Source organism: Dendrobates tinctorius, unplaced genomic scaffold, assembly GCF_039654945.1.
Source record: "Dendrobates tinctorius isolate UK_male_01 unplaced genomic scaffold, ASM3965494v1 ptg000028l, whole genome shotgun sequence".
Lineage (NCBI taxonomy): Eukaryota > Metazoa > Chordata > Amphibia > Anura > Dendrobatidae > Dendrobates > Dendrobates tinctorius.
In genome coordinates this window covers 85,201,579-85,778,294 of record NW_027361696.1, presented here as the reverse complement: position 1 = coordinate 85,778,294, position 576,716 = coordinate 85,201,579, and the positions used below count along the sequence as shown (strand labels likewise).

Sequence of the window (576,716 nt, the reverse complement as noted above, 5' to 3'; positions counted from 1 at the left end):
AAGAGGTAAAATGTTTATCTGTGAAATGTAAATGTGGAACTATAGAGGGAAGCACCACTCACCAGCATTCTGGAAGCGTCACTTCAGCCAAGAGGGGGCATGAGGCCAGAGACCACCCATTCATGTCACACTATTACAGACAAAGACCACCTCTGTGCATCGTCTTCATTGAAGGTTTCTGAGTTTATATTGTTTGGATTACAGTGATGTTATCCATTACATTTTGTGACAAAAGATCCGACAATATATTATTACTAGCTGAAGAGCCCGGCGTTGCCTGGGCATAGTAACCAACTGTGGTTAGTTATAAAAAATTATAAGGATTATATTGCACATAAAAACATTTCACATCATATATTCAACACTACAGATTTGCAGCACAAATTAACTAAACGATTACCTGTAAAATAATGCATATCCTGTAAAATATTCAGGACTAGTTACCAGATAAAAATATAGTGGTTTATTTGGATTCTTCCATCAAAGAAAGGTTATTACGGAAAAACAGGTGAATAAAAATAAGTGAAAGAGATATTGTCCATTGTTCATAGCAAAGCAGCATGTATTCTTCTTCTCTCCGAGATCCTGAATAGCAAATGGCTGCTGTGTCTCAGTTCGGCTTCTCACATCGCCGTCAAGTAATATACCAGCTGTTATGTCATGTCATCTTGCGTCTGTCTCTCATGATGGTGAGGGAAGAAGAAGAGCACCCTCTACAGTTAGCCATGAATTATATACGTCTCTTGAAACACGTGATCTCGGTATATATGGAGTTTGACATTTACCTCAAGGCTAAACTTAAATATGTAGTGAGCTGACATTTCTACCATGAGCCAAGCTTAAAAATAGCCTATGTCATGTAAGCTAAAGCATTCTACAGAACTGGGTCTTATAAGAAATTAACGGATTATTAATATTTAACAATTCCCCCTTTTGAGGGAGACAGACATTAATTGGAACCCTCAAATATAACGATCTTTTTTCTTCTTTTCTTCTTCTTTGACAAAATAATTTAATATCAATAATAATAATAATAATAATAATAATAATATTAGATTACCGTTATAAGTACTCAATGACATAATTGATGTGAATTCATGTTATGGTAAGCCGTGAACAATATTCATATAAAATATGTATAATTATACCTCCCTAAGTCTAAATTGAAGCATCTCAGGTCCAGTCATCATCATCTGATGTCATCTGGTCTTCATTTTGATGTCTTCTGTCTTCTTCTTGGTTCTTTTAAAAATACAGTTTTCTTATAGCATATAGATGTTGTAGGAATTGTGTGGTGTATCAAATCAAAGTCCATAAATTCAAATGTTGATAAGAAACAAAGTCTATAGATGAAATGCAGCTTTAATATCTGTGCAGTGTCATCTTTAAAAACCTGGGCTTACATTGGCTCGCCTTGGATATTCTGGAATCCTCCATCGGTACTGGTCTTTGAACAGGTGTGACGTCTTTGGTCAGCAAAGCAAGGGTTAAAATGACTCTTCCTTGCTAAACATAGCACCATAACCAGTCCTTGTCCTAATGCACAGGACATATGTCAGGGTTGTAGCTTCCTGATAATTACCTTCATTGTTCACCAGCTTTCATCGAAGCTTTTCAGGTGATTGAAAACCTCTGGAACTTGATAAGAACGTGATAACACCGTTCATCTCAGCATCATAGGATCATCGTCCTCTGGTTGTCAGGTTAGACACTTTAATTGTGACTGTCGGTGGTGGATACTGCACTTGTGACTGTCAGTGGTGGATACTGCATTTGTAATTAACACAGTCTATTACTCAGTAATCATAGCTTTGTTACCTTCTGGGATTTCTGGATCGCGGCATTCTTCTTCTTGCAACTGATAAAAATCAATGAAGTTTAGAAATGTGAAAAGTCTTTATTAATATAATTTCAGTATCTTGCTTGAAGTCTTCATTCCCTATTCTATACCAAATCTGGTAATTTCCCTATCCCATAATATCACAGCGTACCATAGCAATCAGTAATATCCATATAATTATTATCAGAATTTGTACTGTATATGGATTTCAATATTTGAAATAATAAACCAATAATAAGTGATAATACATTATTATCCATTTTTTTCATGTGATAGAACATTTTTATGTCATAGGTGTAATTACCTTTTTCAACCCATAGGTGTCACTGTGTTTTATGTAACCAGTGTTTTCATCTTTATTAATAAGGAATATATTTATTATACTAATAATATGTAGGAATGTATAGCCATGAACCAAAATAAGAATATATGAGTGAGCGAATGAATGAATAAAAGAATTGTTGCATATAACTCAGAAGTGAAACATTTTCTTAGTAATAGAACCATATAATTGCTATATTTAATGAAGCAATATTCTCAGTAGATATTACTTTACTAAATATTGGTGAAAGAATTAAAAATAATGAAAAATAAGAATAAAAATAAAAATAAGAATAAGGCCTTTATGTTGATGCAGAGTAGTTATGTCTTCAAATTATGCAACTTTGCATGTAATTCCTCTTAGTGTAAAGAAATGACTCTTTATAATACTTGTTATTATACCCAATACTTATACCATTGTACCTTATTAATATTTTTTCCTATTAAAATGTGTGAAGAAGAAGTATTAATCAAATGTGATTATGTAGTCAGGATAAAAAACATATTTCCCCCTTAATACCAAAAAATATTGTTTCATGAAATAATTCATTTATCAAAACCAAAATTAAAAATAATTAATGTATAAATTATGTGAATTTATACTTGCTTATACCATTATTTGTCTGAAGATGTGTAACCATCAAAATTAATTTGAATATCATAAAATTATCCTTTGGAAAAATTAATTTAAATGTAGTTTAAGATTAACACACTTGGACAGAGAAGGAAGGTCCACTATTCCCAGATGCAGCTGGTGAATACCAGGCTCTGTGCTGGTGCCTGTTTAAAAGAGCTAAAGCTGATAAGGAAAGAATAGATTTTCTTCCTAAACTATTTTCTATTTTGTTGTGCGATTGCACTTATCCACAATTAACTAAATCAAGAAATAATAATTACTATAGAAATATAGAAATATATGTTTGTATAGATAATATTTCATTATGTATCTTAATATTCTAATAATTTCCTAAAGATAAAAGCTTTGGGGTTTTTTTTTTTTTTTTCCTTTCTCTCATGCATTCAGGATCCTGAGGTCTCACAAACGTATCACATTACTCGCTCAGCAGCTGCTCATACACTCAGTCACTGTCACTCAGACTGTGTCACATATTAACTTTATACCTCACATATGAAAGTGTGATGAATACACGTATTTTAACCCAAATTATCCTAATTATCAATGCATTGTAAACTATTTCAATTTAGTCTCTTAATATTTCTTTGAATATTCCCCAAATACACATGACATAAATATATGTATAGCTATACTTGACATTTAGGCCTGGAAAAAAAATTCCATTGCTTTGCAAAAGTTGAGACCCCCTTTAAAATTCTTTTCCTAAGGAACAGGGACATAGTATACTGGTATACTTGTATTATTAGAACAAGGTTCAAATTCCCCTGCTGTGGTTGTCATTCAAACCATGCAGTAAAAAAGCACACACCCAGAACATTTTAAAAAGCAATTGGTTATTTCCTTTTAAGGGTTAGATATATAAAATCATGCAATTATTGCAACATCCTGTGTAAATAAAGGCATAAATCCTTGGAAGAGAATTTTTCTCGATTAAGTCCTGCTTTGAAATGAAAATTCTAAGGAAACATAAAAAATAAGGTTAATATCATATAATTCTAAATATTATTACTGATGTAGATTTTAATTTTCATTAAAAAATACAGTTCTACTATTTCTACTTCTACAAACACTCTATATATATACTGTATGACTATGTATATATCCACAAACCATAAAACTACAGGATTATACTTTATAAAATAATTACATATAACTCACTAATTGTATAACACTGTTACACAATATATATATTACTTTTTCTAACCAATTCCTACACCCATACTTATTTCTCTGCAAAAAATATCCTGAAAGGTTCTTGCCATTTTAAAGCTGATAGATTCTTGGAGCAGAGTATTCAGTTTACAGGCCATGATGTCACTCACCACCTGTTTCTGTCTGTTAAATTCGGCCATCTTTGTTACAGAAAGAAAATCAGAACTCATCATTTTTCTTAATTCAATTTGTGTCTTTTCGGTGTTCTTTTGCATCATTCCATATGGCTTATAACAAACATGTGATCTCCTTTGTACTTCATATATTTGGGGAAAACTCATTTTAGAAGGTTTTGCTAATACAGGCTTCTGATAAGATTTTACTCTGCCTGTCTTTCCAAAATTAGCACAATTTACTTTCCTTTCACGATTCTCGTGTTTCCTGGCAAAATCAAGAAATTGCGCACATTCAAACAAAGAATCTTTTTGTGACGCAATAACACGAGATGCAGGATTTAGAAACCAAAATTTGCTTACAAAACTCCTTATGAGGGACGGTGTTTTGACATTCTCACTCAGCATTTTGTACAAACGTTCATATATGGACATGAACGTAAAAATACATTCCTTCCGACCAATCCTTAATTTTTGAAGAATATCAATATCTGGATGATTTTCATTTGATGAACAAAAAATGAGAATTTTTAATCTGTCTTTATCAGTTAAATTCTCATGTGTTTCACCAGATAACTTTAAAGACAATCTCCTAGCAAAATTTACAGGGATCCACATTTTGAACAACTGATTCTTCTCCTCGTTAGATAAATCAAATTTTCCAGAACAACTTTCAAAGATCTCAGAGTTTCTATAAACATCTATTTTGTTGTCATAAGCAGGAATTATTTGGCATATCTTTATCAAATCCTTCCTCACGCTACTTCGGATTTGGGCCTGTGAGTCTTCTATTTTTAGTGGTACGTCTTTCCCTTGTACGTCCTCTACGTCAGTTCTGAAGTCTCCTCCTACTTCTCCATCTTGTTCCACGTCTGCAAGGTCACCTTCAATGACTGCTACTTGTAACTGTTTCTCCACATTACAGTGAATCTCGGGAATATCACTATCCTCTACACAATCATTTTTAGATTTCTCTGCCACAGATCTATGAAATATATCTACCATCTGTAGAATATTTTTTAATCTCTCTCTTTCTCTATTGAAAAACTTAGAATCTAACCTCTGATTCTCGAGTTCACACTCGGCATATAAACTTAACCATAAAACTTCTGAATTAGAATTGTCTACAGACTTAAATTTCAATTTACTCTGCTTAGCAAGACAATTAATGACATCCATTTTATCTTACCTTGAAATGTCTCAGCTCCTTTGATGGACAACGCTGGGTTCCTGTCTTCACACGTCTGGCTTACGTCTGGTACTTTTGGCACTTGTAGTACTTCTCAATCTATCTGGTACTTCTTACTTCTAGGTTCTATGTGATTCTTGTAAGTAGTGGAATTCGCGATAACTTGCACATATGATTTGACGTTAGCAAAGTCCAATCCCCCGTGTGTGCAAGTTGAGGGAAATCCGCAAAAAAGTACAAAAATTCAGATCTGGCTGGCTCTCCAATGTAAAATAATGCATATCCTGTAAAATATTCAGGACTAGTTACCAGATAAAAATATAGTGGTTTATTTGGATTCTTCCATCAAAGAAAGGTTATTACGGAAAAACAGGTGAATAAAAATAAGTGAAAGAGATATTGTCCATTGTTCATAGCAAAGCAGCATGTATTCTTCTTCTCTCCGAGATCCTGAATAGCAAATGGCTGCTGTGTCTCAGTTCGGCTTCTCACATCGCCGTCAAGTAATATACCAGCTGTTATGTCATGTCATCTTGCGTCTGTCTCTCATGATGGTGAGGGAAGAAGAAGAGCACCCTCTACAGTTAGCCATGAATTATATACGTCTCTTGAAACACGTGATCTCGGTATATATGGAGTTTGACATTTACCTCAAGGCTAAACTTAAATATGTAGTGAGCTGACATTTCTACCATGAGCCAAGCTTAAAAATAGCCTATGTCATGTAAGCTAAAGCATTCTACAGAACTGGGTCTTATAAGAAATTAACGGATTATTAATATTTAACATTACCCAAGTATTGATAGTATTTTATTTTCAACTCATTCAAGAGCCTTTTGATAAACAACATTTTTGGTCTTTCCTTTTGGTGCAAAGATGAACAGATTTTTGGCAGTTCCAACTCTTGAACAGACCACGTAAAGTTGACCATGAGAAACTCATGGAGATTGCAAATCGATCCCTACTACTTTCAAGGACTGTCCCTGTACATTGTTAATGGACATTGCAAATAGCAGTTGAACTGGAAACTGGAGGCGTTTAAAATAAAAAAAAACATATCAGATGGAATGAGTGGAATTCTTGGAATGAAAATGTCCTCTCCTTTGGCACATCCTGTTTCTGAGCTGTGTATCTAACCCTATCCTGTGTGATAATGTCTGCTGTGCTGTGTAACTAATCCTCTCCTGTGTGATACTTTCTGCTGAGCTGTGTATCTAATCCTATCGTGTGTTACTGACTGATCAGCCGTGTATCTAATCCTATCCTGTGTGATACCATCTTCTGAGCCGTGTATCTAACCCTATCCTGTGTGATACTAACTGCTGAGCCGTGTACCTAATCCTATCATGTGTGTTACTGACTGCTCAGCCGTGTATCTAATCCTATCCTGTGTGATACTGACTGCTGAGCCGTGTATATATTGCTATCCTGTGTGATACTGACTGCTGAGCCGTGTATCTAATCCTATTCTGTGTGATACTGTCTGCTGAGCCGTTTATCCAATACTATTCTGTGTGATACTGTGTGCTGAGCTGTGTATCTAAACCTATTCTGTGTGATACTGTCTGCTGAGCCGTGTATCTATTCCTATCCTGTGTGATACTGACTGCTGAGCTGTGTATCTAATCCTATCCTGTGTGATACTGACTGCTGAGCTGTGTATCTAATCCTATCCTGTGTGATACTGACTGCTGAGCTGTGTATCTAATCCTATCCTGTGTGATACTGGGCTCCCCCTGCAGTCTGTGTCAGAGGGTGGTCTGTGTTGGCACTGTAATAAATTGTGTTATTTCCAGCTTTACAGAAGGACAATAACACCATAAAATTATAAGAATAGGCAAAATTGTTTGGTGAATTGGAACATGCAGGGTTAAAATTTTGCCTCACAACATAGCCTATGACGCTCTCGGAGTCCAGACGTGTGACTGTGCAAAATTTTGTGGCTGTAGCTGCGACGGTGCACATGCCAATCCCAGACATCCACACACACATACACTTTTTCCCCCATTATGTACCTAGGGGCAAAATTGTTTGGTGAATTGGAACGCGCGGGGTTAAAATTTCGCCTCACAACATAGCCTATGATGCTCTCGGGGTCCAGACGTGTGACTGTGCAAAATTTTGTGGCTGTGGCTGTGGCGGTGCAAATGCCAATCCCGGACATACATGCATACAAACATACACACACACTCAATCAGGTTTATATATTATTACAGACCCATTTATTCCATGGCGCTTTACATGTGAAAAGGGGTGTACATAATAAAAAGCAAGTAAAATAGCCATGGATAATAACAAGTCAGAGACTGGTTCAGGAAGAGAGAGGACCCTGCCTGTGAGAGAACACAGTCTACAGAGGATGGGTGAGGAGACAGGAGATGAGGGCAGAGGTGGTCGTTCAGCCAAGGGCAGACATACTGCTGATACAACCGGCGCAAATGCACCGGGGCCAGGAGGTGGAAAGTGGCTCCTGTGGGGTGGCTAATACTGAGGGCAATCTTGCCTGTTTCTCCATGGCCAAATTTCCCTCATGTATGGCGCGCAGGGAGCAATCCTGGCAGTGAGCGGAGCTGCAAGGATCCATCCTCTGCTTCCTGCCTGGTGCTTTCTGTCTGGCACAGCCGCGTGGCTGGATGATGTCAGCATTCAGTGTCAGAGAGAGAAAGGTGCCGTCGATGATGATGCTGCAGCTGCGGGAATGTACGGTGAGGTGAGTGGTGTGGTGTTTGTTTTTTAAATACTACATTAGGGGGAGCTGGGGGAGAACAATGATTGGGGTGGTAAAGAGGGCAATGATGGGGTGGTGAAGAGGGTAACGATAGAGGTGGTGGAGAGGGCAATGATAGAGGAGGTGGTGAGAGCAATGATGGGGTGGAGAGGGCAATAATGGAGGTGATGGAGAAGGCACCTGATGCCCCAATGCTGAGCTGCTGCTGCCGTATGTGTCCCTACAACTGCACCTGATACCCCAATGCTGAGCCGCTGCTGCCGTATGTGCCCCTATAACTACACCTGATACCCCAATGCTGAACCGCTGCTGCTGCCATATGTGTCCCTATTACTGCACCTGATACCCCAATGCTGAACCGCTGCTGCCTTATGTGCCCCTATAACTGCATCTGATACCCCAATGCTGAACCGCTGCTGCTGCCATATGTGTCCCTATTACTGCACCTGATGCCCCAATACTGAGCTGCTGCTGCCGTATGTGTCCCTATTACTGCACCTGATACCCCAATGCTGAGCCGCTGCTGCCGTATGTGTCCCTATTACTGCACCTGATACCCCAATGCTGAGCCGCTGGTGCCGTATGTGTCCCTATTACTGCACCTGATACCCCAATACTGAGCCGCTGCTGCCATATGTGTCCCTATTACTGAACGTGATATCCCAATACTGAGCCTCTGCTGCCGTATGTGTCCCCATTACTGCACCTGATACCCCAATACTGAGCCGCTGCTGCCGTATGTGTCCCTATTACTGCACCTGATACCCCCTATACACACACTGCTCTGCTCCGCACCCCCTATACACACACGGCTCTGCTCCATACACCTTGCACACACGCCTCTGATCTGTACACACGCAGCTCTGCTCTGTACACCTTGAACACACACACCTCTGCTACGTACACGCTGTACACACGTGGCTCCGCTCTGTACACCTTGTACACACCTGGCTCCACTCCGTGCACTTGTACACATGCGGCTCTGCTCCGTACACCTTGTACACACGCGGCTCTGTTCCATACACCTTGTACACACGTGCGTCTGCTACGTACACGCTGTACACACGTGGCTCCGCTCTGTACACCTTGTACACACCTGGCTCCGCTCTGTACACCCCGCACACACGGCTCTGCTCCGTACACACACGGCTCTGCTCCGTACACACTCGGCTCTGCTCCATACACACCGTACACACACGGCTCCGCTCCATACACAAATGGCTCTGCTCACCCCATACACACACAGCTCCGCTCCTCTGTACACCTCATACATGCATATCTCTGCTCTGTACACCTTCTACACACACGGTTCCGCTCTGTATGCCTCATGCACGCACAGCTCTGCTACATCCACCCTGAAAAAACCTATCCTGACCCCACACAGAAACTTACTTCACCTCATCCAGCACAGCAGAGTCCTGCAGCCACTGAAGACCCCTGATCATGTGACCACTGACTCCGCCCCTCCTGTGACCTCATCACAGGTCCTGTGCGCACAGAATAGCCGACATTGCTGGCTGTGAGGTGGGGGGCCCACTGCTGGCATCGGGGCCCCCCCACGCCCTCTCAGGGGCCCATAGCGGCTGGGCGGCAGAGTAGGGAGATCGATTCTCCCTGCTCTGCTGCAGAATGTAACTGTATGGACGCGCTGTGCATGCCGATAGTTACAGTAGCGTAGCTCAGTGGGCCCCCTCAGAGCGCGGGGCCCGGGGCTAGCGCCCCCTCTGCCCCTCCGGTAGCTACGCTACTGATTGCAGCCTATCCTAAGCCCTAGCATGTGCATAGAAGAGGTTAACACTCACAGTAGCGTTGGTTTCTCAGTCCAATCCTGGGGGGCCTGCAGCTTTGCAAGATGGTGCGCACATCTTCCTGGAAGTTCTGTGAAATGTGGTCTTTTCCTTGTGTGCAGGTCCAGTGATGCTCCTAGAAACGGTGGATTCCCTCCTCTGGATTCCTTTCTTGTCTTTTCTTCATGGCTCCTCACGGCAACATAGAAAAGCCACCTTGTTTTCCACAGAAGAGTTTACAAAGTCTTTCCTTCACAGCTCAGGCACGTGTCATTCCTGCAGAAATCTCTGCTCTCTCCTCACACACAGAAAAGCAGCCCCTCCCCTCTCCAGTCTGGCAGAAGAGACCAAAATAGTCTTTACAGCAGGGAAGCGCAGAATGTCCCACTGCTCTAACCAAGGGGGTGCTGTCTCTTAAAGTGGCAGCTTGTCTTTTCGGTCCATAGCAACGCCACCCCCTTACATGCCCCCTACTTAAAGATGGTCATCCTCGACCATCACAGCATCAAGGTTGCAGTGGGATAGAGGCACTTGCAATGCGGAACAGCACCTATAGGGGAGAAAACACAAGCAGAGAAACAGAGAACACTATTCTATGTATCGGGCTAATGGAACCCCTGCAGTAGACCTCTGGGATCTCAGGATGTCTTGACTATCTTCCAGAGGAATACTTGCTGCAGGAGTTGTAGTAGGCTCTTGTCTGGACTCATCGTCATGTGGCGACAGTGGTACCTCAATAAGATTACCATCTCTGTCCAGCTGAGGGCCCCCCACGGTGTCAGGGCCAATCCACCATTCATCATTGATTTCACCAGCAGGCAAGACAGGTTCTGGAGGTGCAGCATCACCCTCAAGTGGCACTGGTACAGGACGGGCCTCGGACCGGCATGGCCGCAGCATATTTCTTTGGAGCACTCTAGGGGCGGATGTCCCATTCTCAACCTGCACCTTGTAGACCGGGCTGTCAGCATACACTCGCTCGATTACTTTGTAAGGCTGCATTTCCCATCTCTCGCTTATCTTACCCCTGGGGTGTTTCTCTTTGACTAATACTCGGTCCCCGGGACGGAACGGTATCGCCTGAATTGGTTTACGGCCCGTATGTTCTTTCTCCTGTAGCTGCTGAGCTAACATAGAAAAAATTCAAAAAACTCACGCCACAAGATATGGTCTTCCCAAAACCCTGTCTGATGACAAATGCACATATAGCAGGATGCAGCAGGCCTCCACTAATAAAGGCATGGGGCAGCATAGGTGCCAAATACTGATGAAAACAACCACCCCACAACTACCACACCATGGAGGGGTTGGTTGCCTAGTAGAAAAAATGCACATAGATAAGGCTTGCATAGGATGCCAGTCACACAGGCAAGTGTGATGCAAAGTGTCTGGCTTGCAACCTATTAATGACGCCCATAGTATTATCAGGCGGGCTGCTCCAGCACTATAATATGCAACACACAGTGACAGATGCCCCAATAGACCAAGCCAACAGAAAGAGGCCCGGATGCATCCTGCAAAAACTGATATAAGTGCAAAAAATTAATTACTTAATGAGGTCACATACCCGACACTGTCGACAGACTTCTACCACGGACTCCATCCGGGGGCAGTACATGTACCGCTGTAACCAATGGTAGGTCTTTGTGGACCCGAAGTGGGCTCCGAATTCGTGGGCTTCTTTAGCCACTTCCTGAGCCATTACTCCTGGGATGACCACCTGCCGCCTTACTTCAGTGTCTTTCGGCTGTTGTCTCTTGCGATATAGCACCGATTCTCGCACCTCCAGCCTATCCCACTGGCGTAAGATACTCTTCATCTCAGCATCCAGACTATCTCTCTCTTCTTTGCCTGGCTTCCGCTACTGCGCTACCAAGCATTTCATCTGTCACAGCCCTTCGTCCTCGTCTTGAACACATCCCCATTCTTCATTGGTTCTCCCCAGAGATCGCTCCCTACTTGACTGGACAGCAACCACTGGGGTCCTGAACTTACAGAAGTCTGGGGTTTCATCCTCTTCAAGTTGTTCATCGAGATCCCCCACTAGCGTTTCCACCGTCACTCGCGTCGACAGGCCGTCAGCATTTGCATTTTCAGTGGCAGAGCGATAACGGATGGTAAAGTCAAACTTAGCCAGGCGAGCCCACCGTTGTTCCAAGGCCCCCAATTTAGCATTCTCAAGATGGGCCAGGGGGTTATTGTCCATTCGAACTTGAATCTTGGTAACTGCCAGGAAGCCTGCAAACTTCTCTGTCATGGCCCATACCAGGGCCAGGAGCTCTAACCGGAAAGAACCGTAATTGTGGGGGTTTCTTTCGCTGTCTCGCAGGGACCTGCTAGCATACCCGATGACTCTCTCATGTCCATCCTGTATTTGGGAAAGTACTGCACCGAGTCCATGAAGGCTACCATCTGTGTACAACAGGAACGGTTGATCGAAATCTGCGTAAGCCAAAATCGGGGCTGAAGAGCATTCTTTATAGCCTGGAAGGCCTCATCTCGCCTCTGGTCCCAAGGGATGCACTGGGTCTTTGGCACTCCGGCGGTCCCCCTCAGCAACTCATTCAGGGGACCTGCCACCTTTGCGAAATCTTTGACAAACCGTCGGTAGTACCCATCGAGCCCAAGGAAGGCCTGGAGTTCCCTCACTGTTCGAGGGACTGGCCAGTTCTGGATAGCAGCCACTTTTTCCTGTGGGGGTAAAACCCCGTCTTGTTACACTATGTGGTCCAGGTACTCGATCTCTCTCTTGAAGAGGTGGCATTTCTTTGGCTTCACCATCAGATTATGAGCCCGCAGTCTTCCGAGTACCTGTCCAAGCCGGGCAAGATGGTCTTTGAATGAGGCAGAGAACACAATGATGTCATCCAGGTAGATCAGGGTAGCCTCAAAGCTTAAGTCTCGCAAACACTTTTCCATCAGCCGTTGAAATGTGCCCGGAGCATTGGAGAAACCGAAGGGCATCCGGTTAAATTCAAACAATCCCATAGGGAGTATGAAGGTGATTTTTTCCTTGTCTTTTTCTGCCACGGCTACTTGCCAGTATCCGCTTGCTAGGTCCAAGGTGGAGAAGTACTTGGCCTTCCCCAATGCTATCAAGGATTCCTCGATGCGGGGTAACAGGTATGAGTCTCGCACAGTGCAAGCATTGAGTTTCCTGTAATTGACACAGAACCGGATGGTCCCATCCTTCTTCTTGACGAGCACCACCGGGGCTGCCCAGGGGCTCTGAGTACTCTGCACTACTCCTGCATCCAGCATCTGCCCAAGTAATGTCTTTACCTCTTGATACATTTTGGATGGGACTTGCCGGTATCGTTCTCGAATTGGACAAGCGTCCCCGGTCGGTATCTCGTGTGTGATCGCTTCGGTACAGCCAAAATCTCTGGCGTGACGAGCGAATGCGGCCTGGTTTTCCCACAGCATAGCTTCTATTGCCTGCACACGCTCAGGGCCTAGGGCCTTCACACCCACTTTCATTTGATCCAGGATGACCCGCCCATTCCACTCCGGAGTTGGAGTCTCTTCGGGCCCTGCCGCGACTGCCAGGGTCCACCCCGAACCTTCTATTGGTGATAAAAACATCTCCTTCTGACTCAACACTTCGCCCTTATGTAGGTACTCCAGGGCCAGATCTGTCCCTCATGGCAAGGTGACCTAACCGGGGCCAACGTTCAAAGCTCTTAAGGGCACGTGTCCTCACTGGACCACCGCTATCGTACGAGCTATCATGACTTCTTGGTTCGTTCCTCCACCTACCTCAGGCTGAACAATCACCTCTAGCCCGTCATGGTTGCGATAAGTTCCCACTGGAAGGGTGTAATATACTTTCTCGCTCGGGAGGCAGGATTACAGGCTCTTTCCCTGGGTCCCTGATGACCCCTACCATCTGATAAGACGGCACTCTTCTGCGTATATCACAGTGGTGCGTGCTGTGATTGTCTCCACTCATATTGTTGGTCCATGTGTGGAATATCGGAATGTTATATTATATTCAGGGCCAGACCAGCCATCTTTCAATTCTCACCAATACCATATGGGTTTCCGGGAGTCGGACGCATTACATTTAACAATATCCGTGTCCTCAGGTACAGAGAAGAAACTGTTACTACATGGAGGCATGGAGCATGCACATGTTTTGTTATACACGTTTATTCCCTTTGTGTGTACTGGAACAACGCTAAAAAAAAGAAAAAAGGCAAATTGGACATAATTTCACACAAAACTCCAAAATGTGCCAGAAAAAATTGTTGGCACCTTTCCAAAATTGTGGGTAAACAACTTTGTTTCAAGCATGTGATGCTCGTTCAAACTCGCCTGTGGCAAGTAACATGTGTGGGCAAAATGAAATCACACCTGAAACCAGATGAAAAGGGGAAAAGCTGACTCAATCACTGCATTGTTTGTCTGTGTATGTGCCACACTAAGCATGGAGGAAAGAAAGAGAAGAGAACTGTATGAGGACTTGAGAACCAAAATTGTTGAAAAATATCAAGGTTACACCTCCATATCCAGAGACCTTAATGTTCCTTTGTCCATGGTGTGCAACATAATCTAGAAGGTTAAAAACTATGGCACTATAGCTAATCTAACTGAACGTGGACGGCAGAGAAAAATTAATGATAGTCCCAATGGCGGATAAGCAGCACCAATCAAGTTCCAAAGAAATTCAATCTGTCCTATGAACTCAGGGTGCATCAATGTCAGCGCAAACTATCCATTGACATTTAAATGAAATGAAATGCTTTGGCAGGAGACCAGGAGGAACCCACGGCTAACACAGAGCTATAAAAAAAAGGTAGACTGCAGTTTTCCAAAATCTACGTGAGTAAACTAAAATCTTTCTGGGAAAGCATTTTGTGGACAGATGATACCAAAATAGAGCATTTTGGCAAAGTACACCATTCTACTGTTTACTGGAAATGAAATGAAGCCTACAAAGAAAAGAAGACAGTACCTACAGTCAAATATGGTGGAGGTTCAAAGATGTTTTGGGCTTGTTTAGCTGCCTTTGGAGCTGGATGCCTTGCTTATGTGTAAAACATTATGAAATCTGAAGATTACCAACGGATTTTGGGTCACAATGTAGTGGCCCAGTGTCAGAAAGTTGGGTTTGTGTCCTAGGTCATGGGTCTTCTAGCAAGACAATGACCCCAAACATACTTCAAGAAGCAACCAGAAATGGATGTGAAAGAGGAGTGGTCCAAAATTCCTGGTGAGAGGTGTAAGAAACTTGTTGAAGGGTATAGGAAGCAATTGATTGCAATTATTTATTCCAAAGAATGTGTGCAATTTTCCTTTTGGAAATAAACATGTGTATAACAAAACATGTGTAATTGCAAGAATTTTTTGGGAGAAATACTTCATTTTCTGGAACAATTCCAAGGGTGCCAACACTTTCAGCCATGGCTGTATATAGAAGTACTGATGAGGTCACATTGGAGACTTGATTGGTGAGATGTGACGGGATGGTGGTACTGTAATATATCTATTGTAGGGATGGGAGTAAAATACATGAAATGATAAGGTGACAAGGAAAATTAATAAGTTGTTACAAAATAAAAAACTATAAAAAGACCAAACATTACCAACATACTCTGTCCTTATGGGGTTAGATATCAGTTCTGCCAAGCATATATAAGGTCTCACACATACATAGTGTTAGGAACGGCGGAACGCACTAAATAACACTGATGGTTTACCTATATACTGTATTAATGTTATGTATAAATGTTTTATCAATGTAATGTGCTACGTCTTTATGTACGTTCTTGTAATGCGTAACCTGTATTGTATGTTATTTTCTGCATGTGTTGAGGTTAGGGACAGAAAGGGTTAAGTCAAAAGGGGAACGGTCCAGCAGACTGAAAAAAACAGGAATTTCCTGCGTCTGCAGAAAAGCCCGGGCAGGATGCTCTGTACCACCAGGAGCAAAGCCCCCCCTTAGGAGGGGAAATAAAAGGACTGCAGGGCAGTGTGGAGGGGCACCAGAGCAGTGAAAGGGCCTGCAGAAGGACTGCTGGCTCCCAGAGTCCGGATGGGAGCCGTGGATGCTGTATTGCTTGGGAAAGACGCAGGGAAAGTGCAAGAAGCATTATCTCATTTTGCCTCCTGTTTATTAAAAGTTTTCAAACATTGGAACAGACTCGTGGTGTGTGGTGCATCTGGAGGAGACTTTTCCAGTGTTGAGAGTAACCATGGAATTGAGATAACTGACTGTGCCACAGGGCTGGGACCATACCTGTCTTTCTATGTGCAAGAGGTCGGGGTGCTCACTGACTGACTTAGTGGACTCACCCATGACTACCACCCCGTGTCACCTTGTTACACAGTCATTTTTTTTCCCTAACTTTTTGTGCACATTGCTGCTAGCCAATCAGGGAGCAGGAAACACCCACAATGTCCTGACACAACGGCTTGTGTCATTGGCTGTTAAAATCACATGTCCCTCTCAATATAAATAGCGGACATCTTGTTTTAGCACCATTTTGACACTGCAACAGCATAGAGAGGATGCTCCTGACGCTGGCACTATTAACAGCAAGATTTTAGCTAGTTAATTAGGCGGTTGTATATCAATCAGACAGTGTAGCTAGATAGTGTCCAGTGTGGCTGTTAAACCATACCATGCACAAGTATAGCATTCTAATTAATATTTTTTCACTAGCTACATTTGAAAAAGCCTTCTATAGCCCAGATTTTAGCTAGTCAGATAGTGTAGCTAGCTAGTGTCCAGTGTGGCTGTAAAATTTACCTTCCAGCATTTTTTTTTTTTTTTTCTTGGCCATTACTGAGGTCCACAGACAAAGCCAGCAGGGCCCATGTCCTACAAATGTGTTGTGCGCTGCTTCTATTGTGCTCCATGCACAAGTATAGCATTTAAATTAATATTTTTTCACTAGCTAAATGTGAAATACCCTGCTGTATCACACCTTGTCATTTAGTGCTGTGGTGATATATAACTGTCTGCAGACCTAAGACACATTAAAAAAAAATTTGCTAAATTCGAAACAACCTGCTGTATCCCACGTTGTCATTTTGTTGTGGTGATATGAACCTGTCTGCAGACCTAAGGCACATTAAAAAAAAGATATAATTTTTCAGTTGCAAAAAGCCGTATCACACTTTGTCATTTGTTTGGGTTGAGAATAAGCTTTAGAGGCCTGATCCAAAGGCCAACAAAAAATTCTTCTGTTCCTAGAGTCATACAGTAAGGGACATGACTTTAAAATAGTTTGTAGCAGCTAGTGTGTTAGAGGCCTGATCTAGAAGTCACAAAAAAATTCTTCTGCTCCTAGTGTCATACAGTAGGGAACCTGACTTTCAAATTGTTTGCAGTATAAATTCTTTGTCATACAGGCCTCATCCACACTCAAGCAATTCTTTTGAATTATGATGCAGCACGTCATATTTCAACTTGGAATTTACTGTCGCTGAAATTCAGCTGTTTGCAGAGGTGGTGTAGAGTTTAAAATCTATTTTTTTGTTGCTAATACTGTGCTCCTACCACACTATCTAAGCAACAAACTGGAAAAAAGCGAGGCCGTGGTGGAAGGGGAATTAGACTTGATGTTGAAGGTGTACATGAGGTAGGTGGTAACATCTGTGAAAGCACTAGTGAAGCAACGTCACGTCCTATGCAAAGACAACTGACAACTTATGTTACTGGACAGGCTACACCACTACCTTTTCTTGGTAGATGCATAGCAGTACGTGTTGTCGATGATGCCCAGAAAGAGCATATACTCGAGTGGATGGCAAGAGCAGCTTCAAGTGGCCTCTCCTCCTCAACATCACACCCAGTACAGTCCACAGAGGTGACGCCTAAATTCCCCTTGCTTCCAAACTATCCAACTGACTGTACGGAACCACAGATGGGTGAGTCTGATTAACTGTTCACACATTCTATGCCATGTTCATCAGAAGTGTACTCAAAAGCTTCACAGAGTCAAGAGGAGGAAATCTGCACCGATGCCCAACATTTTTTTAGCTTTGATCCGGGGCAGGATGAAGTACAGTCCAAACAGCATCCTGACCCTCATTATCAGTCGTTAACCCCCGGGGGAAGGTGATCCTGATGAGACTCAGATATGTGAGGCTCATGCACACTGTACTGTGCTGAGGAGGAGGGTGAAGAATGTGATAACACAGAGGATGATGATGAAGTGTTGACGTGTTAGATCCCAGTTGGTGTGAACATAGAGGCACAGCTGAGTAGGTAATCTGAGGAGGAAGACGAGGTTACCTTGCGCCATACATCGCAGACACGTAGTGATGCAGCCACGACGAGTAATGTATCCTCAGCCACAAATGTGCCTGTGACCAGCAACGTCCCAGGGTCTGCAGCTCACAGTGGTGGCAAGGGTTGCCTAGCCTGGGCCTTTTTGACACTGCAAAGGATGAGCCAACTCACGTAATCTGCCAATTTTGCAAAAAAGAAAACTGAGTCGAGGTAAAAAGTGCAATAATTTGACTACTACATGTATGAACCTTCACATGCGCAATTAACATGCTTTACTGTGGGAATCCCACTGCGCAAAAATGCGGACCTCAACAACCTCCAGCCACCCCATCAATCACATCTGCTGCTTCTTCCTCCTCCTCTGTTACCGTGCCAACAATTGAGACGCAGGTCTTCAACCGCAGAACCTCGGGTTCTTTATCTGCTCCAGTCACGCTGACTGAGAGCCCGCCGTCAGCTGTAATGGAAGTGGACACGCCTGCTATTTTTGATCGATCTCACAAGAAAGAGCACACTACAAGTTTCTCAATCCACCGTAACATCTCCGCCTTCACCTCTCTCATGGTCCAGCAGTTTGTTCAGTTCACCGTACTCCGCCCTCTCTCAACACTGCAGCCAGCCCACGGTTCTACAGTTGTGGTCACATAGAAGATTGTTTCCTCCTACGCATGACAAAGCAAAGAGGTTGAACTCCACCATCTCCAATCTATTGGTCACGGAAATGCTGCCTTTCCGGATGGTAGCTACAGATGGTTTTCAAAAGCTGATGGCCGTCGCTGTCCCTCAGTACCAATTACCCTGTCGCCATTACTTTTCTAAGAAAGCTGTGCCTGCGCTACACCAGCAGGTCGCAGACAACATCACCAGCTCCTTGACAAAATCTCTGTCTGCCAGGGTGCATTTCACCACAGACACTTGGACGAGTAAGCATGGCCAAGGGCGTTACATCTTGCTGACTGGGCACTGGTTGACTCTGGTGGCTGTGGGGACAGTCACTGCTCCACAAGTCTTGGCATCCCCAAAGCTTGCAGGACAAACCTCTACATTTACCACTTCATCCACGGCTTCTGCCTCCTCTAGGGCCTCTACCTGCGCCCTCTACCTTAATGAGACACGCGTTCTAACAGTGCAGAGCAAATCCCCACCACCTCCGTACTGTGCAGCCAGAGCTCACCGCAATCATGCAGTATTAAAAAAATTGATATGCCTTGGAGATCGCAGTCATATAGCTGAAGGGTTGTTGACAGCTCTCCAGACTGAGTTTGATCAATGGCTGTCTCCGCTGAACCTGCATCCAGGGAAGGCAGTGTCTGATAACAGTGCGAACCTGGTGGCGGCCCTACGGCTTGGCAAGCTCACACACGTGAAGAAAACGGGAAAATCCAGCAACCGCAAAAGTCATAAAACCATTTATTAGATTTAAAACCTGAAAAGGAAAAATTTTAAAAAACAACAGGCGACGTGTTTCGAGCTACACTACCTTTTAATCATAGTTATGAATAAACGGTCACGCACTCATACGCAAAAAAACTGACGCGTGAATGAGTCCTAAAGTGTGTTACATTTTTTATATCGATTTTTGTAAGGCCAGGTTCACACATGCACAAAAGTCAGACGAGTCTCGCACGTCAATACCCGTCACTGCTACCAGCACTCGGGAGCGGAGTGTGCTGCTGCACAGAAATTCATGCAGCAGCACGTTCCACTCGAGTGTCGGCGGCAGTGCCGGGTATTGACGTGCGAGACTCGTCCGAGTTTCTCGCATGAGTGACCCCGGCCTAACAGACAAAACTGGTCAATTTTGTTAAACATACCTTTGTTTTTCCACTGACAGAGAAAAATTGGTCATGGAAATAAACCCTTAAGTTATGTTCACACTGCATCTTTTTCCGAGGGTCAACAACATCTGTTTTTTAGACCAGGAAATGCTTCAGGAATTGTTCTTTTTCTCAGAAATTTTGTAAGACTAAGGCTATGTTCACACTTTGTGTTTTTGCACTGGTTTATATGATAATTTTCAGTTGCGTTTCACAGTACCAGCGAAATCTATGAGATTCCAGAAATCTCATGCACACACATTGGGTTTATTCCTGACTTTTTTCAAAGAGCTGCGTTTTTGCAAAATTCAGCATGTCGCTTCTTTCAGCATTTTTCACCCATAGGTGCAAAAAATTTTGGTGGCAAAACCTGACGAAGTTGAATCACATTTTATTATGCACTAAACTTTATCAGTATGCACACAAATAAGCAGCGAAAAAGGTGGCAAAAACTCAACAAAACCTGCTTTTCTGATGTTGCTTCTTTACTGCCAAGAGAGCAGGTTTTAAAAAGAAAAAAGTAGTAAAACGTTTGTACTTTAACCCCGTTATTCCCAATGGTGGTTTGCATGTTAATGCCCGGGCCAATTTTTACAATTCTAACCACTGTCCCTTTTTGAGGTAATAACTCTGGAACGCTTCCATTGGATCCCGGTAATTCTGACATGGTTTCCTCGTGACATATTGTACTTCATGATAGTGGTAAAATTTTATTGAAATAACTTGCATTTATTTGTGAAAAAAACGGAAATTTGACGAATATTTTAAAAATTTCGCAATTTTCCAATTTGAATTTTTATGCCCTTAAATTACAGAGATACGGCACACAAAATACTTGATAAGTAACATTTCCCACATGTTTACTTTACATCAGCACAATTTTGGAACCAACATTTTTTTTTTGTTAGGAAGTTATAAGGGTTAAAAATTGACCAGCGATTTCTCATTTTTGCAACACCATTTTATTTTTACGGACCACATCACATTTGAAGCCACTTTGAGGGGTCTATATGATAGAAAATACCCAAAAGTGACACCATTCTAAAAACTGCACCCCTTAAGGTGCTCAAAACCACATTCAAGAAGTTTATTAACCCTTTAGGTGCGTCACAGGAATTTTTTGAATATTTAAAAAAAAATGAACATCTAACTTTTTTTCCCCAAAAAAATACTTCAGGTTCAATTTTTTTTTATTTTACTAAGGGTAACAGGAGAAATTGGACTGCAAAAGTTATTGTGCAATTTGTCCTGAGTACGCCGATACCTGATATGTGGGGGTGAACCACTGTTTCGGCGCATGGAAGAGCTCAGAAGGGAAGGAGCGCCGTTTGACTTTTTCAATGCAAAATTGGCTGGAATTCAGATCGGACGCCATGTCACGTTTGGAGAGCCCCTGATGTACCTAAACACCCCCCCCACAAGTGACCCCATTTTGGAAACTAGACCCCCTAAGGAACTTATCTAGATATGTGGTGAGAACTTTGAACCCCCAACCCCCAAACAGAAGTTTATAACGTACAGCGATACAATTAAAAAATCATATTTTTTCCACATAAATGATCTTTTCACCCCCAATTTTTATTTTCCCAAGGGTAACAGGACCCTAAAAGTTATTGTGCAATTTGTCCTGAGTACGCTGATACCCCACATGTGGGGGTAAACCACTATTTGGGTGCATGGCAGAGCTCGGAAGGGAAGCAGCGCCATTTGACGTTTTTAGCTGGAATTGAGACCGGACACCATGTCGCGATTGGAAAACCCCTAATGTACCAAAACAATGGAAACCCCCCACAAATGACACCATTTTGGAAACTAGACCCCCTAAGGAACTTATCTAGATATGTGGTGAGAATTTTGAACCCCCAAGGGCTTCACAGAAGTTTATAATGCCCGGGCATGAAAATAAAAAAATTGTATTTTCTCCACAAACATGATCAATTAGTCCCCAATTTTTTTATTTTCCCAAAGGTAACAGGAGAAATTGAATCCCAAAAGTTGTTGTCCAGTTTGTCCTGAGTACGCTGACACCCCATATGTGGGAGAAAACTACTGTATGGACACACGTCGGGGCTCGGAAGGGAAGTAGTGACGTTTTGGAATGCAGACTTTGATGGAATGGTCTGCGGGTGTCATGTGCGTTTGGAGAGCCCCTGATGTACCTAAACTATTGAAACTCCCCACAAGTGTCCCCATTTTGGACACTAGACCCCCCACGGAACTTATCTAGATGTGTGGTGAGCACTTTGAACCCCCCAAGCGCTTCACAGAAGTTTATAATGCCCGGGCGTGAAAATAAAAAAAACATTTTTTTCCACAAAAATGATATTTTTGCCCCCAATTTTTTATTTTCCTAAGGGTAACAGGAGAAATTGGACCCCAAAAGTTGTTTTGCAATTTGTTCTGAGTAGGCTGATACCCTACATGTGGGGGTAAAACTGTTTGGGCGCATGGCAGAGTTTGGAAGGGAAGGAGCACCATTTGACTTTTTCAACTCAGAATTGGCTGGAATTGAGATCAGACGCCATGTTGCATTTGGAGAGCACCTGATGTGCCCAAACAGTGGAAACCCCCAATTCTAACTCCAACCCTAACCCCAACACACCCCTAACCCTAATCTCAGCCCTAACCCTAATGGGAAAATGGAAATTAATACATTTTCTTTTAATTTTATTATTTTTCCCTAACTAAGGGGGTGATAACAGGGGTTTGATTTACTATTTATAGCGGGTTTTTATGTTTGGCAGCTGTCACACGCTAAAAGACGCTTTTTATTGTAAAAATAGTTTTTGCATCACCACATATTGAGAGCTATAATTTTTCCGTATTTTGACCCACCGAGTCATGTGAGGTCTTATTTTTTGCGGGATGAGTTGACGTTTTTATTGGTACCATTTTCGGGCACGTGACATTTTTTAATCGCTTTTTATTCCGATTTTTGGGAAGCAGAATGAACAAAAACCAGCGTTTCATGAATTTTTCGCGTGCGGTAAAATTGATAAAGCGGTTTTATTCTTCGGGTCAGTACGGTTACAGCGATACCTCATTTAGGTCTTTTTTTATGTTTTGTCGGTTTTATGCAATTAAAACTATTTTATATAAAAAATAATTATTTTTGCATCGCTTTATTCTGCGAGCTATAACTTTTTTATTTTTTCGCTGATGATGCTGTATGGCAGCTTGTTTTTTGCGGGACAAGATGACGATTTCAGCGGTACCATGGATATTTATATGCGTCTTTTTGATCGTGCGTTGTTGAACTTTTTGTTTGGCGGTATGATAATAAATCAATATTTTTTGCGTAGTTTTTTTATTTTTTAAGGGGTTCACTAAAGGGGTTAACTAATGGGACAGTTTTATAGGGCAGGTCGTTACAGAAGCGGTGATACCTAATATGTGGACTTTTGTTTTTTGGTTTTTTATTTCCAAAAAATGGATTTATTGGGGGAATTTTTTTTTTTTTCTAATTTATTTGGCGATTTTTTTTAAATTTTAACTTTTTTTTTTTTTAACTTTATTACATAGTCCCAGGTGGGACATCACTGTCCTGTGACAGATCGCTGATCTGTCACATAACAGATCACTGTGACAGATCAGCGATCTGTCACAGGCACTGCTGCAGACTTCCTCATGCCTGCGCTTTGCAGGCACTGAGGAAGTCAGCTCCCTGCAGGCCCCCGTCACCATCTTGGATTCGGGGGCCTGCAGGGAAGGAGCCCCCTGCAGGGAAGGAGCCCCCCGCAGCAGCGCTGCACATTGCGCTGCCGTGGGGGGCTCAGGGAAGCACAGAGGGAGCCCCCTCCCTGCCGATGCTTCCCTTTAACCCCCGGTACACTGCGATCATGTTTGATCGCGGTGTGCAAGGGGTTAATGTGTCGGGGCGGTCCGTGACCGCCCCTGACACATTGTGCCGGGTGTCAGCTGTGATAATCAACTGACACCCGGCCGCAATCAGCGGCGATCACCACGTGGGCGCCGCTGATCGCGCTAGACATACTATCCCGTCCATGGGCATAGGGACCCGGGTCCCATGGACGGGATAGTACGTCTGATGTCAGAAAGGGGTTAACCCCTTTATTCCCAATGGTGGTTTGCATGTTAATGCCCGGGCCAATTTTTACAATTGTAACCACTGTCCCTTTATGAGGTAATAACTCTGGAACGCTTCCATGGATCCCGGTAATTCTGACATTGTTTTCTCGTGACATATTGTACTTCATGCTAGTTGTAAAATTTCATTCAAATAACTTGCGTTTATTTGTGAAAAAAACGGAAATTTGTCGAAAATTTCACAATTTTCCAACTTTGAATTTTTATGCCCTAAAATCACGGAGCTATGGCACACAAAAAACTTAATAAGTAACATTTCCCACATGCTTACTTTACATCAGCACAATTTGGGAACCAAAATTATTATTTTTAGGGACCACATCACATTTGAAGTCACGTTAAGGGGTCTATATGATAGAAAATACCCAAAAGTGACACCATTCTAAAAACTGCACCCCTCAAGGTGCTCAAAACCACATTCAAGAAGTTTATTAACCCTTCAGGTGCTTCACAGGAATTTTTTGAATGTTTAAAAAAAAAATGAACATAACTTTTCTCAAAAAAAATTACTTCAGGTCCAATTTATTTTATTTTACCAATGGTAACAGGAGAAATTGGACTGTAAAAGTTATTGTGCAATTTGTCCTGAGTACACTGATACCTGATATGTGAGGGAAACCACTGTTTCGGCACATGGCAGAGCTTGGAAGGGAACGAGTGCCGTTTGACTTTTTCAATGCAAAATTGTCTGGAATTGAGATTGGACGCCATGTCACGTTTGGAGAGCCCCTGATGTGCCAAAACAGTGGAAACCCCCCACAAATGACACCATTTTGGAACCTAGACCCCCCAAGTAACTTTTCCAGATGTGTGGTGAGAACTTTGAACCCCCAAGGGGCTTCACAGAAGTTTATAACGTACAGCCGTACAATTAAAAAATAATTTTTTCCACAAAAATGATCTTTTCACCCCCAATTTTTATTTTCCCAAGGGTAACAGGACCCCAAAAGTTATTGTGCAATTTGTCCTGAGTACGCGGATACCCCATATGTGGTGGTAAATGACTATTTGGGCGCATGGCAGAGCTCGGAAGGGAAGCAGCACCATATGACTTTTTTTGGCTGGAATTGAGATCGGGCGCCATGTCGCGTTTGGAAAGCACCTGATGTGCCAAAACAGTGGAAACCCCCCACAAATGACACCATTTTGGAAACTAGACCCCCCACGGCACTTACATAGATGTGTAGTGAGCACTTTGAACTCCCAAGTGCTTCACAGAAGTTTATAACGCCCGGGCGTGAAAATAAAAAAATCATTTTTTCCACAAACATGATCTTTTAGTCCCCAAGTTTCTTAATTTACCAAGGATAACAGGAGAAATTAGACCCCAAAAGTTGTTGTCCAATTTGTCCTGAGTATGCTGATACCCCATATGTAGGAGAAAACTACTGTATGGGCACAAGTCGGGGCTCGGAAGGGAAGTAGTGATGTTTTGGAATCCAGACTTTGAAGGAATGGTCTGCGGGTGTCATGTTGCATTTGGATAGCCCCTAATGTGCCTAAACTGTGGAAACCCCCCACATGTGACCCCATTTTGGAAACTAGACCCCCCCAAGAAACTTATCTAGATGTGTGGTGTGCACTTTGAACCCCCAAGTGCTTCACAGAAGTTTATAACGTAGAGCCATAAAAATAAATCATTTTTATCCACAAAAAATGATATTTTTGCCCCCAATTTTTTATTTTCCCAAGGGTAACAGGAGAAATTGGACCCTAAAATTTGTTGCGCAATTTGTCCTGAATAGGCCGACACCCCATATGTGGGGGTAAACCACTGTTTGGACACATAGCAGAGCTTTGAAGGGAAGGAGCACCGTTTGACTTTTTGAACGCAAATGGCTGGAATGGAGGTCAGACGCCATGTTGCATTTGGAGAGCACCTGATGTGCCCAAACAGTGGAAACCCCCAATTCTAACTTCAACCCTAACCCTAACACACCCCTAACCCTAATCTCAGCCCTAACCCTAAGGGTGTGTGCACATGTTGTGGATTCTGCTGCAATGTACAGTATCTTTATATTCAATGGCAAATGAAAAACGCAGTGCACATTCTGCGGATTTTTCTGCATGGATTTTTTGCGGTTTTAAATCCACAGCATGTCACTTCTTTGTGCGGCATCCGCAGCGGTTTGATACCTGCTCCATTACCAGGTGTCAAAACGCAGTGGAAAACCGCAGGCTAATCTGCACTAAATCCGAAGGTAAAACACAGGTCATTTGACCTGCGGATTTAGCCAAATCTGTGCAGAAAAAAACGCAGCAGAATCCGCATCATGTGCACACAGCCTTATCCTAGTCCTAACCCTAATGGGAAAATGGAAATAAATACATTTTTTTTATTTTATTATTTTTCCCTAACTAAGGGGGTGATAACAGGGAGTTTGATATACTATTTATGGTGGGTTTTTATGTTTGGCACCTGTCACACGCTAAAAGATGCTTTTTATTGTCAAAATAGTTTTTGCATCACCACATTTTGAGAGCTATAATTTTTCCATATTTTGACCCACCGAGTCATGTGATGTCTTATTTTTTACAGGACGAATTGACATTTTTATTGGTACCATTTTCAGGCATGTGACATTTTTTGATCGCTTTTTATTCCGATTTTTGGGACGCAGAATTAACAAAAACCAGCATTTCATGAAATTCTTTTGGGGGATGCGTTTACACCGTTCCGCGTGCGATAAAATTGATAAAGCGGTTTTATTCTCTGGGTCAGTACAATTACAGCGATACTTCATTTATGTCTTGGCGCTTTTATGCAATGAAAACAATTTTATATAAAAAATAATTATTTTTGCATCGCTTTATTCTGCGAGCTATACAGTTGTGGCCAAAAGTATTGACACCCCTGCAATTCTGTCACATAATACTCAGTTTCTTCCTGAAAATGATTGCAAACACAAATTCTTTGGTATTATTATCTTCATTTAATTTGTCTTAAATGAAAAAAAACACAAAAAGAATTGTCCTAAAGCCAAATTGGATATAATTCCACACCAAACATAAAAAAGAGGGTGGACAAAAGTATTGGCACTGTTCGAAAAATCATGTGATGCTTCTGTAATTTGTGTAATTAACAGCACCTGTAACTTACCTGTGGCACCTAACAGGTGTTGGCAATAACTAAATCACACTTGCAGCCAGTTGACATGGATTAAAGTTGACTCAACCTCTGTCCTGTGTCCTTGTGTGTACCACATTGAGCATGGAGAAAAGAAAGACCAAAGAACTGTCTGAGGACTTGAGAAACCAAATTGTGAGGAAGCATGAGCAATCTCAAGGCTACAAGTCCATCTCCAAAGACCCGAATGTTCCTGTGTGTACCGTGCGCAGTGTCATCAAGAAGTTTAAAGCCCATGGCACTGTGGCTAACCTCCCTAGATGTGGACGGAAAAGAAAAATTGACAAGAGATTTCAACACAAGATTGTGCGGATGTTGGATAAAGACCTCGACTAACATCCAAACAAGTTCAAGCTGCCCTGCAGTCCGAGGGTACAACAGTGTCAACCCATACTATCCGTCGGCGTCTGAATGAAAAGGGACTGTATGGTAGGAGACCCAGGAAGACCCCACTTCTTACCCCGAGACATAAAAAAGCCAAGCTGCAGTTTGCCAAAACTTACCTGAAAAAGCCTAAAACGTTTTGGAAGAATGTTCTCTGGTCAGATGAGACAAAAGTAGAGCTTTTTGGGCAAAGGCATTCAAAGAAAAGAACACGGTCCCTACAGTCAAACATGGCGGAGGTTCCCTGATGTTTTGGGGTTGCTTTGCTGCCTCTGGCACTGGACTGCTTGACCGTGTGCATGGCATTATGAAGTCTGAAGACTACCAACAAATTTTTGCAGTATAATGTAGGGCCCAGTGTGAGAAAGCTGGGTCTCCCCTCAGAGGTCATGGGTCTTCCAGCAGGACAATGACCCAAACCACACTTCAAAAAGCACTAGAAAATGGTTTGAGAGAAAGCACTGGAGACTTCTAAGGTGGCCAGCAATGAGTCCAGACCTGAATCCCATAGAACACCTATGGAGAGATCTAAAAATGGCAGTTTGGAGAAGGCACCCATCTAATATCAGGGACCTGGAGCAGTTTGACAAAGAAGAATGGTCTAAAATTCCAGCAGAGCATTATAAGAAACTCATTGATGGTTACCGGAAGCAGTTGGTCGCAGTTATTTTGGCTAAAGGTTGTGCAACCAAGTATTAGGCTGAGGGTGCCAATACTTTTGCCTGGCCCATGTTTGGAGTTTTGTGTGAAATGATCAATGTTTTGCTTCATTCTCTTTTGTGTTTTTTCATTTAAGACAAATTAAATGAAGATAATACCAAAGAATTTGGGTTTGCAATCATTTTCAGGAAGAAACTGAGTATTATCTGACAAAATTGCAGGGGTGTCAATACTTTTGGCCACAACTGTAACTTTATTTTTTTGGTGATGACGCTGTATGACTGCTCGTTTTTTGCGGGACAAGATGACGTTTTCAGCGGTACCATGGTTATTTATATTCATCTTTTTGATTGCGCGTTACTGCACTTTTTGTTCGGCGGTATAATAAAAGCAGTGTTTTTTTTGCTTCGTTTTTTTTTTTTTTTTTTTGAAGGGGTCAAATAGTGGGACAGTTTTATAAGCCAGGTCGCTACGGACGCGGTGATACTAAATATGTGCATTTTTATCGTTTTTTTTATTTACAAAAAAAAGAATTTATTGGGGAATTTTTTTTTTTAAATTTGGGGATTTTTTATAAATTATTTTTACAAGTGTTTTTTTTCTTACTTTATCCCAGGTGGGGACATCACTATCCAGTGTCAAATCGCTGATCTGACACTTCACACAGTGCTGTGTCAGATCAGCGATCTGACAGGTACTGCAGAGGCTTCCTCACTGCCTGCTCTCAGCAGGTAGTGTGGAAGCCGCCTCTCTGCAGGCCCCCGCGGCCATATTGGATCCGGGGGCCTGCAGGGAGGACCCTCGGAGCGACGCAGCACATCGCGCTGCTCTGGGGGTCGCAGGGAAGCACGGAGGGAGCCCACTCCCTGCGCGCTTCTCTCCTATGTCCCTAGTACACTGCGATCATATTTGATCACAGTGTGCCAGGGTGTTGTGAGTTCATTTTTCCCTTCATCATTGAGGTCTGATGAACTCCCTCCTCTGGTGAAGGAAGGTAGTGAGACGGATTACCAAACACCTGGGCAGCTAGATGATAACTGGGTGGCTGGAATTGAGGACTGGATATAAGGCTGCCGACGCCCTTCTTCCTGGCTGGTGATTTTCCTGCTGGATTCTTGGAGACCAGTCTGATTCCTGCATCTCAAAGCTAAGTTTTATTGCTCTGCTTTGTACTCTTCAGTTTTGTTTTTGTTTTGCCTTGTTTTTTGGGAGTTCTGCCATCCCCGGCCAGGGGGTGAGCTGAAATCCATTTTTTGTCTCTGATCTGTTGATCTTTTGCTCTGTCTTCAGAATATACCTGAGTGCTGATATAGTCTTTTGAAGCCTAGCGACTTCAGGGCCAGTTTTTCCCATCAGTCGGTTGGCTCATTTTGATAGGGTTTTTGCGGATGGCAGACAGCAGCTTTCCTATCCTGTCCTATGTAGTTAGCTTGGGCCCCATCATTTGCTCAACCTATCTTTCTATCTGTGTTAGTGTTTTCATCTTGCTTCACCGTCATTATATATTGGGGGCTGCCTATTGCTTTGGGGTCTGCTCTGGGGCAGTTTAGTTTTTCCCCTTTCTGTCTTTAGGCTATGTAGCTCTTCGGCTGTGATCGAGGGGTCTAGGGCACCGTAGGAACCCCCCACGGCTACTACTAGTTGTTGATAGGTTCAGGGGTCTGCAATCCGATAGCTGCCAACCTCTCTGGTTTTTCTGGACTTAGCTGGTATTTTGTTTTTTCCTCCTTCGGTGACTCATCATAACACCAGGGGTGGTCCGTGACCACCCCTGACACATAGTGCCGGGTGTCAGCTGTGATAATCAGCTGATACCTGGCCGCGATCAGCGGCGCTCCCCCGTGAGTGCCGCTGGACGTACTATTCCATCCTTGGGACTTAGGTCCCAGGTCACATGGACGGAATAGTACGTCCAATGTAGGAAAGGGGTTAATATTTAATCATGGTCTTTGCTGACACAGGTGATCAGATAATGAAATGAGCAATTTTGACATCAATACAACAGCTCTTAGGCCAGAGTCACACTAGCGAGAAAAGCGGACGAGTCACCGATTCTCGTCCGAGACTCGCCAATGCAAGTCTATGGGTGCGAGGGAAAAAAAAACAAAAAAAACTTACACACGGACCACAAATGTGACTTGCAAGAAAAAACGCAAGACTTCGCCAGGTGACAGGAAATTGCATCAGGCTTTGTCAGGAAGCTTGGCCATGCAAATTTCACTGGAACCCATAAAAAACCCAGGAAGTACGCCTCCACGGATTCCTCAAGCATGGCCCTGCATATAAACGTGGAGATGCTCATAGTTCTGGTCCAGGAGAGGCAAGAACTATGGGATCAGAGAGATGCACACTATGCAGACCGAGCACACAAGGAGGCAGCATGAAGAATATGCAGACAGCTGTTCCATGATTATGGTGAAAGATTTCGTGAGGTCCAAGAGCAAATTAGTAAGTACAAGAATTTTTTAATCATATTACACAAAAAACCCTGCCAAGCTAACACTTACTCCTGCAATTATGGCCAAAATCTAGCATCATTCCCACTTCTAAAGGAAGCAAATCTGTAGTCCCCATTGCAATGTCTGTATATTGTCCTAAAATGATTCCGTGATATCCCCAAATGTTGGCACTCTGAATTTACTTAACTGCCCTGCTTGCACCCTTTTCTTCTAAATTGGGAACCGAACAAAAGGGCTGATATTTGGGACATACATTATGTAAGAAATGCATACTGGTTTTTGTACTAGATAAATAATATCTGCTGGGCCCCATAGTTAAAACATCCTCTCCTCCTATTAGACGAACTTATCAGTATTGGTAATTTTTCCCTTTCTCCATGCCTTACATTTTTGCGTCTTTAGACCCAACACTGGCTGCCTACTCTAAATGTATATTTTGGCTTATTAAAATGTTTGCACACTCTCCAACATAAACCCTTTTTCTTAGAGCTCCTTTTTTATTGGTCTATTGCAGTGACTGATGTTACAAGACGTTGGCGCAGCTGTAGGGATCAATATAGGCGGGAGAGAGAGCTGCGCACCAGGAGTGGAGCGTCCGCACCCAGTAAGCGGAAGTATCTATACTATGACCGCCTCAACTTCCTTGCACCAGTTATGGATCTGCGCCCATAAGTGCATGCCTATCCAAACTTGGTTATTTTTATATTTTTTGAATTCCAAACTTTTTTTTTTTTTGCTTTCACCAGCACCAAGTCCAACATCACAGAGCGTGAGACAGCATCCAACTTAGAGGTGCAAATAGACCCAGGGTTAAATGTTGGTGAAGGGGCTGGCCCTTCTACAGCACCCATCCTCCACAACCAGCAACACCACCTCCAGCAGCATCCAGCTAGCAAGCAAGCAAACCCAGAAGAGCTGGGCAATAGTAGCAGCCCCACCTTGGCTCTGGATACATCTCCTCAGGCTACCGCCATTCCCCGACGTGGTAGGCGCAGGAGAGAAGGAGCTGCTACAGGAACCCGGAGACAGGTGGACAGAGGTGTTCTGGACTATTTGTCTTGGGCAGCACATGATGATGGGGAGGAGGCTTATGGCCGGAGTCTGGCACAGTACCTACGGGCTATTCCCCGGGAGTATAGGCTGCGTGCAAGAGGGACCCTCCAAATTGTGCTTGACTTTTGCACACCACCAAATCATCCTGGCACAGTATTTCGTTTTCTGGAAAGGTGGCAGCTTTCCTCAGAAAATCTAGTTTTTCTGCAGGGTAGCCAAGCAGTGCAGGGGCCAGCAAGCAGTGAGCCACTACCTCCTCCGAGGATGCCTACACCACAAATTTGGCCTTTGGCCTCCACAGACCCAATATATTAGGCACAGCACACAAGGCCAATATGATCAATATACCAGAACCAGTGTGGGAGGCTGGCCACAACATGGTTATGGTACACATGAGCATCATTGGGGATATGGGCAAATTGGTCAGTCATTCAGACATGACTACCAACAACCATATCCCAATTACCCCTACTACAACCCACAACAAGATCCTTCAAGGATGGCCCCTACCCAACCAGCATCTGCTACCATACAGGGTGACAGTGATGCTGCCCAACCAACAAGTACCAACACCCAAACAGAACTCCCGCCTTACCTTCCCCCGACCTACCCTCACTTGTAGTAGGGTGTAGTTCTTGCCAACAGACTTGTGGCATATTGTTTGTGGCTTGTGCCTTTATTTATTTATTTTTTTTTTTTTACATAATTTGTAATGTGTAATATATGCAAGTTAGGCCATATGGCTAAAATATGGTGTGCCTAGTATTTAGGCAAAGCAAAAGTTTCTCTTTAGTAAAAAAGCTTACTATCTGAGTGATTGTTCCCATTACTAATTGTTATGTAATGTGTAGTGGGGGAAAATACAAACATGATATCAGAAAGTAAAAGAAAAAACACAAACTAAAATACATACAGCAAAGATTTTTTATGAAAGCCAAAAACAAGATACTACACAAATAAGGCATTCTCTTGCCAGGGAGTACTGTACTTCCAACAGGTGAAACAAAATACCTTGTGAAAACATCACGGACTTTAAGTCCTGAGGGCTGACGACGGGGTGAAATAACAGGGGGCCTAGGGGCCACTACATTTGGAACCACAAGTTCCTGATCATCAGAAGCTGCGCAGTCATGTATTCTGGTGAAATTGTACAGGATAACACATGCTTGTATCACCAAATTAACATTCTCTTCCCTTAGCTGAATTGCCGACTGGAGAACACACCATTTGGCACGAAGAATACCAAAGGTGCACTCCACCAGTCGTCGGGCACGTGAAAGGCGAAAGTTAAAGATCCTGCGCTGGTGGTTAAGGTATCTACGAGGATAGGGACTCATAATGTTCCTGGTTAATTGGAACGCCTCATCTCCAACAATAACGTAAGGCACAGCATCCATTTGAGACCCTGGGAGCTGACGTGGTGGTGGGAGGTCAAATTGATTATTGTGCAGCCACCGACCCATAATGGAAGAATTGAAGATTCTTCCATAGGCCCCAATATCTACAATTACAAACCTGTAGCGACTGTCAACCAGGGCCAACAGCACTACAGAGAAAAACTGCTTGTAATTATAGAATTGGGACCCCGAGTTCGGCGGCTTACGCACACGGATGTGCTTTCCATCCAGGGCTTCAATACAATTTGGAAACTGACACGTGTCCTGGAAGCCCTGGGCTATACGTAACCAGTCCTCCATTTTGGGCTCTGGCATTATAACTTGATGGAGTCTGGACCAGATTGTGGCGCAAGTAGAGCGGACAATGCCGGAGATGGTTGATTTTCCGATTAAAAACTCTAAATGCAGGGGCACATAGGACAGGCCTGTGGAAAGGAATCTATAACAAACAAAAACAGACAAATGTTAAGCCAGGGAAAATATGTGGTCATGGTTTGCACTAATCTCTAATATTCACATTTAAACCCAGTCATTAGCAAACACAAATTACATGGTATGTTTAGTGGATTTAGGGAACATTCATCTAAATAATGTTGATGGCCAAACATATTCAAAATTGTTACTAATAAGTTTGGGCAAAGGCATGGAAAATAATTTGTCTTGATAAAACTTGGTAAACATATGTTGGTAACACATACCGTAAAGTAAGGAGAAGGCGCTCCTCGGAAGAAATACTTTTGCGCATCCTGGTGAGCTGAAAGGTTATCCCAGGACGCACAATCCCCAGCAAACGATCAAAAGTACCAATGCTCATCCGGCAATATTGAAAGAATTTGTCCGGATGGCTACGCAGAGAGGAATAGAGCCGATGGAAATGTCCTTTTGTGAGGCGGCGCCTCAAAAGTGGATGGACCCGCATTCTTCTCCGCCTCCTCGGATCCACCCTCACTGGGTATGGCTCGCGATAACATTGTGACAATACCCAATTATAAAGCACACGCTCAGTGGTGTTAAAAGTCAGTCTATAGGACATGTTTGTCAGTAAGATCAACTAACACAAAATAAGCACGCACTCTACTGCCAAGTGAGGAGGCTCACATGTTGATGAGGCAATAAATAGGGGTTTGGATGGTGATTTAGATGATTTTAGGCCTGAAAACAGTTATATGTCAATTTTGCAAACAGGCGAGAAAATATCGCCATACAGATGTCACACGGATGCTTAGATGTGACAAAAATCGCATTTAAATCGGATGACATACGGATAACTGTTCATGATACATTTGTGCGATTTTGGTCCGTAAAAAAACGGACCTTTTTTGTCATCGTCGTGTGTGACTCCAGCCTTAAAGGGTATGTGTCACTATCACCAGACCAATTATTTAGATCAGGTTTTTGTGTTACATGTATTTTTTTTTCCAAGGAATAATTGTTAAGAATAAAAGTTAGAAATCTTGCTTGTCACTCTGGTCACAAGGACTTTTTTTTTTTTTTTTTAGACTAACTTCTTGTTTCAAGAAATCGATTATACATTAGCTGCAATGAACAGACCCCCCAACCCCCCCCCCCATCTTCTGAAGCATCTAATAAGCATAGGTCATTGTGAAGAGGAGGAGCAGGTGAGCTGTGACCTCCTATTGTGATTGGATCCTGTGTTATAACCGGTTACCTGTCATCATAATCCTGTCTTTGCTGATCTAGAGACTGCCGAATAGTCTTCCTGAAAGGACAGGAAGTAAGGAACTGATAAATGCCTAGGACCCAATGTGAAAATTGAAACATTGTTAAAAATTACAAAAAAAATAGCAAATATCATGATATATAAAGAAAATAAATGCGAAATCTAAAGAAAAAGAGTGAGACAGAAAATCCTTATTTAAATAATTTTTTTTTTTTCCCCGACGACACATTCTCTGTAAATAGTAAGCTTTGATTGTTTGCATTGCAAAAAAACAAAAAAAAAAAAACACACATTGTGTTGTATGGAGACGTCAGCATTGATTATGTACAATATTCCCACACTGAATTCTTCTTGTTTCCAGCTGCCCTGACCACACACTGTTCCACGGGCTCCTCATCTACCGCCTTCTGTCCAAATGCAGCCGCCACCCGACAGCTTTACGTTTGGAGCCTTGACGGTCGGATATATATTACAAGAGCAGTGAACGTAGTGTCCAGTGCAATTTTTAATAAAACCATTTGGTGGCACCTCACTGCAATCCGGACCACTGTAAAGATGTGTATGATACCCGCCCCTCGCGGTTGGTGGAGCAGAGGAGAACAGTCTTCTTCACATTTGTGCCCAAGCGTCCTGCAGTGATGATGTCACTCAGAGCAATGTCCTGGTCTTCTGGAAAGCAGATGGCGATAAAGTGTGCATGGAAGCGCATGGGATCTCCTGCAGCCAAGAGATATTGTTACAATAATGAAAAACATGCAGCTCAACACGTGGACTGTGTGTTACATATATGGTTGGATCCTGAAGTGTTATAACTCGAAACACATCAATAATAAGAACCACTAATATACAGCTTCTTGTAGAATGGATCCTTCTCACTCCCCAATTTTTGCTCAATAATGAAGTCACAGCTACATGGCCATAGATCACTCATATATAGTACAAGAGCACGTGTGGTCCCTACTAAGCGAAACCTGACATGTCTTCTATCACCCGGCACTTAACAATGCAATCCTGCATGAAGGCACCCAAGTCTAAGGGTGTGTGCACACGCTGCGGAATGCTCTGCGGATTTGGCCATGCGGATTTTGTAAAATCCGCAGGTAAATCTGCAGGTCAAAAGATACGGGCCAAATCCGCTGTGGATCCGCAGCAGAATCCGCAGTGTGTGCACACAGCCTAACATTGTAACAATAATTAAAAAAAGTGGATAGAAAAAGTCATGTGTGGGGCAAAAACTAAGTGACTAAAGGCTCAGTTCTGAGCCAAGGGTATGTGCACGCAATGTCTTTCAGGCGAGTCCACTCCAAAACTCAACTGGGAAAATAAAAAAAAAAAAAAAAAAAAAAGGCACCCAGAAAATGTTCGAAAAAATGAGCATTTGCATTTTTATTTAACAGCTTGCTGTTCATATATTAGTATTAGGTCATACGTTTCAGTCTTGTAACAGCTTTAGCTTTCAAAAGATGCCTGGAGGTTAGGAGACTGAGCCGACCATTCTTTAGGCGTTTGTCAGTCTCAAGCCAGTCTATATTTATAATATAAGTAAACGGGAAGACATCAGAGCAACTTTTTAGACATTGTATTAGCATCTTTGTTCACAAAATTGCTAGTGATTTCTTTGTATAGTGGATAAAAAAAAAAAAAAATTTTGGCCTTAAAAAAAAAAAAAAAAAAATTAAGGGTTTCAGAACAGACCCCCCCCCCCCCAAAAAAAAACAAAAAACAAAAATAACATCACGTACACAAACTTAAAAGGGGTTCTCCCCACGAATAAAATGCATTTTAGTTGATCGATCTTGAAATAATAATATTTTCCACAATTGGATGTGTATAAATAAAATGTTCCTGTGCTGAGATAATCTTATAAATGTGCCCCTGCTGTGTACTGTGCAATGGCAGTCTTACTGTGCAGGAACATGGACATGGAGATATTTAGATTTGATATATTTTACTTAAAATGGTTATTCCCAGGATGAAGTTCTCTTTATTATGCGTGCTTATACAGTCCTCCAGACAAATGCACTATCAGGATGCAGTGGACCCATATAATTAAGATGGCAACACAGGTGCAAGAATACCGATGAAACAACCGCTCACAGCCTACCAATACATGGAGGGGGCAAAAAACACATTAAAAAAAAAAAGTGGACTATTAGCTGATATTTTAGCCAAAATACGTGAGCCCGTAACCTGCGCCAAAGGTCTCCACATTTACGGGTACCTAACACTAAATCCTAACACTGAAATAGCCAGAAAGAGGACTTAAAAATCCTCCAATAATAGAATAAAATAATGTTTTTTTGCACTTTTCATTCAGGGTGCAGTTGGGCCCATTTGGTCTTGTAAACTGCGGTGTCTGTTCACATGGCATGCATTTTGATAGCGCTGGGCCAGCCCGCCTGAGCTAATAGAAGGGTGTCACTACTAGGCTGGCCTGGATGCTGTGCATGGCCATAGTGTGAACAGCGCTGCATACAAGTTTTTTGTTGTGCATTAACATACCAGGCAACCACCCCCTCCATTTATTGGTAGGCTGTGAGCGGTTGTTTTATCGGTATTCTTGCACCTGTGTTGTCATCTTAATTATATGGGTCCACTGCACCCTGATAGTGCATTTGTCTGGAGGCCTGGACGGGTAAACCTTTTTGCTCTTTTGGTGCTTATACAGTGCCATCATATTCCGCAGCGCTTTACAGACATTATTATATGCTATCCATAGAACAGGGCTTAACTTACAGATCACAGGGGTTCCGACAGTTAGGACCCCAGAGATTCATAGAACGATTCTCTGCAGAAGTCCGTCTGAACAAAGAAGTGCGCACGGTGAATTTCTCCCTATTCAATGCCTATGCGACTGCTGGAAGTAGACGAGTGCATTACTGTGCTTTCTCAAAAGTGCTGATAAATGAGGAGATTCTGATCCAGGTCTTAGGACCCCGGCTCGCTCCCACTCCCTTTTACACGGGATCTGTGCCAGCTAATTTCCCAACTTAAAAGTTTGGGGTTCATACCCGACTTTTAGCGCCCGGTGGTAAATGTCGATCAATAACTTTTTTATTCTGGAAGTCTGTTGCAATGTTCAGAGTTTCAGGGAAGCGAGAGTTTCCTGAGCCCGCACCATACAGTCCACAATGACAAAAATGCATGTCAGATTGTGAAGCACCCTAAAGTATACAAATACAAAAATGTAAAAGTATTGGCAGGAATAAGATACCTGGATAAACAAGAAAGTCTCCTCCAAACTTGCCACCGCTAGTGAGATAGTAGCCCTTCTGCCAAAGATCCCTGAAAACTTTGTAGCGTGCTTCATGACTCTTTTGACCAGTGTATGGCCATTCCGGGGATGCTTCTTGTATATCCACCTCTTCTTCATTACCAGGATGTATCTGAGCTGTGGGAATCTGCACCATCATTGCTTCCTTTGGGAAGTGGAAGGTCTGTTCTAGGTTTAGCAGCTCTTTAATGTAACCCGTTGAGGACGACTCCACTGTTTCTTCTATAATCACAACAGACATAATTAGACCTTGGATCTCGATCCCCCACTCTTCCTCACTACAATCGGTAATGAAAAACACAGGACCGCTGCCACTCCATTAGTGTCTACAGGACCCCCTGAGAACCATCTACATTCGTTCATTCAATCCCAAAGGATGGAAGGAAGGAGGAATGAGAAATTTGAACCCTCATTTTAGTTATTAGCAGTAACACTGCCTCCACTCCGTGATCAAAAATTTATCACATATGCTATGGGTGGGTCACATATGATAGTAGTGGGGAAATCATTCAAGTCCCTCTTCACATGTCCACTTAAAAAAAAAAAAAGTAGACTTTAAACGGTCAGTTTTTGCTATCCTTGAGGTTTTCTGTTGCCCATCCGTGTGTACCATAAGTGTGACACGAACTGGAATATGATGCAGAACAGAAATTACAAGATTTTTAGGTCTTAAAAATGTGCAAAGATAGAGAGAGATTAAAAACCAGCATAGGTAAAGCACACAGCTGTGGGCTGATATCATCAGGCTGGGAAGTTCCATGGTTATTGGGCTCTTCCCTGCCCACAGCCACCCCAGAAGTGGCACCTCACATTAGATATGCCAAGTCCGGCGCGTCATCTTTGTTCTTCCCGATTGCCACCGCAACAGGTCAATCGGGGTTGATGTCAGCTGTGAATTGTCCAAAAACACAGCTAACATCAAGCCCTGGTGTTAGTAATGGAGAGATATGTCTATGAGACACCCCCATTACTAACCCCGTAATAAATAAACAGCACTTTATATAACCACTCCCTGACACTTTCCCTGGTTCACCAATTTAAATAAATAAAAGCAAGCAGGTCTGACGTAGTCCAGAGAATCTGATGTAGTTACAAATAAAACCAGAAAAACATAAGAAAAATAAAATGAAGACACTGTTCCTTGTTCACCAGTTTAAGAAAAAAAAAAAAAAAAAAAAAAAAGTCCCTCACAGGTCTGATGTAGCCCAGCACTTCTTATGGCATTCCCGAAATCCAACCCACACTGTGTTCAGCGAGACCCAGCAACTGGGAAGAGCAGTAACGTTAAACGACATCACTGCTTCTCCTGATTGCCAACGTACAAGGGCAATCGGGAAGAGCGAAGGAGAAGTGTCAGAATGTGATGTACCACTTCTGGGGTGGCTGAGGTCTGGGATTTTTAGGCTGGTTATCAGAAATAGGCAGGACCCCATATTATTGTTTACATTTATCAGGTTATTACATGTACAATAAGGTACACTCACAAGGCATATGTCACGGATATCTAACCATCTACCCAATATCCATCTCTATCTTCGCACATCTTTAACACCTTCTGTCATCTGTGTCAACGTGTGCGGTATGTATTGTCATCCGTGCGCCAGGAAAAAAAAAAAAAAAGACATATCCTCTTGTGGACCAAACTGACACGTGTAAAAATACAGAGCTGTGAGGATCACCATAGATTTTAATATGCGAGCATGTCTCCAGTATGTGTGAAAACAGACGTCACACGCTCCGGAAACACGTGTAAAGGGGGCCTAAGAGGGGCGTCTTATCCTAGAGATTGGTTCTCCATTCCATACTACAGTCTTGTCGAAAAGTTTGATACTTTTACAAATTTTGTGTTTCTTGAAAGATAAGAATCAACATTGTAGATATTGATTGTTCACATAAACATGATGTATTTGTGAAGAAGTGTAAAAGCTGAAGTTGTACTTCAGTAACCATGGAAACATCCGACAAAAAAAAAAACAAAAAAAAAAACCCACACTAAAGCAGCACGAATTGTGAAAAACAAAAAATTTGTGTCAGACTCAAAACTTTTCGCCCACGACTGAACATGCAAAATATGGAACTGTAATTCTTTACATCCAGATGACGGAAAGCCTGTAGCCTCCTGAAAACTGAAGATTTGCAGCTATTGTATGAGTATTTGTGCAACAAAGCAGTTTTCAAATTTTATTTCTCCACACCTTGCTATCCTTTATGGCTCTGTTCACATGTCCGGTGGTTTTTTACATTTTTGGATGCCAAAAATAAAACACTCCATTATGGATCCCTTCATTTGAAAGGGTACAAAATATCTTAAAATTTCTTCCGTTTCTGGCTGCAATCAATTTTTTATCCGGATCAAAAAACAATGGGCCAGATTCATCAAAAGAGCGTTGTTTATACCGGTCTTGATGAGGGGGCCGTGCTGGAGTCAGACACTTATGATTTATGAATCTGGAGCATCTGACAAATGGTGTACGCCAAGCCAGAATTGCACTTTAGTGGGGGACTGGATTAGATTTCTGGCAAACAGAACGCCACAGCTTGTTGGGAATTAGACAAGCCACCCATCACACCCCCATCCTGTGCAAAACTGGAGTATAAACACCAAGAGTTGGGAAACTGTGGCGCCACTCTGAGCTGCGCCTAAATTTTGCAACTTTTCAAAGCTTTTAGACCAGAATTTTGGTGTGAAAGCTTTGATGAATTGGGCCCACAGCCTGCAAAATTCTCTTCTCCACCCCCAAAAAATAAAAATGAGCAACTGCATCCATAAAAGTTTTTACCATTAAAGGGAACCTGTCACCCCCCCAGGCATTTTTAAGTAAAAGAGCCACCTTGTGCAGCACTAATGCTGCATTCAAGGTGGCTCTTTTACTTAGCGTCCCTTCCACCGCAGAAATAATCGTTTTTAAAATTGGTCAAAAATACCTGAATTTTGACTGGGGGGCAGATCTTTCCCCCTCTGACACAGACGCCTCACATCCATCACTCATTTCTTCCTTGAGTCTTTGCTCCGTCTCCTCAGCGTTCTTTTGAAATCCTGACGCCTGCGCTGTACTATATTTTCTTGGGCATGCGCAGTTAGCGCTGCCTGTGCTGTCACATCACATCCTGGCCTTCCTATCGCGCCTGCGTGGACGCGCGGCCAGAGATCCCGCCCCGTAGTCGCTTATGATTTATTCACACTGTGGGGCTGGGAATCCTGGGCATGAGAGCCGCAGAGAACTACTGCGCATGCCCGAGATTCCAGGCCCCGCAGTGTGAATAAATCATAAGCGACTGCGGGGGCGAGATCTCTGGCCGCGCATCCACGATAGGAAGGCCAGGATGTGATGTGACAGCACGGGCAGCGCTAACTGCGCATGCCCAAGAAAATATAGTACAGCGCAGGCGTCAGGATTTCAAAAGAACGCTGAGGAGGCGGAGCAAAGACTCAGGGAAGAAATGAGTGATGGATGTGAGGCGTCTGTCAGACCTGCCCCCTGGTCAAAATTCAGGTATTTTTGACCAATTTTAAAAACGATTACTTCTGCGGTGGAAGGGACGCTAAGTAAAAGAGCCACCTTGACAGAATGCAGCATTAGAGCTGCGCAAGGTGGCTTTTCTTTACTTAAAAACACCTGGGGGAAGGGGGGGTGACAGGTTCCCTTTAATACGATTTTACCAAATAAGACCCTGGCAATAGAAGAAAGGGCATTCATTGTCCCCACAATACCTTTCTGCTCAACACGCTGTCTTTTCCTCTTGCTTCTGCCTTCTGCAATCCGCTCCGATAAGGTTTCCAACGTGCGCTTCTTTTCCTGCAGGGCCAACTTCCACTGCTCTTCATAGCTCTGATCCAGAAATTGTGCATAGGATTCCTTCTCTTCTGTAGTGGCCAAGTCTTCTGTTTCATCCTGTAAATGACACCGTAACTTTATAGACCAGACAAGGTAAAGTTATATTTCAGAGGCTGTAACCCAGCCATACATTGGGGTCCAGATTATCGTTGCAACACAAGGCCGAGCACAAATCCAAGCAGAAGTATGGGATCAGGGTGTTCTGGCCATAATACGGACTGTGATATGCAGCACTGGTCTCAAGAGCATTTTCCCAAAAATTATAAAAACAACGCTACGGGGAAAGCAATAGAGAAGGTATAAGCTTAGTGTAGCCACCTTTTGTCCTCATCAGGTGTTTGGACAGATGGTCGACAAGGAATATAGCTCCATTAAAGCTCACATTTAAGGGTATATTCACACATGGCAGATTTTCTGCTGCTGAAAATCAGTTCTGTGCATGTGACGAGTAGTTTCTGCAGTACACACATAGATTTCACATGTTCTGCACTAACACAAGTGATGATTTAAGAAGGTGTAGATACAAATCCTAAGAGCAGCGATATTTGGCCTTCAGTCGGCCTTTTCTTCTCTATACACCGCTCGTGATACGCACCACTGGCAATCCATCACATTCTGCGAATTCTTGGTCTGCCAAGCGATGATGTACCAGTCGTGCTGCCCCATTTTCCACCAGGAGCCGGGCTTCTTCAGGCAGAAGGTGAAGTGGGAGGCCAAGCCGCGTATTCTGTCTCGGTTTCCTCACCAACGCTCCTACGAGGTTTCCTACCAGGCCGTGCTCCTCACGGATCTTGCGAGCGTCTTCTGGTCTCCATACAAAGGCTTTTCCCTGCTGGAGATGGATTAGGATCCTGGAATGTTCTGAGCAATAAACAGACATGTAAAAGTATTCAGTCATTCTGTGCGTCTCTACCTGAGCCACGAAATCTGACTGGGGATGGGGTTTACGCTGGTTGGGATTTTTTTCTTTTTATTATACATTATATTCTGTAATCTGAAAGCCACAAACAGATCAGTGACAAAGACTTTCTACAGCACATAGGAGAAGGCACTGCAGCACTGAAGGGGTAAAGGCGATGCTACTACAGCTGCGTTCACACACAGCGGTCATGCTGAGGCTTTTACCACAAGGCTGCTGCGTGTCTTTTCACCGATTCCCTGCTAAATCACAAGAAATATGCGATTTCACCTGCAAAACTGCATGGCTGATCATAACAGCTCCATAGTTTTGCAGGTTTATCAGCAAAATTAAAGGGCTTTTCCGAGCTTTTCACACACATAATCTCAGTGCATATCTGGGCTGCAGAATGCAGACAATAAGTAATTTACCTTCTGTGGCCAGTTTGCAGCGTTTGCTAGATATCAGCTCTTGCTTGTAATAAAAACATCCTGGGGGGGGGGGGGGTGTTATGGCATTGAAATGAGAGCTGGTCGTTTCCTCCTACTCTACTAAAAACATGCCCTCTATAGCAACAACCCCACCCTCCATAGCAACAGGCTCTCCCCGACCACATGAACAAGCCCTCCTCACACAGTAACAAATTCTCCCCCTCTAGCAGGCTCAGTGCAGAGAGCAGGACCACCCAGCTGCTCCTACCCCAGACACACACTGAAAAGTGAAACTAGTGAGGAGGAAACGACCAGTTCTCATTTCAATGCCAGAACACACCCCCCCGGACATTTTTCTTACAAGCAAATGTTTGGGGCGTGAGTAGTGGCATAACTACCGGGGTAGCAGCAGATGCGGTTGCTTTGGGGCCCGGCCTATATAGGGGCCCGGGTCCCCGGCTCCAATCGGCGCTACCCGGGTAGTGCAATTTACTACAACTCCTCCCCTAGCAATGCATGTCACTTGCACTTGCAGCCCCCGGCCGGTGCTTATTCCACCTTCAGTGTCTGCTCATTACCTATGCGCATAAGTAATGAGCGGCTCATAACATATGCGCATAGGTAATGAGCGGCACCACATGGACGCTGAAAGCAGGAAGAACACTGCTGAGATGAGAAGATGGAACAAGCACCGGCCGGGGGCTGCAAGAGACAGACAGAGAGAGAGGTGACTGAGTATAACGGAAGGGAGGCTCAGGGGCAGGCTCTGTCTGGTCTGGCGGGCTACCGGGTAAATATACACCATGTGGTGCTGGGCGCTATATATACCATGTGGTGCTGGGCGCTATATATACCATGTGGTGCTGGGCGCTATATATACCATGTGGTGCTGGGCGCTATATATACCATGTGGTGCTAGGCGCTATATATACCATGTGGTGCTGGGCGCTATATATACCATGTGGTGCTGGGCGCTATATATACCATGTGGTGCTAGGCGCTATATATACCAGGGCTGTGGAGTCGGAGTCGGAGTCGTGGAGTCGGAGTCGGTGCTCATTTTGGTGGAGTCGGTATAAAATGGACCGACTCCTAAAATATATAATAAATTGGGTACAGTAATTCAATGCAGGATGTGCTGAATATTTTTTCATAGGAGTTTGGGAAAGTTATGAAATGTCCTATAAATGGCTGTTCTATTCCTGATCTAAGGCTACATTCACACACAGCGTTTTTCCTGTGTTTTTTGAGGATACGTTTTTCAGCTGCAAAAGCTGATCATCTTTTTAAAAAAACCGCATCACCTGAAAGGTTTTTGAGCTCATAGATAATGTTTTCAATAGCAAAAGCAGATCAGAAATCTGCTCTATCCATTTATCCATATCTGTCTATCCATATCGTATCTGTACCAAAAAGAATGAAAACCGGGTAGTACACCAATATATATTCTGTTCTATCTAAATATCTTGATTATTGGATCATAAAAATGATTAGATGTCTGAGGTTCACATTGTACTACAATAAATTGTTCACTTAAATATAAGCAATATGTGTGGGAGTCGGAGTCGTGGAGTCGGAGTCGGTGTAAGGGAAATTGAGGAGTCGGAGTTGGAGTCGCAGGTTTGGCTTACCGACTCCACAGCCCTGATATATACCATGTGGTGCTGGGCGCTATATATACCATGTGGTGCTGGGCGCTATATATACCATGTGGTGCTGGGCGCTATATATATACACACCATGTGGTGCTGGGCGCTATATATATACACACCATGTGGTGCTGGGTGCTATATATATACACACCATGTGGTGCTGGGTGCTATATACCAAGTGGTGCTGGGTGCTATATATACCATGTGGTGCTGGGCGCTATATACACCATGTGGTGCTGGGCGCTATATACACCATGTGGTGCTGGGCGCTATATGCCATGTGGTGCTGGGCGCTATATATATATACACACCATGTGGTGCTGGGTGCTATATACCAAGTGGTGCTGGGTGCTATATATACCATGTGGTGCTGGGTGCTATATACCAAGTGGTGCTGGGTGCTATATATACCATGTGGTGCTGGGCGCTATATATATATATATATATTAGGTGGTGCTGGGCGCTATATACACCATGTGGTGCTGGGCGCTATATACACCATGTGGTGCTGGGTGATATATATATATATTAGGTGGTGCTGGGCGCTATATACCAGGTGGTGCTGTATACCATGTGGTGTTGGTTCAGCAACTTAAAATATAAAATTATCAATGCTTAACTAATTTGATTGTATTGACTGAGTTACAGGATTAGGAATAATTGTGTTACATTATTTCTAATTCTGTTACTTAATGTGACTCTAATATGCATTATCAGTAAGGGGGTGTGTCTTGAAGGGGTGTGGTTTCGAGGGTGTGTCTTTAAGGGGGCCCCATTTAAAAGTTTGCTATGGGGCCCATTCAGTTCTAGTTACGCCCCTGGGCGTGAGGGGTACTACAGTGGAGTGCAGCCAGGGCTCCCTGACTCTCAGGGACTGACTGCTGCGCCCTCCACCAGCCAAGGCCGAATGTAGAGCTGGTGTTGTCAGTCACGGATAGAAAGAAGCAATACATAGGAGTGCCACACCACGCCCACAAGGCACCTCCGGCATCATTAGCATATATGCTCAGGAGAGGAGTTCTCGGCGCTGGCGCCATGCACGGCCACCATCTCCTGCCCCAGTGCCCTGAGCTCAGGCAGGTCCTGGCCACCTCAGGCAGCAGCATGGCCCCAAGCAGCCTCCCCCGCAGAGAATTCCCGCAGCCGCTTCTCCTTGCTATAGGACATGCGCACTTCTGTAAAGCCAGCATCCCGCGCTGTACCTGCAGCTCCCTGCACGGCGTCCTCCTCCCGTATGCAGCGCTCCATGTGGACGGCGGGCTGAGCTGTGACGTCACCTGGCTCCGTCTTCGAGCATTGCCGCCGCTTACTGGACGGGAAACAACACGTGACCGCTGTCAGCGTTTAGTACTGAGCGGGGCTCTATATATTACTTTGGGGCGGAGCTACGGTTCTGCAGTGTGGGAGGTCACATGATCCCTCAGAGCTGCCGGTGCCGGTCGGTGGAAGGTGGTGCAGCGCTGTGTGTGCACGGCCCTCTCTGGTCTCCATCGTTAATACGTGCAGCGGTGAATGACGCCGATGCCTCAAGTTTTCTAAAGCGAAAACCGGAAGCCATTGCTGGTTGTAGTACGTTCACACGTCGCGTTTTTGGCCCTGGTTTATTTTTCCAGCAGAGTGAATGAGATTCCTGGTGTCTCTTGCACACTAGGCTTTAGTTTTTTCTCTTCTGAATTTGCTGCATTAATTCTTTATGGCTATTGTAGGGTTTTTCCTGCCAAGTGACACAGGAACGGCGGAAACAAATACCGTATATTTTTATTTGTAGAGCTGATTTGGGTACTGCCATGTGAGTGTGGGGTACGACAGGGCGGGTACCGTGATAACTGTTCGCCTGACCCTGGAGTTCCACATCTGGATGCCCCTTGGCTCAGATGGGTGAGATCTTAGCAACTTCACGCACTGAAACGTTCTTTATTGTGGTGTGTTATTCCATTGTGACTTACAGCATGTAATGTTCCTTGACAATTTAATGCGCAATATATGCTGAATCCATCAGTCAGTGGTCAATTTTCTCATTAGATTTTATTAACTCTTTCACGACATGCGCATGTTGTGTCTCCCCCTTTGATGTGGGCTCCGGCGCTGAGCCCACATCTTACTGGCACATGTCAGCTGTTTTGAACAGCTGACATGTGCCTCTAACAACAACGGGTGGAATTGCGATCCACCCGCGGCTTTTGACCTGTTTTATGCCACTGTCAATCTCTGACAGCGGCATTTAATGCGCGCTTCTAGCAAGCACGCCGGCAATCCCGCCCATCGGTGACCCCTCATGTGATCACGGGTCACTGATGAGTTGGCACGACAACCAGAGGTCTCCAGCAGATTTCTATAGTTGTCAATGCTGGATTGCTATGAGCGGCGCCCGGTGGTCGGCGCTCATAGCAAGTGAGTAATTCTGCTACATACAGGTGATCTGATCATCGCCTGTATGTAGTAGAGCCCAACAGGTTATGGCAGCTTCTAGTCTCCCATGGAGATTATTGAAGCATGCAAAAAGTAAAAAAAATATACACTGGGTGCAGAATTATTAGGCAAATGAGTATTTTGATCACATCATCCTTTTTATACATGTTGTCCTACTCCAAGCTGTATAAGCTTGAAAGCCAACTGCCAATTATGTAAATCAGGTGATTTGCATCTCTGTAATGAGGAGGGGTGTGGTCTAATGACCAATACCCTATATAAGGTGTGCTTAATTATTAGGCTATTTCCTTTCCTTTGGCAAAATGGATCCGAAGAAAGATTTGACGGACTCTGAAAAGTCTTAAATTGTGAGAGGTCTTGCAGAGGGATGCAGCAGTCTTGAAATTGCCAAACTTTTGAAGCGTGATCACCGAACAATCAAGCGTTTCATGGCAAATAGCCAACAGGGTCGCAAGAAGCGTGTTGATAAAAAAAGGCTCAAAATAACTGCTCATGAATTGAGGAAAATCAAGCGTGAAGCTGCCAAGATGCCATTTGCCACCAGTTTTGCCATATTTCAGAGCTGCAAGATTACTGGAGTATCAAAAAGCTCAAGGTGTGCCATACTCAGGGACATGGCCAAGATAAGGAAGGCTGGAAAACGACCACCTTTCAACAAGAAACATAAGATAAAACATCAAGACTGGGCCAAGAAATATCTTAAGACTGATTTTTCTAAGGTTTTATGGACTGATGAAATGAGAGCAACTCTTGATTGGCCAGATGGATGGGCCCGAGGCTGGATAAGTAAAGGGCAGAGAGCTCCACTCCGACTCAGACGCCAGCAAGGTGGAGGTTAGGTACTGGTATGGGCTGGTATCATCAAAGATGAACTTGTGGGACCTTTTTGGGTTGAGGATGGAGAGAAGCTCAACTCCCAGACCTACTGGCAGTTTCTGGAAGACACCTTCTTCAACCAGTGGTACAGGAAGAAGTCGGTATCGTTCAAGAAAAACATGATTTTCATGCAGGACAATGCTCCATCACATGCATCCAAATACTCCACAGCGTGGCTGCCCAGTAAAGGTCTAAAAGAAGAAAAAATAATGACATGGCCCCCTTGTTCACCTGATCTGAACCCCATAGAGAACCTGTGGTCCCTCATAAAATGTGAGATCTACAGCGAGGGAAAACAGTACACCTCTCCGAACAGTGTCTGGGAGGCTGTGGTGGCTGCTGCACACAATGTTGATCGTAAACAGATCAAGCAACTGACAGAATCTATGGATGGAAGGCTTTTGAGTGTCATCGTAAAGAAAGGTGGCTATATTGGTCACTGATTTTTTTTTTTTTTTTGTTTTGTTTTTGAATGTCAGAAATGTTTATTTTTAAATTTTGTGTTGCTCTATTGGTTTACCTGATGAAAATAAACAAGTGAGTTGGGCATATATTTGGTTTTTATTAAGTTGCCTAATAATTCTGCACAGTAATAGTTACCTGCACAAACAGATATCCTCCTAAGATAGCCAAATCTAAAAAAAAAAAAACCCACTCCAACTTCCAAAAATATTAAGCTTTGATATCTGAGTCTTTTGGGTTGATTGAGAACATAGTTGTTATTCAATAATAAAAAGAATCCTCTCAAATACAACTTGCCTAATAATTCTGCACACGGTGTATATATGTTTTTAAAAGTATAAAAAAAATAAAAGTTCAAATCACTCCACCTTTCGCCCCATTCAAAATAAAACAATAAAAAAATCAAACATACACATTTGGTATCGCTGCGTTCAGATTTGCCCAATCTATCAATATAAAAATATTTGCTAAACGATGTAGCGCGAAAACAAGTCAAAACGCCAGAATTACGGTACTTTTTTGGTCGCCGCAACATTAAAATGCGATAACGGGCGAACAAATATCGTATCCACACCTAAATGGTAGCATTAAATAGCTCAGCACGCAAAAAATAAGCCCTAACCCAACCCGAGATCATGAAAATTGGAGACGCTACGGGCCTTGGAAAATGGCTCAATTTTTATATTTTTTTTTTTTCAATTTTGGGATTTTTTTTCACCACTTAGCTGCAGGACTTAAGGGAGAGGTGTTCATTTGAGAAGGAGAGTTGGAGCAAGTTATCTATGTTGCTTGGTTTGTAAGTGTCATAATTCCCTATCCTCTATTTTAGTTTATTCCCCTGCCTCCACTCCCCGGTGCATGCCTCTGTTATATGTGAGTGAATATTTTGTATGCCTGGAGTTTTCTGTTAACCCTTGTTTGTGTTGCCTTGTTTGTTGGGTTGGTGTACTGCGGTGCACAGTAGCGCCCCTCTTCCCTGGGTGGGGGAAGAGAACAGACAGAGGGCTAACTCAGGAGATAAGACAAGGATGGAGGCCCCGGCATCTTCACCATCAGAAGTATCCCAGGAGTTGGATGAGCTAGGGCATCCCATAGTGTTAGGGACAGGGAAGGAGCTATGTTGTGACAACACCGGAGTGCTTAGAGGAGCAGAGTGTTCCTGTGTAAGGGGAAGTCAGAAGAGCTGGCTGAACAATTGCTTAGAGACTTTTAACAGGAGTCTACAGCATCTATATTTTAATTTGATAAAACAGATGATGACAAAGTCTTTATTTCTATTTATTTATATATTTTTTTTTTTTAGATTTTTTTTTTACATGGTTATAGAAAAGACCATTTAGCCTCAGCCGTCACTAGCGGTTCACAGATACAGTCTCTTGACTTAAAGAGCTGGTGTTTGACTTGTTGATTCCACACTAAAGTGTTCTGAGCATGCTTTGTGACTTGTGCAGGGGTCATTGTGCAGAGAGAGGTAGATACTAATACAACTTAATTACATAAAAAATTAGAAAAACATCACTAAATATTTTTATGTAAAATTATTTAAACATTAGGTTTATTTTCTCAATATACCTATAGTAGCCTTTAAAAAGTAGCATCCAATCAATTAAAAAGTATATACCAGTATATTATTTTCCTGTTTTCACACCGCTAAGAAAACATTTTTCTAAACAGCCCTACTTGATGTATTGTGGTAATCAGAATACTGTAGACAGAAAATATAAGACTTTATTCTCATACCTTACAAAATCTATGATAGGCTAGTTTCACATTAGCGTTTATCGCCGCAGCGTCGGGCTGTGCACGGCCGCTGCTAAGCCCCACCCCCTGCCGTGCCTCCGCCGGTAGCTCCGCCTACGGACGCATGACGCTGCATGCGTCCTGCGTCCCCTATCTTTAGCACTGGGGACGCAGGCCGTGCGCAGTATGCGTTTGGCAGCGCATGCATCCTTTTGACGCTGTGCCGAGCGCACCAAATTGCAACCTGCTGCATTTGGCGCTGGTCGGCGCAGTGTCAAAAGGACGCATGCGCCGCCAAACGCATACTGCGCACGGCTTGCATCCCCAGTGCTAAAGATAGGGGACGCAGGACGCATGCAGCGTCATGCGTCCGTAGGCGGAGCTACCGGCGGGGAGCGGGGCTTAGCGGCAGCTGTGCGCAGCCCGACGCTGCGGCCGTAAACGCTAATGTGATACTAGCAATATACTGATAGATCACTATCAGTATATATGAACTCGATGACCGACACTGATCTCCACTCTTGCCCTGCTCCCAATAAATCAATAACTCTGCTCTTACATTGTAGACTTTTGCTATCAATTTGGAAAGCAACCGATTACCAAGATTCTTAAACAAGGTGTCGTCGGATCCTCGGTGTACGATTCGGTTTGTTGACTTTGCACTCCATCGGTATCATTAGTAAAGTTAGCGTCATTGCATTTATCTTGACACCCCCAATTTGGGTAGAAGAGTTTAGTGACCAGAACGGGCTGGATGTTTGCTGCGTTGTGCGCAGCGAGTAAACATTTATTCTGGATTGTTAGCAGGTTGGTTAATGAGGGCTCAGGAGGCCTGTTTGGCAAGTAGGAAACAGTAAATCAGACTAAGCATGATTATATATAATGCAGCCCTATTAAATATTTAGAGCGCTGCACAGAATTGATAGCAGAACTTGGGATAAAATTCATTTTGTCTGCCTCCCCTGGGATATCATCAGTCCGGTTACACCTACAAGTGTTAGTCTGAGTTTGTGAGTGAACTCTTGCATAGCATGCGATTATGGAGCGGTCTTCTCGACAATCCGCAGATCTTTCTGTCGATGTGTCCCAACTTCACAGATGGTAACGCCAAGGTTCCATTGAAATCCGTGGTAAATGTACTGGTATGTGGCTCACAGTTTCCATGTCCTGGGGAAGAGGGAGGTTATTAATCTCATCTATAACAATATATTCGGTACATGGCATGCTCTTAAAGGGGTTGTCCAGGCTTGTCTTCAAGTCTGCAGTCACCTTATGGAACTGCAGACTTGTGAATCCTTAGAGCTCACAGCGTCTGTGCTGTCAGGATTCCCTGAGCTGGCAACCACATGACCGCAAGCATGTGATTACATGCCAACTAGACTTGCGTGGCCTCACTCAATGCAAGTGAATCTGAGAGAGGCCGGACACGTCTAGTTGGAAAGTGGCCGGGAGTATGCAAATCACATACTTGTAGTCACATGACCACATGCTCCCTGCCCTGGAGAATCCTGACAGCGTACACTGTGCATGCTGTTTAGTTTCTCAAGTTTGGAGTCACATAGAGTTTGGTAAACCCCTTTAAGGGAAACTGTCAGCTAATTCATGATGCCCAAACCACTCCAGCATGACTCCGGACTTCAAAACATCTGTTTTAAGGGCCTTTCACACATAGTGATATCGCTAGCAATATCGCTAAAGCGTCACCGATTTTGTGACGCATCAGCGATATTGCTAGCGATCTCGCTTTGTGTGACACGTACCTGCGACCGGGCCTCCCGCTGGATATTGCTGATCGCGCTCGAAGTGCCTGGGCCATTTTTTCCTCGTTGGCGTCCCGCTGGCAACGACTAGCGACGCATGGATGCAGGAGGAAGTCATCATCGCTGCGGTGTGACAGGTAAGAGCGACCGCCGATGGATCGCTTATCGTTGCTGCGTCGCTGGTGAGATCTGCCTGTTTGGCAGCTCACTAGTGACCATTTAGTAATGCACCAGCGATCCTGACCGGGTCATATTGTTGTCGGGATCGCTGGTGCATCGCTAAATGTAACGGGACCCTAATGGCCCTTTTACATTTAGCGATGCACCAGTGATCCGACCCAGTCAGGATCGCTGGTGCATCGCTAAATGATCGCTGGTGAGCTGTCGCACAGGCAGACCTCACAGCGATGCAGCGCACGATACTCACCTTTCACACACAGCGATCCTGGCGTCCGCCCGCCTCCACGCGTCGCTCGTCGTCACAGCAGGAAGCCGACGACGAGAAATGGAGCCGGACATTCTCGCGCGATCAGCGATGAACAGCGGGGGAGCCGGTCGGAGGTAAGTATCACACATAGCGATATCACTATAACGTCACAAAATCGGTGACGTTATAGCGATATCGCTAGCGATATTGCTATGTGTAAACCCCCTTTACTCTCAGACGGTGCATTGTCTCAGATAAAAGCACAGCGTGGTCCCTGAAGACTTCTCCCCTCGCACGCAGGAACATATCTATTGCATTTCTCACCCTCTTTAAACTTTTTTTTCTGAAATATAAAGGCATTTCAGGGTAAAACAAATGTTTATTATACCGGTGTCGGTCACTGAGTCTGAGTTATGCTGCCGACGGTTAGGGCAGAATAATTCAGCTGCAGGTTGCTTTTAATCTACACTTAGACAAAGTTTTGTTTACTCGGATTAAAAAAAGACTACATCTTCATGTCTATTGTAAAACCTTTGTGCTTTTCATATGTTCAGAGTTTTGAACTTTTTTTCCCATTTCCATTTTTGAAAAACGCCAGGAGAAAAAAAAAGGAAGTGCGTGTCATTTTTGTGAAGTGACTCCAGATGAAATCCACTCCAAACTAAGCACTGTCCAATCAGAAGGCTGCAAACAAAGGTTTCCACAACCCTTCAGCTAAGTGCACACGTACTTTTTAACCCTGCAGATTTTTCCACGGAGAATTGAAGAAATCCGCAGGTCAATTGACCTGCATTTTTCCTGCGGATTTCTTCCTGTTTTTGTGCGGTTTTCCCCTGCGGATTTGGAGAATGGAGCAGGTGGAAAACCGCACAAAAGAAGTGACATGCTGCATATTTTGAACCACAAGAAAACCACACGGAAAAATCCGCAGCGTCTGCACAGCGTTTTTTTTTTTCAATTGACTAACATGCTACTGTACATCACAATGCGGATATGCAACGTTTCTGTGCGGAAAAATCCGCTGCGGATCCGCTGGAAATCTGCATCGTGTGCACATGGCCTTCAGGAAACACAAAACTCCTCTAAAAACTTCACAAAGAAAGAAAGTTTCCAATGATGTTTCTGTTTGAAAAACGTATTGTTTCTTTTTCCGACTCCAGGGGCTCCGTCTGCACATAGCCTTAGGGTATGTGCACACGGTGCGGGTCCGCAGCAGATTTAGCTGCGTTGTACAGTACCATTGTTTTCAGTGGTAAAATGGAAAACGCTGTGCACATGCTGCAGATTTTTCCGTGCGGTTTTGCTGCGGTTTACAATCCACAGCATGTCAATTCTTTAGTGCAGAAACGCTGCGGTTTCACACCTCATCCCTTATGAGGTGTAAAACCGCAGGGCAAAACCGCAGATAAACCGCAGGACTTTAGTCCTGCGGATTTATCTGCGGTTTTCACTACAAAATCCGCAGAGCCAAAAAACTCCGGGTGCACATAGCCTAAGGGTGTGGTTACACTTCTTAAGGAGTTTTTGGACCAAAACCTTAAAGGAAACGCTCAAAATCCTCCTTCCAAACTCAAAATACCACAAAAACGTTTAGTTTTCTGCTCTGACAAACTCATCAAAAAGACACAATATGCACATAGCTACTGGGATAAGGTGTTATCTGAGCATGCTCGGGTGCTAATAGAGTATCTTCGGGGTGCTTGTATATTATGTTCAAGTCCCTGTGGCTGCATGTCTCGTGGCCTGTTGAACAGCTGCGAGATATGCAGCCGTGTGAACTCGAACATATTATTCGAGCACCCCGAAGATACTCCGTTACCATTTGGCACCCAAGCATGCTCAGATAACACCTTATCCCAGCATGTTTGCTCATCACTAAATACTACAGATGCCATATTCCAAAACTGAATGCCATGCATCTGTAATATGGTGTGAGCATAAGACCTGCTTCCAGAGATTAAGGTCCTAATTTACATTAGGAAATTGCTGCTCACTTTTGCTAATCCTTATTGTTATCACATCATTACACATTTTTTTTCTTTTACCTATGCGTGGAGATCTCCCAGCATCGGTCGGGTATAGGAAAGCCGACACTTGCTTTGGAGACCTCATAAATGGACTTTCACAAGCTGGTAATGGTGCGACCCGAGTTCTCCACCTGTATATAACCGCCTGTCATTACCAGCAGGTGGCGATGATCTATTACTTTCAGGCAAAATACTGTCACAACTGATTTGCTTGGATGTGAGATATTTGGGGCATTTTGTTTCCATCTTTAGGATAATCTTTAGTGAAAATCAAGGAAGAAACTAAAAGTAAGGCTTATACTGTCATTATTTTGTAGCTAAAACTTACCCCAGGTTGCAGATTTAGCGTAGGATAGAGTCCAGTATAATTACTGTAAGGAGAAACTGGTTTGTCTAGTTAAGAAACAAAGAAAAATTACTTTAGTAACTTACATTGTCATTAGGCAATAAGTTGGTTATTTGAATGAGTGGAAGAGAAATGTGCCATATGTCTTACAAATGTACCATTATGGAAATATGCATGTACAGTGGGTACGGAAAGTATTCAGACCCCTTTAAATTTTTCACTCTTTGTTTCATTGCAGTCATTTGGAAAATTCTAAAAAGTTAATTTTTTCCCATTAATGTACACTCTGCACCCAATCTTGACTGAAAAAAACAGAAATGTATGAATGTTTGCAAATTTATTAAAAAAGAAAAACTGAAATATAACATGGTCATAAGTATTCAGACCCTTTGCTCAAACACTCATATTTAAGTCACATGCTGTCCATTTCCTTGTGATCCTCCTTGAGATAGTTCTACTCCTTCATTGGAGTCCAGCTGTGTGTAAAGGCACACACCTGTCTATGTAAGACCTCACAGGTCACAGTGCATGTCAGACCAAATGAGATTCATGAGGTCAAAGGAACTGGCTAAGGAGCTCAGAGACAGGATTGTGGCAAGGCACAGATCTGGCCAAGGTTACAAAAGAATTTCTGCAGTACTCAAGGTTCCTAAGAGTACAGTGGCCTCCATAATCCTTAAATGGAAGAAGTTTGGACCCACCAGAAGTCTTCCTAGACCTGGCCGTCCAGCCAAACTGAGCCATCGTGGGAGAAGAGCCTTGGTGAGAGAAGTAAAGAAGAACCAAGATCACTGTGGCTGAGCTCCACAGATGCAGTAGGGAGATGGCAGAAAGTTCCACAAAGTCAACTATCACTGCAGCACTCTGCCATAAAGGCAGAGTGACCCGACAGAAGCCTCTTCTCAGTGCCAGACATATGAAAGCCTGCATAGAGTTTGCTAAGAAAACACATGAAGGACTTCCAGACTATGTGAAATAAGATTCTCTGGTCTGATGAGATGAGAGAACTTTTTAGTGATAATTCTAAGCGGTATGTGGAGAAAACCAGGCACTGCTCTTCACCTGCCCAATACAGTCCCAACAGTGAAACGTGGTGGTGGCAGCATCATGCTATGGGGGTGTTTTTCAGCTACAAGGACAGGACGATTGGTTGCAATTGAAAGAAACATGTATGTGGTCAAGTACAGAGATATCGTGGATGAAAACCTCTTCCAGAGTGCTCTGGACCTCAGCATTGGCCGAAGGTTCACCTTCCAACAAGACAATGACCTAAAGCACACAGCTAAAATAACAAAGGAGTGGCTTAAGAACAACTCTGCGACCATTCTTGACTGGCCCAGCCAAAGCTCTGACCTAAACCCAATTGAGCATCTCTGGAGAGACCTGAAAATGGCTGTCCACCAACGTTCACCATCCTACCTGACGGAACTGGAGAGGATCTGCAAGGAAGAATGGCAGAGCATCCCCAAATCCAGGTGTGAAAAACTTGTTGCATCATTCCCAATAAGACTCATGGCTGTGCTAGCTCAGGCCTCTTTCACACATCAGTATTTTTGATGAGTATTTCATCAGTATTTGTATGCCAAAACCAGGAGTGTCTCCAAAACAAAGAACAGACATCAGTCTTTCAATTATATTTTTTTCTTGGTAAGTTCCATTCCTGGTTTTGGCATACAAACACTGATGCAAAATACTGACCAAATACTGACGTGTGAATGAGCCTTCAAAAGGGTGCTTCTACTAAATACTGAGCAAAGGGTCTGAATACTTATGACCATGTGATATTTCAGTTTTTATTTGTTAATAAATTTGCAAACATTTCTACATTTGTTTTTTTTTCAATCAAGATGGGGTGCAGAGTGTACATTAATAAGAAAAAAAATGAACTTTTTTGAATTTACCAAATGGCTGCAATGAAACAAAGAGTGAAAAATTTAAAGGGGTCTGAATGCTTTCTGTACCCACTGTAAATCAGTGTACAGCCCGGAATAATGGGAAAGGCTTCTAATAATATGAAAGAGACAGAGGTCAGAGTGACGGAATTGATGATTTCCTTTGGGCATTGATTTTACAAAACTATTTAGATTGTCTTCCTTAACTCATTTGCAACTGTATGAGTCGTTGCATATCCCCACTGAGGAGTTGGCACTTTAGGCTATGTGCACACGGTGCGGATCTGCAGCGTTTCTGTAGCTGCGGGTCCGCAGCAGATTTAGCTGCGTTGTACAGTACCATTGTTTTCAATGGTAAACTGGAAAATGCTGTGCACATGCTGCGGATTTTTCCGCGCGGTTTTGCTGCGGTTTACAATCCGCAGCATGTCAATTCTTTGTGCAGAAACGCTGCGGTTTCACACCTCATCCATTATGAGATGTAAAACCGCAGGCAAATCCGCAGATAAACCGCAGGACTTTAGTCCTGCGGATTTATCTGCGGACTTTACTACAAAATCCGCAGAGGCAAAAAACTACGTGTGCACATAGCCTTATATGACAGTATAACGTTACATGTATAATATCTTAAAGGGAACCTATCAGCAGATTTTTGCGATATAATCTGACAGCAACACAATGTAGGGGCAGAGACCCTGATTCCAACTATGCATCACTTACATTAATGGGTGCAGGATTTGTAATAGAATCACCATATTCTCTGCTGGAGATCTAGCTGAGCCCAGAAAGCTGAGTTGTGTATAAGCCAGCCCACATCACTGATTGGCTGCTTTCTGTTTATTTTGTCATGAAACTAAACAGAATTAGTTTATTTTGCCACAAAAGCAAAATTCTGCTGGGGTATGTAAACTTTTGAGCACAACTGTCTATGCCCTGTATATGAAGCCCTTAGGCTGTGTTCACACACAGCGGTTTTTACCGCGGTTTTCAGTATAAAACCGCTATAAAACCACTAAAAATAAGCTTCCCAGTCATTTCTATGCATTTTGCACTTTTTGTGCACATTGATGCGTTTTTTACCGAGAAAAAAAGGGATCGCTGTAAAAATCGCAACATGCTAATTAATTTTGCGGATTTTTCCGCGGTTTTGGCTTCTTCCATGCGGTTTGAAACCGTTGCGGGAAAAAACGCATCAAAACCGCGCAAAAACCGCCGCGGAAAAATAGGTGCGGTTTCTGGGAAGGGATTCAGGTTTTTGAGCAGAAATTTTCTGCAACGTGTGCACTTAGCCTTAATGTTGAGTAGTTGCACTTTGAAACAAACATATTTCTTAGTAAAGTAATTATGCCAACTTTAGTCACAATTAATGGCTTTTTTGCATTTGGCCTTTAAAGACTAGTAACCCCCACAATGAAAAGAATAAAGGGGCACAGGTCTCCTTTCCTGAACTATCTAACATGTTGATTTTACTTTCTATCCAATGTCAGTGTTTGCCCATTGTCTAGGCAGCAAGCAGTGTTATGGACAAGGCTTTACTTTGGCCCAATGGATAAATAATATATTAGTGGCTAGCTTGGCCTGTGCAAAATTTTCCCACATTGGTCGTCGGGGGCGCAGGCAATTTCAGAAAAAGCAAGCTGGTCAAATGTAAATGTATTTCATGTGCTGATGAACACAGACAGATATTTATATACGTAGATTGGTAATACAATAGATTGTTTTGATAAGTAGGAGGCTAAAAAATGTTTTCCGTTTGAGGTGCCACCTGCAGGCCATGTGTCTTTCTGCAGGTTTATGAAAATGAATGTTTAAACTGTATTTAATGATAAAATCGTGTATGTGTGGTTTGTTTGGCTGTTTTCTAGCTGAAGGGAGCAAGTTTACCTTTCAAATGGTGTATCATGTGTGTGTGTGGGGTGAAGTAATCACCGAAAAAGCAATGCATGTTTACAAATGTGTTGGTAGTGTGCTTTCGGGTACTGTGGTGCCACCTGCAGGTCATTTTTCCTTACTGCAGGTTTATGAAAATTAATGTTTAAACTGTATTTTGTGATCAAATCGTGGATGTGTGGTTTATTTGGCTATTTTCTTGCTGAAGGGAGCACGTTTACCTTTCAAATGATGTATCATTTGTGTGTGTGGGTGCAGATACAAAGGAATCTCTGAAAAACAGTGTTTAGAAATAATAGAATAGATTATAGTCTACTCATAAAACAACAACGGCAGAACAGGAACACTTTGTGAATAGAGAATTCATACTTTTCCATATGAAACCATATTGATGTAAATCTGCCACCAGTTTTTTGCCTCTTAATCTGAGAGCAGCATGATTTAGTGAGAGAGACCCTGATTCCAGTGATGTATTGCTTACTGAGCTACTTGCTGTAGTTTGCATAAAATCACAATTTTATCAGCAAGAAATTATCACTAGAAGTAGTACATCTGCTGCCATTTCATCCAACCACGCCCCCCTCACTTATTGGAAGCTTTCTGACTATGCACAGTATTCACAGAAAGCAGCCAATCAGTGCTGTGGGTGGGGTTATACTGAGCTCAGCGTATAGAGAACTGCTAGATCTGCAGCAGAGAAAAGTTATTTTACCAAAACTGGAGTAAGCAGTAAAGTAAGTGATACATTGTTGCAATCAGTGTCTTTATCCCTATATCATGTTTTGTTTAGATGGGATAGTAAAGCCCTGGTGGCAGCATCCTTCTAAGTAAACTCACCCTGTTCATGCCTAGAGTTGACAGGCTCAGCTGCATCCAGGTTATCCATTGAAAATGCTCTGTTTTCCATGACTAAGGACTGTGGGATGTCAGAATGTCTCTTCAGTATGTTAAGGGCATCGTCGTCGTATTTGTAACCAGATCTTGTCATTTCCAATAACTGTGGGATAATATAAAACAAGACAAAAACCCAGGCATTGGATGCTAAAGCAATAGCTAGTACTGGGTCATCCCAGGAGGGGCGCCCTAGCTTCTCATTGCCATAGAGATACATTATAATCCATGCCACCCAGATGAGAAGTGAGAAAAATGCTGTCAGTACAATGTGTCTTCCATAACGTTTCCACTGTAAGTAGTGTCCGCAGAGAACCGGACAAGGGATGACCAGCGATGCAACGATGAGGAACATGACATAGACCAAAGCCGTCACGAAATCTTCACTGGTTATGTTACATGGATGTCCAGAAGACTCGGTATCCAGGAGCGTTTGACGCACATTAGTGATGAGCAGCCATTCCACATTAATGACAGCCTCCACCAAGAACAGTCCAACTGCTAGTAGAAACACCAGGCACCCACCTGGACCTCTGTTCTGAAGAGCTAGGTAGTTAAGCCTGACTGAATGGGCAACCAGACAGGCAAAGCACTGGGCGAATAAAACCCCAAACAAAAACCTTCGGACTATGCAGATTGTGGAATTGGGGGCAATGATAAATGCAAAAACTAAAGAAAATAAGCCAAGGACCCCGATCAGAAACAGAAAGTTAAGGGCCAAGGTGCCCTTGCGTAGATCCTGAGAGACTGAAGGGGCAAGTGCCACAAAAATGATTCCTAAAACTAGTGTACAAAGAATGCCTAAGGAGGTCACAGCTTCCAGCACAATGCCCCAGGCAGCGGTAAGGTCACAAAGAGCAAAGTACATAGATTTCACATGGTGACTACAGCCAGCTGGTGGCACGGAAGCGTTGGGTGGGTTTGATGGCAGACTTGAGTTATCAGCCAATCCTTCCTTCAGATACGACGCCAAGCAGAAAACGAGCAGGTAATGTATATAGGCCATCTCCTTGTCTTTCTAAAAGAAGAACAATAAGTTATTCCACTATGTTAGGACTTACAGTACATGTATACAGGAACTGTAGGTTCTTTCATAAAAGTATATGCGGTAGGTTTGTCTCCTCTCCATTCCTGATCCTACTCTGAGCTTCACATGGTTCATGCTGTATGAGTCCTCCTCCCAAATTCCTATTAAAAGGCTAATATTATATGATAAGTGATGAAAACACAAATAATAGACCCAAACATGATAGATTCTGAGAAATAATTTAGAATTCTTTACTTTTTTTTTTTCTCCAAGCAAGGACATTTGTATATAGAAGGTATACTCTACTCTCTACCATCCCCCAAAACTCACCCCTCTTTGACCACTAAGGTCAAGAGAAATTGGTGCATTTTCTTGCTACAAATTCCTTCGTTGCAGAACACATCACTGCATGACAATAATGGATTAGTCAGGAATATACAGGAATCTCTTCAGTCACTTACTGGCTGAAAGGTCTCTACTCACAGCAATAGCTGAGTTCTGCTCAGCCAGTAGACTTATTCTGCAGTGAGTATTTTATTTTAGGTTGAGGTTATACTGTTTACACATAATTTATATTAAAGGGGTTCTTTAAATCATAATGTTCCAGGGTAGTGCAAAAAAAACTATCCAGCTCCTGGCATTAACTCCCGGTGAGGGCATCAACATCCAGTAGGGGGCATCACATGACATCTCAGCCAATCAGCCTTCACATTCCAACCAAGAAACCAAAAAAGGTTTCTTCCATTTCAGCCAGAATGGAAAGACTGCAGCCGACCAATAGCATCTAATTATTATTATTATTATTATTTATTGTTATAGCGCCATTTATTCCATGGCGCTTTACATGTGAGGAGGGGTATACATAAAAACAAGTACAATAATCTTAAACAATACAAGTCATAACTGGTACAGGAGGAGAGCAGCCTCATGCTGCATTTTGATGTCAGCAGATCGATGGGGGAGACAATATAGAGTGTAGAAGAGCGACAGTACATGAGATTTGTATAGGTTTTTATTTTCTTACATTGCTCTGATTCCATTAAGATTTACTACTTCAGGAAAGACCATAGACTATAAACATCTAGGCAGTCCACACTTTACTCTGCAGTGACGTTCAGCTGAAATTGTGAGGATAGGGAGTTGGCTGTCAGACACAGCCAGACTCCCAACAGAGAAGATAAACATGATTTATCCTGGTGTGGCCAATCCTGTACCCAAAGCCCCCTGGTCCCGGTGCAGCCAGTCCTGTTTTCGAAGTCCCCTGGTCCCAGTGCGGCCAGTGAATGATTATTTTCCCCAGGTCCATGAGTGGTCAAACCCTAATCCAGTATCCTAGATCGGCCTGTCTGAACAAAGCCCTAAATCAGTGTCAATGTACCTGACTGTTTGGTGTCAGCTTTTGCAGTACAGGGTTCTGCCTAACCTCACAATCACAACTAGAGGCTCCATTGAATACCAAGGTAGCTGCTTACTTACACCCCTTTCTGGGTAGGCCCGGCCTTGTGGCACAGTGGGTCCAAAAATACACATGTGCCACTGTTGGGCATAACAGTTTGCTTGGCCCTACCATGGCCAAAACAGCACTCAATGTCGTAGGGAGCAAAGCAACCCAACAACATCTTAGAACCACCACCATATTTGACTGTAGGTACTGTGTTCTTTTCTTTGTAGGCCTCATTCCATTTTCGGTAAACAGTAGAATTATGTGTTTTACAAAAATGTACTATATTGGTCTCATCTGAGAACAAGACACTTTCCCAGAACGATTTAGGCTCACTCGCATACATTTTGGCAAACTGCAATCTAGCTTTTTAACGTCCCTGTCTCAGCAGTGGGGTCTTCCTGGGTCCATAGCATTTCATTTAATTCAAATGTCGACTGATCACACTGACACTGTTACACCCTTAGCCTGACGAAGTTAAAATTTCTTTGGAACTTGATTGGGGCTGCTTATCCACCATTCCACGCTGCAACCTTTCATGAATTTTTTTCAGATGTTCACATCCAGGGAGATTAACTACATTGTCATGGGTTGTAAACCTCTTGACTGGGCAGCACGGTGGCTCAGTGGTTAGCACTGCAGCCTTGCAGGGCTGGGGTCATGGGTTAAAATCCCACCAAGGACAACATCTGCAACAAGTTTGTATATTGTTTGCGTGGGTTTCCTCCGGGCTCTCTGGTTTCCTCCCACATTCCAAAGACATACTGATTGGGATTCTAGATTGTGAGCCCCATTGGGGACAGTGCTGATAATGTCTGTAAAGCTCTGTGGAATTAATGGCGCTATATAAATGAGTAAAAATAAATAAATAGATTATCTTCCACACTGTTGACAAAAAAAATCAAGATCTCTGGAGATGGACTTGTAATATGAGTTTCTTGATATTTTTCAAAAATGTTGGTTCTCAAGTCCTCAGTTTTATTTGCCTCTTTCTGTTTTTTTTGTTCTCCATGCTTAGTATGGCACATACACAGACACACAATGCAAAGACTGAATCATCTTTTCCCCTTTTTATCTGGATTCAGGTGTGATTTTCATATTGCTTTCACCTGTCACTTGTCACAGTTGAGTTTGAATGAACATCACATGCTTGAAACAAAGTGTTTACTCACAATTTTGGAATGGTGTCATCAATTTTATCCATCCCATTTTTGTGTTTTTATGTTTCATTATGTCCAAATTGTCTTTTTTCTGGGGGTTTTTTGTGTTGTTCCAATACACACACAAAAAAAATAAACATCTGTATAACAAACCGTGCGTAATGCAATAATTTTCTGGGAGAAATCTAAAGGTATTAAAGGAAATCTGTCACCTTTTTTTTTGACTATGAGCTGCCAGCACCGCCATCAGGGGCTTATTTACAGCATTCTGTAATGCTGTAGATGTTATGCCGCGCTCACCAGGAGGCGGGGCTTCGGCCCTGACGTCACTCCCTCCGGTACGGCGGTCCCTCGGGGGTCCCCGTCGGGTGCGCACGCGCAGCTCTCGTCCCCGGGTCTCCTCCATGTCACGCTTGCGCGCTCCTGTCAGTGCTGTATAGGGCTTGGTCCTCTCTATGGTAATGGAGGACCTGACCCGGAACCTGTAGTGGTCATATGCTTTCTGGCTAGGTCCTGACCCGGAACCATTAGTAGTCATGTGCTATATCAGACGACCTCCCCCTAGGGGAGGTGCCTGATTATACTGTTAGAGTGTTAGCGACTCCTGGAGTGGACCCTCTGGGTCGCGGCTCCAACCCTCCCAGGGCGAGCTAGCCTAGTGAGGACCACCCCCTTTACAGGGAGTGTCAGGAGCAAGCCCCAGGGGATACTACGATACCACGACTGCTGGCACCAGGCGGCCGGCTCACAGGAGATAACGAGACTGTGTGACTGGAGGGTGCAGGATACTAGGGAACACAGGAGAATACACGGGAGTGCGCTGAATACAGGATAGTGCAAGACGGGTACACGTGGGCACATAAGGCGTGTAGCGAGTAACACATCCGGAGGTAAACAAAGCAGGACGCGTGCAAGGAGCACGACAGGGTACAGAATGAGACAGCAGTCGTGCAAGGAGGTGTAACAGAACACAGAAATAGAGTGAATGCCAGGAGGCACGACTGAGCAAGAGACAAGATACGAGAGGATGTGCCAGGAGGCACAACTGAGCATGAAGCTACAAGGGTTCAGAGCAAGTGCTAGGAGCACCACAGAATAGCAGACAGAGCAGAGGACCTGAGAACAGCGCACAGCCAGGCTGGGACCCAGCTGACCCAGCCAGGAAGCACAACAATAATCAGGCACCTCCCCTAGGGGGAGGTCGTCTGATATAGCACATTACTACTAATGGTTCCGGGTCAGGACCTAGCCAGAAAGCACATGACCACTACAGGTTCCGGGTCAGGTCCTCCATTACCATAGAGAGGACCGAGCCCTATACAGCACTGACAGGAGCGCGCAAGCGCAAACGTGACATGGAGGAGGAGACCCGGGGACGAGAGCTGCGCGTGCGCACCCGACAGGGACCGCCGTACCGGAGGGAGTGACGTCGGGGCCGAAGCCCCGCCTCCTGGTGAGCGCGGCATAACAGTAGATAAGCCCCCGATGTAACCTGAAAGAGAAAAAAAAGGAGTTAAATTATACTCACCAGGGGGGGCAGTCCAGTCTTGGTCCGATGGGTGTTACGGTCCGGCACCTCCCATCTTCATATGATGCCATCTTCTTTCCTTCCTGTCGTGGCTCCAGTGCAGGCGCACTGCTCTGCCCTGTTGAGGGCAGAGAAGAATACTGCAGTGTGCAGGCGCCGGCCGGCAGAGCAGTGAACCTGCGCAGGGGCCACAACAGGAAGAAAAGAAGAGGACGGCATCGTATGAAGATGGGAGGCACCGGACCGGACCGCGACACCCATCGGACCGGACCGGACGCCGGGGTGAGTATAATCTAATGTGTTTTCTTATCTTTCAGGTTACATCGGGGGCTTATCTACAGCATTACAGAATGCTGTAGATAAGCCCCTGATTTCAATGCCGGCAGCTCATAGTCGAAAATAGGGTGACAGACTCCCTTTAATATGTTCAAATGACCCCTAAAGGCCTTTTAAGACCTTTTCTTTGCATAGAGTGTAAAATAAATGAAGAAAAACTCCACCAATTTAAATCACTATATATGAAAAGAATTTTGATAAAGGGTACCACAATTTTAAAATGTTTTTTTTTAGCCATCCTTTGTTATTGTAAAAATATATGTCAAAATAGAGACGTATTTCCTAATTTTCTTTACATTTTCTCTCAATATCATAAAAAAAAAGTAAATATAAAAGTTACATGAAAGATAAAACCAATGTATAGCGAAATAAAACAGGCAAAAATTAGTTGATCATCTGATTGAGAGAATTTTTTTTTGTGCTGTGAAAATACCATGTACTATACAATGTGCCTTATCATGAACGGGTGAAAATGGCCCGGTCTTGAACTGGATAACTTTTATTATTCAAAACCACTTTATAAAAGGCAAAAAACACAATGGTTCAAAAACTTTTCAGATCATTTTAATATTTCTAAGTTTTCAGGCTTTTTTAACAAAATATCATATTTTGGATGTTAAGGGGTTGTCTACTACTTGGACAACCCGTTCTGAGTCGCTATGTTCCCTCCCAGTAAGATAATAACACACTCACTTCCGGAGCCGGTGCCGTTCCGTTTGTGTCGGCAATGGCTCTCCTGGGGTACACATGACATTGTTATATCACTCAATCCTTGCAGCCAAACAGCACAGGAAAGAGGTCAAATGGCCTCAGGGATCACATGACATAATGTCATGCAATACCCAGGAGAGCCAGTGCCAACACCGCTAGAATGGCGCTGGCACTGGAGGGGAGTATGTGTTATTATTTTACTGGGACGGGGAAGGAGGAGTTGTCCAAGTTTTGGACAAACCCTTTAATTGTAAAATACAGGCTCTTATGGTTATAGAGAAACACAGTTTTCCTAAACAAATTGTGTTTTTTTTTTTGTTGCTTTTTGTTATTTTTTTTATATACTTTTTTACTTATTGAAAATGTATTTAATTCCAATGTGTTCCTATGCCTAAGTATTATCTTGATGTGATATATACCGCTGACATCAGATTATCGTGAGACAGAAGACTAGTGTTGTGGCTTTTTTTAAAATTTGCCAACGTTTTTCTAAATTTCATGCATGTTTTGCACGTTTTATGCTGCAGTTTTTCCGCAATATCATAAATCTTGAATCCATCCCTTCAGATATAAAAGAGAGTATTGTGATACATTTATTGAAATCCTATAGGTTACCCAGCGAGTCTGTCGTCAGTCTTTCCTTCTTGCATTGCAGATGACACAAAAGTAAATCTGAGAACATTAGAGCATTTTCCATCATCACTTGACTAGATAATCAATATTTGGTTGTTTTTTTTTTTTAGAACTGCAGATTCTAATGAATTCTCTCTAACGTCTTGAATGATTCCTGCTGGGAATAACAAAGGATGAATATTTTATAAAGTTCTTTTAAACTGACGTATTTCCCAGGGAGGTGCGACAAAGTAATTAAATGGTATTGTGATTAGACAAATTAGCAAGGCTTCTCTATAAAGTCTCAGAACGTGTGCACGAGTCACAGTCACAACTTTCTCTGCCCCTTCCTGGCACAAATCTAACCTCTTTCATCCATTACAATTCTGGTATCAGTCACTGGAAAAGTTGTAAAGATGTTGTCAAACCATATGTAATGGTGATGTAATATCTGTAAGGGGATGGACTGGGAGTGAAATTCAGCCTTGGCATTTGAAAGCACATAGGCCAATATTGTTCCTCCCCCTGATGCTCCGTCTCAACTGCACCCTGAGGACGCTGATACTGTTAACAGCATAGCAGACAATGCGGCCCACGACTGGACCATCCCATCTGGCATTTGACAGAATTGCCAGATGACCTGTCCGGCCCTGGTAGGTTCACAGGTACACAGCGTTATGCCGCGGTGTAACACAGTCTAACAGACTGCTATAACGCAATGTGACCCCGGCCTAACAGGCGCGAAACATGCAGTGGCGGGGACTCAAATCATTCAGTTTCATCCAGAAAACTCAAATGATTTTTTATCTCACTTCTGCATATGCAATCCTGTTTTTTAACAGCAGCAGCTACTAATCATTGACAAGACCATTTATAGATTCCAATTAGTGATGAGCACAAGTGCTCCAGTATGCACCGAGTATTGTGGGTGCTCGAGTGACTTGTTCGAGTCCTCTCGGCCGCATGTTCTCTGCTATTAGACAGCCACAAAACATGAGGGATTGCCCGTGTTTGTCAGGCAATCCCTGGCTGTCTTAGGCCAGGTTCATATTGCGTTAACACAGCCCATTCAACGCATAACGTTGATGGGCTGCGTTAACTGTATAGCATAACGCAATCGCGTTATGGTATACCCGCTAGCGCAGATGACTTATCTGTGCTAGCGGTGACGGAGCCTCAGACGCTGCAGCCAGCATCCGTGGCTCCGTCAGAACGCATGCCGCTTTATGGCATGCATCGCGATGCGCCCAACAATGGGGGTCAATGGCAGCGTTAACGGACTGCGTTACACCGTGTTATGCCACGGTGTAACGCAGTCTAACGGACTGCCATAATGCAATGTGACCCCGGCCTAACAGGCGTGAAACATGCAGTGGCGGGGACTCGAACATGACACTAGAGAACCCCCGATACTCTGTGCATACCCAAGCACCCTGGGCAAACTCGAGTAGAGAGCACTTGCGCTCATCAGTATTTCCCAACTGCAAATATAGCCATAAAAAGTGGAAACTATACTTTTGCTCCATATGGCATCCTTTTTTTTTACACTCTCATAGGCTTGAATGGGCGAGTCTCATCCAATTTACAGAAGAAACTAGGGCATGCTGAGACTTTTTTACAGATTAAAAAAATCACTCATCTGCACTGCCTCATTGAATAACATTGGTCCGAGTTCTGACTGTTGTTTACATGGATAGGACTCGGACCGAAAATACGGTTGTGTGATCGAGCCCTTATAGTCTTTCGGGAAAAAGAAACTGTTTCATGTGGACTGAAATCAAACAGGAGTTTCTTTTAGAAGTTAAGGGCCTGTCACACTAAGCGATATCGCTAGCAATATCGCTATAACGTCACTGGTTTTTGTGACGTAGCAGCGATATTGCTAGCGATATCGCTATGTCTGATACCTCCGACCGGCTCCCCGCTGCTTATCGCTGATCGCGCGAGAACGTCCTTTGCCGTTTCTCGTCGTCAGCTTCCTGCTGGGCTTCCTGCTGTGGAGACGAGCGATGCGTGGACGCGGGCGGGAGGACGTCAGGATCGCCTCATCTGACAGGTAAGTAGCGACCGCCGACCCCTGCTATGTCGCTGGTGAGCTCTGCCTGTGTGACAGCTCACTAGCGACCACTTATCAATGCACCAGCGATCCTGACCGCGTCATATTGCTGGTCGGGATCGCTAAGTGTGACAGTACCTTTAAGGGCCTGTCACACTAAGCGATATCGCTAGCAATATCGCTATAACGTCACTGGTTTTTGTGACGTTATAGCGATATCGCTAGCGATATCGCTATGTCTGATACTTGCCTCCGACCGCTCCCCCGCTGGTTATCGCTGATCGCGCGAGAACGTCGTGGACCGTTTCTCGTCAGCTTCCTGCTGGGCTTTCTGCTGTGGAGACGAGCGACACGTGGACGCGGGCGGGAGAACGTCAGGATCGCCTCGTCTGACAGGTAAGTAGCGACCCCCGACCCCTGCGATGTCGCTGGTGAGATCTGCTTGTGTGGCAGCTCACTAGCGACCACTTAGCGATGCACCAGCGATCCTGACCGCGTCATATTGCTGGTCGGGATCGCTAAGTGTGACAGTACCTTTAAGGGCCTGTCACACTAAGCGATATCGCTAGCAATATCGCTATAACGTCACTGGTTTTTGTGACGTTATAGCGATATCGCTAGCGATATCACTATGTCTGATACTTACCTCCGACCGCTCCCCCGCTGGTTATCGCTGATCGCGCGAGAACGTCCTGGACCGTTTCTCGTCAGCTTCCTGCTGGGCTTTCTGCTGTGGAGACGAGCGACGCGTGGACGCGGGCGGGAGAACGTCAGGATCGCCTCGTCTGACAGGTAAGTAGCGACCCCCGACCCCTGCGATGTCGCTGGTGAGATCTGCTTGTGTGGCAGCTCACTAGCGACCACTTAGCGATGCACCAGCGATCCTGACCGCGTCATATCGCTGGTCGGGATCGCTGGTACATCGCTAAGTGTGACAGTACCTTTAGGGATTGAACAACACAGGGGGGCAGTTTGAATAATGTGTCACACATGTCTGTAAGGAACGCTTGGCGGTCTCTACAGTGATTAAACACGGGAATGCGAATGTCAAAAAATGCAAGCAAAACTAAAACAAAATTACATTTCCCAGGGAAACCAACTTAAAATTCAATAGGAAAACACCACTGTTAATTTAGTTAAAGATTGTAAGTATCGCACAACGGTTTGGAATAAAAAGTATTTCAGTCTCCACTCACTATCAGCATTACAGGAAACCCATTAAAGTTGTGCGCCTCCTCCAATTTCAAGCATTCATAAACTTAGACAATGGGACAACTGAGAGAGAATCGCCCAAGCACATCACAGTTTCTATGTTAACAGCAGGACTAACAAACACAACTAGATCCCATGCCGGGCAACTTAATGTCCTCCCTCTCAGTGCAGACTAGTCCTGACTGTACCGGCCCATGTGTGTCCGCTGAATCACCACTATTATACTAATAAGTCACCAGAATGTTCACAATCACGTTTCTCAGATCTGTGCTACATTGTAGTCTTGTGTCTGCAAATCGCCCAGCAGTTTAGTAATCACAGCAACGTTGTCTAGCATGAACTGCGCGCTTGAGAGTGGAGAAAAAGTTTTGGTGTTATTCATATTCTCTGAAAAAAGGCCAAGACATCAAAAATTCTGCCGGTGTATGTAAACTTCTGAGCACAATTGAATATAAAAAAGTGGTTCCATCTTTCTTAGGGCTTGTTCACATGTACCGTTTTTGCTTCATTTTTTAAATGCAGAAAAAGTGCAGAATTTTACATTAGCAGTAAAATAAAGATTTCTTAGATCTTATTTACACAATGCTTTTTTTTTATTCCTGCGTTTTTTGGAGCTGGGGTGTGTTTTTTAAAATCCTCAGCATGTCAAATTTGCATGAAAAAAAAGTCCACGTAATGTGAACAGCCTTTTTCTTTTCATTAGGGTAGTCTCACACGTCCAGATAATTCCGGTACCGTGTGTCCATGTCGACACGTGGTAACTCCGTGTGGCGCACATGTACCGCATCTGGACCACACGGATGGCGCTGGAAATAAGCGCTACAGTAAGCACTGTTCCCGGTGGCTAGTGCTGACCGCGGCTGACATTCTGCTCTCCTGCTCTGCCGGCAGGAGAGCAGAATGAATGAAAACCCAATGTGGGGTCGCCCTCATTTTCTTAACCAACCAGATGAAACTTACAGCTGGGGGCTGCAACCCTCAGCTGTAGTCTTCAGCCAGGTTGGCTGTGAAGAATAGAAGGGTCCCCACGCTGTTTTTTTAATTATTTAAATAAATCATTAAAAAAAACAGCATGGGGTCCCCCCTATTTTTGACAACCAACCTGACTAAAGCCGACAGCCGAGGGCTGATATTCTCAGGTTGGTAAGGGGCCATTGATCTTGCCCCCCAGCCTAAAAGCAGCCCCCAGCTGTCCAGAAAAGGCGCCTAATATGGAGCTTGCCCGGTTCTTCCCACTTACCCTGTAGCAGTGGCAAGTGGGGTAATAATGGGGTTAATGCCACCTTTCTATTCTAAGGTGACATTAAGCCCGGATTAGTAATGGAGAGGTGTCAATAAGACACCAATCCATTACTAATCCTACAGTAAATATGGGTTACATAAACACACTCACACAATAAGAATAAATTATTTTAATGAAAAAATACAACACACATTTTTATAATCTTTATTACACTGGTAATTCCTTTGCAAAGCCATCGATCTTCTGAAAAAAAGGTGAACATAATAAACCAACAATATACATTACATGTCCGGCGCTCAGTCAGGTCCCATGGCGTAAATCCATCTCGGGGGTTAATACATTTACAGTGAGAGCGCTGCTAATAGGGGGGACCCCACGCCGTTTTTTAAAATTATTTATTTAAATAAAACAGCGTGGTGACCCCTCTATTCTTCATAACCAACCTGGCTGAAGCTGACAGCTGAAGGATGCAGCCCACCAGGTGTAAGTTTCGTCTGGTTGGTTAAGAAAATGAGGGAAACCTCACGTCGGGTTTTCATTCATTCTGCTCTCCTGCTGGCAGAGCAAGAGAGAAGAATCACAGCTGCGGTCAGGAACAGCGCTTACAGTAGCCATTTCTTCCCGGTGGCCATCCGTGAGTACAGAGAACTGTGTGAATAGATCTCCGTGTGCACAAGTGCAGCACGTGTTGCGGGCCGTGTCTCCGTGTTAAAACGGACATGTCTCAATGTTTTACACACGGTCCGTGAAAACACGCTGACCTCTGCATAGACCCATTCATTTGAATGGGTCTACGTGTGTCAGTGTCTCCGGTACGTCAGAAATCTGTCACTACACGTATCGGAGACACTGACGTGTGTAGCCGGCCTTACACTGTGCTTTCCATGTTGAAAAAAAGCTGCAAAAAAGCACTGTGTGAGCATATCCTAGCACAGTTTAGAAACTGAAAAAATGGTTTTCCTTTGCAATATTTTTGTATTACCACCTTGCACAGAACAGGTTGGAGTCCTGGGAAAACTGAATTTGTCACGTTGATGGTTTCACTAATGTCAAATCTAACTATAGAGAAGAATATGAAAAGTGTAAAATCCGTCGTCTAGGTGAGACATTCGTGGGTCATGAGATTCCCAGCTGGCTGCTATAAAAGCCGGAGACTTCTGGCTCCACAAATCATTTTGTTAATTTGATAGCACTTCTCATATGTGAGGAACAGCCGGCTATTTGACGTAAGATTTATTGCTCTCTCCTGGTGCAGGATTAGGAAATTTTTATAATTTATGACTAACATGCCTAAACGGTACTAGATAAACGGTACTAGAAAATCAAGTAGCCGTAAGAAATGTAATATTAGAGCACGTCAACCATTGAAGATAATCGCGTAAGCTTCTCAAATATAACATTTTGTTATAAAACCACCTGGGAGATGAGAAAGAAAGAAGCGTCATCTTCAACTAGGCTAAGTCATGCGCTACCTCCGAGCTGCATCGGACTAATGAAGAAGCTATTAATACCTTCTGGGCCTAGGAGGCCTGCCGCTAATTACAAGGTTTAAAAGTGTAGGACTTCACCGACAACAGATGCAAAATTAATCAAATTATGGTAAATGTTTAACCGGAAAACAAAGAAGTCTTGGTACACTGAGCAAGAATACGTTGGAAGAGCTTCGGGTACTTGTTTGACGTTACTTTGTCTTTATGTGCAACCTAAATATTACAACATGTCTACAGTTTGAAGAAATCAGTTTTTCTGTCCTAGGAACACTTGACTTTTTGGTATTTCAGCTCATTCCTCTTCAAGAACCAATATGTTGGGACCTCGATGACTTCATTTTCACGATGGTGTCAGAGGTCACACCACTACCGATCATAATGTAGCAGATCCTAATTACATTTCAAAATATTAAAAGATGGAAATAAACTCCTTAATTATAGGGGCTATTCAGGTTTGGGGCTCAAGTCTGCTGTCACTGCATGTCAGGATTTGCCGGAATCTGGAGGTCATGGGAGTACAAGTATGCAATTTGCATACTTCCGGCCACATTCCGACTAGACGTGTTCACTTGTATTGAGCAAGGCCGTGCATGTCTAGTTGGCATATGACTGAATGCAAATTTCACGCTCCCACACTGCAGAATCCTGATACTGTGCTCACTGCATCTACAGTTCTCAGTGTTGCCTATTTCTTTTTGTCGTCAGTGCTGAGAAACACAGGCACATATTTATCTATCATGTAATACCATCAAGGAGGTGTCATATTTTCTCCAAGTTTATTTTGCAGCAGGACAACAACCCCAAACACCTGGCCAATGTGATTAGTGACTATATTAAGCATAAAGAAGAAGAAAGAGTCCTGGAAGTGAAGATCCCGCCCCACAGAGCCCTGATCTCATCATCATCCAGTCTGACTGGGATTATATGCAGAGGCCGAACGATTTGCACAAGCGACATCCACAGAAGATTTGTGGTTAGTCCTCCAAGAAGTTTGAAACAACCTCCCTGCTAGATTCCTTCAAAAATGTACCTAAAAAAGTTCTTGATTTCTGTCATTTACGCCCCCAGGCTGCCATGTGATATTCAGGTCTAATACTGCTACATGCTACATTATTCTGTAATATCTGGGAGCACATCCACTGCCCTTGTGCTTTGTGCCCGGCAGGGTGATGACTATTTTTTGTGGTTGTATACATGCCAGGTGCACTGACCACAGCTGTGATTCATGACAATCTGTTGGATTAATATGCTTGGTTCAGTACGTGGAGCCGAGTCACGTTTCTTTGTATTCAGCACTCTTATCACTTGGCTGCTTTTCACTTTACCCTTCTTGTATCATTGACATTGTACATGAATGTTATTTTTCCCTGACTTCCCCTATTCTTACTATTATCTCTCCAAACATTCCAGGAACTTGATTCACAAGCCATATCAAGATTGGGCTGAAATAATCGGTGATTTCTGTCCATTTTAAGGTTATTTGCATGGAAATCGCACTGCACATCCTTGAACAAGGTCCATCTAACAGGACTCTGGTTTCTGCTGATGTCTGAAGGTCAGAGAGGAACCAGAAATCTTTGTGAGATCAAAGTTTGCACTGGCTGCCATAAAGCATTGTTCTTCCAGTCCACACACAGGGAACTGAAGACATGTCCGACAGTAATGTAAGGAATCCTGGTTACTACAGTTAGTGTGGTAGCCTGTTATAATACGCCAATACTTCCAAAAGGTCGTAGAAAATTCTGCAAGTTAAGCTTTAATAGAATTTAGACTACTTTCACACATCTGTTTTTTGATGTCAGGCGCGATCCGGCGTGTTTTTTAAAAAACGGATCCGTTTTTTTCCACCGGATACGTTTTTTTCTCATTGACTTGCATTAGCGCCGGATCGCGCCGCATGTGCTTGTGTTTCGTCCTTTTTTTCTGAATCCATCTAAAATTTGTTTTCCGGCGGCCGAACACAACGCATCTTGTAACGTTTTTTGTGTCCGGCGAAAAAAACGGACAGCAGCAGATGAGGCACTACCGGCTCTTGGGTACAATGCAAGTCAATGGACAAATCCGGCCACCAGATCAGTCTTTTGCCTGATCCGGCCACCGCATTCAGTTTTTCTGCTCTGAGCATGCCCAGACCATTCTCTCTCTCTCTCTCTCTCTCTCTCTCTCTCTCTCTCTCTCATTTCTCGGGTTCACAAGTTCAGAACGGATCCGGCTACAAAATGGATCTGTTGCATCAGTTTTTCCCCTAACTACACCAGATCCGTCTTTTTCCATATTGGACGGATTGGGCCTGACGGCGAAAAACGGATGTGTGAAAGAGGCCTAAGTAATCTACTTCAGTATAGGAACTTTGATTAGATCTTGGTCCTGCTCTGCTGGTTACAGACATGATTAGAAATTTCCAACCAAAATTGAACATTAAACCATATTTACTTATATTGTACTCTTCTTTGTGGAGGATTTTGTTTTCAAATTCCACATAGAACATCCCCCCAACATTTGCTAGGATTGACCAAAGAGTTTACATATTCCAATCTACCATAGTTTTTCAAAGACACCATTAAAGGGTTGTTCCCAAGATATTCAGTTTACTATAGGATGGGGGATATCTAACTGATTGCTGGGGGTCTGACTGATAGGAAATGGATACCGGGAACAAGTCTTTGGTAGATGGAGACCAGGCTCTGCAGAGATCCATCCTAAATGGAGCAGAGGTGCTTAACCTCTGCTCTGTTCATTGTCGGCAGCATGGTGGCTTAGTGGTTAGCACATCTGCAAGGAGTTTGTATGTTCTCCCTGTGTTTGCGTGGGTTTCCTCCGAGTTCTCCAATTTCCTCCCACACCCTGGAGACATCCTGATAGGAATCGAGATTGTGGGCCCCAATGGGGACAGTGATGATATGATGATGCTATATAAATAAACATAAATAATTGTCTATGGGATTACCAGAGAAAATGGATACACTGCTCGACTTTTTCTGCCAGTCCCACAGACAATGTCGGTCGAACATGTACACTTCTGATCAATTCAAGGCAGAGCTTCCAGAGCCCCTTTCACAGGATTGCTGGGGGTCCCAACAGTGGGACTCTCAGTGATGAGTAAGTTATCCTCTATCCTTAGAATAATTTATTATCATGAGAATAAATCTTTACGTACTATGGTGTTCTAAGTTTTGTTTAGTAGAACTGTATGGTATCCCCGTAAATGGCCTGTCACTAGGTTAAAGGTGGCCTGTTTTTGTTCTTCACTTATCCCTGCTATCGCCCTGAGTGTGCCGTTTTATTTTAAATCCATCACTCTGTTCCAGAGAATGGAATTAAACACTGAATTAAAACAGCTTTATCTATCGAACCGCAAAATGGATTAAAAAAAAAGTTAAAGGGAAATTGTCATCAGTTTTGGCTGATATAAGTTACGGCCATCACCTTTCAGGGCTTATATAGAAGATTCTATAATGCAGTATATCTTCCCCAACCTGACCTGTAAGAGAAGAAAAAGACCTTTTATTATGCTCACCTGCTGAGCGGTCCGGTCTGAGTGCTGTCACTGGTCTTGGTCATCCTCCTGTTGAGGGCAGAGCAGAGTACTGCAGTGCGCAGGCGCCGGAAGAAGTCCAGCACCTGCGCACTGCAGTACTCTGCTCTGCCCTCAACAGGGCAGAGTAGTGTGCCTGCGCTGGAGCCGCGACGGGAAGCAAAGAAGAGGATGTCATCGCTAGAAGATGGGAAGAGCCGGACCGCAAACCCTCCAGACCCGAACCGGACCCGGAACGCCCCTGGGTGAGTATAATATAACTCGTTTTTCTTCTCTATCAGGTTACATCAGGGTCTTATCTACAGCATTACAGAATGCTGTAGATAAGCCCCTGATGGCGGTGGCCGCATCTTATATACCAAAAATAGGTGACAGATTCCCTTTAAGCATGAGGCACAACTAACCAAACAACACCATGAAGAGCAACAAGATCTCCAAACAAGTCAGGGACAAAGTTGTTGAGAAGTTAAAGTCAGGGTTGGGTTATAAAAAAAATCCCAATCTCTGATGATCCCCCAGAGCACCATTAAATCCATTATCATCAAATGTAAAGAACATGGCACCACAACAAACCTGTCAAGAAAGGGCCACCCACTAAAACTCTCAGCCCCGGCAAGGAGGGCATTAATCAGAGAGGTAGCACAGAGACCAAAGTTAACCCTGAAGGAGCTGCAAAGTTCCAAAGAAGACTGGAGTATTTGACCATATGACCAAAATAAGCCTTACACTCCACAGAGGTGATCTTTATTGACGAGTGGGCAGAAAAAAGCCTTTACTTACACACAAAAATTGTAAGGCTCATTTTGAGTTTGCCAAAAGACGTGGGAGACTCCCTAAATATATGGAAGAAGGTGCTTTGGTCAGATGAGACCAAAATTGAAATTTTTGCCACGTTAGTAAACAGTATGCTTGACGCCAAATTAGCACAGTTCATCACCTCAAGAACACCATCCCCACAGTGAAACATGAAGGTGGCAGCATCAGGCTGTGGGGATGTTTTTCGGCAGCAGGGACATAGAAAATGGTCAGGTTGAGGGGAAGATGGATTGTGCAAAATACAGGGATATTCTTGAGCCAAACCTGTTTCAGTCTGTCATTGATTTGAGACTGGGATGGACATTCACCTTCCAACAAGACAATGACCCAAAGCATACCGCTAAAGCAACATTTGAGTGGTTTAAGGGGAAATGTGTAAATGTTTTGGAGTGTACTAGTCAAAGCACAGACCTTAATCCAATTAGAATCTCTGGTCAGACTTGGAGATTACTGTTCACCAGAGGAAACCATATAACTTGAAGGAGCTGGAGCAGTTTTGCCTTGAGGAATGGGCAAAAATCCCAGTGTCAAGATGTGAAAAGCTCATACAGACTTATCCAAAGCGACTTGCAGCTGTAAAAAGGATTCACTACTTGCACAAACTGAAAAAAAAGCTTTTTCCCTGTCACTTATTTTGCGAACAACTCGCAATTTTTCAAAATGTCGCAAAAGATGCGACTTTCCAAATTTGCAACATTTTTAAGTCGCAATTGATGAATTAGGCGAAAATATCGCTAAAGAACACCCGCAAAACTTAAAAAAAAAACAGGTGAACACATATTAAATAGACTTAACTAAAGGCCCAAATATAATAATGAATAGGGCGCAAAAAAATTTTTTAAAAACGCAGAATGCAATAAATTTGACAAAAAAACAAGCACAAAGACAAAGATGAATTTTTTTCTTCTTTGCTTGAAAGCATACAGTAAATCTACATCCTACTTATTTATTTGAGACATAATGTTCCTACTGTTTCATTAATGAGAAACTTCATTAATAAGAAACCTGGGCGTATCACAAAATCAGCACAAACAGGTACAACCTTTCCTTGTTAAGCATGATCTCACATAATAGCGGAAATGGAATAAGATCCAAAACACACATGACTTTAAAATGTAACCCGCACTGTAGGTTATGTGCAATCTTCTGCAAACTATGTAAATAATGAAATAGGAAATTGCATAAAGAAAATCTCTCAGCAAAAAAGAAAAATGTATACATGTGAGACACAGTTTAATTGGAAGTGTAGCTGTAGGAAGAAAATGAAGTTACATTCTCCCTGCAGCCGCCAGTCCTCGGGGGCAGTGAGAAGTCAGCGCTCAGCACACAGTGAGCATGCTGTGGCAACTCCATCTGGTCCTTGACTTGATCTCCTGCTTTGCAAGGTGTGTGGTTCACACATGGTGCATAAAATATGAGCCCAGCCCAATGCATCACAGCTTTCACTTCATAATTCAGGCACAAAAGCTTTGAAAAGTCCCAAAGTATAGGCGCAACTCGAAGCTGTGCCGAAACTTTGCGACTGCTGTATCTTCACGCCAGTTTCTCCCACGTCGTTCACTACGTTACAAATCAAGCAGGGACGGGAGTAAGATTTGTGGTGAGGCGCTCATGGAGGTGTACACCACTGGTCCAGCGCTCTTCATTCATGAATCAGGAGCGTCTGACTCCAGCACACCTCCTCATTACGACCATCGTGAACAAGGCCGGCCTTGATGAATCATACCCTATGTCTATGACTTGCTTGAGATTAAAGGCAAAATTCCATGAAACAGACGAAAGTACGGTAAGTATCCTACATATACTCTAAACTGGAATCACCTCTAGTTTCACCGCGCTTTGTTTGGAGCCATCAGAAGACACCTGGGCTAATGTTTAGCAACTCCAGGTGTCACCAACAAGGGAAACACACACATCAACTATGGGATTGTTATCTTTTTGTTATAATATGTTTACTGGAGTCTAGGTGAAGATCCAGCTGGAGACATCTCATATACTTCCCAGAAAACACGCGTCTATTATAACCAATGTGCCAGTGCATCTGGCCAATTTTCCACACTGACCAACAATCTGTGTGGAAAATATCACAGCAGGTGTGGTTCGATCTATGGACTAGACTAGGGTATGTAGATAGCAGTCAGCTCTTGCACTTACCCAATATGCAGGTGAGCAGATGGAGCTAGTTGTGCCACAATATGCAGAAGTGATTGGCACGAGTTTTCTGGACCCAGCCTAATACTACCTACTAATGTTCCCTTTAATGTATAATGTTATATCAACTAAAATAAGTTAAAAAGTTTTTCACAAGACAGAGCCCAGACTGAATGGAGAGGAACATGTTTTTTTCCGGCAGCCCTATAGACAGTGAATGGAGTGGAGGTGAGCATTTCTCGACCTCAACTCCTTTCAGACAGGCCCATTTTTGCAGGGGCAGACCAGGGCCCCAAGAGGTAAGGGGGTCACTAACACCTCCAAAACAGGTGGATTTGAGCTTTATGATGAGCTATTGGGCTATAATGGGTCCTTATATTGTTCTTGCACAAGAGTCTTCTCCTAACTGCATCCACCAGGACGTTTTTGGGGTCACGGGGGTACCAATGGTCAGACCTACAGCATTCAGTGAGTTACCTACTATACTATGGATAGGGAATAAATTACAACATAGGAAAAACTTTGTCAACTATCTTCTAACAAGCTGCTTATGTTTTAATATCAGAGGATACATTTCCAGTAACATTGATCACATCATCATTTATCCTATTAGAAGTATTGTAATAGCAAAAGAAAAGGCCAAAACAATAAGCACAGAAAGCAAAAACCTAAACAACAAGTCCAACACTAACAAAAAAAATCACGATCCTTCAACTTTCAAAGAATTGATAAAAAAGAAGCCGACATTTCGTAATTCTGATCTAATGCATCGCGGAAAGAGATGGAGAAATCGATTTGAGGTTTGATATGACGTAGACATTTCAGACAATTAAAGAAGAAGAGAACGTCCCATTCTTAGACCAGACTTCTCTATCTGTGTAGCAGCATTGATCGGCTGTTACATTGCTTCCCAGAAAGTATGTGCACCCTTGGCTCTTACTACTCACCACATGCAAGTCTTTTATGTAGTCGCCTTTCGGTCTGGAATCCAGCAATCAAGTGTTTGGATGAAGAGCAGACAAAGTATTAATCCCCCTCCTCCTTGTGGCCAGCCCTCTAACAAGTGGAGGGAGAGAGAACCCACCCTCCAAAGAGAGAGAAAGCGGTGAGCAGGGAAGGGGCTCACAGGAGGAGATGTGGCCAAAGTGAATCAGCCCCATTCACCCATCCAGTGCCTCCCCTGCTCCTGCTAGGTATTCCTGAGATATCTGCCAGTCACACCATGTAGTAACTCAAACAGCTGCAGAATACACAGTGTCCTAACTTTCATATCCACAGTCGTAGAGCGGAGACGATCACTTAGCCCAAATCATTGTCATGTTACAATGGCAGGTAGAATAATAATAATAATCTTTATTTATATAGCGCCAACATATTCCGCAGCGCTTTACAGTTTAACAGTTTCAAAACACAAGTCATAAGTAACAACGCTAACAATACAATAATTAAAGCAAAATAAGACGACCCTGCCCGTGAGAGCTTACAATCTACAATGAGGTGAGGGAGATACAGAGTACAGGTGTGTATTTACAATGGTGTATTTACAATGAAGGTCCAGCCATCTTGCGGGAGTGAAGGATGGATGGAGATAGTGAATGGGCTACACACGCACACTTACACAGAGAATGACTTTGATTAGTGAATGTGATAGGCTGCTCTGAACAGGTGTGTTTTGAGGGAGCGCCTAAAACTATGCAAATTGTGGATAGTCCTGATTTCTTGGGGTAGAGCATTCCAGAGGATAGGAGCAGCACGGGAGAAGTCTTGGAGTCGGGAGTGGGAGGTACGGATTAGTGCAGAGGTTAGTCGAAAGTCGTTTGCAGAGCGCAGCGATCGGCTAGGCCGATAGACAGAAATGAGAGAAGAGATGTAAGGGGGTGCCGCACTGTGGAGAGCTTTGTGGGTGAGAACAAGTACTTTGAATTGGATCCTATAATGAATGGGCAGCCAATGTAAGGACTGGTGAAGAGCGGACGCGTCCGAGTACCGATTACCCAGATGGACGATCCTGGCCGCTGCATTAAGTATGGACTGGAGAGGGGATAGTCGAGTGACGGGGAGGCCAATTAATAGAGCGTTGCAGTAATCCAGGCGAGAGTGGATCAATGCAACAGTGAGGGTTTTTGTTGTTTCCATAGTGAGAAAAGGGCGGATTCTAGAGATGTTCTTTAGGTGTAAGCGGCAAGAGCGGGCAAGGGATTGTATATGGGATGTGAAGGAGAGATTGGTGTCAAACATAACACCCAGACAGCGCGCCTGCTGCCGGGGTGTTATTGTGGTACCACCCACGGAGAGGGAAATGTCAGATTTAGGGAGGTTAGTAGACGGCGGGAGCAGAAGAAGTTCAGTTTTGGAGAGGTTGAGTTTCAGATAGAGAGCGGACATGATATTGGAGACTGCGGACAGACAGTCACTGGCGTTCTGTAGTACAGCGGGGGTAAGGTCGGGGGAAGACGTGTATAGTTGTGTGTCATCAGCATAAAGATGGTACTGAAAGCCAAATCTGCTGATGGTCTGTCCAATTGGGGCCGTGTAGAGAGAGAAAAGAAGGGGGCCAAGGACTGACCCTGAGGTACCCCGACAGCAAGAGGAAGAGGAGATGACGTGGAGCCAGAGAACAAAACACTGAAGGAGCGGTCAGAGAGATAGGAAGAGAACCAGGAGAGTGCAGTGTCCTTAATGCCTAATGACTGGAGCCTAGAGAGTAGGAGATGGTGGTCAACAGTATTGAAAGCTGCAGATAGGTCAAGAAGAATGAGCAGAGAGTGGTCACCGTTATGTTTTGCTGTCAGAAGGTCATTGGTCACTTTGATGAGTGCAGTTTTAGTCGAATGTAGGGGGCGGAAGCCGGACTGTGAAGGGTCTAGAAGGGAGTGAATGGAGAGGTAACAGGTAAGGTGGGAGTAAACTAGGCGTTCCAAAAGTTTAGAGATGAAGGGGAGATTGGAGACTGGTCTGTAGTTGTTTGTGCAGGATGGGTCGAGAGCAGGTTTCTTTAGTAATGGAGTAACGATGGCGTGTTTGAAGGAGGATGGGAAAATGCCCGAGTAGAGGGAGAGATTAAAGATTGTAGTTAGGTGGGTTGTGACGACTGGAGAGAGAGACTGGAGGAGATGTGAGGGAATGGGGTCGGTAGTGCATGTAGTCGGATGAGAAGAAGAGAGGAGTCTGGAGACTTCTTCTTCTGTGATGGGATCAAATGTGGAGAGTGAGCCAGGGGAGATGCAGGAAGGGATGGGAGTCACAGCACTTGGTGGTTGGGAGCAGATTTCTTGACGGATATTATCTATTTTTTCTGTAAAGTGGGAGGCCAGGTCATCAGCACAAATGTCTGTGATAGGGGCTCGTGCTTTTGGCCTGAGGAGGGAGTTAAAAGTGTCAAAAAGTTTCTTGGGGTTGTTGGCTAGTGAGGAGATCAGGGTGGTGAAGTAGGTCTGTTTGGCAAGGTGAAGGGCAGCGTTATAGGTTCTTAACATAAATTTGAAGTGGATGAAGTCTTCTGGTGTGCGGGTTTTTCTCCATAGGCGTTCAGCACTCCTGGAGCATCGCTGGAGAAGTTGAGTTTGCGATGTGAGCCAGGGCTGTTTTACTCTGTGTTTGGAGGTTCTGAGGGTGAGGGGAGCTACTTGGTCAAGGGTGCTTCTAAGAGTGTCATTGTAGTGATGAACAGCCAGATTAGGACAGGAAAGAGAGGAGATTGGGGACAGAGATGAGTGTAGGGAATCTGAAAGTGTCTGAGGGTTAATAGCTTGTAGATTTCTGACTGTGTGGTAGGTAGGAATGAGCTGGGGTGGGCGAGGATTTGTGAGCGTGAAGGAGAGAATGTTGTGGCCAGAGAGTGGAAGCGGTGAGTTGTTTAGGTGGGAGATTGAACAGAGCCGGCAGAAGACCAGATCAAGGGTGTTACCATCCTTATGTGTCTCAGAGGTTGAAAGCTGTGAGAGGCCTAGAGAGGTGGTTAGTGATAGAAGCTGGGATGCAGATGTGGAATTAGGGCTGTTAATGGGGATGCTGAAGTCTCCCAGGATGAGGGTTGGTAGTTCTGAGGACATGAAGTGTGGCAGCCAGGCTGAAAAGTGGTCAAGGAAGTGGGTGGGTGAGCCTGGGGGCCGGTATATGACCGCTACCCTGAGGGAGAGGGGACGGAAGAGCCTGATGGTGTGGACCTCAAAAGAAGGGAATAAGAGTGATGGGACAGGGGGGATGACCTGGAAAGTGCATTGTGGGGACAGGAGTATGCCAACTCCACCACCAGGTCTGTTTGTGGGTCTCGGGGAGTGAGAGAATTGTAAGCCACCGTAGGAAATGGCAGCAGGAGAGACAGTGTCAGAATCCTGAATCCAGGTTTCAGTGAGGGCCAACAGATTAAGAGAGTTGTTCAGAAAGTAGTTGTGTAGGAAAGGAAGCTTGTTACAAGCAGACCGTGGATTCCAGAGGGCACAATTAAAAGATTGAGATGAGGGAGTGCAAGTAATGTTAATCAGATTATTGTGGTTTCGATATGAGGTAGGGTAAGGGTTGAGGTTGGGGGATGGTGGACCAGGGTTGGGGGAGATGTCCCCTGAAATCAGTAGGAGAAGGAAGATAAAGAGCCAATAGTTGTTGGAATTGTAAGTAGTTTTTTTCTGCGATGTGTTTGGGCAAGATGGGCTGAGGTTTCTCAGGAAGGTGAGGAGTGTGTGGGAGCTGTACATAGGAGAAGGAAGTATAGAGGGGCTGATGTGTATGAGTCGTGATGGAGGGGGATAGGGTGATGAATGTGGATGGCAAGGGAACACAGGAGGATAAAAATAAAGCACATGGTTCAAGGGGAAGGCAAAGTGTGGGTTACCTGACTCCTGCCCTGACTAACTGCCATGTATAACTGCCGTTTTGCTGGATGCTTATCTTCTGTGATGCTTTGCTTATGGGATGCTTGCGTGCTGTACCCCACACTGCGTGCTTCCCCTTAGCACTACTCTATCAAATGATAAAGCTGTAAAGGGTTAAATGATCGCTTCCAACCAACTTTACCTGTACCTATATGTCTCGTTAAAGATCACGAATACCTTTTCTAAACCCAAATAATGACTTTAACCGGTCACCAAGAAAACGTAAGATTGTTCAAAAGAATAGTAAGAACAAGGCAATGAGGAAGACCAGCAACCCAATGGCTTGAGATAATGGCAGAGAACACCCTGGTGGACTTATCTAGGCTCGCACAAGATCGATCTTCCTACAAATTATTCATCCATCCAACTTTTCCATGTACAAGAAAATCAGAGCGATTACTCTGATGAGACATTGATCAGAGCATAGTCCGAATGTTATCCGTTTTTTGGAACATGGAGAAATAAAAAAAAATTTCCACCGTCTCCATTCTGTCAGTCCATGAAAATGAGACCGCACTTGGATGTCATCTGAGTGCCATCCAATTTATTCATGGACCCATTGACTTGCATTTCCGATTTTGATCCAACCCTCAGATCAAAATCAGACGTCTTTGATATTTTCCGTGGACCACTCGGTACGAGGAAAAAAAATCAGGTGCACAGCCCAATAATAGGTATGAAAGCTATCTGTGAAAACCTTGGATAGAACTCGCAAGTGAAAATTGGATGTGTGAACAAGCCCTTAGTTAAGTCTTTCTGCAGCCTGCGGGGAAACAAACACTCCTGAAAAGTCTGTCTTCAGAAATGTCAAAATGGAACAACTCCTTTTCCCCTTGAAGCCGCCCAGGCATACAGATATAAAAGCACACATCCGCTGGCCAAAAAGTCTCCGCAGTTGTTCCTGCTGGCGTTACTTCAGACCAGTGTTCCCCAACTTCGGTGCCAAGAGCCAGCAACAGATAATGTTTTCAGGATTTCCTTAGCATTGCCCAAATCATAGTTTCGCCGCCAGCGCAACACTAAGGAAATACTGAAAATGTGATCGGTTGGTGGCTCTCAAGGACTGGAGTTGGGAAACACTGGTCTGACGTGTTTGGCTACCTTTAGGAGAGCAGCACACATTGTAACAAAAGGGAAACTAGTTGGTTTAGGTTACAGGCACTTTTTTTCCCCACTTTTTTGGTATCTACATTACAAAGCTTGATAGGTTTCTGTAGCCCATAACAATTAAGTCAACTAATCTAGTCCAGCCTGATTGGTAACATTTAAGCTTGGTTCATGCTGAATACCGATCTATAGCCTTTAATAGATGAGGACTCCCACTGGGGCATTTTTAGCTTTACTTAATTGCATATGTTTTGGGATAAAACTCATTGTTGCAAGTGGGTTTCATGTACAGGTCATCATTATTATTATTATTTATTATTATTATAGCGTCATTTATTCCATGGCGCTTTACATGTGAGGAGGGGTATACATAATACATACAAGTACAGTAATCTTAAACAATACAAGTCACGACTGCTACAGGATGAGAGAGGACCCTGCCCGCGAGGGCTCACAATCTACAATGGGATGGGTGAGGATACAGTAGGCGAGGGTAGAGCTGGTCGTGCAGCGGTTTGGTGGATCGGTGGTTACTGCAGGTTGTAGGCTTGTCGGAAGAGGTAGGTCTTCAAGTTCTTTTTGAAGGTTTCCATGGTAGGCCAGAGTCTGATATGTTGTGGTAGAGAGTTCCAGAGTAGAGGGGATGCGCGGGAGAAATCTTGTATGCGATGGTGGGAAGAGGAGATAAGAGGGGAGTACAGAAGGAGATCTTGTGAGGATCGGAGGTTTCATGCAGGTAAGTACCGGGAGACTAGGTCACAGATGTACGGAGGAGTCAGGTTGTGGAAGGGCTTTGTATGTCATGGTTAGGGTTTTGAACTGGAGTCTTTGGGTAATGGGGAGCCAGTGCAGGGATTGACAGAGGGGAGAGGCCGGGGAATAGCGGGTTGACAGGTGGATTAGTCGGGCAGCAGAGTTCAGAATAGATTGGAGGGGTGCGAGAGTGTTAGAGGGGAGGCCACAGAGCAGGAGGTTGCAGTAGTCAAGGCGGGAGATGAAAAGGGCATGGACTAGGGTTTTTGCAGATTCTTGGTTGAGGAATGTACGGATCCGTGAAATATTTTTGAGTTGAAGTCGGCAAGAAGCGGAAAGGGCTTGGATATGTGGTTTGAAAGAGAGATCAGTGTCAAGGATAACCCCGAGGCAGCGAGCTTGTGGGACTGGAGAGAGTGGGCAGCCGTTTACTTTAATGGATAGGTCTGTTGGGGGGGGTCACGTGAGATAAGCGAAAGATGATTAATTCTGTTTTGTCCATATTAAGTTTTAGAAATCAAGCGGAGAAAGATGAAATAGCAGACAGACATTGAGGGATTCTGTTTAGTAGGAAGGTGATATCTGGTCCAGAGATGTAGATCTGTGTGTCATCAGCATAGAGATGATACTGAAAGCCATGAGATTCTATGAGCTGTCCGAGGCCGAAGGTGTAAACGGAGGAGAGCATTATAAATTCTGAGCTGCACAGCGCATAAAAGGGCATAAACTCTAAAGGCCCCATACACATTAGGCTAATGTTGGCCAAGCCTGCTGATATTGACTGGTTCAGCTGACAATCTACTGTGTATATTCACAAAAAGATGATGTCAGCATGTCTGATTGCAGACTGACAATCCTTTTGTTCTGTAAGATATAAGAAGTCACCAGAGATGTCTGGGACAAGAAAGCTGCCAGCCAAAAAGTCATTCAGCCAATGGCTTTCTAAAGTGTATGGGGGGGAATTAAAAGATCAGGATTTTGTTCCCCCAATCTAATGGCATGTATGTAAAGGCACTTTAATGCTGATTTAATCCTTACCTTTCTTGTAGAAATCCATAGATGAAGTTGTATGCTAATGAGCTGCAAGTGCAGTGAGCGGGCGCTGCACTTACATCTCTCCTGCCTCTCTGCCTTTTTCTCTTCTGCTGCCTGCCTCCTGACTCTCATTGACTGGTCACTAAAACATGACAAACCTGTCAGTCAGAGACAGGAGGCAGGTAGTGGGCAGGGTATAGGGAAAAAGGGCAGGAGAGCTGTAAGTGCAGCGCCCGCCTACTGCACTTGCAACTCTTTAGCATATAATTTCAACTATGCATTTCTCTAAAATAGCAAAATGTATTTCCTCAAGAAAGATAAGGATTTAATAAGCGTTATAGTGCCCTTATATACATGCCATTAATTTATGACAGGCTCCCTTTAAAATCCGTTTTCCCATTGATAACCTCATCAGCAGCGATGCTTTGTCAATTTCAATGATATATTTTGCATTCTCCATTGATGACCTCATGTAACGGGAAAAGCACCTCCAGAATATCTGCAGACTTATGAGAATTGCTTAATACTTACATTATGAAGTACATCAAGCCCTGTAGATCTGACAGTGCCACATTTTCAATGATTAGCTAAGTGATTCAGAGTTAGGAGAGAATTTATGGGAAACCAAGGACGTGATTGTTTTCACTCTAAACATAATTGGCGACAATAAATGTATCATCACACTTACCTCACAGGGTAAGAACATGGCGATATCACAGCAAAAAGGTGATAATTCGGACTCATTCATTGATGTGGGAGATCAATTTTGCATTATAGCATTGGAGTCAACATTTTCTCCTTTTTCTTCAAGTCTTTTTTTCACTTTTTACTTAAAGCTTTATGACGCAAACGGTTAATTAGTGCAAGTAGGATTATAATTCAGAGAATGAATCTCTGTGCTAACTGAAATAGTAAAAGCTAAGAGAAGCTTGGCCGCTTCACCATCTTGGGATTTTCCGTTTTCGTTTTTTGCTTCCTTTCCCAGAGCCATAACTTTTTTTTATTTTTCCATCAATACAACCATGTGAGAGCTTAATTTTTTAAGGGACAAGTTGTACTTTGATTTTAAGATATAGTTTGCTGGAAAAAGGGGAAAAAAATTAAAATGTGGAGAAATTGCCCCAAAAAGTGCAATTCCTAAGTTTTTTAATTTTTTTTTACCATGCTAACTAAATGTTAAAACTGACCTGACATTATGATTCTCCAGGTTATTATGAGTTCACAGATACCAAACATATCTAGGTTCATTTTTAGTTTGTAAAAAAGAAAAAAAAAAGTGCCATTTTCCGAGGCCTGTAGCATCTCCATTTTTCATGATCTGGGGCTGGGTGAGGGTTTATTTTTTGCATGCCAAACTGATGTTTTTATTGATACAATTTTGAGGTACATATGATCTTTTGATCATCCGTTATTGCATTTTATTGCAAAGTTGTGGCGACGAAAAACACATATTTCTGGCTTTTTGATTTTTTTTCTTGATACGTCGTTTACCAATCGGATGAATTATTTTTACATTGTGCTAGATTGAGCAAATGTGTGTATTTTTTAGAAATTTTTATGGTTTTATTTTGAACGGGGCAAAAGGGGGGTGATTTGAGCTTTTATATTTTTTTAAATATTTTTTAAAACATTTTTTCTACTTTTTACTTGTTTCAATAGTCTCCTTAGGAGATTTGAGGCTACGAACTTCTGATCGCTTGTGCTACACACAGCAGAACTGAAGCTCTGCTATGTGTAGCAAAAATCACCATGGGCTGGCGTTCATAGCAGATCAGCAATGACAAGCAGGAGGGTCTTCTGTTGTCATGCCAATCCATGCCAATCCATCGCAATTATGCGACAGGGATGCTGATGGGCGGGGTTTTGTGACGCACTACCGGCACAATCATGTTAAATGCTGCTGTCAGACAGTGGCATTTAACATGTTAACAGCCGCGGGTGGATCACAATTCCACCCTCGGCTGTTAGGAGCACATGACAGCTGATCAAATCAGCTGTCATGTGCCGGAAAAAATGTGGGCTTAGTGTCGGAGCCGGCAATAAAGGGAATATGTTATCAGGTTTTTGCTACTCCATCTTCATCCTTTCCATCCCCTGGTTGAACCTGAAGAACAGATGCTACTGTACTGTGTGTAGGTGTCTCCTATCTGTAGAAGATGAGCAGACCAGTCCATCAATCTAGAAAGCTCATTTCATTAAGTGTCATTTCATTTCATTTAAGTCACTACTGATATGCTTCAGCTGTCTAGTACGAGTAAATTGAATCTCCCTTGTACATTATAATAAAAGAAAATCAACATTCCTGTGAAGGCAGAGAAACAATCCATCGGAAAATTTACTAAACCTCATGTGACCTACCAAACCTTCATCTTTATTTATGGTAATGAAATTGTTTGAGAATATGTCAGTCAATGATTAAACGGGCTTTCTCAAGTCCCTATCTTCAGCAGCACACTGCTCCTTAGCTTCCTTCTCCCTGGAGGGCGGTGCACTCATGAAGATTGACAGTTTTGTCCGGTAACATGGCTAAGCCTGTGGTCCAATCTACCCGCTGCTACAATGCAGCATTGTATAGGAGTCCAGTTACCCGGCCAGCTTCAGCGCGGCTCGTTGCATACAAAACCAGCAACATCAACTATAGAATTAGAAATTCCTCCATTCTCTAAATTGGAATGTTGCTCGATTTTTCAAGATCTTTTCAATTTTAACCATTAGGTTGAAACAACCCCTTTAACGCAAATGCCACATTTAAACAGCGCATCATTTTTAGAATTAAACTACTGTTCAGCATTCAAATCACATTTTACAATTCCTTCATCATCTCATCTACTCATCAAAAACCCTGAGGTAGAGAACAGGATTCCTTGAGCTTACTACTGTAAGTAATAATCCTATCGGTCAATATCCACTCTTTAAAGAACCTTGCCTCATGACTCAAGACATAAATCAAATCCAGAATCTCCAGATGCAGATACGTAATTCAGCATATTTGCTCCTCATCAGTGCAAAACAGTAAAACTGGTTCTATGGGTGAGAGGCCCTTGTCAGTGGGTTTAAGGGGTAAAGTTTATCGCAGATCTCCTAAATAGTCTAAAGGGGGCTTTTTATGAGCTTTTCCCCAGAATGTTAATCTGTAGGAAGTACAGGGATTACACTGGAAGAACGGTTGTCCAGAGAAGAAAAGGTGATTACTAAGATGAATATTTTGTCAGGTCAACAATAAAGCATCCTCTGGCCATTCATGTGTAGATTTGCTTTTCAACCGGAATGGGGGACTCAATTACAATTTTGCCTAATCAGTGCCATGAACAAAGAGTTGCATCTAAACAAAACATCCTCTAAGAGCAACCTCTCCCAACAATCCAGGAGCAATTTGGTGATTTTTCCAGAATGAAAGAGACCACGGCACCAGTGATAAAAAGTGATAACTATGTGGCTTGGTGAACAAAACATTGAAATATTGGGTCTATGGTCAGGAAACTCCACAGATCTCAATCTTATTGAGAGCCTGTGGTCAATCTTCAAGAAGTGGGTAGACAAAAAATTTATCCCAGAAATTGTGGCAAACTCTGAGCACTGATTAACCTCTTAGTGACCGAGCCAATTTTGACCTTAATGACCAAGTCAATTTTACAATTCTGACCACTTTCACTTTATGAGGTTATAGCTCTGGAACGCTTCAATGGATTCCACTGATTCTGAGAATGTTTTTTCGTGACATATTGTAGTTCATGTTAGTGGTAAAATTTCTTTGATATGACTAGCATTTATTTATTTTAAAAAAGTGGAAATTTGGGAAAAATTTTGAAATTGTCAAACTTTTAATTTTTGTACCCATACATCAGAGAGGGATCACACAAATTAGTTAATAAATAACATTTCCCACATGTCTACTTTACATCAACACAAATTTGGAAACATTTTTTTTTAGGAAGTTATAAGGGTTAAAAGTTGACCAATGATTCCTCATTTTTCCAAGAAAATTGACAAAACCTTTTTTTAGATACCACCTCACATTTAAAGTGACTTTAGAATGATCGATATGACCGCAAATACCCAAAACTTACACTATTCTAAAAACTGCACGCCTCAAGGTGCGCAAAACCACATTCAAGAAGTTTATTAACCCTTCAGGCGCCTCACGAAAGCTAAAGTAGTGTGGAAGGAAAAAATTTACATTTAACGTTTTTCACTAAAAAATTTAGACCCAAACTTTTTTATTTTCTCAAGAGTATCAGGAGAAAATGGGCCACAAAATTTGTTGTGCAATTTCTCCTGAGTATGCTGATACTCCATACATGGGGGAAAGCCACTGTTAGGCGCATGGCAGGGCTCAGAAGGGAGGGAGCTGGAATTGATGGCGGGCACCTTGTCGCATTTGGAGACCCCTGATGTGCCTAAACAGTGGAAACCTACCAATTCTAACTCCAACCCAAACACAGCCCTAACCCCAACAACCCCTAACCCTAATCCCAACCCTAACCACAACCATAACCCCAACACAACCCTAACCCCAAAAGAACTCTAACCCTAACACAACTCTAACCTCAACACAACCCTAAGCCTAGCTCTAACCTTAGCCTCAACCCTAACCCTAGCCCCAACCCTAACCCTAATTGTAAAGAATGAAAAAAACAGGATTTTTGGTTGCTTACCGTAAAATCTGTTTCTTGGAGCCTTCATTGGGGGACACAGGAATCAGGAGTGTATGCTGCTGTCTCTAGGAGGCTGACACTATGCACATAAAAAAGTTAGCTCCTCCTCTGCAGTAAGTTAATCAGTTAGTGAGAAACCAGTAGGAGAAGCAACAAGATAGAAAGAACAAACAGACAACTCAAATTGTAATAATACAGTAGCACACAGAAGAAAGAACAAAAGTTGTAAAACATGGGATGGTGTTGTGTCCCCCAATGAAGGCTCAGAGAAACAGATTTTACGGTAAGCTACCAAAAATCCTGTTTTCTATATCACTTCATTGGGGGACACAGGAACCATGGGACGTCCCAAAGCAGTCCCTGGGGAGGGAAACAGCAGAAAACTCCACTCAGGTCAGAGAACTCACCACTGCCGCCTGCAAGATCCTTCTGCCTAGGCTGGCATCCGCCGAAGCGTAGATATGGACCTTGTAAAATTTGGTGTGGATGGAAGACCAGATTGCTGCTTTGCAGAGTTGTAGGGTGGATGCCCCATGCTGTACCGCCCAGGTAGAGTGAACTTTAATCTCAGGGAGAGGCACTCTGTTCTTAACCCGGTAAGCCTCCAAAATTGCAGTTCTGATCCAGCGAGCAATCGTAGCCGAGCACCATCTGGAATGACAAATAGGAGATCTGTCTTCCTAAAGGAGGTGGTCCTAGCCAAATAGAACCTCACTGCCCTGACCAGGTCTAACCTGTTCAATGAACGCTTCAGAGAATGAGTCCGAGCAGGACTGAAGGAAGGGAGGACAATGTCCTCATTCAAGTGAAAAGTGGATACCACCTTGGGAAGGAAAGAAGGCGTAGGTCGCAACACCACCTTATCCTGGTGAAGAAACAAGAAGGGGGGGGCGACTAGAAAGAGCTGCCAACTCTGAGACGCGTCTAATAGAGGTGATAGCCACAAGAAACGCCACCTTCCAGGACAGAATGGACAGGGAGACCTCTCTGAGAGGTTCAAAGGGAGAACCCCTCATGACCTCCAGAACAAGATTGAGGTCCCAGGGGTCCACAGGATTCTGGTATGGAAGAGCCGCATGTGCCACTCCTTGAAGGAAAGTTCTGACTTGAGAACGGGAGGCTAAGGACTTCTGAAAGAGGATGGAGAGGGCTGATACCTGACCCTTTAGAAAACTAAGAGCAAGGCCAGCATCAAGTCCCGCTTGGAGAAAAGCCAAAATGGAAGGAAGTCACAAAGTCATCGGCAGTATGTCATTGGACTCACACCAGCAGAAATAGGCTTTCCAGGTCCGATAATAGACCCTGGAAGACGACGACTTCCTAGCCTGGATTATAGTGCGTATCACCCGATCGGAAAAACCGGACGTTCTCAGAACCGCGGTTTCAACAGCCAAGCCGTCAAATTGAGCGACTGAGAACTCTGGTGGCAGATAGTACCTTGTGACAGAAGATCTGGCCTGTCTGGGAGCCTCCAAGGGGCGTTAGCCAGAAGAGTGACGAGCTATGCGAACCAAGACCTTCTGGGCCAATCCGGTGAGATCAGAATGACCCCCTCTGCTTTGATCTTCTTTGACAGCCTGAGAAGAAGGGGAAGGGGAGGAAACAGGTAGGGGAGCACAAATTGTGACCAGGGAATGGCCAGAGCATCAGTGCCCACCGTGAGAGGGTCGCGGGACCTGGAGACGAACTATGGAACCCTCCTGTTCAGCCGGGACACCACGAGGTCCATATCCGGAGTTCCCCATAGAAGGCAAATCTGACGGAAGATCTCCTGATGCAGGGACCACTCTCCTGCTGTGAGACCCTCACGGCTGAGGAAATCAGCGGCCCAGTTGGTCACACTGGGAATATACACTGCGGATATTACCAGAACCGTTGCCTCTGTCCAGAGGAGGATCCTGGGTACCTCGGCCATCACCAGGTAACTCCGGGTCCCTCCCTGGTGATTGACGCATGCCACTGCTGTGGCATTGTCCATCTGAATTCTGACTGGCAGACCCCTGAGAAGCCTTTCCGAGTGATGGAGGGACAGAAGGATGGCCCTTATCTCGAGGATGTGGATCGATAGAGTGGACTCCTGCGCTGACCAACGCCCTTGAACCATCAGATGGTGAAAAACCGCCCCCCAGCTGAGTAGGATGAGAGGGGATGACAGCCACCAGTCGAGAGAACGCTTGACTCTGGAAGAGAGACGAAGTGGACGATCCAGCGACAGGACAGACCTGTCCCACTGCGAAATGATGGCCTGCTGAAGTGGTCCTTAGTGGAATTGCGCAAAGGGGCTTGCTACCGAGGCTGCCACCATTCTGCCCATGACTTTCATTGCTGAATGGAAGGAAGGAAGCCGAAGGCCTTACAGAGAGCGAACTCCCTGCTGGAGGATTGCTCTCTTCTCTTTGGGGAGAAATCCTTTGCCTGTTGAGTGTTGAACAGCATGCCTAGGAAGACAAGGCGCTGAATTGGAACAAGCCAGGACTTTTTCCTGTTGACTAGCCACCCGAACCAGGCCAGGGAGTCAAGGGCGATGGACAGACTTTCCTGGGCCTGAGAGGGAGACGGAGCCTTGAAGAGGATGTTGTCGAGGTACGGGATAAGCACTAGACCCCTGATCCTCAAAATGGCCATCAAAGCCGCCATGATCTTTGTGAAGACCCTGGGAGCGGTTATGAGTCCGAATGGCAGGGCAACAAACTGGAAATGGTTCCACTGTACCACGAAACGCAGGAACCTCTGATGAGCTGGAAAAATCGGAACATGGAGGCAGGCGTCTTGGATGTCTATGGAGCACAGGAATTCCTGCGCCTCCATGGAAGCAATTACTTACCAGAGGGACTCCATCCTGAAATGTCGCAGGCGGACTCTTCTGCTCAGTAACTTCAGATCTAGAATGGGCTGAACCGCGCCGCCCTTCTTTGGCACTACAAACAGGTTTGAATAGAAACCTGTAAAGTGTTCTTGTCCTGGATGATAACCCCCAAACTGAGAAGGGAGGCGATGGGCGCAAAGAAACCCAGAACCAGAGCAGGGGATCTTTTGGAGGACGGGATATGAAGATATCTAAGGCTACTACCTCCCTGACCCATGCGTCCTCCACCGAGGTGAGCCAAACGTCCCTGGGAGATACGCTGGGATTTGGACATGAGTCATGCTGAGGGAGATCTGCCAAGTCTGGGCCTGGTGGACCTACTGTGGGAGCCAGGAAGGAGTGGGTTTGAAGGAAGCCTTTTTTCTGACCTGGCGGGTCTGCGGCCTGCGCTGACCGGAAGAATCCTCAGTCACCACGAAACGGCAAAAGGGCTGAAAGGGGCAGAATTGCCGCTTCCTAGAAGGCCGGCGAGGTCTGGACTGGGGAAGAAGAAAACTCATGCCTCCCGTGGCCTCTTTAATAATCTGGTCCAACCTGGAGCCAAACAGGCGGTCCCCCTGGAAGGGGAGACTGGTAAGCGACTTCTTTGATGATAGGTCCACCTGCCATGCTTTGAGCCAAATTTTCCTCCGGATGGCCACCATATTCCTGGACGCCTGAGCAGCGCAGGACGCGGCATCCATGGAGGCAGATACCAAATATTTTCCTGCATAGGAAATCTGGTCTGCAAGGTCGGCTAGCTCCCTTGGAGAAGCTTCCGCAAGGATGCCCTCACGAAGCTGTTTGGCCCATCTGGCTATGGCCTTTGAGACTCGGGTAGAGGCAAACGCCGGGCATAATCTAGAAACAGCCGCTTCAAATCCTGACTTTGCCAGCGATTATATAATCCAATCATTGGAGTCCTTGAGGGATGCTTCATTAGAAAGTGGGAGGACCGTATTGGCTGACAGTCTGGAAACTGGCGGATCCACAGCCAGGGAAGTCGTCCAGTTAGAGGTGAGCTCAGGAGAGAAGGGATATAGGATGCCGAGGCGCTTCCCTCTTTGAAAGCGTCTGGTAGGGTTCTCCCATTCCCTATTGAGTACCTCCACAAATTCACTGTATGGGGCACAGACCTTGGAAGGTGGTTTTGTTTTGACCATCTAAATGAAACCGCCTCATCTGCGGGTTCTGTAGACGTATCCTTGATGCCTAAGGTCTGGTTGACCGCATCAATAAGGCTCTGGACCATATCTCTCATGATAGAGGCCTGTTCTGAATCTAGGTCCGACTCATCTTCTGAAAGCGCATCCGAAGACGCCTCGCCCGACTCGTGAGAGGAGGATCCGGAAGAGGGATCTCGCCGTGAAAGATCGGATGGTGAGATGGAGCGGGAAGAGGACCTAGAACGGTGTTCCTGTCTGGGTCTCTTACGTCCTGTGTTGGAAGGGCCGGACGGAGAATCCTGTGACCCACTGGCAACTGCAGGGGCCGGAAGGGGCAATTTGTCAAGCACGGACACCAGGGTCTGTGACACCCTAGTGAGGTCTGTCATAGACTGCGACAGAGAAGAAGCCCACCCTGAAATAAGGGTCTCGATCTCGCCTGGGGTAGAAAGGGATTCCTGGGCAGTGGGATTGCTGCAGCCCTGACAGAGGGGAGAGGACTGACTTGGAGGGAGTTTGGTTTTGCACGCACAGCACGCAAAGTGTTTGACCAGAGTAGAGGAAGAGGAAGCAGGAGGACGAGCAGGCTCTCCTTTGTGCTTACGCATTATGAGCAGACCCACTAACTGATGCCAGAAAGGTTAGGGGACAGAAGGAAGCAGAGGAGAGTGTCAGACAGCAGGGCAGAGCTACTCACAGTATCCTGTCGTCTGCTCCCAGGTTGTAATTGCGATGAGCGCAGGACCAGGCAGGCAAAAACGCAGATCTTCTGAGGAAAACCGACGTCCGGGAGCACTGTCCGGAAGATGGCGTCCTTAGGGAGGAAGCAGGGGACCAGCCGGTGAAAGCGCGCACTGCAGAGAATGATCTCGCTCTCAGGACCTGGAAGAGGGGTGGAACTAGGTGCAGGGTCCGGGGGAAGCAAGATGGCGGCGGCTCCAGCTGACTGAGGAGGCTGTGAGTAGTGGGTGGAGCCACATGCCGTGCACAGGAAGAGGAGAGGGAGAGAGACGGGTGGGAGAAAAGCCCACCCGGAAGTCTGAGGGGACAGGGGGCAGAGCCAGCACTGTAACTAGGCCCAAGAGAAGCCGGGACCCAGACAGCAGGCAGTGACCGCCGGAGCATGGGGGGCGCGGAAGGTTCCCATAGCAGCACAGAAGTCCCCATAGCGGCACAGAGGTCCCCATAGCGGCACAGAGGTCCCCACAGTGGCGCAGACAAAGCGCCAGGTACAGACTACAGAGGGACACATAACCAAGGAAGCCCCGGTGCCTTCTAAACATCAGATCCTCCCAAGGATCCATGGAACTCATGCCCCTTGAAGCGGTGCTGAGGCCCCGAAAATAACGCAAAAAAGAAAAGGTATGCCCAGTGCACCCGGAATTAAAGAGGACATACCCCCAAATGCCCTTACTGAATTTTTTTTTAATCTTCTTTCCTATGAGGGTCTTTTGGAGTCTGGGGGGGAAAGGGATGGGAGAGAGAGAAGGTACCTCCCCATCCATGAAGGTCGGACGTCCCGAATAAGTGTTGCGGGACGTTCATGTCTACTCAAACCGACAGGCTCTGGTGGGCGAGTGGGTAGGGGGATGGAGCCAGGACCGGGTCCAGATCACCTGAACACACTTCTGTGTTAGGGGCTGAGGTCCTGCCGAACAGATGTGGCGCCCCTGAGACTTCAGTCGCAACAGAGGTACTGCACCTTCTCCTAAGGTGTAGTGCCCCACCATCCAGGTAAGGTGGGAACTCCTGCCACACTCCACACCTGCATTTCACACACAGGATAGTTCAGTGGGGCCACCTAACAGCTTCATGCTGGGGGTTAGCAGAGCACCCCTCGTGGAACCCTGCTTCGTAACACGAGATGTGCTGGGAGGCGGGTGGAGAGAGATGATACAAAAGAGTGGGAAGAGTGAAAGTTAGTTAGTTGGTTAGAGGAGAGAGAAGAGAGAAGATGGGTGTCTGAGGGACGTGCTGCAGCAGGTCCCAGTGATCTGGGCTGCTGGCACGAGAAAGACCAGAGAAAGAGACTGATAAGATTGATAACCTAACCTTCCATAAGAGAGAGAGAACAGATCGGAACGAAGGAGAATAGAAGGACGGTGGGAAGCAGGTTGAGAAAGAGAGAGAACCCTTCCAGTCCAGAGAGCGCAAAGGCTGGGGCCCGGTCCCCAAAGTTGATTGGATCTCTATGTCCGGCAACAGACACCGGAGGAGTAGTGAGCCGCTAACGCCTTGCTCCCATCATAGACTTGGGACACAACAGCAACTGAATAGAGAGCCGGGACGCAGAGTGGAGTCCCCGAAGCAGGCTACAGCTGTCTGTCATACAAGACTAGGAACACCTAGAGAGAGACATTCCAGGGTAACTAAGTACTGGAGTGCTTCGCACCTAAAGGCGCAATGGAGGAGTCGTTCAGTAAGGTACATGTTGGCGGAGTGTGGAAGGGAGAATCCTATCCTGCCTGGAGGTTGGCTGGAGCCCTGACCTGGAGAACACAGTACGGAGGCAGGCAGTTGTGTGAACTGCAAACAGTGAGTAAAGCTTTGGAACCGCATACTCTGGTGTCCTCCAGTTATTCCCACACTACTACACCTGGGTACCAACCTCCATACCATTCTGCGCCTCTCCTCACCCATTGCACCTACACTGCCCTGGGACTACAGCTCCACCTGTGGGGATGGCTATACCATCCCTGCTGCACCACGCCATCAGTCCCAGCGGATCTGTATGCAGCGTTGGCTTACCATCTTACTTGCCAAACACCACGGGTGGCGTCACAAACTATTCATATAAACTTTAACACCATTAACATCACCGCCATTGATATTGGGCGCCCAGGGTCACGGACCGAGTCACCGCTGCTGTGACACATTCCCGTCTTGACACCGGCCCGGTACTGAGTACCCCGCTGCCCTGGGTGTGCGAGGGCGACCCAATTTTGGCGTCACGAACAGGATAACGAGACCCGATGCCATAGGGTTCTATGTGCCTTGGATTTACAACTTTTGAAAATGTGCAGAAGACCAAATTTAATAGACTGTAAAATGGACATTAGAAATGGCCGCTGGCGCGGAGAAGAAGGGCGTGAAGAGACGGGAGGTCCTAAGAAAAGACCGCGAAGAGTCTTGGGCCGCCCTGCCTTAATTACTATGTGACCGATGCATGGCCCACCCCCGAGGGGTTCGTATACTGGCTTGGTATGGAGGCGCGGGAAGAAGACGCCGCCGCCCGAAGGAGGGGCAGAGAAAGCCAGTGGCGAGCAGAAAGGCGGAGCAAGAAAAAGAATGCCAGAACGCCATCTTGGAGAGTGAGGAAAGGAGGCCTGCGGAGCACGAGGAAGCGGATCTCCCCGGCGCCATGGCTGACGGCTCCAACCCTGAAGCTGGCATGATTTGCCGGCAGCTACAGGATGAGATCACGGAACTGACTACTCGTCTGCAGCTAAGAAGAGAAGCGCTGGAGAGGCTGAGACGGCAGCGCGCCCCGGCGGGACCTACATCAGCTGTACCCCCTCCATCGGTACCCGCCGCTACCACACCAGACTGTTCCCCGGCAGCGTTAATTTTCACCTCCACGCTGTCCGTGCAGCTGCGACCCGCTCGCCCGAAGAAGTCACCGGAGGACCTGGGAGCTGAGACCGTGCTCCCGCCTGGACCTGTTGCGGCTGCGCAGGTCCCGACCGAAGCCCCCGCGGATCCGGAGTCACCATCCGCTCCATCACCGCCTGCACCGGAGCAGAGGCCGCACCACCAGGAGGCCCCAGGTATGTCGGATGTTCCTCCACCTGGGAAGGCCCCGGGGTGTACCGCAGTCGCAGCGGCTGGCCAGGTCGTCCTGGATGTGGTCTGGGACCGGGATGCTGGTGCCATGGGTGAGAGCAGGTCCCGGGAAGAGCGGGAGAAAGAAGAGAGTTGGGCAGGATGTCGGGACACTATTCGGCAGCTGGCAGTGGAATATTGGGAGAGGGAGCAGAGGAAGCAGGCTGTGCTGCGCCCGGATCTGGCCCGGAAGGAGAGGGCCCGTGCAGGTCATCATGGCCCCCGGGATGCAGCCGGATGGGGGCAGGTGCTGAATGTGAATAAGGAGAGGGGTTTTGGATTCATCGCGGAACCCAAGCGCATTGGTGACCTGTTCTTCAACCGGCGGGATGTGGAGTCCCATCTGAGGAGAGGGCATCCAGAGAGAGACCTGCAGCCTGGGGAGTATGTGACCTTTACCCGGCATGAAGGACTCCGGGGGTGGTACGCCCTGAATGTACGACGTATCCCTGCAGAGTTCGTCGAGAGGTACCTGCCATCGAAACCAGTCAATGCCCCTCCATCCACCAGTAACACTCAGACTGCTCAGGTACCTGATCCTAGGAACCAGGCTGCTCCTGCAACACCTCCATTTCGGCAGCCCAAACCAAAGATCCCTGGCTTGACACCGTGGGAAGAGGAGTACCTACGAATTGCCAATGATTACTTTGAATCTGGTAGCCACTAAGAAAATTTACATTTACTAAATCTCGTTACCCAGGAGGGTTTGTTGCACCAGTTGTGCCTTTTTGCTATCATGTTTTTCCGGTAGCACTTTTGTTGCCTGTTTTTACAAATGGAACTGTGGAGATCATAGACGCTGATTGATCCAAAAACTTTTATTGTAAATAGTTTGCACCTCTTTAGGTGCCCTTTCTTGGTTTTACATATAAAGAGACTCTTTGCGAAGATAATGTTTTTGCATGGACACTTTTCGAAGAATGATGTCTACCTCAAGGGACACTGCAAGAAATCCCGGCTGGGAGCAGTGTTCAGCACCTTACAAGAATTTTGAATGTTTTGTGATAACGTATTTGATAATGTTGTGTGTTATGAAAAGTAAATGTCTTTTATAGAATTTTTGATACAGAGAATTGGAAAAGCTTTTAGATAGAATGTGAGAGAATAAAGATTGAAGAATTGAAAGTGACAGGTGACAGGCCAAGAGTAGATGGTCAGTGTCTTGCATCCAGTAGATGAGAAAAAGAAAAAGAGAATAATTGATAGAAAATGTACTAAAGAACATGTGTTGAGTATAGCACTTTGAATTAAGAACTGCACTTAAGTAAATTTTTGATACTAAGATGGGAAGTTAACCTGTTTGTAACGTTTAAAGAAATGTGCCTCCTACATTAGGAAGATTAGATAAGTATTGTTGAACAGCATTTAAAATTTTTGTGTGTTCCTGTATTGTACCTTTTGTTGTCTTACAGCCTGCTGTGTTTAACGGGGGGGTATGTGGCGCCCCTGAGGCTTCAGTAGCCACAGAGGTACTGCATCTTCTCCTAAGGTGTAGTGCCCCACCATCCAGGTAAGGTGGAAACTCCTGACCACGCTCCACACCTGCATTCTACACACAGGATAGTTCAGTGGGGCCACCTAACAGCTTCATGCTGGGGGTTAGCAGAGCACCCCTCATGGAACCCTGCTTCGTAACATGAGATGTGCTGGGAGGCGGGTGGAGAGAGATGTTACAAAAGAGTGGGAAGAGTGAAAGTTGGTTAGAGAAGAGAGAAGATCGGTGTCTGAGGGACGTGCTGCAGCAGGTCCCAGTGATCTGGGCTGCTGGCACGAGAAAGACCAGAGAAAGAGACTGATAAGATTGATAACCTAACCTTCCATAAGAGAGAGAGAACAGATCGGAACGAAGGAGAATAGAAGGATGGTGGGAAGCAGGTTGAGAAAGAGAGAGAACCCTTCCAGTCCAGAGAGCGCAAAGGCTGGGGCCCGGTCCCTGAGGTTGATTGGATCTCTATGTCCAGCAACAGACACCAGAGGAGTAGTGAGCCGCTAATGCCTTGCTCCCATCATAGACTTGGGACACAACAGCAACTGAATAGAGAGCCGGGGCGCAGAGTGGAGTCCCCGAAGCAGGCTACAGCTGTCTGTCATACAAGTAAAGACTAGGAACACCTAGAGAGAGGCATTCCAGGGTAACTAAGTACTGGAGTGCTTCGCACCTAAATGAGCATTGGAGGAGTCGTTCAGTATGGTACATGTTGGCGGAGTGTGGAAGGGAGAATCCTATCCTGCCTGGAGGTTGGCTGGAGCCCTGACCTGGAGAACACAGTACGGAGGCAGGCAGTTGTGTGAACTGCAAACAGTGAGTAAAGCTTTGGAACCGCATACTCTGGTGTCCTCCAGTTATTCCCGCACTTCTACACCTGGGTACCAGCCTCCATACCATTCTGCGCCTCTCCTCACCCATTGCACCTACACTGCCCTGGGACTACAGCTCCACCTGTGGGGAGCTATACCATCTCTGCTGCACCACACTATCAGTCCCAGCGGATCTGTATGCAGCGTTGGCTTACCATCTTACTTGCCAAACACCACGGGTGGCGTCACAAACTATTCATATAAACTTTAACACCATTAACATCACCGCCATAGATATTGGGCGCCCAGGGCCACAGACCGGGTCACCGCTGCTGTGACACATTCCCGCCTTGACACCGGCCCGGTACCGAGTACCCCACTGCCCTGGGAGTGCGAGGGCGACCCACAGACATGTGAGGATAAGGGGTGGCAGTACACGCCGTACTCATAGTCTGTGCATGGGAGTACAGTAGTGACTATTCACACTGTATCCCTCTAGAAACCTGAAAAGGAACAATGCACATTAAGTAGATATGGGTCTCAAGAGAGACCCGTGTCCACCTCCTACTGACACTGACACTAAACTAAAACTGATTAACTTAGTGACAGTCAGTGGGGTGTATACTGCAGAGGAGGAGCTAACTTTTTTATGTGCATAGTGTCAACATCCTAGTGGCAGCAGCATACACCCATGGTTCCTGTGTCCCCCAATGAAGCGATAGAGAAATACAATTTTTTTTATTTTTGCCTAACTAAGGGGGTGACAAAGGGGGGTTTGATTTAATATTTTTTTTATGTTCATCACTGTGATAGGGTCTAAAATGAACCAATAAGAAAAATCTCCTATTCTTGCCAGGTACCCGCCAGCAGATCTCGGCGGGCGCACTGCCATTTTCTTCCTGGAAGATGAAGCGGAGGCCCGGGAGACGGAGCAGGAGGGTTCTGGGATGGCAGAGGTACCAAGGGGGGCTCAGGGACCCCATTTCTCTCTCCTCTGGTATGCTAGATCATATCAGAGGAGAGAAAAATGAATTGAAAATCAAACTTATTTTGTGATCGCCTTTATTCGGTGAATAATGGCTATCATGAGACAGGGGACGGTAAAAACCGACCAGAATCATGTTAGACCCTGGAGATTTTCTGATTCTGGGGGTTGCTATACACTTATTTCTCAGCACCATTAAAAAGCGACGCTGAGGAATATGGCCCCTTAACTGCTGCCGTTAAAAGGCATCGTTAAGGGGTTAAGCAAGAATGGACTGTAGTCATTCAAGATTTGACACAGAAGCTGACATCTAGATGCCAAGTCGAGGCGAAGGGCATAGCTTGAAAAATAAGGGACTACCCTGTAAATATTACATTTTTATATAAACTTGATGTATTTGTCATTAAAAGTTTAAAACTTATGAAATCGTTATAATTGTACTTCAGTAACCATAGAAACATTTGACTAAAAGATCTAAAAACCATGAAGCAGTAAATTCTGTGTAAAACAAAATTTTTGTCAGTCTCAAAACTTTTGGCCATGACTTTAGGACTGCAGAGGTTGCCATATTGAAAGGTGAAAGGTGGCACTATTACAATTGACTGCTCAGGTTACTGCTAACACACTGGTCCTAAGAATTGCAACCTTTCAGAATTATCAATGTGTATATCTGTCCTGAGAAGTGTGACTTCTCCAGGTCCTGCAACCTCATATTACCACCTCAAGGGCCATAGTCTTGGCTGTTGACTTTAACTGAATCATTAAAGAGGAAAAACACAGTAGTGGTGCTGCTGTCAAGTTCGATGTTACATCCAACCTGCTTATCATGATTGTAACGGAGGTCTTTCTAAAACATAGCAAGACACTGCAGGTTTCTAATCTTCATCAGAAGACCCTCTTTCAAATGTGTAAGCCATGAAGCAAGCATCTAGTCTGTTTAGGACTAGAGATGGCCAGGATTCACAATCTCAAAGCCCAAAAAGCAGAAAGTCCAAATGAGAGCAGCACTATCATCTCTGTTCTTGTGGAAACAGATGAAGACATGATGGACTTAAGAGTTCCTCTTCAGCAAATTCCAACAGAATAGCAAAGCTATTTTGCTCTCTTGGATTTTCTGAGTTCCATAGGGAGAATTTCAAAATTAGGCCAGGGTCACACTTGCGAGTGCAATGCGAGAAACTCGCATCAATACACAGCACTGCCGCTGGCAGCTCGGACCGGAGCGTTCAGTTGCATAGAAAGACATGCAGCCGCACACTCCGGTCCATAGTGCCGGCGACAGTGTCGGGTATTGAGGCGAGAGACTCGTGTGAGTTTCTCGCATTGCACTCGCAGGTGAGACCCACGAGTTACTCAATTTCAAGATGTCCTTAGCCATATTTTTAATTTCAGTCTTGGCTCTAAGAAGTTTAAATTTATCCTGTTGAAGTCTTGGAGAAACTTAGACAAGCCAACATCATGTACCAGAATGATAATATTGCTTCAAAAGAGTATGTTACTGGTGGTTTATATTTAAGTTCATTTTCATTGTTTCGGGACAAGAACAGACAACAGGTATATGAAAAGAAGAGGGACATCAGAGAGCTGCAGTGTAATCTGTGGTCCCTTCAAGACCATTTTCATTGTGGGTCAAATGTCAGGGAGGAGCGGAAGAACATCAAAAAGAGTCTGAAATATCAATTTGAGAAGGAATGCAGGGAAATCAGAATAATCTTTCATGCTAGGAGTGAAATCCTGAAGAAGTGTGAGAAATTGAACTTTCTTTTTTCAGGAAACTCTTTTCCAGCTGCATGCCCCTAAACAAACTGTGAGGTGAAAACAGAGACATAAGATGTCTCTCTCTCTCTCTCTCCTTCCTTCCCGGCAAGCGGTTCGTTTAAATTTCCTCATTTTCAGGATCCGTCTGAAACCGGATCCTGTGCCATCCGTTCACATCAGTTGAGAACGGATCCGCTTGTCTGACTTTTTGGCGGATTTGAACTGATGCAAAAAAAAATGAAGTGTGAAAGAGGCCTAAGAGATAAGGTGCATTACATCAAAGACTGACAAATACACTTGGTATTGGTTATTTTGGATCCGGAAAAGGCGTTTGAGCTAGTCTCTCACGAATTCATGGAACGGCACTGTATAGGCCTGGGATGGGCAAAATGTACTGTTCATGTGGTAACCTGATGTACCTAGTCACAGCATGGTGCTTGTGAACTTCTGTAAGATTGACCTCTTGCCAATGTCATACAAGGCTGTGTTCTTTGACTCCTCATTTTTTCATATGTTACACAGCTTTTCATAGAGTCTCACTAGCTGAAAGTAGAGATCAGAGGGATCACCAGGACAAGATCACTATGAGGTCAACTGCTTGCTGTATATGGTCTATGTCATGATGATCAGTGTTCATTCTAGCCTTGCAAGATGTATGAACAAGACTCAAGAGCTAAAATCGTTCTCAGATAGTCGTAAGATATGCTCCCTGGAGAAAAGGAGAGGAGTCTGCCAGTGGCTTTTACAGGGGGCACATTAGCAGGGCCGGTTTTAGGCAAAGTGAGGCCCTAGGCAAAGTTTAAAAAGGGGACCTGTTATGAATGGGTCACCGAGGAGGAAAACAAGACCAAGCCAAGTCACAGAAAACCAGAGAGGTTGGTAACTACGTGGATTGCAGACCCCTGATCCTAGCCACACAACTAGCAGCAGCCGTAGAGCGTACCTACGATGATTCTAGATGCCTCGTCACAGCCGGAGGACTAAATAAGCCTAAAGCAAGAAAAGGGGAAATCTAAAACTGCTCCAGAGCAGACCCCAAAGGAATAGACAGCCCACAAACATCTATTGACGGTGAGACAAGATGAAAACTCGAACACAGGTAGGAAAATAAGCTGAGCAAACGATGGGGCCCACACTAGCTAGAAAGGACAGGAAAGGAAAGATACTGTCTGCAATCACGCCAAAAATACCCTGCAAAAATGTCCAACACTTCTGAAAGCAAAAAATACCCTGAAGTCACTAGACTTCTCCCACTATATCAGCACTCTGGCATATTCTGAGAACAGAGCAAAAAGAGGCCAATCTAATAAGGGACAAAAAGCAAACTGGCACATACAGTGACATAAGAGTGGAAATTCAGCACAGCCCCAGCTGGGGCTGGCTGACCACACAAAAAACTGAATAGACCAAACCAAATCAAATGAGAACATTAGCAAAGACAACTTAGCTTGAGATGGCAGGAACTGAGCTGGAAACTAAGACCTCAGGAGGCAGGAAAAAAATCACCAGTATGGGAATAGGGAGTCGGCTGTCTTAAATCCAGTCTGAGACTCCAGATGTCCACTCCTCTTCCTCATTATCAGGTGGCAGGTCTCTGTTAATTAGATCAGCTTCACTACCTCCTGCCACCACCAGAGGGAGCCCGGAAAGAGAACTCACAACTCCTCTGTCAGCACAACCAGCTCCCTCACCAGAAACCAGAGGCAGACCAGAAAATGAGTTCACAACAGGGACCCAAATGCTAACATATTGCACATCACAGAAGCATTTCTGTTGTATTTACATGCGCTGAGTTCAGGCCGCTAAATGAGTGTGATCGACAAAATTGAAGAAGTCGTTCAACACTTGTTTCCCGGCCTCTTTCCACCGTCTGAGAAAGAATGATGGGAACAGAACGATCACTAATGGATCACTAAGGGTGTGTGCACACGTTGCGGTTTTTGCTGCAGATCCACAGCAGATTTGGTCCTGCGGATCTGCAGCAGCTTCCATGTGGTTTACAGTACCATATAAACCTATGGAAAACCAAATCCGCGGAAAATTCAGCGCAGATTTGCTGCGGTTTATTTTCCGCAGTACGTTACTTCTTTTTTGCGGGACCGCAGCTGCAGTGTATGTTCCGGGACATACAAATCAATCAATCTCTCTCATCCGCACTGACAAACCGCACTAGAACCTGCATCAAATCCGCAGTGCACTTGCTAGGAATCTGCAGAAAAAATGCATGTGTTTTACCCTGCGGTTTCTGCCAAGAGATATGGATTCTCTGCAGAAAAAGCCGCAGACTAATCTGCAACGTGTGCACACGCCCTAACAGATCACCATACAGTATCATGTTATCAGCAGCACATCTACAGTTTACACCACATAGTCCTCCATATAATATAATCTGCCCCATAGTCCTCCATATAGTATAATACACTGCTCAGTCATCCATATAGTATAATACACTCCTCATAGACCTCCATATATTAAAATACACTACTCAGTCCTCCATATAGTATAATACACTCCTCATAGTTCTCCATATAGTATAATGCATAGCCATAGTTACCCATGTAGTACAATTCACTTCCCATAGCATAATGCACCCCATAGTTCTTCATATAATGTATTCCCCATAGTCCTCAATACACTATAATGCAGCCCACATATAGTATAATGTAGCCACCCCATAGAGCCTAATGCAGCCCCACCATACAATATATTGTAACCTCCATAGAATATAATGCAGCCCCCCTTATAGTCTAATGCAGCCACCCCTTAGAGAATAATGCAGCTCCCCCAGAGTATAATGCAGCCACTCCACAGAATATAATGTAACCCCCCATAGTATATACTGCAGCCCCACTCCCCATGTAGTATAATGCAGCCCCTCCATAGAATATATGGCAACCACCTCATAGGATATAATGCAGCCCCTTATATAGTATAATGTAGCCCCTCCATAGAATACAATGTAGCCCTCCTCATATAGTATAATGCAGCCCCCATCGAATATAATAAATATAATACAGCCCCCTCATAGAATATAATGTAGCCCCAAATAGAATATAATACAGCCCACCTCCCCATAGAATATAATGTAGCCCCCCGTATTATATAACACATCCTCCCCCTATAGAATATAATGTAAAATGTACCCCCCATGGTATATAACACAGCCGCATAGTATATAGCCCAGCACCACATGGTATACAGCCCAGCCCACCATGTTATACAGCCCAGCATGGTATACAGCCCACCATGGTATAATACAGCCCACCATGGTATAATACGCCCACCATGGTATACAGCGCAGAATGGTCTAATACAGCCCAGCATGGTCTAATACAGCCCAGCATGGTATGTAGCCCCCCAAAATGGTATAATACAGCCCAGCACGGTATAATACAGCCCAGCATGGTATATAGCCCCCACAGAATGGTATAATACAGCCCAGCATTGTATATAGCCCCCCAGAATGGTATAATACAGCCCAGCAAGATATACAGCCCAGCATGGTATATAGCCCCCCCAGAATGGTATAATACAGCCCAGCATGGTATAATACAGACCAGCATGGTATATAGCCCCCCCAGAATGGTATAATACAGCCCAGCATGGTATAATACAGCCCAGCATGGTATATAGCCCCCCCAGAATGGTATAATACAGCCCAGCATGGTATAATACAGCCCAGCATGGTATATAGCACCCCCCAGAATGGTATAATACAACCCAGCAAGGTATAATACAGCCCAGCATGGTATATAGCCCCCCCAGAATGGTATAATACAGCCCAGTATGGTATAATACGGCCCAGCATGGTATATAGCCCCCCCAGCATGGTATGATACAGCCGAGCATGGTATATAGCCCCCCAAGAATGGTGTAATACAGCCCAGCATGGTATATAGCCCCCCCAGCATGGTATGATACAGCCGAGCATGGTATATAGTCCCCCCAGAGTGGCCCCACAGTCCAGTACTCACACTGATTTAAGAAAAAAAAAAAAAACTCACCTTCTCCTCATGCCTGCGCTGCTCCCGGCTCCTGTCTCCTCCACTGCCTGGCACACAGTGAGTGAGCGATGACGTCATCGCGCCCCCGCTGTGTCAGAGGCAGAGCGGGGAATGATGGGAGAGGGAGCATCAGCTGACCCTCTCTCCTCCATCACTGCCTCCTTCAATGCAGCAGTGGCGGGAGTCGGCGCTGGGGGCAGGCGGGCCCCTCTGCCTCACAGGGGCCCCATAGCGGCTGTGTGATGTGCCGCTGGCTGGGGGCCCCAGGAGGAGCGGGGGCCCTAGGCAGCTGCCTGGCCTTCCTGTCCCTAAGGCTGGTTTCACATTTGCGTTTTTTAGCGCTGGAAAAAAACGCACACCTGCGCATGCGTTTTTTCCCCTATATTTAACATGGGTGCGCATACCTGCGCGCTGGTAAGCGCATGTATGCGATTTTCATGCGCTGCGTTTTTTTGGGGTGTGCGTTGGGATTTTCCAGACGCAGCATGTTGCATTTTTTGGCCCTGCAAAAAAGCGCATGCGCACATATGCGCACGTTTTGCGCTAAAAATGGCCATTATAGCCTATGGATGCGCATATGTGCGCACTGGCATGCTCATGTATGCGTTTTTTTGCATATGCGTTTTTTTTTTAAACCATGGAATTTAGGGGTTTGGGTTAGAGTTAGGGTTAGTTAAGGGGGTTTAGGGTTAGGGTTATGGTCAGGGTCAGGGTTAGGGTTGGGGTTTGGGTCAGGGTTAGGGTTAAGTATGGTTTTGTTAAGGATTTGGGTCATGGTTAGGGTCAGGATTAGGGTTAAGTATGGTTTTGTTAAGGGTTAGGGTCAGGGTTAGGGTTAGGGTTAGGGTCAGGGTTAGGGTTAGGGTTAGGGTTAGGGTCAGGGTTAGGGTCAGGATTAGGGTTAAGTATGGTTTTGTTAAGGATTAGGGTCATGGTTAGGGTCAGGATTAGGGTTAAGTATGGTTTTGTTAAGGGTTAGGGTCAGGGTTAGGGTTAGGGTTAGGGTTAGGGTCAGGGTTAGGGTCAGGATTAGGGTTAAGTATGGTTTGGTTAAGGGTTAGGGTCAGGGTCAGGGTTAGGGTTAGGGTTAGGGTTAGGGTCAGGGTTAGGGTTAAGTATGGTTTTGTTAAGGGTTAGGGTCAGGGTTAGGGTTAGGGTTAGGGTTAGGGTCAGGGTTAGGGTTAGGGTTAGGGTTAGTTAGGGTTTAGGGTTTGGGTTAGGGTTAAGTATGATTTGGTTAAGGGTTAGGGTCAGGGTTAGGGTTAGGGTTAGGGTCAGGGTTAGGGTTAGGGTTAGGGTCAGGGTTAGGGTTAGTAAAGTCATGGTTTGGGTAGTGTGAGGGGCCACCTAAAAATGTTGGAAAAAAACGCAAACGCGGTAAAAACGCGCTAAAAACGCATACAAACGCATAAAAACGCTGCGTTTTTTTCATGCATGCTCATAAAAATGCTTGAAAAAAACGCAGCAGTTGTATGCTTATGTATGCGTTTTTTCAATGCGTTTTTTTGCGGGAAAAACGCGCTGCAAAAAAAAGCAAGTGTGAAACTAGCCTAACGCCGGCCCTGCACATGAGTGCTCGGCCAAGCTGAGCATTCCTGTGTATGCAGGAGTTGGAAGAGATAGCTATTGTTCGGCTGACAGAGTATGTGCAGCATGGGGGTCCTTACTGTTCATAGAAATTCTGAGAGTCTGACATCCCTGCCTACACAGAGAGATGAACATCCGCTTCCCCCACCCCATATATAAAAAACTAGTCTCTCGGTGTTGGAGAGGAAACAAGACATTTAGGGTGTGTGCACACATAAGCATTTTTTTGCATTTTTACCGGCAAAAACTCTTAAAAAACGCTTACAAGAAGAATCCCATTCATTTTAAAGAATTCTGCACTTTTTTTGCATATTGATGCGTTTTTTTTCTGCAAAAAAAACAGCATCACGGTAAAAAATGCAGCATGCTCATTAATTTCGCTGAAAAATCCGCATTTCTAACTATTTTCTATGAGACTGGGGACGCTCCGGAAAAAACACATAAAAAACACGCAAAAATCGCACAAAAAAAGTGCGGAAAACGCACGGAAAAAAAGCGCAATTTCTGGGAAGGAGTCCAGTTTTCAGTCAGGAATTTTCTGCATACGTGGGTACATAGCCTTAGGCTTTCACTACTAAGAGTTTGTACATTCTGACCGACTGGCAGCGCAATACAACTGCCGATCAGTAAACCTTCTATTAGTCTCATCTTGTGAGGTAGATCCTCTAAGCCCCAGGTTCGTGTGGTCACATGCAGGGGTGGAATTTGCGGGGTTCTCTCCAGTTCGGGGGAACCCAGTGTTCAAATTACATACAGTTCCCCTAACCTGCAAGAAGCAAGTGCCCCAATTTAGTTCCCTGGCCTGCAGTTTTCAACTGATTGGATACATTTGGGGGCTAGCATGGAGACAGATGGGGCCAGGATGGAGATATATGGGGGCTGAATGGAGACATATGGGGACCAGGATGGAGATGTGAGAGAGGGACAGGGCCGTAGTCGTGGCTGAGACTAATGGCTCTTGCGCACCCTGGTCTTCCGTCACATACAAAGAACGTCCTTTAATCAGTGTACTTGCCTCTTTGCTCTCTGCACCATCAGGGTCGCCTCTGATTTGCTGCAGACCCCTTCCATACGATTGCGCACAAACAGAGACACAGTCCAGTTGCAACTTAAAACGTAGAGCTTTACTTTTCCTTTTTCACAGCACATCCTTGTCAGATACAACATCAGCATAGGGTTCCATACAGTCCACATTCTCCACTTTCCCTGCACTTCTTCCTACGGCCTTCAGTACGTGCCCGGGTTGTACCGTCTCTTGCGGTAACGCAGCATCCTCCTTATTCAGACTTACTATACTTAGGAGTTCCCTCGTTCGTTTCGCCCCGGATATGAGGGCATCAGCCCAAGCAGTAAACTGCCACATTATAGAGTCACCTACATCTACATACTGATATGACTTTAGCTGTAGTCTGTGTTCCACCACTCCTGTCTCACTGCTGCTAAGTCTGTACTTCTGGCCCAGTTGGCCCTGAAGGGTGGGGTTCCTTGACTTCTAACATTGCGGAGCTGTTCGCCCTATATAGGCTTCACGGCTCTACTCCCTCGGATCAGGAAGACCCTCTATTTTACACACTGTAGCTCCTCCTAAAATTAGCCTGTACTTATCTTTAGACTAAGTATACTACAGTGCACTAATATGTCCCTATGTAGTGGACTACCTAATTATTATTATTTATTTATAAAGCACCATTGGTTCCATGGTGCTGTACATGAGAAGGGGATACATACAAATTACAGATAACAAACTAACAATCACAGACTGATATAGAGGGGAGAGAGGACCCTGCCCTAATGTACTACGCTCTCCTTATGTTAAACTTATGTACATAACAATACAATCCACAATATTATATAACATTCAAATAGCAGCAAACGGTTGGAAAACACTATATACATATCAACATGAAATCACATTTAACCAGGACGTGCTTAAAGGGGTAGGGGTGTATCTTTGTAACACTTTACAGAGACATAAGACTGCCTGGATGGAGGCATAAGGGGGCCAGCATAGAGGCATGTTGAGGTCAGAATGGAGACATACGAGGGATAGGATGGAGATACAGTGGCATTTAAAAGTTTGGGCACCCCTGGTCAAAATTACTGTTATTGTGACCAGTTAAGCAAGTTGAAGATGGAATGATCTCTAAAAGGGCTAAAGTTAAAGATGACACATTTTCTCTGTATTTTAGGCCAAAAAAATTATATATTGTCATTTTTTACATTTTAAAAATTACAATAAGGAAAATAGGCCAATGCAAAAGTTTGGGCACTCTGCATAGTTAGTACCTAGTAGCACTCCCTTTTAAAATATCATAACTTGTAAATGCTTTTAGTAGCCAGCCAAGAGTCTTTCAATTCGTCTTGCAATGCACTGCTATTTTGAGAACTATCCACAGATTTTCAATGATGATCGAATCGGGGGACTGTGAGGGCCATTGAAAAACCTCTAGCTATCGCCTTTTGAGGTAGTCTATTGTGGATTTTGATGTGTGTGATCATTATCCATTTGTAGAAGCCATCCTGTTTTCAAATTCAGCTTTTTTACACATGGTGTTATGTTTACATCAAGAATTTGTTGAAATTTCATTGACTCCATTCTTCCCTCTACCTGTGAAATGTTCCCTGTGCCATTGTCTGCAACACAGCTCCAAAGCATGAGTGATCCATCCCCATGCTTAATGGTTGGAGAGATGTTCTTTTCCTGAAATTCTATGCAATTTTTTCTCTGCACATACCTTTGATCATTGCGACCAAAGAGTTTTATTTTAACTTCAACGATTCACAGGACTTGTTTCTAAAATGCATTGGGCTTGTTTAGATGTTCTTTTGCATACCTCTGATGCTAAATTTTATGCTGAGGGTGCAGGAGAGGTTTTCTTCTGATGACTCTTCCATGAAGGCCATATTTGATAAGGTGTCTCTGAACAGTAGAACAATTACCACAACTCCAGAATCTGCTAAATCTTTCTGAAGGTCTTTTGCAGTCAAGTGGGGGTTCTGATATGCCTTTCTAGCAATCCTACAAGCAGCTCTCTCTGAAATTTTGCTTGACCATCCAGACCTTATCTTGACATCCACTGTTCCTGTAAATTGCTATTTCTAAATTACATATTGAACTGAGGAAAGGACAACTTGAAAACGCTTTGCTATCTTCTTATAGCCATCTCCTGCTTTGTGGGCCTCCACCATTTTCATTTTCAGAGTGCTAGGCAGCTGCTTAAAAGAACCCATGGTGGCTGTTTTTTCGCACAAGGTTAGAGGAGGCTATGTGTTTCTAAACCTGTGGAATCTGCATCAGCTGGCCTTTCCTAACATTGAGGGTGAACAAGCCATATCCCTTACAGGCTAATTAAGGTCTGAAACCTTGGTCAAAGTTATCTGAGCACACAAATCTCCAAAGGTGCCCAAACTTTAGCATCGGACCATTTTTCTTTTTGTAATTTTTAAAATGTGAAAAAATGACAATGTGTATTACTTTTTAGCCTAAAATACAAAACAAATATGTCATCTTTAACTTTAGGCCTTTTAGAGATCATTTTATCTTCAACTTGCTTAACTGTTCACAATAACAGTAATTTTGACCATGGGTGCCTAAACTTTAGCATGCCACTGTATATGGGGGACCAAGATGGAGACATAAGTGACAAGGATGGAGACATGTGGGGGTCTGAATGGAGACATATAAGGGCTAGGATGGAGACATGTAGGGGTCAGGATGAAGGACATATGAGGACAAGGATAGGAGAAATAAGGGCCCAAGATGTGGAAAATTATTACATAAACGAGACAGGATGGAGACATACAGGGGCCAGGATGAAGCACTTATGGGGACAAGGTAAGGGGAAATAAGGGCCCAGGATGGAGTACATTATTACAAGAAGTGGCCAGGAAGGGGGACTGTCATGATCCCAGTGCAGGTTTTTGAGCTGCACGTCAGGGGTTAATGTCTGGAGCTCAGTGCAAGTTTTGACCTGCACACCTGGGGTTAATGATTGTGGCCTCTTTTTGGTTCTGGGAGAGCTTCTTAAACCCCTGGGAAGCTCCAATCCCTGCCAGCTATACTTTTGCCTTTGGCCGAGTGTGCTGACCTCTGTGTGCCTGTGCCTGTTCGTTGTTATAGCTTGTGTATATGGTTCTGACCTGGTTTTGTTTCCCGTTGTGAGTTTGCCTGTTGATTCTGTACTGCACTACCCTCTCTGTGTATGACTCATTGCCTGTGATCTGACTACTCTCTGCTCGCCCCTCTTGTACCTTGCAGCTATCTCTGTGTATGACTCATTGGCTACGTCCTGACTATCCTCCCTGTCTATGCCCCTTGGTAACTTTGTCTCGCAGTGACCCTGCTAGGAGTTATCTTGCAGCTCCTAGCTCTCTGGAGTTTAGGCCACGCCCCTAGCAGTCACGTGCTTCAGGTCCTGCTGTTCTGAAGTACGCATCTACTCATCTGCGGCCCGCTCCACAGGTATCTTTGAGCACAGTTCGCTTTACTCAGGACACGCGCACTGGCTCAGTGAGCAAGTTCAGTGCGGTGTTCCTGACAGGGACATTATTACAGGAAGAGGTCAAGATGGGGGGCATTATTACAGGAAGGGGTCAGAATAGGAGACATTATTACTGTTGATGCTAATTAACCCCTTAACGTCTATTGACGTGCACAATCCATCATGGCCGGGTTTAATTTACCACACCATAATGGACTGTGCATGTCATTCATTCACGCAGTGACAGTTCAGTGCCAACAGCTGTGTATGACAGCTGACAGGCACGGGATGAGGTGCAGGGACCCTTGCAGTCGGTCCCCGCACCCAGAGCACTGTGATTGGTCAGTCAATCTGACTGACGAAACAGCACGATCAGGCAGGAGATGCTGAAATTTCAGCATCTCCTGCCCGATCAGTGCAGGTGCTCAGCGCTGCAGTGGCTGAGCATCTTGCACTGTCTGTCAGCCAGGAGCGGCGTCGGGGTCGGGCGCTCCCTCTGCCTCTGATCGGCATCCCCATGATGTAATTGCGGGGCCCAATCTGTGCCATGATAACCCTGGGGTTGTCATGACAACCTCTGGGTCATCCAGGTATGGAAAGCCGCTGAGACCAGCTTTCTCCATAGGTATAATACATTGCAATGCTGGAGCATTGCAATGTATTATACCTGCAACAAAAGTGAAAGTTCCATAAAGGGACTAGGTTAAAAAAAAAACATTTTTTTTAAAAAATATGTAAAAAAAAATTATTAAAAAATAATAAAATAATTCCTCTAAAAAATACACATTTTTATGTAAAAAAATAAAATAAAGTAAAAAATACACATGTTTGGTATTGCCGCGTCCGTAAAAATCCCATCTATAAAAGTGTCACCCTAGTTAACCCCTTCAGTGAATGCTGTAAAAAAACACAAAAAGTAGCAAATTATACTTTTTTATTATACCGCTTGGAAAAAGTGCAATAAGGCTAGTTTCACACTAGAGTTTTTGCCCGCAGCACACACCGCCCTCTGACACGCCCCCTCCAGTCATCTCCGCCTAGTATCGCACATCACTGCATGCGATCTGCACACCCTATCTTTAGCATAGGGTGCGCAGACGGTGCACTGGCCGTGCGCTAGTAGGATTTTGCGTGCGCTGCGCCCTTTTGACGATGCGGCGACGTGCGCCGAACGCACCATGTTGCATTTTGGTGTGCTCGGAGCACCATCAAAAGGGCACAGCGCACGAAAAATCCTACTAGCGCACGGTCTGCACACCCTATGCTAAAGATAGGGTGTGCAGATCGCATGCAGCGATGTGCGATACTAGGCGGAGACGACCGGAGGGGGCGGGGCTTAGACCATGCACCCGCCATGTTAAACACAGGGGCGCATGGCGCATGCGCATGGACGCGCACGATGCACTGCGCTAAAAAATGCTAATGTGAAACCAGCCTAACAAAAAAGAAATTTTTGTTCCAAAATTGTGCTGCTGTAAAGTAGACATGTGGGAAATGTTATTTAGTAACTATTTTGTGTGACATATCTCTCTAATTTAAGGGCATAAAAATTAAAAGTTTGAAAATTGCAAAATTTTAAAAATTGTCGCCATATTTCCGTTTTTTTTTCATAAATAAACGCAAGTCATATCGAAGAAATTTTACCACTAACATGAAATACAATATGTCATGAAAAAAAACAATCTCAGAATCAGCGGGATCTGTTGAAGCGTTCCAGAGTTATAAGCACATAAAGTGACAGTGGTCCGATTTCAAAATTAAGGCCTGGTCATTAGCCTACAAAATGGCTTGGTCCTTAAGGGGTTAAGGGCTAATCATTACTGATGTGATGTATTTTAGTTTTGCAGATACTGTTTTCAAAGAGGAGGGTCCTGTTACTGTGCAGGACAGCACTATGTCACTTTTTTACGTCATCTGGTGAAGTGTTTAATTTGGGGAAAAGATGGGAATGTGCTGTAGATTTGATCAGCTATAGATGATAAGTGAAGTGAAGATAAATCAATACAACTACATTGATAAGTCTGTGTTGTAAGGTAGCGCTCACTGAGTGTATTGGGGGACACTCACTTGGCTGCAGAAAAACCAGATCCAACACAGGCTTTTCCACAAAAAACGTCCATACGGTTTATTATACACGGCATAAACCATATGAAGAAACGATCACAGTCTTACAGCAGACCAAATGAATATTCACAATGGAGCTCCGCTCCCTTAGCCCTGTGTTCACACAGGCAGTGCTTTGTCCAGCAATCAGGCTCTACAGTCTCTCGGTTAATTCCCCCTGTCCGGGGTTACCTCTTAGCTGCTTCTCAGTCCTGATGTCCCTTCCCTCCTGGGGACTGTCCAGTACTCATAGGCTATTACACACAGGCCACACACGGTCAGCGGCGTCCACATGTGCGCTTCAGGAAGGCAGCACACCTTCTAGCACGTCAGCCTTCCAGGACCTTCCACACGGACCAATCAGATCCAGGTATTCACTCATATGACCTACCCTGGTCACCTTATATGGTCCGTAGCCACACCCACAGCATCACATGGCTATGATCTCATTGCAGGTCCTTCAGATTCACAACCACATACATAGGCTTTACTTCAGATACATGCCCCTGGGTGGGTTTGTAGGTGACTGGTTCCACCCGTCTCACCAGCCACCTGGAAGCTCTCCCTGACACACTGTAACAAAAACCTCAGCAGTACCTCTGCTGATTAACACATGTTCAAGCTTCCATCCCAGGGCCACCCACTCTGGGATACATAACGGTCAATTACCATCCTATCTCCATTACCACAACGGATATGCCTGTGTGCATAACCCATACAGTGCTCCCTAGCTGTCACAGCGGTCACTGCACCACATACCTCCCCCCTCTGTTCAAACTTGTGGGGTTGAACACATGATATCACCCAGGGGTCTCAGGACCGGGCACCCATGTCACCTTGCCCTACAAGTCAAGAGGCCCGTCTCAGTCTGTTTTGGGCGTCATATGGCATCTTTTTTACCTTAGGCCTCCCCCTCCCCCAGCGGTCAGTATATCGGCCTTGGGCTTCGGTCTTCCAGTCAAAGTCCATCTGCGTCACCAGACACTTTTTAGTCTCCACATTTTCCTTGTCTGCTCCATGCCCCAACTTTTCTCTCCACGGCTGGCTCTCCCGGCTGGTGCAGTCATAAGTATTACTTAGAGTCGAGCTCCCTGTCTGGTCTGACCCATTTAGTACATGTAACGTCCGTCTGCAAGTCTGGGCTGCAGTAAGACAGCACCCCGAGCAACCCCGATACCCTTTACCCCTATACAGGGATCTGGATTTACAGCAGAGCCCAGGAGGTAGCTGTCTGAATATGAGCAGCGGCCAGAGCAGGACGGTCGCCAGAGAGGGGTTAAAAAACGGGACCAAAAGCGTAGTCGGGAATCCGAGTCTAAACCAGGCGGACAGCAGAAGTACAAAAACGGCAGGCAATAGCAGAGTCAAATTCAGGCCAAGGTCAGAGTCATAAACCAGGGGGACGGCAGAGGTACAGAATCGTTAGGCAGGAGCAGAGTCAGAATATCCAGGCCAAGGTCACAAACCAGGAGAATAGCAGAAGTACAGAATCGTCAGGCAATAGAGGGGTCAGAAATCCAGGCTGAGGTCAGAGTCAAACAATAGTCAATCACACAGTTGCACATAGGGGAACCAAGAATATATCCGGCGGCCGGCAAGACCAGACCCAAAGTATTTGAGGGATCAGGTCATCCCTCACAGGCTCCCGGACTGCTGATGTCATCCGGACCGCCCCCAGGACCAGGTCGGATGGTGATGCACCAGCCCCTTCATGACTGACCGAGGAGCGGAGCCTGCATCCAGCGGATGCCTGAGCAAGAGCCTCATCTCTATTGCCGCCATTACTCGGGGGTGAAGCACAGCGCCTCCCAGTGACCGAGGCAGGAACAGCAGGCCGTGAGTCAGCCGGTGATGGGACAGTCCGGCGCCTCCTAGTGGCCGAGGCCGGGATAGCAGACCCTGAGTTAGATCGTGATGTGACAGTCCGGTGCCTCCTAGTGGCCAAGGCCGAGACAGCAGGTCCTGAGTCTGACGGCGACGTGACAGTACATCAAAGGAGCTACTGTCAAGGTCTCTCAGTCTCATACTGTGAGAACTGCCATTTGTAGATTTGCGACGTTCACGTCTTGCTGAAGGTTTTTGGCCACCTGCCATCTCATTAATTGGGGTGTATCTTCTGGTCCTTATACCCCGGCATGCAGGCTGTCGCCATCTGATGTTCCGCATCTCTTTTTTTTTAACCTGCAGTCAGAGCAGTTGAGACTGGACTATCTCCTGCAGGTATGTCACACGGTATTCCAGGAGCATCCGGAAGTTCCTTAGGCTTTCCATGGAGCCAACCACAATGATAGGGACCATACCATCTTCACCGGATACCTGGACTTCATCATCAGGAAGGACCCTCACCCTCGCCACACCGGAGATATCCACAAGATCTTGCATCACTTTACCGAGCCTTCCAACGACTCTCTCCACCAGATATTTGGGTAAGGGAATTATATCTTCCCCCAAGCCCAGCAGATTCTTAGCTTCCCTTGTCAGCTCTAGACGTCGAGCAGCTTTCATATTACTCCACCTGAGCCTCTGTTTTGCGTGGAGACATTGCAGATGCATATCTGCCAGGACAGCTACCCGCTTTGCTGTGTCTTCCCTTTTTGATAGTACCACCAACTGCCGAGTCTCTGGTGCCCAGTGCACCTTACACGCTTTGACAGCCTTTTTATAAGCCTCATGCACACCTTCATCGGTACAGGCTTCTTGCACGTCTTCGGGTACGTCAATCACGCACTTGAAGGTCGTGGACTTGCTCTTTTCCTGGACAGAAGGCTCTGGATTTACCATGGACACTTCCCTCAATACAGTTGTCCCGACCGGGGGAATATCTTGTTCAGCTTTCCGCTCCAAATCTTCAGGAGATTTTACCTCTTTGAGACTCCTTGCCAAGATGGGTACTGGCAGTTCCGTCTTGTCATCACTCAGGCCCAGCCGCTGTAAGTCTTCGTCCACCAACTTCTTCTCCCGCAGAAGACCTCTTACAGTTTCTTTGAGCACTTCCACATCTTCTCTGAGGGTCTTATTCATACTTTGCCACATTGACAGGTGACCTCTGAGCTTCAAGACTTCCTTCTCCAGCTCATCCACTCTGTGCTCGGCCGTTTGTCTCAGGGCCTTGACTGCCGAGAGTTCGGACTCTAGGTGGAGCAGCCGCTCCAACTGCGTGGAGTTGGCAACTTCCATACTCGCCACCTTTAAAGATTCCTTCGCCAGCTGTTGACAGATCTCTTGGCGCTCTCTCTCCGAGTTTCGTATGTGCGCTTCTACTTGGTTAAAACTGTCAACTCGCTCTTTCCACATGCACACTTCCATGGTCAGGTTGTCAACTTGACCCTCTAGCTGTCGGGTGATAGCGGTCAAATTGGAGTCACCACTCACCCTGTCATCCAGGACCAGCAAGCCCCCATTCACACAGGTGTCGGACCCCTTTTCTGGAGGTACCCCGTTTCCCACGGTCACGTTTGGTCACCCCAGCCAAATCCCCGAGTTGGTCAGACCCACACTTTCTCTCGGTCACCCAAAGCTCTGGACTATCGACCTTAGGTGGTGCTACATCCTCGTTTGAGCCACCCCACACGTCATCAACTTCCCATGCATCTTCAAGCAAGACAAAGTCTCGGCCCCTCTCAAAGGGATACACTAAGTTTGGTGGTATACTGCCACCTTGGCACTCAACCCTTTTGGTCCCCTAAATCATTACTCTGTCCACAGTATAGTCCACAGAGACCCCATGGTGGCAGCGAACCTTGACCTTTTTCTCGGTCAGAGAGAAAACGAGAGGAGTTCCTTTCAGAGTCACCTGACTCTTTGAGTCCAGCTGTCCAGAGACTCCTTCAAGGTGTAGCATCACGATACACACCTGCGGCCCATCATCATCCGGAAAGAATGTGCTGCACTCAGAAAAAGTCAGACACAATCACCGCTGTTCCTCAGACTTGTCCACTGAGGTAACCAGTGCTGCCCCTTTTGAAAACTCCGCCCTTTTTGGACGACTATCCCCTTTTTGGACTTCACCTCCCCCTGGGACGTCACTCCTTTTTGGTTTCCCAACCCGATTTGGGTCACCGGCCCCTTTCGGGATTTCCCCATGTCCCTTCTACAGGCCTTCTTAGACCAAAGTTCACACTATACAGTTTTACTGGCCCTTTAAGCACGACACCACGCCAGCTCCTACTGGCACTGCTACAGCTCCTGCTGTCCTGTCTTTGTGGACTCGGCGATCCACAGAAATCTTCGTAACCCCGCCGAGTTACAGCAAGCCGCTTGTCACCTTCGTGATCCCACTGAGCCACCAAAGCTGACTTGAGAGGGAGAGAAAAGAAACACAACACAAAACACACGTGGTCTGTCTGTGTGCTATTCAGGATGTCTGTCTCCTCATGAGACAGTCCAACACTCACACCTCACCAGGTCCAAGGTTGCAGCACATGCTCCAGGGATCCGATTCTTCTCCCAGAATTTCCCAACACTGAACCTCCAGGACCTGGCACCCTGAACCATTCAGGTAAACAGTCTTTCTCACTGACCCCGGTCAGTACAACACGGACACCTGTCCGTCACCTGCTTGTGTCGGCCACACAGGTATCCAGATGCCTCTTCTCCTCAGAGGTATCCCACAAATTATCAACAGTCTCTTTCTCTGACCTCGTCAGCATAACTCACGGTTTTCACGACCGTTTGCTCCCCTGGCTCAGAGTCGCCAGCATGGCAACATATGCTTCTTGGAACCCTTGCGATTAGCAACCGAGATTTGCAGACCTCGTCCGTTGCCCCTAGCAACAAGGCTACAACAGTGCACTTAGCATTCTCCACCAATTGTAAGGTAGCACTGAGTGTATTGGGGGACACTCACTTAGCTGCAGAAAAACCAGATCCGGCACAGGCTTTTCCACAAAAAACGTCCATACGGTTTATTATACACGGCATAATCCATAGCTGCATGAAGAAACAATCACAGTCTTACAGCAGACCAAATGAATATTCACAATGGAGCTCCGCTCCCTTAGCCCTGTGTTCACACAGGCAGTGCCTTGTCCAGCAATCAGGCTCTACAGTCTCTCGGTTAATTCCCCCTGTCCGGCGTTACCTTTCAGCTGCTTCTTAGTCCTGACGTCCCTTCCCTCCTGGGGGCTGTCCAGTACTCACAGGCTATTACACACAGGCCACACACGGTCAGCGGCGTCCATATGTGTGCTTCAGGAAGGCAGCACACCTTGTAGCACGTCAGCCTTCCAGGACCTTCCACACGGACCAATCAGATCCAGGTATTCACTCATATGACCTACCCTGGTCACCTTATATGGTCCGTAGCCACACCCACAGCATCACATGGCTATGACCTCATTGCAGGTCCTTCAGATTCACAACCACACACATAGGCTTTACTTCAGATACACGCCTCTGGGTGGGTTTGTAGGTGACTGGTTCCACCCATCTCACCAGCCACCTGGAAGCTCTCCCTGACACACTGTAACAAAAACCTCAGCAGTACCTCTACTGATTAACACATGTACAATCTTCCATCCCAGGGCCACCCACCCTGGGATACATAACGGTCATTTACCACCCTATCTCCATTACCACAACGGATATGCCTGTGTGCATGACCCATTCAGCGCCCCCTAGCTGTCACAGTGGTCACTGCACCACAGTGTGTTACCTAACACTTACATTATACACTATATTATATATACAGAGCTCCTGTGTAAAATGTCACTGGTGATCCCTGTATTACCTGTACACTATACATACCTAGTCTTTCCCATAGTGAATTTACCAAATGGCTACAATGAAACAAAAAGTGAAAAATTTAAAGGGGTCTGAATATTTTCCTTACCCACTGTAAATCGGCCATGGAAGAGAACGTCTGATGCAAATGATACTTTATATAATGATATTATAAAAAGCTGCCCACATGTCATACAGTAGTGTGTGGTGTCACCAGATCTGATTTTACCATCACGGTATCCTCTTTTTTTCATGCTGTTCTTGGTATTTACAGATCATTGTCAACCAGTGATGATAATGTATATGACTCCATCCATCTACATGCTAAACCGTACTAAGAAGTTTAATCGTACTCATATGAATTGCTTCTAATTAAATTCGTATGGCGCCTCCTTGAGGTTTTCTGTCACTTTGTCACAACACCTGTCCAGGACGTCACATGCAGTCAACTATCTTCCAGAGCGCCCTTACCCATACGCTGTCGTTGAGCATATGTGACAGATTTTGCTGTGATCGAGTTCCATCCACTATTGTGACTGACAAGTGTAACAACATATGGTTTTCCAGTATGCAGAAAACGACCACAATAGATTTCCTTACACTGTTGTATGGGAAAGAATATATTGTATCAATGCTTAGAAATCTCCCAAATATTGCTGTATTGATTACTGCGCAACCCTCTGATGTCACCATGTTTATTTCAATGTACCAAACTTAAATGATGATCACTGTTAAAGGGATTGTCCCTATTCAAACATCGCTCCAAAGGTTCAACACAGCAAAAAAAGCCTTGAGCTAGTAGTCACTTTTATGGGGTCCAGCGCTGCCCCTCACCATTGCTTTGGTGATTGTGCAGAGACTGCAGCTGTGACGTCAACAGCACTGCAGCCAATTATTGAGCTCATCAGCCTTATCCTTGTAGATAACAAAAGCAGCTGCACTGACTGCAACGCTGTCGACTTGTAGTCACCACTGCTGTCTGTACACAATGATCCTACTAAATCCCAGGAGGGTAAATGGCAGCTCAGTTTTATTTTGTTTGTGTTTTGCCTCCTTTAAAATTTGGCACAATAAGTTTTGAAAGGTAACATCACCTTTAAAGAGGACCTTGTGAAAAGTGGCCAGTTTTTGCTTTTATTTTATTCCTGCTGCTCCCCTGAGTATTCCTTTTATGTTTTTGTTTTTGTAAATTTGCCTTACTGCTTTAGAGGTATGTACCTTTTATTTTTTATGCTAATTTTTTAATTGGAGGTTTTTGCTAATATTATTAATATTACACCTTCTACATATTGGGATAGGATCTTGGAGCGGGGAAAACCCTTTTTGACATCTTTACCTGTGTGGATTGGACCGGTTGTTACCAACATCTGGTAAGAATTTCATGTCAATAGCACTTTTAGAAATATATTTACTTAAAAAATTGGTGACATGTTCAATACTTATTTCACCCTCTGTATATACTCATACAATAAAAATTGCCCTGTCCAGCACAATTGTATCAGTGCAAAAATATCATCTTTAGTCATTGGGTATTTATAGCAATTACATTTTCTACCATAATTGCATAGAAAAAAGATACGGTTAATGCTGGGTGGCGCTCAGCTTTCTGATTCACCTGTACATGACTAATCAATTAAATTTTGTAATTATTTTTACATCTAGGAGTTAAGAACTACAACAGGTGCAGCACAGCACCACCATACAGAATATTCCCCTTTTGCTTACGTGGATTTCCTCGAGGTCCTGCCCGTTTCCTCCCACCCTCCAACAAATATACTAAAAGCCCCCTATACATATTAGATAGCTATTGGCTGAACGATTGTTCGGCAATCAGTTTTCTTTCCGAATACACAGGAACGTTCAGCTAGGGCGACCGCCCCTTTGTTCTCTATGAGAGAGCCTCTGCCAGACTTCTCTGACTGCGACTTATCTCCTCACCGAACAAAAGGATCAACTATTGAAATTTCAACTGCCGGACCCTCCTCTTCCACAACATCTTCAAGAAAGAGTCAACACGCCCCCATACATATAAGACTATCAGATGATCTCACCGATATTGGCATATTAATAAGCAGAGCTGCAGCTGGGCTTCCAGTCACCCTTACTGCTGCTTATAGAGATAAACCATTGTCTTAATTTTAGTTTGAGAAATCAATAGTACTCAATGAATATAAGCAACCTTGTAATATATCTTATCAGAGAAATCTGCTTATTTCACTTCCTAGGCTGATGGTTAACTCTTAACTCATGGGTAAATTTAGAAAATCTGTCTTCAGTGGAGACAGAATATCCCATTACTGAGATAGAAGATGATTGTTGGTGCTTATAAAGTTCTATGGAGAGTGGAGAAGGATTAAATACACAGACATTCTGCTGCAAATTCTCCTGAAGCGACAGTTACAGTTCTCCATAGAACTTTATGAGCACCAACTGTCATGTCCTTTTGGGAGGTTCCTGCTTTAATGTCCTTTGCTGTGTGGGAATAAGGGCATGAATTAAGTACAGTCATAGATAGACCATTATTTTTAATCTTTAAAGATTCTATAATTACAGGGTCTGTACCACAGGACTGGCGTATAGCAAATGTGGTGCCAATATTCAAAAAAGGGACAAAAACTGAACTTGGAAATTATAGGCCAGTGAGCTTGACCTCTACTGTGGGTAAATCCTGGAGGGTTTTCTAAGAGATGCTATACTGGAGTATATGAAGAAGAATAACCTCATGACCCAATATCAACATGGGTTTATGAGGGACCGTTCCTGTCAGACTAATCTGATGAGCTTTTATGAAGAGGTAAGTTCCAGACTGGACCAAGGAAATGCAGTGGATGTGGTGTACATGGACTTTCAAAAGCTTTTGATACAGTGCCACACAAAACGTTGATACATAAAATGAGAACAATGGGGATAGGGGAAAATATGTGTGAGTGGGTTACGAGCTGGCTCAAGGATAGGAAACAAAGGGTGGTTATTAATGGAGCACACTCAGACTGGGTCACGGTTAGCAGTGGGGTACCATAGGGGTCAGTATTGGGCCCGCTTCTTTTTAACATATTTATTAATGACCTTGTAGGGGGCATAGAGAGTAGAATTTCAATATTTGCAGATGACACTAAACTCTGCAGGGTAATCAATACAGAGGAGGACAATTTTATATTACAGGAGGATTTATGTAAACTAGAAGCTTGAGCTGACAAATGGCAAATGAGCTTTAATGGGGATAAATGTAAGGTGATGCACTTGGGTAGAACAAACAAGATGTATAATTATGTGCTTAATTGTAAAACACTGGGCAAAACTGTCACTGAAAAAGACCTGGGTGTATGGGTGGACGACAAACTCACATTTAGTGGCCAGTGTCAGACAGCTGCTGCAAAGGCAAATAAAATTATGGGATGCATTAAAAGAGGCATAGATGCTCATGAGGAGAACATAATTTTACCTCTATGTAAGTCACTAGTGCGACCACACTTAGAATACTGCGTACAGTTCTGGTCTCCGGTGTATAAGAAAGACATAGCTGAACTGGAGCGGGTGCAGAGAAGAGCGACCAAGGTTATTAGGGAACTGGGGGGTCTGCAATACCAAGATAGGTTGTTACACTTGGGGTTATTTAGTATGGAAAATCGAAGGCTTAGGGGTGATCTTATTACAATGTATAAGTATATGCGGGGACAATACAAAGACCTTTCTAATGATCTTGTTACTCAGTGACGGGGACAAGGGGGCATCCTCTACGTCTGGAGGAAAGAAGGTTTAAGCATACTCACAGACACGGATTCTTTACTGTAAGAGCAGTGAGACTATGGAACTCTCTGCCATATTATGTTGCATTGAGTTATTCCCTACTAAAATTTAAGAAGGGACTGGATGCCTTTCTTGAAAAGTATATTACAGGTTATACAGTCATATGTAAAAGTTTGGGCACCCATATTAATGTTAACCTTTTTTCTTTATAACAATTTTGTTTTTTGCAACAGCTATTTCCGTTTCATATATCTAATAACTGATGGACTCAGTTATATTTCTGGATTCAAATGAGGTTTATTGTACTAACAGAAAATGTGCAATCTGCATTTAAACAAAATTTGACCGGTGCAAAAGTATGGGCACCCTTATAATTTTCTTGATTTGAACACTCCTAACTACTTTTTACTGACTTCCTGAAGCACTAAATTGGTTTTGTAACCTCATTGAGCTTTGAACTTCATAGCCAGGTGTATCAAATCATGAGAAAAGTTATTTAAGGTGGTCACTTGCAAGTAGTTCTCCTATTTGATTCTCCTATGAAGAGTGGCATCATGGGCTCCTCAAAACAACTCTCAAATGATCTGAAAACAAAGATTATTCAACATAGCTTTTCAGGGGAAGGATACAAAAAGTTGTCTCAGAGATTTAACCTGTCAGTTTCCACTGTGAGGAACATAGTAAGGAAATGGAAGAACACAGGTACAGTCAGGCCCGGATTGGCAATATAACCAACCGGGCATTTTCCCGCTGGGCCGCTGTCACGTGGGCCGCGGGCGGCGGCGCCCGATCATCTGGCCGCTTGCCAGCTGCTGCGGCCACTGTTGCTCCTGCCGCCGGCCCTCTGCGGGCATGGCGGTGATAGTTTCAAGTTCCTCCCGCACTGCAGGGAGATAAGCCGCCACGCCCCCCATCCTCGCCGTAGCATGAGATGAGATGAGACCCTCCCCCCGCAGCCACTCACAGCGTCGCACTCGCTTGCCTGCTCGCTCTGTTCGCAGGACCTGTGATGAGGTCACAGGAGGGGAGGAGTCAGGGGTCACATGATCAGGAGCCTTAGTCCAGACCCCCGATCATGTCACCCCTGACTCCGCCCCTCCTGTGACCTCATCACAGGTCCTGTGCGCTCAGCCTTGCCTCTACCGTCTGCAAGACTCTGCTTTACTGTTGTCATGGTGCTGGTTGAGGTAAGTATGTGTGGGGTCAGGATTTACAGTGTGGATGTAGCAGAGCTGTGTGTGTATGAGGTGTACGGAGCGGAGCCGTGTGTGTACGAGGTGTACGGAGCGGAGCCGTGGGTGTATGAGGTGTACGGAGAGGAGCCGTGGGTGTACAAGGTGTACGGAGCGGAGCAGTGTGTACGAGGTGTACGGAGCGGAGCCGCGCGTGTACGAGGTGTACGGAGCGGAGCCGCGCGTGTACGAGGTGTACGGAGAGGAGCCGTGTGTACGAGGTGTACGGAGCGGAGCCGCACGTGTACGAGGTGTACGGAGAGGAGCCGTGTGTACGAGGTGTACGGAGCGGAGCCGTGTGTACGAGGTGTACGGAGCGGAGCCGTGTGTACGAGGTGTACGGAGAGGAGCCGTGTGTACGAGGTGTACGGAGAGGAGCTGCGCGTGTACGAGGTGGACGGAGTTGAGCCGTGTGTGTACGGAGTGGAGCCATATGTGTACGGGATGTCTCCACTCACTGTTCTTTCTTTGTCTCTCACTGTTCTTTCTTTCTTTCCCCTTTCTCGCTCTCTCTGTTTTCTTTTTTCTCTGTCTCTCTGTTTTCTCTCTTCCTTAGTGCCAGCCACTGTGCCCTCAGTACCAGTCAGTGTGATCAGCAGTGCTAAATGGGTGCGATTAGGTGTGGACATGGGTGTGACTAGTTGTGAAATGGATGAGGCTGGGCGTGGCCAAAATTTGCAGCGGCACGCTGCGCGCGCCGCAGTCTTTGTCCGTCTTTCCCTTCTTCAAAAGTTGGGAGGTATGATAGGGGCGGCTATGACCAGGGGGTCTGGTTGCCCAATAGAGAGCAGTTCTGCCAGGAATTCTGTAATCATGAATACAAAAGGGGACAGAGATTTGGGAGGAGTACTGTACCTAAAAGCAATAAATAGGACTGAGCTGAAATACTGGGCACAGCTGTGACTACATGTTATATAGTCGTATTAATCTCCTCTCACTTCTTGTAAACTACAAGTGTACAAAGATATTATATAGTCACCATGTGACTAGTGGGCCTGTGTAACTTCAAATGCCAGGGCTGAATTTTAGTCCCAGTCCGGCCCTGGGTACAGTTCTTGTTAAGCCCAGAAGTGGCAGGCCAAGAAAAATATCAGAAAGGCAGAGAAGAAGAATGGTGAGAACAGTCAAGGACAATCCACAGACCACCTCCAAAGACCTGCAGCATCATCTTGCTGCAGATGGTGTCACTGTGCATCGGTCAACAATACAGCGCATGCATAACGCCTTTTTGTATGACCAAACAACTCAATCTTTGTTTCATCAGTCCACAGGACCTTCTTCCAAAATGTAACTGGCTTGTCCAAATGTGCTTTTGCATACCTCAGGCGACTGTTTGTGGCGTGCTTGCAGAAACGGCTTCTTTCGCATCACTCTCCCATACAGCTTCTCCTTGTGCAAAGTGCGCTGTATTGTTGATCGATGCACAGTGACACCATCTGCAGCAAGATGATGTTGCCGGTCTTTGGAGGTGGTCTGTGGATTGTCCTTGACTGTTCTCACCATTCTTCTTCTCTGCCTTTCTGATATTTTTCTTGGCCTGCCACTTCTGGACTTAACAAGAACTGTACCTGTGTTCTTCCATTTCCTTACTATGTTCCTCACAGTGGAAACTGACAGGTTAAATCTCTGAGACAACTTTTTGTATCCTTCCCCTGAAAAGCTATGTTGAATAATCTTTGTTTTCAGATCATTTGAGAGTTGTTTTGAGGAGCCCATGATGCCACTCTTCATAGGAGAATCAAATAGGAGAACTACTTGCAAGTGGCCACCTTAAATACCTTTTCTCATGATTTGATACACCTGGCTATGAAGGTCAAAGCTCAATGAGGTTACAAAACCAATTTAGTGCTTCAGAAAGTCAGTAAAAAGTAGTTACGAGTGTTCAAATCAAGAAAATGATAAGGGTGCCCATACTTTTGCACCGGTCAAATTTTGTTTAAATGCAGATTGCACATTTTCTGTTAGTACAATAAACCTCATTTGAATCCAGAAATATAACTGAGCCCATCAGTTATTAGATATATGAAACTGAAATAGCTGTTGCAAAAACCAAAATTGTTATAAAGAAAAAAGGTTAACATTAATAGGGGTGCCCAAACTTTTACTTATGACTGTATACTGTACACTAGTTTCCTTGATATTGCGTTGATCCAGGGAGCTAGTCTGATTGCCGTATGTGGAGTCGGGAAGGAATTTTTTTCCCCAATATGAAGCTTACTATTTGCCAAATGGGGTTTTTTTTGCCTTCCTCTGGATCAACATGTTAGGGCAGGTTAGGATAGGATATGGGTTGAATTAGATGGACTTAAAGTCTTCCTTCAACCTTAATAACTATGTTACTATGTTCAGACCATCAGGTTGTACTGATGCACAAGTAGAGATTGCACAGCTCACTAACCAATGTAAATCAATAGGACTGTTCAATGGATAATCTTTTCACACAGAGCACGTGTCCGTGTAAAAAAAAAAAAAATTGCAGCGTGCGCTATTCTATTCTGTATACTGGATGAGACTTACCTATACGAGTTTGCAAAGAAAAATCCTATACTATACTGAACATCCATATTACATCTGATTTTTGCAGATACGTTGCCATTATTAACTTAGGAAACTATTTGATCATGTGCATTTTAAAGTGATGATGTATGAAATCGGATGGCACATCGATGTAAAAAACTGGCACACACTGATGGCACACTGACGTAAAAAATGGGCAAACACAGATGGCACACTGATGTAAAAAACGGGCACACACAGATGGCACACCAATGTAAAAATTGGGCACACACCGATGGTACACCAACATAAAACGGGCACACACAGGTGGCACACCAACAAAAAAATGGGCACACCGACGTAAAAAACGGGCACACACAAATGGTATACCGACGTAAAAAACCAGCACACACAGATGGCACATAGACGTAAAAAACGGGCACACACAGATGGCACACCAAAGTAAAAAGAGGGCACACACAGATGGCACATAGACGTAAAAAACAGGCATACACAGATGGTACACTGACGTAAAAAACAGGCACACACAGATGGTACACTGATGTAAAAAATGGGCACACACAGTTTACACCAATGTAAAAAACGGGCACACACAGTTTACACCAATGTAAAAAACGGGCACACACAGATGGTACACCGATGTAAAGAATGGGCACACATAGATGGCACACCGACGTAAAAAGGGCACACATAGATGACACACTGACGTAAAAACAGGTACACACACAATGGCACACCGACTTAAAAAATGGGCACACACAGATGGTACACCGACGTAAAAAACAGGCACACACAGATGGTACACTGATGTAAAAAATGGGCACACACAGATGATACACCAATGTAAAAAACGGGCACACACAGATGGTACACCGATGTAAAGAATGGGCACACACAGATGGCACACCGACGTAAAAAATGGGCACACACAGATGGCGCACTGATGTAAAAAATGGGCACACACAGATGGTACACCGACATAAAAAACAGGCACACAAAGATGGCACACAGACATTAAAAATGGGCACACACAGATGGCACACCGACATAAAAAAGGGCACACATAGATGGCACACTGACGTAAAAACAGGCACACACAATGGCACACTTCTGTGAAAATGGACACACAGATAGTATACCGAAGTAAGAAACTGGCACACACTGGTGGCACACTGACGTAAAAAAGGGCACACACAGATGGTACACAAACGTAAAAAACGGGCACACACAGATGATATACCGACGTAAAAACGGGCACATACAGATGGTACACCCACATAAAAAATGGGCACACACAGATGGCACACTGACGTATAAAATTGGCACACACAGATGATACATCCACGTAAAATACCGGCACACACAGATGGCACACCAACGTAAAAAATGGGCACACACAGATGGTACACCGAAGTAAAAAATGGTCACACACAAATGGCACACCGACATAAAAACAGGCACACACAATGGCACACCAACTTAAAAAACGGGCACACGCAGATGATACACCAAAGTAAAAAACGGGCACACACAGATGGTACACCAACGTAAAAAATGGGCACACACAGATGGCACACCGACGTAAAAAACAGGCACACACAGATGGTACACCGACATAAAAAAACAGCACACACAGATGGCACACAGATGTAAAAAATGGGCACACACAGATAGTACACCGACATAAAAGATGGGCACACACAGATGGTACACCAAAGTAAAAAACGGGCACACACAGATGGTACACACGTCAAAAACTGGCACACACAGATGACACAGACGTAAAAAACAGGCACACACAGATAGTACACCGACATAAAAAATGGACATACACAGGTGGCACACTGAAGTAAAAAATGGGCACACACAGATGGTACACCGAAGTAAAAAACAGGCACTCACAGATGGCACACCATCGTAAATAATGAGCACACACAGAGGGTACACCAACGTAACAAACGTGCACACATAGATGGTACACTGATGTAAAAACCGGGCGCACACAGATGGCACACCGACGTAAAAAATGGCCACACACAGATGGAACAGTGAAGTAAAAAAACGGGCACACAGATGGCACACCAATGTAAAAAATGGGCACCCACAGATGGCACAGCAGCAAAAAAGGGCACACACAGATGGCACACAGATGTAAAATGTGGCCACACACAGATGGCACACTGACGTAAAAAACAGGCACACACAAATGGTACACCGACGTAAAAATAACCCACACACACAGATGGCAAACAGACGTAAAAAATGGGCACACACAGATGGTACACCGACGTAAAAAGCAGACACACATAGATGGTACACAAACGTAAAAAATGGGCACACACAGATGGCACACCAACGTAAAAAATGAGCACACATAGATGGCACACTGACATAAAAAAAGGGCACACATAGATGGCACACTGACGTAAAAACAGGCACACACAATGGCACACCGACTTAAAAAACGGGCAAACAGATAATACACTGACGTAAAAAACGGGCACATACAGATGGCACACTGACGTAAATAATTGGTACACACAGATGGTACACCGACATAAAAAACCGGCACACACAGATGTAAAAAACGGGCACACACAGATGGCACACCAATGTAAAACACAAACATACACAGGTGGTACACCTATGTAAAAAACAGGCACACACAGATGGCACACTGACATAAAAAACGGGCACACACGGATGGTAAACTGATGTAAAAAACGGGCACACACACGGCACACCAACATAAAAAACAAGCATACACAGGTGGTACACTGATGTAAAAAACGGGCACACACAGATGACAAACCGTGTAAATAACGGGCACACACAGATGGCACACTGACGTAAAAAACGGGCACACACTGATGGCACACCAATGTAAAAAACGGGCACACACGGATGGTAAACTGACGTAAAAAACGGGCACACACAGATGGCACACCAACATAAAAAACAAGCATACACAGGTGGTACACTGATGTAAAAAGCGGGCACACACAGATGACACACCGACGTAAATAACGGGCACACACAGATGGCACACCAACGTAAAAAACGGGCACACACCGATGGCACACCAATGTAAAAAATGGGCAGACACGGCTGGTACACCAACATAAAAACGGGCACACACAGATGGCACACTGACGTAAAAAATGGGCACACACAGATGGCACATCAACATAAAAAATGGGCACACACAGATGGTACATCAACATAAAAAATGGGCACACACAGATGGTACACCGACATAAAATCGGGCACATACTAATGTCACATCAAAGTAAAAACCAGGCACAAACAGATGATACACCGACGTAAATAATGGGCACACACAGATAGCACACCATCATAAAAAACGGGTACACACAGATGGTACACCAACGTAAAACATGGTTACAGACAGATGGCACACCGACGTAAAAAACGGGCAAAAAAATGGACACGGATGACAATATGGAAGAAAATTGTCTGAGCTCTCTGTATTAAAATCAGCTGTGTATTCCTGCACTCATCTGATTCCAGCCTTAATGACAGATTGCTGTATTTATAGAAATTAATTTACTAAACTTAAAGGGAATCTGTCACCTATTTTTTCGCATATAAGATGTGGCCACTACCATCAGGGGCTTAGCTATAGCATTCTGTAATGCTGTAGATAAGCCCCCTGTAAGATAAGAAAAATAAGTTATATTATACTCACTGGGGGGGCGGTCCGGGTCCGATGGGTGTTGCGGTCCGGGTCCAGCACCTCCCATCTTCTAGCGATGATGGCCTCCTCCTTGCTTCCCATCCCGGCTCCAGTGTAGGTGTACTGCTCTGCCCTGTTGAGGGCAGAGCAGAGTATTGCAGTGCGCAGGCGCTGGGAAAGGTCAGAGAGGTCCGGCGCCTGCGCACTGCAGCACTCTGCTCTGCCCTCGACAGGGGGCTTATCTACAGCATTACAGAAATCTGCTGCCAACACTGCTGTGTTAGCAGGAAAAAGTTAAGTAAAATCCGTGCATTTTTAATGTATTTTTTTCCTCATCTATTAGAATTTCTGAAAGAAAATTTTAAGAGTTGATGCTGCGGATATAAAACTACTTCAAATCTACAAGGAAAAAAAATAGGCAACATGTGCATAAGATTTCAGGAATCTTTGCTGAGACAGTAAAATGATGCGTTTTTTCCACAACAAAAATGCACAGCAAATACTCAACGTGTGAACATACCCTTAGGCCACGTTCCCACAGTCGGTATAAGGCCGGGATCACACATGCGAGAAACTCGGACGAGTCTCGCATCTTAATATCCGGCACTGCCACCGGCACTTGAGGGTGGAGCGTGCAGCTGCATAGAAATAAATGCAGCCGCATGCTCCGCTCCCGAGTGCAGGCGACAGTGCCAGGTATTAAGATGCGAGTCTCGTCCAAGTTTCTCGCATGTGTGATCCTGGCCTAATAGAAACACATGACCTCTTCTAGATTTTTTCCTTACTCCTGAACTAACTCCAACTTTCACTCCCTTCCAAAAGGCTTAAAATTACAAACACTGAGGTAAAAAACTCACCAAATATTTAATGTGTGCACAGGGTCATACACAGAAAAAAAAAAAATTTTCTTAGGCCACATTCCCACTATGAGCTTTTTGTGCATTTTGGCGTTGCATATTTTTGTTGTGTAAAAAACATTGCGTTTTACATTTCCAGCAAATTGCATGGGATTTCTAGAACTCTCGTGCCCACACCGCTTCTTTTTTTACTCAGTGTAAACCGACCTGCGGTGCGTGTTTCATATCCACAACATGCCACTTTTTCTCGTGGGTACGCTCAGTTTTATGTGCAAATTTTCCTCTTAGACTTGCAATAGATACAGAAAATTTGCAGGTTAAAAAAGCATTTTTGCGGCGTAAACACATCAAAAGCACATGTAATCCGCACCTAAATATGTTAATGCCCCACTCCAGCGGTTTTTTTTCCAGCTCTGGAGTGGCACTTTAAATGCAAACCCCCATTCTTATACTCACCTTCCGGCAGATCACTTTTTACCAACACCGGTCCGGCCCCTCGGCACCATCACATGCCTGTAACTTCTGACTGGCCGGAAGTTAGAACTTACGTTACTAGAGCTCAATGCAAGTCTATGAGAACCTGATAGAGACCAGAACGAGATTCTCATAGACCTGTATTGATAAGTGACCGCCGCGCCGCTCTAGGAAACATTGGAGCTACCGGCAGGTTATTTTTTATCAAAGACCAATGAGAGCGACGCTGCAAAAAAAAAAATGAAAGTGGTGTCAGGTGAGTATGAGACACGAGCAGGGGAATTACATTTAAAGCACCACTCCAGCGGTGCAATAAAAAAATCACTGGAGTGGTGCTTTAATAAAGTTTTGTCAAAGCCAAATACCAGGAAGTATCAGGTAGAAAGCAGCTTTATTTAAAGCCTGACACACCACCAAGAGACAAAAATGCGATAAAAACGGGTGTAAAAAACGCATTGAAAAAACGCAAGTAACGTAATTTAAATAATAAGTGCAGCAAATCTGCAACATCAAAAACTCTACAAAAGTTCATTGTGGGAACGTAGCCCGACAAGTAAAATTTCCCTTTGATCACATCCCGATAAAATTAAAAAAAAGTAGCAAAAAAAAAAAATCAGCTTTTTGTGTGATTACGGGCATTTTTATCCTGGGTGATTATTTCCATGTATCAATGTGCTGTTTTCAATTTTCTTGATTTTTCACAAATTAAAATCAAAGGAGAAAAAAAATCCGTATAAAAACCTGGAGAAAGAAAATGTATAAAAGAAAAGTAATAATAATTTTTGTTTTTAAAGCAAACAAGTAATGCGAACAGGAATTTTCTAAAGTGCGGATGATCTGGCACTGGCAGTAAAGGTGCAGGGGAGACGTGGCTTTCCAGCGTCAGGCTGTGTGCAGGGCCATCGTATGACCGGCCGCCTCAGGTGGAGGAAGACATGAAGGACCTCATGGCTTTTTAGCCTTCTACTATGATCTCTGCCATCCCCACAATGGAGGGTAAGTCATCTCTGCCTCCGTCTCCACCAAATTAGCTTCAGTCCCTCTGCAGAATCCCTGTCGGAGCGGCCGCTGCTGAGGCTGCTAGCACCACGGTCTCCATGACGACAGCCTCCTCCCTCCCTTCTCCAGCATCTCCCTTACCCGAGATCCTAAAAGACAGAGCTGAGCGCCAATCGCTGTCCCCATCTCTAAAGACAGGCAGGCGGGACAATAGGAGGGTCTCCTATCCATCACATAGAAGGGGGCCCTTGCTACATACACAGCTGAAAAAAAAATATCAATCTCCGCTTCATCATATTTATCTGATCCGGTTATTTTTCCTCTGCATGCGTGGATTGACATGGCCATATTGCCACCACCGAGCCTAGTTTGTGCTGTGTCCATCAGAGTAGTATTTCAATAGCATCATCGTTAGCCACATTGCATCCGTCTGGGAAGATTTTTTTTTTATTCTTTTTTCTTCCATGTGTGCATTTTTTTTTCCATCCTTCCGACAAGCGGAGTCATATTTTCTGACATGAGACCTAGATCCCTCCGTTCTGCAATGCCATCATACCAATGGGGAAGCAGGTAAGACGGGGGCAATTCAACGGCCCATTTTTACTCTCCGTCTCTGGGTGCGAAGAGGATGATGATGGTGATGATGATGGTGATGATTTCAGGCAGGCACAATAGGGGCACTGACATAATTCATCCGAAAAAAAAGAAAAAAAATCATCTGCATCGCGTCCCCTATACAGACCTGGGGGGGGTTTGTTCTGCAGGGGGCATAGACTTTTACGTCGGCTTGTGTCGGACCGGAGATGTGCTTGCATGCTCTTCTGCATTCATGATGTGCATTGCATACTGTTTGTGCTTTTTTTTGTTGTTTTTTTTTATTATATCTCGTGCTGTAGCAGAGTGTGATCTCTCCAAGACCACGGAATTTGTCCCCCTAAGATGCTGAGAGTGGACCCCCTCTTTATCCTGGTGGTTTCCATGTCGTATTTCAACCCAGAAAAGGCCTTGGCAGCCCCAGCAGAAAGCGGTGAGCTACCCACCCCCCTTTTTCCTTTTGTCCTGTGCCTTTCCTATTGCATCCTATAGTGCTGCTATTTTACCTGGACTTTTTATTGTGATTTTAGGCATCTACGAAGCCATTACCCTAATAATTTTCTCCCCATTTTAGGCTCAGCGTCCCATTTATCTCATCCCCAGCCATTGGTTTATTTCATTTATTCAGCCATTTTAACCCCTTTAATCCCCCCTCCCTTAAATTTATTCACTACGACCGCCAATAGATTGCAGCCTCCATCTCAGTGGCAACTATCTTTTAACCATTTCAATCCTGACCTGTCATTTTGAACATGAATGCCTTTCCGGGACAATAATTGCAAATCAATTTCCTTCCGTGGTGACGTAGTCAAGTTAACGCAGGGTTTTAAATAAAAAGAAATAAATACAGAATTATTTTTTTTATATTAAGTAATAAATAATATAGAATGATATAATAAATATAATAAATATATAATCATATATAATAAACAATACATAATAAATACAATGTAATGCTAAATATAATAAAGAAATATCTAATAATATGTAATAAACAATATATAATGATATAATAAATAAAATATAATGTTAAATATTTAATAATCTATAATAGACAGTATATAATATAAGTATAACAATAAATAATAATACAATATATAATAATATAATTGATGATAAATTAAATAAATAATACATAATGCGATAATAAATCTAATATAATAAATACATAATAATATAATATATAACAAATTATAGAAACAATAAATGATATAAGGTATAATGATATAATACATATAATAAATACATATATAATAAATAATATATAATGATACAATAAAATAAATTATATAATACATAACATAAAATGATATGATAAAATAAATTATATAATAAATAATATTTAATAAATGTACTAAATATTTAGTATATGATAAATTAAATAAAAAATAATGTATTATATAATAAATGTATTAAATAAATATATCATATATGGTAATAATATATAATAAATAATATATAAAAATATAATAAATTATTAATTAAACAATTGGCCTGTGATGTTTTCTAGCCAGATGCAGAATGAGATTAAATATTGGCTGCTTTTTGCTCGTGAAAAAAAATTGTTCTCGTTGTCATTAAATCCCCGAGGCTCTGTCAAGTGTTTACCTCTAAGGCTCCCCATGGTATACATGGGTGTGATTGTACTTGGTATCAGCAGAAAATGATATCACTCGGTGGAGCGGAGGACAGCGCACAATACATCGTAACATACTACACAGCCCATAATTTATCCCTAGGCCTTACTCCTAGTTGTAGGAATCCTATACATCAGAGGTAAATACCCCTGGAATGAAGAATGAGCATTCAATATGTTAATAATAAATAAGTGTACTTATATAATAATTGATATAGTGCCAACATATTCCGCAGCACTTTACGTTATATTATAATATATTTCTATAGAAAATGTTGGATTGCAGAACAAGACACTCTGCCCTGGTTTTGCACTATTGGAGCTTACAATCTTTTTACCTTGAGCTGACAGGTTGGAAATTGGTAGCAATGGCTATTATCATCCATTTAAAATGGAAAAACCCGAATTGTTGTGCGTTCATTGATCTCCTGCCTTGTAAACGGCGCTCCATTAGTGTTGTGAGGGGATTGAAGTTTGCTCCTCTTTATGACCAATGCTTCCGATAAAGTGAGGAATTCATAAAATCCCACATTACAACTATATATTACCCCAATGGTCGCTGACATTTCAATAACTTATAGGCCACAAGTTCCTCGGCATGAGAAAATGGGGCTTTAGATAAGCATCATAGGTGGGTGCGGAGAGGTGGGGTGCTGTTTCAACCCCTTGGAGTGTTTAAAAGTAGATCCATCACCAGATTTTACTATCCAAACTGCATACATTATTACATAGATCTATCAGACCTGAGGAGGCAGGTGCACTTACTTTGAAAATCCATGTCGGACCGGCTGTAAAATCATTTTTTTTTTTTAAAGTATTGCTGCCTAATATCGAAATGAGCATTTTAGATGACGCCCTATAGCTGGATTATAGTTAGATACATTCTGACTTGGATCTTCATAATAAGTACAGCGGCATCATCAGGTCTAAAACATCTGTTTATTAATATATGTCCATTGTATTGTAAGAGCTTTAAAAATATGACATTAATTTGGGGTCTAAAAACCTGCTGACAGGTTCCCTTTAAGTTAATATACTGAAAAATATTTTAAGAGAGCCATAAACTTTAGACACATTTTGAAGCAGATCTGGCACCAGATTTCGCAATGCAAAAGACATATATTAATAAACAGACATTTAGACTTGATGAAAATGCCATGCTTACTATGAAGATCCATGTCAGCATGACTGTATCATCCAGCTGTAGGAGGTCTTCGAAAATGCTCATTTTGCTATCAGGCAGGAATATTTTTAAAAAATTGACTATGCGGATCAGGATCCTTATCTTTTAGCCAGAGTGGGAGTGACTAGAAAGAACAACTTTATTGGAATCAAAACTGTGTAATACTTAATTTCACCAATGGAGGCGCTGCAGCAAGACTGAATAGTTACTTTTTCCACAGATTACAATTAATGACTGGAGGTCCCAGCATAGGGACACTGTGCGAGCAAGCTGTTGTCAGGGGACCCTTCCAGCAATTAGAGATTGTCCAAAGTGATTACCCCTTTTAAATACACTCTCCACTGCCATGTATGCAGCTATGTGACTGTGGAATTTAAATTGGAGTCAGTCATGGCAAATCATCGAATGTATTAAGTCATCCACCATCCACATCAGTGAAATGAAAAAAAAGAAGAAGGTTGGTTAGTGCAGTGCGGATCAATCCAATGTCCTTTAGGATTTTCTGAAATTCCATCCACATATTCGACAATTTCATGAAACCTAAAATTATTGATATGATCACAAATCAACTACAGTCTTGGATAAGTTGGGAATATTTGGAAACTAAAAGAAAAGTTTAAAAGAGGTTAGACATCACTGACCACAAATATTAGGGTGCTGAATTTCGCACATAAAAAAGGCTTAGTAGCCGTGCAAAGTGTGTAATGTTTCTTCTCAGGCCCCACCCCCGAGGAGCCAACAGTGTAATCTCTCCATGTTACAGACAAACGTACATACAAAATCAGAATGTCATGAAAATCACACAAATAGGAAAAGATCATAATAACTCCATGCAGATGAGACATCAAACAGTTGGTCTATACATAGAGGTCTGTCTCATGACTCATGCGTTGATTAACTAGTGAAAAAAATATTGATTTTAGAGGGAGCAGTAAACGTCTTGCTTCATTTCTCTCAATTACTGTTTTACTGTAGTTTTGCAGAGGTCATCACCCTCATCTGTTCTTCTTAGCAGAGTAATGAATACCACATATTGACAGTAGTCCTTAGGAATTTACAATCATACACTAAGCACCCCCACAATCTGCTGGTCACTTCGATAGTGACCAGACATAAATCTGCTTGGTTGAGCAGTTTTAAGCTGATCTGTGGAGGACCTCCACCCATCTGCTATTGATGAGCTATCTCTGCGACAGATCATCAGTTATGAAATGGGATGCCCAGATTTGTGATGAAAGCCTGCAGTCACTCCATATGACTGCAGACTTCTGAATTCTCATACTGCACACTGTCAAGACTCTCCGGAGCCGAGAGCGGATGGTCATGTGTCCGTTAGGCTGTGTGCACACGCTGCGGATTCCGCTGCGTTTCCGCAGCGGTTTTGGCCGCTGCGGACTCGCTGCAGTTTTAGCTGCGGTGTACAGTACCATTCATTTGAATGGGAAAAAAAAAATGCTGTGCCGACGCTGCGGAAAAAAACGCGCGGATTTGCTGCGGTTTTGAATCCGCAGAAAGAATTGCATGTCAATTCTTTCTGCGGAAACCGCTGCGGGTTCCTATCTCCACCATTGTGGAGATAGTGAATCCGCAGGACCAAACCGCAGGCAAAACCGCAGATAATCCGCAGGTCTTTGGACCTGCGGATTATCTGCGGTTTTTGCAAAATCCGTGCGGATTAATCCGCAGCGGATTCCGCAGCGTGTGCACGTACCCTTAGTATGCAATTTGCATATTAACGGCCACATTTCGACTAGACATGTGCAGCCTCGCTTTATACAAGTGAATTGAGTGAGGCCGGACTCACCACCTGCACAGGAGAATCCTGACAGCGTACAGTGTGCACACTGTGAGAATTCAAAAGTCACATACAGTGACTGCAGACTTTCATGCCAAACCTAGTCAACCTTATTGAGTCCCAGACAACCCCTCTAAATTTTATGGATACCTTTTAAACTATTATTATTAATTTTTAGCTACTCTTTCTTTTATACAATAACTTTATTTTGCAGTGCTTTTCAGAGATTTCCATCAGTTCTCGTCCCAAAGGGGATAAACAAACACAAACTCAGAATAGTCAGTTTAATGGAAGCTTATTACACTTATAGTATATTCCTAGAGTGTGGAAGAAATCCAGAAATACACAAGAAACAGACAAGCTCCATGCCAACTGTGCCTTTGGTTTGATTCAAATCCAAGACCCCAGTGCTTCTAAGCAACAGCACTGTCCCCTATGTATAAAATTCTGTCCTTATTAACTTCTGATACACTGTAATATGCTGTGAGTGCCATTTTTATGAACCAGAAACCTTGCATAGGCTAAGAATAAAAAGATAAACTTCGGGTTGCCTTCAACTACCAATAGAGGGAGCTGAGGAGCTTACTGCATACTTTTCTGTGATTACAGGGAATCTGCAACTAGGCTTATTATTATGCATGCCAGGGCAGCATCCCCCATATAGTACATTTTGCGGCTTTATACGGCAGATAACAAACTTTGGATACCATCACCAACCATAGTACCTTTGGACACTTACTGTCTGTGAACAGGTCGGCTAGCCCTTGGTTCTGTGTTTATCAATCCTTTGTGCATAATATTATATTAGCCTGTAATGCCGTTTTAGTCTTTTAGCTATAGATATTTTTTGAAAATTCTGTGGATGAATATGAATACAATTCAGATGCAGGTTATATAATATTGTTAGGAGCGTCTGTAGACAAAGCATATATATATCTTTTTAAACTGGTTTTCCAGGACTTATAAGGAATCTGTCAGCAGGTTTTTGCTATGTAATCTGAGCTCTACATGATGTAGGGGCAGAGAACCTGATTCCAGCGATGCGTCACTTACTGGATTGCTTGGTGCAGTTTTGATAGAATCCCTGTTTTCTCTGCTGTAGATATAACAGTGCTATAAATTCTGAGCTGCGTGTAACTCCACACACACCACTGATTGGCAGCTCCTGCGTACCCTGTCAGCAAGCTGCCATTCAGTGGTGAGGGTGTGGTTACACAGACTAGCTAGACTTTCTGGCACCGAGTTCTGCAGTGATTATCTCCTGCTAATAAAACACTTATTGTATTGAAACTATGGGACACAGCTTAGTAAATGACCCATCCCTGGAATCAAGCTCTCTGCTCTTACGTCCTGTTGTTCTTAGATTATGTAGCAAAAGCTGCTGACAGATTCCTTTTAATAGCTGATGACACATATCGTTAGGCTTCATTTAGGCATCACTTTTTTCATACATGACTGATTTTCATCAGTGTTTTGGTTCCAAATTTCATCTGTATTTGTGCATTGTGTCCATTTTTGCCATCAATGATTTCCTCATATGTTTAATGAGAATTTGCCAGCAGGTTTATGCTATGTAGTCTGAGGACAGCATAATGTACAGTAGCAGCTGAGACCCAGATTTCAGGGATGTGTCATTTATTAGGCTGTGTACTGTTGTTTCAAAATAATGAATGTTTTATCACCAGGAGATTAATACTGCCAGACTACAGTTAGCATGAGCTGTGGTCTAATCTCCACTGATTAGCTGCTCACTGTGAATAGACAATGTACATAGAAAGCTGTTGTGTGGTTGGGTTAGCTTTTGAGCTCTGCTACATACAGGCATAGTAATCTTAGTAGTATTCTCTCTCTCACACTATTCTGGGATTTTGCAAATATTAATAATTATGGTAATCCTAATTGACCTAAAGCGGTAAAGGTTTATTCTGATTTCATGTCAGATATTGAGAAAAACATGCATATGTGTCTTTTTATATAGTGTATGGAATCTTCTGGTTTCAACTGTATACTATGATGATCCCCGCAACACTCCATACAGTATTATGGCCCACAAACAATATCCCATACAGTATGATATTCACCACATCCCCCAGTCCCCCTCCACAGCCCCATATACAGTATAGACACAACACAGCTCCTCATATACTTTGCTATCCCCCCCTCACAGCCGCTCATTTCATGGTCGAAACACAAGTCCCCTCAATTTATTGACCATGCTCAACCCCTCATTTCATGACCCCACCACATGGCCTCCCATTTCCTGCCCCCCTGCACAGCCTCTTAGTTTATTCCCCCTCCTCTGCACAGCCCCACAGTTAATTCCCCCATCTGTACAGACCCATATTTTATCCCCCCATCTGCACAGACCCTCCCCTCATTTAATTCCCCTCCATCAGCACAGCCCCTCCCCTCATTTAATTCCCCTCCATCAGCACAGCCCTCACCTCATTTTAATTCCCCCATCTGCACAACCCTTCCCCTCATTTAATTCCCCTTCATCAGCACAGCCCCTCCTCTCATTTTATTCCCCTCCATCAGCACAGCCCCTCCCCTTATTTTATTCCCCCATCTGCACAGCTCCTCCCCTCATTTTATTCCCCTCCATCAGCACAGCCCCTCCCCTCATTTTATTCCCCTCCATCAGCACAGCCCTCCCCTCATTTTAATTCCCCCATCTGCACAACTCTTCCCCTCATTTAATTCCCCTCCATCAGCACAGCCCCTCCTCTCATTTTATTCCCCTCCATCAGCACAGCCCCTCCCCTTATTTTATTCCCCCATCAGCACAGCCCCTCCCCTCATTTTATTCCCCTCCATCAACACAGCCCCTCCCCTCGTTTTATTCCCCTCCATCAACACAGCCCCTCCCCTCATTTTATTCCCCTCCATCAGCACAGCCCCTCCCCTCATTTAATTCCCCTCCATCAGCACAGCCCCTCCCCTCATTTAATTCCCCTCCATCAGCACAGTCCCTTCCCTCATTTAATTCCCCTCCATCAGCACAGCACCTCCCCTCATTTTATTCCCCCATCTGCACAGCCCCTCCTCTCATTTTATTCCCCTCCATCAGCACAGCCCCTCCCCTCATTTAATTCCCCTCCATCAGCACAGCCCCTCCCCTCATTTAATTCCCCCATCAGCACAGTCCCTCCCCTCATTTTATTCCCCTCCATCAGCACAGCCCCTCCCATCATTTAATTCCCCTCCATCAGCACAGTCCCTCCCCTCATTTTATTCCCCTCCATCAGCACAGCCCCTCCCATCATTTTATTCCCCTCCATCAGCACAGCCCCTCCCATCATTTAATTCCCCCATCTGCACAGCCCCTCCCCTCATTTTATTCCCCTCCATCAGCACAGCCCATCCCCTCATTTTAATTCCCCTCCATCAGCACAGCCCCTCCCCTCATTTTATTCCCCTCCATCAGCACAGCCCCTCCCCTCATTTTATTCCCCTCCATCAGCACAGCCCTCCCCTCATTTTAATTCCCCCATCTGCACAACTCTTCCCCTCATTTAATTCCCCTCCATCAGCACAGCCCCTCCTCTCATTTTATTCCCCTCCATCAGCACAGCCCCTCCCCTTATTTTATTCCCCCATCAGCACAGCCCCTCCCCTCATTTTATTCCCCTCCATCAACACAGCCCCTCCCCTCGTTTTATTCCCCTCCATCAACACAGCCCCTCCCCTCATTTTATTCCCCTCCATCAGCACAGCCCCTCCCCTCATTTAATTCCCCTCCTTCAGCACAGCCCCTCCCCTCATTTAATTCCCCTCCATCAGCACAGTCCCTTCCCTCATTTAATTCCCCTCCATCAGCACAGCCCCTCCCCTCATTTTATTCCCCCATCTGCACAGCCCCTCCTCTCATTTTATTCCCCTCCATCAGCACAGCCCCTCCCCTCATTTAATTCCCCTCCATCAGCACAGCCCCTCCCCTCATTTAATTCCCCTCCATCAGCACAGCCCCTCCCCTCATTTAATTCCCCCATCAGCACAGTCCCTCCCCTCATTTTATTCCCCTCCATCAGCACAGCCCCTCCCATCATTTAATTCCCCTCCATCAGCACAGTCCATCCCCTCATTTTATTCCCCTCCATCAGCACAGCCCCTCCCATCATTTTATTCCCCTCCATCAGCACAGCCCCTCCCATCATTTAATTCCCCCATCTGCACAGCCCCTCCCCTCATTTTATTCCGCTCCATCAGCACAGCCCATCCCCTCATTTTAATTCCCCTCCATCAGCACAGCCCCTCCCCTCATTTTATTCCCCTCCATCAGCACAGCCCCTCCCATCATTTAATTCCCCCCATCTGCACAGCCCCTCCCCTCATTTTATTTCCCTCCATCAGCACAGCCCCTCCTCTCATTTTAATTCCCATCCATCAGCACAGCCCCTCCCATCATTTAATTCCCCCATCAGCACAGCCCCTCCCCTCATTTTATTCCCCCATCAGCACAGTCCCTCCCCTCATTTTATTCCCCTCCATCAGCACAGCCCCTCCCATCATTTAATTCCCCCCATCTGCACAGCCCCTCCCCTCATTTTATTCCCCCCATCTGCACAGCCCCTCCCCTCATTTTAATTCCCATCCATCAGCACAGCCCCTCCCCTCATTTTAATTCCCCCATCAGCAAAGACCCTCTCCTCATTTTATCCCTCCCAAATCTGCACTGTCCCTCCCCTTATTTTATGCCCCTCTACACAGTAATATAAGAATTAAAAAAAAATCATTCTCACCTAATCCAAGCTTGTCCATCATCTCCTCTGTGCAGCAACGGGGGCAGGATGACATCCTGATGGCACTGCAGCACAGCATCCAACTTCCCATGCATGCACCTTCTCCTGATAGACGCAAATGCAATTGAGTGCAGTGAGGGAGTGAGGGTCAGGGCGCCGGACAGCGAGAGGGGTGAGTGGTGTCAGTGACTGACATCTCTCACCTCCGTACCTGCGCCCCGGCCGTCACTGTGCCGTACTGAGGGCCAACGGACTGGAGTCCTTTACTCCCATCTTAGCAACATATAAATATAGATAAGACAGTACACAGCATTCACAATACGTGATGGTCACAGCTTACTTCCTCCCCCTCCCTGCGTAATCAACTCTGGACACATCACAGAGTATGCCTAGAAAACCATTACATGTTAACAAAGAGTCCTCACTATTGCTGTTTAATTTCATGTAGCTGCTGTAAACCATATATCTAACTTATCGGTTACCCCATAATTAATCATGTCCACAAAAACTAAAATGATAAATTAACAATCAGAAGATAAAAACATTAGAAAAAATTTTGTTTCACTTTCACTGTTTCATCTGGTGGTTTCAGTTATTAATTGGTAAGCGCCTAATAAGTCTATGTTCACATGACCGTATGATCGGTCCGAGTGCTGTCTGTAAATAACGCTGATCTCACGTGGGCAGCGCTGGGTCCAATGTTATTCAATTAGGCTGTTCAGATGAAAGGTTTTTTCACATGGAGTGAATGTCGGCGTGAAAAATTATCTCAACGTGCATGTGTCTCTTCTGGATTTTGGATGAGATCCTCATATTCAAATCTAAGGGTGCTCAAAAAAATGTTGGATCCTAGTACCAGATTTTCATGGATACACTGCAATTATTAACAAGGAAAACTATTTGATCTTGTACATTTAATTCACTTCTGATGTATCTAAACAAATGCCATACAGAAGACAATATAGATGAAAATCATGTTTTTGTAGGAGGAAAGTCATAAGATTTTTTTTTTTTGTACACTTGTGTGAACTTAGCCTAATAGCCACATATCTTCAAGTTTTCTTCTGAATGTTGTAGGGTGTTTAGTCTACAGGTTTTATATATATATATATATATATATATATACAGTATATATTACAGGTGCTGTCCAAGTTTGGGGTTCAAGTGAGCAGTCAGTCTATGGTGAATGCAGATTTGTGAATCCTCGCAGTGTGCACAGTGCATGCTGTCAGGGGTCTCCAGCAGGCGGGCATGCATTATCCCAGTCACATTCTAACTAAATGTGTCTGGCCTCACTCAATTCACTGGTATTGAGCAGGGTCACACATGTCTAGTTGGCACATGACTGCATGTATGCAGATCAAATACTTAATGTCAGGTGCCTACCTGCTGATACTGGCACCGGAGAATCCTGACAGCACACACTGTCCGCACTGTGAGGATTCATACAGTACATCTGTGGTCACATATAGTGACTGCAGACTTGAACCCTAAGGCCAGGGTGACACTAGCGTATAGCATCAGATGCGAGAACATCAGATGCCATATGCTAATGACACTCAGCTCCAGCTTGGCTGTGTCATGCTACTGTCCTCCGATCTTCTCGCATGAGAGAATTGCAGGACTGTTGCGGAGGAGAGGGAGAAAGTAATCTCTCCATCTCCTCCATTGCCAGCAGTAATCGCATTGCACTCGGGTGACTTCTGAGTGCAGTGCGATGTTTCCCATGCACCCATACACTTGTATTTGATTTGTCTGCAAAAGTAAGTGGTTGTATTTTTGTAAGTGGTTGTATTTTGTACTAGGAATGAAGGTGTTCATTTCAGTTTTTGCCTTAGAAATCAAATAATTATATTTTTTTAGTATCATTCCTGACACAAAGCCTTTGTGCTCTACCTTGTGTGACTGATGTGCTCAGCTAACCCAAGCAAATGTTTTAAGTTTTTTTTGACGATGTGAACAATCATCTATATTTCATCTAAAAAAAATGTATTTTTTGTGGGTCCACACGTCATTATTTTCTTTTTACAAGTACTGATTCATGTTTGTAGAGAAGGTGTCTGTTTAAACCCTTCATGACATCTGCCGTACATGTACGGCGAGATCACTTGGACTCACTCCAATAACCACCGCGATCAAAAGCGGGTGTTGGAGCTACATAAGATTGCAATTGCGTTGTGCCGATGGTCCCCATGGTGATCCCGAGTCGAAAGATGGCCGCGGTGTCACTCAGGTATGGTGGCCTGTAAGCTACTACTCAGAGCTGTAGCTGATAGGCCTCCTGCCTGTGTGCAAAACGCTGATCTAATGACCTGCAATGCAAAAGCATTGCAGAGTATTACGTCAGCAATCAGGGCAGGGAAACTTGATGTCCCATCCTGTGACAAGGTAAAAAAAAGTAAAACAAAAAAGTTTTTAAAAATTGTAAAAATATTAACAAAGAGCACAAAATAAAGAACAAAAAACAGAAAAAATATTAATCCAATAAATACATAAATTTATGTAAAGAAAAAAGTACAAATATTTTATATCGTTGTATCAGGAACAACCTGACCTATAATACTGTCTCACTAGTTAACCCCTTCAGTGAATACGGTAAAAAAAGGCAAAAAACTGTACTTTTTCATCATACCGCTGAACAAAAAGTGGAATAAAATGCAATTAAAAAGTCAAATATAAATAAAAATGGTGTCGCTGAAAAAACAAAATGCCATACAGCTCCGTCAGCACAAAAATGAAAAGTTATAGCTTTCAGAATAAAGAGATGCAAAAACATTTTTTTACTAGAAAATTAAGCGACAAAACATAAAAAAAAATATAAATGTGGTATCACTGCAATTGTACTGACTTGAAGAATAAAGCAGTCTGATAATGTTTACTACACAGTGCTATACAGTACTACACAGACTGTTCATTCTGTCTCCTAAAAATCAGAATAGAAATGGATCAAAAGATGTTCTGCGCCCAAAAATGGTACCAACAAAAATGTCAACTTGTCCCGCAAAAAACAAGCCCTCAAATGACTGTTGGACGAAATATAGAAAAATGATAGCTCTTATTAAATATGTTGATGCAAAAACTTTGTTTCATAAAAAAGAGTCTTTTAGTGTGTGACAGCAGCCAAACAGATAAACAGAAAAAAAAAAAATCTGAAATCACTGTAATCGCACCGACCCGAAGAATAAATCCTTTGTCACAGGGTTACCGCAACGGAGCGGAGCCACAAGACCGCAGCGTCTGGTTGCTCCTATTACGCTGAGAAGAAGCACTTCTCCAGTGTATTAAATGTGTTTATTTCTTCCAGCAGAACAGGGGTTAATCAGCCACATCGAAAATGCCTACATTCAGCTGTGCTCAGTTAGCCACTGCTTTTTCCCTATAAAATCTGGGCTCGATTATCAAGACATCGTCAGAGTTAGCACTTGATGCATGACATTGGAGTGGGAGAAGTTGGTATAAGAAGGATTACTGGAGGAGTTTATAAGCGACTGTTGTTTGGTTTGTACACTTGGAAATTCCTTATCTTTGTCTGTTTTGCTTTCTTCCACCTCCCTACACACCCTGGTGAATACCTCTGTTATATGTGAGTGTATATTTTGTGTGTGTGGAGTTTTCAGTTTACACTTGTCTTTGTTACCCTGTCTGTCGGGTTGGTGTACTGAGGTGCACAGTAGCGCCTCGCTTACCTAGGTGGGGGAAGGGGACAGGCGAAGGACTAACTTAGGAGATAAGGCAAGGGCAGAGGCAACACCGTTTTCACCATCTGAAGTATCCCGGGGAACAGGGTGAAATAGTGTTAGGGCCAGGAAAGGTGCTCCTGGTCCCAGGTCACTCGCCAATCGGATCGTGACATCAGTCTAATCACTTATACCACACGAGGAACGGCATAAAAAAATAAAACCAATTCTTCACCTGCTATTGATTGATGCTGTTTTGACACCTCAGGGGCTCTACCAATGTGACATGGCACCCTCAAACCAATCCAGCAAAATGTGCACTACAATACGGTGCTCCTTCAGTTCTGAGATTTGAACTGTGTCTCAAAAGTGCTTTTTGACCACATATGAGGTATTGGTGTACTCAGGAGAAAATGTGTAATATATTTAGTGGCCCATTTTCTACTATTATCCCTTTTTTGAAAATTAAAAACTTGAGGCCAAAGTAACATTTTAGAGGAAAAATTGGAAATTTTCCATTTACTCAGCCCAATGTTATACAAATTGTAAATGGCTTGAGGGTAAAAAATACTCACTACACCTCTAGATGAATTCCTAAAGAGGTGTAATTTCCAGAATGAGGTTACTTGTGGGAGGTTCTGCTGTTTTGCCATGTCAAGGGCATCTGCAGTCTGTTCCAGCCAAAATTGAGTTTCAGAATTCAATTGGTGGCCCTTAACTTCTCAGCCCTGCTGTGTGACCAAACAGTAGTTTTACATCACATATGGGGCACTGACTTAAACCCCCGTCACACACAGTGATCTCGCTAGCGAGATCGCTGCTGAGTCATAAGTTTTGTAACACAACAGCGATCTCACCAGCGAGATCGCTGTGTGTGACACTTACCAGCGACCGGTCCCCCTGCCGGGTATCGCTGATCGTGCTCAAATGGCCTGGACATTTTTATAATCGCTGGTCTCCCGCTGGCCAGCACGCATCGCTGGGTGTGGCAGGCGGGAGACCAGCAATCAGCGAGCTGGAGCTGGTAACAAAAATAAACACCGGGTTTCTAAGCGTCGCTCGGTGCTTAGAAACCTGATGTGTTCGTTAGATACCAGCGCGCTGGTGCAGGGAGCTGGTAACCAGGGTAAACATTGGGTTTCTAAGCGGCGCGCGTACACCCGATGTGTACCTTGGTTACCAGCTCCCTGCACCACCAGCGTGCTGGTATCTTAACGTACACTGCGGGTAACTAAGCGACGTGCGTCGCATGTTACCCGCGTATCGCTGTCCTGATCGCTGCTGATTTCTGCATGTTTGGCAGCTCACCAGTGATCATGTAGCGACACACCAGCGATCCTGACAAGTTCATATCATTGTCGGGATTGCTGGTGAGTCGCTATGTGTAACGGGGCCCTTACTCTGAACAAATTGCACAACAAATTGTATTGTCCATTCTCTCCTATTATCCTAGTGAAAATGAAAAATTTGAGGCTGAAGCAACATGTTTGTGTGAAAAATGTATTTTTCCATTTTCATGGCTTAACATTATAAAATTCTGAGAAGCACCTATGGGTTTAAGGTGCTCACTACACCTCTAGATAATTTCCTTGAGGGGTGTATTTTTCAAAATGGGGTCACTTGTCATGAGTTTTCACTGTTTAAGCACATCAGGGGCTCTGCAAACACGACATGGTATCCACTATCTATTGCAGCAAATTTTGCGCTCAAAAAGTCAAATGGCGCTCCTTCTGCTCCGAGCCCTGCTGTGCGCCCAAACAGTAGTTTTCCACCACATATGTGGTATCGATGTACTCAGGAGAAATTGCACAACAAATTGCATATTCCATTTTCTTCTGTTACCCTTGTGAAAATGAAAAATTTGGGGCTGAAGCAACATTTTTGCTGAAAAAATGTGTTTTTTCATTTTTACTGCTCAGTGTTACAAAATTCTGTAAAGCACCTGTGTGCTAGTATGATGTGATAGCTACATTTTATGTGTTTATTTTATTTATTTATTTTTTTTACAAATTTTAGAGATTTTTCTTTACTTAGTTCTACAGTGGGTCTTGTATATTTTCTACTTTTAATTGTTCGTCTCATATGCTGCAGCATGTGACACTACAGTACCCGCGTACTGCAGTGCATGAGACCTGCTAGTTTCACACTGACGCAGCCTGTTATACCTTGCTGATGGCAGGGTCTAATGGGCTACTAAACCCCAAAGTCATTATCTGACCTCAGGTTGTGATAGCAACTACTGACACCTACAATTACAATCACAGGGTGCCAGTTGGGTTAAAGTGGGAGCCCTCTTTTAACCTTTTAACCATCTAGATGCAGCTGTTGCGATTGACAGAGGCATCTATGGAGTTAAGTGGCTCCGATCGGTGCTAAAACCGATCCAAACCAATATCAAAAGGTGTCAGCTGTCATATTCAGCTGATACCCACTGCATATATTCCCATTGGGGAGGGTTATCTGCTTAGTCCTCAGTGCCATAAAATTAATAAGGCCCCTTAATGACATCTATTAAAAAGATGTATCTTAGATCATTAAGGGGTTAAGACATTAACACTAGTAGATATAAACAGTATACAAAGAACCAAGTGGTATGTAAAACAGTTTAAGACTGGTCAAAAGTGTATATATATAATCATCAGGTGCACAAGACAAAGAAAAGGGATAAAAAATCCACAAGGGAGCATAGAAAAGAATCCCATTGGTCAAGAGATATATAAATAATAGAAGGAAAAAATAGCCTGAAAGTGACCTGTGCTCCAACCAAAAGACACCCAACGTGCGTTTCGCCAATGGCTTCTTCAAGCACTCTAATTGTGACTCATGCTCAAAAAGTGACAAATCTTACCTTTAGGAGAACCCTTGAGTAAGTTCCAATGAACCCATTGCTTTTTGAAACCCTGGTTAGGACACACTGCTCCACGGCGCTTGTCATGTCTGCATAAACACAGATACCTCCGCCTGGGTTAAAACATTAGATTAAAAGCAGTGCTGGTTCTTTAATATCTTGATTTAGATTTGCACCCTAGTTTGGATTCCAATATTAGATCTCTTTGACTTTGGATAGCATCACTATGCCCCAGGCGTGAAAAATAAAACTGTTCATATGAATGGGCATAGTAACTGCGGTGTAGAAATTACAGTATGTGGATGGTAGCGCATTAAAAATGTATGTGCTATATTAAAAACTGACAAACACAACAACAAGTAGACGCTTGTTCATGCTGGAGTGTGATCTTCTGTCCCGATCACTTCAGATTTGCACTCATGCCAGATCACTTAGTGTCACCGGTAAACCTCTATAATTTATAACGTTCCAGACTGAAAACAGAGACGCCAGAAAAACATCTTATAGCGCTGTGCGTGAAGAAGCTCATGTGATGGATGCTCACTTTTTATTCCATGTACGTTTTTCCCCATTTCATGTCCTAGATTCTTCAACCAAGACCTCAGGTCTTACATTTCCGTGCAGTGAATTTTTATTTTTTCTTCTAGTCATTTACTCAATTACTAATTCAATTAATTGACTCTGAGGTTTGTAGGAAATATGGAATCTTTATTTCCTCTGATGTTTGTGATGAAGTTATGGGTAAAATGCATTCATCAATGGAATATGTAACAGAATCTCAGAAAAGGACATGGAATAATTCTAGATTATTGCATTAGATTGATCGTGCCACTTTACTGATGTTATCCACAGCGTCAGGAAATAAAATATCTAAATTATCTACAACTGGTAGGGTTGGTGCCATTATCTTCACAGGACCTGGTCCATCGACCATCGGCTGCGTCATTGGTCTTCTACCATCGGGTGGAAGCCCTGCGATCCGCCTTTTCCATATCGTATCCTATTATCTGGCGCGGCGTGATGTCATCATTGATGCATGATAATGCGCATATGATGTCATGCGAGGCCATCCAATCAAAAGAAGAGTAGGAGATGGCGTCGGGTAGGCGAAGATTCGCAGGACTCCCATCCATTAATGCAAATTCTGCCAATCGATTGTCACGGTCCCTAAATTAACCAATTTCTATTGTGGCCTCAGAATCAGAATGTAGAGATACAGAGATTAACCAGCAATGGTCAAAGGCCTTCTAAAATGAAAAAGGGGTTTACCACTTTTAAAAAAACATCGTACCCAAGTGATGGTACTCGTGTAAAATAACAAAATCAGATCACCTGGCTCACCCTCCCCAGGTCCAGCATTGGCTCTTTACATAACAAATAAAGTTGCACTATGTAGTGATAAAGCATGTATATATGAAATATATGACATATGAATAGCAATACTGCTCTAGATAATAAGAAAAAATGGAGATACTTAGCCCATAATTTGGCCAATTCATCCTTCAATTGAAGTCTTCAAAGAGAGGCTGGACAGACATCTGTCTGGGATGATTTAGCAAATCCTGCTTTGAGCAGGGGGTTGGACCTGATGGCCCAGGAGGTCCCTTCCAACTCTACCATTCTATTATTCTATGCCCGGCAGCCAACGACAAGGCGATTTCCGATTTATGGGTGAGGAGGATCCTGCTGCAATTAAAACCATTACGGGTTTGTTAGTTATGTATAGAGAGGGCTACTTGTAGTTTGCACCTGTACATACCAGTTTTTCTGTTTGGAAGTGATAGTCAATCTTTGGTTATTTGTGTATTGGCTCTCTGACCACACTGAGCACTTGTTATACTTAAAGAGGTTGTCTACAACTTTAGCATTGATTACCTATCCTTAGGACAGGTCATCAATGTCTGATCGGTCAGTGTCCGACACATGGCACCCTCGCCGAACAGCTGTTATTGTAATGTCCTAAGGATAGGTCATCAATGCTAAAGTAGTGGACAACCACTTGAACCCCTTTCCAACATGTGCCATAATAGTATGCACATATCGGATTTCCCCTGTTTGGTGAGGGCTCAGCGCCAGAGCTCACACCTTTCCGGGCACGTGACAGCTGATCTATACATCTGACATGTGCCCGCAACAGCCGCAAGTGGAATCGCGATCCAGTCGCGGCTGTTAACTAGTTAATGCCGCTGTCAGTCTCTGACACAGGAAGCGCATCACTGGCTCCGCCCATCAATGACTCATCACATGATCGAAGGTCACCAATGGGTCGGCATGACAACCAGAGGTCTCCATCAGACCTATGTGGTTGTCATTGCCAGATAGCTATGAGCACCGCTACATACAGGTGATCTGAGAATCGCCTGTATGTAGCAGAGACGATCAAAGTACTGTAACTTCTAGCCTCTCATGGAGACTATTGAAGCATGCAATAAGTAAAAAAAAATGTTTTTAAAAATATAAAAAAATGTAAAAGTTCAAATCACCCCTCTTTTGTCCTATTCAAAATAAAACAATAAAAAAAATCAAATATACAAATATTGGTATCAGCGCATTCAGAATCGCCCGCTCTATCAATATAAAAAAAGAATTACGGTAACCAGATCACTAAAAGGCGTAACAAGAAAAAAATTAAAAACTCCAGAATTACGTTTTTTGGTCACCACTACATTGCAATAAAATGTAATAACGGGTGATCAAAAGATTGCATCTATACCAAAATTATATCAATAAAAATGTCAGATCAGCGCGAAAAAAATAATCCCTCATCCAGCCCCAAATCACGAAAAATGTAGACGCTACAGGTCTAGGAATATGGTAATTTTTTTTTTTTTTTTTCACCACTTAAATAAAAAAGAACCTAGACATGTTTGGTGTCTATGAACTCGTAATGACCTGGAGAATCATAATGACAGGTCAGTTTTAGCATTTATTGAACATGGTAATAAAAAAAAACAACTGTGGAATTGCACTTTTTTGCAATTTAACCGCACTTGGAACTTTTTTTTCCCTTTTTCCAACAACTTGTCCTGCAAAAAATATCCCTTACATGGCTATATTGACCAAAAAATATAGAGTCATGGCTCTGGAAAGATGGGGAGCAAAAAAAAAATGCAAAAAAGGAAAATGGCTCCAGGGTGAAGGGGTTAATCTGTCTATTTATGACTATTTACTGTTCACAGTCATTCTAGTGATCCATCATTAATAGAGATTTACTAAACAACCCCCATTAAATGATTTTAGAATAAATAATTTGATGTCTTATTTCGTCACTGTACTCAGACAGCACGGTGCGAAGATGGAAACACCAGGCTTCAGAGCAAGCGATGCAAGGACAGGAGACATTTTGCATAGTATCTTTATGTGCAGTGGCTTGCAAATGGGCATACATAGGATATAAATTACTTGTATATTATTTAGGAGGACAAATACTTCTCGTGTGCCCACAATGCTCTCAGGAGAGAGGATGTAATATAGCATTTTCTCCGCTAATAGCTCAGCTTGGCATTCAAGTCAAATTTAGCACTGCAGCAGGAACCCTCTGAGCCCAGCTGAAAGCTCCCTTGGCTGTATTTTCCCTGCTGTTTTATGACATCGACATTTAATCAGTGTATGATAAATGGTTGACGCTTAAAATATAAAATCCCAGAAACAAACTAGAGAGGCATAAACTATGGCCTCTGCAGCTATAGAAGTCCTTCATGCTCTTTACCGGATTTGACCTAAAACATTATTCCTAGGAGCGACTTTACATAATATATTTGGTCATTGATTAGAAAGCAAGGTCCCCCATACACATTAGACCAGGGGTCCCCAACCTGTGGCTCAGAAGCCACATATGTCTCTTGGGACCATGGCGTGTGGCTCGCGGCTTTCTGCTGCGTTAGCACAAGGTTTTGCAAACTGCTATGAAGAGCAGTTCTCCGGATGGTGACTTTTCTGAGTGGACCTCACAGAAGAGCAGATCTGGATGTACATATACTGGCTTTGGAGTCTTAGAGATGAATTAGGTATAGTAGTCTGGAGATAGTGTGATGGTGCCAGTAGGAAGAGGTGCTTTGAAGGGGGTGGGAACAGGATTTCACCACTTCGGGGGTTAGAAGTTTGGATGCGGTGCTGAATATGGCTCCACAGGTAGGTAACACTGAAGACCAGTGCACTAGACTAATGTTGGCCAAACCCACTGATATTGACCAATATTCACTTGAATAGGGGGGAGGATATGTAGTACCCAGCCACAGAGCTGATGTGTTGGGGCAGCATGTGAGAACTTCCTTCGATGCAGGTGTGGCGCCCCTGAGGCTCAGTCGCCACAGAGGTACTGCACCTCCTCCTGAGGTGTGGTGCCCTACCATCCAGGTAAGGTAGAAACACCTGACCACACTCCAACACCTGCACCCCACACCACAAATTAGTGTAGCAAAGCACCTTCGGCGGCACCCTGCTTGGAGTATAGCAAAGCACCCCTTGGTGGCTCCCTGCTTGGAACACGAAACATGCTGGGAGGTGGGTGGAGTTTAGTTCACACCAAAAAGAGCGGGAAGAGTTGAGTTAGTCAGTCAGAGTTTCATTCAGTGAGTGAGTGAAGATGTAGAAGGACAGAGTGTGAGACAGAGAAGATCCCCGGGAGAGGGATGGTAGAGGGAAGTGCTGCAGCAGGCCACAGTGATCTGGGTCTGCTGGCACAGGAAAGAGACAGAGGAAGGAAGCTTGATTCTCCATTGGAAAGAAGGATTAGCACGGAACGTGAGGAGAATAAGAGAACAAGGACCAGAGTTAGAGGAGAACCCTTTTCAAGTTCTAAGCGCAAGGCCGGGGTCTGGTCCCCGAGGTTGTACGGATACTAATGGTCCTGCAGCAGACACCGGAGGAATAGAAGTAGTGACCACTTTATTCCCACACAAGACTTGGGGGCACAACAGCAACATATTAGTGAGCCGGGACTTAATAGCAAGGAGCCCCCGAAGCAGACTACAGCTGTCTGCCGTACAAGTAGAGTTTATAGGAACATCTAACAGGAGGAACTCCAGTGTAACTCAGTACTAGGAGTACTTCACTCAAAGGCGCTATAAGAGGAGACGTTCAGAAAAGGCACATATGTTGGCGGAGTGTTGGAAGGGAGTAATCCATCTGGCCTGGAAGTTGACTGAGTCCCTGACCCGGAGGACACGGCACAGAAGCGGGCACCTGTTTGCACAACAGACTGTGAGTAAAGCTTTGGAACTACATGCCCTGGTGTCCTCCACTTATTCCTGCGCCAACTTTCCCAGCACCGCTACATCCCTCGCGCCTGACACTACATCATCTAAGTGTCACTTCACCTGCACTGCTCTGGGACTACAGCCCTGCCTGTGGAGGGCCATAACATCACTGCTGCACCACACCATCTGTCCCAGAGGATCTGTCTGCAGCGTCGGCTTACATCTCTATTGCCGAATACCACAGGTGGCGTCACGAATCACTTATAAACTTTCACTACCATCAGCACACTGAAACAACCCCTTTTTACAATGGGCGCCCAGGGTCACGGGCTGGGTCCCAGCTGCCGTGACATCTCCCATTGAAGCTCATCGGGCCCGGTACCGAGTACCCCACAGCCCTGGGTGTGAGGGCGACCCACAGGTAACAGCTGACCTCCTAGGGTTTTGGAGGTGCACCTCCACCGATCAGCTATCGATAGCCTATACTAACGATAGACCTTCAATAAAAAAAGTAATGGCCAACACCTTTAATGAGAGCCGGCACCCCGAAAGCTAATTACAAGGCAGTTAGAATCAACTGATATTGTACAGAGTTCCTTGAGAAATCCTTATCTATTGCCTCCATTTTCTAATGTGCTGCTTCCAGTATTGGTCATAAAAATGTGAATAGTTTCCTTCACGACAGCTCCAGTCCCAAATAGCTTTGGCTCTATTGACATGTAAAAATTAGGTTCCTGTCTTTTTTTTAGCATGGAGATGGGTATGGTTATTCTTTTCTAGTATGTAAATTGATCCTAGAATGGAAAGGTAGGAAAAAAGTATTCATTCTGATGTGTCTTTGTGGAGCTTTGCAGATATATCACGTGCATAAAATCAATGCTGAATAACTATTCCAGAACTATTCTAAAACAATTTCTCCTTCTTAATCTTCTTGTAGATGGCTCGTCTCAGAGGGCCCCTCTTGCTCCGCCATATGCTGTAGTACTGATCTCTTGTTCTGGTCTGCTAGCCTTCATCTTCCTGCTCCTCACCTGTCTCTGCTGCAAAAGAGGTGATGTTGGCTTCAAGGTGAGATCGGTTGCACTAAATATTACAGAGTCGTGTAGTCAAGGAGGAAGCTAAGAAGCAAATAATAGTTGCACAGTCGTTTCCTTTCTTAACTTGACTCTATGTCTGACATCTTGGCTCTCTTCATACAATGGAAACCCATGACCCTACGGCCTTACAATGGGATCCATCCAGTTCCTTTGCCTTAATCATAGATATGAACAGAGCCTAATGCTGGGTTTACACGGCACGATCACGGCCGTTACCTCGCCACCGATCGGCAGACAGGTCATCCAGAATCCCATGTGCCCAGAATGATCTACAATACAATAATTCTATGTACATGGAATAAATTGATATTGGCAGCACATCACCTGTTTACCACCCTTAAAAAACTTTGCGGCCAACGAAAAAGTGTTTTGTTCTTTCATTGGGTGTTTCCCAGCCTGTTTAGATGGGCTCAAAATCCGGAACAAGCGTTAGGCCTGTTTCACACATCAGTTTTTTTGTGTCAGTTAAAATCCGCCAAAATGGCGGAAAGCGGATCCGTTCACATCAGTTAACAACGGATCCGTTTTCCGCCATTTTGGCGGATTTTAACTGACACAAAAAAAAATGATGTGTGAAACAGGCCTTACTACGAATGCTCGTTCAGTAATTATCAGAACATCAAAATGGAATTAAAGCATAATCGTTTTAATTTTTTTATATCTATGTACATAAAATAGACATAGCTATCTATCTCAACAATACACATGAAAATAAGTAACTCTGCAATATATCTTATCAGATACTTTTGCTTCTTTTTCCTCCTAGATTCATTCTTTTTATTTTTTGCTCTGAATTCATGTATAAAGTCTGTGTTCAGTAAAAATAGATTTTCACATTACTGAGATAGGAGATGGCAGTTGGTGCTTTTAAAATTCTACACAGGAGGGAGGAGCTAGAGGCGGAGACATATATTCTGCTGTACGTTTTCCCTGAAACAACAGTTACAGTTTTCCATAGAACTTTATAAGCACCAACTGTCATCTCCTAACTCAGTATTAGAGAAATTCATATTTATTGAAGACAGATTTTATCTGTGAATCAAGAGTTTGGGGCGTGAATGTTCAGTCCAGGAGTAGAAATAAGCCGATTGCTATAATAAGATATAGTATAATATTTCTTATTTTCATGTGCACTACTTTTGTAAAAAAAAAATTAAATGACGTTCACTCTATAAGTGCATCTGTAGATTATGTGACATCATAGTCATAAGATTAGTGGCTATAAAGTCAGAAAGGTCATATATTAATGTTCATTTTTCTACAGTGGTCTTTGGGTATTTTTTTCCCTTTTTTTTACAGATAGATGTAATGTTTACTGGGTAATTATCGCATGTAGTCTTTATGCCAATTGACTTCTATTGTAAACCAAGAAATGATTTCCATAGTAGCTATTGCTGTGGGGTTTTTTTTGTAGATTTTGAGTACCGTGAAAAATGCACGCATTTTCGAAAGCGCTGTTCTGTCTTTCTAAAAAATGTCCATGTGCAGCTAATTAGATGCCGTCTCTGAGCTGCTGATTCTGTTATCGGTGCCAGGGCGAGCGCTTGTGATGTCGATGCCAGAGCACAGCGGGGTGCCAATCCTTTCTTTACTATAAAAAGGGGAAGGATTGTGATTCAGATTGATTTATTCTGAGCAATGGCACAAGCAATTCTGATATTGGATTTTTTTGGTGGCTGTGTGTGGCCAAAGGGTAGAAAATCAACATATACAGCCAGGCAGGGACTGGCCCACTGGTGAGCAGGTGAATTCCCAGGTGGGCCCCTGTGCAGAGATAAGCCAGTAAACCCTGAATATGAGCATTAGTTGGCACAATACATTTCATTTTCTATCTACAGACAAAAGCAGCTCTTAACATTCATCTAACAAACTACCCAGTTTATTAATATATAGAAGCAGAGGTAAATGTGGATAATGTCATATTTGCAAACAGTTGAACAGTGGTCCCTCAAGGTCAAGGTTACTGGTAGGCCCTTTCCACTCAAACTCCATCAGGATCCACTTGTGGGGTACCATCCATGTAGGGCGTAGCCTTTTTTGCCTCCTGTATGTCTACCCGAGGGGGTACATGACAGATCTCTAAGGATGTCCCCCTATACAATGTGTTCTCGATGTGTCTATAACAGGACACAGTGTATGATCACAGTTGGGGGGCATTAGATGTCATGTGTGTGGCTACTTGATTTAGAAACATTGACAACTAAAAACAAAACCAAATCTAAATCTATCCGCATTTTCACCATGTTGTCCTCTTGCAACCATTCACATTTGGACAATTTCTGTATATTATTACCTCTATTTTGTGTCTATCTCCAGACATATATTTAGAAAGTATGAAAAAGGTTCACATTGGAATCAAAACATCGCCACAATGGGCCACAGCGGACTTATAAATAAACAATCAACTTTTGTACACTCTTTTGGTGTGTTTCCTCCGGTTTTTCTTTTTCATTTCCTGACCTATATGGAAATAAATAAATAAAAAATATATAGGGTTCTGTGGATTATCCTGAGAGTATTGGCTATTCTAATGCATAATTTGCATTTTTTTTGTACATTTTCCTTTCTCTTAGGGCTCATGCACACGACTTGATTTTTATGGACAGGCGCTTTCCATGGTTTACAAGGATAGCACTCATACCTATGATATTCCATGGGGCTGTGCATATATTCGATTTGTTTCTTCTTTCTCTGAGTGGTCTGCGAAAAAATCAGAGACATTTCAGATTTTAATCCAAGTGTCGGATCAATATCGGCAATGCAAGTCTATGGGTCCATGAAAAAATCGGACTGCACTCGGATGACGTCCATGTGCGGCCCAATTTTCATGGACTGACAGATTAGAAAAGGCAGATAAACTTTTTTTTTTGTCTATCCATGTCCTCTGATCAGAATGATTTGTACATTTTTTCGTGGATGTGTGACCCTACTATGTCACTATTTTCTTCAGGAGTTTGAAAATCCAGATGGAGAAGAATTTTCTGGGGAGTACACTCCACCTGCTGAGGAGACCTCCTCTTCCCAGTCCATTCCTGACGTCTACATCCTTCCTCTCTCAGAGGTGTCTTTACCTGTTCCCAACACACAGGCACCAAAAACAGGTATCCATCTCCGATAGAAACTTTACGCTGTCTGTATATATATATCCTGTTAACCTCTTCATCGCTGCCGTCTATTTCGGACAGCTGTATTTAAAGCATGGGGTCTGGGAGGCAGGCTGTTACATGTACCCATTGTCCCCTCTGCAACGCAATTGCAGGGTACCATATGATTGCCATGGCAGCTGGGGGCCTGTTGAAGTCCCTTGTCCCTGCCATATAAAATGGCTTTATTGAGTATTCCACAGAAATTCAAACAAGAAACATGTACAAAAGCAACGCGTTTCGGATCCCTTAGCTATGAAGTAGGATCATAAGTGGTCTGAAACGCGTCGCATTTTTAAATTTGTGTCTCAGTCATAATTTTGTTGTTGTATTCAATAAAACATTTTAATTTTTTATTGGATTGTAGGAAATGGATGTTCCTTCAATTTTCCAGAAAACAACTTGGTGGGGTGGCATTTTCTTGTAAGACATAGTCATGTGGGGCTTCTCTGTGGAGGACTCCTGTTATCTTTATGTCAAGTGCTTAGAATTGTATAAAATACTAATGAATGTACAGATATTGTTGCAATATATTTGAATGGCGATCATGACCATTAACTCTATTTTCTGCATATTTAGTAAAACAGACAGGATTTAGCCGGCAGGACCTCAGCTATCTCCAGGAGATTGGAAATGGCTGGTTTGGGAAGGTGAGTATTGATAGTCGTTGAACTGTTCCATCATCTGCTTTCTGATCTTTGAAATGGGTAGGGAGCAAGAATAATGGGAGAGAGAGGAGGGGAAAGAATATAAAGATAGAATATAGCATAAACCATGAACACCAGGGGTCAATGATAGTCAATGATGGTCTTCACGAAAAGGCAAAGATGTTACTAGGACAAAAAAAATGATTGTAAAGCAGAATTTAATTATCAAAAATATTAAAGCAAAGGATATGTATGAACATCATGACATAAAAATGAGGACACAAATGCTAAAATAAACATTTAATCAAAGGGGTCATCCACCACTTGAAGAGATTGTCCAAGAAATGGACATCCCCGTTAATGTAAATCCATTGATAGCAATAAAAACCATCACTGACGACTCTGACATAAAACAATAAAGTGGGTGACCCTAAAAATGTATAGCCTTCCCATGCGCCATAACTTTTTTTATTTAAACGAGGGAGTACTTAATTTAAAAAGGGGTTGTCCAGGTAGTGGACAACAGCTTTAATCTTCATATTTTTACCTTTTTTTGTTATCTACATGGCCATATCTGATCTACTATTTTTCCATTCATTCCTATAAAGGTGATCTTGGGGGAGATATTCTCAGACTACACTCCTGCGCAGGTTGTGGTTAAGGAGCTCCGCGTTAATGCCAGTCCTTTAGAACAACGGAAGTTTCTGGCTGAAGCTCAACCTTACAGGTATCTCGTGATTTGTGGCAACACAATTTTTCCCAGTGTTTTTACAGTGTTGTTGTTTTCTTGCCTATACGTCCAGTATACAATGGATGCTCTAAAGATACTTAAACACTATGATATGTCAAGGCTTTACCACATCAGCCGTAGTTTTTGTGCCTTAATAAAAAGAAGTATTGTAGGAGCCAGATCTTTGGTATGGAGTGATATAAAGAAAGCTGTATCATCATATTTATGTTAAGAAGCTGTACCTGACTGGCTGTGGTCGAGGTACCGAGGTAGGTGTATAAAAGTGTTTTATGCAAGAAATCAGAGATTTGGGCATCAGAGTCAGCAATTAGTATTTTTGCATAAAATGTCAGCATTTAGTAGAGTATGTGCACCTTAAAGGGGTTGTCCAGGCTTAGAGCACATGTGGCTGCAGACTTGTGAATCCTCACAGTGCTCACTGTCAGGATTCTCCAGTACTGGTAGCAGACAGGAGTAACACTGCAAGTTTGTGTATTTGCATACATGTGGGAACTTGCCGACTAGACATGCAAGTGTATTGAGCGAGCCTGGACATGACTAATCAGAATGTGGCCAGGAATATGCAAATTACTTAGTTGCGGCAACATGAGCACCCTTTCCCAGCGCTAGCAAGTCCTGACAGCATGCACACTGCGTGCTACGAGGATTCAAAAGTCTTCAATCACAGAGAGTGACTTAAACTTGCGCCCCGTCTGGAAAACCCAGATAACCCTTTCACCCTGAAGCCTGTTAACATTTCAGTTTTTCTCACAAAAATGTTCATGTAGCCCCAAACTTTGCATTTTTACAAAAGTAACCGGAAAAAAATGAACTGTGCAATTTCTCCTAAGTACAAAGATACCCTATATGCGGTGGGAAAATACTGTTTCGGCGCACGGCAGGGCTCAGAACAGAAGGAGCGCCATTTGACTTTTGGAGCTCAAAATTGGCTGGAATAGATAGCAGACGCCATCTCGCGTTTGCAGAGTCCCTGATGTACCTAATCAGTGGAAATCCCCACAAGTGACCCCATTTTGGAAATCAAACTCCTTAAGGAACTTGTCAAGAGGTGTAGTGAGTACTTTGAACTCACAGGTGCTTCATAGAATTTTATAACGTTGAACCGTGAAAATGAAATAAATATAGTTTCCCACAAATGATCCTTTTCCTCCAAATGTTTCACTTTCACAAAGTTAACAGGAAAATATATACAATACAATTGTTCAATTTGTCCTGAGTCCAACAATACCCCATATATGGTGGAAAAACTACTACACACGGCAGGACTCGGAAGGAAAGGACTGCCAATTAAATTCTGGAGCGCAGTTTTGGCTGGAACAGATTGCGTATGCCCCTGACAAAACAGCAAAAAACCCACAAGGGACCCCATTTTGGAAACTACAATTCTCAATGAATTCATCTAGTGATGTAGTCAGAATGTGTAACTCTCAAGCAATTCACAGAATTGTATAATATTTGGCTGAATTAATGGAAAATTACAAATTTTTCCACTAAAATGTTGCTTAGGCCCCAAGTTTTGAAAAGCTATAATAAGAGAAGGACCACAAAATTTGTCACACAATTTCTCCTCATTACACCAATACTCTACTACCCATGTATGGTCGAAAACTACTTTTAAGGCACAGTATAAAGCTCAGAAGCGAAAGCGCTCCATATTGTAGCACACATTTAGCTGCAATGATTTGAGAGTGCCATGTCACAATGACAGAGCTCCTAAGGTCCCAGAACAGGACAACCCCCCCCCCCCATAAGTGACCTTTCTTTACAAACTACACCTCTTAATGAATTTATCTAGGGGGTAGTGATCATATTGACACCATGGGTATGTCACTGACCCCCTAGCTAAATTCATTCAGAGGTGCAGTAGACTCTGACCTTTTGTTGTGAATGGAGGGGGAGCAGGGGGTCTGGTGTTGCATCACCTATTGTGATTGGTGTATATTGAGTTATCAGCTTTGTATAGAGGCGTTACCTGTCATTGTAATCCTGCCTTTGATGATAAGAAGCCTGCTGAAAGCTGTTTCTAATAGGAAGTATGAGTCTAAAAACCTCCAGTGGTCAGTGTGAAAAGTGCAAGATTATTATTTTTTTTTTTAATTTCAATTAACATGGTAATATAAAAAATATATGTACCACAAAAAACCTGATTTAAACAATTTGTAATCTTTTGATAATAGCTTCCTTTAAAAAACTTTATTAAACAACCATGGGCAACCTAATCCTATTGTATCCTTGCTCTAGAGCAGTGGTCTCCAACCTTTCTGACCTTGAGAGCCACATGCAGCTTAAGCCCCTGTCTTACATAGTGAGATCGCTGTTGTGTCACCGATTTTGTGATGCAACAGCGATCTCACTACGTGTGACACATAGCGGCGATCGGGCCCCTGCTGCGATGTTGCTGATCGTGCTCGAATGTCCTGGGCCATTTTTTGATCGCTGGTGTCCCGCTGGCCAGCATGTATCGCTGTGTTTGACAGGGACAACGACGAACGACTTCAATACTACAGGTCTGAGAGACAGGGTCCCAACGACCGTCGTATCGTTCTGGATTGCTGCTGCGTCGCTGCTGAGATTTGACTGTTTGACATCTCACCAGCGACCTCTTAGCGATGCACCTGCGATTGTCAGGATCGCTGGTGCGTCGCCAAGTGTGATGGTACCCTTAGACAGAGAATCACGAGCCACGTTCATCACGGAGAGAGGGACGCGAGCCACATCCAGCTTCCATCTCCTTCAAAGTAGTGTCATCCAAAGCCCCCATTACAGGTATAATGATAACCAAAGCTTTTCCACAGAAATCACTCCAAAGCAGTACATTGAGATCCAGGGGTTCCCACAATACCCCCATTCAGTATTCTCCCATCAAGGACTCCCAACACACTGTCAAATCCAGCTTTAAGCATCTCCTCTAACAGGTAGTACCATCCTCCAGAGTACCATACCCAAAACATCTCTAAACCCCTAAGACCAGTATATGTGCATCCACATCTGCTCTTCTGTGCAGGACTACTCACGTAAATCACTATTTTCACTATTTTGAGATGTTCTCTTCATACCTGTTTGCTAGACCTGGACCTAATGCACCAAGCTGGCAGACAGTTGCAAGCCACAATTCATGGAACCGCGAGCCACATGTGGCTCCTGAGCTACAGGTTGGGGACCCCTGCTCTAGAGCCTAGAGCTATCCCACGCAAGGCTGCAATTTTTATTCCTGCAGTTAAATCCTTCCTGCCTTGGTCCCTGCCCTGAAAAGGCAATGTCATGCCAACCTGCCATGATCGTCTTTTTCCTGGCAGCCACCTGTTAGGCTACTTTTACACTTGCCGTGTTTTTGCGGGCCGTTTTTACAGCCCCAATAGAATTCTATGGGGCCGCAAAAATGGCCCGTAAAAGTACACCGGAGCGACATGTCCTATATGGCCGTGAGGGCCGTGTATACGACTGTGAAAAAATATTGAGCTTGCTCAATATTTGTCGCTGCTCATGGACACGGCCTCCATTTAAATCAATGGTACCGCAAAAACAATGTTAGCTTGTTTTTGCGGTACACCCTATTTGTGGATCGCCGTTTTTTCCCCTGCTATTTGTTATAACAGGGAAAAACGGCGATCCGAGGTTTTTTGCTGCCCGTTTTTGCAGGAGACCGCAAAAATTACGGCGGTACGGCCCGCAAAAACGGCAAATAAAAGCGGGCCGCAAAATACCCAACATGTGTAAAAGTAGCCTAATGGGGTGGCGAGATTAGTATTCCCATTTTACTATGAGTATGTAGTGATTCTTGGTGACATAATGATTTTTCTATCAGGGATGGAGGAAAAGATGTTCATTGATGGTAATTGGAGAACTTTACTCACAAGGAGGCAACAAACTTGGTGGTTACAACAGTCTGAAGTCCATAGAGGCAAACAATTGTCACTTACTCTTGTGACAACTTTTCTAGCACTTTCCTTTGCAGCAGCACTTCCATCACTCTACAACATTCCCCTTGTCACTATTAGCAGCTCTTCTCACCCTCATTGTGCAGCTTACAACCCCTCTCAGTGACATCTTCATGGCAGCAATATCCTGCAGTGGCAGGTCTAGGCACCTTGCACACATTAGTGCCTTACCCTTCAGTTACATCAGTCACATGTGATAATCCCTCACACATAGATATTAGTCTCCTAGCCATCTCTGCCGTGGCACAGTTTTCCACATTTAGGCATTTTCTGTGTGGTTATCTCATCGTCTCGGTCAGGCTGTTATCCACATCATCCTTTACGGTGGATGCACTCCTTCAAAACAGGAATAAGCCTCCATTTCTAACTGAGATAAACCTTATGCATATGCCACATAGGTGAAGTTTTTTTTCCTATTTTACGGCTTTATCTAGGTCCTAGGGTGGAACACCGTAATACTAGATGCTTACTTACCCCTCTGCTAGCTAACTATGGTGCTGGCTTTCGTTCAGTACTTCTTCCTCCTGTGTGTATATGTGTAGACAGTCCCAAGTCGCAATTTTACATGCTGTCTAGAATGTTGCAGGGAACCCTTGGCTGACTCTATGATGACCCATGACCCAATCATCTCACCTGATACTCAGCGCACCTCTAACATTAAGGTCACAGTGCGCAACCATCACCCAATATTGGTGGTAATTTAGATTCTAGACCCACTACCCAGTAACACTTTCCATAAGGAATTTCTTGGCTGAGGGCTTATATCTCTAGGAGACTCATTGGTCATTCATGTCACTCATGAAATCGATTTTGCTTCCTTTGTGCCTTAACCTCTTTATCAGGTAAACAACACTTGGGCAACATCCAATGCCGCCTCTCTAAAACTTCCCATCTAGGCAACCCTGAATTGTGGAATATAGTGTACCTCCATTAACAGATGATGTCCAACTTGTCGGAAGATCCCGCCAATATCTAAAAGCCGAGGACAGTGTTGCTTAGCCTCCGGTTTACTTTAATACAGTTACAATCCACATGGTTGCTTATCCTTATCTTTCCCACTGATACTCAAAGGGGTCCCCTTGCTCTACAGACCTTTGGTGGGGATCACGGCATCCACACCTGCATTTAAGTGGATCCTCCTTTGAAATTTCCCATTGAACAAGAGAAGAACCCTGTCCTTCTGAACCAAAGAACATCACTGTGTTATATGTCCTAATCTCGATTCACATCAGTTGTCTTTGCCCTAAAAACCTGACAACTGATAATGGGTTATATGCTGTATCTTTATATACATTTAATTAATTTTCCCACGCTTTACATCCCTACTAGATGGAGAGAGTTAAAGCGAATGTCATCAGAGAATAGCCTCTTGCTTAAATCAGGTATTTGTTCTCTAAACATATTTTTGGAATTTTTGGCAATTTTTTTTTTTATAATACAATCTGTATTAAAAATACAAACTTACACCGGCCACTGGGGCTCTTTTAGACTCTAACATCCTGATGTTTAAGGAAACAACACATGTACATAGCCGCAATGGTCAGACCCTATCTTTTCTATTGAAACATGTAATGACCGTGTTCAAATGTCATTGTGAAGGAGGGGGCAGTGTCAGCTGTGACATCTCTTATTGTGATTGGTGGATCCTGTGATATCAGCTGTGTGTAGAGGTGTTACCCGTCATTGTAATCCTGCCTTTGCTGATAAGGAACCTTCTGAAAACTCATCCTGAAAGAACAGGCAGTAAAAGAGCCCCAATGGCCAGTGTGAAAATTGCAAGCTTACTGATTTTGCTTTTTATAAAGATTCTGACATGAAAAAAATGCCATTTTTAATTAAATACATGCAACACAAAAACCTGATTTAACCAATAGGTCATTATCTTATGAGCTTCTTCTTAAAGCTACCAATCATATTCCTCTGTTGTCCTCCTTTCTTATTTCTTTATATTCCTTTTAGATCTGCTTCATACTTACTCCATAGATTACCATCTTTTCACATTTATGACCTCTCTATGCCCTGTGACTGAGCTCAGATGATGAGATCTTCCTGTAACACAGCAATACTCCTACTTACAGGATTACCATGCTGCATATAGTATATGCACAATCTAATAGTCGCCCATATATATTCAGAAAATCTTTCCAATTTCAAAACATATTTAGTGAAGGATTATCTTGCGCACAGAGCCAACCACTGGTCTGTGATGTTCTTACCCATAATAGGACTGTGACCTAGATCTCTGCCTTGCAGACTTGTTTTCCTCTTAGAACGTTCAGAAGAAAATGAAATTGTTGATATCAACAGGAAAAATAAAATTAACTTATGTAACAACAGAAATCATTATATTTGAGAACATCAGACACAGCTGAACAGTGTTTAACCTTTGCAGGTACATCCTCCTAAAACAGCATATATGGATTCCCACATTCCTATACCAAGAGACAATTTGCATATCTCCCAGAGGAGCATTGCGGTTTTAAGTCTCCTCGTCTCGGCATGCTTAGCATGTCACTCTACACAAGGAAAAATTATACTTTTTGGATCCCTGTCAGACACCTCTCACACAGCAAAACCAGATCTCACACTTTGCACTGATGAGGGGCAGTACCCCAAAACATAGTGTCTGCAAATTGAGATTCTGGTTTGGCTTTTATCCCAAGTCATGTGACAAGGCTTGTTAAAGGGTCGACATTGACTTAGGATTGTTACTTCCAATAGGTGGCACTAGAGTTCTAGTCCTCTTCCTCTCTGAAGAGAAGAGACAATTTGCACATTCCTATACAAAATAGATGGGAAAGTTGTCCCATAGATTAGTAGGTTTGAAGCACATGAAAGCAAAATTACGGAAAAAAATCCAAAAACAATGTCATACAAAGCACTGGTATAAATGAGGTTATTCAGACCACTGGAGGAAGTGTTTGGCTGCCAAATATTAGAGTGCCAAGAGTCCCTGTGTGGAGACAAGTCACCTGCTATGATTAAATGCTCCCGTGGCCTTCCCACTATGGAAGCGTCAGTGGACTTGAGGCTGGTGTGGTGCCCCTGGTCGGGACTGCTTTCCTTGCACTCTAAGTTGTGGTACGCATGTAAAGCTGAACTTGAGTTAGTCATTAGTTATGGTGAGTACTGAGAGGTAGTGTGCAGTCACCACTATCCAGAGGTCTGTGTGAAGTTAAAGGGGCTTTACAGCCTTAGACTACAAGTCTGCTGTCGCTCTATTTGACTTCCAACTTGTGAATCCTCACATTTTGCGTGTTGTGAGGATTCTCATATGCCCGTTCTGGGAGTGGCCAGGTTCGGGATTGCAAGTATGTGATCACGTGCCGACTAGACGTAAACAGCCTTACTTAATGCTAGTGTATGGAGGGAGGTTGGACACATCTAGTAGGAATGTGATTAGAAAAAAAAGACAAAAAGCAGCACAAAAAAGATTGTTGGGTGCAAAAGCCTCCTAGGCATATACAAAACCTTGTAAATAAATCCAAAAAATTGAATGCAGCACACCAGTAGATATTCACGTGCATTTTACTGGCCCATATGCAACATTTCGGTCCAAGATGTGATCCTGGTGCTTTATATAGGGGAGTTATGGACTCTCCCCTACATCCTTCCTCAGCTTACTTAATATTTATCTTTTCCCTCAGCTCCATGCCATTACAATATGGTTGCCAGTCATCTCTCCTCACACACTTCTTTTTCTGTCTTCTCCTTAGGCCTGTTTCACACTTCCGTTTTTGACCATCAGTCAAAATCCGCCGTTTTTGCAAAAAAACGGATCCGCCATTTTTTTTGGCGGATCCGTTTTTTTCCCCATTGACTTGCATTACCGGCGGATCTTGACGGATGGCCATCCGCTGGAACCATTTTTTTGCGGCTCCGTCAATTTTTTTGCGTCTGCCGAGATGCCTGGACGGACTATGTAACGTTTTTTGTGCTGCAGGATCCGCATTTTTATAGTGCGCATTCCCGGAGGAATGAAGTCAGGCGGAAATTTAACCCTGAAATCATTTCTGGCGGACACAAAAAAAAATCTCTCTCTCTCTCTCTCTCTCTCTCTCTCTCCTAGAAAAACGGTCCGGTGGCATCCGTTCACATCAGTTAACAACGGATCCGCTTTCCACCATTTTGGCGGATTTTAACTGACACAAAAAAACTGATGTGTGAAACAGGCCTTACAGGAAAACTTTACATACATTCTGACTCCTCCTTCTTAAGGGGCAGGAGTCTTTGTTAGCAGCACAGGCTATCTGCATCCTGGTAAATAAGTGCATTAACATATACAAATACAATAGAAAGTAATATCAAGACACTTGTGTTAACAGATAACAGTAAACATTCTGTTGTACCATGATTTGGGGTACTACATTTTCGCCCATCTTAGAAATATGCATGTCCTCATGCATGAATGGCATCTAGAAACACAGTTGTAAACCTAGAAGACAAATCATTATATCTAATGATTTGTCTTCTAGGTTTCCAGCTGTGTATCCAGCACATAACACAACTAAAATCAATAATATCAACCAACACTGTGGAAGGCAATTACCAACTCCTTTGAGTCTCTTGGAGCATATAAAACAATTGAAATGACTATGTGGAGAACTATAGCCATATGATAGTAGATGAACAGGCTGCTTAGGGTCTGCAATCAACAGTTAATACTTTCTCAAGGTAAACTAAACATTTATAAGTTGCAGTTCACTTATTCAAGAAATCTAGCAGGCATGCAAATCTTGGTAGATCTCTTAAGCCCCCGACACACACAGCGATCTCACTAGCGAGATCGCTGCTGAGTCACAAGTTTTGTGACGCAACAGCAATCTCACCAGCGAGATTGCTGTGTGTGACACTTATCAGCGACCGGCCCCCCTGTCGGGTATCGCTGATCGTCCTGGAATGGCCAGGACATTTTTTGACTGCTGGTCTCCCGCTGGCCAGCACACATCGCTGCGTGTGACAGGCAGGAGACCAGCGATCAGCGAGCTGGCGCTGGTAACTAAGGTACACATCGGGTTTCTAAGTGGCGCGCAGCACTTAGAAACCAGATGTGTACCTTAGTTACCAGCACGCTGGTGCAGGGAGCTGGTAACCAAGGTACACATCGGGTTTCTAAGTGCCGCGCGCCGCTTAGAAACCCAATGTGTACCTTGGTTACCAGCTCCCTGCACCAGCGTGCTGGAAACGAAGGTAAACAGTGGGTAATTAAGCGACGTGCGTCGTTTGTTACCCGCGTGTCACTGGTGCTGATCGCTGGTGAAGCTGCCTGTTTGACAGCTCACCAGCGATCATGTTGTAGGGACAGTGACCTGACGGACAGACGTACTTGTCAGTTATAACAGATGGATAACAGCTGGGCAGTAAAAGTGATAGGCAGTACCCTGGGTGACCACAAGGTGGCAGGGGGGAGTGTGAGGAAAAGGACTTGACAGCGCTTAGGGCTAGGAAACCGTTGGTCATGGGGGGCGGAGTTACAGTGAAGCGGGAAAGATATAAATACTGAGGGAGGGTTCCAGAAGATGGCAGTCCCCAGGGGGAGCTCAGGTGACAGGAGGACTACGACAGTTCGTGCACTCTGAGGAGAACCAGACCAGGGGGACTGAGGAGAGAGAACGTCAGGGGGGTGGTCCTGACAGGAAGAACCGCAGAAGAGACAAGACACTGGGTGTAGGACACCATATTTGACACGACGACTGATCAGTGGAAGTGCTGTTGGTTTACGGGCCTAAGGCGGCCACAGTGACGGACCTGTCAAGAGCGTCGATGAGTGAAGAGGGGACGGTGTATGCATACACGTCTCCAGTATAGAGTACGGTGTGTGAGAAGCGGCCCTGGAAACGGAGGGCCGTGAGGTGAAGAAAGTGCGGTGTGCTCTAAGGCCGTCAGGCGGACGGCGAGTGAAATAAACTTGGACCTGTTGCACCCAGAATCTGCCTCCATCTCGTCTGTTTAGTCTCTGCGCGGTAAGAGAGGGACCACCCCCCAGCCCGGCCCACGAACCCTACACTTGGCGTAGTCGGCAGGATCACCGCCGCTAATACACTATCTTCTGCGGCAGGCCTGCGTCTGAAGGACTGAGAAAAACTTGGGCTGCTCTATTTTGGATTATAAACACCTGTGGACTACCAATTACTGACCTGTGGATTACAAATTGGGACGCTGTGGCGGATCTGAGTTGCTGCAGAGGATCCAAGGCAGCAGCTGATTCTGCCCAAGATGGCGGTATTACTCCAACGCAGGAGAGAGGTCCGGGTGTTTGCCATTGTTCCAGATGGACTGGGGCCCCCTCCAACGTACCCCTGGGGGAAACAATATGTGCCAGGAGGCCTTGGGCGCCTGGAGTGGCGATGGCGTCGGGAGATCGAGTCCCGTTGGGAGTCATGGACTGTCTTCCAGATCTCAGGCGGAGAAGAAGAGCGGTTGCGGACCCTACAGGAACGGCCGCCAAAGACATCACCGGGAAGCCTCCCCGTGGAGCCCCTGAGCCTGGAGGCCAGCCCCGCCGGATGGCGGGGTGAAGAACAGAGACTGCGGGAGAAGCCGCGGGAAGATATGACGGAAGCCGCAACGTCGGGGGAGGTGAGAGTTCCCCCGGCTCTGCCAGCGGCTCCGCAAGAAGTCCCCGCTACCTAGCCGTAGCACGCGTCCCCTTGTGTATCCAAAAGTCTGGCTGAGGAGGCCCTTACTGTTTACGCTGAGCTGAGCAGGGCCTCCGTTCCCATTCCTGATTCATCATGCCCGGTGGCGCCACGTCTGGTGTCGCCGGTGCGGAGACTGTCTACAAAAGGCGCTGCTGCGTGTCCCCTGCCGGTAGCGACCTCATTCCCGGAATCGGCAGCTACTCCGGCTCCGTCTGGAACTCCGGGTCCGTTCTATCCCGCGGCCGCGGCTATGCCGGCGTTGGAGCCGGCTGCGGCCTATGTGTCAGGCCCTGTGGCCCAATCTGCGAGAAATTCGGCTGCCCCTTCCCGCCACCCGGCCCCAGCGGCTGCTGGGCCGCTGACATCATCAGCCGCCTCTGCCCCGCCGTCATCCTCGGTTAAGTCCCGCCCACCGGACTCCAGGGCTCGTACCGGACCCTCTGTTTGGGTCACAGGAGTTATAAAGAAGAAGAAGGCCAGGGAGCAGGATGTCTGGAACCTGCTCCATGAGAGGGGAGAGGCTGGCATGGCGGCTGCACGATCCCCGGGACGGCTCGAATATACTAACTTGCAGAAAGGGACACTTCTTGCATCCTGGGAGCTCCACGGTTGTGGGGTCCCTTGCTACCAGCCACCAGGAGATGGCTTGGACTGTTGGGAATTCGCTATCTGCATAACGGTGTAATTGGGACAGTTTGCGTCCAGGTTGAAGGAAAATGTTGTTCTTGTTATAAGTGTTGAAATTGGTTTACCTGACATAGCGGGGATGCAAAAAGAAAAGTGCCAATGTTAAAGGAAGGGGGAGAAAGCCTGTTATATTTTTGTTTTTTGTTTTTGATTGTTTTGTTGGTTAACAAAAAAAAAATGGTAAATGAAAAAAAATAGAAAAAGGGGTACTATTGCTATTATAAAGTTGTTTTGCTGTATAATATGCAAAAGTAAATGCAATAGGTCCGGGTAAGGGAAGGTCTATGGGACCAAAGGAAAGTGTGAGATCCGAAAGGGGTCTAGATGTGGAGGAGGTCTGGGAGACCGGGACGCCGACCATGACCTGTTACCGAGAGAAAGATAAAGAAATGGAAGACGACAGGCGTCCAGTAGTCGCAGCTCAGTACCCTGACACCACGGACACTCCCAGGAGAAAGCAGGAGGGCGCTGACAATGATCTGGTAGGTGTGAAGCCTCGATCATGGCGTACCGAGTAGTGGAAGGTGACAGAAGGGGAGAGTAGGGGAAGGTACACGCCATAGAGAAAATATGGGTGTACCTATCCCAACTTGAAAGACGTTGTCATGTGGCGTGCGCGCTGGCGAGTAGCAGTAGGCTGCTCGGAGCATGGTGCTCCCAGTATGGTTCGGCCCCCGCGGATAGTGGGTTTGGCCCAACAACTGGTCCGACAACAGAGCGTAGGTGAAGTTCTAGAATGACGCAGGTAGGGACGACAATAGACAAAGGAAGGAGTGTAGGGACAGTGACCTGACGGACAGACGTACTTGTCAGTTATAACAGATGGATAACAGCTGGGCAGTAAAAGTGATAGGCAGTACCCTGGGTGACCACAAGGTGGCAGGGGGGAGTGTGAGGAAAAGGACTTGACAGCAGCTTAGGGCTAGGAAACCGTTGGTCATGGGGGCAGAGTTACAGGGAATCGGGAAAGATATAAATACTGAGGGAGGGTTCTAGAAGATTCCAGTCCCCAGGGGGAGCTCAGGTGAAAGGAGGACTGCGACAGTTCGTGCACTCTCAGGAGAACCAGACCAGGGGGACTGAGGAGAGAGAACGTCAGGGGGGTGGTTCTGACAGGAAGAACCGCAGAAGAGACTAGACACTGGGTGTAGGACACCGTATTTGACACGACAACTGATCAGTGGAAGCGCTGTTGGTTTACGGGCCTAAGGCGGCCACAGTGACGGACCTGTCAAGAGCGTCGATGAGTGAAGAGGGGACGGTGTATGCATACACGTCCCCAGTATAGAGTACGGTGTGTGAGAAGCGGCCCTGGAAACGGAGGGCCGTGAGGTGAAGAAAGTGCGGTGTGCTCTGAGGCCGTCAGGCGGACGGCGAGCGAAATAAACTTGGACCTGTTGCACCCAGAATCTGCCTCCATCTCGTCTCTCTTTAGTCTCGGCGCGGTAAGAGAGGGACCACCCCCCCAGCCCGGCCCACGAACCCTACAATGTAGTGACACACCATCGATCCTGACAAGGTCATATCGTTGTCGGGATCGCTGGCGCGTCGCTATGACCTTCTCAAGGAATCACTAGTAGTAACCAGTTGGCAATAACTAGGAATCTCCACAGTTGGTAGAGAGTCAATAAGTTCATCTACTGATGGCTGAGAGTCAGTAGGCTTACTCTGTTGAGGGAAGATCTGTGGGATGGTTATTTGGTAACATCTTACTGATATCTTCTTTTTCTTTAGAAAACGTCCTGTTTGAAGTGACAACAACTTCTTTAGAATCTGGTTTGGACTCTTCTAGTATCCGGATGGGGACTTTCTGTCAAGCAGAGTTTGAGTTGACTGCGGTTTACCACTTTGGTCTTTTCTTCTGATTTTTGAACAATCTCATGAAATGTCTGTTCCAGCTTGAGGAAGAGCTTGGACAGTATATGGTTCGGTTTCCCATTTTCATCTAACTTGCTAGTCTGATTCTTTTTCAACCATACACAATCTCTATTGTTCAAAGGGTGTAGCTCTGGCATCTATAGTTCTCTTGTTGGGTTTGATGTACAACCTTCATACAGTACTCCACAATAGCATTGTCTTAGTTCAGGCATCGCTGATGAACTGTGACCCAATTGGAATGTGTAAGAAGGTTAACAATCTCTCTGACGTGGACATCCATGATAATGTCAGATGGCAGTCTTCCTTGCCGTCTGAACTTTGGAAAATACATGTAATTCAATTCTAATAAGAAAACTGTCCAATCAGCTTACTGATAGGCAGGTACAGTGTGTAGCTTATCAATTAAAGTTTGGTTCAACATCTCACAGAGTTCATTGCACCATGGATGGTACACAGTTGTTCTAAACTTCTTACATCCATATGAGGAGCAAAGTTCTTGGAACAGTTGTGATTCAAATGCAGATCCTCTATCAGTCAGAATCTTTTCTGGGTATCCGTAGGGCTGGACAATGTTCTTCCAGGAAACTTCAGCAATGGTTTTAGCTGTTAGATCTCTCAAAGGCACAGTTACGGCAAACTTGGTATAGTGATCGATGATGAGCAAGGCATAAACATCTCCATATTTGCTGGGCTGTAGTTTTACATGATGAAGAGCAACTAGCTCCAATAGCTTGGTACTGATGATGGGATACAGTGGCGGTTTTTTATCTCGACATGCACCTCGACTCAAGGTACTCGTCTTCTTGTGGTAGCCTCCGTCTTCTGACATCTGAAGTGACCTGATTGGTCATGATAGGCCTCCAAAATTATGCTGGCATCCTGTATAGGCACTACACTCTGGACCACATGCTTATGGGTAATCAGATCTATAGTGCGCCAAACTAGCTTGTCTCTCTCAAAGAACAGCTGTCTCCTATGCTTCCAAAGCTTGATTAGTTCAGAATCTGCTCTTCTGCGCTGGTCTCTGTCAAGTTCTCTTCTTAATCCAAGAAGACTGTTTTGGTTTCTGAACACTTTACTATATCTCTGAACCTGAGCCCAGTGAACTTTATCTGTCTGCAGGTTTTCTTCTACTTGTGCAGGTGGAGATCTGGCATCTCTCTGATTGTGAGAGCATTTTAGCTGGTGGCATGGGAGCAGGCATTTCCACTTTTTTCCAGTCATGCTCGCCTCTGGTCATTTCTTCTTCAGTAGATAGTCAAGACAGTTCATCTGCATTGTGTTTAGATTTTCCAGTTCGGTTTTTGATGGTGAATTGGAAGTTAGCTAGACGGGATGCCCATATTTGTTCTATGGCACCCAAACTTGCAGTGTTCACATGAGTCAGTTGGTTATTGTCGGTAAAGACCACAAAGGAAGTAGCTGCGAGATAATCTTTAAATTTTTCAGTGACAGCCCACACCATTGCTAGGAATTCAAACTGGAATTGAAAGGAAGGAACTGTAATTCTTGTCATTTCTTTCTGTTGATCAGAGTGGTCGACTTGTGTAGGAAATCATTCTTTCTTTTCCATCCTGCAGTTGGGCAAGCACTGCTCCAAGTCCTGTTTTGCTGGCATCAGTATAAAAACGGAAAGGACTGTTGTAGTCAGGTAGGCCAACAATGGTGCTTCAGTCAACATCTTCCTCAATTGAGTAAATGCAGCTTCATTTATCACACTCCAGTGGATGGGTACATTTTTGGGTGACTTGCGAGAAGGTTGACCCTGTAGTAGCTCCTGTAAAGGTGTTGCAATTTTGGCAAAGTCTTTAATGAAGCAGCGATAATATCCCGCAAATCCAAGCAATCTTTGGACTTCCCAGATCGTAGTTGGAACAGGCAAATCCTTAACCACAGGTACTTTTTCAGGATCAGGTATGATACCTTCAGTGCTGACCACATGACCAAGGTACTGAACTCTTGGCTTGAGTAAGTGAAGGTTTTTGTTGTGAGTTCATTTTCCCCTTCGTCACTGAGGTCTGGTGAACTCCCTATTCTGGTGAGGGAAGGTAGTGAGCCTGATTATCAGGCACCTGAGCCTAATGATGATGACTGGCTGAGTGGAGTCACTGACTGGATATAAGGCTGCCGACACCCTTCTGCCCTGCGGGTCATTTCTCTGTGGACTTCTAGGACACCAGTCTGATTCCTGCTCCTCTAAAGCTAAGTTTTCTGCTTTGCCTTTTTGCATTTGTGTTTTGTTTTTTGCCTTGCTTTTCTGGATTCTTCCATTCCCTGCTGGGGTGAGCTGAATCTCCTTTTGCCTGTTGCTCTGTCTTCAGAATATTCCTGCGTACTGACAGTCTTTTTGAAGCCTAGCGTCTTCAGGGCCTTTTTCACTGTCAGTCTGTTGGCTCTTATTTTCATAGGGTTTTTCACGGATTGCAGACAGCAGCCTTCCTGTCCTTTCCTATCTAGTTAGCTTGGGCCCCGTCTTTGCTCAGTCTATCTTTCTTTCTGTGTTGTGTTCTTTCTTCTTGCTTCACCGTCATTATATGTGGGGGCTGCCTTTTGCTTTGGGGTCTGTGTTATGATTGAGTCACCGTAGGAGGCAAAAACAGAAATGCTAGCTAAGTCCAGAAAACCAGAGAAGTTGGCAACTATCAGATTGCAGACCCCTGAACCTATCAACACAACTAGCAGTAGCCGTGGGGGGTTCCTACGATGACCTAGACCCCTCGATCACAGCCGGAGAGATACATAGGCCTAAAGAAGGAAAGGGGAAATCTAACTGCCCCAGAGCAGACCCCAGAGCAATAGGGAGCCCCCCACATATAATGACGGTGAAGCAAGATGAAAACACTTACACAGACAGAAAGACAGACTGAGCAAAGACGGGGCCCAAAAACTACCTAGATAGGAACGGATAGGAAGGCTGCTGTCTGCAATCTGCCAAAACCCTATCAGAGACAAAAGCCAACAAGCTGATATAAAAATGGCCCTGAAGCAACTAAGCTTCAAAAACTAAATCAGCACTCAGGTACTTTCTGAAGACAGAGCTAACGGAACACTGCACACTCCAGCAGGGAGTGGCAGAATCCAAAAAGCAAGAAAAACAAAAACAAATCTTAAATGCAAAAAGGCAAAACAGAAAACTTAGCTTTAGGAGAGCAGGAATCAGACTGGTGTCCAAGAGTCCACAGAGAAATCACCCGCAGGGCAGAAAGGGCGTAGGCTGCCTTAAATCCAGTCAGTGACTCCACTCAGCCAATCGTCTTCATTAGTCCCAGGTGCCTGATAATCAGGCTCACTACCTTCCTTCACTAGAATAGGGAGTTCACCAGGCCTCAGTGACGGAGGGGAAAATGAACTCACAACAGGTCTGCTCTGGGGCAGTTTAGATTTCCCTCTCTGTCTTTAGGCTATCTAGTCCTTCGGATGTGATCGAGGGGTCTAGGGCATCGTAGGAACCCCCCACGGCTACTGCTAGTTGTGTTGATAGGTTCAGGGGTCTGCAATCCGATAGCTGCCAACCTCTCTGGTTTTCTGGACTTAGCTTGCATTTCTGTTTTTGCCTCCTGCGGTGACTCAATCATAACAGAATCACCCGCCATACCGCAGATCCTAGGGTACTCAATAGCAGGAAAGAATTGTGTTTAAAAAAAAAAAAAAAGTGTGTATATTCTTTCCTCTATATCTCTGAGGCCGCAGGGGGAATTTTTTTTTCTCTCAATGGAGATAAAGCAATTATCTGATCGTGTGGAGCTGCTCGCTGCGGAAGTGCGGGGAATTTCCACCTATCTTGCTCGTTCGCATGCTGTTGAACCAAAGATCCCTATACCTGATGTATTTTTTGGGGATCGATCTAAATTTTTGAGTTTCAAAAATAATTGTAAATTATTTTTTGCCTTGAAGCCTAACTCGTCAGGGAGCTCCGCGCAGCAGGTTAAAATTGTCATCTCTTTGCTGCGTGGCGATTCCCAGGATTGGGCGTTTTCTTTGAAACCAGATGATCCTATTCTGACTAATGTGAACGCATTCTTTCATGCCTTGGGGTTGTTGTATGACGAACCTAATGCTATTGATCAGGCTGAAAAGACCCTGTTGGCATTGAACCAGGGTTGAGATTCTGCAGAGTTGTACTGTCAAAAGTTCCGAAAGTAGGCGGTCCTTACTACCTGGAATGATAATGCCTTGGCTGCTCTTTTTCGGAAGGGTTTGTCAGAAGCTGTAAAAGATACTATGGTGGGATTTCCTGTTCCCTCTGGTCTGGACGATTCTATGTCATTAGCCATTCAGGTTGATCGGCGTTTACGTGAACGCAGGATTGCACGAGAGGTGTTGCCACCGGTTGAACAGACGTCTGAACCTATGCAATGTGATAGAGTTTTGTCTAAGGCGCAACGTCAGGAGTTCAGAAGGCGTAATAAGCTGTGTTTTTTCTGTGGAGATGCCTCGCATATTATTTCTGTTTGTCCTAAACGAGAGAAACGCTTTGCACACACGTTTTCTGTTGGTGGTGTTCAACCTAAGTTTCTTCTGGCAATTACTCTGATCTGCTCCCTGTCCACATTTTCCGCCAAGGCTTTTGTGGATTCGGGAGCAGCGCTAAACCTAATGGACTTGGATTTTGCTGAACGTTGTGGATTTCCGATGACACCTCTGCAGACGCCTATCCCTTTGAGGGGGATTGATGCTACTCCTTTGGCGAAAAATAAACCTCAGTTTTGGACCCAGGTGGTCTTGGGGGTCGCCCCAGACCATCAAGAAAATTGCAGATTTTTGGTGTTGCATGGTCTGCATGATGCCGTTGTTCTGGGGTTTCCCTGGTTGCAAATTCAAAATCCAGTTTTGGATTGGAAATCTGTGTCTGTGGTGAGTTGGGGTTGTTGGTGTGCCTTTAGTGAGGCTCCGGTTTTTTCCATCTCTCCTCAGTCGCATGATGTTCCTGACTATTTGGCGGACTTTTATGATGTATTTAGTGAGAATGAGTCTGCGTCCTTGCCTCCTCAAAGGAGTTATGACTGTGCAATTGAACTGAGCCCGGGGTGTAAATTTCCCAAGGGTCGGCTCTTCAATTTATCTGTACCCGAGCACGAGGCTTTGCGGTCCTATATTAAGGAGGCGTTGGAGAAGGGTCATATTAGACCATCCTCTTCACCCTTAGGTGCCGGTTTTTTTTTGTGGCCAAAAAGGATGGTTCTTTAAGGCCTTGTATTGATTATCGTGCCCTCAACAAAATTACTATTAAATATCAGTATCCGTTACCCCTGATTTTGGATCTATTCTCTAGAGTTAGAGGTGCTTGCTGGTTTACCAAGCTTGACCTCAGGGGGGCGTATAATCTTATCCGCATTAAGCAGGGGGATGAATGGAAGATGGCGTTTAATACTCCGGAGGGACATTTTGAGTACCTGGTGATGCCTTTTGGGCTCACTAATGCCCCTTCTGTCTTCCAGTGCTTCATGAACGATATTTTCTGAGACTTTGTCGATAAATTTTTGATTATCTATCTGGATGATATTTTGATCTTCTCCAAGGATTGGGATTCTCATGTGGAACATATTCGGACTGTGTTCCGGATCTTGAGGGAGAATTCCCTGTATGTCAAAGGATCGAAATGCCTTTTTGGAGTACAGAGGATTTCATTTTTGGGATTTATTTTGTCTCCGTCAACTATTGAAATGGACCCGGCCAAGGTACAGGCCATTTATGATTGGGTTCAGCCCACTTCTTTGAAGGCCCTCCAGAAGTTTTTGGGTTTTGCTAATTTTTATCGGAAATTTATAGCAAAATTTTCAAGTATTGCCAAGCCATTGACTGATCTGACTAAGAAGGGTGCTGATGTGTTGAATTGGTCTCCGGAGGCTGTTGTTTCCTTTCAGGAGCTGAAGCGGAGATTTACCTCCGCCCCGGTTTTGCGGCAACCTGATGTCTCACTCCCGTTCCAGGTAGAGGTGGATGCTTCTGAGATTGGTGCAGGAGCTGTTTTGTCCCAAAAGGATCCTGTAACATCTAAAATGAATCCTTGTGCTTTCTTTTCCCGAAAGTTCTCTCCATCTGAACGTAACTATGATGTGGGGAATCGGGAACTGTTGGCCATGAAATGGGCATTTGAGGAGTGGAGACATTGGTTGGAGGGAGCTAAACATCAAGTTGTGGTCCTCACTGACCACAAGAATTTGATTTACCTAGAGTCGGCTAAACGCTTGAACCCTAGACAGGCTAGGTGGGCCTTCTTTTTTACACGTTTTGATTTTGTGGTCTCTTTTCTTCCTGGAACTAAGAATGTCAAGGCAGATGCCCTCTCTAGGAGCTTCTTTGCTGATTCTCCTGTGGTGACCAAGCCTGCTACCATCTTAGGCGAAGGGGTAGTTCTTTCTGCCATCTCGCCCAATTTGAGACTTGCTCTGCAAGAGTTCCAGGAGGACAAACCTGAGCGTTGTCCCAGTGGAAAGTTGTATGTTCCTGACCAGTGGAAGAAGAGAGTGATGTCTGAAGTTCATTGCTCTGCATTGGCTGGTCATCCAGGTATTTTTGGTACTAGAGATCTGGTGAGTCGCTCTTTTTGGTGGCCCACCTTGTCTCATGATGTCAGGAATTTTGTGCAGTCCTGTGGGACTTGCTCCCGGTCTAAATCTTGTTCTCGCTCTAGTGGGTTGTTGAAGCCTTTGCCGGTCCCCAGGAGGCCATGGACCCATATTTCAATGGATTTCATCTCTAATATGCCGGTCTCTCAAAGAATGACTGTTATTTGGGTGATTTGTGATAGGTTCTCTAAGATGGTTCATCTTGTACCACTCCCTGAGTTGCCGTCTTCCTCTGAGTTGGTGCCCCTGTTTTTGCAACAGGTGGTTCGCTTGCATGGGATTCCTGAGAACATTGTATCTGACAGAGGAGCTCAGTTTGTGTCTAGATTTTGGAGGACTTTCTGTTCCAAGCTGGGAATTCAGTTGTCCTTCTCCTCTGCTTTTCACCCTCAGACCAATGAGCAGACAGAGAGAACAAACCAGACCTTGGAGTCGTATTTGAGATGGTTTATTTCCGCTGATCAGGATGATTGGGTTTCATTTTTGCCCTTGGCCGAATTTGCTTTAAATAATAGAGCTAATTCTGCCACTTTGATGTCACCTTTTTTTTGTAACTTTGGGTTTCATCCTCGATTTTCTTCAGGGAAGGTGGAGCCTTCTGCCTGCCCAGGTGTTGACACTGTGGTGGAGAGAATGCACCAGATCTGGGACCAAGTGGTGGATAAGTTATCTCTCTCCCAGGAAAATGCCCAGCGGTTTTCCAATCGACATAGGACCATTGGTCCCCAGTTTAAGATTGGTGATATGGTGTGGTTATCATCAAAAAATATTGCTATGAAGGTGGCTTCTCCTAAGTTTAAGCCTAGATTTATTGGACCTTACAAGATTTTTGAGATTATTAATCCGGTCTCTTTTCGTTTGGCTCTTCCTGTCACATTTAAAATCCATAATGTGTTCCATAAGTCCTTGTTGAAGAGGTTTGTTGAACCAGTTGTTCCTGGGGTGGCACCTCCGGGCCCTGTATTGGTTGAAGGTAACATGGAATATGAGGTAGAGAAAATACTGGATTCCCGTCTGGCTAGACGGAGACTCCAGTATTTGGTTAAGTGGAAGGGTTATGGTCAGGAGGACAATTCCTGGGTCTCTGCCTCTGATATTCATGCCAAAAGATTGGTGCGTGCCTGTCATCGGGCTCACCCTGATCGCCCTGGTGGCCTGGTTGAGGGTTCGGTGACCCCTCCTCAAGGGGGAGGTACTGTTGTGAGTTCATTTTCCCCTTCGTCACTGAGGTCTGGTGAACTCCCTATTCTGGTGAGGGAAGGTAGTGAGCCTGATTATCAGGCACCTGAGCCTAATGATGATGACTGGCTGAGTGGAGTCACTGACTGGATATAAGGCTGCCGACACCCTTCTGCCCTGCGGGTCATTTCTCTGTGGACTTCTAGGACACCAGTCTGATTCCTGCTCCTCTAAAGCTAAGTTTTCTGCTTTGCCTTTTTGCATTTGTGTTTTGTTTTTTGCCTTGCTTTTATGGATTCTTCCATTCCCTGCTGGGGTGAGCTGAATCTCCTTTTGCCTGTTGCTCTGTCTTCAGAATATTCCTGAGTACTGACATAGTCTTTTTGAAGCCTAGCGTCTTCAGGGCCTTTTTCACTGTCAGTCTGTTGGCTCTTATTTTCATAGGGTTTTTCACGGATTGCAGACAGCAGCCTAACTGTCCTTTCCTATCTAGTTAGCATGGGCCCCGTCTTTGCTCAGTCTATCTTTCTGTCTGTGTTGTGTTCTTTCTTCTTGCTTCACCGTCATTATATGTGGGGGCTGCCTTTTGCTTTGGGGTCTGCTCTGGGGCAGTTTAGATTTCCCTTTCTGTTTTTAGGCTATCTAGTCCTCCGGCTGTGATCGAGGGGTCTAGGGCATCGTAGGAACCCCCCACGGCTACTGCTAGTTGTGTTGATAGGTTCAGGGGTCTGCAATCCGATAGCTGCCAACCTCTCTGGTTTTCTGGACTTAGCTTGCATTTCTGTTTTTGCCTCCTGCGGTGACTCAATCATAACAGGTTTTACCTTAAAGAAGTTGTCCACTACTTGGAGAACTCTTTGTCATACCCCACGCCTGGCCCCGCTAAAATAGAAAAGCCTATACTCACCTCCTGTGTTGGCATCGTTCCCATGGTGTCAGCACTTGCTCACCACAGGGCTCCTGTGTGGTTGCTGTGACACGTGACCCAGTTTAAATCACAAGTTATTTCTTTTAAGAAAGCTTTACAGTATGAGATTGAGTGCAAATGACGATATGCAGAAGCACATATTCTCAATGATGAAAGTAATATCACAGCTAAGGTCTATTGGTGAAGACATTAAAGAAAGTCATGTAGCAGCAATATTATTGTGCAGTTTACCAGATTCGTATACAGCCTTGATAAATGCCCTAGAGACAAGACCAGAAAAAGACATCACATTAGATTTTGTGAAGACCAGACTAATAGATGAATATCAGAGAAGAAAAGAACAAACAAATGATTATTCTACTGAAAAGGACAGTGGAAACGCTCTTAAAGCTACAGAATTTAAAAAACCCTATAATAAAGAGACAAGAGAATGTTTCAAATGTAAGAAAAAGGTCACTTAAAGAAAGACTGTACCATATGGAAAGCAGAACAACGAAAATTACAACATAAAGAGCATACACAGAAAGTGAAAAACACAATTTCCCATTCATGTGAGAATAATTGCAATGGCACATTTAAAGTAACAGACAAGAAATCATCACTTGGTTGGTTTATTGATTCAGGCGCAACGAGTCATATGACAAGTGACAAGAATTTCTTCACTGAACTTGATTTAGATAAGAAAGAAGCCATTTATCTTGCAGATGGAAGCAAAATAACCACAGAAGGTATAGGACAAGGTATGCTAAACTGTTCAAACTAGTTCGGACAAAATTCAAAGATACTTGTACAGAATGTGTTGTATGTTCCAAAATTGGAAGGTGGATTGTTATCTGTGAAGCGTTTAACAGCCAATGAACTCACTGTAAAATTCAAAGACAATGAGTGTGCAATTCTAGCAGGAAACAAGGTGATAACCAATGTCAAGGCAGATGAACAATTATATAATCTTGACACAACAAAGGAACAGATGAAGGTATGCACACATGATCACAAGAACTGTATTCACATGTGGCGTAGACGTCTAGGACACAGACACCCTGACAGTATAAGGGAACTACAAAGAAAAGAATTGACGAAAGATCTAAAGATATCAGATTGCTCAATTACCGTAAGATGTGAATGTTGTATAAAATCTAAAGCCACAAGAATATCTATTCCAAAAGAAAGTGAGATGAAAAGCAAAAGACCACTTGATTTGGTGCATACTGACGTGTGTGGACCCATGCAAGTGACTACATCAGGAGGAAATAGATACATGGTGACTTTCATAGATGACTACTCAAGATACACAGTCACATATTTAATTAAGACCAAAAGTGAAGCTTTTGATAAACTTGTAGACTATGTAACAAGGTCGAATAACAAATTTCAAAGGAAGCCAATTGTCATCAGAAGTGATAATGGAGGTGAATTTACAGGTCACAATATAGAAAACTACTTAAGACAAAATGGTATAGAACACCAGAAAACTGTTCCGTACACACCTGAACAAAATGGAGTAGCAGAAAGGAAAAACAGAACTCTGACAGAAATGATGAGATGTATGCAGACAGATTCCAAACTACCAGAGAAATATTGGGGTGAGGCAGCAATGACAGCTACATATCTACAGAACAGACTTTTTTTCCAAAAAACTGAAGAAAACTCCATGTGAACTGTGGCAAGGTATGAAACCAAGTGTCAATCATTTAAAAGTTATTGGATGTAAAGTTTTTGTATTCATTCCAACAGAAAAATGTTCCAAACTTCAAAACAGATCCATGGAGGGAATAGTTGTTGGATATAGTGAAAATTGCAAGGTTTACAGAATCCTAGAACCCAAAACTGACAGAGTCACGGTGAGTAACAGTGAGACATTCATTGAGGATCTAAATTAAGACACTATGATTTCAATTGAAACAAAAAATGAGAAAAACAGCAGTGACATAGCTGAAGAAGTATCTGATGAGAAAGTAGTTGAAATTGATGAAGAAGAGAATACTGAAAATGAAGAAATACAACTACAAACAGACACACAGAACCAAGACATTCAATGAGAGAGAACAAAGGTAAACCACCAAAACGTCTCTCATACAAGATAAGCACAAGTAAAATTTATGAACCTACCTCTTGGGAAAACATGTCTTAACTCCCTAAAGAAGAAGCTAATAAATGGATAGAAGCAACAGAAACAGAAATGAAATCCATGCATGACTCAAATACATGGACACTGACAGATTTACCAGAAGGAAGAAAAGTCATAGGGTGTAAAAGGATTTTTAAAGTAAAATATCAAACAGATGGCACACCTGAAAGATACCGAGCAAGACTCGTAGCTAAAGGGTATTCTCAAAAGTATGGAGAAGACTATGATGAGACATTTGCTCCAGTTGTCAAACGTACTACAATAAGAACTTTACTTATGGTTGCAGCAATGAAACAGATGAAACTGATACATCTGGATGTAAAGACAGCATTTTGAATGGAGATTTAACAGAAGATATTTACATGGAACAACCACCAGGATTCAAAGATGAAAGAAACCCAAACAAAGTTTTCAAATTACAGAAAAGCATATATGGTTTAAAGCAAGCAGCTAAAGCGTGGAATGACAAAATCACGGAAGTGCTTACAAATGAAAATTTTCAAAGAAGCAAAGATGATCCATGCTTGTACACAAAAAGGCTGATGAATAAATGGATTTATGTACTCATATATGTAGATGACATTTTGATTTGTTCTGAACAAGAGAGGGATAAAGAAAACATTCTAAAAGTCCTGAAGTGACATATTGAAATCAAAGACTTGGGAAATGTGAAGTATCATTTCTTGAAGGATTATCCTACTGAAGAAATGACAGCAGACATCTTCACGAAGGTGTTGAATGCTGATAAACACCAGAGACTAATAAAAAAGTTGGGTTTGATTGAATAAGTCCTTACTGTTGAGAAAGGGTGTTGGCATATGCAACAGAAATGGACTTATTGTTTATGTAAAGGAGGACTTTACACTAGCCTGACAGCAGATGGCGATAGTGGTAAGTTAAATTTTTGCTGTATTGTGGGTAGAGAAGTTCTCTATTGTTGATGTTACTTTTACTTTCGCTTTTGACTGTATTATACCAGCAGCACGGCTGTGTGCTTCTGAATTCTTATCTCATGTTTACCCATAAGAAGTAAATGCTGTTTATTCAAGATAACTTGCTCAGTGAAGTTCTCCTGTGTACGGGTGGATTCTCAAAAGATACACTCTGCTACAACCCCGACGTTCAATCAGTGTTGGTGTCACTGTCCTGCCTTCGGGCAAATTGAACATGAAGAGGAAGTCCGGGCTGCAGCTGATCTCTGACTGGTCAATTTGTCTCAATGCGGGGACAGTGATGCCAGCGCTGACAGGACGCTGCGGTCATGCGTGATAACCACATGAGGGCCCCGTGGACAGCGAGTGCCGACACCACAGGAACAGCGCCTATTTTATTGGTGCCAAGCATGGGGTATGAGAAGGGGTAGTCCTAGTAGTAGACAATCCCTTTAAGACCATACTTAATGAGGATGTCATGTAATTATACCAGCTCTTTTAGGTGTTCTTTAGTGATGAGCGAGTGTGCTCATTACTCGAATTTTCCGAACATGCTCTGGTGTTCTCCAAGTATCTTGAGCATGCTCATAGATAAAGTTTGAGTCCCCGCAGGTGCATGATTTGCGGCTGCTAGACAGTCTGAATACACGCAGGGATTGCCTGCTTGTTAGGGAATCCCCACATGTATTCAGACATAATTTACAAGCACGCCCAAGATACTAGGAGAACACCTGAGCATGCTCGGAAAACTTGAGTAATGAGCACACTCGCTCACCACTAGTGTTCTTCATATGTCTTGGGCTAGCTTATGACATCATCCAGGTACAATAGGACAGTCTTGAAATTCTTGTGGACCAAACAGCACTCTATCAATCACTAAAATGTTCCTTGGTCAATGCACAGCCTGAATGGAATATAGTTAAACTCAAACAAGCCCATTGGTGTTATATAGGCTGTCTTTTTTCGGTCCTCTGGAGCCATTGGTACCTGCCAGTACCAACTTGTCAGTTCTAGCGTAGAAAAGAATGCTGCCTCTTTTAGTGCTGTGAAGTATTCTTCAATCGTGGCAAAGGATAAGCGTCTTTGTGGGTAATGTTATTCATCTTTCGGTAATCAACACAGAAATGGGTAATTCCATCTTTTTTCTTAATGAGTACTAAGGCTGTCATCTTTGATAACATTTAAATCCTTCATGTCTTGAATCAGTCGTTTAACAGGCTGAACAAGGATGGTGGTATAGGATGATATCTCTCTCTTACTAGAGGGTGTGAAACAGTTGGGATTCAGTGCTGTATGACGTCTGTTCTTCCAAAATGCTTACTGAAACCAGGTGTACATTTAATGTGCTGATGTGGTTTTCATATACATGTTTCTAGAAATTTCCTGGGAAGTGCCATCTCACTTTAACACTCTAACATGTCAATAACCCAGTAGTATCCTGAGCATATTAGTGCAAACATAAGTTTTTGTTACCTATCAGTATAAGATGGCTGCATCCTGGTACAATATGTGCATTAACATTTACACAATGAAATAGAGAGTGATATAAAGACATTAGTGATAAAAAAATAAATGCGAACATTCTGTTGTACCCTGCTTTGGTGTACTACACATGAGTCCCTTGACTGACTCATTGGGCCCAAGGATTTCCTCCAACAACGGATCAGAGGGTATTAGTGCTAAGCTCTTCTAGCCACTGTTGTGGTGAGGTAGCTTGAGTTAGCAATGGAACACCATACTTTTCATTCCCACTATGATCTATTCACTGAGATTCTGCTCATCAAAAATCTATACTATAGTAGTTTAGAGAGCTGTTTTTTTTTAAATATAAAGTGGAATGATTAATGAGTTTTATCAGAAGTATGCATGTAAAATATGCAGTATGCTATATAGTGCATGTTAATAACTAAATTGTAGAGCTGAGCAGATGAATCTTCAGAGGAGTCGAATTTCCTGAAATTCATAGTATCACATGAATTCAAACATTTTGAGATTCGATTTGTGGTTCACAAAAATACCCTCCCCATAATGCCCTGCAGCATTGACATCTTTTGGATCATAATTATTCTGCCACCGAGGCACGTATGTGAGATGTGTCTGAGGGATGTGAGCATGAATCTTTGTACCAGCAATGGCAGGTAGTGTTGCTCGTAACCCTCTTCCTCCTATGCTTGACAAGTTGCACATGGTTAATCTGGGATTGATGATGCAGTGATGAACTTTAACCAATTTTATTCACAGTACCATGAAGGGATGAGGTAAGATGTCAGGGAAGATGAAGGGATGAAGATGAGGTAGAACATGGAGGGTAGAGGCTAGAGGTAAAAGGAGAATCCACTCTTCAGTCCTGATGCACGTGCTGCAAGATAGCACTGACCAGCAGAAATGATCTGATGGAGAAGATAGAAGGCGTTACAGAGAGAGAGGCATTTTGGGAACTACAGCTTCAGAACATGAAAACATATAATAATAATTGCTATCAGACATTGTAACCATAATGTCTATATGATAGATCTATATGATAGATGAAGTAAGCCATATAATATTAGGCAAATGTCCCTTAAATGGCTGAAAGCCTTTACAAACGATTAGCTGAACAGCACCCTCCCCGTCTGAAATCCTTGGATTTCACTATATTAATCGTCTTGAAGTGGAGGTGTTTTCCTGAAGTTTACTGAAGGATACATGAACCAAAAAGACAAAAACAATACATGCAATACGATAATATCATTAACGTGTTAACGAGATAGACAAATGTGTATAACAAGTTCCTGGAATTGGATTGATAGCCCATCTTAGAATTGGAGAGACCGAACTAGGCAAAACTGTCTCCAAACCCTTTGTAATCCAATGGTTGAAGTTCCAGTGCAATCATATGAGCGTCTTAAGGGGTCTGAAAGATCCAAGTTTAGGTTTCTGATATGATGGTGCAAACAAGCCTTGACCATCTGGCGAAAAGCTCATATCATCGACAGTCCAAGCCAACTTTTTCTTTGGATTTAGTGATGAGAGTGCTGACATCAGGATAACCTTCTAGATCAATGTCTGGATCCTTAAGGTTGAAACTGTCTTTATTGGTAAGTCCCCTCAAACTGGTCACGAAGGAACTCAGATCTTGTTAATCAAGAAGAATTTGCGAAAGCACCAACAGACACTGGCCTAGTAGCAAGGTCAGCAGGGTTAAGATGGGATGGAACGTACTACCATTGTTCAGGTTAAGAAGATTTCCTGATCCTTTCAACGCGGTTACTGACATAGATATAGAAGCATTTTGTCTGATTGTATATTTAACTCAGAACAACCTTGCTGTCTGTGTAGAATCTTTGTGTCATCCACGTGGATAGCTATTTTGGTTTGAATGAAATCTGTGATCCCTAATGGCTAGTACAGTCCCACAGAGTTCAAGTCTGGGTATGGTGTGCTGAGGTTCTAGGAGCCAATTTAGCTTTCCCAAACAGAAATCCAACATGAGCTTCATTGTTAAGACTCTATAACCTTCAAACAGGGAACAGCTGCAAAAGCTTCAGTAGAGGCGTCAGAGAATATATGGATCTCATTCCTTTGACTCTTAGCAAGGGATGCTGGAGTGTAACAACATGGTATATGAATCCTTTCCAAGACACAATGAGATTCCCTCCAGGACCTCCACTTTAGTTGTTTGTCAGCAGGCAGTGGTGCGTCCCAGTCCTTAATTGACTCTAAGAGGTGTCATAGCAGAAGCTTGCCTGGGACCAGTGAGGAGAACTTCTTTCAGAGATACACCATGATATTTGGGCCTTGAATCGAACACCACTCTGATTTGTTTAGGCTTTCTTGAATGATATACTGATATACTCCAAAGGAAAGTAGATACCAGCATTCTTCATTCTCTTGCAAGGGTGGAGCAGGCTCTGCATGGTCATTGCAAAATATCCTGTCAATAAAGGCTACAAAATGGTCCTTCATTTCAGGCTTGTTTCTTAACGTTGTCTGCATTGAGGTGTACCAGGATAAAACCTGTTCTTGATAGTTAGGAAGCTTGGCTCTTGCAGCCTTGAAGGGTAAGGGAGCCAACCAGTGGTCAAATTTCTTCTTGAAGGATCCACTGTCCATCATTTTAACAAATTCTTTGTCTTCTATGGATAAGGCCATTTTGTTGTCATCTTGCATTGTACGATACACTGTTCTACCTAAGTCATCACCATAGGAGTTAGAATGGTGTCAGGCTCTTGGATGAGGTCAGAGAACCTTTCTTTCACTTTGTAGTCATGAGGACATGGCTTAATTGTGACCATTTTTGGAGTACATAAGTTTTATGTCCATGTAGTAAGGGCCAGATTGGGGGGTGGTCCACTGCTTACCACGCACAGAGACGAGACGGAGGCAGATTTTCGGGTACAACAGGTCCGAGTTTATTGGCCGTCCTCCTGACGACCGTAGCAATACACCGCAGCACCTTTACAGTTCTCTGCATTCAGGCCAGGGTACCTGCACCTTCCTTCTGTCGTAGTGACGTTCCTCGCGGCTGTTTCACTGGGGCTGCCCTAGGCCTATCTACCGCCAGTGCTTCACCAGTCCGAGGTCGTCATCAATTTGGTACCCCCGGGGCCTCGTCTGTTCTGCGGTTCTTCGTGTTGGGGCCACCTCCCTGACTTCTTTTCTCTTCAGTCCCCTGGTCGAGCTCTCCACCGCTGTTCGTTCTCCTTCACTGTCTCTTCTCCTCCTGAGTTCCTCCCAGGACTGGATCCCTCTCTTGTCCTATTTATCTCCCTCCTCAGGAAATCCCCTCCTGGGTTCCTGTCTCCCCGCCCCCCATGACTAAGCGGTTTCTAAAGCCATAAGCTGCTGTCAAGTCCTGTACTCATGCTCCCCCCTGCCATATTGTGGTCAAACTAAGGTACTGCACTCCTTTTCCATATTCCCCAGCTGTTTCCCTTCTGTCATTACAACCATCCGTCTACAGTGCACAAAACCGTCCCTTCTCCCTACAGACAAGTCTGTCCGTCAGGTCACCTTCCCTACATCCACATCAGCATCTTGACCTAGTGCTTGTTCAAGGACTTTCAGTTTAATGAGTGTTGTTGCATCTGCCCTTTCTGCTTGGAGTATTTTTAATTAGATTAACATCTCAGTTTCCTGCAGTGTTATCTGGTTTCTTTGGACTTCCATCTTTGCTTCCTTCCTAGCAAAAGAGCTTCTAATGCTAGCTTCTTCTGCAGTTGCATAGATTTCCAGTAGCTTGTCAAGCAATGTTGACTTCCTAGAGTGACATGATTTGGAAGATCGAGATGTGATTTTGGTCGATGTTATACGATGTGACCTAACCTCTTGGAGGTGTATGATGAGGAGTTCTGCCTTAACTTGGGCATCTCGCACTAATGTGATTTTTAGAAGAGTTTCTCTTTCAGCTTGCTCTGCTGTGGCATCATCTATGTCACAGTTACTCAGAAATGTGATGTACTTTGCAGACAATCTCTGGTAGCAATCATGGGCAGCAGTTAAACGATTCAATGTAGTAGTCATTGTTAGAGCATGGAAGAGCTGCTAATTAATGGTCAACTCTGCCCCATAAATCATCTAGGTTGTCACAAAACTCATCTCTAGTTGTCTCAAAAGACTCTCTGACCTTTGCTGTCGGCATGGTTAGACTTTTGGCACATATGCCATGTCCTGCAGTAAGTGTGGACTATGCTCCCGGAGCATCTGTGATGTCAGGAACATGATGCACTTCCTTCACAGAAGGATCCACAGAGCTTTTCATGAAACACAAAAAACACTAGGAGAGAGAAAGCGCAAATAGGGTCTTATCTGGTGGTGATATATATTTATACCATAGTTTGCACTCACCTAATTTTTACAGCAGCGATGGTGATATCCATGTTTTTTCCATTTATCTCCACAGAGCTTTTCGTGGACATGCCTTAGCTAAGATGGCGGATGTTATAGATTTGCTAGCAGACAATGCATATGCACACAGACACTGTAGGCTTAGGTCTCCTGTTACTATTCTGCCACCGATGCACATACGTGAGATGTATCTGAGGGAAGTGAGCACGGATCTCTGTACAAGCAATGGCAGATAATGTTACTTGCTACCCTTTTCCTCCTGGGCATGACCAGCTGCACATGGTTAATCCAGGAAGGACAATGCAGTGATGAACTTTAACCCCTTTGAGACGAAGCCCTTTTTTCATTTTTGCATTTCTGTTTTGCGCACCCCTTCTTCCCAGAGCCATAACTTTTTTATTTTTCCTCTCAAAATGGCTTGTTTTTTGCGGGAAGAGTTGTACTTTTGAATAACACCATTGGTTTTACCATATCATCTACTCAAAAATGGGAAAAAATTCCAAGTGTGGTGAAATTGCAAAAAAAAGTTCAATTCCACAAAGTTTTCACCAAATGCTAAAATTGACCTGCCATTATGATTCTCCAGGTCATTACGAGTTCATAGACACCAAACATGTTCTTTTTTTATTTAAGTGGTGAAAAAAATCCAAAGTTGGAAAAAAAAAATTTGTGCCATTTTCCGAGAGCATCTCCATTTTTCATGATCTCAGGTTGGGTGAGGGCTTATTTTTTGCATGCCGAGCTGACATTTTTATTGATACTATTTTGTTGCAGATACGATCTTTTGATTTTAATGCAATGTCATGGCGACCAAAAAACCTAATTCTGGCGTTTTGACTTTTTTTCTCACTATGCCATTTAGCGATCAGGTTAATATTTTTTTTTATTGATAGATTAGGGCGATTCTGAAGTTGGCAATACCAAATATGTGTATGTTTTGATTTTTTTATTGTTTTATTTTGAATGGGGTGAAAGGGGGGGTGATTTGAACTTTTATATTTTTTTATTTTATTTAATTTTTTAATTTTTTTTCACTTTTGGCATGCTTCAATAGTCTCCATGGGAGACTAGAAGCTGCCATAACCTGAACGGCTCTGCTACGTACAGGCGAGGATCAGATCATCTGTATGTAGCAGAATAAGGCTACTTACACACTAGCGTTTCCTGGAGCTACAGAGGGATGCGCATGGCCGCCGTGAAGCTCCGCCCATGGCCGCACCTCCTCCGGTCAGCTCCGCCTATGGGCGCATGACGCTGCATGCGACCTGCGTACCCTATCTTTAGCATTGGGAACGCAGGCCGTGCACAGGTATGCGTTTGCCGGCACAAGCGTCCTTTCGACGGTGCGCCGAGCGCACCGAAATGCAACACATAGCCTTACTCACTTGCTATGAGCGCCAACCACCGGCAGTGACAATCATAGGTCTCCAGGAGACCTCTGGTTGTCATGCCAACCCACCGGTGACCCACAATCATGTGATGGTGTCTCCTGTGGGAGGATTTCCAGCCGGATGGCTGTTCAAAACAGCTGACATGTACCGGGAAAGATGTGAGCTCACTGCCAGAGCCCACATCAAAGGGAGAGAAGCGACATGTGCAGTACTAGTATGGCACATGTCGCAAAGGGGTTAACCAATTTTATTCACAGTACCTTGATAGAATGAGGTAAGATATCAGGGAAGATGAAACAAAAATGAGTTTGAACATGAAGTGGAGGGTAGAAGTAAAAGAAGAATCATCTCTTCGGTCTTTATGAACATGCTGCAAGATGGCACTGACCAGCAGAAAGGATGTGAGGATGAGGATAGGAGGAGTTAGAGAGAAAGAGAAATTGTGGGAATTACAGCTTCAAAACATGAAAACAAAAAATAACAATGGCCGGTACATGGCAGCAAGGGACAAAAAACATTGTAACCATAATATCTTTATATGATAGATGAAGTAAACCATATAACATTACCCAAATGTTCCTGAGATGGCTGTAAGCCTTTGCAGGCGATTAGCTGAACAGCACAATAATATTTGGAGAAGGGAGCACACCTGTACCTACAAATTCTCAGAGGTCTGACAAATAATGCAAATACCCAATTACAGAAAATAGACAAAAAAAGGAAAAAAAATTGCTGTCTATCTAAGTGTTTGGAAAATATATTGATTTTATTTTTATAAAATCTCTAAAAAATCTATACAGAATATATTGAGTATACAACAACATATAACAAAACCCTTATCAGAAGCTAAAAAAAATACATTTAAGTATAATGTAACAATATTGAAATCCAGTCCAAGAAAAATAACCATTAGTTATAGATAATTAAAGATAAAACAATATAAATTGCTTGGCCCTAGCAACTGTAACTGACTGGTATAGTAAGCTAATATTGATGATATTTGAATATTAGACTGCAGAGATACAATGAAATGATGCATGGGTCTCCCATACGAGTTCTCCGCAGCGTGTTGGATGTACGCAATATGACATGATGGTAAATCACAGCGTGTGGTAGAAAGGCTCATGGTTTCAGTGTTTGGTTGCACAATGTAGAAAGCATATCACTGTTGGGCGCACGATAGTGATGGTAGCACACAGCAGACAACAGAATTGTCCTGATATAAAGCAGCCTCATCATGTAGACCTCTGTTGGAATCACCACTGCCTGTGCTTGTGCTCCATAATGTTCACGCCGGAGGTTCCTCAGCATTCAGATAATATTCCATGCCAGGTTTTCCTTAAGTGCTGCAGTATGTAGTTTTATGCAGTTCAGTATTATAATAGGGATAAGAAAAGTGCTCGAAAACACTCGGATATCAATTACGTATCTGGGTGCTCAGATGTGCTTGTTACTTGGTGAGCATTAGCCGGTGCTAGACTTCAAACTTGAATCCCCGCCCTGCAATTAGTCATTCATACAGTATTAGGTTTTTTGTGACATTTCAGTAGGTATATAACACTCCCAAAAAAGTTGAAAAAAATTGCATGCAAGTACTAGCTCATTGACTAGTGTACAACGTGACCATGCACTGGAACTCCACACTGCACTTACTGGCAAAGCTTTGTGAGTAGCAGAGTCCAGTTGTGGAATACCAGCTCCAACATGCTCGTTGGTATTCGGGTCAGTCTCCACACATAACAATTGAAAAGTGGGCATGAATGTCTGAATTTGTGCGGTTCTCCAAGACTTTGAGAACTCCACAAAGATGGCGAGCGGTGATGACGCCTTCATCAGCGCAACAATCCCGCTTCTCTGCGTTCTTAAACAGTCACTGCTGACAATTAAACATGAAGCTTTGCATGCAAAAAAGGTGGAGAATGAGGAAGACATGAGACAGGGAGATATAGCCTAGGCTCATCTCATCTCATCTGCTCAGCACAGATTGGGTAACAATGAGGAGGTGGAGGCTGAAGGAGAGGAGGAGAAACTGGAGCTGAACAGCAGAAAAGAGGCTAGTACCCACACAAGCTTTGTCTGTCTCTCCTACGTGGATGGGCTGAGGAGGGGAATGAGAAGGAAGAGATGGAGAGTAGTCATCATGGTGGAGACAAGGAAGTGTTGTCTGTAGGGACCTTTCAACATTTGGTCGACTTTATGTGCCACTGCCTTTCCCATGACCCTCGCGTTGCATTCATCTTGGCCAAAAAATAGTACTGGTTGTTCACCCTGCTAGACCCTTGCTACAAGGAGAAATTTGCATCTCTTTTTCTTGAGGCGGAGAGGTCATAGAATCATAGAATGTGAGAGTTGGAAGGGACCTCAAGGGTCATCGTGTCCAGCCCCCGCTCAATGCAGCGCAGGATTCACTAAACCACCTCAGACAGATGTCTGTACAACCTCTGAAGACTTTCATTGAAGGAGAAGTCATCACCTCTCATACCTCTCATGGCAGCCTGTTCCACTCATTGATCACCCTCACTGTCATAAATGTCTTCTAATATCTAATCTGTATCTTCTCACTTTCAGTTTCATTTCATTGATTCTCGTGATTCCATTTGAAAATGAGAATAAGGATGTTCCCTCTACATTATGACATCACTTCAGATATTTGTAGACAGCTATTAAGTCTCCTCTTAGCCTTCTTTTTTGCAAGCTAAACATTCCCAGATCCTTTAACCGTTCCTCGTAGGACATACTTTGCAGTGCATTCACCTTCCTGATAGCTCTTCTCTATACTTGCTCCCAGGCCCGGATTGGCCACTTACCCAACCGGGCATTTTCCCGCTGGGCCGCCATTTTCATGCCGTTATGGGCCGCTGGCTGGGCGCCCGCTCCTCTGGCCGCTTGCCAGATAATGCGGCGGCGGCCACCGGCCTCTTCTTTCCTGCCGCCGGCCTTTTAAATTTGCTGGCAAGGTGGCAGGCAGCGGCACCCTAGGGGGTTAAGAACGTGCCGCGCGGCGCGACGTGACGCTGCACGTCGTCGGACGTTCTTTGAGGGCGGAGAGCCGGAAGGCGCGCGCCTTTTCCCTCTGCTATGCTCTTCTTCCGTCACTGGCTGGCTGCCTGTGCCAGGCACAGTGACTGACTGGGCCTATCAACGGCGTCGCCGCGGCCGAGTTCACCGACTCTCCCAGGCCAGGAAGCAGGAATTTATCCAGCCTAAGTATCCAGGGACCAGAGGAGGCTGGGCAGTGGGAGCTGCTGTGCGCGACTCGACTCCTACCCCCGTGTGCCGGGCTCAGGGTAGGCTGAAGTTCATTCAAAGCGGTGTGGGCCTTGGCCGGGGGTGAGTTAAAAGAGGCTGGGGGTGTGCACTGATGTGATGATGGATAATATATATATATATATATATATATATATATATATACAGGGCAGGACTGGGGGGGGCCGCCATCTGCCAGGGTGGATGTATATACAGGGACTGGTCACTGGGGGGCTGCCATCTGCCTGTACTGATGTGGATGTATATTACAGGGCAGGACTGGGGGGCTACCATCTGGCTGCACTGATGTGGGTGTATATACAGGGACTGGGCGGCCGCCATCTGCCTGCGCTGATGTGGATTTATATACAAGGCAGGACTGTTGGGGGCTGTCATTTGCCTGCGCTGATGTGGATGTATATACAGGGACTGGGGGGCCGCCATCTGCCTGCGCTGATGTGGATGTATATTACAGGGCAGGACTGGGGGGCCGCCATCTGCCTGCGCTGATGTGGATGTATATTACAGGGCAGGACTGGGGGGCCGCCATCTGCCTGCGATGATGTGGATGTATATTACAGGGCAGGACTGGGGGGCCTCCATCTGCCTGCACTGATATGGATGTATATACAGGGACTGGGGGGACGACGTCTGCCTGCGCTGATGTGGATGTATATTACAGGGCAGGACTGGGGGGCAGCCATCTGCCTGCACTGATATGGATGTATATACAGGGACTGGGGGGCCGCCATCTGCCTACGCTGATGTGGATGTATATTACAGGGCAGGACTGGGGGACCACCATCTGCCTACACTGATGTGGATGTATATACAGGGACTGGGGGGACGACATCTGCCTGCACTGATGTGGATGTATATACGCGGCAGGACTGGGGGGCCGCCATCTGCCTGCGCTGATGTGGATGTATATACAGGGACTGGGGGACCACCGTCTGCCTGCACTGATGTGGATGTATATACAGGGACTGGGGGGGCCGCCATCTGCCTGCGCTGATGTGGATGTATATACAGGGAAGGACGGGGGGGCTGCCATCTGCCTGCGCTGATGTGGATGTATATACAGGGCAGGACTGGGGGGCCGCCATCTGCCTGCGCTGATGTGGATGTATATACACGGCAGGACTGGGGGGCCGCCATCTGCCTGCGCTGATGTGGATGTATATACAGGGACTGGGGGACCGCCGTCTGCCTGCACTGATGTGGATGTATATTACAGGGCAGGACTGGGGGGCGGCCATCTGCCTGCACTGATGTGGATGTATATGCAGGGACTGGGGGGCCGCCGTCTGCCTGCGCTGATGTGGATGTATATTACAGGGCAGGACTGGGGGCCGCCATCTGCCTGCGCTGATGTGGATGTATATACAGGGACTGGGGGGGCCGCCATCTGCCTGCGCTGATGTGGATGTATATACAGGGAAGGACGGGGGGCCGCCATCTGCCTGCGCTGATGTGGATGTATATACAGGGCAGGACTGGGGGGGCCGCCAGCTGCCTGCGCTGATGTGGATGTATATACAGGGCAGGACTTCCTTTCTTTCTCTCTGTTCTTTCTCTGTTCTCTTTCTTTCCCCTCTTTCTTTCTATTCTTTCTCTCTTCTGTGTTCTTTCTTTATTTCTTTCTCTCTCTGTTCTATCTTTCCCCTCTTTCTTTCTCTCTCTCTGTTCTTTCTTTCCCCTCTTTCTTTTTTTTCTCTCTGTTCTTTTTTCTGTCCCCTCTTTCTTTCTCTCTTTCTTTTTTTCTCTTTCTCTGTCCCATCTTTCTTTTTCTGTCTCTGTTCTTTTTTTCTGTCCCCTCTTTCTTTCTCTGTTTCTTTCCCCTTTCTTTCTTCTTTCTTTCTCTCTGTTTTCTTTTTCTCTCTCTGTTCTTTTTTCTGTCCCCTCTTTCTGGTCTCTTTCTCTCTCTGTTGTTTCTTTCTTTCCCCTCTTTCTTTCTCTCTGTTCTTTCTTTCCCCTCTTTCTCTTTCTTTCTCTCTCTGTTCTTTCTTTCTCCTCTTTCTTTCTTTCTTTCCCCTCTTTCTTTTTTTCTCTCTCTCTCTCTCTTTCTTTTTTCTGTCCCATCTTTCTTTCTCTCTGTTCTTTTTTTCTGTCCCCTCTTTCTTTCTCTCTCTGTTTCTTTCTTCTTTCTTTCTTTCTCTGTTCTTTCCCCTCTTTCTTTCTTTCTTTCTCTCTGTTTTCTTTTTTCTCTCTGTTCTTTTTTCTGTCCCCTCTTTCTTTCTCTCTCTGTTTCTTTCTTCTTTCTTCCTTTCTCTCTGTTCTTTCCCCTCTTTCTTTCTTTCTCTCTCTCTCTTTCTCTCTGTTTTCTTTTTTCTCTCTGTTCTTTTTTCTGTCCCCTCTTTCTTTCTCTCTGTTCTTTCTTTCTTTCCCCTTTTCTTTCTTTCTTTCTCTCTCTGTTGTTTCTTTCTTTCCCCTCTTTCTTTCTCTGTTCTTTCTTTCCCCCATTTCTGTTTCTTTCTCTCTCTGTTCTTTCTTTCCCCTCTTTCTCTCTCTCTCTGTTCTTTCTTTCTTTCTCCTCTTTCTTTTTTTCTCTCTCTCTGTTCCTTTTTTCTGTCCCATCTTTCTTTCTCTCGCTCTCTCTGTTCTTTTTTTCTGTCCACTCTTTCTTTCTCTCTGTTTCTTTCTTCTTTCTTTCTTTCTGTCTTTCTTTCTTTCTTCTTCCTTTCTCTCTGTTGTTTCTTTCGTTCTTCTTTCTTTCTTTCTCTCTCTGTTCTTTCTCTCTCTGTAGTTTCTTTCTTTCTTCTCTCTCTGTTCTCTTTCCCCTCTTTCTTTTTTCTCTCTCTCTCTTCCTTTTTTCTGTCCCATCTTTCCTTCGTTCTCTCTGTTTCTTTCTTCTTTCTTTCTTTCTTTCTTTCTTTCTTTCTTTCTTTCTTTCTTTCTCTCTGTTGTTTCTTTCTTTCCCCTCTTTCTTTCTCTCTGTTCTTTCTTTCCCCCATTTCTGTTTCTTTCTCTCTCTGTTCTTTCTTTCCCCTCTTTCTCTCTCTCTCTGTTCTTTCTTTCCCCTTTCTTTCTTTCTTTCTCTCTCTGTTGTTTCTTTCTTTCTCTCTCTCTTCTTTCTTTCTCTCTCTGTTTTCTTTTTTCTCTCTCTCTGTTCATTCTTTCTTTTCCTCAGTACCAGTCAGTGTGCCCACAGTACCGGTAGAATAAGAGGGGTAGGAAACTAGGTGGCACTGGTCACATTGATCCTTTCAGACTTTTTACTGGTGTATAATCATATGCCCTGAGCACCCCCATAAAGTGGGCCAGCCCCAGACAACAGGGGACAAACAAATCACTATTACTATCAGTACAAGTGAACAATTATATACGTAAAGTTAATGATGTCCCTGTGCCAAGTAGTGCGGAGGATCAGAATACACTGAGGAGACCAGAGCAGCGGGGTATGGTGAGAAGAATTATATGGGGCCCATTATGCTGTATGAAGTAATATATGGTGCCCATTATACTGTATGAAGTAATATATGGTGCCCATTATACTGTATGCAGCAATATATGGGGAACATAATACTGTATGGAGCATTATGTGGGGATAGGGGATGACTTTCTGTTTGATGTGGTCTGACCGCTGGGACCGCCATGATCCTGGGAAATGTAGCTTTGAAGAGCACCATGTAAATGGAGCTGTGGTCAATCATACACACTGTGGTGCCATTCACCTGTGGCTCTTCAAATAACTCCTTTAAGAGAGTGATGAGGGGACAGCAAAGTATAGCAAAAATTCACTGATTGGGGCTGATGAGTGTTATAGTTTGTGGGCTGGTGGGATTTGTGTGGCAGGGCTGCTTTTTTGTCCCAGTCCGGCCCTGCTTGCTCCAGTTTTTCAATTACTTTTCTAAAATGTAGTGCCCAGAACTGTACACAGTATTCCAGATGAGGCCTGACCAAGGAGGAGTAGAGGGGGGGATAATTACTCTACATGATCTAGAATATAAGCTTCTCTTAATGCATCCTAGAACTGTGTTTTCCTTTTTTTGCTGCTGCATCATACTGTAGACTCATGTGCAGTCTGAGATATATTAGCATACCCAGGTCTTTATCACACTTGCTGTTGCTTAGTTCTATTTCTCCCATTCTGTGGATGTAATTTTCGTTTTTCTTGCCCAGATCCATAATTTTGCATTTCTCCCTCTTAAACAGAATTCTATTAGTCACTGGCCATTGTTCAAGCTTACGTAGATTCTTTTGAATCTTTTATTTTTCTTCTCTAGTGTTAGCTATGCCTCCTAGCTTTGCATCATCTAAAATTTGATTAGTTTACCTTCAGTTTTCTTATCTAGATCATTAATAAAAATGTTGAACAACGCTGGGGCCAGGACAGAGCTTTGTGGTACCCCACTTGAAACACTCTTCCAATTGGATGTACAACAATTTATTACCACTCTGAGTCCAACCACTAAGCCAATTATGAATCCATCTTTATCAAATGCTTTGCTGAAGTTGAGATATACTATATCTACCGCATTTCCCTGATGCACCCAGTCAGGGATTCCATCATAGAAGAAAATTAGATTAGTCTAGCATGACTCGTTTGCTACAAACCCATGCGGGCTCTGGTTAACTACTGTATTATTATCCAAGTACTTACATACATGTTATTTAACAATTTGTTCAAAGATCTTTACTGCTATAGAAGTAAGGCTCCCTGGCCTGTAATTTCCTGGCTCCATCTTTTCCTTTTTTGAAGATAGGGACAACATTTGCCCTTCTCCAATCTCCTGGAACTTTTAAAAGTTATGTTTTAATTATTTTCTCTTTGCTGATTTGTCATTTTGTGTCATGAGAAATTGTGGATCTGCATTCCACTAGGTTCTGTATTTTCTATTTATATTATTTGGGTATGGCAGGTTTTCTGTCAACTGGTCTGAATACAGACCAATGGCTAGCTGAAGCAAAGGAGGTATTTTCTGAACACACATTCACACAGAAAAAGCATCTTCCAACATATAGTGTAGCTTTCAAAGAACTTACAAAAATTTATCGTGATCAGATTATATCCTGGTGGGAAGTACAGAGTCTAGAGAATTATCCGAAGGCCGGTATCGTGCCACGAGGATTGAGAATTAATATCTCTGCAGGAACACGACATAAGAACCCTAGTTTTATTACTAAATGGGAAAAAGAGGCCACAAGTAGCTCTCTCCGCCTCATGCAGCTTCTCCTAGAGGAAGAAAAAAAGACCTTGAGCCTTTTGAATGATCGATTAAAAGATCAAATTGAGGTTACTAAAAAGTTCTCCACGGAGACTGATTTTTCTCTAAAAGAAACTAAATTGGAAACTTACCTCGAGCGCTTTCAGTATCATTTAAAGGAACGTAAACACCGTCAATATTTGAGGGATGCACAAGACTTTAAGGATAACAAGGCCTACTTAGTTATAGGTACTCGCATGAATAATATTGATGTTGAGACAGAATTGTCTTCTACCGATACGGATTTTTCTGATACTGAAGGAAGGGGGAGAAACTATAGGGGGAGAAATAGAGGTAGAGGAAGGAGTCGCGGTAATCGTGGTCCCTCTGATAGAACTGATACTAATACAGGAGCACATTTTTTAGATTAAAGTTATCCCCTGAGGAATCGCCAAAATCAGGTTCGGAAATAGCGATTATTCCCGAGGATAACTGCTCTACTAATACCATATCTCTCAATCGTGTTTCTAACCAAGTATCCAAAATTGCGGCTCCTAATGATATACAGGTGGTGAATCTGTCTTCCAAAGCCTTCAGTCGGGAGGAACTACATGTCTTGAAAAAAGGTCTCAGCTTTGTCCCCAGTACAGATTTTGATCTGTTTCGATCTGTGAAAGATTTAAATTTGTTTTTACGAAAGTTACGCTGGAGGAAGTTTTTTCTTCAGCAGGATAATCGTACTTGTGTTGATATGGGGATTTCGTTGGATTTACTGTCGGATGTACGCCTATTAAATAGCATTGGGGATATTAATCCCAACGATGTTGGAAGGGGTCCTTTCATGGACTTAAAAAATAAAAGCATTAAAATGCCTCCCCCTACTGGAGACATCTCTGCAAAAGATATCTTTGAGAATTAAGTCACACAAGACTTGAAATCCTTAAATGGAAAAAAGATGTTTTCCAGGTACAATTGTACCAAGGCAGAGATGAGTTATAAATAGGCTTGAACAGGATGACCACATTGTCATTAAACCCTCAGACAAGGGTGGCAATGTGGTCATCCTTGATGCTGTACAGTATTCCAAAATGTGTGAAACACTGCTTGAAGATAGAGTGAGCTATGAAATTCTGGCTCATAATCTCACCTCTGAATATCTGATGGAGCTCAGAGATATCTTGGATCAAGGTTTATCTCTGAAGGTCATTGACAAATCTGAATTTGATTTTTTTAATGCCAAAGGATACAACATTGGCTACTTTTTACTGCTTACCAAAATTACACAAGGGCCTATCGCCTTTAAAAGGCAGGCCTATTGTGTCGGGTATTGGCAGTGTAAGCCACAATATTGGCATTTATTTAGATCGTGTCCTAAAACCTTTTGTTGCTTCCTTGCAGTCTTTCGTACAGGATACCCCTAATCTTCTTCGGAGAATCGAGGGACTGTGTATCGACTCTGAGGTTAATTTAGCTAGTATTGATGTCGAGGCCTTGTACACCTCCATACCTCATGACAAAGGGTTGGAAGCCGTCATGTATTTTTTTAAATACTAGAGGATGTCAATATCGGACCCATAGTGAATTTGTCATTAAATTACTTCGATTTTGTCTTACCAGGAACTTCTTCATATTTGATCGGAAGATCTACCACCAGCTCAGGGGCACCGCCATGGGGAGCCCGTGTGCCCCGGCGTACGCGAACTTGTTCCTGGGCTGGTGGGAGGAGACTCTGATCTTTAGGAGTGGCCTGGAGGCCATGGGTTGCATTGAACTATGGGTCCGATATATAGACGACATCCTTATATTATGGAGGGGCTTCATTGATAGTTTTTTGGAATTCGTTGGCCTATTGAACCATAATGATTGTGGTCTTTTCTTTACTTCAGTGATTGATTCATGTTCACTATCTTTTCTTGACATTTTGATTGAGAGGGGTAGCGATGGCATTATTTCTACATGTACTTACAGGAAGCCTACCGCTACAAATGCTCTCTTGAAGTGGGACAGTAGTCACCCGGTGCATATAAAACGTGGTGTACCTAAGGGTCAATATCTAAGAATTCGCAGAAATTGTTCCACAGAAGAATCTTTTGAGGCAGGCGAAGGAACTTAGAGACAGATTTTTGGATAGAGGTTACCCACTTGATGTTTTGAAACGAGCATATAAAAATGCGAAAGGTAAAAATAGATTAGAACTCCTTAAATCTAGACCTATAACTGAGAATAAGGGTGAAATGAGATTAATCACTACTTTTGACAATGGGTCCGAGGATGTACGGGCCATCCTCGCTAAGCATTGGCCTATCCTGTTGATGGATAAAGATCTCGGAAGAGAACTGTCTACACGACCCTTAATTACATATAGAAAAGGCCGTTCATTGAAAGACCGTCTGGTCAATAGTCATTTTTCCAGACCCACTAATACTACCTGGTTGTCTGCGAATGTTAAGGGCTGTTATAGATGTGGTCACTGTGTTGTTTGTCCCCATATTGTCTCTGGCAGTGACTTTGTTAGTAATGTCACAGGACAGCAATTTCAAATCAGAGAGTTCATTAACTGTAGCAGCAAAGGAGTAATATATAAAGCCACCTGTTTGTGTGGCAAGGAATATGTGGGTAAAACTATCAGGGAGTTCAAACGTAGGATGGGGGAACACATTGGGGATATCACCCACAAAAGAGAGACCCCCATTTCGCGCCATATTCATCAGTGCCAGGGTGGAAATATTAATTCCATTCTTTTTTTGGGCATTGAGAGAGTTAAAAAACCACCTAGAGGCGGTAATTGGGATCGCATCGTTCTACAAAAGGAGACAAAATGGATTTTTTGCTTAGACACTATGACCCCTAGGGGGCTTAATGATCAACTTAATTACAGCTACTATATTTAGGATGTACATATATGTGTGAACTGTGTGATTTTATCTTCTTTGTATATACTGTAAAATACCCACTCAAAAAAAAATTTTTTTTTGGCTACTAAATTATTCTCTTTATCCTGTCGTACTGGTATTGGTGTAGCAGATGTGCGCATGACTGAAAAATCCGGGGTCACGATTTTATTCGTTACCGTAGGCATGTTAACCGGGATCAAGGTGCATGCGCTAATCTAAGGCTGCATCATTGTTTGCAGTATTGTCATGGTAATCGCAGATAAGTTCAGTGTCAATTAATCGGCGCATGATCGGAAGTTCCGCGGCCATATTATTTTTGGGCATACTGAATAAACCGGAAGTCTGACAGTGAGAATTATGATGGATACGTACGTATAGTAGCGGGAACGGAATAGGTCTGACCGCGTTATATATATATATATACGTGGGTTTCTATTGACGCCTGGAGTGTCATTGTTTCTGATATCTGTAAAGCGGTCTCATGTTCATGTAACCGCGCATGACCGGAAGTCCCGCGGCCATCTTGGTTTCGTGCATAATGAGCGGACCGGAAGTATGGCGGCTGGGTCTCATGTTCATGTAACTGCGCATGACCGGAAGTCCCGCGGCCATCTTGGTTTCGGGCATAACGAGCAAACTGGAAGTATGGCAGCTGGGACCGCGGCGTGTGTGAGAGTATACACACCACGAGTGGAGGAGGTGTAGCGTTCATGGCGCTTAATGTCAGTTATCACAGGTGGCGTTTTAAAGTTCAGTGATTTCCTGTGGCGTGTGTCTGAGTGAATTTCAGGTGGGTGCGTTTTATCCTGATTAGCAGGCTATATTTAGCCCATTGTTACAAGTTGTCTCACTCCATTGTCACCTAGGAGGGAGCCTGGTTACTATGTGTTGCGTCCAGTACTTGCAGTTAGATCCCCTGAAGAGTCAGTAAATGACGAAACGCGTCGGGATGCATAGGGACATTGCAGGGCTATTTTTGTGAGGGTGAGATGTGGACTGCCCTTGTTAGGGCAGGAGTCATGGGTGTCAGGTCTGCTAGCCCCTACAGGGTTTGATTAGGGTAATTCCTGCTTCCTGACCTGTCTTGACTCTGATGGACATCTGAATTTTTGGCATCTTCCAGACATATGGGTGAGATCCTTCCTTTATTCAGCATATTTATGGATTATTGGTTTGGTTTTTGATGTCTCCTCTTTAGACATGAATGGGTTATTTTGCTGTTTAAGCTAAGTATGATAGGGGCTATATATGCCTCTGGTTAAGTAACCATTCATGATAAGACTGTGTTTGTTATTTACATTGTCTGTTATCTAGTTATATCAGTCTGTCCAGGTTTTTTCACTTTTGGACATGGAATTAGCCACATGTATGTACTTTGGGTGATCTGGTGTGGAAATATAATAATAATAATAATAATAATAAATTTTATTTTTATAGCGCCGACATATTCCGCAGCACTTTACATTTCAGAGGGGATTTGTACAGACAATAGACATTACAGCATAACAATAATCACATACAGTAGATTATAACAAATACCAAGAGGAGTGAGGGCCCTGCTCGCAAGCTTACAGTCTATGAGGAAAGAGGTAGACACGAAAGGTGGGTGGTAACAGTTGCCCTGATTGTATGGACCAGCCATAATGTTAAGTGTGTAACAGTACAGACACAGAGGGCTAATGGATGCATAAAGCATGTGGGAACATGATGCTGGGAACCTGGTTATGGTAAAATTTTTGGCTCTGCCACACAGGGATAGGTTAGGTTAATGTGTTGAGGCGATAGGCCAGTCTGAATAAATGCGTTTTCAGGACACGCTTAAAATTGTGGGGACTGGGGACTAATCGTATTGACCTGGGAAGTGCATTCCAAAGAATTGGCGCGGCACGTGTAAAGTCTTGGAGACGGGAGTGGGAGGTTCTGACTATTGAGGATACTAACCTCAGGTCATCAGCAGAACGGAGGGCGCGGGTAGGGTGGTATACTGAAACAAGGGAGGAGATGTAGGGTGGTGCTGAGCCATGGAGGGCTTTGTGGGTGAGGGTAATAAGTTTATACTGAATTCTGGAGTGGATGGGTAGCCAGTGTAATGACTGGCACAAGGTAGAGGCATCGGTGTAACGATTGGTGAGGAATATGATCCTGGCTGCAGCATTCAAGACAGATTGGAGAGGGGAGAGTTTTGTAAGAGGGAGACCGATTAGAAGAGAGTTACAATAGTCGAGACGAGAATGAATAAGAGAAACAGTAAGAGTTTTTGCAGAGTCAAAAGTAAGAAAAGGTCGAATTCTAGAAATGTTTTTGAGGTGCAGATGACAAGAGCGAGCCAGTGATCGAATGTGGGGGGCAAAGGAAAGCTCGGAATCAAGTATGACCCCAAGACAGCGGGCATGTTGCTGGGGAGTAATAGTGGAACCACAGACGGAAATGGCAATGTCGGGTGTAGGTACATTAGTAGCGGGAGGAAACACAAGGAGTTCAGTCTTTGATAGGTTCAGTTTCAGATATAGTGAGGACATGATATTAGACACAGCGTTTAGACAATCGCCAGTGTTTTCTAGAAAGGCTGGCGTGATGTCAGGAGAAGAAGCGTATAATTGGGTGTCATCAGCATAGAGATGGTACTGGAAACCAAATCTACTGATTGTTTGACCAATAGGGGCAGTGTACAAGGAGAAGAGGAGGGGGCCTAGAACCGATCCTTGAGGGACCCCAACAGTAAGGGGAAGGTGAGAGGAGGAGGAGGAACCGGCAAAAGAAACAGTAAAGGAGCGGTCGGAGAGATAGGAGGAGAACCAGGAGAGAACGGTGTCCTTGAGGCCAATGGAACGGAGCATAGTGAGGAGGAGCTGATGATCCACAGTGTCGAATGCTGCAGAGAGATCCAAGAGAATTAGCATGGAGTAATGACCATTTGATTTAGCTGTTAGCAGATCATTAGAGACTTTAGTGAGGGCAGTTTCAGTGGAGTGTAAAGAGCGGAAACCGGATTGGAGAGGGTCGAGAACAGAGTTTTCTGAGAGATAGTGGATAAGACGGGAGTGGACCAGGCGTTCCAGGAGTTTAGAGATGAAGGGAAGATTAGAGACAGGTCTATAGTTAGCGGCACAATTTTGGTCGAGGGATGGTTTTTTAAGTAGTGGATGTATGATGGCATGCTTAAATGAGGAGGGAAAAATACCAGAAGAGAGAGAGAGGTTAAATATTTTAGTTAGGTGAGGGGTGACAGCAGGGGAAAGGGACTGGAGGAGATGTGACGGAAATGGGTCACTGGTGCAAGTAGTTGGGCGAGAAGATGCAAGGAGCCTGCTTACTTCTTCTGTGACTGGTTCAAAATCAGAGAGTGAGTTAGATGCAGTGGGGGAGGGAGGACAGTGCATGGTATGAGGGGATTTGGAGATAATTTCCTGTCGGATCTGGTCAATTTTTTCTTTGAAGTAATTGGCCAGATCGTCAGCTCGGAGCTCAGTGGTTGGGGCCTGTACTCTTGGATTGAGTAGAGAATGAAAAGTGTCAAAGAGACGTTTCGGGTTATTAGACAGTGAGATGATGAGGGTGTTGAAATAGGTTTGTTTGGAGAGGTGAAGGGCAGTGTTGTATGTTCTAAGCATAAACTTAAAATGGATGAAATCTTCGTGTAGATTGGATTTTCTCCACAGACGTTCGGCGCACCTGGAGCACCGCTGCAGGAAACGTGTTTGCACCGTGTGCCAGGGTTGTCGCCGTCTGCGTTGTGGTGTTCTATTTATAGGGGGTGCAAATTCATCCAGGGCAGTTTGAAGTGTTTCATTGTAATGCTTCAATGCAGAATCAGGACATGAGTGGGAGGAGATAGGGGCCAATGAAGACTGCAAGTTCTTCAGAAGTTTCTGGGTGTTAATGGCCTGTGTGTTTCTATAAGTCTGGACAGTGGGGGTGACCTGAGCAGCCTGGCAGTTCTTTATAGAGAATGAAAGAAGATTGTGGTCAGAGAGCGGGAGAGGGGAGTTTGCAAAATATAAACAGACACTCCACTGTATAGTCTGTGGCAACTGATTTAGTGTTTTTTAATCGCACTTTATCGTTTGGTAGCTTTTACATAATATTAAAAGTTATGTTTTAATGATTTTCTCTTTGCTGATTTGTCATTTTGTGTCATGAGAAATTGTGGATCTGCATTCCACTAGGTGCTGTATTTTCAACTTTTCCTGTTCTCCAAGATCTTTCAAAGATTCTGGCTAGTGGTTCTGCTCTTATACTCTGCTAACTCTTTCAGTACCCTAAAATGGTGCTATACCAGAAAGCCATTGTGGAAAATATGTTGAAAAAATTCCCATCAGACTACTCTAGCAGCAGGGGGCAAGCTTCCTTGGCTAACCAAGGAGGAGAGGTGAGGGAAACACACAGCAAAAGTACAGGTACACTTTTAAAGTCTGGGCCAATTTCATGACACCCTCCCAGTGTCCATGCCCTGATGAACAGGTGTCACGGTTTCACCCCTCACTGTGTCTGGGATGCAGTTACTGACAACTCAGCTGTTCAATCTAGTACGTGCTAAGCTGTCAGTACTTTGATTGACAGCCTAGTCTGGTGCAGGGTCGTGCTGAGCTGTCAGTGTGTTGATTGACAGCTCAGTCGTCCAGTCTAAGACTGGAAGGTGCTGTTTGTTTCCAGGTGTGTTTTATACCGGGTTATTGCCAGGCTACTTAATTGGGCTGTTACTTACAGTATCTGCCTGATGTACATTCTACTACTGTGTGGTATGTCTGTCTGTGCCTGGTGTTCTCTCTGCCGTTGCCTGACCTTGGACCTCTTTCTGACCATCCATCTGTTCAACCCCTTCAGCTCTGATCTGCTATCCTCCTGGTATTCTGACCTTGGAATGTTACCTGACTATGCCTTTGTCTCTTCCTGCTGTTTATGACGTACCTTACTGGCTTTTGACCTCAGACTCCTGATTATCTCGTCTCACAGCTTGGCTGTGAGAAGTGACTCAGCGTCACAACGGGTATTTTAACAGAAAGGGAAAAGTTCTTTTAAAGATGTTCAAGCAATACCTAGCCAACAAAAGCAGCATACGCCCTAATTCCTCTGCAACCTTCAGCTATTGGGTCTTAAAGCTGGACACCTGGCACTTGCTGTGCCCCTATGCCTTGAAGTGTTGCACTGCCCTGCCACTAGTGTCTTGTCTGAGCGGATGTTTAGTGCAATTGGGGGGTCATAAAAGACAGGCATTTTCGCCTGTCAACAAAAAGTGCTGACAGGCTCACTCTGAAAACAATTAACAAAGCCTGGATTAGACCTGACTTTTCAACACCACCAAATGAAGGACGCACATAAAGTGTTTTTATTGTTCAATATTTGAATGAGTCCCCTCGGTTGTTACCTTCTAGGGTCTATGGATGATCCTACTTATAATTTTTTTCTGGCTTTGCACTTATTGCAAAGCCTTTGAGTGTAGAAGTACCGCAACTACACTTTCTTAATTTTTTATGAGGCACTCCAGTTGGTCTCTTTAAGGGCGTATGTATGACCCTGCTTGTAATTTTTGGCAGGCTTTTCACTGTGTGCAGAGTGTTTGACTGGTGGAGTAACACAACTACACATTGTTCACCATATTTAAATGAGACATCTCAGTTGGTGCATTCAAGGGTGCATGGATGACCCTGCTTGTAATTTTGGGCAGGATTTGCACTTAGTGCACAGACTTTATGAGTCAGGAAATACCGCTACATTACAATTTGAACATAATGTACATGAAGCCCTCCTTTATGTCTAATACATGGTGCATCTGAGTCCCTAATTTTTTGCACTTCTTGCTTCCTTCATAAAATACACTGAAATTTCCATTTTTTTAATAAAAAAATCCATTTTGGATTACATAAATTTAAATACTTTTTAAATGTTGCCTTATACACAATTCATACAGGAAAAAATGTTTCTCAATAATTTTTTCTGTAAAAACTCCAATTTCTCATCAATTTTGAATGTTTTATTGTCAGTTCTTAAAGTGGAGCAAAAAAGTGTGACAGCATTGTTCTAAGCAGCGATCTGGGAGTCAGTGTTACTTCCAGGGCTCTTGCCCATGCTGTTCCCCTTCCATTCAACACTTTTTCCATTCATTTCAACATTTTCACTGCTCCCCCAGACCTCCTTGATGGTTCTCCCTGAAAAATGCCCAGATTTCCCATTGACTCCTATTATACTTGTTACTTGAAATGAGCATCCACGCATTAGGTATTGCTAGGTTCGAGAAACAAGCATCTGAGCATTTTAGTGGTGGTTCATCTTTACTGTATAACATTAGCCAGGCCAGATCCGTTTTGGAGTTTACGTACACTCCTTCAATGGCATATAGAAAATGTGGATTATCATACCTTGTACAGTGGTGGTCAGGACTGTCAGGGCTATCACAGATCGGTGGCTCCCAGTGGAGTGTACTTTGCTTTCCATTTCCAGAGTCATTGGGTAAGTCTCTCTCTCTCTCCTGCAAAGAGTAAGCTCTAATGATCAGCATAGTCCTCTCTGTAAAATGTAAGCTCTTATGGTTAGCAGGGTCCATTCTCTCTCTCCTGTAGAGTGTAAACTCCTATTGTAGATCGTGCACTGGGGTTACTCATAGGGGATACAGCAAAGCTGTAATCAAGGAAAGCAGCCAATACCACACTTGCCAGATGAACATTTACTGACAAATTTAGATCGAATATTTTTCCAGCAAAAAATAACGTGAACCAAGTTACCTCAGACTCCCTCAGCCCAGACTGACCAGGACCACAATGCTGCACAACTCCGCAGGCCTGGCAGTAGTAACTATGATGCTATAATTCACCTAATCGGGCAATTGCCTAGTATGGTCATCATGTGTTTGCCTAGAATTCTGGAATAATCAAATGAATGTCAGGTACAGCCTCTTGGTGGTGCAGGACAGCAGCTCACAAACTTAACAAAATGACTCTGAGCCCACTTCTCCCCACCCCGTGGGTAAATAAGCGCTCCTCACCCGGAGCAGGCATGTGTGGTGGAGTGGGATCCTCCTCGGTACAATCCAGTTTCGATTTAGTTTTGCACTGAACTGATGCTATCAAGTGCTTGTTTCTACCTTTCTGAGTTCAGTGCCAAACTGTGTGTGCGTGTAATTGTGGCGCCCCCAGGAGTATGGCCGCCACAGTGGCTTTGCCTTCCTCCAGGGAGGGTAATGCCAGGCTTGGAAGCAGTGAAGGGTCTCTCTCGCAGTTAACCTATACATGCAACACAGTTCCACTCCAGGCCAGCAGGGGGGAATTGAAGGGAGGAGTGCTCTCTGAGGGCCAAGAGGAAGGAGTGGTCAGTTAGTGTGAGGAGGGTGAAGTGTGCAGACGTGAGGGAGAAGCGCGGAGATCGAGCAGAGAGGAAAGGCTCATCTTCAGTAAGAGCGCATGAACTGGAGCCTGGTCTCCACGGTTGTATGGATACTAATGGTCCTGCAACAGACACCAGAGAAGTAGGAGGCTGTAAATGCCCTACCCCCATCTAAGACTCAGAGGCACAACAGCACGGAGTGAGCCAAGAGAGGAATAGCGGCTAGAGCTGTCTGCCATACGAGGAGTGCTAGTAGAAGAGAATTAGGAGGAACTTCAGTGTAACTCAGTACTAGGAGTACTTCACCCAAATAAGCGCTAGGGAAGGAGACTGCACAGCCCATATGCTGAGAGAGAATCCAGAGCTGCTTCCAGGCTAGCCTGCTCCGGTACCATCTGTAATCAGGACCCTGGACTGCATTTATCATTTAAAGGTACAGAAATTGCACCCTGCTGTGTCTTTGTCTGCTTTCTATCCTTCTGGCACTGCTACATCCCCGTGCCAACCACATCTACACTGCCCTGGGACTACAGCTTCACCTGTGGGGAGCTTTTACATCTTTGCTGCACCATACCATCAGTCCCAGTGGATCTGCATGCAGCGTCGGCTTAACATCTCACTTGCCAAATACCACGGGTGGCGTCACGAACTATTCATTTAATCAACTACATTCCACCATTTCAATTCCCCCATTACTTGGGCGCCCAGGGCCACGGACCGGGTCACCGCTGCTGTGACACATCCCGCTGACACTGGCCCGGTACCGAGTACCCCACAGCCCTGGGAGGGCGACCCATAATATCTCAGTGTGATCCCTGCGGTGGGCCTGAGCTCAGGACCCTGCAACCTGGATCTTGTCGTTGTAATGCTGCAGAGCTCCGTTCGTACAGCTGACAACTGCATGAGTAGGGAATAGGGTGAATCTTCAACCGGTGCATGCTACCACTGCTGGCTTGCTGGAGGGCCCTCCAGCTGCGTCGCTGATACTCCCAGGGATTTCGGCTCCACTCTCTCCTGTCAATGTCGTCACTGCAAACTGCTCCCCTGGTGGACCTAGAACTGGGCACTATCCTTTGTTATCCGAAGAGATCTTCGGCTCAGCCGATGGCGCTCAATGGAGATGCAACACGTCCTCCCTCTTGTTGCTCTCACATTCTTCTCCTCAAGATCGCCACAATCTGGCCCTTCCTGTGATGCACTTCCTTCTAGTTGCTTGAACTGCCCTCCAACCCACACTCCATCTGGTGCAGTCCAAACCACCAGAACAGGCTCCATGTCACATGGCACAAGTCTCTGCCAACAAAGGAGCTGTTATTAAGTCTCCTCACTAAACTGAATATCTATCTATATATATATATATATATATATATATATATATATATATATATATATATATACTAGATTATGGCCCGATGCTATCGCATCGGGAGGATGCGATAGCATCACACCTCTTGCCATGTTAACCCTCAACACACACACTCCTCTCACCTTTCACCATCTCCACTCACTCTTTCACTCCACATACGACCCCTTCTCTCACTCCGTCACTCATACTCACGCCGTCATCGCCGCTGCTCCATGATCCCCGACATCTTCTTCCGCCGGCGCCATCCTGGATCCAGACGTTGTCCACGCCGGCGACATGTTCTTGCGGCAACGCCATCTTGAGTATCGTGAAATCCCGCGATACTCAAGATGGCGTTACTGGAAGAACATGTCGCCGGTGTGGACGACGTCAGGATCCAAAATGGCGTCGGCAAAATCTCGCGAGTTTTCGCCGACGCCATCCTGGATCCCGACGTCGTCCTCGCCGGCGACATGTTCTTGCGGCGACGCCATCTTGAGTATCGCGGGATTTCGCCGATCCAAAATAGCGTCGCCGCAGGAACATGGTGCCGTCGGGATCCAAAATGGCGTCGGCGAAATCTCGCGAGATTTCGCCAACGCCATTTTGGATCCCGGCGTCCTCCACGCCGGCGACATGTTCTTGCGGCGACACCATCTTCAGTATCGCGGGATTTCGCCGATCCAAAATGGCGTCGCCACAAGAACATGTCGCCGGCGTGGAGGACGTCTGGATCCAGGATGGCGCCGGCGGAAGAAGATGTCGGGGATCGTGGATCAGCGGCAATGATGGCGTGAGTATGAGAGACGGAGTGAGAGAAAGGGTCGTATGTGGAGTGAAAGAGTGAGTGGACGTGAGTGGAGATGGTGAAAGGTGAGAGGAGTGTGTGTTGAGGGTTAACATGGAAAGAGGTGTGCGGTGACGTCACCGGTTACAACTGGACGGAAGTTGTTACAACCGGAAGCTGCTTAGGGCATTTATTATTATATATATATACTGTATATATATATAGTGCTGTGCAAATTAATTGGGACAAAGCAATTTTTTAAGTAAAATCGTAAGTTGGTTACCAGTCAGTGATTCAAACCAGTTTTAACTGCTTTGAATAGGTGTGACTGGTAACCAACTTACGATTTTACTTAAAAAAATGCTTTGTCCCAATTAATTTGCACAGCACTGTATACCCTATACACAAATTCCAACAAAAATCTATAGAGGAGTAACAGGGTAAATGGTGGGCCCTGTAGGTAGTACTGCAGGCAACTAGTGTTATTGAAACAGAACAGCAGCTGTAAATATAGTGTTAGTACCATGCAAACGGCTAATGATGAGTGACTGTCAGTGCCATATCCCCCTCACCTCATGCTATGATCAGCGTGGTTCTCCTTCTCTTTCTCTCGTGTAGAGGGCAAGCTTTTATGGTCAGCAAGGTCCTCTCTCTTTCTGTTTCTCTCTTTCTTCTGTAGAGTGTAAGCTTTTATGGTCAGCGGGGTTATCTCTCTCTTACACTTTCCAGAAGAAAGAGAAAAAGAGAGTAAGTTCTTATGGTCAGTGAGGTCCTCTCTCTCTTAATCTCTTTTTCTATTTCTTCTGTAGAGTGTAAGCTGTTATGGTCAGCGGGGTCCTCTCTCTCTTTTTCTATTTCTTCTGTAGAGTGTAAGCTTTTATGATCAGCGGGGTCCTCTCTCTCTCTCTTACTCTCTTTTTCTATTCCTTCTGTAGAGTGTAGGCTTTTATGGTCAGCAGGGTCCTCTCTCTATCTTTCTTCAGTAGAGTGTAATCTTTTATGGTCAGTAGGGTTCTCTCTCTCTTACTCTCTTTTTCTATTTCTTCTGTAGAGTGTAAGCTTTTATGGTCAGCGGGGTCCTCTCTCTCTCTCTCTCTCTTTCTCTCTTACTTCAGTAGAGTGTAAGCTTTTATGGTCAGCGGGGTCCTCTCTCTCTCTCTCTCTCTCTTTCTCTCTTACTTCAGTAGAGTGTAAGCTTTTATGGTCAGCGGGGTCCTCTCTCTCTCTTTCTCTTTCTCTCTTACTTCAGTAGAGTGTAAGCTTTTATGGTCAGGGGGTTATCTCTCTTTTACTCTCTTTTTCTATTTCTTCAGTAGAGTGTAAGCTTTTATGATCTCTCTTACTCTCTTTCTATTTGGGGCACCTAAGCAGGAAGTGGGCCTAGTCCTCCACGGCCTCCTGGGGGCACTGCTGGCAGATTCTGCTCTCTAGGGGCTGGTAGTTCTATTGGTGCCACCCGGATTCGATGAGTAGGCTGTGGGCGCTCAGTCTGTGCCGGCTCAGGATCTGTCTCTCTTTGGGGTTTTCTAATTTCTCTAGATATGGGGTCAGTTTGTACTCCCCCTGTAAGTTTTGGTATATCGCCAGTTTCTGGGATTTTTTATGTCATTCCTCCAGATTCTGAGATATTCCTCTTACTCTCTTTTTCTATTTCTTCTGTAGAATGCAAGCTTTTATGGTCAGTGGGGTCCTCTCTCTCTCTCTCTTTGTTCTGTAGAGTGTAAGCTGTTATGGTCAGCAGAGTCCTCTTTCTCTCTTTCTTCTGTAGAGCATAAGCTGTTATGGTCATTGGGGTCCTCTCTCTCTCTTACTATCTTTTTCTATTTCTTCTGTAGAGTGTGCGCTTTTATGGTCAGTAGGGTCCTCTCTCGCTTACTCTCTTTCTTCTGTAGAGTGTTAGTTCTTATGGTCAGCAGTGTCCTCTCTCTCTTTTACTCTCTTTCTCTCATCTGTAGAGTGTAAGCTCTTATGGTCAGCAGAGTCCTCTTTCTCTCTTTCTTCTGTAGAGCATAAACTGTTATGCTCAGCAGGGTCCTCTCTTTCTTACTATCTTTTTCTATTTCTTCTGTGGAGTGTAAGCTGTTATGGTCAGCGGGGTTCTCTCTCTCTCTTTTTCTCTTTCTTCTGTAGAGTGTTAGCTCTTATGAGCAGCAGGCTCATCTCTCTTTCTCTTTCCTAGCCCTCATGGGTATTTTCTGAGCAATCAGTAGCTATTATTATTATTATTATTATTTATTGTTCTAGCGCCATTTATTCCATGGCGCTTTACATGTGAGGAGCGGTATACATAAAAACAAGTACAATAATCTTAAACAATACAAGTCATAACTGGTACAGGAGGAGAGAGGACCCTGCCCGCGAGGGCTCACAATCTTCAAGGGATGGGTGATAATACAGTAGGCGAGGGTAGAGCTGGTCGTGCAGCGGTTTGGTCGATCGGTGGTTACTGCAGGTTATAGGCTTGTCGGAAGAGGTGGGTCTTCAGGCTCTTTTTGAAGGTTTCGATGGTAGGTGAGAGTCTGATATGTTGTGGTAGAGAGTTCCAGAGTAGGGGTAGTAGCTTCCCAGTATTGAGATTTGTACTAATTTATTGATTGCAAATTAAATTATTTGGAAAAATTATTGAAATCCGTGAATTCAAATTTCAAAAGATCTACTCATACGGAATTGGTAATAGTTGTAATGGCTTATTTAGCAGTTGCTACCTTTATTTACTCTACTCATATTTCACGCTAACTCTTTATTTAATCCCGTATATAGTTTTGTTTTTGTTTAGTAATTTATTTATAAGATAGATGCAGAATTACATATACCATATTTTTCAGACTATAAGACGCACCGGACCATAAGATGCACCTAGGTTTTAGAGGAGGAAATTAGGGGAAAAAAACTGAAGCAAAAAATGTGGTCAATTCTCTACTAATATCACCTATCCTGGTAAATATGGTCCCATCATCCTCATCCTGATACACATGGCCCCTCATCCCTATCCTGGTAGGAATGGTTCACCTCATCCTTATCCTGGCAGGAATGATCTCCCTCATTCCTGTATGCAGGGCCCCATCCTTAACCTGGCATGATTTGCCCCATCCCAGTCATTGTATGCATGGCCCCATCCTTATCCTGGTATGATTGGCCCCATCCCATTCCTGGTATGATTGGCCCCTTCCCATTCCTGGTATGATTGGCCTCTTCCCATTCCTGGAATGATTGGTCCCATCTTTATTCTGGTATGATTGGTCCCATCCCGTTCCTGGTATGCATGATCAAAAAAGATGCATGATCAAAAAAGATAAAAAAACCCATTACACTTAAATTCCTCCGCTCCCTTGCAGTGTCCTGCTCAGGTACCAGCAACTGTTTAATGCTTGAAAGCAGCGCATGGCAGGGATGTCATGCGCTGCTCACAAGCAGAGCACAGCTGCTGGAATATGCACCAGAACTGTTAATCGCAGAGAGCGGTGAGTATTCATTCCTCTTCAGTAGCGCGCAGTGTCAGCCACCGGCTTGCTGCTGCTGCGGTCACGTGTGCCATTACTTAAGAGAAATGAATATTCTGAATATTCATTTCTCTTAAGTATTGGCACACGTGACTGCCGGCAGCAGTAGGAAGACGGTACCTGACACTGCGCGCTACTGAAGAGGAATAAATACTCACCTGCGATCTCCGATGAACAGTCCCGGTGAGTGTTCCGGCAGCTGCCCTTCAGCTTGCAAGCAGCACACTATGTCCATGCCATGCGCTGCTTATTATGCAAATTGTCTCTTCAGAGAGGAAGAAGACTAGAACTCTAGTGCCACCTATTGGAAGTAGCAATCCTAAAAGTCAATGTCGACCCTTTAACAAGCCTTGTTACATGACTTAGGATAAAAGCCAAGCCAGAATCTCAATTTGCAGACACTGTGTTTCGGGGGTACTGCCCCTTGTCAGTGCAAAGTGTGAAATCTGGTTTGGCTGTGAGAGAGGCGTCTGACCGATATCCAAGAAGTATCATTTCTCCTTGCGGAGAATGACATGATAAGCATGTCGGGATGAGGAGACTTAAAGCCGCAAAGCTCCTTCGGGAAATATGCTAATTATGCAAATTTTCTCTTCAGAGAGGAAGAGGATTAGAACTCTAGTGCCACCTATTGGAAGTAGCAATCCTAAAAGTCAATGTTGACCCTTTAACGAGCCTTGATACATGACTTAGGATAAAAGCCAAGCCAGAATCGCAATTTGCAGACACTGTGTTTTGGGGTACTGCCCGTCGTCAGTGCAAAGTGTGAGATCTGGTTTGGCTTACAAGCATTAAGCAGCTGCTGGCACCGGAGCAGGACGCTGGGACTGAGAGGGAGCGAAGGAAGGTACCGTAATTGTAATAATTTTGTTTTTCTAAAATCTTTTCTGATTGGGCCATGCATACCAGAAACGGGATGGGGCAAATAATACTAGAGTAAGGATGGGACCAATCATTCAAGGGTATGGATGGGGCCATGCATACCAGGATAAGGATGGGAGCAAGCATACCATGAACAGGATGGGGCCAATCATACCAGGATAAGGATGGGACCAATCATACCAGGAATGGGATAGGGCCAGTCATACCAGGATAAGGATGGCCATGGAATGCAGTGCATATTCGTTTTTCTTTAGCAACGGGCACAGGAGTTAGCTGGAGCCACTGTCTCCTGCCTCTGTGACCCGCTGCTCTGCCAAAACCGCTCGCCCACCTCCCCACCACAGCCAGAGTCAGTACATCCTGACTATAAGATGCACCCCCCATTTTCCTCCACATTTTGGGAGGAAAAAGTGTGTCTTATAGTCTGAAAAATACGGTATGTAGTATAATGTACACCACATTTAGTACTATTGAGTTAGCTCATGGATGCACAGCACAAAACTAACCCACGTGTTTTAATATCATACTGTGCATATTAAAAAGTGTCTTAAACATGGAACATCAAAAGTCCTTATCTACTTTGTTCATTCAAAAATGCATTGTTATATTTAGCGGAATTTTTTTTCCCATTTTTAAAAGCCATTGTATTGACAATTTTTTTTCTTTAAGAAGCCTGCAGCATCCCAACATTTTGCAATGCCTTGGACTGTGCACAGAAACTATTCCTTTCCTTCTTATCATGGAGTTTTGTCAACTGGTAAGTTTGCTTTCTGAATTTGGAGGCGGGCTTCTTTAACGGTTTGAAATCAGCTCATGTAAATGTCCTCTAAATGTTTGTATGATGGTGCAATATCTTAACATTTGGGACTTGTAATTTTTGCATATTGCTACACTTTATCTAAAAGCGGCCCAGTATGAGGCCCTAATGGCATAAATATACAAAAGAAGTCTAAAAAGTGCAAATAGTAATAATACAAATAATTACTGATTAATGAGATGCAGTTTTTTATTAATCTTTTCTTGAACTGTTGCTACCATTGAAGTCTCTATGAGAAAGTGACAAAATCAATAGAAAATATGGTGTATGATATACAGTATATTCAAAAAGTTGGAGTAACAGTCTAAATACATTTACAACTGTTAGCGATAATCATTGTCGCTGTGGAACCAAAAATTATTGATTTTAACGGATATAATCCTTGACACCATGGAATAGTGTACCCAGGAAAAATTGACATTACTGTCATTAATGGTATAAAGAATGTATTCGAGAAGAGCAAAAACATTCAAACTAGCCTGATCTGGGGTCTAATTCGGTCCTCCAAGGCAGCCAAACTAGGGCAGTCCTCCCATCTGCAGTGGTAATCCTATGTCCTATGTGCCGCTGCTGCTTACCAGGCTGCATACATGATGTCGCGGAGACTTAGTAAGTGGCAGAGGTGCCCAGGATGGCACAGAAGATTGCAGGTGCACAAATCAATGTTGCCCTAGACCAGGAGCCACGGGAACCGAATTAGATGCCGGATTATTGTAGATCGAATCTTTTTGCTCATCTCAAGCATGTATTTTTATTTTTAGTTTCATCTGTTGATATCTACTATACTTTATACTTTTATTCTATACTTTTACACATTTTCTAGCTATTGAAATTTAAAAATGAATGACATTGTCCTGGGGACACTTTCTAAAATACAGCATGTTTACTGGATGGGGTATAGCAGAGGCACATAAGGAGGAGGAATAGCCAAGAAGGGAGAGATTTATTAGGCAAAGTGCACAAAACTAGCGTACCAGCCATATGCCAAAGATATTATGTATTACACACACTTTTTATTCTCTAAACATTATTTAAAAGTTTTAAGAAAAGTTTAAGTGGTGTTGGAAGATTGTATCATTATTTTGGCACTAAATAATGATGTGGAGTAAGTTAGGCAAGAGGCAGCATTAAAAAGACAAGAGAATTTAACTTATCTAGCTATGGGTATATGTGCCAAATTGGTCATAGTGAACCGCTGATAAATTTCCTGCAGTTTCTGTCTGGTCTCCTTTTAGACAATTTATTTAGAACAGGTATAATCTGCCCTATTGTGTCTACAAGAACATTTTAGGATGCTTGGCGCTTCAGTCTTAACCCCTTTACCCCCCAGGATGGGTTGCATGTTAATGACCAGGCCAATTTTTACAATTCTGACCCCTATCCCTTTATGAGGTAATAAATCTGGAACGCTTCCAATGGATCCCGGTAATTCTGTTTTCTCATGACATATTGTACTTCATGATAGTGGTAAAAAAAATTTGATGCGACTTGCAATTATTTGTGGAAAAAAAATGGAAATTTGGCGAAAAATTTTGAAAATTTTGCAGTTTTCCACCTTTAAATTTTCATGTCCTTAAATCACAGACATATGTCACACAAAACACTTAATAAGTAACATTTCCCACATGTCTACTTTACATCAGCACAATTTTGGAACCAAAATTATTTTTGTTATGAAGTTATAAGGGTTAAAAGTTGACCAGCGATTTCTCATTTTTACAACACCATTTTTTTCAGGGACCACATCACATTTGAAATCACTTTGAGGGGTCTGTATGATAGAAGATTTCACAAAAAATTTACTTCAGATCCATATTTTTTATTTTTCCAAGATCAACAAGAGAAATTGGACCCCAAAAGTTGTGTAATTTATTCTGAGTACACTGGTACCCCATATGTGGGGGTAAATCTCTGTTTGAGTACATGGCAGAACTTTCAAGGGAAGGAGCGCCATTTGAATTTTTCAACGCAAAATTGGATGGAATTGCCATCGGACGCTTTGTTGCATTTGGAGAGCCCCTGATGTGCCTAAACAGGGAAACCCCCCACAAGTAACCCCATTTTGGAAACTAGACCATCTAGATGTCTGGTGAGCACTTTGAACCCCCAAGTGCTCCACAGAAGTTTATAACGTAGAGCCGTGAAAATAAAAAATAATATTTTTTCCACAAAATTGATCTTTCGCCCCCAATTTTTTTATTTTCCTCAGGGTAACAGGAGAAATTGGACCCCAAAAGTTGTTGTGCAATTTGTCCTGAGTACGCTGATACCCCATATATGGGGATAAACCACTGTTTTGGCGCATGGCAGAGCTCAGAAGGGAAGGAGCGCCGTTTGACTTTTTCAGTGCAAAATTGGCTGGAATTGAGATTGCACGAAATGTCGCATTTGGAGAGCCCCTAATGTGCCTAAAAAGAGAAAACCCCAAAGTGACCCCATTTTTGAAACTATACCCCTCAAGGAATGTATTTAGATGCCTGATGAGCACCCTGAAACCCCAGGTGCTTCACAGAAGTTTATAACGTTGAACTGTGAAAATAATAAAATCATATTTTCCTCACAAAAATGTTATTTTAGTCCGATAGGTAGAATTAGTAATGGATAAGTGTCTTATAGAATCCTCTCCATTACTAATCCGTGGGCTTGATGTCACCGGATAATACAAATGTGACATCAACCCTACAAATATGAACCCTACTTGCTACCACTACAGGGCAAGTGGGAAGTGCCGGGCAAAGCACCAGAATTAGCGCATCTAAAAGATGTGCCTTTTCTGGGCAGCTGCGGGCTGCTATTTTTAGGCTGATGGGTCAATATCCATGGCCCCTTACCAGCCTGAGAATACCAGCCACCAGCTGTGAGCTTTAGCAAGACTAGTTGTCAAAAATTGGGGGTACCCCATGCCATTTTTTTTATTATTTATTTAAATAATTAAAAAAACAGTGTGGGAACCCCTCTATTCTTGATAACAACCTTGCTGAAGCTGACAGCTGAGGGTTGTAGCTGTGAGTTTTGCCCGGCTGATTATAGAAAATACAGGGGAACCCACACCCTTTATTTCATTCATTTATTTATTTATTTATTTATAGCGCAGGCGGTGGCTGCTGTCTATTTTATCACTTAAATACAGTGGGGCAAAAAAGTATTTAGTCAGTCAGCAATAGTGCAAGTTCCACCACTTAAAAAGATGAGAGGCGTCTGTAATTTACATCATAGGTAGACCTCAACTATGGGAGACAAACTGAGAAAAAAAAATCCAGAAAATCACATTGTCTGTTTTTTTTTCATTTTATTTGCATATTATGGTGGAAAATAAGTATTTGGTCAGAAACAAGCAATCAAGATTTCTGGCTCTCACAGACCTGTAACTTCTTCTTTAAGAGTCTCCTCTTTCCTCCACTCATTATCTGTAGTAATGGCACCTGTTTAAACTTGTTATCAGTATAAAAAGACACCTGTGCACACCCTCAAACAGTCTGACTCCAAACTCCACTATGGTGAAGACCAAAGAGCTGTCAAAGGACACCAGAAACAAAATTGTAGCCCTGCACCAGGCTGGGAAGACTGAATCTGCAATAGCCAACCAGCTTGGAGTGAAGAAATCAACTGTGGGAGCAATAATTAGAAAATGGAAGACATACAAGACCACTGATAATCTCCCTCGATCTGGTGCTCCACGCAAAATCCCACCCCGTGGGGTCAGAATGATCACAAGAACGGTGAGCAAAAATCCCAGAACCACGCGGGGGGACCTAGTGAATGAACTGCAGAGAGCTGGGACCAATGTAACAAGGCCTACCATAAGTAACACACTACGCCACCATGGACTCAGATCCTGCAGTGCCAGACGTGTCCCACTGCTTAAGCCTGTACATGTCCGGGCCCGTCTGAAGTTTGCTAGAGAGCATTTGGATGATCCAGAGGAGTTTTGGGAGAATGTCCTATGGTCTGATGAAACCAAACTGGAACTGTTTGGTAGAAACACAACTTGTCGTGTTTGGAGGAAAAAGAATACTGAGTTGCATCCATCAAACACCATACCTACTGTAAAGCATGGTGGTGGAAACATCATGCTTTGGGGCTGTTTCTCTGCAAAGGGGCCAGGACGACTGATCCGGGTACATGAAAGAATGAATGGGGCCATGTATCGTGAGATTTTGAGTGCAAACCTCCTTCCATCAGCAAGGGCATTGAAGATGAAACGTGGCTGGGTCTTTCAACATGACAATGATCCAAAGCACACCGCCAGGGCAACGAAGGAGTGGCTTCGTAAGAAGCATTTCAAGGTCCTGGAGTGGCCTAGCCAGTCTCCAGATCTCAACCCTATAGAAAACCTTTGGAGGGAGTTGAAAGTCCGTGTTGCCAAGCGAAAAGCCAAAAACATCACTGCTCTAGAGGAGATCTGCATGGAGGAATGGGCCAACATACCAACAACAGTGTGTGGCAACCTTGTGAAGACTTACAGAAAACGTTTGACCTCTGTCATTGCCAACAAAGGATATATCACAAAGTATTGAGATGAAATTTTGTTTCTGACCAAATACTTATTTTCCACCATAATATGCAAATAAAATGAAAAAAAACAGACAATGTGATTTTCTGGATTTTTTTTTCTCAGTTTGTCTCCCATAGTTGAGGTCTACCTATGATATAAATTACAGACGCCTCTCATCTTTTTAAGTGGTGGAACTTGCACTATTGCTGACTGACTAAATACTTTTTTGCCCCACTGTATAACTCTCATCATTCTCCCCTGCTCAATAAATGAGAACCATGCTCAGCACCCGGCGCCAGGGAACAACGCTTACTGTAACGCTTCTTCCCTGGCATCCATCCGTGTGGTACTGATGCGACGCATGGACACTGACATCTCTGGTACTGTCTTTTCCAGTACTGGAAATATCAGAACGTGTTTTTGCATCACCACATTTTTAGAGCTATAATTTTTTCATATTTTGGCCCACAGAGTCATGTCAGGACTGTTTTTTTGCGGGACAAGTTGTCGTTTTTATTGGCACCATTTTTGGGCACATGACATTTTTTGAACGCTTTCTATTCTGGTTTTTGTGAGGCAGAATGAACAAAAACCAGCAATTCAGGAATTTCTTTTGGGGGGGTGGGTTTATGCCGCTTCATGTGTGGTAAAATTGATAAGGCAGTTTTATTCTTCGGGTCAGTATGATTACAGCGATACCTCATTTATATATTTTTTTATGTTTTGGCGCTTTTATACAATAAAAACTATTTTATGGAAAAAATAACTATTTCTGCATCGCTTTATTTTGAGAGCTAGAACTTTTTTATTTTTCCACTGATGGAGCAGTGTGGTGGCTCGTTTTTAGCGGGAGAAGATCACGTTTTCAGCAGTACCATGTTTATTTATATCTGTCTTCTTGATCGTGAGTTACTCCACTTTTTGTTCGGCAGTATGATGATAAAGCATTGTTTTTTGCCTTGTTTTGTATTTTTAATTTTTATGGTGTTCACTAAAGGAATGAACTAGTGGAAAGTTTTATAAGTCGGGTCGTTGTGGACACGGCAATACCAAATATGTGTACTTTTATTGTTTATATTTTTTTTTCTTTCAAATATTTATTTAATGATAGAATATATTTTGATTTTTTTTTTTATTATTTTGTATTTTTTTTATATATTTTTACAATTATTTTAAAAAAAGTTTAACTTTTTTACTTTGTCCCACTATGGAACAATCATTTTTTGCAGGCTGATCGCTTCTATAACATGGAGATAAAGCAGCATCGTCATTCTATAGAAACTGCCACCTCTGCACTCTGACAAACTTGCTGATCATGCACTGAGCATGATCAGCAAGTTTGCTAGCTCTGGTGACCCGAATGTTGTCATGATGACGTCGGGTCACCATGGCAACGATCAGGACCCCGCGACATGCTGCGGGGTCTCCGATTCAAGGAAGAGAGGCTGTTAGCTCAATGCCTGCTTCCGGAATGCTGCGATCGTGTTCATGTCTGTGACCGCTCCTTGAACTTAGTGCCACGTGTCAGCTGTCACAATCAGCTGACACCCGGCGGCAATCACCCGCACACCCCCGTGTACGCAGGCGATCGCCTAGATGTAATAATCCGTTCCTGGTCAGGGCACATGGACGGATTATTACGTCTAATGTCAGAAAGGGGTTAGAGAGAACTTGTCATGTAAAATAACTCTATTAACCTGCAGATATGGAAGTTCTGACACTATGTAGCGGCCGCGCTGCCAGGAGAAAATTAGATTTATTCCCCCCAGCAGCGTTCGGCATTCAGTCATGGGAGTGAAACCGACTCCATTTCATTCACATCTCAGTGTATACAGAGCGGCAGGTATAACCAAACCCCAGGACTGACTGACAGCCAGCTCAGCCTTAGTGCCGCCAATTGTCAGTCAGTGCCGGGGGCCCAGTTATATCTGCAGTTTAATAATGTTATTTTACATGACCGGTTCCCTTTCACATTATTAGATCTGACAGGTGTATCGTCTGTTCCTTCTGATCAGAGGTGAATTTTTCTCATTTCTGTTCTCGGGTGACGGAATATTAAAGATAATCTGTCACCAGGTTCTTGCCACCTAATCTGCATGATATACAGAGAAGTAATTCCAGTGATGTTTCACTTACTGGGCTGCTTGCTGTACTTTTGATACAATCACTGTTTTATTTGCAGGAGATTATCACTAGAGGAACTAGTATACCCGCTGCCATGTAGTCCTCCAAATTCATGAGCTCAGAATAACCCTACCATCACCACTTACAGGAAGCTTTCTGCCTATGCACAGTGTTCACAGAAAGCAGTCAATCAGTGGTGTGGGTGTGGTTATACAGCTTAGCATTCAGTGAACTGGTAGATCTGCAGAAAATAAAACTGATTTTAGCAAAACTGCTGCAACAGCTCAGTAAGTGACACATTGTTTGAATCATGGTCTCTACCCCTACATGATACCGCTCTCAGATGAGGTAGTAAAAAGGTTACGGGTATTTGTTTTGGATGACAGTTAAAGGGATAGTAACCTCAGAGTTTCTTTCTCTATATATCTTTTGAATGCAGTAAAGTCATTCTGCACATAACATTTCCTTGTAGATCCTGCTGCTCTATGCAGAGCTTTATGCCCTGATTTTCAGTTTGACATTGAACACTGACAATTCTTTTTTTGTAGGGAGATCTGAAAAGGTATCTCAGAGCACAACGGAAGGCAGATGGCATGACGCCTGACCTCTTAACATGTGACCTTGCAACCCTGCAGAGAATGGCATATGAGATAACACTTGGACTTATGCACCTCCATAAAACCAATTATATACACAGGTACAGTATATTTTGTGCTCTGGTAATAAGGCTTTTTGACTATTGGAGCATTTTGGTTGTTAATGATAAGTCACTCTTTAGCAATTTTCCAAAGATGGTGGTTCATTTCTTGATTTAACCAAATAATTTTTGCTTCCTCTTTTAATGACCTGTAGGGCTGACTCTATAACTCTTTTATAGAAGCATTTTTTTGTCTTCTATAGTATTATTAGGCACATATTCTGCAAAAGACGTATATACAGTGGGTACGGAAAGTATTCAGACCCCTTTACATTTTTCACTCTTTTGTTTCATTGCAGCCATTTGGTAAATTTAAAAAAGTTAATTTTTTCCTCATTAATTTACACTCTGCACCCCATCTTGACTGAAAAAAAACAGAAATGTAGAAATTTTTGCAAATTTATTAAAAAAAACCCTGAAATATCAGATGATCATAAGTATTCAGACCCTTTTCTCAGTATTGAGTGGAAGCCCCCTTTTTGAGCTAGTACAGTCATGAGTCTTCTTGGGAATGATCGATGCAACATGTTTTTCACACCTGGATGTGGGGATCCTCTCCAGTTCCGTCAGGTAGGATGGTGAACGTTGGTGGACAGCCATTTTCAAGTCTCTCCAGAAATGCTCAATTGGGTTTAGGTCAGGGCTCTGGCTGGGCCAGTCAAGAATGGTCACAGAGTTGTTCTGAAGCCACTCCTTTGTTATTTTAGCTGTGTTTAGGTCTTTGGTCTTCACCATAGTGGAGTTTGGAGTCAGACTGTTTGAGGTTGTGGACAGGTGTCTTTTATACTGATAACAAGTTCAAACAGGTGCCATTGCTACAGGTACTGAGTGGAGGACAGAGGAACCTCTTAAAGAAGAAGTTACAGGTCTGTGAGAGCCAGAAATCTTGCATGGTTTGAGGTGACCAAATACTTATTTACCACCATAACTTACAAAATAAATCTTGCCAAGTCAGACAAGGTGAATTTCTGGATTTGTTTTCTCATTTTGACACTCATAGTTGTGGTCTACCTATGATGTCAATTACAGGCCTCTCTCATCTTTTGTACAATTGTTGGCTGACTAAGTACTTTTTCTACACTGTGTGTGTATATATATATATATATATATATATATATTGGAACAACAGAAAAAAGCTGAGAAAAAAACGTAAAATGGACATAATTTCACACAAACTACCAGAGATAGGCCGGACAAAATTTTTGGCACCCTCAACTTAATTTTTTTTGCATTCTCTTTGGAATAAATTACTGCAATCAATCCCTTCTTACACCTCTCAACTGGAATTTTGGACCACTCTTCTTTTGCAAACTGCTCCAGGTCTCACATATGTAAAGGTGCCTTCTCTCAACAACAATTTTAAAATCTCTTCATGGGTGTTCAATTGAATTTAGATCCAGACTCGTTGCTGGCCACTTCAGAACTCTCCAGCACTTTGTTTCCATCAATTTCTGGGTGCTTCTTGAAGTATGTTTGGACTCATTGTCCTGTTGCAAGACCCCTGACCTAGGACCCAAACCCAGTTTTCTGACTCTGGACACCACATTGCAACCCAAAATCTGTTGGTGATCTTCAGATTTCATGATGTTTTGCATACAGTAAAGGCACCCAGTGCCAGAGGCAGCAAAACAAACCCTAAACAATTTTGAATCTCCACCATATTTGACAGTATGCACTGTGTTCTTTTCTTTGCAGGCCTCATTCTGTTTTCGGAAAACAGTAGAATGATATGCTTTACCAAAAAGCTCTATCTTGTTCTCATCTGTCCACAAGATGCTTTATCATTAGGATCTCCGTAGATGCCTTTTTGGATTTTTATTTTATTTCAACAACAGACAGGATGGGCAGATATGTGATCTGCCTATTCTTTCTACTTATTGTCATTCAATCTCTATGTTACATCAGCTCCCCTGATATCTCCAGTATTAGGCCTGATAGGGTGGGTAGCAGTATGAGCAGCCTCTTCTTACCTCAACACCTCTACTACTGCCAGTATTAGATCAGATAGACTGGATGGACAGCAGAGTGAGCAGCCTCTTCTTACCTCAGCATTCATTTTATCTCCAGTATTAGATCAGATAGACTGTGTGGACAGCAGTGTGTGCAGCTTCTTCTTCACTCAGCACCCCTGGTAATGTAATGATTTAATAGTGGCTGTAAAGCGGAATAAAATGTTTGGTTTTTTTCACTTCTATATTGCAGAAAAATTAGCAATAATATTATTAGGCACCTAATGAGTTAATTTTTTTTAGTTCAAATGGGTGTTATTATTTCACTGGCGAGTGTACTTTAGCTCTATGAGTTACTCAATTGTAATCAGGCAGCAACATTACTGAAAAAAATCAAGCCCATTCAATAACTTAGGTTTCTCAGTGTGTGATATGTAAGGATGCAGCTGTGATCTCTTGGTCTAACCTTCTCGTAATTAGAAAGTGATGGGAGATTAGAGCACAGAAGACTCACACCTTTCAGATAAGGTCCTTGTGGTTGAAGGTCCAGCACAGCAGTTTAGCCATGTTACATTGCAAACCCTTCTATTGTCTTTCATTCTCTCTTTGTACTGTCAGCTCTGCTGTACTGCACTTTCAATCACAGTTATGTATCTTGTGCTCAAAAGTTGCATTGAGCAAAACCGACATAAGTATGATTCCTCACTGGAAAGGTAGTATGGGAGGATGGGTAATAAAGCAGAGGTGAGCATGCTAGGAGATGAGGAGAGCCTATAGAAGGGGGTTTCAATGTGACACAGCTAAACTCAGATGTGCTACCCTTTTTCCCACCGGGACCTTATTAGGTGCAAAATACCTTGATTCCTAACATCTCCACAACAAAATGGCAAAATGAAAAAAAAAAAAACAAACTTGTATTATGCTTTGCAGCAACTACTACATTGCGTATCTAGTTCAACATGAAAAATTTGGTGAAAAGTCCATTTTAAGAGGCACGCACCTCTTAATGAATCAGGCGCCTCACTCCACCCTGCTCACTCATTAAGACTGACGTGAAAACACCTTATTATTTACCTGTTTAATAACCTTCAAACCTCTGATCACAGAGAGCGACTCCAATATTATTATAATACTATTATTCCAATTATTATTATTATTATTATTATTATTATTATTTATTATTATAGCGCCATTTATTCCATGGCGCTTTACATGTGAGGAGGGGTATACATAATACATTCAAAAGCAACATAAGCCAGCTCACCACACTTCCACCGCAGACCTCGGAACTCCGTCTGGACTGACGTGAGACAAATGGGAGAGAGCAATTAGTTCCAGCTGCGTGTAAAATTCTTTCTTTATTTCTTCAATAAAAATACATAAATCTTCATAATGTGAAGATTTATGTATTTTTATGTATTTTTATGTATTTTTATTGAAGAAATAAAGAAAGAATTTTACACGCAGCTGGAACTAATTGCTCTCTCCCGTATACATAATACATACAAGTAAAGTAATCTTAAACAATAAAAGTCACGACTGGTACAGGATGAGAGAGGACCCTGCCCGCGAGGGCTCACAATCTACAAGGAATGGGTGAGGATACAGTAGGCGTGCAGTGGTTTGGTGGATCGGTGGTTACTGCAGGTTGTAGGCTTGTCAGAAGAAGTAGGTCTCCAGGTTCTTTTTGAAGGTTTCCATGGTAGGCAAGAGTCTGATATGTTGTGGTAGAGAGTTACAGAGTAGATGGGATGCGCGGGAGAAGTCTTGTATGCGATTCTGGGAAGTGGAGATAAGAGGGGAGTACAGAAGGATAGCTTGTGAGGATCGGAGGTTTCGTGCAGGTAAGTACCAGGAGACGAGGTCACAGATGTATGGAGTGTGAAAATGAGGATGAATGAACTCATGGAGATCAACATCCAACACTGCGGAGACACCATCACGTGTTTCTCAACGCAGTGATTCTAGAGCACTGCCCCCATCCCTTATGGGAAATATGCAAAACATGCAAAACAGAAGCCACGGAGACACCATCACATGTTTCTCAACGCAATTGAGAAACATGTGATGGTGTCTCCGCGGCTTCTGTTTTACAGATGTATGGAGGACACAGGTTGTGGATGGCTTTGTATGTCATGGTTAGGGTTTTGAACTGGAGTCTTTGGGTAATAGGGAGCCAGAGCAGGGATTGACAGAGGGGAGAGGCCGGGAAATAGCGGGGGACAGGTGGATTAGTCGGGCAGCAGAGTTTGGAATAGATTGGAGGGGTGCAAGAGTGTTAGAGGGGAGACAACAGAGCAGGAGGTTGCAGAAGTCAAGGCGGGAGATGATGAGGGCATGGACTAGGGTTTTTGCAGATTCTTGGTAGAGGAATGTACGAATCCGTGAAATATTTTTGAGTCGAAGTCGACAGGAAGTGGAAAGGGCTTGGATATGTGGTTTAAAAGAGAGATCAGTGTCAAGGATAACCCCGAGGCAACCAGCTTGTGGGACTGGAGAGAGTGGGCAGCCGTTTACTTTAATGGATAAGTCCGTTGGGGGGGTCACGTGAGATGGAGGAAAGATGATTAATTCTGCTTTGTCCATATTAAGTTTTAGAAATCTAGCGGAGAAGAAGTATAAAATAGCAGACAGACATTGAGGGATTCTGTTTAGTAGAGATGTGATATCTGGACCAGAGATGTAGATCTGTGTGTCATCAGCATAGAGGTGATACTGAAAGCCATGATATTCTATGAGCTGTCCGAGGCCGAAGGTGTAAATGGAGAAGAGCAGGGGCCCTAGGACTGAACCTTGCGGGACTCTGACGGATAGGGGGTGCGGTGGTGCGCGAGTGGGAGATGCTGAATGTCCGGTCAGTTAGGTATGATGCAATCCAAGATATGGCCAAGTCTATGATACCAAGAGATGAGAGGGTGTGTAGTAATAGGGAATGGTCCACTGTGTCAAAGGCAGAGGACAGATCCAGGAGGAGGAGGGCAGAGTAGTGTCGCTTGGCCTTGGCGGCTAGTAGGTCATTGGTGACCTTAGTTAGGGCAGTTTCAGTGGAGTGGTGTGGCTGGAAGCCAGATTGTAATCGGTCAAGGAGGGAGTAAGGAGAGGTGGGAGGACAGTTCAAGATGGGCGTGTTGCTCCAGTAGTTTTGGGGCATAGGGGAGAAGTGCTATAGGGCGATAGCTAGACACAGAGGATGGGTCAAGAGAGGGCTTTTTGAGGATAGGTGTGATTGAGGCATGTTTAAAGCTTGAGGGGGAAACACCAGTTGTTAGTTACAGGTTGAAGAGGTGGGTTAGGGTTGGGATGAAGACTGTGGTGAGGTTTGGGATGAAGTGGGATGGATCGGGTCAAGTGCACAGGTAGTGAGATGTGATCTTGAGAGTAGAGTGGAGAGTCTATCTTCTGTAATGGTGGAGAAGTTGGTTTTGGAGGAGGGCAGTTAGGAGGAAGGGAACAACTGGGGGTTGTTGACCAAGACAGTCTCTGATGTTATCAATCTACTCCTTGAAAAATGAGGCAAAGTCTTCAGCTGAGATTAGTGGGGAGGAAGGAGGTGCTGGGGGGCAGAGGAGAGAATTGAAGGTGTTGAATAACTGTTTAGGGTTGTGAGACAGGGAGAATATGAGAGATGAGAAGTAGGTTTGTTTTGCTGCAGCAAGTGTGTCCTTGAAAGTAGTGAGGGACTGTTTGAATGCGATAAAGTCCTCATTGGAGTGGGATCTTTTCCATCTCCGCTCAGCAGCTCTGGAAGCCCTCCTCAGTTGTTTGGTCAGACTGGTGTGCCAGGGCTGTCTGTTGATTTTGCGAGCTTTGGTATGTTTGAGAGGGGCAACTGATTCCAAAGCTACAGCTATTGTGGTGTTATATAGAGCGGCAGTGGCATCCACATTGTGTAGGGAACTTATGTCTGTAAGGAGGGATTCAGACAATGAGTGTAGATCGAGCTGTTGAAGATTTCTGCGACGGTGTGCAAGTTTTTGAGGTGGGGATTGTGGACCTGAGGAGGAGAGGGAAGAGAATGTAAGTAGGTTGTGGTCAGAGAGAGGAAGAGGTGAGTTAGAGAAGCTGGATGGGGAGCAGAGGAGGGTGAAAATGAGGTCTAGTGTGTGGCCATCTTTGTGAGTGGCTGCAGAAGACCATTGAGTGAGGCCGAAGGAGGAAGTGAGAGATAGGAGTTTAGTGGCAGCTGAGAGGGAAGTGTCAATGGGGATGTTGAAGTTGCCTAAGATGATAGTAGGGATATCAGTGGAAAGGAAATGAAGTAGCCAGGTGGTGAAGTGGTCAAAGAAGGTGGTGGCTGGCCCTGGAGGGCAGTATATGACAGCTAGTTGGAGGTTGGAGGGGGAGTAGATGCGTACAGAGTGCACCTCAAAGGAAGGGAGGGTAACAGAGGGTGGCAGTGGGATTGGGGTGAAGGAGCAGTTATCTGACAGGAGAAAACCAACTCTTCCACCATGCTTGCTGCTGGGGCGGGGGGTGTGGGAAAGGTGGAATCCACCATATGAGAGTGCAGCAGGAGAGGCTGTGTCAGAGAGGGTGAGCCAGGTTTCGGTGATGGCGAGGAAGGAAAGTTTGTTAGTAATAAAAAGATTATGGATGAAGGAAAGTTTGTTGCAGACAGAGCGAGCGTTCGACAGAGCTCCTGTTAGTGGGACTGGGGAAGCTGGGGCTGGGTGAATGTGTATAAGGTTGGAGTGGTTACGGAAAGTTGTGATTGGGCGTGGATGGGAGGTAGAAATGGCTGTGGGAATGTGGTGAGGAGGACCGAGATATCACCGGCAGTGCAGTGAGGAGGAGCAGAGAGAGTGTTAGCAGGTGGGAGCAGGAGAGGGCATGAGGGGGCTGTGTTTTGAGACAGAGGATTGTATGTTGAGAAACAGATCTGAGCAAGAGGTGAGATGGATTGGAAGGATTGAAGAAGAGATGAACAGTTCCTTGCTTGTTGTAGGGATTAGTGGGGTTATCAGAAAGTGAAGGATTATAGGGGTCAGAGTGGAAACAAACAGAAACATTGTTTACAGTGACTCTTTCCAGTTACCTTCAGTTCCCTTCTGATTCCATTCTGGATTAATTCATATCATCTCACAGTTTTAAGATACACACTGCAGAGTAAAGTCTTGGCAGACTTGTGTTATGCAATATATGTGCTACAAAGTGCATTCAGGTGTGAAGCAGAGAAAAGTGGTCTGTGCTCATCTTGGTCAGACAATTAAGAGTGGACCAGATGCAAATGATCATGCCAGAGTAAACAATGTCATAAATAACACTGGGGTAAAGCAGGGGGTTAGTTGGAAGACATACCAAGTGAATATTAGAAGCAGAGGTAAGAAGTCTGTATGGAAAGCTGGGTGACGTACCAAGTGAATATTGGAAGCAGAGGTAAGAAGTCTGTATGGAAAGCTGGGTGACGTACCAAGTGAATATTGGAAGCAGAGGTAAGAAGTCTGTATGGAAAGCTGGGTGATGTACCAAGTGAATATTAGAAGCTGAGGTAAGAAGTCTGTATGGAAAGCTGGGTGATGTACCAAGTGAATAATAGAAGCAGAGGTAAGAAGTCTGTATGGAAAGCTGGGTGACGTGCCAAGTGAATATTAGAAGCAGAGGAAAGAAGTCTGTATGGAAAGCTGGGTGACGTACTAAGTGAATAATAGAAGCAGAGGTAAGAAGTCTGTATGGAAAGCTGGGTGACGTACCAAGTGAATATTAGAAGCAGAGGTAAGAAGTCTGTATGGAAAACTGGGTGACGTACCTGTAGGGAGAATAGATAGCAGGGCACAGTCTGTATGCATCATTCTGGATTAATTCATATATTCATATCATCTCACACTTTTAATATACACTCTTCTAGGATACAGACTGCAATAAATGATAATATCTAGAAGGTTTTCCTATTTTTCATCTAGCGTGAATCAATCCATGAAATATGCAGCATATAACTGCTAAATTCTCTCATTAATGTTTTATTATTTCAATTTTGAAAAATTGATTCTATTTTTATTTTTTTTTTCTACATAGCGATCTTGCTCTAAGAAACTGCCTTCTCACCTCCGACCTCACCGTCAGAATTGGAGACTATGGCATATCTCACAACAATTATAAGGTCAGTAGAAATTTTAATGAAAGTGAGGAAAGTACAAGGATGAGAAAATAAGATCTTGTTGTTGTGTTTCGGTAGTGGAAAAAAAAGGACAAAAAAATATGCTAATACTATGCAAAAAAAAAAAAAGACAACAAGCCAGTGTAGACAAACAAATATACCAATATGGGCCAGCTGGGAAGTGGGTGGTCAGACTATGCTCAATTCTTATCGCCGAGTACTATGGCTTCTTCAGGGATAGGAAACTGAAGAAAGTGGTGATGCGCATGCAGCTTTTACAGAACAAGGAGAAAAGCTTGGGACATAGTCTATTCTTAGGGTAAGTGCACACATAGTTTTTAGGGAGTGCGGATTTTGTAGGAAAATCCGCAGGTAAATCCGCAGGTAAATCCGCAGGATTAGCCTGCAGTTTTGCCCTGCGGTTTCACTCCTCATAATGATAAGGTGTGAAACCGCAGCGGAAACCGCACAAAGAATTGACATGCTGTGGATTGTAACCCGCGGAAAAATCCGCAGCATGTGCACTGCATTTTTCTTTTCATAGGAAATAAAGGTACTGTACAACGCAGCAGAATCTGCTGCGGACCCGCAGAGCCAAAACCGCTGCGGGTCCGCAGCAGAATCCGCAGCGTGTGCACATACCCTTATGCCTTTTATGCCTTCTCTATTGTATAATTTCCTCTTTTCTTCATACTTAAAGGGACTGTATCCTTTCAAAACATTCTGGTCCCCATGGGGCAGTTACAAAAAAAAAAAAAGTATGCTGTACTCGCCTTCCCTGGTTTCCATGATGAGTGTCCACCGCTGCTCCGGGTGCAGCGTTAATGTTGCATCGCTAGTGATGCAGCCAATAGCTGAGCTCAGCAGCTGTGCCCATGTAGATGAAATGCACCGCTCTGTGCTACTGACCTCACTTCTTGACTCCCCCACTGCTGATGTGCTGCCATCACTGCAGCTAGAGACCCTGGGAGCATCAGCATAGACTTAGTGCTGGACCCTGGGATGATGAGTAAAGATAGTTTTAAAAAAATGCGCCCTGAGATCAGGATTTTCAGAAAGAGGACAACCCCTTTAAAAGGATTCAGACCAGTTAAAAGTTCTAATAAAAATTATTTGTGCAGTAATCTTTCACAGTTCCTGTTCTGAAGCTTATCTCTTCCCAGTTGGTCTTTAACTCCTGGTCTTATCCTCATCACACTGGAAATTGATGGAAATGACTGGTTAAGTGGACATTTCTCCTTCGTCTCATTGGGGGACACAGAGACTGTGGGTGTGTGCTACTGCCGTCTGGAGGCTGACACTAGGCATACAAAAAACAAGTTAGCTCCTCCTCCACCGCATACACCCTCGCCCCTATAGCGGGCGGAAACCAGTTTTTTGCTTAGTGTCTTTGGAGGCACACGCAGTCTGGTTTCTCCAGACTAGGTTTCTTTTTCGGTTCTCACTATGAAGAGGAGATAGGGGCGACGGATCCTATAGAAAGGGTCCGATCTCCCCAAACCATCAACGGGCGAGCACGCGTTGAGCATCGCTCCGCGTATCCTTTCCCGCACCGAGGGACACCTCTGGGACTTTTCCCCAGACATCTATTTTTCGTGTTTGTTATTTTTTGAAGACGAGAAGGGGCAACGCATCTTATAGAAAGGATCCGATTTCCCCAAACCAGCAACGGGCGACTACGTGTGAGAGTCCCTCCACGTCTCCTCTCCCGCGACGTGGGACACTATGCCAGACTTAGCCCTGTCCACCCCTAGGTATGGAAACCATGGGCTTGCACACGGGCACAAGACTAGTTTGTGCGCCCCCACTGCTCCACCAACGCTTGACGGCGGTGCTGCACGGCGGCGGACGGTCCCTCTCCTCGCCCCTACAGGGCAGACGGAGTTAGGGTGCCTGCACCGTCCAAGAAGGAGACTAGCAGGTGCGGAGGGCCCTGGGCGCAGAGTCAGGTGGACCACCCCCCCAAAACCCCCCCCAAACCCCCCCAATACCTGGGGCAGAGCGGGCAGTGGCTGCACAGGAGGTGGAGGAGAGGACGTCGCTGGGGCCCGGCGTTTGGACCCCAGGTGGGTAGAGCCATTAATTTAGCCCGCGGCTTCGGCCTAGGCCGCGGGCGGAAGTGGGCGGCAGCGCTCCGGCCGCGTCTTAGGCGGCGTCGCTTCGGCGCCCCCCGTCCCCGGTATCGGCGTTACAGGATCCGGGGCGGGGGGTATCGTAATTTAGGCCGCGGCTCCGGCCTGCTCCGCGGGCGGAAGTCCCGCCCTCAGTGCGGCGTCCGTCGGCGTCACTTCCGGCGCCGCCCCCCTCCTGGCAGGGCGGGCGCCGGATAAAATGGAGTCCCCGACGGCAGTCCGGGGTAGGCCGCAGGAGCTTACCGCAAAGCGCGGCAGTCCCCGGAGACCGCCACCAACGCAGCTGGAGGGGCCTCCCACGGCAGGAGCCGGGAAAAGGACTACAGAGGGGTAAGTGTGACCCCGGCCTGAAGGCCACGCTAGGGCATATAGGGCTCCCCTCTCCTCCGCATTCGCCCTCCTTGAAAAAGGAAAATAAAAAAAAAAAAAAAAAATTATATATATATATATATATATATATATATATATATGTGTATGTATATATGAGAATCTATTTATCTATCTATTTTTTTTTTGGCCTTTTTCCAGCAGTATGTCTGGAAAAGGTAAAGCGCATGCACCCTTCTATGCCGCATGCGTTTCCTGTGGGGTTAGATTCCCACGAGCGCAGACCAGTAAATTATGTGAAACCTGTGTCACCGAACGCGCCCAGGAGCCCTCCCCCGCAGCAGAGCCCAGGGGTCCGGAACCCCCAGAGTGGGCGGTATCCCTCTCTCGGTCTATGGTATCATTAACAAAGGCAATTGAGACCCTTCAGGCCCCGGATAGGGGTAGAGATGACGGCTCGCCTGGTTGGGAAGGTTCTGCCTCCTCACATGAGCCGCCGGCCTGCAGGGGCCGCACTCTCTCTAGGCAGGCACATAGGAAGGGAACCCATACTGTGTCGCCAGGCCCCTCCGGTGCTTCAGCATCTGCGAGTGTGGCATCACGCTCGCCGTCACCCCTTTCAGGGAGCGAGCAGAGCTCAGTAGAGGATGTGGAAGAATCCTTGGACCTGGACACCCCAGGGTGCCGGGAGACGGTGGACAGTCTCATTGAGGCTGTCAACCAGACTCTGGGTATTGATGAGGTCACCCTAACCGCAGGGCATAAGGTGTCTTTTAAAAAGGCCCGGAAGCCGCGGAGAGTGTTCAGCACTCATCCTGAGTTCGAGGATATAGTGCAGCGGCACCGGGAACGGCCAGACAAGCGTTTTTCAGGACAGAAGACGCTAGGATCAAGATATCCATTTGCGTCAGAGCTCTGTAAAAAATGGGCAGAGTCTCCGGCGGTGGATCCCCCGGTATCCCGCCTGGCCTCGAGATCCCTGTTATCAGTGCCTAGTGGTTCGGCCATCAAGGACCCCACGGATCGGCTCATAGAGGGATTAGCGCGCTCGGTATACGAAGCATCAGGATCAGCACTCTTCCCTTCCTTTGCGGCAACATGGGTAGCCAAAGCCATGATGTCCTGGTCGGACTCTTTAAATGAGATCCTGCAGGATAGGGAGTTGCCAGCAGAGGTGGCTGAGATAAGTCAGATCGCAATGGCGGGTGACTATCTAATTAATGCATCCTTGGATGCAGCTAATAGCGCAGCACTTGCAGCAGCAAACGCAATCGCCATTAGGAGAGCCTTGTGGTTAAGACTGTGGCGGGCTGATTCGGTGTCTAAAAAATCCTTGACTTCCCTGCCCTTTCAGGGTAACCGACTATTTGGGGAAGAATTGGATAGACTCATTTCGGACGCAACAGGGGGTAAAAGTAGTTTTCTCCCACAACAGAAGACAAGGACGCCATTTCGTCAGCCTCAGGCGCGTTTTCGGGCATTTCGCGCACCCGCGTGGACGGCAACGGCCAGTACCCCCGCTCCTGCGCGCTATAACCATGACAGAGCGTCAGGTCACCTACAGGACCAACCCGCTGGGTAGGATGCGAGGGCGTCCGCCCAGATCAAGGGGGGCCAGGTCCCAGAGGCCCTCTACAAAATGACTCGAGAAGTGCGGTACCCGAGGACAGCAGGATTGGCGGTCGTTTGCAACGGTTCTGTCACATATGGGCTGCGGTGGCACGCGACGCATGGGTGACGGAGCTGATATCTTCCGGGTACAAGATAGAGTTTATAAAAAGTCCGCCAACACGATTTTTTCCCTCTCGGCTTCCCAAGTCAAGGTCTCGGGCAGAGGCATTACGGGAGGCCATCGAAGTGCTGCAGCACAAAGGGGTCATCGTTCCGGTGCCAAGGAGCGAAAGAACCCAAGGGTTTTATTCCAACCTGTTCGCAGTGCCCAAAAAGGATGGAGCGGTAAGGCCGGTTCTGGACCTAAAGCTACTAAACAGGTTCATCAGGGTCAGGCATTTTCGCATGGAGTCCCTCCGGTCGGTTATATCCTCCATGGAGAAGGGAGAATACCTGGCCTCAATCGATGTTCAGGATGCATATTTACACATCCCTATTTTTCCCCCGCATTAGAGATTCCTACGGTTTGCGGTCGAGGGACGGCACTTCCAGTTTGTGGCGCTGCCTTTCGGTTTGGCCACGGCCCCCAGAATATTCATGAAGGTGATGGCGGTCGCCATGGCCACTCTTCACTCCCGGGGCATTGTGGTGTTGCCATACCTGGACGACCTTCTGGTAAAGGGCCCGTCCCGTCCAGCGTGCGAGGAGAGTGTCACCATCACACTGGATACCTTGTCTCGTCTAGGATGGATGATCAACAGGAAGAAATCATTCCTCACGCCGGCCCAGAGGATTGTTTTCCTAGGGATGATATTTGATACCTCCCAGGGATTGGTAATTCTCCCTCAGGACATGGCTCGGGCACTCCGACAGGGAGCTCGAAGACTTCAACAGCCAGGCCTCCATACTATCCGATTCGGGATGGGGGTCCTGGGCAGGATGGTGGCAGCGATGGAAGCAATCCCGTTTGCTCAGTTTCATCTCCGCCCCCTGCAGCATGCCCTGTTAGCGGCTTGGGACAGGAGCCCGTTCTCACTCGATCACCCGTGCAGGTTGTCCTCTCAGGTCCGACAGACCCTTCGATGGTGGACACGCGATCGGTCGCTTCTGCAGGGAAAGCCCTTTCCTCCGGATCATTGGTTAGTGATCACGACCGATGCGAGTCTCTCCGGTTGGGGAGCAATCTTCCGCCACCACACGGCACAGGGGCAGTGGTCGCCTCAGGAAGCTCGTCTCCCTATCAATCTGTTGGAGATTCGAGCAATACGGTTGGCCTTGCAGCAGTTCCAACACGTGCTAGCAGGATACCCGATTCGGATTCAGTCGGACAACGCCACGGCAGTGGCGTACGTGAATCACCAGGGGGGCACACGCAGCAGGGCAACCATGCGCGAGGTGGGACATGTGCTCCGCTGGGCCGAGAGGACCCACTCGATGATCTCAGTGGTTCACATTCCAGGCGTCGAGAATTGGGCAGCGGATTTCCTAAGCCGCCAGGACATCACGGCCGGGGAGTGGTCACTACATCCCGAGGTGTTCCAGCAGATTTGCCAGCGCTGGGGAACACCAGACGTGGACTTGATGGCCTCCAGGAAGAACGCCAAAGTGGGCGTGTTTGTCGCCCGGTCTCAGGATCCGCAAGCAATCGCAGCGGACGCATTGGTGATACCCTGGAACCAATTTCGGCTCCCATACTTGTTCCCGCCGCTGCCACTTCTCCCCAGGGTTATCAGGAAGATCAAGACAGAGGGGGTTCCGGCAATTCTGCTGGCCCCGGATTGGCCCCGACGGGCATGGTACGCGGATCTGGTACAGCTCATCGCAGACGTACCATGGCGGCTACCGGAACGACCAGATTTACTGTCCCAGGGACCAATCTGCCACCCGAACTTAGGGGCCCTGCGTTTGACGGCGTGGCCATTGAATCTTGGGTGCTCAGGCGGGGTTTGGGCGCGAGGTAGTCGCGACAATGGTAAGGGCCCGAAAGCCAGCCTCGGCAAGGATCTATTATAACACTTGGAAGGTTTTCTTCCAGTGGTGTCGGGAACACGGGGTTCCACCATTGTCCTTCTCTGTGCCCAACATACTGGCTTTCCTTCAGTCTGGCCTAGACGCAGGTTTGGCGCCAAGTTCCCTTAGAAGACAGATATCAGCCCTGTCGGTCCTGTTTCAGCGAAAGATCGCTACCAATTTGCAGGTCAGAACGTTCCTGCAGGGGGTCGTTCATTTAGTACCTCCCTTCAGAGCACCATTGGAGGCCTGGGATCTTAATCTGGTCCTGTCGGTACTACAGGAGGCTCCGTTTGAGCCACTACAGGATGTTTCATTGGCATATCTATCCAGAAAGGTTGTGTTCCTGGTAGCCATAACATCCATTAGGCGAGTATCGGAGTTGGGAGCGTTATCTTGTAGAGCCCCTTTCCTGACCTTTTTTAAGGACAAGGTAGTCCTTAGGCCTCCGCCACTTTTTTTTACCAAAGGTGGTGTCCTCGTTCCATATTAATGAGGACATTGTGCTGCCTTCTTTCTGTCCAGCGCCAGTTCACAGGGTGGAAAAGGCGCTCCACACATTGGATCTGGTAAGAGCTCTCAGGAGATACGTGTCGAGGACAGCACCTTTCCGCCAGACGGATTCGTTGTTTGTGATCCCTGAAGGGCGCAGGAAGGGCCTCGCAGCCTCACGGTCAACCATAGCCAGATGGATTCGCCTAACCATTCAGGAGGCTTACCGTATTAGAGGCACGCCAGTTCCAGCTGGAGTAAGGGCGCATTCTACTCGGGCAGTGGGCGCCTCGTGGGCGCTTCGGCACCAGGCTTCGGCAGAACAGGTATGCAAGGCAGCAACCTGGGCCAGCCTGCACACTTTTTGTAAACATTACAGTGTGCATACTCAGGCTTCGTCAGATGCGAGCCTGGGCAGAAAAATTCTCCAAGCAGCAGTGGCACACCTTTAAACAGGAAAGCATGCGGCTTGGATCGGTGAGTGTTATCCCACCCAGGGACTGCTTTAGGACGTCCCACAGTCTCTGTGTCCCCCAATGAGACGAAGGAAAACATGGATTTTTGTGAGTACTCACCGTAAAATCCTTTTCTCCGAGACGCTCATTGGGGGACACAGCACCCGCCCTGATAGCCGGTTGGCTCATACTTATTATTTAACATATTTTCTTGTTTAAGACAGGGTGATCCTTTTTTCAGACATATGATTTATTGCATTAAGGCTAATTTTTGTATGTCCTCCTACTGCTTTTGCACTAAACTGGTTTCCGCCCGCTATAGGGGCGAGGGTGTATGCGGTGGAGGAGGAGCTAACTTGTTTTTTGTATGCCTAGTGTCAGCCTCCAGACGGCAGTAGCACACACCCACAGTCTCTGTGTCCCCCAATGAGCGTCTCGGAGAAAAGGATTTTACGGTGAGTACTCACAAAAATCCATGTTTCCAGCAATTTGTAGTGTATTTCTATTTTAAAGGAATGGTTAGTGTTACTTTTTCTTCCTCTTAACGAGGCTGTTATTTTATATGCCTGCAGGAGGACTACTACATCACCCCGGATCGTCTCTGGATCCCATTACGCTGGGTCGCTCCAGAACTTTTAGATGAAGTCCATGGAAACTTAGTAGTGGTAGACCAAAGCAAGGAAAGCAATGTCTGGTAAGTCTCTTTCCTCCTCATCAACCCTTTTATTCTGACCTAGATTTCTTCTTTTGTTTCATTCGTAGACAGCTGATCTGTTCCACGCGCAGATGTGATGCATTATTTAGTGCAGCTCGTCAGAACATACATATTTATCGTTACTCCGTAAACCGAATGGCCCAGAAATGTCTTCATTTTCTGTATGTTGTAAGGAATAAACAGCCATTAGTAATGAAATCCATGAATACGTGCGGTGATCAATAGGTCTTGCTCTTGATAATGCCGCATATGTCAAAATGCCAACTTTGGCCAACATCTGGGGGTAATAAAAAAATTGCATTATAACACCATGTCATGCAAGAAGGTGTATGAATGGGAAGATTAATGAAAGGCCTATATTATTAATAACCTTACAGAACTTATTACATTGATTCCTGGTATCGGTATGTACAAGTCAGTACTTTACATTTCTATTTTGTGGTTATTCATCCCTTGATGACATGGCAATTTTTCATTTTTATGCTTCGTTTTTTATTCCCCTTCTTCCGAGACCAAGAAACATATATTTTCTTTATTTTTCCACCAACATAGCAGTACAAGGCTCCAGATGTAGTTTTGAATTCCACCATTTATTTTTCCTGAAAAACAGGTAAAAAATCCAAGTGGGGTGAAATGGTGAAAAAATGCAATTTCGCCATTGTTTTTGAGCTTTTGTTTTACGATGTTCATTGTACAGAAAAGTGACTCATTGACATCGTCAATCTGATTATCTCGAAACAAAACATGTCTATATTTCAGTGGTGACAAAGAAACATTGAAAATTGGTAAGTCAAGCTTTTTCGATCAACGGAGCTGTGTGAAGTCTTGTTTTTCATGCGGTGAGCCAATGTTTTTATTGATATCCTTTCAGGGTACTACAACACTTTGACTGCTCTTTATGCCATTTTGGGAAGATATAAGATGACTTAAAATCACCTAATAGGCATTTACAGTTATTTTTTTGGGGGGAATGGGAAAAAGGGGGGTGGGGTTGATTCAAGCTATTATATATTTTACATTTTTTGTCACTTCATGACATATAGCGTATGGAGCTCGGACAGCGGCATTTAGCACAAGCAGGAATCACGTCATTCCATGCTCCCAACAGTGCGCCCGTGAAATGGTCACTGATGGGTTGCCACGACAACCAAGGACCTGCTAATGAACGCCGTGCCTGTCATTATGATCCTCCTGTGATCGCTGGCCCGTGGCTGGCGTTCATAGGAGACCATGATTTTAGCTATACACAGCAGTGCTGATGCCCTGCTATGTACAGTACAACTGATCAGATGATCACAGGTTCAAGTCCCCTAAGGGGACTAACAAATGCAGTAAAAATTGAAAAAAAAAAAGGTTTTTAAAAATATGAAAAAAATTCAAAACACCCCAAATTGCCGCATTACAAATAAAGATATTAAAAAAAAATACACATCTTTGGTATTGCAGCATTCATAGAAGTCCAGTCTATCAAAATATAAAATGAATTAATCCAATCAGGGGGTTGAACAGGAACAAAAATCAAAACGCCAGAATTTAATTTTTTTGGTCGACGCAACATTGCAATAAAAGACTATATAAACCTCGTATCTACCGAAAAATGATATCAGTAAATACATCTGCTCAAGGCTCAAATAATAATCCTTCACACAGCTCAATATCCTGAGAAAGGAAAATGTTATGGGTCTCGAAAAAAGGCGACACAAGCAAAAATTATTTGACAAATTTCCACATTTTTTTCACTACCTAGTTAAAAAAAAATATACACATATTTGATAATTTGTGTAATCGTAATGACCTTCAGAATCATATTACTAGGTCAGTTTTACTGTATAGTGAACATGGTGAATAAAAATTTTTTAAAAAAATGTGGAATTGCACTTTTTTTTACAACTCATTTGGGTATTTTTTCCAATTTCCCATGAGACATGATAAAATGAGTGGTGTCATTCAAAAATACAACTTGTCCCACAAAAAAACAAGCCCTCATATGACTTTGGGCGTGGAAAAATAAAAACGTTATGGCTTTTCGAAGACGGTGAAGAAAAAACAAAAGCGAAAAAATGGAATATGGCCATATCATGGAGGGGTTCATTGTTTTTAAAATAATAGAAAAAAAGCATAAATCAGATGCCTGCACAATGACAGCTAGGTACAGTATAATTTCTATGAAAGACTCTGGCATTTCAGAGAAAGTATGGTTAAAAGATTCAGCCAATGACCCAAGCTGGAGACTAGACTAGTCCTAGATCGGGATCTCCAGCGCTGCTAGAGGTGATTGCTAGATCTCTTCCTATGGGAGAGACCTGTCATTCACCTTGTGTGGTGCTGGGAAAGCCATCTGGGGGCAGTGCCAGACTAGTGTTGTTTCTGATTATGGTCTCTGGACAAATCTTCTAATCATATCTTCTCCAAAAGGCTATGGCATTTCTGAACATAATATGCTTGGCTGCAATCGTGGTCAGCATGAATCAACTGATAGGTTCCAGTTAATAAAAAAAGTGTTTTTTTTTTATTTGAACATAATAGAAGATTTCCTTGGAAGCAGGATGTGCTGTTGACAACATACAAGCTGTATGGGGACCAGGCAATCACATGAACGATTGATCGGACATTTAAATTCTTTTATATTGGCGCTTGGTACAAGTTAAATCCTACTTGTATAAAAAGGTCTGTATTCTCACAGACTCAAAATTTAAGTGGTCATTCATCTCAATAGCCACCAACAAATAGCAACTGCTCCCTAAGGCTAGTTTCACACTAGCGCTTTTGAGCGCAGCGACGGCCTGTGCATGGCCGCCGCTAAGCCCCGCCCCTGCCACGCCTCCGCCGGTAGCTCCGCCTACCGGTGCATGACGCTGCATGCGCCCTGCGTCCCCTATCTTTATCACTGGGGGCGCAGGCCGTGCGCAGTATGCGTTTGGCGGCGCATGGGCCTTTTTGACGGTGCGCCGGCGCAACCAAACTGCAGCAGGTTGCGTTTGGCGCAGGTCGGCGCATCGTCAAAAGGACGCATAGTGCGCACGGCCTGCGCCCCCAGTGATAAAGATAGGGGACGCAGGACGCATGCAGCGTCATGCGCCGGTAGGCGGAGCTACCGGCGGAGGCGTGGCAGGGGGCGGGGCTTAGCGGCGGCCATGCGCAGGCCGTCGCTGCGCTCAAAAGCGCTAGTGTGAAACTAGCCTTAACTGTGGTCAGAAAAACTCCTTTAACTTTGAGTACACATAGTTTTTAATTGCCTAGTCTTTCTCTTCAGTTAATGACAACTTCTCCTTGAATCCAATATAGGTCTCTAGGAGTAACAATATGGGAACTCTTTGAATTTGGAAGTCAGCCATATCGCCATCTATCAGATGAGGAGGTCCTAGCATTTGTAATTAAAGAACAACAGATGAAACTGGCCAAACCACGACTCAAGCTGCCCCACTCTGATTACTGGTAAGCATACAATTCAGCAAGTAATGCAGGACTCCATAGACATTATTGGGAAGCAAATTTGTAACTATTCTCTTTTCACCACTTTTGAAAAGCAGCAAGAAAAGTGTTTGACCAACAATTTATTATACATAAAACCTTTAGTTTAAGACAGGTATATGAAGCAACATTCTTAAAGGGGTTGTCCTGTTAAGACAAGTCATACCCTATCTCTAAGATAGGAGATAACCTGATGATCTGTGGGAGTTGGACCATTGGGATCAGCAGCGATTGCCAGAATAGGCACCTTTTATCCACATAGGAATTGATCGCTAGAATGCAACCTATCCATTCCCTATGGGGCTGCGTTGTTTTCTTTCAGTAGCCCAATGGAGAATGCAGGAGTGGACATACCATTGTTGTAACCTATGCAGTCGCACAGGGGCCAAATAAGTAAAGGGGCACATTTTCACCTCCAAAGCAGGTGGAATTAAGCACAGGGGCATCCAACTTTCAGGGTATGTGCACATGTTGCGGATTTGCCTGTGAAATTTTCTACGCAGATACTGCATTTCTTGGCAGAAAGCACAGTTAAAAATCCGCGCCTTTTTGATGCGGATTGTCATGCGTTTTTTTTCAAGTGAATTTTTATGCGTTTTATGCGTTTTTGTAAGCTAAATAAAGATATATTATTTAACAGAAAAAAAAAAGAATTGTGATGTCATATCCTTGTCCATCCTCTTCTCTTACATACTCCATTGAAGAATAATGTTTACACACAGATAGATAGATAGATTAGATATATCGATAGATAGATAGATAGAAAGAAAGATAGATAATACCAAGCCCAATGTTTAGTAATAAACATAATAAAATGGTACATAAAGAGTTAAATAAAGACACACACACACACACACCCCCACACACACCCCCACACACACGCAAAATCTGCGTGAGGCCGGGGTCACACTTGCGAGAAACTGGAGCGAGTCTCACACCTCAGTACCCGGCACTGCCGCTGGCACTCGGACCGGAGCGTTCAGCTGCATAGAAATACATGCAGCCGCACATTCTGGTCCCGAGTGACGGCATCAGTGCCGGGTATTGAGGTGCAAGTTTCTTGTAAGGGTGACCTCGGCCTATAAAGCAATATCTTTTTAATTTAAAAAAAAAAAATTGAAAAAAAAAATGGTGTGGGCTCCCGTGCAATTTTCTGCGCCAGAGAGGGAAAGCCAGCAACTGGGGGGCCGATGTTTATAGCCTAGAAGGGGTCAATACCCGTGGATCTTCCCAGGCTATGAATATCAGCCCGCAGCTGTATATTTAGCCTTTACTGGCTATTGAAATAGGGAACCCCCCCAAAAAATGACATGGGGTCCCCCTATAATTAACCAGAAAAGGCTATACAGACAACTGCGGGTTGATATTCATAGCCTAGGAAGGGGCCATGGATATTGGTCCCCCCGGCTACAAACACCAGCTCATGGCCGCCCCAGAAATGGCGTATCTCATGGCCATTCCGGCACTTAGCCTCTCTCTTCCCACACTGCCGTGTAGCAGTGGCATATGGGGTAATATTTGGGGGTTGATGTCACCTTTGTATTGTAAGGTGACATTAAGCCTGGCTTAGTAATGCAGAGGTGTCAATAAGACACCTATCCATTACTAATCCTATAGTTGTTAAAGGGTTATATAAAGAGACAGCCAGAATATAGTCTTTTAATAAAATAAAACACTAAACTCAGTTTTCCCATATTTATTGTACTGGTAATTCATGCAAAGCCCTTGATCACCTGCAAAATAAATAAAATAATAAACAAACACAAATACTCCTTGTTCGAATGTAATCCATTTAATAACGAGTGTCCCACGACGATCTCCCCTATAGAGCAGTAACATCGGCAGATGTGACCACTCCATAGGCCTCCCGCGATGCACTGACAGGAGGTAATGGCTCCAGCAGTGCATCACTGAAGAGGTTTCTGGAGTTCAGGCTCTCACTTTACAGCAACGCTGTATGAGAATTTTCTCACGTCAGCGTTGCCGGTGACAGCATGAACTCAGGTGACCTCTCTGCTGGCAGCGGAGGGATACACCGCGGAGGATTACCTCTGCTCAGTGCATGCCGGAGGGTCTTGTAGAACAGTGACATCTCCCGATGTCACTGTTCTACACGGGAGATCGTCGTGGGACACTCGTTATTAAATGGACAACGGCAGAAAGGTAAGTATAGTTTGGTTTATTATTTTATTTTTGTTACAGGAGAACAAGGTCATCGGGGACTAGGTGATTGGTATGTACTGTATGTTGTATGTTTTTGTTTTTTTTAACTAATGAACACATGCATCGTCTGATGGGACTACTGTCCCATCATCAGCAATGCTGTCACTGTCATATGTGACAGCATTCATAGCAGGATGGGAGCAGTAGTCTCATCAGACAATGCCTGGCTACACAGACCCACACACACCAGCACACACACAGGATCAACATGTTAGGGCAAGTTAGGATAGGATATGGGTTGAACTAGATAGACTTAAAGTCTTCCTTCAACCTTAATAACTATGTTACTATGTTACATGCAACAAATATGAACCTAGCACTCAACTTAAAGGTATTTGTAAGGCGGTTTATTGTAGTACACGAAAAAAGACGTTTCGGTCAATGTGACCTTCTTCAGTTACGTGTGGTATATAGATTGTGTAGAGCTTATAGGCATCTATCAGAAAGGACGATGAGATGGCCAGTGGACACCGCATCTGGAGGCACGTTTGCCCCTCTCCTATATACTGACAAGCTCATTACCTTAGAGAGATCATTCTCCTCAATGCCTAAAGCACCATCGTCCTTTCTGATAGATGCCTATATCTAACAGAAAGGTGGTAACTTGTTTTAACCGGACTACCATTTTCCCCCTAAGTGCATTATACAGTAGTATTATATAGTAGTATAGTAGTAGCAGTTGTAACAGTCTACTGTGCCACTTTGCCATAACATAAAATAAAGCTTTTATAATGTAATATAAATCATTATATGTTATATAATGCCCTTTTTCTTCAAGTGCCAAAATGTGCATTGTAAGAAATACTTTCCTAAACTCTGCAAAACCATTTATTTTTACTTATCCTTATTTCCTAGGTATGAAGTGATGCAATCGTGCTGGCTGTCTGTTGAACAAAGACCTTCAGTAGAAGAACTTCACCTGCAGCTCACTTACTTGCTAAACGAATGCTCCAATCAGACAGAGGAAAGCTTTGAGTGGCGCTGGAATGCGCTTAAGCCAATGAAATCTTCAGTGGGTCCTCTAAGGCACTCCGACGAGATTTCCGCATTCCCACTGCTAGATAACTTTAGTGGAGGAGATGGTTTTCATACAGACATGGATGACATCTTAACTGTAACAGAGAGCAGTCGTGGACTCAATTTTGAGTACATGTGGGAGAAGGCCAGATTAGGACGCTGGAAATCAACATCTCAGTGTCAAGATTATGCACCAAATAATGGGAATTTGACAGTGCCTGCTAATCCTTTCTATGATTCCAACCATCAACATTCACGCCAAAGCTTGGAGACTCCAAGTGTTGTCCCAGTCATCAGTGCCCGTAGCCCTTCAGTAAGCAGTGAATATTATATACGATTAGAAGAACATACAGACAGGAGCACTGGTGTGGACTGTACCGTGTGTGCTCCAAGTCCTGTCTATGAAAGAAAGTATGACATGCAGGAGCAGAGATCACTCCGACAACGCTTATCGCTTGAAAGCCCATTTTCACCACTGGAACCACTGTTTTCCTCAGACTGGGACCCACTCGAGAGTGGCAAAACCAGTCCTGATGATCCACCTGGTCACTTGATTTTACATGAAGTTCCTAAACTTATCGATAGGTGGACACCCAGTAATAATAATCCTTTCATTACAGTAGGAAGAGAATTGCCTCGTTATGTGAATCCTTTCTGTGGTCCAGGAGAAAAAGACTTATCAAGGCAGGTACAGGAGACTTCTTTAATGGAGCCCTCACTATCTGATGTGTTTTCTTCTGATTCAATTTTGAATGTTTATAGAGATATAGAAGATCATAGAAGGAGCTGGGACTCAGATACGCTTGAAGAGCGAGGAGCTGGAGAGACTCTTGCTGGAGACCCCGAGTCCTTGGCAGAGTTTTTAGATGATCGTGCATCACCTTGGGATTGTGAACCTTCATTAATGGAAGATCAAAGCACTGAAAGTAGTAGTAGCAGTACAGACAATAGCAGTCATCGCAACATGCCTTCCTGTCCCTTGTGTAGTAGAGGAGTGTTGGGTAGTCTACAGCGATGCTCTTGTGCAATGCTGCGTGGAGATGTTGTGATTGATTGGACCACACATGTTGCCATGCATCAAGACCATTATGGCTTGGATGATGATTCCTCCCTAAAAGTTGAACAGGGTTCCTTATCAGAGTGCTCTATACCTGCAAGAACTTTTGGTGATGGAGACCTCTATGCTGGTCCTTTTGGAGACAGTCTTTGTGCAGCAGAGCACCAAGAATTTTATGACCCTTTAATGGGAGCAGCTGTTAAAAGCTATGACATTCAAGACTATCGTAATCGTCAAGCAAAAAGTTACGAGTCCTTGCAAAAGAGCATTTCTAACCACCCTCCTTCTCCTTTCATTGGAATTTCCAACTCAATGGCCAATTGCAGTGTTATTGTCCCAATTGAAATCCCACCTCTTTCCACCTTAGCAGAAAGCATCGAAGAAGAGACAATAGAGATTGTTCCTGATGTACTAAATAGATTCCCAGTGAACCATAGCACATTGCAAACAGAAATATCACCAAATGCCTCTAGAGCAACATTAGATTCTGTTGATTCTCTAGACATTCCCTCCAACACTAGTTCATCAGATGTATGTAGCCCAGCTTCTCACTTCTCATCCCCTGGTCAGAAGTTTGGGGATAGTGGGTACGAAACAGAAAACACATTTTCCCCAGAATTCATTTTCAAAGACGTAAAAGAAGAAGAAGAAACTTGTCTTAAAGAATTGAAGTTACCCTTGACCCCTATATCAGAATCAACTAGCGACTTGACTCTTACAGAGGACTTCTCTGAACCACAGGCAACACCTACGGAAGATGACAGCTCCCTTAGAACATTAAATCTGGCCACACCACATAGAGACTCAGCATATTTTTCGGACTATGACAATGAACCTGATAAACATAATAGAGTTTCTAGGTCAAAACCTGATGTTGGAACTCTCAATGGAGTTTGCAGTGAAGAAATATCAGTTGTCATATCAACTGTGGAGGAAGTGGAAAATACTCAAGATGAAGATCCAAAAAAGGATGATATTGAAGATAATATAAAAGTCATGGAAATAACAGAAGAGCTTCCTGTAAGAGCAATGGATATAAATGAAAACCATAATAACACAGTGTATGTTCAAGATGTAATTGAGGATAGTGAAAATGGAATTTTGAATTGCAATGGTGGGATCAACCTCATTCCAGAGGAGGGCTTGAGTAATCCAGCTTCTCAAAGCAATGCCTGTGATGTAATACAGGAGAAACATGAAAAATGTCAAGCAATTATAGATCAAAAATATTCAAATGAAAACATGCTGAAAAGACAACCAGAAAGTGGTTTTGTAGTTCAGGTTTGTAAGGAGCAGCTCCTAGTCTCATTGAGAGAAAATGTAACCAGGAATGTACTGTCTACATTTGAGTCTGGGACTGTGAACTCATGTGTCTTAAAAGACCAAGCTGTTTTGAAGTTGTGGTCTATGGAACCTAGATCAAATGCTGTTGTAAAAGCAACGTTCGATAATAAACCTTTATTCAAAGAATCATCTGAAAACTTTGGGCCGGAATGCAAACCTATTACAGATGACATCCTCAAGGACATATCTTCGAATGGAATTAGTAACCCCTCAGAACTGATTGTGAACAAAGATGTAAATGATAACGACTGTGATGAGACTCCCTCCGAAAAAGATGGGGAAGAAGTAAAAGAAGATTGTGAAAATGAAAACAATGGAGATTCTGATTCACAGTCATCAGAACAGACCCCTAAAAACTGTTTAAAGCAGCAAGAAGAGACTCCCATTGACCAAACAGAGGAACACACAGAAGATCAATCATCAAAACTCTTTCTAGATTTTGGCTCTACAGCAAATAGTGGAAGTGAAGCTATTAAAGGTAAATCAAATTGATAATTAAAATTAAATAGTTGAAGTGGGAATTATGATTTAAATGAGTGAATCAGTCCAACACCCCATTTACTATAGTTCACCCTTATGCACTCAGAGTACTTAATATAGACCACCCTTAAGTAATCTGTGAAAAATATGTTAGTATAAATGAAATGGGCAAAATAATTTTCTGTAGCTTTGAGTTTTTGGTCTAAAGCTTGCACTTGTGCTCCTTTGCAGTGCTCTTAATAGCATTTTTTAATCTGTGGTCAGGCTTTGTTATAGGGGTTGTTGTGTAAATGTATAACAACAATACAACAGCAAATCCTCAAAAGTGATCTACCAACCTTTATAAAGTTACACAGGGAGAAATGGTGTGGTGGTAAAGGAGTCCACGCACTCTGTGTTTCAGATGTTCCATGCAGTATGGGTAGTGTGTACAATGTGCCAAAATGAGTTTCTGTAATAAATACAGGTAACAAAATAGTGCAATGCAATTCAACCTTACCAATAACATATGCTTTTAAGAGTTTAAGAAAGCAATTATACAGTGCTCAGCATAAATGAGTACACCCCCCTTTGAAAAGTAAGATTTTAATCATATCTCTATGAACACAGGAATCATTTCCAAAATTTTGGCAGGATGGAGTATCAAAGAACATTTTTTTTACCCATGACATGAAAGTAAGGTTAATAGTATAACTTTCATTACAAAATCTTTAGTTTTACTCAAATTAGTTGATGCAAAAATGAATACACCCCACAACAAAAACTACTGCACCTAGTATTTTCTATGACTTCCATTAATTTTATGGACAGCTCCAAGTCTTTTAAGAATGGAATGAACAAATTGGTGACATACTGTAACATCTATTTTTTTCCATTCTTCAAGAATGACCTCTTTTATAGGTTTGATTCTGAGTAGAGAGTGATGCTCAATTTGTGTCTTCAGAATTTCCCTTCGGTATTTGGCTGGGTTCAGATCAGGAGACACTTTGCCACTGAATCACTTGCATTCTGTTCTTCTTCAGAAGTGCAACAGATGTGTGTTGTGGATCATTGTCATTTTGGAAAAGATGGTAGCATCTTCTCTTTCAATATACAGCAGTACATCTGTGAATTCATAATACCATCAGTGAAAGCTTCCCAACACCAGCAGCCCTCATATATTCCCACATAAGGACACTGGCACCACCATGTTTCACTGTAGGTACTATACATTCTTCTAAATTCATTTTTCTAAATGTATAAGAACAACAGTGAACCATGGTGGTGACACTATTCTCATGTGGGGCTTCATGAGTGCTGCTGGTATCAGAGAGTTACATTTCATTGATAGTAACATGAATTCACAGATGTACTTGTTATGCGCTACGCAGAGAGTCCCAGCAAGACAGACACCAAACCAGCAAAGCGCAGCCACAGATGCACTTGACGCAAGCTGCCCAGCTAGCTGGGCCCTTAAGGGGCTAGATTACACTTGACCCAGCTCCCAGAGATGGAAGGGGGAATTTGGCAGAGCCCTTCCAAGGCCCACTGTTGACTGGCAGCTGGCATCTGGTAATACAGTTTGTGCCTAGTCAAGTACCAGTTGGGTACCTATGCAAGAACCCCTGGGAGTGTAGCAGAAGCACAAAGAAGCAAGGGGGAAACCCTGAAAAGAAAGCTACCAGCACCACTCACCTTCAAAGCACATAGTAACTGCAATAAACAGCTAAGGCTTGAGCAATGAGCAGGGTTAAATAGTCCGGAATGATTTCCCTACATGCATGATCGCTCTGCCTCCAGGGTCTGGACAATGGTGGAGTTTGCGACAGGAGCAGCATAGCACCGAACCTGAACCATTCCCCAGTGCGTACACAGAACCACAATTCCTAACAGTATCCCTATCCCTAGGCGAGACCTCTGAACTTTCACCACCCACTTTGTCCGGAAACCTCGTATGGAACTCAGCGGTGAGACAATTGGCATGTACCGTATATTACCACTCAAAACCCAGGACCTCTCCTCAAGACTGTACCCCTTCCAATGAATCAAATACTGAATGGAGTTCTGAACTCTACAAGAGTCCACAATACTTTCTATTGCAAATTATTTAGTATTGTCCGCCAGAATAGGAGGAGGAAAAGGATCCTGGGTCACAAGCAGAGTAGCGACCTTCTTTAATAATGTCTTGTGAAAAACATTGGGAACCCACATAGAAGGCAGACCTACCAATAATGGAAACAAGTGGAGAAGGGGGAAAAAGGAGAGTCAGCTCACCGTTGATGCAGCCACAATCCTGCCGGGAAGTGCACAGAAAAGCCTGGGATCCGGCTAAGGTAAACAAAGAGGAAAAATCCAGCATGAAAGCAGGTAAATAAAATGTCTAATAAGAAATAAATCACATCCATAAAAACATGGTAAGTGTGGTTCTGGTTTGTATACACTGTGACCAGAACCGCACTTACCATGTTTTTATGGATGTGATTTATTTCTTCAATAAAATTGGACATTTTATTGACCTACCAATAAAGCCACCTTATTGACAACCTTAATAATGGGAAATGGTTCTATAAAACTGGGTGCAAGCTTAGGAGATGGTACCTTAATATTGAGATTCCTAGTACACAGCCAAACTCTGTCCCCCTCTTTGAGTTTGCAACCTTGCTGATGACGCTTATCAGCCTGCCTTTTCCTGCTCTCTCCTGCTTTCTTGAAATGGATACGGGCCTTCTCCCAGACCCAGACCTAGGATGAAGTCCTAGATTACAGAAGAAGGGATACATTCTCAAGCCCTTGTGGTGTCTTTTGTTTAGGGCGACATCTGCTAAGGCTAAATATGATCCCCAATCATGCTGAGTATGGGAGCAAAAACCTCTTAGATAGGACTCCAGACACTGGTTGGTTCGCTCAGTTTGCCCATTGGTTTGAGGATGATAGGTGGATGAAAATGAAAGTTCCGACCTGAGGCATTTACAGAAAGACCTCCGGAATCTGGAGATAAACCCAGACCATCGGTCTGAGACAATATTCATGAGAACCCCATGTAATCTTACCACCTGAATGAGGAACAAATCTACCAAGTCCTGCGCAGTGGACAACTGAGCCAAAGGAACCAAATGGCATTGTTTAGAAAATCGGTCCACAATAACCCACACCTTAGTCATACCAGTTGAGTCAGAGAGATCCGTAATGAAGTTCATGGAAATGTGGGATCATGGATGTAAAGGAATGGACAAAGGGAGAAGTATCCTGGTACACAAGGCACCTTGTACCTGGCACAGATCTTGCATGCCTTAACAAAAGCTTCACCATCCTTACCCAAGGATGGCCACCAATACTTTCTACTCAACAGGTGACAAGTCCCCTTAATGCACGTGTGGCCTGCTGTGACCGAGTAATGACATTCTCTGAATAAACCCTTCCGTAACTGCACCAGAACTAATAATTATCATGAGGTGGGCTGGATGGAGCCATCCCCTGAGCCTTAACCACCTCACTAGCTAAACTGAAAGAAGAGAAAACAATGCCACTTGGAAGAATGAAATAAAGTTCTGTAATTTCAGACTCACTAGGATAACAACTCAGAGAGATAGCATTTGCCTGAACATTCTTGGTCACAGGGAGGTAAGTGATCGAAAAATTTAATATGGCAAGAACATAGCCTATTAGGCTTGTCTCGAGTCCAATCTCTTAACATTCTTTAAAAAAAAGACAGATTCTCATAGTCAGTAAGCACTGTGAATGGGTGCTTAGCTCCCTCAAGGAGATGCCTCCAGAGCTATCTTGATGGCAAGAAGTTCACAATTGGCGATGTCATATTTGAGCTCTGGAGGAGAGAATTTTTGAAAAGAAAACCCACAAGGCCTCAAATGTGATAGAGTGGTGGAAACCTGGGAGAGGACCACTCCCACCCCTACCTCAGAGGCATCCAATTGACATCAGGCTGGACCAAAACTGGAGTGGAGGGAAAGGTCTTAAGTGTAGTAAAGGCATTAATGGCCTCCAATCCCCAATTAGACACATCTGCCCCCTTATAGGTTAGATTAGTGAGAGGTTTCACCACCTTAGAAAAACCCATAATAAACTCTGGGAATAATTGGCAAAATCCCCAAACTGCTGCAATGCCTTGAGGTTAACAGGTTGTGCCCACTCCGAAACCCCGTGGGGGGAAGAGTGAATCCCAGGAACCTCAACTCCTGCACTTCGAATACACATTTTTCTTTTTTTTCTTGAAGATAATGATCCTATGATTGATGCAAACAATTACACAAATACCCAAAAGAGCATGGAAAATATCATTTACAAGTGTCTGAAACACAGCTGGAGCATTACAGAGCCAAAAGGGCATGACACAATACTCATAATGACCCTCAGGAGTATTGAAAGCCATTTTCCACTCATTCCAATCCTTAATTGAAACAAGATTATAAGCCCCCTTAGATCCAGCTTGGTTAATCAACTTGCACCCACCAGTTGAGCTCACGATAGTCAATACATGGTGTCAAACCACCATCCCTTTTGGCCACAAAAAAGAACCCTGCTCCTACCACGGAATTAGCAGGGTGAATAAACCTATTTTTTGACACTTCCTGAATATATTCCCTCATAGCTTGACTCTCGGGTTCTGACAGGTTAAAAATCCCACCCTTAGGTAACTTTGCACCCTCAATGAGCTGGATGGAACAATCATAAGTTCTATGTGGAGGTAATTTCTGGGAGGCCTCCATGGAGAACACCTGAGGGAACGATGACACATAACACGGGACCTGGGAGGTGGAACCTACTACCTTAGAAAGGATTGGAAGTTGGAGGACCACTTAACAATAATTTTTTTGCTAGGGATACCTGAGTGCCAAGCTGGGGATCCCTTAATGCAGCTTAGGGAGGTCGTTTCCCACCGGCTCCAGACATGGACATTTATGTACCAGATGGCGCAAGGAACCGCATAGAAGACACTGTCGCCGACACTATATTTGCTGCCTTTACTCTTGAGAGGTACCAACTTCACCAAGCTACACAGGTTCTCCCTCAGCCTCAAGACAAGTAGAGGGTATGGATGAACTCGGCCCGAGGAACAATTTGTCCCAACATCTCTCCTGTTTTCTCCAATCGAGTCGCACAGCTAATGTCATGGCGGCTTCCAAAGACCAGGGAGGATAGTGGTGCACTAGCATATCTTTAATATGGTTGTTAAGCCCAGACAGGAAGGTACTATGAAAAGCGGAATCATTCCACCCAGTCTTTATGTACCACCTATGAAACTGGGAGCAGTAGTACTCCACAGTGAAGTCCTGCTGACATAACGCGTTAAAGTGGGATTCAGCTAAAGCCACCCGGTCCGGTTCATCATAAATTTGCCCCATAGCCTTAAAAACTCACACACTGATGAGAGTATGGATGAATCTGAGGGCAATGAAAATGCCCAGGACTGGGGATCCCCTCTAAGAAGGAAAATAACAAGACCAACCCAAGTATTTTTGTTCCAGGAGGAAACAGGGTGAAGTTGGAAATATGATTTGCACCTATCCTTGAAATTATTAAATTGTTACTTATCTCCCCCCCCCCCCCAAGAAATCAGGAAGGGGCAGCTTAGGTTCTATGGGACTGGGGTTAGAACTTGCCTGTGTTGGGGGAACCCCCTGAGCCAGGGTCTAGCTGTGCTGGTTCATGGTGCCTGCAAAATCCTGGAACATTCTCAGAAGACCCTGCATCTCGTCAGTAAGCTGCTTGACCTGATCAATTTTTTTTAATATATACCTAACTAGATATAAATGTCTGTTTATTCTGTTATGCATCTATGCAGAGAGACCCAGCAAGTCTGGCACCAACCAGGAAAGGTGCAGCCACAGACACACTTGGCACAAGCTGCACAGCTAGGCTGGCCCTAGAGGGCTTGGAATACTCTTCACTCAGCTCCCAGAGATGGAAGGGGGACTTTGGGAGAGCCCTTCCCAGGCCCACTGTCGTCTGGCAGCTGGTATCTGGAGACGCGGCCGGTGCCTAGTCAAGAACCAGGTGGGTACCTCTGCAACAATGCCTGGGGGTGTAGCACAAAGAGGCAAGGGGAAGAACGCTAAGGAAAACTCTGAAAGGATAGCTACCAATATTGCCAGCACCATTCACCTCCGAAGCACATAGTAACTGCAATAAACAACAAAGGCTTGAGCAGGGAGCATGGTTAAATAGCGCTCCTGATGCTGAAGGAACTGATCAGGTGTTGACTATCTCTCAATCATCCCCAGAAAACCACTCCCTGCTAACTTGCACAGCAGAAAGGACACAATCCCACCACTGCCAGACACAGCAACGTCGAGTGTTGCCTGGCAAGCGGGGAACACAACGATCCATGTTCCCCGGGAAGAGAAATCTGTGGGAGATACAGCGTCTCGCATCCCCACACATCCAACCACTCCAGAACGCAACGCTCCAAGAGATTGGAATGGTTTCCCTAGGTGCATGGTAGCTCCGCCTTCAGGATCAGGACAATGGTGGGGCTTGCAACCAGAGCAGTGTCGCATCAGAAGCGAACCATTCCCAGGTGGGTGCACAGAACCACAATTTTAACAGTACTGCTTTGTATTGAAAGAGAAGTTGCTAACATCACTCTGTGTGTTTGGTAGACATGCACTTTTCCAACAGGACAATAATCCAAAACGCAAGACCCACGGTACACTAAGCTTGGATTTTCCAACCTGGGTTTTGTACTTCTATGGCTTTTTCCAGGGCACTTTTCTGTGTTCATTCCAGAAACTGGAATCTGTAAGGCTATGTTCATATGTCTAGTATTTGCCCATTTTTGGATCCATTTTGGGATGACATAAGCAAAAAACAATCTGATCCAGTACAGAATCCATTCATTTTGGGTCTGAAATACCCTAAAATGCCTTCTGTTTGACTTCAATCTATTTTTATCTGGATCAAAAATTGTAGTCTGCACAAATTTTTTTTGTCCAGCAAAAAAATAAAAAACAACTGGATCATTTTTTTTTTAACGTTGAAGTCTATGGGAAACCGATCATAATGGCTGGTGGTCTATGTCTTCTATTAGCGGATCTGTTGTTTAAACACTGCACATGCCCAGTGCACTAGATGTGTCTCAACCACTCAAAAATGGATTGGTTACTTTTGGTACAAAAACGGATGCAAAATGTATGTCAAAAGGCTTATCTGGTTTTGCTCTGTTTGTAAAGGACCCATTATTTTTTTTTTAATATTTGATCTATTAAAAGGGAAGACCACTGGACTTATGAACAGAGCCTAACTTGGGTATACTGATAACCAAACAAGCTAAACAAGTGTTGAAAACTGTTTTGTTGATGTACAAGACAGGGCTTCTTGTAAATTTCTTAAAATTTTGGTAGTTCACTTTTAAAAACTATTAAAAAGTAACTAAATTTTAACTTTTTTTTTTTTTTTTTTTATAATTAAGTCCAGCATTGAAAGTTTTTGAAACTCTCCAAATCACTTTATTAGGGAATTAGTCTTTATTCTTGTAAAATAAAGAACTTGCATGTTAGTGCCTTCAAAATCTTTTTCCCAGTATATTTAACTACCTTTAGAGCTTCATTGAGATGAAAACATACTCATTTGGAGTACAGATGACGGCAGGGGTGAGTCAACACCTGTCTCATCCTCTCTGTTCAACTGATCAGAGCAATCTCTTACAGCAAGTTTAAACCCAAAGTTAGCCAGACAACACAGGTGCTGAGCTGACCCTTTCACTGCTATCATCTGTACTCCAAATTAATACGTGATTCAATGAAGCTAAAAGCAGGCAAATTGACTGGAAAATTAGGGTTTTGGAAGCCAATTGATTTGCAGAATTTCATAACTTTCCATGTTGGACAAATAAATTAAAAAAATTGTTTAGTTACTCTTTAATAGAAACTAACTTTTTTTCCCAATCACAGCTTGTCAATAAGTAAAATTAGCATTTAGGAAAACAGCATAAAAAAGTAATAAAACTGTTTCAAAGATACTTGGTTTCATGTTTGTTAACTGTGTCATTATAGTCACTAATAGTATGTTTTTTGAAGGGACTTTACACTATGAAGCCATAGAGTGGAAATTAAATATATTTTATTACACAGTTTTATTTCAAGAACATACCATAGCATTATAATACATTTTATCAGATTACATTTCTTTCTTTTTTTTCAACCCTGCAGCAAAAGTGGCAAGACTTTCTCTGTCTCTTCCACCATTAAACATCCAAGCGTTCCAAAGCTCCAGTGGACGCAAGTCTTTTTGGGACAGTGAAGAAGAAAAGAGAGATGCTCATTATAGCAAAGAGGATGAGGATGAGGACGATGAAGGCTTTGGTCTTCCGGAGCATCAAAGAACAGGCTCCGAATCTGAAGGAGAGGTTGCGGGAGTCCCCATTGTAGTAACAGAAATGGATGATGGACGAAACCTTCGGAGTCTTCTAAAGTCACCGAAATCTGCTGATGAGGTAGATGATGACCTTGATCGAAAACGAAAAATGGTGTCCTTTTTTGATGATGTAACAGTTTACTTATTTGACCAGGTAAGAAAAAATTTAAAGAGAGTAATGGTAATGCTTTAACAATGCAGTCATAATACCATACTCGTAAGAGTGTTGCTCTAAGGATATAGCAAAAACCTGGTGATAGATGCCCTTTAACCTGAAAATATAGGATATATTTGGATAATATCGTTGGCACTGACAAATTCTGTTTCTCTGCCTCCTTCAGATCTTAGATTTCTTCAAATTATTTTTATTAAACTTTTTAGTGAAGGAGTAACAACACACACGGAAGGATATATATACTGCTCAAAAAAATAAAGGGAACACTATTCCATTTGCAACAGGCTGTTTGTGTTCCCTTTATATATATTGAATATAAACACATGGATAAATCAATCAAACCAATGCAGTAGGAGGTAGTATGGATGGGAGCTAACAGTATGGGATAAGGAGGGACCTTTGAGTTTCCCATCGTTCTGGGCATCCTCCTTGAGGTCAAAGTAAGCATTCTAGGTGTCTCCCATCAGGAATGGGACCTCCACTTTAACCCATTGGGAAATTGGCAAACTCTCCCACTCTGCTGTGCATTCAGACATGGTGAGGAAAGCTTTTCTGTTATCCTCCAGACTCATCTTTCTCAGTGCTGACCTGACTTTGTCCCGGGTGTCATGACGAACCGGGTTCGGCGGTGGGGGTGTCTCTCACAAGACCGTAATCTGTTGCAGAATCAGGTTGTTAGTCGGCTGCTTCAGGTTCAGTTTCTGCTGTTACCGCTGCTGTTGCTGCCCTGCTGTTACAGCTGAAACTGCAGCTGTTGCTTTTGGGTGAGGACCAAATGCTTTAGTAGCTCCTCCATATTGTCCATGGGCCTGACTTGTAACTTTGCAGGCTTAGTGACCAACATGCAATTTTCTTCGGGGTATGTCTCAATTCACACTGCCCACATTCTCCACCATATGTAAGGCAGTGGTGCTTCTGTTAGTGAATTTAGTGAGACAGTGACCCAGGCAAGTTAAGTAAGCATCCTTTATTGTACACATACTGCATATATGAAATCGCTCACCTCCGGATTACAGCCCGGAATAAGTAAATGAAGTCCAGTGCCACTGGCACTTTCAGCCCCATAAGGTTCTTGGGTGCTACCGTTTTCACCACGTCAGTGGCTCTGGTCTTTGTTAGCTTCACACAGCAAGGCATACAACCACAACACCTTCAGTTCTGCTGCATGTGAAATCCAAACACAAAAACTTACACACCCAAAACCTTAACTTCAGTTTTAAATGAAAACCGTGGCCATGGGTCACTTGCAAGACCCGGACTGGAGGGAGAGATCAGTCCCACTACCATCCTACAGATCTTACCAAAAATAACAGCCCAAGACAAGCTTTCCTAAACTGACTTAGTCCAGTATCTTGACCCAGTTCACGCTTACTTTTATTTTGCACGGTAACCACAGCCATGGCTGGGATTGAATGCACTCCAGCGGTTCAGTATGCGTCTAAGCACATTCTGGGGGATACATAATGGGCCTCACATATGATTCCCCTCACTGTCTCAACCTTATAATTTATTATTATTTTTATTGGTTTTGTCCATATGAATTAAGTTTGGCTCTCTATATGCATTACCCTGTTGACACCAATGTATCTCTTGTTTTTAATCCCTTTTGTTCATTTTGTGTTTAATAAAAAAATATATTTTTCATTATCTTGTTTTCTGGCAATGTTGTAGAGGTTCAGTGCCTATTCAGTACCTCCTTCCCCTTTGGCTTCACATATTTGTCTTTTTTGGGTACCATTTATGGCACATTCCCCTAATTGTTCAGTGATGCCAGTCAGTTTCCTTTCCTTTCAGCATTTTTGCAGCATTTTTATAGCGTTTTTTCACCCTTAGAAAATCAAGAGAATGTGAAAAAATGCTTTAAAAAAATGCAATGGCAATTTCGCATAGTTTTGAAACGTTTTTTGGTGAATAAAACTAACTTTAGTAAATAAGTACTGTAGACTAAGCATGCATGTAATCCACACCCATAAATGCATCAAAAATGCAGATCGCAGGTTTTGGCTGCAGAAAAAATTGCAGCAAAAGATGCTGCATGTAAACATAGCCTATCAGTCATGCAAACTTGACCCGGTGCACAAAAGTAGCTGATAAAGTATTTACTCCTGGTGACTCTCCTCCTGAAGCGATGTCCCCGGCAGCAGCACATACAATATCACTCCCACTGTGGTCTCTCTGCACTAAGCAGTGAGATCCTGCAAATTATCGCAAAATTTTTCTGCTTTTGTTGGTATGAGAACATGGTAATCAGAGCAGAGACCAGGGTGGCTGTGTTGGACACTGAAGCAGTGCGCAAAGGAAAGGAACACACTTCTAATGAAATAACTGTTCCTGGCAGCAGAGCACTTCCCGTTTTCTCCTGCCAAAGGATGTGCATTAGAAGTATGTGTGGCGCAGAGGGATCAATGAGAAATTGTGTCATCTACAAGATGGCGGCACGCATCCATTGAACATTAGGTATATAAATCCATGGTTTTTAGATAGTTACTGAGTAATTTAAAAAAAAAATAAAAAAAATGTAATTATATATTTGTGTTTACGATTTGTAAGCTTCATCCTAAATATATTAAAAAAAAGTAAAAAAAAACTAATTTCACCACAGCTTCGACACAGCTCCACCAAAATGGGAAGAGCTAGGGCGGGAAGGGAGCGCCATGGGTGGCAGTAAGATTTGTGACAAGGCTCAAGCAGGCACATGCCACTTGTCAGACTCTACAAATTCATTAAGAGGCACGTGCCATCAGGAGCATCTGACTCCATTATCAAGATCAGCGTTGTTAACTCCATTCGTGATGAATCGGAGGGTGCAAATCTTAGATTAGTGGCTTTTCATAGATTTGATGATATGGAACTCGAGTCACTCTGATCTTTGTTATGATTTTGTTTTGCATGTGTTTGTTATAGGAGACACCCACCAATGAGCTAAGTAATCCAAATGCACCAGAAAATGATCAAGTTTCCCAGAATCCTTCACTGGAGTCAAGTCTGGATGCCTTCTCGTCAGCCGATGGTTTCAGTAAGCAATATCAATGTCCTACAACAAGCCATTGACATCCACATAATTACAGCGCCTTTATATTTAAAGAGAATGTCCCAGGAGATTCCGGCTTAGCTATAACTGAGACTCTCCATTCAAAGGGGCTACCTTTCTAACAATCAACTTCTCCTATGTCTTTTGTATGCAGTAGGCCTTCAGATATCATCTCATTAACACCTTTACCTCCTCACATAGTTGCTACTGGCTAAAGAAGAAAACTAAACACTTCAGCAGTCCAAAAACACAAAGCTTATTTAGCTTCACCTACAGAAATGCTATTGCATACTATCCAGCATTTCAATACACTAAATTATGACATTTAAGCCTCACCCTAGGACCACCCAAGAAGAACATGTGTCCCCATCTTTTGGGCAGGTTTTCAAAAATTCTCTTACTTTATTGGCTTGTCCCAACAAACTCGGTGATATTGGCAAGTCTTCTGTTGAATGGTCTTATTTGTTGACCAAGTAAAATCAGGAGAAACCTACGTATGTGGAAGGGGCAGGACACCCAGTGCTGCCCTAATATATGATTTCTATTTCATAATGTGTCTTCTGTGTCTGATAGGTGGAAGTTTTGAATGGGACGATGACTTTCCCTTGATGACTCAAAATTCCACATTCCTTCCCATGGCAGCTGAAGGCGCAGCTCTCAAGTCACCTATAAGCCCTACTGGATCCATACCTCCTGTACTTCAAGGAAAGCGAGTGGAAGGAAATCTAATTGACTCACTAAGGTTCACCCGATTCACTGTCTCACCTGCTGTAGAACCACATGTTCCATTATGTGATTCAGATGTAGTTCCATCCGCAGGTTAGTATCATCATTGACTCATTTCTCCAAATAGTAGAGGTTGAGTAGAAACCTGAGTCCACACCTAAAGACTCAACTGTTGAGTTGTACAAATGGTTTTTGACAATGATCGGAAAATAAAGTTGTTAATTCTATTAGCATGAGATCCATGACCTTTGTGTTTTTCTGTAGGTGCTATTGAAAACTGAAGACATTTTGGCCTCCAAGAGATCTGGCTGTCATACCAGAGTCAGTGAAGCCTCATGCTACTTTTCTATGGACTTTCTATGGTTCTTTCTTTCTGCTTATGTCTGAGCAAATATACTCTTTTTCCACAAAGGTAGATTCTCTCTGGATTATCAAGATCCATGCATAGACGAGCACCGCAGATTGCAATTTATGAAGCAAAAGAACATATTTGACCGTCCTATACATGCTCTTCATAATCGAGCCCGCGTGGGAACTCTTCATCAGATATTTTGGATAATCAGCTCTTCTCTTGTCTACTGTGCAAGATGATTTCTTCATATTGAAAAAAAATAATGTGCCAAACTGACTCCATTTTATTTGATGTCCAGTTCCAGCTTTGGTCTTCAGTCTGAACATCAGCATCTTGTGGGCTCAAGTGAATGGGACTGCAGTGTTTACAGCCTCGGTTTACAGTTCTTTTTTTATCGCTTTTTTTACATTTTTCATACTCTTAGCTTTCCTGGGAGCTAAGATCCATTTCAAAGTGTAGAGATCTTATATATCATACATGGATATTTAGGCCACGAAAGCACCAGTCATATTGACTTCCTATTACAAAGCAAGTCTAGGAACCCTTGTGATAGAAATATTTTTCCTTTGGCTTGCTCCACTATGTTGATGTTGTCCGTGTGCGTGACACCATGTTCTGAGATTGCAAAATCAGTGCTAAAACCGGGAAATTTTTTGGAATGTTTTATTTGGATATCCGCCTTATTCTCAGAGTGCCAAAACATGTATCCAGTTCTTTACACTCCAGGCCATGCATTTCATAATCATAGGGTTACGGTAATACTTTCATGATCATTCTTTTACACCTTGCAGTCTTCATCTTACAAAAAATAGGAGAATTGACGCCTTCAGACATTTTCCGCCTGCTAGGGGAAGTGTTGGCAAAAGTACTTTAGATAGAAATATAACAGAGATGTTTAAGCTGAGAAGTTTCAACAACTGTCAGCAGAGGCGAATTACAGATTTTTTTTCCCGAACAGAAGCAGTGGGGGAAGACGTTTTATAAGCTGCGTACATGCCGCAATTATTTATAGACCGCCATTTTCTTCTTCAGGTGAGATGAGAAAGCAAAAGCCAGCGGGTGTTTTATTCAGCTCTGTCTTGAGCTTAGAGTGTTTCTATATTAAGAAAGGTTAAAGGACTGTGAAATTGAGAAATTAATGTGTATTTTATCATATTACTAAGGTAGGTAGATTTGATGTTCCTGATGTGAGGCAGTGACATATCAACGCATATCAATTGGTGTTAGCTAATGAAGTTTCCTTATACATTTGCACACTCCAGGGTCCATTTTTGGAAAATTTGTCATAAATATTAGGCTTACCCACAAAAATTCAGACATTTGCTATGTTTTAAAGAGGACTTATCAACAAGTCAAAAATTACCAGTTTGCCCTCTCTTTTTATTTCTGCTGCTGCTCCCCTGAGTATTCCATTTTTTTTTTACATTTTGCCATACGGTTCCAAAGACATAAGCCTTTTTATCAAATGCTATTTTTTGTGGTCCTTCCGAGGGGGCATATCTCACAGGAAAATTATGCAAAGACCCATATGGACACGTCCCTGAGGATCACATAAACCACACCCACTTGTAAATACCATAAAAATTAGCACTATATAAAAATACCCGGATTTCCAGAACCATATGTCGGAATTTAAAAATCAAAACAAAAAGGGAATACTCGGGAGTAGCAGGAAGAAAATAAGAGGAGAAACTGAACATTTTTGACTTCTTTAAAGTCTACTGTATTTGCAGCATGAAAAGCTGCTGAGGGGCCTTCTGTAGAGGAATGGTCTGAGAGATTTAGGACTCAGCCTCTTCCACCATGGGTGGATGACTCTGCATAAGATTCCCTCTCTACTATATTGGAAAGGATGGTGGTTCCTCTCTAAGTCTTGGGCCATCCTGTGTAAGTAGTATACAGGTGTGCTTGTGTGACCCAGCACTAGTATAGTTACCAGCATTCCCAAATTTACCAGAACTGTCCCAAATTTTCAAAAATAATCTAAGGAAACTATTTGCTTACTTTAATTCCCAAAGGAGCATTACTTGGCTTATAAGTCTCCCTACACCGACTCAGCTCTCCCCACCAGGATAAAATCTATCCATTTATCCCACCATAAATAATAACAACATATTTGAGCTTTTCCTGGCCCAAAAAGAGGCATGCCTTGCACAACTATACCTATAAGTGGTTGTCCATTCAGTTTTGGTTGGTCTTGGAGACAGAACTTTAGGCATCCCTATTTTCCAACTATGTTAGTAAGTATGCACTAGGAGAAGAGCTTCACTTTAACTTTTACTATGAGGCCAAATCTCCTCTCAATATGCCTCAGGAATGGCGGTAAATTTTGACTAGTTGTATTGTGCATTGTCCCTGGTTATTTTTCTTTGCGCTTCACAAACCTTCCTCTTCATATAGCGCAAACTGTTTTATTTCCTCCACAGGAACTTCAGAACTTCAGACTGTAAACCTGCTACTGGTGGTAATCTGGTTTACTCCTAGTGCCAAAATTAATCCAATAGTGACCTTATTGGTTAAAGCAATGACATAACTGACTTTTGGTATATAGAGAACTATTCTAAATTCAAATGGTACAATGAACTATCTCTCTGCAACACTGATTTTATTTTTATTATTATTGTTTGCACTGGTGGTAGTGAGACAATACTGGCAAGATGCACACAAGGCCTGATTTTTGTGAATTTTTACTGTGAAAACAAAGCAGGAGTCACATAGAGATGGATAATAGTAATGACTGTGCTACTGGACACTGGAATAATGGCTGCTATCAATGAATGGTGAGAATATGGTTTTTATTAGAGCTCTATGGCCAAGCTGACTTGATAATAATACAGAAGATATCAGCTGGTTGATCTCTTGCTAGATGACTATGTTAAAAGATCAACTTCTCTGATGCAGAGACATTAGGAACAGCTTGGCTTCATGGAGAATTTCCGATATTGGGAAATTTGTGAAGTTCACCTTCTTCATGCTGGATGAAACCTTTGAAGAAAGCTAATGACTATTCTGAAATCTTGGTTGGTTATAACATTTCACTGGATGCACTCCTTAAACATAGATCAGGTCTTCTCCAGATTCTATAACCGTCAGCACCAAGTTTTCTCCGGTTCCCATGAGCGGCACAGAGTATACTCAGCATCTCACTATGTCGACTGCCACAAAATTTGTACGGCTTTTACAATGCATCATAACAATCCAGGCTTCATGAATGTGTGTTTTGTATGTTCCTTTTTACTTTTCTTTATGATCATCCATATTTTTTATTCATTTCTTCAATAATAACTGTGAGCTAAAGAAAGGTAATTGTTAGTAAGCAGTGTGTTTCCTCTCCTAATTAAAGAAGCAGTACTAGACACGTGCCAATGATGCAAAACATCAATGTCTTAGTCTCAAAAATCTTCGCCTTAAAAAAATGTGTTTTCAGTTATTACATTTTTATGGGGCTGATTAATATTGCTGCTTCAATTATTTAGGTTGTATGCCTTAGGACTGTGATCTTCAACCTTTCTTACCTTGAGAGTCACATTCAGCTCTGAGAGAGCGTTGACAGCCACATCCAGAGCCTCCTCGAAGGTGAAGTTCAGCTCTTGCCTCCCCCACCATAGAGTTCCCATTATCGGTATAATGTCAGCCAAAGTTTCCCCACAGATTCCACACCAAGGCAAGGTACTTATATCAAGGGGTTCCCACCTTACTCACCAAACTATTGCTACAAGCACCCCCTCTATCTGGCAGTATCATATTATGTCCAGTTTAGCATTTACTTAATGTAACTCTCCTACCCCAAAGCAAGTATTCACCATCTAGTTCTTTGAGGGCTACTCACAAAAGTCACCATCTTGAAACCAGCTCTTCATGGCTGCTTGCTAAAACCTGGTGCTAATGCACCAAGCTGGCAGACGTCCGCGAACCACACATCATGGTGCCGCAAGCCACAAGTTGGTGATCCCTGCCTCAGGCACCTTTCAAATTGCATTCTTGCCCATGTTCAGTGGTCCCATTGATACTTACATCTAAACCCCAGCAAAACGGGATTCGGGTATATGTGCCGATGGGGCCATTGACTATTATGGTGCAGACAGTGTCAAAATGTGCTCTGATGTGCATCATTTTTGGGCGTATACGCCTACTGGAGGCAGACTCTCAGCTGTAGTAGACTGTGTCTCCATGTCCACCTCCAGTAGGCATACAGGTCCGAAAATGATGCACAACAAAACACACATTAACATTATAGTCAATGGCCCAAGCGGCGCCTGTGCCCGAATCCTGTTTTGTGGGGGTTTTGGACGAATGCCCCGACAAGGCCACTGAACATAGGCAAGAACCCAATGTAAAAGCAGCCTTAGGACATAAGTGTTATCACAATCTGAAATCATAGCACTTTGAGTTAGTTCTCATCTGTCTGAGTCATCAATCACTTTCACTCATGGCAATCATACAGTACAGTACTTACAGTGCCTTGCAAAAGTATTCGGCCCCCTGGAACTTTTCAATCTTTTCCCACACATCATGCTTCAAACATATAGATAAAAAATGTAAATTTTTGGTGAAGAATCAACAACAAGTGGAACACAATTGTGAAGTTGAATGAAATTTATTGGTTATTTTAAATTTTTGTGGAAAGTCAAAAACTGAAAAGTGGGGCGTGCAATATTATTCGGCCCCTTTACTGTCAGTGCAGCAAATTCACTCCAGAAGTTCATTGTGGATCTCTGAATGATCCAATGTTGTCCTAAATGACTAATGATGATAAATATAATCCACCTGTGTGTAATCAAGTCTCTGTATAAATGCACCTGCTCTGTGATAGTCTCGGGGTTCTGTTTGAAGCACAGAGAGCATCATGAAGGCCAAGGAACACAACAGGCAGGTCCGTGACACTGTTGTCGAAGTTTAAAGCCGGATACAAAATGATTTCCAAAATTTTAAACATCCCAAGGAGCACTGTGCAAGCGATCATATTGAAATGGAAGGAGCATCATACCACTGCAAATCTACCAAGACCTGGCCGTCCCTCTAAACTTTCATTTCAAACAAGGAGAAGATTGATCAGACATGCAGTCAAGAGGCCCATGATCACTCTGGATGAACTGCAGAGATCTACAGCTGAGGTGGGACAGTCTGTCCATAGGACAACAATCAGTCGTACACTGCACAAATCTGGTCTTTATGGAAGAGTAGCAAGAAGAAAGCCATTTCTCAAAGATATCCATAAAAAGTGTCAATTAAAGTTTGCAACAATCCACCTGGGAGACACACCAATGTGGAAGAAGGTGCTCTGGTCAGATGAAGCCAAAATCGAACTTTTTGGCAACAATGCCAAACGATATGTTTTTCGTAAAAGTAACACAGCTTATCACCCTGAACACACCATCCCCACTGTCAAACATGGTGGTGGCATCATCATGGTTTGGGCCTGCTTTTCTTCAGCAGAGACAGGGGAGATGGATAAAATTGATGGGAAGATGGATGGAGCCAAATACAGGACCATTCTTGAAGAAAACCTGTTGGAGTCTGCAAAAGACCTGAGACTGAGACGGAGATTTGTCTTCCAACAAGACAATGATCCCAAACATAAAGCAAAATCTACAATGGAATGGTTTACAAATAAACGCATCCAGGTGTTAGAGTGGCCAAGTCAAAGTCCATTAGAGTGGCCAAGTCAAAGTCCAGACATAAATCCAATCGAGAATCTGTGGAAAGAGCTGAAAACTGCTGTTCACAAACGATCTCCATCAAACCTCACTGAGCTCGAGCTGTTTGCCAAGGAAGATTGGGCAAGAATTTCAGTCTCTCAATGTACAAAACTGATAGAGACATACCCCAAGCGACTTGCAGCTGTAATTACAGCAGAAGGTAGAGCAACAAAGTATTAAGTTAAAGGGGCCGAATAATATTGCACGCCCCACTAATCAGTTTCTGACTTTCCACAAAAATTTAAAATAACCAATAAATTTCGTTTAACTTCACAATTGTGTCCCACTTGTTGATTCTTCACCCAAAATTTACATTTGGTATCTTTATGCTTGAAGCATGATATGTGGGAAAAGGTTGAAAAGTTCCAGGGGGCCGAATACTTTTGCAAGGCACTGTAAAGTTACGTTTTGATTATACATTTCGAGTGAAACTGAATTAAAAAATCCACATTAGCCAAATTGTGGATTTTGAGCATTTTGCTTAATTGCAGATTCAGCAAAGTGGCGGCAAAGGGCGATCAAAAGGTTAAAAAAAATTAAACAAAAATACTTACCTTTGCACTCACCTCTCCAGCTCTTCTGCTCCTCAGTGTCCTGTCCTTGTCGCATCTTGTGATCCCCGATGCTCGCACTAAAGTGGTCAGGCCTGTCACCCTGAGCCGGGACTTCTGGCTTCGATGAGGTCCAGGACGATTTTGCACATGCAAGGTCACGGCACACGTCGTGATGACATATTCTACTTGCAAAAACCCTGCTGGGTCTCATCAGAACTGGAAGTCCTGAATAAGTATTAGGATTTATTTTAGCTTTTACATATTACATTTATTATGTTCTGGAGTCTGTAGAGATCCTAGCGCATAATAAGGGACATTACATTTGTGGTGAATTGCTGCTTTACACATCGAATTTCCTGGGAAACACAGCATGAACAGTTGGTTACTATCTAACATGACCACTGTTGGCGACAGATGTCAAGCAGCTTTATTATTCTACCTTGTGTCAATATAGTTTATAGTACTGCTTCTTTAAGTTATTGTAGTGGTAAAAGTCAAACTGATCCAGATGTCTGTCCAATGTCCAAAATATTGCACGGTGAAACTATGTAAGGATTGCTGACCTGGAGGTACGTATTATTATTAGATCTCTTCATTAAGTATTTTTTCCATATATATATAAGAATCATGATAACACACAAGTTTCTCTGTTGTATTCTATGGTCAAACTTAAAATTTGCTTTCATCCTTTTCCCTATCTGGGAAAGCCATTTGATGCCACCAATGTCTTAGGCTGGCCATACTCATTAGAGGGCTGTCAGTCAAACGGTGCTTCAGCCAATTGTTTGACTGACAGCCGTCTCTGCTGTCTCTCCCGTACACAGAAGCGCTTACTCGGATGAGAGCTTCTTTGTCCTCCATGAGAAAGCCTCCAAATGACACACTGGTGGCTTACCTCTGAGAGAAAAGTGCAATCGGCAATCCAAAATTAGACATGCCTAAACAACATCTCTTCCAACCATAAGTCTGCCAGCACCGCATACACGTTAGACTATCGGCAGATCTCATTGATATCAGTGGGTTCGGATGACTTTAGTCTAATGTGTATGGGGCATGTAGCTTCTACATGGTCCTCCCCATTTTATTGGCAGATTCCCCATATGGAATTCCAAGGAACTTGAGTGACAAAATCTGTGGAGGCTGTTCATCCTGCATTTTACCGGGCATTCCCAGATGGCTATATAGAACAAATTTGAGAAATGAGAACAACTCTAAAGCCAGTCATACACAATGGATCTGGATCAAGATGTGTCATATAAATACTCATACATCCACCTGAAATCATTGGATTTCAAATGGGTGTATGAGTATTTGTATGAGGGCATCCTGACTCTACAGTACATCCTTACAGACAGTACTTATCTGGGGAGAAAGGGATCGGACAGTTGGATTTCAACATGCCCGATCCTTTTTATTTATAAGGAAGATAAGCTTCTGTCTGAGGAGTCTGGTAGTGGCTTACTTCCCTCTCCCAGTGTAGAACAGATGCAAGCTCAGCAGAGTGTACAGGGAAAGTGCATTTAGAGAGAAACCGTTTAACTGAAAGCGCAATCTTCTAGCAGGTGTTTTCTGTTAATGGGCAGCTTAAAGGGTAATTATTATTTCACTATTTTTCTGGCATTTAGAAGTTATTAATTTTTGTAATGTATTTCGTTATACAGTATTATTTTGCTACTTTTTTTTCATAAACGGTGTTGTAAATTGATTTCAATGGTCAGTTCATATTATTTTAAAAGCTGCTTTCACCTGCTGCTCAGCAAAGATTCATTCACAATCTTTTACGGGCCTTTTTGTCTGAGCTTCTCTGCTCTCCATCTACCCCAAACCCATATTCAAGTATGTGAATTCACATACAGAGAATGTCTGAATATAGTGTATGGATTTTGCTGAGCAGCAGTTAAAAGCAGCTTTTAAATGGTTATGAACTGCAGCGCAGGGTTTGGGAGAGAAGGAAGCAAATATGATAATGAAGTGTCACAAAAATTCATAAATTTGTGATGTCTGGAGTATAATTAGATAAAAAAGAAGTTTAGCTACCCTGTAAGGCTCTGTTCACACTGACGTTCAACATCTATTTTTGATGGACTAATTTTTAATAGAATGAGATGGAGAGCTCATCATTGACTTATAATTGATTTCAGTTGTAGAAATAATGGAAAATCGGGTCTCTTGACTGTCACTGTGAGGAATAGTGTAGCGGGCTGTGCTATTCTGAACAACAATGAAAACATTTTATAAGGGAGTGGAGGCTAAATGATGGCTTCCAACGGTATTTGCCTCTATAAACACCCTATTAAGTCCATAAAAAAAGTCTACATTTTTCTAGAAAAATGTCAAACTAGTTAGTGTGAATAGAGTCTGATGTGTATGGGTGATTTTTATCACTAAAAGTTCTTGGATAATAGGAGCCAATACTGAAGTTACATGTACATATCCCCTATTACCAATTAGACCTTGCTTTCATCTGTGTTACACGTGTGTAAGACAAAGTCCGACTCCTAAATCATCAGAAACGAAGACTAGGTGTGTCCGATCAATTTTCGGACATTTACAACCTCTGATGTACCAAGAAGTGCTGTAGTCCCTAGAACCAATCAGGCGTTGGTTCACCTATTGGTTTCGGTGGGAAATGGCACTCTTTCCTATGCATCGGTATTCATCAATGTCCGCGTGCATCTTACCAGAATGGGCGGCAGTGTAGAGTCTACTTTGTATTTTCAGTTGACGTCTTTAGTTCCACGATCATATCTTAACGGCTAGAGATGAGCGACTTTGCCTTTTTTTAGGGTCGAGTCGGGTTTCATGAAACCCGACTTTCTCAAAAGTCGAGTTGAACGAAATCGGCCAACTATAGGGAAAAGTCGGGAAACACGAAACCCAATGTAAGTCAATAGGGAGAAAAATCGGCAGTGAGTGGAGGACTGTAAACACACCTGGCATGAATTTTAACCCCAGAGGCGGCGAAATCTCTCTCTCTCTTCTCCCTCTCCCACTCCAGCTACGCTCCGCTTCTCTCATTGGCTGAAAAAAGTCACGTGCAAGCATTCGGTGAAACCCGACTTTGACGCTTGGGTCGCCAACCGCATGGCCAACTTCACACTGTGGTCGGGTTTCGTTTCATGAAACCAGACTTTGGCGAAAGTCGGCGACTTTTGAATCTGACCGACCTGTTTCGCTCAACTCTATTAACGGCATGTGAATTTAGGGTGACTTATGGCAGACTAACTATCTTCAGTGAAGGTTAAGTGTAAGAAATCTGTGATATAATGGGAGTCCTAGCAGGTGATGCCACCACTCACCGATATTAGACATCTCTTAATATTGCACTATAAAGGTTGCTCAATTATTATAACAAGGTCTTAGGCAGAAGATAGAATTATGGAATGACTTTTTTCACTGTTTATGTTTTTATTTTTTTTCCTCATTAGGTTCTATAAGATCTGGAATAGGAGAGCTTTACTAGATAAGGAAATACTGCCCTTTCCATCATGTATAAAATTGGTAAAAAAAAGATTATAAAAATATATATATGTAAGAAACCATAAAGACTGCAGTATTATCTCTCAGAAACTCACATTATTTTTACATGGTTAAAATGTGATGTATTTTGACAATTTTGTCTGTAAATAGATACATTTGCTGTTCTTAAGTGCAAATTGAAAACAAAATTTTTTCATTCAAAATGGTGTTTGTTCGCCAAAATAAGGTTTGCCAAAAAGGAAAAAAATAACATTAAAATAAGATCTTATACTGACTGTCTGGTTTGCCTTTTCCATTTACTGTATATGTGCATCTGACCTTTAAATTAATGTGTAGGTCATAGTAATCGAGATTTTTCAAAATGCAAAAAAAAGCGATAATGTGGTTTTCAGTGTTTTTTTATGAATAGTTTCAAGGTAGAGCGCTTCCATTTATAGCATTAGTATCCTTCGATGTGGTGAAGCAAGGTTTGACTGCAACTTCTTCACCCCCTAATTGATCCTAACTATGTCATTTCCATTAGTCATTTCACTGAGTTTTATACTTGGGGATTAATGATGAGCGAACATGCTCAGATAAGGTGTTGTGTGTTCAAGTCCCCGCAGCTGCCATGTCTCGAGGCTGTTCGACAGCCGCAACACATGGAGGGATTGCCTAACAAACGGGCAATCCCTGCATGTGTTCCAGCTGTCGAACAGCTGCCAGACCTGCAGCCATGGGGACTTGAACTAATTTTTCGAGCACTCCTAAGTCACTCGGTTAGCACTTTAGCATGCTTGGATAGCACCTTATCCCAGCATGTTCGCTCATCACTATTGGGGATCACAAGCTAACAAGTTTACACAAAGAACTGGAACTAAACAGATCCTACTAATCATGGAACAAGGTAAATAAAGAAGACGCCAACAGAATATGTACAAAATACAGCAGACAATATTTGTGCGCCTAACTATAGAATCAGACAAACATAGCGCTACAACGTGGGCTCCAAGCAATCTATGAAGGCTGTATTGTTCATCTCTTCCAAGCCCTTACGTGAGTTTTCCACCACTAAATCAAAACTGGCCAAGAGGGAAGGGATTAAAGAAATAAGTTACTTACCAATCCAATCCCCCTCCTTTGTGCACTTCACCAGGACCAGAAGCAATGACGTCTCATTCATTCAGTCATCTGACAGCTTAAGCAATGGATTGGCTGCTGGGTCGAGTGACTAGTAGAAAGAACATCATCTCTTCTGGAGGGATGGGATCTCACCTCTACGGATTCCCCTCCACTCTCGTTCTGTTGATCATAAGGTACCTGGAGGTCTCTACCCCTTGATCCCTTTTTGGCAAACAGAAAATGCTTGCGCAGCCAATAGTGGTTTGTTGTGGTGATCTGCGTCTAACAGTTATTGGCTGAGTGGCATTTCCTGTGAATAAATAAGGACCAAAAAGGGTAAAGACCACCAACTATCTATTGTGTGGATCAGTAATAATCAATATTGCTTTATTTGTTTTTATTTTAATCTAGTCCACACTTTTCTTTTTTTAAATGATTGGCTGTATAACCCTCTTAAGACTACGGTGTTGAGCGGTTGACCAGTTTTAGGGCCTTTTTTTCTTATTTAAATATGTGCATTTTGGTCTAAAAATCATTTTTGTAATTGGGTTTTATTAAAAGTTTTGCACAGTTTGACTTTTTATTGTCTCTTTGTATCTCTGCACATTCAAGAGTTACGAACTCCCCGTCAGGCCATCTTAGCAAGCTGACTGATGGAGTCTCTTTCTACAGCCAGCAACAGACAATAGAACACAAAGGGTGTGGATGGCAGATTTTTATTAAAACCCAGTTGCAAAACTGATTTTTCACCCAAATTATATGGATGTAGGAAAGAAAAAATTGTTCCCAAAGATGGATATCTAAAGGTTGCTGACATTGTATATATCTGCTGATTGAACTAGCACTAACTTTTACAGTTGCTGACAGGTTTTGAGACTAAATTTTGTTTTTTACACAGTTTGCTGCGTCTGTGATTTTAGATCTTTTTGTGTCAGATATTTTGATCGTTACTGTAGCACAATTATCAGCATTTCATAAGGTTTTAAAAGGTTTATTAACAATTACATCAAGTTTATGCAATGGCTCAATATTTACAGCGTTGACCCTTATTGTTCAAGACTTCTGCCCTTTATCCCGGCAGCTGGATATCAGCTTCTGGGTCAAATTCTGACTGATGACCATTCATTCTTGTCTAATCAGTCCTTGGAGTCAATCACAGTTTCTGTGTTTTTGTTTGTTTTTCTTTTTGAGGATTGACCACAGGTTCTCAAAATGATCGGGATCTGGGGAGTTTCCTGGCCATGAAACCAAAATTTCAATGTTCTGTTCACCAAACTACTTAGTCTCTATCATACTGGAAAAATTATTGTTTATTATAATAATGTACTATTATTTAACGGCCTTTGGCTCAATCTAGAGCCATGGTGATTTGATACATGTACGATCTGTAGGAAGATCGATCTTGTGAAAGTCTAGATAGGTCCACCAGGGTCTTCTCCACTGTTATCTTGATAGTATCAGGGAATTGGGTTGCTGGTTTTCCTCTTCACCTTGCACCTTTTATTTTTAACGTTCTCTTCATATGATGTGTCCCAAGTAGGTAAGCTTGGCTATTCTTACTTTGAGTGACACATCTGTCTTACTATGTTTCACAATTGATTTGTTTCTTCATCTGGTTATCCATGGTATTGATAACATCCTTCTCAAGTACTAAAGAAGGTATTGTTTCTTCTTCTGTTTGATTTATTTATCATCCAGGTTTCACAGCTGTATGTTACCACAGAAAAGACTAAACTAATTGCAAGCCAAGTCTGCGTCACCAGTTAAATGTTCCTCCATTTGGAGACCTTTTCCAGTGACTTCATTGTTGATTTGCCCATAGTTAGTCTGCTATTGATATGTCACTTCAACATCTTGAGTGATAATAACTAGTGATGAGCGAGTTTGCTCTTTACTCAAGATTTCCAAGCATGCTTGGGTGATCTCCGAGTAGTTTGGGCGTGCTCAGAGATTTAGTTTGTGTCTCCGCAGCTGCATGATTTGTGACTTGTAGACAGCCTGAATACATGCAGGGATTGCCTGTTTGTTATGGAATTCCCACATGTATTCAGGCTGTCCAGCAGCTGCAAATCATGCAACTACAGCGACAGAAACTAAATCTCCGAGCATGCCCAAAATACTCAGAGAACACCCGAGCATGCTCGGAAATCTCGAGTAACAAGCATACTCGCTCATCACCAGTGATAATTGATCCAAGTGGGTGGAAGTCCTTTACAACTTCCAGTTCTTCATGGTCTATCTCAAATGTGTCATACCTGCAAGTAGTCAATATCTTTGTCTTCTTTGTGTTGAGTAGCAGTCCAGTGTTCAAGCTTGCCATCTTGACACTCCATAATAAGACCTTCATTCCATCTACGCCTTTTGCTATCAATGTTGTATCTGCGAATTTAAGATTGTTGTTGATCATCATCAATTTAATTCAAAGAAAGCCCAGATGAACGGCACCAAGGCTCTAATCCACCAGCAACAAGTCGATGATCAATTACAGGCACACAGTGTGTAAAACACTGCTGGGAATAACGGTGATCAGCATCAGAAAAAACATGCTAAATTTGTAAAAGAAGGAAAAAGATGCGGCACTCACCCCGATTTGCAGTGCAGTGTTTCTTTATTCAACCATTAAAGGTCACACAATAAAGGACGGGCAGATAACATGAGGCATGTGGGGAAAAAAGACGGACGACAGCCGTTTCGCGTACACAGACGCTTCAACAGTTCCAGGTGACCTGTTGAAGCGTCTGTGTATGCGAAACGGCTGTCGTCCATCTTTTTCCCCGCATGCCTCATGTTATCTGCCGGTCCTTTATTGTGTGACCTTTAATGGTTGAATAAAGAATCATCATCAATTTGCTCCTGGATTATTGGGACAATAATTAACTCTGTAAATCTGGAGTCTTTGCATAAACTTAATATATTTGTCTATAAAAGTTTAAAAACTTCTGAAATGTTTATTATTGTACTTTGGTAACCATAGAAAACATACTGAAGCAACAAACTTTGGTAAAACTCAAATTTGGGGCAATCCTAAAACTTTTGGGCAAGACTCTACTGTATATTCTTCCTTCAGGCTCCAGCTGTAGTTACTATACCCAACAAAATGAATGATGGCACTCAGTCATAACAAGACACGACGGTCTGGATTAATACAATATCTATTTCTTCAGTTAGCGAAATATTTCAACACAGTACAACGTATGTTACAATGTTACAATATGTTACAGGCGCTATAGAATCCATTCATTGGCATACAGGTTCTTCGTCATTGATGAGTCAACGCAAGGTCACAATTTATAAATGATTTATTAATCTCTAAGAAAACCAATGGCCGTCATGCCGTCGTTATAGGAATAGATCGTTTATTGACTTTGTGCCACATACTACTTATAGGAATATGCATGAGAAGATCACAACTGGCTAAAATTTAAGTTAGCAGCCTATAAGCGTCCCCGCCATAAAAATAACATTTCTCGTAATTCCCACACTTGTACAATTTATACATTGTCCAGTACTGATATAGTTTAGTCCTCTCTTAACAATAAATAATAAAAACGGCTAGCGATATACTTCATATGCTATAACTGTAAATGCATTACTCAATCTTGGATTCAGAAAGGACGAAATATTTTATATAAATAGGTTTACCTAGAACTATGGGAACATATAGCAGAAACCACAATGGAGGTCAGTGCTCCAGTACATTGAGGTCGGGGCTCCAGTACATACAAACATATCAAATGTACTGTATGTACAAATTACATAAAAAAGGTTTTTTTTCTTTAAAAACATTTGACCATCTACATTAGGTTCTGTTTATATTAAAAATTATATTTATTAAATATTTTTTAGTGTGTGTTCTTTAAATAATATGGGCAATCCTTTTTTGTTAAATGGGCACCCCAATTTAATGAGCCAAACATGGGTTGTCCCTTTACTGGTCCCACCCTCGATCAGCTGTAATCTGTTTTCGATTTCCCTGCAGCGCCACCATAGGAAAAATTAGGCATTACATAGTTCCAGTTAAAATTAGTGGTCTGCTCTTTTCTGTATCTAATAGAGGGACAACACTTTTCAAAATTTTCTAAAATAATAGTTGAAAAATGGCTTTTTAAAACTGGACAACCCCTTTAAATAAACCCAGGATGTCTACCTGTGGTTGGTTTCCTTTATTAGTCTTTCCCAAAGAAAAAAAGAAACAGACGACATTGCTTTCTCTCATCAAGGGCGGTATTCAACTGTCCCATCATACAGAGAAACTGCAAGCACGTAACGTTTACCATCTTACACTTTCCATAAACTTTCAAAAACTTTTTACTTTTCTTCAATATTCCAAGGCAGGATTATATGAATTTTTATTTAGTCACCCATCAAGGACCATTGATAGGTATGAAGAACTTGTTTTGTATGTAGAGGATAGTCTTCTAAGGGTATGTTCACACGGCGTCTTTTAGATGTCAATGTACCCACATGACGCTCCAGAAAAAGTAGCCTGAAGAATGGACAAGTCATTTCTTTTGGCTGCTTCATGGCTTTCGAAGCAGCCTGAAGTATTTAAAAGAAACTGAAAAAAAATGGAACATGTGCACAATGTCATTTTTACATTGCAGTGCATATATTCATTTTTCTGTTTCTTTTTAGTGCTTTTTCAGGCAGGCTCCAGGAGTAATTCACCTGATAAAGTCACTGTGTGCACATAACCTATGACTCTGCATATGTTTTTTTTTTTACATGTGACTTATCTCCAGGCTTATGCAGCAATTCATGCTACACCCCAGCATACTGTACATCATCAGTGTTGACCATGAAGACCTACAAAAGCTTGTATTTTGGGTTGTTCTTTTCCCCCTTAATGGAAATCTATCAGCAGTGATTTGCTCTGTTATCTGACAGCAGCATTATTTAGGGACGAAGACCCGGATTCCAGCCATGTATCACTTAGTTTACTGGGTGCAGCAGTTGTGATAAAAAGTTTTCTCTGCAGAAGATCTAGCAGAGCTCTGGATGCCAAGCTGTGTAAAACCCCGCCCACACCACTGATTGGCTGCTTTCTGTCTACAATGTAAATAGACACAAAGCTGGTAAGGTTGGACCAGGAGACACCTAGTTCTGTAGAGATAATCTCCTGCTGATAAATCATTGACTGTATTGAAACAAAAATAAAAAACAGTAAGTAATATATGTCTGGAATCAGAGTTTTTGCCCCTACACATGGTGCTCTCAGATTACACAGCAAATACCTGCTGCTTATACACCTGAGAAAGTGGCAGACTGAACTCTTTTGACTCCGTTACAAACATGCATGCCCAGCCCAGCTCAACATGCATGCAATTTAGTTATGGAGAGCAGAATAAGTTGCCGCCAGACACCTTTGGCGGATGCTTTTTTCCTGGTGAAACAAAATGATTTAGCTTTGTAATTCAAGATGCCCGATCCTTCAGCTCTGGAGGCCACCATACATTTTAGATGGTTGTCCAGGTGCCTTTAAGGTGTATAAGCCTTAAGTTATAAAGTTGTTTCCATCTTACTACTTAGTACAAGTCCGAGATTTGTGCCCCCGTAATGGTAGACACACCACTTCCTCTTTGACCCCCATTTCCATATGTTCTCATGAATCCTTTTCACCTCCAGGCTTGGCCTCTTTCACTCTTCTTTCTTACATTATTCCTTAGTCTTTCTTCAACTTCCTTTTACTTTCTATGGACGTCACCTTCACTTCTTTCATTTATACTTTTTCTCCTTTTATCTTAAATTTGGCACATATATAGACATTTTGAGAAAACATAGTGTGCTACACGCAACTGAAGTCAAACAAGTATTAAATAATGATATATGTTACAGACGTATTTATAATCGGATTTTCCGCTTCTTAGATAGTATGTAGCTAAAGGCTGAAGAATAACGATTCCCAGTTTTACGCCAATATTAGCATGAAATCTGCCATCTTTTCTAGGACTGCATTCTGTAGAGTATCGTAATGTTGCCATATCTTCAGAATGCCAACTGGCCCATGGTGCCCCATATCTATGTGTTACATTACAGAAGCCATGTTTAAGCCACGTTGCTACATTTTAAGTCACCTTATGAATGTGTATGGCGGATCTGCAGTCTGCACATTTGATCTAAGAAAGTCATATTTGTATAATACTGCCGAGGTCATGAATACTTTCAGCTGATTTTGTGTTTTCGCAGAAAAGAGCGGTGCCATGCATCCGACAATAAAGTCAACGTACACGTTGCAGGGACGTTTCTCGTGACTTCTGTAAACAGAATCTTTCCAGAGTTAGTTCTACTGTTTGCTCGTTTCAGAAAAGACCAAGTATCACAGTTTTCTTTTATATATTAGGTCTTTTCAGTCTGACTTTTCTTGAAGCAGCATCTTTTTTGAAGGGCATTCCAAGGTCATTGAATGACTGGAGCCGAACGATCGTTAGTAATTGTTCGCTTCAGTTTCACGTGAGCAAAGGGATTGGTCCTTGAAAAAAAAAATAAAAGAGATAAGAATTTTAAGTATAGGTAGAAAAGTGCAAATGTCATTATATATATACTGTATATCAAAGTTATTAAGGTCATAGTATATTAATACCAGCGTTAGTGTAGTTCAACAGAGGAACTGACTCTAAAGGCCCCATATATATTCTTACACACCGGTCCCAGGTATCTTGGGCTCTGCTTCCTTCACCTTGATCCAATGCCATCTGTTGTGCTCCACGTCAAGTTTTGCAGGTTGTGTGGCTCAGTGACATCATCTCCAGGATTCTATTTAAGGCCCGCTACGACACAAATTGTGTCTTTGAACTGTGGTTCCAGGTTCTAGTTTGGTGTACTCTATCTCCTGTGCACATGGTATTTAACTTTTTTCTATTCCTGCTGACTTCACCTAGTCCGTTCTGCGCTCCTAAGATTCCTGAAGGTGTCTCATCCTCACTCCTCATGTGCCATTCTGTCAGATGCACCAATGCCGGGCGTTCTTTTATCCACCCAGATCTGGGGCTTAATGGGTCTACTTCACAAGGTGAACCTAACAGAATCATATGTCCTAATAGGCCTTAAATAGGATCATAGACAAGACGTCACTGAGCCAAATCTGGCAACCTGCAAAACCCAATGTGAAGAGGGCAGCAAAACGAGGTGAAGGAAGGTGAGCTCAGGATATGTAGGACAGGTGTGTAAAGCATATCACAGCAAAGTCAGTTGGACCAGATGACTATCCTATGAGCAATGGAGCCTCCTTCCCTGGCCCAATTGATGAAAGAAGGATCGGACATGTTAAATTTTAACTCCGATTATACACCACTCACAAAAAGTTAGGGATACATGGCTTTCGGGCGAAATTTCAGGATGAATCTAAATTGCCCTCTAACCCTTTGAGTTGAACTTAATGTGATCTTTTCTAAACTCTTGGATGCACATGTCTAACTGTTCAATGTTTCAGTACTTTTTGTACAACTTGCTGTTCTCTAACAAAAACCTTACTGGCAAAATTCAGAAGTGTTTGATCCATGAATCGGCCAAGAAATTTCAGGGTTCAATTAGAATTGGTATTAAACAGTCCTCCATGCTGTTTACATTTTAACATCGTGAAACCAAGATGACATCTAACAATTGATGAACAGTACCTCACCATTGAGAGGCTTCAAGCAGGATGTTCTCAGACGGAAGAGTCCACTGAGCTTACAGTCACAGAGAGTCATCAGCAGGTTGTAATATATACAGACAGACTGAAAGAGTCATAGAAAGGCAGAGAAGTGGACGTTCTCTGCCACATGCCACACTGATGATCACTTCATTGTGAAGAATGCCCTTCGGAACCGGATGATGAATGCCACACAACTCCAGGCACATTTAAGGGAGGTGAGAGGCACCCAAGTGTCACGTCAGACCATTCAAAATTGTTTACATCAGCATCGTCTTTATGTTAGACGACCTTCAAGGGTATCTGGCCACAATACCAAGCAGAGGCATGGGTCACAGAGCATCTACGCTGGACGAGAAATGATGGCTGCCAACATTGTTGGAAACATCAAGACGTCAAGGAGAGCTATGCATCAGCCACTGTTGTCACCAGACAAGACTTTGATGGTAGTGTTACAGTGTGGGCAGGTGTCTAGTCAATACAGAACTGCCCTACACTTTGTGACAAGTCCCTACTACTTGAATAACATAATTAATCCACACTGTGCCTCTTCTGCATGAACCACACAGACCTTATTTCATCTTCATGGACAACAATGCTCCAGCTCATCAAGGTCACATCATTATAAAATGGCTGCTGGAAAATGGGGGACCTCAAATAGTGGCCTGCACTTTTTCCAGACCTGAGTCCCATAAAAAACCTATGGGATCAGCTGAGTCACCGTGTAGAGGCTCCTAACGCTGCATCCCAGGACCTCAATGACCTGAGGGGTGCCCTTTAAGAAGAGTGGGATGCCATGTCTCTGCATACAATAACTCCACTTGTGAACAGCAGGAGACCTTGTTGTTAGCTGTAATTGATGCTCAAAGCCACTTAATAAGTTATTGAGACACTAACATTTTTGTTGGGGTATACCCACCACTGTTGTTCGCTTTTGTTTCAATAAATTGTTTGTGATGAGGAAATCACCATTGCAAGCTTACACTTAAATGTCCTACAGTCATGATAAAATATCACTGTAACGTGACCTTTTTATGTTTTCCATAATGTTCACTTGATAGACAAATATACCTAACTTTTTTGTGAGTAGTGTAAGTGGTAAACTCTCATGGTCAAAAATGCAAGACCCTAGCTCTCATTATGTATAGAGGGTCGGGAAGCTTTTCATTGGCCGAACAAGCATTTTGCTTTCAACCATTGGCGGCTTACTGGGACCCTAACAACATCACCTTTATTTATACCCATCCTAACCCTTGTTGTTACCATTTTACAAAAAGCACATATTTTCAATTATAACCAATAGGCCATTTGTGCTGTAACCCATATGAAATGGACTGTAGTAGCAAGTGATTGGCTGCAAAGCCAGCTCTACATGGACTTCTAAAATCAAATGTAAAATGTGTCATATACAATACGTTTGAGATATATATAGATATATATATATATATATCTATATATATTAAAATAAAATCATAATTTTGAGGGGCACCCTTGATTTTATTTGATAATTACTATCTGATGTACTGTATTTCCTCCATTCCTATATCCTCTTACCTAGAAGGGGATGATCCTGGGGTTCCAAATTCGTTTGCTAACTGAAAAACAAAATTCAAGCATTAAGAGATTGTTATCTCCCCAGGAAACCCCAGAGAACGATCTCGCTTCATGCTGAGACCACTGAATTATCATTTACAATAGTTGCATTTTCTCATTTTAGGGGATGTTTCCTCATTATTATTATTATGCATTTATATAGCGCCATTTATTCCATGGCGCTTTACATGTGAAAAGGGGAAATACAGACAAGTAAAATAAACATGTGTAAGACAAGGGACACACAAGTACATAAGGAGAGGGGACCCTGCCCACGAGGGTTCACAGTCTACAGGGATGGGTGAGGATACAGTAGGAGAGGGTAGAGCAGGTCGTGCGGTGGTTCAGTAGACCGAGGATCATTGCAGGCTGTAGGCTTGTCGGAACAGGTGGGTCTTCAGGTTCTTCTTGAAGGTTTCCGTTGATGGTGAGAGTCTGATGTGTTGCGGCAGAGAGTTCCAGAATATGGGGGAAGCACGGGAGAAGTCTTGTATGCGGTTGTGGGAAGAAGAGATAAGGGGGAGTAGAGAAGGAGATCTTGAGATGATCGAAGGTTGCTTGCGGGTAGGTACCTAGAGACCATGTCACAGATGTATGGAGGAGACAGGTTGTGGATGGCTTTGTATGTCATGGTTAGGGTTTTGAATTGGAGCCTCTGGGCAATAGGAAGCCAGTGAAGGGCCTGGCATAGGGGGGAGGCTGGGGAATAGCGGGGAGACAGGTGGATTAGTCGGGCAGCAGAGTGTAGGATGGACTGGAGCGGAGCCAGAGTGCTAGAGGGGAGGCCAGAGAGTAGGAGGTTGCAGTAGTCGAGGCGGGAGATGATAAGAGCACGCACTAGTGTTTTTGTGGTTTCCTCGTTGAGGAATGAGCGGATCCGGGAAATATTTTTGAGTTTGAGGCGGCAGGAGGAGGCGAGGGCTTGGATATGTGGTTTGAAAGAGAGCGCAGAGTCAAGGATCACCCCAAGGCACCAAGCATGCGGGACTGGGGAAAGAAAGCAGCCATTGACATTGATGGATAGGTCTGGTGGAGGGGTAGAGTGAGATGGGGGAAAGATGATGAATTCTGTTTTGTCTATGTTCTGTTTGAGAAAGGGAGCAGAGAAGAAGGCTGAGATAGCAGACAGACATTGTGGGATTTCATTCAGTAAGGAGGCGAGGTTGGGTCCAGATAGGTAGATCTGCGTGTCATCGGCATAGAGGTGATACAGCAAACCATAGGATTCTATGAGCTGTCCCAAGCCAAAGGTGTAGATGGAGAATAGTAGGGGTCCTAGGACAGAGCCTTGAGGAACACCAACAGACAGGGGGCGAGGTGAGGAGGTGGTGTGTGAGAGGGAGACACTAAATGTTCGGTCTGTTAGGTATGATGAGATCCAGGATAGGGCCAAGTCTGTGATACCAAGAGATGAGAGAGTCTGTAGCAGGAGGGAATGGTCTACGTTGTCGAAGGCAGTGGACAGGTCCAGGAGGAGGAGGACAGAGTAGTGTCGCTTGCTCTTGGCGGTTAGTAAGTCATAAGTGACATTAGTTAGGGCAGTTTCAGTTGAGTGATGCGGTCGGAAGCCAGATTGTAACCGGTCAAAGAGGGAACAGGAGGAGAGGTGGGAGGACAGTTCAAGATATACATGCTGTTCCAGTAGTTTTGAGGCGTAAGGGAGAAGAGATATCGGGCGATAGTTAGACACAGAGGATGGATCAAGGGAGGGCTTTTTGAGGATGGGTGTGATTGAGGCATGTTTGAAGGATGAGGGAAAGACACCATTTATAAGTGAAAGGTTGAAGAGGTGTGTTAGAGTTGGGATGAAGACTGTGGCCAAGTTAGGGATGAGGTGAGACGGGAGTGGGTCGAGGGCACAAGTGGTGAGGTGTGATCTTGACAGAAGGGTGGAGAGCTGATCTTCTGTCATGGTGGAGAAGCTGGCTTTTGCAAAACAGGGCTGAGCAGCTAAGAGGGGCATTGGGGGCTGTGGGCCAAAGTTTTGTCTGATCTTGTCGATCTTCTGCTTAAAGAAGGAGGCAAAGTCTTCAGCAGAAATGAGAGGAGGGGGAGGAGGTGCCGTGGGACGGAGTAGAGAATTGAAAGTATTGAAGAGTTGTTTAGGGTTGTGAGACAGGGAGGATATGAGAGATGCGAGGTAAGTTTGTTTAGCAGCAGAGAGCGTGGACTTAAAGCTGGCAAGGGACTGCTTGTATGCGCTGAAGTGCTCAGTAGAATGGGCTCTCTTCTATCTCCGCTCAGCGGCCCTGGAAACCCGTCTCAGTTCTTTGGTCAGGCTCGTCAGCCAGGGCTGCCTGTTGATTGTACGAGTTTTGCTCTGCGTGAGGGGGCAGCTGAATCAAGTGTTGCTGTTATTGTGGTGTTATAAAAAGTGGCAGCAGCATCTGTGTCATGAAGGGAAGCTAGGTCTGTAAGAGGGAGAAGGGACTCAGAGAGTGATTGTAAATTGAGGTGTTTGAGATTCCTGCGAGTGTGAGTGAGATTATGGAGCTGGGGTTGCGCAGTAGGAGAGGAGAGGGAAGAGAATGTCAGTAGGTTGTGGTCAGACAGGGGAGGGGTGAGTTATTGAAATTAGTGAGGGAACAGAGATGGGTGAAGATAAGGTCGAGCGTGTGACCATCTTTGTGAGTGGCCGCAGAGGACCACTGAGTGAGGCCAAGGGAAGTCGTGAGCGATAGAAGTTTAGAGGCAGCTGTGGTGGAAGTGTCAATGGGGATGTTGAAGTCGCCCATGATGATGGTGGGGATGTCAGCAGACAGGAAATTAAGTAGCCAGGTGGTAAAGTGGTCGAGAAACATACAGTAGACATACAGTAGCCATTGGTGGTATATTGTCACCGTCCAATAAGCAAGGTTCACAGTAGGCTGTGTGCCCACGATGCGATTTTTAAGCATTTTTGCTGCGATTTTCGGGCCGAAAAGGCTGCGAAAACATTTAAAAATCGTGTACAGAACGCACCCCATGCATTCCTATGGCATTCCGCACATGCTGTGCTAATGCTGCGCTTTTTTCTGCATGACCATTCTTTTGTGCGGGATCGCAAAGGATTGCCGTGATTCCGCACCCATAGGAATGCATGAGAATCGCTTACTTCCCGCATGTGGCTATGCCCACCATGCGGGAAGTTAAGCGTCTCATGTGCGGCTGGTACCCACGGTGTGGAGGAGAGGAGACTGTCCTCCAGGCCCTGGGTACCATACCTCTGTAAAAAAAAGAATAAAAAATAAAAAATCGGGGTATATTTACCTTCCGACGTCCCGCGCTGCCATCCCGGGCCACAGCGTTCCCAGTAATGCCTTGCGGCAAGGTCCTGTGATGACGTGGTCTCGCGAGATCGCTATAGTAACGCGAGACCTATGTCATCACAGGTCTCGCAAGGCATTACTGGGAACGCTGTGGCCCGGGATGGCAGCGCGGGACTTTGGAAGGTAAATATACCCCGATTTTTTATTTTTTTAAAATTTTTAACATTTTATCTTTTACTATTGAAGCCGCATAGGCGGCCTCAATAGTAAAAAGCTGCTCACACTTGTCAAACACTATGTTTGACGAGTGTGACCAACCTGTCAATCACTTTCCAAGCGATGCTTCAAATCGCTTGGAAAGTGCTTGAGAAAATCGCGGCAAAATCGCGAACAGAATCGCGGTAAAATCGTGGTGAAATCGCGTGGAAAAAACGCGCGATTTCTGGGAAGGAGTCCAGTTTTCAGTGTGCGTTTTAACACGCAACGTGGGCACATAGCCTTAATGTTTGAACACTGGCATGACAGAGAGATATACGAAGCACTGAGATGCAATGTGGAGTTTTCCTCACTCAGAAGACCCAAGAACCTTAAGACCATGTAATGGAAGTGGCTGGGTACTCACTTGCACCAGGTCGGGGCTGATCATGCTGTACGGCCGCTGTCGGAAGGTGCTTGTGCGAGGTGAGGGTGTATATCTCACCGATTCTATCCGGACACTTTCAGATTCAGGAATGGAAACACCAATTTTATCCAGATTTCCAGTGCTGCTACTATTAAGTTTACTAAGTGGAAAACTGTAAGAAAGGATGAACGTGTATGATACAGGGACAGAAACATACTGGCAAATGTTTCATTTGATCAACTTAAAAGATAAGGAGAAGAGAGATATGGGTTACCGACCTTGAGATAAGATGTCCTTAAAGAGGACCTGTCACTTGTTCAAAAGAATGGATTGAAATACCTTGTAAAAATCCCTGCAGTCCCTTGATTCTGCCCCCCTTTTCCATTTTCTGCTGCATCGCTCTATTGTGATGTTCACATTTGTTGCTTTTGGAGCACAATATGTGAAATCTCTGCTTGTAGTGCAACTGGACGTTTCTTCAGAGGCTTCTCTGGGGGCACAGGCTGTCATCCCTCCAAGACGCTGCCAATCTCGGATGTCAGCATCTGACACTGCTAGATCAGCTGCCGATCCGAAAGCGGCCCACGCTCTCAAAGAAGACTGTGAAGAAACGCCCGGCTAGATTGCAAGCAGAGATCTCACATATTGCTCTCCAAAAGCAAAAAATGTGAATATCTCAGCAATGCAAGAACGCAGCACAAAATGGAAAAGAGCAACAGAATCAGGGGAGCTCAGATATTTTTACAAGGTATGTAAATCAATTTTTTTTTAGCAAGTGACAGATTTTCTTTAATGATGGAATGACATTTTGCAAAAATGATCCCTTTTGCAAAAATGTGGGGGTTTTTTTTACCAACCACACACACTTTGACTAGTTTACCAACCACGCTGGCACTGCAAGGTGGCTGGTAAACTAGGCAGCGTGCTCTACACCATAATATTTCAAATCGCTCTCTTTTTGAAAAGGAGTGGATTTTTAATCAGTTGTAAATTGCTAAGTTGCCTGTTTTTTTTTTTTTTTTTTTTAAGAACTTTGCAATTTAACCCATTTTACGAAGACATCTCCTTTATGTAAAACAAATTCCCTCAAAAAGTGTCACAAATGCTTTGATAAATGAGTCCCAATATATTTTGTAAACCTCTAAAAAGATATTGGATTCTGAGCAAACATGCAAAGAAAAAAAAGTCTTACTTTGAGCCAAGTTTATCTGCATTATCTGCCGAAGGGAGAGGACGAGTGTAGGAGAACGGGAACCATCCTTTCCTATACAATAAGAAACATACTGAATATTGTCTTTTACACACAGAGCACACTTAAGAATTGATAACATTTCACCTATCATCACCCGGTTTAAGGAAGGTTCATCTTCCTCCAGCAGACTTCTGTTTATTTTGGACATATCTACTGTATATATGAATGCCAATTGATGCTGGTGTGATTTGGGGTTTAGTCAGTCTGCGTTGTTCGCTTCAAGACAGGCTCACTTTTGTATGAAAATTTCTGTGTCGTCCACTAGAGGGCAGTAATGTGTTATTCATCTTGCAGCAACAAATGAGCAATTCTGTATCAGCAAATAAATGACCGATATAAGCGAACGGAAAGAACACGTGTATATAACAGAGACAGAGACCCCACATATGATCACACCAGAAATATACACAAAGGCATATTTTTGTATGAGATACATGTAGGAGGATGACGTAGTGACAAAACAATGGGGAAATGTAATACAGGAGATATGTAAGGGAAATTTATTTGTTGAGGTCAAATAATATAATCCTAATTGTCTTAAAACATTGGAATAAACAAACAGACTCAAAAAAATATCTAACATTACAGGGGTTAGGCTAGATGGCTTTCGCAGCGACACAGGTCACACGGTCAAAGACCGCTATATCTCGATGCTACATCACAGCACCATATAAGTGAATGGGGTCGTAATGCAATTCCTGGGGTTCTACAACCGCACCAAATGAAATACATAGAAACGTGCTGCGATGTAGCAGAGGCACATAGTGATCTTTGGCCGTACTGCCTGTGTCACAGGCAAAGTCACTGTGTAGCCCTAGCCATATTCTGTCTTGATAACCACTTTTTGAAAAATGTTTGTAGTGATCAGCTGTGATGATATAGTATAACATAATTACTTATTGTCTACAATAGTGTGACATCACTACAGGGATAACAGACATAGTGATGTCACAGTACAGGGATAATAATATAGTGATGTCACAGCACAGGGATAATAAACACAATGATATCACAGAACAGGGATAATAAACACAGTGATGTCACAGTACAGGAATAATAAACATAGTGATGTCACAGTACAGGGTTAATATACACAGTGATGTCACAGTACAGGGTTAATATAGACAGTGATGTCACATTACAGGGATAATAGATACAGTGATGTCAGAGTACAGGTATAATATACACAGTGATGTCAGAGTACAGAGATGATAAACATAGTGATGTCACAGTACAGGGATAATAAACAGTGATGTCACAGTGTAGCGATAATTAACAGTGATGTCACAGTACAGGGATAATAGACATAGTGATGTCACAGTACAGGTATAATAAACACAGTGATGTCACAGTACAGGAATAATAAACATAGTGATGTCACAGTACAGAGATGATAAACATAGTGATGTCACAGTACAAGGATAATAAACATAGTGATGTCACAGTACAGGGATAATAAACATAGTGATGTCACAGTACAGAGATGATAAACATAGTGATGTCACAGTACAAGGATAATAAACACAGTGATGTCACAGTACAGGGATAATAAAACACAGTGATGTCACAATACAGGGATAATAAACTAATAAACAGTGATGTCACAGTACAGGGATAGTAAACACAGTGATGTCACAGTACAGGGATAATAGACATAGTGATGTCACAATACAGGGATAATAGACATAATGATGTCACAGTACACAGATAATAGACAAAGTGATGTCACAGTACAGGGATAATAAACAGTGATGTCACAGTACAGGGATAATAAAACACAGTGATGTCACAATACAGGGATAATAAACAGTGATGTCACAGTACAGGGATAATAAAACACAGTGATGTCACAATACAGGGATAATAAACAGTGATGTCACAGTACAGTGATAGTAAACACAGGGATGTCACAGTACAGGGATAATAGACATAGTAATGTCACAATACAGGGATAATAGACATAGTGATGTCACAGTACAGGGATAATAGACATAATGATGTCACAGTACAAGGATAATAGACATAGTGATGTCACAGTACAGGGATAATAAACAGTGATGTCACAGTACAGGGATAATAAACATAGTGATGTCACAGTATTCGAGTAAAAGACAGTGATGTCACAGTACAGGAATAATAGACAGTGATGTCACAGTACAGGGGTATATATAGTGATGTCACAGTACAGGAATAATAGACATTGTGATGTCACAGTACGGGAATATTGTAATAGACATAGTGATGACACAGTACAGGGATAATAGACATAGCAATGTCACAGTACAGGGATAATAAACAGTGATGTCACAGTACAGGGATAATAAAACACAGTGATGTCACAATACAGGGATAATAAACAGTGATGTCACAGTACAGTGATAGTAAACACAGTGATGTCACAGTACAGGGATAATAGACATAGTAATGTCACAATACAGGGATAATAGACATAGTGATGTCACAGTACAGGGATAATAGACATAATGATGTCACAGTACAAGGATAATAGACATAGTGATGTCACAGTACAGGGATAATAAACAGTGATGTCACAGTACAGGGATAATAAACATAGTAATGTCACAGTATTCGAGTAAAAGACAGTGATGTCACAGTACAGGAATAATAGACAGTGATGTCACAGTACAGGGGTATATATAGTGATGTCACAGTACAGGAATAATAGACATTGTGATGTCACAGTACGGGAATATTGTAATAGACATAGTGATGACACAGTACAGGGATAATAGACATAGCAATGTCACAGTACAGGGATAATAAACAGTGATGTCACAGTACAGGGATCATAAGCATAGTGATGTTACAGTACAGGGAAAATGCAGAGTGATGTCACAGTACAGGAATTAATAGACAGTGAGGTCACAGTACAAGGGTAGTATACACAGTAATGTCACAGTACAGGGATAATAGACATAGTGATGTCACAGAACAGGGATAATAAACACAGTGGTCACAGTACAGGGATAATGCAGAGTGATGTCACAGTACAGGGATAAAAGACATAGTGATGATACAGTACAGGAATATTAGACATAGTGATGTCACAGTACACGGGTAGTATATATAATGATGTCAGAGTACAGAGATAATAGAAATAGTGATGTCACAGTATATGGATAATAGAAATAGTGATGTGACAGTACAGGAATAATAGACATAGTGATGTCACAGTACAGGAATAATATACATAGTGATTCAGACGGGACCCCGGAAGGACGTCGCTGAGCAGAGACAAGACGGAGTCCAGATTAACTCTGCTACCTCATTATAGTGAATGGTTCCCTTAGGGATTTCATCTGAGTCATGTCACTTGGAGATTTAGATGGAAATTCTGATGTAAGTGCTCAGCGTAGAGCGCAGGATAAATGTGATCCCAAACGTTATCTAAAATGTTACCAACAAAAACTTCAACTCAATCCACACAAAAAAAATGTCCCCACTCAGGTCTGTCATCTGTCAATGAAAATACATGGGGCTTCCTCATAACTGGTAGCTGTGGAAAAGTGCTATGGCTCCTCGCCCCCCAAAAGAAATCCAGAAAATTCTGAACTACCAAATCCAAATGCCCCCTCCCTTCTGAGCCCCACAGTGTGCCTAAATCACATTAAGGTCCACATGTTTGGCATTTCTGTACCGATGAGAGCCTGCCTAATTTACAGGGTCCTGGTCTCCAGAAGCACGAGCTGGGCATAATGTACTGGGCACTACAACATACTGGTCACTATTTGCAATTTTCACTCAGCAACATACTGCTGCTTGTTTTTGGAAAACACCCATGGAGTCAAAATTAGCATTACACCTGTAAATAAAGTCTCAAAGAGGTATAACTTCCAAAATGGGGTCACTTGAGGGAAGGATTCTGCTCTTCTAGATCGACTCTGTATATGGAGTCTCAAAACTATTCTAGGAAAATCTGCACACCAGGAGGCAAATTTCGCTCTGTTCCTCCTGAGTCTCGCTGCATGGCTATGCAGTATTGTATGGCCAATGCCATATATGGGGTATTGATACATTCAGAAGAAGTTGTGTGACAAATTTTGGTGCCATTTTTACCCATTTCCCCTTGTGAAAATGTAAAATCTGGGTTAAAAATAAATTTTGGTGGTAAAAATGTAATTATATTTTCTTCACTGCCCAATGGTATAAAATTCTGTGACACACATGTGGTGTCAATATGATCACTTCACCCTTTGATGAATTCATTGATAGTTGTAGTTTGTAAAATGGGGTCTCTTATGGGGGGGTTCTGCTGTTCTGGCACTTCAGGGGCTCTGCCAATGTAACATGGCACCTTCATACCATTCCAGCACTTCATTATGACACTTCTTCCCTTCTGAGCTTTGCAATGTGCCTCGGAAGTAGTTTTTGCCCACATATGGGGTATCGGTGTATTCAGGATAAATTGCACATCAAATTGTATGGTGCAATTTCTCCTGTTACCCATATGAAAAGAAAGAAGTGTGTTAAAAGAACACTTTTTGTTGGAAAAATGTGATTTTTTATTTTCACAGCTTAATGTCACAAACTTATTTGAATGACCTGAGAGATCAAGGTGGTCACTCTGCATCTAGATACATTCCTTGAGGGGTCTAGTTTCCACTGTTTTGGCACATTAGGGTCTCTCCAAATGCGACATAGCATCCGCTAATGATTCCAGCAAATTTTGTGTTCAAAAAGTCAAATGGCGCTCCTTCCCTTCCAAGTCCTACCGTGTGCCCAAACAGTAGTTTTTCCCCACATATGGAGTATCAGAAAACTCAAGAGAAATTGAACAACAAATTATATGATGCAATTTCTCCAGTTACATTTGTGAAAATAAAAAATTAGGGCTAAAAACATTTTTGTAGAAAAAAATGTTATTTTTTATTTTCACGGCTCAGCATTATAAATGTCTATGAAGCACCTGGAGGTTCAAGGTGCTCACCACAAATCTAGATAAGTTCCTTGAGGGGTCTAGTTTCCAAAATGGGGTCACTTGTGGGGGGTTTCCACTGTTTATGTACATCAGAGGCTCTCCAAACACGTTATGACATCCGCTTTGAATTCCAGCCAATTTTGTGTTCAAAAAGTAAAGCGGTGTTCCTTCCCTTCTGAGCCCTGCTGTGCTCCAAAACAGTAGTTTTCCTGCACATATGGTATTACGGTCCGGTCAGCGCCAGCGGACAGCCACGGCTGAACAGGGACTCACCCACACTGCAGAGGGGCTCTGTGTCGGCTACAGCGGGAAAACTCCGGCAGACAGGACCTGGGACGCCGAAGTTAGCAAACAGCACAGGACCTACGGTCAGGTGACTGAAAGGGGTGGGGCTTAGCGTCCTGCTGCAGAGATACTGCAGGACGCAACTATAGGAATCCTCGGGTCAGACAAACGGGGGTCATACACAGAGATAGCAGTACAGTACCAAGAATGAGACAGAATGGATAGTCGGGCCCAGGCAGCGGTCAAATCCAAACAGACATAGAAGGTACCAAAACAGAATCCAACAAGCAGTATCCAGAGAACAGACCGAGTCAAAACCAAAGTACCAGGCAAACAAGAACACAGCACAAACACACTCAGGGGTCAACACACTCTGCCAAAGGAGAAAGTATAACTGACGGGGATTGGCGCTTCCTGGGGCTATAAGAAGCTCTCCCCGAACCAAGGAGAGGCCACAATAATAAGCCCCAGGTGTGCAGGTAAGAGCCTGTACTGGGATCATAAAATTAACCCCAGAAGTGCAGGTCCACCAGTACTGGGCTCCAGACATTAACCCCAAGCGTGCGGGTCCAGTCCGCACTTGGATCACGACATATGGGTTATCATCATGCTCTGGAGAAATTGTACAACAAATTTTGTGGTTCATTTTCCCCTGTTACCCTTGTGAAAATAAAAAAAAATGAGTCTTAAAAATTTTTTTTGTAAAAAAAGGTTAATAGTTCATTTTTTTCTTCCACATTCCGTTAATTCCTGTGACACACATGAAGGGTTAATAAACTTCTTGAATGTTGTTTTCAGGACTTTAAGAGGCACAGTTTTTAGAACAGTGTCACTTTGGGGTATTTTGTGTCATATAGACCCCTCAAAGTCACTTCAAAGGTGATGTGTCCCTAAAAAAAATGGTTTTGTAAATGTTGCTGGTCAACTTTGAACCCTTCTAACTTCCTAATTAAAAAACATTTTTCAAAAATTGTACTGATGTAAAGTAGACATGTGGGAAATGTTATTTATTAACTATTTTGCGTGACATAACTTTTGGTTTATGGGTATAAAAATAAAAGTTCGAAACTTTCAAAATTTTCCAAATTTTTGCCAAATTTGCGATTTTTTCACAAATAAACGCAAAGTCATAGCGAACAAATTTTACCACTAATATGAATTACAATATGTCACGAAAAACAGTCTCTGAATTAGTGGGATCCGCTGAAGCGTTCCAGACTCTGGTCAGAATTGTAAAATTTGGCCTGGTCATGAAGGTGAAAACAAGTTGCGTATGTGGGGGGGTGAAGGGGTTAGCACTGTACTGTGACATCACTATGTGTATATTATCCCTATACTGAGACATCACTGTGTATTTTACCCCTTTTCTGTGACATCACTGTGTTTATTATCCATGTAATGTAATATCACTATGATCATTATTCCTGTACTGTGACATCAGTGTGCTTATTATCCCTGTACTGTGACATCAGTGTGCTTATTATCCCTGTACTGTGACATCAGTGTGCTTATTATCCCTGTACTGTGACATCAGTGTGCTTATTATCCCTGTACTGTGACATCAGTGTGCTTATTATCCCTGTACTGTGACATCACTATGTTTATTATCTGTGGTGCAGTATCATGCTTTTTACTTCCTAAAACTCACATTAAATTACAGTATACTGCACTTCACTGCCAGATTTTCAGTGCAAATTACGAATATACATGTTTTTTAACAAAACACAAAATTTCAGCTCTGAAGCAAATCTGTCCTGCTGCACAGAAACCTAAATTCTATAGTGAATCTAGTTCTATGATAACTCACATTTTGGTGGATTCATTCTCTCCGTAGTGCCAGCCATCTCTGGCCTCTGGAACCAACAAAAGGATAATGTCACCTTCCTGGAAGTTAAGCAAAGTACTGTTCTCCCCCGCCGTGTGAGAAAAGACAGCCTGGACTCTGCGTCGTTCCACTCGGGGAGGCAACACAGACAGAGGACTGATTCGAGGTAGAGTCTTATTTTCAACTACACGGGAGAATAAAGAAGATTCTTTGAAATTCAAATCCATTGGTGAAATTTTCCACAACTGATTCAAAGCTATACTCCTCAACATAGAAATTACAGCACCAAGAAGGAAAAGTTATAGGATTAAAGTAATCACAGAATGGACTGGCATGTTAATGATATGTAAATGTCGAAAAAAAGGAAACAACATTTTTCAAACAACTCGATACAGGCACTTACATACCTTGGCTGCTATCAGTGACATTATTAGTGGCTGTCTAAGGTATGTTCTGCCACACTAAATACATTGGGTGGACAAATCATCAAGATCCGCAGCTGGCAGCTCCCTTTGCAAGTTCCTACCAATGAAGTCTCAGATGTAATATATGGGAGACAAGTCTGGAGATGCTACAGGCCATGGCAGCACTTTTAGGCAATGCATCCTGCTCATAGTAGAATAAGCAACACATGGCCTGGTGTTCTCATTTTGAAAACCAGCTCCTGGGGCACTAGGAAAAATGGCCATGCCACTGGTTCCACTATTGACCCATTCTATAATACAAGAAAAGCTGGACATCACTTACCAAGCATAAGGCATCAAACATTGCCAACACATACCATCAGAAGACATTTGTGCTACCCCTATAGTATTTATTTCAGTTACACTACAGGTTGGTATTCATTGATTTGGTCATAGATCCAGTAGTACGACCATTTCTCCAAAGTGTCCCAGCAGTCGTCTTTAACGTAACAAAACTAATTGACATGTTGACGGTACTGCTGTGAGCAGCCCGCACTACCTACACATACTACCGTGGCCTGCAGCGTCATTGCTCAGAACTGGAAAAGGCAGCAGCAGGTCTTGATTATTTCCATGCTCAAGGGCATTCAGCGTGGGAGAATATACCTCAAACAACCAATAATAACCTCAGTGATATCAAGTTGTTTTGAAAATTGTTTTGCCATTTGCAGATCACTAGCATGTCAATTAACTCTGTGATTTCCATAATTGCAAGCCTTTTCCTTCTTGGCGTTGAAATTTTAATGTTGTGGAGTATATTTTACCATACATCCATCATTAACAAATGAGCTGCTTGCTTGTGCTAGAGAAAAAATAATCAGGCTGTTCAAAAATAGAAAAAAATAAACCAAAGAAATGTCATTATAAAAAAACAGTAAAATTCCTAGATATCTTTAATTATCAAGTTGCAATGGTTTTGTCTCAACAGGTAATCACTATACAATTAAAATTCCTGCAGTCACGTTATACTGACAGAAACCAGTCGTAGGATGATTATACAACAGTTGCCTGTGATCATGTGCATTAGACAGCTCCTCTGATGAAATCTGGATTTAACCCATACCAGTTATTTCCAGCTTACAACTGCCACTCAGCATTCAGAACTGTAGAGTAGACAGCAATGTGAGCAGCCTCTTCTTATCTCAGCACTCCTGTTATCTACAATATTAAATCAGATAAACAGGGTGAACACCAGTGTAAAGGGCCCAGTAAGGGTACCGTTACACCTAGCGATGCACCAGCGATCCCGACCAGCGATATGACGCGGTCAGGATCGCTGGTGCATCGCTAGGTGGTCGCTAGTGAGCTGCCACACAGGCAGATCTCACCACCGACATCGCTGGGGACGGGGATCGCTACTTACCTGTCAGACGCGACGATCCTGACGTCCTCCCGCCCGGCTCCACGCGTCGCTCATCTCCACAGCAGGAAGCGCCGCAGGAAGTGACCGACGAGGAATGGTCCAGGAGCTTCTCGTGCGATCAGCGATAACCAGCAGGGGAGCGGGTCGGAGGTAAGTATCACATGCAGCGATATCGCTAGCAATATCACTGCAACGTCACAAAATCGGTGACTTTACAGCGATATTGCTAGCGATATCGCAGTGTGTAACGGGGGCTTTACACATAGCGATATCGCTAGCAATATCGCTGTAACGTCACTGGTTTTGTGACGTAGCAGCGATATTGCTAGCGATATCGCTACATGTCATACTTCCCTCCGACCGGCTCCCCCGCTGTCTGTCGCCGATCATGCGAGAACGTCCTGGACCATTTCTCATCGGGCACTTCCTGCTGGGCTTCCTGTGGCGCCGACGAGCGACATGTGGACGTGGGTGGAGGACGTCAGGATCGCCGTGTCTGACAGGTAAGTAGCGACCCCAGACCACTGCTACGTCGCTGGCGAGATCTGCCTGTGTGGCAGCTCACTAGCGACCACTTAGTGATGCACCAGCGATCCATATCGTTGTCGGGATCGCTGGTGCATCGCTAAGTGTAACGGTACCCTAAGTAGCCTCTTCTTACCTTACCTGGTATCTCCAGTATTAGATTAGAAAGACAGGGTGGACAGCAGTGTGAGCAGCCTGTTCTTACCTCAACATCTCTGGTATCTCCAGCGTTAGATCCGATAGACAGGGTGGACAGCAATGTGGGCAGCCTCTTCTTACCTCAGCACCCATGATATCTCCAGTATTAGATCAGATAGACGGGATGGACAGCAGTGTGAGAAGCCTCTTCTTACCTCAGCAGCTCCGATATCTCCAGTATTAGATCATACAGGATGGAAAGTAATTTGAGCAACCTCTACTTACCCTCAGCACCCCTGGTATTTCCCTGTATTAGAATATCCATGTGGAGCACTAGGGAAGGAGACTTCTATTGCACATGCTAAAAGGCACTTGTCCTGACAGTCTTACAGGATTTTGTCAGTGTAACCAAGTGGTGGTCATTTTAATTCTATAGTGGTTACCTTTCTAGACAAAACTATTGTGATTTACTAAATAAAAGTATTTTGAAATGTATTTACTATGTCTTTTTCAGTTTTTTTTTCTATCCTTGGAGAACCCCTTTACCCTTTTTAAGACCCTTTTGCCTCATGAATCATAAATGTCTGAGGGGACAATGCTATACTCTGTAGTGATATTCTATAATGTGACTGCATAGTAGAGCAGCTAAACATGATCATGCAGCTGCAAGGGCGGGGAGTTGGCTGTCAGACACAGCCAAGCTCCTCATAGAGAAGGCAGAGATGGTTTATTACTAATTCTGTATTCCTGATCACTGTACACACAGCACTAAACAAGCATAGTGTATATAGCAACATTTCCTCCTTTTTACCCAGTGACCATTTGATCATCATTTATAATGAGGGAGCAGGAGTTGCTGCGTCCAAGGACACCCTGTCAGCTCTGCTATGCAACTCGGATGCTGAATTTCTCCTGTAACTGGAGCTTATATATGAGCCCCAGTTACAGCAAAAATCAGGTAACAAAACAAGTACTTAAATGTTGGAATTCCCCCAACAAAAGGTCTATATTATCAATAGGAAGCACAAAATGTGAAATCAATGAAAAATACAATAAATACATAAATTAATTCCAAAAAATAAAAAACAGATGACAATCGAAATCACCATTACTAAACCCACCAACATTAAAAAAGTTTCCAATATCTAAAAATAATTGTTATAGAAATGCACACAAAATGTGAAAAACAAACACATATTTCTTTCATTTTCCCACTAATACCACCTAATATTGGACAAAAAAATAGGAGAGGTTGAAACTAACCATAAAAAATACTCCCCTTGGGTCATAAAAAAGAAAGATGCAAAAATTATTTGAATATCCAAATGAGAAGTTTTTACATTACTATAAACCACATGTAAGAAAAAAGACAAACATATGCTTGGTCGAGACAATGGGAAAATGGCCCAGACTTGACTTGTTAAGAAAATATTAGTCCAGCGCTTACTATTAGCCTTCCAATGGTGGTCTTTATATGAGATAATAAAGTGCTCACCTAACGTTGCCAATCTGTTCTCAGAGGCCGGCTTCCGCGGTATTGGTAAAGTACATGAATATAATTCATTGGCTTTGGGAGTTGGAGGTGTCACTGAAGTCGGTGTTGCCGGATGTGGTGGAACCACTTGATTCAGTGATATTGAATCTAAATGAACAGGGTTTCCAATGTCCCGTGGTCCTTTAGTTCGATGACTCTCTCCATTAGGTAAGGGAAGGACTTCTTGCACAGACATCCTCTATAAATGCAACATCACAATTATTATCAATGATAAAGTCACCACCAATATTTTATGTATTTGCCTTATCTTAACAATTGTCATCCAACACTTGAGAAATATGACGGAGAGCTCTTTATTTCCTCTGTGATCAGGCAAGATCATATCCAACATAAACAATTCCTCACCCATGAACTTTTATTAGTAGACACTTTCCCCGGACAAAATAACAAATCACCTACAGTGTGGCAGATAAGGAACCAGGACTTAAAAAAGGGTGGATGGAGGAGGAAGGAGAATCATCTAATAGGCTTACCCTGGATATTGTACCCTATTTGTGACTCTTCCTGACCATGGAGGTTGGCACCCTAGATATAGCACACAAGTTATGGCACCCCTGCTCACCGTCGTCTCACCCTAGGGATAGTTTCCTTACGATAGTTTCCTTTTTAATGGCGTTAATTTTTATTGGGTGAGGAATTATTTGTTGGACATTTATGATACTCTCCATATTATCTATTAATCTATAAGATCATATCTATCCCTTTTCTTCATATCATCCTTTTTGAATTTTTGTGTTTTTTCCCCCCCTACACTTCTTCATAAGAGTCGTAATTTTTAAAAAAAAATTTTCAGCAACCTAGCCTGACGAGGGCTCATTTTCAATGAGATGAGTGATGTAGATTTGAATGACGCCAATTATTTTACAATTCAATGTACTGAAAAAAAATCCACATGAGGTAAAATGGTGAAAAAATGCAATTTCCCAATGATTTTTTTTTGAGTTTCGTTGTTAGTGTAAAAATATGCGGTAAAAACTTCCTGGTGACATGTCATTGCGATTATCTCAATAAATAACTTGTATGTTTTTTTTAGTGCTTAAAAAAATCCAGCACTTTTGAAAAATAGTTTTTTGTCGCCATTTTCTGAGTCCCATAACTTTTTTATTTTTCCATTGTTGGAGCTGTATGAGAGCATGTTGTGTGGTGAGCTGTTGTTTATATTTATTTTGGGGTATGCAATATATGTTGCTTTGATCGCTTTTTTGTTGGATTTTTAGAATGAATTGAAATTACCAGAAAGGTATTGTCCAAGTAGTAGACAACCCCTTTAAATAATAGGCCATTGAAAGACAAATGTTGCAACATATTATTAAAACCAGTAAATCCATGGCAAATACTGAACATGTTCTGCTTTACTGTGTAACAAAAAAGCAAAAATAACATGGAAATAGGCATCTTGCAGTGGAAGGTGACAACTCGGGGTCGAAATAGCTCAATGGATCGCTATCTTCTGGGTGGCCCAAGATGAACTTTAACTCCAACATTGTAGTTTTGGTTCAAAACTAGAAGCAGACAACTTTATTATCTACTAGCTGAAGAGCCCGACGTTGCCTGGGCATAGTAACCAACTGTGGTTAGTTATAACAAATTATAATGATTATATTGCACATAAAAACCGTGCATCTAATCCTATCCTGTGTGATACTGACTGCTAAGCCGTGTATCTAATCCTATTCTGTGTGATACTGTCTGCTGAGCCGTGTATCTAATCCTATCCTGTGTGATACTGACTGCTGAGCCGTGCATCTAATCTTATCCTGTGTGATACTGACTGCTGAGCCGTGCATCTAATCCTATCCTGTGTGATACTGACTGCTGAGCCGTGCATCTAATCCTATCCTGTGTGATACTGACTGCTGAGCCGTGTATCTAATACTATTCTGTGTGATACTGTGTGCTGAGCTGCATATCTAATCCTATCCTGTGTAATACTGTCTGCTGAGCTGTGTATCTATTCCTATCCTGTGTGCTACTGACTGCTGAGCTGTGTATCTAATCCTATCCTGTGTGATACTGACTGCTGAGCCGTGTATCTAATCCTATCGTGTGTGATACTGAATACTGAGCCGTGTATCTAATCCTATCCTGTGTGATACTGGGCTCCCCCTGCAGTCTGTGTCAGAGGGTGGTCTGTGTTGGCACGGTAATAAATTGTGTTATTTCCAGCTTTACAGAAGGACGATAACACCATAGAAATGATAAGAATAATAGGCCTCAGTTACTGTCTACAAAGAAAACTGTTGTTGATAGCAACCAATCACAGCTCATTTTTCATCTTTTAAACAGCTCTGGGACAGCGTGGCGAGTTTTGAGTGGCGACTTTTGTGTTTCGACTTTTATGTGGCGAGGTTGGTGTATGTGTGGTGAAATGTGTGCTGAGGGTGGTATATGTGTTGAAGCACGTGGTAGTGTGTGGCGCATTTTGTGTGTGTGTTCATATCCCGTGTGTGGCGAGTATCCCATGTCAGGGCCCCACCTTAGCAACTGTACGGTATATACTCTTTGGCGCCATCACTCTCATTCTTTAAGTCCCCCTTGTTCACATCTGGCAGCTGTCAATTTGCCTCCAACAGTTTTCCTTTTACTTTTCCCCATTATGTAGATGGGTCAAAATTATTTGTTGAATTGGAACGCGCGGGGTTAAAATTTCGCCTCACAACATAGTCTATGACACTCTCAGGGTCCAGACGTGTGACTGTGCCAAATTTTGTGGCTGTAGTTGCGACGGTGCGGATGCCAATCCCGGACATACACACACACACACACACATTGAGCTATATATATTAGATATTCACAGCAACACCAGTGCATCAGCAGGGCAAAAGTAAACCCAGCCTCTCTAACTATACATAACAATGTCCCTCACTAATACAGGCTCTGAGCCTGGAGTGCAAGACCTTAAACATAGCTCAAACCATTCCTCATGGTGATGGTGGTTCTCACAGGCTCCAGGTTTCCTGTTCCTTGGACTAGGTGCTTAGTCTAAGGCTAAGGTCACACGACCAATTTTCTCTCATCTGAGAAAATTGGTCCAATTAGTCAGAGTTTGATCAGAGTGGGGTCCGATTTTTTTGGAGGTGGAGAATAGAAAAAAAGTTTCTCCACTTTCTTCATTCAGTCTGTTTGTGAAATTCGGATGTCATACAAAAGCGGTTCGATGTTTTCCACGGACCCATAGACTTGAATGGTCAAGTGAGATCCGATAATAGGAGGCAAATTGTGCATGCTTCGATTTTTTTTTTCTTTCGGACCGCTCGGTCAGAGGAAAAAAAATTGGTTATATGCACAGCCTCATTTCAAAACCTTGGGATGAGCGCTATCCACCAAAATGAAGGACAGCACTCGTCATATATGGTCTTCTGGATGAGCCCTAAATAAACTTATTTAAAGTGACATCTCAGACCTGAACTGGCCCAGATGGAGTGGAATATTTTGTTATCTTCCACTACAGAAAAACTGCTTCCCCTAATTCCAACCACCACCACTATATAGTAAATGCCCGGACAGTATCCACTTGTATAGACAGCAAAATTATTCAGCGTAGAGCTACATGTCTCCTTCCTATTAATAAGACCACATTTACTTGAACAGCATTTGCCTTTACGTCTATTGATACGGCTTCAAGGTCTTCCAGAGGTCAGATAATCCACTGCTATGCAGAATGCAATTTGGCAGACACTTACATGATTCATCGATAGTCCTCCCCCGAGAAGGGGTGCGAGTTCAGGAGGAACATCCAGGGGTTTTGTGCTTGGCACTGGATCTGAGATGACCGGCTCAGTAGAAGCATTGGCTGTTTGTTTCACAAGCATCAGGGCACGTTCAGGGAGTTTAGTGGGTTGAGTACATGACTGTTGCCAGGATGGGAGCTTGGCACTTAATAACTCCTTCACCTTTTAAAATATCATGAAAATGAGAAAAATCCAAATAGTCAGCAATATTGAATGGAAGGAAAATAACAAATTAAGCATCTCTTGTGTAGGCCCCCTACTCTAGAACTCCTTACCCCAACCAATTGGACTCATCCCACCTACGAAATTTACAAAATACCCAACTTTTCAAAAAGCTTATAACCTACACAAACTTTCCTGCATGGGCAATGTACGGCTTCATAGACTTTCTATTGAGCCCATCTGTGTGGCTTTCTAGGAGTTGGCGTGGATAAGAAGGTGGTCTTCACAAAGAGATAATATTATAGAGAGGTTTCACCATTTATCCTCATACAGAGATTTTTTGCTCAGACATTTATGACATTTCTATACGATAGTCTATAAATCTCTGTTGAGGTCCGACACTTATCTCATAAATAGGGCCCCGTATCACCCACCTCCCTGCCAGGAATAGAAAGCCAGTATGTATCCAATTAGTTAAGCAGTACCTTTACCAAGAAAAAGTTATAAAAAGAGTGATATCATTCCCCATTAGCGTGGCTACCAATGCCAGATACTGGCAGCTATGGCGGACACTCGGGAAAAGAGTACAGTGCAGTTCGATATTTTTTAAGAAACTGCAGCAAGGGAAGAACATTGTCTGAAGTCAAATGTATGTGGAAAAGTTGTCCTTTTACATGGATGAGAGCAGATATCTTTTCATGAACTGGTTCTGCACCTTGCTGTGGTAGCTACTGAAGTGCTTAGATACAGCACATTGACGGTCCACCAGGAAAGAGTATCTTCTCCGCTCTTCTGTGAGTGCCGCTTTATATCCTTCTGCCACAAACTTGTCCAGCTCACACTGTTTGCTGCTCATGATCTCGACGTACTGCAAAACATTTATACCAAGTATTTATATGATGAGTTTATAATGCAATAAACCTATCGGAGTAATGTCCATTGCACAACCCGCTTATGGCAAACACAGAACTTTTGCTTTGGTCTCAGCGCACAAGTTTTAGGGCTCATACTCACTGGTGCGAAAATCGGGTCAGTGTAATCCGATTAAAAATCGGATTGCACTCTGACCAATGTTAGTCAATGGGTGACATCTCATTTGCGATTATTTTCTCAGCCGAAATTGGACTGAGAAAAAAATCGCAGCATGCTCCGATTTGCAGGTGAAATCGCCAATGCAAGTCAATGGGTGCGATTTATACGCACTGGTGTCTTTTGAAAAAAGCCGGTAATTCATCTCCGGCTACTGTATAATCACACTGACATGTTAGAATAGAATAGATATATACATGTCAGTGACACACATATATACTGTATATATACATATATATGTATTTTTTTTAATAGAGCGATACATAGCAGAATAGGTAATAATTCATTTGTCGGGTTTAGTAAAATAACAATGACAGGTCACAAAACACTAGATATATACTCATAGAATACATTCATGTGTCAGTGACATACATATATATATCAAATAAATAATATATATACATTATAATATATATATGATATATATCTAAAATATATACATATATAGAAGCATAATATATATATATGTGATATATAAAGAATATATATAATATAACATATATAATATATGTAATATATTTCGAAGATATATGTAAATATATACTGTATGTATACACAAAATAATATATATTTTATATGTAATATATATAATATATATAGCAATAATATATATCTAAAATATCTACAGTGGGGCAAAAAAGTATTTAGTCAGTCAGCAATAGTGCAAGTTCCACCACTTAAAAAGATGAGAGGCGTCTGTAATTTACATCATAGGTAGACCTCAACTATGGGAGACAAACTGAGAAAAAAAAATCCAGAAAATCACATTGTCTGTTTTTTTTTCATTTTATTTGCATATTATGGTGGAAAATAAGTATTTGGTCAGAAACAAGCAATCAAGATTTCTGGCTCTCACAGACCTGTAACTTCTTCTTTAAGAGTCTCCTCTTTCCTCCACTCATTACCTGTAGTAATGGCACCTGTTTAAACTTGTTATCAGTATAAAAAGACACCTGTGCACACCCTCAAACAGTCTGACTCCAAACTCCACTATGGTGAAGACCAAAGAGCTGTCAAAGGACACCAGAAACAAAATTGTAGCCCTGCACCAGGCTGGGAAGACTGAATCTGCAATAGCCAACCAGCTTGGAGTGAAGAAATCAACTGTGGGAGCAATAATTAGAAAATGGAAGACATACAAGACCACTGATAATCTCCCTCGATCTGGTGCTCCACGCAAAATCCCACCCCGTGGGGTCAGAATGATCACAAGAACGGTGAGCAAAAATCCCAGAACCACGCGGGGGGACCTAGTGAATGAACTGCAGAGAGCTGGGACCAATGTAACAAGGCCTACCATAAGTAACACACTACGCCACCATGGACTCAGATCCTGCAGTGCCAGACGTGTCCCACTGCTTAAGCCTGTACATGTCCGGGCCCGTCTGAAGTTTGCTAGAGAGCATTTGGATGATCCAGAGGAGTTTTGGGAGAATGTCCTATGGTCTGATGAAACCAAACTGGAACTGTTTGGTAGAAACACAACTTGTCATGTTTGGAGGAAAAAGAATACTGAGTTGCATCCATCAAACACCATACCTACTGTAAAGCATGGTGGTGGAAACATCATGCTTTGGGGCTGTTTCTCTGCAAAGGGGCCAGGACGACTGATCCGGGTACATGAAAGAATGAATGGGGCCATGTATCGTGAGATTTTGAGTGCAAACCTCCTTCCATCAGCAAGGGCATTGAATATGAAACGTGGCTGGGTCTTTCAACATGACAATGATCCAAAGCACACCGCCAGGGCAACGAAGGAGTGGCTTCGTAAGAAGCATTTCAAGGTCCTGGAGTGGCCTAGCCAGTCTCCAGATCTCAACCCTATAGAAAACCTTTGGAGGGAGTTGAAAGTCCATGTTGCCAAGCGAAAAGCCAAAAACATCACTGCTCTAGAGGAGATCTGCATGGAGGAATGGGCCAACATACCAACAACAGTGTGTGGCAACCTTGTGAAGACTTACAGAAAACGTTTGACCTCTGTTACTGCCAACAAAGGATATATCACAAAGTATTGAGATGAAATTTTGTTTCTGACCAAATACTTATTTTCCATCATAATATGCAAATAAAATGAAAAAAAAACAGACAATGTGATTTTCTGGATTTTTTTTTCTCAGTTTGTCTCCCATAGTTGAGGTCTACCTATGATGTAAATTACAGACGCCTCTCATCTTTTTAAGTGGTGGAACTTGCACTATTGCTGACTGACTAAATACTTTTTTGCCCCACTGTATATATATACACAGTTGTGGCCAAAAGTATTGACACCCCTGCAACTCTGTCAGATAATACTTAGTTTCTTCCTGAAAATGATTGCAAACACAAATTCTTTGGTATTATTATCTTCATTTAATTTGTCTTAAATGAAAAAACACAAAAGAGAATGAAGCAAAAAACAAAACATTGATCATTTCACACAAAACTCCAAAAATGGGCCAGACAAAAGTATTGGCACCCTCAGGCTGATACTTGGTTGGACAACCTTTAGCCAAAATAACTGCGACCAACCGCTTCTGGTAACCATCAATGAGTTTCTTACAATGCTCTGCTGGAATTTTAGACCATTCTTTTTTGGCAAACTGCTTCAGGTCCCTGATATTTGAAGGGTGCCTTCTCCAAACTGCCATTTTTAGATCTCTCCACAGGTGTTCTATGGGATTCAGGTCTGGACTCATTGCTGGCCACCTTAGAAGTCTCCAGTGCTTTCTCTCAAACCATTTTCTAGTGCTTTTTGAAGTGTGTTTTGGGTCATTGTCCTGCTGGAAGACCCATGACCTCTGAGGGAGACCCAGCTTTCTCACACTGGGCCTTACATTATGCTGCAAAATTTGTTGGTAGTCTTCAGACTTCATAATGCCATGCACACGGTCAAGCAGTCCAGTGCCAGAGGCAGCAAAGCAACCACAAAACATCAGGGAACCTCTGCCATGTTTGACTGTAGGGACCATGTTCTTTTCTTTGAATGCCTCTTTTTTTTCTCCTGTAAACTCTATCTTGATGCCTTTGCCCAAAAAGCTCTACTTTTGTCTCATCTGACCAGAGAACATTCTTCCAAAACGTTTTAGGCTTTTTCAGGTAAGTTTTGGCAAACTCCAGCCTGGCTTTTTTATGTCTCGGGGTAAGAAGTGGGGTCTTCCTTGGTCTCCTACCATACAGTCCCTTTTCATTCAGACGCCGACGGATAGTATGGGTTGACACTGTTGTACCCTCGGACTGCAGGGCAGCTTGAACTTGTTTGGATGTTAGTCGAGGTTCTTTATCCAACATCCGCACAATCTTGCGTTGAAATCTCTTGTCAATTTTTCTTTTCCGTCCACATCTAGGGAAGTTAGCCACAGTGCCATGGACTTTAAACTTCTTGATGACACTGCGCACGGTAGACACAGGAACATTCAGGTCTTTGGAGATGGACTTGTAACCTTGAGATTGCTCATGCTTCCTCACAATTTGGTTTCTCAAGTCCTCAGACAGTTCTTTGGTCTTCTTTCTTTTCTTCATGCTCAATGTGGTACACACAAGGACACAGGACAGAGGTTGAGTCAACTTTAATCCATGTCAACTGGCTGCAAGTGTGATTTAGCTATTGCCAACACCTGTTAGGTGCCACAGGTAAGCTACAGGTGCTGTTAATTACACAAATTAGAGAAGCATCACATGATTTTTCGAACAGTGTCAATACTTTTGTCCACCCTCTTTTTTATGTTTGGTGTGGAATTATATCCAATTTGGCTTTAGGACAATTCTTTTTGTGTTTTTTCATTTAAGACAAATTAAATGAAGATAATAATACCAAAGAATTTGTGTTTGCAATCATTTTCAGGAAGAAACTGAGTATTATCTGACAGAATTGCAGGGGTGTCAATACTTTTGGCCACAACTGTATATAGAATAAATATACATTATGTATATATATATATATATATATATATATATATATATACACACACACATAAAAAACATATATATATATATAATATATTATAATGAAGACACATATATATACACTCACTGGCCACTTTATTAGGTACACCTGTCCAACTGTGTGTTAAGACTTAATTTCTAATCAGCCAATCACATGGCGGCAACTCAGTGCATTTAGGCATGTAGACATGGTCAAGACAATCTCCTGCAGTTCAAACCGAGCATCAGTATGGGGAAGAAAGGTGATTTGAGTGCCTTTGAACGTGGCATGATTGTTGGTGCCAGAAGGGCTGGTCTGAGAATTTCAGAAACTGCTGATCTACTGGGATTTTCACGCACAACCATCTCTAGGGTTTACAGAGAATGGTCCGAAAAAGAAAAAAAATCCAGTGAGCGGCAGTTCTGTGGCCGGAAATGCCATGTTGATGCCAGAGGTCAGAGGAGAATGGGCAGACTGGTTCGAGCTGATAGAAAGGCAACAGTGACTCAAATTGCCACCCGTTACAACCAAGGTAGGCAGAAGAGCATCTCTGAACGCACAGTGCGTCGAACTTTGAGGCAGATGGGCTACAGCAGCAGAAGACCACACTGGGTACCACTCCTCTCAGCTAAGAACAGGAAACTGAGGCTACAATTTGCACAAGCTCATCGAAATTGGACAGTAGAAGATTGGAAAAACGTTGCCTGGTCTGATGAGTCTCGATTTCTGCTGCGACATTCGGATGGTAGGGTCAGAATTTGGCGTAAACAACATGAAAACATGGATCCATCCTGCCTTGTATCAACGGTTCAGGCTGGTGGTGGTGGTGTCATGGTGTGGGGAATTTTTTCTGGGCACTCTTTGGGCCCCTTGGTACCAATTGAGCATCGTTGCAACGCCACAGCCTACCTGAGTATTGTTGCTGACCATGTCCATCCCTTTATGACCACAATGTACCGAACATCTGATGGCTACTTTCAGCAGGATAATGCGCCATGTCATAAAGCTCGAATCATCTCAGATTGGTTTCTTGAACATGACAATGAGTTTACTGTACTCAAATGGCCTCCTCAGTCACCAGATCTCAATCCAATAGAGCATCTTTGGGATGTGGTGGAACGGGAGATTCGCATCAGGGATGTGCAGCCGACAAATCTGCGCCAACTGTGTGATGCCATCATGTCAATATGGTCCAAAATCTCTGAGGAATGCTTCCAGCACCTTGTTGAATCTCTGCCACGAAGAATTGAGGCAGTTCTGAAGGCAAAAGGGGGTCCAACCCCTTACTAGCATGGTGTACCTAATAAAGTGGCCAGTGAGTGTATATATATATATATATATATATATATATATATATATATATAAAATATATATGTAATATATTATATATAATATATATTTATAAAATATATTAATATATACCATAGACCATATACCAAAAACATAAGTATATACCGTATATTCTCGTGTATAAGCCGACCCCCCCTAATTTTGTCACAAAAAACTGGGAAAACTTATTGACTCGTGTATAAGCCTAGGGTGCACAGTGAGTGGCCCCAGTTTTGCTGCACAGTGAGTGGCCCCAGATAATGCTGCACAGTGAGTGACCCCAGATAATGAGGACAGTGTGTGGCCCCAGATAATGCTGCACAGTGAGTGGCCCCAGATAATGCTGCACAGTGAGTGGCCCCAGATAATGCTGCACAGTGAGTAGCCCCAGATAATGAGGACAGTGAGTGGCCCCATCATGTTGCTGCTGCTGCCTCCATTACAAAAAAAAAACAAAAACAAAAAAACTGTATACTCACCTCCTAGTGCTCATCAGCTTTGCTGGCTATGGCGCATGTCTCTGCAGCGCAGCCCCCGCTTGTTCCATGTTCTCGGTGCTGCTGTGCTCTTCCTGCCTCAGCGGTCACGTGGTACCACTCATTAAAGTCATAAATATGCGTATATTCATGAGTTTTATGAGCGGTACCATGTGACCGCTGAAGCAGGAAGAGCACAGCAGCGCCGAGAACATGGAGTAAGCAGGGGGGCTGCAGAGGGCGAGTATGATCTCTGACACCCCTGCTCCCCCTCCCCCGCCGACCCCCCGGTATATGACTCGTGTATAAGCCGAGAGGGGGACTTTCAGCCCAAAAAATGGGCTGAAAATCTCGGCTTATACATGAGTATATACGGTACCTATACACCTATATACCACCACCAGAGTCACCCTACTTCAATCCAGACTGCTTCAAGATCTTACAAAAGAGAAGCCGCCCACTATCACGGCCTGGGCAAAGTTCTCATCTTTGGAGACCTCAATGCAAGAACAGGGAGAGAAAATGACTTCCTGACCACGGATGGGAACATCTACATATTTGGAGCAGAGAATGATGGCCAAGACTCAGTACTCACAGAGAGAAACAGCTATGACAGTACAGTCAACAAAAGAGGTAAAAAGCTCCTGAAAATATGTAGACGTTTAGGACTTCATATTCTTAATGGACGAACCAAAGGAGACTCCTTAGGGAGGTGTACACTAAGCTGCCATGTAGGGAGAAGCGTAGTAGATTATGCCATTACAGATATGAACCTGACAAATATCAGCGCCTTCATAGTCTCCCCACAAACGCACCTGTCAGACCACAGCCAACTTCTTCTGTACTTGAAATCTACAGAGAAACCATCCACTCAAAAGCCACAGCAGAGCAGCCTCTTCACCCGGCCTCCATCATATAAATGGCACAAAATGTCGGCATTAAAGTATAAAGAGGCTCCCTGCAGACCTGAAATACAGTGGATGCTCCACCACTTCTACAACTACGAGTACCAGCCTAACCCAAAGGGAGTGAGTCAAGCTGCAAAAGACCTCAACAATTCCTTCTATGCAATGGCCAGACTGTCCGACCTTACAAAAGTCAACTATAAGAGACCAAAAGAAAAACAGATCAACGGATGGTTTGAAGGAGAATGTAAAGCCGTATGGAAGACCCTGAGAACAGCCTCAAACAAGAAACACAGAGACCCCAACCACCCGGGTCTGAGGGAAGCCTATGAAACCATACAAAGGCAGTACAAAACCATCCTCAGGAGGAAGAAGCAGAGTTACATCTCCACCAAACTTAACCAACTCCAAGATGCCCTCCAAGACAACTCCTTCTGGGAACTATGGAACCACATGGGCACAAAAGACAAGCAAAACAACATCCATATCCAAAATGACAACATCTGGCTCCAGTACTTCAGAGATCTCTATAAAGACATTCCAAAGGAAGAACTAAGCCAAGAACAGGAAAGCATAATGGCAAAACTAAAAGCAATGGAGGAAAAAGTAAAAAATTTCCAAAACCCCGTGGATACACCTATTACATTACAGGAAGGAGCAGAGAGAATCTCTTCCATAAGATGTAGAAAAGCCGGTGGCCTGGATGGAATCCTACCAGAAATGCTGAAGTACAGCCCACCAGAAATACAGGCCACAATGGTTAAACTCTTCAATATTGTGCTAAGTGACGGCTACTTCCCTCGTACCTGGAACCAAGGCCTCATCACACCCATCCACAAGAATGGGGACAGGTATGACCCTGCCAACTACAGAGGAATGTGTGTCAGCAGCAACCTGGGAAAACTGTTCAACAGCATCCTGAACAAGAGGATCCTCAGTTTCCTCACCGAGCACAACGTCCTCAGCAAGAGCCAAGCAGGGTTCATGCCAAACCACCGCACTACTGACCACATCTACACCCTGCACAGCCTCATTCAGAGACACGCCCACAATACAAAGAACGGGAAGATATACAAGATATACGCCTGTTTCGTGGACTTTAAAAAGGCCTTTGATTCGGTGTGGCACCCAGGCTTATTCCTGAAACTGCTGGAGAGTGGAATAGGAGGAAAGACCTACAATGTTATCAAAAGCTCCTACACCGAGAACCTCTGTAGTGTGAGTGTGAAAGGCAGAAGAACGGCTTATTTCCAGCAGAGCAGGGGAGTCAGATAAGGCTGCAGCCTAAGCCCAACGCTCTTCAACATTTACATCAACGAGCTGGCTACCGCTCTGGAATCTTCCACAGCACCAGGTCTCACCCTCCACGATGCGCAAGTGAATTTACTGCTGTATGCAGATGACCTGCTGCTTCTGTCACCAACCAAGAAAGGCCTCCAAGACAACCTGAAAATCTTAGAGAAATTCAGCTCCACCTGGGCACTACCGGTCAACCTAAAGAAAACCAACATCATGGTGTTCCAGAAGAGAAAGAGAAAATCAGACCAGCACCCTTCATTTGTCCTCAACAACTGCGCCCTTACAGGAATGGACAAATATACCTACCTGGGCCTAGAGATTCACCGGTCAGGGAGCTTCAAACAAGCCATACAGACCCTGAAAGAAAAGGCATGTAAAACCTTCTATGCCATCCGAAGGAAACTCTACCATCTGAAGCCACCAGTGAGGGCCTGGTTAAAAATCTTCGACTCTATCATTGCCCCAATCCTCCTGTATGGCAGCGAAGTCTGGGGTCCTCACACCTACCCAGACTGGTCAAGGTGGGATTCAAGCCCAACAGAAATATTTCACCTGGAATTCTGCAAGCACCTTCTCCAAGTCCATCGGAGCACCTCCAACAGTGCTTGCCGAGCCGAGCTGGGCAGATTCCCTCTACACCTAACGGTTCTAAAGAGGGCACTGTCATTCCGAGCTCATCTACGTAGGAGCAATCCAAGCTCCCATCACCATAAAACCCTGACACATGTAGATGAAACAGAAAAACCAGGACCCTTGGAACAGTGCACCCAAACCCAACCTGACCAGAACACCAATCACAACAACCTGACAAAAGCCAGAATCAGGAAGATGGTAGACAAAGGCCAGGAGAGGTACGTAAGTGACTGGAAGAACGACATCATCAGCTCACAGAAACTGACCATGTACCGGAGTCTACAGAGAGACTACAGACTGGCCCCATATCGGGAGAAACTCCCAGACCCCAGAGACCGCAAGATCCTGAGCCGATATGACTCAGTGCCCACAGTCTGGCCATCAAATCCGGCAGACACAGGCAGAGCTACAAGCCCAGGGAGGAAAGACTGTGCCAACACTGTGACCAGGAGGCCCTGGAGGATGAGACCCACTTCCTGCTACACTGCCCCAAATACTAAGCAGTGAGGGACACTCACTTCAAGAGACTCTCACATCTCTTCCCGTATTTCATCACCATGAAGGAGGAAGAGAAAACATATATCCTGCTGGGGGGAAGACGAGAGAGCAGTGGAGATAGCAGCGCAATATGTGAGCGAATGTCAGACTGCGAGAAAGAGAACTATGATATGCCATGGACTTCTATGGCCCCCACCCTGGATCTGCCCCATGTCCCCCATCCACCTTCCCTATGCCATGGACTTCTATAGCCCCACCCTGCATCTGCCCCATCCCCCCATCCACCTTCCCTATGCCATGGACTTCTATAGCGCCATCCTGAATCTGCCCCATCCACCTTTCCTATAGCCCCTACCCAACATCCCTACAGTCCGTATCCCTATTCCCTTTTGTACACTTGCTTTGGCAAAACTAATGTGCATTTAGTCCTGCCAATAAAGCTTCTTTGAATTTGATTATATATATATATATATATATATACCGTATATATACACATCATATATAATATAAATATAACCAATATATATATATATTATACATACAAATCATATTATATATAAAAAATCTAAACACATATACAATTACTAGAATAATTGTATTTGTCACTAACATGTCTATTATATATATATATACCGTATATACACACACACATAATTTTTATCATATATATGTTTGTAACTATATATATGATATATATATCATATATATATTATATGCTACATATAATATATATTATGTATATATTATATTAGATAGATATATATATGTGTGTGTGTGTGTGACTGACATATATATATATATATATATATATATATATATATATATATGTACTCTGTGTATATACTGTATGTGCATATAAAAGACTAAATGAAATAAAATGGTTTACTGTATGTAAACCATGTCTCCTATCTTGTCGGCCTTTGCAATTATTTTACAAAAGCCGACGAATTAACGGCTATTCTTCTATCTACGTCTCGCTCAAATATATATATATATATATATATATATATATATATATATATATATATATATATATATGTCAGTGTCCAGCTACAGCAATGAGAGTCATGGGTCTTTCCCACCTGGTGATCAAGTTCCTGCACGGACTGGATTAGGAGCAAATCCTTCAATAGGAGAACAAAGAGGAAATCCAGCAAGGACTCAGCAAACCAGGATTGGAGTAAAATAATACTTTTCTTTATTTCTTCAAAAAGGTTAAAAAGACGAACCACAAGAATCAGGAACCAGAGTGCATGGCAGAAATAAACGCAAATGGGACTACGCGTTTCGGCGACCTAATCCGCCTTCTTCACGGTCCAAACCTAATCTGCTCCTTGTATGTGGAGCCATATAAAAGGCAATCCTGAATAAAATTAGTGCAAATAATTACAAACATATGTGTAAATAAAAAAAAGCAGAGGAATGCAGAGAAAGGGTTTAACCAATTTGCTACTATGTAATGAACAATACAAATAACCGTCCTAAAAAATGGCATGATAATATATAATAGGATTTGTTTTGTTCATTACATAAGAAAAAGTTGTTCATTTTGTAGCAATGCTGTTAGTTAATCCTCAGTAGCAAATTGGTTAAACCCTTTCTCTGCATTCCTCTGTTTTTTTTTTATTTACACATATGTTTGTAATTATTTGCACTAATTTTATTCAGGATTGCCTTTTATATGGCTCCACATACAAGGAGCAGATTAGGTTTGGACCGTGAAAAAGGCGGATTAGGTCGCCGAAACGCATAGTCCCATTTGCGTTTATTTTTGCCATGCACTCTGGTTCCTGATTCTTGTGGGTCGTCTTTTTAACCTTTTTGAAGAAATAAAGAAAAGTATTATTTTACTCCAATCCTGGTTTGCCGAGTCCTTGCTGGATTTCCTCTTTGTTCTCTCTCTCTCTCTCTATATATATATATATATATATATATATATATATATATATATATATATATATATATATATATATATATATATATATTTATATATATACACACACACTGTATGTGTGTGAGTTTTGAAGATTCTTTTCTTTTAAAACGATGTGTACAGTTTGTTTTTTACAATGCTATTTTAACATGAGTTTTTACATGAAGAGAACTGCTCTATGTAAAACCTCATGTAAAAATCGCATTGAATGCAGATGTCATACGCATGTCATATGGTAAAATCGCTCTGAAATCGCATTACACTCGCATGACAGTCGCATAGAATCGGTCCGTTTTTTTCCATCCAGAAAACGGACCGTTTTTTTTCTCGCAAATGCGAATGAGCCCTTAAAGATATAATTGTAGCAAAAAGACTTGGAGTGCGCATCCAAAAACCAGACAATATGAAACTCACTGCCTCATCCTTCCTTCTAGAGGTCCGTCCTCAGTCTCTCCTAACTGATTGCCCCCCTAGCCTCCTCTCTCGACTGGCCTCCCGTCAGACTGACTTCCCGTCAGACTGACTTGTAATTCTAAACTTTCCCACTCTTTTATATCTAACTCCACCCACCTCCCAGCACATCTTGTGTTACAAAGCAAGGACCCATGAAAGGTGCTCTGCTATCCTCTAAGCATGGAGCCGCAATCCGGTCCATTGGTGAACTATCCTGTGTGTGGGGTGCAGGTGTTGGAGTGTGGAAAGGAGTTCCCAACTTGCCTAGTTGGTGGGGCACTACACCTTAGGAGAAGGTGCAGTACCTCTGTGGTGACTGAGCCTAAGGGCGCCACAGATTAGTTTACACATAGATTCCCTGATGTCCAGGCATTTTTAAGGGGTTTGTCTGACGATTCATGTTAATGCAGAAATAAATTGTCCTTTTCTATTAGCCTGCATTCACACTGGAATAAGCGTTCCTAGAAATGCTTGTTTGCTTATATTCGGCCAGTGTAAATAGGCTGCAGTGCCGATCACTCGATCACTGAACGAGCAATCATTTTGCTTGCTTAAAAATCAATCATCATTCTCGCCAGCACAATGCTGTATAAATATGACACAATCATCATAATCATATTATACAGCACTGTGCTGCCGAGAATGATTATATTATGATATATTAAAAGGATAAAAACTTTGATGGGAGGAGAGCTTCTTTATTGCTGAAATTACACACAGTTTTGCTGAAATTTTTCATGGCATTTTTTAGATAAGAAGCACTACAACTAGATGTTGCTATAAACTTTTTAACAGCACAATGAAAGAAAAAAGGGATGGCACTCACCGTTACCAAAAGGAGAAGTCTTTATTTCATGGATAAAAATGCATGAGCTCGGGAGCAATGCAAAGAGTCCGCACTTCTCCTTTTGGTAACGGTGAGTGCCATCCCTTTTTTCTTTCATTGTGCTATTGGATTTTATTATATTTCTTCAGGATTGAGCACCTGTTCCTTGGGGTATGTGGCGTTCATATAGTGTGTGAAGGGTCTCTTTAGATTTGTTTAAGAGACCACGGTGGTGCAGCGGTGCCGAATCTGTTTCTCTTCTTTGGACTATAAACTTTTTAACAGTGCTAAATACTAAAGGCTTTTTTGTGAGCTTTTTGTGATCTGCTTTTTATCTTTTAAATGGAGCATTTTTTCCCACAGAATGTTTAGAATGCTAGAGAAAAGCATGTACAAAATGTAACAAAATAAAAAACCACACCAAAAATACTTGAATCCAAAACACAATGTAAAATGGATGAATTAAGGAACCCTTAAGAATTTTTATTAAGTAATCAACACAAGGATCAATCAATTTTGTACAGATTTTTAAGTTTAGAAACAAATAGCTCAAAATAATTATCTGAAATGTGAATTATGGTACACCGTACATTCCATAGATGCTGGACTCAGACAACAAGCACATAAGAAGCTGCTTAGAATAAAAGAGGTAAAGGAATAGTTTTCATAATTTCAGATGGTGAACAGCTTCTCTGATGGAATTTTAGGCTTTACATCATTTACCTACAAAAACAACATTGACCGGTCACTGATAAGGATGTCAAAGTGTCAGCAGAGGAGACAAACCACACATTGTTTAGCTTCCATAGCGATAACATTCTTGACAATGGCTTATTTTCCAGAACCCCTGACTAAGCTAATACTTAAACATCTGGTGGGCTGCTATCTGGTAGCTCTCATCACAATTTGTCACAGCCATTTTGAACTTTACTAAATATTTCAGAACATGAGAAGATGCCTTGCTGAGTCAGAAGAGGTCTTTGAGGCCTCCAGTAAACTGGAGCAGGATCTAATACAGCATTCCCCAGCATGAGGGACAATTTGACAGAGAAAGGGTTACAAGCAGGTCTCTGGCCTCCTGATCTGTGATTCAATAAACAGGATGGCACCAAATCATTAAGCTGGGGTGGGAGTGGGGGCATCCTTACATTCTTTTTAAGAAACAGTAACTATTCATTGCCCCCTCCCTCTTCTCGGCCTCCAGCACCAGTCTCATCTTCCCTCCCCAGTTCACTTCCCCCTCAGACTGCTCTTCCACAAAACCCGGCCTCAAGTAGGCAAGCCATGATCCAAAAGTAATGGTTCCCATGACAACCCTGTTTACAAAGGGGATGCAGAGATAATGGCCAGGCCTTTCTAAATCACTGGAGCCAAATGTTGTTCCTCCCTCCAACCCCCTTACACAGCTGACATGCTAATGAAAAATGAAGGAAGAGTGAGGCAAAATGGGCTAGGCACACACAAAATTAAAGGCCTGAGCCGGATAATGAAGTAAAGCGCTATTAATATGTGTTGCCGATACCACTAGGTTCAATTATCCTCCATTTCTTCATGCATTCCAGCTGAGACCTGGGCCAAGGATAATAGTGTCCTTGAATTCACTTCTTTTTAGTACATTTTTCGGTCATGGCTTATAAAATCTCTTTCTTATAAGAAGAAATAATTGACACAGAGGATGATGATGTTATCAGCTGACTAAACCCTTTGAGATTCTCAAGCCCCCTATAGACTTTAGATTGTTCAACAGATTGGTCATCTAGTAGCTATTTCACACAGTTCTCCATAAGAGAGATGCTGTCCTAAATTGGACATCATGGATCCTTATCTTCCCTGACATCATCTGTTGGGTTAAAATCAGGAACACCCATACACATTAGACTTTCGGTCGTACTCGTCAATATGGTCTGACAAGAGCTCCTGTGATCTCTGTGAAAGAGCCACTTCCAGACATTTCTGATGGTTGCTTATCTTGCAGAAAAGAAAAGGATCGGCAGTAATTTCCTGGCTCCATCTTTTTCGAAGATAGGGACAACATTTGCCCTTCTCCAATCTTCTGGGACTTCTCTGTTCTCCAGGATTTTTTTTTAAAGATTCTGGTTAGTGGTTCTGCAGTTTCCTCTGCCATGTCTTCCAGTACCCTAGGATGTAATTCATCTGGTCCAGCAGATTTAAATTCATTTAAAATTAAACAGCATTATATACTTCTTTACATATTCCTCCCTCTCCATTTAATATACATTTGTTTTTTCCTTTTTAACAAGTGTTTAAATTCTGTGTTCATCCACCCTGGTCTCTTTAAATGCTTCTAATTCTTCCGTCTTTTCAGGATTGTTACAAATTGTGCGGTGAAAATTTCATTTTGCAAAATCTCCCATCCTTCTTGGACATTTTGGTCCTTTAGAACATCCAGCCATTGGACCTTTCCTACCTGCTTTCTGAGCCCATTAAAATCTGCCTTTCTGTAGTCCATCCTTAAAGTTTGAGTCGTCGCTGGTCTTTCTCCTCTTGAAAATCTAAAATTCAAGGATAGCATGATCACTGCCTCCTAAATTCCCAGCCACCTTTACTTCCTCAACCATTTCCTCACTGTTGGTAAGAATTAGGTCCAAGATAGCAGATCCTCTTGTCTCTTCTTCCAAGTATGTCCACAGGCAGCAGACACAGACCGAAAAGAACCCATGTGCAAGAAAAGTCCAATAGCTCATCATGTTGCACAATTTCACCTGCTCTGGAAGTGCTCCTCCTTCCTTTTGGGCCCCTGCACGTCTGCACAGGTTGCACCAATAGGATGTCCACCGTAAACCAATCAAGTTGTCATGAAGTTTTTCTAAAGTCGTGAATCTTACTTGTACTGTAACCTCGTGTGTTAGAAATTATTCACCACATCTAATCCAATAGTCCAGGAAACCTGGGTGAGAACTTGTATGGGGCCTCTAATGGCGGCCATATTGCTAGTCACAACACCCTTCCTAGGAGTAGATTAGACTATGTATTCAGATCACAACACAACACAGTGCCCAGGATCCTGTACAAGGGGTAACCCAAAGGTCAGTGATCAGCTGCACAGTTCCACATCCAAAATGTTGATGATAAACATGCAATGTCCAAGCCTGTAGCACTAACTGGATCATTAAGCTGTCAGTGATTCCATAGGAACTGGACTCAATAGAAGCATGCAGGATGACAAAACATATCAACATAAGCTAATGGAAACCATAGCTGCAACATCCCCCTTCGCTTCTGTCTACTACAGATGATCTCACATGGCGGCTATGTTGTCAAGTCACAGAGCTCCAAGTGACAATTATATATACATGATAGATATAAATACAGATTTATACTAAACACATCCAAAACAGCTAAAGTTCATGGAAAACTTCCACCTACATATTACAGTCTTTATTACCATTTATTTTGAAGATCCGTTCCAGATACTACAATCTCTACAAATGTTAACCAGATCGTATCCTCTTTACCAAGAAGGATATCTACAATTATTCATTCCAAGAATTCTTGTTGTCTACAATCTCAAAAATACAGAGAAGACTGACACTTTCAAAAACAGTAGTAAGAAAAAATGAGGCATCAAATGGGGAAGAATGGGTAGCAACATTTAATTTATGGTTTGCAGAAAGTCTGGTGATAACCTTCTCTGCTTAAAGGGAATCTGTCACCCATTTTTAGTGATATCATGTAAAGATATCATTCAATTCTGTGTCACAAAAGGATTATATTAGTACTTTTGATTCCCCCTGACCTCGCACCTTTGATGCATAAATACCTTTTTAATCACTCTTCCGATGTAGGTATATCGCCGCGGTCCGGTCCAATGGGTATGGCTTATTCCCCCCCCACCTTGGCTTGCTGGAGGAAATTTCATCTGTGAATATCACAGATGCCGTTGTGTTTTCGTGCCTGAGCATTGATAAGGACGCTCGCGCTTGCGCAGTATGCTTTGCCCAACTGTGGGCAAAGCATATAATCACTACTGTGCATGCGCAGGTATTATTCCCTGTCATCTATGACCCGGAAGTCTTCACATGCCAGAGACGCTCTTCCTGGACGCCGGATACCTGAGAAAAGACCTTAGCAGTGCGTCCAGTAGATGATTTTCTTCCTCAAGTTCCGGGGTAATGCACACTGCTCAGGCCTTTTCTCAGGTATCCGGCATCCAGGAAGAGCGTCTCTGGCATGTGAAGACTTCCGGGTCATAGACGGCAGGGAAAAATCCCCGCGCATGCGCAGTAGTGATTATATGCTTTGCCCACAGTTGGGCAAAGCATACTGCGCAAGTTTGAGCGGCCTTATCAATGCACAGGCGCGAAAACACAACGGCATCTGTGATATTCAGAGATGAAATTACATCCAGCAAGCCAAAGTGGGGAGGGGGAGGAGAATAAACCACGCCCATCAGACCGGACCGCGGCGATTTACATACATCGGGAGATTGATTAAAAAGGTATTTATGCATCAAAGGTGTGGGGTCAGGGGAGATCAAAAGTACTAATATAATCCTTTTGTGACACAGAATTGAATGATATCTTTACATGATATCATTAAAAATGAGTGACAGATTCCCTTCAAGGGAAGAGTGACACGGCTGTAACGATCAGACTAGCCCTCCCAATGTGAGTGTGACAGCAACTGTTACCATCTGTTTGGGAGAGCCAACTGCCAGTTCGAACGTTGTGTTTCGATCCTCATCCGAGTTCTACAGTCGTCTGACTCTTCCCTAATGGAAAGCTATAATCAAAAAATGACCTCCTTTGGGTTTATTTGTGTTTTTGTGTTAAGTGTAATCTTTTATTATTTTTTTCACAGTTTTATTTTTACATTTCCCAATGTATATAAAAAAAATAGAAATCTTGCAATTTCCCCACTGACCATTAGAGCTTTTTTAGTCTCTAACTTCCTGTTGTTTCAATAAATAAAACATGTACATGAGCCACAATGGTCAGACCCTGACCCTATACCCTATGGGAAGAGGAGCTTTGTCCCCTCTGATATGGTCTACTATGAATGGTGGACCTTGTGTTATCAGCTGTGCATAGCAAGGTTATCAGTTATTGAAATCTGGCTCTGATGATAAAGAAACTGCTGAAAACTCTTCCTGAAAGGACAGAGGAAGTATGAGTCTAAAATTGCCCCAGTGGCAACATTACAAGATTATTATTGATTGTGATATAAAAAAAACTGCCAATGTTTTAAAAATAGTACATATAATACAAAAATCTTAAAGAGAAGTCATCAATAATAAAGTAGTGGATAATCTCTAAGTTCGGAAAATATTTCTTTAGAACCGGATTCACTTTTTGAATTAGGTTACACATCGAGTTGCCACATTTTCCTATCAAATAGACATAATCACCTTGTCCACCCTCATATAGTGCTATCATATGGCCTTACATTCACTTTCCAGAGTAGGACTCCTCTGTAATGTGGTATCTAGAGATGAGTATGCTCGGGTGTTCTCCGTGCATCTTGGGCGTGCTCATAGATTATCCTTGTGTCTCCGCAGCTGCATGACAACCTGAGCACATGCAGGGATTGCCTGATTGTTAGGGAATCCCCACATGTATTCAGGCTGTCTAGCAGCCGCAAATCATGCAGCTACAGTGGCACAAACATAATCTACGAGCACGCCCAAGATACTCGGAGAGCACCCGAGCATGCTCAGAAAACTTGAGTAATGAGCACACTCGCTCATCACTAGTGGTATCTGATAGTAAACCCAGGGAAAATCATTTTGAGTCCATAGGGTTAGGGTTAACCCTATGGGCGCTGCATTACACATAACATGGATCTGTAATCGATTGGAATGTATGATAGTTTATGTGAGAAACTTTTTAAGCTTTATACCATATGTTCAGTATACTTCCCCCCAAAAAAAACAGTGTGTCAAATGCTCGGTGACACAGATGGTTGATCACTTAGTCATTTCATGCAACATTTCGGCCTTGGTCACTCAGACTTTCCATTTTGCTGCTGTACTATTTTCCTCCTTATTATATGATCAGCATAGATATAGATTTCCATTTAACAAAACTTTATAGGAAGCATAGACTATGACAACAATTCTATTTTGGGGAAGGAAAGAGGAAGCTGTGCATATTCGGTTCACATTGTTACCGTCCTGCAGAATGGAGTCACTGCCAGGTTCCTGCACTTCACCATTTCCTGCGCTGATCTGATGTCATTGCTCTTGTTCCATTTTAAAAGGAATTTGGGAAAGCAAAACCCCATTGTTCTCTATTCTATATGTACATTTCCTGAGAATAAACAGTACACAGGACTGCAATATTCATTAAAAAGAATAATATTGTATGGTACTTACATAGACTAACAGAATACAGTGTCCGCAGTACCCAATATAGCAGATAGGATATTGTGCAGGTCTGTAGAGAGTTATACACATAAGCTTTGATGGGAAATATATATTCTCCTAGGACTAACCTTCTGACCTACTGGAATAATCCTACAAATAATAATCCTAGCCAAATGGTCATCACCAACAGACAGTTGTGGAACAAATGAGTGTGCAATCCCTATGTTTATGTTTATAATACAAATTCCACCAGATCTACAGTGGCCCATGCTATAGAAAAAAAAATTGGTGCCACTTGCTCGACATGTTAGACATTTATTTTTTCCTTTCTTGGATTCCATTTTTTACATTAGCATTAGGTGTTAGATTTTAGAACACTTCTAAGCCACATTCTTTTTCTAGACACTTTCCAAAAATGTTGAGGAAGGTGTAAAAAGTGTATAAAAAATATAATGAATTAGTTGCATAGCATATAAGCCACTTTATGCTTGAATTTTCCACGTTTTGCTTAGTAACTCCCCTAGCTCAATTTTTTCAATCCATAAACTGAAAATCCCCATTTCATGAAGCCTAAGGAAAAAATGCTGTGAGCAAAAAGCTCAATAAAGACACCAGATGGATTTGGCTTCCTAATACTCATATGACATAGACTCATAGACAAACGAGCTGTCTTTAGGTCATTTTAGGGGATAGGTCCTTTTTAAAGGCTATGGAAACCCTTGACATTTTTTCAAATGTCCCCTTTAATTAAGAAAATTGTTCTAAGTTTTAGAGCTCATCCAGATGTCCCTGAATCTTGGTCCGATTGCAGAATGCAAAGCATCAACTGGCAGTAGGTAATCCAACCAAAGCGTGTCAGCCTCATAGAAATACATAAAGCTGTCATGCTCCGGTTGGGAGACCCATGGCCAGTTGATGCATCGAGGTCGATGATATGAAATAGTCCCATGGATGTCTGAATGAGCGCTTGGTCTGCAATCATTATTACTTCATTCACTTTCAGGCTGCCCCTGAGATGCAGTTTGCAATCAGATTCAAGTTTCAGATGTATCTCTCATTGGAGTGTCTCTTCCAGAAATACAGGCTGGATGTAAGTTCTGTGTATCTTCACTAGCTTGCACTCCAGCATACAGTGGGTACGGAAAGTACCCCTTTAAATTTTTCACTCTTTGTTTCATTGCAGCCATTTGGTAAATTCAAAAAAGCTCATTTTTTTTTTGTCATTAATGTACACTCTACACCTCATCTTGACATGGTCATAAGTAGAGTTGAGCGACTTTTGGTTTTTTAGGGTCGAGTTTCGTTTCGTGAAACCCGACTTTTCCAAAAGTCGGGTCGAGCAAGATCGGCCGACTATAGGGAAAAGTTGGGGTCGTCCCGAAACACGAAACCCAATGTAAGTCAATGGGGAATAAAAGTCGGCAGTGAGAGGACAGGAAACACACCTACAGTGCTCATTTGAATGCCAAAAGCATCTATTCTTCTTACTTAAGCTTGTCAACCTTAATTAACTTCATAATACTAGTTACGCACTGAAAAACGCACGCTCAGTACCTCAGCAGGACAAAAAAAAAATTGGGATTGCTTTTAAAAAAGCAGTTTGCAGAGCAGTGGGTAAACAACAATGCAGCCGTCAGGAAGCCTTAGAAGGCAGCCCAACAACCAACACCACTGATAGACCACAATATAGCCTCCCCTTGCACTGCACACACAGTGACTGGTGTGTTGTACAGGCAAAATCGCTAGCAGCAGAAGCAGTTTTTGGTGTCTTCTTACCTGCCTAACGCTCTCCCTACAGAATCAGCAGCAGCAGCAGCAGCTCTCCCTATTCTGAGATCGGCAGAAGTAAGATGGCGGTCGGCGTGCACGCCCTTTTATACCCCCTGTGACGCCCACCAAAGCAAGCCAATCACTTGCATGCCCTTCTGAAAGATGGTGGTGACCCCTGCCTATGTCATCACGTTGCCCACAGTGTCCGTGGATCCTGATTGGCTGAAAAAGAGCGCAAAACAAACTTTTGAAACGCGACTTTGGCACGTAAGTCGCCGAACTCGTGGCCGACCTCATCCTAGGGTCGGGTTTCGTTTCATTAAACCCGACTTTGCCAAAAGTCGGCGACTTTTGAAATTTTTCGACCCGTTTCGCTCAACTTTAGTCATAAGTATTCAGACCCTTTGCTCAGTATTGAATAGAAGCTCGCTTTTGAGCTAATACAGCCATGAATCTTCTTGGGAATGATGCAAGTTTTTCACACCTGGATTTGGGGATCCTCTGCCATTCTTCCTTGCAGATCCTCTCCAGTTCCGTCAGGTTCATGGGCGTACCCACCGAGGGGTGAGGGGGGGTGTAGCTGCCCCCCCCAGAAGCAGGGGCGCACAATCAAAGAACACCTCCTGGCTGCGGCTGAGGCCACGGTAGTGGAGAGCAGCCAGTCAGGCGGCCACACACAGCTGACAGTGGGGCGGGCGGGACTCACTGCAGAGCAGGCTGAGACCGCGTGGTGTTGCTATGTCGCGCTGGGATTGGATCCAGCCGGGGTTTAGACAGGGTTCATAGGCGTGTCATGTACAGCGTTCTACGTAAGCACGCCTCTGAACCCTGTCTGAACCACCCGGATCTGAGCAGAGGCTGAGAAGACAGGCAGCGGCCGCCATTACAGTGTGCCACAGGCCCACAGACCAATCTGAGTCCCAGACTGAGACTCCCACTCTCCAGTGCCTGCGCCCTGTGGTAAGTGGTGTCCACGTCCATGAATAAAAAAAAATGGAGTTCTATACAATTAGGTAAAAAAAACAATAATTAATCAGTAATTACAAATACAATTAATACAGGCAAAAAAGGACAATTGACCCTGGTAAAAAAGCATGGGTCTCCAGGCATAAATATGATTACAATTAAGTCAGAACATCACTATCGTAACAATCCATTCTGTGCGCTAATATTGCCAAGCTGCCAATTGCCAAAGTGCACACAGCACCAGGGATCAAACATCTACCGTCAACTTAAGGAAGTTCCCTAAACATCAGTATGTATATTACAGGTAGAAAATAATGAATCTGTCAGATATGCTCAGTGTTCACCCATGATGTATTGCTATGCCACAGAGCCAGGTCCAATCCCGACGAGCGTTTCGCGTTTAGCTTTATCAGATAGGGATATAATGGATTGTTACCATAGTGATGTTCTGACTTAATTGTAATGACATTTATGCCTGGAGACCCATGCTTTCCAGGGTCAATTGTCCTTTTTTGTCTATATTAATTGTATTTGTAATTATTGATTAATAAAGCATTGTTTTTTTACCTAATTGTATAGAACTCCATTTTTTGGGGCGTTTTATATATACACACTGCTGCAGAGTGCTGTTAGTGGCCATCTTAGTCTGCAGCAGTGCAGTGCTCATGTGATAATGAATTCATGTATTCTCTGATGCAAAGAAAGATCCAATATGTGATGTCTGCATGGAGTGTAATTAAATACCTGAGTGCCACTGTAGTGTGTTATAGTGCCATTGCCTGGACTTTACAACCTCCTTCCCCGACGTGCACATTTCGCCCAGCTTCCTCGGGGGGGGGGGTATTTCGTGAGTTGGGGCAGGAGGCTGCAAAGTCCAGGCAACAGCACTATAAGGCTATGTGGACATGTTGCGGATTTAGATGCAGATCCGCAGCGTTTTTGGCTACACGGATTTGCATCAAATTCGCAGTGTAGTGCGCCACCAATGTTAGGCTATGGGAAATTGAGAATTGTTCTGCATATGCTGCAAAAACAAATGTGCAGATTTGCAGCGTTTTATTTTCCGCAGCATGTCAATTGTTTTTGTAAATCTGCAGCGTTTCTGCATCAATTGGCTGTATATGGGAGCCCTATGGGGGCTGTATATGTTTCATTTACCTTTTTCGTTCTAAAATGTTACAACCTGAATGACCATGGCTTGCCCCCCCCCCCCCAGTTTTGATTCTGTGTACGCCCATGGTCAGGCTGGATGGTGAACCGGTGAACGTTGGTGGACAGCCATTTTCAGGTCTCTCCAGAGATGCTCAATTGGGTTTAGGTCAGAGCTTTGGCTGGGCCAGTCCAGAATGGTCAAAGAGTTGTTCTTAAGTCACTCCTTTGTTATTTTAGCTGTGTGCTTAGGGTCATTGTCTTGTTGGAAGGTGAACCTTTGGCCAAGTCTGAGGTCCAGAGCACTCTGGAAGAGGTTTTCATCCAGGATATCTTTGTACTTGGCTACATTCATATTTCCTTCAATTGCAACCAGTCGTCCTGTCCCTGTAGCTGAAAAACACCCCCATAGCATCATGCTGCCACCAACATGTTTCACTGTTGGTATTATATTGGGCAGGTGATGAGCAGTGCCTGGTTTTCTCCACATACCGCTTAGAATTATCATCACCAAAAAGTTCTATCTTCGTCTCATCAGACCAGAGAATCTTATTTCTCATAGTCTGGAAGTCCTTTATGTGTTTTTTTAGCAAACTCTATGTGGGCTTTAATATGACTGAGGAGAGGCTACTCTGCCATAAAGGCCTGACTGGTGGAGGGCTGCAGTGATAGTTGACTTTGTGGAACTTTCTCCCATCTCCCTACTGCATCTGTGGAGCTCACCAAGGCTCTTCTTCCACGATTGCTCAGTTTGGCTGGACGGCCAGGTCTAGTAAACTTCTTCCATTTAAGGATTATGGAGGCCACTGTGATCTTAGGAACCTTGAGTACTGCAGAAATTCTTTTGTTACCTTGGTCATATGTGTGCCTTGCCACAATTCTGTCTCCGAGCTCCTTGGCCAGTTCCTTTGACCTCATGATTCTCATTTGGTCTGACATGCACTGTCAGCTGTGAGGTCTTATATAAACAGGTGTGTGCCTTTACAAATCAATTCCTTTCAGTTAAATTAAACACCGCTGGACTCCAATGAAGGAGTAGAACTATCTCAAGGAGGATCACATGGAAATGGACAGCATGTGACTTACATATGAGTGTCTGAGCAAAGGGTCTGAATACTTATGACTGTGATATTTCAGTTTTTCTGTTTTAATAAATTTGCAAAAATTTCTACATTTCTGTTTTTTTTTCGGTCAAGATGGGGTGCAGAGTGTAAATGTCACGCTGCAGCAGTGCAGGTAAATGCAGAGTAACGCAAACTCCACTAGATGACAGAGTGGAGAGAGAGCTGGAATCCTGCTCAGAGCAGACCAGCAGCACTGCAGCGAGGCTACCACCAGGTGGCAGCAGAATAGTTAGACAAGCTTGGTCGATACCAGAAAGTAGAGTAGTACTAAGGGGAATCCCACACACAGAGTCAGAGGAGCGCAAAAAGGTCAGTACCGGTCCGTAGCAGAAGTACCAGAAGGTAGGGACAGAATCAGGTCAGAGCCAAAGCAGAGTCGAGTACCGGGGAGTCCAAACACAAGGGGACACACAGAGTCGGGACAGGTAGGAGATGGGTACACAGACCCGGGCAAAGTCAGCTAAATGCAGCAGGACAAATCAGGGTCTCAACAGAGCCAGCTACATTGGCAGGAAATAACTGGCACTGCCTGCAGGATACAGCGCAGAGAAATAGCAGACCCGACACCGGAACGAGGCAGAGAAAGTTAACCCCTGAATGACCAGACCGGGAAAGAAGAGACAAGACCCAAAACCCGGTCTGGATCATGAAAGTACATTAATGAGAAAAAAATGAACTTTTTTTGCATTTACCAAATGGCTGCAATGAAACAAAGAGTGAAAAATGTAAAGGGGTCGGAATACTTTCCATACCCACTGTAGTTTCTGTTCTGCACTTATTTCTTCTTCCTCTGCTTTCCTTCTTTTCTCTAATAGAATATATGGAAGCATTTGCGTAAATTGGACCACCCCCTAATATCTCTTTCAGCACCCTAGCACTGAAATCAACAGTAATTAATGCTGGTCAAATAATACTGGCGCAATGACATATTTAAAGGGGTTGTCCACTACTTTAAATTAACCCCCCAATGTATCCCCCCAGGGCCCCTAATGAATTTTGTAAATACCTTATGTTGCCTATACTGCCTGTGAGCGGCGCTATCCGTGACCACTCACAGGCAGCACGTGACCCAGCACTGACGTCACGTCAAGTGAGGCATGACTCAGCGCTGGGTCCCCGTGGTGGCTGCTGGGTTGTGGGTGGGGTTACCCCTCGCATCACACCCAGCATCCACCGCGTGGTTTCTCAATGAATGGGCACGCAGTGGATGCCAGTGTGACACGGGGGGGGGATTACTCCGCCCACAGCCTGGCAGCCAGCGCAGAAGGAGGAAGAGGGACCCCCGGCTGCTGCCAGCACTTGACGGGACGTCAGCAAAAGCAACAGCCGGCTTCATCCGGGAGTCACGTGCTGCCTATGAGTGGCCAGTGATAGCATCGCTCACAGGCAGTATAGGCAACATGAGGTATTTACAAAATTCATTAGGGGCCCCAGGGGGATACATTGGGGGGGTTAATTTAAAGTAGTGGACAACCCCTTTAATAATATCCATATCTGACTCTACTAACCAAGTCTGTGTAAATATCTGGAAAAAAAATAATCTCCGCTACACAATTGTACACATGTTGCAGATTAGGTGCGTACTTGCCATGTAGTTTTGGTGTGGATTTGCCATGCAGATTTAGTGCATGTTTGCAATGCAGATTTGGTGCGTATGAAGCAAAAATACGCGTGTTTTTGCAGCTGCGTTTTTCCTGCCAAGAGACGCAGAAATGGTGCAGAAATTTCTGCATCCATTTACTCAATGTGCGCACGTAGCCTAATAGTTTTGTGTTCCCAGCTGGTGCTCAGCGATTCCCCGGCATCAGTTTTAATATCGGCTCCGCTGCACTACGTGGACGAGCATCATGGCGACACACAGACATTAAACGTCCCCTCCTGTCTATGTCCATGCACTTTGTATGCTGCGTGGCTGCTGGGAGCCTTCCCTTTTCATCGTCGGTTAGCCACGCATACTGATTCATCGGAGGGAACACAGTCTGAGTTCTGTGAATAAAGCTCTTTGATCCCTGTCTTTGTTTGTCTGCTGTTTATATTTATTTGCTCTCACTCATAAGCCGCCGTTCCACTAGACGGCTCCGCTACATAAATGACCCTCAACGGTTAATCTCTGGTATGCGCCATTGCCTGGATCCGGCACAAGATTTCAATGAATGACAAAGCCCTTGTATTACTAATGGGATTTGGCTGTTTTATGAGACATGTGTTACACATAATGTCCGACTCCTTTTCACATCCAGAGCAGCAGTTTATAGACACATGTATAGTGTTGAGTATTTCCAACTACTCTGTCAACAGTTATACAGAACATGGCTTCCATAAACCGGCTGTATAACAGTCTGAAGATCGCCAGAAGATAACGATCTATGTGCATATGGGTCGCCCCGTCCCAGGGCTGTGGGGTACTCGGGACCGGGCCGGTGTCAGTGGGATGTGTCACGGCAGCTATGACCCGGTCCGTGGCCCTGGGTGCCCAAATCAATGGTGGTTTGAGATATAGTTTATGTGATAGTTCGTGACGCCACATGTGGTGTTTGGCAAGCAAGATGTTAAGCCAGCGCTGCGTGCAGATCCTCTGGGGCTGATGGTGTAGCTCCCCACAGGTGAAGCTGTAACCCCAGGGCAGTGTATAGGCGCAGGCAGTGTGAGGAATGTTGGTACCCAGATGTAGCAGTGCTGACGGTGTTGGCGCACAAATGAATGGAAGACACCAGGGCTTGCAGTTCCAAAGCTTTACTCACAGTTCGTGGTACCCACTGGTGCCTGCCTCCGTGCCGTGTCCTCCGGAGTAGAGACTCAATCAACCTCCCGGGCAAGTCAGTATTCTCCTCTCCAACACCCCGCCAAAAATGTACCTCTCCTGAACGACTCCTCTATTGCGCCTTTTAGTGTGAAGAGCTCCAGTACCGTGGTACTCTGAAGTTCCTCCTGTCAGATGTTCCTAACAACTCTACTTGTTTGACAGACAGCTGTAGCCTCTCTCGGGGACTCCCTTCTCTGGAGTCATGGCTCTCTATTCAGTTGCTGTTGTGCCCCAAGTCTTGGATGGGAGTAGTGCATTTACAGCCAACTACTCCACCGGTGTCTGCTGCAGAACCATAAGTGTCCATACAACCTCAGGGACCGGGCCCCGGCCTTGCGCTGAGAACCTATAGGCAGGGTTCCTCTTCCAACCCACAACTCCTCTCTGTTCTCCTACTCCTTCGTTCCGCGCTGTTCCTTCTCTCTCTTATGGAAGCTTAGGTTGCAGTTCTACGTCTTTCTCCTTCTGTTCTTTTCCCATGCCAGCTGGCTCAGGTCACTGAGGCAGCTGCAGCACTCCTCTCCCTCTTCTAGGGATCTCCTTCCCTCTCGGACCCGTCCTCAGACTCTCCTAACTGACTGTCCTTCCGACTCCACCTCCGACTGATCTGTCATTCTAAACCTTCCCAACCTTTTATATATCTCAACTCCACCCACCTCCCAGCACATCTCGTGTTATGAAGCAAGGACCCACGAAAGGTGCTCTGCTACCCTCTAAGCATGAAGCCGCAATGTGGTCAGAGCTGAACTATCCTGTGTGTGGGATGCAGGTGCTGGAGTGAGGAAAGGAGTTCCCAACTTACCCAGGTGGTGGGGCACCACACCTTAGGAGAAGGTGCAGAACCTCTGTGGCGACTGAGCCTCAGGGGCGCCACATATTACTTTTATCAAAACTTACCCAAATGTTAAAAGGAATCTGTCAGCAGGTTTCTTGTTATGAATGGGTCACCGAGGAGGAAAACAAGACCAAGCCAAGTCACAGAAAACCAGAGAGGTTGGTAACTATGCGGATTGCAAACCCCTGATCCTAACCACACAACTAACAGCAGCAGTGGAGCGTACCTACGATGATTCTAGATGCCTCGTCACAGCCGGTGGACTAAATAAGCCTAAAGCAAGAAAAGGGGAAATCTAAAACTGCCCCAGAGCAGACCCCAAAGGAATAGACAGCCCCCACACATGTATTGACGGTAAGACAAGATGAAAACACGAACACATGTAGGAAAATAGGCTGAGCAAACGATGTGGCCCACACTAGCTAGAAAAGATAGGAAAGGAAAGATACTGTCTGCAATCACACCAAAAAAAACCCTGCAAAAATGTCCAACACTTCTGATAGCAAAAAATACCCTGAAGTCACTAGACTTTTCCCACTATATCAGCACTCTGGCATATTCTGAGAACAGAGCAAAAAGAGGCCAATCTAATAAGGGACAAAAAGCAAACTGGCACATACAGTGACATAAGAGTGGAAATTCAGCACAGCCCCAGCCGGGGCTGGCTGACCACACAAAAAACTGAATAGGCCAAACCAAATCAAATGTGAACATTAGCAAAAACAACTTAGCTTGAGAAGGCAGGAACTGAGCTGGAAACTAAGACCTCAGGAGGCAGGAAAAAATCACCAGTATGGAAATAGGGAGTCGGCTGTCTTAAATCCAGTCTGAGACGCCAGATGTCCAATCCTCTTCCTCATTATCAGGTGGCAGGTCTCTGTTAATTAGATCAGCTTCACTACCTCCTGCCACCACCAGAGGGAGCCCGGAAAGAGAACTCACAACTCCTCTGTCAGCACAACCAGCTCCCTCACCAGAAACCAGAGGAAGACCAGAAAATGAGTTCACAACAGTACCCCCCCTTGAGGAGGGGTCACCGAACCCTAATCCACGCCACCAGGCCGATCAGGATGGGCCCGGTGAAAAGCACGAACCAATCTATTGGCATGAATGTCAGAGGCAGAGACCCAAGAATTATCCTCCTGGCCATAACCCTTCCATTTGACCAAATACTGGAGTCTCTGTCTAGCCAAACGAGAATCCAATATTTTTTCTACCACATATTCCACATTGCCTTCAACCAATACAGGGCTAGGAGGTGCCGCCATGGGAACTACTGGCTCAACAAGCTTCTTCAACAGAGATTTGTGAAATACATTATGGATATTAAACGTAACTGGAAGAGCCAATCGAAAAGAAACAGCATTAAGAATCTCCAAGATCTTATAAGGTCCAATAAATCTTGGCTTGAACTTTGGAGACGCAACCTTCATAGAGATATTCTTTGACGACAACCAAACCATATCACTCACTTTAAACCGGGGACCAATGGTCCTATGCCGGTTGGAAAACTGCTGGGCCTTTTCCTGAGAGAGGGACAACTTATCCACCACTTGGTCCCAAATCTGCTGCATTCTCTCTACCACAGTGTCCACACCTTAAAACATCTTAAATAGGACTCCAAAGTCTGATTTGTTCTCTCAGTCTGCCCATTGGTCTGAGGATGAAAAGCAGAGGAGAAAGATAACTGAATCCCCAGATTGGAACTAAAGGCTTTCCAGAATCTGGAAACAAACTGGACTCCTCTGTCCGACACAATGTTCTCAGGAATCCCATGCAACTGAACCACCTGTTGTAAAACCAAGGGCACCAACTCTGAGGAGGATGGCAACTTTGGGAGTGGTACAAGATGGACCATCTTAGAGAATCTATCACAAATCACCCAGATAACAGTTATTCTCTGGGAGACAGGAAGATCAGAAATAAAATCCATTGAGATATGGGTCCATGGCCTCTTGGGCACCGGCAGGGGCATCAACAGCCCACTAGAACAAGAACAGGGTTTAGACCGAGAACAAGTCCCACAGGACTGCACAAAATTCCTGACATCACGAGATAAGGCAGGCCACCAAAAAAACCAACTAAATCTCTGGTACCAAAAATACCTAGATGACCAGCCAATGCGGAGCAATGAACTTCAGACATCACTCTCTTCCTCCACTGGTCAGGAACATACGATTTTCCCATAGGACAACGCTTAGGTTTATCCTCCTGAAATTCCTCCAGGGCGTGTCTCAAATCGGGCGAAATGGCAAAAAGAACTACCCCCTCACCTAGGATGGTAGTAGGCTCGGTCACAATAAGAGAATCAGCAAAGAAATTCCTAGAAAGGGCGTCTGCCTTAACATTCTTAGTGCTAGGAAGAAAAGAGACCACAAAATTAAAACACATGAAAAACAAGACCCACCTGGCCTGTCTAGGATTCAAGAGTTTGGCCGACTCCAGATAAATCAAATTCTTGTGGTCGGTGAGGACCACAACTTGATGTCTAGCTCCCTCCAACCAATGTCTCCACTGTTCAAATGCCCACTTCATGGCCAACAACTTCCGATTCCCCACGTCATAGTTACTTTCAGATGGGGAGAACTTTCGAGAAAAGAAGGCACAGGGATTCATTTTAGAAGTCACAGGATCTTTTTGGGACAAAACAGCTCCCGCACCAATCTCAGAAGCATCTACCTCCACCTGAAATGGAAGGGAGACATCAGGTTGCCGTAAAACCGGAGCAGAAGTGAATCTCCGCTTAAGCTCCTGAAATGCCGAGACAGCCTCTGGAGACCAATTCAGCACATCAGTGCCCTTCTTGGTCAGATCAGTCAGTGGTTTGACAATACCTGAAAAATTACCTATAAATTTACGATAGAAATTAGCAAAACCCAAAAACTTCTGGAGAGCCTTCAAAGAAGTGGGCTGAACGCAAAATCATAAATGGCCTGTACCTTGGTCGGGTCCATTTCGATAGTCGACGGAGGCAAAATAAATCCAAAAAATGATATCCTCTGTACACCAAAAAGGCATTTCTATCCCTTAACAAACAAGGAATTCTCCCTCAAAATCCGGAACACAGTCCGGACATGTTCCACATGAGAATACCAATCACTGGAAAAGATCAAACTATCATCCAGATAGATGATCAAAAACTTATCCACAAAGTCCCGGAAAATATCATTCATAAAGGATTGGAAGACAGAAGGGGCATTAGTGAGCCCAAAAGGCATCACCAGGTACTCAAAATGTCCCTCCGGAGTATTAAATGCCGTCTTCCATTCATCCCCGTGCTTGATGCAAATAAGATTATACGCCCCCTGAGGTCAAGCTTAGTAAACCAGCAGACACTTTTAACTCTGGAGAATAAATCAGACATCAGGGGTAACGGGTACTGATATTTAACCGTCATCTTGTTAAGGGAACGAGAGGCAATACAAGGTCTTAATGAACCATCTTTCTTGGCCACAAAAAAACCCAGCACCTAAGGGTGAACAGGATGGTCTAATATGACCCTTCTCCAATGACTCCTTAATATAGGATCGCATAGCATCATGTTCGGGTACTGATAAGTTGAAAAGCCGACCCTTGGGAAATTTACATCCAGGCATCAACTCAATAGCACAGTCATAACTCCTATGAGGAGGCAAAGACGCAGACTTACTCTCACTAAATACATCAGAAAAATCAGCCAAATAATTAGGAATATCATGAGACTGAGGAGAGGTGGAGAAAACAGGAGTGTCCCTAAGAACATACTGACAACCCCAACTCACCACAGACACAGATTTCCAATTCAAAACTGGATTATGAGTTTGCAACCAGGGAAAACCCAGAACAATAGTATCATGCAAATTGTGCAGCACCAAAAATTTACAATTTTCTTGGTGGTCTGGGGCAACTCGCATTATCACCTGGGTCCAAAACTGAGGTTTATTCTCCGCCAAAGGAGTAGCATCAATACCCCTCAAAGGAATAGGCGTCCGCAGAGGTATCATAGGAAAACCACAACATTTAGCAAAGTCCAAATCCATTAGATTCAAAGCTGCTCCTGAATCTACAAAAGCCTTAGCGGAAAATGTGGATAAGGAGCAGATCAGAGTAATTGCCAAAAGAAACTTAGGTTGTACACTGCCCACAGCAAATGTGTGTGCAAATCGTTTCTCTCGTTTAGGACAGACAGAAATATTTTTTTTTTAACAATTTTTTCCTGCTTTTGAGTACCCTAGAATCTGCGGTATGGCTGGTGATTCTGTTATGAATGGGTCACCGAGGAGGAAAACAAGACCAAGCCAAGTCACAGAAAACCAGAGAGGTTGGTAACTATGCGGATTGCAGACCCCTGATCCTAAACACACAACTAATAGCAGCCGCGGAGCGTACCTACGATGATTCTAGACGCCTCGTCACAGCCAGAGGACTAAATAAGCCTAAAGCAAGAAAAGGGGAAATCTAAAACTGCCCCAGAGTAGACCCCAAAGGAATAGACATCCCCCACACATGTATTGACGGTAAGACAAGATCAAAACACGAACACAGGTAGGAAAATAGGCTGAGAAAACGATGGGGCCCACACTAGCTAGAAAGGACAGGAAAGGAAAGATACTGTCTGCAATCACGCCAAAAAAAACCCTGCAAAAATGTCCAACACTTCTGATAGCAAAAAATACCCTGAAGTCACTAGACTTCTCCCACTATATCAGCACTCTGGCATATTCTGAGAACAGAGCAAAAATAGGCCAATCCAATAAGAGATAAAAAGAAAACTGTCACATACAGTGACATAAGAGTGGAAATTCAGCACAGCCCCAGCTGGGGCTGGCTGACCACACAAAAATCTGAATAGACCAAACCAAATCAAATGTAAACATTAGCAAAAACAACTTAGCTTGAGAAGGCAGGAACTGAGCTGGAAACTAAGACCTCAGGAGGCAGGAAAAAATCACCAGCATGGGAATAGGGAGTCGGCTGTCTTAAATCCAGTCTGAGATTCCAGATGCCCAATCCTCTTCCTCATTATCAGGTGGCAGGTCTCTGTTAATTAGATCAGCTTCACTACCTCCTGCCACCACCAGAGGGAGCCTGGAAAGAGAACTCACAACTCCTCTGTCAGCACAACCAGCTCCCTCACCAGAAACCAGAGGCAGAGCAGAAAATGCGTTCACAACAGTTTTTGCTATGTAATCTGTCAGCAGTATGATATAGGGGCAGAGACCCTGATTCCAGCCATGTGTCAGTTAGTTTACTGGGTGCAGCAGTTGTGACAGAATCCCTGTTTCCTCTGCGGCAGATCTAGCAGAGCTCGGAATGCTGAGCCCTGTAAAACCCCACCCACAACTCTGATTGGCTGCTTTCTGCATATATTGTACAATAGTTTCTGATAAAGTTGTAAAACTATGAAACACGTCGACGTATAAACCGGTTACATTTGGATTCTACATCTCTTCCTTCTTCTTCAACGGCAGCGCAGATTAACCCACTTGTTTCCAGGTTTTATCACTACACAATATGCACAGAAAGCAGCCAATCACTGGTGGGGCTGTGGTTGGACTAGGAGACACGAGACATCTAGTCCTGTAGTGAAAATCTGCTTCTGATAAAACACTGATTTTATTGAAACAGCAACACAAAGCCCAGTAAGTGACACATCACTCAAATCATGCTCTCTTGCACTAGATCAGGGAGATCTCAAATTACATAGCAAAAACCTGCTGACAGATTCCAGATGAAGATTGTCTTAAAACAACTACTCCATTTAATTTTTCTATTGGCTATACCTGTTTAAAGGAGTGTGCAGAATAGTGTAAGTGCGTTAATATACTCACCTATAGGCATTTTCTGCATTTTCCAGCACCGCACCGGTCTCCTCCTGAGTCACATGACTTCTACTCCAACTCACCAGATCGCACTTGGGTCTACGTGTGAGTGGGAAGTCGCTATAACAGGTCTGACAATGAACCCTCAGTCTGACACTCCATAGGCTTACACAGTAAGGGCTCGGGCACACCACCGATTTTCTCGTACGAGTGCTCTCCGTAGTGTTCACAGATAACACTTGTACCTATGATATTCTATGGGGCTGTGCAAATGTCCATTTTTTTTCTTATACAAAGTGGTCTGTGGAAAATCTGAGACATGTTCAATTTTGATCCAAGGGTCCTTGGAAAAAAAAAGTATGGGTCCTTGAAAAAAATCATATTGCACTTGGATGACATCGGAGTGCTGTCTGATTTTCATAGACTGATAGAAAGATAAGGTGGAGAAACTTTTCTTTTTCTCTCCACGTACAAGATAAACGGATGACTCTAATTAGAGTCTGATGAAAATCATCGGTACATTTTTCTCCTATATGGGAAAAAGAAACATCTGAGTGAGTACTAAAAGCAATTTCTGGCTCCCACATAGACCCCATTATGATCTGGCGAGTCGGAATCGAAGTCATGTGACTCGGAAGAGGACTGAAACAGTGCTGGAAACTGTGGAAGTCAGTGATCAGTGAGAATTTTATCACACTTACACCACATACAGTGGGTACGGAAAGTATTCAGACCCCTTTAAATTTTTTCACTCTTTCACTCTTTGTTTCTTTGCAGCCATTTGGTAAATTCAAAAAAGTGCATTTTTTCTCATTAATGTACACTCTGCACCCCATCTTGACTGAAAAAAAAACAGAACTATAGAAATTTTTGCAAATTTATTAAAAAAGAAAAACTGAAATATCACATGGCCATAAGTATTCAGACCCTTTGCTCAAACACTCATATGTAAGTCACATGCTGTCCATTTCCTTGTGATCCTCCTTGAGATGGTTCTACTCTTTCATTGGAGTCCAGCTGTGTGTAATTAAACTGATAGAACTTGATTTGTAAAAGGCACACACCTGTCTATATAAGACCTCACAGCTCACAGTGCATGTCAGACCAAATGAGAATCTTGAGGTCAAAGGAACTGGACAAGGAGTTCAGAGACAGAATTGTGGCAAGGCACAGATCTGGCGAATGTTACAAAAGAATTTCTGCTGTGCTCAAGGTTCCTAAGAGTACAGTAGCCTCCATAATCCTTAAATGGAAGAAGTTTGGAACCACCAGAAGTCTTCCTAGACCTGGCCATCCAGCCAAACTGACCAATAGTGGGAGAAGAGCCTTGGTGAGAGAGGTAAAGAAGAACCCCAAGATCACTGTGGCTGACCTCCACAGATGCAGTAGGGAGATGGGAGAAAGTTCTGCAAAGTCAACTATTACTGCAGCCCTCCACTAGTTGGGCGTTTATGGCAGAGTTGCCAGATGGAAGACTCTCCTCAGTGCCAGACATATGAAAGCCCACATAGGGTTTGCTAAAAAACACAAGAAGGACTTCCAGACTATGAGAAATAAGATTCTGGTCTGATGAGATGAAGATAGAACTTTTGGTGATAATTCTAAGCGGTATGTGTGGAGAAAACCAGGCACTGCTCATCACTTGCCCAATGCTATCCCAACAGTGAAACATGTTGGTGGCAGCATCATGCTATGGGGGTGTTTTTCAGCTGCAGGGACAGGATGACTGGTTGGCGAAGGTTCACCTTCCAACAAGTCAATGACCCTAAGCACAAAGCTAAAATAAAGAGTGGCTTCGGAACAACTCTGTTATCATTCTTGACTGGCCCAGCCAGGGCCCTGACCTAAACCCAATTGAGCATCTCTGGAGAGACCTGAAAATGGCAGTCCACCAACGTTCACCATCCAACCTGAAAGAATTGGAGAGGATCTACAAGGAAGAATGGCAGAGGATCCCCAAATCCAGGTGTGAAAAAATTGTTGCATCATTCCCAAGAAGACTCATGGCTGTACTAGCTCAAAAGGGTGCTTCTACTCAATACTGAGCAAAGGGTCTGAATACTTATGACCATGTGATAGTGCAGTTTTCTCTTTTAATAAATTTGCCCAAATTTCTACATTTCTGCTTTTTTCAGTCAAGATGGGGTGCAGAGTGTACATTAATGAGAAAAAAATGAACTTTTTTGAATTTACCAAATGGCTGCAAAGAACAAAGAGTGAAAAATTTAAAGGGGTCTGAATACTTTCTGTACCCACTGTATTGGAAAAGTTACAAAGTTTTATGAAACCCAGCCACAGGCTCTGCTTTATGGGAGTGCATAGATAGCAGGGACAGGGGGCTTTGGTAGGATCACAAATGCCATTGCAACCCAATGGCACCCAGCAATATGTGCACGGTAATCACAACCATTTAACTCCTACTGTCAGAGACAGACAGCAGTATCTAGATGGTTAAACAGAAGCGATCAGAGCTAGCTCCAGTTGCTGCTGTTAAAGGAAGGTACTGGATGAAAAAAGCAGCTGGCACCTGTGCAATTTCTCTTGAGTATGTCAATAATTCATATGTGGTCAAGAACTTCAATTTGAGCACACAATAGAGCTCAGTATGGTTTTGGAGAGTAAATTTGGCTGAATTGGATTGTAGTGCCAAAACAGGAGAAACACCCCACAAGTGACTCCATTTTGCAAGCTACCAATTTACGGGAGCTAACATTTCAGTATATTGTGGTCAAGTTTAGGACATCCCTCTACTTGACCACCAGATACATTGGGCTCCGCTCTCACCCTTTCTATGCAGTTTCCCAGTTAGCGACCTAGGGAGTCCTCCCTGGTTTCTGTGCACAGTACCGCATGCTGCAGTAGCTCGTGCAGAGGGACTTGCAGAGTTGGACGCTGGTGTAGAAGTTGTCTACACTGAGGTGAAAACCCTGATCCACCAGTAGGGGCACTAATTCCTACACAATTTTCCCTCTCACTTCCAGGTCAGGAGGCCATTCAGGGGGCTACTACGAGTACACTTCCTTTCATAACTCCTGAATTCGTGGGTGTACCCTAAGGTACTCTTGCAGAGTTTGGACATTTTGATTCCATACGTTGCCCTCTTGCTGGGAAGGTAATATCAAAAATTAAGCCTCCCCTTTAAGTAGATTAGGAAGCAGTGTCAGACTGAGGCACATTGGTTCCACCAGAGGACTTGATTCTGAGGGCCCAACTTACATCTATACAAAATCAATGCATTATCATTAAAGGGATTTTTCAGACCTGGGCTAATTTCCATCAGGCACTGTATCAACTGGTGTAGCCATAAGATACACAATGTTAGGATTCAGCGTTGATTACTAATTTGATTGGTTATCACGTGATTGTTTAGATACTGTTCAAATCCAGATGGTGGCACCAGGTTCTCCACCACTCAAAAGCCTCGTAGCAGCTGCAAGGTCTGCGCTATAGACTTCCCTGAAGGAGAAGCCAAGGCCCACTGGGGGATTCTCCTATTCTTCGGTAGGCCAGTGCAACCCTGTTAGGGATTGATCTACTCAGATGCCCCTTTGGGGAAATATACACAGGAACAAATTTGTAGCTGAAGCTAGCAATGACCGGCTGAATTTTGAATTGTTGGGGTCATCTCATGATGGACATGGAAGCCTAAGGAAGAACCTTTTCTAAATATTGTCAAAGGCAGTATGATATTTAAAAGAGACAGGTCTGAAATATAAAGTAATACCCTTTTATTATTATCTCAAAATATATTAATTTTAGAGAAATATACACAATATATTTTGACTTAATTGTACAGTTAAAGGGAACTTATGTTGAAAATGGTGTCTGATCTGCAGGCAGGATGTTATAAAGGAAGATCTGATCAGATTGATATAAAGTTTTGTGGGAAAAGTTTCAGTAAAATTATATTATATTGATTGAAATCCCTGGTGCTAGTATGCGGATAAGTCCAGTGGGCGGTCCTACTCAGTGATTGACAGTTTTTCCTTTTTTCTGTTGTATGCAGCAATAACTGTCAATCACTGATATCACCAGGGATTTCATTGAATAAAATGCAAGTTTTTTTTTTTTAAACTTTTACTAGAAACCCATATATCATTCTGCTCAGCTTTTCCTTCCCTATACAATGCTGTTCACTGTCATGGGAGACTCGGACAAATCTAGGATAACAGACTTTGTACTTCAGTTTTTCATCCCAGTTCCATCTGTTTTTTAACTGATACATTGTTAAGAGTCAATAGATAAAAAAAAAGTTTAATCTACATGCTTTAGTGAAAAAAAGGATGAGGAACAGATGCAATTAGGATTAATCATCTGGGATGACACCTGATCTGAGAGGATCTGTAGGATCTGAGATGGTCGTGACCATATTGCTCGTTCCACAACCTGGGTCTCCATCATGGAATTACAGGTATTACTGTCACAGCCTCAGGAAAATTGAGTCTGAAAAGGTTTCAATCTGCCAATCACCACCCAATATTCACTGCTCAGAATAATAAGGCTCCACTAAACATACTGCATAAAGATCAGTTAAGCCTTCCTACAGTCCTCTTCCTAGGGGCCAACCTTTATAGGGGCTTTCCGGAACTTCGGAAAATGTAACAGAGTGCAAAGAATAAGATAAAGAAAAAAGGAACTCACAAGATTAAATTACTTTCTTCTTAATCCCCTGCCTATCCTGCTCCGACCATTCCAATAGACTCTGCCAGTCTCTGTTTCCTTCCTGCAGTGATCATGTGCCATAAATAACTTATGTGACCACTGCAGCCAATCACCGGCCTCAGCAATCACCGTCAATCACATACATAATGTATGGCACATGATTGCAGCAGATAGTAAGCAGAGTCTACCTGCCTGTTGTGCCTGGCGCCAATCTGTGTCGGCACAGAGTGCTCATAGACTGTTCCTGTTGGTGATTCAGTGGCTTCTGCTGACATCATGTCATCAGAGCACCGGCTTTTCATCCACCCTGTTCTGTTGACGGGGTATGACTGCCGACGTCATGCTGGTTTGTTTAACTTTGAAATGCGTAGATTAATAAAACTGCAATTTGTTCAACTCCATCATCACCATTGGAGATCTTCTTGAATATTGCATGATGTCATGCTGAATGACATTCGGCTCCCTGCTGTCTAACTGTGGGGAGCCGATGGTCAATCACCGTGAAATCAGCAGTCACACCCCATCAATACAGCAGCCTGAAAGAAGAACAGCTTGGTTGACATGGAGCACCTGAATTGATAGCAAGAGCTGTCGATGACCTCTCTAGGCCGGCGCCGGTTAAACAGGAAGGAAGTTTAACTAAAAAAGAAAAATTAGTCCTGGACAACCCCTTTAATAACACTTATCTACAGGCGTTTTTGGATATGACTGTACCTGCACTTCTCTGTCTCCATATTTCTGGGGGTTTTTGCTACTTTGACACTTCTTTCTCAGCTTCTTCAGCTCTGACTGACATTTCTCAATAGACTCGGACTTGGAACGATGCTCAACTTGATATTTTTTCAATGTCGCCTGGGGATAGACAAGGAAATGCTATCAGTTGAAAAGTGACAATCCCCTGATGCCAAGAAGGTGGAACGAATATCACAATGGACAATGTGACAGAACGGAAGGCAAATGACGTACTGTTAAATACTTAATGTCCAACTCCAGCTTGTGTTCCAGTTGAGCCAGGAGTTCGGAGTGGAAAAGTTTAAGCTGAAAAAAAAGTGAGAAATACATTATATTGTCCCTTATTGCATCTTATAATCATTGACACAATGTGACAGTGTTATCAGCACCAACATACCCACCAGTCACCAGAAAAGAGAAATCCCCTGGCGAGTTATCAGAAAAGATATGTTCTACTGCTTCTCAGTTTTGTCACATTTAGGAAAAGTTGGATAATCCCCTAAGAATTGATGCCCGGCTGTCACAGCAAATCTGCACACGTTTATAGCAACCTCTGCTCTTGTGTTGCTCCACAGGCCAAGGCCACTGCAGCCATGACCGAGAAGAGCCCCTCGCCTAAGGCGGCGGTCTGAGCTGTCGGACCGCGCACAAAATGCTGCTGCTCACCTCTCAGACTGAGACGTTGCACACTGGACAGCAGGTAGCAGCTAGGCGCTGTGTCTCAGACAGGCATTAGGATCGCAGGCCCGGGGCAGAAGGGGACCTGCTGGTCTCAGTGCGATTTTCAGCTACATGTGCATCCTCAGACACACACATCCATTTGAAAGACCTTCAATTCCTATACACACACCATCGGCCTACCAGGAGCCAGCACCGGCAGGTGATGATGGAGGAATACTTAGCTGCTCATTATGGGAGTGGGCACATGTGAGGGGAATTGCTGTCTTTTAATTGCAAAGAGAATCACAATCATTGCATGGGGGCCGCAATAGGGATATTATCATTGTATGGGGGCCACAATGGGAATATTATCATTGCATGATGGCCACAATAGGGATATTATCATTGTATGGAGGCCACAAAGGGGATATTAACATTGTATGGGGGCCATAATGGGGGATGCTATCATTGCATGGGGGCCATATTGGGGGGATATCAATGGGGGTATTATTATTGTATGGGGGCTACAATGGGGATATCATTTTATGGGGGGGTCATAATTAGGTATATTATCATTGTATGGGGGCCATATTGGGGGATATTATTATTGTATGGGGGGTCATAATGGGGGATATTAGCATTGTATGAGGGCCATAATGGGGGATATTATTATATGGCGGTTCATAGTGGGGTATATTATCATTGTACGTATGGGGACCATAATGGGAGATATTATCATTGTATGGGGGCCATAATCTTGGATATTAATATTGTATGGGGGCATAATGGGGATATTATCATTTTATGGGGGGTCATAATGGGGTATATTATCATTGCATGGGGGGCCATAATGGGGGATATGATCATTGTATGGGGGTCATATTGGGGGATATTATTACTGTATGGGGGGGTCATAATGGGGGATATTATTGTATGGGGGGCCATAATGGGGATATTAACATTGCATGGGGGTCATAATGGGGGTTATCATCTTTGTATGAAAGCCAAAATGAGAATATTATCATTGCATGAGGACCACATTGGGGGCTATTATCACTGTATGGGGGCTATTATCATTGCATGGGAGCCATAAAAGCGTTTTGCTCATTCACCGGGTGACCGGCAGCCTGTTAACATCACAAGATAATCGTGAAATGTGCATTTTTAAACAACTCTTGTTCTTGAGTATCTCGCAGTAAAAGTGCCCATTACGATTTTTTAACACTAAAAATTTCTTATTAATAAATGAGTTATCAGACCACCAAAAGGGTTCACAATCAATCATTATAAGGAAGTATTTGTTAAGAGCGGTGGAACGCACTAAATAAAATTATAAATAAAGTGCGTTCACCGCTCGGGGTCCACCGTGCGGTAGATGGTAAGACCGCTGCTAGGTGGTGGCAGAAGGTATCTGGCGGTAGAGTGCACAGGGTTCAGACTTCACCCAGGTGCACTGAGCAAGCTCTGTTGCACTCACAGAGCTGCAAGGATAAGCACACGGACAGATAACGCTGGAGCAAGCTCTGTTTCACTCACAGAGCTGCAAGCATGCACAAGCTCTGTTACACACACAGAGCTGAAAACATACACAAGCTCTGTTACACACACAGAGCTGCAAGTATACACAAGCTCTGTTACACACACAGAGCTGCAAGTATACACAAGCTCTGTTACACACACAGAGCTGCAAGTATACACAAGCTCTGTTACACACACAGAGCTGCAAGTATACACAAGCTCTGTTACACACACAGAGCTGCAAGTATACACAAGCTCTGTTACACACACAGAGCTGCAAGCATATACACATGTGCAATAACGCTGAGTCTGATTAAATGTCACGAGCTCAGCGACACAGACGCGGTATCTGGTCACAGGAGCGGCCCTAGCTGATGGCACCAACTCCGTCTAGACCTACCGTGGACGTCTGGGGAATAGGGCGTTGCATGTGAGAACGCACCTAGTGCTGCGACTGCAGCGCGACGATAACTAAGCCGCTGTAGAAACGCTGCTGCCAAGCAGGCGCAAGCTGACGCTAGCTGCTGAGCGCTGGAGCAATGGCGTGCTGGTGCTAATACTGGCTCTGACTCAAACACTCACACATTCGTAATAACCAAGGAATGGGGGTTTCAAATGAGTCATTCGCCAGTCCATGCATCCATCAACAAACATACAGCAGCAAGTAAGACTATACTAGCGCATGGCAGAACAGCCATGCGCGCTTTTTATAGCATATGGGACCTGCTGGAAATCTCCAGAACTCCAATAGGAGCCAATAGGATTCAGAGCAGGACCTGAGCACCTGACTCCCGAACTCCAATAGGAGCTCGTCCTGTGAGCATGCTCAGACGCTGGCACAAAGGACTTAGCCTCTGGAGATAAATGTGAGGACCTGGGTTTCTGCATAGGTATGGCAGAACTCAGATTCCTAACAGTATTATATGAACATTAAATCTAGTGTCACTTCCTCAGAAGCTTGCTGTAGGTTCAACACAATCAGTGTTTTACTAGCAAAGATTATCACTGCAGGACTAACTGTCTTGGGCTGGACTGCTATTTTGTGAAACCCCTCCCCCACCACTGATTGGCAGTGTACACAGGAAGCTGCCAATCAGTGGTGTGGGCGGGGATACACACAGCTCAGCAATCTGAGCTCTGCTACATCTACAACAGAGAAAACAGGGATTTTATTAAACTGCACCAAGCAGCCCAGTAAGTGGCATATCACTGGAATCCAAGTCTCTGTCCCTACATCATGCTACTCTCAAATTACGTAGCAAAAACATGCTGACAGATTCTTTTTCATAACTGCTTGCCAATTATTTGTGCAGATGTAAACTATGCACGTGCGAGCCTGGATTCACCGAGTGTACCTGTGTTTTCCATAGGGAAAGTAGAGTTACCCAAGTCAGACAGCTATGGCAGTGGGGGAGAGAAAATAGGATCAGGCTGAAGAATCATCTGATCCTGCTGAAATTGGTTGTCTCGTGCATCTTTGCTCCAATTTGTATGTGCACCTATACATTCATATATACTTGCAATATGATCAACTCAGCTATCACTGTGGCTTTCAAGACTACAAAGGATGGAAAGGTGGCAAACCCAAGTGGTTGTCATGTTAGTGGTATTCTAAGTGGATCCTATGAAATGTTAACCATAATAGGAAATACTTACAACTTCCTCCAGCTGGACTTGGATTTGCCGATGGACTTCAGCCATTTGAAATAAAGTATCACCTGTAATTTATAGAAATTGACTAGTAAATTTCCAGCAGATCACAAGAACTTAAACGGCAGAAAGCAACTTGAAGGTGTTGGCAGAATTCCATGCACGTGCTGATGAAATAGTGATGAGCGAGCATTAAAATGCTCGAGTGTATGGTACTCCAATAGAGCAGTTCGGATGCTCAGATGGACTCGACTTGAGTAACAAGTATAATGGAAGTCAATGGGAAACTCAAGCATTTTTCCGGAAGACCCTAACAGGAGGACTGCGGATGGGGTGGGGCAGGAAAATTGCTGTAATGGTTGGAAGAAGCACTCAAATTCAATGGGAACAGCATGAGGAAAATGCCTGGATGCTGCTGGGAACTAAATAAATAAATAAATGGAACAAAAACGACCTGGTATCCCACTATTTTGGATAACCAGCTAAGGTAAAACAGACAACTGGGGGCTGATATTATCAGGCTGGGAAGGTTCTTTGATATTGTCAGCAAGAGGAAGAAAAAAAAAATTGATCCAGCTGGAGACGGAGGCGGCTGCAATTAACAAAGCTGCAATTAACAAAGTCATGACTAAGACTATTTTTTAGTTGAAACGCGTTGATCCTCCTCACTGGTGTGCTTGGTGTTTGCTATAAGTAATTTTTTAGAACCAACATATTTTTAAGTTGTCCAATAAAGCTTTGTTAATTGCAACCACCTCCGTCTCCAGCTGGATCAATTTTTTTTTCTTCCTCTTGCTCCTAATTCATGTGGATGCTCACCACAGTCCGTGCTGGGCGTGGCAGGCTTGGGGATTACTTTGCAGACGGGTAAGCTGACTACACTTTTTTTCTACTTATCCTTTGACATTGTCCTCTTCTCAGCCTAAAAATGCTTTCCGGCAGCCACCCCAGACTTGGCACATCACATTAGATGTGGCAATTCTGGAACTTTGCCCGGCTCTTGCCAATTGTCCTAGTGCGTTGGCAATCAGGGTAATATTTTTAGGGGTTGATGTCACCTGTATGGTGTCAGCTGACATCAAATCCAGGAGATAGTAAAGGGCACATCTTTTTTTTTAACTATTTATTTAAAAGGTTTAAAAATGTTAAAAAACACCCTTTAGTGCCACACAAAAGGCTCTAAATGATGCAACTTTATAATATTTAGGGCGGCATTAATCTAAGCTCTCCCTCCTATATCAACTCTCTCTGGATTGGTTCCAGAGGCCGAGCATCAAGTTACCAGGTCTTCTATAAGACCCAATGACGCAATGCGACCGACCAATCATAGTAATATCAGTAGTCAACATGACTACGGCAATCTCCGCATGTTTATTGGCTGTCTACAGCTGCAACACAAGCGGGCCAGGGACTCGAGAGTTCTGTACTTTATAGACTGTATTATAGTCTGTATTATTTTCTGTAAATTATAGTCTGTATTATGGTCTAACTCTATATGATATTGTTTCTTCTAATTTAGACTCTAAGCAACCATGGGACAGAACAAGATTGCAGCTTTGCCAGCATCAGCTGCACATTGTTAGCTCCTGAGCAGAAATAAAGATGAATATTGTTCCCAACTGTTCTACCCTAATTATGACATTCTTACAGTGCAGCGTGACTGAGATTATCTTCTAGTTCCCTTCTATGTAAGAAGTCTAAGACATTACTAATCACTGACTCCCACATAGCTGAAATGCCCAGCCAGGGCTGCCGATGTCTGGATACCTTATGGCCTTACATTGTGGTCCTGGCCGGGAGGGTACACTTCACATAACTGGTGTATCCCTCCATAGGAACATGAGATTTGCTTCTACAATATTCCTGTTGGGATGGTGATAAGAAAACTAAGATCAATGGAGACGGAATATAAAGTATGACGTGACTCATGAGCAGCACCGGTTACAGTCCAGGACTCTACAGTTGGGGAATTCCTGGTAACTGGTGGGGTCAGATTATTAGAAAAAAAAGTTTCTACTACGTTTTTTAACATTTTTACAGTTTCTCAACCTACGTGTGTATTGTGAATCATGGAAAATGTGTTTTTATAACTCTGTGATTAATTTGGTGGGCCTTCCTGCCCCTCATGTGACCTTGGCGCCATTCCAGCTTGGCCCTACCAGTTCAGAACTTTTGAGTTGAAATTTGGGTCGTTCGGAGAATTGGGGGGGAAAGAAAAAACTTTTTTATTTCACTAGAGCCAAATTGCCTACAGACCAGTGACAAATATGTTTTCATAATGGCGTATATGATGTCTGATCTAAGAGAGCTGTGGAAGTCACCAGAAGCAGTTCTGCTACCATATCCATCATGGAGGATGTTGTACAGGGAGACTCTACACAGCTGAATATGTGCCAGGGCCAATCCAACCCTAAAAATAAATAGGATTTTCCCCTAGAAAAGATATAGGTGGATTCATAATTGTAGACCCCTCTCTGTCCCAAAATTAGAAATTGCCTGACCACTGAGTCAATGGCTCAGCTCCAAATTCCTTACATTAGGTGTTGTCCACCCTTATGGCATTTTTTTTCCTTGATTACATGTGTCTGTGGCTAAAAATTATTTTTACAATAGGGTTTTATTAAACATTTTACACCGTTTGCTTTCAATAGCCTCTGTGTTGCACTGTCTATTGCTTGCTGCAGAATGAGTTAACGGAGAACACATCAGTGAGCTCGGTATTGTGGTCTGAAAAAGAGTTTGTAACTCTTATTTGTCTTTTTCAGAGCTCCTCTCCACACAAGTATGACCACGTCAAAGTTGACTGTGCCGAGAAAGCCAAACGGTGCAACATTTCAAATTAAACCGAATTGAAAAAAATATTTTTAGCCTCAAATAGATATATTTAAGTTAAAAAAAAGTCCCAAAAAATGGAAACAATTTCTGTTTATATCTCTGCTTATAGATCTAAGCAGTATACATAATCAGACTATTTGCTAGGGTTATGCTGCTTTGAAACAGTTGTTAGTTAGTGCACCCTTGGAAGTCAGCTGCTGCTCCGTGCCGGTCTCCCCTTCCAAGCGGCTGATCACTTGACATCTAAGCATGCAACTGGACTGGTCACAAGCTTAGAAAGGCTATGGACAACAGAAGGCCATTGACAAGGACCAGAGAGGAGTTTAAAGAGGACTTTTCACCAGATGAAAATTTGCCCAGTTTCTGCACTTATTTTATTCTAGCTGCTCCACTTAGTAATCCAATTTCAATATTTTTTAAATCCACCATACGGTTCCAGAGATACGGTGATTTTTTACTTGCTACTAATTTGTATGATCTTTACTAGGGGCGTGGCTCATAGGATCCTCTGGGGCGTGTCTTTAGGCTGATCTGCATAATAACCTTGTGAGCCACGCCCCCTTGTAAAGACAATTACGGTTAGCACTAATTAAAAAGACCCATATCTCTGGAACTGTATGGCCGATTCCAAAAATAAAAAAAATAGAAAACTCAGTGGATCAGCTGGAATAAAATCACAGCAAAAACTGGCCACTCTTGACCTGCTAAAATATCCTCTATAAAGGGGTGTGAATTGGTTATTGTATCACAGCATGTTAAAAAATATATCTATCAGCGCATTTAATCCCTGGGGTTCACAATCTAATTCCACTTTCTCAGGCCCATCCACAATGGGGCCATTTTTTGTTATAAAGCCATCAGTCTGATTGGCTTCAGCAGAGGTATAATGGCCAGATCTGAATGCTGCCTGGTTCCCTCATGATAGAAAGCCTCACACAGACCGTGATTTACAGCAAAGTGTTTTGTATCAATATGAAGGTCACTTGTGCAACAAAAGGTGATAATGGAAAAAAGTAACCCTGGCATGAAGTGGGAGGCCACGGGAAACCCAGGCACCGGCGGTCTGCGCACCCCTCACAGTCCATTCTAGCACTGAGCAGGTTGCCTGGGCAGCAAAATGGGGAATGTGATTACGAAAAGCCGGGAGCTGGCAGAGTTGTCAAGGAAGGAACAGAGAAGACACTGACGGACGCTTCACGTTACTTTCCCCCTGCAGGAGCCGCACTATATCCTACAGCCAAGCACTTATAAGTGAGACGGCAGGAATTTCTGCCGCTCCGCAGGAAGGCCACGCTTCCTGTGTAATCAGCTTGGTCATGAATCCCCAAACTTCAAGGGTCTAACACAGTATATGTGCAGGACGTAAAAGGAGCCAAAAGCAAAGAGCGTGAGGATACAGTGTGAATACATGCGACTCACCCAGCTCTTTAGATCCTTGGCTGATGCTGGCAAGTTCTCCTAATTTCACCAGGGCATCAAAATAACCTTTTGCAGCAACAGTGACGCCTGCAACAAGGAGAAAAATAACATGTATGTGTATGAGATAACCAAGATAATTGTCTATAAAATGATGGTGGTTTCACGATCAAAGCAGAAATGGATGGTGAGATATGGAGCCTGAAAGTCAAAAATTCAAGACATCGTTACCCTTTTTCTTGAGAAAAAGAGAGAGAAAGAGATATACACACACACACCCCCTCTGGAAAAAATTAAGAGACCACCACATCAAATCCCTGTCATGGCCAGCCCATTCTCCAGACCTGAACCCCATTGAAAACCTCTGAAATGTAATCAAGAGGATGATGGATAGTCACAAGCCATCAAACAAAGAAGAACGGCTTAAATTTTTGCGCCAGAAGTAATGTGAAAAACTGGTGGAAAGCATGGCAAGACACATGAAAGCTGTTATATATATACACATATACACACACACGTAGATATATACATATATAGATATACACATACAGTATATATAACATTTTAGATGAGGCGTTAACTTACCAAATAGTCATTACATAAGAATGAAAAATCTTGCAATTTTCACACTGGTCACTTTATTATTCTAGACTCCTAATTTCTGCTCTTTCCGGAGATTCACATGTACATTAGCAGCAACAGACTGGCTCAGACCTTACGTTTTTATTGAAGCATCTAATAAGTGTGTGCAAAAGTTTCTGTAAAGCAGTGTCTCTCAAACTCCAGTCCTCAGAACCCCAACTGATCATGTTTTTCTTAGTATTACACAGGAGAAAGAACCTGTGGCAGCTTCTGAGGCCTTGGTAATACAGTAATTCCATCATCGGTGCAAAACTAAGGAAATCCAGACAACATGATCTGTTAGGGGCCATGAGGACTGGAGTTTGGGAAACACTGTTGCAAGGGAAAGGGGAGGAGGAGATGCTCTGACATTACCTTCTGTGAATCATCCTGTGCTTTCAGCTCTGTTTTGAGAGAAATGTAACCTGTCATTTTAATCCTGCCTCTGGTGATAATGAGCCTGCTGAAAAACTGTTCATGAAGTTACAGGAAATATGAGTCTCAAACAATCCTAGTGGTCAGTGTAAAAATGGCAAGAGTACAATTTTTTTTATTAACAGACAGTATGATTTGGAAAGAAATAACATTTGCAAAAACATTTAAAAAATACATACAACAAGAAACCTAATTTAAACAATATGTCATTGTCTGATGTCTCGTTCCCTTAATAGAGGTAGCACATGTAACAACAATTAAATAAGGGAGGACATACAGTAATGCTAGTTGTATACAACAGTATCTACACTATAGTACAAGTTGTGCTTAAAAATAAGCTTTCCAGACAGATACCATCTACAACAGAGGAGACCAAGGACATATGAGACAGATGGGCACATGAGCATGATAACTGGTTGATGGCACTATGGAAGAAGGTTTCCTCATCTTCTGTCAATCATGTTTTCTTTCTTTTACAAGCTCTTTCTTATAGATCTTGTAAGCGCTGCTCTGAAGCTGTCTTGATTTAGTGCTGCAGTAATTGTTTCAAGCTACAGAAAGTTTTGGTGTTCTGGGGTCTCATCCGTCTCGCAGTATCTGAGTGCTCATAGTTTGGACCAGCGATGTAGCAATGCAGCTAGTCTGAACTGTCAAACACGCAGGTAGTGGGTAGGCGGAGGAGCAGTGGGCTCCTGTTCAGAAGTTGAGCAAATCCCTTTAAGGCCGGAGTCACACTTAACGTATAAAAATACGGTCCGTTTTTACGGACGAAAAACGCAGAAATGTTCCCTGAAAAGTGATCCGTATGTCATCCATGTGCAATGCGAGGATGCAATTTTCTCTCATCTAAGCATCCGTGTGACATCCGTATGGCGAGATTTTCTCGCCGGCTTGCAAAATGGACATATAATGGGTCCATAGCCTCAAATATTTGTGAAAACATATATACAGTCTATATATATATATATATATATATATATATATATATATATATATATATATATATACACATACATACATACATACACACACAAACATGATCAATTAGTCCCCAATTTTTTTATTCTCCCAAGGGTAACAGGAGAAATTGAACCCCAAAAGTTGTTGTCCAATTTGTCCTGAGTACACTGATACCTCATATGTGGGAGAAAACTACTGTATGGACACACGTCGGGGCTCGGAAGGGAAGTAGTGACGTTTTGGAATGCAGACTTTGATGGAATGGTCTGCGGGTGTCATGTGCGTTTGGAGAGCCCCTGATGTACCTAAACTATTGAAACTCCCCACAAGTGACCCCATTTTGGACACTAGACCCCCCACGGAACTTATCTAGATGTGTGGTGAGCACTTTGAACACCCAAGTGCTTCACAGAAGTTTATAACGCCCGGGCGTGAAAATAAAAAAATCATTTTTTCCACAAAAATGATATTTTTGCCCCCAATTTTTTATTTTCCTAAGGGTAACAGGAGAAATTGGACCCCAAAAGTTGTTTTGCAATTTGTCCTGAGTAGGCTGATACCCTACATGTGGGGGTAAAACACTGTTTGGGCGCATGGCAGAGCTTGGAAGGGAAGGAGCACCATTTGACTTTTTCAACTCAGAATTGGCTGGAATTGAGATCAGACGCCATGTTGCATTTGGAGAGCACCTGATGTGCCCAAACAGTGGAAACCCCCCAATTATAACTCCAACCCTAACCCCAACACACCCCTAACCCTAATCTCAGCCCTAACCCTAGCCCTAACCCTAGCCCTAATGGGAAAATGGAAATAAATACATTTTTTTAACTTTATTATTTTTCCCTAACTAAGGGGGTGATAACGGGGGGTTTGATTTACTATTTATGGCGGTATTTATTTTTGGCGGCTGTCGCACGCTAAAAGACGCTTTTTATTGTAAAAATAGTTTTTGCATCACCACATATTGAGAGCTATAATTTTTCCGTATTTTGACCCACCGAGTCATGTGATGTCTTATTTTTTGCGGGACGAGTTGACGTTTTTATTGGTACCATTTTCGGGCACGTGACATTTTTCGATCGCTTTTTATTCCGATTTTTGGGACGCAGAATGAACAAAAACCAGCGTTTCATGAATTTCTTTTGGGGGGGTGCGTTTACACCGTTCCCAGTGCGGTAAAATTGATAAAGCGGTTTTATTCTTCGGGTCAGTATGGTTACAGCAATATCTCATTTAGGTAGTTTTTTAAGTTTTGTCGGTTTTATGCAATGAAAACTATTTTATATAAAAAATAATTATTTTTGCATCGCTTTATTCTGCGAGCTATAACTTTTTTAATTTTTTGCAGATGATGCTGTATGGCAGCTCGTTTTTTGCGTGACAAGATGACGTTTTCAGCGGTACCATGGATATTTATATGCGTCTTTTTGATCGCGCGTTATTGCACTTTTTGTTTGGCGGTATGATAATAAATTATTTTTTGGCTTCGTTTTTTATTTTTTAAGGGGTTCGCTAAAGGGGTTAATCTATGGGGCAGCTCCCATCATTCGTTTTTTTCTCACCTGTATTATACGTGCGAAGGAAATCGCAGCATGCTGCGATGTGCACCATATTATGTCTTAGACTCGCCAATGCATGTCTATGGGTGCGAGAAAAAACGTATTACACAAGGACCAGATGTGTGACTTGCGAGAAATACGCACCGGTTTCCTTTAGAAAAGCCGGCAATTCAGTGCACTATACTGTAAAATCACACTGACATGTTAAAATAGAATACATGTGTACACATAATATAGGTGTGTGTATGTTTGTCATTGACACACATTTTTATATATATATATATATATATATATATATATATATATATATATATATATATATATATATATATATATACATACACACACATACATATACACACATACATATACACACATATACATATTTATATTTCATGGAGCTCTAGATAGCAGAATAGGTGAAAGTTCAATTGTCGGCATCTGTAAAATCATTACAGAACCCGACAGGATATGAGACATTGTTTACATACAGTAAACCATTGCATATCCTTGATTTTTTTTATATGTCCCTCACTAATAATGTTAGTAGTGTGTGTGTAAAATTTTGGAGCTGTAAGTGTTAAATTAACGGATTAATTCACGGAAAAAACTGGCGCAGGCTCCCGCCCAAATTTCTCTGCCAGAGAGGGCAAGCCTCTCCATTATTAACCAGGCTTAATGTCACCTTAATGACATTAACCTCTTATTACCCCATGTGCCACCTGCTACAGGGCAATGGGAAGAGAGAGGGTAAGTGCCAGAATTGGCGCATCTTACAGATGCGCCTTTTATGGGGTGGCTGGGGGCAGACTTTTTTAGCCAAGGGGGGCCGAAAAACAATGGTCCCTTTCTTGGCTAATAATATCTGCCCTCAGTCACTGGCTTGCCCTCTCTGGCGGAGAAAATTGGGCGGGAGCCCACACCAGATTTTTCCGTGAAATAATCCGTTAATTTAACACCTACAGCTCCAAAATTTTACACACATACGCTACTAACATTAGTGAGGGACATATAAAAAAATCAAGGATTTGCAATGGTTTACTGTATATAAACAATGTCTCATATCCTGTCGGGTTCTGTAATGATTTTACAGATGCCGACAATTGAACTTTCACCTATTCTGCTATCTAGAGCTCCATGAAATATAAATATATATATATATAAATATTTGTGTGTCAATTACACACATATATATATATATATATATATATATATATACACACACATATACATACACACACATGTATTCTATCTATTCTATTTTTAAAATGTCAGTGTGATTTTAATGTACAGTATAGTGCACTGAATTGCCGGCTTTTCTAAAGGACAGCGGTGCGTATTTCTCGCAAGTCACACACATGGTCCGTGTGTAATACGTTTTTTTCTCGCACCCATAGACATGCATTGGCGAGTCTCAGGCATAATATGGTGCACATAGCAGCATGCTGCGATTTCCTTCGCACGTATAATACAGGTGAGAAAAAAACGAATGATGGGAGATGCCCCATAGATTAACATTGATCCGAGTGCTATGCGATTTTTTCTCGCATAGCACTCGTCCATATTTCTCGCTAGTGTGACTCCGGCCTAAGAATGATGACAGGACTAGTGATTAATAGTACAACTCAACGTGATTCATCCCATCAGAACCATCTGGCAGTGACTCCACTTCCTGACAGCGCAGGTTTCTCAATAAAGTTGGAGTTTGTCAGGAATTGGTTTGTGCACTATAATTAAATCATGGTAAAATGAGAATTCTTACAACTTTCTATGTGCACTCGCCATGTCTGACCTCACTACATGCACTTATGCCATGATTCAATCACATCTAAGGATACATGTCTGAAGGCCATGTACGCCCAACACTTCAGGTTTGTCTCCTTTTGATCGCTCACTACCAAGACTCCAACATCTGAGTGGATGTTGTCTCCTCATATCTTCAGTTAGGAATGGCCACCACAATGTGTTGCTAGAATCATGAACTTTGTACGTTCTCCCTGTGTTGGCATGGGTTTCCTTCCACACTTCTACTGTCTTATTCATAGGGGATTTAGATGTGTCCCCCAATAGGGTTAACAGGTAGGACTAGCCCAGGGGGAGCAAATTAGCACGGGCACAATGGAGAGTTTCAGGGTAGAATGTCAGATAGGTGTGACCCTGCAGCGGTAGCAGACTTCAGGTCTGATTGAGGAGCAGAACCACATGCAGTAGGTATCTTGTGGAAAAATAGAGGGACAACCGTGTGGAGAGTAAGATCCTACACAGAAGGGAGTCGCAGTCCGGAGTCGGTTCAGAGTAAGAGAAGAAAGTAAGAAGTATCAGGGTCAGGGGCAGGAAGCCTGGCGGGACGGTATGGAGCTGTCTTTCATTCGGGTTAACGGGATGGAGAAGGAAGGAATGGCAAGACTAAGAAGAAATGCCCCGTGTTGTGGTCCATGGGCATTAACAGAGCAATAAGCTAAGTAGCAGCCATATTGGCATAGAAAACTCAACTCTCCAAGGGGAGTCAGACGCGGTACCGCAGGTGGAAGTGTAGGACTCTTGCCTGCTGGACTGTAGTGCCATTATTGGGGGATGAGGAGACTCCCGGGGGAATGAACAGGATGGTGTTGGTACAGAAGAGCTGGTTGCCCATTCATTATAGGATCCAATTCAAATTACTTGTTCTCACCCACAAAGCTCTCCACAGTGCGGCACCCCCCTACATCTCCTCCCTCATTTCTGTCTATCGACCTAGCCGATCGCTGCGCTCTGCAAACGACTTTCAACTAACCTCTGCACTAATCCGTACCTCCCACTCCCGACTCCAAGACTTCTCCCGTGCTGCTCCTAGCCTCTGGAATGCTCTACCCCAAGAAATTAGGACTAACCACAATTTGCATAGTTTTAGACGCTCCCTCAAAACACATTTGTTCAGAGCGGCCTATCACGTTCACTAATCAAAGTCATTCTATGTGTAAGTGTGCGTGTGTAGCCCATTCACTATCTCCATCCATCCTTCACTCCCTCAAGATGGCTGGACCTTCATTGTAAATATACAATTGTAAATACACACCTCTACTTTGTATCTCCCTCACCTCATTGTAGATTGTAAGCTCTCACGAGCAAGGGCGGCTTATTTCGTCTTATTTTGCTTTAATTATTGTATTGTTAACGTTGTTACTTATGACTTGTGTTTTGAAACTGTTAAACTGTAAAGCGCTGTGGAATATGTTGGCGCTATATAAAGATTATTATTATTATTATTATTATTATTATTATTATTATTATTATAAGAAGCGGAAAGCTAGAGTGACTTCAGGAAAAGAGAAGACGTGTGTTATAATGTACCATGCCATATCAGAGACGGCCACGAAGATGAAAGCCTACTATCTTCTGTATATAGTTCCTCAGAAGTTATTTTTCAGTAAAAATATGTTTATTAATAGACTATGGCCCCTCTCATTGAACTCTGCAACACTTGGTGTTGGGCGACCGAAAACAACGGCACCATGCAGTCTCGCCATCACAGCTAAAGTCTACATGCCCAGCCCGGACCCTGGGCTTTAGGCTATGAGCACACAGAGTTTTTTGAAGTGTTCTAAAACAAATTTTTCAAGAAGAAACCGCTTCTAGAAATACTACTTTTTTGAGGAAGTTTTCTTTTCCTTGGACAGTTTGGAAGAGTTTTTAAAAGAGTTTTCTGTTTGTTTTTTTTGCAGCCTTTTGACTGGACAATGCCTAGATTGGAGCAGATTCCATCAGGAGCTGATTCAAAGGAGTGACATGTTTTGTCTTCTTTCTCAGCAGACAGTTTTCAAAACCTCTTCAGGAGAAAAAAAGTTCCAAAAACTGGTCATATAAATAGCAAAGTAGTTTTCCCATAGGCGTGAACTCGATGAGCCTTCCAAGAGTTTTTGAAGTTTTTTTTTTATAAGGATTTTGGGAAGGATCCGCTCTAAAAAACTTGTGAAAAAACTCTGAGTGAACATAGCCTCATTAATATTATTCTGTGAAAAGGCACTCATCATTTTCAAACGACTGAAGAGAGGCATTTAATGGGGCGGTCTCCCTAGAATTCTGCGAAGAGGTGATAACACTTGTGTTGACTGTTGGCTTATCTTCAGGAGAACAATAAGATCAGCAGTTTGACATTCAACAAGCATGATCCACAAATCCACAGACCCTACTGCTGGATTTACAGCTACACTGGTTAGCACTGCGGTATACTGTCCTTTTGAGGAAGATTTTGTGAAGGATCTGCTCTAAAATCTTCTGAAAAAAAAAAAAAACTGTGAAAATAGCCTTATTAATATTAATCTGTGAAAAGGCACTCATCATTTTCAAATGGCTGAAGAGAGGCTTTTAATGGGGCCGTCTCCCTAGAATTCCGGAAAGAGGTGATAACACTTGTGTTGACTGGTGACTTATTTCTGGGAGAACAGTGAGACCTTCAGTGTGACATTGGACATGCACGATCGACATATCAACACGCCCTACTGCTGGATTTACAGTTACACTGGTTAGTACTGGAGTACACTGCCTACAACCTACCCCTGCTTTTGAGGAAGTGCTACAGAAAGTTATGGGAGCAGGATCTCTTCTTTTCAGTGTATTCTGTGCATTCAGTTAGTGGAGACATCATAGCAGATACTCTCTGCCCACTAGTATAGGATATAATATTTTTGGTGCAATGTAAGTCATAAAATATCCATATGTAGTGTAATTTCTCATGTACACACTACAGCTTATTCTGGAAGGTCATCTGAAACAACCGCTGAGCATAGGTTTTCACCAGTGTTCTCGTAAAATAATCTTTGTTACATAGTAACTGGTTCTACTGATTCTTTTCTACACCTAAAAACATAATTACGTAGGGATTCTGTTAGCAATAAAAGACTTTACAGCACCAAAAAAATGCTGACCTTAAGGGCATGGCAAAAGGTAACCACAAATCCATTTCCTTTAATATAGTTCCTGCCATAAGCTATTGCGTGAGACTCCTTATGAGCAATACTTGACTTACAGGATCAGTGGAAGTAGCAATGAACAATGAACTGGCAGACGACACGCATTTTCTACCCCAGGGCTTCGTAACTAACTAGCACAAGAATTAAAGACAGATCCCAACAGGTTTCTGAGAATCTATGGGAAGGTGCCACACACAGGACCAGACATACTTGTGCTTTTTAGCATCTTCATTCAAGGAGAATCCTCGTCTATAGGATGTTTCGAAGCAGAAACATAGCAGTTGCTTAAGCCCAGACGGCTGTCTTGGGAATCGTTCCTTGTACCTTCAGATGCCTTATAATAGAAACATGTACGTGTAAATGTACCTTGTAGATTTCATGGTTTATTTTCTTGCCAGATCTCATACCCTTTGTGGGCAAAAGTGTGGGAACAGGTATACGTTATACCACCAGGAGATTTTATGACATCCAGTTCTAAATCCACAGGCATTCATATGGAGTTGGTCTCCACTTGAGAAAAGAACAATATGGGGCTTCCCACGTCTGCTGTCAAATAAGTGCACTTGGATAGTTGTCGAAGGGTGCCGAATCCAGCAGCCAAGAATGCAGGAGAAAAAGAAATGGAAATTCCTGGCACATCCATCCGATAAAAACAATTTAGATTTCCAATAAAACAGGTGGATTCGTGAAACAAACCCTAAAAAGCTGACGCATTTCTGGCAGAACAAATGCCCTTAATCATAGGTTCCCCCTTGCTGATTTCCGGGAATACTTTCTACAAGATTTTGGAAGCGTCTTTGGGAATTTTTGCCCCTTCATCCAGAAGAGCGTGTGAGGTCAGACACTGGATGTATGAAGAGACAGTCGGCCTCACATTCTCTTGTCTAGTTCATCCCAAGGATTTTTCAAGGGGTTGAGGTCCAAGCTATGTGCGGTTGGTCATGTTCTTCTAACCAAAACTCCCAAAACCATGTCTGTATGGACCTTGTGCACTGAGCACAGTCATGGTCGGCAGAACAGTGTCTTCTCCAAATTGTTCCCACAATGTTGGAAACTACAATTGTTCACAATGTCTTGTATGCTTAATCATTAAGATTTTCCGTCAATGGGGCCCTATGTCATACACAGGGGACAACAGGGCCATATGTTATACACGGGGGGCAATAGGACTGGATGTTATACACCAGGGGCCAATGGGGCCACATGTTATACATTGGATACAATGGGACAATATGTTGTACATCGGGGGCAGTAGGGCCAGATTTTATACATTGGGGGGCAATGGGGCTATATGTTATACACTGGGGACAATGGAGCCATACTGTATGATATATACTGGGGGAAATAGGGCAGGATGTTAGACACCGGGGACAACGGGGCCATATGTTACACACTGGGGGCAATAGGGCCTGATATTATACACCGGGGGGGGGTAATGGGACCGGATATTATACACCAGGGACAACGGGGCCATATGTTACACACTGGGGGCAATAGGGCCTGATGTTATACACCAGGGGGGTAATGGGGCCATATGTTATACACCGGGGGCAATGAGACTAAATAAAAAAGAGAATTTAAGGTAAGTCCCAATAGATTTGTATATATAGTGAATGGTTATAAGGGACGGACAATAGACATCCATTAGGGAATTGCTGTTCATGCAATTTTCCAATACAGTATATACCTTAGTAGCTATAGCACTTTCTGTTCTAGTCCTAGCGATCACTTGATATGCCGTGGCTGCAGTGGATGCTGCGATTCATCACATACAGGTTGTATTCACATTGTAACTGTGGCTGATACTGTATTTCAGCTTCACATGGAAAATCAGCAATAATGAAAATAATGTAATGTTATAATTCCCCACAAAGATCTCTTGTAGGGGGACGGGGGCACAATAAACAAACTAAATTCATAAATACTAATGACAAATAAAGAATTTAATAGAACTGTGGACTTGCTGCCAGCACCTGATCGCTGCAGTGGACTCAGTGGTCAAATAACGCACTACTGATACCACTGCTCAGCTCCAGACAGTGATTTTGAATTGTGGTTCAACCGAAAAATTAAAAAAAGAAAAGATGGTACTCCTAGAATAATAATAACAATAATTTGACCTTAGGGACATATTAAACTAGTATCTGTCCTGTAATTAGTATCATAGGTATCTACAAACTTGTAATAAGTCAGGCTGCCTATGTAAAGTGTGAAAAGTAGTCACTGTGCTGTTTGTTATCACGGTGTACAATATACTGAACATGGAACAAAGAAAGCTAAGGACAAACTTGTCTCAGGAGATTAGAAGGAAAATTATAGACAAACATGTTAAAGGTAAAGGCTATAACACCATCTCCAAATAGCTTGATGTTCCTGTTTTGTTTTTTTAAAGCCCAAGATTGTGCTCTCTTCATCAGAGTACTCTTCTGCAAGCCACTCTGAATGGAGAAGGGCCTACAACAAATAATTCTCTATTCCTCGGAACCAGAATTCCACAGCAAAGGATCAGGACTAGTTGCTCCCCTTCGCCGAAGCTCAGGGAAAGTCCAAGTCGTGCTCCCTTCATTCACCCAAGCTGCCACCCAAGTGAAACCAGGAGCCAAACTAGACTCCAAGGTGGGGAGTCTGGGGTTTTTCAGGGGGAAGTGGAACCTGAAGGCCACCCACTTCCCCCACAGTACACATGCAAAAAGTGACACACAGTGAAAAATAATTAAAATACATAGTGGTAGATATTTACAGTATAAATTCTGACTGAATCTTCTGTCGAGAAATTAAAAATTCTCCCATCCTTGCCAGAAGGCCCAGATTAAAGGGAACCTGTCACCCCCAGAGTGTTTTTAAGTTAAAGAGCCATCTTCAGCAGCACTAAGGCTGCATTCTGTGAAGGTGGCTCTTCTGTTTCTGACCCCTAGTAACACTGAAATATCTACTCTTATAAATAACTCCTCATACCTGTAATGTGTTCCATAGGTATGGTGTGTCCCCCTGTATCAGCCGCCTACCATCTATCCATCATGCCTGTCCTGTGTCTCGGCGCCGCCCACCATCCGTCCATCATGATGCCCCTGTGCGTCGCTGCATCCTCCTGTTTTGAATGCCAGTGCCTGCGCTGTGACAAGAGTTCTCGGGCATGTGCAGTGAGCGCTGCCCGAGAACCGACATCAGGCTATTGCGCCTGCGTGTTGCGGAGGCCCCAGCCCCGCAGTGTGAATACATCATAACACACTGTGGGGCGGGATCTGCAGCCTCCGCAACACGCAGGCGCAATAGCCTGATGTCGGTTCTCGGGCAGCGCTCACTGCCCATGTCCGAGAACTCTTGTCACAGCGGAGGCGCCGGCATTCAAAACAGGAGGAGGTAGCGACGCACAGGGGCATCATGATGGACGGATGGCGGGTGGCGCCCAGACAGGACAGAGGCATGATGGACGGATGGTAGGCGGCTGATACAGGGGGACACACCATACCTATGGGACACATTACAGGTATGAGGAGATATTTATAAAAGTCGATATTTCAGTGTTACTAGGGGTCAGAAACAGAAGAGCCACCTTCACAGAATGCAGCCTTAGTGCTGCTGAAGGTGGCTCTTTAACTGAAAAACTCCCTGGGGGGGGTGACAGGTTCCCTTTAAGGATGTGTGCTTAGACCAAAGAGATAAGGCACCCCAGAGTTACCATTCCTGGGATACTGTGCACCTTGGGCTTTCAAACTATCCCAATCTAATGGCTTTGATCCTGGAGAGCCAGGGTCTCCAAAGGGTGACTATATAAGCCACTAGGCACACTGCTCAGCATACCCAGTGTGCATGATGTATCAATGTACTAGAATGGCCCAGGCCAAAGCCACCTTTTCAAACCATACTACACTTTGCTTTTAGCCAAAAGGCTGAGAAGTTAAGGGTACCTTGATTTTTGTCCAAGCCATTTTCTTTAGATTGTTTTTAATTTTCTTTCTATTGAACCAAAATTCAAAGGCAAAAAAGCAAAATCTGGATTTCATTAGTTGATATTCATTAAATTTAAAATTACTTTTGTTAGTTTTGAGTTATTTCAGTGACCATTATAGGTTTTTCTTACTTTCACGGAAGGGGTTCAACAATTCAGTCCATATGCATTGGACATCCGGCACCAATAACATTTCTGGTCAGGGTGTTGCGTGTGGCACTTTAAATCTCGTCTCTCTCAATCATCCTCAACTTAAGTTTACCTTAATACATATATCTCTAATGCTGTTGGACTGTATCTGGATATTTCTAAATTTATAACTGCCAAATATTGTGTAATGTTAATAGTTTCCAATATCTGAAGTATCAGAAATTAAATTCATATACCACTGCCATGCTTCAGATAGATGTCAAGATTTTTTCCCACAGAAATGGACTAATTCATTGGGCTGTAACTATGGCATAGCTATGAGATATGTTATTCTCCCTTGACCCTACAATAACTTTTATTCAGGTGTGGCTCAAGAAAAAAAAAAAAAAAAGGATTGATTTGAGCCACTAATAAAACACAGCTCCTTATATATTATTAGAGGTCGTTGTGAAAATAACCTACTGGGAGCTTGAATGTTTAATTTCCGACCGTTCGCCCCAGTGTATAACATCCTGCCCCATTGCCCCTGGTGTACAACATCCGGCCCCAATGCCCCCGGTGTATAACATCCGGCCCCATTACCCCCCCGGCGTATAACATCTGGCCCCATTACCCCCGGTGCATAACAATTGGCCCATGTGACAGAATTGCTGGTGATAAAGAACTCACTGATACCAGCGCGGTCCTGTAATAGGAGCCACTGGTGTAAGAAGTCCATTGATGACATTTCTTTCTCCTAAATCTTCCCCCATCACCTGTGAGTGATATTATTGAAAATTGGAAGGAACCGCAGACATAACGTGGAGACAAAGAAGTTTGCACAATATAAACTGCTCACAAAAAGTTAGGAATAATTGGCTTTTGGGTGAAATTTATGGAAAACGTCAAAAGTTTACAATACAGGGAAATTCTATGAAAGTCGAGCATTTATGCAGAAGCGTGTGTAAGGAAGTGAAATGTGATGTTTTCTTGTTTTCTTCCTCAGAGTTGTCCTTCCTATGTTACTATGTATATATTGCTGTATTATAATGTTTCTGATTATTGACTGCGGTACTGCTACATAGAAATATGTATTAATCGCCAGTCTTAAATGGTATTGCCACATGTATGTGTTACCATTGTGTATTGTATAATACTATGTGTCTGTTGTCTATGTATAGTTAGGGTAAGCTAGTACATCCTTCTTGGGACCTTAGAGGAGGGCACTCTTAGTACATAGTTTCCCCCACCCTTGGTCTAATGACCACAATATATCAAAGCATATAAACAATATATTACAATATGTAGGCTATAAGATATCCATATTTTCATTAGCACCACACCCCCATAGACCGGGTAGACATAATTATGTTGCGGGCCACCAGATGTGTTCATAGAGGGTTAATTGTAGGAGGAGCTGTTGGGAATCATAGAATTGTAGAGTTGGAAGGGACCTCCTGGGAGTTAAGGTTAGTGCTGAATAGCAGTTTAGTCAAACGGGGCCAGGACGCCCAAGTGTCCACATGGGCTATAGGCCCAGACAGCTCGGCAGCCACATAATGTTAAGTCGTTATAGCCCAGGTTACCAACGGCCACTGCATGTCTTAGCAGTGGGCCAGAACAGGAAAGGAAAGATGTGGCATCTCATCACCTGGACCAGTGCTTTTAGGGCAGAAGTTGGCTGGACTGAGGAGATAAAGGGAGTTGGAGCTTCGACGAGATCTGTACAGACGGGCTTCACCAGGGACCACCAAACGTAGTGACTGATGAATTCGTGTCTGGGGCGAAACAGGCTGAAGGAAATGTCATTATAGCGAGGTCAGGCCAGGAAGGAACTGGGAAGCAGTCTAAGAAGGTCCAGTCCAGGCGTTTACTGCACAGAAGTGACAACGAGCAAGGGAAAGATGAGGAAGAAAGCAAATGTTATGATGTGCCAACTGTGGATGTAAAATGCAAAATCCTAAGTAAAGAAAGTGTTAAAGTTGTCTCAGACTGTGTCTCCATTGATGGGGGTCGCCTAGAAGAGGGACCGCTATGGCTTGGGAAGTGCCCAGGTGAAGCTGAATCTGCAGATGCATGTATGCCGAGGAGAAGAGTATTGTTTCATGTAGGGGAAGGACTGGACACAGCTTCTACAGTAATACAGGTCACGACTACAGTCCTGTCCCTCCCTTACACATGCAATGGTGATTTCCTCATCTAAAACAATTTATTGAAACTAAAGCCAATAACAGTGGGGGGTATACCCCAACAAAACTGTCAGTGTTTCAATAACTTGTCATGTGGCATTGAGCATCAATTACAGCTGAACGACGAGGTCTCCTGCTGCTCACAAGTGGAGTTATTGTCTGCTGAGACACGGCCCTCAGGTCATTGAGGTTTTGGGGTACAGAGTTACGAACCTCTACATGGGCACTCAGCTGATCCCATAAGATTTCTATATGATTCAGCTCCGGAGAAAGTGCAGGCCGCTCCGTTTGGGGTCCCCCAGTCTCCAGCAGCCGTTCCTTAAAGATATGATCTCGATGAGCTGGAGCATTGTTGTCCATGAAGATGAAATTAGGCCTGTGTTGTTCATGGAGAGGCACAGTGACTGGACTAATCATGATATTCCAGTAGTCGGGGCTTGTCACAAGTGTAGGGCAGTTCTGTATTAACTAGACACACTTGCCCACACTGTATCACTACTACCACCAAAGGCGGCTAATGCATAGTGCTCTCCTTGACGTCTCCAGCATTGTTGGCCACCATCATTTCTGCTCAGCGTGAAGAGACTTTCATCAGTCAACAGCACTGAGGCCCACAGTTTAGAATGGTCTGACGTGACATATGGGTGCCTCTCACCTCCCTTACATGTGCCTGGAGTTGTGTGGCATTCATCATCCGATTCCAAAGGGCATTGTTCACAATAAAACTCCTTGTTAGAGAACAGCAAGTTGTGCAGAAAGTACTGAAACACTGAGCAGTTGGACATGTGCATTCAAGATTTTAGAGAAGGTCACATTAAGTTCACCTTAAAATGTTAGTGTGCATTTTAGGTTTATCCTGAAATTTTGCCCAAAAGTCAAATATCCCTAATTTTTGTGAGTAGTGTATACATATTTACATATACCTATTCCACATAAAGTTAGATCAATCGAAAAGCCACTAGAATGTATCATAGCCATACTAGACAGAATGTGTAATTTGCATCCATCCCCTATAATATACCGTACTTATTATAAAACATAAATATTAGAAATGTCCAATTAAAAAATAATACCTGAAAGTGCTTTCTCATAATGCTTGCCCATCGTCACAAAGTTCTTAAGACTTGGGTTGAATTGGTCTAATATAACCTGTGAAAAAAGGAGAAGATATCACTCAGCCATATAAATCCATAATGTCATGGTTATCAAAAATGTTCCAATTAGAAGGCAAAAGTCTGGATAGTTTCTGAGATTTCCGATTTCTCGTGGTTGGTATTTTGGAGTTGTTAGCAACAACCTATACTGTGTTCTTGTTTATTTTTTTTAGGGACATGTTGTAGTTTTGATTAACATAATTCATGTAACCATATAAAGTACTGAAAAATGGGAAGTTGGATGAAAAGGTAAAAAAAAACAAAAATTCCGTAATTGTTTTTTTAGGTTTCTTTTCATAATGCTCATTGTATGGCAAAACTGATCTGGCAATACGATTCTTGAGAACAGTATGATCACAGCAATACCAAACATATATTTTTAGTGGTTTAATATATTTTATTTCATTAGTTAAATTAATTCAGAATTTTAAACAATTGGTTTTTTTTTCACCATTTACCGTAGTTTAGTTTTCCAGCAATGGAGCTTTGTGAATACTTATTTTTTGCTTGGTGAGCTGTCGTCTTTATTGATACCATTTTGGGGTACAGATGACATTTTTATTCCTTTTTTTGTATTTTTTTTAAGATGCAAGCCAGTGCATGAGCTAGTGATTCATAGCAGCATCTGAATGGTTGACAGCAGCGATCAGAGCTGGCTCCGGTTGTTGCTGCTGCAACCTTTTGCCATGTGTGGCGTAGACTCAGCTTCTTAACCTGCTTCACAAACCCAGACCCCAAAATTTACTACCCCTTAAATATAGTGAGGAGAATTGATCATTCCCTCTATTTCAGCTTTTCTTGCTTAAAAAAGTGGTTATATTTTTTACATTTTGCAACTTTTCGCTCTTTTGCTGTTACCCCTCAAAAAGTGAGTCGAGTTTAACAAAAGGAGGTTTGACCAACGGACATGCTACAAATTACTATCTGCGCCTTAAATCTGCAGAAATCTATATGTAGCTTCTTGCACGAATGGAGAGAACAAAAGATGCACCAAATTTATTTACAAGCATACCAAGGTCAGACCAAGTACAGAAGGCCAAGCCTTGTGGGTGGATAGACACAGTGATCTAATGTCTGATAAAAGTGTGTAAAGCCTCAGAAGTGTGTAATGCCCCCCCCACACACATTTGGATTCTCTTTGACCATACCCAGCTTGGCTGATAGTCTAATGTGTATGGGGGCTCCCTGACAGATGATATTGGGTAAATACGGGTCCACCATGTCCGATTTTGGACTGTTGATATTGGTATTACAATTGTGTATGGGATCAAGTTCCCACAATTTTTAGGTAAATGGAATCCATGGTTAATCTGACCACACCAAACAGTTACTAGGCCTTGAATTGATTAGAGGCTCCAAGTTTCAGCAACCACACAATTATTTCGGTTCTCTTTCGACATTTGTATCAATTAACCGTTCTTTTCTTATCATCTCATATTTCATGATAGTTCATTGTATTTCTGTCTTGGTTGTGGATAATAACCACTGAATACATGTTATGTTGGATAATGCTATGTAATGATTCACAAATGCTTTGTGATTAGGTGTCCAGTGGGTTATTATGAAAAAACCCAATGCAAACATCGAAAAATAGTCAGAGGGCTCCTACATCATTTGTTTCCTCAGTCTTGTGGCTATTAAACCTTGAGACAAGTAAACTATCCATAATTCTTTTGTGATTCACTCCACAGCTGCATCACAAGAATCATTACCTGTTGCAGAATTTTCTGAGGACACTTCTGACACAAGGGTTAAACCTCTTAAAGTAAGGGAGATCCTGATACTAGCTGACACACAATTAATGGCTATGTTATGCAGTCTGTCTGATTAGGTCCAGATTACAGTTCCTCTAGTTGCAGACAAAAGTGTGGAATGATCTAACCGATTTGCACATCAGATACGTCTAAATCTAGAAAGTGGACAAGAGCAATAAAGAAGCTTCAGGGTTTAAAGAACACAGCGTATTACAATGCCAAGGAAGTCAGTAAGATTTCTGAAATCTCATACATATGCTGCTTATTTTTTTTCTTGCAGATTTGAACCTTCAAATCATTTTGTCAAATCTCCAGAGTGTCAATTTTTTCACCAGTTTTCCAGCATTTTCACCCACTCAAAAAAAGGAGGAAAAACACATCAAAAACATATGCAAGAAAACGCATAAAATATGCATATTTTTGCAGCATTTGAGGCTCTTCTTTCTACCAAGACTCATACTCAACGTGTGCACATACCCTAATGTGTCCCCCATTCTGTTTTTATAATTCTAGTGATGACCCAAACATATCTAGCCAACAGTGATCCTCCCCTGGAGCCGGTTTTTCCTTAGGCCAGCCATACACATTGGATGGCTGTTGGCCGGTGATGCTTCGGCTGATTTTTGGCCAACAGCCATCTCAGAAGACTCTCCCATACACAGGAGCGCTCACTCAATCCGAAATCAGACATGCCTGATCGTCATCTCTCCTGACCCCATACACGTTAGACCATCGGCCGAACCTGTCGATACCAATAGGTTCAGCCAACATTAGTCTAATGTGTATGGGCGTCTTTAGGATACTAGAATGAGAACAATGGTTTGATGACAATGTTACAATAACTTTTGTTTTGATGGAAGAAGAGAAACCAGTTTCATATTGCGTTCAGGCCTGTGTCTATGGGATTGGTACTGGACATTCCTCTTTCTGTTGGCGTCACAATTTTAACAAATGGAAGAGGAGATCATCAACCACACTTCTTTATAGAAATGATGGCTGTCTGGGTTTCCTGGTATCAAAACTTGGTGGTCACTGCAATGGAAAAGGTTGGAGACATTATAGCAGAAGTTGTACTAAATGGGTTTCCCACTATATCGATATTAACAACCTACTCTTAGTAAAGGAGATAAATATCAAATCAGTTGGAGCTGATAGCTGATACTCCGCCAATTAGCTGTTGTGACCTCAGACAGCTGCAAATAGTGTACAGAACAGAACACCAAGGCTCCATACACTGATTAGCGACCACATAATAGCAGTGGTACCAGGCAGGAGCCAATAAACAGTGTGATGAAGAAGTGCGGGTTTATGTATAATGTATACATGCGATCAGTGCTGGAGGTTATAACTGATGATAGGAGGGGCTGCCAAAAATACCGAAAAATGGAGACTTTGAACAAATGATATTAAGAAGCTGCATAATAATTGTGAAGATTTATTCACATGATAGCGGAAAGCTCTTTTTTTATTGTACAGGAGTCTCTCTTTATCTTGCTGGACAATGGAAAGGAAATGCTGGACAATGCAGAATAATCAAACTGAATGCGCAGTTAATTACAGCCTCGTTTTCTTTTTTTCTAAACACTTTTTAAAATCTCTTTAATCAAAAAATGTATATTGAAACACATGTACAAAGTTTTTTTATTGATGTTACATGCGGCACGTCTAAGAGGTTCTTGCGGAATTTGTAGCGAATGACAGCAGGCTTTATTTTTTTTTTTTTTTACAAGGAGACATGGATACTTGATGGTTACAGGCTGACATAATGGAACAGTATGCTTGATAGTTGCAAAATAGTCTTAAATGCACTGAACTTGAACCATATCAAACAGGTTTTCTGGCTAAACCAAGTTATTACTTATCCAAAAGGATAACTTATTGATCTTCGAAGGTTCGACAGCTTGGACGTGGACCTGCACCAATAGGCAGAAAAAGGAACGTTTATCACTGTAAGAATTAAGCAGTAGTAGCAACCGGCGCTACATATATTCCTTATGGGGCTGAGGAGAACTGTAATCGGCTTGGAAGCCCCATAAAGAATTAATGGTGCAGTGGTTGGACTTGCACATAGCCAAGTGGGTCGCCCTCCCAGGGCGGTGGGGTACTCGGTACCGGGCCGGTGTCAGCGGGATGTGTCACAGCAGCGGTGACCCGGTCTGTGGCCCTGGGCCCCCAATTAATAGGGGAAGTTTGAATGGTGGAATATAGTTAATGGAATAGTTTGTGACGCCACCTGTGGTGTTCGGCAAGTGAGATGTTAAGCCGACGCTGCATGCAGATCCACTGGGACTGATGGTATGGTGCAGCAAAGATGTGAAAGCTCCCCACAGGTGAAGCTGTAGTCCCAGGGCAGTTTAGATGTGGTTGGCACGGGGATGTAGCAGTGCCGGAAGGGTAGGAAGCAGACAAAGACACAGCAGGGTGCAATTTCTGTACCTTTACTTGATAAATGCAGTACAGGGTCCTGATTACAGATGGTACTGGAACAGGCTAGCCTGGAAGCAGCTCAAGGATTCTCTCTCAGCAGATGGGCTGTGCAGTCTCCTTCTTAGCACTTATTTGAGTGAAGTACTCCTAGTACTGTGTTACATTGAAGTTCCTCCAAATTCTCTTCTACTCTCATTCCTCGTATGGCAGACAGCTGTAGCCGCTATTCCTCTCTTGGCTCACTCCGTGCTGTTGTGCCTCTGAGTCTTAGATGGGGTAGGGCATTTACAGCCTCCTACTCCTCTGGTGTCTGTTGCAGGACCTTTAGTATCCATACAACCGTGGAGACCACCAGGCTCCAGTTCATGCGCTCTCGCTGTGAGGGAGCTCTCTTTCCTAAGCTCAACCTCCAGCTTCTCTCCACACGTCTGCACACGTGGACCTCCTCACACTAACTGACCACTCCCTTCTCCTGGCCCTCAGAGAGCACTCCTCCCTTCAATTCCGGTTCAGAGTCCCCCCTGCTGGCCTGGAGTGGAACTGTGTTGCATGTATAGGTCAACTGCGAGAGAGACCCTTCACTGCTTCCAATCCTGGCATTACCCTCCCTGGAGGAAGGCAAAGCCACTGTGGCGGCCATACTCCTGGGGGCGCCACACAAGCACTCCATTATAATAGGGATAAAAGTGCCCCATCTGCGGATTGGTGCAGGTCCCAGTTGGACTCCCTGTGGACAGGTCAATATTTGTTTGTACCAGAGAACCCCTTTTAACTTTGCATTTCTCTTCTTAATCAGTTCCTTACCAGAGGCACAGACCATGCAATACTCTACCGGTCCACAGAAAGTCAGGCTGTACCAAGTGTAGGTGCTGATTTTGTTCCTATTATTTAGTTCTACTGTTAGTTATTGGGGAAGCTACACACTACCCTTAGCATGGCCACCTGGAAGTACTTGTAAGGTTGCACTGGCCACTTTTTATGGTCATTCCCAGAACCCCTAGGTTGTCCTCTTGACCACAACATAAGTAGCTAGCTGCTGTGGAATTACTCCAAACGACTTAAAGTAGCAAGCTGGCAAGCATGACTCCCAATCTCATATCAGCAGGTAATCACACAGTCAACGCTCTTACCAGTAAGGGGCATTGCTCTCCAGTACCTACTTCTATCCCCTAGTACTTATCCTGAGGTTGTCAGTCAGTCTACCAACTTGCAGGAAATGGTCAAACTCGAGCCACCCTAATGTGTCACTAACACTTTTCTGAGGACTGAAGTCTTCACTGTTCTTACATGGTCTATTTCAGAGTTGAAGATCTCCTGCAGCCATCAATACCAAGGATACTTTCCTCAACCAGCTCACTGACCGCCTGTAACAACACTTGGGTTATACTGCATGACTGTGACACTTCTTTAACTGTGGGTCTATCTCAGAATTTTGACGACCCATGCCCAGCTATTACACCTACCATGTACACAGCTTCTAATCCATTGCTTGCTCGTCAGGGGACGGGCAAGCCCAGCCCTACTTGCTATCACTGGCTACAGTGGGTTTCACAGTTTCTCCACGTACCACCTGTCTAGTGACAAGCAGTGCCATTAAATAAGCTCCTGCAGACCCTTACTACCAACACCCACACCTTCTACTGCAAGCTAACACCCATGGAAATTACTATCCCTGCTACCGATCTACTCTAAACTGGCCATTAATCGGGCAAAACCTAAGACAGAAACAAAAAGAACATACACCCTGCTGTAAGTAAGTAAAAAGCAATGATGCATTTACATAATATTGGCTTCTTGTTAAACACCAATTTTTATTTAAACAAAACTGTAAAAACCATCCCAACAGCGACAAGGTGCACCCCATTGAGACAGTCCTAACCTCTACTATTAAAATGGAAACTGTCACTGTTTTGGCGGCTATAAGACACGGCCACTGCCTTTTTAGGGCTTATCTACAGCTTTCTATAATGCTGTAGGGATAAGCCAGACCTGAAAGATCTACTCTACATTATAGAATGCTGTAGATAAGCCCTGAAATCCAGTGGCCGCATCTTATAGCGGCCAAAACGGGTGACAGGTTCCCTTTAAGACCTTACCATATGCACTCTAGCTTAGCAGGGTGTATGTTCACTTTGTTTCTACTTTAGGTTTTACTTAAAGGGCTTGTCCGGGATTTTAACACTTTTGGCCTATTTTTAGAATAGGTCATCAAAGTCTGATGGGTGGAAGTGCGACAGCCGGCACCGCCACTGATCAACTGTTCTCGGTCTTGGCGATGGCTGGAAGTGCTCAGTTGTGGAGCTGCACAGCTCGTTGACTCTATAGTGGCTGCGGTACTGCGAATCTGCCACATATTAAAATCAATAGGTGGGGGATGTGCAGCCCCCGGCCGCAGCCACTATTCCATTAGTGAAGCTGTCCCAGATAACCCTTTTAAAGGATTTTTTCTGGTTTAAAAAAACTCCTTTTCCCCTGCTGCAGTTTATTAAAAAAATAAATAAAAATGTGCTTTACTCACCCTCAACTGGTCCAGAAATGAGAATCCGCTACTGCTCCTAGTGTTTGTTATTGTCTACAGTGCTGCCGTAACTTTGACAGAACTGCAGCTGATCAGTGAGGTCAATGGTTCTGAGCAGCTCATGTCGTCAATTCAGACAGTTATTGGCTTCAGCACTGACAATGTAACGCTAGCGCTGCAGACAATAATGGCCACAGGAGCAGTGGAGGAGACTCAGTGATGGACCTGGGGAGGGTGAGAAAAGTAAAGTTTTTTTTAACAAACTGTAGCTGGCTGATGGGGGAGACAAGGTTTACCTTATCCTTACAAACACTTTCATGCCCTTTAGTTTACAGCTGTAGATTCAGATTTTGGATTTTCTTTCTAATAAGGAGCAGTATAAATGTGGGCACCAGGGGGACTGAATTTAACGTTTCCAAAAAAAGCTAAAATAAAAAGTGAATATGTTCGATATTCCAGGGAAGGATGAAGGTCATGTGACTGGCTGAAGAATAAGTCCTGGCAACTAATATGACACGTCTGCATTTTGAATTTCCTTCTGATTTCCCTTAAATAACCAAGGAAGCCAACTCTGTATTATCTGGATCTCTGCTGAGCCGGTTCCAGGTGATTTATGCCTTCGAGGGTCAATATTTTATAACTAAGCTATTACAGCAACCTGATGTGAAGTGCATTCATCGCAAACACCTGGAGAGAAGTCTCCCAATACTGGGAAAAGACAATGCACTATAGAATGTTTATGATATATACACTTTCCAAGCACTTTAATCAACTTCCTTAAAAGGGGAGTTATCATGTTATTAAATTGCTTTAGTAGTTACACAGCATGACCAGAGTTTTTTTTGGTTTTGCGTTTTCGTTTTTCGCTCCCGCTATTTCCAGAGCCATAACTTTTTTTATTTTTTCGTCAATATGGCCATGTGAGGACTTATTTTTTGGGGGATGAGTTGTAATTTTCAATGATACCATTGGTTTTACCATGTCGTGTAACAGAAAATGGAAAAAAAATTCCAAATGTGGTGAAATTTCAAAAAATGTGCAATCCCACACTTGTTTTTTGTTTGGATTTTTTGTTAGGTTCACTAAATGCTAAAACTGACCTGCCATTATGTTTCTCCAGGTCGTTACAAGTTCATAGACACCAAATATGTCTAGGTTATTTTTTATCTATGTGGTTAAAAAAAAATTCCAAAATTTGCTTAAAAAAAATTGCGCCATTTTCCGAGATCCGTAGCGTCTCCATTTTTCATGATCTCAGGTTGGGTGAGACCTTATTTTTTGCAAGCCGAGCTGACATTTTTAATGATACCACTTTTGTGCAGATACAATCTTTTGATCGCCCATTATTGTCGCGGTGACCAAAAAAACGTAATTCTGGCGTTGATTTTTTTCTCACTACGCCATTTAGCGATCAGGTTAATCCTTTTTTTGATAGATCAGGCAATTCTGAAGACGGCGGTGCCCAATATGTGTAGGTTTTGATTTTTTTTTTATTGTTTTATTTTGATTGGGATGAAAGAGGGGTGATTTGAACTTATGTTTTTTTAATTTTTTTTATATTTTTAAACACATTTTATTTTACTTTTGGCATGCTTCAATAGCCTCCATAGGAGACTAGAAGCATCCACTACTCAATCGGCTCTGCTACATAGAGGTGATGCCCAGATCACCTCTATGTAGCTGAATTACAGCATCGCTATGAGCGCCGACCACAGGGTGGTGCTCATGGCAATCAGTCATCAACAATCATAGAGGTCTCCAGGAGACCTCTGGTTGTGATGGCAACGCATCGCTGATCCCCGATCACATGACGGGGTCAGTGATGCGCGTATTTCAGGCCCGGCGGCCAGAAGCGCTTGTTAAGTGCCGCTGTCAGCGTTTGACAGCGGAATTTATCTAGTTAATAGGCAGATCTACAAAACGACGCAGCAACAATACAGTGATCCGTATAACGACCACGGCGATCATTGGGACTTTGTCACACAGCAGCTATTCTGACGACTCAGACCTGGATAGGCGTGCTTCAGTGTTGCCTTTTCCACGCCCCTCTGCTCAGATTGGTGGCTCTACTGCGCTATCACTACGCGGTTTGCTCAGCGTCCCTGTCTGAGTCGCTAGTACGCTATTTATTCGTGGATCCACAGTCACTGACACGGGGACACGCAATTATTATAACTGTACATGTTAAATGTTATGATTGCATATAATTGATAGCTGACCTATAAAAGAAAATGCTACAAAGATCCTAATTTGAGACCCAACTTTGAGACGCGATAGTTTAAGGGTGCAGATGAATTAGGGAGTACGCTAATTTGGTCAGCCAGGTATTGCTTGACCATCTTTAAAAACTTTTCCCTCCATGTCAAAAATACCTGGTCATCAGGGCCTGGACGCTGAGAGTGTGTCATGAAATTGGTCCAGTCCTTTGATAGTGTACCCTTGCCTCTGCTGTAAGTGGTGTGTATCTCCCTCACCTCTCCTCCATATAGGGTGAAAGGCCACAATCAAGAAATGTAAAGAGCTCCTCGAAATGTCCTAGTGTGGGATCACTGGTCTCCTGGGACTCAACATGGCAGGGGGAAGGAAGATCAGTGTGAGGATTAAGTGATCCTTAAGTGATCCAGACTCTTGACTGGTGAGAGAATGGACCATGTCGAAGACTGGGTAGTGTTGGCAAGCATGCTGGAAGCACTATCTGCTAAGCAACAGACAACCTGTTTGCACTGGTGTGGTTTCAGAAGTGGTGTTGCGTGCCTCCTTGCAAAGTGGGACAGGAAGATATGTGTAGGTGATGGGTGTGTTTGCTTGAGCCCCAGCAACAGGCGCAGTCGCACCTGACCCACATCCTCGTTATCTAGTTTTTAATAATTTTTTATAAAAAAAACCTTCTTTACTAATTTTACTTTTTTTTTTTTTTTTGTTCCACCTAAGAAACTTGAACCAAGAAGTCACATACTGCCAAAATGGAGGCCTGACAAGGCACAAACTGACTCTGTCTACCCCATTAATGTCAATAGCCTGTAAGGTAGCGCTCATCATTCAGGTTGGGGATACTCGCTTTGCAGCCAAATAACCAGATCCGGCACAGGTTTTCCATAAAACATCAACAGTCCATGTGGTTTATTCAGGCATCATAAACCAAAGCAATAGAAAGTTCATATCAAATAGCATAGCGTCCATGACAGAGCTCCACTCTGTTAACCCTGTAGTCACACAGGTTATGCAATGTCCAATACGCAGACTTTCTAGCCTCACAGTTATCTCACCCTGTCAGGGTTACCTCATGATTAGAGTTGAGCGAAACGGGTCGAAAAAATTCAAAAGTCGACAACTTTCGCCAAAGTCGGGTTTCATGAAAGGAAACCCGACCTTAGCGTGAGGTCGGCCACGAGGTCAGCGACTTTAGCGCCAAAGTCGCATTTCAAAAGATGCTTTAGCGCCCTTTTTCAGCCAATCAGGAAGAACGGACACTGTGGGCAACGTGATGACATAGGCAGCGGTCACCACCATCTTGGAGAAGGGCATGCAAGTGATTGGCTTGCTTTGTGTGGCATCACAGGGGGTATAAAAGGGCGGGGACGCCGACCGCCATGTTACTCATGCTGATCTCAGAATAGGGAGAGCTGCTGCAGCTGCTGGTTCTGTAGGGAGAGGGTTAGGAAGGCAAAAAGAAAAAAAAAAACTGCTTCTGCTACTAGCGCTTTTCACTGTAGTTACTGTGCAGTGAAAGGTGAAGATTTTTGCTTTTGTGCAGCAGCGCTGGTGGTGATTAGCCTGCCTTTTAAGGCTAGCTGCATTGCTGTGTGCACACTGGTGTTCAAACTGCTTTTTTAAAAGCAATCCAAATTGTATTGTTTTGTCCTGGTGAGGTAGTGAGCGTTCATTTTTTCACACACCGTACAGCGGTGTACGCTCCTCACACAGTACCGTGTAACTGCTGTTATCACGGCCAAATTGAAGCCATCTACGGGTGTGACTCTGTAAGGAAAAGTCGAGGAGTTTGTCCGTTCTTACAGACCTACACCTTATAGCTTTGTCCGTTTTTCAAACAGTTTAGTATATTTGCTGTTTGATTACATTAAAAACTAGAGAAAGACAGCATGTGTCAGTCCGTATACAAAAACACGGAGCTTGACAATTTTACATACACCGTATAGCGGTGTACGTGCACGCTCCTCTCTCAGTACCGTGTAACGGCTGTGATCATGGCCAAATTGAAGCTAGGTGGGTAACTCTGTAAGGAAAAGCCGAGGAGTTTGTCCGTTCTTACAGACCTACACTCTAGGGAGATTCCAATTCTGCCCAATTCTATATGCACCTTGTAGTTTGTCATACACTAGGCAATTTCTGCCTGTCACATTGCGGTGTAATATAAACAGGGCCTGACAGAATCCAACTGTGTCCTGAAGTCTAGAGAGATTCAAATTCTCCCCACTCCTATATACACCTTATACCTTGTTTTACAGTACCATATAGTTGGTGGTTTTTTGGGTACATTTTCCCCAAAAATGAGGAAGTGTGGTGGAAGAGTCTGTGGAAGTGGGCGGGGGTTGGCAGTAGGTAATGATGGTGTTGTTGGTGTTGGTGGTGGATCTGCTGGTAGTGGCAAAAGCAAAATAGCACCTAATGCAGGAGGTGTTGAGCCTGCGTCATCGTCTGGCTCCACAAGGCCTCGAAGGCTCCCTTTTCTGGGAGTAGGTAGACCCCTTTTAAAGCGGGAGCTTCAAGAACAAGTTTTTGCTGACTCAGCCTCCAGCTCTATCGCCTCTTCTGAAGTTTTAAAAAATAAAAGCACTGAGTCGTCATTGGAAGCTCATGGTCATGAACCACACCTTTCCTTGTGTCCTTCACCCCAAAGAAAATTGAAGGATGCGGCATGCCACACTACAGATTACTCCATGGAGCTGTTTTCACATGCCATGCCTGAGTTATCAAGTCAAATCGTGAATTACCCAGGCCAAGATGAATCTGACATGGAGTGCACTAATGCACAGCCACTGATAGATGATTCTGCTGGTACATTCACTCAGAGCACTACATTGTCCTCGCAGTGTACTGAGGCAGAATCTGACCCTGATGAAACTCAGGTGCCCCTTCCCGCATACTATACCACCATACACGGTGACACAGAGGAAGGTGCACATGACATTGAAGAGGAGGTGATGGATGACCCAGTTGTTGACCCAGATTTGCATCCATTGGGGGAAGAGGGTGCCGCTGCCAATAGCTCAGAAGAGGAGGAGGAGCATCCACAGCGGGCATCGACATCACAACAGCTGTTATCTGGCAGGCCCGGAGCAGTCCAAAAACAGGTTACAAAAACCAAAAGAGTTGCAGGACAGCTTGGCCAGACGGTCAAAATAGCACAGCGTGCAAGGCCTCAAAATGTCTTCCATAGTAGGAAGAGTGCAGTGTGGCACTTTTTTGAACAAAATCCTAATGATCAGGCAAAGGTTATATGTAAGAAGTGCGCAAAGACCTTTAGCAGAGGGAAAAATCTGAGAAATTTGAATACCAGTTGCATGCTAAGACATTTAACCACCGTGCACTTGCAAGCATGGACGGACTACCAAAACTCACGTACCACATGTGCAACTGCTCCCAAAGAAGGTAGCCAGCAACACTACATTGTTTCCACCACTGTAAGCCCACCGGTTAGCACACCACCAGCAGCAAATGTTGAGTTGTCATCGCAAGGGCAAATCAGTCAGGGAATCACACTGTTATTGCAATGAAAGACTGAATCTAGGCCATCAGAAAGAACACCAACTCCATCACCATCATCAACCCTCTCTCAGTCCGCCATGTCCACCGCTAGTTCGACCATATGCAGCTCTCAAGTCCAGCTCAACCTACCAGAGACTATGAGTAGGACAAGAAAGCACTCATCCTCTCATCTGCATACACTGGGTTTGAACGCCCACATTGCCAAACTAATCTCGTTAGAGATGATGCCTTATCGGTTAGTTGAAAGCGCAGTTTTCCGCGAACCCATGGCCTACGCAGTACCACGCTATGACCTACCCAGTCGCCACTTCTTTTCTGGCAAAGCCATCCCAGCCCTCCACCTTCATGTGAAAGACCGCATTGTACATGCACTCAAGCAATCAGTGAGTGGAAAGGTGCACCTCACAACTGATGCATGGTCCAGTAGACATGGCCAGGGCCGTTACGTGTCCATCACTGCACACTGGGTTAATGTGGTGGATGCAGGGTCCACAGGGGACAGCGGTGGTGGGACAGTGCTGCCTAGCCCACGGTATAGTAAACAGTTGGCTGTAGGCGTTCGACCCTCCTCCTCCTCCAGAAGCGAAAGCTCGTCCACAGAACGCAGTCGCACGAGCACTCCATCCACAGCTGCCAGTGTTGCAGACGAGGTGTCCCCCTATCGATCAGCTAGTGGAAAGCATCAGCAGGCTGTGTTGAAGATGATGTGTTTGGGCGACAGACACACCGCGGAGGTACTGGCCGACTACTTTCAGCGACAAACTGAGTCATGGCTGGGCAGTCTACATCTTGAAGCAGGCAAGGTAGTTAGTGATAACGGCCGGAATTTTGTGGCAGCCATAGCCCTTTCAAAACTCAGACACATACCTTGCTTGGCTCACACCTTGAACCTGGTGGTGCAGTGCTTCCTCAATAATTATCCAGAGTTAACAGGCCTGCTGCAGAAGGTCCGAAGACTGTGCTCGCACATCCGTCGGTCGCTGGTACACTCCAGTCGTATGCAGAAGCTGCAGCGATTGCTCCACCTTCCCAAGCACCGCCTAATTATCGACGTTGCAACAAGGTGGAACTCCACCCTGCTCATGGTTGAGCGGCTGTGCGAACAGAGGCAGGCCATAATGCATTTGTGGGAGGATACACAGGCAGGCACTTTGAGGGCAGACATGGAGTTGACAGGTATGCAGTGGTCGAAGCTGAAAGACCTCTGTAAAGTCCTTCAGTGTTTTGAGGAATGCACACGGCTGGTAAGCGCAGACAACGCCATCATAAGCATGAGCATTCCACTTATGCGTCTGCTCATGGAAAACTTTGACGCACCTTAAGGAGCAGGCGTCTGCAGCCGAGGATGATGAGGAAGAGGAGGAGGGAGGCCTTGATGACAGTCAGCCATTGTCTGCTCAGGGAACTCTCCTGGACGAGGTGGAGGAAGAAGAGGAAGAGGAGGAGGAGGATGATGATGGGGATGATTATTTAGGGGAGGAGGATGCTTCTCGTGGGGCAAGAGAAAATGTTGGTATGGCAAGGTCTGGTACAGGGTTTGTGCGTGACTGGAGGGATGTGGATTTGCCAGAAAGTGCTCCTCCACCCAGCACCTGCAGTGCATCATTGACACCGGGAACATTCGCCCACATGTCAGATTATGCCTTGCAGATCCTAAAAAGGGACCCCCGCATTGCCAAAATGATGAACGATGACGACTACTGGTTGGCCAGCATCCTGGATCCACGCTATAAAGGCAAATTCCAAAATATCATGCCACAGGAGAACCTTGACCTAATATTGGCTAACAAACAAGCAACTCTGGTAAACTGGTTGGTTGAGGCATTCCCAGCACACAGCAGCGGTGATGGCTCTCACACGAGCCGTAGGGGCCGGGGGCAGCTTGGAAGAGGTGTTGGTGGTGCACACATCAGAAGTGGCGTTGGAGACAGGGGTTTCATGACCATGTTGTGGACTGATTTTTCAAGACCCGCTCACACGACTGGTAATACTGCATCGATTGAAAGTGACAGGAGACAGCACTCAACTATGGTCAAAAACTACTTCTCGTCCCATATCAATGTTCTCCCTCACAGGTCATTCCCATTTGACTATTGGGCCGCTAAACTGGACACCTGGCCTGAATTGGCACAATATGCCTTACAGGAGCTCGCTTGCCCAGCTGCGAGTGTGCTATCGGAAAGAGTCTTCAGTGCTGCTGGATCAATCCTGACAGAAAAAAGGACCCGTCTCTCAACCCAAAATGTGGATGATCTAACCTTCATTAAAATGAACCATGCATGGTTTCCAAGGATTTTGTCACACCTTACCCTGATGACACATAGGGTGACAGAAAAATGGCTTTCTTTGGTCCTCCTCTTCCTGGGATTTGACCAATTTCGCCTTTAGCAGCAGGTGAATGTCCCACATCAACATATGCCATTTTGTAAACCTCCCTAACTGGGCTACCTCCTCCCCCCATGGCCGGGGTCACCACCTAGCGCACGCAACCGTGCAAGTGCCGTTGCCCTGGACAGGTTGGTGGGCCAACTCTTGGGTGCGGGCACTGGCACAGGGTCCCTCATAGTGCAATCAAGTGTCTCTGACGGTGGGGGTGCACACCCGCCGTCAGACACACCACCGTACTATGAGGGGCCCTGTGCCAGTGCCGTCGCCAACGAGTGAGCCCCCCCTGTTTGCTCAGGATCACAGCACTTGCAAAGTTGAAATACTTACCTCTCCCTGCTCCACTGCCATGACGTCTTCCGCGTTTCCTGACAGTGATATTCTGATCAGAGAGCGCAATGACATCACGTCTGTACGCCCAGACTAGTACAGGGATTCACTAGCGAGGAGACTTATTTGAGGAGACTTATTTAATTGTTTTCAATGTTGGGACAGCAATTTTTGGGGAGCACTATACTCTGGAGAATGATATATGGGGCCCACCATACACTGGAGCATTCCAAAGGTGGACATCAGACACTGGAGCAGCATTTACAGGGCCCATTATACACTAGAGCATTAGAAATCGGGCCCCTTATATATGGAGCATTATTTGGGCCCATAAGACAGTGCAGCTTCATCCATGGGGACCAACATATACTGCAGCATTATGTGTAGCTCATCATATACTGTTTCAAACATTATATGGGACCAATGATTATGTATGGAGAAATATATGGGCCTCATTACTCTGTATAGCGCACTATGCGGTGGCCATAATACTGTATGGAGTAATATACTGTCCGTTTTTGGAGCTATTAAAAATGGATATCAGTCATGAGATGTAAAAAGTGAAGTATTTTTCATTGTACTATGCCGCTATTTCTCTGCAGTATCGGAGCATCATGAGTTGGGGTATGTGTTAAAGGGGCGTTCTTTGGCCCAGGGCACATGAAAACCTGGAGCCAGCCCTACCCCCCCACAAATTTAGCCAAATAACCCCCATTTTTCAGTGCGTAACTAGTATTATGAAGTAAATTAAGGTAGAAAAGCTTCAGTAATCACAATTGATGTTTTTGGCATTCAAAAGGGCACTGTAGGTGTGTTTCCTGTCCTCCACTCCCTGCCGACTTTGCTTCCCCATTGACTTGCATTGGGTTTCGTGTTTCAGTCAGCCTTCGACTTTTCACGATAATCGGCCGATTTCGTTCGACCTGACTTGTGCGAAAGTCGGGTTTCGTGAAACCCGACTCGACCCGAAAAAGGCAAAGTCGCTCATCTCTACTCATGATTGTTTCACCACACTGCAGACGTCCATTCCCTCCCCTGGGAACTCTCAGACACGTGCAGCCATTTCACAGACAGGCACTTCAGGAAGGCAGACATCTTCCAGCGAGACCTTCCAAATGGACCAACCGGGTCCAAGCATTCACTCATGTGACCTACCCTGGCCACCTTATATGGCCCATAGCCACGCCCACCAGATCACATGGCTATGACCTTATCACAGGTCCTACAAGCACACTCACAGTCTTTACTATAGGCTTTTTTAAACACATCCCTGGGTTGATTTGTAGGTAGCTGGTCCTGCCTGTCTCACCAGCTACCTGGAAAGCGCTCCCTGACACAGTGTAACGAAAGCTCAGCAGTACCTCTGCTGATCAACACACATATTCAAGCTTCCATCCCAAGGCTACCTACCTTGGGATACATAACGATCATTCAGCATCCTGCCACTCATCCTCTCTCCTGGGACACCCACACAGCGCCCCCTAGCGGACACAGTGGTCACTACACCACAAGCCGCATCAGGGGTTGATCTCGAATCAAGGGAGACGGAAACCCTGCTGGTGCTGCTGATGTGTGGCATAAACACAATATGAACACAGACTAACAAAAAGGATTGAACACGTACACAAAAATGGAACAACTGTAATAATACTATTCATATTTCTCGTGTGTTTTATCCATATTCTCTTATGTAAGTGTGATTGAGAGTCAGTGTTAAGACTACAATAAATGTTCTGTGTTGCTCTAAATGGAAGCATGCAGGATAAAATTGGGACCCTATAATGTACTGTATTTATTTGGCTGTGTGAAACCTGCCTTAAGGCCTTATGGTAACTAACACAATATGTCTCTGTACGCAGCAAATTTAGGGCATCTATGCAGCTCTTTATTTCCAGCACTCAACTGATCATTAAAAGATGGCACATAGAGTCCCATACGGCTCTGTAGTAGGTAATTTACTGTCGTTTAGAGCTATATAGCATCCGGTGTGCCACCATACAGATTGTCTGCCTTCTTCATTACTTTATACTTATGTTTCTTTCCTCTATACTTTTTCCTTTTTTAGTCTATACTCCTGATTTTGCGGAGATATGAAGCTTCTATCAACTGCACTCCAACTGGATGGTGTGAATGCAGCATCTGTTAGAGGTATAATCAGGAGAATATTTTACTGCATGCCCTTGTATGCAATAGCACCTTAGACTTGAGAAAAAGTTATAACATATCGTCATGAATCTCCTTTACTTTCCATTGGATGAAGGATGAGCCAATAAATACACCTAAAGGGGTAATCCAGAACTATATTAGTTTTTTGTCTCATAGTAAAAAAAATAACAGGCTAACTACCTGCCTGTTCTATCCGGTGTCAGCTCAAAACGGAACTGACTGCTCCTACCAGCGGTACAGCTACCCCACGGTTGCTCTGTTAACTGCTGATTGACATCCGGCTCCCCGCAGTTAGGCAGCGGGGAGCCAGCTGTAAATCATACTGACATCGTCAGCTACGCCTTCTCAGCAGAGCAGAGCGGAAGAAAAGCTGCTGCTTTGTCAACGTGAGGTCAGCAGAAGCCGCAGAAACGCCGGCAGGAGCTGTCTGTGACCACTTCGTGCCAGTGTGGCGCCCCTGAGGCTCAGTCGCCACAGAGGTACTGCACCTTCCTCTCTCCTAAGGTGTGGTACCCCACCAACCAGGTAAGTTGGAGGCTCCTGACCACGCTCCAACACTTGCACCCCACACAATAGAGTAGTTCAGCACAACCACATTGTGGCTCCTTGCTTAGAGAGTAGCAGAGCACCTTTGGTGGTTCCCTGCTTGGAACACTAAACATGCTGGGAGGCGGGTGGAGTTTAGGGTACTTATATATGAGCGGGATGGTTTTGGATGACAGGTCAGTCTGACAGGAGGTCAGGGAGGAAGGAAGCCACTCGGAGGGAGTGGGGATCACTGGAAGAAGGGATGGAGGAAGGAGTGCTGCCGCTGCCTCAGTGACCTGAGCCAGCTGGCACGGGAAAGGAGAGGAAAGAAGGAGAAAGACGTAGAACTGAAATCTGAACTTCCATAGAAGGGAAAGACAAGTACGGAACGTAGGAGTAAAGGGAACACAGAGGACGTGGGTTAGAGGAAGAACCCTGCCTAGAAGTTATGAGCGCAAGGCCGGGGCCCGGTCCCCCAGGTTGTATGGACGCTAATGGTTCTGCAGCAGACACCGGTGGAGTAGTAGGCTGTAAATGCACTACTCCCATCTAAGACTTGAGGGCACAACAGCAACCCGGATAGAGAGCCGGGACTTAGGAATAGAGAGTCCCCGAAGCAGGCTACAGCTGTCTGCCGTGCAAGTAGAGTTCTTGGGAACATCTGTCAGGAGGAACTCCAGCGTACCACGGTACTGGAGATCTTCACATTTAAAGGCGCTATAGAGGAGACGTTCAGGAAAGGCACATAAGTTGGCGGAGTGGGAAGGGAGCTTTCCATCTTGCCTGGAGGTTGACCGAGTCCCTGTCCCGGAGGACACGGCACAGAAGCGGGCACTACAGACTGTGAGTAAAGCTTTGGAACTACATGCCCTGGTGTCCTCCATTCCTTCCTGCGTCCGTCTGCCTGACACTGCTACATCCCCTGCGCCAGACACTACACCACCTAAGTGTCCCCACATCTACACTGCCCTGGGACAACAGCCCTGCCTGTGGAGGGCTATACCATCATTGCTGCACCACACCATCTGTCCCGGAGGATCTGTCTGCAGCGTCGGCTTAACACCTCCCTTGCCGAACACCACAGGTGGCGTCACGAACTATTCACCATTAACTTATCTCCCTATTGCTTGGGCGCCCAGGGCCACAGTCCGGGTCACCGCTGTTGTGACACATCCACTGACACCGGCCCGGTACCGAGTACCCCACAGCCCTGGGAGGGCGACCCACCAGCAAAGATCTCCGCTGGGCAGAACAGACAGGTAGGTAGCAACTAACTGCTTGTTAGTTCTTAGGCCCATGGTAAAAAAAATTATATAGTCCTGGATGAACCTTTTAATGGAAAATGGACACTGAAAACACAATGTGGAAGAAGACTGAATGAGAAAAGCTCAAACTATTGACTTCTAACAAAGTTGTCATCTCCGCGGTATCAACTGTTCTTCTATATTTTCAACTGAAAACAATAAATGAGTTTACGGAATGTGAAGTTCCACAGATCTTCTATCAGTGTAATTTTTCTAAAACAGCAGAGCAGCAGTTCCATTTTATTAATATAACATGTATTCTGCAGACTGTGCCTAAGAGCAACTAAAAAAAATTGGAACTACTAGTCGCTGTAGCTCTTCCAAATCACACCTGCATCTAAAAGATGTGCTGTAATAATATCAGACACATACTGTGCCTAACGTCTTATGCATCCAAGGCTCAGAAACATGTGAAACAGATTAGTAGAAGGTACAGCAGAGATGTAAGGTATGCTCATACGTGGCTTTTATGCAGCGCTATTTTTCTGCACCAAAAAAAAGTGTGTACAAAACCAGAGTGCACAACATACGTGTTTTTTTTACGTGTGTTTTTGTAGTATTTTTGCTTACATTTTTCACGTATTCATTTGAATGGTTGAAAAGTGCTGCGAAAGTGCTGATAGAATTGACATGTTGCACCTTGGCAAAAATGGCTGAAAATGCAAGCGGAAAAAAACCTACAGCATTCCGGATCACACGGGGGTTTTATGTGTGAGCCAGACGTCGCTTTATAATGTAATCTTATAGCGCGTGAGAGTGAGGTGGGGTCCGGCAACTTGGAATTTTGTTCAGGTGTTTGGGAAGAGAAGGGCGCTGGAGCGCCGCTGGAAACCGGGAACAGTGACGATGGATGATTATTTTATTACACTTATATATCATGACACCATACATATTTAGACAGGTTTAGAAAATGAAATAATTGTTGGGAGTTCTTCTTTAAAGGCCTTGTTTGGTTAAAAGAGATTGTCACCTATTCACAGGATCAGTGATAAGTTGTTGCTAGGTGGGCTTCCGACCTCTGGGACCCGCACTGATCGACACAACGGGGAACGAAGCAGCGGTGTGAATGGCAATGAACTGAGCAGTGGTCGACCAATGTGGCTGCCAAGAGCTGCGTTCGGCTTTTTCCCACAGCCCCGTATAGAATGAATGCAGTGGCGTTGGGATATTTGACCTGCCTCTCCATTTTGAAACCAGGAATAAAGTTCCCCACTGGGGATATAAGTTCACATTCTGCCAATTGGTGGGGATCCCAGAGGTCGGACGCCCACCGGTCAATATCACCTATTCTCTGGGACACTGCGTCTCTAACAAAGTGTCTCTGTAGCGTTGCTACCCCATGTATAATAACACTGTAATATATACTGTATACTAAGGGTCACACAAGATGTATTGGAGCATCCACACCGTATGCGTTGGGGAATCACTGACCATGCGCCTGTGCCGCCAAGGTCTGACTATGAACTTTACATTAGCATTCTTGTTGATCTGCAGTAATTAGACACACAAGCCCCAGAATTCCCTATAGAGACTCCCTGGACTTTAGGGATTTACAATCCATCCAGCAAAACAGCCAACAACGTTATGATCAGCCCTGAAAAGCCGAGCCGTAAATCCTCACGGCAGGGACGAGGTTTCCATAGCTGCAGCTTCACATTATTTCCCTGAACTTCATAACAGCCCGAGGGGTCTCAAACAACTTCAAACTTGCAAGGATGTTCTGAGCTGACATTATTTGTTCCGTGGTCTTTGTAGTCTTGAACCAGCTGGCATGAACTAGACCTTCCTCGTGTGCATTCTCGACAGATCAAGCTTTCTGCCTTCAAATCCTTCACGACACCTCTCCAAACAAAAACAGCTTCTTCCTGTAAATCCATGGCTACATTTGGTAAATTACACCACATTTATCCAGGATACACAATCTGGGTATTTTGTAGAAGTTTTATCCAAAGACCGAGGACACTTCCAAAATACATTACAGCAGGGCTCAGATATATCAAAATTGGCTCCTACTGAATTCACACAAAATTATTGTAAGATTTAAAAAAAAAAAAAAAAATCACTGTTTTATTGGCTGCAGATTTAGCAGAGCTCGGAATGCAGAGCTGTGTATAACCCCACCCACACCACTGATTGGTTGCTTTCTGTGTACACATCTGTGAATGCGTGGATGGACCCGGAGGCACGAGACACGTAGTCCTTCAGTGATAATCTCCTGCTGATAAAACACTGATTGTATTGAAACAGCAAAACACACATTTGGGACACATAGCTGGAATCAGGGTCTCTGCTTCTACATCATGGTGCTCTATGATTACATAGCAAAGTCTTGGTGACGTATTCCCTTTAACAAAAATGATTTAATAATCGTATGATTACATCTGGTGCTTTTTCTGACCTAATATGTAATCAACTAATTAGGACATTAGCTTATTATATTATCATCTGATTGGTTTTACTCCCAGATTCTTGAAACTGTATACAATGTAACGTAATGCTGTAGTACTTAGGGTGATTTTCTTTGGATTAGATTTTTGTCTACCGTAATTTTTTTTTTTTTTTAATAATGCCTAGTATGGATTAAAATATAAAAAATATAAGACGCAGCACTCCCTTTTATTTCCCCATATGTCTTTTGTAAATAATTCAATCCATGATTAACAATCTTAAAGAAAATATATATGAGGATCATTATGAGCTGTAAGTACACAGCAGGTGTCGTTCTAGAGATCAATAAATCATAAAGCACTGTCCCTCGGGTCTGTACAGTTATCTGTGATTTTTGCCACTTCACCTCTGCTCTGAACAGTCGTTTACTGAAAACAGCAGTTTGTGCTTCAGAGCTGAAATCAAAAAATTAAATTACAGGGATCCAAAATGTTTAATTCTATAGATTCTTCTAACTTGGACTAATGTGCAATGGTGACACATTTCATTTATTGGGATCCTAGGTCTTCAGGCTTCACATCCGCCTTAAAGATACTCACACAAAATAGAAGAACTATGGTAGTGAGGTTGTGCATCCTGCAGTTGGATATCCTGGTGTATAGGCTAGGCTGTTCCCATAGTGCTGCGGCCATATGAAGGTGAGCAGTGTGAACAGTAAAATAGCTCATACATTATACACAGGTTAGGCATTTAAGTCTCGATACTAATGATACTGTTATAGGAGAATGTTCAGGGACATCATGTAAAGTGCTTAAGAAAAAAGCACTTAGCACGAAATGTGTTAGCTTCCATCACATGTATGGTCAGTGGTCTTAAAGGGGGTCCGTCGACTTTTCTATGGCACCAAAGGCTGATCAACACATCTGTGTGCGGTTTTCTTTTTTTTATGGAAAGAATATGGACAAATTATAGTCTATGGCCTTTTTCACAATAGAACTATAAAGCAATACACAATTTGTCAATAATTGACATATGCTGAACTCACCAAAGGAAAAATTACATAATATACAGCAATTAGTGAAATTTAAAACATAACTTTTACTGGTTTTAATAAAAAAACGTAGGTCACCAAAATATATTAAAATTGTCGATCCAATCAAGGTACCTTCTTAGTATAACAAGAAATCAGGTCCTAAATCGACCAATTCAAGGATAATTGTTGCCTAAATGCAACTAGACAATTCAAGTAATAGGATATGAAAACTTATTAGTTCATTTTGCACGCCATAACCTAAAGAGTGCACATACAAGATAAATACATCTATTGGAAGCCCATAAGAATGGCTATACAAATGTATGATAAGAATGAGATAACAAAAAATAAAGGAGCAATCTCACTAAAAAGTTGAAAGAAGGACGAGAGTCTTCAGGGATCACATAACAACCGATTTCCCTGGAACAAAAGGTTGGGAGGACAATACCCTGTCAGTCCCTATGGGGCTAGCAATCATCTAATCCCCAAAACTCCCGCCCTAACAAGGGCAGTCCACAACTAACCCTATATTACACATGCCGTCCCCCACTTTTTTAGGGAAAATGCAGGGCATGTGTAATATAGGGTTAGTTGTGGACTGCCCTTGTTAGGGCGGGAGTTTTGGGGATTAGATGATTGCTAGCCCCATAGGGACTGACAGGGTATTGTCCTCCCAACCTTTTGTTCCAGGGAAATCGGTTGTTATGTGATCCCTGAAGACTCTCGTCCTTCTTTCAACTTTTTAGAGAGATTGCTCCTTTATTTTTTGTTATCTCATTCTTATCATACATTTGTATAGCCATTCTTATGGGCTTCCAATAGATGTATTTATCTTGTATGTGCACTCTTTAGGTTATGGCGTGCAAAATGAACTAATAAGTTTCCATATCCTATTACTTGAATTGTTGTCTAGTTGCAATTAGGTAACAGTTATCCTTGAATTGGTCGATTTAGGACCTGATTTCTTGTTATACTAAGAAGGTACCTTTTTCACAATAACTTATTTTTTTGTGAACTGTTGAGAAGCATGTCCTATTGGCAAACAAAACTCGTATCAGTGAAGGGGTCCGTGATGCAATTGGACAGGACACAAATGCCATCAGTGTTGCACCAATGTTTTGTTTGAGGGTTGAAGGAGGAACGTTTCTCCTTGTGGAGAGTGCCAAGTTAATGCAAGGAGACTTACAGGCCATACAATGCTCTTCTGGAAAATTAAAAATGCACATGGGGGCCTTCAGGTCTCCAGTGCCACCTACTGGATTTAGCAATCCTAAAAGTCAATAACGAGTCTCTAAAAGACGCTTGCCATATGTTTTTGCATTATCAGCCAAACCAAACACTTTATTTGTAGACACATGTTTTAGAGTTTTTGCCCCTCATCAGTACAAAGATTTGATTTGCCTGGTTGAGAGGCCTCCAACAGGGATCTAAGGGGTAAGAGCACCAAGCCAGCATAAAAAGGCTTATAATGCTTCTCTGGGAAATTAGATATGCAAATTGCCTTTTCAGAGAGGAAGAGGAACTCTAGTGTCACCTATTGGATGTAGCAATCCTAAAAATTAAGCCTTTTATACTACGTCATGTGACAAGACTTAAGATTACTACATCTAAAGGCCCCGTTACACGCTTCAAATGTTCCAGCGATCCCACCAACGATCCGACGTGGATGCGATCGCTGGGACATAGTTAGCTGATCGCTGGTGAGCTGTCACATAGGCAGACTCACCAGCGATCAGGACCAGCGAGCACGCTGGTATCCAGGGTAAACAGCAGGTAACTAAGCGTGCGGCTCTTAGTTAACCGCTGTTTACCCTGGATACCCGATCAACACCAGCGAGCACGCTGGTATCCAGGGTAAACAGCGGGTAACTAAGCGCGCGGCTCTTAGTTACCCGCTTATTACCCTGGATACCAGCTCCCACCGTCTGCTGTATGGTGCTGGGAGCTCGCTGATCGTTGGTCTCTCGCTGTCACACGCAGCGATGTGTGCTGCCCAGCAGGAGACCAATGATAGATTTATGCCCAGACCATTAGGCAATGATTAACGATCAGCCAACTGATCGCTGATCGTTGCTGCGTGTCACACGCAAAGATGTTGTTTCGACATCGCTGCAATGTCACCAAACTGGTGACGTTGCAACGATATCGTTCACAATATCGTTGAGTGTAACGGGGCCTAGCACCTGTGAACAACTCATCTTCTTTGATAAGGCTATTTGCATACTGTCTGTTTGAAGTACGAATGTGTGAATTCGACCAAAGATATCAATACATTCAAGCATTTCGTCAGAAGCCTTGGACAAGCAATAAGGCCGCCATGCTGCTTCCCTTAACGTGAAAACAAGTTGGCTGCTTATTTGTTTAGTACCTGTATCCTTCATATTACATTTCACAATTTACTCATTTATACTTTGAAATGTATTGTGTGCTTGGCCTCATAGTATGGTGAGCCACCATGACTTGCCACATTAGCTGTCAGTGAGATTGATGGTGTCCTGGCCATTAGCTACAGGAGGAGTTGCCAGTATCGGTGTGGGCCTGGCCTATGTGATAGATAGGTTTGACTAACAGATTAATTCCCATTTTAGGGTACTGGGCTGGGATATTTGCCGGCTGGTAAAAGATAGCTTGTAGGGCTGCGTGTGGGCTTCCGCTGACAAGTTATGGGCCGTGTGCGCTGCTAGGATGGAGTGGAGTCAGTTCTAGAGAATCTACCATGGCTGTAAGAGAAACATTAGCTCATAAGGGAGCAAACATGGTTTAGGGTTATGGAGGATAAAGTTGTGCCTAGTAGAACCTGTGTAGAATGTCAGCCTGAGAGGGGCTGGTGGTGACCAATGTGCAGTTGGAGACATGCAGCTCTAAGGGTCGTGCAGTGGAATGGATGGTTTGGTCCGGTTCAGTAGTGAACTAAATGACAGTGGAATGAAGGGTTATTTTAGGAATTGTGCCTAGATCTTTGTGTAGAAGTTGCCCTTGAGTTGTTACTGTGAGCAAAGTTCCTGAGAGCAGTGTGAAGACAGAAACCTGGATGAAGCCAACGTGTTGGCCTGTTCCCGTAGTAGACGTCATGACAATTTTTTTAGAGTCTTGCACAACAAATTTGCTAAGTTATACATTGGTTGAAATGTTATATACAGTACCTAGACAGATTCGACCTTCAGGCTAGAAAAGCAGAACCACCATCCATGTGGTGATTTATTGGACACAGTGGGAAATATTAATCAATGTCTAATTTTTGGACAAAGCAAACTTGTACTTAGTTTTAAAATTTGCCAGATTTGTCATAATGGTTCATGCTATTTGACAAAATGTGTGAAATCCTTGGACTGTCTAGTCTAAGTTTACATTATATTTGTGGCTTACTTTGAGAAAAAAAACTTTGGTGCACGGTGACTTACGTTAAGCCATACCCCTCTAAGTGAAGCCATGACCATTTCAGAGAAGCCGCACCCCTGCATCAGACATGACGCAGTGACTAAAACACATAATAAATATCGTGCAAGTCATAAAGGACAGGGTTTTTAATGCAAAATAGTACATATATCTTAGGAAATCTCACCCACTATCTACGGTCAACTGGCTTTCCGGAAACAGATCAACGGGCTTTTTAGGTGAAGCGAATAATTTAATTACCTAAAATTGCTGGTGCTTTTTTTGCATAGAAATCATACTTATGGCTCTATTTCTGATTGCTTTCACTTCCGGTCTTTTCGTTCATCGACTGGCTGCAGCGGTCACATGTCTGTTTTTTAGTACATCATAGCTGTGTAAGGGGGTGACAGAGGCTGCCATGTAACTCTCCCTCTCTAAACAGTGTTAGTATTAAATATGTGCCGTTCCAGAGAGTTTTATGTACGTTATTGTACTCTCTTAATGTCATTATAATGTGTATGTGCTTTACATCTCCTTTGCACAAGAATAGGACAAAATGGGGTATAGATTACTGGGGCACAGTAAAGATAGGAAATGAGAGTGCAGAATAAGCCTAGTTAGAATAAGGGGTTTTCCACTTTGTGAGGAGCCAGAGATGGGTGTAGTGCATTATGTAGCAGCGAGAGTGCAGATGGATAGCCCTGGGGCTGGAGATTGCTGAAGCAATGTGGGACCCAAGGCTAAGGAACGTGCGAGCGGTCACCATCTAACGAAGTAACCAATCCAGAGAGGATCCGGGGACAACAGCTGGGACTAGGCAGAGCTGAGTGCGCCTTTTACCTTTTTCCAAGGGAAACCAGAGAAGGGGAATGGGAGGAAGATGGTGGAACTAGGGGCATGGAAGTCGCAGAACTGAAAGGAGCGTCTGCGGGACAGAAGTTGTCAGAAGAAGCAGTTGGAGCTCATGGAACGCAAATGGATGTGAACTGTGCTATCTCTGTACTAGAACCCAAGTAAAGTTGAACTGTTGAGCATGAACGTGGAGTCTGGAATTGTTTGCGTGAGCGTTGAGGCTGGAATTGCGATTACAGAATCAAAAGGAACCTCTGACCATAACGTGATTGTCTCACTTTGCACATATTAAACACAGCAAACGGGACACTGAGTTTCCTTTGTGGGGTGCCACGGTGTGGGAATGCAACAGCTCCTCGCCACAGCTACCACCCTGGCCACCTCACAGCTGCAGCCAAAAAGTAAAAACTAAAGGGGGGCTGTAGAAGAATTGGTTAAAGTACAGACGAAAGAGAGTCCGGTAAGGAATATTAGTACTTGATACACAAGAAAAGGAGTTTGATAAGGAGAACATTTAGGGTTTTCTTTTTATAACTTTCTAAGCTGTTTTAGAAATATTTTACCTAGCTGGATAACCCCTTTAAGAAACTTTGTTCCAGACTGAGAGCTACTTGCTGTAGTGGTTTTCAGCTACATCTAACAGAGGTCCTAAAAGGGTAAACCCACCCTATTACGTTTCTCTCAAGAGATTAAAGGACATCCTGTATGGATCAAGTGCAAGCACAACGCTCACTTGAGAAGTCCACCCTATGAGGCTAACAGCCAGTCAGCAATTCTCCCATTTAGAGAAGTCTCTGCCGACCATACTTGTGCTGATCTGTTGTTCGGTAATATTTACTAGCGGAAGCCTGGACATCTCTACTTGCTGGCGAAGAGCAAGATATTTCCCTACAATCCTAAACTTAAAAGCTCATTACACATTCAACAAACATTGCAAAAATGAAAAGTACAAGCCATCATCAACTCTGAAAAAACAACTCAACTCCATCTTGCAGAAAATAATATGGATTAAATCCCACCAAGGACAACATCTGCAAGGATGTATGTTCTGTCCGTGTTTGCGTGGGTTTCCTCCCGGTACTCCGTGTCTGTTTACACACAATGCCCATAGATAGAGTATGCAGGAGTTGTCAGGAATTGTCACCTGACTAATAGATGGATGCCATAGAATATCTGGTGAATGTAAGCCCACCCCTGAGAAGTAACATAAATATGACCTCGAAATCTCATATTTGGATATTTATTGATATAATTCAACTAAGTACTGAAGGGCCTGTCAAACTAAGCGATATCGCTAGCAATATCGCTATGTCTGATACTTACCTCCGACCGGCTCCCCCGCTGATTATCGCTGATCGCGTGAGAACGTCCTGGACCGTTTCTCGTCGTCAGATTCCTGCTGGGCTTCCTGTGGTACCGACAAGCGACGCGTGGACGCGAGCGGGAGGACATCAGGATCGCCTGGTGTGACAGGTAAGTAGCGACCCCCGTCCCCAGCGATGTCTCTGGTGAGATCTGCCTGTGTGGCAGCTCACTAGCGACCACTTAGCGATGTACCAGCGATCCTGACCGCATCATATCGCTGGTCGGGATCGCTGGTGCATCGCTAAGTGTGACAGTACCTTTAGACAGCAATCTTGTTAAAACAAACCGTCTACATCAGCGCACAGATTTCCTACAGACCCTGATGCAATCTACACATCTCCATGGAATATGCACATTTTCTTTTCAGAGAAGAAGAGTGCCCCCTATTGGAAGTTGCAACCTTACAAGCCAATATTGACAATTTAATGAGCCCTGCCACATGATATGATTAAAGTCAAAACTACACACTCTTTTTACAACCATGTGTTTCAGGTTCATTGCCACTCATCAGTTCAAAGCTGGAGGTTTATTTTGGCTCGATGAGATGCCTCCGGCAGAGACATGTCCGATTTTATCCGAATGTCGAATCATAATTGGCAATGCAAGTCTATGGGTCAGTGAAAAAATGTTACAGTATTCGGATGCCAATCGTGCGCTGTCCGTTTTTCCCAGACTGGAGAAGGTGGAAAAATGTTATTTTTTTCGTCAGTAAAAAATAAACCTGATGAAATTTTTACCAAACTCTGACGAACACCTAATGACACTCCCATGAACATCACTGATGAAACTTGGTGCATTTTTCTTGTACGTAAATAAAAACTGCTTGTTAATGGGTCAATATCATCTTTAAATTGGTGGTCTGTAATTCAATCTAAATTCCTACGTATTTAATGCCATAACCTAAACTATATTCTAATATACTTGAATTATAAATTCCCAATTCTTCCTTAACTAGACTAATTGCTATTTTTTCCTACTTCCTCTTTGGTGACATTTCATTTTAAAATCCCCAGTACATGCTGAGTTACTGAAACAAGTCGTCACTGCCACAGTCTCTGGGCTAGTCCCTGTGCAATGTGCACTGTGTGATGTGCACATTGACAGAGCGCTCTCTCAATAGCTTAGATCAGCAGGAATGAGCTGGTGACAAAGTGCACTGTCGGTGTGTGTTGTAAAAGTACCCGGCGTGCAGAGACCAGCGTCACCCTTGAAGTCACTTGCGGGGACATTGCTAGTCTCTCCACCACAGGTATACTGTCAATGCACTCTTTTGCTGACTCATTGCTGCTGATCTGAGCTTGCAACAGAGAGTGCACTGTCATTGTGTACGTCATACAGGGACTAGCCAAAACCCCTGAAATAAGCATCACTCACTGGTATTGCTTTGTTTCAGGTAGGAAGCAGATTTTGTGGAAGTCTCTGCCCCCTAATGAAGACTTCTTTGAGTGCCATAACTTGCACTGGGATTCTCAAGCAAAATGTCATCAAAAGGAAGTAGGAAAAAGAAAAGAAGAGCTGTTAGATAGTGTAGAGAGAGATGGATAGGATTTTTTAAATTCAAGGATATTAGAAAATAGTTTAGATTATGGAATTAAATAAATAAAGAAATCAGAAATATGTAGAAGTGAGATCTTCACCAGACCTACATTATTTCCAGACTGTCACCTGTTACTGACAGAGTAGCATGTTAGACATCTACTAATGAAGTACAATAATGGCTTGATGCGAGGATCTGCATTTTATCATTTTGTGACATACAGCTCGGAAGACCCCAAACCATTCACTGTTCGAAACTAAGAAAGCAATAGCAAAAAAAAAATCAGCATCCAGCATATGGTGTGTCCTTTATATTCATGCAGCCTAGGCATTGTTCTCAGGGAGCACTTCTGGCCAAACAAAGACCCCATAGGCTGCGAATTGTGCGGTCTCACTTAGCTGCAACTTACATGGATTAGCGGCTCACAAAGAGGGGGGGGGGGCGATATTATTTTCAAGAATGCAGTAAATAGATCATGCATGGATTTATAGCTGTTGGCTCCAACATAGTGGAGGTGAAGTACAGGCCATTGTTCTTCAATAGCAATGGTGTGATATACTGTTATTATTCTTTGCTTAACGAGAGGAATATTTATTGTTATTTTTTAGTATGGTATTTTTGTTATAGCACAGTGATATATTTCTATGAAAATAAATAAAATACAAAAAAAAAATACACAAATCCATAAAAAAAGGCTATAATACAGAAGATAATATACGGCCACATCAGGCCCTATAAACTAGGCGATGCAGATGGCAGTCACCCTCCTATATGTAAATTGCACCAGCATACCCCATTAAACTGATTTTTCGGGCTCTACAAGAACAGACCTGCAAGTCCATAATCGTGAGAAACTCATATGGCTTATATTTACTTAGAATGTTGGATTTTTTTGTCATTGGAATTCATTTTAAGAAGATCGATTCACAGCTGTTATTTCTACAAGCCAACCTCTTCTTTTTTTCTTTAGTTCCTTGGCAGCCCTTACAATTAAACGCTGGAGACTCAAGGAAGCATTCGCCAAGATGAGGCCCTATGATACGCAGGCAACACAGCCCATCCTGGTTTGACTGTGTGCAACGAGAGGAAATAACAGGCAGGACGCGGTCAATGGAATTCCCTGAGTGGCATGTATAATCGAGATTAAAGGGAAACTCCGGTAAAAACTTAGTTTCCCATTTTAATTATACATTGACACATTCTTTTTCCAAGCGGAGTAAATCTGAGCCAATGGAGGACTATAATGAACCGCTACGCTCCAGTGCGGACACATACCATCTATACAATTGCAGCACATCCACCGCAAGCAACTGGGAAGTGTCCAGTGCTTCCAGACAGAGGAAAGCAGAACTGCATGGAGAGAGGGGACGCTGCCTCCCTAATGGAGCTTTTAACACTTATACATTTTACATGGATAAGGTTAGAAGATGGAAATTCCGTGCTGGTTTTATCCATTTTACTTGTAAGGTTGAATTTTCTAAAACCACCTGGGGAAGCAATTAATCGCGAAACGTATGTATCGTTCGCTTCAGCACACACCCTATAATATGCCCATTACTGACGCATGATGAACTTGTGCTGAAACTTTCAGAAATGATAGATGGAGATGACCTGGAATACTTAGGACCACGTTAGGGTCAGGACACAATGAAAAAAGTCTCCCTTCCCCCCATCCTAAATGATAGAAGGGTTAAGTGGACCACAGTGAACCGTGTACAATGCCCCCATTAGCAGATGATTAGTCCGCGATAAATAGCTTAAGAGTATCATGGAGGAAAGCGAAAATAATATGTGATTGCAACGCATTTCAGGCCAGTTAAGTCATTGCTACTTTGTCTTTTTTTGCTCTTTACACTTTTAAGTGACTTTTAGTATCAGTTTGTATCAACATTACATGACACATAGTTTGCCCTAAATCCACAGCTTATTTGCTCTTGATCTGTGATTTTCAGACCGTATTTCAACAGAGTTTTTCCCTTTTTGCACAACTTATTGTGAAATGGCAACGACTTTAAGTTATCACAGTGCACAAATGATGCAAAAAAACAAAAACAAAGAGTAACTGGTGAATTCAGCTCCGCTACATCTTAATGAATGCGAACTAATGGAATATAAAAAAAAGATAAAAGCAAAAGAGAAGAATGAAAGGTATGCAAAGGGCGAAGATCCCCCTTCCATGCGGAGGAAAGGGTCTCCTTAAAGAAGCACTTACCCTATACACATTCTCTGTCAGTCTGTTCACCTCATCGGACCTGGACATGTTGCTTGGTTTGATGCTGTTCACATGGAATTTAGATGATGGACACAAGGCTGGATCCCAGGAGATGTGGAGACAGAAGGTGGCTCTGTGATGGTGACCACTGACCACTGCTCTGGTGTGGAGGGCTGGCAGTGGGAGGGAGGAGAAGGGCCTGGGGAGGAAACAGGATGGGAGGGAAGGAGAAAAACAGCCTCAGACAAAAGTTCTACAGCTCAGAATTAAATAAAAAAAAAAAAAAAAAAAAAAAAACTTACAGCCAATGAGGCTTTTGCTCAGCTGTCACCTAGCTGACTATGTGCTCTGCATAAAGGGAGGATTCTGCTTGACAGAAAAGGAGGGGTCTCATTCTGTAGACATCTACAGGAGTCTGTAAAGGGGTCTCTTAACCTTCCAGCCTTAGACTTAATCCACAGACTCTTTCATCTTTTTCCCTCACACACCAATTTCCCCCCTGCAAATGGGAGACATGACACTGCAAACAGTTTAACCCTGGACGCAGAACTCTCCAAGTCCTCAGGAATGAATGGAGCTATGTTTTCAGGAATATTTTCCGATTTTCCTAAGTGGCCGCTTTGGACAAGAGTTTGCTTGTCTCGTGTGAGCAGTATGAAGGGGAACTTATATATATGTACACATGCATACTCACACACTGACCAGCAAAAAGGGTGGCAATGTTTTGAACTTTCGACTCTCAGGCCCCATATCTCACCGTCCACTACTGCTTTGAACATAAGACCATAATAATTATATTGCAGTGTCATATTATTCATTATGGTGCATGTTATAGAGGACAAAATAGCATACTGATCGTCAACATTATAAATGGGCACAAAGAAAGGAAAAAAAAAAAAATAAAAAATCAGGCAGTCCAGATTGACGTAAAAAAATGTGAACTCTATATTGGTATCTAGTTAGGGGAACAGGTTAGACAGGGGAGAACAAAAAGTGCCTATGTGCAGTATAAAGCACAGGACGCAATGTAAAAGCTGGAGGTCAACAAGAATATAGTAGTTATAATTAGCAAACAGCCATTAATGTATGCAAAAAAATTCAGACCTACTGCCCAATATGTAAATCACAGTGGCATGGTAGTCACAGTTAGATGAAATGTACACAAGAAGCCATTAGGCATTCAGCATATAGAGAGGTACACTGATTCTTTTTGTTCTCCTCTCTCTAACCTGTTCCCCTAACTAGATACCAATAAAGAGTTTACATTTTTTACATCATTCTGGACTGCTTGATCGTTTTTTTCCTTTCTTTGTGACCATCATTCTATAGAGAAATGTGGCACCCCAGGAGTCCAGTGGCCACAGTGGCATTGCCTCCCTCGCCTGGAAGCAAGGAGAGGTTCCCTGACCAGATAACACTTACAGCCAACACTTTTCCTGACTCCAGACCAGAAGGGGGAGCTCTAAACCCAGTTTCAGGGGAGCTTCTCTATTGGTTCTGGCCTGGAGGCAGGGTCAGTCAGGCAGTGTCTGGGACTGAGAGGGACAGAGTCTGAGTGAAGAGAGGAGAAATAAAAGAGAACCTGGGGAGTAGAGCTGTGACCAAGTTCACCCCAGAGTACAGCTCTAGAAGCCGGAGTCCGTGGCCGACGGGTACAACAGTCCCAGCAGCTAAATACAGAGGGCAGGGGATTGCAGGTCTCCTGGCCCAGCAAACACGCAAAGGCACAGCAGCAGACCAGAGCCCGGAGCCGCCATAAAGGAGCAAAACCTGCAATAGGCTCAAGCTGCCTGTCATACGGGCAAGTACTTCAGAACAATAAGTAACAGAGGCCTGAGCATAGCTTTAGGCAGCAAGGACCTCAGAGGATAGGGCAGTACGGAGGCCTCAAAACCCATCTGGCTTAGTGGATTCTAAGTTGCTTCCAGGCTCCCTGAACCTCCATTTTCATGTGTAACTAGTGCCCCGGCCTGCACTTCAAACCGTGAGTAAAAGTTTGGAAACTACACCCTGCTGTGTCCTTGGAGATATTTACTGTGCCATCCACCCTGCACTACATCCATCATCACCATCTTTAACAATATAATTGACCTGGGACTAAGCTCTACATATGGAGAGCTGTATCAACTCTGCTGCATCACCATCAGCCCCAGCGGTCTCTTTAAGAAGCGTTGGCCATCCTTGACCGAGTACCACAGGTGGTGTCACGAATAAATAATAATAATAATATTCTTTATTTATATAGCGCCAACATATTCCGCAGCGCTTTACACGAATCATCTCTTATAAACTTTATTTCCCCTAAACATCATTTTTCATTGGACGCCCAGGGCCACGGACCGGGTCACTGCTGCCGTGACACATCCCCTTAAGAGCCGGCCCAGTACCGAGTATCCCCACAACTCTGGCGGGCGCTCCAGAATCATCTTGGAGAGCTCATACATAAATTAGACTTGCAACTATTTAGCATATGATTAGATATACAGATTCTTGTCATGTCACTGCAGTGTTGCTGTTTTGCTCCTAAAATTGTAAATTGTAATTATTTTATTGGTATTTTGTAAATCTTCCTTTGGCTTTGAACACTGCCTAAATCCTTCAGGACATGATCTCAGATTCAAACATGTGTCGACCAAAATCTGATCCCAGGTCACTTCTACACGTTCCCAAGTTGGTGCTGTCATGACCCTGGACAGGATGGCTCCGCTTTCATCCTGGTCAGGTCAGGGTTAACTTTAGTTCCCCTCTCTTTGGTTTTTGGGGAGGCTATTTAATGCTGGCAGTTCCTGGGTCTGGAGTCGGTGATTCTTCCGTATACTTGGCTAGTGGTTGCTGACCCAGGTTACTTCCGTAATTGTGTCTCTGTGCTTGTGTGCCTTGCTGTGCATGACCCGATTCATTCTCTGACTCTCACCTCTGTATCCTGCTATGTATTCCCCATTCTCTCCTGGTTATCTGACCCCCTTGGCTTGTCTCCATTTACGCTTTGTCTTATCCCTAGGTACTATGCTATTGTCTTTCTTGACCCTCAGCTTTCCTTGACCACGTGTACTATCTTTGCCTTGCACTCTGTGCATTCAGTTGCCTTCCCTTCACTCATGCACAGTGGCTCCGCCCCCTGGTCACGTGACTGCTCAGTGCCAGGTCCTGTGTGCTGCTCACTGCTTAGTCTCAGGTCCTTGTGCACAGCGTGCCTTCTTCCTGCACTCCCTGTGCTCATTCACGTGACCTCCTGATAGCGCCCCCTCGGCAGCGCCAGTGACACCACCGGCGTCATCACAGGTGCATACTGGTTGACTAACTTGGGTATTTATACAGCTATTTCTTTGATTCTACCCCAAGCATTTGATTCGGTTTAGGTTTGGGGACTGTGGGGGCCAATCCAACACCTCTACCTCATGGTCATCGAACAATTTCTTCACCAATCTCAACGTATGCTTCGGTTCATTGCCCTGATGGAACACTATGTTGTCCATACCCATAGTACTTGAGTGTACGAAGTAACTCGTCTTGTAGGATGCTCACATATAGCTCAATCCCTTTCTCCACCAAACTCAAAAGTTCTTTCAATTTTTCAATCCTTTTTCCCTTGTTTCTTCCAGACCTATTTGCACCCATCAGAGCTTTGTCTATTGACTTTCATCTCATCGCTCCAAATCACCCGTTTCCAATCTTCTGTCCATTTTTTGTACTTTTTTGCAAACTGGAGCCAACACTTCTCATGACAATATTGAAGTTGAGGCTTCTTCACCTTTTTGTGGGCCACAATTGCAGACTCGTATTTTTCGGACTATAAGACGCATCGGACCATAAGACGCACCCCAATTTTCAGAAGGAAAATAGGGACAAAAATAATAATGTGTCAAATGGGGGTCCGTCTTACAGTCCGAATTCAGCTTACCTGGGAAGGGATCCGGCACAGATGGAGGAGTAGTCACAGGGGTCATTCAGTGGTCCAGGCTCGTGCGGTGGCGGCTCTGTGCTGGGGCAGGTTGGTTGTGCTGCGGCAGCTGCGCTGGGGCAGGGGCATCTGTGCTGGGGCAGCTGTCCTGAGGCTGGGGCAGCTGTGCTGGGGCAGGGGCAGCTGTGCTGGGGCAGCTGTCCTGAGGCAGGGGCAGCTGTGTGGGGCTGGGGCAGCTGTCCTGAGGCTGGGGCAGCTGTGCTGGGGCAGCTGTCCTGAGGCTGGGGCAGCTGTGTGGGGCTGGAGCAGCTGTCCTGAGTCTGGGGCAGCTGTGTGGGGCTGGGGCAGCTGTCCTGAGGCTGGGGCAGCTGTCCTGAGGCTGGGGCAGCTTGGCTGGGGCAGCTGTCCTCAGGCTGGGGCAGTTGTGCTGGGTCAAGTGGGCCTCTGCGGGAAGGTGGTGGCAGCGGGCTGTGCTCCAGTGCAGGGGCAGCGGCTCCGCCGGCATTTCCTCCAAGCCCGGAGGCCCCCCCGCACATCCCCTGCTGGCCGCCGCCATGTTGCGGTGGCCTCCGGGAACATGGACGCCGGGAAGATGGCCGCCGGTCTGGGGACGGCGCATGCGCGGGTTCAGATCTCGTCCCGAAATCTCGGGGGACGAGAGTATATTGCGACCATAAGACGCACCCCCCACTTTCCCCAAAAATTTTTTGGGAAAAAAGTGCGTCTTATGGTCCAAAAAATACGGTATGTAACATGCTTGCATGGATGTCTGTGATCTCACTATTATGAAGCATATGAGCCACCTCCACTGCCATGTTTAATGTGGCAGAAATTATAGACTTTATGAGGAGCTGACTTGTTGACTGATATTTTGCCTGGATGTCCACCTCTTGGCTTCTGAATGGATGAATGGACTTCATTTCATATTCTTCCAACTTTTATGGCACTCAGTTTGGCAATTTTCTTCGCCGACAGACCGCTATTGATGAGCTGAATGATGCTGTTTATCTTTTTTGGGGAAATTTTCTTCATGGCTGCTCCTCGATTGGAATTAGTGACCTTTCACTTGGGAATCAACGTAATAACACATTGAGCTATTAGGGAATGTGAGAACAGGTTTTATTTTGTAGTATACAGAGAAAAATTATTTTTTCACCACCAGGAGCAAAACAGTAATAATGCAGTGACATGACAAGAATTTTCATAACTATTCATATGCTAAATAGTTGCAAGTCAAATTTATGTATCAGTTTAGCTAAGATGATTGTCTCTAAAATGATGGTACTCTCACAGTTGAAGTAATAGAGGATGGTGAGTTATGAAGCCTAAAATCCAAAGTTAAAAACATTGTTACTCTTTTGCTTGTCAGTGTATCAGCCGATGCAGCGCCATGGTTGCTGAGAGAGAAGTGAAATAAGCAAGTCAATATGGTGCGGTTCTATAATGCTGCACAACATGATGGGCCTGGATGGGCTGAACGGCAACTTTAGATGCGGAAGTGGGAATGGTAGATGCGGTCGGGGGACTGCTGGATTTTGCTGAGCCCTCTAGAAAACTTCAACATCCGGATCCAGACCCCGATGCTGAAGTTCTGAAGTCGGTCCCTGAGCTCAAGCCTGACCTCCAAGTGGAAGCGGTCGTATTGGACTTGCCAAAACCCCGCTATTAGGCAGTACAGCTGAAGGCGATGGTGGTAGCCCTCGCAGTGAGTACACCCCAACCTCCTTGAGCGTCTCCTCTCAGCCAGAGACCTCAGCCCCCTTGCCCTGGGTGTACGTCTGACAACCCCTTGGTCCAGCCAAAGTCAAGTGAGTGGTCATGGTAGAACCGAAAAAGAAAGGAAAGGGAGAGATTGGTACTGGTCCAGTAGGAGCATTCTGGAGCTGTGAAGTCAGCCTCCGGAAGACACAGGAAGTCATGCAGCACTATGACTCCACAAAATGGTGCAGGTTTTTCCAAGAAGAAGTCACAAGGTCTATGTAAACGCCGGGTCCTTACTGCATGGGCCCTACATGCTGTGGCCAGGAGATTGCTTCAGCTTCATTAAGGAGGAGGGACCATGAGGGTGGTATGCGGTGACCATGCACCCTCTAGAAGAGGAAGATCCCAGGGCATTGAGGCCAGGAAGGGAGCAGCCTAAGGTGGCCGCTCAGCTGCAACCAGTAGAGCCCACAGCCAGGGCTTCAACGCCAACTAGTCTTGCGCTCTCTGGCACCACCGAACGGGTCCGAAAGAACAGCAGGGGGTTATGTACCACCCTGCTGGATTGCAGGACTTTGGACTCTTAAAGAAGCAGAAACCCTTTCTGTCCCTATGAACTGAGAAACTAAAGGGACTGTTGTTGAACAAAAGGGGGAGGAGAGTTTTGGAAAAGGATGACCCAATGATCAAGCTGGGTCAGGGTTGTGAAAACTGTACTCTTGTCTTAAAGGACTGATGAGGGACTGTATCGACTGTGCTACAGAACTACTGGAGCTGTTGCTGTATTGGCCAATGGGCATGTGATTACAAGGAACTTAGACATGCTGTGTCAGGGTCGCCACACTGACCAGGGTCATGTAGACCCATGAAGGAACTGGATCATGCCCATGGACTGAAGGGCAACTGTTAATGTGTGCCTAAGGGCCATTGTTTTTCTGGTACATGGACTCGGATGGACATTGGTCTGCGGTTCTGACCGAGAGGACCACTTAACTAAAGTTTTCTACAGGGGAAAGACATAGGATGCGCCCAAAGACTGTTGGATAATTGTTATGTTGGCCTACGGGTCTGAGACCTTGTGCTGTTTAATTTTGAGGTCAGTGCACTCACTAGCAATGGACATTCTATACCCCAGAAGAGAGGAGACTAACTGTTTTAGGTGTTTTATGTGAATGTTATATGCTGCATGTTGTCTTCCATATTCCAGAAAGGTCGAGGATGACCTTGTTTAAAGAGGGGAGAAATGTAGGGATGTTGACTAGGATCGCCCTCCCAGGGCTGTGGGGGTACTCAGCACCGGGCCCGTTGATCTCAATGGGAGTTGTCACGGAAGCTGTGGCCCGGTCCGTGGCCCTGGGGCTCCATTGCAAAAGGGGGGGGCGTGAAAGAACAATGAAATAGAATTGATGAATAGTTCGTGACGCCACCTGTGGTGTTCGGCAAGGGAGATGTTAAGCCGACGCTGCATGCAGATCCTCTGGGACTGGTGGTGTGGTGCAGCCAAGATGGTGAAGCTCCCCACAGGTGGAGCTGTTGTCCCAGGGCAATGTAGATGTTGGGGCAGAAGAGAGGCACAAGCGGGGTAGTAGCTGGTACCCAGGTGTAGCAGTGCTGGGTGTGTTGGCGCAAGAATCAGTGGAGGACACCAGGGCTTGTAGTTCCAAAGCTTTACTCACAGTCTGTGGTACACACAGGTGCCTGCCTCCGTACCGTGTCCTCCGGGTCAGAGACTCAGTCAACCTCCAGGCCAGATGGAATGCTCCCTTCCAACGTTCCGCCAATATGTACCTTTCTGAACGTCTCCTCATATAGCGCCTTTGGTGTGAAGTACTCCCAGTACTGAGTTACACTGGAGCGCCTCCTGACAGATGTTCCCAAGAACTCTACTTCTATGGCAGACAGCTGTAGCCTGCTTCGGGGACTGCTTCTCCTGAATCCCGGCTCACTATCAATGTTGCTGTTGTGCCCCCAAGTCTTAGATGGGAGTAGTGCATTTACAGCCCACTACTCCACCGGTGTCTGCTGCAGGACCATTAGCATCCATACAACCTCGGGGACCGGGCCCCGGCCTTGCGCTTAGAACTTCTAGGCAGGGTTCTCTCCTAACCCACGTCCTCTGTTCCCTTTTACTCCTTTGTTCCGTACTAATCTCTCCTTCTCCTGGAAGATCAGGTTTCAGTTCAATGTCTTTCTCCTTTCCTTTCCTGTGCCAGCAGACCAAGGTCACTGAGGTCTGCTGCAGCACCTCCTTCCTCCATCCCTCTCCCAGGGATCTTCTTTCCTCACTCTCTCCTACTGACTGACCTGTAATCCTAAACCTTCCCGCTCTTTTATGCATTCTCAACTGCACCCGCCTCCCAGCACGTTTCGTGTTCCAAGCAGAGAGCCACCAAAGGTGCTCTGCTACACTCCAAGCAGGGAGCCGCAATGTGGCTTTGCTGAACTGCCGTGTTGTGTGGGATGTGAGTGCTAGAGCGTGGTCAGGAGCCTCCAACTCACCTGGATGGTGGGGCACCACACCTCAGGAGGAGATGCAGTACCTCTGTGGCGACCGAGCCTCAGGGGCGCCACATACTGTCTTACCCTGTTCCTGCCCCTGAAGACAACTGTGCTTTGTGTAAAATGTAATGCGGTTTTATATGTAATAGGAAAAAGCTAATGTTAGAACTAGCCCAGTGGGTGGGAACTAGTGTTGATAAAAAGGGGGGCACTTCCTGATAGCGTGAGTTCAGAGGGAGTTGGACCTAAAACTGCATTTCTCCTAAGTTCAGGTGCAGTGGGCTGCTAGGAGCAGCATGTGTCAATTGTGTGCGGCAGCTCCAGAGGACAAAAGCCTGAAGACAGTGGAAACCTGCGGCCTACAAGCGAGTGTGATGCACCCCACACCCTACAGCACACTGGGACAGCCGAGCGCAACCAGGCAGCAGCTCGGTCATCACTACCACTCTGCCACACTTTACACAAGGATAACTATATAGATACAGTTATAAATGTGCTTTGGTACTGCAACTTCCTTCTGTTTAAGTGACACAATCACTTCATTTAGCTGATTGTTTTGGGTGTAAGTAAAGGAAAATCATTTTAATAACACCACTTTTATACAAGTGTACACTACCAACATCATATGGCACTCCCCAAAAAAGAACTAAACCCTATTGATATTTGCAACCTATGAATAAAAAATAATGGTTAGTGTAAGCAGTGCAGGTTTTGGGAGAGTGTATCATTATCCCATTGATTTATTATGCTTCCTGGTTTGGAAGGACTCTGTATCTGCAGATTGGATCCCATGTTATAAGATTAGTACGTCCGATGCTGTGATGGTGATTAGTACCACACTTGATACACATGTAGTTGTAATTCTGTTACCTCTTGTAATACTCTAGATTTTCTTTCTGTTCTTGCACTCTTACTTATCCTCTCCGTTTTCTGGGTGCTGACCATTTCCAACAAACACTCAAAAGAGCAACAGCGTCATTCTTTAACAGCGACATTTTCCTCTTAACTCCTGGGACCCCCAGTAGTTGCTATGTCCATTGCAACCAGGGAGGGAAGTTTCTGTTATTTTAACAAAAGACAGTGATGTGTATGAAAGACGTTGTCATCTGCTGGATCTTCTCATACTGTAACTCACTAACCACACAGTTAATGTCTCCCACTCCCACACTACGTCCTTATCCTGTGTTGGTGTTCTTCAAGGCTCTGTCCTGGGACCTATACTTTTATCCATCTGTACCCTTGGCCTGGGACAACTCAAAGTCCCATGGCTTCCAGTACCATCTATACGCTCATGACACTCAGATCTACCTCTCTGGCCCAGATGTCACCTCTCTGCTGTCCAGAATCCCAGAGTGTCTATCAGCTATATCCTCCTCACGCTTTCTAAAACTAAGTGTGGACTCTTCATTTTTGCTCCATCTCACTCAACCCTCCTAACAGACCTGTATAACATAATAAATTAAATCACACTTTCCCCTGTATCCCAAGTTCGTTACATGGGTATAACCCTTGCCTCTGGCCTGTCCTTCAAATCACACATCCAAGCCTTTAACACAACCAACTAAAAAAATATTTCCAGAATTTGTCCTTACCTCAACCCCCAATCAGCTAAAATGTTAGAACCTGCCCTTATTTCCCACCTTAACTACTGTAATATCCTCCTCTGTGGCCTACCAACTAACACTCATGCACCTCTCCAGCATATCCTTAAGGCCCCGTCTCACTAAGCAATCTCGGTAGCGAGATCGCTGCTGAGTCACAACTTTTGTGACGTAACAGCGATCTCACCAGCGAGATCGCTGTGTGTGACAGCGATCAGCGAGCGGCCCCCCTGCCGGTATCGCTGATCGCTGCAAGAAACCTCTGGACATTTCTTTGGTCGCTGGTCTCCCGCTGGCCAGCACGCATCGCTGTGTGTGACAGCGGGAGACCAGCGATCAGGTGTAAAAAATAATAAAAAAAATAAAAAATATAGTTATTCTCACCTTCCGACGTCCCGTTCAGCCATCCCGCCTCTCTCCACGCTCCGGTCCCAGTGATCCTTTGCACGAATGACCGCGAGACTTTGTTATCCCGCGAGACTGTGACATCTCGCGGTCATTCATGCAAACGATCACTGGGACCGGAGCGTGGAGAGAGGCGGGATGACTGAACACGACGTCGGATGGTGAGAATAACTATATTTTTTATTTTGATTCTATTTTTTACAGGATGGCCAGCGATGCCGGGCGCTCGGCATCGCTGTGCTGATCGCTGGTGAAGCTGTCTGTGTGACAGCTCACCAGCGATCACATAGCGACTTACTAGCGATCCTGACACCTTGATATCGGTGTCGGGATCGCTGGTAAGTCGCTTAGTGAGACGGGGCCTTTAGCTCTGCTTCCAGATTAGTCCTCTGCCCTCTGCCAAACTCTTCACTGGCTTTTAATTCCTCAACTAATTCAGTTGAAACTACTAACAATGATTTACAAAGTCATCCATACATCTCCAAAATAATTTTCCGATATCACCACATCACGTAATCTCCAGTTTACATAAGACCTCCTTCTCTCCTCCGTGCTTGCATGTTCCTGACCCAATCGTATCCAAAATGTTTCCAAGTATCCCCCATTCTGTGGAATTCTTCCCATTGTCTTCCACATTTGACTACTTCAGACGCAACCTGAAAACTCTTCTAATCAGGAAAGTCTACAGCCTGCAATGAGCCCACTGCCACCTCACTGCTCCAACACCCCAACCTACTGTTTCCTTCAGCAATACCCTGTAGATAGCAAGCCCTAAATGGCAGGGCCTCTTCCCCTCTGTACCAGTCACATATATTTATTATATGCATGTTATCCTTCTTCACATGTGCAGCTCCATGGAATTAACAGGGCTTTCATGGGCTAATCAGACATTGTGGAGGAGCACCGAAGTCACATAAACCCCATGCACCATACACATCTGGTTTGGATGGATTTTCCGGTTTGGAGTATTTTCTCAGCCGTACTACTTATAGGATCTATTTTCTTGACAGCAGTTCCCATGTCTGCATAACCTTTGTGAAAAATTCACATCTTATTCATAGGGCATCAACCGCACATTTATGCTACTTTTAAATGAATTCAGTGTTGGAATAAGATTCTCAGACAGAGAAGCAGTGTATGGCAGGAAACACTCTAATAAAGTTGTCACTGCCGGAGAGTAAATGAAGGATATTCACTGATCTTACACAAGAACCTCACGCACACCTCAATACCGAAGCTCTGAAGAACCTCAAGGGGCATGGGTTATTGTTGTTATACCGCGTGACTCCATTACAGATAACTTTAGTGGGGTTGCCCAGACAAAATAACCTTTGCTCAGGGGTAAACCATAACAAACTCAGTCCTATTATCCTACTGCGACTGGCAGGTTGCCTCTGAGTGGATTCAACCTCTAAAAGAACTAGGTACTAGGGAGCCATACAGCATCTACATCCTGCCATAGAGGCTAAGGGTGTGTGCACACGCTGCGGATTCTGCTGCGGATTGATCCGCGCGGATTTAGTAAAATCCGCAGGTAAATCTGCATGTCAATTCTTTCTGTGGATCCCATAGGATATAATGGTGCTGTACACCGCAGCAGAAACTGCTGGGGATCCGCAGGACCAAAACCGCTGCGGATCCGCAGCAGAATCCGCAGCGTGTGCACACACCCTAAATATAGGGGTTGCAGTCGCACCCAGACTCTGAAGCCTAGTAGGTTCCTTTGACCCATAAAAGTAGGCCAAAGGTATTAAAGTGATAGTTGGGTTCCCTGATGGAGATTTTGCATTGAGCACATGTGCTTCAATTCACACCACTGGCTCCATGCAAACTGCATAACGGATTCATTATGCTTTTGTAAGGACGTGACCGTGGCCGTCACGTCTCCTCCTCTTTGGACACTGTTCACATGGATTACATATGGTACCTTGTCGCTTACCAATGTTAATGTGTTCCTGTAATGTTACTGTATTGTGTATGTACTTAATATGTACTGTTTATAAGATTAGGGATTAGTGATGAGTAAGTATACTGGTTGCTCGGGTTTTTTCGAGCATGCTCGGGTGTCCTCCAAGTATTTTGGCGTGGTCGGAGATTTAGTTTTCGTCATCTCAGCTGCATGATTTGCGGCTGCTGGACAGCCTGAATACATGTGTGGAATGCCTGTTTGTTAGGGAATTCCACACATGCATTCAGCCTGTCTTCAAGTCGCTGCATTGGTAATTTAATCCAGTGACGTGTAGTGACTGCCGCAGATCTGGTGCCCTATCTTGGTGAACATTCACCTCTTTTTACTGTTATCCGAGTGGAGCAGCCACAATGAAATGACTACTCCATTCAGATCACTGTAGATACTTGTGAGCACTCATCAGATTCAAGCATGAGGACTGTGTGGCGCCCTCAGGAGTATGGCCGCCACAGTGGCTTTGCCTTCCTCCAGGGAGGGTAATGCCAGGCTTGGAAGCAGTGAAGGGTCTCTCTCGCAGTTAACCTATACATGCAACACAGTTCCACTCCAGGCCAGCAGGGGGGACTCTGAATCGGAATTGAAGGGAGGAGTGCTCTCTGAGGGCCAAGAGGAAGGAGTGGTCAGTTAGTGTGAGGAAAGTGAAGTGCGGAGATCGAGCGGAGAGGAAAGGCTCATCTCCAGTGAGAGCGCATGAACTGGAGCCTGGTCTCCACGGTTGTACGGATACTAATGGTCCTGCAACAGACACCAGAGGAGTAGGAGGCTGTAAATGCCCTACCCCATCTAAGACTCGGAGGCACAACAGCACAGAGTGAGCCAAGAGAGGAATAGCGGCTACAGCTGTCTGCCATACGAGGAATGAGAGTAGAAGAGAATTTGGAGGAACTTCATTGTAACTCAGTACTAGGAGTACTTCACTCAAATAAGCGCTAAGAAGGAGACTGCACAGCCCATCTGCTGAGAGAGAATCCAGAGCTGCTTCCAGGCTAACCTGCTCCGGTACCATCTGTAATCAGGACCCTGGACTGCATTTATCAAGTAAAGGTACAGAAATTGCACCCTGCTGTGTCTTTGTCTGCTTCTTGCCCTTCCGGCACTGCTACATCCCCGTGCCAACCACATCTACACTGCCCTGGGACTACAGCTTCACCTGTGGGGAGCTTTTACATCTTTGCTGCACCATACCATCAGTCCAACTGGATCTGCATGCAGCATCGGCTTTACATCTCACTTGCCGAACACCACAGGTGGCGTCACAAACTATTCATTTAATCAACTACATTCCACCATTTCAATTCCCCCATTACGTGGGCGCCCAGGGCCACGGACTGGGTCACCGTTGCTGTGACACATCCCGCTGACACCGGTCCGGTACCGAGTACCCCACAGCCCTGGGAGGGCGACCCAAACTTGGCATCACGAACAGGATTATGGAGCCCGGTATCCCCGGGTCCTGTCTGCCAGAGACTGTTGTGTGCTATAGACTGCGTGTGAAATTGGCACCATTGCCGCCATTATCCTGTTGATTGGCACGCGCGGGAACAAAAAGGGGCAGGCCTTCATGGGCGGAGCCTGCCACAGAGCGAGAAGAAGTGAAGTGCCGCGCGGGAAGAGAGGACAGCACGCGAGAAGGGGAGGAGCTGAGGCCTACAGCCCGGAGCGTCAGGCCTCGCCGGTAAGCTCACTCAACCCCCGGCCCTGGCTAACGTTAACTAGGGGGGGGAAGAGAATGTCTGTGCCAAGCAGCAATGCAGCGGCGGACGCTCAGCGCCTCAGCACCGCAAGGAGTAGCGCCCGCCGCAGCGGTCCCCATAATGCCGCTATCTATGCCCTACCTTCCGGGAGCGGCTTGGCTACCGCAGTACTCGGGTGAGTCACATACCCTGAGTGAATTTAAAGAGAGACTGTACAGTTTGTTTAAAGTATACCCTCTGTCTTAAAGCCAGAAAGTGAACATCCTTATTGGACAGCTAACGGGTGCAGCACAGAGAGAGGTGAAAGCCTGGCAGGACACTGACAAAGAGACTGTTAACAAGATTCTAGCCAAGCTGAGAAGCACCTTTGACACCTGCACTGCAGCTGAAATCAAGATGCGATTCTTTGTATGTCAGCAGAGAACGCAGGACAGTATCAGGGACTATGCTCTTAACCTGCAGGAGGTGCTGCGGGCAGTTAAGCAAGTTGATCCTGACAGTGTCAAGGAGGAAGATAAACTGTTAAAGGAGCAGTTCATTGAAGGACTCCTATCCAGTACCCACAGAGGGCAGTTGCGGGCGGCACGGTGGCTCAGTGGTTAGTGGTTAGTGGTTAGAATCCCACCAAGGACATCTGCAAGGAGTTTGTATGTTCTCCCCGTGTTTGCGTGGGTTTCCTCCGGGCACTCCGGTTTCCTCCCACATTCTAAAGACATACTAATAGGGAATTTAGATTGTGAGCCCCATCGGGGACAGTGATGATGATGTGTGCAAAATGTAAAGCGATGCGGAATATGTTAGCGCTATATAAAAATAAAGATTATTATTATTATTATAACCCTGCAAAACCCTGATCTGGACTTTGCTGATTTTAAGGACCGGGCTATTCGGGTCCTGCAGGAATCAACTGACAGCAGTCCAGCGCCCCCTAGGTGACCACCATGCCCTATATCCTCTACAAGCGGTATTGGGCTGACTCTGAACTCACCCGTGGCCCAACTGATGAACTAAAAGTAGTTGCCAGTAATGGTCAGTCTTTACCACAAGTGGGATGTAAAGAAATTACTGTTAAAGTGGGGAGGGTGGAGTGAAAATCTCAAGGTCTGATAGTTGTGGATATTGATAGACGTGAATGTAATCCCATGATGACTCTTGGTACAAATGTAATTGAAAATTGTCTTTCCGAGGTTATTGTCTTGTTGCAACAGGTGGCTGAGACTGCTGGTTCCAGTGAACAACGGGTCCTGCAGAAGGAGATCAAGGCCTTGATGCAAAGACAGCAGGTAGAACTCTCGGGCGGAGAAATTTGGCAGCGTCAGAGTGAGTGACGCTTTCCCCATTGCAATACCCCCCAGATGTGAAATGTTGATTTGGTGTCGGGCAGCCATAGGCCTCAGAGGGAAGGATTACCAGGCATTGGTAGAACCAGTATATTCTGATAGCAGGCCCACTGTCCTGACAGCCAGAGGGGTGGTTGATGTACGTAAAGGGAGAGTACCTGTACGCCTTTTGAATTGTGGGGAGGAGGAGGCCACAATACCTCGGTACGCCACAGTTGCTAAGCTGCTTACTGTTAATAACAACTCTTTGCAGGCAGCAGAGCCCTTGGTCTCATCCAATCAGGTGGAGGACAATGGCTCTTTGAAGCAGATGGAGGAGTGGTGCCAGCAACTGCAGGTGGGGACTGACTCTACACCTTCATACCAGAAAAATGGGGTTTACAGGTTGACACAAGAATATGAGCGGGTATTCAGTAAACACCCACTAGATTTTGGGCAGGCAAAAGGGGTTCAACATCATATCCCCACTGGAGATCATCCACCCATTAAAGAAAGGTACCGGCCTATACCCCCAACACAATACCAATGTGCTAAAGGTATGTTGAGAGAGATGAAGGAAGCAGGGGTCATCAGAGACAGTTGTAGCCCCTGGGCAGCTCCAATAGTCTTTGTAAAGAAAAAGGATGGTACCATGACAATGTGTGTTGATTACAGAAAAATTAACTGCATTACACATAAAGATGCCTACCCATTACCCAGATTTGAAGAGTCATTAGCTGCACTTAAAACTGCTAACTACTTTTCCACCTTGGATCTCACTAGTGGGTATTGGCAGGTTCCCGTAGCATAGGCAGACAAGGAGAAAACAGCATTTACCACTCCAATGGGTCTCTGTGAGTTCAACTATATGCCATTCGGGCTCTGCACTGCCCCTGGAACATTTCAACGGCTGATGGAGTGCTGCCTGGGACACATGAACTTTGAGACAGCCCGGTTGTACCTTGATGATGTCATTGTTTTCTCCAAGACCTATGAAGATCATCTGGAGCACCTGGCTGAAGTGTTCGGTCAAGGCTTCAATTTTGGCCTAAAGGTGAAGCCTTCCAAATGCCACCTCCTGAAGCCCAAGGTACAGTACCTCGGTCATGTAGTGAGTGCAGAAGGTGTGGCACCGGATCCTGACAAAGTCACAGTCATCCGGGACTGGTCGAAGCCCAGCAACCTCCATCAAGTACGCCAATTCCTCTGGTTGGTAGGCTACTATCGAAGGTTCATCAAAGGCTTCACTGAAATAGCCACTCCTATGCAAAATCTTCTGGTGGGACAGTCCAAGAAGGCCAAACAGAAAAGTTCCACCTTTGAATGGACTGAGGAGTTGGAGAGATCCTTCACCAGACTGAAGATGGCTCTCACATGAGATGAAGTTCTGGCCTACCCAGATTATGACAAACCCTCTGTGTTGTATACTGATGCCAGCAACGTGGGAGTGGGAGCAGTACTGTCACAGGTACAGAATGGCAAAGAAAGAGTGATCTCCTACGCAAGCAGGAAGCTTCGTCCCACTGAAAGGAACCCTGACAACTACAGTTCCTTCAAGCTGGAGTTCCTCGCCATAGTCTGGGCTGTGACTGAAAGATTCAAGCATTACCTAGCTTCAGCCAAGTTTACCATCTTCACGGACAACAACCCGTTGACTCACTTGGACACTGCAAAACTAGGTGCACTGGAGCAGCGATGGACGGCTTGGCTGTCTAACTATGAGTTTACCATCAAGTACCGAGCAGGGCACAAGAATGCCAATGCTGATGCTCTGTCCAGAATGCCTAATCTGCCAGATGCAGGAGAAGACCCTGAGGCTCTTGAAGAAATCGAGTTACCTCCCTTCCACCGGCCACTTGCGGCCCAACGTGCCCATGGAGTGAGAAACAGATGGTCTGGCTTGAAAGAGGTAACCCTAAATCCATTGCCCCATCATCACTGGGCAGAAACTCAGGATAGTGACCCTGCAGTTCTCCTGGTGAAGGAGCAACTGTCACAAGCTGACTCACGTCCAGAGCCAGATGCTCCTGAAGAAACCCAGCAGTTGTGGAAGGAAAGAGGCCGGCTGTTCATCTATGAAGGAAAGCTGTGTTGGAGGAGTATCAATGCCCGCACTCATGAGCTGATCTGGCAAGTAATAGTCCCAAAGAGAGAGGCATCAATGGTCTTGGAAGCATACCACAATGGAGCTGGACACTTCGGATGGAAGAAGTTGGAAGCATTGCCTGGGAGAGATTCTACTGGGCTGGTATGAGGAAAGCCATTGAGAAGTGGTGTCGGGAGTTTGGACAAAGTAACATGCGCAGAAAGGATCGAGACAGCCAGAGAGCTCCTCTGCAGCCAATAGTGACCAAGCAGCCACTCGAGTTGGTTCCCGGGACCATGTGAAGTTGGTCCCAAGCCGGTCAGGCTACATCTATGCTCTTACCATCGTGGACCACTACTCAAGATTCCTGGTAGTTGTGCCTGTCAAAGATCAAACAGCCAGGACAGCAGCCAGAGCATTCCAACAGCACTTCTGTAGGCCACATGGATATCCTGAGCGAGTGCTTACAGATGAAGGTCCAGCCTTTGAGGCGGAAGTGTTCCAGGAATTCTGTCACTTGTATGGTTGTAAGAAGATCCAGTCAACACCGTACCACCCACAGACCAATGGCATGTGTGAGAAGATGAACCAGGTGGTGATCGACCTGCTGAAGACCTTGCCCTTGGAAGAGAGGAATCTGTGGCCAGAAAAGTTGCCAGATCTGGTAGACCTCTACAATCACATTCCTGTGAATTCCACCAACTGCACTCCAGCCTACCTGATGAGAGCGAGGCCTGGTAAACTGCCTATTGATTTGGACATGGGAGTCCTGACACCTGAAGTGACGTCACCAGATGCTGACTGGGACACAGAGAGGCAGCAACAGTACAGAAGAGTACAAGAGTGTGTGGAAAAGAGTCTAGCTCAGGCAAGACAAAAGCAGGAGAGGAACTACAATCAGCATGCACCTGCAGTTCTCGTCACCAGGAGAACAAGTCCTCAAGAGGAAAAGATGACTGCATAAGCTGGATGACCAATGGGAAGCTGAACCCTACACCATTCTACCCTCAAACTTTGACAATACCAAGGTATGCCTTTTTAGTAAAGATGGAGGAGAAACCTCAGCAACCGTATCCAGGGATCATTTGAAATTATGCCCTGACCAGATAAGAGAAAGAATGGAAGAACAAGATAACGTTCAACCCATGGAAGAAGAAATGGTCAGCACCATACTTGGAGAATTCCCTGCAAATTGGACTAAAGTAAATGATGCAATGGTGGGGCCAGTGTTGACCTTTCCCCAGCTGGTAGCACAGGAAGAAGTGACTCAAAAAGATCCTGAAGATCAGGAAAATCAGGCAGCAGAAGCCACACCAGCAGTGGAGCCGGAGAGTCCTCGCCCTGCCAGTGGTGAATCTGTTATACCCATGGTGAGTCTAAGAGTACGCAGACAATCTAGTATCCCTGTGCCATACAGAACCACCAGTAGTGTATTCAGTACATTACACACTACACCAGTAGTTAGCCCCAAACAACCAGTGTTATGCAGGTCTACCCGTACTACACAAGGTACACCACCCATCAGATATTGTACATAGCTAAGTTTATGTGAATGTTGAAATTGTGTATATATTTAACTGTTTTCAAGTTTTGTGCCTACAGGTAATCTGTAAGAGTTTCCTCTGAATTTTCCAGTTTTTCCCTTGTTTTATGGACACTGAACCACAGGACTTGTGTGGTCACCAAGTTGTATATAGTTCACCATTTGCCCAGGAATGGACTTGTTATCATAGGACTGTTTTTGGAGCTTTTGGTTTTTGTACATTTTTCAAATCTTGTAACCTCCATACTGTTTACATGTTTTTCTTATGTTTTTCATCAGCCCGTGAGAGCTGACTTGCACTAGGGGGGAATGTGGCGCCCCCAGGAGTATGGCCGCCACAGCGGCTTTGCCTTCCTCCAGGGAGGGTAATTCCAGGCTTGGAAGCAGTGAAGGGTCTCTCTCGCAGTTAACCTATACATGCAACACAGTTCCACTCCAGGCCAGCAGGGGGAACTCTGAACCGGAATTGAAGGGAGGAGTGCTCTCTGAGGGCCAAGAGGAAGGAGTGGTCAGTTAGTGTGAGGAGGGTGAAGTGCGGAGATCGAGCGGAGAGGAAAGGCTCATCTCCAGTGAGAGCGCATGAACTGGAGCCTGGTCTCCACGGTTGTACGGATACTAATGGTCTTGCAACAGACACCAGAGGAGTAGGAGGCTGTAAATGCCCTACCCCCACCTAAGACTCGGAGACACAACAGCACGGAGTGATCCAAGAGAGGAATAGTGGCTACAGCTGTCTGCCATACGAGGAGTGCTAGTAGAAGAGAATTAGGAGGAACTTCATTGTAACTCAGTGCTAGGAGTACTTCACTCAAATAAGCGCTAGGGAAGGAGACTGCACAGTCCATCTGCTGAGAGAGAATCCAGAGCTGCTTCCAGGCTAGCCTGCTCTGGTAGCATCTGTAATCAGGACCCTGGACTGCATTTATAAAGTAAAGGTACAGAAATTGCACCCCGCTGTGTCTTTGTCTGCTTCTTGCCCTTCCAGCACTGCTACATCCCCGTGCCAACCACATCTACACTGCCCTGGGACTACAGCTCCACCTGTGGGGAGCTTTTACATCTTTGCTGCACCATACCATCAGTCCCAGTGGATCTGCACGCAGCGTCGGCTTTACATCTCACTTGCCGAACACCACAGGTGGCGTCACGAACTATTCATTTAATCAACTACATTCCACCATTTCAATTCCCCATTACTTGGGCGCCCAGGGCCACGGACCGGGTCACTGTTGCTGTGACACATCCCGCTGACACCGGCCCGGTACCGAGTACCCCACACACAGCCCTGGGAGGGCGACCCAACTGCAGTTGTGATTTCATTCAGTGGCAAGCACACATCATTGTATGAAATCATCGCCACAGCCTGAGCTTGGTGTGCAGTGCCTGGCAATGATTGTGATCCGTGTACCACAATGACATGACTGCTCCACTCAGATCACTGTAGCTCCATGTTGTAAGCAATCATCAGGTCCAAGCACCAGTGATGCAGATGTGACTTCATCCAGTGGTGAGTACACATCATTGGATGAAATCACCTCCGCAGCCTGGACATGGTGAGCGCTCATTGTAAATGACTGTGATCTGAGAGCTGCAACAATATGACAGCTCAACTCAGATCACAGCAACTGATGGCTAAACTGTGTATCTAACACTCTAAAGGTCCCGTTACACACAACGATGTCCCAGCGATCCGACATTGATGGGATCGCTGGTACATAGCTGATCGCTGGTGACCTGTCACATAGACTCACCAGCGAGCAAGCTGGTATCCAAGAGCTGTAAACAGCGGGTAACTAAGAGCCGCGCGGCCCTTGGATACCCGTTACCAGCGTGCGCTGGTATCTAGGATAAACAGCAGGTATCCAAGAGCCGCGTGGCTCTAAGTTACCCGCTGTTTACGTTGGATACCAGCGTGCAGCGTCACTGATCGTTGGTCTCCCGCTGCCACACACAGTGATGTGCGCTGGCCAGCGGAAGACCAACGATCAAAAAATGGCCCAGGACGATCCTGCACGATCAGCGATACCCGGCGGGGGGGGGGGGGGGGTGGTCGCTGATGGATGTTCTACAGTGATATCACTGGAGAGATCGCTGATGCGTCACAAAATCAGTGATCTCACTAGCGATCTCGCTGTGTGTGACGGGGCCTTTAGATGAGATTTCTAACAAACAGATCTAGCAGTTTATGGCAGGTTTTTGTTTAGTTGTTAAGAGCTATGCTTCGCCTTCTGTCTTGATTTAAAAAAAAAAAACTGCATCAAATACTGCTCCACTTATTGATAAGTTTAAATTGACAAAAGGGGTTGTCCAAGATGCTAAAACCATTTCAGCTTAGGTGCCATACTAGCGCCACGACTGACTACATTTGTGATAGTGGATCTCAGTTACAGCTACAGATGCTGCAGTACCAGACACACGACACCAGCTCGCCGGGCTGCAATACATGCCACTGGGAAGTCAGAGGCCTGCAGCTAACATTGGCATGCCCATGGATGGTAGTGTGCTTGCATGCCAAAGTCAGCTGCGAGCTCCTACGTTGGCCTAAGAAGGGAACCAGGATGGATGACATTATACCAGGAAGGGGAACATTACACCAGGAAGGGGACTAAGATGGTGAACATTAGACCAGGAATGGGACCAGGAATGGGGGGCATTTTACCATGATTGGGACCAGGATGAGGCCCATTATACTAGGAAGAAGACCAGGATAGGGCACATTATACTAGGAAGGAGCCCAGGTTGGGAGACATCCCAAGAAAGGGCCCTGTATGGGGGACAATATACCAGGAATGTAATCAGGATAGGCAACATTACACTAAGGAGGAGCCCAGGTTGGTAGACATCCGTGGAAAGGGCCCAGTATGGGGGACATTATATAAGAGGACCAGAATGAGGGGCATTGTACTATGGTAGGAAGGGGGCCAGGATGGGAGACAATATACCCGGAAGGGGCCCAGTAAGGAGATAATATGCCAGGAATGGGGCCCAGCATGGGGGGGGACATTGTACCAGAAAGGGTATCAGGATGGGGGACATTATACCAAGACAGAGCCCAGATTGTGGGATATTATCCCAGGAAGTGACCCTATATGGGGCACATTATTGCTGGAAATGGCCCAGGATAGAGGACATTATACCAGGAAGGGGCTCAGGATAGGGGACATTATTAAGGTAAAGGTCATGGGCGAGGGTCATTATTGCAAGAAGGAGCCCAGGATGGAGGGCATTATTACCGAAAGGGGCCCAGGATGGGAGACATTATACCAGGAAAAGGGCTAGGATGGAGGACATCATTATATGGTAGCAAATACATATGTTTTTATAGAACCAGAATGCTGCAACGGCCCATACATCTGACTATCACAAAGGTGAGGTCCCAGTTCTACATTTTGCCAAGTATCTGGTAGCATTCTCTCCCCCTCTCCCTTTTTCATTATAAGATGCTGATAATGTCACTTGCCCATTCAAGTCTATTGATGCATGGAAAATTTTGGACTGCACTCTGATGACATCTGAGTACAGTTCAATTTCTGTGGGGTCACAGAATGGAAAAGATGGAGAAGTTTTGTTCTCCATCTTCCTCTCACTGAGAGAATCGGATCACACTCTGCTCACATTCTGATCAGAGTGTAATTTGAATAATCGTCCTGATTCTCTCAGATGAGAGAATATACGGCCGTCTGACCAGCAGTCCACTATATGAGCAGAAAAGGTGATTTATTGAAACAGTCTAGAGAGAATCATTTTAAAGTTTCAATCCCATACATGGACCTTCATCAGGATAATTGAATTACAGGAAGAGAAGAGATATGGCCAGATGGATACGTGGATAGCGTTATGGTACAAGTACCTTACCAATAGTGACAGACGTCACACTACAGCGCTGTCCACACATCTCCATTTTGACATATCTCTTCTGTTCCTGCAATTCAATTTCTTCTGATGAAAGTCCATGTGTAGGAGTGAAACGTTAAAATAATTCTATCCAGATTGTTTCAATAAATCATATAGTGGCGTGCCAAGTTTTACATTTACACTGAGAAAATCAGTAGACCATTAATTTTCAGGTTGAAAGGAACAACAACATAAGGTAATACCAGCTGATTAATATATGTAGGGGCAGAAGTGACCAAACGGAGGAAAAAAAAAACCCAAACACAATACGGAGTGCTACTTTACTACTGGATTTTGCCATCGCCTGCAGCGGTTTGTGGCGGGAAGATCAGCTTATTATAACGTCACAATTTTAAATCTTAGCCCCCGGCCCTTTGCTATGGATTACAAGCAGCTTATTGGACTTTGTTCGGTTTTTTAGTAGCTCTTCTCTTTTGCTTTGGTCTTCCATGACCAAGCTCCAACCCTTGCGTGAAGTTCGAGGTGCGCTGCTTCCATCCCATTTCTGGGGTCTGGATACTGCCCCGTTCATCATTATGATCTGTCCCTGTGTAGGGGGAGAATAATAGGAGTAGAGGGGTCGGCCGGCGGGAACGTGAAAGGAAGAGCAGGTGAAAATCTGGATCCTTGCAGTGAATCGTGTGATTACATTGGTTTTTGGGTTGTTTTTTTCTGCACTTCTCCAGCCATCAATCAGATCATCATTGCTTACAACCCTGCATGATCCTTGATGCTCTGAATGAAATCTATGTGGTTTGAAGCATGTGGTTCATTGTTGTGGCTCTCGCTATGGAATCCTGAATCCATATATGCTGTACAGACGTCTCATGTAAATCCCATTTCCTCCATGCCCAGAATCCATTCAGCTCACACATATTGTGTTTGCATGTCTGCAGGATTTTCTATGATAAGGAAGCGATGCATTACTTACCTCCGCACCAGGCATTCCTCCACCAGCCTGCAGGCCTGGGCTTAGCTTCTTTTGCAGGGGGCTGATTCAATATACTCCCTGGCAGCTGAGAACAGTGCTGCAGTGTGATCATCTGAACTGAAGTATATTCAATCAGACCAATATTATGTGCGAGTGCGTGTCTGCATGTGCTTTACTAAGCCGGAAAAAAAATGTCAAAAATCCACAGCAATTTTAAGACCAATGTATCTGACATAAGGTTAGATTGTGTTCACACATTTCTTTTCGTTGCGCAGGTCTTTGGGTTTATTTCCAAAGAATCACTCATTGCCGGAGTTTTTAATTAAAAAAAAGCATTAATGCAAGTATTAATAGAGAAAAATGTTATACGATCAGAAATGATAATTTATTGGCAGAAAAGTTGATAAATGTCCCATATGGCCAGTTTTCACATATGAGTGTTATCCGTGTTTTATAGGGTCATTCACTTTGCAGAGAAACGTCCAATTTTCATCAGTGGGACGGATCAAAATCGGCAATGCAAGTTTATCGGCCCGTGGAAAAAAATCAGATATCACTTGGATGCCATCTGATTTCAGTCCCATTTTCATGGACTGCCACATACAGTGGGGAAAAAAAGTATTTGATACACTGACGATTTTGCAAGTTTTCCAACCTACAAAGCATGGAGAGGTATTGCTGCAACCAAAAAAAAACATAAAATGATAAAATGGGCATTTTTCAATTTTTTTTATTGTTTTTACATTTTGATAGATCAGACTTTTCTGAATTCATCAATACCACAGTTTTATTATTATTATTATTATTATTATTATTATTATTATTATTACTGTTATTAATAGCTTTATATTTTTAATGGGGGGAAAGGACAGTGATTTTAAATTTTATGTTTTTATTTTTTTCATATTTTTATTTTTTTTAACTCTTCACTGTATTTCTTAGTCCCTTTAGGATAGAACGCACACTATGAGTAAATTTGCTTTTCTGTCACACAGACAGATAAATGATTAACCAAATGTAAGGCTGGTTTCACATTTGCGTTAAAGGCCGCAGTGTCGGCCTGCGCACGGCCGCCGCTAAGACCCGCCCCCCTGCCGCGCCTCCGGCCTAATAAAGAGCGTGCAACTCTTTTAATAAATTTGGACCGTCCTACTCCATTGATCTTTTAGGTTAAGACAGATGTATGAAACATTGGTCTCAGTAAATGTTCCCATTTGTGTTTTTTGGCATTAATGCTGACAGACACTATGCTGACAGACACAGCAAACCTTCTTGCCACAGCTCGCATTGATGTGCCATCCTGGATGAGCTGCACTATCTGAGCCACTTGTGTCGGTTGTAGTGTCCGTCTCATGCTACCACGTGTGTGAAAGCACAACCAACATTCAAAACTGACCAAAACATCAGCCAGAAAGCATTGGTACTAAGATGTGGTCTGTGGTCCCCACCTGCAGAACCACTCCTTTATTGAGGGTGTCTTGATAATTGCCAATAATTTCCATCTGTTGTCTATTCCGTTTGCACAACTGCAAGTGAAATTGATTGTCAGTGTTGCTTCCTAAGTGGACCGTTTGATTTCAAAGAAGTGTGATTTACTTGGAGTTATATTCTGTTGTTTAAGTGTTCCCTTTATTTTTTTGAGCAGTGTAATATCTCATCCAGACACATCCATTGTCAGTCCCTAAGAGAAGTAATGTGTACTTCAGTTCTGTCCAAACATTTGGCAAGGTGTCCTCACCTATCTAATCGTAAGAGGTTCCTTCATTTATCCCTTTTTACTCCATACTGTTTGCTTCTATGTATGCCCTTTTGTTTTCTTCACCATACTGTAATCTTTTAAGCATTGTGCTTCTTTTTGTATAATATAACTCTAAAATTTAATAAGTTGTTTTTTCTGCTCTAAACGTTCCCACAACCTTGAAGATGGAAAAATCAGAGAGCAAGAAAGGTATCTATCAGGTGCTTGGGAAAGCAGGATGATGTGTATCCTAGTGTGTTATCCAGGGCAGGTGTCTCCCTGATATATCAAAACAGCGAGTAGTGGCGGTGGAAAGTGTGGTTTGAATGTGTGAACTGGCTGCACACATAAAGCAGTGTCCATCTTTATAGTTGTATCCGAGTCACATGTGCAGCGAGTGTGAGATGTTACATATGGATTAAAATTTAACTTCACTACCAGCAAAAAAAAAGTTTACTGCTAGTATGATTTTTAGAGGGACAACATGCCCTATATATAGCTAAGTACTTTCAACATGGCGCCTGAGACGCACTCCTCTTTAGATAAACTGCGCAAACAACATGGACAAAACAATCTCAACCCCAGAATTCGGAACAACCGTCACCATATACAATATATCTTTCTCCACAAAGGTTTACCACCATCCACTTCAAGGGAAAGGAATCCTTGTGACAAAAAATGTACAGTCTCATTCACTTTAGATACCAAAAACCACAATATTGACTAACATGGATCAAAAGCAAAAACTACAATCGTAGATAACACAGAGAATGGAAATTCTTGCAGCAATAAAAAGTTTTAAAGAGTAACCGTCGTCTTCATTTTTAATTCATAATAGTACACCTGAAAATAAGAAATGCTGTAATATATCTTATCTGAGAAATCTGCTTCTTTCTCCTCCAGGACTGATTATTATTATTATTACTTATTTATATAGCGCCATTAATTCCATGGTGCTGTACATGAGAAGGGGGGTTACATGCAAAGTTATAGATATCGTTAACAGTAAACAAATTTACGATGACAGAATGGTGCAGAGGGGAGAGGACCCTGTCCTTGCGGACTTACATTCTACGGGATAGTGGGGAAGAGACAGAAGGTCGGGGGTGCAGCAGCTCTGGTGGTGATGAGGCGGCAGCTCAGGCGGCAGAATGGTTATTGCAGTCTGTAAGCTTTCCTGAAATGATGGGTTTTCAGGTTCTGTTTGAAGGATCCGAGGGTGGTGGATAATCAGACGTGTTGAGGCATGGAATTCCAGAGGATATGGGTTATTCGGGAGAAATCTTGGAGGCGGTTGTGTGAGGAATGAATAAGTGTGGAGGAGAGTAAGAGGTCTTGGTAGGATAGAAGATTACTTGAGGGAAGATATTGGGAGATTAGTTCAGAGATATAGGGAGGGGATAGGTTCTGGTTGGCTTTGTAGGTCAGTGTTAGTAGTTTGAACTGGATTCGTTGGGGAATTGGGAGCCAATGGAGGGATTTGCAGAGGGGAGAGACAGGGGAGTAGCGAGGAGAGAGGTGGATTATTCGGGCAGCAGAATTGAGGACAGACTGGAGTGGTGCAAGAGAGTTAGCAGGGAGGCCACAGAGGAGAGTGTTGCAGTAGTCAAGGCGGGAGATGATGAGGGCATGTACAAGAGTTTTAGTAGACTAAGGGCTGAGGAAGGGATGGATTATGGAAATATTTTTGAGTTGGAGGCGACAGGAGGTGGCAAGAGTTTGGACGTGTGGTTTGAAAGACAAGGCAGAGTCAAGACTTACTCCGAGGCAGCGGATTTCAGGTGCATGAGAGAGCGTGATGCCATTTACCATATTAGATAGATCGGGTAGGGAAGATGCGTGAGATGGAGGAAAGATAATGAGTTCAGATTTGTCTACTTTGAGTTTTAGGAAGCGAGAGGTGAAAAAGGAGGATATGGCTGATGGATACTCTGGGATTCTGGACAGCAGAGAGGTGACATCTGGGCCAGAGAGGTAGATCTGAGTGTCATCTGCATACAGGTGGTACTGGAAGGTCCTGGAAGCCATGGGACTGTATGAGTTGTCCTAGGCCAAGAAAAAAAGATGGAAAAAAGTAGGGGTCTCAGGACAGAGCCTTGGGGGACTCCAATAGAGAGGGGCGGGATGAGGAGGTAGTATGGGAGTGGGAAATGCTGAATGTGCGGTCAGAAAGGTATGAGGAAATCCAGGACAGTGCAAGGTCTTTGATGCCAAGGGAAGAAAGAATCTGTAGCAGTAGGCAGTGGTCAAATGTGTCAAAGGCAGAGGACAGGTGGAATCATAGAATCATAGAATCGTAGAGTTGGAAGGGACCTCCTGGGCCATCTGGTCCAACCCCCTGCTCAAAGCAGGATTCGCTAAATCATCCCAGTCAGATGTCTGTCCAGCCTCTGTTTGAAGACTTCCATTGAAGGAGAACTCACCACTTCTCGAGGCAGCCTGTTCCACTCATTGATCACTCTGTCAAAAAGTTTTTTCTAATATCTAATATGTGTCTCCTCCCATTCAGTTTCATCCCATTGCTTCTAGTCTTTCCTTGTGCAAATGAGAATAAAGATGATCCTTCTACAATGTGACAGCCCTTTAGATATTTGTAGACAGCTATTAAGTCTCCTCTCAATCTTCTCTTTTGCAAACTAAACATTCCCAAATCCTGCAACCTTTCCTCATAAGACAGGGTTTGCAGACCGGTCACCATTCTGGTCACTCTTTTCTGAACTTGCTCCAGTTTGTTGATGTCTTTTTTAAAATGTGGTGCCCAAAACTGGACACAATATTCCAGATGAGGTCTGACCAAAGAGGAGTAGAGGGAAATAATGACTTCACGTGATCTAGACTGTATGCTTCTGTTAATACATCCTAGAATTGCATTTGCCTTTTTTGCTGCTGCATCACACTGTTGACTCATATTCAGTCTGTGATCTATTAGTATACCCAAGTCTTTTTCACATGTGCTGTCACTTAGCCCTATTCCTCCCATTCTGTATATGCTTTTTTCATTTTTATTGCCCAGATGTAGTACTTTGCATTTCTCCCTGTTAAAAACCATTCTGTTAGTTGCTGCCCACTTCTCCAGTTTATTTATATCTTTTTGAATCCTCTCTCTCTCTTCTCTAGTATTAGTTATCCCTCCTAGCTTTGTGTCATCAGCAAATTTAATCAGTTTACCCTCAATTCCTTCATCTAAATCGTTGATAAAGATGTTGAACAATACAGGGCCCAGGACAGAGCCCTGTGGTACCCCACTTGAGACATTCTTCCAACTGGATGTGCAGCCATTTACGACCACTCTTTTGGTCCGATCACTAAGCCAGTTATGAATCCACCTAACAGTTGCCTTGGCCATTCCATACTTAGTCATTTTTTCAATAAGGATTGTATGAGAGACTTTGTCAAATGCTTTGCTGAAGTCAAGATATACTATATCTACAGCATTTCCTTGATCCACCCAATCAGTGATTCTGTCATAGAAGGAAATTAAGTTAGTCTGACATGACTTATTAGTTACAAACCCATGCTGACTCTGTTTAATCACGTCATTCTTATCCAGGTACTGACATACATGTTGTTTAATAATTTGTTCAAAGATCTTTCCTGGTATAGAAGTCAGACTCACCAGCCTATAGTTGCCTGCGTCCACCTTCTTCCCCTTTTTGAAGATAGGAACAACATTTGCTCTTCTCCAGTCTTCTGGCACTTCTCCTGTTCTCCAAGAATTTTCAAAGATTATGGAGAGGGGTTCAAAAATTTCTTCTGCTATCTCCTTCAGTACTCTGGGGTGTAATTCATCTGGACCTGGAGACTTGAATTCATTTAGGTTAGCTAAGTGTTTCCTCACTATCTTTCTGTTTATAGATATCATGGATTCTTCTATTCCCTTAATAGGACAGTGAAGAACAGTTGATGTTACATGTCCTTTCTGAGAGAAAACAGATGCAAAATAGAAATTTAAAAGTTCAGCCTTCTCAACATCCTGTCTTACCATTTCATCATTTTCATCCTGTAAAAATCCTATAGCATCTTTGACTTTTCTTTTCCTTTTGACATGTCCACAAAATCCTTTATTATTGCTTTTGACATCTCTTGCAAGCCTCAATTCATTTTCAGCTTTAGATAATCTGATTTGTGCCCTGCAGGTTCTGCAGACAGCATTATATTCTTATTTAGATATGCCTCCCTCTTTCCATTTTATAAACATTTTTTTCTTCCTTTTTAGCATGTACTTAAGTTCTGTGTTCATCCATCCTGGTTTCCTTAAATGCTTCCTATTCTTCCCTCTTTTCGGAATTGTTAACAATTATGCTTTGAGAATTTCATTTTTCAAGATTTCCCATCCTTCCTGGACATTTTTGTCTTTAAGGATATCCAGCCATTGGATCCCTCCAATTCTCTTTCTGAATCCCTTAAAATCTGCCTTTCTGAAATCTAACCTTGACGTCTGAGTCTTCACAGGTCTTCCGCCTCTAGTTATCCAAAATTCTAAAATAGCATGGTCGCTACCTCCTAGGGTCCCAGCCACTTTTACCTCCTCAACCATTTCCTCCCTGTTTATAAGGATTAGATCCAAGGTAGCAGTTCCCCTTGTTTTCTCCCCTACCTTTTGGAAGATAAAGTTGTCAGCAAGAGAGGATAAGAATTTCCTTGACCTATTAGTTTTGCCTGAGAGAGATTCCCAACAAATGTCTGGATAGTTGAAATCTCCCATGACAGCTATGTCATATTTTTTGGAGAACTTGGCCATTTGATGCATAAAGAGTTCATCCATATCTTCAGCTTGCACAGGCGGCCTGTAGTAAATGCCTACAATGGTGTCCTTTCCATTGTTCTGTCCTTGTATTCTTACCCAGTTTCCACAGAACTCCCAGTCTCTGAAGCTTCAATCTCTGTGCAGATATACGCGTTTCTAACATACAATGCGACACCTCCTCCTCGTTTATCAAGTTTGTTTCTTGCAAATAAGTTGTATCCTTCTAGTCTTGTTTTCCAATCATGTGTATTGTCCCACCAAGTTTCAGTGATTCCAATGACATCATATTTCTTTTCCTGCGTTAGTAGTTCCAATTCTCCTTGCTTGTTGCCCATGCTTTGTGCATTAGTATAGAAACATTTTAGTTTGTGATTGGTTTCTCTTTCTCCAATATTTTTATTAATTAGATTCTTTTGTCTTTGTTCTTCCTTTCCACTTCGAATAGCAGAGTTCTCAATAGCATTTGTCAGGTGTATGGCTTTTTCTGGTCTTTTGCTTCCCTTCCCATGTTGTTCTAGTTTAAAGCTCTCCTTACAAGTGTAGGAGGAGGATGGAGAACTGTCTGTTAGCTTTGGCTATGAGTAAGTCAATAGTAATTTTGGTCAGGGCAGTTTCAGTGGAGTGGTCGGGGCGGAAGCCAGATTGCAGGATGTCAAGGAGGGAGTTAGAAGAGAGGTGGGAGGAGAGTTGAGCATGGACATGCTGTTCAAGGAGTTTGGAAGCAAATGGGAGCAATGATATGGGACGATAGCTGGGCATAGCAGTTGGGTCAAGGTTTGATTTTTTGAGGATGCGTTTTATGGTGACATGTTTGAAGGCAGAGGGGAAGGTACCAGAAGTTAGGGATAGGTTGAAGAGATGGGTTAGGGCTGGAATGATTATGTTAGTGAGGTTGGGGAGCAGGTGGGAAGGGATGGGGTCAAGTGCACAGGTGGTGAGGTGTGATTTGGATAGGAGATGAGTAAGCTCTCCTTCAGTGATGTTGGTGATGTTGGAGAGGGAGGTTATTAGGGAAGGGCAGAGGTCTGGTATGTGGAGTGGTTGGGGTGGTGGAACTGTAAAGGTTTGCCTTGTTTGGTCGATCTTTTTTTGAAGTAGGTGGCAAAGTCCTCAGCAGAGATGAGGGGAGTTGGAGGTGGCAGTGGTGGGCGGATACAAGGTTTGTGAAATAGGTCTGTTTAGCAGAGGTGAGGGCTGATTTAAAGGCAAGTGTAGCTTGTTTGAAAGCAGTGAAGTCGTCTGGCAGGTGTGTTTTTTTCCATCGCCGCTCCGCGACCCTGGATGCTTGTCGAAGTTTTTTGGTGAGGTTGTTGTGAGAGGGTTGCCTATTGGTATGTCGCACTTTGCCATGCATGAGAGGAGCGACTGAGTCTATGGCTGATGTGAGGGTGGCGTTGTAGAAAGCAGTGGCACTGTCCGTGTTGTGGAGTGAAGATATGGAGGACAGAGGTAGAAGAGAGTCTGAGAGCCTGTGAATGTCTAGGTGTGCGAGGTTTCTGCGAGGACGTGCTAGTGGCTGGACATGGGGGGCAGGCGAGAAGGACAAGAAGGTGAGTAGATGGTGGTCAGATAGGGATAAGGGAGAGGTTGTGAGATTAGATAGGGAACAGAGGCAGGTGAAGATGAGGTCTAATGTATGTCCATCTGTGTGGGTGGCTCTGGAGGACCACTGAGTAAGTCCAGAGGATGAGGTAAGTGACAGGAGTTTGGAGGCTGCTGGCTGGTGGGTGTCAATGGGGATGTTGAAGTCCCCCATGATGATGGTGGGAATGTCAGAAGAGAGAAAGTGGAGGAGCCAGGTGGAGAATTGGTCGATGAAGGCAGTGGCTGACCCCGGTGGTCGGTATATGACAGCCATTTGGAGATTAGAGGGAGAGTAAATACGGACAGAGTGATCCTCGAAAGAAGGGAGGATAAGGGAGGGTGGGGGTTGGATAGGGTTGAAGGAGCAGTTTTTAGAAAGGAGGAAACCCTCTCCACCATGTCTGTTGCCAGGGCGAGGAGTGTGGGTAAAGTGGAGGCCGCCATAACTCAGCGCGGCCGGGGAGGCCGTGTCAGGCGGTGTCAGCCAGGTCTCAGTGAGGGCCAGGAAGGAAAGGTTGCGGGAGGTAAAGAGGTTGTGGATCACGTGGAGCTTGTTGCAGATGGAGCGAGCATTCAGAAGTGCTCCAGAAAGAGGGTGCGGGAGGGAGGGGGTCAATGGCACAGGTTTTAAGTGTGAGGGATTGCAGTAGTTTCTCTTAGTGTGAGAAAGATAGGGGTGAGGATTTGTGGGATGTATGGGGGCCAGGATTGGGGGATATGTCACCAGCAGTGAGAAGAAGCAGAGAAAGGGAAAGCAGGTGGGTGAAGGAGAGTGATCGTCTTGTATTGTATTTTAGTAGGAGAGGTCTGAGGTTAAGGAGTATGTCTGAAGATAAAGCAAGGTGGGGTGTAAGAGAGAGGGGGAGATAGTTATTTGGTTCAAGGGTGCAGGGGTTTGGGGATAGCGAAGGAAAGTGAAGATTAGTGGAGCAAAAACGGTGATGGCAAGTGTGAGCATGGTTAAAGAGCAGAGAAAAAAAAAGCAAGTAAAGTAAGAAAGCAGTGGTTAGGCTTACCGTCTGACCGATTTCTGGAATATTTCTGGTATATTTCTCATGTATCACTTTAAAGATGTCACTTCAAATGATGTCAAATCAGACGAAGATCATATCTGACCTGCTCTGTTCAACTTATACCATTCAAATGTCCATGAAATAAACCCAGGTGAGGGAGAGAGTGAGGAGGAGAAGGGGACTGGAGGATGGTTCACAGCACGGAGCAGTTAACAGATTGCAGTTAATAGGACAATGGACTAACATCAAAGTTGAAGAAAGAGGTAGGATAAGACTAGGTGTGAAGAGCATGGGTATATCAATATGCATACTGTCAATTTGAAATATGATGCATGGAATTAAAATCAGGGGAAAAAACAGAGTACAGACGTACCAACTGAAAACAGAGGGTGGGGAATGCATGAGGGTTCAGGGGTTCAGTGGGTATTCCGGATTATGCGGGGTTCAGCAGACGTACCAATTGAAAACAGATCATTCTGTAATACCATGGCCGCAGGGGGGTAGCTTCTGCGGCCGCTCCAGTACTTACTGTGCTGGAGGCTGTTTCATCTTCGATATGTTGTCCACTTTGAGGACCCAAATGACTGCAGACAGAGGCTGGGAACAACATTAACAGTTCGACAGTTCAACTACATCTTCATCTACAGCAGTACGTCACTTCTTCCTTCACTTCACACGTATGAACCACACAGACAAGCTGACACGTCACACGGAGCACAATGAACATGGAACAATTCCCTTCTTCCAGAGCCCGACTTCAGCCCACGAAGGTACCTGACTTATCCTTTACAGCTCACCCCTTTACGGCACTGTTGCTCCTGTTCGTGTCCTAGGTTCGCAGCTCACTAGACTCTCTACAAAGCCTCCGTACTCCAGCTGCTACTCCCACAGGGTCTCTCCCACGGACCTCCCTGACTTGGAATACTCCAGACAATGGTTGGACTCAGCGTCGGACTGGCCCACCGGAGAACCGGTGGATTCTCCGGTGGGCCCTGGCATCTGGTGGGCCCTGGCACCTGCAGGCATACAGGGCCAGCAGTTGCCTAGGGCCCCCGCTGCTCCAGGGGCCCCCAGCCAGTGGTGTGTCGCACACTATGCAGCTGCTATGGGGGCCCCTGCCAGCGGAGCAGCAGCAGGTGTCAGGAGGCAGGAGCCCCTGTCCCCGCTGCTAAAGAGAAATGAATATTCACTGCGAAGCAGTGAATATCATTTCAGGTCTCCACCCCCAGAGGCCCCGCCCCCAGCCCAGTAAGCTGCTCTGCAGACTACAGCTGTAAATCAGGGCCGGCGCCGCCCTCAGTCCTCTCTGCTCCTGACTCACAGCCAGTGCGCGATGACGTCACTACATCGCGCACCCGCTGTGTGTCTGGCAGAGGGGGCAGCTCCTGACACTGAAGCCGGCTGCCGGAATCAGCGTGGGAGCGAGGAGGAGAGGTGAGTATTGTTTTGTTTTTTTTTTATATCTCTCTCGCTCTCTCTATCTGTCTCTTTCTATTTATCTATCTATCTATCTATCTCTCTCTCTATCTCTCTTATATCTATCTTTCTATCTCTATTATCTATATCTATCTATTTCTATATCTATCTCTATCTATCGCTCTATCTTTATATCTATCTTTCTATCTCTACATCTATCTCTATATCTTTCTATATATATCTCTATATCTATCTATTATGCCTATCTATCTCTATATCAATCTATCTTTATCTATCTCTATATCTATTATCTCTATATTTATTATCTATCTATCTTTATCTATATATATATATATATCTCTATCTAATATCTATATCTATCTATCTCTATACCTATCTATTTATCTATCCATTATCTATCTCTATATCTTTTCTCTGTATCTATCTATCTATCTCTATATCTATATCTCTCGCTATCTATCGCTCTATCTCTATATCTATCTCTATATCTATCTTTATATCTATATCTATATATCTATCTCTATCTATCTCTATATCTATCTCTATATCTATATCTATTTCTCTCTATATCTATCTCTATATCTCTCTCTATAGCTATCTATCTATATATCTCTATCTATCTCTATATATATATATCTATCTATCGCTCTATCTCTATATCTATCTTTCTATCTCTATATATCTATCTATCTTTCTCTATCTATTTATCTCTATATCTTTTCTCTGTATCTATCTCTCTCTATATCTATATCTATCTCTATATATATCTATTATCTCTATATCTATTTCTCTCTATATCTATCTATTTATCTCTATCTCTATATCTATCTCTCTGTATATCTATCTATCTTTCTATCTCTATATCTATCTCTATCTATCTATCTATCTATTTATCTCTATCTATTATCTATCTCTATCTATCGCTCTATCTCTATATCTATCTTTCTATCTCTACATCTATCTCTATATCTATCTTTCTATCCATCTCTATATCTATCTATATCTATCTATTATGTCTATCTAGCTATCTCTATTATCTATATCTACCTATCTCTATATCTTTCTATCTTACTCTATCTCTATATCTATCTGTTATCTCTATATTTATTATCTATCTTTATCTATCTATCTCTATCTATTATCTATATCTATATCTATCTATCTATTTATCGATCTCTGTATCTATCTATCTCTATCTACCGCTCTCTCTATCTCTATCTATCTTTATATCTATATCTATCTATCTATCTCTATATCTATCTATTATCTCTATATCTATTTACCTATCTATCTCTATATCTATCTCTATATCTATATCTGTTTCTCTCTATATCTATCTCTATCTCTCTATAGCTATCTATATATTATCTCTATATCTATCTATCTATATATTATCTCTATATCTATCTCTATATCTATCTATCTATCTCTATATCTATCTATCTATCTCTATATCTATCTGTTATCTCTATATCCATATCTATCTCTATATCTATCTATCTCTATATCTATCTTTCTATCTAACACTATATCTCTATATCTATCTCTATATCTCATTATCTATCTATCTCTATCTCTCTCTCTTTATTTATCTATCTATTGATCTATCCATCTATCTCTATATCTATCTCTATATCTATCTATTATATCTATCTATTATCTCTATTATCTATATCTATCTATCTATCCATCTATCTCTATATCTCTCTCTATACTGTATCTATCTATCTTTCTAACTCTATATCTATCTATCTCTATACATATCTCTATATCTAGCTATTATCTCTATCTATCTCTATATCTATCTTTCTATATCTATCTGTCTCTATATCTATCTCTATATCTATCTATCTCTATATCTATTATCTCTATATCTATCTCTATATATATCTCTATATCTATTTTTATTTATAGCCATCTATCTATATATATTTATCTCTATATCTATCTATATATGTCTATATTATTATTATTATTTATTATTATTATATCTGTATATCTCTATTATCTATCTCTATCTATATATCTATCTATCTCTATATCTTTCTATCTATAGCTATCTATCTATCTCTATATCTATCTATCCATTATCTATTTTCTATCTATCTCTATATCTATCTACCTATCTATCTATATTTATTTCTATATCTATCTTTATATCTATCTCTATCTATCTCTATGAATCTTTCTATCTATATCTATAAGGACAACATCTGCAAGGAGTTTGTATGTTCTCCCCGTGTTTGCGTGGGTTTCCTCCGGGTACTCCGGTTTCCTCCCACACTCCAAAGACATACTGATAGGGAATTTAGATTGTGAGCCCCATCGGGGACTGTGATGAAAAATGTGTGCAAACTGTAAAGCGCTGCGGAATATGTTAGCGCTATATAAAAATAAAGGTTATTATTATTATTATCTACTTTCTATCCATTATCTACTATCTATCTCTATATCTATCTATTTCTACATCTATCTTTCTATCTATATCTATCTAACTCTATATCTATATATCTATATAGCATTATACCCTATGAGGGGGTGCATTATTCCCTATGAGGGGGGCAGTATTATACCCTATGAGGAGGCAGCATTATACCCTATGAGGAGGCAGCATTATACCCTATGAGGAGGCAGTATTATACCCTATGAGGAGGGCAGCATTATTCCCTATGACGGGGTGCATTATTATACCCTATGAGGGGGGCAGTATTATACCCTATGAGGAGGCAGCATTATACCCTATGAGGAGGGCAGCATTATTCCCTATGACGGGGTGCATTATTATACCCTATGAGGGGGGCAGTATTATACCCTATGAGGGGGGCAGTATTATACCCTATGAGGGGGGCAGTATTATACCCTATGAGGGGGTGCATTATACCCTATGAGGGGGGCAGTATTATATTCTATGAGGGGGGCAGTATTATACCCTATGAGGGGGGCAGTATTATATTCTATGAGGGGGGCAGTATTATACCCTATGAGGGGGGCAGTATTATACCCTATGAGGGGGGCAGTATTATACCCTATGAGGGGGTGCATTATACCCTATGAGGGGGTGCATTATACCCTATGAGGGGGGCAGTATTAAATTCTATGAGACGGCTGCATTATATTCTATGAGGGGTCTACATTATATTCTATGAGGGGGCTGCTTTATATTCTATGAGGGGGCTACCCCAACTCCTGCTACATAACTAAGACCTGTACTGCCTTATATTATACCCGGATATTAGCGTGTTTTACCGCACAATTGGTGGTCTGGTATTTAACTCTATGCAGCTACATAGTGGGCCCCAAGAATGATTTTCTCTGGTGGGCCCAAGGTGTTCCAGTCCGACGCTGGTTGGACTCAATAGACTGGCTTGGGTTGTCACTTCAGCTCTTCCTTGCTAGCTGACTTGACCACTGAGACTCCTTCTTCCATCTCCTTAGTCCTGCAGTCCCTAGTCTCTAGCTACAGGACCTCCAGCATCACTACGTGCTGGCTACTGCTGTAGGCATATGCTGTTCTTCACTTCTGTCCAGCATAGCTACCATCCCCCCCACCCCACCCCGGTCTACTGACTCATTGTGGGAAAACTATCTCCTTTTCTCCTGTCTAGCCACTCCTCTAAGTTAGCACTTCTTAGGGTGTGTGCACACGCTGCGCATTTTGCTGCGTTTTTTTTTTTACCAATAAACCGCAGCTCTTGGCAGAAAACGCATTTGCAGTTTTTACTGCGTTTTTTGTGATTTTGGTGCGTTTTTTTGTGCGGTTTTCCTGCAGTTTTGAGTGCGGTTTTTGATGCAGTTTTGTCAGCGTTTTTCCCAGCAAATAACATACATAAAGTTAAGGCAACTTGAATGAGGAAAAAAAAGGAAGGTGATGTCATTTCCTTGGCCAACCCCCACCATTCTCCATTTTGCTATCCAAAAGCAAGTATGAGTAGCACAAACAGCCAGCATTCAAGCGCCCAGCATACTGCCCCGATGCCTGAGAACCAGATCACACAGCGATGCCTGCCCCGAAGGCCATATCGAATCCTTTTGATGTGCTTTATGCTGCAAAACATTAATTGGCACAGAGAGGAGGTAAGGCTGGTTTCACATTATGTTTTATCGCGCAGCACATCCTGCGCTATAGGTCGCATGTGCAATGGTACCCTATCTTTAACATGGCTGGTGCAGGGTATAGCGCTTGCATGTGTTCATCAGCGGTTTTGTGCCTTGCGCATGTAACAGGTGTGCGCCCTGACGCCCTAGACACTACATGTATTTGAATTTTCCGCACAACCTGTTTCAAAAAAGGCCTCCTATACACTCCTATGGTATTCCCTTCATAGTGGCAAAATATGCAGCATCATAATTTTTGTACCGTAATGGTGGCAGTAACATTGCCATAGGAGTGGAAACGATCACTTGTTAATTTACTGCTTTATGTGAAGATGGTACCCATGGTCTGGAGTAGTGGGTACTGTATTCCAGACCAGGATAAAGTAATCTGGTAACCAATATATTTAAAAAAAAAAACCCATAGTGATATACTCATCCTCCGGCGGACAACGGAGTCCTTTCAGCCGGTCACCACGCTCACGGCATCTTCCGTTCCGTTGCCATAATGGTATGTGCTAATTAGGTCTCATGACATCGTGTTCTGGCAACCGTCACGTCATCTAAGATCACTTTTTCAAAAATAATTGGGAGCCGAACATGCCGTGACTGCGGTTTTGACTAGTGGGGGAGATCATGTGTTATTTTTGGGTACATGCTGGCTTTTAGGACAGATGCAGAATAGCCAGTGGTGTGAGTTTATTAAATTGTGGTGAACTTTGCACAGCTATTATGCTACACGTGCATATCGCCTCTTTTAATCTTTTTTTAACATTTATTTCTATTGTAGTTGCAGGAGCGACGAAGGAGGAAGTGAAACAGAAGAATGTGGGTGCACCCGCTTGTAGCTGAGCAACAGGAGAAGGGCCATTTTTATGTCCTTTACCAAGATTTGAGGCGGTAAGTTCAAAATATCTTTAATCCTTCTCTTAAAATATTATCAACAGCAAATAACCTTTTTTTTATCATATAATTTCAGATTTCCGGACAAATTCATCTTGTTTTGTCGGCTGTCCATCCCGGCATTCGACCGATTGTTAGATATATTAGCACCACATCTGACCTTTGCGGATACCATAATGAGGAAGGCGATCACTGCTGAGGAAAGGCTGCTCATCACCTTGTGGTAAGTATATCGTTTTTTGTTTGTATGTGCTTCAGGCTCTTTCACATGTCAGTGGGTCAGGTCCATTTGAGATAACTTTTCACATATACCTGAGACTCTCACACACGTACACCCACTCCAATTAATGGTTTGATGCACATGTTAGGCTAGTTTCACATTAGCGTTTTTTTGCGCAGCGCATCGTGAGCATAAAAAACGCAAAGAAAAACGCAAAACAAACGCGTGTTTTTTTAACGTCATGCGCACGCTGATGCGTCAAAAAAACGCAGCGTTGCTTGCGTTTTACATGCGTTTTTGCATGCGTTTGCGTTTTTTTATGCACATGCGTTTTTAGGTGTGACATTTTTTCCATTGTCTAGAGAACATTCTAGACTTGTTTCACTCAAAAACGCATGCGCAAAAAAAGCAACCGTGCGCAAGACCATGCGCACGCATGCGTTCCCATAGACTTCAATGTGTTGTTTTTGCGCATTCCGTGCGCATGCATTTTTTTGACGAGACAGGGCGGAACCAAAAATGCAACATGTTGCGTCTGGCGCGAAAGACAAAAAAACGCATGCGCACGAAAACGCAAGACCATGCGCACGTCATGTTAAACATAGGTGCGCAGTGCGCATGCTCACGGGTGCGCACGATGCGCTGCGCACAAAAGCGCTAATGTGAAACCAGCCTTAGCGTGTTTTTGTGGCCCTTGTGTCCGTGTGTCAAAAACACTGACATGTCTGATTTGGAACACTTGCACGGTTCACAAAGTGTCACGCACATGTGGACACAGACTACACACACTGATGTCCTCTGTGTCACACGCGTTGCACAGGTGAACAAGCGCTGCATAAAGCGCTGTTCCCTGGCATCAGGTGCTGAAGATGCTGCCATCATTGTCCCATCTTTGCTGTATTTCATTGACATCAGGGAATAATGGGCTTTTTCTTCACTACCTGACACCCTGTCTTTGCTTCCTGTTGCACTTCTTCCCTGGCAGCCATCCATGTGTGAATGATACTCTGCATGGGCAGCAGACGGTTGACATTTTTCAGCCACACACACACTCACACATAGATGGACGTGGATATATTTTTAACATTTTTTCATGGTGTGTCTTAGATCGGGATATGTTAAACATGTTTCATTACATGTTTTGCTCACATTTCTAATACTTCTTTTTCTTTGCAGATTTTTGGCCACAGGAGAGAGCTATACAACCCTACACTTCCAATTTAGAGTTGGTAAATCCACCATCTCTCAAATTGTGAGGTGCACATGTAACGTGATCTGGCAGAAACTGCAGCCCATGGTGATGCCTTCCCCAACCGAGGAGACTTGGCTGCAGGTTGCAGCAGGCTTTCAGTTTGTGGCCAATTTCCCAAACTGCATAGGTGCAGTTGATGGTAAACATGTAAGGGTTCAGCAGCCACCACGATCAGGATCACGCTTCTTTAATTATAAGAAGTATTTTTCGGTGGTCCTGATGTTGGTGGCTGATGCACATTACAAATTTGTTGCCATTGATGTTGGTGCCTATGGTAGTACTGAGAAGTAAGGTTTCTCCTTGCGGAGAGTGACATGCCAGCTGTGGCTTGTCAAGGTAAGGAGACTTATTCGCCGTGCTATGCTCCTCTGGGAAAATAATATGCAAATTGCCTCTTCAGAAAGAAAGAGGACTTTTACTCTACAGCGCCACCTATTGGTAGTAGCGATCCTACAAGTCACAATCAACCCTTTAACGAGTCTTGTAGTATGACTTAGGATACAAGCCAAATCAGAATCTCAATTTGCAGACACGGTGTTTCGAGCTGTTGGCTCTCGTCAGTGCAAAGTCCGCAAGGAGAAACCTTACTTCTTAGACCCTAGTCCAGAGCCTCTCACCTTGCCAAATCAGATCTCATACTTTGCACTGACGAGAGCCAACAGCTCGAAACACCGTGTCTGCAAATTGAGATTCTGATTTGGCTTGTATCCTAAGTCATACTACAAGACTCGTTAAAGGGTTGATTGTGACTTGTAGGATCGCTACTACCAATAGGTGGCGCTGTAGAGTAAAAGTCCTCTTTCTTTCTGAAGAGGCAATTTGCATATGGTAGTACTGGGGATTCTCGGGTGTTGCGATCATCAGAGACTGGTCAGCAAATTCTTCAAGATTGCGGAATGCTCCCAGCCCCAAGACATTTGCCGGGTTCCACAGATCCAGTGCCCTTTGTGATGGTATCGGATGAGGCCTTTCCCTTAATGACCACCCTGCTGCGCCCATACCCACGAAGGGGACTGGATGACCGGCGGAGGAGTTTTAATTATCGGCTGAGTCGTGCACGCAGATATGTGGAATGCACCTTCGGGATCATGACTAGTCAGTGGAGGATCTTTCACACTGCCATCCAGTTGGATACAGACACCGTTGACGCTGTGATTAAGGCCTGCTGTGTACTCCATAACTATGCTCGGGAGTACAGCTCAGAGGTAGATTTGGAGTACCAGCAGCCACAATGTAATCAGCTGCGCAACGTGTGTCTGGGAAGACCATCCAACTCAGGTGTGCGTGTGAGAGAACCCTTTACTGACTATTTTATGAGTCCCGAAGGTGCCGCGCATTGGCAATACTCCTGTGCTGGTGTTGGGCAGCCTGACCAGCAGTGAAAGATGGAAGAACAGAGTGTCACAAACTAAAGGACCACTCAAGTAATACGTAAATGTTATGAATATCTTTCTCTAAAAGTTTGTACAAAAATTATGCTGTATTAATCAATTAAAAAAATGGTGATTCTTAATTTACGTTGTGTGTTTGCTTTCTTTAACCAAATTTTCATTCTTCAAAGCCTTCACACAGTACAGTGGCTAGAAATTCCTGCTCCATCCCATAGTCCTGTGATAATCAACCCATGACAGGCAGAGATCACTGGATTTTTAAACAGACTTACATTAATGTGTCGCCAAAAAAAACAAACCACATTGGAAAAATTTGATTTTTTATTTAGAAAACAATATATAAATTCAAGGTCATTGTTGGCATATAAAAAAAAGAAATACACCAAAATATAATTTGATTTGAACAACAACAAACCAGACATTTTGAGCCAACACAAACTTTTTGGCGATTATTCAGTGGAAGCGGGCAAGGTGTTAGAAATGGAAACCATGTCTAATTAATGTTAACAATATTATGGTGTCCATTTAACAATTATGTCAGCTACTGGTACTCAGGGGTATAGGGATAGTTGGCCTGAAAGTTGCCTGATTCACCGTGGTTAAAGTAATTTGGATTGTGTATTGTTGACCTGTATTCCACTGGCCGCTGCTGTTGGGTGGGTGGTGTTGGTCGGAACAGGTTAAAACCCCCCATTAAGATATGAGCAGGGTCCTGTAAAGCAGTGAGTGACATCTGCACCATGGTCATTAATATAGACTGCCTCTCCGGTGTCAGTGCTCGAGTTTTACTGGCTATTGTCATCCCAAAGAAATCAAACTCGTCCTCGGTGGTCGTTTTTCTAATCAAATCTAGGGTATCAGATGTTGCCTTCAAGGTGGTGTCAATGTGTTTTTTTTTTGCTTTTTTTCTTGGTCGGCTCTCCAGACACCGGAAAGGCAGTATTAGTGGCTACACAAGCTTCTGAGGAACCCGATGGTTCATCAGCTGCAGAAACAGATGTTCCTGCAGCTGATGAAGATGGGGCTCCATCAGAAGGGGTGTCACTACATGGTGCAGAGATGTCACCTGCTTCACCGGACCCTGCTCCATCTTCTCAATCTTCCACTTGTCGATGTATGTTCCCTTGAGTGCTGTTGAGAGAAAAAAGAAAAAAACTAGGATTAAAATTAAATATGTTTTTTATGACCAACTGTTTGGCCAACTCCAAAAACTTTTTAGGAAAACTGTGGTGCCCCATTTTGCATAGCATGATGATAACGCATGTTTGTATTGTACACATTCGTAATCAATGCATGCTATATATACACTGTGCGACTTATCTTTGCTGTCAATCAGCGCCAACGAATGGCAGCTAAACATGCAGTATTGGGATAAGCTGCGCTGCATGTCATAATTTTGTTTACATTCACAAGCACTTTATTACGCATAGTGAAAATGTACATTACAGACCAAAAGTTGGCCCACATCTTCTCATTCCAAGATTTTAGAATTTTTTCTGCACAACAAAAAATTGTAGAATCACTATGAAGGCCTAAAAAGTATTAAATTACTAAGGTGAACGGATGGAGTGACATGCTTGGTTTACACCGTGTAGCATGGATGAGGAGGTGTGATGGTGTGGGGGCACATTGCTGGTGACACTTTGGGGAATTTATTCAAAATGTATGTCATACTGAACCAGCATGGCTAACACAACATCTTGCAGTGGCATGCTATTCCATCCGGTTACCGTTTAGTTGGACCATCATTTATTATGGAACTGGAGAATGACGACAAAGACACCTCCAGGCTGAAGCCAAAAGGGCCAACAAGTGCTAAGCATCTCTGGCAACTCAATCAAGGCTGGTGGAAGACCATTTCCAAGGAGTAAATAGAACCTGGAGTGTGCAAAGCATTAATAAAAGTAAAAGATGTGTACTTTGAATAACCTAGAAGTCATGTTCATCAAGCTAACTGTTTGAATGATAATGTTTTTACCAATTTGTTTTTTGGTTGAGCTTACCTCCGCAATGTCCTGCTGGAGATCAGAAATTGAAATTCGGCAAAGTACGGAAATGTTCGGCTGGTTGGGGAGACTCCACTTTTTGACAGCTTCCAAAAATTTGTTGAATCTGTCCCAAACAGAACGCCATCATTGTTTCACATCATTGTCTGAAAAATAAAGTCAACACACAATTTCTACAATCTTTATTGCTTTATTAACACGTTAGCAAAAAAAGGTTCCAGAAGCAGTTCCTTACCAATTGTAGTCTGCGTTGCTTTTGGCAAGGCATGCCACTCAGGGTACAATTCACATAAAATTTTAGCCCAGCATCGATCCCTGTGGCCACGGTCTTTGTACAGACTGTCTGCGGGGTCCCAAACCGCTGGGAAATCACGGACCTACAAACAAAGGGAAAATGGAATGAGATAGTATATCATTTATCGTTGTAAATACATAATTTGCCATATAAGCCCTACCCATGGGCAAATCTTAATCACATCCCTAACTCAAGCTAAACCTAATCCCCTTACATGATGTTATTTGTAACTGATTTTTGAAAAATCAAGTTATTTTTTATTTAGGTGACCACAATTTATTTTTTAAGATTAGCCCAAGTAAAATGTAAAACAAATAATTTAGGTGTAGAGGAAAAATATTGTTTGGCTATAAAGACTAGCCAGACAGCAGTGGATTGATATTTGTAGAATGTGAAGGGGTTAATACCCATAGTCTTTTTAGGCTACGAATATCAGCCTGCAGTTGTCTGCGTATCCTTTCTGCCTCAAAACTTGACTGTAGCCGCAACGTCCCCCTATATTTTAGGGCCAGAAAGGTATGGTACATGTAGCCAGGATAGGGATTAATAAACATGGCCTCTTCCGTAATATCAGCCCGCAGCTGTCTGCGTAAGCTTTCTGGCTCTAAAATGCAGGGGACCCCACAAAAAAATTTGACATGGGGTCCCCCAACATTTCAGGGCCAGAAAGGCTACGCAGACAGCTGCGAGCTGATACTCATAGCCTAGGAAGAGGCCATGGATATTGCCCCCCCGGCTACAAATATCAGCCCGCAGCCGCCCCAGAAACAGCGCATCAAGAAGATGCGCCAATTCCGGCACTTAGCCCCTCTCTTCCCACTCCCGCACCGCGGCGGCGGGATGTGGGGTAATAAAGGGGTTAATGTCACCTTTCATCGGTGTCATTAAGCCCAGTTAATAATGGAGAGGCGTCAATTAGACGCTGATCCATTATTAATCCAATATTAAAGAATAGAAAAAAAAACACATTTTAAAAATAAAATTTAATGAAATAAAAAACATGTTTTTTGACAAAAATTTTATTGCACGCTCAATCCATTACGACGCCCTCGATCACCTAGAGAAAAGTAAAAAAATACAAACCAATTAGATACCTACCGTTCCGACGCAGTCCATTAAACGAGTGTCCCTCGACGATCTGACATGGAGAACGGTCACATCAGTAGATGTGACCATTCTCCATGTCTGCACAAACACACTGACAGGAGCTAAGCTCCTGCAGTGTGTACTGCGCATGTGCCTAGAGTTTACCAGAGTTCATTGACTCCGGTAACCTCCTTTACGGCACTGCTGCGTGGGAAAGTTCACACGCAGCTATAGTGCTGTAAAGCGAGGTCCCGGAGCGGCCGAACACCGGGAAACCACCGGGAAACTCGGTGGTACACAGCAGTGCTTGTGTATCACCTGAAAAGAGCAGAGATCACCGTGGGACAGTTTTTTCCCTATTTTCGGCGGACATTATTTTTGTTTTGGGAATTTTTTTTTTTTAAACTTTATTAACCACCGAGGGGAGCGAGGGCTTCTGGGAACAAGGTTGCCGGGCCTGTATGGTGAGTATATAGTATATGTTTTGTGTTGTACATGTTGTATGTAATGTATGTTACATGTACAGTTGTGGCCAAAAGTATTGACACCCCTGCAATTCTGTCAGATAATACTCAGTTTCTTCCTGAAAATGATTGCAAACACAAATTCTTTGGTATTATTATCTTCATTTAATTTGTCTGCAAATGAAAAAACACAAAAGAGAATGAAGCAAAAAGCAAAACATTGATCATTTCACACAAAACTCCAAAAATGGGCCAGACAAAAGTATTAGCACCCTCAGCCTAATACTTGGTTGCACAACCTTTAGCCAAAATAACTGCGACCAACCGCTTCCAGTAACCATCAATGAGTTTCTTACAATGCTCTGCTGGAATTTTAGACCATTCTTCTTTGGCAAACTGCTCCAGGTCCCTGATATCTGAAGGGTGCCTTCTCCAAACTGCCATTTTTAGATCTCTCCACAGGTGTTCTATGGGATTCAGGTCTCGACTCATTGCTGGCCACCTTAGAAGTCTCCAGTGCTTTCTCTCAAACCATTTTCTAGTGCTTTTTGAAGTGTGTTTTGGGTCATTGTCCTGCTGGAAGACCCATGACCTCTGAGGGAGACCCAGCTTTCTCACACTGGGCCCTACATTATGCAGCAAAATTTGTTGGTAGTCTTCAGACTTCATAATGCCATGCACACGGTCAAGCAGTCCAGTGCCAGACGCAGCAAAGCAACCCCAAAACATCAGGGAACCTCCGCCATGTTTGACTGTAGGGACTGTGTTCTTTTCTTTGAATGCCTCTTTTTTTCTCCTGTAAACTCTATGTTGATGCCTTTGCCCAAAAAGCTCTACTTTTGTCTCATCTGACCAGAGAACATTCTTCCAAAACGTTTTAGACTTTTTCAGGTAAGTTTTGGCAAACTCCAGCCTGGCTTTTTTATGTCTTGCGGTAAGAAGTGGGGTCTTCCTGGGTCTCCTACCATACAGTCCCCTTTCATTCAGACGCCCACGGATAGTACGGGTTGACACTGTTGTACCCTCGGACTGCAGGGCAGCTTGAACTTGTCTGGATGTTAGTCGAGGTTCTTTATCCAACATCCGCACAATCTTGCATTGAAATCTCTTGTCAATTTTTCTTTTCTGTCCACATCTAGGGAGGTTAGCCACAGTGCCATGGGCTTTACACTTCTTGATGACACTGCGCACGGTAGACACAGGAACATTCTGGTCTTTGGAGATGGACTTGTAGCCTTGAGATTGCTCATGCTTCCTCACAATTTGGTTTCTCAAGTCCTCAGACAGTTCTTTGGTCTTCTTTCGTTTCTCCATGCTCAATGTGGTACACACAAGGACACAGGACAGAGGTTGCGTCAACTTTAATCCATGTCATCTGGCTGTAAGTGTGATTTAGTTATTGCCAACACCTGTTAGGTGCCACAGGTAAGTTACAGGTGCTGTTAATGACACAAATTAGAGAAGCATCACATGATTTTTCGAACAGCGCCAATACTTTTGTCCACCCTATTTTTTATGTTTGGTGTGGAATTATATCCAATTTGGCTTTAGGACAATTCTTTTTGTGTTTTTTCATTTAAGACAAATTAAATGAAGATAATACCAAAGAATGTGTTTGCAATCATTTTCAGGAAGAAACTGAGTATTATCTGACAAAATTGCAGGGGTGTCAATACTTTTGGCCACAACTGTATGTTACGTGTTTTGTTACGTGTTTAGCACTGTACAATTGTGCTCGGTCGCCACAGGGTCTACTCTCCCATCCCATAGCCGGATGGGAGCTGCAGGCCCAGGCGGCGACTGAGCACAATTGTGGCACTACCGTCGCATGGAGACACACACAGACAGACACATACATACAGTACATACATATATACATACATACATACAAACATACCAAATCTATCAAACGCCCCACGTCCATTTCCATGCAACGGTAGCTGTCCATCTTCCAGGAAATATGGTGGCTGCACACTACACTCCGCCCACACACTACACTTCCTCCCGCCTGACATCATTTCCCCCCATTCCGCTGCGGTTTTTATACCCAAACCGCACGAAAAACTGCAGAATATTTTATCACTGCAGTTTTTCTGCGGTTTTTGCAGACTCAATGAAAGTCTATGGGTGCGGAATCGCTGCAGAACCGCACAAAGAATTGACATGCTGCAGAAAAAAAAAAGCAGCATTTCTGCACGTTTTTTTCCGCAGCATGTGCACAGCGGTTTTTAATTTTCATAGACTTTGATGGTACTGTACACCGCAACAGAAACTGCTGCGGTTCCGCAGGCTAAAAACCGCTGCGGAACCGCAGGAGAATCCGCAGCGTGTGCACACAGCCTAAGGCTGTGTGCACACGCTGCGGATTCTGCTGCTGATCCGCAGCAGTTTTGGTCCTACAGATCCGCAGCAGTTTCTGCTGCGGTGTACAGTACCATTAAAATCAATGAAAACCCGCTGTGCAGACAGTGCGGATTTTTGCGTGTGGATTTGCTGCGGTTTCAAAACTGCAGCATGTCAATTCTTTGTGCGGATTCCGCTGCGGTTTGGCACCTGTTCCATGGCAGGTGTCAAACCGCAGAAAAACTGCAGACAAACCGCAGGTCTTTTGACCTGTGGATTTACCTGCGGTTTTTGACAAATCCGCGTGGAAAAATCTGCAGGACAATCCGCAGTGTGTGCACACACCCTTACAGTCTTCTCACTAGTTGAGCTCTGTGCTCCCATCTAGTGGCCCTTTTCTAAGGCCGGGGTCACACTAACCAACGCAAAATACGGTCAGTATTTTACATGCGTAATACGGATGACAGACCCCTAAATAGTGCTCCGTATGTCATCCGTAATCAAGGTGTGGTCGCGTATTTTGTGCATGTAAGCATCCGTATGTAATCCGTATGGCAACCGTATGGCGAGATTTTCTCGCAGGCTTGCAAAATGGACATATAATGGAGCCCTATGACAGGTTTTATAACACAAAAGAAAGAATAGATATAGACATATATACTGTATATATATATACATATATATATATATATATGTATTCTATGTGTCTATATCTATTCTTTCGTTTCTTTATTAAACCTGTCAGTGTGAGTTTACTGTATAGCGCACTGAATTGCCAGCTTTGCTAAAAGACACCGGGTGCGTATTTCTCGCAAGTCAGATGTGTGGTCCGTGTGTAATCCGTATTTTTTGCGCACCCATAGACTTGCATTGGCGTACTACGGCCGTAGTACGCTGACAGTCGCAGCATGCTGCGATTGGCACAGACCGTAGAATACGGATGAGAAATATACGGCTGGTGCGAGGGACCCCATAGAGAATCATTGGTCCGTGTCTAATGCGTGCTTTTAGCGCCTCACTTGGCCGTATTCCTCGCCAGTGTGACCCCGGCCTAATACTACAACTAACTATAACCCAATATCGTGTGACCTCAAACACACACATGCACATGACATACATTCAGCGCACAGATGATATCCAATAATGTCACTATTTACAGGGCGAGGCCCTTGACCTCCTTACAATTCATTCTCAATTCATTGGTAAAATTTGTATTCGATGAAGACAGCTATTCCAATTGCTGAGATAAGAGATGGCAGTTTATGCTTTTTAAATTCTTTTAAATTCTATGCAGAGAGAGGAGGAGCTAGCGGAATACAGACTTTCTGCTTCAACAATTACAGTTCTCCATAGAACTTTATAAGCACCAACTGTCATCGCCTGTCTCAATAATGGGGAAAGTCTCTATTCACTGACAACATATGTTCCCATTAATGAGATAGGAGATGACAGTTGCTGCTCATAAGATTCTATGTAGAAAGGAGGTTGATGGAGGAGGAGGCACTAAAGGCAGATATAGAGATTCTTGCAAGTTCTGAAACAGTTAGGCTGAGTTCACACGTGGCGTTTTTTTTGCATTTCCGCAGCGGTTTTAACCGCGCGATTTTGCCGCGAAAAAGCGAAAAATAAGCATCCCATGCATTCCTATGGGATTCCGCAATGCTGTGCTAATGCTGCGGTTTTTACCGCGGCGGAATCGCTTCGCGGTAAAAAACGCAGCATGCTCATTAATTTGCGGAATCGCGGCGATCCCGCACCCATAGGAATGCATTGTTCTGCTTACTTTCCGCATGTGGCTGTGCACACCATGCGAAAAGTAAGCAGAACATTTGCGGATGGTACCCACGGTCCGGAGGAGAGGAGACTGTCCTCCGGGCTTTGGGTACCATATCCCTGTAAAAAATAGAATTTAAAATAAAAAATATTGTTATTCTCACCTTCCAGCGTCCCGCGCAGGCTTCCCGCCTCTCTCCACGCTCTCGTTCCCAGTAATCCTTTGCGAAAATGCCCGCGATGGCGTCCGTTTCTCGCGGGATCGCGAAGTCTCGCGGTCATTCGCGCAACGTCATCTCGAATTACCGTGAGACATCGCGATCCCGCGAGAACGGACGTCATCGCGGGCATTTTCGCAAAGGATTACTGGGAACGGATGCGCGGGACGTCGGAAGGTAAGAATAACAATATTTTTTATTTTTTTTACATTCTATCTTTTACTACTGATGCTGCATAGGCGGCCTCAGTAGTAAAAAGTTGGTCACACTCGTCAAACACTATGTTTGACGAGTGTGACCAACCTGTCAATCAGTTCTCCAAGCGATCTGTAGCATTCTGCAAAATTCTTACGCTTGCAAAATGCTAGTTTTTCTGCGGGAAAATCGCGGGAATTTAAAATGCGATTTTCCCGCGGAATGGAATTCCGGAATTCTCGCGGTAACTTCCGCAAGAGTTCCGGTATGTGTGCACATAGCCTAACACTTTAAAGGGGTTGTCCGGACTTACTCTTCATGACATTACACCAATCAACTGAAAAAAAAGTGATATATGGGGTGGTACACAGCAGATTTGTATATTGTCACTTGCAGAGTCGCTGGTCTGTGCTTATCCTGCACACCGGGTATTCTCCATACAATGAGCATTGATATTTCTCTCTCTTGCCAGCTCGACATGCCTCAGCAGAATCGGTGAGGGAGCGCACTGCCACTGTACATATTGCGCAAAGACAAGAATCTACTTAGCATACCTCAGAATTGACAACCAATGCATGTTCAGTAGAGCAGAGATTATCTCAGTCCCAGAAGGACATCGCTGACGAAGCTTCGTTACAAGGAGGGGACTGGCACTGCGACAGTGACCGCAGCCTCTGCCTTATGATGACGTCTCATGTGAGTATCCCAGCATGCACTTGGATTCTCAAAGGAAGCGTCATCAAGCAGGAAGTAGTAGAAAAATAAAAGCAGTTAGATTATAGACTGAGAGACTGATAGGAAATTTTTATTTAAGAAAATAATTAAATTACGACATTAATTAGATAGACATTTAGAATTAAAATACATTTTAGTTTTGGACCACCTCTTTAAAGGATGTAAAACATTTTTACATTGTACTGTAAGGGGCTGACATTGCTATGGACAGCAGAGACACGCTGCCCCTTTAAGAGACAGCACCCCCTTGGCTGATGCGATGGTACATTCGACTCTACCCTTCAAAAGACTGCTTTGGTTTGCTCTTCCAGCTATGGAGAGGGGAGGGGCTGTTTTCCCAGTGAGAGTTTTGGAGCTGGGAGTCTGCAGGAGACTGATGTGAGGAGAAAAACGTGCAGCTAGTAACTGACTGAACTTGTGAGAAAGTGTATACCCTTCTGGGGATAACGAAGGTAGTTTTCCTGTGTTACTGCGAGGAGCCACAAAGATCTACAAGGAAGGAATTCAGAAGAGGGAGTTCACCGTTTCTAAGAACAGGTTCGGAATCGTCACGCAAGGACAAGACCACGTTGAACACAGCTTCCAGGGAGGACATGGCAACATCTTGCAGAGAACTGCAGGGGGCCCCCAGGAAGAAACTGAGACACCAACTTTACAGTGAGTGTTAACCCTGTGTGCGCACATGTTTAGTGCTTAGGATAGGCTGCAATAGACAAGGCACGGTAGCCGTGCGGCCGAAGTAGCAGCGGCCAGTCAGGCTATAGCTAGAGCAGCAGCATTCTGTACTTTATTGTATTGTTTGCCTTTTGAAAGAATACACTGATCTGTAATAGTTGGTGCACCATGCCATTTGTACGGCCCAGCTAGAGAATATCACTTTTGTAAATTGTTTTATGTCATTGCATACCCCTGTTTACACTTTCCTAACACTGTATTCCTTGCCTGTAAATAAATTAACCCTTTGTTCTTTGCACCTCATCTTGTGTACCGTAGTCTCCCTGCATTGTGGTGGTCCCCCGACCATCGCTTCAAGTGGTGCTGCGAGCAGGGTGACTATCACCAAGATGCAGGCAGAAGGCAGCAACGGCGAGAATGCTAGTGTTAGTGGGGATGCTGTGGGCATTGGTGGAACCCCTGCAAGGACACTCCCTATGGGCACCATATTTAGTGTGCTTCCAAAATTTGATGGCAATAATGTATCCCTGTCTGATTGGGTGTCCCGGCTGCAAAGCACCCTGAAGATTTATAACATCAGCACAGACCTTGAAGTGGACATTGCATTGACTGCCTTGGAGGGAGAGGCCCGTAAAAACGTCTGTCTCCAGCAAGAACTTACCCGTAGTACCCTGAAGGAGCTAGTTAATTTCCTGGAAGAGATCTACGGCGAGACTGCTATCGCGGGACACCTCCGCACCAAATTTTTCTCTAGACTGCAGCAGGAAGAAGAAGGGATCTCTCAGTATGCGACAGCACTGCAAGAAGTGTTGGCAGACGTGCAAAGGAAAGAGACGGATGAGCTCGGTGGCATGGGCTCCAAAGACCGGATACTCTGGGAACAATTCATTCTGGGACTGCACAACACATCCTTGAGGAGAGCACTGTCAGAACTGGTCTGTGTAGATCTGACTCTTTCATTCCGTCAAATCCTGGCAAAAGCAGTGGCCCGAAGAAAGGAAGACAGTTACGCGTTTGGTGTGATATGTGTCCAGGGTGCCAATACCAGAGGAGACCCAAATCATCAGGAGGCGCTGGTCCATGTAGTGCACGACTTGCAGCAGTCTCTTGTCAGTATGCAAGACAAATTAACCCGGATGGAGCAAAGAATGGGAGAACAACAGTCTGTCTCAACGCACTCATATAACCATCCTTCGGCCCGACCTTTAAGGGGGCAGAGGGTGCAAGCTCCCCCCGCCAGGCATCAGAGGCACGAAGACAGGCTCGGGGTGCCCCTCGGCGAAGAGGAGGCATCCAATGCTGGGAATGTGGAGGACAAGGGCACCTTGCCAGGGACTGCAGGAATTATTCTCAAAGCCAGCAACAGCCGCCGTTAAACTACCAACCCCCGCAGTAACGCGGAACTCTGTGGGGGAAGCAAGAAGAGAGGCCGCTCCTTATCATAATGAACACCTGATTGCTGGGAGTCCCATCCTGCGTGCTGAATTTGAGGGCGTTCCAGTGGATTGCTTGATAGATACCGGTTCACAAGTGACAACGATGCCAGAATCATATTTCAAACAGCATTTTCAAGCCCTGGGCAAGCCAGAGAAGGAGAATTGATCCGGTTGTTTGCTGCCAATCAACAGCCGATCCCGGTCGCAGGGGTCGTGTGGATGAATATTCGAATCTGTGGGCAAGAAGTAGGAAAGGGATCCTGCTAGTCCCTGAGAAAAGATATGCCTGTAGTACTGGGAATGAATATCCTACGAGAACTCGATCAGATAATGTTCACTAAACGGGGACCCAGTTATTGGAAGAAGGCTGCCACACACAAGCCTACTCAAGTAGCCCTTCAGCGATTGATCCGCGTTTGTGGGACGCAGAAGAGTGAGCCGTCTTATCAGACGGTAGGGGTCATCAGGGCCCCTGGGAAGGAGTCTGTAATCCTGCCTCCCGAGCGAGAAAGTATATTACACCTTCCAGTGGGGACACATCGCAACCTTGATGGGCTGGAGGTGATAGTTCAGTCTGTGGTAGGCGGAGGAGCGGACCAAGAAGTCATGATAGCTCGTATGATAGCTGTGGTCCAGCGAGGACACGTCCCTATAAGAGCTTTGAACGTGGGCCCCCCGGGGAAGTCAGATCTGGCCCGGGTGTACCTTCACAAGGGCGAAGTGGTGAGTCAGAAGATGTCTTTATTGCCGATCGAAGGTGTGGGGTGGACCCAGGGCCGGCGGACAGGCAGACCAGGCAGATGCCTGGGGCCCCCACCTACAAAGGGGGCCCCCTGCATCTGCAGCCCATTTAGCAAGTGTACAGCAGTGAATAATGCTGTGCATTGCTCTGAAGTCTTGAGTGTCTCTCGCAAAGCCCCTTGAGCACCCCTGTCTCTTTCTCCCTGCAGTCAGCTTAAAAGTTGAGAGGGAGGGTGAGGGGCCGATTATAGCACAGTGACAGTGCAGGAAGATGCTTGCAGCTCTGTATGTCTCCTCCTGAGTCCTGATCATGGCTGCTCCTAAGTGAAGCCACAGAACCTGGTAAGAGCAGCAATAATAGGTCAGAGTGCAGTGATTTACTCACTATGGTCCCAGATCTCTGTGCTGATTGCTGTAGTATCAGGATTCACAGCCACATACAGCAGCGATCAGCATCAGCTCTCACCACAGTCACTAAATCATTGCTTGTAATGTGACACGGCGACCTCCTGTCACTACTGTCTGTATGACACAAGACAGGGATATTATCTGCTGAATCAGGGTATTCATTATTATTATATAGAAATAAATGAATTCCCATGTGAAATAATAAGGGTAAACCATACACATATACAGTACAGGTGTGCATAGGAATCAGCGTTTTTGGTGCTTTTTTTTTTGCAGCCAAAGCCGGCTCTCTTGGCAGTAAAAACACAGCTTTCAAAATGCCCGTTTTTTAGGGTATGTGCAGACGATCCGGAAATGGCAGCACTTTGGACACAGCGGACATGTGCTCCGTCTAAAATGCTGCCATTTTTTGAACGCCGGTGATTCTGCATGTGTTCACTGAACCGTGTGGAATCACCGTGTCCAATACATTGTAGGGGTGAGATTTCTCTTGTGGAGACTCGCATCTATGCAAGATAAATTGACATGCTGCAGTGTGGAGAGACACACCACATGTCCGTCTCTGCGGGTGAGGTGCGGGCGTATGTGCACGCATAGTGGACATGGAATTTCTAGAAATCCCCTCCACTATGCTGTAAAATCTGGCCACTGCGGGTTGGACGCTGCGGATGTACGCAGCATCCAGAGTTTACTGATTGCGGACACATACCCTTAGAGCTTTTGCTGCTTTTTTTGTATAGTATTCATTTTGTCTACAGTACATGTTTAATAAAGTTAGTTTTCTTCACCAAAAACGCAGCGAAAAACAACGTTACGACATTTGCAGCTTTTCTAAAACTTTTTCATTGCTTTCTACGGGTGAAAAAAATTGCTGAAAGAAGCGACACGCTGCGGATTTAAATAACACTGCAGTTGTGAAATTCAGTCAGGAGAAAATAAAAGGGTGTGCAGGAGATTTCTGAAAATCTCAGTCTTTGCTTGTGCTGTAAAATGCTGTAAACTTCTTCTTTGCTGAAGAAAAAGCTGCAAAAATTCTGCATATGAACGTGGCCAAAAGCTGCTTTTTAAAGTGCCAGGAAAACATGAGATTTCCGAAATCTCCTGCATGCGCTTGTTTTTTTTCTGACTGAATTTCTGAACTGTAGCGCTTTTTAAATCTGCAGTGTGTCACTTCTTACAGTGTGTTTTCAACTGTAGAATGCACTAAAAGAATAAAAAGAAAGCTGCAGATATTGCAATGGCATTTTTCGCTGCAATTTTTTAAGTGGTTTTTGGTGAATTAAACTGTTAAGTCTCGTTTACATGTTTAGTGTTTGGTCAGTATTTCACATCAGTATTTGTAATGCAGAAACAGCAGTGGAACAATGAGAGGAAAAGTATAATAGAAACACGGCACCACTTCTGGATTTATCACCCACTCCTGGTTTTGACTTGCACATACTGATGTGAAATACTGACCGAATACTCAACGTGTGAACGTGGCCTTAACCCCTTCACCCCCAAGGGTGGTTTGCACGTTCATGACCGGGCCAATTTTTACAATTCTGACCACTGTACCTTTATGAGGTCATAACTCTGAAATGCTTCCATTGATCCCAGTGATTCTGACATTGTTTTCTCGTGACATATTGTACTTCATGTTAGTGGTAAAATTTCATTCAAATAACTTGCGTTTATTTGTGAAAAAAATGGAAATTTGGCAAAAATTTTGAAAATTTCGCAATTTTCCAACTTTGAATTTTTATGCCCTTAAATCACAGAGATACGGCACACAAAAAACTTGATAAGTAACATTTCCCACATGTTTACTTTACATCAGCACAATTTTGGAACCAACATTTTTTTTTGTTAGGAAGTTATAAGGGTTAAAAGTTGACCAGCGATTTCTCATTTTTACAACACCATTTTATTTTTAGGACCACATCACATTTGAAGCCACTTTGAGGGGTCTATATGATAGAAAATACCCAAAAGTGACACCATTCTAAAAACTGAACCCCTTAAGGTGCTCAAAACCACATTCAAGAAGTTTATTAATCCATTAGGTGCGTCACAGGAATTTTTGAATATTTAAAAAGAAATGAACATCTAACTTTTTTTCACAAAAAAAATACTTCAGGTTCAATTTTTTTTATTTTACCAAGGGTAACAGGAGAAATTGGACTGCAAAAGTTATTGTGCAATTTGTCCTGAGTACGCTGATACCTGATTTGTGGGGGGGAACGACTGTTTCGGCGCATGACAGAGCTCAGAATGGAAGGAGCGCCGTTTGACTTTTTCAATGCAAAATTGGCTGGAATTCAGATCGGACGCCATGTCACGTTTGGAGAGTCCCTGATGTACCTAAACAGTGGAAACCCCCTACAAGTGACCCCGTTTTGGAAACTAGACCCCCCAAGGAACTTATCTAGATATGTGGTGAGAACTTTGAACCCCCAAGGGCTTTACAGAAGTTTATAACGTACAGCGGTACAATTAAAAAATCATATTTTTTCCACAAAAATGATCTTTTCACCCCAATTTTCATTTTCCCAAGGGTAACAGGACCCTAAAAGTTATTGTGCAATTTGTCTTGAGTACGCTGATACCCCACATGTGGGGGTAAACCACTATTTGGGCGCATGGCAGAGCTCGGAAGGGAAGCAATGCCATTTGACGTTTTTGACTGGAATTGAGATCGGACACCATGTCGCGTTTGGAAAACCCCTGATGTACCAAAACAGTGGAAACCCCCCACAAATAACACCATTTTGGAAACTAGACCCCATAAGGAACTTATCTAGATGTGTGGTGAGAACTTTGAACCCCCATGGGCTTCACAGAAGTTTATAACATACAGCCATACAATTAAAAAATCATATTTTTTCCACAAAAATGATCTTTTCACCCTCAATTCTTATTTTTCCAAGGGTAACAGGACCCTAAAAGTTATTGTGCAATTTGTCCTGAGTACGCTGATACCCCACATGTGGGGGTAAACCACTATTTGGGCGCATGGCAGAGCTCGGAAGGGAAGCAGCGCCATTTGACGTTTTTGGCTGGAATTGAGATCGGACACCATGTCTCGTTTGGAAAACTCCTGATGTACCAAAACAGTGGAAACCCCCCACAAATGACACCATTTTGGAAACTAGACCCCCTAAGGAACTTATCTAGATGTGTGGTGAGCACTTTGACCCCCCCAGTGCTTCACAGAAGTTTATAATGCCCGGGCGTGAAAATAAATAATTCGTATTTTTTCCACAAACATGATATTTTAGTCACCATTTTTTTATTTTCCCAAGGGTACCAGGAGAAATTGGACCCCAAAAGTTGTTGTCCAATTTGTCCTGAGTATACTGATACCCCATATGTGGGAGAAAACTACTGTATGGGCACACGTCGGGGCTCGGAAGGGAAGTAGTGACGTTTTGGAATGCAGACTTTGATGGAATGGTCTGCGGGTGTCATGTTGCCTTTGGAGAGCCCCTAATGTACCTAAACAGTGGAAACCCCCCACAAATGACACCATTTTGTAAAGTAGACCCCCCAAGGAACTTATCTAGATGTGTGGTGAGCACTTTGAACCCCCCAGTGCTTCACAGAAGTTTACAACGCCCGGGCGTGAAAATAAAAAATTCGTATTTTTTCCACAAACATGATCTTTTAGTCACCATTTTTTTATTTTCCCAAGGGTACCAGGAGAAATTGGACCCCAAAAGTTGTTGTCCAATTTGTCCTGAGTATGCTGATACCCCATATGTGGGTGAAAACTACTGTATGGGCACACGTCGGGGCTCGGAAGGGAAGTAGTGACGTTTTGGTATGCAGACTTTGATGGAATGGTCTGCGGGTGTCATGTTGCCTTTGGAGAGCCCCTAATGTACCTAAACAGTGGAAACCCCCCACAAATGACCCTATTTTGAAAACTAGACCCACTAAGGAACTTATCTAGATGTGAGGTGAGCACTTTGAACCCCCAAGGGCTTCACAGAAGTTTATAATGCCAGGGCATGAAAATAAAAAAATCGTATTTTTTCCAGAAACATGATCAATTAGTCCCCAATTTTTTCATTTTCCCAAGGGTAAATTGGACCCCAAAAGTTGTTGTCCAATTTGGCCTGAGTACGCTGACACCCCATATGTGGGAGAAAACTACTGTATGGACACACGTCGGGGCTCGGAAGGGAAGCAGTGACGTTTTGGAATGCAGACTTTGATGGAATGGTCTGCGGGTGTCATGTGCGTTTGGAGAGCCCCTGATGTACCTAAACTATTGAAACTCCCCACAAGTGACCCCATTTTGGACACTAGACCCCCCACGGAACTTATCTAGATGTGTGGTGAGCACTTTGAACCCCCAAGTGCTTCACAGAAGTTTATAACACTCGGACGTGAAAATAAAAAAATCATTTTTTTCCACAAAAATGATATTTTTGCCCCCAATTTTTTATTTTCCTAAGGGTAACAGAAGAAATTGGACCCCAAAAATTGTTTTGCAATTTGTCCTGAGTAGGCTGATACCCTACATGTGGGGGTAAAACACTGTTTGGGCGCATGGCAGAGCTTGGAAGGGAAGGAGCACCATTTGACTTTTTCAACTCAGAATTGGCTGGAATTGAGATCAGACGCCATGTTGCATTTGGAGAGCCCCTGATGTGCCCAAACAGTGGAAACCCCCAATTATAACTCCAATCCTAACCCCAACACACCCCTAACCCTAATCTGAGCCCTAACCCTATCCCTAGCCCTAGCCCTAACCCTAGCCCTAACCCTAGCCCTAACCCTAAGGCTGTGTGCACACGCTGCGGATTTTGCTGCGGTTCCGCAGCGGTTTTGGCTGCTGCGGACCCCAGTACCATGATTCCCTATGGGAATCAAAAACCGCAGTGCAGACGGTGGGGAATTTTCCGCGCGGATTATCTGCGGTTTTCAATCCGCAGAAAGAATTGACATGTCAATTCTTTCTGCGGATTCTCCTGCGGTTTGCCATCTCCTCTATTGAGGAGATGAAAAACCGCAGGACAAAACCGCAGAGCAATCTGCAGGTAAAACCGCAGGTCTTTTGACCTGCGGTTTCACCTGCGGATTTTACAAAATCCGCGCGGATGAATCCGCACCTAATCCGCAGCGTGTGCACACAGCCTTACCCTAACGGGAAAATGGAGATAAATACTTTTTTTTTAGTTTTAATATTTTTCCCTAACTAAGGGGGTGATAACGGGGGGTTTGATTTACTATTTATGGCGGTTTTTATTTTTGGCAGCTGTCACACGCTAAAAGACGCTTTTTATTGTAAAATAGTTTTTGCATCACCACATTTTGAGAGCTATAATTTTTCCGTATTTTGACCCACTGAGTCATGTGAGGTCTTATTTTTTGCGGGACGAGTTGACGTTTTTATTGGTACCATTTTCGGGCACATGACATTTTTTGATCGCTTTTTATTCCTATTTTTGGGACGCAGAATGAACAAAAACCAGCGTTTCATGAATTTCTTTTGGGGGGGTGCGTTTACACCGTTCCGCGTGCGGTAAAATTGATAAAGCGGTTTTATTCTTCGGGTCAGTACGGTTACAGCGATACCTCATTTAGGTCTTTTTTTATGTTTTGTCGGTTTTATGCAATGAAAACTATTTTATATAAAAAATTATTATTTTTGCATCGCTTTATTCTGTGAGCTATAACTTTTTTATTTTTTTGCTGATGATGCTGTGTGGCAGCTCGTTTTTTGCGGGACAAGATGACGTTTTCAGCGGTACCATGGATATTTATATGCGTCTTTTTGATCGCGCGTTATTACACTTTTTGTTTGGCGGTATGATAATAAATCATTATTTTTTGCTTCGTTTTTTATTTTTATTTTTTAAGGGGTTCGCTAAAAGGGTTAACTAATGAGACAGTTTTATAGGGCGGGTCATTACGGACGCGGCGATACCTAATATGTGTACTTATTGTTTTTTTTATTATTATTTTCAAAAAATGAATTTATTGGGGAATATTTTTTTTTTTTTTACTAATTTATTTGGCGATTTTTTTTAATTTATTTTTACATTTTTTTTTTAATTTTTTTTTTACTTTATTACATAGTCCCAGGTGGGACATCACTGTCCTGTGACAGATCGCTGATCTGTCACATCACAGATCACTGTGACAGATCAGCAATCTGTCACAGGCATTGAAGCAGACTTCCTCTTGCCTGCGCTTTGCAGGCACTGAGGAAGCCAGCTTCCTCAGGTCCCCGAAGGCCCCCGTCGCCATCTTGGATTCGGGGGCCTGGAGGATAGGAGCCCCCCGCAGCAGCGCTGCACATTGCGCTGCCGTGGGGGGCTCAGGGAAGCACGGAGGGAGCCCCCTCCCTGCCGATGCTTCCCTTTAACTCCCGGTACACCGCGATCATGTTTGATCGCGGTGTGCAAGGGGTTAACGTGTCGGGGCGGTCCATGACCGCCCCTGACACATAGTGCCGGGTGTCAGCTGTGATAATCAGCTGACACCCAGCCGCGATCAGCGGCGCTCACCACGTGGGCGCCGCTGATCGCGCCGACGTACTATCCCGTCCCCGGTCATACGGGCCCGGGTACCATGGACGGGATAGTACGTCGGATGGCAGGAAGGGGTTAAACATACCGTAGACAAAGCAAACATCCTCACTTTAAAAAAAGCTGAAAAAAGTGTAAAGAACACCAGAAAACAAGCTGAAAAACAGGTGTTTTGAATGCAACATTTTTACTGCCAATTGAACATGTTTTGGCTACTGAGAAAAATGCATGTGAACATAGCCATAGCGTTTCAGAGTAAGACTATCTGTGGTGTTACATAGGACTGCAGGTGACATCTACTACATTATCTGTTCTCAGAGAGTTATCACTACTCTCTGGTGTTACGTAGGATGAGGTCACAGTCATGTGACTGGTCACGTGAGCTGGGGAGGGCTTCTGTTCTGGAATGTGCTAAGCATAGAGGGAATTGTATGGCGATCGGTACACAGTCCCTTCTGAAATGACAGGTGGGAGTGGCTGCTGATTTGCAGTGTGGGGTAAACTACAATCCCACAGGTGGGAATGTCAAAATTGGGACTGTCCCGCTGGACCCAGGATGGTTGGGAGCCCTGCTGTGTTATCTGCAGTGTTAAAAAAAAATTAAGAGGGGGTTGGGGGACAACTCTTTGTCTTGGGGCTTGGGCCCCCCAATCTCTTCTGACCCTAGCAGCGCTCCTGTATAATGCTAATAGTGGCAGACCCGTTCGCCGATATAAGGCCCCTGAACATGGGGGCCACAGTGCCAGCACTGGCTCCAGGCCCCTTTGCCAACTGTATCCGCATCCTGCTCATGTAATGTAACTTAAATGTATGATTTTACAATGTTAGCATTTGGGGCCCCACTTTAAACTTTTGCCTAGAGCCCCACTTAGACTAAAACCGGCCCTGGGTGGACCCTGGCAGTCGCTGCGGGGCCGAAGGGAAGCCATCCCCAGAGTGGAATGGGTGGATCATCCTTGACCAAATGGAAGTGGATGTGAAGGTTCTTGGCCCTGAGCGTGTGTGGGCGATAGAAGCTATGCTGTGGGAAAATCAGGCCGCATTCGCCCGTCACGCCGAAGATTTTGGCTGTACCGAAGTGATCACACACGAGATACCGACCAGGGGAGTTCGTCCAATTCGAGAATGATACTGGCAAATCCCACCCAAGATGTACCAAGAGGTGAAGACATTATTGAGGCAGATGCTGGATTCAGGAGTCGTGCCGAGTAGTCAGAGCCCTTGGGCGGCACCGGTGGTGCTCGTCAAGAAGAAGGATGGGACCATCCAGTTCTGTGTAGATTACAGTAAACTCAATGCATATCCGTTACCCCGCATCGAGGAATCCTTAACAGCGTTGGGGAAAGCCAAGTATTTCTCCACCTTGGATCTAGCAAGCGGATACTGGCAAGTGGCCGTGGCCGAGAAAGACAAGGAAAAAACTGCCTTCATCCTCCCTATGGGATTGTTCGAGTTTAACCGGATGCCTTTCGGGCACGTTTCAACAGCTGATGGAAAAGTGTTTGGCAGACTTAAACTTTGAGGCTACCCTGATGTACCTGGATAACATCCTCGTGTTCTCTGCCTCGTTCGAAGATCATCTTGCTCGGCTTGGACAGGTACTCTGAATACTCATAACCTGAAGGTAAAGCCAGAGAAGTGCCACCTCTTCAAGAAAGAAGATAGAGTACCTGGACCACATAGTGTCACAAGATGGAGTTCTGCATTCACCAGAAAAAGTGGCTGCTATCCAGAAGTGGCCAGTTCCTCGAACCGTGCGGGAACTCCAGGCCTTCCTTGGACTCGCCGGGTACTACCGACGGTTTGTCAAAGATTTTGCAAAGGTGGCGGGTCCTCTGAATGAACTGCTGAGGGGGACCACCGGAGTGCCGAAGACCCAGTGCATCCCCTGGGACCCAAGGCGAGAGGAGGCCTTCCAGGCTATAAAGAATGCTCTTACTTCAGCCTCGATTTTGGCCTACGCAGATTTTGATCAACCGTTCCTGTTGTGCACAGATGGTAGCCTTCATGGACTCGGTGCAGTACTTTACCAAATACAGGATGGACATGAGAGAGACATCGGGTATTCCAGTAGGTCCCTGCAAGACAGTGAAAGAAACCCCCATAATTACAGCTCTTTCCGGTTAGAGCTCCTGGCACTCGTGTGGGCCATGACAGAAGTTTGCGGGCTTCCTGGCAGGGTCCAAGATTCAAATTCGAACTGACAATAATCCCCTGGCCCACCTTGAGAATGCTAAATTGGGGGCCTTAGAACCATGGTGGCTGGCCAAGTTTGACTTTACCATCCATTATCGCTCTGCTACTGAAAATGCAAATGCCGATGGCCTGTCATGAGTGACGGTGGAAACTACAGTGGGGGATCTCGATGAACAACTTGAAGAGGAAGAAACCCCAGACTTCCGTAAGTTCAAGACCCCAGTGGTTGTGGTCCAGTCAAGTAGGGAGGCCTGCGCACTACCCCGATCTCTGGGGAGAACCAATGAAGAGTGGGGTAATGTTCAAAATGAAGACGAAGGGCTGAGACAGAAGAAATGCTGGGTAGCGCAGAAGAGGAAGACAGGCAAACAAGAGAGAGATAGTCTGGAGGCTGAGATGAAGAGTATCTTACACCAGTGGGATAGGCTGGAGGTGCGAGAATCGGTGCTATATCACAAGAGGTAACAGTCGAAAAATACTGAAGTAAGGTGGCAGGTGGTCATCCCAGGAGGAATTGCCCAAGAAGTGGCTAAAGATGCCCATGAATTCGGAGCCCACTTCGGGTCCGCAAAGACCTACCAGTGGTTACAGCGGCACGTGTACTGCCCCCGGTTGGAGTCCGTGGTAGAAGAGGTTTGCTGGCAATGTCGGGAATGCGACCAGATTAAGAGTACTGAACAAAGGGCACCCATCCAGACCATACATACTAAGGAACCGCTAGAAGTCTTGATGATCGACTATCTTCTCGTGGGACACTCAGACCGGGGTCCAAAGTACTGTTTGGTGATGACCGACCATTTCTCCAAGTTCACGGTAGTCACCCCGACAAGAGATCAGACTGCCGAGCCGGCGGCACAGGCCATCTATCAAGACTTCATCAGAGTGTATGGGTGCCCAAAGCGCATCCACTCTGATCAAGGTGCATGTTTCCAAGGCAAGGTGATGGAAGAACTGTATCATTTGTATGGCATCAAGCGGTCCCGGACCACCCCTTACCATCCTCAAGGTATCGGAGCATGTGAACGCTTCAAACGAACCTTACTTCAAATGCTGAGGACTTTGGAAGAGGACAAGAAGGCATACTGGCCTGATTTCCTGCCAGAGTTGGTCTGGACCTACAACAATCGGGTCCATTCCACCACGGGTTACACCCCCTATCTGCTGCTGTTTGGAAGAGTTGGACGAGAGATCATTGATTTGAAGTTGGAACAGCCAGAGGAGCTGATGGAGCGAAGCGTCACTTCATGGGTGAAACAACATCGGAAACGACTGCAAGCAATTCGGCAGTTGGTGAGTCAGTAGCTACAGGACAAAGAACATACGGGCCGTAAACCAATTCAAGAGATACCACTCCGGCCTGGGGACCGAGTATTAGTCAGGGAGAAACGCCCCAAGGGTAAGCTAAGCGAGAGATGGGAAGTACAGCCTTACAAAGTCATCGAGCGAGTGTATGCTCACGGTCCGGTACAGGTTGAGAATGGGGCGTCCGCCCCTAGAGTGCTCCACAGAAATTTGCTGCGGCCATGCCAGTCTGTGGCCCGTTCTGTACCATGGCCGCCTGAAGGTGCTGCCCCATTTCCTGAACCTGTCTTGCCTGCTAATGAAATCAATGATGAATGGTGGACTGGCCCTGACACGGTGGGGGGTCCTCAGGCACCATGAAAAGGTAATCTTCTGGATGTATCACTACCACCACATGACGACGAATCCCGAAAAGAACCTACTACAACTACTGCAGCAAAAGTTCCTCTGGAAGATAGTCAAGAGCTCCAGAGATCCCAGAGGTCTACTGCAAGGGTTCCACCAGTCCGATAAGTAGAACAGTGTTCTCTGTCTGTTTTACCGATTTTGTTGCCTCTTCTATAGGTGCTGTTCCCGCTTTGTAAGTTTCTTCATTTCACTGCAACCTTGATGCTGTGATGGCCGAGGATGACCATCTTTAAGTAAGGAGGCATGTAAGGGGCTGACAATGCTATGGACAGCAGAGACACAATGCCCCTTTGAGAGCACCCCCTTGGCTGATGCGATGGTACATTCGATTCTACCCTTCAAAAAACTGCTTTGGTTTGCTCTTCCAGCTATGGAGAGGGGAGGGGCTGTTTTTCCAGTGAGAGTTTTGGAGCTGGGAGTCTGCAGGAGACTGATGTGAGGAGAAAAACGTGCAGCTAGTAACTGACTGAACTTGTGAGAAAGTGTATACCCTTCTGGGGCTAACAAAGGTGGTTTTCCTGTGTTACTGCGAGGAGCCACGAAGATCTACAAGGAAGGAATTCAGAAGAGGGAGTTCACCGTTTCTAGGAACAGGTTTGTAATCGTCACACAAGGACAAGACCACGTTGCACAGAGCTTCCAGGGAGGATATCCCATCATCTTGCAGGAAACTGCAGAGGGCCCCCAGGAAGAAACTGAGACACCAACTTTACCGTGAGTGTTAACCCCGTGTGTGCACATGTTTAGGGCTTAGGATAGGCTGCAATAGACAGAGCATGGTAGCCGTGCGGCCGAAATAGCAGCGGCCAATCAGGCTATAGTTAGAGCAGCAGCATATTGTACTTTATTGTATTGTTTGTGTCATGGTATTTGGAATTTTGGTCTGACAAGCGAAGGGTTAATGGTTAGAGCCTCTCTTTGGCCTCAGGGAGGGTATTTATGGCCACAGGCGAGCAACCTTCCCTGTCGTTTATACTTCATACTTGAGTGTGTCCGACCCTGTCTTTGCTAAGTGCCTCTCGCCTGCTTCCGTGTCTGTGGTGTGTATGACCTGGTCTGGTTTCTGGTTTTTGTCTCTTGGCTTTTTGATTTGGTACCGTCCTGCTCGACCCGTGTTCTGACCTTTGGCTTCCCTCGACTACCCTCTCGCTTTCTGATTTTATACCGTTCAGCCCGACCCGTGCCTGACCTCCTGCTTCCCTGACCATTCTTGTTCTGCCTGATTCTGTACCGCATTGCTCCTCCTGTGTATGACTTCTGGATTGCCCGACCATCACTACTGCATAAACCCCTGGCTCTCGGAGCCCCCTGCCCATCACCTCAGCGTCCCTGCGATAAGCTCCACCCCCTCTGACATCGCAGGTCACGTGGTGCTAGGTCCTGCAGCCTCTGAGCGCTTCTACCAGCGCTCCGCCCCTTCCACAGGTCCTGCAACCTCCCAAACTGTGTTCCTACACGGGCCCCTCTGACAGCCCCGCGGTCTGAGTTTCTACACTGACGCCGGGACCCCTGACCGGTCACGCTACCCTCCTGCTGATAAGGGTAAGCGTGATAGTTTGACTTTTGAAAGAATACACTGATCTGTAATGGTTGGTGCACAGTGCCATTTGTATGGCCCAGCTAGAGAATATCACTTTTGTAAATAGTTTTATGTCATTGCATACCCTTGTTTACACTTTCCTAACACTGCATTCCTTGCCTGTAAATAAATTAACCCTTTGTTGTTTGCACCTCATCTTGTGTATCATAGTCTCCCTGCATTGTGGTGGTCCCCCAGCCATTGCTTTAGTACCACAGTACCGTAGCTACGCGGGGCAGAGTGGGCCATCGCTCCAGGCCCCGCACTCTGAGGGGGCCCACCCGGAGCTACTGTAACTGTATTGGTGTATGCAGCACGCCGATACAGTTACATTCTGCAGCAGAACAGAGAGAATCGATCTCCCTACTCTGACACCTGGCCACTATGGGGGCCCCTGAGCAGGCGGGGGCCCCAGTGCCAACAGTGGCCCCCCGCCCATCATCGCAGATTCAACTGTATCGGCTAGATGCAGAAACAGCTGACTGCATTGATGAGACTGGGAGCATTATACTCCCTCTCCTCTCATTCCACTCTCTGCATCTGACGTCCCTGACGCAAACACTGACAGGGGTCACGATCACATCACTACTCAGCACCCGCTGTCCGTAGATGAGCGGGAGTTCGGAGCAGCGGAGGAACCAGGAGGAAGAGAGGTGAGTATTGAATTTACATATATTTTTATGGAGGTGCATTATACTATAGAGTCCTAAAGGGGTGCATTATATTAAAGTCTGCCTGTGGGGGCTGCATTATTATAACAGAGTCTGCCTATGGGGGGCTGCATTTTATTAGAGTCTGCTTATGGGGGGCTGCATTTTATTAGAGTCTGCCTATGGGTGGTGCATTCTCTTAGAGTCTGCCTTGGGGGGATGCATTATACAACATAGAGTCTGCCTGTGGGGGTTGAATTTTATTAGTGTCTGCCTATGGGGAATGCATTATATAACAGAGTCTGCCTATGGGGGGCTACAATTTATTAGTCTGTCTATGGGGGGCTGTTTTCTATTAGAGTCTGCCTATGGGGGGCTGCATTATATAAGAGTCTGCCTATGGGGGGCTGCATTATATAAGAGTCTGCCTATGGGGGCAGCATTATATTAGAATCTGTCTATGGGGGGCTGCATTATACTATAAAGAGTCTGCTTATGGGGTCCTGCATTATACTATAGAGTCTGCCTATGGGGGACTGCATCTTACCATATAGAGTCTGCCTATGGGGGGCTGTATTATACCATAGAGCAGTGATGGCGAACCTTTCTGAGACCGAGTGCCCAAACTGCAACCTAAAACCCAATTATTTATGATGAAGTGCCAACACGTGCCAAATGCCCCATCATGATCCCCTTCATTTAGAAATATGCCCCATCATGATCCCCTTCATGTAGAAATATGCCCCATCATGGTCCCCTTCATAGAAATATGCCCCATCATTGTCCCCTTCATGCAGAAACACGCCCCATCATGATCCCTTCATGTGGAAATATGGCCCATCATGATCCCATTCATGCAGAAATATGCCCCATCATGATCCCCTTCATGTAGAAATGCCCCATCATGATCCCCTTCATGTAGAAATGCCCCATCATGATCCCCTTCTTGTAGTAATATGCCACATCATGATCCTTTCATGCAGAAATATGCCCCATCATGATCCCCTTCTTGTAGTAATATGTCCCATCATGATCCCCTTCATGTAGAAATATTCCCCATCATGATCCCCTTCATGCAGAAATATGCCCCATCATAATCCCCTTCATGTAGAAATATGGCCCATCATGATCCCCTTCATGCAGAAATATGCCCCATCATGATCCCCTGCATGTAGAAATATTCCCCATCATGATCCCCTTCATGCAGAAATATTCCCCATCATGATCACTTTCATGCAGAAATATGCCCCATCATGATCCCCTTCAAGCAGAATTTGCCATGGTCACGTGTGTCAGGACGCAGATGATACCGCAAGGCAGACCCATAACACACGTGACCCTGGATACACCGCCTCCAGTGGGGCGCATTTAAATAATAAAACGTGCAGGTGGATACGCCGCCTCCACCTGGTGAATTTAGGTATTACACGTTATACATACAATAATCAAATAATAAAGGGGGAACCTGGGAAACTTTAACAATGGTGGGCCCTGCGATAGGGAATGGGGACATGGAGACCTCCTAAGCTCCCCTGAGCCAGTGTCCCTGCACTCCTTACATTCCCTATACAGGCTCCGCACCTGTCGCCTCACGCGTACCTTAACGCCCTTGCTCACCCTGACCCTAAACCCTCACTAGGGAATGGGTCGGTGCGGAGACTAATCCCACCACTGCACTAATAACACACATAAGGAAAGTCACAAACAGGGGAAAAAGAAAACTTAGCTCTCTCTGTGCTAAAGCTCCAGCACAGAGTACAGCGACCGACTGCAGCCTTCCTCCTGAATAGCTGCCAAGAACTCCCTTCTGTGACTCCTTCCACACCAGGACTCAGATTGAGCTGAGCACTCTCTTCAGCTCCTTCCACCACCAAGGTTGGTTGCAAATGAACAACTAACACCAACAGTGATTGAAAACCCCTGGCTGTCCTTTATAGAGCCTAACACCTGTCATGTAATTAACGTGCACATTAACCTAAAACTAAAGCTAAGGTGCGATACCACTCACCACCACCGGGGACAGTCAAGGCACCCTGAACCTGACAAAGTAAAAAAAGTTCACTTTGTCAATTTAATACCGCCAGATCCAACACTGGATCATGACAGAATTATGCCCCATCATGATCCCATTCATGCAGACATATGCCCCATCATGATCCCCTTCATGTAGAAATATGGCACATCATGATCCCCTTCATGCAGAAATATTCCCCATCATGATCACTTTCATGCAGAAATATTCCCCATCATGATCACTTTCACGCAGAAATATGCCCCATCATGATCACTTTCATGCAGAAATATGCCCCATCATGATCCCCTTCATGCAGAAATATGCCCCATCATGATCCTTTCATGTAGAAATATGGCCCATCATGATCCCATTCATGCAGAAATATGCCCCATCATGATCCCCTTCATGTAGAAATGCCCCATCATGATCCCATGCATGCAGAAATATGCCCCATCATGATCCTCTTCATGTAGAAATGCCCCATCATGATCCCCTTCTTGTAGTAATATGCCACATCATGATCCCTTCATGCATAAATATGCCCCATCATGATCCGCTTCTTGTAGTAATATGCCCCATCATGATCCCCTTCATGCAGAAATATGCCCCATCATGATCCCCTTCATGTAGAAATATGCCCCATCATGATCCCCTTCATGTAGAAATGCCCCATCATGATCCCATGCATGCAGAAATATGCCCCATCATGATCCTCTTCATGTAGAAATGCCCCATCATGATCCCCTTCTTGTAGTAATATGCCACATCATGATCCCCTTCATGCAGAAATATGCCCCATCATGATCCCCTTCATGCAGAAATATGCCCCATCATGATCCTCTTCATGTAGAAATGCCCCATCATGATCCTCTTCATGTAGAAATGCCCCATCATGATCCCCTTCTTGTAGTAATATGCCCCATCATGATCCACTTCATGCAGAAATATGCCCCATCATGATCCCCTTCATGCAGAAATATGCCCTATCATGATCCCCTTCATGCAGAAATATGCCCCATCATGATCCCCTTCATGTAGAAATGCCCCATCATGATCCCATTCATGTAGAAATATCCTCCATCATGATCCCTTTCATGCAGAAATATGCCCCATCATGATCCCCTTCATGTAGAAATGCCCCATCATGATCCCATTCATGTAGAAATATCCTCCATCATGATCCCATTCATGCAGAAATATGCCCCATCATGATCCCCTTCATGCAGAAATATCCTCCATCATGATCCCATTCATGCAGAAATATGCCCCATCATGATCCCCTTCATATAGAAATGCCCCATCGTGATCCCACTCATGCAGAAATATGCCCCATCATGATCCCCTTCAAGTAGAAATGCCCCATCATGATCCTATTCATGCAGAAATATGCCCCATCATGATCCCCTTCATGTAGAAATGCCCCATCATGATCCCATTCATGCAGAAATATGCCCCATCGTGATCCCCTTCATGTAGAAATGCCCCATCATGATCCCCTTCATGTAGAAATGCCCCATCATGATCCCCTTCTTGTAGTAATATGCCACATCATGATCCCCTTCATGTAGAAATGCCCCATCATGATCCCCTTCTTGTAGTAATATGCCACATCATGATCTCTTCATGCAGAAATATACCCCATCATGATCCCCTTCATGTAGAAATATGCCCCATCATGATCCCCTTCATGCAGAAATATGCCCCATCATGATGCCCTTCATGTAGAAATACGGCCCATCATGATCCCCTTCATGCAGAAATATGCCCCACCATGATCCCCTTCATGTAGAAATATGCCCCATCATGATCCCCTTCATGCAGAAATATGCCCCATCATGATCCCCTTCATGCAGAAATATGCCCCATCATGATGCCCTTCATGTAGAAATATGGCCCATCATGATCCCCTTCATGCAGAAATATGCCCCATCATGATCCCATTCATGCAGAAATATTCCCCATCATGATCACTTTCATGCAGAAATATGCCCCATCATGATCCAATTCATGCAGAAATATGCCCCATCATGATCCCCTTCAAGCAGAAATATGCCCCATCATGATCCCATTCATGTAGAAATGCCCCATCATGATCCCCTTCATGCAGAAATATTCCCCATCATGATCTCCTTCATGTAGAAATGCCCCATCATGATCCCCTTCAAGTAGAAATGCCCCATCATGATCCCATTCATGCAGAAATATGCCCCATCATGATCCCCTTCATGTAGAAATGCCCCATCATGATCCCATTCATGCAGAAACATGCCCCATCATGATCCCCTTCTTGTAGTAATATGCCCCATCATGATCCCCTTCATGTAGAAATTGCCCATTCCACCACCTCCATCATTTCCTCCTCCCCATCATTGGCCCTCTCTCCATCACTCCCATCATTGCCTTCTCCATTGCCTCCATCATTCCCCTCTCCCCATCACTGCCATCATTACCTTCTCCATCACTCCCATCATCCCCCTCTCCCCATCAGCCCCATCATTCCCCACTCCCCATCACTCCCATCATTCCCCTCACCCCATCACTCCCATCATTCCACTCTCCCCATCACTCCCATCATTCCCCTCTCTCCATCACTCCCATCATTAGTCCTCTCCCCATCACTCCCATCATTCCCCGCTCCCCATCACTCCCATCATTCCCCTCTCCACATCACTCCCATCATTCCCCTCTCCCCATCACTCCCATCATTGGCCCTCTCCCCATCATTAGCCCTCTCCCCCATCACTCCCATTATTCCCCTCTCCCCATCACTCCCATCATTGGCCCTCTCCCCATCACTCCCATCATTGTCCCTCTCCCCATCATTAGCTCTCTCCCCATCACTCCCCTCATTCCCCTCTCCCCATCACTCCCATCATTGCCTTCTCCATCACCCCCCCTCATTCCCCTCTCCCCATCACTCTCATCAATCCCCTCTCCCCATCACTCCCATCAATCCACTCTCCCCATCACTCCCATCATTCCCCTCTCCCCATCACTCCCATCATTCCCCTCTCCCCATCACTCCCATCATTAGTCCTCTCCCCATCTCCCATCAATAGCCCTCTCCCCATCACTCCCATCATTCCCCTCTCCCCATCACTCCCATGAATCCCCTCTCCCCATCATTCCCCACTCCCCATCACTCCCATCATTCCTCTCTCCCATCATTCCCCTCTCCCCATCACTCACACACACCAGCGGCCACACACACACCAGTGGCCACACACACCAGCGGCCACACACACATACACCAGCGGCCACACACACACTAGCGGCCACACTCACCTCTCCGTGCGCCGGCAGCATCCTTTCTCTCACTTCCTCTCACACATTGAGCGGCGCGGTCAAGGCTGGATGACATCATTCAGCTCTGCGGCCGCGCCACTCAATAAGTGAGAGGAAGGAGGAAGCTGCAGCTCCGGAGCAGTAAGGCGAGGCCGTGTGCCAGCTGAGAGGGCTCTAGGTGCCCTCTCTGGCACGCGTGCCATAGGTTCCCCATCACTGCCATATAGAGTCTTCCTATGGGGAGTGCATTATACTATATAGAGTCTACTTATGAGGAGTGCATTATATTATGATGAGGACTATCAGGTGCATTATACTATATAGGGTCTGCCTAATGGGAGTGCATTATACTATATTGAGAACTATTTGGTGCATTATACTATATGGAGGCCTATGCAGAGTACATTATATTATACGGAGGCCTATGGGGAGTGCATTATGCTATATTGAGTATTATCTGGTACAATATACTATATGGAGGCCTATGTGGAGTACATTATACTATATGGAGGCCTATGGGGACTGCATTATACTAAATTGAGGACTATCTGGTGCATTATACTATATGGAGGTCTATGCGGAGTACATTAAACTATATGGAGGCAATCTTGGGGGTCATCATACAGTGTGGCGATTACAGTAACTGGCCATCATACAGTGTTGGAGCCAAACAGTTTGAGGGACACTAAGGGGTCAGTATATTTACAGTGAGGGGGCATTATATTGTGTATAAGAGAGCATCATACTGTGTATAGGGGAGCTGTACGGGTGGAGACTCGGGACATTATTAAATGTAAAGTGGGCACTTATTGTTATAGGGGAACACAGGTTACTGTGACTGTCAAAGGGGCACACAGGGCATTATTACTTTCTAGGGGACAAAATGTGGACACTGTTTTCTAGGGCACTTTCACTATATTCTAGAGGGTTGCTTTAGAATTTAGAGGGCACAGAGAACCACACAGCAGGTGCAGTAATAGGGTCACATACGGCAGCAGCGGCTCAGCATTGGGATATCAGCAGGATGAGGAGTTTGTGCAGGTTGGGAATAGTCTCATTTCAGTCTCAGTGCTGAAAATATGAGAAATGAAATGTGTCTTTGTTGTATTCTTTGTAGCCGAGTCCAGGCTGGAGAAGTCGTTATGTTGGTCTGGGCCAGATGGAAAAGACGAGAAAAGTGAATGACTCCATCAGAAAGAACGTCAGCTGAAGGTCACTATCTGTAAGGCCAGTCTCACATGTCAAGACAGTGTCGGACTGGGATGCCAAGGGCCCACCAGTAACATTGACTTTGGGGGGCCCACTTTTCACCTGTATACAAATATTACACGACCTTGGTTCACAAATTTACCTATATCTCTACATAATAATAAACTGGGTAGTTTGGGTAATGAATGATGAGCTACGTTTTTCTGAACAAAGTGATTCAAGTGAAATATGACAAGTACTGACTATATAGTAAGGTTGGGGGCCCTGATTTGAACAGGGGCCCACCGGGGGATTCCCCTGTTTATCAATGGGCTAGTCCGATCCTGCGTCCAGATAATTCCGGTATCGGAAAAACTGGTACTGGAGCTATCCGTGTCCGCGTGGACACGTGGTACCTCCGTGTGGCAACCGTGTGCCGCATGTGAGCCGCATTAGAGCCACACGGACAGCGCCGGGAAGAAGCGCTACAGTAAGTGGTGCTGTACGCGGCTGTCATTCTTCTTTCCTGCTCTGCCGACAGGAGAGAAGAATGAATGAAAACCCGACGTGGGGTCCCCCTCATTTTATGAACCAACCAGACGAAACTTACAGCTGGGGTGTACAGCCCTCAGCTGTCAGCTTCATCAAGGTTAGTTCTCAAGAATAGAGGGGTCCCATGCTGTTTTTTTAATTATTTAAATAAATAATTTAAAAAACGGCATGGGGACCCCTCTATTCTTGAGAACCAACTTTGATGAAGTTGACAGCTGAGGGCTGCAAGTTTCGTCTGGTTGGTTCATAAACTGAGGGGGACCCCACGTCGAGTTTTCATTCATTCTTTCTCTCCTGCTTGCTTATTGCCGGCAGAGCAGGAGAGCAGAATGTCAGCCGCGGTCAGCACCAGCCGCCGGGAACAGCGCTTACAGTAGCGCTTCTTCCCGGCGGCCGACAGTGAGAACTGTTCTCCATGTGCACGTGTTCAGCATTTTTGCGGACCGTGCGCTCCCTCGGACACTGACTTGAACTTGTGACCCGTGATCAAGTGACGCAGGTCACCAGTGGGCGGTTTTCCGTCGTGATTGCCGGAAGGGCTTGTTAAATCCCGCTGTCAGTGTTTGACAACAGCATTTAACGGGTTAATAGCCACAGGTGGATCGCGATAGCACTAGCGGCTATTGCGGGCACCTGTCAGTTGTTCAAAACAGCTGATATGTGCTGGGAAAGATGTGGGCTCAGCACCGGAGCCCACATCAAAGCGAGGGAAAACCACATTGGCGTAAATGTACGCCCGATGTCGGAAAGGGATATTAAAGAGTAACTGACTATTTGACTGTTATCTACTGCACAATATACACAATCCTTCAAGTTCATCTTAGAGGAAAGTTAAAATTAACATTTTTTTGGCCTGGTTAAAGCTCTGATTTGGATTCATTAGAGATGCTTGTGAAAGGATCCCAAATAATTAATGCCCATTGCCCACCATTTATGAAGTATCTGTCGAATTGCTCTTGTATTTTACTTTTCTTAGTTAAGCCTTTCGCTGCCGGGACTTTTTAGACAATTTTGTGCCTTCAGTTGCCCGGACAATTTTGCACTCTTTGACATGCCAAAAAATAAAACCTAAACAAAAAAAATGGCATTAAATCTCTAGTCTTAAATGGTTTCTGAAAGTAGACACGTGGCAGAACGCTACACACACTTTATTGTTACCTCCTTGCAATTTTGTGTGAAACCTGAAATATTTTTTAAAAATTGCATGAAAATTTATATTAGTGGCTAAAATTCTTACCCAAACAATAAATTACGGTAGATACTTCACACTGCCTTAAAATAAGTGTAAAACTTGTGCAGAGTCTATACATACCACTTAAGGTGGTTATGCAATACCTAAAATGCCCTTAATAAATATCTATTTTTAACCCTGAAACACTTTAGTGGCTTGCTTAATTTTTAAATACCCTAATCTTTTCCCTATATGTGTTTTTTTTACTTTACATCCGGTGACATTTTGTTTAAAGGGAGTAACTTCTTAGTCCATTCTTGGCCACATCTTAGTCACTTCTCTATTTAATCACCCCTCCCCTGGAAGAGCACATCATCAGGTGTTTTGATAGCTGCTCTCTGATGACGTTTAGAATCAATAGTGCCGAAACACTTCTTCTGTCACTGCTGGTTCTCTTCTTTGTCTGAAACAGGACCTCATCAGGGTGCAGCGATAGAAGCAGGGTAAGTGACATCTCTTGAATGGAACCTGTCATGCTCCCGAATGCTATTAACCAGCATATATTTGGTTAATTTGCAGGTCAATGGCATTCTAAATCTGCTCTTAGACCAGCTATTAAGTGTAAAAGACTTTATTCCTCCTGATTGTCTCTGGCTTTTAGTCTAAGGCCGGGGTCAGACATGCAAGAAACTCGGACGAGTCTCGCACATCAATACCCAGCACTGCCGCCGGCACTTGGGACGGAGCATGCGGCTGCACAGAAATACATGCAACCGCACGCTTCTGTCCGAGTGCTGGCGGCAGTGCCAAGTATTGAAATGCAAGACTCATGCGAGTTTCTCACATGACTGACCCCGGCCTTACAGGAATGCCTGGAGTGACTGCAGTTATCACTTACAGCATTGCGAGAGCAGTGGCTGCAAACAGGCTGTCGCACCTTGATTAAAAGCCGTCTATGCACTGATATGTGACCAAACAGCTTTAAAATGCTATTAGCCTGCAGATTAACCCAATGCCTCTAGCTTAATAGTGTGACAAGGTATCCCGCAAAAAAACAACACCCTTTTATGTCGAAGTAAACGAAAAACAAAGTTACAGCTCTCGTAACGTGGGGATGAAATATTGCAGTTCAATTACAGAACACAAGGTGGCACTATTACAGAGAGGAATGTTACACAGGTGGAAAACAAGGAAACAAATACTTTAATTATACTATCATTTACATCAGAATTTATATAGTGCCCACCAATCCGACCCCAATGTACAGCTCTCGTCCAATGCGCATATTAGACCCCCCCCCCCCCTGAGATGCCAAAACATTGCAGTCCATATACGGATTTGATCATGGATTTATATAGACATAATAATTTGATGAACTGAATGGTGAAGAAAACATCATATAAGTCAGAATTAGTCAACAACAAAGGCTTTACTTTTCTCAATGTTGTTCACAGACCGGCATTAATACTAACTTGCTTGTTTCCATTTAATATCTGATGGATCAGATGCACAATGTTTCTAATTGCCAAATAAATTATGACAAATGTTAAACAGAAAAGTAACAGCAAAAGTTACATGTACAAAGCATTTATCTGCTCATCATTAATAGTTCAGAATGATTATAAAAAATAAAAAAATACAATATTTAAGAAAGAAAAGCGGAATGCAGTAATTATTTGCATTATAGCGCCACCTAATGGACAAGTGTTGCCAGAGAGAGAGACTACCTTTCTACACATCCGTGTCACTAATTAGACATAAGCTGCATAATGTTTCTTTAATCTATAGGACACAACATATTTTAGGCAGTCAGGTTGTGCCCTATGAGGTTTTTTTTTCATTATTGTTTTAATTGATGTAGAACATTATGGTGTACATACAGTATAAATTAGCAATTACTATAAATTAAATTTTCCCCAAATATGACATATCGTGCAGATATGATTATTCATTGCTCAGTCCAAGATATATCCTTTCAAAATATGAGATATTACAATTATGATAATTATCAATCATATATTGTTATATTCATTTTTGGGACACAATATCACATTGTCACGTTCTGAGGGCTATAACTTTTTGTTACTATTTTAAGATACAGCTCTGGCAAAAATTAAGAGACCACCTTCCAATGTTCAGTTTGTCTGATTTTTCTCTTTATAGGTATATTTTTGAGTAAAATGTAAATTGTTCTTTTATTCTATAAACTTCTGACAACATGTGTCTGAATTTCCAGGCAATAAATTTTGTATTTTTTTTCTGACAAAGAAAAATGGTCAAAATTAAAAAACAAAACCGTGCTTTCAGACCTCAAATAATGCAAGGAAAACAAGTTCATAATCATTTAGAAACAACAATACTAATGTTTTAACTCAGGAAGAGTTCAGAAATCAATATTTTGTGGACTAACCATGATTTTTAATCACAGCTTTCATGCGTCTTGGCTTACTTTCCACCAATCTTTCACATTGCTTCTGGCGCAAAAATTTAACCAGTTCATTGTTTGATGGCTTGTGACTATCCATCATCCTCTTGATTACATTCCAGAGGTTTTCAATGGGGTTCAGGTCTGGAGAATGGGCTGCCCATGACAGGGATTTGATGTGGTGGTCTCTTAATTTGTGCCAGAGCTTTATATGCATGATGGCTTTGTTTTTCTGCTGGCTGACTATTAGGATCATTTGAAGTTTTATTTTGGCTTGTAAAATTTCTATGAATTGAATACTTTGGTAGTTCTTTTCATCTAGACATTCTTTTCATGTGTTTATCTGTCCCATGAAAAACCTTGTTGGAAAACAACTGAATAAAATAAGGTAAACTAAGAGGATTGTTAATGAATGAGTCTGGACAAGGCGGACGCTGCAGTACGGCCAAAGGCGCTATTACCCCATAATGAATTGGAGGATGTGGAAAGTAGTGCAGGGAAAGATGAAGAAACGTGATGTGCAACCTGTGATGAATGCTGTGAAATACTTGGATGTGCTGACAATTGGAAACAGTAAAGATGTTCAGTTTCCAGTTGCAATGGACTGTGTTTCAATTCTTGCGAAATCATCTGCAGACAGACTTCAGTGGCGCAGAAGAGAACCTGACGATGCTGGACCTGAAGACAAAGGTATGCTGACTAAGGGACACTATGTTTATGTGAGGGGAAGCCAGGGTGTGATGGAGCAGAAGTCCTCAGCTACGACTACCACCCTGGCCCAACCTTACATAAGCATACCGAAAATGATCTGCATGTGAAAAACACATACTGTCAGTGGAAGACTGGTAACACTTTAAAGGACTTCCACTGAGAAAGTTTTGCTTTAGCCACTCCAGGTGCCAGGGGGACGGAACCTTGGCCTTCATCTTTAACCCTATACAGGCATCTAGACTTACACAGGGCACCCTGGGTTGAATCCATGGAGTGTATGCTGACCAGTAGATCAAGCTGGCAGAGGATGGTCAGAAAGTCAAGTACTAAATGGGCAGGATAGGAACAAAATCTTCAGGCAGTACAATAGTCAACAATCAAGCCAAGATCAGAAATGAGAAATAAAGTATCTGAGCAGGAGGTATAAGGGAAGTGAACCTGAGTAAGTAGACATTACAACTGGCACTTGTAGCAGAGAGCAAGTGGTTCATATAGCTCCTCAATCCCTGATTGTCAGAGGGGAGTGGCCAACACTGAACAGCTGAGGTCATCAAAGCAGGAAAGCTTCAGAGTTGAACTGAGCAAAATAACCCTTTCACTGATAGCAGAAACCTGCACTTTAATATGATGGTGAAGTGCTTCTAATCAGTGCAGGAGTACTTTAAATCAGACGCTGCAGTCTTCTGGCTCCTCTCTGTCGAAGTAAGCCAATGACAAAATCTTTGCTAAACCATCCTACTATTATTTAGCAGAAAATATCTGCCCTGTGCCCTTTTCAGGTTCTCTCTAACCTCAAACCAGTTAAGCTTTAACTCATCTACATATTTAATGGCCACTGGAGTATCCATCTCAGAGGCAAGCTGAAATAGAACCAAAGTGAGGGAGAGACCCAATATTACAAAAGAAAGGAAATATCTTAATGTATTTTTGAAACTGATTATTTATGACAAAGTCAGTTTACGACATATTATCTACCCAATAAGGCCAGAGTCACACTAGAGAGAAATACGGACGAGTGTTATGCGAGAAAAAAATCCCATAGCACTCGGACCAATGTTAACCTATGGGACAGCTCCCATCATCCGTTTTTTTCTTGTCCGTATTATACATGCAGGTGAAATCGCAGCATGCTGTGATTTTCACTGTATTATGACCGAGACTCGCCAATGCAAGTCTATGGGTGTGAGATAAAAACAGATGCATCCCATGAGAGCAGACACCCTAGTTTACAAGGCCAAAAATGCTGGGCCTGGATGCACCCTGAAGTATGAAGTGAAAAAAACATACCTGTAAGCTCGCAACCCTCGTCAGGGGTCCTCACATTTGCGAGTCCTAAAGCTAAACTTCATATAAAAACCACAAAAAAGGGTAAAAATCCTCCAAAAATTCAAAAATTCATACAGCACAAAGGGACTGCAGTGCTTACCTGCCGAGGTCTCAGAACTAGGTCTCGAACCTCCCTATAAACAAGTTTGCAAAACTTGGGGCTGCCCGATTCCCCACTGCGGTCCCGAACTGCTGTAAATACAATGTTACAATGTGTCCTGGAACATGAATAGATTGTGTTCCAGAATGAATTTTAAACCATTTAATAGAAAGGTCTTTTGTTTAAATGGAATGGAGGGGTCCCTGGAAAGATAAAAATCGACTGCATCCAGACCCAGCTTGTGCTCAATATTAGAGTACAGGGCTGATACATCAAGGGTTAAAAAGAGATAGTCATTGTCCTAGATAAGATCTCTGGTTTCTAGGATCAATTGTGTTGAATCTCTCAAATAGGAAGGCAATGTGATGACATGGCATGGTAGGTACAAATCAATGAAGTGAGACAGTGTACTAGTGAGTGACCCTATCCCTGAGATGATAGGACGTCCTGGAGGATTTTTTGTATTTTTGTGGATTTTAGGCAGGTGATAGAATATGGCTTGATTAGGGCAAGTATTGGTGAAAAAACGCTTCTCTTTTTTATCTATTATTTTGTCTCTATATGCTTCATTGATGAGCAAAGAGTACTCCTTTTCAAATTCTTTTGAGGGATCATTGGAGATCATTTTGTAGTATTTGGTATCTGATGGGATATTTTTTGCCTCATAATAATAATAATAATAATAATCTTTTTATATAGCACCAACATATTCTGCAGCGCTTTACAGTTTAAATTTGAATATAATCATCCACATTCTACTCCCCCTCCTTTATCCGCTTGTCTTATAACAATTTTGTTATTAGTCTGTAACCGTTTGAGTGCCTCTCTCTCCTTTCTCATCAAATTATTAATATTATCACAATTTGTATTGATTTCCTCAAACTCCTCCATCACTAAAGAATAAAAGGTTCCAAGATGGTGACCTTTATGATGTAATGGATAAAATTGTGATGTTTATATGGGTCACATTCAGCGATTTTGGAATCCTCTTTTTTATTATTTGTTTAGTGTTTTGAATTTGAAAATGTCTGTTTATAGATAATTTGCAAATGAATTTATGAAGATCCAAAAAGAGATGGAAATCACTTGCTTTTTGGGAAGGACAGAAATTTAACCCTTTGCTGAGTAAGGATGTTTCATCTTTGTCAAGGACATGACCAGATAGGTTGAATATTCTTACGGTCTGGGCATTTTTTTTTGAAGGGGCTTAGACTGGTTGCGTAGTCTAATTCTTCTCCCTCCTCATGTTCCTCTGCTTGTTCTTTTCTTTTTAAAGGAACCGTATTTGTTAGAGGATGAAAATTTATTTGTTATGGTGTTTGACCGAGAGTTGGGAGGGTGAAATATTATAATTTTTTCTGATGGCTGGGAGACAAGGGGCGTGTGGGTCCAAGTCCTAAAAAAGAAACATGAGAAGCCGTGCTGGCAATAGAGAATGGAGAACCAGAGGAGGCATCTCCACCCTCCCTCACATCCCATCACTCACAGCACATTGAACAACAACCTACTTTACCGCTGATGCTTGGCTGCATCTCTCCCATTAAACTCAGTGTGCTTTCCATCTATGATCAATCATATCAATCATCATCACATACTACAGTCATTCCTCTTAACAATTCCATTTCATCTCCCACCTGTCATGATCCAGGACGGGATTTCGCTTTGACCCGTCCTGGTTAGACTATGGGTTAATTGTGCTGCCTCTCTCTGGCAGCAGGAGGCTATTTAGTGCTCACTGGACCTGGGTCCGGTGTCAGTTATACTCCTGCCCTCGGCTGAGTTAAGTGACCTCTTGTATACGTGTGTCTTGTGCCTGATATCTTGCTTGCTTGTTCGGTTGTGATCTGGTTCTGTCCCTGTTACGAGTTCTGCCTGACCCTCTTGTACTGCGCTACCTCTCGTGTGACCCGACTTCTCTCTGCTTGTCTCCTTGGTACCACGTCGCCCTCTTGTGTATGACCTTTGGCTTTGTCTGACTACCCATCTGTTTGTCCCTCCTGTGCCTCGTTTGCCCGTACTCTGTGTGACCTCCGTTTTGCCTGACTCTGAGTTGTTGTATGGTGTCCTGTCCTATCTGAATACAGGACGCTAAGCCCCGCCCCCTTGCAGTCACATGACCATAGGTCCCGTGCAGACTATTCAGTTTCAGTGTCCGCAGGTCCTATGCCTCTTTACTTTCCAGCGCTGACTGGACCCTGACACTATTAGCTTGAAGCACGCATGGTCACCTCTGCTGCCCTGCTCCACAGGTAACTTCCAGCACTGCTTCTGTACTCAGGACATGCGCACTGGCTCTATGAGCAAGTGTAGTGCGGTGTCTCTGACACCACCTCTGCCTCCTCTGGTAATGGAACTAGAGCGAGTACAAAATTAATAAAGGGGATGGGGGAACTACAATACCCAGAGAGATTAGCAAAATTAGGATTATTTAGTCTAGAAAAAAGATGACTGAAGGGCGAACTATTAACCATGTATAAGTATATAAGGGGAGAATACAAATATCTCTCCGATGATATGTTTATACCAAGGAAGGTGACGGTCATGGGTTGCCCTCCCAGGGCCGTGGGGTACTCGGTACCGGGCCCGATGAGCTTCACTGGGAGATGTCACAGCAGCTGGGACCCGGCCCGTGGCCCTGGGTGTCCATTGTAAAAGGGGGAATGTTCGGTGTGCTTTTGATGATTAGAATGAATGAGTCGTGACGCCACCTGTTGTGTTCGGCAATGAAGGTGTTAAGCCGACGCTGCAGACAGATCCTCTGGGACAGATGGTGTGGTGTAGCAGTGATGTTATAGCCCTCCACAGGCAGGGCTGGAGTCCCAGGGCTGAGTAGGTGAAGTGACACTTAGATGATGTAGTGTCGGGCGCAGGGGAGGTAGCAGTGCTGGGCAGGTTGACGCAGGAATAAGTGGAGGACACCAGGGCATGTAGTTCCAAAGCTTTACTCACAGTCTGTTGTGGCACAAGAGCCCGCATCCGTGCTGTGTCCTCCAGGTCAGGAGCTCAGTCAACTTCCAGGCAAGATGAAGTACTCCTTTCCAACACTCCGCCGACATATGTGCCTTTTCTGAACGTCTCCCTCTTAGCGCCTTTAGTGAAGTGCTCTCAGTACTGAGCTACACTGGAGTTCCTCCTGTCAGATGTTCCTATGAACTCTACTTGTACGGCAGACAGCTGTAGCCTGCTTCGAGGACTCCTTGCTACCAAGTCCCGGCTCACTATCGTTGCTGTTGTGCCCCTAAGTCTGGTGTGGGAATAAAGCGGTGACAACTTCTATTCCTCCGGTGTCTGCTGCAGGACCATTAGTATCCATACAACCTCGGGGACCGTACCCCGGCCTTGCACTTAGAACTTGGGAAGGGTTCTCCTCTAACCCTGATCCTTGGTTCTCTTCCTCTCCTCAAGTTCCTTTCCTGTGCCAGTGGACCCAGATCACTGAGGTCGGCTGCAGCACTTCGCTCATCCATCCCTCTCAGGGGATCTCCTTTCACGGGCTGACCTCGTCAGACTCCTGTGACTAACTAACTCCTATCCTCTTCCCGCTCTTTTAGTGCAAAACTAAACTCCACCTGCCTCCCAGCACGCTTCGTGTTCCAAGCAGGGAGCCACCAAAGGGTGCTTTGCTACACTACTATGTTGTGTGGGATGCAGGTGTTGGAGCGTGGTCAGGTGTCTCCACCTTACCTGAATGGTGGGGTACCACACCTCAGGAGGAGGTGCAGTACCTCTGTGGCGACTGAACCCTCAGGGGCGCCACAGTCACAAGGGGGCATTCTCTGAGTCTGGAGGAGAGAAGGTTTTTCCACCAACATAGAAGAGGATTCTTTACTGTTAGGGCAGTGAGAATCTGGAAATCCTTGCCTGAGGAGGTGGTGATGGCGAACTCAGTAGAGGGGTTCAAGAGAAGCCTGGATGTCTTCCTGGAGTGTAATAATATTGTAGCTTACAGATATTAGGTTCTTTAGAAGGACGTAGATCTGGGGATTTATTCTGGCGGAAAATAGGCTGAACTGGATGGACAAATGTCTTTTTTCGGCCTTGCTAACTATGTTACTATGCTAGGTTGATTGTGCAAATCACACTCTGATCACAGTGTGATATGATTCTTGGTTGAGAAGATGGGAAAAAATGTCTCCATTTTGTCAGTCTGTGGATATCGGACTGAACTCAGATGGTTTTCACGCACTCATTGAGAAAAAAGTTAGACTGTGCACCACCCCATAGCATAACATTGTTGCGAGTGCGATCTGATATTTTGTTGAGTCACACTCGAACCCAAAATACAGTGGTGAGAGCGAGCCCTTACGGGAATGGCTTTTCTGAGACAATGCTTTTATTATGGAGAAGAGAAGTGAGGAGCAGTTTCTTGTCATGTGGTTTGTAAGCTCCACCATACCTGGAACATGGCTGACAATGATAACTTTCTATTAGGAGATGTCTGCAGCAGAAACAGCTGAATTTTTTGGGGAAAGGTTGCACAAAGAGATGGTGCATAATAATCTAACAGCTGCGTGAAGTTTTGTTTTTGACTGAAGCACACTTCATCTATAAGTGCGCTGCGGATTGTGAATCATCGCCGCCTCCTGAGAAGATGACAACCTGAAGTCTGTCTGCTATGTTATATAACACTCTATTATGAATGTTCTCTAATGTAACGACATGTTGGAAACATAAGAAGTTGCTTCTTCATTCAATCATCGATTGTCCTTAAAGTTCTTAACACAACACACAATGTGAACACAAAATAAATGGTAAATGAATAAATTATCACTATAATACCTGTGTTAAGAAAAAAAGTATCCTGGAGAAGTCAGTATGGCATCAACATAGGGAAATCCAGTAAATTACTGATAGCAGGGAGTCTGACCAAGGCTATTCCAATATCTTGGAAATTGGGCTTTGTAGGGCTCCATCTTGAATGGATCGGGAGTGCGCATGCTCAATTTACACATCTATACTCCATTCATTGTCTATGGAACTGCAGGAAATAGTCAAGCACTTAACTTTCTCCAGCAATATCATACACAATGAATGAGGCAAAGAATGAGTATGTGCACTCTCAAGCCATTCAAGATGGAGCCCTACAGAGACCAGTTTCCAAGTTCCAGAAAGTCCTAGTGATTCGATCCCCAATCTATCAGTAAGTTATCATCTGTGCTATGAACATGCAGTTTCATAATATTTGGGGGAACAGTCAATTAATTATATGGTTTGCAGAGGTTTTAACACCCAATTAAAAAAAATCATCCATACCTGCAGTCAGTGGGACTCAATATAGGGGCTTCCTGACTGTCGTGGGATGAGATGATTGGGCACGTTGACTGTCACTGCTGATCCTTTTGTTCTTTAGTTCCTTCCATAAATTTTCTATTGGATTCCGGTCAGGAGATTGGCTGGGCCATTCTAGCAATTTTATTTTCTGTGTTGATTGGATGGGTTGTTAACGACATCTGGTGAGAATTTCCAGTAAATAGCACCTTTAGAAATATATTTCGTTGGAACATATGTTCCGTGTTCAATACTTAGTGCACCCACCTACCATATATACTGGGCACTATATTTTTACAGTAAGGCTACTTTCACACATCAGGTTTTCGGCGTCAGGCGCGATCCGGCGTCGTGCCGGAATGCCGGATCCGGCAAATGTTTTGTAAAACCTGATGTGCCGGATCCGGTTTTCTGCCGGATCAGTCTTGTTCTTGACAGACAAAACCGGATCCGTCTCATCCGGTTCATCCGTTTTTCTATCCGTTTTTCGACGGATTACGCCGGATCCGGTTTTTAAAATTGACCCTTGTGGCCTTCCGAACGGGATTGGCTACTGGAAAACTATATATAGCATGTTCCTACAGCCCTTCTTTGACAGGTTGTAGAGAAGAAAGTGCAGGTTGGAGAGAAGAGCAAGTTACTGGCGAAGATGGATGTTGTCATTGGAAATATTACCACTAGAAGTTCTGTGACGGTTTCAGTAATGAGGGACAATTTTGCACTATACTTTATGTCACCTCAAGGCAGAGTACACTGGCAGGATGACAGAGTGTGAAAGATTTGTGCCCTAACCAAACTTGTGTACCTTCTGGACCAACAGTATTTACCTTTGCCAACCAAAGTTGGCTATCTTGTCATGGTCTTACTATTTTTAGCTTTAGGCCACAGGTGTGTACCTGGTTGTGTTTTATGCAAAGTATTTCACCTTTTAACAAAAGTTGTCTACATTGTTAGGAAATCACCAACAATAAACACAACTTTTCAGGTGAAATACTTTGCTTCAAACACAACCAGGAACACAACTGTGGCAAAAAGCTAAAATTTACCCACAGTTATATACCTGGTTTTGAATACCTTTTTACCTTTTAAATACCCTGTATTTAACCTTTTTTTTAAACATATTTCGCCGCAGAAAGAAATGACAGACAACCAGTGTAAACAATAATTTAACTTTTATTTAAAATATTTTTTTTTGTGTAAACTGTTTTTAAAGTTAAAAAAACTTTTTTAATAAAGGTTTGAAACCAACCAAATGGGCATTTTTATTACAAAAAAAACATTATAACTCGGTGTAGTGTGGGGTGGAAATACTGCTGGAGGGGCTGCGGGACACTTCGACAATGGGAGTGTGGAGAGAGGACTGGGATCGTGGTGGGGAAGGAACAGTTAGAGGTGATGGTGTGGAAAAAGCTACAGAATGGGTGGACATGTGGGAGGCAGAAGAGGTGGTGGGCGGTGGAGTGGAGGGTTGGGCAGGGACTGTAGGAGCAGATGATGTTGATGGAAAGTTGTATGGGGAAGGAGTTTGGTACGGGGAAGTAGTTTGGTACTGGGAAGGAGTTTGGTACGGGGCAGGTTGCTGGAAGTGGGGAGATGTCTGGTACTGGGGAGGTTGCTGGTACTGGTGAGGTTGCTGGTATGTAATAGGAGGGGGAGGATGGAAAGTGGCTGGAGGGGGTGCAGATGTAATAGGAGGGGGAGGATGGAAAGTGGCTGGAGGGGGTGCAGATGTAATAGGAGGGGGAGGATGGAAAGTGGCTGGAGGGGGTGCAGGTGGAGGAACTACAGTGGTGGGAGGTGGAGGTTGGGAGGTAACCTGCTGTAGAGCACCATGGCACGAATGCATTACATGCATCTGCTGGGTAGGAGATAGTGTTGCCATGCGCTCCACAACAGACCTGAAAAAGGTGTGGTTTGGCGAAGATCTTGCTTCTGAATGCATGGTTTGCAGAAGTGTTCTTCACCTCCAGAATGCTGGAGTTGATCTGCTGAAAGCCTGCGGAGATTTGCTCTGACAAGACTTTTAGACAGTTCTGGAAAGATGCATTCAGATGCAAGAACTCTGGCGCATAAGTCTTTTCCTGACCCCTCTGCCGCTGCCGCCCAGTACCCGCAGGTGTACTAGAGGTGGCAGGGGCAGAAGGGTGGGGTAAAGGGAAAGCGATCTCCTCACCAGCAGCTTCATGTAATGTAGGCGGCCACGATGCTCCTGTGCTGGTGGATGGGACAGATGAGTCGAATGTGTGGGAAGGTGCAGATGTACCGGGGCGGTCGAAGTGTCCTTCGGTGCCGGTCTCCTCAGGGATCGCCTCAGAAGGGTCCAATCATGCAGGCTCCCGACTGCTGCTCACCGTGCTGTGGAATAAAGAGAAAAAAAAACAATTAAAATACTGACATGGTATGGCCCTGGCTGAAAAAAAAAAGTTACATCTAACATTTTTTTTCACATGTGGTGTGTAATATTTACCTTCTAGTGACCATTGTTTCCCGGAGGAACGACATGGCTTGTGCGTACTTGTACTTGCTCCTGCGTCCTCCAGATCCACTCGGGGCCCGCATCTCTTTATTGAACTCCTTCTTGAAACGATCCCTCACAGACCGCCACCGATTCACAATTCTGTTCCCTGAAACGAGAAAGGAGTGGTTAGTATACAACATCAGTGTTTCACAAACTCCAGTCCTCATGGTCCCCAGGGGTCATGTTTTCAGGATTTCCATAGTAAATAGAAATCCTGAACACATGATCCATGGGGACCACGAGGACTGGAGTTCGGGAAACACTGGTTTAAATCAAGCAACCGGTACTGTATACACTTACGCTCTTTAATCTGGGCCCGAGCTTCGAGGTCCTCCCAGCGGTCCACAAGGAGCGAACAGATTTCCTCCCAGAGTCGTCGGGTAACGATAAGGTCAGCATGGCGGCGGTCAGCCATATTCCAGAGCGGCTCCCTTTCTCTGACGAGATCGATGAGGTGGTCCACATCGAGTCCTCCATCCTCACCGTTAGAGTCGAGAGCACGCTGTGAAGGCTGTTAAAGAAAAAGACAAAAATAACATAATTATCCTCCACAAAAGAAATGAAATAAAAAGTGCAAAAAAACAAAGCAAAAATATTTATACTTACACGCTGGTGACCGCCGCGTTGCTGTCGCCGACGACCCTGGGAGGCACTGCGAGGACCTCTTGGCCGAGCACCAGATTGGGAAGACTAGAGAAGAAAACAAAAAATGTTATGTCTTTGGATGTAGGCATTTGTTTGCTGTGTGTGGTCTGCAGAACATTGTTTTCTATGTGTTGTGTGTAGTGTGATCTTGTGTTTCTGCGTTTGATGCAAAAAACTTACCAATTGTGAGCCCACTCCAAGTGTCTGTCCACCCCTTCCTTCTTCTTCTGGGAGCTCCTCTTCATCTTGTGATTCCTGTTTTGAAATAAAAGGCAATGAATAGACATATATTACAGAGATGATGGATTTTGGAAATAAAAACTTACCGTCAAACGCTGACGATGCGAGGGAGGGCTCCCAGAAGATGATGTGCTGTCTTCCTGGTGGCCACACTCCATGCCTGTGGGTGGTGTTCCAGCTGCTGCCATTGCTGCTGCTGCTGCTGCATCTATTGGGCGGCTGTTGAATAAAGAGAAACAAAGGGCCAATGAATATCTTGATATTCAATAGCCCTAGTTTGGAGGAATGGGGGATTTGATAATTACCGTCTCTCATCTGCTGCTGGCCTCCCCTCCTCAGCATGTTCTATTTGCTGCTCCATTTGGGGTGGTGGTGGTGCTGATGGTGCTGCAGTGGTCTCCTGCCTTCTCCTGCTGCGCTTGGTTGCTTTCTTGGGTGGCATGTTGGGTGTGGCTGTGGGTCCCACTGTCTTGCTTTTATATATGTCTTGTGGGCAGAGCTACTGAGCATGCTCAGACCAAAAAAACCGGATCCGGCCACCGGATCCGGCTTTCGCCGGATCAGGCGCATTGCGGCGCTCATAGGCTTTCATTGTGTGAAAAAGCCGGACGCGCCGGATCCGGCGTGTCCGGCTTTTTCGCCGGAGACAAAAAACGTTACAGTAGCCGTTTTTTCCAGACGCCGGATCGCGACACATTGCCGGATCCGGCGAAAACCGGATGAAACGCATGGCCTTCCGGCGCGATCCGGCGCAAATGCAAGTCAATGGGGGGGAAACCGGATCCGGCATTGCATTTCGCCGGATCCGGTTTCTGTCAAAAGCGCCGGATCGCGCCTGACGGCGAAAACCTGATGTGTGAAAGAGGCCTTACCTAACTGTATGGGAAAGCGCAGCCTGTAACAGTTCTATGTAGTTGAAAAAAAAATTAAAGTATTGTTGCTTGAAGAAGGCCGAAAAAGACACTCTTACAGCTCGTGCACACACTGTTTTTCTCGTACAAGTGCATACCGTGGTTTTCACGGCTAGCACTTGTACCCATGATATCCTATGGGGCTATGCACATGTCAGACTGAGTGGTCCGCAGAAAAAATTGGAGTTGCGTCCAATTTGTATCCAAGTGTCAGATCAAAATCAGCCATACAAGTCTATGGGTCTGTGTAAAATATCGGACAGCACTCGAATGCCATCTGAGTGAGGTCCGATTTTCACGGACTGACAGAATGGAGAAAGTGGAGAAACTTTTTTTTTCTTTCTATGTCCGAGAAAAACTGATGCCTCTCTGATCAAACTCTAATTAGAATAATCTGAACATTTTTCATGTATGTGGAGAAAAAGGTTGTGTGACCCTATCCTTAAATCGAGACCTATAAATTTGTTTGCTATACACTAACATACACACATGCCCAGCGTCGGACTGGAGCACCTTGGGCCCACCAGAGAAAATCATTCTTGGGGCCCACTATGTAGCTACATAGAGATAAATACAAGACCGCCAATTGTGCCGTAAAACACGCTACTATCCGGGTATAATATAAGGTAGTACACATCTTAATTATGTAGCAGGAGTTGGGGTAGCCTCCCTCATAGAATATAATGTAGCCCCCTCATATAGTATAATGCAGCCTCCTCATAGAATATAATGTAGCCCCCTCATAGGATATAATGCTGCCCCCCTCATAGGGTATAATACTGCCCCCTTCATAGGGTAAAATGCTGCCTCCTCATAGGGTAAAATGCTTCCCCTCCTCATAGGGTATAATGCTTCCCCCCCCATAGGGTAAAATGCTGCCTCCTCATAGGGTATAATGCTTCCCCCCTCATAGGGTATAATGCTGCCCTTTCATAGGGTATAAAGCACCCCCTCATAAGGTATAATGCACCCCCTCATAGGGTATAACGCTGCCCCCTCATAGCGTATAATGCTTCCCCCCCTCATAGGGTATAATGCACCCCCTCATAGGGTATAATGCTTCCCCCCTCATAGGGTAAAATGCTGCCTCCTCATAGAATATAATGCAGTCATCTCATAGCATATAATGTAGCCCCCTCATAGGGTATAATGCTGCCCCCTCATAGGGTATAATGCTGCCCCCTCATAGGGTAAAATGCTGCCCCCTCATAGGGTATAATGCTGCCCCCCCTCATAGGGTATAATGCTGCCCTTTCATAGGGTATAATGCACCCCCTCATAAGGTATAATGCTTCCCCCCCTCAAAGGGTATAATGCACCCCCTCATAAGGTATAATGCTTCCCCCCCTCATAGGGTAAAATGCTGCCCTTTCATAGGTTATAATGCACCCCCTCATAAGGTATAATGCACCCCCTCATAGGGTATAACGCTGCCCCCTCATAGGGTATAATGCTTTCCCCCCTCATAGGGTAAAATGCTGCCTCCTCATAGAATATAATGCAGTCATCTCATAGAATATAATGTAGCCCCCTCATAAGGTATAATGCTGCCCCCCTCATAGGGTATAATGCTGCCTTTTCATAGGGTATAATGCACCCCCTTATAAGATATGATTCCCCCCTCATAAGGTATAATCCACCCCCTCATAGTGTATAATGCTTCCCCCCCTCATAGGATAAAATGCTGCCTCCTCATAGGGTATAATGCTTCCCCCCTCATAGGGTATAATGCTGCCCTTTCATAGGGTATAATGCACCCCCTCATAAGGTATAACGCACCCCCTCATAGGGTATAACGCTGCCCCCTCATAGGGTATAACGCTGCCCCCTCATAGGGTATAATGCACCCCCTCATAGAGTATAATGCTTCCCCCCTCAGAGGGTAAAATGCTGCCTCCTCATAGAATATAATGCAGTCATCTCATAATGGATAAATAGATATATAGATAGCTATAGATAGAAAGATAGATATAGAGATAGATAGAAAGATATAGAGATAGATATAGATAGATGATAGATAGAGAGAGAGAGATATAGATAGATAGAGAGATAGATATAGAGAGATAGATAGATAGATAGATAGATAGATAGATAGATAGATATAGAGATAGATAGATAGATACAGAGCTAGAGCTAGAGAAATAGAGATAGAGATAGATATAGAAATAGATAGATAGATAGATAGATACAGAGATACAGAGATAGGTAGATAGATATAGAGATAGATAGATAGATTAGATACAGAGATACAGAGATAGGTAGATAGATATAGAGATAGATAGATAGATAGATAGATAGATACAGAGAATAGATACAGAGATAGATAGATAGATATAGATAGATATAGAGATAGATAGATCGATAGATACAGAGATAGATAGATCGATAGATACAGAGATAGAGTGATAGATGCAGCGATAGATATAGAAATAGATAGAGAGATATAGATAGATAGATAGATAGATAGATAGATATAGAAATAGATATAAATAGATAGAGAGATAGATAGATGATAGATAGATATAGAGAGATATAGATAGATAGAGAGATAGATATAGAGATAGATACAGAGATAGAGCTATAGAGATAGAGATAGATATAGAAATAGATAGATAGATAGATACAGAGATAGATATAGAGATATATAGATAGACAGATAGATAGATAGATACAGAGAATAGATACAGAGATAGATGGATAGACAGATGGATAGATAGATATAGAAATAGACATAGAAAGATATAGAGATAGAGCGATAGATACAGAGATATAGAGATAGATAGATAGATATAGAGATAGACAGATAGATGGATAGATATAGAGATAGATAGATAGATATAGAGATAGATAGATAAAATAGATAGATAGATACAGAGATAGATGGATGGATAGATATAGATAGATATATGGATGCATAGATATAGAGATAGATGGATGGATAGATAGATATAGAGATAGATCGATATAGAGATAGATAGAGATATAAAAAAAACAAATCACAATACTCACCTCTCCTCCTCGCTCCCACGCTGATGCCTGCTTGAGACTCAGGAGCTGTCCAGTCTGCCAGACAGATGAAGTGACGTCATCGCGCATCGGCTGTGAGTCAGGAGCAGAGGGGACTGATGGGAGAGAGACGCTCTCTCTTCCATTGCAATTGAGGGCAGCGCCGGCTGCCTAGGCTGGGGGGCGGGGCCCCGGGGGAGTGCAGACCGAGAGTAAAAATGATATGCACTGCTTCCCACGCCCATGTGGGCGTGGGATGCAGTGAATATTCATTTCTCTTTAATAGCGGGGACGGGGGCTCCTGCTGCTCCGCTGGCACAGGCCCCCATAGCAGCTGTGTGGTGTGCCGCTATTAGCGGAAGATCACTGGCTGGGGGCCCCTGGAGCAGTGGGGGCCATAGGCAACTGCTGGCCCTGCATGCCAGCAGGTGCCAGGGCCCACCAGATGCCAGGGCTCACCGGAGAATCCTCCGATTCTCCGGTGGGCTAGTCCGACGAGAGTGAAGTCATACGCCAGTGAGGTTGGAGACATATGAGCCCCTGTCATGCCGGCGTCGGCTGCCATGCCGGTGCCCGCTCCTGCTGCCTCTGCCACATGCGTCTCCTGGCCCTCCGCTTACCGCACCCGGCGCCGGGCTGCGACTCCTGCCTCCCGTCCTGCCGCCCGGAGGATCCAGCGTGGGCTCTCTCCTTCCTCCTGATTCTGTCCTGCTCTAGCTCCGGGCATGCACCTTAGGCCGCGGGCGCACGCTCCCATCCCCTCTTAACCCCTTCAGCACCTTCCCTGAGGAGTGATCTCCAATCGGGAGCTGGCACCGGGTATATCAGGCGGCTCCTCCTTCTTGGAGGCGCCTGATTATCGTGTGCCTTACTGTACGGTACTCTGACCCCATCCTGTCGCTCCTAACTCCAGTCGAACCTGATTCCTGTCTCTCCTGACACCAGTCACTCCTGACTCTACTCTCTCCTGACTCCAGTCACTCCTGACTCTACTCGCTCCTGACTCCGGTCGCTCCTGACTCCGGTCGCTCCTGACCCTCTGCCTTGTTGTCTCATCCTCACTTGAGCCGCCCCTCTTGGTATCAGCTGTCACGGTGTTTGACTTCTTCTGGCCTGCTCCTAACGGTCCCTGTATAGGGGTCAGCACCACCTGGCCAGCTCGCTCCAGGGACCTCGGTACCGCGACCCAGAGGATCCACTCTTGCTACTCCTTACAGCCCCCATATGTCTCCCCATATTAGGGATTTGAGTACAAAAGAAACAGTTTCTTTTTACCTGGCTGCGGTCCAGCGGCATCTTCTTCCTCCACCATTTGAGGTGTGGAAAGACCGGGCACCTCCTCACCGAGTCCCATACGCCAGTAAGGGCAGTAATATCTTAATGGCGGTCCTGGAAGTGTTTTCTATACACTCACATACACACATACCAAATAAAGTATACGCAGAGACTTACTCTGTAATAATCTGCTGTAACAGGAAGCTGAACATAGCCTGCCTGCCTGCGGCTTCCTTTCCTTGAACTGATTGCATAGTTTTACAAAACCTAATCCACTTGCAGCAGAAAGCATGGACAGGAATCTGCAGCCATGCAGTGGATCTTGTGCCATGCAATGGTTAAAATACACATCAAACCGTATGACAAAAGTCTCATATAACACATGCAAAGTTTTCTGCCACTTTAAGGCAATCCGTAGGAGCTTACTAATAATGACACAGTGAGTAAGGATAGGTTAACAATAAGTTTGTAATAATTCATCAAATACGTGCAGAAGAGGAGCAGCATCAACTTTTGTTGTCTTATTTTGCTACATTTGTTGCGACATTGTGATTGTTAATACTGTTTTAGGAAGTAGATGATGATTTATGGGAATGACACAGGCCGAACCTACTGTAAAGGTTATACTGAAAGGAGAACTAACTCGGGTGACAACTTTCTCGAATGCCAATTCCACAGGATGTTTAGTACTTTACATAGCACATTGTGGTACAGCACATTCATTTATACATTGCTCGCCAAATACTAAAAAGGAGCGAGCGGTGGAGAAGAGATCGATCTGCCCTATGTGGTAAGTCTATATGGTGAGCTGTGGGGCTGCTTCATAGCTTTAAAAAGGAGGAGAAATACCAGCAACAGCAAAAATAAGTAAATTAAAACATCACATTTATTATAGTACATAAAAATCCAAGGGGGATATCTCTTGTAAAGACTAAGCTATAGTCATCTGGAAATGCATAGGCCAGATGATCTTTTATATTGTATTTTTATTCTCTCCTTTAGATTTTTATCTGCTATGTTAAATGTGATGTTTTAATTTACTTATTTTTGCTGTTTCTGGCATTTCTCCTCCTTTTTCATGCTTCGTACACTCAGGATCCAGCCTGAGGCTGCCGTGCACTACACCCTACTTTTGGGATATTTTCATACCCGGTGAGCTGATGTTTCTGCTTTTCTTTTGGCTGCTTCATAATGCTGATTGATGGGAGAATATGAGGTCAGACCCACATCATCAAAGTGTCAACCTAATATCAGACCATCAATATTTTATTCCATGAAAATGCAATTTCTTATATATAATGCTGGACGTGTCCTCCTGTCTGAAGCTGGAATGGGCGGCGCCTGCGCACTGTGGCGCTGAAGTCAGCGAGTGCGCGTGACACACTACGACGCCATTTTATTGAAGACTCTGTGCATGTGAATTTGCAAACACAGTATCTTTAACAAAATGGCACCGGATATTACATCCTTCTGTGGACAGCGCCTGCGCAGTATGGTGCTAGAGCCAGCACGTGCCCGTTCCACACTACGGTGCCATTTTATTGATCACACTGTGTATGAGAATTCGCACACACAGTGCCTTCAACAATATGGCCATGGATATCGCAGTATGCGCACGCACTGACTCCGCCACCATTTTACTGAAGTAATGTCATTATCCCTATGGCTGGCATGTGCGCACTGCTGTGTTGATTTTGTAGTACATTCCTTCAATAAATTACTTTGTGTGCATACTGCGATCTCCTACACCATTTTATTGAAGACACTGTGTACCAATAAAAATGCTCACTATCTGGGCGTCGAATGGGTTCAATAGTTAGCTTCCATTATAACCTTGAACCTATGTAAAACAGTATTTCCTGATGTTCACTGGGATCTCCATTGAGCTGGAGAAAAGATTGCACCTGTTGGATATGTCATCTCCCGTAATTCATATGTTATGAAAGCACTTCGCATATCACGTGTCCTACAGCTCCAAATTTGAAGAAATGCTTGATTAGGAAGTAATCAAAGTGTGCGGTGATGAAAAACTAAGATATGGTTAGATTTAAAACAGCGAGGTGGAATTTTTGACATAGCCTTCCCCACCGAACACAATCTGCTCTTGACATTCACTTAAAAAACTGCATTAAAAAAATCTGTCACTTGTGAAATTGTCTTAAAGCTGCGCTTTTTCAATTTCACTGTCTACTACTTTGTTTTGTTACATATTATAGACCACTGCCCTTTAATCTCTTGCCGATATTGAATGTACTGCTACTTCCATTGTCAGGTGCCTGTGTATAGTACAGGCTCAGGAACTGAGCCTGCGCCATATGTAGATGATACACACTGCTTTTTGCATCTACCTGTAAGGCCGGGATCACACTACAGTGAGATACGGCAGAGTCTCGCAGTCGCAGGTTAAAACCAAGCTCTGGCACCGGCACTCCGGAGCGCAGCGTGCAGCTCCATGTATTGCTGTGTGGCTGCACGCTCCGCTCCGGAGTGCCGGCCCCAGAGCTTGGTTTTAACCTGCGAGACTCGGCCGTATCTCGCTGTAGTGTGACTCCGGCCTAACAGTAGAAATTGGAGTTAAGCTGTTGTGCTTTGATTGCAGCTGTTACCCCTTAAATGCAGCTGTGAGCCTGTGACACCAGTATACACGGCGGTTTGTCTTTGGGGCACGCTGTTCCATGCCCGCATCACCCGCCTTGCACATAATTTGATCATAGGGTGCTGATGGGTTGCAATGATAGCCAGGCTTCACAGGAGACCTTGATTTTAGCTATGTACTGAAATACTACAATATTTTATTATAAGCAATCAGACTATCGCAGATTCAAATCCCCAAGGGACTAAAAGATAAAGCAATAAAATATATATATTTTTAAATAAAAAAATAATAGAAAAATTAAAATCATCCCTCTTTGAAAATAAAGAAATAAAAAAATGCTTATTTGGTATCATCGGATCCATAAAAGTCCGATATATCAAAATATAACATTAATTAAATCGTACAGTAAAAGCCATAAACCAAATTTCTTTTGCAAATTCATAATCTTAATAACCTAAAAAATATATTTCTAGGTCATTTTTGACATTGTACCTGTCCCATGAATCCATAGTCTAAGGTTGTAATCACACTGGCCTTCAATAGATCGCTGATCGGCTACATAGCTGCTATAACATAATTTACAGTAATCCTGTAGTAAAATAATGACCTTTTTTATACATTTTTCCCATCCATATGCTGCATGAGTGTGTACAGCGGCCTACAGGCAATGGGAAATTGGCTGCGTAACAGTAGGAAAATGGGATCAAATGGAGTCTAAGGCTTTATTCACATGCCAGTATTTTTTATTAGTAATTCATTAGCGTTTCTATGCCAAAACCAGGAGTGTCTCCAAAACAAAGGACACGTGTCAATCTTCCAATAATGGTTTTCTCTGTAAGTTTCAGTCCTGGTTTTAGCATACAAACACTGACGCCAAATGCTGACATGTGTGAATAAGCCCTTAGACATAGGATCAGGTGTGACGGGGCTTTTCTGTGTTTTCATTGCTGGAGCACAAAAAAATGCAAAGACATTACATCCAGACCAAAAACACAAGTTTACCACCCTGCATGTGTGGCACCCCAGGAGTCCAGTTGCCACGAGCAATGTCATGCTTGGAAGCAAGGAGGGGTCCCCTTACCAGGTGTTAGTAGGAGAGAAGTCGAGCCGAACCTGGGGAGTGGAGTTGTGATTAAACTCGCCCCAGAGCTTAGCGCTAGGAACAGGATGCCGGAGTCCGTAGTTGCACAGGTACTGAAGTCCTGGCAGCTAAATCCGGAGGGCAGGGGTCTGCAGGTCTCCTGGCCCGATCTAATACACGGTGGCACAACAGCATACCAGAGCCTGGAGCTGACACAAAGGAGGGCACCTGTGATAGGCTCGAGCTGCCTGCCATGCGAGCAACGGTTTGTTTTTAAAACAGAGAGAGACAGTTAGCAGCAGGAGGGTGAGCTGTTAGGCAGCAGAGGAAAAAGGGAGGACAGCGCAGAAGGAAGGCCTCCGTATCTACCTGGCCAGGTGTATCCAAAATTGCTTTCAGGATGCCCGACTCTCCATTACAATCTGCTACCAGTGCCCCAGTCTGTACTATCAACCATCAAGTAAAGGAAAAGAAAACTACAGCCCTTGTGTCCTCCAGTGATCTTTTGCGCCCTGAGTCCAGCACCATGAGGTACACGAGGCCTGACATAAATAGAACCAGTAGCCCTGGGATCCCCCTCTACCTGTGGGGAGCAGAACCATCCCAGCTGCATCACCATCAGCCCCAGCCGTTTCCTTTAGCAGCGTCGGCCATCTGTTGCCGAACACCACAGGTGGCGTCGCGTTAAATCCCATATACATGTACCCCATTTTACAGCACAACCAGGGCCATAGAGTCGGGTCAAGGCCCCAAAGAACTGTTTGACCCGGTTCCAAGTACCCCACAGCCCTGGTGGGCGTGCCATATGTCTGAGCACTAACCTGATATCAGTTTTTGCCGCTATACAAGTGGCCTATTACCAACAACCAGAAAAAGAGACAAAAAGTTTGTGCATTATAACAGGGGCAGACACTGACAGCTTGGGTCTTCTGATATATATATATATATATATATATATATATATATATATATATATATTGGTTTTAACATAACTTTATTCTTTCATGAGTTATTTACAAGTTTATGACCACTTATAAAATGTGTTCAAAGTGCTGCCCGTTGTGCTGGATTGTCAATGTAACCCTCTTCTCCCACTCTTGACACACTGATAGCAATTCTCAATAAGTTTGATGTGTCACATAACGCTCTTCCCATTGGAAAAAATAAAGTTGGATCCAAAATGGCCAACTTCAAAATGGCCACCATGGTCACCATCCATCTTGAAAAGTTTCCCCCCCCCCCACATTCTAATGTGCCATAAACAGGAAGTTGATATCACCAACAATTCCCATTTTATTTAGGTGTATCCATAAAAATGGCCCACCCTGTACATATATACACTGCTCAAAAAAATAAAGGGAACACTAAAATACCACATCCTAGATATCTCTGAATGAAATATCCAGTTGCAAATTTTTATTCATTGCATAGTGGAATGTGTTCAGAACTATAAAACATAACAATTCTCAATATAAATCAAACTGAATATCCCATGGAGGTCGGGATTTGGAATGACACTCAAAATCAAAGTGGAAAATCATATTGCAGGCTGATCCAACTTCAGTGGAAATGCCTCATGACAAGGAAAAGATGCTCAGTATTGTGTGTGGCCTCCACGTGCCTGTATGACCTCCCTACTGTACAACGCCTGGGCATGCTCCTGATGAGTCGGTGGATGAAGTGATTAAACAGAGTCAGCATGGATTTGTAACTCATAAGTCATGTCAGACTAACTTAATTTCCTTCTATGACAGAATCACTGACTGGGTGGATCATGGAAATGCTGTAGATATAGTATATCTTGACTTCAGCAAAACATTTGACAAAGTGTCTCACACAATCCTTATTGAAAAAAATGACTACGTATGGAATGGACAAGGCAACTGTTAGGTGGATTCATAACTGATTTAGTGATTGGACCCAAAGGGTGGGCGTAAATGGATGCATGTCCAGTTGGAAGAATGTCTCAAGTGGGGTACCACAGGGCTCTATCCTGGGCCCTGTATTATTCAACATCTTTATCAATGATTTAGATGAAGGAATTGAGGGTAAACTGATTACATTTTCTGATGACACAAAGCTAGGAGGGATAGCTAATAGTAGAGAAGAGAGAGAGAGGATTCAAAAAGATGTAAATAAACTAGAGCAGAGGGCAGCAACTAACACAATGGTTTTTAACAGGGAAAATGCAAAGTACTACATCTGGGCAATAAAAATGAAGAAAGCATATACAGAATGGGAGGAATTAGGGCTAAGCAACAGCACATGTGAAAAAGACTTGGGTATACTAATAGACCACAGACTGAACATGAGCCAACAGTGTGATGCAGCAGCAAAAAAGACAAAGATAATTCTGGGATGTATTAACGGAAGCATACAGTCTAGATCACGTGAAGTCATTATTTCCCTCTACTCCTCTTTGGTCAGACCTCATCTGGAATACTGTGTCCAGTTTTGGGCACTACATTTTAAAAAAGACATCAACAAACTGGAGCAAGTTCAGAGAAGAGCGACCAGAATGGTGACTGGTCTGCAAACCATGTCCTGTCGATTGCAGGATTTTGGAAGGTTTAGCTTGGAGAAGAGAAGACTGAGAGGAGACTTAATAGCTGTCTAAAAATATCTCAAGGGCTGCTGTCACATTGTAGAAGGATCATCTTTATTCTCATTTGCACAAGGAAAGACTAGAAGCAATGGGATGAAACTGAATGGGAGGAGACACAGATTAGATATTAGAGAAAACTTTTTGACAGTTAGAGTGATCAATGAGTGGAACAGGCTGCCAAGAGAGGTGGCGAGTTCTCCTTCAATAGAAGTCTTCTAACAGAGGCTGGACAGACATCTGTCGGGAATGATTTAGTGAATCCTGCTTTGAGCAGGGGGTTGGACCAGATGGCCCAGGAGGTCCCTTCCAACTCTACCATTCTATGATTCTATGATTTTGTGATTCTATTCTCTCTTGTTATATATATAATGCAATGATGGCTGGTGGGGCAAGTGAAAGCTTTTTTTCTGAAGGAGGAGTTGATGGACTGGTCTTCTGGTCACCGGCTACTCCATCAGCAGTCATTTTATATTTAACAGGAGAGGACTATGTAGTAATGGAGGGCTCTATGATTAGCACAAATAACAAGAATACCCTATGTAAGGGACGGTGCTATATATAATAAGACATAATACTATGCAATAATGGGACAGCACTGTATATAACAGCAGAGGAAGCTATATAATAGACGGTACCATATATAACTAGAGAGGATGGTAGGTAATAAGAGAGGCCATTTCCAGTAACAATGTCCTCAATACTGGACCTCTTCCTGGGAAAATATCTCCCAACCTGGCCTCCTTCTTGGTATAATGTCCCCCATTGTGGTTCCCTTCCTGGTATAATCTTCCCCATCCTGATATAATGGGCCCCATCCTGGTATATATGTGCCCCATTCTCGTATATATGTCCTCAATCCTGGTATAATGTGCCCCTTCTTTGTATATATGTACCCTATCCTGATATAATGGGCCACATTCTGGTACACATGTGCACCATCCTCATATATATGTCCCCCATCCTGGTATAATGTGTACCATCCTAGTATATATGTTCCTCATCCTGGTATAATGTCCCTATCCAGGTATATATGTACCCCGTCCTGTTATAATGTGCCCCATCCTTGTGTCACGTCGCCGTCAGACTCGGGGCCCGCTGTTCCGCCCTCAGCCACTAGGAGGCGACGGACTGTCACGCCGCCCTCGGGCTCGGGGCCTGCTGTCCAGGCCTCGGCCACCAGGAGACGCCGGACTGACATGTCGTCGTCGATCTCGGGGCCTGCTGTTCCGCCCTCAACCACTAGGAGGCGCCGTGGCTCGCGCCCGAGTGAGGGCGGCAACAATGAAAGGGCTTCTGCGCAGGCGTCTACTGGACGCAGACTCCGCTCCTCTGTCAGTCATGAAGGGGCTTGTGCATCATCATCAGGTCTGGTCCTGGGGGCGGTCCTGATGACATCACCAGCCCGGGAGCCTGTGAGGGACGACCTGATCCCTCAAATACCTTGGGACTGGGCTTGCAAGCCGCCGGATATATTCTTGGTTCCCCTACGTGTTACTTGTGATTGCCTATCGTTAACTCCGACCTCAGCCTGAACTTCTGACTACTCTGTTGCCTGCCGTTTTTGTACCTTGCATTTCTCCTGATTACTGACGCTGACCTCGGCCTGGATTCCTGACCCCCTCTACTGCCTGACGATTTTGTACCTCCGCTACTCTCCCGGTTTTTGACCTCTGCCTGGACTCTCGACGCTGCCTCTGCCTGCCGTTTCTGTACCTCCACTGCTCGCCTGGTTTCCGACCCCATTTTTGGCTCCCTTCCTGCTGTTCTATTGCGACCGTTCTGCTCTGGCACTCTGCTCCTGTTCAAACAGCGCTTCCTGGGCTCTGCAGTAAATCCAGATCCCTGTATAGGGGTTAAGGGTGTCGGTGCTACTCGGGGCGCTGTCTGTCTGCAGCCCAGACCCGCAGACGGACGCGACATTATATCCGGCCCAAATAAAACTGTCTCTTGTGTGTATATATATATCACACCTATATAAAGACAGTTTATCTGAATTTTTTTTTCCTTTCCTCTCTTGCCTGAGCTGATTGTTGGACTAAAACACATGTTACTAAGCCTCAGTATCCAGCCTGGAGGATCAGTCTCACCTTCCTGCTCGAGCATGCTGCAGTTAGGAGACTCCAGGGACAAAGCTGAACGTCAGAGATCCGTACCCCGGGAACATCAGCCTCTGAGCAGCTTTGGCTATGGTTGCGCAGAGGCTCAGGTATTGCCCGCAGATGCGGCCAAAGTTTTACTACCTATTTCGCTGTATTTTGGTCAGGATTCTCTGTGTTTAAAAGTCTATGTCGATAGCGGGTCTGAAGGGAATTTTATGGACTCTTTTGCTGCTAAAAAACTTGGTGTCCCACTACTGAAACTTAATATTCCAATTAAAACCACAGCTATTAATGGCACATCCATTATTCAGGAGGGGGTTAAATTTGTTACTGCTAAAATAACTATGTCAGTAGGAGCACTACATACTGAGCTTATTTCCTTTTTTGTGTTGGACAATCTATCTTCTGCAGTCATTTTGGGAATGCCGTGGCTACGTCAACATAACCCTGTCATTGACTGGCACCTGGGTGATGTGGTGCGCTGGAGTTTGCAATGCCAGGATAATTGCATGTCTGTAGCAGTAAATCAAACCAAGCTAAAAAAACACCCCTTCATACCGTTTGCTCTCAGGGATTATGGAGATGTCTTTTCCGTTATAGAGTCTGAGAAACTACCGCCCCACAGAGAGTATGATTGTCCTATAAACCTAATTCCAGATGCCCGTCTTCCAAAAGGGAGAATATTTAATCTCTCTGGTCCAGAGCGTCAGGCCATGAATGAGTACATAGCGGATAGCTTAAGAAAGGGGTTCATTAGACCATCTATTTCACCAGTTGGAGCTGGGTTCTTCTTTGTAGAGAAGAAAGATGGTGGTCTCAGACCCTGCATTGACTACCGGGAATTAAACGCAATCACTATAAAGAACCAGTACCCGCTTCCACTCATCCCTGATCTTTTTAATCAGCTAATTGGAGCCCGTTCAGTACTGCAGAGACTGCGGGAGAACTCCTTGTTTGCTAAGTTGGAGAAATGTGTCTTTTTCGCTGAGGAGGTACAATTTTTGGGGTACATGGTCTCAGGCAGGGGGTTCCGCATGGATCCTGCCAAGATCCAACCTATTAAGGCGTGGGTGCAACCCAAATCGCTGAAAGCACTGCAGCGATTTTTGGGATTTGCCAATTACTACCGTAAGTTTATCAGGAGTTTTTCTGAGATTGCCAAGCCACTCACGGATCTAACCCGGAAGGGGGCGGACGTGGCCAACTGGAATCCCGAGGCCATTCAAGCATTTTCTACGTTAAAAGAATGCTTTGTGGCCAACCCGGTTTTAGTACAACCTGACTTAGACCGCCCATTTATTGTGGAGGTGGATGCCTCTGAAGTCGAAGTGGGAGCAGTGCTATCGCAAGGCACTGCAGCCCTCACTCAGCTGCGCCCATGTGCTTTTTTTCCCCGAAAGTTCTCTGCCACAGAGAAGAACTATGATATTGGGAATCGGGAGTTACTAGCAATCAAATGGGCCTTCGAGGAATGGCGTCACTTTCTCGAAGGCGCCAAACACAAAGTCACCGTCATTACAGACCACAAAAACCTGACCTACCTGGAGTCAGCTAAAAGACTGAATTCCAGGCAGGCCAGGTGGGCCTTGTTCTTTTCAAGGTTCGATTTTTTAATCACCTTTCGCCCTGGCACGAAAAATGTGAGGGCCGATGCCCTCTCTCGCAGTTTTTGCCCCACACAAGCCGAAGACTGTGAACCCGTTCCGATATTAGCCAATGGGATCGTCGTGTCGGCAGTTTCCTTGGACCTTCTGGAGGAGATCCGTAGGTCTCCGGAACGAGCTCCTGACACTACACCCCCCCAAAAATTGTTTGTTCCGAATTCCTTTCGCCTTCAAGTTCTTAAAGAGTCACATGACTCTGTTCTGGAAGGTCATCCTGGGCTCAATAATACCACCAGGTTGGTAACTAGGAACTTTTGGTGGCCGACGGTGGTCAAGGACTGTAAGAACTATGTTTCAGCATGTGAAGTCTGTGCCCGCGCCAAATCCACCCATAATCGCCCTGCTGGCTGGCTTCAGTCCTTGCCCACCCCTGAGAGTCCATGGACCCACATCTCCATGGACTTCATCACAGACCTGCCGACCTCAGATGGGAAAACATGTATCTGGGTGGTGGTAGACAGGTTCAGCAAACAGTGCCATTTTATTCCCCTGTCTGGCTTACCTAACTCCGAAACCTTGAGCAAATTGTTCCTTGTGCACATTGTACGTCTTCATGGTGTTCCGTCAAATATTGTGTCCGACAGAGGTACCCAGTTCGTCTCAAAATTCTGGAGGGCGTTCTGTAAACGCATCGGTGTTGAGTTATCCTTCTCCTCGGCCTACCACCCCGAAACCAATGGGCAAACCGAACGTGCTAATCAAGCTCTGGAGCAATACCTCCGTTGTTACGTGTCAGGACACCAGTCCGATTGGGTAGAACATCTGCCATTAGCTGAGTTTGCCTTAAATAATCGCTACCAGGACTCCATTAAAACTACCCCTTTTTTTGTAACCTTGGATTGCATCCGCGCTTTGGGTCGTTCTCGGCTAGGATGTCGGAGCTCCCTGGGGTAGAGAAAAACATACATCGCTTGAAAACAATATGGTCTGAAGTAAATACGAATTTGAAAGGGGCTCAAGTTAGACAGGCTTCAGCTGCAAACAAAGCTGTCCAAGGGGCCGCACTTGGGGGTTGGGGACAAGGTTTGGCTTTCGACTAAAAACATCAAACTGAAAGTACCGTCTGCCAAACTGGGTCCCAGATTTATCGGCCCATATGAAATTATAGAAGTGGTTAACCCGGTAGCCTTCCGTTTGAAACTTCCGCAGTCATTTAAATTACCTAACGTGTTCCACAAGTCTCTCCTCAAACTGTATCGCTCCCCAATTCACCCTGTCCAGTCCCCTCCTCCTCCTGTTTCGGTCGGAGGGTCCTTGGAGTATGAAGTCCAGGGTATCCTTGACTCCCGCCTTGTGAGAAACTCCATACAGTATCTTATACACTGGAAGGGCTACGGCCCGGAGGAGAGGTCCTGGGTCCCCGCAAGGAACATCCATGCCAAGGCATTAATTAGGAGATTTCATCTCCTTCACCCTGACAAACCGGGTTTTGAGGGTCCGGAGGCCCCTCCTGGAGAAGGGGGTACTGTCACGTCGCCGTCAGACTCGGGGCCCGCTGTTCCGCCCTCAGCCACTAGGAGGCGATGGACTGTCACGCCGCCCTCGGGCTCGGGGCCTGCTGTCCAGGCCTCGGCCACCAGGAGACGCCGGACTGACATGTCGTCGTCGATCTCGGGGCCTGCTGTTCCGCCCTCAACCACTAGGAGGCGCCGTGGCTCGCGCCCGAGTGAGGGCGGCAACAATGAAAGGGCTTCTGCGCAGGCGTCTACTGGACGCAGACTCCGCTCCTCTGTCAGTCATGAAGGGGCTGGTGCATCATCATCAGGTCTGGTCCTGGGGGCGGTCCTGATGACATCACCAGCCCGGGAGCCTGTGAGGGACGACCTGATCCCTCAAATACCTTGGGACTGGGCTTGCAAGCCGCCGGATATATTCTTGGTTCCCCTACGTGTTACTTGTGATTGCCTATCGTTAACTCCGACCTCAGCCTGAACTTCTGACTACTCTGTTGCCTGCCGTTTTTGTACCTTGCATTTCTCCTGATTACTGACGCTGACCTCGGCCTGGATTCCTGACCCCCTCTACTGCCTGACGATTTTGTACCTCCGCTACTCTCCCGGTTTTTGACCTCTGCCTGGACTCTCGATGCTGCCTCTGCCTGCCGTTTCTGTACCTCCACTGCTCGCTTGGTTTCCGACCCCATTTTTGGCTCCCTTCCTGCTGTTCTATTGCGACCGTTCTGCTCTGGCACTCTGCTCCTGTTCAGACAGCGCTTCCTGGGCTCTGCAGTAAATCCAGATCCCTGTATAGGGGTTGAGGGTGTCGGTGCTACTCGGGGCGCTGTCTGTCTGCAGCCCAGACCCGCAGACGGACGCGACACCTTGTATATATATCTCCCATCCAGGTAGAATGTGCTTCATCTTCATATATACAGTGGGTACAGAAAGTATTCAGACCCCTTTACATTTTTCACTCTTTGTTTCATTGCAGCCATTTGGTAAATTACAAATAAGTTCATTTTTCCTCATTAATGTACACTCTGAACCCCATCTTGACTAAAAAAATAACAAATGTAGAAATTTTTGCAAATTTATTAAAAGAGAAAAAACAAAATATCACATGGTCATAAGTATTCAGACCCTTTGCTCAGACACTCATATTTAAGTCACATGCTGTCCATTTCCTTGTGATCATCCTTGAGATGGTTCTACTCCTTAATTGGAGTCCAGCTGTGTTAAATTAAATTGATAGGGCTTGATTTGGAAAGGCACACACCTGTCTATATAAGACCTCACAGCTCACAGTGCATGTCAGACCAAATCATGAGGTCAAAGGAACTGAACAAGGAGCTCAGAGACAGAATTGTGGCAGGGTACACATCTGGCCATGTGACGTTCAGGAAGAGATAACATCCGAGAGTGGACCCTCTGGATCGCGGATCCGGAGCCCCTGGGTCGAGCGCACCAGGTGATGACCGACCCCTGTACAGGGATCGTTAGGGGCAGGACCGCAGAGGACAGAACCGTGACTGCTGGAACCGAGAGGGGCGGCTCGAGGGACTGGAGAAGGCAAGCGGCTGGCGAGGCTTACCAAGGACCGGAACTCCGTGCAGGAGGATGGAGGACAGCGGGCAGGATGCTGGGCAGGAACAGAACGGACACTGCAGGACAGAACAGAGACAGGGAACCGGGGAGACAAGGGTAGTGGCACTAGGAGTAGGCAGGACAGATGACGGGCAGGAAGACAGGGCAAACACCAGGGGAAGAGACAGCAAGACTGGGAAACATAAGGGAAGAAAAGAAACCTATAGGAACCTATAGGCGGCCACATTACAGCAGGAATGGACACACAATAATCAGGCGTCCTCCCCTTGTGGGAGACGCCTGATACATCCCCTGCCGGTAGGCGATAGGCTGGCCACTAATCGGCCGCCGCCCACCGCAGGGTTAAACTACCCGACGGCCGCGCGCCCGTGCCCTAATGCGCATGTGCGGGGTCGCCGCCGTTGGGAGACCAGGAAGGCGGGGCGCGCGAGAGCAGGAGGAGGAAGGAGGCGTGCGTGGACTGGAGGAGGGAGGAAGCGGCAGCGCGCGACGGAGCAGGTAAGAACTAGCCGCGGGGGGCCCCGGAGCTAGGGGGACGGCGGCGGTTACGACCGACGCCGTTACAGGCCAAGGTTACAAAATAATTTCTGCAGTACTTAAGGTTCCTAAGACCACAGTCGCCTCCATAATCCTTAAATGGAAGAAGTTTGGGACCATCAGAAGTCTTCCTAGATCTGGCCTTCCAGCCAAACTGAGCAATCGTGTTAGCAGAGCATTGGTGAGAGAGGTAAAGAAGAGCTCCAAGATCATTGTGGTTGAGCTCCACAGATGCAGTAGGGAGATGGGAGAAAGTTCCACAAAGTCAACTATCACTGCAGCCCTCCACCAGTCGGGCTTTTATGGCACAGTGGCCTGATGGAAGCCTCTCCTCAGTGCAAGACATATGAAAGCCCACATAGAGTTTGCTAAAAAACACATGAAGGACTTCCAGACTATGAGAAATTAGATTCTCTGGTCTGATGAGACGTAGATAGACCTTTTTGGTGATAATTCTAAGCGGTATGTGTGGAGAAAAGCAGACACTGCTCATCACCTGCCCAATTGTCAAGACCCTGTCAGCACCGGTGATCTGCCACGGCTGAACAGGGTGACTCACCCACACTGGGGATCAGGTGCTTCGGGGGGGCTCAGGCAAGCGGGACTTGAGCACCGTGGTGAGAGGGGACGCTGTACTAGCAGGAGGCAGAAGGACCTGCGATCATGTGACCGCACATCACAGGAAGGGGAGGGGCCACAGTGGAGCACTGCTGGGAGACAGCAGACCCGAGGGTATGCGGCGGTGACTCTGGAGGGTGAACGCAGGTCAGACAAAAACGGGGGTCATACACGGAGATAGCTGCGCAGTACAGGAGGGAAAGGCAGAACTCTTAACGGGGACAAAACCAGATCAGAACCAGACAAGCGTAAAGTAGCACAGGCACAGACACAGGCACAACAGGGTCACACACACTTGGCCAAGGGTCAGAGTATAAGCGACAAGGAACGACCCTACAATGAGGCCATAAGAAGCATCCCTGGATCCCAGACTGAGGCTGACCAGATTAACCTCTGAACTACCTAATCCTACAAGCTGAGAATACCATGACACCAATACAATCCCAACAGTGAAACATGGTGGTGGCAGCATGATGCTATAGGGGTGTTTTTCATCAACAGGGACAGGACGACTGCTTGCAATTGAAGGAAGCATGAATATGGTCAAGTACAGAGATATCCTGTATGAAAACCTCTTCAAGAGTGCTCTGAACCTCAGACTTGTCCGAAGGTTCACCTTCCAACAAGACAGTGACCCTAAGCACACAGCTAAAATGACAAAGGAGTGGCTTCAGATCAACTCTGTGATGATTCTTGACTGGCCCAGCCAGTGCCCTGACCTAACTCCAATTGAGCATCTCTGGAGAGAGCTGAAAATGGCTGTCCACCAACATTCACCATCCAACCTGATGGAACAGGAGAGGATCTGCAAGGAAGAATGGCAGAAGATCCCCAAATCCAGGTGTGAATAACTTGTTGCATCATTCCCAAGAAGACTCATGGCTGTACTAGCTCAAAAGACTGCTACTGTGATATTTCAGTTTTTCTTTTTAAATAAATTTGCAAAAATTTCTACATTTCTGCTTTTTTTCAGTCAAGATGGGGTGCAGAGTGTACATTAATGAGAAAAAAAATGAACATTTTTGAATTTACCAAACGGATTCAATGAAACAAAGAGTGAAAAATTTAAAGGTGTCTGAATACTTTCCATACCCACTGTATGTTCACAATTCTGGTATAATGTACTCCATCCTAGGGTTAGGTAATCAATATCAAGGTATTAAAACTCTCCTTAAGTGGCTACAACAGACAACAAAACATTAACGTTTGGTCACACTATAATGACAGCAACAACCCTTAAACTTAAGCTATAATAAGAAAATAGTTTAAAAGTTTTTGAATTATATGTATTTAAAAAAAGTTTCCCTTTTTTCATAGTGCAATCTTTATTAAAAAAATGTAGTTATTTTGCAATTTTTACGCTGACCACAGAAGCTATTTTAGAGTCATGCTTCCTGTCGTTTAAGGAACAGTTTTCATTAAGCTCCTTATCATCACTGGCAAGTAACCACTCTATATACAGCTGATAATGTATGAGGTTGCAAAGACGGTATGATTCCCCACACTCGTCCCGGTAGACCGTTTGTTCATGTCTTACTCTGTATATAGTGTTTTGTACTTATTTCTGTGATTTCATGTTTTAGCTTAGGGTAAGTGCAGTACCCCAATGTGGACACTAGATGGGGCACCTTAATGTAAATAGTTAAAATAGAAGGAGTCAGCTGTGGGTAAGCCAGGAACATTTCCTGAATTGAGTCAGCAGGGCCAGGGAACCCAGAGTCCTGTAGGGATCTAGAACCCGGGACAGCACAATGTTGAAGTGAAGAGCTCAGTTTGTCCAGGGCCTGATAGTGGCAGAAGGTAACAGCAGGAAAACGATGCAGGGCACCCCTGGGATGTGGCAGCTTAATACATGGGCAGACGCCCTTATGTCTGGGGTGAAACGGACTGGGGAACTCTCAAAAGTTAGTGAAGCTGAACAGGAGAGATGCTGTGGTACCCAAAGAGTTGGTATGTCCCAGGGACACCCTTGGAATAAAGAGAGAAGACACAGAAAGCGAAGGATGCATACTGTGTGGAACCTATTGATGTGGCAGTAACTGAAATGGACATACTGCATACTGATTCAAGTAAAGACTTTATTGTTGATTTGGAACTGGACTCTGTCTCTTTTTGCATAACAAGGCTAGCAGCAGAACTTCAGCAGACCAGATGAGACCCTGATGGGGCAGAAGGTGTAACAAAAGGTATGCCACAAAGGGGACATTTGATGCATGTGTTGGGAGACCAGGGCGTGATTGAGAAGTCTTTGTCAGCCACAACTACGCCCCTGGCTCCCCTCACAATAACACAAGGACCATAGATTACAATAGGTAATTTTATACCTGACTCTGCTCCTTCTCTCTTCACCACTAACATTGTTTCAATGAACCTGTGTTGTTTCCTGAAACAAAAGGAAGTTAGAGATTAAAAAGCTCTAGTGGCCAGTGCAAACAATGCAATGTTTAAATTATTTATTTTTAATAAATATAAAAATGTCCAATTTTTTTCTTTTAAATACATTTAACACAAAAACATGATTTTTAGGTCATTTTCTGATGATAGCTTCTCTTTAACCCCTTGCTGACATTGGACATACTTTCCCGTCCACGGGACCCGGGCCCGTATGACAGTGGACGGGATAGTACATCACCGCGATCAGCTGCGCTCACGGGGGAGCGCAGCTGGTCATGGCTGGGTATCATCTGATTATCACAGCTGACACCCGGTACTATGTGCCAGGGGCGGTCACAGACCGCCCCGGCACATTAACACCTGGCACACTGCGATCAAACATGATCACAGTGTACCGGGGGCATAGGGAAGAATCACGCAGGGAGGGGGCTCCCTGCGTGCTTCCCTGAGACCCTGCAGGCCCCCAGATCCAATATGGCTGCGTGGGCCTTCGGGGTCCTGCAGGGAGGCGGCTTTCTCAGTGCCTGCTCTCAGCAGGCACTGAGAAAGCCTCCTGCAGTGCCTGTCAGACAGCTGATCTGACCTTATAGTAATGTCCCACACTGGGACAATATAATAAAGTAAAAATGTGTGAAAATAATTTTTAAAAAATTCCTAAATAAAAAAAATATTCCCTAATAAATACTTTTATTGTAAATAAAAAACAAAACAATAAAAGTATACATATTTACTATTGCCACATCCATAACAACCCGCTCTATAAAACTGTCTAACCCCTTTAGTGAACTCTTTAAAAAAAAAAAAAACAAGGCAAAAAATAATGCTTTATCATCGTACCGCTGATCAAAAAGTGCAATAACACGCGATCAAAATGCCGAATATAAATAAACATGGTACCGCTGAAAATGCCATCTTGCCCCGCAAAAAACGAGCCACCATACAGCATCATCAGTGAAAAAATAAAAAAGTTATAGCTCTCAGTATAAAGCGATGCAAAAATAATAATTTTTTATATAAAATTGTTTTTATTGTATAAAAGCACCAAAACATTAAAAAATTATATAAATGAGGTATCGCTGTAATTGTACTGACCCGAAGAATAAAACTGCCTTATCAATTTTACGGTGTAAACGCCCCCCCCCCCCAAAGAAATTCATGAAATGCTGTTATTTGCTCAATCTGCGTAACCAAAAATCAGAATAAAAAGCGATCAAAATATGTCACGTGACCGAAAATGGTACCAATAAAAACGAAAAATAAGACCTCACAGGACTCAGTGGGTCAAAATATGTAAAAATTATAGTTCTCAAAATGTGGTGATGCAAAAACTATTTTTACAATAAAAAGCGTCTTACAGCGTGTGACAGCTGCCAAACATAAAAACCCACCACAAATAGTAAATCAAACCCCCCTTTATCACCCCCTTAGTAAGGGAAAAATAATAAAATTTTTAAAAAATGTAGTTATTTCCATTTTCCCATTAGGGTTAGGGTTAAGGCTAGGGTTAGGGCTCGGGTTAGGGCTAGGGTTAGGGGTGTGTTGTGGTTAGGGTTGGAGTTAGAATTGGGGGGTTTCCACTGTTTAGGCACATCAGGGGCTTTCCAAACGCAACATGGCGTTCTCAAGTCCAGCCAATTCTGCGTTGAAAAAGTGAAACGGTGCTCCTTCCCTTTCAAGCTCTGCCATGCGCCCAAACAGTGGTTTACCCCCACATATGGGGTATCAGCCTACTCAGAACAAATTGCACAACAACTTTTGGGGTCCAATTTCTCCTGTTACCCTTGGGAAAATAAAAAATTGGGGGCAAAAATATTTGTGGAAAAAAATGATTTTTTTTTATTTTTATGGCTCTACATTATAAACTTCTGTGAAGCAATTGGGGGTTCAAATGCTCACCACACATCTAGATAAGTTTCTTGGGGGGTCTAGTTTCCAAAATGGGGTCACTTGTGGGGGGTTTCCACAGTTTAGGCATATCAGGGGCTCCCCAAACATGACATGACACCCGCAGACCATTCCATCAAAGTCTGCATTCCAAAACGTCACTACTTCCCTTCCGAGCCCCGAGGTGTGCCCATACAATAGTTTTCTCCCATATATGGGGTATCAGCGTACTCAGGACAAATTGGATAGCAACATATATTGTCCAATTTTTCATGTTACCCTTGGGAAAATAAAAAAATTGGGGACTAAAAGATCATGTTTGTGAAAAAAATGATTTTTTTTATTTTCATGCCCGGGCGTTATAAACTTCTGTGAAGCACTTAGGGGTTGAAAGTGCTCACCACACATCTAGATAAGTTCCTTGGGGTCACTTGTGGGTGGTTTCCACTGTTTAGGCACAATAGAGGCTCTCTAAACGCGACATGGCGCCCGATCTTAATTCCAGCCAATTTTGCGTCAAACGGCGCTCCTTCCCTTCCAAGCTCCGCCATGTGCCCAAACAGTGGTTTACCCTCACATATGGGGCATTAGCATTCTCAGGGCAAATTGCACAATAACTTTTGGGGTCCTGTTGCCCTTGGGAATTTAAAAATTGGGAGTGAAAAGATCATTTTTGTGGAAAAAATATGATTTTTAATTTTACGGCTGTACGTTATACTGTAAACTTATGTGAAGCCCATGGGGGTTTAAAGTTCTCACCACACATCTAGATAAGTTCCTTGGGGGGTCTAGATTCCAAAATGGTTTCATTTGTGGGGGGTTTCACTGTTTAGGAACATCAGAGGCTCTCCAAATCTGATATGGCGTCAAGCCAATTCTGCGGCGAAAACGTAAAATGGCGTTCTTTCCCTTCCGAGCTCTGCCATGCGCCCAAACAGTGGTTTACCCCCACACATGGAGTATCGGCGTAATTAGGACAAATTGCACAATAGTTTTTGGGGTCCTGTTTCCCTTGTGAAAATAAAAATTGGGGGTGAAAAGATCATTTTTGTGGAAAAAAATATGATTTTTTAATTGTACCGCTGTACGTTATAAACTTCTGTGAAGCCCTTGGGGGTTCAAAATTCTCCCCACATATCTAGATAAGTTCCTTGTAGGGTCTAGTTTCCAAAATGGGGTCACTTGTGGGGGGTTTCCACAGTTTAGGCACATCAGGGACTCTCCAAACGTGACATGGCGTCCGATCTAAATTCCAGCCAATAACTTTTTCAGTCCAATTTCTCCTGTCACGCTTGGTAAAATAAAAAGAATTGGACCTGAATTAATTTTTTTTTGTGAAAAAAAGTTAAATGTTCATTTTTTTTTCAACATTCAAAAAATTCCTGTGAATCACCTGAAGTGTTAATAAACTTCTTGAATGTGGTTTTGAGTACCATCAGGGGTGCAGTTTTTAGAATGGTATCACTTGGGTATTTTCTATCATATAGACCCCTCAAAATGACTTCAAATGTGATATGGTCCTTATTAAAAAATGATGTTGTAAAAATAAGAAATCGCTGGTCAACTTTTAACCATTATAACTTACTAACAAAAAAAAATTTGGTTCCAAAATTGTGCTGATGTAAAGTAAACATGTGAGAAATGTTACTTATTAAGTATTTTGTGTGCCATATCTCTGTGATTTAAGGGCATAAAAATTCAAAGCTGGAAAATTGCAAAATTTTTGCCAAATTTCCATTTTTTTCACAAATAAACGCAAGTTATATGAATGAATTACCACTAAGGCCTGTTTCACACTTACGTTTTTGCTGTCAGTTGCAATCCATGAAAAAGGCGGAGAATGGATCCGTATCCGTTGAGACACCAACGGGTGCCACCGGACCGTTGTTTTGACGGATCCGCCAAAGTCTGCATTTTAAAGGAACCGCAGCCTGGGGAAAAAAGGAGAGAGAAAGAGAGAGAGAGAGAGAATGAGAATTTTTTGCCGCTCCCAGAACGGCATTTCATGGTTAAAATGCCTCCCGGAGTAAAACTTCTGGGCATGCGCACTTAAAAATAGCGGACCGTCAAGGCAAAAAAAGTTGCATTGTCCATCTCATCCGCCCGGGAGCTGCTAAAATCTTGGCGGATCCATCAAAATACGGGTGGGACGGACGATCATCAGTCAAGATCTGCCACTAATGTAAGTCTATGGGGGAAATTTTTTTTTCTAAAATTGGCGGATTTTGACTGACGACAAAAAATGGAAGTGTGAAATATGTATTTCTGCTTTGTACACTCTGCCTGGTTTGTTTCCCTGGAATCATCATGACTTGTGTAAATCTGTCGCCCACTATACTCTTTTTCCTCTTTCTTGAAACTTTATGATATGTAATTTTGATCAGAAAAATATTCAGGATTGAGAGTCCTCAGTAGTTGATACCTTTTAATGGCTAACTGAAAAGATGGTAATACATTGCAAGCTTTCGAGACTACTCAGGTCTCTTCATCAGGCTAGACTAATACAAAATCTGAAGTCACATATTTATGCACAATACAGCCTAGAAAAAATGCAATAGATAAGACAAGTGACGTGAAGCAGAACTATCAATATGGGAGAGGGAGAAACATAAATATAAACATTGGACCAGTTCATAGATAAGGAGTCTGGATGTTTTATGGTCCTCTGATTGGGGTCTAGTTCTGTGTTGCCCTGCAAGGTTTTAAAAGGAAATTCCTTAATTGATGTAAAAAGACATAAATCCATGCGACACATTCATTCCAGCACTGAGAGTGTCAAAGTTCGTCATAAATTTGTAATTTTGATCAGTAATTTCTATGCCTTTGACAATTTTTTTCTGCAGGTTGTCCCATGTCAAAATTGCTCACGCCCCTTTTATTCTTAGTTTATGTCTGAAAATTTATGGTATAGTTCTTAAGGCCCATATACTGTACCCCAATGAATTATCATCATGTATTGGTCCCCATAAACATTAGACTAAAGTCGGCCAAACTTTCTGATACTGGTGGGATAGGCAGACAAATGTGAATAGGGGCCTCACAATTCTTCCCCGATCGTTGATGTCGGAGGAGTTTGAATTCTTTGTTCTTTAGGAAATATCCACTTGCACGTGGCTTTCTCCACTCTTCTCTTCAAAAACACGTAAATGCTTATCCAATCCGAACGTTTATGTGTATGGGGGAGTTGGGATAGATAGCTGATAAACGAGCTGTCGTATGTGCATGGCCAGGTTGAATAGATCTTATCATTCCAAAATGAAATTGTTTAAATCAGGTTTTTATGTTAAATGTATATAACAAAAAAACATTGTCAATATATTTTTCTCATATCACAATCTTTATTAAAAGTATAAAAAAAATCTAAAAGTGTTAAAACTGGGTACTAGGGCTTTCTAGACTCTAACTTCCTGTTGTTTCAGGAAACAACACATGTACATAGCCACAATGAACAGACTCTGACCTTGCCTTTTATATTGTGAATTATGTGCAAAGTTCATTTTGGAAGGAGGAGAAACTGGGTCAGATTTGACATTAGCTATTGTGTTTAGTGGGTCCTCTGATATCAGTTGTGTACAGAGATGTTGCCTATCATTGCAATCCTACCTCTGATAATAATGAGCCTCCTGAAAACTCTTTCTGAAAGGAGAGGAAGTATGGGTGTAAAACAAAAGCCATACTGGCCAGTGTGAAAATTACAAGATGACTAATTTTGTTTTTTAATAAATATTGTAATATGAAAAAACTATAACCAAATATAAAAAATCCATGTAACACAAAAACCTGATTTGAGCAATTGTTGATTTTTTGATTACACATACTCTTTATGTTATTATAAAAATGATTGGGTGAACTGCTGGCTCAGTGGTTAGCACTGCAGCTTTGCAGCGCTGGGGTTCTGTGATCAAAACCCTCCAATGACAACACCTGCAAGGAGTTTATGTATATTCTCATTATGTTTGAGTGGATTTCCTCCAGCTTGCTTCCACACTCCAAAGACATACTGATAGGGAATTTACATTGTGAGCCCCAATGGGGACAGTGCCAATAATGTCTGTAAAACTGTGGGATTAATGGCGCTATCTAAGGCTAGTTTCACACTAGCGTTACCAGACGCAGTGCAGGGCAGTCACTAAGCTCTGCCCCCGGCCGCGCGCCCTCTGGTCAGCTCCTCCTATGGTCGCATGACGCTGCATGCGATCAGCGTTCCCTATATTTAGCGTTGGGTGCGCTGGCATGTTTTTGCCAGTGCATTCGCCTTTTTTGCGCCATGCCGAGGTCTGCCAAATGCACTGTGTTGCATTTTTGTGCGCTCGGCGCAGCGCAAAAAGGGCTCATGCGCCAGCAAAAACATGCCAGCGCATGGCCAGCGTACCCAATGCTAAATATAGGGAACGCTGATTGCATGCAGCGTCATGCGACCATAGGAGGAGCTGACTGGAGGGGATGCAGCAGGGGGCGGAGCTTAGCGGCAGCCAAGCGCTGCGCTTGGTAACGCTAGTGTGAAACTAGCGTAAGTGAGTAAAATAAAGAAATTGTTAATCTGGATTAATCATGCAGTAAAAATCATGGTCTGTGACAAAATCAGTAAATGTAGTAACCTTTACACAGGCTTTGCTACATAGAGCATGCATCATGGGAAAACTACTATATTACTACATAGCAATGATGGCACTAAAGCAGAAGAAATAGTTTTCTCGACACCAGCTCTGAGGATAGTATTAATGTCCATCAAATGCTTGCTATTAATTACCTAACTAACGAACATTCAGAATGTGTGTAAATGTGTCTCTATTAGTGCTGCTGTTAAGGAAAAATGCAAAAAAAAAGCATATGAGCATATATAATATGGTGTAACTATATCTAAATGGAATCTGTCCCTAGGTTTTTGCTATCTAATCTGAGAGCAGCATAATGTATAGACAGATAACCTGATTCCAGTGTTGTATCACTTACTGGGCTCCTTGCTATAGTTTTGATAAAATCTCTGCAGGAGGTTATCACTTGAAGACTATAAACCTGCTGCCATGTAGTCCTCAATATTCATGAACCTTGTAGAACCCCACCCCCAACCACTGATTGTCAGCTTTCTGCCTATGCACAGTGTATACAGAAAGCAGCCAATCAGTGGTGGGAGGCAGGGATATACAGAGCTCAGCATTCAGAGAACTGCTAAATCTGCTGCAGATAAAACAGGGATTTTATCAAGACTACTGCAAGCTGCCCAGTATGTATCTTATGATGTATGTCTGATATGCAGAGAAGGTGTACATTTTTCTTTCTTTTTTTTTCAGATTACGACTATTTCTTTTATTTGAGGACTAGAGAATGTTCTGACATGAATTATTATTGCACCGCCAAACAAATAATCCTGTTAGCAATATTAATCCAAATTGCACCTCCCATATCATCCTATGGATACGCCAAGTGTTTTTTGGCCTACGAGAACTCACGATATGCAAACTGTATAGGACAAGAAATCAACAACTTAACAAAAGCCGTTCAATATCTCCCCAATCAAACGCAATGGCTGAATGCATCACAAAACGGCATAACTGTAGTGGAACATAAGACTTTTTTCCATTTGCCCAAACTTCTAGAGCTTCGGCTGAACAGTAATAAAATTAGGAAGGTCCAGCCAGGGGCGTTCAAAAATTTAAAGAATCTTTGTTTTCTGGACCTTAGTTACAATGATTTGCAAACTTTGGATAATTGGGACATGAGCGATTTTACAAATCTGAGAATTCTCAAAATCCCATATAACAGAATCAGTACAATACAAAGTTTTAGTTTAACCCCTCTTCATCGTTTACAAGAACTCGAATGGTCTTTTAATAATATCACTAATTTTACAAATGTGGCAGAAGCTGTAAATAGTTTAGCGGAGCTATCTAAACTGAACCTGAGCTCTAATAGTGTGACCCATTTATCTTCTCCAAAGTTGATCGCCCTTCAGTCGCTGAACGTTTTAGACCTGAACTATAATTTAATTGGTGTCTTAGACCTTAGTTATTTGTACATGCCCAATCTGACCGACCTCATGGTGATGAAAAATAATATGAGCGCGATAAATGCTTTATCCTTTTCAAATGTGCCAAAGTTAGTCCAGATCAACTTTGACGAAAACCCATTGAACATTTCCTTTCTTCTGGGAGTCCACCTACCTCATTTAACAGAACTGCACTGGTCCAGCATGAGACCCAAACTTGATAATAATTTATCTATTCCATGTCAGGTGTTCCGATCTTTCCCCAAATTAAGGGATTTATACATATCGCGTTCAAAAGTTTCAAGTTCCCAAATTAAGAAAATTGGAGAGTGCACCAATCTCACGTCACTCGTGCTTTCAACAAGTCCTCTTAAGGTACTGGTGGAGAGTGATCTTCAAACGTTTAAGAACGTTAAAGTTCTGTATCTTAACAAGTGTAAAATACAAATCATCCATAATAGCTCATGGACTGGTCTTATACACCTTCATACTTTGATCCTCGAGAGAAACCAAATCCATTATCTACCAGACAGATTATTCAGTCCTTTAATTGGTCTTCAGTTCTTGGACCTCTCCAAAAATTCCTTAACCAATATCAACAACAAATCATTTGAAGGCCTACTCAGTCTCAAAACCCTTATTCTGAGAAGCTGTAAAATAGCAGAAATCGAGTCTTTTACCTTCACATATATAAGGAACCTAAATCTACTAGATATACGGGACAATAGTATATCAATAATTAAGAGGCAGTCTTTTTACCAACTATACAAACTTGAAACTCTCTTATTGTCAGGCAACAAAGTCCATGCAGTACAGGGTAATAGCTTTAGAGAGCTGTCATCATTAATGAGTCTAGACTTAGCTAATAATGATATTTATAAATTTTCAGATATCACCTTCAATTCCTTAAAAACACTTCAAAGTCTAGATATTAGTAGAAATGGTCTGGGTTTTAGTAAAAGAGACACTAAAAGTCCTTTTAACACGCTTAAGGATCTTGAATCCTTAGATATGAGCTACCAAACACGACGCTATAAGGATCCTGTTTCGGCAGCACTTTTTCAAGGTTTACAATCCCTTAAAAAGCTGAATGTCAGAGGAATTTCAAGCTCCTTTTTTGAAGAAGTATCATTTTTATATTTGTCCAATTTGACAGACTTTGATATGTCCGAAACCTCCAAAGATGCCAATTTTAATTCCACTTTGGAATTAATAAAAAAATGTAATAAAGTAAGATCTCTTCACCTGGATAACAATGAAATCACAAATCTTCCTGAAGACATGTTTGCTTCATTTAATTTCCTGGAAAACCTGTCTCTACGAGGCAACAAACTTAGGAACATTAGTGAAAAGCTTATGAAACCATTGACTAAGTTGAGAACTTTGGACCTGTTTATGAATCCTCTCTTATGTTCTTGCGACAATTACTGGTTCCAAAATTGGTCTGAATTTAACATTCAGGTGCAGATACCATTTTTGCAATCATACAGTTGTCTTGGACAAGTTGCCCATGATTTCAATTTCCTCAGACTGGATCTAAGTTTTTGTAGGATGGACATGTCTGTTTTATTTTTCAGTGTCTCCTTTGCTTTCACGTTACTCTTCTTGACCACAAGTCTTCTAACAGTAAAACTGAAGTGGTCCATGCTTTACTTCTATCACTTATTGAAAGCTTGGCTTTCATGGAGAAGTCAAAAGAAAAAGAGACTCTACACGTACGATGCCTACATCTCCTACTGCTCCGATGATGAAGACTGGGTTATAAAAGAATTACTGCATCATTTGGAAAGCCAAGGACAACACAAGTATAAACTTTGCTTTAAACCTAGAGATTTCATGCCCGGATCCTACCACATTGATAATATCCAGGAAGCTATTAACAACAGCCGTAAAACTTTGTGTATTGTCAGCAGAAATTATTTGGAAAGTGAATGGTGCAAAATAGAAGCAGAAATAGCTTGTTCACGAGTCTTTTATGAGAAGGAGGATGTATTGCTGGTGGTGTTTTTGGAAGAAATCGCAGACTTCAGGTAAGGGTGATTAAATGAAATTATTGTGCAAGACTTTACTTCTTCAGAGTTTATATGAAGGCACTTTGGTAATCAAGGTAATATGCAAATATATAGGGATCTAGTAATTTCTAATATCTGGTAATTTATATTGAAACACTAGAGATGAGCGAATCAGGCAAAATTTCAATTAGCCTTTTTTTTCAAGAAAGTTTGATACATAGAAAAGTTATTTTCTGAGAAGTTAATGTCCCTTATTATGCTTTGGTTGTCTCTCTAAGGTCCAGATCATAATAAACATAATATTAAATAAATCCTTATACTCACCTCATCGTTTCATCTTTCTGGCCTCTCCATTCCTCACTGCCACTTATCCAGTCTGGGTTGCGTCTTCTGATCCCTCGCCACTTTTGCTCAAATACCTGATCCTCTCACACTGAGCAGGGACCTACGACTCTGATGAGGCCCTGAAGAGTTCTGTGCACGCGCATGAAAGGTCATAATTAGTGATGAGCGAGTATACTCGTTCCTTGGGTTTTTCCGAGCATGCTCGGGTGTCCTCCGAGTATTTTGGCGTGCTCGGAGATTTAATTTTCCTCGTCTCAGCTACATGTTTTGCGACTTGTAAACAGGCTAAATACATGTGGGAATTCCCTAACAAACAGGCATTCTACACATGTATTCAAGCTGTCTAGCAGTCGCAAATCATGAAGATTAGACGATGAAAACTAAATCTCCGAGCACGCCAAAATACTCGGAGACCACCCGAGCATGCTCGGAAAAACCCGAGCAATGAGTATACTCGCTCATCACTAGTCATAATGTCATGCCATCAAGACGTGTACCGAGACCTTGAGTAGAACTGCCTGGAGCCTCATTAGACCTGAAAGTCCCAGCTCAGTGTGAGAGGAAAATTTCAATGCAAGTGGCAGGGACTAGAAGATGCAGCAAGGACTGGACGGATGACGGAGAGGAGCGCAGGTGAGTATAAGGATTTTTTTCTCTTTTATAGTCTTTTGATGGTCATTCATGGTTCAGAAAAATTGAGGCACAGAAGCAATTTACAAACAATCTGCAATTTGACAGATGTGGATTTTTTGCAAAATTTGAGTAAAATTTGAATCCATTTGAATTTATTTGCTCATCTCTAATAGGAACCACTGTAGCCAGAAGGGTGAGGTGAAGTTGTCTGCATGTAAAAGGCTCCCCCTGCAATCTCTCATACTGGGTTCTTCAATTATTATTTGCTGAAAATGTATTAAACTTTTTGCCATCCCCTCCACAGAATAATAGACCACTTTATGCATGTGGTCTAGTAAACCCTTGTAGTGAACCATGGATTAATAAGGGCTTTATTTCCAGGCACAATCCCAACAAAATGTTTTTATGCTTCAAATGTTATTCCCACTATTAGGCTAGTTTCACACTAGCGCTTTTGAGCGCAGCGACGGCCTGCGCACGGCCGCCGCTAAGCCCCGCCCCTGCCACGCCTCAGCCGGTAGCTCCGCCTACCGGCGCATGACGCTGCATGCGTCCTGCGTCCCCTATCTTTGTCACTGGGGGCGCAGGCCGTGCGCAGTATGCGTTTGGCGACGCATGCGCCCTTTTGACGGTGCGCCGAGCGCAACCAAACTGCAGCAGGTTGCGTTTGGCGCAGGTCGGTGCACCGTCAAAAGGACGCATACGCCTCCAAACGCATACTGCGCACGGCCTGCGCCCCCAGTGACAAAGATAGGGGATACAGGACGCATGCAGCGTCATGCGCCGGTAGGCGGAGCTACCGGCGGAGGCGCAGCAGGGGGCGGGGCTTAGCGGCGGCCGTGCGCAGGCTGTCGCTGCGCTCAAAAGCGCTAGTGTGAAACTAGCCTTATAAATGGTTAAACACAAGCAACTTCACAACTTACTGCAATTTTCTTCCAAAAAACGGAAGGATTTTTAATTTTATTGGTTATTGCTAGTTGCCTAAGTTACCGACCACCACAGCAGTCTATCAGTGGTGGTTGACGGTCTACTAAATATGTAACCTCTTTTCAATAGAGCTTGTGAAAGCTGCTGTGATGGTAGTTGGATTGCTAGATCTGGCAAACTTCAGTGCCATTACACTCTGCCAATGCTGCAGATGCAAGGTTGCCTTGTATATCAGCATTTAGGTCAGGGAATCGGAGCAACACTGCTGATTTCTCAAACTGTCTATCAATTAGCAGAACGTTGTCCCCTGCAAGCAAAAAAGCGGGAGGTTGGGAAGCTGTGAGCTTTTGAACAAGTACATAAGAAAAACTTTTTAAAGTGCTGTAATACCATGGCCGCCGGGGGGTAGCTTCTGTGGTTGTTCCAGTACTCACTGTGCTGGAGGCTGTTTCATCACCCGTATGCTGTGCACTTTGGGGACCCAATTGACTGCAGACAGAGGCTGGAAACAACTTTAACAACTCAGCTTTATTCTCTTTAGGGCACAGCATATCCACAATGGCTGCAGGACTCTTTACTCGATAACAGCAATACATCTTCATCTACAGCAGTACGTCACTTCTTCCTTCACTTCACACGTATGAACCACACAGACAAGCTGACACGTCACACGGAACACGATGAACACGGAACTACTTTCCTTCTTCCTGAGCCCGACTTCAGCCCACAAAGGTACCTGACTTGTCCGTTACAGCTCACCCCTTTACGGCACTGTTGCTCCTGTTCGTGTCCTAGATTTGCAGCTCACTAGACTCTCTACAAAGCTCCCGTACTCCAGCTGCTACTTCCACAGGGGGCTCACCCACGGACCTCCCTGGGTTGCACAACTCCAGACACGGGCTGCTTTCAATAGACTGGCTTGGGTTGTCACTTCAGCTCTTCCTTTCTAGCTGACTTGACCAATGAGGACTCCTTCTTCCGTCTCCCTAGTCCCACAGTTCCCAGTCTCTAACTGCAGGACCTCCAGTACCACTACGTAATGGCTACTGCTGTAGGCATTCGCTGTGCTTCACTCCTTTCCAGTATAGCTACCCCTGACTCAACTAACTCATGGAGGGAAAACTATCTTCTTTTTCTCCTGTCTAACCACTCCTCTCACTTAACCCTCTCCACAGGTTCCCTCAGTTATGCTTGGTGTCTCCATCTAGTGTCCCTTAATGGTACTACAACTAACTCTAACTAGCTATTGTCATGCAGCCGCAAACACACACACGACATATATACTGCACACAGACATGTAAGGAACACAGTTAATATGCAATAACAATATTTACAGGGCTATGCCCTCACCTCCTTACATTGCATTAGAGCGAGCGCTGTCTGGATTCAATCAACTGCCCTCCATTTGCACACGGACACTGCTGAAGCGCATGAAACAGCCCTGCACATGCACACTAACACTGCTGAAGCCCGGCAGCGCACACACAGTGCAGGTAAGCTCTCAACACCGACTCCTGTTTGTAGCCATCATTTGCTACAGTGATACATCCGGAAGTGTAAGAAGCAAGTGGCTCCAGAGAGGAGGAGAGGTTGGTGAATATTTGAACTTCTGCGCTACTGCAGTGTCAGTGTGTAACGTGGCACGGGGCAGTAGCCACGGGCGAGGCACGCATCTTCAGCGTTACATGAAGGTGGGTTTCCAGGCCACATGTATCCGATGTTGCTGGTTTACCAGGTCCAGATGCTTCACAGTTAAATGAGGGAGACCACCAGTCATAATAAATAAACTATTTACTGAATGTTAACTTGGTAAGAGTAATATATAAGGGGTAGCAAAGTCTTGTGGACATTTCCTTTGCAGTATGAAGCATTTTCACACAGTATCCTTCCTCTGTAGTTTACTCCAGGGTTTTAAAGGCAAACTGTATCTCCATACTTGGCCACAACCCAGCTTTAGTGCTGCAGTCCTGATTCAAAAGTCTCCTCTACTTCCTAAGCAGTTCTGCGTTCTATTTCTTCCCCTACTGGCTCCTTGGATTTCCTGCTCTGGACCCTTTTCTAGTCCCTGTCTCTCAGTCCTGCTGAGACCTGTTACCTTCCGTGTCACAAGCTCAAGGTTTCGTGGCTAGGCATCCTCTCCCAGGATCCAACTCTGGAGGAAGCCCACTCTGTCTCGCTTGTCACTTTTCCTTGGGATCACGCTATCCCTCCTTATTCAATCTTCTCTCATTCGGGATCACCCTCCAATATGGCACTGCTCACTTTCCACTCCAAACCCTATCTCACTTCCCAGTGGAAAACAGTCACTTCTCTAACACTAACCCCACCCACTGTGGATAAGTCCCAAACATTAACTCTATCTTACCCTATCGTCAACTATCTACATTAATAATAATAATTTTATTTCTATAGCGCCGACATATTCCGCCGCACTTTACATTATAGAGGGGACTTGTACAGACAATAGACATTACAGCATAACAATAATCACATAGATTATAACAAATACCAAGAGGAATGAGGGCCCTGCTCGCAAGCTTACAGTCTATGAGGAAAGAGGTAGACACGAAAGGTGGGTGGTAACAGTTGCCCTGATTGCATGGACCAGCCATAATGTTAAGTGTGTAACAGTACAGACACAGAGGGCTACTAGATGCATAAAGCATGTGGGAACATGATGCGGGGAACCTGGTTATGGTAAAACTTTTGGCTGTGCCACACAGGGATAGGTTAGGTTAATGTGTTGAGGCGGTAGGCCAGTCTGAATAAATGCGTTTTTAGGGAACGCTTAAAATTGTAGGGATTTGGGACTAATCGTATTGACCTGGGAAGTGCATTCCAAAGAATTGGCGCAGCATGTGTATAGTCTTGGAGACGAGAGTGGGAGGTTCTGACTGTTGAGGATGCTAGCCTCAGGTCATCAGCAGAACGGAGGGCGCGGGTAGGGTGGTAGACTGAAACAAAGGAGGAGATGTAGGGTGGTGCTGAGCCACGGAGGGCTTTGTGGGTGAGGGTAATAAGTTTATACTGAATTACTGAATTCTGGAGTGGATGGGTAGCCAGTGTAATGACTGGCACAAGATAGAGGCATCGGTGTAACGATTGGTGAGGAATATGATTCTGGCTTCAGCATTCAAGACAGATTGAAGGGGGCAGAGTTTGGTAAGAGGGAGACCAATTAGATGAAAGGTACAATAGTCAAGACGAGAATGAATAAGAGAAACACTAAGAGTTTTTGCAGAGTCAAAAGTAAGAAAAGGTCGAATTCAAGAAATGTTTTTGAGGTGCAGATAACAAGAGCGAGCCAGTGATCGGATGTGGGGGGCAAAGGAAAGCTCTGAATCAACTATGACCCCAAGACAGCGGGCATGTTGCTGGGGAGTAATGGTGGAACCACACACGGAAATGGCAATGTCGGGCACAGGTAGGTTAGTAGAGGGAGGAAACACGAGGAGTTCAGTCTTTGACAGGTTCAGTTTCAGATCTATATTATACACTATACCTTACACTTCCTATCTTTTAACACTATACAGAAACACATTATACTAACAATACTTATCTCACTTTATACTGTACATTACAATCCACATAATATAATATATAGAAAATACATAAGAGAATATTCACACTACAATACAACACATCATGTAATTGGTGTCTTAAGGGGTAATAACGCCATAGCACAGTCCACCACCCTTACAAGTGCATACTCGCAGGGCTGAAGTAAAAGCAGTGCTCGCTGTGATCAGTCAATATTAGAAGAAGTACTCAAGCTAATTGCCCCATCTGCATTTTAGTTAGCCACCAGGTGCTTGCATAGCATGAATTTCCATTCTGTGAAATATATGGAGAATCAGATTGTATCTCAGAAATTGTTTTTTAAAAATGGAGAGGTTCATTATTTTTATTGAGGGTGTGTGCACACGCTGCGGATTCTGCTGCTGATCCGCAGTGGATTTGGCCCTGCGGATCTGCAGCAGTTTCTGCTGCATTGTACAGTACCATTATTATCAATGAAAAACAAAAAACGCTGTGCACATGCAGTGGATTTTTCCACACGGATTTGCTGCGGTCTCAAATCCGCAGCATGTCAATTCTTTGTGCGGAATCCGCCACGGTTTCACACCTTCTCCATTGTAGAGGTGTGAAACCATAGGGCTAAACCGCAGGCTAATCTGCAGATAAACCGCAGGTCTTTTGACCTGCGGATTTTGCCAAATCCGCGCGGAAAAATCCGCAAACCAATCCGCAGTGTGTGCGCTTACCCTTATTTCTATTATTTTGGTGGCTAAGAGCCCACTGCAAACAATTCAACATGAAAACAGATTAATACCTTGTAACAGCCCCTAGATGGCAATATTATACAGGATATATTCGACGATCGCCCCTATAAACGTAGCGGGAGACTGGACAGACGGACGGGACTTTTCTGTAGGTCGACCACAGCAAAGAAAATTCTGATGTGTAAGGATCAAAAAGTGGACCAACTGTAGAAAATGCAGAAAGGGACATTTTATAACAGGATCTACAGTAAATCAAAACAAAAATATGTTTATTATAGAAGTTCATGTTATTTCTTTTTTTTTTTAGTTCTTTCTATTCCTTATTCCATTTCCGCCAAAGAAGCCATAAAAGGGCTGTATTTTTTTTTGCGGGACAAGTTGACACCATTATGATGTACTGAAAAAAGGGAAAAAATATACACGTCACAGTCTCCTACGCCAGAGGATGATTCACTCTGGCTCAAAGGTGGCTGCAATGGGAAGGACCCTTCAGCCCATGAGCACCTCACAGTCGTGTCATGGGGCTGCCGATGGGCACCTGAATGGGACCATACTATGATCACGGCATTCAAATGTTGCAGTCATAGATAAGAGTGGCATTTAAGTAGTTAAACAGCAGCAACCTGAGCGCACTGATTGCTGCTGCTAGATGCAGATGCTGACTATATGACACTGCGTGGCTTTTGATTAGTCCGGGCAGCACAACATCATCTGTACGTCCCGCTCATCTCTAGTTGGGACCTGGGGATTATTGTTTGTTCATTCACAGTCGGAGCCGCCAGAACTTCCTCATCTTTATGTAGCGTCACTATGCGACATCCGGCTTCTGGTGTCTGTACGGCCGTGTTCACACGCTGCTGAAATACTGTGTTTTCTGCAGGATCCGCCCCACACTACACAATAAGAATCTTCTCCCCCTTATTTGATGCGTTTTAGTGCAGATGTGAAGCTGCATAGCCGCATTTTTAATCTGCTTTTTATAATCCAGAAAAGCTTTGATTCTGCACTTAATAAAGGATCTGCAGTTTTTACATGAAGACAAGAGAGGATAAAAAGCCCCAAAACCGCACAGTTCAGTAGGGTCTTTAGGGTATGTGCACACGTTGCGGATTGTGCTGCGGATTTTTCCACGCGGATTTGGCTAAATCCGCAGGTAAATCCGCAGGTCAAATGACCTGCATTTTACCTGCGGATTTAGGCTAGTGTGAGCGAATCCTTATACACAAATGTCAGCGAGCCCTTATACAGTAGTGTGAACGAGCCCTTATAGTCTAGTGTGAGCGAGCCTTTATACACTATTGTGAGCGAGCCCTTATAGACTAGCAGAGGCGTATCCAGGGGGGCACAGCTGGCAGGGGGGCGCAGTCGGGCCGCCTAATGCGGCGGTCCGCAGTGTCCTCCCTGGCGGCTGCATTCTGCTGCCCCCTGGCCTGGGAGTTGGCCATTCTCTGTGTCAGCTGTCAAGCTGACAGCCAGCGCAGAGAAGCTGCAGTGCTGGCTCCCAGGGAGCAATTGTACTGGCGTCTATACAGACGCCAGTACAATTGAAGCTCTGACCGCTGGGTCAGAGCGACGTCAGCAGCGTGATCAGATCATGTGATCACACTGCTGACGTCAATCGCCGGTGCCCAGATCAAACGCTGGAGGTAAGTGTGCTCCACTCTGGAGCTGAAGAAACCACCGAAGATTAAGGGGGGATACATAAAGTTTGGGGGGATTTGGAGTGGGGATGGGGGATACATAAAGTGTGGTGGGATTTGGAGTGGGGATGGGGGCTATATAAAGTGTGGGGGGGATTTGGAGTGGGGATGGAGGATATATAAAGTGTGGGGATTTGGAGTGGGGACGGGGGCACTTTATGTGTGGGGGGGATTTAGAGTGGGGATGGGGGGTTATTTAATGTGTGTGGGGATTTGAAGTAGGGGTGGGGGTTATTTAATTTGTCAGGATATTTATAATGGGGATAGGGGGGTTATTTAATGTGTGGGGGCATTCGGAGTGGGAATGGGGGGTTATTTAATGTGTGGGGGGAATTGGTATGGGGATGGGGGGTACTTAATGTGTGGGGAGATTTGGAGTGGGGATGGGGGGATTTAATGTGTGTGGGGGGATTTGGAGTGGGGATGGGGGGATTTAATGCGTGTGGGGGGATTTGGAGTTGGAATGGGGGATTAAATGTGTGTGGGGGATTTGGAGTGGGGATGGGGGATTTAATGTGTGTGGGGAGAATTGAGGACACTAAGAGGAAACAGTATGGGGGATGGGTGCAGACGCAGTATAGTGAGTGGGGGGATAGGTGCAGACAGTATGGGGAGCAAACAGGTAAATGTATGTGGACACAGTGAGTAGCGATGCGAAAAATGTATGTGGACACAGTATGGGGAGTGAGGGTGATGGGATGTGTGCAGACACAGAATGGGGAGTCGGGTATGTATGAGCAGACAGTACAGAGAGTGAGAAGGTAAATATATGAGGACACAGTATGGTGAACAGGAGGATATTAGAGGAGACAGTATGAGGAGGGAAGGGAGTAGTGTGAGGCAACAGTGTATTGCAGATATTTTTAAGGGGATTGTGTGGAGATTTGCTGCAGAAGACCGGAGAAGATGGACGTCTGCAGAGACGGCAGTGGATGAGAAAACTCATCATGGGGTCTGGACAAGAAAGAGAACAACTCCAGAGATGACGTCATCTATAAGGTACCTGGATGTAAATATTATTTGTGATACTGACTTATTCTCATGTTTTTATTTGTTAGGAACATTAAAGGGGTTGTCCAGGTTTGTGCTGAATCTGCAGTCATTCTATGTGACTGCAGACTTCTGAATTCTCACTGAGCGCTGTTAGGATTCTCTCGTACCGGTAACTTGCATACATGTGGCGGTCACATGCTGACTAGACATGCATGGCCTCACTCAATGAAAATGAACCGAGTGAGGCTGTGCACGTCTAGTCGGAATGTGGCCAGAAGTATTTAAATCATGTGCTTGTGCTGACATGACCGTGTACTCTTGCCACCGGTACAAGAGAATCCTAAAAGTGTGCAGTGCATTCATTGTGAGAATTCAGAAGCTTGCAGTGTCAGGATTCAGCTCTGCAGGTTGCCGTAGTCATCACATGGACAATTCACTCATATGCGATTTTCATACTTATGGTCCCGTGACAACGAGCTTCTCTTCCTGCTTGTCTCAGTTTTTCACTGAACATTAAGACAATTAAGAAGAGCAGCTCGTCAGTACATGACTAAGTGTGCAAATCGCATGTGTGCTGGGGGGGGCGCCGAACCGAATTCTTGCCCCGGGTGCCAGAAAGCCTAGATACACCTCTGTAGACTAGTGTGAGTGACCCCTTGTACACTAGTGTGAGCGAACTGTATATTATCTCTACATACAGGTAATTCACATTCTGAAGATCCCATAAAGTAAGCAGTGTAATGTGAGACAAACAGATACAATAGGATTACATTTAAGAACATTAGGTGTGTGCATGTCGCTTGTGGGAAGATTAAGTTTGAGGATTGAATTGCTTAAAGGGAACCTGTGAGACCCAATAACGCTATTAAACTGCAGAAATAGCGTTCATCTTCAGACTAATAGCGTTATGTAGGTGCTTGTCCACAGTACTGAAAGTGTGGCAAATGGGAGAAAATAAACTTTATTTCCCTAAGGAGCCTCCGGATTTCAGTCGTGTAGGCGTGTTGGTGTGCAGTAACAATTCAAAGCATGGAGAGCGGGGACTGTATTCTTACCCTGGCACTGATTGACACTGTCTTTGCATTGATGCACCACTGAGCCAACTGTCAGTCATTGCCAGGATGTCCTCACAGTCACCTCTGTCAGTGATCTTAGCGTTCACTGTAATTGCACGCCCCCATGACTGAAAGCTGGCGGCTCTCATTTATCCTGCAGGGAAAAAAAATTGTGCAAAAATAAATTTTTGATTTGATTTAAAAATGGATAGCTGGAAAGGAGGCGAAGGTAAGACAATTTATGGCACTTCCGTTCTCAGGGAAATAAAAGGATCATGTACTGGAATGTTTTACCATCCCAAAGCGTATCCAAAATTGAATGCAACTACATGAGAAAGAAGTGAAGTCTTGCAGAAATCTGCAGAGAACAAGGTTAGTCTCTTGCTGAGCAGTTCCATCTTTGACTGATAGTCATGTAAGGACACTTAGCCAAGGGAGGGGACGTACCAGCACTTTGTTCAGCTGTAGACCAGGATTTTCAACTTATTATTTTACCGTTTGCTTCTGAATAACTTATTAAAAAATGTCAGACATCGAATGGATTTTAACTGATTAATATGAAAATCATAATAAACTATAAGAATAATAAATCCATAAATCTATAGCTTAGAATACTGCTGAACACATAAACTGCATTTGCTGCAAACTTGTAAAATCGTGACAATTACAATCAGAAAAATCTGTACAAGATTTTCTAGCACTAAAAGAATCACGGGTTTTGTTTTAAAGAAGTAAATATCATATAAATTACTCCATAATAATCAGAAATCAAACATACCATATATACATATACATATATACTGTACCTATATCTATTTATATAGATCTATGTACTAGATATATAGATTTAATAAAGTAAAAATAGAAGGTGTCATCACAGCAGCCTCCACCTCAGACCCCTATACACATTTCAACTTTACTTCATCTATGAAACCCCAGGTGAAGTAGGGGCGAAGCGCATGTCAGGATCTGACGTGGAGCCTGCATTCGTATCTGCTTCCTATCTCTTTAATTTTTTATATTGCATTACACTATTTGTGTGGAATTACATTGCACCAAATTTGTATAAATCTAACTTTCACAATTGCATTGTAATTAACTTTGTGGATATACATATGTGTGTGTGTATATATATATATATATATATATATATATATATACACACATACATATATATCTGTATCATCATTCTTTGGAAGTGTTCTGCCATCTGGTGGCTTCCCTTTGTATCGTCTTCTGAATAAAATGGGTGCAAACTTTCAAACTTCACAAATGCTATGTGAACAACAACAAACTGAAAATAAAATGAACTGTAAGTTAAATGTCCTCTGTTGAACTTCATGGACCTCTTTATTGTCTCTGAAAATCCCTTCCTCCATCACTAAAACTTTCAACAACTCTAGTAGATAAACATGTGCTTTAAAATGGTCATGTTAAACCCCTTTATGACTTATGACGTATAGGTACGTCATAAGTTGTGTCCTGGTATTTGATGCCAGCTCCGGTGGTGAGCCCACATCTGATTTAATCAGCTATCATGTGCTCCTAACTGCCACGGGTGGAATCACGATCCACCCATGGCTGTTAACATGTTAAATTCCGCTGACAATCTCTGACAGTGACATTTAACACAATCGTGACAGAAATGCGTCACAAACCCCGCCCATTGGGGACCTTGTTACATGATCATGGGGTGCTGATAAGTTGGCACGACAATCGGGGGTCTGCAGAAGACCCCTGTGCTCGTCATTGCAGATCTCCTATGAATGCTGGCCTGAGGTTTACATTCATAGGAAACTGATTTTTACTACACATAGCAGGACTGAAGTTCTGCTATGTGGAGCACAAATGATCAAAAGATTGCAAACTCAAGTCTCCTTTTGAAGCAAGTAAAAAGTGTAAAAAAAAAAAGTTGTGAAAAAATACTTAAATGTTTAAAAAAATGAAAGTTCAAATCATCCCCCTTTTGCTCCATTCAAAATCAAACAATAAAAAAAATAACATATTTGGTATCGCCTGGTTCAGAATCGCCCGATCTATCAAAATATAAAAATAATTAATCTGGTCGGTAAGCGGCGTAACGAGAAAATGAATCAAAACACCAGAATTAAATCTTTTTTTGGTCTTCGCAACATTGCAATAAAATGCAATAACAGGTGATCAAAACATTGTATCTTCCCCAAAATGATATCAATAAAAACGTCAGCTCGGCACGCAAGAAATAAGCCCTCACTCTGCCCCAGGTCCTAGAAATGGAGACTCTATAAATCTTGGAAAATAGTGCCTTTTTTTTTTACCATTTAACCTAACCTACCATGTTTGGTATCTGCAAACTCGTAATGACCTTGAGAACTAGAATGGCAGGTCAGTTTTAGCATTTAGTGAACATTGTAAAAAAAAAAACAATTGTGGAATTGCACTTTTTTTTGCAATTTAAGCTTGAATTTTTTTTCCCATTTTCAAGTACACAATACAGTAAAATCAATGGTAACGTTCAAAATTACAACTCGTCCCCCATAAAGCAAGCTCTCACATGGCCATATTGAGGGAAAAGTAAAAAATCCCAAGATAGTGAAGGGGTAAGAGGGAATCTGTCAGTAGGATCATCCCTCCTAAGTGGTCTATATGGGCGTGCAGGTCATAGGAAGCTAAATAAATTGATACCTTAATATTTGTGATCTGATGTCTTATTTCTGAGAAATCCACTTTTTTCTTATATGTAAATGTCCTTTTCCAGGCTCTGGGGAGGACGCTACCAGTGTGAGACAAGTAACTACCACAGAACAGGAGAAATTAAACTTGTCTTCTTGCAAAGACAATTAATGTAGCTCTCACAGCTCTGCTGTATTGTTACACTGGCTGCCTGTAAGATGGAAGCTGAAGCTAAGAGGAACCTGCAGACGTGTCAGGTATAATCACACACAGCTCTGCAGTGAGATCAGGAGAGCAGAGAGCGGCTGTCACACATCACACTGATAACTCTCCCTTCATGTAAAATATTCCCTGGAGGCAGAGTTATCTCCAGGCAGCATCCTCCCCGAAGCCTAGAAGAGGTCATTTATATAAAGTGATAAAAGATGATTTATCAACAACAAGGCATCTGTCTATAACTTGAATGCTTATATTAATAGTTTAGGCTGGATTGACACTTGCGTTTTTTGAGCTGTTTTTTAGCGCAAAAAAAGCATGCTTTTTTTCCCTATCTTTCAGGCTGTGTGCACACGATGCGGATATATAGCGGATCCGCAGCGGATATTTCCGCGCAGAAACGTTGCATATCCGCATTGTGATGTACAGTAGCCTTAAATGCAATGAAAAAAAAAAACGCTGTGCAGACGCTGCGGATTTTTCCGTGCGGTTTTCCTGTGGTACAAAATCCGCAGCATGTCACTTCTTTTGTGTGGTTTTCCACTTCCCCTGTCACCAAATCCGCAGGGGGAAAACCGCAGGAAAACCGCATTAAGGCTGTGTGCCCACGATGCGATTTTTAAGCGTTTTTGCCGCGATTTTTGGCACGAAAACGTTTAAAAATCGTGTACAGAACGCCCCCCATGCATTCCTATGGCATTCCGCACATGCTGTGCTAATGCTGCGCTTTTTTCCGCGGTGGAAACGCATCGCGGAAAAAATCGCAGCATGATCATTCTTTTGTGCGGAATCACAAAGAATTGCCGCGATTCCGCACCCATAGGAATGCATGAGAATCGCTTACTTCCCGCATGTGGCTATGCCCACCATGCGGGAAGTTAAGCGTCTCCTGTGCGGTTGGTACCCACGGTGTGGAGGAGAGGAGACTGTCCTCCAGGCCCTGTGTACCATACCCCTGTAAAAAATAGAATAAAAAATAAAAAATTGGGGTATATTTACCTTCCGACGTCCCGCGCTGCATTCCCAGCCTCAGCGTTCTCAGTAATGCCTTGCGGCAAGGTCCTGTGATGACGTGGTCTCGTGAAATCACTATAGTAACGCAAGACCAACGTCATCACAGGTCTCGCAAGGCATCGCTGGGAACGCTGAGGCCCGGGATGGCAGCGCGGGACGTCGGAAGGTAAATATACCACGATTTTTATTTTTTTATAATTTTAACATTTTATCTTTTACTATTGATGCCGCATAGGCAGCCTCAATAGTAAAAACCTGGTCACACTCGTCAAACACTATGTTTGACGAGTGTGACCAACCTGTCAATCACTTTCCAAGCGATGCTTCAAATCGCTTGGAAAGTGCTTGAGAAAATCGTGGCAAAATCGCGAACAGAATCGCGGTGAAATTGCGCAGAAAAAACCCGTGTGATTTCTGGGAAGGAGTCCGGTTTTCAGTGTGCGTTTTAACACGCAACGTGGGCACATAGCCTTAAAATGGAAGAAATCCGCAGGAAAAATGCAGGTCATTTGACCTGCGAATTTCTTCCATTCTGCGCGGAAAAATCCGCAGGGCTAAAAAGTCCGTCTGCACTCAGCCTCACATAGGTGCGCATAGGTGCGCATACACATGCACATGCGTTTTTTTGCAGTGTGCGCTCGGGCGCACAAAATGCATCCTGCTGCATTTTTTGTGCGTCCGACTTGCCCCCAAAAAGCGCATGCACACGCAATGCATTTTTTTTACAGCCAAACACCCATTATAGTCTATGGGTGCGCATACGTGCGCATGATAATGTGCACGTATGCGCATAAAAACACATGCTTTTTTTTTTAAAAACGCACCCAAACCCGCAAAAAATGCACACAAACGCATGATGCATTTTTTATGTGCGTTTGCACTGCACACGGTGCGCAGCGCAAAAAAACGCAAGTGTGAAAGTAGCCTTAGATAGGTCAAATGTGGTGACAGATTCCCTTTAAATGGCTAAAATTGAATTGTAATTGTAAAAACAAGCAACTTCGCAATTTACCTCTTTTCAGAAATCTATTCCGAGGTTATCGGCCACCTCTGCTGAATATTGGGAATTTGCTTGTTATACGGCATGCAAGCCCTACCGTTAAGCTGGTTGATCTGCTGGATCGGGCCAGCTTCAGTGACTCTCTGCTCTTCCTATGCTGCATATTTATGTGCGATAAGTATCATACAATATATTGCATCGAATGTAAAATTTGCAACATGTGGAAAACCAAAAGAAGTGCATCGTGGAGTATTTATACAACATAAACAAGGGTGATGTCCTAAGACAGGAGACAATTGACAAAAAAAACTGCTGCTAAGAGAGGCAGCCATAGATAGAGCCTGCTTGGGTAGGTTTTGCTCTAGCTACTGTGACAATCCCAGGGATGTGAACTTATACAGGACATACAAGCATGATGTAGCTTGTTACACGTTACAGACTAAAAGAAGTCCTTAATCAGTACTCATAATTAAGGATTTTTTCTAGTCTGAAACGCACATCATGTTTGGATTTATTGTCAGTGCCTATTTTAACAATACAAAATAAAAGTTTTTGAAATTTTTTAATCAAGAATTGGTTGAAAAATCTGCTATTTGTAAGGCAAGGTTCACATTAGCATATTGGGGCCCTGCGGAAGGCTGCGTACTTCCTCCCTGAAGCTCCGCCCACTTCCGCACTTCTTCCGTTTAGGTCCGGCTACTTCTGCATGCATCCTGCATACCTATCTTTAACATTGGGTATGCAAGACATGCGGATGTATGCGGATGCGTTGTTTTGACGCGCCTGCAGACAGCACGGGAACGCAACAAGTTGCGTTTTGCGCAGACGGCGGACGCGTCAAACCAGCCTTATAAGACAGTCTTTTGCCACAAGGGGTAGGAGTGTCATTTCCATTCTTAAAATTATTAAAAGCCTCAACTAAGGTGAGCTGGACTAAAGCTGTTCGCGCTTATACAGGAGCCCTGGGATGAGTTCTTATAGTAGCCGCTGGCCCGAACAGCAGGCTGGCAGGAATGATCAAGTCGCTGGTTCAGAACCAGAAGGGTAGACAAGGGACAAAATCATGAGTAAGAAGATTTGTCAATAATTGAGCTGAGGTCAGAATAAGGCCGGGGTCACACTAACCGACGCAAAATACGGTCCGTAGTTTACAGGCGTAATACGGATGAATGACCCCTAAATAGAGCTCCGTATGTCATCCATAAGCAAGGTGTGGTTGCGTATTTTGCGCATGTCAGCATCCGTATGTAATCCGTATGTAATCCGTATGCAATCCGTATGGCGAGATTTTCTCGCCGCCTTGCAAAATGGACATATAATGGAGCCCTATGACAGGGTTTATAATAGAAACGAACGAAATAATAGATATAGACACATAGAATGCATATATATATACTGTATATATATATATATATATACACACACACAAGTCATTGAGATAAACATATATATATATTTCACAGAGTTCTTCATAGCAGAATAGCCGCTAATTAGATTGCTGGCTTCTATCAAATCATTCCCCAACCTGACATGAAATGACACATGGTTTACATTCAGTAAACCATTTCATTTCATGTTTTTTTATATGTCCCTGACTAATAATTAGATGTGGGTTTGTGTGCAAAATTTGGGAGTTGTACTTGTTATTTTAAGGGGTTAATTCGTTGTTAAAAAATGTGTGGGCTTCCCATTGCCCTGTAGCGGTGGTGAATGGGTTAATCTAACAAAGGGTTAATGTCATCTTACAATCGAATGGTGACATTAACCCTTTGTTAGATTAACCCACTCGCCAACAATATAGGGCAATGGGAAGCCCACGCATTTTTTAACAACAAATTAACCCTTTAAAATAACAACTACAACTCCCACATTTTGCACACAAATCTTCATCTAATTATTAGTCAAGGACATATAAAAAAGCTTGAAATCAAATGCTTTACTGTATGTAAACCATGTGTCATTTCATGTCGGGTTGGGGAATGATTTGATAGAAGCCGGCAATTTAATTAGCAGCTATTCTGCTATGAAGAACTCTGTGAAATATATATATACATGTTTGATAAGTAAATAGAGAAAGGCACCGCGCTCACAGGACGATTCAAAGATGATAACGTAAAAGTGAAAGTGAAAGTCCTGCCTTTCACACATAAGCCCGATACTCAAAGCATGCAGGAGATTAGTGATGGGAAGTTCGGCTCTTTTTGGCGATCCGGCTCATTCGGCTCCGCTCACCATAAAGAGCCGGCTCTTTTGGCTCTTTTAACGGCTCTTTTTTTAATATTAATCCGTTTTCCACAGTCCTCGTTCCAGGTCTTTGCCTGTAAAGTGAGGGCCTCATTCTCCGCCTATATAAGGATCTAGTGACGCAGTGTAGACTGTTATTCAGCATTGCTGCTTCCTCAGATTGTCAGCTCTTGTGATCAGGCCCCGGCTCCTTGGTTGCAGACAGTCTTACCATGTATTCCTTTCTAATCTGTGGCGTTTTTTGTACATGTCCTGTCTGGATTAGTAAGTGCTGCAATCCGTATTGGCGCTGTATAAGGCCGGGGTCACACTGGCGAGGAATACGGCCGAGTGAGAGGCGCTAAAAGCACGCATTAGACACGGACCAATGATTCTCTATGGGGTCCCTCGCACCAGCCGTATATTTCTCGGGCGTATTCTATGGTCCGTGCCAATCGCAGCATGCTGCGACTGTCAGCGTACTACGGCCGTAGTACCCCAATGAAAGTCTATGGGTGCGCAAAAAATACGGATTACACACGGACCACACATGTGACTTGCGAGAAATACGCACCCGGTGTCTTTTAGCAAAGGCGGTAATTCAGTGCGCTATACAGTAAACTCACACTGACAGGTTTAATAAAGAAACGAAAGAATAGATATAGACACATAGAATATATATATATATATATATATATATATATATATATATATATACATATATACATTCTATGTGTCTATATCTATTCTTTGGTTTCTGTTAGAAACCCTGTCATAGGGCTCCATTATATGTCCATTTTGCAAGCCTGCGAGAAAATCTCGCCATACGGATGCCATATGGATTACATACGGATGCTTACATGTGCAAAATACGCGACCACACCTTGATTACGGATGACATATGGAGCATTGTTTAGGGGTCATTCATCCGTATTACGCATGTAAAATACGGACCGTATTTTGCGTCGTTTAGTGTGACCCCGGCCTAATCCGTGAAAGGTATGTTGGAAGCGCTGTGCCAACACACACACTCCAAAATATGTAAGCAAAGCATACTAAATGGTAAAATCAGACAATAAGAGCAGCTGCCTGGCCGGGGGGCTCGGTGTCGCACCCTCACTGATCAGACATTGCTGACCTATCCTAAGGTCAGCCAGCATTAAAGTCATGGACAACCTCGCTTGTGTACTTATTTGAAGCCTGCAAAATGATTTGGACTAGGACCAGTTTTGTTTCCATATTACACTGAAAAGATCCTTTATGTCCCCCACTGGCACCCTTCCTCCAGACTCCCCTATTCCTGCATTGTCATAAAGTCATGTGCAGTAAGAATAGTTTCCTATCGGCACTGGTGATCTGATAATTAACCATTAGTAGCCCAGCGGGACGTCTATTCCCCCAGACTAGGAGTCCGCACCTTCATTGCTGCAGTCATTCCCTCTTGGACGCGATTTATTCGTATCCGTGTTTTTTCTGCAAATGGATGAAAACGCATGGAACTGCACCCTGATCAGGATTTGGTTGGAAATGTGAAATTCTGACTTCTGGGGCAGAGGATAGGGGGAGAGGGGAGAGAGAGACTGGTGAAAGAAAAAAAGAAAATGGGGCTGGGAGCCTGCGCAGTATGAAATCCACATGCAGATTGGACGCAGGCATCCGGATTCAGGTGCGTCTACATTGACAATCATATGGTTTTGCTGACACATATCAGGATGTCTGCAGATTTTTTTTAACACCCAAAATTCGCAACAAGCTGCGTTTTGGGAGAACATGGAAAATCCTGATGCATCCTGATCCTGATGCAAACGCAGGTCCGTGCCTCCCTATGTTAAGTATAGGGATGTAATCTGGATCAGGATTGCTACGCTTCACAATGCACCGTACCACAACGCTAGTGTGAACGCAGCCCCACTCGTGCAGCCCCTAACCAGGTGCCCCCATGTTATATACAGTGGGGCAAAAAAGTATTTAGTCAGTCAGCAATAGTGTAAGTTCCACCACTTAAAAAGATGAGAGGCGTCTGTAATTTACATCATAGGTAGACCTCAACTATGGGAGACAAACTGAGAAAAAAAAAATCCAGAAAATCACATTGTCTGTTTTTTTTTGCCCCACTGTACATGCTCCCAATACATTATATTATCATTACCACACTGTAACACAGGGCACAAGCCTTTCTAGTGAGGCAGGAGAGATCACTGTATGACAGAGCAGCATGCGGGCATAGTCTATATTATGTCTGCAGTCTGGTGCCATACAGTTTCATCACTTTCCCATACAGCATTCTGAGCATCAGTGCTGCAACACGGATCCCTGCACACGGATCCGTGTTGTCCTGGATCCGTGCTCCATGTTAATTCCAGACGTGTAGCCGCGGATCCGTGCGTCTCCCTGTGCCTGTGTTTTTCAGATGACACAAAACTGCAACAAGTTGCGTTTTTGTGCATCTGATAAAATATGCAGACATGCGGATCTCTGGGAAAACGGTGACAACTGGATACACACGCAAGTCCCATCCGTCACCACTGAAAGTCAATGGAGACGAAAACCTATCCATGTGCAGCCAAAATATGCAAGTGTGAAACCAGCTTCACCCTATAAGGCCATGTGCACACGGTGCGGATTCTGCTGCGGATCTGCAGCGTTTCAGGCTCTGCAGCAGCTTTAGGTGCGTTGTACAGCACCATTGTTTTCAATGGTAAACTGAAAAACGCTGTGCACATGCTGCAGATTTTTCCACGCGGATTTGCTGCGGGTTCAAATCCACAGCATGTCAATTCTATGTGCGGAATCCACTGCGGTTTCAAACCTCCATTGTAGAGGTGTGAAACCGCAGGGCTAAACCGCAGGGTAATCCACAGATCTTTTTTACCTGCAGATTTTTCCAAATCCGCAGCACCAAAAATTATGTGTGCACATGGCCTAATGATTGGGGCTGGACCTAGATCTCTGCACAGTTTTGCCTGAAATCACTTTATTATATTGCTTACCCTTAAGCGGGAGTCACACATAGCGATCTCGCTAGCGATATCGCTGCTGAGTCACAACTTTTGTGACGTAACAGCGATCTCACCAGCGAGATCGCTGTGTGTGACAGCGATCAGCGAGTGGCCCCCCTGCCGGTATAGCTGATCGCTGCAAGAAACCACTGGACATTTTTTTGGTCGCTGGTCTCCCGCTGCCAAGCACGCATCGCGGGGTGTGACAGGTGGGAGACCAGCGATCAGCTGTAAAAAATAGAATTTAAATAAAAAATATTGTTATTCTCACCTTCCGACGTCCCGCTCAGCCATCCTGCCTCTCTCCACGTTCCGGTCCCAGTAATCCTTTGCAAGAATGACCGCGAGACTTCGCGCTCCCGCGAGACTGTGACGTCTCGTGGTCATTCTCGCAAAGGATCACTGGGACCGGAGCGTGGAGAGAGGTGGGATGGCTGAGCGGGACGTCGGAAGGTGAGAATAACTATATTTTTTATTTAAATTCTATTTTTTACAGGGACGGCAAGCGATGCCGGGCGCTCGGCATCGCTGTGCTGATCGCTGGTGAAGCTGTCTGTGTGACAGCTCACCAGCGATCACATAGCGACTTACTAGCGATCCTGACACCTTGATATCGTTGTCGGGATCGCTGGTAAGTCGCTATGTGTGACTCCAGCTTTACCCTCCCCTCAGCAAGAACTGACGCTTCTCCCCGTAGGGTTCCTGTCCTGTGTGACTGTCCTGTATCCTCCTCACTCAGTGCTGCACTGCTGCTGATGATGAGCTGAGTCGGCTGACTTTAACTAATAGTATACTATAGTATATGTGAGAGTCTACATGAGACCAATTTGCTGTCACTTGAGTTTAACCCCTCTACAGTCACAGGCCATATACTGTATGCCATGCATGCATGTCTGAAGCTAGGAGGAGTATATCACTTTAAATATTTCCACTCACTCCAGCACAGACAGCACACATTTCCCTCTGTCTCCTGACAGCTCCGCCTCCTCCCAGATAAATCACTGCCACTGCCTGGCGCCAGAAAAAGACAAAAAAAAAAAAAAAGAACCGGCTCGTTCACAGTGCAGAGCCGGCTCATTTCGTTCCCAGCGGGGAGCCGGCTCTTTGAATCGGATCATTCATGAACGACACATCACTACAGGAGATACAAATCTACCACAGCAGGATACACTGATGAACGGTAAAGGACTTATGCAAACTTACCCTAGCTCTGCTGAATGAAGGTGCTGTGCTGATCACAGTGAATGATCCACAGAAATGCTGGATTAGCAGGTGAGAAGCTGGGAGGATGATGTTGATGAGCTGGCTGACTGGGGTGCAAGTAAAGAAAAGAGCTGGGCAGAGCCAGGATAGCTCCGGTAGCGTCCTGGATTCACAGCTGAGGGGGGCCGACACTGTCCTGCACTGACAGCGTGTGACGTCACAGGATAAGGCTACGGAGCCTAGCTGGGGCCAAAAACCTACGCGTTTCAAAGCAAAACGTGCTTCTTCATCAGGGTTACTGCCCACCCAGTATAGCTGTCATATATAGTGTGTATATGTTCAAACACCTGTTTAACTCTTGGATTGAACACTAACCTCCACCCTCCCAGTAGAAGGCAAATTAATGATTAAAATAATATCATACATTTAAAAAGAAAGAGAAAAGAATGGCTTAGCGTATACCTCACAAAAATGGGTTGTAATATTGAGAATAATAAGGAATGTTAAAAACTATAACTTTATTATGCTGATAAATTTTTTAACATTTTAATATGAATAAAATCGAATAGAAATATAAATATAAAGAAAAACTATGCATGTAAAAATAAAATATGTTCTACCTACTGCGAATACTCATACAAAAAGCAGATATCGAAAATATGAATATAGAGAATATGGTAGGGGAAGGCAAATGCATCTATCTTAAAAAAAAATTTTTTTTAAATTTATAAAACCACATAATCTATATATGGCTAATAAAATTAGTCATAAACAGCCTCTATGTATTCATTTCACAATGCTAATATTGGTTATAAACGTTGTTCTATTGCATACCAAATATTAGTATAGTGAGGATAATGATTAAAATTACTTGTATATAAATACCCCTTATAGATAAAGTAAAAATCCAGTTTGAATATTAATAAAAATAGAATAAATGTGAAAGAACTGGTTAAAAATAGTTAATAGGTACATGAAACCTCTAATGCAAGCATCCATATGTATTCATTTGTCTACAATCATAGTAGAAGGCATATAATTCCAGTTCATGATTCAGGCCTTTTGGGGCCAAACTGTCCAAGGAGAATATCCAATAGGACTCTGCTCTAGACATTGCCTTGAGGAAAACACCCCCTCTCTGGTTATGATGGACCACCTGAATGCCGCAAAAATGAACGCCTTTCAAAGATTGGCTATGTTTGTCTTTAAAATGGCGTGTCCTATAAAGCCTTTACGAATGTTAGAAAAGTGTTCTTTGATGGGATCCATCAAACGACATTTGGTGCGGCCCACATACAATTTGTTACATGGGCACCTAATGCAATATATAACCCCGCTGGAAAAACAGGATATGTTCTCTGTGATATTAACCCCTTAGCGACAGAGCCAGTTTGCAGCTTAATGACCAGGCCAATTTTTACAATTCTGACCACTGTCCCTTTATGAGGTTATAACTCTGGAACGCTTTAATGGATCCTGCTGATTCTGAGACTGTTTTTTTGTGACATATTGTACTTCATGTTAGTGGTAAAATTTCTTCGATAAGTCTTGTGTTTATTTATGAAAAAAACAGAAATATGGCAAAAAAATTTAAAATTTTGCAATTTTAAAACTTTAAATTTTTATGCCCTTAAATCAGAGAGATGTGTCACATAAATTTCTTAATAAATAACATTTCCCACATGTCTACTTTACATCAGCACAATTTTGGATGCAATTTTTTTTTTTGTTAGGAAGTTATAAGGGTTAAAAGTTGACCAGCGATTTCTCATTTTTACAACAAAATTTACAAAGCCATTTTTTTTAGGGACCACATCATATTTAAAGTCATTTTGAGGGGTGTACATGACAGAAAATACCCAAAAGTGGCACCATTCTAAAAACTAGACCCCTCAAGGTGCTCAAAACCACATTCAAGAAGTTTATTAACCATTTAAGTGCTTCACAGGAACGAAAGCAATGTGGATGGAAAAAATTAACATTTAACTTTTTTTTGGAAAAAAATTAATTCAGAACCAATTTTTTTTATTTTCACAAGTGTTAAAAGAGAAAATCAACCACAAAATTTGTTGTACAATTTCTCCTGAATACGCCGATACCCCATATGTGGGGGTAAACCCCTTTTTCAGCACACGGCAGAGCTCGCAAGGGATGGAGCACCGTTTGACTTTTTCAACGCAGAATTGGCTGGAATTAAGATCGGATGCCATGTTGCGTTCGGACAGCCCTTAATGTGCCTAAACAGTGGAAAACTCCAACAAGTGACCCCATTTTGGAAACTAGACCCATTAAGGAACTTATCTAGATGTGTGGTGAGCACTTTGAACCTTCAAGTGCTTCACAGAAGTTTATAACGTAGAGCCATGAAAATAAGAAATCCATTTTTTTTTCCACAAAAATGATCTTTTCGCCCCCAAATTTTTATTTTTACAAGGGTAACAGGAGAAATCATACCCCCACAGTTATTATGCGATTTGTCCTGAGTACGCTGATACCCCATATGTGGGGAGGAACCACTGTTTGGGTGCATGGGAGAGCTTGGAAGGGAAGGAGTGCCATTTTGGAATGCAGACTTTGATGGAATGGTCTGCGGGCATCATGTTGCGTTTGCAGAGCCCCTGATGGGCCTAAACAGTGGAAACCCCCAACAAGTGACTCCATTTTGGAAACTAGACCCATGAAGGAGCTTATCTAGATGTGTGGTGAGCACTTTGAACCTTCAAGTGCTTCACAGAAGTTTATAATGTAGAGCCGTGAAAATAAGAAATCCATTTTTTTTTCCACAAAAATGATCTTTTCACCCCCAAATTTTTATTTTTACAAGGGTAACAGGAGAAATCATACCCCCACAGTTATTATGCGATTTGTCCTGAGTACACTGATACCCCATATGTGGGGGGGAACCACTGTTTGGGCGCATGGGAGAGCTCGGAAGGGAAGGAGTGCCATTTTGGAATGCAGACTTTGATGGAATGGTCTGCGGGCATCATGTTGCGTTTGCAGAGCCCCTGATGGGCCTAAACAGTGGAAACCCCCCACAAATGACCCCATTTTGGAAATTAGACCCCCTAAGGAACTTATCTAGATGTGTGGTGAGCACTTTGAACCCCCAAGCGCATCACAGAAGTTTATAAACGCAGAGCCGTGAAAATAAAAAGTCTTTTTTATTTCCACAAAAGTGATTTTTTAGACCCCAATTTTTAGACCCCCAAAGTTGGTAAATAGTGGAAACCCCTCAATTCTTGCTCCAACCCTAACCCCAACACACCCCTAACCCTAATCCCAACCCTAATCCCTAATCCTAACCCTAATCCTAGTTCGCCCTAACCCTAGCCCAACCCTAGCCCAACCCTAGCCCTAACCCTAGCCCAACCCTAACCCTTAACCCTAACCCTAGCCCTAACCCTAGCCCTAACCCTAGCCTAACCCTAGCTTAACCCTAACCCTAGCCTAACCCTAGCCTAACCCTAATCCTAGCCTAACCCTAGCCTAACCCTAGCCTAACCCTAACCCTAGCCTAACCCTAACCCTAGCCTAACCCTAGCCTAACCCTAACCCTAGCCTAACCCTAACCCTAGCCTAACCCTAACCCTAGCCTAACCCTAGCCCTAGCCTAACCCTAACCCTAACCCTAGCCTAACCCTAGCCTAACCCTAACCTAACCCTAACCCTAGCCTAACCCTAGCCTAACCCTAACCCTAGCCTAACCCTAGCCTAACCTTAACCCTTGCCTAACCCTAACCCTAACCCTAGCCTAACCCTAACCCTTATGGAAAACTGAAAAAAAAAATATTTTTTTTATTTCATTATGTGTGCCTATATAAGGGGGTGATAAACGGGGGGGTTATGTACTATTTTTATTATTTTGATCACTATGATCGTTTATCATAGTGATCAAAATAATGAATGGAATCTGCCAGCCGGAGCCAGCAGATTCCCGGCGGGCGCACTGCGCATGCGCCCGCCATTTTCAAGATGGCGGCGCCCATCGGATGACGCCGGCGGGCGCGGGACCACCGGGAGGGGACGGAGGACAAGGGAGAGGTACCGGGAGGGGACCGGGGGGATCGGGGACCCTATTTCTCTATCCTCTGATGTGCGATCACATCAGAGGAAAGAGAAATTAAATGTAAAATCGCGGCTTTTTTTTTTTTGCGGTCGCCGTTATAGGGTTAATAACGGCGATCGCAAAAGCGGGGGTCGGTAAAAACCGACCGATTCATGTTCTCTGGGGTCTCGGCTACCCCTGGCAGCCGAGACCCTGGAGAAAATCCAACACTGGGGGGCGCTATTCACTTAAATCACAGCGCCGTGAATTAACGGCGCTGTGGTTTAAGTACCCTTAATTACCGCCGTTAAAAGGCGTATCGGCGGTCGTTAAGGGGTTAAACTCCATCGTACCACTGGAGTTAGAAAAGGTCAATTGGAGTATCTTTTTATAAGAGGTGTTCATACACCCAAAACACCCTCCACATGGTAAAAAGCCTGTATTGCCTTGATTGAGGGCCTTCCAGGGACCTAAAGGGCCCCTGAAAGCCATCTTTGTAGTTGGGGCCACAAGGTTCCCTAACGTTTGTGACTTCCTATATACAAATCTAGGGTTGCTAGGGAGAAATTCCCCAATCACTTTATCCTTCTGAAGGATTGGCCAATGTTTGCGTATAATGTTGGCAAACTTATTGTAACCCATGTTAAACTGAGTAATGATTGGGAGTTTTAAAATCTGTTCCTGTATACTAGAGCCTGGAAGGTCATTTAATTGCGTGTTGCTGATCAAGTTTTCTCTAGAAATAGAGGCAATGGCTTGCCGAGCCTGTTCAAGTAGGGCACTAGGGTACCCCTTATCCAAAAATTGTTGAGTTAAATGATCAGCTTCACTATTAAAATCATCCATTTTAGAACAGTTACCACTAATCCTCATGTATTGCCCTTTTGGTATTTGTGAGCCAGACCGGAAGGTGGCAACTGGTGATATGGATAAAACTATTTGAGTCAACCTCCTTCCGGTGGCATCTGGTATTCAGTCGATTGTTTTCCACATAAATATTCAAATCTAAGAAAGTCACACTACTTGTACTAATATTTGGGGAAAACTCAAGGCCATAAGAGTTGTCATTAAGGCTAACAATAAAAGTGTTTAACTCAATTTCAGAGCCTTCCCATATAAACAAAATGTCGTCAATAAAGCGACGCCACATAATTAAGCCTGGACGTAATTGTCCAAAAGGCTGAATATGCGACTCCTCCCACTTGGCAACATATAAATTGGCATAGCTTGGGGCAAATCACGTCCCCATAGCTGTACCCCAAGTCTGAAGATAAAAATTACCCTCATAAACAAAATAATTGTGCTGCAGAATGAATTTAATGCACTCCACAATTAACTGAATTTGTGGTTCATCATGTATGCCCAATAATTGGAGAAAATGCTCAGCTGCTTGGCACCCTTTCTCATGGTTGATAACAGTATATAATGACTTGATGTCTAGAGTGCCAAGTATATAATTTTTATCCCATTTAATTGATTCGAGGACTTGTATAGTATGACCCGTATCTTTAAGATATGCTGGTACTAGGGAGATGCACTTATGCAAATGCACATCCACATAATGTGACAAATTAGCTGTTAAGCTATTAATCCCTGAGATGATGGGTCTCCCTGGCGGACATGTTACACTTTTGTGAATTTTAGAGATATGGTAGAACACCGCCAGGTTGGGGTTTTTGTTCATAATGTATTGAAACTCTTTTTTATTTAGAATACCAGAAGACTTGCCTTTAGAAGCCAGGCAGTTTAATTTCCTAATATATTGTTCCGTGGGATTTCTATCTAGTTTTTTATAAATGATACTGTCCCCAAGAAGTCGGTGGGATTCCTCCTGGTACATATTCTGACTAAGGATAACTATACCCCCACCCTTATCGTCAGGGCGGACCACGATATCATGATTATTTTGCAAGTCTTTAATAGCTTTAATTTCTTGAGGATTTAAATTACGTGGTGCATACCTAGAATTCCTCTTGGTAAGGCCTCTTTCACACTTCAGTTATTTGCATCAGTTAAAATCCGCCAAAAAGGCAGACAAGCGGATCCGTTCTCAACTGATGTGAACGGATGGCACAGGATCCGTTTTTAGACGGATCCTGAAAATGAGGAAATTTAAAGGAACCGCTGGCCGGGAAGGAGAGAGAGAGAGAGAGAGAGAGAGAATTTTTTGTCCGACACCCAGACAGGTTAATTCAGTGTCTGGAGGATCCGCCGGCCAAAAAAACGTTGCAAGCTCCGTTTGGAAATCTTTGAGGATGTTGACGGACACTAACATTGTGGCGGATCCTCAAAAAAACGGATGCAACGGACGGCAATCAGTCAGGATCCGCCAATAATGAAAGTCAATGGGGAAAAAAACGGATCCGCAAAGAAAAATGGCAGATCCGTTTTTTTTCAAAATTGGCGGATCTTGACTGATTGTCAAAAACGGAAGTGTGAAAGAGGCCTAAGGCGTCTGATATCCCCTGTTACCAACATATCAAACGTGTGAAATGCACTTGAATATTCCTGGATAGGATTAAAGGTGGAAGGATTGGCTAAGTTGGTATGTATAAAGCCTGATGTAATCCGCTGTTTGTGCGAAGTAGTAGTACGTTCTTTTTTAAGAAAGTACTTTTTTAATGCTAAATTCCGAAGATATTTTTTCATACCAATATACAAATGAAATGGTTTGGCCTCATTGGTTGGTGCAAACTCTAAACCTTTTTGTAAGAGAGAAATCTCATTCTCAGACAATTGGTGAGAACTGAGATTATATATTTTCTGTGGAACCTTTTGTGTTTCTCTTACTACCTTTTTGGTAAGTTTCCCCCCCTCCCCGTTTACCTCTTTTTGTTTTTGGGATCTGACCCGAAAAAAATCCCTATTAATTAATGAACGGTTTCCTGTTCCTCTTCTAGACTTAGATAGCGTATTAGATTTTTTTTGATTGGTATTCTTGTTAATAGAAACTGGAACAGTACTAGGTGCCCTACTGGAGAGGGACTGACAAGGTTTAGAATATGGTTTTGAAGATGTCTTTTGGTTACTGGGAGGATGGAGGTTAGTGTTCAATCCAAGAGTTAAACATGTGTTTGAACATATACACACTATATATGACAGCTATACTGGGTGGGCAGTAACCCTGATGAAGAAGCACGTTTTGCTTTGAAACTCGTAGGTTTTTGGCCCAAGCCAGGCTCCGTAGCCTTAGCCTGTGACGTCACACGCTGTCAGTGCAGGACAGTGTCGGCCCCCCTCAGCTGTGCATCCAGGACGCTACCGGCCGGAGCTATCCTGGCTCTGCCCAGCTCTTTTCTTTACTTGCACCCCAGTCAGCCAGCTCATTCACTTCATCCTCCCAGCTTCTCACCTGCTTATCCAGCATTTCTGTGGATCATTCACTGTGATCAGCACAGCAGCTTCATTCAGCAGAGCTAGGGTAAGTTTGTATAAGTCCTTTACCGTTCATCAGTGTATCTTGCTGTGGTAGATTTGTATCTCCTGCATGCTTTGAGTATCGGGCTTATGTGTGAAAAGCAGGACTTTCACTTTTACGTTATCATCTTTGAATCGTCCTGTGAGCACAGTGCCTTTCTCTATTTACTTATTTAAACCTTTATTGGCAGAACAAGCACAGCTTCTGTCTAGGCACCAGCAGCCCTCTCTTTCTATTGGTAGCGCCGGTGTATATCTGTATAATATATATATATGTTTGTCACAATGACGTGTATATATATATATGTATTCTATGTGTATATATCTATTCTTTCTTTCTTTATTAAACCTGTCAGTGTGAGTTTACTGTATAGCGCACTGAATTGCCGGCTTTTCTAAAAGACACCGGGTGCGTATATCTCGCAAGTCACATGTGTGGTCCGTGTGTAATCTGTATTTTTTGCGCACCCATAGACTTGCATTGGCGTATTACGGGCGTAGTACGCTGACAATCGCAGCATGCCGCGATTGGCACGGACCGTAGAATACGCCCGAGAAATATACGGCTGTTGGGAGCAAACCCATAGAGAATAATTTGTCCGTGTGTAATGCGTGCTTTTAACGCCTCTCACTCGTCCATATTCCTTGCCAGTGTGACCCCAGCCTAAGATTCAAAGAATGAGAGCAGGAGCAGAACAACAGAGGTAAACCAGAACTAGAAAGATCTATAACTGGCAACATGAAAGACATGAGTTTCAAAATTGACACAATGGTTATTCATTGAATAAATAGATTATTGTTTTTTTTACTCTCAATTATGGTAATATAAAGGCACTTTATGGTAATTTTAAATTTTTTGGGAATGATTTTTACAGAACCACACCCTTGGTTGTATTACATTTAGGGCTTTTTCACACGAGCATATAAATCGGGCGAGTGCAACCCAACAAAAAATCGGAATGCACTTGGACCAATGTTATTCTATGGGGCATAACAGATCTGTATATTTTTTCTCAGCTGTATATGGCATGCAGAAATTTCACGCCGAAATCGGACATTTTGAGTAAAAAAACACATGCCATACAGACCATGAATATGGCATCCGATTTTTACGGGAGTTGGAAGTTTCGCCCCCAGCAGTTCGCCCCCAGCATTTCGCCCCCAGCAGTTCGCCCCCAGAAGTTCGCCCCCAGGTACACTTCGCCCCCGAACATTTCGCCCCCAGCATTTCGCCCCCAGGTTGTTTCGCCCCCGCACATTTCGCCCCCAGCAGTTCGCCCCCGCACATTTCGCCCCCAGCAGTTCGCCCCCGGATGTTTCACCCCCGGATGTTTCGCCCCCGGATGTTTCGCCCCCGGATGTTTCGCCCCCAGCAGTTCGCCCCCGGATGTTTCGCCCCCAGCAGTTCGCCCCCGGATGTTTCGCCCCCAGCAGTTCACCCCCGGATGTTTCGCCCCCAGCAGTTTGCCCCCAGCAGTTCGCCCCCGGATGTTTCGCCCCCAGCAGTTCGCCCCCGCATGTTTCGCCCTCAGCAGTTCGCCCCCGGATGTTTCGCCCCCAGCAGTTCGCCCACAGCAGTTTGCCCCCGCATGTTTCGCCCCCAGCAGTTCGCCCCCAGCAGGTCACCCCCGGATGTTTCGCCCCCGGATGTTTCGCCCCCAGCAGTTCACCCCTGGATATTTCGCTCCCAACAGTTCGCCCCCGGATGTTTCACCCCCAGCAGTTTGCCCCTGGATGTTTCGCCCCCAGCAGTTCGCCCCCGCATGTTTCGCCCCCAGCAGTTCACCCCCAGATGTTTCGTCCCCGGATGTTTCGCCCCCAGCAGTTCGCCCAAAGCAGTTCGCCCCCGTATGTTTCGCCCCCAGCAGTTCGCCCCCAGATGTTTCGCCCCCGGATGTTTTGCCCCCAGATGTTTCGCCCCCAGCAGTTCACCCCCGGATGTTCACCCCCGGATGTTTCGCCCCCAGCAGTTCACCCCCGGATGTTTCGCCCCCAGCAGTTCGCCCCCGGATGTTTCACCCCCGGATGTTTCGCCCCCTGTCAGTTCGCCCCCAGCAGTTCATCCCTGGATGTTTTGCCTCTAGCAATTTGCTCCTGGATCTTTCGCATTCGGGAAAAACCTGCCTGAACTGAACATTGGCAGGTTTGCTTATCACTAATAATACACCATATGAGTCTAAGATATACAATTCTGATCAAATTAGTTTTTTTTATTCTCAAACTTTATTTTCTAGATGAGTAATTTTACAAACAGACAGGAAAATAGTAGGATTTCATTGGTTACTAAGGAGGTTGTGCCCCCTTGGGAGCAGAACGGATCCTGGCTCCCTATGATACATTCAGGGCTGCTTGTTCACAGCCCTCTGCAAAGCTCCCCTTCACCCTCCGCTCATGTGCTCTGTCCTGGACAAGAGGAGGGCTCCCCCCTGCCTGTGTAAAGCCGTTACAGGACAGAACACATAGGGGGGGCTTTGCAGAGGGCTATAAACCAGCAGCCCTTTATACATCATAGGGAATATATTGTTAGCTGCATGCTCCTGTGCAGCCACGCCCTCTAGAATCCATCCACAAGTACTGCTACTAAGGAGAAACAACCTCCTTAGGCTACTTTCACACATCAGGTTTTCGGCATCAGGCGCGATCCGGCGTCGTGCCGGAATGCCGGATCCGGCAAATGTTTTGTAAAACCTGATGTGCCGGATCCGGTTTTCTGCCGGATCCGTCTTGTTCTTGACAGACAAAACCGGATCCGTCTCATCCGGTTCATCCGTTTTTCTATCCGTTTTTCGACGGATTACGCCGGATCTGGTTTTTAAAATTGACCCTTGTGGCCTTCCGAACGGGATTGGCTACTGGAAAACTATATATAGCATGTTCCTACAGCCCTTCTTTGACAGGTTGTAGAGGAGAAAGTGCAGGTTGGAGAGAAGAGCAAGTTACTGGCGAAGATGGATGTTGTCATTGGAAATATTACCACTAGAAGTTCTGTGACGGTTTCAGTAATGAGGGACAATTTTGCACTATACTTTATGTCACCTCAAGGCAGAGTACACTGGCAGGATGACAGAGTGTGAAAGATTTGTGCCCTAACCAAACTTGTGTACCTTCTGGACCAACAGTATATACCTTTGCCAACCAAAGTTGGCTATCTTGTCATGGTCTTACTATTTTTAGCTTTAGGCCACAGGTGTGTACCTGGTTGTGTTTTATGCAAAGTATTTCACCTTTTAACAAAAGTTGTGTACATTGTTAGGAAATCACCAACAATAAACACAACTTTTCAGGTGAAATACTTTGCTTCAAACACAACCAGGAACACAACTGTGGCAAAAAGCTAAAATTTACCCACAGTTATATACCTGGTTTTGAATACCTTTTTACCTTTTAAATACCCTGTATTTAACCTTTTTTTTAAACATATTTCGCCGCAGAAAGAAATGACAGACAACCAGTGTAAACAATAATTTAACTTTTATTTAAAATATTTTTTTTTGTGTAAACTGTTTTTAAAGTTAAAAAAACTTTTTTAATAAAGGTTTGAAACCAACCAAATTGGCATTTTTATTACAAAAAAAACATTATAACTCGGTGTAGTGTGGGGTGGAAATACTGCTGGAGGGGCTGCGGGACACTTCGACAATGGGAGTGTGGAGAGAGGACTGGGATCGTGGTGGGGAAGGAACAGTTAGAGGTGATGGTGTGGAAAAAGCTACAGAATGGGTGGACATGTGGGAGGCAGAAGAGGTGGTGGGCGGTGGAGTGGAGGTTTGGGCAGGGACTGTAGGAGCAGATGATGTTGATGGAAAGTTGTATGGGGAAGGAGTTTGGTACGGGGAAGGAGTTTGGTACGGGGAAGGAGTTTGGTACGGGGCAGGTTGCTGGAAGTGGGGAGATGTCTGGTACTGGGGAGGTTGCTGGTACTGGGAAGGTTGCTGGTACTGGTGAGGTTGCTGGTATGTAATAGGAGGGGGAGGATGGAAAGTGGCTGGAGGGGGTGCAGATGTAATAGGAGGGGGAGGATGGAAAGTGGCTGGAGGGGGTGGAGATGTAATAGGAGGGGGAGGATGGAAAGTGGCTGGAGGGGGTGCAGGTGGAGGAACTACAGTGGTGGGAGGTGGAGGTTGGGAGGTAACCTGCTGTAGAGCACCGTGGCACGAATGCATTACATGCATCTGCTGGGTAGGAGATAGTGTTGCCATGCGCTCCACAACAGACCTGAAAAAGGTGTGGTTTGGCGAAGATCTTGCTTCTGAATGCATGGTTTGCAGAAGTGTCTTCACCTCCAGAATGCTGGAGTTGATCTGCTGAAAGCCTGCGGAGATTTGCTCTGACAAGACTTTTAGACAGTTCTGGAAAGATGCATTCAGATGCAAGAACTCTGGCGCATAAGTCTTTTCCTGACCCCTCTGCCGCTGCCGCCCAGTACCCGCAGGTGTACTAGAGGTGGCAGGGGCAGAAGGGTGGGGTAAAGGGAAAGCGATCTCCTCACCAGCAGCTTCATGTAATGTAGGCGGCCACGATGCTCCTGTGCTGGTGGATGGGACAGATGGGTCGAATGTGTGGGAAGGCTGGGAAGGTGCAGATGTACCGGGGCGGTCGAAGTGTCCCTCGGTGCCGGTCTCCTCAGGGATCGCCTCAGAAGGGTCCAATCGTGCAGGCTCCCGAGTGCTGCTCACCGTGCTGTGGAATAAAGAGAAAAAAAAACAATTAAAATACTGACATGGTATGGCCCTGGCTGAAAAAAAAAAGTTACATCTAACATTTTTTTTCACATGTGGTGTGTAATATTTACCTTCTAGTGAACATTGTTTCCCGGAGGAACGACAGGGCTTGTGCGTACTTGTACTTGCTCCTGCGTCCTCCAGATCCACTCGGGGCCCGCATCTCTTTATTGAACTCCTTCTTGAAACGATCCCTCACAGACCGCCACCGATTCACAATTCTGTTCCCTGAAACGAGAAAGGAGTGGTTAGTATACAACATCAGTGTTTCACAAACTCCAGTCCTCATGGTCCCCAGGGGTCATGTTTTCAGGATTTCCATAGTAAATAGAAATCCTGAACACATGATCCGTGGGGACCACGAGGACTGGAGTTCGGGAAACACTGGTTTACATCAAGCAACCGGTACTGTATATACTTACGCTCTTTAATCTGGGCCCGAACATCAAGGTCCTCCCAGCGGCCCACAAGGAGCGAACAGATTTCCTCCCAGAGTCGTCGGGTAACGATAAGGTCAGCGTGGCGGCGGTCAGCCATATTCCAGAGCGGCTCCCTTTCTCTGACGAGATCGATGAGGTGGTCCACATCGAGTCCTCCATCCTCACCGTCAGAGTCGGGAGCACGCTGTGAAGGCTGTTAAAGAAAAAGACAAAAATAACATAATTAGCCTCCACAAAAGAAATGAAATAAAAAGTGCAAAAAAACAAAGCAAAAATATTTATACTTACACGCTGGTGACCGCCGCGTTGCTGTCGCCGACGACCCTGGGAGGCACTGCGAGGACCTCTTGGCCGAGCACCAGATTGGGAAGACTAGAGAAGAAAACAAAAAATGTTATGTCTTTGGATGTAGGCATTTGTTTGCTGTGTGTGGTCTGCAGAACATTGTTTTCTATGTGTTGTGTGTAGTGTGATCTTGTGTTTCTGCGTTTGATGCAAAAAACTTACCAATTGTGAGCCCACTCCAGGTGTCTGTCCACCCCTTCCTTCTTCTTCTGGGAGCTCCTCTTCATCTTGTGAATCCTGTTTTGAAATAAAAGGCAATGAATAGACATATATTACAGAGATGATGGATTTTGGAAATAAAAACTTACCGTCAATCGCTGACGATGCGAGGGAGGGCTCCCAGAAGATGATGCGCTGTCTTCCTGGTGGCCACACTCCATGCCTGTGGGTGGTGTTCCAGCTGCTGCCATTGCTGCTGCTGCTGCTGCTGCATCTATTGGGCGGCTGTTGAATAAAGAGAAACAAAGGGCCAATGAATATCTTGATATTCAATAGCCCTAGTTTGGGGGAATGGGGGATTTGATAATTACCGTCTCTCATCTGCTGCTGGCCTCCCCTCCTCAGCATGTTCCATTTGCTGCTCCATTTGGGGTGGTGGTGGTGCTGATGGTGCTGCAGTGGTCTCCTGCCTTCTCCTGCTGCGCTTGGTTGCTTTCTTGGGTGGCATGTTGGGTGTGGCTGTGGGTCCCACTGTCTTGCTTTTATATATGTCTTGTGGGCAGAGCTACTGAGCATGCTCAGACCGAAAAAACCGGATCCGGCCACCGGATCCGGCTTTCGCCGGATCAGGCGCATTGCGGCGCTCATAGGCTTTCATTGTGTGAAAAAGACGGACGCGCCGGATCCGGCGTGTCCGGCTTTTTCCCGGAGACAAAAAACGTTACAGTAGCCGTTTTTTCCAGACGCCGGATCGCGACACATTGCCGGATCCGGCGAAAACCGGATGAAACGCATGGCCATCCGGCGCGATCCGGCGCAAATGCAAGTCAATGGGGGGGAAACCGGATCCGGCATTGCATTTCGCCGGATCCGGTTTCTGTCAAAAGCGCCGGATCGCGCCTGACGGCGAAAACCTGATGTGTGAAAGAGGCCTTAGCAACCACTGAAATCCTGCAGCACATGGAGCTTTAACTTGGATGAGACTTTTCACACAGAAGTGAAGCTGCTGGAATGTCTCCTTTGGAAATGAATATCATGGGCACAGGTACTATAACATAACATGTTTTTTGCAGAGTTATGCTTTAACTGTATATATCAAAACTGTTTTAACAAGAAACCTAAAAAGGTATAGAGGGGAAGGATTAGAGAAAAAGATAAAATACAAATTGCAGGTTATAATGCTTGAATTATTTTACAGCTAAAAACACTGCTCTCAAAACATACAATATGTGACCATGAACTAAAAATCAAAGCTGTAGGCAATGCCTCTCAGATAATCCATCAAGCTTCTATTATCGAAATCTTGCACGATACGTTTAACCCTTGCTGAAATTGCAGCATACTTTTTGTTTCTTGCAGCGATGGGATTTCCTGCTATTATCTGAATAATTTCAAAACTATGGAGCTCTTGCTGATGTTTCAGACAGTTAATGAACCGGTATATATTTTGGAAAAGAGTACCACATGTTTCTCGAAAGCTACGGTGCCATCCTTCGACATCATTATTTGTTCGCTGTTGATCATTCAATGTTCGTTCATACACATTCCAGAATTGAACTGGAAACAAAGGTGCTTGACGTCCTCTGCGATTCATTCGACCGATATAGCTGTCTTCAAAATAGTTGGCAATAGGTATTGCTTCTTGTGGAAAGTCAGGATCTTCCACCAATTCTTCAAATGATTGCACAACATTCTGTGGTGGTAGAAAGGCCAGGGCAGGTATCATGCGTATCCAACGGGCAAATTCATGGTCACCTTGGTATTGCATCTTGAGTCCTTCAATTTGAACTTTACGCCAAACCGACTGTGAAAGGTGGAAAAAGCAACCAGTCTTCACAAGGTTGGGGAATTCACTTTCAAATGCCTGTATTGCAGCTAGTTCAAAATCCAACATCAGGTTGTCTGGCTGCAGTCCAGGCTGCAAGTTCTTCAGCTCTTGCAGCAACGTCTGGTATGTAGAACGGCTCTTGTCTGTCAGCAAGGTGTACACTACAGGAACAACAAGGCCGCTGTGGACTACATGGATTGTGTAAAGTTGCTTAAACAAGGCTGGTGTAGTGAAAAACATGCCATCAGCAAACCACTCTTTACTTTGTGCCAGTAGATGGAGATTGTCTCTTGTTCCAAATATCAACATACGGCTGTGTCCATTTCCTAATTTAAAATGAAAGTATTAGTAGAGGAAATAACAGAAAAAGTGTAACAAGCAGCAGACAGAGTTTTGGGATAAATTCACAAAAAAAATATCCTAATCAGAAGACTCTGTTCATATCTCACATTAAATACTCACATTTTGCTCCAGATTTTCTGATTTCATAATAAAAAAACTGAAGCAAAATCTAGTGTGAAGGGGCCAACCAATAGTTTTTTACAACATATATTGTCCCAGTGGAAAATTATATATTTTTGTTTAAAATTAAAATTACTTCCAAACTTGAAATAGGTCACATTTTTAGGGTACCTTTAGACCCTTCAACTAGACGGCCGTTCAGCACGGCCGATCGCCACTATGCTGAACGGGCCGTCTAGTTGACAGCCGCATCCAGACGCGGCGTGCGGCTGGACGTCTGAATGAATGACTGGGCGGTCCGCCCGCCTGAATGGGGCATTCCATTCAGGCGGATGGGCACGCTAGCCGTCGGGTGGGCAGCGTGGACGTTCGTGACCTCCGCGCTGCCTATGCTGTCTCATTGACAGGATTGTGCAGGACGCAAAAAACGCCAGTAAAATCACCAGTGTGCTTTTGGCCTAAGGCATAACTGAATGGTCCATTAGGCTGGGGTCATATGCAGCATTAATGTGTAAATCCCATCCACATGCTGATGAAAAAATTTTGTTTACAAAAAAAAAACATGCAGTGCAGCATGTCAATGTATGCTGCCATTATACAAACAAAATTCCAGCCATTCAGACAAGGGGCTGAAATCCTGCACTAAAACCTGCACCTAAATCTATAGAGTTAAGTGAAGATTTTGATACAGAATTAGGGTACCACAATAGTGGCCACAATTGCAGGCACAAATAGATTCCTGTGGGATCTCCAATTGCTACCGCAATTACAGCCGCTGCGGAGATGCCGCTCCACAATCCCCTTCAGTCAGTGGGCACGAGGCCTCAGGCTTTATCCAGACAAGCTGGATTTACAGGCGTATTCCGTGCTGTGTTTCCTGCCTGAAACCCGCCCTTTCATGTCTATGGTGTGGGTTACGGGCGGATTCCGGCCGGGGCCGGAAAACGCCCCACCGGAAAATAGCTTCAAAGCTATTTTCCGGCGGATCCCGGAAGGAATGGGAATGGGCAAGAGGGAAACCTCCCGAAAAATGCCTGCAAACCACGCCAAATACGCTCGGTTTAGGCCATAGCAGGGCATGGCCACGCCAAAGCGCTTGCAAAGTGCTTAAAAAGTGCTTGGAAGCAGCAGGCAAAACGCATCTGCAAATCATGGCGTATCTCACCTGAGCTCCGGAGTTCAGCCCGACCTGTCCACGGATCTGCAGGACTGAACTACGAGAGCCGAGGAATCAGCCGGCGATGGCAGTTCAGTCCGTGCATGCCGCAGACAGGCGAGGCTGAACTCCGGGGCAGCATCCTGGACAGGTATGGCCAGTACAATGCTGCATATTTGGAATTAGTGTTGGCCGGTCCGATCACTGAAGATCGTAATTTATTACGATTTTCAGGCTGATCGTTATTTTAAATTACGATCCGATTTGTAGCCAGATCATGATGATGATCTGAATTAGAAATCGGAATCCTCCGTAATCTGAAAACACTGTCCGGGCATACACTCCCGAACAGTGTGCGCATATATATATATATATATATATATACACACACACACACTATACAGGTGTACAGCGTGTGTGCATATTTAGCTTTAGTAAATGGCTCCAGGCTGCGCTGTTAAAAAATAAACAAACCCAGTTACTCACCTCTTTCTCCAGTGTCCAGTACTGGCTCCGGCTCCTAGCCCAGCAGTGCAGGGAATCCCGAAATCCAGGCGGAGCATCGCCGCCTCTGTGCCTGCCGTACTATAACTACAGTGGAGAGTGATCCCAGGACCGCTCACTAGACGGTCCTGGGAAAGCACCACATCACGTCACAGAACAGCCCGGCACATGTGCAGAGGTGGTGATGCACAACCCAGAATGCATAGCGTTGGGATTTCGGAATTCCCTGCACCGCCGGAGACAGCGCTGGACACCGGAGAGAGAGTTGAATAACTGGGTTTGTTTATTTTTTAACAGCGCACCTTGGGGCCATTATATATATGCAAGAAAGCTGGAAGAAGAGTGGCTCAACTGAGATTGTTGCTGAGGACTCAGTGTGCTGCTAGAGCAGGGGTTGGCTTCCGCCCGTACTTAACATGCATCCATGAAGAAAGACCTCCGCGCTCCTGAAGTCCTATACAAATCCTTTATTGCATTTCAAAGTTCCAAAAGTGCCAGACCACCATCACCCACCCACATATATGCATATATATACACACACACACTGTTCGGGCGTACAGTGTGCATATATATATATATATATATATATATCTACATCTAGCTCTGGAGATTGGATCTGAATTAATTCCAATCTTTCGGTATGATCAGCCCGATCTGATCCTATCTTTCCAGTGATCGGCCAACACTAGTTGGAATCAGTAGGCCTCACTACATTATATTACCCTCAAAGTTTCCTTTGAAGGCAAAAATCACATAGTATTTTATATCAGCACCTTATAGTGTAGCATTTTTCACATTTGTGCAAAATAAACTTTGCAATAATTATGCATAATGGAATTGTTTTAATACAATGTTAAATGGTTAAGTAGCTTACCAGAGTCATGCAGAAGGAACTGCTGCTGGACACCATCAATGCTGATCACCTGGAACTCGAGGGGGATAACAAGTTGATCAAGGGTTTGAGGTAACCTTGGGATATTGTCAAGTTGCCTTGCTAATCGTATTGTCCTCTTCAGTGATGCTTTCCTTGGGAGAAGTGCTGCAACATTAGAATGGGCTCCTGAAACGACGTCTGTGAGAATCTGTTGTGGTGTCTCCTGTGTTGTCCTTGCCCTGGTCACAGCCTCATTAACAAGTCGGATTGCTTCAGGTCTTGCAGCTTGTGCTGCGTGATTGTGAAGATTGACTACTTTCACAACTTCGCCAGATTCTTCATTGGTCCAAACACGTCCCTTGCAAGTCGACTGTTTTTCACATACCCAGATGGAATGGACATCGTCAGCGGTTCGTTTGGAAAATAAGTAAATGTGATTCTCATGGACCAACTTGCTCCTTCCACGTTTGGACAGAACTGAATTCATAGTTGTAGAAAGTGAATTGCTGTGGAAGCTGACTGATTTTTGTGGCAGTACACTTCTCTCATTGTGGAGATTTCAGACACTGCTATATTCTGATATACAGATGGAATAAAAGCTAGTCTAATGTAACTTGCAGGACATGTGACCTGCTACTTGTTACATCTGCAACAAAACTTGCAACAAAGCAGGTCAGTCCTGGGTCAGGTAAAAGTTCAAAATTGTTTAGATTTTAGGCCTCTTGCACACTGTAATTTTAGATTGGTTTCACACTTGTGTTTGTGGCCGCCAGAGGTCGATCCGCTCTGGATCTGACATCCAGCTGACCCCAGGGCAATGCTGGCTGAATGCTGGCATTCCGCTTGCATTGCCCATAGAAGTGAACGGCTGGGTTCCGCGATCTGCAGACGCCCGTTCGCTTTCGTAATGCCGCATTCCGCTATCAGTATCAGAACAAAAAGAAGAGCATTTTCTTCTTTTCGTTCCGCTGCAGGTTAGCAGAATGTGGCATTACAAAAGCGAACGGGCGGCCTGCAGTGCATATGTAGCGGAAGTGTGAAAGCACCCTTATGCTGTCACTGTTTTAGAACTCCAAAGCACGTGCTTTACTGGCATTTTTCAGAGCGCTTTTGTGAGCGCTCTCGGTAATGACCCATAAGATACAGGCTATTGATGAACGCTAAGTGCTCAAAAATAGCTCCTGTAATAAAATAAAAAGAGCTGGCCGAAACAACACCTCGCTTTTCTAGCCATTGACTTATCTACTATATAATTGTCTAAGGGTCACTTTCGTCTTTCTGTCTGTAACGTTTTATTCGTATATTCATTGGTCGCGGCGTCTGTCTGTCATGTAAATCCAAGTCGCTGATTGGTCGTGGCAAAACGCCCACGACCAATCAGCGACGGTCACAGTCTGCCATAAAAATGGCCGCTGCTTCACTGCCCTGTACTCACCGCTGACCGCTCACACAGGGTTAATGCCAGCGTTAACGGATCGCGGTGTACCGCACTCCGTTAACGCTGCTATTAACCCTGTGTGACCAACTTTTCGCTATTGATGGTGCCTATGCAGCATCAATAGTGAAAAGATGTAATGTTAAATATAATAATGATAAAAAAAAAAGTTATTCTCACCCCCTCCAACGTCGCGCTGTCCTCCGCGCCTCTCTCCAATGCACACCGTCCAGGACCTGCGATGATGTCACGGTCATGTGACCGCGACATCATCGCAGGTCCTACGCTCAGACCGGAAGCCACCGCCAGCACTGCAGAGAGGCGCGAGGACTTCAGGGCCCGTGGCTGAGGTGAGTATATCTTTATTATTTTTTTTTAAACACGAATATAGTGCCCACATTCCTAGACTACGTGGACAGTGCAATATACTACGTGACCAGTGCAATATACTACGTTGGCTGGCCAATATACTATGTGCGCTGTGTAATTTACTATGTGCGCTGTGCAATTTACTACGTGGACTGTGCAATTTACTACGTGCGCTGTCCAAAATACTACGTCGGCTGTCCTATATACTACGTGGCCTGTACAATGTACTACATGGACTGTCCAATATACTACATAACCTGTGCAACATACCACGTGGCTGTGCCTTCTAGAATACCCGATACATTAGAATCGGGCCACCATGTAGTATATTCAAAATTGGCAATCTTCTTAGCGATTTTCCAGTGCTTAGCACTTGGGAAAGTGGCTACTGTGAAAGCGGTCTTAGGGCTAAAACACAAGGCCAAAATTCCCTGCCTAATTTGGGGCCGAAACATCTGGGGGCAAAAAGCAGGGGGCGAAACATCCGGGGGCGAACTGCTGTGGGCGAACTGCTGGGGACAAAACATCCGGGGGCGAACTGCTGGGGGCAAAACATCTGGGGGCGAACTGCTGGGGATGAAACATCCGGGGGCGAACTGCTGGGGGCGAAACATCCGGGGGCGAACTGCTGGGGGCGAAACATCCGGGGGTGAAACATCCGGGGGCGAACTGCTGGGGGTGAAACATCCGGGGGCGAACTGCTGGGGGCGAACTGCTGGGGGCGAAACATCCGGGGGCGAACTGCTGGGGGCGAAGTGCTGGGGGCGAAACATCCGGGGGTGAACTGCTGGGGGCGAAACATCCGGGGGCGAACTGCAGGGGGCAAAACATCCGGGGGCGAACTGCTGGGGGTGAATCATCCGGGGGCGAAACATCCGGGGGCGAACTGCTGGGGGCGAAACATCCGGGGGTGAACTGCTGGGGGCGAAACATCCGGGTACGAACTGCTGGGGGCGAACTGCTGGAGGCGAAACATCCGGGGGTGAACTGCTGGAGGCGAACTGCTGGGGGCGAAACATCTGGGGGCGAACTGCTGGGGGCGAAACATCCAGGGGTGAACTGCTGGGGGCGAACTGCTGGGGGCGAAACATCCGGGGGCGAACTGCTGGGGCGAAACATCCGGGGGCGAACTGCTGGGGGCGAAACATCCGGGGGCGAACTGCTGGGGGCGAAACATCCGGGGGCGAACTGCTGGGGGTGAATCATCCGGGGGCGAAACATCCGGGGGCGAACTGCTGGGGGCGAAACATCCGGGGGCGAACTGCTAGGGGCGAAACATCCGGGTACGAAGTGCTGGGGGCGAACTGCTGGAGGCGAAACATCCGGGGTTGAACTGCTGGAGGCGAACTGCTGGGGGCGAAATATCCGGGGGCGAACTGCTGGGGGCGAAACATCCGGGGGTGAACTGCTGGGGGCGAACTGCTGGGGGCGAAACATCCGGGGGCGAACTGCTGGGGGCGAAACATCCGGGGGCGAACTGCTGGGGGCGAAACATCTGGGGGCGAACTGCTGGGGGCGAAACATCCGGGGGCGAACTGCTGGGGGCGAAACATCCGGGGGCGAACTGCTGGGGGCGAAACATCCGGGGGCGAACTGCTGGGGGCGAAACATCCGGGGGCGAAACATCCGGGGGCGAAATGTGCGGGGGCGAAACAACCTGGGGGCGAAATGCTGGGGGCGAAATATTCGGGGGCGAAGTGTACCTGGGGGCGAACTGCTGGGGGCGAACTGCTGGGGGCGAAATGCTGGGGGCGAACTGCTGGGGGCGAAACTTCCTAAAACCGATTTTTACTGATACATTACAATTCAGTAGTGTAGGAAACTGTAATTGGGCCTGTAAAAGATTAATAGCTTCAGAATAATAAAATGGATTGCACACACATCACATGGATGACAAGTGAGAAAAATGATCGTCCCACTCTCCTGGATGAGAATGGGGCTGATTATTTATATGCAAGTGTGAGCGTACCCTTAAATTGATCTTTTTATCTTATGTTGTTACACTATATAACGAAGGCTCTGTGAAATACAAGAAATGCTTCAGAGGAAACTTTTACCACACAAATCCTTGTCCTGACACAGCGTTCAGCTGTCCTGATCCCAGGCCTTAGAACAAAAGAGAAAGTTTCCACCCACAAGCCCAAAGGCTAAACGGGAACATTTCCAGGCTGATTGCTGATTGCTGTGGAAATGTTGCCATTTAGGCTTGTTGACAAGAAGAATTTTTTCAGACTCAAGAAGGTAGCCGTTCCTCGGTGCTTGGTCTCAAGCTGCCACTTTTTCTCCAGGTGTGGCTTCCCAACCTTGTACCAGCACGTGTTCAGGAACATCACCCTTACAAATTATTATTGGGATTCTCCAATCAACGACTGACACGTGGACAAGCGCTTGTGCCTAGGGACGCTACGTTTCTCTGACGGCACACAGGGTGGACATTGTGCAGACTGGCATGGCATATGTGCTCCAAATGCAGAGGAATGCTATCCCTACAATTATAAGGGTTTCCTCCATGTTATACATCAGTTTCTGCACCCCTTCCTGCTTCTCCAGATCCTCCATCTCAAATGTTTTTTCTCAGAGCACATCTTCCACATCAGCCAGAAGCTGGAAGCTCTACAACACTGCCTCAGAGTAGCTGCAATAGGCTCTGCTGAAGCTATTATGCATAGTAGACAAATCGCACACCATGGCAATGTTACTTAAAGGGAATCTGTCACCCATATTTAGTGATATCATGTAAAGATATCACTAAATTGTGCATCCCATAAGGATTCTATTCGGGCTTTTGACTCCCCTCGACCCCGCACCTTTGAGGCATAAATACCTTTTTTAGCTTGTTGGTGATACATGCAAATCGCCGCCGTTCGGTCCGATGGGCGTGGCTTAGTGGTCTCCCCCCACCTCCTCGGCTTGCTTCACGTAATCTTTGTCTGTGAATACCACAGACACCGTTGGTTTCCGCGCTTGCGCAATGTAAAGGCCCCCGGCGCCTGCGCAGTATGCTTTGCCCAACTGTGGGCGAAGCATGAAATTGCTACTGCGCAAGCGCTGGTATTTTCCAGTGCTGTCTATTCCCCGGAAGTCTTCACATGCAGGACACACTTCCAGGGCATAGACCGCACTGGAAAATACCAGCGCTTACGCAGTAGCGATTTCATGCTTGGCCCACAGTTGGGCAAAGCATACTGCGCAGGCGCCGGGGGCCTTTACATTGCCCAAGCGCGGAAACCAACGGCATCTGCGGTAACTTTTAGGAGTGGAGGAGTACACAACTATACTTTGCTCACAATAATTGAATGAAGTACTACAATTGGTGCTTTCAAGGGGTGTATGGATGACCCTGCTTGTAATTTTTTGAAGGCTTTGCAGTGCATAATCTTTATGAGTCTAGGAGTACCACTACATGACAATTGGAATAGAACATGTATGAGGTCCTCCTTTGTGTCTAATACAGGCTGTATCTGAGTCCCTCTGATTCTCCAATTTTTTATATTTTTTGCTTCCTTCATAAATTACACTGAAATTTCCATTTTTTTTTAGAAAAAATTCTATTTTACTTTACCTAAATTACAAGTCATTATACAGGAAAAAAATGTTTCTTAACTTTTTTTCCTGTAAACTCCAATTTCTCATCAATTTTGTTTTATTGTGAGTCCTTAAAGTGTAGTAAAAGTGTGACATTATTGTTCTCAGCAGTGATCTGGGAGTCAGAGATGCTTCCAAGGGTCTTCCCCGTGCTGCTCCCCTTCCATTCAGCACTTATTCCATCCATTTCAACATTTTAACTGCCACCTACTGTAGACCTGCTTGTAGGGTCTGCCAGAAAGTCTCATTATACTTGCTACTCAAAATGAGTACCCGAGAATTAGAAATTTCTCGGTTCGAGTTACAAACATCCGAGCATTTTAGTGCTCGCTCATCTCAAATTATGTACTCCATTTTTTATATATAATAAAAAAATAAATGTATATGGCTATGTTGGCATTACAATAGTTTGTTATGCGCAGAAGTTTGAAGCGAAACACAAGTCAGGTGTGTTTTCTCCAGATGAGCTTAATACCACTGGTGTACACTTTGCTATTTATTATTCTTTCTCTTCCTCTCTCTGAGTACATTGTTCATCATCATTATATATATATACTGTGTATATACACTTCTCAAAAAATAAAGGGAACACTTAAACAACAGAATATAACTCCAAGTAAATCAAACTTCAAAAGGCGGAGGTAGCGGTCCTGCTGCTGGGTTGTTGCCCTCCTACGGTCCCCTCCACGTCTCCTGGTGTACTGGCCTGTCTTCTGGTAGCGCCTCCAGCCTCTGTACACTACGCTGACAGACACAGCAAACCTTCTTGCCACAGGTCGCATTGATGTGCCATCCTGGATGAGCTGCACTACATGAGCCACTTGTGTGGGTTGTAGAGTCTGTCTCATGCTACCACGAGTGTGAAAGCACAACCAACATTCAAAAGTGACCAAAACATCAGCCAGAAAGCATTGGTACTGAGATGTGGTCTGTGGTCCCCACCTGCAGAACCACTCCTTTATTGAGGGTGTCTTGATAATTGCCAATAATTTCCATCTGTTGTCTATTCCATTTGCACAACAGAATGTGAAATTGATTGTCAATCAGTGTTGCTTCCTTAGTGGACAGTTTGATTTCACAGAAGTTTGATATACTTGGAGTTATATTCTGTTGTTTAAGTGTTCCCTTTATCTTTTTGAGCAGTGTATATATATATATATATATATATACACAGTATATATATATATATATATATATATATATATGCAGAGATGTAGACTGTGTTTATATGAGAGGCATCTTGTTCACCTAGTCAGTTTTGTGTCTGATATTTGAGGGGGTTTTTTTTCATCCTTTTTTTTAATCATATAATAAAGAATACATTTTTTAGCTATATACTTTCCCCCACTGGCATAACTACCGGGGTAGCAGCCGAAGCGGTTGCTTTGGGGCCCAGCCCATATAGGGGCCTGGGTCCCCGGCTCCGATCGGCGCTACCCCAGGGGCAGACCTACTGCCCGTGCAGCCCGTGCATTGCACGGGGCCCCAGGGGACAGGGGGCCCCTCCAGCACCACATGGCTAATTATTCAAATTAGCCATGTGGAGCACCAGGCGCAAGGAGGAGAGGAGCCAGCCCTGAGCCTGAGGTGAGATATCAGCGTCAGTCATGCTGTGCTGCGCTGCTGCTGTGGGGGAGGAGAGGAGGAGACAGACTGTCTCACTGTGCCTGTGGCGCCGGCCGGCCGGTGGCTGCAGCCGCAGGTCAGTCAGTCACTTGTGTGTGTGTATGTGTGTATGTATGTGTGTATGATGTATGTGTGTGTGTATGTGTGTATGTATGTGTGTATGTCTGTGTGTATGTATGTGCGTATGTCTGTGTGTGTATGTCTGTGTGTATGTGTATGTATGTATGTGTGTATGTCTGTGTGTGTATGTTTGTGTATGTGTGTATGTTTGTATGTGTGTATGTCTGTGTGTATGTGTGTATGTATGTATGTGTGTCTGTGTGTATGTATGTATGTGTGTATGTCTGTGTGTGTATGTATGTGTGTATGTCTGTGTCTGTGTGTATGTATGTATGTCTGTGTGTGTATGTCTGTGTGTGTGTATGTCTGTGTGTGTATGTCTGTGTGTATGTACAGTGGGGCAAAAAAGTATTTAGTCAGTCAGCAATAGTGCAAGTTCCACCACTTAAAAAGATGAGAGGCGTCTGTAATTTACATCATAGGTAGACCTCAACTATGGGAGACAAACTGAGAAAAAAAAATCCAGAAAATCACATTGTCTGTTTTTTTTTCATTTTATTTGCATATTATGGTGGAAAATAAGTATTTGGTCAGAAACAAAATTTCATCTCAATACTTTGTGATATATCCTTTGTTGGCAATGACAGAGGTCAAACGTTTTCTGTAAGTCTTCACAAGGTTGCCACACACTGTTGTTGGTATGTTGGCCCATTCCTCCATGCAGATCTCCTCTAGAGCAGTGATGTTTTTGGCTTTTCGCTTGGCAACACGGACTTTCAACTCCCTCCAAAGGTTTTCTATAGGGTTGAGATCTGGAGACTGGCTAGGCCACTCCAGGACCTTGAAATGCTTCTTACGAAGCCACTCCTTCGTTGCCCTGGCGGTGTGCTTTGGATCATTGTCATGTTGAAAGACCCAGCCACGTTTCATCTTCAATGCCCTTGCTGATGGAAGGAGGTTTGCACTCAAAATCTCACGATACATGGCCCCATTCATTCTTTCATGTACCCGGATCAGTCGTCCTGGCCCCTTTGCAGAGAAACAGCCCCAAAGCATGATGTTTCCACCACCATGCTTTACAGTAGGTATGGTGTTTGATGGATGCAACTCAGTATTCTTTTTCCTCCAAACACGACAAGTTGTGTTTCTACCAAACAGTTCCAGTTTGGTTTCATCAGACCATAGGACATTCTCCCAAAACTCCTCTGGATCATCCAAATGCTCTCTAGCAAACTTCAGACGGGCCCGGACATGTACAGGCTTAAGCAGTGGGACACGTCTGGCACTGCAGGATCTGAGTCCATGGTGGCGTAGTGTGTTACTTATGGTAGGCCTTGTTACATTGCTCCCAGCTCTCTGCAGTTCATTCACTAGGTCCCCCCGCGTGGTTCTGGGATTTTTGCTCACCGTTCTTGTGATCATTCTGACCCCACGGGGTGGGATTTTGCGTGGAGCACCAGATCGAGGGAGATTATCAGTGGTCTTGTATGTCTTCCATTTTCTAATTATTGCTCCCACAGTTGATTTCTTCACTCCAAGCTGGTTGGCTATTGCAGATTCAGTCTTCCCAGCCTGGTGCAGGGCTACAATTTTGTTTCTGGTGTCCTTCCACAGCTCTTTGGTCTTCACCATAGTGGAGTTTGGAGTCAGACTGTTTGAGGGTATGCACAGGTGTCTTTTTATACTGATAACAAGTTTAAACAGGTGCCATTACTACAGGTAATGAGTGGAGGAAAGAGGAGACTCTTAAAGAAGAAGTTACAGGTCTGTGAGAGCCAGAAATCTTGATTGCTTGTTTCTGACCAAATACTTATTTTCCACCATAATATGCAAATAAAATGAAAAAAAAAACAGACAATGTGATTTTCTGGATCTTTTTTTCTCAGTTTGTCTCCCATAGTTGAGGTCTACCTATGATGTAAATTACCGACGCCTCTCATCTTTTTAAGTGGTGGAACTTGCACTATTGCTGACTGACTAAATACTTTTTTGCCCCACTGTATGTATGTGTGTATGTGTGTGTATGTATGTGTGTATGTATGTGTGTGTATGTATGTGTGTATGTATGTCTGTGTGTGTCTGTGTGTATGTATGAGTGTATGTCTGTGTGTATGTGTGTTTGTATGTATGTATGTATGGGTGTGTGTCTGTGTGTATATATGTCTGTGTGTGTATGTATATGTGTATGTCTGTGTGTATGTCTGTGTGTGTGTCTGTATGTATGTTTGTATGTCTGTGTGTATGTATGTGTGTGTGTGTCTGTGTGTGTGTGTGTGTAGGTTAGCCTGGCCCTGGAGGAGATGCAGACATGAGAAGACTGTGATGAGGAGAGAAGGCCTTTAAGACCCAGGGTGATGGGAGAAGGCCATGGGGGGTGATGGAAAGAAGGCATTGATGAGGAGAAGGCAATGATGGGAGTGATGGAGAGAAGGGAGTGATGGGGAGAAGGCAATGATGGGAGTGATGGAGAGAAGGGAGTGATGGGGAGAAGGCAATGATGGGAGTGATGGAGAGAAGGGAGTGATGGGGAGAAGGCAATGATGGGAGTGATGGGGTGATGGAGCAGGCAATGATGGGGAGAAGGCAATGATGGGAGTGATGGGGTGATGGAGCAGGCATCGATGGGGGTGATGGAACAGGCAATGATGGAAGTGATGGGGAGAAGGCAATGATAGGAGTGATGGGGTGATGGAGCAGGCAATGATGGGAGTAGGCAATGATGGGAGTGATGGGGAGAAGGCAGTGATGGGGTGATGGAGAAGGCAATGATTGGAGTGATGGGGGAAGGCAATGATGGGAGTGATGGGGTGATGGAGCAGGCAATGATGGGAGTGATGGGGAGAAGGCAATGATGGGAGTGATGGGGAGAAGGCAGTGATGGGATGATGGAGAAGGCAATGATGGAAGTGATGGGGAGAAGGCAATGATGGGGGTTATGGAGAGAAGTCAATGATGGGGGTCATGGAGAGGGCAATGATGGGGTGGTGGGGGAAAAAGAAATGATGATGGGGTGGTGGGGGAGAATGCACTGGTGGTGGTGGAAAGGGCAATAATGGGGGTGGTGGAGGAGGAGGAAATGATGGAGGTGGTGGAATGGGCAATGATGGGAGTGGTTGGGGAGAAAGCAAAGAAGGTGGGGGACAAGAAAATGATGGAGGTGGTGAAGAGGGCAATGATGGGGTGGGGAGATGACAATAATGGGATGCGAGGGGAGGAGGTCAATGAGGGGTGTGGGGGATTGGGATGTTAGGAAGGGGGACTTATAATGGCCTTAGGAACAGTGGGAGGTGGAGGAAGACGTTATCGCTTATTATGTCTAACATAGTCCCTTAGTATATAGTGTACTCACTATGTCTAACACAGTCCCTTAGTATATAGTGGACTCACTAATTCTGTATAACACCACCCTTAGTTACATAGTTTCCTCTTTTATTATGTATAACACGTCCCTTATTACGCACCATCCTCTCTAGTTATATATGGTGCCGTCCCTTATTATATAGCTTCCTCTGCTGTTATGTATAGTGTTGTTTCTTACATAGTGTATTCTTGTTAATTTTGTTATTTACAGTGCCCTCTTTTATTACATAGTCCCCTCTCTTGTTAGATATAAAATGACTGCTGATGGAGCAGCCGGTGACCAAACTACCAGTCCATCAGCTGCTCCATTAGCTTTCCCATGCTCCATCAGCCATCATTGCATTATACAGCTAACAAGACAGGACGGTATGTAATAAAAAACAGGGCTCTATATAATTCAATATGTAAGGGACGGTACTGTACATAAGAGAGGGCACTGTGTAAGGGGCAGCAATACACATAATAAAGGAGACTATGTAATATATATACATGTATGTGTGTGTGGCTATATAACATCTATATATATATATATATATATATATATATATATATATAGCTTTGACGCCATGAAAGGAGGGGGGCCCAGACACATTTCTTGCACAGGGGCCCCAAGCTGTCAGTGTCCGCCCCTGCGCTGCCCGGTAGTGCAATTTAATTAAGTACATTACTGCGGCGCTCCGGCGGGTGCTGTGGGTGGCCAACGCTGTCTTGGGGGCCCGCCGGCCCAGTGCGTGTAGTGTAGGGGATCTGGGTCCACGGCGGAAAAAAGTGTACACTATGATTTTGCAGCCTACGCTGCATTTCTGTGCCTGCTGTGCGGAGCGAAGCACATATTGGGCCCGCCTCCCTGCCTGCAGCCAGTCACAGAGTGTATTGCTTCAGACTAGTTCAGTCCCGCCCCTTCCCTGAGCCCTCGCTGTCTACTAGCTCTCTGCAGAGCTGCCTGCCGCATGGACCTCTGGGAATGTCTTGAAGGGGGTGTGTCTTTGAGGGGGTGTGTCTTTGAGGGGGCCCCGTTTAAAAGTTTGCTATGGGGCCCAATCAGTTCTAGTTACGCCCCTGCTTACCCCTGCACATTTTTATATAGATTTTTTTTATGGAGAATTGGACATTCTGTGCTTTATGTGTATGTAACCGGCAATATAAGCTAAAATGTGTATGGTTACATCGGCATTACAGTGGCTTATTAAATCGTCATTCTCTGACAAAACTTAATGCGAAACACACGTTGGGTGTGGTTTACCTGGGTGAGCGTCTATTAATGCCATTGCATATATATGTTATTATATGATATTTTTTCTTTCTCTCTCCCTGTGCATTGCTCACTTTCAGTATATAGTTATAAATATATATATATATTCATTCTTTCTGAGTTTCCATCTTTAATGCAGATAAATAGACGGTCATTATTGTATAACATTATGTAGAGCATTAATATGAGAGGCTTCCTGCTTACTTAGTCAGTTTTGTGCCTGACATTTTATAGGGGGGTCATTATTTTTTGTGTCATACTGCAATAAAGAATATATACATATTTTACTAATTTACTTCCTTCTGCACATTTTTTATATAGATTTTTGTTCTAATCATCATTCAAGCAGCAAACTACTTTAATCCAATGTGTGTGGAGGCCTTTACTTTAAGTCTATCAGCTCTGCTTGTTGAGGAGTTCCCTCCTCTACGAGGTCCTCATGGTTGGACATGGTCTCGATTACGAAGTATTTACCTTGATGCACACGAGATGATGATGATGATATTGGTCCAGTAGAATATGTTGGTCCAGTCCTCATATAAAATTTATCACTAAAATAATTAAAGAGATAGGTCGTCTCTCACACATCTATACACTTTTGGACAGACGAGACGTTCAGACAAGGGAACTATTTATAGTAGAAAAAAGGATCAGAGCCATAATCTCCAAAAACTGTGTTTCCTGTCCTCTGGTGAACTTGAGTCATCTGAGTGTGTGAGATTTCATCTGCTTTATTTTTTCATTAGTATTCTGTCAGGTCCTGTTTCATGATGGTTTAGCTTTTTAGAAATCCCATTAGTAAAAAAATTAAAAAAGTCATTGAAGTCTTTGTGGAATGAGAACCTCTATTGTGTTATGATAGGCTTTTATTCCCGCAGCCAGAGATCCTCACAGCTCATTATGTTGCTCAATTTCTTTTTCAGACTTTCTGCCTATCACAAATTACGGAAGCTGATAAAGCAGAATACATACATTAACTGGCCTGAAGACCCCAAGGGCGATGAATTCTTCTGGTTCAAGCTTCGGAAAGCATTAGATGCCGGATTATATGAAGAGGACACAATACAGCTTGCTGTGGCTAACTGATAACATGGATGCAACAAAAAAAAGAAAAATGTATTTCCAGGAATAGAAGTTGTGTCTACATCACAGACAGTGAGAAATGTATATTCAGGATCTCCAAACTTATCTATATATTCAAGACAAGAAGCATCAAAATGAGCCTTCATCTTTTTTTTTTAAACAATAATATCCGATACCGTATCTGCATTTGTGACTCCATACCTAAAATAAAATCAGCGTATGATCCAAACCTTTGCCAATCATTACTATACTTTCTAATAATGTTTTTAAGTTCTCTGCTTCCAGCTATTGGAAAAAAAATAGTTTTACATTCAGAGACTGAAAACTGATTAACATAGTAGTTGAGGCTCAATGCATAAGTAGGAGCATGGGTGTAATGATCGTGTCTATAGAGGAGGCGTCCCCAACTTGTGGCTCGTGGCTGTCTGCCAATTTGGTGCATTAGCCTCAGGTCTAGTAAACTGCTATGATGAGCAGGTCTCCAGATGGGGGCTTTTCTGAGTAGACCTTGCTCTGGATGCACTTATATTGGCCTTGGGGGTTTAGAGATAAATTAAAGGGGCTATACAGGAAAGATGTACAGTCATGGCCAAATGTATTGACACCCCTGCAATTCTGTCAGATAATACTCAGTTTCTTCCTGAAAATGATTGCAAACACAAATTCTTTGGTATTATTATCTTCATTTAATTTGTCTTAAATGAAAAAACACAAAAAGAATTGTCCTAAAGCCAAATTGGATATAATTCCACACCAAACATAACAAAGAGGGTGGACAAAAGTATTGGCACTGTTCGAAAAATCATGTGATGCTTCTCTAATTTGTGTAATTAACAGCACCTATAACTTATCTGTGGCACCTAACAGGTGTTGGCAATAACTAAATCACACTTGCAGCCAGTTGACATGGATTAAAGTTGACTCAACCTCTGTCCTGTGTCCTTGTGCGTACCACATTGAGCATGGAGAAAAGCAAGAAGACCAAAGAACTGTCTGAGGACTTGAGAAACCAAATTATGAGGAAGCATGAGCAATCTCAAGGCTACAAGTCCATCTCCAAAGACCAGAATGTTCCTGTGTCTACCGTGTGCAGTGTCATCAAGAAGTTTAAAGCCCATGGCACTGTGGCTAACCTCCCTAGATGTGGACGGAAAAGAAAAATTGACAAGAGATTTCAACGCAAGATTGTGCGGATGTTGGATAAAGAACCTCCACTAACATCCAAACAAGTTCAAGCTGCCCTGCAGTCCGAGACTACAACGGTGTCAACCCGTACTATCTGTCGGCATCTGAATGAAAAGGGACTGTATGGTAGGAGACCCAGGAAGACTTCACTTCTTACCCCGAGACATAAAAAAGCCAGGCTGGAGTTTGCCAAAACTTACCTGAAAAAGCCTAAAACATTTTGGAAGAATTTTCTCTGGTCAGATGAGACAAAAGTAGAGCTTTTAGGGCAAAAGCATCAACATAGAGTTTACAGGAGAAAAAAGAGGCATTCAAAGAAAAGTACACGGTCCCTACCGTCAAACATGGTGGAGGTTCCCTGATGTTTTGGGGTTGCTTTGCTGCCTCTGGCACTGGACTGCTTGACCGTGTGCATGGCATATGAAGTCAGAAGACTACCAACAAATTTCGCAGCATAATTTAGGGCCCAGTGTGAGAAAGCTGGGTCTACCTCAGAGGTCATGGGTTTTCCAGCAGGACAATAACCCAAAGCACACTTCAAAAAGCACTAGAAAATGGTTTGAGAGAAAGCACTGGAGACTTCTAAGGTGGCCAGCAATAAGTCCAGACCTGAATCCCATAGAACACCTGTGGAGAGATCTAAAAATGGCAGTTTGGAGAAGGCACCCTTCAAATATCAGGGACCTGGAGTAGTTTGCCAAAGAAGAATGGTCTAAAATTCCAGCAGAGCATTGTAAGAAACTCATTGATGGTTACCGGAAGCGGTTGGTCGCAGTTATTTTGGATAAAGGTTGTGCAACCAAGTATTAGGCTGAGGGTGCCAATACTTTTGTCCGGCCCATTTTTGGAGTTTTGTGTGAAATGATCAATGTTTTGCTTTTTGCTTCATTCTCTTTTGTGTTTTTTCATTTAAGACAAATTAATTGAAGATAATAATACCAAAGAATTTGTGTTTGCAATAATTTTCAGGAAGAAACTGAATATTATCTGACAGAATTGCAGGGGTGTCAATACTTTTGGCCATGACTGTATATCTTTGTACCGTGTTATGAAATTACTGGTATTGAAAGGTAACTTCACATCTCAGAGAGAGAGAAGAGTCTGTGAGTATAAATTTATGACGACCGTTGACACTCTCAATGCTGGAATGAATGTGTCGCATGGATTTATGTCTTTTTACATCAATTAAGGAATTTGCTCCTAAGACCTCGTGGGGGCATCACAACACATTAGGAGACCCCAATCAGAGGACAATAAAACATCCGGACTCCTTATCTATGAACTGGTCCAATATTTATGTTTCTCCCTCTCCCATAATCATAATTTTGCTTCACGTCACTTGTCTCATCTATTGCATTTTTTCTGTGCTGTATTGTGCATAAATATGTGACTCTTCAGATTTTGTATTAGTCTATGCCTGATGAAGAGACCTGAGTAGTCTCGAAAGCTTGCAATGTGTTACCATCTTTTCAGCTAGCCATTAAAAGGTATCAACCACTAAGAACTCTCAATTCTGAATATTTTTCTAGGGGCTATACAGGACAATTTTATTTTTTACTATGGGCCTAAAA

At 44.0% G+C, this 576,716-nt stretch overlaps 5 protein-coding genes and 2 long non-coding RNA genes across 10 annotated transcripts; 3 read left to right on the top strand and 4 right to left on the bottom strand.

Moving 5' to 3' along the window:
* Nucleotides 1-34,942: 34,942 nt before the first annotated feature.
* Nucleotides 34,943-46,205, bottom strand: TSEN34 (tRNA splicing endonuclease subunit 34). Of its 2 annotated transcripts, none has more exons than XM_073571146.1 (5): nt 46,048-46,205; nt 42,460-42,725; nt 41,741-41,921; nt 37,969-38,250; nt 34,943-35,471 (listed from the first exon to the last, which is right to left on the bottom strand). In XM_073571146.1, the coding sequence occupies exons 1-5, from the start codon at nt 46,091-46,093 to the stop codon at nt 35,284-35,286; spliced, it is 963 nt and encodes a 320-aa protein (XP_073427247.1). In that variant the 5' UTR covers nt 46,094-46,205; the 3' UTR covers nt 34,943-35,283. The 2 variants fall into 2 exon arrangements, with proteins under 2 accessions (XP_073427247.1, XP_073427246.1); XM_073571145.1 differs by lacking the exon at nt 46,048-46,205 and adding an exon at nt 45,828-45,956.
* Nucleotides 43,736-124,290, top strand: LOC141085618 (uncharacterized). Its single transcript, XR_012231337.1, has 3 exons — nt 43,736-43,920; nt 123,394-123,465; nt 123,758-124,290. It is a non-coding gene; the product is annotated as an uncharacterized lncRNA (long non-coding RNA).
* LOC141085616 (G-protein coupled receptor family C group 5 member C-like) lies at nt 50,744-79,987 on the bottom strand. Its single transcript, XM_073571144.1, has 4 exons — nt 79,852-79,987; nt 59,533-60,604; nt 54,896-54,960; nt 50,744-51,520 (listed from the first exon to the last, which is right to left on the bottom strand). The coding sequence occupies exons 2-4, from the start codon at nt 60,590-60,592 to the stop codon at nt 51,446-51,448; spliced, it is 1,200 nt and encodes a 399-aa protein (XP_073427245.1). The 5' UTR covers nt 60,593-60,604; nt 79,852-79,987; the 3' UTR covers nt 50,744-51,445.
* An 11,486-nt stretch (nt 124,291-135,776) lies between the features above and the next one.
* Nucleotides 135,777-267,689, top strand: LMTK3 (lemur tyrosine kinase 3). Of its 2 annotated transcripts, none has more exons than XM_073571143.1 (16): nt 135,777-136,188; nt 136,515-136,645; nt 158,229-158,359; nt 161,339-161,489; nt 162,111-162,181; nt 162,787-162,905; nt 220,817-220,901; nt 228,129-228,277; nt 236,239-236,323; nt 243,920-244,041; nt 247,348-247,497; nt 250,612-253,652; nt 261,799-262,157; nt 265,083-265,194; nt 265,783-266,028; nt 266,200-267,689. In XM_073571143.1, exons 2-16 carry the CDS (start codon nt 136,558-136,560, stop codon nt 266,214-266,216), a joined length of 4,926 nt encoding a protein of 1,641 aa, XP_073427244.1. In that variant the 5' UTR covers nt 135,777-136,188; nt 136,515-136,557; the 3' UTR covers nt 266,217-267,689. The 2 variants fall into 2 exon arrangements, with proteins under 2 accessions (XP_073427244.1, XP_073427243.1); XM_073571142.1 differs by having other exon boundaries at nt 220,814-220,901.
* A 12,566-nt stretch (nt 267,690-280,255) lies between these two features.
* LOC141085614 (BAR/IMD domain-containing adapter protein 2-like) lies at nt 280,256-425,558 on the bottom strand. 2 transcript variants are annotated; one of them, XM_073571140.1, is made up of 15 exons: nt 425,431-425,558; nt 401,888-402,086; nt 369,906-369,981; nt 354,045-354,131; nt 349,797-349,858; nt 346,197-346,268; nt 345,945-346,082; nt 307,169-307,321; nt 306,244-306,453; nt 302,501-302,738; nt 298,498-298,699; nt 291,407-291,478; nt 290,215-290,386; nt 286,306-286,346; nt 280,256-283,590 (listed from the first exon to the last, which is right to left on the bottom strand). In XM_073571140.1, the coding sequence occupies exons 2-15, from the start codon at nt 401,933-401,935 to the stop codon at nt 283,518-283,520; spliced, it is 1,644 nt and encodes a 547-aa protein (XP_073427241.1). In that variant the 5' UTR covers nt 401,936-402,086; nt 425,431-425,558; the 3' UTR covers nt 280,256-283,517. The 2 variants fall into 2 exon arrangements, with proteins under 2 accessions (XP_073427241.1, XP_073427242.1); XM_073571141.1 differs by lacking the exons at nt 306,244-306,453; nt 307,169-307,321.
* An 18,552-nt stretch (nt 425,559-444,110) lies between these two features.
* Nucleotides 444,111-447,023, bottom strand: LOC141085613 (uncharacterized). The gene is made up of 3 exons (XR_012231335.1): nt 446,049-447,023; nt 445,811-445,959; nt 444,111-444,938 (listed from the first exon to the last, which is right to left on the bottom strand). It is a non-coding gene; the product is annotated as an uncharacterized lncRNA (long non-coding RNA).
* Nucleotides 447,024-496,139: 49,116 nt separating this feature from the next.
* Nucleotides 496,140-576,038, top strand: LOC141085612 (uncharacterized). Its single transcript, XM_073571139.1, has 3 exons — nt 496,140-496,263; nt 519,287-522,011; nt 573,801-576,038. Exons 2-3 carry the CDS (start codon nt 519,331-519,333, stop codon nt 573,961-573,963), a joined length of 2,844 nt encoding a protein of 947 aa, XP_073427240.1. The 5' UTR covers nt 496,140-496,263; nt 519,287-519,330; the 3' UTR covers nt 573,964-576,038.
* The last annotated feature ends 678 nt before the right edge of the window (nt 576,039-576,716 follow it).

What these genes read in the sequence shown, in the direction of transcription:
- LOC141085616 (XM_073571144.1), bottom strand. Translation starts at nt 60,592, where the DNA reads ATGGCCTATATACATTACCTGCTCGTTTTCTGCTTGGCGTCGTATCTG. An exon ending in CAACTCTAGGCATGAACAGG is followed by an intron (nt 54,961 to 59,532) that starts GTGAGTTTACTT and finishes TTTCTTAACTAG; the next exon opens with ACAAACCAGTTTCTCCTTAC. An exon ending in CGCTAAATCTGCAACCTGGG is followed by an intron (nt 51,521 to 54,895) that starts GTAAGTTTTAGC and finishes CCTCTTCCCCAG; the next exon opens with GACATGGAAACTGTGAGCCA.
- LMTK3 (XM_073571142.1), top strand. Translation starts at nt 136,558, where the DNA reads ATGCTGAGAGTGGACCCCCTCTTTATCCTGGTGGTTTCCATGTCGTAT. An exon ending in GAAATGGCTGGTTTGGGAAG is followed by an intron (nt 162,182 to 162,786) that starts GTGAGTATTGAT and finishes ATTCCTATAAAG; the next exon opens with GTGATCTTGGGGGAGATATT. An exon ending in CTGCCCCACTCTGATTACTG is followed by an intron (nt 247,498 to 250,611) that starts GTAAGCATACAA and finishes CTTATTTCCTAG; the next exon opens with GTATGAAGTGATGCAATCGT.
- LOC141085614 (XM_073571140.1), bottom strand. Translation starts at nt 401,935, where the DNA reads ATGTCCAGGTCCGATGAGGTGAACAGACTGACAGAGAATGTGTATAGG. An exon ending in TGACAGAGAATGTGTATAGG is followed by an intron (nt 369,982 to 401,887) that starts GTAAGTGCTTCT and finishes CTTTTTTCACAG; the next exon opens with GTTATATTAGACCAATTCAA. An exon ending in CCAAGGATCTAAAGAGCTGG is followed by an intron (nt 349,859 to 354,044) that starts GTGAGTCGCATG and finishes TATAAATTACAG; the next exon opens with GTGATACTTTATTTCAAATG.
- LOC141085612 (XM_073571139.1), top strand. Translation starts at nt 519,331, where the DNA reads ATGAATTATTATTGCACCGCCAAACAAATAATCCTGTTAGCAATATTA. An exon ending in GAAGAAATCGCAGACTTCAG is followed by an intron (nt 522,012 to 573,800) that starts GTAAGGGTGATT and finishes TTTCTTTTTCAG; the next exon opens with ACTTTCTGCCTATCACAAAT.
- TSEN34 (XM_073571145.1), bottom strand. Translation starts at nt 45,951, where the DNA reads ATGCTGCTGCCTGAGGTGGCCAGGACCTGCCTGAGCTCAGGGCACTGG. An exon ending in AATGTGATGGATTGCCAGTG is followed by an intron (nt 41,922 to 42,459) that starts GTGCGTATCACG and finishes TGTCATTTACAG; the next exon opens with GATGAAACAGAAGACTTGGC. An exon ending in ACAGCGTGTTGAGCAGAAAG is followed by an intron (nt 38,251 to 41,740) that starts GTATTGTGGGGA and finishes TTGTGATTATAG; the next exon opens with AAGAAACAGTGGAGTCGTCC.